The sequence below is a fragment of the Falco punctatus genome, assembly GCF_963210335.1.
Source record: "Falco punctatus genome assembly, chromosome: 2".
Lineage (NCBI taxonomy): Eukaryota > Metazoa > Chordata > Aves > Falconiformes > Falconidae > Falco > Falco punctatus.
The window spans coordinates 12,850,935-13,427,650 of NC_137581.1; the positions used below are offsets into that span (position 1 = coordinate 12,850,935).

A 576,716-nucleotide genomic window follows, 5' to 3' on the forward strand; every position below is an offset into this window, starting at 1 on the left:
TTATGCTGCAGCGGAATTTTGAGCATACAAATGTCAGGGAAAATTAACATGCGATTCTGCAAAAAGTAAACCACTATACAAAGAGTTGTCTAAGAAAGTCTAAAACTTTTCCAAAGGAACATCTATAAATACAACTGACCTTCAAGATTTCCATGAAATGAAAAGACATGAGTTGATGTACCTGATAGAGGATAAACTGTGAACGTGCTGCATCTTTTATGAATCAGATAAGGGAAAACATCTTCAGGTTTTCAGCATTCGGTTCAAAATAAATTGCTATAAGTTACTAAAAAAGGGGGAAGGGGGTACAACTGGAAGTAAAAATCAACTTAGGCTGCAAATTCTAATACCTGCAGAAGCCATAGTAGGAACACAACACATTCCTGTCACCCAGCCTCTAATAAGATCGTTGTGGTCCAAAGCAGCTCTGACCTATTTGTTGGTCTGGTTTATTTTTGTTTGTCCATAAGCCTTCTGCAATCAAAACAAATCACTATAAAAGCAGTGTTCTGCTTATGCCTCTAAGACTGACCTTTTGTACACCAAGATGATGCAGGTTTTTCTTCAGCCTTTGGTATTCTTCAGAAGCTTGAATGCCTGTTTTCCAACTGACAAAAATAAATCGTCCAAGTACTCCCAGAGTCAGAAAGCCTTAGTAGAAGGAAAACCAACACCCTACAAACGTTTACTTTCACCTGGCTTGCTCAGCACACCAGCATTCATGGTACTTAAATCCCTTCAGTGAAAATGCAAAATTGCCTTTACACACCAGGAGGAGACACTGCAGAGAAATTCCCAGGAGCAAGAAGGTCAGTTAGAACAGCGCCAGCATATTACAATGAACATTTTTAAAGGTAAATGGGCAAATCCAGACATGCTTTCTGTTTGGGTTAAAGCAAGGGAAAATGTCAATGATTCATGCCTCGGTGACATAACTTCAAGGACAATTTCTGTCTAATGCATGAGAACAGACAGAAAGCTCGAGTCATATGTTGAGACTTGCACCGTTACCCAGCTGGGGCAATGGTATACAGTGCTCTGCTACAGTTTTCCCTTTTTTTTTTTTTTTCTAGGCCTAAACGGCATGACTAACTGCTTGCAAGATGGATTTCACATTGCATGGCTTTGTGTTTCAATTTAATCAAGCTCTTTAATCTGTTGATTTCTTGAAGGTGGACTGTAGTAGCTTTAAAAGAAAGCCAAACAAAAAACTCCCTTAAGCGATGCTGCATTTTACTTGAAAGAGTTGCCATTTCTGAACATACACAGATGACGAGTCTTGAAAAAAACCCACAGCTATGTGATTCAGTACATTGCTTAAATGAGTAACTTGGTATCTCAGAAGTTTTTCTTCCCCATTAGCCCTTACACCTCCGTTACCCTCCTCCTTCCCCCAGGGACACCTCAGACATCTCTTTCCACCTCAATAATCCCTTTGCCCGATTCCCCCTACTTCTTCTGTGGGATTCAACAGAAGTCATTTTATGTATCAATACCTTTTCCATGAGGAAAACTAAAGGAATTGCACATAATATATGAGAAAATCTATCTTCTATTGCAGTATTTTCAATTGAACCCACCTTTTAGTAACTCACTTGAAGGAACAAAAATGACATGAACAGCTTTTACTTCATTTTCAAAAGTTACTCAAGATTATAGTTTGCAATCACACACTTCAGTGTTTTCAAAAAATTCAGTGTGGATTCAGAGCTTCTGAAGATACTGAAGACCACTAAGAACTCCCTAAGTGCCTATACATAGGCTGTTAACAATTTAAATCTCCTTTAAGAAAATTTGCTTCAAATGATGCAAACCTCTTTCAGGGAGTCAATCTGTTACATGGCCAGTCATACAAGTTTTGTGTGTGTCACACTGAAGCAATATTTAAGCTCAGTACCACACATGGTTTTGACTTGCTCTCGGCTTTAAAAATAAATGGCTTCAACAAAGCCATTGCAAATTTGCATTAAAATGAGGCTAAGAAAATTCAATATTAAAATAGCATATTATTAATCACTATACCTAATATAAAATATACACTGTTTTAAGAGCAGGGCTTTGAAACTCGAGGATTCCCCACTTCTAGATAATTGCCTTGGCCAGAAAGATACGGAATCTTACTCCCTGTTTCAATTGATAAAAATTATCAATGTCACTTCCAATCTCAGAATCACCTTACATGTACACAATGTATGCAACAGAAGAACAACCTTATGGTTAACAGCCTAAGACTGAAATTCAGATACTTTTAAACACGACTGCCGATGTTAATCAGCATATAAAAAGCCTGCTGAAGGCTTTAGTAAATGTCACTAAATTTCAGTTAAACCTTAAGGGGTTTTTTTTCCTTCTCTACAAGAAAATATTTCTATGATTTATAAACCTGTTGTAGAAAACCAAAAGATTTTCTTGAGAAAAATTAATCTGAAGCTCTAATTTGGCAAAATTTGTAGGCAGCCCAGGGTGTCTAATCTTCCCAGAAATCTAAATACTAAATGCAAATATGAAATTCTTCCCTTTTTTGGCCACAGACTTTTAGCAAGTGACAGTGTGGAGGATTAACATGACATTTGAATTTCTGAATAATTTTAAAAGGACAGATTAATGTTTTGACAAGATTTTATTGTGAAACATTGGATTTAGAAAAGGTACAAAATGTCAACGGTCAGATGTGTGCCAGTACAGTATTTCAATAATCTATACATGTGGACAGCTGAATAGCTTTCACTGCAGAACACTTATTTAGACATACTATCTAAAAGGGGGCTGCAATATTCACAGGCTTAAAATACATAAATAACTCGAGCCAAAACGGCCATTTACTGGTCAATGCTAATCAACATCTGGAAACAGGCTAAAACGCACAATACAGTACAACAATCTCCTTGCAGATCCACATTTAAAGAACATCAGTTTATTATGTCAATAATTTATAGCTCCAGGACATTATTTTCAGGACTGGGATTCAGTTGGCTAGTTTATAACTTTCAAAAAATTCATGTTAAAAATGAGAATATGGAAGAAAACCCACAGGTCTTTAATTAGAACTAAACACTTTGAAGCCCCTAAAATTTTTTCAGACTGTGATTTATAAAGTCAATTACATCTATAATATAGAAATTCAGGTTGCTGCTTTAAAACGGAACACCTTACTGCAGCTTGAACAGGTATCACTAAATAATCTTAATTCAAACATTTCAATTTGCTATGCATTTCTGTATTTTAAAATGAATTTCAACAAACATGGGTCACCATTCAATTTAGAAAAAAAAATTATCAAAATACTAACTCTGAATTAATGAAAGTCATAAATTGGTATACTAAAAAACCCCAACCAACCAACATCCCCAAAGGATAGCAGCACTCTCTACCCTAGTTTAGCAAGTTAAAAGAAGAGCATTTATAAACATACAAAGTTGATTTTAGGGTATAAAAATACACATATACCATACGAAACAAGACAGTTTGATTTTTTTAAATTATTCAGTTGTCTGTCACTGCTGGAACTTGTTTGAACTACTGAAAAGGTGTTCATTGCTCAGTACGTGAGTGGACAGCCAAGGAACTTTAGATTTTTGTTCTTTAATTAAAAGGTGTGTAGCTTATTCTACACAATTAAGCTTACTGAAATATAAGCAGTTACCCTGTTACCAATCAGTACCCAGAGCTGAACTAAACCTGTACTTAGGTAAGTCTACTTCACTTTATGCCGATTCGTAACTCACCTTCCTGAACAGAGACCTAGGGGTATACTAAATTATGTTTTAATAGAAATTTCTGAATATGACTAATGTCCATTAGGAGCAGAGCTAAACTTAAACTGATGTAATTTAGAATCAAAATCTACTCAAAACATTAAAACAACCCACCCTTTGACACCACATCCACTCCATTAATTTCAAGACCATTAGTTTTGGCTGCTCTTTTCTCATTGTGTATCTTTACTGGGGGATAAAGAAATTGCAATTCATTAAGAAGAATCACCATAAGTTACTACTAAATACATTAAATCAGTCAATGGGGAATAATTTTTTTTTAAAACTTTGAGTGTATATCACTAATTAAGGATGAAACATTGGGAGTACAATGTCTCCTATGGAATTAAAATTAGTGTTGTGCCAAATGGGAAAAATATATAAACAAACCACTAAACTCCAGTGTGGCAAAAAACATTTCATTTTTTGTTCAGGAAGTGTTTGGCATGAGCAGCACTAACAAAATTCTACACCTCACAGACACAAGCTACAAAGGTTACCTAAAGCCAGTACTCACTGTCCATCAATTAGCTAGCTCTTAATGCTGCTTCAAGCACTGCACTAGCCACTTCGATCTTTGTTTCAGATTCTTCTGTACACACATTTATATTTACATAAAACATTTATTAAACATGATTTTAAAACATAAAAACCTTATGTACAAAATACCAACATTCCTATAAATAAACAGTTGGAGAAAGGCACTTGCAAGAAAAATCTACAGTAAATCTTACAAAAACCACACTGCCTCTGTTACTGTACAATAGATAATCTTTCGGTAAATCCCTATCACAAGAATGTAAAACACTAATTACTTGTTATAACTAAGAATATAACCATTACAGTTGTATTTACACATACATATATGCCTTTTTTTTTTTGTTTCACTTGAGAGCACCATGATTTCCATTCTAAATTTATATTTTGATACAAAGTAAATGAACAGTTGCCAGAAAAACAGTGTTCAGTGTCACTGCAGATTCATAATCTTTTGGCTGACATCAGTGTAGGTTAAAAGACTCAGTTGCTGCTTTGTAAAAAGTACACCTAGTTTTTTTATTGCATGTTGTCCTTTTAGAGAGAGCACTGCTATGTTCTCTATGCAATTGTTAATACTATTGCTGGCAAAAGGTTTCCAATATCAAAAAAATAAAAACATTCTTCAAGCCAGTTGAAGTATTTCATCTGAACAGTAACTAAAAAAGCTGCATATTAATTATAAAAACGTGTAGGAAACATGCCAACTAATCTGGTGTGCAAAAATATTTTTTCCACTACACAGGATTAAGGGCTTCACAGAATTACTCAAATTTACATTGAGTAGCAAACCCCACGAATAACCAGTTCCTCAAGGAGATGTTAGTATACTCCCACTTTTATCAAACTTTTTACCCTTTGACAATGCTGCAACCTGTTTGAGCAGTTCTCTGTTTTTGGCCTGAAATACAGATAAAAAAAAATAATTATGAATTACGGAAACATCTTAGATAGTAGTGTCGTACACTAATTTCCCATTGCATTTATGAATGATCATTTTCAAAAGATTTGTATACGCTTTCTGATATGCATATTCCATCTTTAACAGAAAAGGTAACCACATTTCCTGTACTGCAAAATTTAGTATCTGAGGTATTGCACTGAGTACCTGTTCAGTTTGTGATTTATGAGGCAGCTTATTCAGGCTTTCCTTCTGATAAAGTATGCTTTAACAAGAGACATTTAACTGTCAACTGCGTTAACGCTGAGCCCTTAAATCAGATCAACAGCATACTGACAACTGATTTAGGCATCAGAGAACAGACACAAAAAATAACATAACCTCTGAGAAAGCATGTGAGGCAAACCTCTATCTCTTGAAGGTAGAAAGCCATTCTTACAGTGAGTTTAACTCATACGGAGATTGTCTGTTGACTGCAGAACCGCTGTACAATGCATTCAAAATTAAACATGGTAATGACCATTCAAGAACTTGGTACTATTTCATTGCCGTGAGTGAACAGCCAGAATACATAACTCCATCTGAAGTATTTCTCAAGTACTGATAAGCAAGTACTCACCTGCAACTGTTCCACAGTTTCCTTGTGAGCTTTCTCCATACTGTTCATCTTTGTCCTCAAGTTAGACTCCTGGTACTGGAAGTCTGCCTTCAGTTCTGTCAACTGAAAACACAAATTCTATGAAGATTCCTTGGACTGCTACAGTATACATCTTCTAATCAACCTGTGAAATCTTTATGGAAGCACTAGGAATCTCAGGAAACACTATATTAATTTCCCATTTAATACTGACAGCTCAGCACTTGAGAAGTAGCTTGAAATGCAAGTATGCTTACTTTATATGAAGAAAAGAATGGTACTTCCGTAACTGTATTGTTTGCTCAGGACTTGGTATAAAGAAGGTTAACCCTCAACACAAAAAATAATTCAAACACAAGACTAATGATTTATAATCTTAGCTGTTTTTTCAACTGAGAGTCACTTATCACAATCTTCAGTTAAGTTTCTTCAGTTATACGGTATGGTAACACATGGAAAATCTTTCAAAGACAACAGAAAGGAGTCTTTTGTGTACTTTCATGCTACAATTTGTCCTAAACAGAAGTATACATTCCAGAGTCTCACTGCTTCTCAATCCACAACAATACTGAATTAAACTGTGTTATTAGAAATGTGTCATTAAAATAACTTATGATTTAATTCTGAGCATATGGTGTAGTACCGCCGGCACTGGGTCTCCCCTGAGACAGGCTCAAATCCAGACAACATACACTAAGGCAGGTGTTTCTAAACTGTGATGTACGCTTCTATCCAAGCAGCTGAAAGCTTCTTCTGGAAGCATGTACAGCTGGGTGAACTACTAACAGTTTGCTGTATGTGGACCCAGAAGTTTTAGGAACCACTTATTTAAAAAGTTTAGTTCCTCAAAGCATCTCAAGATTCACCTGGCTATTTTGAACCTCTCCAGTTCAAAATTTGGAATTTTCAGGAAATGAAGACTCTTTGCTAGCAAAGAAGCCCGCTATAACAAACCAGAGCCTACATTCTGAAAACGACTACGAAGACAGCTATTGCCAACCTTAGTATGTGTCAAATCACAGGTAGTGAAACAAAACATTCAAAAGAACTGGCAATCAGATCATCCTAAATAAAGTGCAGGCATCTTGACACAAAGATATTACACACCTCACTGTACACAGTCTGCTGCTCAAGGTGTGTACTTAAGAGTTGTTGTAAATTCCAGGGTACCCAGCATAAAACCACATACCACAAACTAAATATTAAACAAACCTAGCGGTAGTATTGCACCATAGTAGAGTATGCAACTAGATGAGCAAACACACTACCTGTGAACATTCAGCAAGTTACAGTCCCTTCCTAGTGATTAAGCCTCAGGGCCCCACAGTAATGTCTTGGTGTCTCATTAATATTTTGTCCAGAAAGCAAACCAAGGCTAGTACTGCAAACAGTAAGCACTGGTAATGACATGTCTGAGGTCTCGCCTCCTTAACAAAAAATAATTAATGAGGATTGTCTGTAAAGCTGGTGTACTGAGTTGTTTTTGTTGCCATACGTTACACATTGCAGAGGTTTTCTTTCGGAGCGCTCCAAATTGTTCAGACACTGTCCCTAGACAAATCCTGGAATAAGATCTTAACAGGACTCTCCCACAGGTCTGGCTCAGGCTTTTATCCCAGTAAATGTCTTTACTACCTCACAGTCAAAAAAAAGACCCTGCAGTGCATTAACCTGTTGTAAATTTTTCAGCTATACAAACACTGTAGGATGCGTTCAGCTTTTCTCCCCTACCCCACAGCAGCTGAAGAAAGTAAGCAACGTTCTGAAAGCGAGTAATTTGTGCCTGAAGGAGTCCTTAAGTTCAAAGAACTCTGAGGTCAAACAGTTTTAGCAGTGGGGATATAAAAAAAATTATTAGACATTCTCCCTATGGCAACAGCACAAAACAAGTTACTGCAGTGGTTACACAGAAGCAGGTGACATTTCCTTATCTAACCATTCTGTTAGTTTTGGCCAGTAGATAAAACAGAAAAACAGGTAAGTGAATTTCCTACTGATTCGTGACTAGTTTTATGAGAGAGAGATCAGGGCCTTAACGTCTGTCCTTTGAAGAAAATATGTAAGAGAATCCCTGACAAACTTCAGCTCTTTCACATTAACTGCTTAAAGGCTTGAAATAGCAAGTACTTCCAACACTAGGTATATTATAACAGTGATATAAACAAAAAAATGTTCAATATCCTTTATACAACACAAGTGTAGAAATTAAGATACTAAACCATGGTTTAAAAGGGGAAGCATTTTCCTTTCAGGGTCAATGAACCTTTCTTAACCATCAATATTTTGATAGGCCGCCATACATCTATAATCAAAATTTTACTTGAAAATACAGTAAATTTATTTTTAATACAACTCCATAACCTATTCAATTCTGAACAGAATATTCAATTCTAGAGCCACCATTACAGTGTCTTAAAAGCATCTAGTTAATCAGATGGCAGACAAACAAGCTCTAATAAAGGCAGAGCACAGTATGCATTTGTGTTTATTTCTCTTTTCTTGTCGGTCATCAGGTTGTTTGAAGGGTGTATGTCTTCTATGAGTTTCATTGCAGCCATCTGAGCCTATTTCACTTAACTTTTGTTGACTGCCAGGCACCTAATCCCAGCTTTTCTTCTAGTCTCTGACCATCCACAAAGATGTGACAACTTATACTACACACGCTACCAATCTTTTAAAATCCAAACACTTAATTTTCATACATTGTGTATGTAAATTTGGACATAAATTCATTAATTATGGCTACAGTTGCTTTAATTTAAAACTAAACAAAAACTATGCTAAACTCTGAATGGTTACTGCTCTTAATCCTCCTCTTACTGTGTGTGCCCATCAGTCTATGTAGGTATCCAGGATCCTTGCCGTCACTCAGTTTAGAATATGTAACTCGTAGAAGGCACTGTCTGGCATTTTATCCATCACCTGTGGCATGCAGCCTGAGTAACAGTGAACCAGATGACTAGCTTCTAGGTGGCTCAAGTGAGGTAAGATGAATTCCTCTTTGACTTCGAGCCAAAATATATTCATGATACAAAAGTCCCAAACTTGTCCTTTAAATGGTAAGATCTGATTAGTCACTAGAAAATAAAAACTAGGTACAATTTTTTTATCTCACCATTTTGACATTGTTAGCAGTCCACTAAATAGAAAACAAAATGGTGAAGTTCTTATTAAGCAGGTGCAACTTTTACCTTTTTATCTTTTTCTAAAATAGTCTGATCTCTTTGCTGCAGAAGACGTTTAAGTGACATTACTTCTTCTTTCAGTTGACTTATAAGGACAAAGTTGTCAGTTCCTCCACTGTCTGCTGACTGATTTATAGAGCTACTAAAAATAAAAAACAATAGTTACTTATTACATCAATAGAAAAACAGTATTTTTAAAAAAATTTCAATTGGATAATAATTCCACAAACATCCTTAAGGACTAATGCAAAAAAAGTATGTACCTGACAGAAATAGATGCAACTGGCAAATTACCTTACTAATGGCAGACATTACATACACCTGCAGAAATATAATGAAGTATTAGCTTTGAGGGGGACAAATACCTTTTGACTGAAACAGCCACTTTTATTCCAACTGTTTGGCCAGAGACAAAATAAAGATTCAGTCTTGCACATTAAGGTCCAAAGACTTCTCTACTTACTAGGTCAGCTTTAAGCAGCAGCTTAAACCCTGCATCTAACTGACAAAATGCCAATGTCAGAGAATACTGTTTTGTTGATAACTCTTACCTCATACATAAGCTTTATTTAATTTTGCCCCAGACAGCTTAAAAGCAGGAAAACACTGCCAGTTTTCTGCTAATAAAGTCATTTAGTTGACTGACAGCACTCAGATGCCACCCAATAATCTCTCTGTCTGGACAATAGTTTCACCTCCCTCATTCTTCAGACAAAAAAAAAAAAAAAAAAAAAAAAAAAAAAAAAAAAAAAAAAAAGAAGCAATTGGCCACAAATCAGTGCTCTACTTGGTTGAAATGGCTCAGCTTTACAAAAATATAACTTTACCTATCTCCATTTGATGGCTTGGATTCCAGTTTGGGTTTTTTCTTTGGAGTTTCATTCTGAATAGCTGCAGAGGATTTATGGCTGAAATCAAACAAAATGTAAACCTAAAGCCTCATACTATATAACTCTCTAATATCACCATTTGGTACATGTAAAATAACTAACTCATGCTCCTATCTGGAATGCCAGAGACTAGCCAGAAATGCAAGAAAAAAAGTCCTTTAAGTGAAAACTGCAAGATGAATTAAAAGGAAATTAATAAATAATATCATATTTACCTCTGTTTCCATAGTCCCTGATCTTGTTCTGGACTCAGATTGCTGATTCTGAAATATGTGAAATGTACTTGGTAACTGACCAAACATGCCATTATTTCTAAGTTTATGTGAATGGTATCTGTCTTTGAGAAAAATGCACACCCCCTCCCTGTTTTGTTTTGGGTTTGTTTGGTTTTTTTTAATGAAGACAGTTAACAATAAAGTATTTTCAGCTGGACAGTTGTATTATCAGTCATATTCGTGACCACTCCTTACTATGTCAGGATGCTATAGAAATATTTCTCGCCTAGATGTTTACACTATTCTAAGACACGAGGGGTAGACTTCCAGACTGATGGCTAAATTCTTTTTTGCTGGTACCTCCCAATTCTTGTGAACTTTATATTGCTAATCTTGTACTCAGCAAGCTGGTGTACAGCAGCATTCCTGGGATTCCCATACTGCCATATGAACATTGCCTGAAGCGGTGCTTATGTGGTAGCGTAAGAGCAAAGTTAAGTTTTGGATCCCTGAAAATAGCTTCTTCTCAATTATTTGTTTTCAGTAATTTCAAAAGCAACTAACACCGTCGATATAGAAATGGTAGAACATGGAAGACTGCAGTGAATGAAATAATTCAAAGAATCCGTACTTCTACCTTGTTGTTTCTATTGTCTCATCTCAACAATAACTGAAAAGGACAGGGAAAGAGTCGTATTTATTGGGGACCCCTAGCAGCCTACAGAAAAATGGTGCCAAACCAGGAACATTGCGATCTGTATAGAGATGTACTTTCTTTTATAACTCTTCATTATATTAGAAGCTCCGTTCTGTCGTAGAGAGCTAACTTTTTTTTTAATCCTTACTGTATCTCTGCCATGTGCATTAAATTAGATTTAGCTTGTTGTAACTCAATTTTCAGCAGAGATTTAGAACAGAAAAAGTACAAGAACTCTCTGCATGACCAGAATAATTTTCTTCAAATTCCTCAAAACCCAAATCATATTTTTCTCTTTTTTTAAGTGAAAGTATGTGTATTTCTCTTCTCATTCCCAGCATCATTCCAGCTTCTTTTGCTTCTATCTTTAAGTCACACTTAGGCAAGTTTCAGTCAAAATGGAAAATTATATGCCCTAGAGGAGTGAAGCTTAGAATTTAAGTGTTTGTGTGTCTGGGGTCAGGGCTATTACCATTGCAGCAGTAGTATTTACTATCCATCAGAAAAATAAAATAAGTAGTTCTGAAGTTATGCTGCCATAGGCCTACCGATTAAAATAAGAATCATTATATAATTATAGTTATAAATTATAAAATACTATTATAAAAACCAAATAATTTATGGTATTTACGACTAAATAAACTGGGTAAGTCTGTTAAGGTTGGTACGCCCTGCATATACAAATGCCAGGGCCAGAGACAGCATGCTGAGAAAAGTTGCAGAAGATGGGACAAAACTGTGTGGAATATCAGTGCCAGTAATTGAACCGACAGTGTTATTTTCCTGTGGCTGTATCACAGCCACTCAGAAACTGCCTGAACTCAGAAACAAGATCTGATTATAAACCTAGCAAAGAGATGCGAAGTGGTCCTAGACTGAGGGTGATCCCACACCGTTGCTTCTGCTTCTCCGTTTAACTGCAGGTATGTGCGCAGAAACAGGTCAGGATGAAGTTAAAGCGAGCAAAGTAGCTGTCCTGTGCTCACTGCTAATACACCACCTTTTAACCCATGGTAAATGCATGTAAAGGAGTAGTTATCACACAGCAGTTACTACTTAGAAAGCCAAATTCAAGTTTATCCTTAAGTAACTTGTTTCTGTAGCCATTCCATGGGTTTCTTTTCTAGACTTGCTATCAATTTTAAAATCAACTAGTGTGAAGATCATCAAGAATTTCTGCTTTATGCTGACCTCCCTTCACCCAAACTGTAAGAATACAGGGATTTGACAGAACATGGAAGAACAACATTCTGCTGCTGCTTTTGATGCCATGTTTTAAACAGCATTTCGTATTTCCTTTGATTTGATCTCAGTACTAACAGAACACATAGGAGGAAGAGTGACCAACAAACACTTGAGTTTTTTAAATACTTACTTATGATGACTGCTGCTGTGACGATGATGATGGTGGTGATGGTGTTTTGAATGATGCTGGTCTTTCTCAGTAAGAGATGAGGATGAGGAGTTAGAATGTGAAGATCCTAGGCTCTTCCTCTGTTCTTTTGTCTTCTGTAGCACTCTCTTGTAGGACAATGTGCAGAGCCAACACAACAACTTTCCATCAACCTTTTGGGAAATAATTCATAGCAGAGTTTTTTTCCAAGTATACTTGCACTAGAAAGATGTACTTCAGTATTTGCAAGAAAATTTTGTTTCACTTCATCTGTTACCTTTGGGAAAAATCCAGACATCTCTTTGGTACAAAACAGCACTAGCATATCTCCAACATATGCACATTATCTTTTAGCAAAGTGAATCTTGTTCCATTTCTTTTTGTTGTTTAAAAGTTATGGTAGAAAGCAGTCTTAGCAAATGTTGGACTCTCTCTGTATGACAGAAGTAATAGTAACTTTTTAAAGGGACAAATCATTTTAAACTTAGACACCATGTTCTCTCTCTCTCAACCCATCGTATTCCAGACAGAATCAAGATGTCCACTGTTACTTGTACCAAGTAAATTCTTCCGTAAAAACAGTATTATTCTTGGATTCAGGCAAAAGGCTTTTGAGGTGTCCTGGTTTCAGCTGGGACAGTGTTAATTTTCTTCTTAGTAGTTAGCACAGTGCTGTGTTTTGGATTTGGTGTGAGAGCAATGTTGATAGTAAATTGATGGTTTCAGTTGTTGCCGAGTGATGTTTATATTAAACCAAGGACTTTTCGGTTCCTTGGGCCCTGCCAGTCAGAGGGCTGCAGGGGCACAGAAAACTGGGAGGTGACACAGCCAGGACAGCTGACCCAAGCCAGCCAAAGAGGAATTCCATACCATATGACATCATGCTGAGTATATAAACTGGGGGAGGAAGAAGGAAGGTGGGGACATTTGGCATTACGGCGTTTGTCTTCCCGAGTAACCGTTACGTGTGACGGAGCCCGGCTGCCCTGGGGATGGCCGAACCCCTGCCCGCCCAGGGAAGTGGGGAATGAATTCCTTGCTTTGCTTTGCTTGGGTGTGCGGCTTTTGCTTTCCCTATTAAATTGTTCTTATCTCAACCCTTGAGTTTTACATTCCTTCCCATCCCTCTGGGTGAGGGAGAGTGGGCAAGTGGCTGTGTGGTGCCTGGTTGCCGGCTGGGGTTAAACCATGACATGAGGTCATCCCCTCAGGACCTTCTGGAATGAGAAAGTGGCACCACCAAAGCTATTTAAAAAAACAGAAGGGGCTGCTCAGAGCAGTCTACCTCTCTGGTGCTGTACTTTAAGGCAAGGCAGGCAAATCAGAAGAGTGAGTGACAGATTGAAGTCATGGACATATGTAAGATCCAATGGATGGGAAAATAAAAATAAAAAATAATCAAAGCACGAGGAACTGTTCAACTCTTTAACCTCTGTTCCCCAGCTACAACTGTCATCTTAAGCTTACTTTTAAAAAGAGTGACTTAATTTAAAGTAAGGTAGCTCAGCAGCTAACATAACAATTGCAAGTTGTGAAATTTAATTCAAATACTGTAAAGAACGGCAACTTTAATATTACTGAACTTCAGATACATTTCCTGTTAATCTTTCTCTTACGAAGGAGGAACATTGCTGTTACATTAAGCCATTATAGCTGTGAAACAAAGCCTACCTTCCTCCTTCCCTCCTCTTTTCGATCAAAAGCACACTGCTGTTTACACTGTTCGCATGTCTGTGGTGGGCCGTACTTCTTCTCAGAGTTGGTGCAACGCTGACACTTTGTGCCAATAAATGCTGCAATAATGTTACAATACTGACAAGGCTTGGGCTGAAAAACAGGTAAGTTGAACTGAAGTTAATACATGTGCTGTTTCTGTAATGAACACAGGTATTTTAAAACTCACAATGATGCTGCTAAACTACTAGCACTTCAAATAACCTATTTTACAAGAACCTTTTTCCTACCATTTCTATCTTTAGTACTGAACTTTTCCTCTAAGATGATGTTTCTTAAAAGGTCAAAAACAGTCTGGACTTTCTGTGAAATCCCAGGTACAGTCATCAAAAGGGACACATACAGCGTGATTGCTTACCTCTATGCCTACATTTTTTTTTGTCTTTTTTAAATATGATGACAATTTCTCTCAGGTTTACTACATATCTAAAGAAATGACTTCGAGAGATTTAAAAGAAGAGTAATCGAGCCATTTTTTTAGACTGGAAGTTTCTGACAATGTCCCTCTCCTTTGCACTACTCAGGGATTTGATAACCCTACGGCTCCAAGATTAGCATCCTGATTCCTGCAATTCCGCAGGAAACTTAAAAACCCACACAAACAACAACTGCAGATACCATACCATCAGGTCAGGTTATCAACTTCTATATCATACACTCAACTAGAATAATACGTTGCTGGAAAATAAAATTGCTGTCAGTTTTCACAGGTTAGAAATAGCTGATTATCTTCCATGCTGTTCTGTTTTATTGATGACCTACTGATAAAAAGCATTGTTGTCTCTCTCTTGCACTTCATTTTGCTACATTTTAAGCTTTTGAAAGTGTGTACTTTGTTCAGTTTACATTTACATTCACAAAATGCCCCGCTACATATCAACAGCTGTTATGTTTCTCAAATAAACTGAATTTCATCTAACACTATTTATGTCAAGTATATAGAAGTCATGCACTTTTCTTTCACTAGATCGTCTTGATGCCTTCTATAAACTGGTATCTGCAGGGCGCTCGGATACAATGTGTGCATTCATATAATACAAATTTTTTTCTAAACAGAACTGAAGCTGCAATTCACAATGAGAAAACGCAAAGTAACAAGAATACAGCTAATACTCATAAAATCTTTTCTACTTAATAGCTTAATATGATTAACATCTGTTTAAAATTTTTAAGACTTAAAAAATACAAAGTATGCAGTATTATTAGATTCTCACATTTACCACTCATTAAAAACACAGACAGCTAACAGTCTTTGTGCCATCAAGCATGTGTTTTTGGGAATATGTGAAGAATAACTTTACACACATAAAGCCAAATAGCATTGCTTTTGCTACAAATAGCTACGTTGCAGTTATTCTTAACTGTTAAACTACATATAGCCACAACGATTTCAACTGGAAAAAAGAAACCGTAAGCCATGAAGGAAATCAAGAGCTGCCGGTAATTTTCATCACCTTCCCGAAAGGTTTTCGGTTTTCTGCCCGAAAACAAAAGATCAGTTGCAAGAGAGCTTCTTCTGATTTAAAACATGCATGAACTTGACTTCAATATTTAGAACCAAGAGCCTACTCACCGTTCCAAACTGCTTCACGTTTTGGGCGCATTTCTTGCATATCGTATTAGTTTTGCTAAAGATAAAATTGCATAATGTTGAATTCAGCAACAAACACACCCCTCGAAATTCTTTCCTATGCAATTACTGGAAAACACACATGCAAACACACGCCGTGGTAAGCGGTTAGCGGCAAGTGGACGAATCTAAGGCTGGGCTGCGTTTAGGGCCCCGCTCGCGTCGCCTCAGCGGGCGGGCGGGTTGCAGCACTGCGGGACTGCCCTCGGCAGCGTCCCCGCCGGGGTCAGCTCCGCCGTTAGGAGCGGCCGCCGCCGGGGCAGGTCCCGGCAGGGCGAGGCGGGCCCCTCCCGTACCTCTCCTGCTGGAACTCCGACCGGCAGTAAGTGCATTTCACGATGGGGTGGGCGATCCGACACTCCTGAGGAGAGAAGAGCGGCGTTACCCCCCGCTCCGCCAAAGCCTCCAAACCGGCCCCGCCGGGCGCTACCCCAGGGGCGTCCCGCCGGACTGGCGGCCGCCCCCCGGCCCCTGGGGACGGCGCCTCCCCCCCGACGGCCCCGGCAGGCTGGGGCTGCGGGAGCCCGGCCCCGGCGCGGGGGGCCCCGTCCCGACCAGCGCTGCCCCCCCGGCCCCGCCCGCGCCTCGCCTCAGCGCCGCCGCACCTTGCACAGCTGCTGGCCCTGGGAGAGCTCCTCGAAGGGGTAGCGCTGGTTGCACTTGGTGCAGGCGTAAAGAGCCGGGGCGGCCGCCGCGGCCGCCGCCGCCATCCGCGCCGCGGCCGGCGGGGCGGACACGGGCGGGCCGAGGGAGGGGAAGAGGGAGGTGCCGGGGCGAGGGCCGGAGCGGCCGCCTGGGCTGCCGGGGAGCCGCCGCCGCCGCCCCTCCCCTTCCGCCGCCGCCGCGCCTGGGGAGCGCGCCCCGCCGCCGCCCTAGGCCCCGCGCTGAGCCCGCGCCGCCGAGCCGCGTCCCCCTTGTGTCGGCATCAGCGTCACCCCGCGCCCCCCGCCCTTCCCTCCGCCCTGGGCTCGGGCTCCGGCGGCAGCCAATCACCGCCTCGCGCCAAACCTGCCTTCAAAACTCACCGCCCAATCGCCGCCCCCTCCGCTCCCGCCGCCGCCAATCGCGCCGCGGGCGCCCTGCCCTGAGCCGGGCGGCGATTGGGTGGCCCCGCGGCCGCGGCGCTAATTGGTCCGCCCTGAGCTACTTCTGCCTTTCGATTGGCTGGAGTTCGGGTGCTCTCTTTGACAAAGATCGTCCTCTTCCGCCGTCCGCTCTCCGCGCGTGCGCTGCGGGCGCCGTGCGCCGCACTCGAATCCCGCGGCCGCTCGCTCCGCCCACGCACCTCCTCCCGACCCAAGCGATTGGTCGCAGGAGGCCGCCCCGCCTCTCTCGGCTTGCCCCCTTCGATTGGCCGAGAAGCAACCTTCTTTTGTTATTGGATAGTTGCCGCGTTGCTCAAACCTGAGCCTGCGACAGGAGCTCGCGCCCCTGCGGGGTGGGGCTATCCCCCGCGCTCCTCCCCTCTCATTGGCGAGCTGGGGCGTCCCTCAAGCGGGACTTGGCGCGAAAGGCGCCGCCGCCGCACGGGTGTCGCGCCTTAAAGGGCCATGCGCTAGGACGGTGCCCTCTTCGCGGCCGAGATGGCGGCGCGCAGCAGTCAGCGCACGGTGAGGCTCGGCCGCCGCCTCTGAGGGGGCTGGCGGCGCGGGGGGATCCCGCCTGCTTCCCGCTGCCTGGTGATGGGGCCGCCCTGGGGGTGGGGGCCGTCGGGGCCTTCTCCGGCGTGTGGTGCTCCCCTGGCGGGCCTGGGACCTCGGCCCGCTGGTGAGGGGAAGAGCGGGCAGGCCGGGGGCCCGGGCGGGAGCGGGGCCCGGTGGGCTCCGGGACGGTGGCCGGGCGGTGTGGGGTGGGCGTCTGCCGTCCCCGGCGTGCTAGGGACAACGGGGCCGTGAAAGCTGTCTTGTCTTTCAAACGCAGTGCGTATATTTTTATATATTAAAGCCCCTTGTGTATGGGCACGCGTTACCTGAAAGCGACAGGTAGAAAAGCAGCTTGCTGTTTAGCCTAGCCCTCTTACCGTCCCTACGCCGGTGTCAGAAGAGCACGTTTGCAAGCGAATGGGAGTAAAATGTTGCAGTTCGGTTTATTTTCAGAAATAGTTTTGGGTCGTGACGTTGAGAAAGGTCTCTCCCAGGGACAGGTGCGGTTCGGTAGAACGGCTGGCCCTGCAGTGGGGGGTCAGCCACGCACGCTGGCACGGCAAGCTGATGCTTCCCGCTGGAGAGCTGGTAATGGATTTAGCCTCTGCTTGTTGCTGTTGATGAAAATGTTATCTTAGACCGAGGTTTACCTTGAGTGTATTACATGCATCCTTAGGCGTGTACGTGAGCGCCTGGCAGGCTTGGATGTAATGAGTTGCACACAGGGGACCAGAATTTCCTCGTTCACGTTTCTTGAGGTGCTGAGCATAACGAAGGGGGCCTGTGTCTGCTGGTGACAGGTGACATGAAGAAATGGAGGCTTGGCTGGCATAAGCACAGCCTGCTGTGTTGAGCTGGGTGAGTGGAGGCTGGCTGCCTCCACCACGTCATTGCCTGAAACAGAAGTTTCCAGTTGGGTTTCTTGTTTGACATCTTGGCTTGATGCTTGTAGCTCTCAGAAGTCAGGTGGCTTTTGGGTTGGGGTATTTATGTGAGCAGCTGTGTCTTATGCGTGCTTTGGTGTAATCGAGATGGTGTAAAGGATGCAGCATGATGATGTGTGAGATATGTCTCTTGAAGACCTGTGGTTTGGGGTCTTACTAGCTACTCACCTGGCTTGGTGTTCTCTGTTGTGTGTCACCTCCTCTGCGCTGTGGTCCTGTATCTACACCTGGACCAGCAAGAGCTGTGACAGAGGAATCTGAGGTCTCCTGTGTCCTTCCTGACTTGTATTTTTCCTAGCATGTACAGAGAAGGATGTCAGAAAACTAGTTTCAGGCCTAAGTAGATGAATGTAAGCCGTTTAATTAGTTCATTTAGTAAAACAAAACTTTTAGGAAAAAAAACTGCCCACTTTTTGTATGTGTAGAAAAAAGGAAAAAAGCAAACTTTACTGCATCTGAACTTTGAAAAACTTGCTTTTAATACATCAGGCACACTACAGCAGAAACTTAACAGAAAATACTGTATTGTGCCATTCCCCCACCCCACCCCCCTTTGATGTAATGGCTTGACTAAGGTAACTTCTTAGTGTCTGCTTTTAACTACAGATATGCAAGTTTAGGGCACTCCTGACTCCTGTATCAGGGAGGTACAGACACCATTTAAGTTAGCCTCTGGGTGATAGGCTTTTCTTCCTTCCCCACTCTCTGAATTACGCAGTACTGAGGGATGAAGGCAGGCTGCTAGTTGAGATTGTCCCTCCAAAATAGCTATTTTGAAAGTTTTAATAACTCTGTACTTGGATGGTTTATGTTTAATGAACTCAATACCTGGCTATTGGGTTTTTTTCCCTGTCCCTACATGATTTTCCCCTATTTCTGCGGGTTTTTGTTTTTTTTTTAACCAAGCGTGAGGACTCTTGTGTGTCACTTGAAGCATTACCAAGCATCGGGTTTTTTCCCTCTGCTGTTATTTTATTTCTGTTCTGAGCACCCATATAAGAACTTGCAACTGCACCCACTCTAATTTAGTCCTTTTTCCTAGTGTTGAAGTGCTAGTACCAAAGGCTCTGACTGGTGCCTTTGTGCTTTACGGCTGCAGTTATTGTCTATGAGGCTTTCTGCATTTTTCTGCCTCTTTGGTTCTACAGTTTGTTTATAAATCGTTGTTTTTACTATCCTATGGATCTGTCAAATTGTATCTATTAATGAGTAAGACTGAGAGGTTGGGGTTTTTTTCCTTGTACTTAGGAAACATTTGGTATGCCACTGAGATTAATAGTCTTCTGGACAATTTTTCTTGCTGTACTGTACTTTACTGCTTCAGAGGAGGGACAATGTTCTGGTGGATCATTTTTACCATCTATGCAAGTTGCTTAGTTTGAAAAGTGTCCATCTGCCACAAGTTGCTGATTATTTGAAAACTTCCTATGAGGTCACGTCTCGTCCCCCTGCCTAGTGTTTGGGAGCTTCAGGAAGTCACTGTGTGCTACTGGTGTGTTGAGCTGTGGCTGCTTTGTGCTTTTATTGTTAGCTTTTGCATGCTTGAGTAGACAGCTGATACACAATGGTAGCAGCAATGAATTTTGGAAGGTAATGTCCTCGTACCTGTGAAGGTTAAATGTGCTCAGCTTGCTACCATTACTTAATACTGGTTCACTTTGCTCCTTGTGGGACTGTAAGCTTCTTTGATTACTATTCTGAGGCTTTAGCATGGCTTAAGAAAGGAAAGCCTATAGGGAGTACGCAAAGAGAGAAGATTCATTTAGCAAAAGTGGCCTAGCTGAGATTCAGAACAAACATACAGAGTTCCCTGATTTTCATATGTATTTTTTTAAGTGTGTTAGGATTTTTCTGAGCATCACAGCATGATGCTCCCTGTGAGAATTTTCAAGAGCAGCAGCAGACTTAAATAATTTGGATGACTTGAGAGAAATCAAGGGGACTAGCTAATATTTGAGTCTACAGTTTATGATGGGAAATTCTTTGATGCTGTTTCATAAACTCAAATTTTATACTCTGGTTATTTGGAAGTATCTATTTATGAAAAGGAATATAAACCAGTCTTCTGCATAAACAGATGAGAAAAATAGACTTGGTAGCAAGTGATTACTTGAACTGAAGCAAAGAATGAATCCCTGTACAATAGTCAGTATTTCAGCACATTTTTTTTCAGTATTTATTTCAAGCAGATCTCTGTACTGACTATTACACTATTCAAATTAGTGCCTGTACCCTGCATCCAGGTGAAACGTAGATGACATGCAAGTAGTCGAAAGCCTGTATTGCTTTTGTATTGCATAACTGTTGAAGTGTTTGAGTACACTAGCTTTTTCTTTCACTTAGTCTATTTTTGGCTAGAAAAATGTTACTTGTGCCAGTAAAAACAAACAAAAAACCTTCCTATAGCTTGGAGGTTTTATGTAGTTATTTTTAATTCACAAAGATTTTACAGGTGAAACATTAAGACATGTAGGAAAATTGTGATGCTGGCAGTTGTGCTTGGATTTCAAACTGATTCTGCTTTTGACTGTTTCATGGGATGTCTTTGATTTGAATCGATGGCAGATAGTATATTGATATTTAAATCAGTGGTTACTGTCATTTGGGTTGCTGAGGCTTGCATTGCTGCTGTTATTCTGTTGCCTGCTGCACTAATTCTGTGTTTTCCTCGGTTCATTTTTACTTTGTTACTTGGTCTTACTCTGTGTTCATCAGTTCAGCATCCTGTAATGCTGATGGTATTTTTGCAGGAGTGAGGTTTAGGTCTTGATGTTAACACCTAATGGGCTTTCATTTGGTTTTCATGGCTGCTGAGCATAAAACTGTGTATACGCATGTATACAAAAACCTCTTCAAAATATTTTTATTGGTATATTCTTAATTAGGGATTAGTGTTTTAATTGGCTTTCTGTGGTAGCAAAAGTTCTTGTGCAAATGAAGTTATTCCAAGAAAAGCAATTATGTTGTGTAGGAAAAACTTATAAATACAAAGTGCAAAGCGTTCATAAAACTGTCCTTAGAAACAATGATTGATACGTTCAGAGTACTTGGGGTCCTAATATTCTTGTCCACAATGAATCACTTAATTTCTAAGAAGAAATAAGCTGTGGATAGACTTTAAATAACTTATGTTTTCTTAATTTTTTTTTCTTCTGTATGATTTTTCTTCCTCATAATGTGTTTTGGGCAGTTGTCTGATTTTCTATGAGTAACATACATAAATACTTTCTGTATTTTAATTTGGGTCACAATATGCTCCCAATAATTGGTATTTGCAAAAATTTAAAAAAAAAAGAAAAGAAAAAACCCCAAGAAACCACAAACACAAAACCCTGCCAAGGTGAGCAGTTGTTCAGTTGACATATTAGTAAATGCTCTGTGGAAAGCTGTGGGAGCATTGCGTCTACCTACAGCCCACTTCTGTCTTATGTTACCTTCAAATGCTGCTACTAAAATATTTAGTGGTGGGTACAGTGGAGAGAAATTACTCTTGCCTATTAAAAATAAACATTCATATTTTATTTTATTCATACACACAAATCAAAAAGGTTAGGCCAGGTTGCCAGTTTTTTAGTCATCACCATAAATGCGGTATACTAAGTGCCATGGCCCTTTTGCTTTGAAGAATCTTGTTAGAAAGCACATGGTTTGATGGTATCCCAGCTCACAGTGTGTTCACAGCTAGGTGGTCCCTTCTGGTCATTACAACATCCAAAACACAACAAACATTTGGAAAATTGATGTAGACTGCTGGGAAATCCATGGTCTCTGTGGCTGCGTTCTTGAGAACAGTCTGAAGCTGACCTAACAGCACGTTGCTGCTCAGAGGCAGGGGACCTTCATGGCTGTGATTTGCTGCTGCTTTTCTTGGGCTGATACCACTAATCAGGTGTAGTATGGAGTCATCTAGATGTGTCTGCTGGTGGGGTTCAATCTATGCAGGGAAGGATAGGAGAGATGAATTGAAATCAGTGGAAAAGAGGAGTCGGGACTGCGCAGCTGGGAGAGTGAGGTGAGAAGAGAGCATGTCCTCTGCCCCATCTACAGTTAGTGAGCTGTTAGGTTAGATGAGTGGGTGCAGAACTGTGCTCCTGGGCATGTTTTATCAGGTTTGGCCACCTTAGCCTGGTATCTCAAGTCCAGTGAGTATAATCAGTGGTTAAGGTGGCAGATTTTTTCTAACTAATTGTGCATTACCTTCTCACGATAAGCAAGAGACAGTGGAATTAAGTAGAAGACAGAAGTGGAAATCAGAAACTAGTATGGAAAAGACTTTTTTTTTTTTTCTTCTGATTCTATTTTTAGTGGAGGGAGTTAGATGGAAAAATGACACAGCCTGAGTCCAAAGGAAGGAAATAAATCTTTTGAGGTATTAGTCTCCTGCAGCAATACTTCTATGTATCATCTAATTGGATTTTACTTTTTTTTTGTGACAAAGAAACAAATGTGCTGATAAACAGCTTTATTTTGTTTTCAGGATGATCTGCACAAAACTCATAACTCCGAGTCGGCCACAGATGGACTCTCTGCAACTTCATTTATAGAATATCCAAAGTACAAGCCATTTATTAATTCAGATTTGCTGCGCTCCCCACGGAAACCAGTAATTCCATATCCTGAAAGCAACAGCAGAGGTAATAGTTCAGCAAAGTTGTTTTCTTACCTGTTTCCAAATAACGTGTTGAAATACTGTACGTACTAATCTACAAGCATCACTGGTTATATCCTTCTATCACTTCCCAGTGATCACCTGTTTTTGTAAGTCGTTTGCACTTGCCTTACTGAAGAATAGCTAATGAAAAAAGTCATCTTGCTGCTGGAGAAAGATGCTCCTCTTCAGTAGTAGAGAACTGTAAAATCGCCTGAGTACTTTGTGAAATTGTCCTGAAGTGTTTTCTTTGTCCTCTTTCTTCAGTCTTCCTGTCCCCCAATCTTTCCTTTCCTGAGTTCACAGCTGAGTTTACAATAAGGAGACTTAAGCCCCCAGGCTGGTCAGGAGCAAAGGAAGAGGTTTGGACCTGTTGAAATGGGAAGGCATTGTTGTGGACAAGGTGTGGTGAGAATATTTATCGTATCAGTGAAGACTTGGAGAATACAGAAAAGAGTTCAGTGTGGTGCTGAACTGAGAGCTCTCAACACCAAAAAGGGGGTGATTTTACTCCCATTTATTCTTCCTTGTTCCTAGGCTATTCTTTCTCCCTCCTTTGCCACTCCGGTCCTGGTGTTAATCTCCAGATAAACAGGTTCCTCTTGCCTGACCTGGCCTGAATAAAAACATTCTTGGTTAGTTTTCTGTTATTTTAGTGAATTAACTTGTCACGCAATGAGATGCACTCCAGAGCCACCTTGGGGTAAGTACAGGAGGCAGTACGGGTAGTTGGGAGGCTAGAGCAGGACCGATCCTTTGACGTGACCTGTTCGGCTCACAGTCATTGCAAAAATACACCCTTAAGGCTTAAAAGTAAGAGCATGATAAACTTGGTCTTTTTCCTTATAGGGAGAAAAGTGGGAAGGATTTAGGATAAATGCTAATATCACTCAAACTAAGCAGAAAATCAGCATGATAGCCCCAAGTCCCTGTTCCAATGATGTAATTCATGTCTGAATTACTAGTGACTTCTACATTAATGAACTAGTAGATGAAATCTCAATTCTTGAAGTGCTACTTAAAATGCAGAGTATGCTCTCATGTGCTCAATGCCATCAGTTGAGAGTGCCATTGACACAGAACTAAAGGAACCTTGTGACAGACGAGAAATTGGATGTTCGGGAAAGAGCTTTGTTATGAATTACTGTTGCAGGCATATTTTTATAGATTGTGTTGCATTAGTGATAAACTTCTAACTTCCAAGCTTTCACTTGGCAACTTCTCAAGCAGGGAATCTGCCAAATCTGAAGTAAGTATGGGTGGAGTGAGGCAATCGGATAAATTACATCCCTTTTTAAAAAATATGAAATGTTGTTATTTAAAAAAAATATGTTTAAGTAAACATGAAGACATACTGAAAATTCAGAAGGCAGATGATCCAGTATCTTACTCTTTTTGTGTAGCTTTTTAAAATGCAGAAATGTTCCGGAGTGTATATTTTAGTAGTTTAAGAATATGGAAATTAACTTCAGATGGGAAAATCGATTTGATTATCCTTACTGCTTCTCTCACCCTACAATTTAAAAAAAACTTATTGAAAAATCCTGAAATTGAGTATAGTTAATGCTGCTTATTTTGCTTTGAAATTGTGTTGTGTATGTGCATGTCTCAGTAGATACAGTTGGTTTTAATACTCTAATAAGCATGACAGAATGACACTTGGCATACTGTTGGGTCTCACCTTTATTCATTGCTTGGATTGCTTCATTTGGTTTATTTTGTTAGTCATTATTGTAAATATACAAAGATTTCAGTTTAGCTCTAAGGATAATAGTGACAAAGCTGTTTATAGTTTTAGCCATGCCCATTTCAACTGAATCCTGATAATAGTGATATAAACAGAGAAGAGGGGGTCGTTAGTGTCACTGATCTTGACAACAAGGCCAAGTTATCTGTGACTTTCCCCTTAACTGTGACTGTTGTCACCCACTTATTTACTTAACAGGTACCTTAAAGCAGGTAGTTTTTATTGATAACGATGCTCTAATGTGCTATTCTGCATTTCAAGTTTTGATGAGCTTTCACTCTGGAAAACTCATTCTGATAATTTTTTTCCTTCTGTTTTTGGTTTGGTGGTTTTTTTTGTAATTTGATGCTCAGCAAATATGCAGTCCCAACTTCTCTTGTGCTCATGCATTCTGTAATACAGGTGCATTCTTTCTCTAGAGTGGATTTAAGCATAAAGGAGTGGGCTAATGTGACCTGGCAGATTAGTCTGCTATATGAGCTGTCTGTACAGATGTTCCTGTGTTTTACTTTAACAGGACTGTATAGGGAAAGGGCTTATGGTTATGGCTCTCTTTGCAGAATTGAACAATACAGCTAAGAGATAATACATTAGATTACCAGCAGATGGTCTAATTGCAAGGGGATGTGAGTTCTATTACAATTTTTCTTTTTGTGGTACTGAATATATAAAGGTTTAGTTGAGTAGCTGCTAAAGTAGGGAATGGAACAAAAAGAGGGAAAGTTGTTCAGCGGAAAGCAGATGTATGTCTTGCGGGGCAGGAGAGGAACACAACTGCAAAATGAGAAGAATCAAAATGGAGCTGCCACTTCGAGAAATAAGCACTTCTATAGCCCTTCTGATAGCTAAACTTTATCCTGCTCTGTGACTTTTCATAGGAATGTTGTGTTTTGTAATTGTTTTGCTAGCATGTGCTAGTAGTGGAATAATAATACAGAGAACTGCCACTGTTTTGACTATCTAGTTGTGACCTTTCATTTATTTTTGATAAGTCAGAAGATGCACTGTTTGCACTTAATTTACAGAATGTTTGCATGGCTTATTCTGGGAAATGGATGCATCTTTCCCTAATGCTTCAGATGGTGTGCATCAAGGCCATCTATTTGTTTGAGACTAGTTTTAGAATCGGTTATGGTTTAAAGGAAAGCAGGCCTTAATTCGTAGGAGTCTTAGATGCTGGTAAAGGAACACTGACTTTCTTGCATAACATGCTTTTATAAAAATGTTTCAAGTTCAATGTTATCTTGAAGTGGTGGCAATGATATCTAACAAAAGGTACTTGTTCAATTACAGCAATATTTTCTGCTCTGAAGAATCTCCAGGAAAAAATTCATCGACTGGAGTTGGAACGGCTTCAGGCAGAGGAGAATGTAAAACACCTCAGCAGGGAAACAGCAGACTATAAAAAAGTACTGAGTGAACAAATGCAGCACAAAGAGCATGACAAGACTGAAGTGTCAAAGAAAAATCAAGGTTATTTACAAACTTTATATATATACTGCAAAACACTGATGTTGATGAAACTTGATATTTATCAACGCACAAAACTTTAAATTTGCTTTTTTCAGCATCTTTGCAGTGACACATGGAGTTGTAAAGAAATAACTTTAAAAGCATACTTTGTTTTGGTGATTTGCATGCATACAAATGTTCATTAGGCTTAACCTGTGAGTTTCTTTAGATGGTAGTCTTGTTTATTTTGGAACTGTCCCGAAAAAAAAAAAAATCCCATTAACAAGCAGTGCGTGATTTCACTTCTGTGCTTTCTGTTATCTTCAGAACTGGCTTCTCAGCTCGCAGCTGCTGAGTCTCGGTGCAGTCTGTTGGAGAAACAACTGGACTACATGAGAAAAATGATCCAGCATGCAGAAAATGAGAAGTCACATCTCTTGGAGAAACAGGTGTGTTCTCAAGATTATCCCAGGGGTAAATTATAAAAATAATGAAAATTGTAATGATTTCTTTGTAGTTACTGTAGTTTTAATGTCTTTAAGCGTGGGTGTTTTTCAACTGGCCTTTATGTACTTAGGTGTGGATAATTTACCTATTTAAAATTCCCGGTCTTATCACAACTGTTGTATTTTCTGTCGTTGTGCACCTGTCTCTAAGGCAGTATCAGGCTTTGATATTAGTAAGAATTGCTTGATTCTGCATGATTGGCTTAGTGTAGTAGTGCATCCTTATCCCTCAGTGTTATATGCATTTGCCACTGGACAAAACCTCCCTTTTGTGTTTAGTCTTCAGGTCTTTGGGGACTTTTTCTACTAGTACTGCTTTTGCTAAACTGGAGCTAAAGTACTGATTCTGTAGAGATAATAGTAAAATTTCTATTTCCCATCATCAGTGACTGTGGGGTTTGGCCTATATTTAAAATGACCTTGAACTTTGTTTTCTAGGAGTATGGATTACCTAGAGCTTTCTATTTCTGGTCTCTGTGGCTTTCCTATTTAAGTCTATTAAATATTTACTTAAAAAAATTAGGAAAGCTATCTCTAATAACCTGGTAATGAGAGGGTTTTACCATGTTGGGTTTGGAGGGAGGAGAGACTGTAGAATTCTCTCTCATCTGAATCTGGTTCAGTTTGCAGGGTGTGAGGTTTCCAAAACTGGTGGGTGAATCAGTGGTGCAGTTTGCTTTTTAATCATAGCACCATCTAAAATTGCACAGAGGAAGTAGTAGTTCCTTTGGACTGTTTATGGGCCTCCTTTGTGCTGCAGACACGACTTACTATAGATGGTCTTGTTTTATTGTGCTTATAATTGTTTTGCTTTTCACTTCTCCCTCCAAGGGTTCATTGGAGACAGATCGGCTTCTTGATCAGTCACATGTTCAGTCTAAATTGGAAAAGCTGGATATGCTGGAAAAAGAATACAGCAGGCTTACAACAATGCAGTCCATAGCAGAGGTCTGTCAATTTGTGTTGGATACTATATCAGATTATCTTGTTTATTGTAATTGGTATTTTATAGCCTATATGTCAGTAACAGAGCTGAGCAACTAAATGTCTTTTTAAAGCTGAAGTGTGGTAAAAATTTAAAGTTACTGCTGAAAGCCTACATGGCCAGGTAGGTGTTAGGTCACTGCAAGAGCTGGAGTTCTGTTAAGCCTTAACAGCATCTGCTAGTCTTCCTCTTTTGTGGTTAGTTGGTGCCTGGGCATGTAGGATTGCAGGCATTTCTAAGCTCTCTGCTTCTGAGTTGCCTTGCGTGCTACTAAGTGGTAGCAGTTAATATTCAGTTATGAGCCAGATTTGACTTGACTTGTATGGGTTTGTTGTGCTTGGTTTTATTTTTCTTTTAGCCGCTTGCCCTCCTCCTTAAGAAACACAACTATTACTAGTTATTTTGTGTTTAGCATTCTGGAGTCTGGCATTGCTAGGCCTCTAGCGCTGGCTGTCTGTCAGTGGTTTGAACCAGTCTGCATTTTCAGGTTTTCTTTTGAATCGGTAGCTTTTATAAGAGTTGATGTTACGGTGAAGGGATGCTTAAATACCCAACTCATTACACAGTGGCTAAGGCCTGATGGGGGTTCCTGAGACTGTAGAGCAGGCTGGGGTGATGGAAGATAAACTGTCACAGGGGCTTGTAAGAAAGATGGAATATATGTGATTTGAATGGGGGGAAAAAAATAGTCTGAAGGGTTCTTGTATTCAACAAAAAAGTTAGTTCTTTTGTATAGCACCTTTGTCCTCAATGTTTATCCAGGGATTTACCTTTCAACACCTTTGTATAACAGCTGGTTACATTAATCTTGCACTTAGTGCTTAAGTAAAGCAGAATTGAAATATTTACTACTTCGGTGTAGTGGGTTTATAAACAAACAAGAGTACAAATATAGCTGTTACTTTGAATTGCATGCTTTTCTGCCTTAAGCTTGATTAGTTGCTCTGTGAATAATCAGTCTTTAGGGGAAGAGAAGGGAAGTTGTTTTGTGTCCTGGAGCTCTGGATTGTTTATTCACTCTGCTGTGTAAAATCAGAAAGTTATTAAATAAATTTCACAGTGGGAGTTTTAAGTGTACACTATTTAAACACTGTTTTCATCTTGTTGGAGGGTTTGCAAAGAAATGTGTGCCTTTCCCCTTGTCTGTTTTCATTGAAAAAGGACTTTCAAAGGAGTTCTTACATCTTTTTACCATAAAAAGATGCAATCACTTCAGTTTTACTTAAAGATCTCTCAGGCATCATATAAATTTTCCCCTCTTCTTTATTAGGAAGGTGTATGGATGCTCAAAAATTCTACGAGTTTTACAGATGCAGCAAAAATGTTGTTTGTGGTCTAAATGAAGCAAGTCTTCTCTCAGTTTAGTGATACATCTTTATTAGCCCTTCTGTAGTACAAAATCTTTCACAATAATGTACACAAAACAACCTACTTTCTAGGGTGTCTTTTTTATAACCAAAGAGGAAGACAGCCTTGTGTATTGCTCTCCTTGTAGGCTGCAACTTATGAGATACCAATTGCAGAAGTAAAAATCAAAAAATCAATTAAGTTTTAAGGATAAGCACTTGACTGCTGTATTTATGCCTATACAGACAAAATGTCAGCAATCGTTCTAATGCTGAAGTCTTAGCTTTAAGTTGTAAGCTGAACTCATATACTTTGCTCAAGCTCATAGTATTGTATGCTTTAGGAAAAAAATAATTGTTTCATTAATAATGCTGTTGGTTTTATTTGACTTCAATTAGAAAAAAATGAAAGAGCTGGAACACAAGCTTCAGGAGGAAGAACATGCAAGGAAGCTTGTTCAGGAAAAAGCAGCTGAGGTAACCAACAGGAAGTTTCTTTTGTACTGGTATGCACTGTAATTACCTCTTCCTTTCCATCAACTTTTCAACTAAACTTGGTGAAAATGCCTTCCATATACAGAATAACCAAAACCTTGTTTTAGACTTTTTTTTTTTTCCTCCTCTCCTGTCTGAGGTGCCAAATGTGCTGAAGTTGTCTGAGCTTTTTGGAAACTTTTTTCTAACAGCAACTGTGCACTGAAGCTGGATTTCTTCAATAAAAAAAGCTGGTTGAAAAAGGAGTACAAATTCAGACTAATTCATAGTTGAGGGTGTATGAGGATTTAAGCAGATCAAGGTTAATGAGTGTGCTCCCCTGTTTGTAAAAGTAGGTAGAAATACTGTAGAAGGCGGCCAAAAAAGAGGCAACATATACTGTTGGTTATGAGCCCATAAGGACACTGATCTTCTATCCTTGAAATGTTGTGTTCATTAAATACTCGTATGCTGAAGAAGTATGTAGGTAATATGTTAGGCTCTAGCATTAATCTTGGCCATGAGTTTGGGGGGGTGGGGTAAAGGTGTCTCAATCATGAATAATTGTTCTGTGAATACTTCTAGTTGAGATTGGTTGGGAGATGATTTCTAAAGCTGTGCTGTGGCTTCCTCTTGGAAGGAACAGCGAAGCATGTAGAGCTCACTGTTGGCAGTGAGAAACCTAACCTTAACTATTCCAGTTGATGGTTTGTTGTTTGCTGCTTCTTGTTTTTGTTTGTTTAATGTCAGATTTAATAGAACAGAAAGAATAGTTGTGGTAATTACATGCAAGGGTGGTTTGATTTATTGAATATTTTGTCAAGTGTAAAGCACGGCAGATGTTTTGGCATTTGCCTGTATGGGAGTATTGCAGCAAGACTAACTCTCTAACTTACTGGGATTAGTGATGATTAATGGTACCAGAGGTAGTATTCTTATTTAATGTTTAAATTACCCTTGGACTGCAAATGGATCCTAAAGACTCACAGCCCTTGCTTTCAGAAAGCCTGTATTCCAAAAATTCTTGTTTCCAGTTCTCAGCTGACTTTGTCTCTGATTATCTATTAATGTCATTCCAGTAACTCCCCTTAATTCTCTCAATTAAAGCTTCAAACAGGCCTGGAAACCAACAGACTACTGATTCAAGCAGCATCACCGTTGCTTTCTCCAAAAGCAAGAAAACCCAGGAAAAAGACAAAGCAGCCAGAGAAGGTAACATGAGGGGAGGAAAAGGACAGTTATTGAAGGGGTTAAATAAGGCCGCGTGCATTCCCTTAGGAAACTGGTTGCCTCTTTTATTACAAAGCAGAGGGAAAATGGGTTTGCTGTAGTGTCATCTTTGATAAACGTTTCTCTCGTCTTTCTTTCCAGAAAGGCTCTCTTACAAGCCATCTCACTACACAGCCCCATTACAGACTGTGTCTGGGCGATGTACCCTTTGTAGCTGGAAAGGTGAGCTGCTCTTACTCCCAAGCTTAATGCTCAGTAGCTGCAGAGCCTTCGGTGGCTTTGGTTTGGTGCACCCTGACACCCAGTGGTCAGATCACTTAACTTTCTTTGACTTCCAGTTTGTCTTCAAAAGGCTGTTGGCTATTGATAGCTTGCCGAGCTAGCATTTCCAGAAGTGGGTCCTCTCTGTACTGCTTGTCAAGTTGTTCTTGTTGGTGCACATTCATTCAAACAAAAAAATACATTCTTGGCAGCAAATCAGAAATGTTACTGTTTTTATATGTTCTCCATTGTAACCAAGTAGGTCGACAATGCCATTTAAAAGATGTTTCTTTTACTTTCCTTTTCAGTCTACCAGTCCCAGTCATTCAGTTGGTGCCAATGTGCAACATGTCCTACACCTGATGAAACAACACACGAAAGCTTTGTGTAACAGTCGTGTGGTAAGTGATACTCCACTAGCAAAACCCATCAGTACTGGTCATCCTGCCAACAAAAGCAGAAAGTCGTCAGTGCCAAAGGACTCTTCTTCATCCCAGGAAGAGCTCTCGGAAGTGTTGCTGACTTTACAAGATGAATTTGGACAGATGAGTTTGTGAGTCTGACATATTCTCCATTGCAGATTATGAATGTAGATGCTTTGTATTTTTGCCCTTTGCTTTAAAGTTGGAAGGTTTTGCACGATAAAGGCATTAGTTTTAGGAACTCTCTAGCATATAATCTTTGTTCTACAGGCTGCAGGGGCTGTCATTTCTTCTTACATTTAAAGAGAGATTCTGATGAAGTCTGGACTCCATACCTGTGTTTATATGCAACAGTATTGAATTTAAGGGGTAGGGAAGAAGTGGGGTAACAGCACCTGAGGCAATGCACAATACTCTGTTCAAGGACAGCTTTACTAGTCATTTTGCTTGTCCTGGTTAACAGAATGTGAATTGTTATTCTACATGCAACTGCAGCAGATACAGATACACAAAACAGTAACTGAATGAGTGCTGAGATCATACCCTCAAGGGATTATTTGGTCATTTTGAATGTGTGATTTGAAGTTTTGAAGCTACTTATGTTACTGAGACTTAACATTGCAGCAGCCTGCCACCAGGATGTGCTCCTGTAATAATGCTGCTAACCAGCAACGCTGTTCTTACTGGTTCCTTACGGCATGTTGAGCGTGCCTGGCTGCTGATGCTATGGTTTCCTAGGAGTGTTGTTTCTGAACTGGGTGTACAAGCACTGGAAGCCAAGGCAGTCTGATGCAAGCTTTGTTCTGTCTGAATTCCATGCTAGTGATCACCAGCAGCTGTCCAAGCTTGTCCAGGAAGCCCCAACCGTTGCAGTGAGGGAAGATCTGGAGAGGGAACTTGAGGCACTGGTGGGAAAGATGGAAGCAAAGGCAGACCAGATCAGCAAAGTCCGGAGGCATCGGTTGCAGGTGAGCTACTTTTGGCTACGTTCATGCTTCTGTAGAGTTGCTGTCTTAAGGTTCATGTTATATCCTAACCTAGCAGCAACTGAATGAAGCGGAACAGTAGAGCAGTAGTGCCTAGCTTTAGCTTTGACATCCCAAAGTTAGTCTGCGTACTTTCGTGCTTCTATCCCAGTATTTCTGCAGAAGTGTCCTTTCAGTCTAATCCTGTCACCCTTGTGCTCACTCTTCATCCTGTCCTGGGCAGAGCTTTCACATCTGTTGTTGCATTGTATTTTATGCTCCTCTAATCTCCTGAATCTTTTTAATAGCTCTCCTTTGCTTGGATTAAATTACCTACTTATGTTTTGATTTGCATCTTATAAAACGTGGAATATCTGTTTTTGTTTAAAACAACTTTCAAAATGTTTTGAATAGGGTAGCTTGTTCGTTCGAAGTTGTAAAACCTATCGATTCCCTGTTTTCTGTAATCTTCGTTCATTTTGGTGAATTTCTTCCAAAGAGCTTAACCCCCTGTGTTTAATCTGGTTCAGTTCATATGAACCAAGATTCACCCTCACCAGACATAACTTACACACAAAATACGTGCTTGAGAGCACTGCTGCTGCATCCAAGATGGACATGTGAAATGTTTTCAGTCAGAAGCATTACTCACCTTCGATCTCTTATGATCTTCAGAGGAACTGTTGCAGAGAAACAGATGCATAGTAGTTCCTGGTGATAATGATAGTGCTTATACTGAGGTTTCTGGCTAGCTATTGGCAAAATTTCTTGGAGCTGGGATTTAGGAAAATTGCTGCATGCTATGAACTAGGAGGAGGGAGCACCACTATGTGAAGGGGGGGAAATTGCAAAGCCACCCCTTTTGCAGTTTCAGAGTGTGAATATGTCTGCACCTTAGACTGGTTCCCCATTCAGGCTTATGCCAGCTCAGTCTTCGTTGCCGAGTACTGAGCCTTACATGCTGTGATTTGTATTGCTGTGTGTGGGTACCAGCTCCTCACCTCAGCAGTTTTGGTACTCTTCTTAAAGCTACAACTCTGACAGTGACTAGCTATTAAAATCACTAGTATGTGTGCAGAAAAACTTGTCTTCTGTTTATGTCTTTTTCTAATCGCTGGATGGTAACAGTGACAAATCAATTTTTTGTTATGCATCGCTTTTTTCTATTGCTTTCATAATGGAGATGTTCCCCCATAATGAACTTGTCAGTTTTTAAAGAGTAGTAGTTCCTAACTACTACTACCTAGTAGTTCAGACTACAAGCTGAACACAGTTCTAAAGGTGCAAATATAGCAATGCTGTGTAAGGAAAATAAAACATCTGTTATTCAGGGCGACTTGGAAGCATCAGTTTGCTTAGCTGGCTGAGATAAGTGGTAGGTTATAATCAGCTGTCTGGAAGAACTGCCCAGCAGAAACTGAAGCAAAGTCGCTGCTTAATCTTTTTCTTTGGGCTTCTCTTTCAGCTAGAGAAACTTAAGAGAGAATGCAAGTCCAAAAAGACTTCTGCTAAACAAATAAAAGACAGCAGGTTCCCTGTTAGTGAGGTTAAAGTAACAACTACAGTAACAGCAAAAGGAAAGAATGCTGGTCCCATCAAAGTGAAACCTGGAGAGAAGAGTCGGAAGAATCTTCAGTTGCTGAGAGACATGCAGACCATACAGACTTCGCTACAGAAAGATGACATCAGCTGGGACTACTGACTGTTCTGCAGGAGATGTTCTTGAACCATCCCAGTCACTCTCACATTCTGGATGTAAAGCCTTTCTCGCTACGTGAAAGAGACTACTGTATGCTAAGTGCACTTTTGAAATATGGGCCCTTAATTCTCCATCCCTGGGTTTGATTGTATATATTATGGTCTATCTTAAATCACATTCCATTTTTAAGGTACTCAGCCACTGAACCTAACCATAGGTCTCTGTCAGTTCCATTTCACGTGGCTGTTCCCGCGGTCCCTCTATTTTCTTTCAGCACACCAAGCACTGCACGTTTGTGTGGGTTGGTGTGTGTGAAATGCCAGTGCGATTTCACGCTATTGTTGAGCCATGCATTGGGAGGCTTCTCAAAAATGTATCTTATTTGAAAGCAGTGCTGTGACCCAAAGTCTTAAGGGCTTTTGTCAGTTCTGTTCCGTATGCAGCTGCAATTACTCAAACTCTTGAGAGTGTCTAAGGGAGAACATGTAAAACCTTTCAGAGGTGTTCTGTGGAGCTCTCCTCAAAAAGCTTTCCTAGCTTGTGTTCTGTTACGTTGCTTTAGTCTGCATTAATGGAAATGGATGTCTGAGTACTCAAAGGAGCAAAATAACTTCTCCAAATTATTTTGCTTAATGATTGAATTCTTTTCAAGTCTGAAGAATGAATTTTTTTCTACAGAAGTTGTAATTTTTGAAAAAAATTGAGGATAGGGGATAATACCCTGTTTCCTAGTTCACAGCTTCAGGTGGTAAAGGATCTGGATTAACCACAAGTGTTTTAAACTGCAAGTGCCTCAATCATGCCATTCAGTCCTGGCATCTTGCTTTTAACTTGAAATATGTGCTTTGAGCTATCCACTTCGGTAGTGGTGCAGTTAATTTTGCACTCTGATTTGCACATCTGAGTAAATGTTATTTATTATGTTAATAATTTAAAGAATTTCCTATTAATGGGATGTATAGAAGACCCGGATGACCCGTTTATAAGTTGAAAAATAATAAAGCCAGCTTGCCTGTTGAACGAATTGTGGGAAAGCTGCACTACTTCTGAACTAACTTAAGTGTCTGCTGCTCTGCTGCAGCACTGTGCCCCATCCAGTGTGCTTTGCGTAGTGATGTGACGTCTCCCTGGTCAGGCTGGTGAACACGAGCCGCTGGCAAGCTGCGGGTAAGGGGAAGCCAGAGCTGTCCTCCCTTGCCTGTAGCTGAACAGGGGTCAGCATGGGCAGAAGGGATGTGAGTTTTAATTAGTGGTAGGTGATCCAGCCTGCTTGCCTCCTTGCATCCGTGGCACAGGCGGCTTTAACTGTGAGGGGAGAAGTCGGAAGCTGTTAGCTGGGCCTGGAGCCATCCCCTGTAACTTCATTTATGGGGGAGATGTGGTTCTAGGTAGCTGGAGTAACCACTTGGAGGGCCGTTCATCCTGGAGGTTCTGAAAAATCAGCAGCTGAAACTGTGCTCTGCAATCCTGCTCGGGAAGGACCTCTGGGGATCAGCTCGCTCAAAGGTGAGTTAAGTTCACATCACCTCAGTCTGTCCTCGCGCAGCTCCTTGCCGATGGAAGGCTTGGGAGTATTTCAGGCTGCGTGCAGCGAATGAGATGCCCATGTTGGAATGAAGCCTACTAGGGGTGAGTGTGTCAAAGAGCAGGCACTGAGTTGCTCCCAAATCATCCCAGTGAATTTGGGGTTAACATTGAGTTACGCAGAAAAATGTGAATCCTCCTTTTACACAGAAGTTACTGTGCTAACGCACTGTAAAGTGCAGAAATTGTTTAGATTTTTTGGTGTGATAGTCTTTTTGTAATATTGAACAGCTAAGCACTGTATCTGTATTAATAGTGGTCTGTAAAGGACAAGAGAAACTTGTCCACAGATGAATTTTGTTTGCCTGTCATTCTAAATTTCAGAGTTTGTACATCAGCATCTTGCAAGACCATCTGCAGAAGAATGAGAGGGATTCGGATTTGACATACTAAGTTTTCAGTGCTATTTTATTAATGTTTGCATGTCTTCCAAGTCCTCTGGAGAACCACATAGTTGAAAATAAGAGCACGGGAACTTCACCCATTTATCAATTTTTATTAGTGTTAAGGAAACCAAACAGCCTTCATCAAGAAACAAAATATACACACAATTTGCTAATACAGAATTATGCTATGAACCATCTTATATAGTGATTGTACGTAACAGCAGATCTGCCCTCTAACCTTAAAGCAAATCCAAGTCCTTCGGAAAGTATTTTGTGTGGATTCTTTGCACTATGGAACCATAACGTCTCTGGCAACCCTGAAACAAACGTGCCGCTGTACAGCCTGTTACTTGTGCTGTCAGAAGGTGGCTGTGGCTTTCTCTGTACGTACTGAGATGGTGGTTGCAGTAGAGCAGGCAGAAACGGAGACTGCAGGGGAAACTACTGTTACTGCCTTGGGAGGAATGTGGCTTCTGAAAGGCGATTTCTCAAGTGTAAACTGGTCCACTCTTGTACTCTCAGAAAATACTTTTCTGTCAGGGCAGAGAAGCTGAACGCAGCATGCTGTAGCTGTGGCTGCAGTATGGGATCCTACTGCAAAAAGAGCACCACAGGACCCAGAGCAAGCACTGCCCCTTTTCCTTGGCGTGGAGATGGGAAGCAGTGCGGAGTAAGGATCCTCGCACACATGTAACTTCCTTTGCTATAAGCCCCATCTTCTGCAACCCTGTACTTACCCATTTCGAAGAGCAACAGGGCAGTCATGGTTTCACCAGGTGTGGGGTTTTATCTCCACTTCTACAGTAAGATTTTTGTATTAAAATTTAATTTGGACTTAGTTTTAGTCAGGAGATGCTAATTCTTGAAGCATGCTATGAGGAAAGAGACCTAAACATATGGCTCAAACGGGCTAAGCTGTTTCGTCTACCAGAATAACCTTAAGTAGCAGTTGCAATGCAGGCAGAAAGGCTTCTTTGGTTGATACACAGTTGCTTCCATTAGTTAACATAAAACTGAAATACTTTATGCCACTATGATCCTGCACAGAAGCATTAAAATCACTAATTATGCTTACCCAAGCAAAATGAAATGGCTGGTCCCTGCAGGTCACAGGTGCCCCTTGGTACTCCACTACCTTTCCCCTGATGTGCGAGGCACTGGTGGACAGAAGAACTGCAGAAAGCCTGGGGAGCCGTGCTCTGCCTCCCCTACTCAGAAATAAAGGTGCTTAAGTTGCATCCTGGCACACTCAATGTAAACTGTAAGCGAGACTCTAAAGTGGCAGAGATGGAAGTAAACTTTGTCCTATAAAGTCAAGTCACGGAGGTTGCACGTCTACCGTGTGTTTTTATTGGTAGAAACTGCCCTTTCTTTAAATAAGGCATTGTTTACATGGCTTCCTATGATCTAGGCTGAAGTGAAGGGGAAAGCAAGAACGGTGACATGTTTCAGATGCTTGTTTCCAAGTATGTTGGCAAACGCTCTCATAACACTGCTGCACAGACATTGGTAGTGGAGGGTTCACGGCTTTACAGCTGTATTCTAAGCTCCAGCACAGTCAGATTCGCTACTTCCTTTCGGCAAACGGGAGATCTTGCAAACTCTGAGTAGATGTTTTTTCCTCCACAGTACTTCATTCTAGTGCACAGTCTTTCCAGCATAGAAGTGAACAAAGAAGGAGCTCTAGGTTCCTTTTGGGTGGCAAGTGCAATTAGCTTGTATTACAACCTAGCCACTGAGAAGGGTAATTGCATAGGGGGGCCTGTTTGTTTGTTTTTGCTTAAGCTTCCTCTAGTGCTACAGTACTAATAAATTACCCTGGAGAGAAATAAATAAATAGGTTGGCATCTCCCAGACACCACGCTGGAAATTCTAGAGGGTTTTGGAAAAGCTGCCCCCGTGGTCCTGGGAAGGTACTCTGCAAAAAGTCTGTATTATACAACTGTCTGTACAGGAGCAACGCACTGTGCGGGAGAGCCAGCTCTCTCCGAGGATGAGGTGGAACGGTTGGTGATTTCTCTCTGCAGTTCCTCCACTTTCTTCTGCAGCTCAGCCCGCTTGGCAAGAAGCTCCTTGTAGCGATTGTGGACAGGTTCCTGCAAGAAAATGTGTAGCTGAGTGCTGGGAGGTAAGCACAGAGATGTAAGCCCGAACCACAAAACATTGTGGCTGACCTGATGCCACAGCTGTGAGGGAAGGAGCGTGGTATGTGGGCTGTAGCGTTGTCTCCAGCCCAGGGGTAAGTAAGTAGTTACTCTGGCTTTGGGAAGCTCATTTTTATCCAGTGTGCATAGCACAACGGTGGCTAAACAAAAATCTAGATTTTGAAGATGACAATTGCAGGGCTAATCCCTGACATTTCTGGGGGTTGCTGGCCTTGTCTCAGCCCAGACATAATTTTAGCGCTTTAAGGAAAAAAAAAACCCAATACATACTTAAGTGTTTTTACATAATTCTGACTTTTGAACAGTGCTGCAAAGCATTTGTTGGGTTCCTGTATCTAATGCCCCTGAATTGCAAAGCTCTGTTAACTGCTGTTGGACACAGGAAATCCAGGAATTTTTGTCCTTTCCTATTAAAAAGTGATTTCAGCATCAAGGGCCGTGTTCAGGCTGCTTGTCTCGGGAACCTGCCCTGGGCAAGCCAGCTTCCTTGCTGTCAGGGTTGGAGAGTGTAACAGGGCTGCAGTTTGACTGCCTGCCTGTGCCTCAAGCAGCAGGTTCCTAGTGCTGGTCACCTAAATACAGCCCCCAAGCTCTTATCTAGAATCCCGCATCCAAAGAAGTCTTAGGGGTTTAGGCCCTTTCATAAAGAAGGGAGAATTCAGCTGATTTTCCCCATATTGTAAGTAAGAAATTTTCCAAATTGCTGAGCATCTTCAGCTTCTGCAGATTTCCCAAGGCAGTGACCCCCAACTGAGCACCCCGCACCAGCCAGCTGTAGGTGCTGCGCTTATGTTTGCTTGCATTTGAATTTAGGCTTTTGGGTTTAGATTTAAGCAGCGGCAGCCTACGTTTGTCCATTACTTCTTGCGCTTCAAAGGTCTTGGAACTCCAAAATGACAGGATGAATACTAGCGGAGAGGGAAATAAAAAGAAGGATGCACGGAAGAGCCGTACCTGCGGTTTCATCCTGGGGTTCCAGCGGATGTAGTAGCCGACCCACAGCTCGAGATGGCGCATGCTGGCCACGGGATACAGGACGTGGTTGGAGTAGCTCACGTACAAGGGGTTAGTAAAGTCCTCGAGTTGGCTGTTGATGTAAGACCAAAGCGATATGGTCTTTTTTGGAAGGCTCTGTAAGAGAAGGGGGTGGAGAAGGCTTTAGTTCCCATACGAATCACAGCATTTATCTCCAAAGCGTAACAGCATGTACACGGGCCTGTCATTAATGCAGAGCTGCTTTCCCTTTTTGGCACTAAAAAAAAAACCAAAACCAACAAAAAACCCAAACGTTCTTTTGATGCGGTTATTGTAATTGAAGCACGTGGATGCGGGCAGGCATACATGCACCCTGGCATGGGAACATCCCCATTACCCGCCCCGCTGCCAACACAGACCAGGAATCACCATCAGCACAGCAGGGGGACACTGGCATATGAACCCTCAATGCCTTAGTTAAACTCTGAGGTTTTTTTTTTAAAGTGCTCCTGGAGGACTTGCTGGAGTATTTAATTGCAAAGAAAAAAAGAAAACATTTGACTTGCGCCCTGATCTAGTGGAATAATTAGGCCTGTGAATAGTCCCAGTGAAACCAGTGGTGAAGTGCTTTCCAGATTAAGTACTTCACTAGGCTGAGGCCTTAAAAAAAGCACCAAAACTCACATGCGAACAGCATGCAGGTTTTCTTCTCGGGGAATTACAATTATTCAGTCACTATGGACTCTACAGAAACAGGGACCTTGAATTCACTACAGTACCATGCCACCACTTCTGTATTACAGTAGTTTATTATTATTTTTAACTGATGTGCTACAAACTATAATCACATCAGGTCCACACAGTCCCATCCACGATGTACCTCTGTGATGTCAGGCTGCAACCTTTTGGTGACAAAATCTTTAGGTAGGTGAGATAGAATGAGTGTCACTGCTTTTCCATCTGATTCCACACTGGGTCTGAATGTACCCTCCTCCTCTGGCAAGCCAACCTTGACCAGACCTGGCCTGCGGCAGGACCTAGAGGCATGTCCTTCCTAACACCAGCAGCTCTGTCCTCCCGCAGAAAAATGCAAGCACAGCAGGAACACACACTGACACCGGTTACTTGCTGTAACCTATATGTGCAGAATGACAATGCACACTTGGTAGTTAAAAGCAACTAAAGGGACCACTTCAAGGAAAAAGGAGGACAAGAAGGTACCAGTTTCCACAGAGGAGGTTACATTAAACTGAAGTTCAAAGGAAAAACTGCACTTTCCACTACCTGGGAGACACTGGGAGCTATTCAGCCACCACTGAGTAGCTGAAAGCAGTGAGACTGTCTAGAAGGAAACCGTATTGCTCTGCAGTGTAACATCTCCGACAGACAGCAGTTTGCACAAAGAGGAAAATACCCTGTGTCCCAGCTGTTAAGAACAGGGGCTTGGCATTACCCAGACCTGCACCTGCCACTGCGTTTGAGTGCTGAAACAACTTCTCTAGCAGCCAGCTAAAGCAATCACAGTACCAGGCCTTCACCTTGGAGAGAAACAGTCTTACCTCCTTCACTCTCTGCTGCTCACTGCTGCACAGGAAGGTCCCAAACAAACAGCTGTACAGGTGGTCCAGGATGGTTATCAGGAAGTACTCATTGAACTCAAATGCTGTAGGAAACTTCACACAGAACCAGAAAGTTAGGTTGGGATTTTAGAATAGGAATCACAAATTTTCTCCCACTTTGTGGTCTTGATAAGGAGTTGCCCTCTTGACTGCTAAAAACAGGATTTGTCCCTGTTCACTGCCTGGCTGGATATTCAGGATCATATCTGCTCCTTCCAGAAGTAACAGTTCTCTCTTGGAAAGCTGCTTTACATGTGCAGAGGAATTCTGAGCAAAAGCCAGAGGTCTGAAGGGTTTGAGCGTTGTGTTTACTCACATTCAGTGCTGTTTCAAGTTGAAGCTTGCTCTGCTATGCCTGCCCCTCATGACAGACCATGCAACAAGACTGTGAACAAAAGGCTGAAGCACATGTGAAACCACACATAAAAAGAAATGGAAATTTCCTGGGGCCAAATGAGAATAACCTGTGTGTAACACAGCACTCCCCAGAGGGAACAGCAGGGAGGCATCTTGCAACACAGGGCAGCAGGAGGAGCAGGTGTATGGATAGGGGCTGTGTTTGCTGTTGACATTCCATGCAGAAACAATCAGACCCAAGACAGGGAGAACCGAAGCTCCACAAAGGGTCAGTACGAATACATGCAGTGAACTGCGAAGACATGCTGGGAGAGCGGGAGGCCTTCCTCCCTCACAAACCACCCTTCTCCTCCCAGGCTGCCCCAGCTGCAACTTCCTGACCTCACCAGCCACAGGTGAGGATGCCTGCTTGCAGGAGCAATCCAAGAAGAGCATGATGAAAGTGACTTGATAATGGTAAAGACTTCCTCGTTTTCTGCTTGGATACCATAAAGTTTCATAGACAGTGTTCTGCTCGGATACCATAGAGCTTCACAGACTTTTCCATTTCACCTGTGTTAAGCCTGATTTTTTCAATGAACTGCCTGACCATGGCTGACATTTGCCATGTGACACATTTTGAGCCACACTAGACAGAAAAAACCTTCCAGGTCCCACATACCTGGTGCAAAACCTCCCAACCACAGGGATCTCTCTTGAACTATGCCTCTGCCATGCCTGCTCTGAAGTGAAGAACTCAGCTCTGTACATCACGTATGAACCAGGAGCAGTACGTTGGCCATCAGAAGAACTTAAAATGGAGCAAACGCATGTCCTCCTGCAGGTTTGGTTATGCATTCAGCTTGAGCAGAGGCAACAGGGATCTGTCTGCACCCTCCACTCTAGAGACTTACATTAGCAGCTCAAGTCCCCTATGCTTCTGAAAGCACAGTGGGCTGCTGAGGATGCCTGGGGTGCCTGTTCCGGCCCATGGTAAGTGTAAGGCAGCTGTCCCCTCTTTTCCAGGTGAGGCAAGCTTCCTCTCACAAGCTCAGATTTATTACAGCAGCACGTAGGTAAGCAGCACCCACTAAACAGCTAATTTGATGCAAGCCAAGATCGTGGCTTACTCGTGCGTTCCTGCTCTTTGCTAAGCAGACTCCTGAGAAACTTGTTGCCAGAGTCAAAACAAGAGTAGAAGCCCAGGAAAGGGCCTGTGCAGGTCAGCTTGGAATTATTCCTGCAGCCAGACACTGCGTCACGTCTTGGTACACTGGCTTCGTGGACACACGTGCCAGCCAGCAATTTACCTGTCTTGTCATTTGCCAGACACAGTCGATGAACTGGAGGAAGACAGGAGAGCGGTCCGCGTCTGCATGATTCTTATCTCCATGGCCGACTCTCTGAAACAGAGCAGGACAAAGAACATGAGTTGCACAGGGCTTCGTGGGGAAACTGCCAGTGTCTCCTCTCAGTCTTTACCAGCAGCTTTAAGAAGTTTCAAAATCAGAGTCCTGATTTTGCTTTGTCCATATCGGTGGGTAAAGGAGTAAAGGACAGCTACTCCCTTCGTCTTTGAAGCGAAATTTCTTTATGGGGATATTTTCATGTTAAATTAAAACAAGAGTTGTTTGAGTAGAGGCTCCAGATGCTATGCTGGCACTGATTTCAGTTAATAGCTAAAGTTCAGAAGGAAAAAAAATGAGAATGCTTTTTGCTTCAGTTGCAGCTGTCGTCCTGGCTACTACAGTAGTACAGTGTGCTAGATCCAAACACTACCTACAGGCACGGCATGTGGCGACAACCGTCACACAACACCTCGCAGCTTCCAAGCGCTGTACAAACACTAACCCAGGCCATCTCCTGCCACCTCAAGGGAGGCAGTGATGAAAGTATCCCCAGAAGTAGGCCTCCTAGCCTGACCGTGCTGTGTGGCCAAGACACGTGAGGCCTGATTCCTTACAACTAGTATAGCACATCAGTGGTTATATTACCCAGGAGCCCTAAGTACCATACAAAGACACAAGAAGAACATGTAACTGTTGGAAGAAGGGTTCCAGTCGGAGTCAAGAAGACGCTCAATATGAGTTATGCATCTTGCTCACCTTTATTAGTTGCTAACACTACTTACATAGAACCGATACACATGCATATTCGTAAAGCAGAAATATAATTGGTTAGTAGTCTCTAAAGGCGCGCGGTTCTCACACCCCTAATTAGCATGACTAAAATAAGCATTCTATCCATGTAGCTAATTGTGTTGCTGTGCTTCAGCCTTGCAGTTTGTTACTCCCTATTTTCCCATACCGCTCCCTATCTTTCTTGGCCCTGCACCTGCTTTCCCAGCAGCTGCAGCTTGTTACAGCCACGGCCTGTTGGCACAACATAATTACTCGGTCTCAGGATTCAAGAACAGCTCAAGGCTACCTTTCTTGTTAACTTCAGCACAGCAACTTCAGTACACTTCTGATTACAGGCCTATTCTAATACCAGGCCTGGACTGTGCAGATCTTCAGAGATTCTAAGGCCACGCTTCTGCAGCCATTCTTCTGGATGCAACAGAGATCCTTGCCTCTTCTGTAATACTGTTCCCCCCTCACCAAAGGGAATCAATATAATTATCTTCTTTGTATAGACAGGGAGGCTAGAATACCCATCATTCAAACACCAGGTAACAGTTTTGCTGCAGCAGAACCTCCACGGCTTAGTACCTCAGTTTCTCCACCTTCCTCAGAGCTTTTGACTATGCAACCCACCACTGCACGTGCTGTAAACAGACCGTGTTCTAGCTCTTGCCAAAAATAAACAACCACAAGAGAACAGCTAAGAGCAAAACACAATAGTAAAAGACTGAAAGGCTCTCTCAATTCCCACCAGTGCAAACTGTAACAAACTGCTGTGTCACAAAGTCCACAAAGCTGCCTCTCTGCCACCTCTAGGGACACAACCACAACTCTTGGTGCAGTCTCAAACTGCTCATCTTTCAGCTAAAGAAGAAAAGCCTCCCCAAAAATGAGATGTGCCTGAAGAAAATGGGAGGTCAAGGCCATTAACAAAATTCCCCAGCCTCTTCAATACAAAGGCATTTGTTAGATGATGATGTCCAAGCAGTCTGGACTGAACTGGAAAGAAAGACACAAAATACCCTAGTGGTCTCTACCAACTCCCAGCAGAAATGCCTACCCTGAATCCAAAACCACACTGTTAGTTTAAGCCTAAGCATGGGAACACGACATGTCAGTCAGGCACCTGAGAAATTTAATACCACCTGTTCCTCTTATCTAACCAATATTGTCTCCAAGCAGGTTAACAGAAGACTGGAATTATAGGCAGAAAACAATAGCAGCAGCATTCACCTTTCCTCTGCGAGTTCAGCTGGGAGACTTCTCACAGGAAAGGCTAAACTCCTTTGAAATTCCTTCAAGGTGGACAATAACTTTCTGTTCAGTGCCTTCCAAGGGCTAGTGACTCACCAGCTGAAATCTGTGGCCGAAGCTCAGCCACTCCTTCTCCACTAGCACTTCAAAGCCCCTGATAGTTCGGTAGTAGCCATCTAACATGAGCAGAGAGAGAGAGGTGAGCTGGGCTGTCCGGTCCCAGCCATCACTGCAGTGTACAACCACAGATGTCTTCCCCGACTCCACCTTGTCAGCGATCCGAAGGGCTCCAGCCAGAATGAGCTAGGAAAAAAAAAAAAAAAAGTTACAACATCTCTTTGGAATGGAAACTATAAATGAAAAATGGCTAGTGACAACACAAGCTTCAAGGAGAATGGTAGATCAGTTCCAACTACTTTATAACTAGGACAGCAAATTGGTGAACACTTTTTTTTGTTCCAGCAAGATGACAACAGATCTAAACTGTAGTGTAGGCACAACTCTAGAAGAGCCTTTGCATTAAGCTCAGTCCTTGGACAGGTCAAGATTTAAACACAGGAGCGTTCTGTGTCTGACAGGAACTCAAAATGGCCATCACCTTGCAACCGCCCCCGGAGCAGATTTGCCCCTGTCTGCATTAGCAGGTCCACAAAGTAAGCTGGGTGTTTGCAGGAGAGAAAGAGCTTCATTTGAAAACCAACATCCGCAGACGCTGAAGCACTCATTCTGACTCTGCTTGGATTCCTGAAAAGCACAAACTCCTAACATTTGCTGCTCTGGACCAGGCAGTAACACCAGGATGTCGAGGACCAAGAGTCTGGAAACTCTGGGACTCCTGTGCTCTAACCACAGCTTTCACAGTTACACATTACCCAGCAACACACTTCACCTCCAAAACACCATTTGTCAGTATTTCAACCCCCTCTCTTATCCCTCTTCCAATCTCCTCAAGATTTGCCATTCCATGAAACTGTGCTTTTAGTTGTTTATAAATCAAAACCAAATTGTAAGTCTTTAGATTCTCATGCATTGAAATCCCAGTACTGGAGTTAGCTCTGGACACATTTCCCAGTGAACAGTCTGGTACGGACTCGTGGTTACTCAGCTGCGTCCAGTGGGTGCAGACACACATACCTTGATATGCTCTAGCCAGTGAGTTGACTCTAAGTTAGACAGCCAGTGAGTCTCCTCGATATTGGGATACACAATTTCTTTCAGTTTTCTCAGCGATTCCCTCATAACGTGAATATTGTGAATGTCCAGGAACACTAATTCTGCATTCTGGTAAGCATCCTCGCTCTCGTAGCCCCCTCCTTTAGCCTGAAGAACAAAACCCACATACAAATCATTAAACAAAACCATAATTTATACTTTATCCCAATCGTCTCTCCTAAGCAAGTAACAGCTGACGAAATACCACAGTGATTGTGCTATCTAAAGCAGGCAGAAAACATTGGATTTATCTTAAAATTGGGAACAAATATGTACATGCGCACACTTTGTGTCTCTTTCCTGCAACAGTTAATGAATGCTACAATTTGTACAAAGAATATCACATTACAAGCCTTCTTTTTCTCTGTAATTATCATTTATCCCCATTCAAGCTGCTCATTAGATTCACTATTCTGTCATTTACAAATTTACCACACCATTATAGAAGAGTATATCCCACACACTAATTACCTTTCCTAGGAAGTGGGAAAGGCAGATTTAAAAAAAAAATAATAAAAAAATATCAGGTTTAGTGCAACAAAGTGGTTCTACCATTAAAACAGGGCTTACAGTGATGGCATGAGAAGTAATTTTTAAAAGGGTGGAAAGGAGGGCCCTGGGAACTACCAGCCTTCAGCCTCACCTCTGTGCCTGGGAAGATCATGGAACAGATCCTCCTAGAAGCTGTGCTAAGGCACATGGGGGACAGGGAGGTGATTTGAGACGGCCAGCATGGCTTCACCAAGGGCAAGTCCTGCCTGACCAACCTAGTGGCCTTCTGTGATGGAGTGACTACGTCAATGGACAAGGGAAGAGCTACAGATGTCATCTGTCTGGACTTCTGTAAGGCCTTTGACACAGACCCCCACAACATCCTTCTCTCTAAATTGGAAAGACATGGATTTGATGGGTGGACTGTTCAGTGGAACTGGTTGGATCCATCCAGAGGGTAGCGGTCAGCGGCTCAATATCCAGGTCATCAGTAACAAGTGGCATCCCTCAGGGGCCTGTACTGGGACCAGCACAGACAGTGGGTTCAGGTGCACCCTCAGCAGGTTTGCAGACAACACCAAGCTGAGTGGTGCAGTTGACACACCTGAGGGACAGGATGACATTCAGAGGGACCTGGACAAGCTCCAGAAGTGGGCCTACATCAACCTTATGAGGTTCAACAAGGCCAAGTGCAAGGTCCTGCACCTGGGTCAGGGCAGCCCTGGTATCAATACAGGCTGGGGGATGAAGGGATGGAGAGCAGCACTGCCAAGAAGGAACTGGGGGTACTGGTAGATGAAAAGCTGGACATGAGCCAGCAATGTGCACTCACAGCCTGGAAAGCCTTCTGTATCCTGGGCTGCATCAAAAGAAGCGTGACCAGCAGGTCGAGGGAGGGGATTCTCCCCCTCTGCTCTGCTCTGGGGAGACCCCACCTGGAGTGCTGCGTCCAGCTCTGGGGTCCTCAGCACAGGAAAGACATGGGCCTGTTGGAATGGGTCCAGAAGCCACAAAAATGATCAGATGGCTGGAGCACCTCTCCTGTGAGGAAAGGCTGAGAGAGCTGGGGATGTTCAGCCCAGAGAAGGCATCAGGGAGAACTTACTGCAGCCTTTCAATAAATAATAGGGGGCTTATAAGGAAGATGGGGAAAAATTTTCTAGTAAGGTCTCTTGCAATAGGATATGGGGTAAGAAGGTAGATTCAGACTAAGTATAAAGAAGAATTTTTTTATGATGAGGGTGGTAAAACACTGGCACAGGTTGCCCACAGTGGTGGTAGATGCCCCATGCCTGGAAACATTCAAGGTCAGGTTGGACGGGGCTCTGAGCAACCTGATCTGGTTGAAGAAGTCCCTGTTCACTGCAGCGGCGGGGTTGGACTAGATGACTTTTGAAGGTCCCTTCAAACCCAAACTATTCTATGATTCTGTAAGAGCAGGAAGAACACAGCAACATTCCAGGACATTAATGATCCCCAGCTTATATTTTGAAATGATGCCTGATTTTCCTAAGTGCTGAGTATCCCCTGCTCGCATCAGGGTTAACAGGGACAGGGTTCTGGTGCTGTTAAGAGGAAGGAGTCTTTCAACCACGTGAAGTGAAAAATGGTGATACACAAGATCCAGGGTGCTAGAGTTTGACCTCAGTACTCTGACCCCAGTACGACTTTGATTTCTTTTCCCCCATCCAATCTCATTTCCCATTGTAGATTAATTCAAACGGACCTGCAATAATCACACTGGTGTCTTACAGGTACCAGCACAGATGTAAAAGTCATTCTAGAGAATTACATTACTGCATACAATTCCCTTCACTGTAACAAACCCTTTCGTGATCCTCATGAATAATTTGAAACAGTGGTAGGAAATGTGCTCTAAATTATTACATTCCCAGCTCCAGACAAAGGAAAAAGCGCCTGACCTTATTGGCTACAGCATTCACACTAGGCCTTGCATCAAATATGAATATTTTATGGGACTGAGCATTAGAATCCATGATGGCTTGAAGGTACTTTTCATCTTCCTTGCTTCGCTTGCCACTCACTCCCACCATTGGTTGGCTACAGCGAGTGATCGTTGCTTGACTTTCTGGGTGAATCCATGACAACACCTTTGAAAACAAATGAGAAAGAAATGAAGAAAAAATGGGATTCATTAAACCAGTGAAGTGTGTTACCTGTAATGGCTTGCTCTGGGATCCTGCCCTGTATTAGCTGGTTCCACAAGGCTGGATTCTATTAAATCACTATTGAATGAAAGAAAGAACTCTTCTGTCCTTACTCATTCATCTGGTGGTATTCCCAAAGTTTGAACAAACAAGAAGTGACTGAATAGGTTTAAGTCTGACTTTTAAATAAGATGCAGACTGTTTTCTCACTGTTGTGTGGCTCACAAATTTTCCGTCTCTGCATTCATTGGGCTATGTCTTACCCTACGTTACACCACGTAAAAGTTAAGCATTTTAGGAACAGATTTAATTTTCTACAGACTGGAGAAATAAACCAGTACATTTTCAGTTACCGCTGAAATGAACATCATAACAATCTATTTTGACTTAATTTCACCTAATAAGCATTTTCATCAAGAATATCACTAAATATTCCCCTATCCTGAAAGTCAGACGAGGCCAGACAATTGTAATCCATCAAACAGGGCCGCTTTGCATTTCCTAAGAACTGAACTGAGATTCGGTCCAGGCTGTGCGAAGTTATCTTATCTTCTCATTTTGGTTTAGTCTATGCCTCTTTCACAACAGTAGTTCCAGCTTTCTGGCTGCTTTCTGACTTCTCAAACATCGCTGTCACTTTTATTATCCATTGACCATTTATTTGCTCCATGGAATCCACTCAGCCTGATCTTGGTATTATTTATGGCCCAAAGGTATGTAACAAAACCGCATCGAAGTGGCTTCTTTTGTCACACTCACTGGTATGCGTCCTCTTGATCTGAAAGATGCTACTCTCTTTAATTCCTCATCGGGAATGTTTACAGGCACAGCTAGAATGGCAGGGTATGTATCACACAGCTCATAGCGCTCATTAATCTTGGTCAGCCTCCAGCTTTCATTGGGAATTCCCTAAAGAGGAAACAACAGCAGGTTAGCAAATGAATTGCTCTGAGACCTCAGCACAGTCAAATCCCCAGACCTGAAATTCAAGGCAACTTTTGTTAACGAAGGACATTTACAGCTGGAGCCTAGGACTGCATTAACGTGGTCATTTGCATTTTGTGCCTCCTCCCAGATAGGTAGATGTTTTGCTCAGGCCACTGAAGAGCAGGAAAACTAGAAGACTGCAGGCAGGCTCACCTATGGCAACCGAACTGTGGAGGCTACAGATGTGGCAACACAGGTAACACAGGCAACACCTGAGATCACCTTTAATTACCTCCTGGTCTCATCATAGTGTTTACAGGAGAGCCAGGAGCGGGACAGGATGGGTGACTGACAGTCCTCACACCTCTCTTAGCTCAAACGTAGTGGGTGGAAACTGGGGATGGAGTGTAGTTACCAGACGGGATGGAGGGGAAGAGAGAAGGGAGAACAGGCAGTAAAACACCCCAAAAAACCCAAGCTGTTCTGGGCCTTGCACAGCTGTACGACCCCTTAAAACCACCAAAACCCTAATAATTTTATGTTTCTCACTGCGTGACTGTATGGGATCTGGACAGAGATACACAACTCTCACGCTCCTCTCAGACCAAGCTCTCTAGTTGTACCAGTCTGACTTGGGCTGGGAGAGCAGGGGATCTACACACACACACACATACTTGAGCTCAGCATGCCCTGATGGGGAAGCAACTCAACAGCTTCCCAGACGGTAACCTCCAGGGAACACCTGAAGCACAACAGGGACAGTCCTGACAACTTGCAGACTTAGTTTGGCTGATGCTGGGATGTAACAGATCAAAACGGTGTGGCTGCTACTGTGTGCCTACAAGGAGACATTTACACAGACACTTGCTGCAGCAGGGGTGAGCACTGACACAAAGCATCTCTGTGGGGAAGACAGATCTACCGCAGCGAACACGGCCAGACTGTTAAGCACAGAGTCTGTTTTAGAGGAGCACCAGCTCTTAAAACAATGCATGCTTCTGTTCTAATAAACAGTACTTCATTTTAAGGAGGGTGGTGGGACACTGATTACCACTGTTGCAGCTCCCACGGGAAATAAATGACAAATCTAACCCGAATCAGATGAGCTGTGGTAATTGTGGTTGACCCACACAGATTGCAGCTGGTTCCCCATCAGAGCAGTGAGTCACACTGTCAAAACAGGTCATGGTTAGAAATGTGAGGAGAGGACAGACCTTTGCCTAATACCGGTCACACACCCTGCTTGTGAACCACACCTGGTCCTGGGGACCTCACAGGGAAGGAAATGTTACTACATGGAATCAGCAGCGCCGCCAGGATCACAAACACCTGAAAACCCTGAAGGAAAGCTTCTTCTTGGCAGTGCCTGAAGCCAAACTGGCAGAAAGTGGCATCAAATAGTGTGTATACACAGTCCAAGCTTACTGATGGGTAAAACGTGCTCAGAGGTCTACCTGCTGTACACAGCGAGGACGGAATCTCCTCGGTCCACCAGCTCTGCTGTACACCAGGGAACAGCAAGACTTGCTCTTAGCTGTCCATCAGCTGTGATCAAACTGGTTACTACCTGGAAGTGAACTAATGGTAAATGACTAAATTGTTCTCAACCCTGTTCTATTAAGTACATGGCTGCACTGCAGTGGATCCATCAGCAACGCTTGAAGATTCCACCTCCCCCAAATCTGAATTAAAACTATGCTGTCAGCACACTCTTGGCAAGGAAAATGGGAGCTGACAAGCAGTTACATGGAAGAAAAGCTCATTTTTGCCCTGCCCTGCAACTCTACCAGTGCTCACTGAGAAGATCAAGCCATCACTGACACTGTAAAGCACCCTCTTCACAGCGGTGGGCAGAGTGGCTTCAGCACACACTGCTCGGTCCAGAACTGACAGCTCCAAAGCTTTGTCTTTCAGCACCACCCTGACAAATGTAAATGAAATCTTTCCTCTGCAACGGCCCAGACCAGAAAAAGCCATGACACAACCCCAAAGAAAGAAAAGATGATGTGTGTCAGCATTCAAATTTCATTTGAATCATAGGGAATGTCTGCTTCCCCCTGGCACAGGAGCCTTGAATCACAGCACCAAAGAGGGCTTTGGATTCAGATCATGACTTTCTCTAAGGATTCAAAGCAACAGAAACAAGCAAAGTGGGCTAGAAGGGAATCTGAATTTGCATCTTCCCAGGACATTTGCCACGGTGCCATGTAGCTTCTACATTTATTCATGCTCCTTCAGACTTGTGCTTTCTTCAGCTGGAAGCAATAGAAAAAGCTAAACGTGATATAAAGCACATTGTATTTCCTCACATAACATGCACTTCACTGCTTCCTGGTGAGTTGTGAGCACCCAAAAGCCTACTATCAAACCAACCCAAAGTGTTGTAGACGTAACTCAAGAAGCCGCTGCAGCCTTGGGATGGGTTCTGGGAGCTGCCTGCCCACACAGCTGGCAGAGAACCCAGGCGTGCCACGCTGGCAGCAGGCGTGAGCATCCCCAGGCTGCCAGGGAGCATGGCTGCCGAGCGTCCACACCAGGGACCAGCGCTTGCTGCCCGGACTGCTGCACAAGGTCTGTCTTCTCCAGGTAAACTAACGCCGCTAGTAGACCCTGGTGTCAGGAGAACTCTCACGCTTGGTGACTGCCAGAGGGCAAAGTGAGGAAGGCTGCACAGCCACATCTATGGCCATAAACTGAACGTGCCCGTGCCCGTTCTCACTGAGACCAGCTGGCACAGCGCACCTCACATTCAGACTCGTTTATCCTCAAAACAGGGCGATTTGTCCATGCTGCCGCCCGGTGATCCTTCACGGCGCCAGCCCTCTGAACCGTGCCCAGGTCTGGGAGCAGGCAAGCCAGCCTTGCAGCCTCCCTCTTCTCTGCTCCTCTTCAGGTCCCGGCACAGCCACGGCTCCGACTGCCAGGGACACTGCAAAGCCACACACGAGAGCTGCATGAAAATCTATAGAAAAGCAAGAAACGTAAAACTGCAGATAGAGGAAGAGGATTGTTGAGATGCGGATCGCTGGTAACTCAAGGTTTCAGGAGGGAAAAACATCATGAAATGGTATAAAATCCAAAAGGCAAAACTGCGAGTTTAGTCGGGGGTCACTGGATGAGGGCCAACAGCTGGGTCGTCTGTGTGCTGGGGGTGACATTACTGGTGGAAGATGGCAACAACCCAACTAAGGGAGGTGCAGAGGCTGATCCTTCGCCTCTCAGTAGTGCCTGCCTGGCCAGGAAAGTCTCTTCAGATGCCTTCCCTGAGGTGGTGAGTACTAATTCTCAGCCTAGTAGCTAGTTACATCTGAGCTATCTTTTTTGTGTGTTAGCCAGTAAACCGCTTCATACTCTCAACCTGCGTACATCTTGCTGGAGGAGGATCTTCGTGCATGGCTGAAGATGCTCAAACACACTCATTCAAAAGAGAGACAGTAACAACCTGGACTGAAGCTATGCCTCCAACGTGCGATGAAGGTGCCCCAGTGCTTGGGAATACTCCTTACAGCTGTATCATCCAACCATAAAGACCCAGCCTTTGTGTCATCTCCACACACAAAGCAGACTTGGCTTTCCTCTGGATAGTCATTCATGTCTTACTTTAATGACCTGTGCTCAGTTATCACTTGACCTACGCACGTTGCAGAAGACAGAGTTTCTTCATTTGCAAGGAAAAATGGCTGCAGACAGACCAGCATGGCACTGAAACCACCACCTTACAAAGCACATGTTTAACCCTAACCACATGAGGATCTGGCAGGAAAAAAAATAATTTCCTTGCTGGAATTATACACAGCCCCATCTCTCTATGGGATGCAGTAGACCAATTCTGAGCTTAGCCACGCAGGTACACCCTGAGCTGCAGCGGGCAAGGCAGGGAGGGTCCCGAGTTACACATCAGCAGTGCTTCTCTCGAACTCGGTCTGAGCCATGGGATACCAAGAGGCTGAGCACATTTAGCTCAGCACATCCCTGCACTGACACAGGATACAGCTGCCAGAGCCAAGCTGGTCCCTCTGCTCAGCCCAGGCTGTGCCTGCTTAGCACAGAAGGGCTGCGATCCCTTTTGCAGTAGGGACGTACCTGGCGTAAGCAGGACCTCAGTTAAACCATGGGACATTTAACAGTTCAATTCTCATTTTACTCCCCTAAGTTACACCCAACAGGCCCCTGCAGGATGCTGCTCTCACACCGTACCTTTCCCACTCTGCTTGTACACTAATGCTGGGCTTCTTTTACCCTCAAAACAAGTCAGCTCCTCTGCCAAATTATTTTCTCTACTTTTTTTTCTGAAAGCAGCAACCACAGACCTGTACTGTTACTCCCCGGTACATATGACCGGAGTATGGGATTAGACGAGCAGGACTTCTGTAGGGAAACATCACACATTTCCAGCTTCACAATCCCTTGTAATATTTTCCAAATGCTCCCCACCTTGTTAAGGAAAATGAAAGCTTTAAGTTACTCCAAAGGCATCTCAAGGCCTTTTGGTTTCAGCTGAGTCTTATTCACTTTGCAATTCTGTTTTATACTCTGCCAGCCTGCGTGTAATAAAAATCAGGGAGCAATTTCAGTTTTAAATTTCATTTGCCACATGTGATTCCATTTACCAACTAAATCCCAAACCTCTCTAAGTTCCTTTTGTTCTCTACAGGTTGTTTATTACTCCCCATAGTTTTACACAATCACAGATTTTTAATAAGTTACATATTTCCATCTTTCCCAAGAATGCTAACAGAGATGTCAGGGGGTTTACTGACTATTTTTCTTAATTGCTACTATCTCTATCATATCAACACACTTATATTAACCTGGAAGATAAAAAAAGTAAATAAATCATACCACACACAAACTTGCCATGTCTACTAGTGTAGATATAGGTCCTACTCTAAAAGTCTTTTCTGGACGCCTTGTAGTTGGCTTCTACTTTTGCTCTGCTCCCCTCCCTCTGTGCCCCTGCTCCCACCAGGAAATGACTGACATGGCCTAAGAGATACCAAGTTAACGCCTGGCCATACTGCTGGGCTGCTCATGCCCTAGGCCAGCTCTTCTCTAATAATTTTTAAACTAATTCCAAAAGGTCCTGCAGATCGTGCGCATATCCTGCTTTTCTGTTTCTGATCACAATTCATACGGTTAGAGACAGGTAATCCTATTATCTGACTTGATGATGGCAGTTTTGTTTCACTGTTAACGAATCCCTGCTGCCATTTCAGGACATAATCCTGATTTACTGTAGTATTTGTTATTGTTTTAACAGAACCTGGCTGGATTAAGAAAAAAGGCTAAGACACTCACACAGATAAATTGAACATCCGTAGTTATAAATGCTGAAATTAAATAAACAGACTGAAATACCTAAAGGTTTTGGATGGGACATAAAGCTTCATGCTGCAGGACCTAAATCAATCAACGAAAGGGATGAAATTCTCCTCCTGGCCAGATCACAACATAAACATCTATTGCAGTACAGTTTGCCTCTTCTTCAGCAGCTGGTGTTGGTCAATTTTGAAGATAAGCTACGGGGACAGATGGATTGTGTGATCTGCAATGGTAATGACTGTGGCCCATCATGGGTAACATTCAGATAGGCTGTGGCTGCAAAAAATCCTGGTCTGGATACATTTTTGCAGTTATCAACATAAGCAAATGACCAGGGGTTTCAGCATATGAACATTAGTTTGGTTTCTCGACATAAAAGCAGTTAGGCTAAGGTCTTCCTGTCCGGTCAAAAATGACACAAAATCAGGTCATAACAAGAGTACATGTTGCAGCAATGTCTCAATTGTGACATGCTTTACACACAACAGTGCTACTTTGTGTGACCAGAAATAAAACACACCATGGCCCAGTCTCATTTTCGTTACAGAAAGGCGTTGAAGAGCTGGAAATGTAAATCACATCCATGTAAACATACCTATCCTTTCAGCATGTAACCAAACTCCCGCAAAATTTAAGGTACAGTCAATCACAATAAAAAAAAACTAATACAGGCAGAAAAGCTTGTATTCTAAAACCAGGCATGCCAGGATTAAGAAACTGGAATCATCTACCTCCAGATTCTCAAGGGTCAGCCCTCCTTCTTTCCAGGTACTGTAAAAATGTCTTTTGTACTTCGCCGGTTTTAACTGAAGCTTGGCTAAGTGAATGCTGTGCTTTTCAATGGAGACCATTTTGATAGCACCGGTATTCTTTAGTCTTTACTTCAAAGTTCTCACCCTTATAAAGAAGCGTCTTGCCCATAGAACTTGGGCTGCAGATCCTTCTTTATAAACAGATCTTTCCTTAAAATAGCTATCAAGAAAGAGTTAAATTCTAAACGAAGCAGTAATTGCTGCATTATCTGGTCTTAGTAGTCAAAGTCAACCTTAGATACAGTGTGTGTCCTTGATTACAAATAATGGGCATTTGTCTCCGTTAGGATTTTAGATAGTGGTATCTCATTGCAAAACATACACTTTTTTGTAATGAAGACATAGGAGGTAAGATACATCTCACTTTCAATTAGCAGCCTAGAAGCCAGCAATCTATCTTAGACAGCTATTTTAGGAGGGAACAAATCACCCCCAACGGTGAAGCACTCTCTCCCCATCTGTTAATGACAGGCCTAGGTAACCAATTTAGAAGGCATGCCCAGCTTTTATGAGACTTGAGCTAGAAAAAAAAATCCTTTCTTCAGGTTTTGGATGCCAGGAATCAGATGAACAACCAGGCCAGGATACAGGTCTGGTTTTGTTCTGGTTTGGTTTATGGGAAAGACCCAAATAATTCTTTAAATTTTTAAAATTCCTTAATTTTACAAAGAAAACTTTGTTTTATCCTGGCAGATCTGGATGAGACAGAAGTTTACTGTATTCAGTGCAAATGTGGCACCAAATTGTGCTGTTTCCTCTACATGAGAATTTTATGACAAGAGTGATTTCATTATAAAAGCCTAAATTCTCCCATCTTTTCCGCCCGGGAAGGATCAATCAAGTTTTTAGCACGGTACTCCTAACTGACAGCCTGCCACTTCACGACCATTAATACCTTTGACAGTGTACTCTTGGCACACTACAAACTGTTCTAAGCTATGGTTAATCACAACACACTCTAGGTTGATCCCTACGCCAATTCCCCAAGAAAATGAAGGCATTCTACATTTGATTTTTTTCTTTCCAAGTTCTGTTTAAAACAGGAAAGAATGAAAAGAATTAAAACTGATACAAGCAAGATCTGAGGTGTGAAACTCAACAGTTGGGTGCCTGCACCTGCAAAATGCATCCTCCACTTCTCACTGCCGCAGTGGCTGATGAGTAAGCCAGACCAATGGGGCTTTTTACCAAAGCCTAAAGTCAGCTCTCCGCAGCCTGAGTAATTTCCACCAGTGGATGCTACTATCTTTAAAGCTGTACTGCTGTCATCAATCACTGCGGTGTGGAGAACAATGTTCTAACCCAGCCTGCATGACATGTGTCAGCAGGATCACTCTCTACTCCATGCGACCTGTAATTGTATTACTGCACAGAGCCTTACTTCTGAAGAGCAGAGATGATGAGGAAGGACATGGCACAATACACACCTGTCTTCTGTACTCCCAAGTGGGGTCATACACCTTCCACCCATTCTCTGGGAAAACTTCTTTGTACTCAAATGCAAAAAGTGGCTGAAAGAAAGAAAATTTACCATTAAGAGCCCACTCCGAGCCCATTTCCAGGATGCAACTCATGAACGGTCCTTCTTTTTTCCCATTGCACTGCTTTTCTTTTAGGGCTTTGTGAAAAAGATTAACACACTCACTGTAGCAGGTAATTAGTACAACAATGTATTTTCCTCTATACCCCTGATCTTGCTTGTCGATTATGTAGTACTTCATGGACAAAAGTAGTTTATTATTAAAGAGAGAAAGAAAAGACTAATTGGGTAAGAAGGCTGTTACATATTAAGAACTAGATCCTTTCACCCAGTATTTGAAGCAACAATTGCAGTGCCATAACATGACACAGCAGAAGAACTGCATTCCAGATTTGGGGCAATGCAGTCAACAATTAGCTGTAAACCTCTGATGGATGTCACTGTGCTTTGAGTATTTTCCCTCTGTTACAAGGATGTATCAGTAAGTCATTCTCCATGCATGAAGGAATCCAGCCCCAAGGTAGCAGACTTTTCCTGTTTTTGACACAATCTGAACTCCTACAGAAGTCATTCTAGAACAGATTTGAAAACCAGCATTTCTCCTCCTTCAACAAAATGCACTCTATGTGAACACTGTACCAAGTAGATGAGACTGAACAAACCAGCTTACTGCCACTCTGTGCCTTTTGGTAAAAACTGAAAAGAAAATACTTACCAGATTATTTGAAACTGGAAAAGCATATTTCATTAGGTTCTCAAATATGGACCGTCTAGTTCTCCCTTCAGGCTTATGAGCAAACCGCAAGTTCCGAATATCCTACAAAAAAAAAAAAAAAAGAGGGAAATCAAATTGCAGATTTCTGAACCGCTTCAATACCCAAAGAAAAATCAAAAGCCAGCATTAAAAATAGGGTCACATCATGATGCTCTTTCATATTGTACTTTGAACACTGTTGTATTGTAACTCTGGGCTTGGTTCAGTGGTCATCTGCAGCCTCCAACAAAGCCTGCCGCAACTGCAGAGGAGCAGAGGGAGTGCACAGGTGCACCTGATCACAGCATCTTGCCTTCCTGTGAAGATCTCTACCTGCCGAAAGTCTAGGGGAGAGCCCTGCTCAGGAACAAGCTAACTGATCAGCAGGGCTTTGTGAGACAGACCTCCTAGCTCTTACTGGGCTCTCACACTGAGCTGTGCCAGAAGACAGCTGGGAGGGACTGCCTCACAAAGTACCTCCACAGAGCTACTGCAAGTAGGGAGCCCAAGTCCAGCCAGTTTGGTGCAAAGCAACCAGTGCCATCTTCCTTTAAAGCTTCCATCTCTCAGAGCACTCAAGCACGTCTTGAAATGGAGAACTCCTGCACTTTGCACAGCAGCACAGTTTCCACACAGAGTGGTAACCCAGGACCTCCTTTGCTCATCTACAAATTCAAATTCAGAAACTAAATAAAGCATCTCTAAGATGCCAAGAATTTCCAGGCAAGCCTACAACTCAAACACTTGTAGTAAACAGTTTAAAAGCCACTAACAGGAAATGAGCTATCAAGTTCAAGCATACGAATATGGTACAGCAACTCAAAGAGTATGAGATAAACAGCCGAAGACTCAGCTTTCTCACAAATCTAAGGTAATTGGTCTTAGACAGAGAACATTTCGGGACACATGCTGTACCTGTACTACTCCGTTATTGCACTAAACTGCTCTAGCATATCCTGGGCCAAGCAGGCTGGCACATGGAGATATATATATACATGCTGTATAGGTCCAAGATACCCATTGTACAGTTTGCGCCTGTGCTTCCCACCCAGGGAAACAACGTAATTCACTCCAAACCTGACCACGTGTGCAAATGTGCACACAGGCAAAACGGCTGAGGACTAGGAATCCAGATCAAAACAGGCAATAAATTAGCTTGCCAGCACAAGCACCCCTACGTTAGCCAGGGAGGATCATGACTGCAACAGGACGAGGGAGCAGCCAGATGATTTGGTATAAGTTATATCAGCTGCTCTTGACTCAGCACACCCACAGCACGACAGTCTGCCTGGCTTCCTGGTGCCTCAGAATCACAGCAGCAACCACAGCCAGTCTGGGACCCCTTTTCATTCCTTCACCTACCCTTGTCCAGCAACGGGCATCCCTTCAGCCTTGAGGGGGCTCTGACAAGAGCTCGAAGCAGCCCAAGACCTACAAGGTCAGCTCTCACCAGGTGGCCACCAAGGGAAGCAGAGGGGTTGTGCCCTGGTGAACGGCGAAGGTACGGATTTAGGACTGGACACGGTGGCTTTATCTGCTTTGTGAGTCTACAGTAAGTAGGCACGAAGAGGTGAATTATTTTTATTCAAGTTTACACTTCCAGTGATTCCAAAGGCTCTTGAGAGGCACATGTGAAATACGCACTGCCTTGAAAGAAATGCTAGAACAGCCTCGAGGAGGACGGAAGGCTACCTGCCCAGCCCTCACCACAGCAGCAGGTGGACATAAGCTATCGATTCAGGGGGACACGTGCCTCTTTCTTGCTGTTGAAATGCAACTGAGTGAAAGGCATCCCGTATCCCACAATGACAGGAGTCTCCCTAGAATAGCCTGGTGGGCAACCGTGAGAATCCTTTAGTGGGATGCAGGCCTAGGTTTCGACTGTAAAGAAAAGACATTACCTAGCACAAAGCCTGCATAAAGGTTTGGATCTCATCTCGAATGAGTGGAGCTAAAGAATCCTGAAAATTGCTTTTGAAATCAGATGGGTTTTGAAGCGTGTGAACTCACACTGACTGAAATGTTTTACAGAACATCCTACAATACCACAAAGAAAACCTTTTAAAATAGATGTTCCCCTTCCCCTATTGTAAAATAGAGATAAAAGTTTACCTTGCATACAATTTCCAGCCCATATGAATTCTCACCGCGACTGGAAGCACCTCCGATTTTCTCCACTCTGTTGATTACACCTAAAGATGCATCTAGGACAAAAGGAGGGTCCTGTAGACAGTTGAAATTTGTGAGTTTAAAAAGTGGAGGGGGGGAAATCCCCAGCTCCTGCTCCCTTATGCCTATATTCCCAAACATATAGCTATGATTCACACAGAATTACTCTCAAAGAACACCTAGGTCTAAAGACTGAATAGCCAACAAAAGCAGATGATTTGAAAAACTTACCCGTTCCATGCTTTTAAAATACAGCCTATAATTGGTGACGGTAAGGGTTCCTCTGATTGCTCCAGTGAAGGGACAGATGTAAGTAACATCCTTAGCTTAACAAAAAGAAGAAGAAAAAAAGAAAAAAAAAGTTGTTAATTTAATGGTTAATTTATGGGAGCAAAATTACAACAACAACAACTGGGGGCTCTACTTTTCAGACCATGAAATGAAAACAAACTTCATCTGGGGTTCTAGTGTAGAACTAACATGCAAGTTTCAGTTCTGTGGAGAAGGTAAGAGTCTGGGTATAAATCGAACACCAGGTAAGTACCATCACCTAGAATCCTCCATCTGCACATAACTGCTACCCCTGTAAAAAAGCCAGTATTTGGCTGCAAACTGTTTACTCTTACTGAGCAATGCATTGCCAGTACCTGAGAACACCATGCATGAAAAGAGATGACCACTGCCTGGATGCGTCCGTTTGAAGCTGACAACAACCTGCATAAAAGCTAAGGATCATCCGCAAGCTGGTTTGTGCCACCAAGGACAGGAAAAAGCAGTCCTCCTACTAGGGCTTTTAGGATGCTTGGGTCCTTCTGCACACCATCAGCCCCAGGGTGCAAAGACCCTCAGTGCTAAAAGCCAGCGGAGCTACAGCAATTTCCAGCAGCCACGAAACTGTATAGCACTCAGCTGCTGGTAATTTTAAGTCTGAAGTCAGCGATCAAGTTACTCTGCAACAATTATTTTTGAGTCTGAGTGATGGTGACTCAAAACAGTCCCCCTTCCTAAAAGGCCTCAAACATTTCTCCCTTGTTCCAGCAAAAGGCAAGAGGTGCTGCTGGTTTTCCACAGCAAACACCTCCCCTAACTGCCCTTCTGTTTTACATCAATTAAAAATGCCAACATTTAAGCCGTTCCCCCCCACCCATTATGTCTTTTGTCACTGAAGCCATTGGCCAGCTGTGCCATGGTAATGGTTTATGCTATCACCAACAAGTAATGACACCCCTCAAACACTCAAAAGATGCTTTCAGCAGGAGATCCACTGATCAGAGCTGCCAGATACATGAAAGAACTCTCCGGACCATCTCAATAACCTCAAGCCTCCAAACCCTATGGGATCCATTTAGCAAGGGCTGTGTGAAGTCAGAAGGACACAGCTTGCCTCCCACCCAGGTGGCAGCCACCATGCACATGAGGTCCTGAATTTCTTCTACATTTATCCCATGAGATTTAGCCTGGAGGGAGGGAGGAAGAGAGACTGCCTTACTCTAGGGCACTGGCAATTCACATAACCAAACCATCCTCATGTCAGCTCTGCTTCTGCATAGTCTTCACTGACTCTCAAGATCTGGATATGGGGAAGGATCCTTACAATATCAGGAGTGACTAATGCAGAGCAAAATACGTGGCACAGAATTTTTAGTTAAAAATAAATAAAAGAATATATATATATGCATGCTAGCAATTTCATTATTTATTTCTTTTAACTTACATGCATTTGTTTGAAGGACAATTAAACACAAAATGTTTCTAGCCAGTTCTAATTGAACCAAGTGTTTAATTATTGGCCAATTATTAATCACTTCTTTTCAAAGACTAGTTTGACAGAGGTTTCAAAGCAGACTCATGAAGCATAATAAGGGTGAGGGCAGCCTGCCTGGTTTTTCCACTGGAGTTCCCATTATTCAAAATGCAATTTCAAAATGTTAAAAAAAACCACCAAAGCCAACAAAATCTACTAATAAGAGAAGTCTGCATTTACGTCTGAAAAAGAACAGAACTTCTGGATAAAGGGAAAAGGTGCTAGAAAAATGTTTTCCAGGTAAGAAATCCCAGGCACAATCTCAAACACTGGCCTTGCCAGCTTGTAAGCCACATCACCTCGCACATTTGCATTTTATTAGCTTGGTTTCCTAAGGAAACAATTTTACTTAATTACACCGCACATATACACATGTACCTACAACATGGCTTGTCTGACCTTAACCCTGCCATGGCTGTATGATTTCAGCAGTCTCTATCAGATAAATAGGGATCTCCAAGGCATTAAAATGCTTCACTGTGAGAACGGATGCCAGCTACAACAGAGGTTGTACTAGTGCTACCACTGAGGGAAAGTCTAATAAGCTCAGTCTTTTGTAGATATAAGAGAATCCATATGGGAGAAAGATACTGGAAACCAGGATTTGCTAATTCCCCTGCTTATGGAATTCCTGTCTTTTACAGGGCCAATCTTACCCTAGATTATTGGGTTGGCTGAAATAATTCTTCTTCCCTTCCCTGTAAAATACAAAGAGAATTGTATTTGCCTTTCTTGACACTTTTAACAGGAAATTATTATTGCTGATGAATAATAAAGATTTCCTTTCTGCTGCCTTTAACTTCTTGCTGGACCAGGCAGCTGCTGTCTGGGCTACTCCAAAAGCCACCCAGTCTTACAGACTTACATAGCTCATCACATCATTTGTCAACAGATAAAATGCTGGTAACTCTGATCTCTTAAACTGTTCCCCAGGAACCCTTCAAAACACAGCCTTGCTGTCTGAGCCAACCATGCCTGTGGCGTGAGTTACATGTCAGTCTGCACTACACGGTTGGAGCAAGAGTTCAGAGTCCTTAGGAAAGGAGTAGAGAAAAGGAATGAGCATTGAGGTGGGGTGGGGGTTTTTGTCTTTTGTTGTTGTTGTTGGGTGCAGGTTTTTGGTGACTTATTTTCAGGTTTGTTTTGTTTGTTTGTTTTTTTTTTTGTTTTTAGGACTGAAGTTGCACTCTTCCGTATCACTTTAAGAAGGCAGCAACATATTAAACTACTGAATGCAAAATCTTTCAGAGAAAATTAATCAAGAGGCTTACTCAAACTTTCAGACTGGAGTGCATCAGCAAACCTGATGCATGTCACAATATCTGGATGAAGAAAAAGAAATACTGCATAAATAAATGGATATTCTTTTTGTCAGTAAACAATAAGGAATTTCCTCTTCACATACCCATGTCTTTAATGGTTTCCCCTGGTAGCAAAGGGGGCTCTTCCATTTCAGCCAATTTATTGGTCTCTCTCAGGACCTAGGCAAAAGATAGAAGTAGAAAAAGAAATTCTTTACTTTTTCATAAACCAAGAACTTTAGACTTACCTGCAACAGGTCACAATATAAAGGACAACAAATATTCAAAGATCTTGAGGTACTGCCTAGTGTCTCAGCCTCTGAAAAGTCAACACAAAGCATGTCAGAGACCTCGGTGCCGTCCTCGAGCATACTGCTGGGCTATGCAGTTTAAAGTGGGGATGTCTGTGATGGAGAAGCTGTGCAAAGCAGGCTCTGTGCTTTGGCAGCACACTTCACAGGTCCCTTTATATGTATAGGAGGTACAGTTTCAATATTTTTTTGGTCTTTTTGGCTGCCAAATGACCCCTCCTCCACTTTCCCTTGGGTTAAAGTTATACCAGAGGGCATTACTTTTCACAGTTAGAGCTGTATTTACACAAGGGTTTTCACAAGAACAGCTGTTATCACAAGCAGATGGGACATTTAAGGAAAGCATGGATGTAACTATGAAAGCATAACCTGAGGTCTAACCCTATGATAAGAACTATGGGAGAAGAGCATATATAAGTGACCAAAATTAAAGCTAAGTCTGTGTGGCCAGACGCAGACAGGTTTAATCGTATTGCCCATGCCTCAAACTGGCCAGACGACCACAACCACAGCAGCACACCATTTGCTCAATCTAGTAACGCAGAGAGCAGGCAGGTTAGTTTAGACTCTGCCTCGTGCTGTAGCAACCACAAGACTTTGGGTTTAAAGTTGGCATGCATCCCACCTGGTGGAGACAGGCAGAGAGAGCTCATGACTGCTCACAACTGAATGTGCAGACTCGCCCAAAATGCATTCTTTAGCTTAATGTGAGGAAAGAGAAAAAATTGTTTTAATTTGGCATCAGGAAATCCCTGCAAAGAAAATTCAAAGACATGCCTAAAGTGGCACTCTAGAACCTGACACATCTGTGGTCAACTTTCAAGTAGGATCAAGCCAAAGGGAGAGCCTCAGGGAAGAAAGTTTCTCTAAACTATGCAAAAAAAAAAAAAAAAAAGAAAAAGAAAGAAAACAAAACCCAAAGAAACCCCACACCACAATAAAAGCACGTTCCAGCATCTTCACACAACAGGCTGACGTATAGATGAAAAGATTAACAAGATCAAAGCCTTCCTGAGAACAAGATGTACATGTTAAAAAATGCATTCAAAAGACTTCTTAAAGAAAATAATAAAAGCAAATACAATCCTGGCTTCCTAACAGGAACCCCACAACTGCACTCACTTAGGCCAGCTCTTACTGGGGAGGCTGCCAGAGCAACCAGGCTGGCATCTACAGAATGGGTGAAGGGAGGCTGCCACTGACAGAACTCACACTGGTAGCAACCTGCAGGAAAGCTTCTCCTCCCCCATGTCCGCAATACCATTAGAAGAAAGGTTTTGCTGCTATAACTAGAAGAAATCTGTGCTGAGGACTTCATGTCAGCACAGCTGTGTTGGCCAAAGATCACACACCTCATCAAAGCCCTGGCTGATGGCCTCCCTGACAAAAGCCTGTGATGTAGACGCGCTCTTAACTCCTGTGTGTCCATTTTTACGCTTGAGTAACAGCCTTGAAATTGGCAGGATAACATCTGGATCATGCCAAATGAGAGGGAGGCTTGTGGCTCATTGGTCTGTAAGCAGTGGTCATCTTTGTGGCCTTTTATCTTGGAAGGACATTAGTAAAAACACACTCTGCATTCAGGACACTCTCACAACGTTGTTGAGAAGGTCCGTTCCCAAATGGGCAGCAGCTGCTGCCAGGATCACTCCGATCAACAGCTGGGCTCACTGCTCTCCTGAAGATGTCAGTGGCAGCACAGCCAGCGGTAAACATTTGGGGAACTGGGTTATATCTTAAGCCAAAAGCAGGATGAGGTAAGATACATAGAAAGCATTCAGTATGACAAAGCACTGCTGAGGTCACTAGGTGGGCAGTGCTCGGGTGGGTTTTAAACACTGTACTTCAGGTAGGGGTGAGAAGAAGGGAAAAGGCAAGCGGTATGCAAGATTAAGACCTCCATGTCAACACCATTTTGTAAAGACGAGGCTGAAAGCTTTTTTTAAAAGCTGGCTCTTCTAAGTCTAATAAAATCCATCTGCTCACTCGTGCTTTCTGAAATGTGGAGTCCCCAGGGATCAGAGGAAAGGGTCAGCAATTCAAACCTGCGCTCACTCCAACCCAGGCCAGTGGACAGATGGCCTCCTGGAAGCACAACACTTCAAGGCTGACAGCTTCTTCCCCCTTGCCGTCCCCACCACCATCGTTTTGGGGGTTTTTTTTGGTATAGCGTCAAGGACTACACTCACTTTCACCATCCCTCAACTGACCTCAGCCACACGACCTACCTCAGGTAACACAGCACCAACTGCCTCCAGGGTGATTTCAAAGTTGGCACAAGTGTATCACCCCTGGATAACAGTCATCCTTCCAAGAGGCTCAGACAGAAGTGGTCAGAAAGCGCAAGACAAACACTTCTCTGGTGTGCCGGTCTTTGCAGCATCTGCCCAGCTCTAGACCTTGAATAAGTCCTCCTAGCTGGAACATGAACACTTGAAACCTGTCCTGGCAGAAACTGAGAAGTGAACAGTAGGCATTTTCCCAAAAGCCACCTCCATCAATGGCTCCTTAAAATTGATTCGGGGAAATGCAATCTGCGTGCAGCTGACAGCGCAGGCAGCAGGCACAGAAGACATCTGGGGCAGTGCTGAAGGACAGCGGGTGGCAGGAGGGAGGAAAAGTGGGTGGATAAAGAAAGAGGAGTTTTGGAAACAGATGAAGAAGGAAGAATGGGATGCGACAATTGCACATGGAACTCTGGGAAGACGCTAACAACACAGGTAGACCCTCTGCCCCTTCTATGACTAAGGAGATGACATGAAAAGCCCTTCCATCCCACTGCCATCCTCCCCAGCCCAATCCAAAAATGGTTCATTAAACTGTGAGAAAAATCTTTTTTTGTGCATTAACCTATTTTCAAGACTCTAAAAATAAAACTCCTAGGCCCAGATTTAGCCCTCTGCAAATCCTGCAAAATGAAATTAAGAGCTCCAGTGAGGCAAGGAGGCAGGCAGGGGAGCCAGGGACACGACTGCGGCAGCCTGGCTGCAGAAGTGACGGCTGGCTACCGATGCGTTAACACTACTGAGGCAAGTACCATATGGATACATCATTGTAACTGAAATGTTCCACCTCTGCGTGCCTCAGGTTTTTAAATTGTTCGGTGTGAACATAAACAAAGAGAGCTTAGAGATCTGCAACCAAGGTCACAGCCAGAGCTGGGCAGAGTCTGCATTACCGAGGAACAGGACCATCTTGAGGTAGAGCCACACACTGTCTGTGTCTGTCACAACCATCACTAAGATGGTTTCTGCAATAAACAAATATAACCACCAAAAATCAGTAGACTGCCTCACCTCTAAGCTAAACAAGGCCTCCATAACCTTTCCCCCACAAAAATGCTATGCTTGGTTAACTGAATCTCTTGGGGAACAAAGAGTTTAGTCAACAGAATAACCTTTATTTCTGTCTTTTTTTACTGAGTAACATCATCTACCCATTCCTCCCATCAGCAGCTCTCCCTCTAGATAAAACAGCTCTCCGGGATGCTGAGCACAGGAGTACCTTAGCACCTAAGCACAAGTCCTGCCTCAGCTCAGAGCGGGTGTGAGGACTTCATGCCACCACCTACCTTTGTTCTCTGCTCAAGCAGCAGCTTGGCAGAACAAACCCACGCTTGCTACATTTAACAACTGCTTCTCTTACTCCAAGATCCCACCTTTTGTTAGCTCCAGCCCACTTACCCATGGCTGAAGGTGCAGAGCTCTCTCATGTCCTCCCACCTATAGCACCCAAGGCAGAGAAACCCCGATGTGGTACTGTTGACACAAACTCCCGATCTCAGCAACAAAACAATCATCTCCTTCGCTTGCACGTACGGGGTCAGGGAAAGAGGTTTAAATCCTGCTGAAAAGGTAAGACTGCTCCCTGCCTCGTCCCTTACCTCTTCATACTGCGATGCAGTGTCCTGCAGTTCTGCCAAGCCTCTCCGAGCATGTGTTCACACTGCCTCCTAACACAGCAGCCAGCACGCTGCTCCAAAAATCCCTCTCCCGACTGACGTCCCCGCACGACTCATGCACACAGCTCATCCCAAGTGGCTACAGCCAACTGGGGGTGGTACAGAGTTACGCTGCACCCTAACGCTGAGCACAGGGTCCCAGAGGAACACTGCTCCCAAAGGACCAGAGATAGCACGCAAAACTCTATATTCAGGGTTTGCTTTTGCCCGTGAATGAAACAACTGGTAGGCTTTCCTCTGGTATTGCCTGTGAGGTGTGTGCCTGCCAGCGGAGCTGCACAGCCAGGATGACAGCACACATCCTGCGCTGGCTGAGGCCGAGCCAGGACCGCCGCCTCCTCCCCGACCCGCCACTGCTGTCAGTGCTCCCATAGCTAGCTCAGCCAAGGTACTTGCGTTCACTTAAGGGCTTTCTTAATGGATGCTTTTCCATAACCTGGATCATTTTCCCAGGACTGGCTTAGGGTGTGACTCCACCAGTGAAGGTGTGTAAACCCAGGGCGAGGGAGGGAGAGCAGCCGGGACCGACTAAGGACAGTAACTCTGCCCCTGGACACCAACATCTGCAGCACAAGCCACCAGAAAACAAACCTGAGGTCCCTCCTAGCCATTTTTTGGCCACTCTCCTACCTTCTCCTGAATATGTGAGCCCTGAAACCCACAGACAACAGCCAGGTTTTCCGGCTTCACACAGCTTAAGGGGAGACTACAGGTTTGTGTTACTGAATCGCTGTGCAACAGCTTTCCCAAGTCTGTATAGCTTCTTCTGTCCTGAATCACAATCAAAATGAACAAAAAGAATCTTTTTTGGCTTAGATAAAATTAAAATGTACCTTTTTGTGACATTCTCCCCTCTGAGTTAATTTCTCCTTGGTAACCTCCTACACACTCCAAATCATTTTGCACATTTTGAACAGGTTTGTTACGCAGAAAGCCACAGCACTGGTGCGACATGTCCGACCTGACACCATGACCACCCCACCCCTGCATCATTCCTTTCCCCAAAACCATGCCTGCCCCATCCATTGAAAAGACAAGCTCTCCAGGCTCAGAGCTGCTTTTGTTCCAGCTGTGCACTGTCCTGTTCTGTGTTTCCCATAGCAGTAAGCTGGTCTTTTAACCGGTCCCTTGACATAAACATATATAACCTGGCTGTACAGACAAACATTATGCACACATAAAATCCCTTTGCATCTGCAGCCCCTGAACTCTCAGGTTTGGCACGTCTACCTCGTGAGCATGCCCTGGTCAGCAGCAACAGGCAGGATATACGCTGGGAGGAGAAGAATGTCCATATTATACATATGTGTGTGCAAGAATATAGGCATAGAATTAGCAGATTTTAAAAATACGTAACTTTCAAATTATGTGTGACACGTGGATTTGAAACTCAACAGCCAAGTGAAAGGATTTATCTCCTACAGGAAAATATTTGTCTAATACTTCACATTTTAATGGATTACCTGGGAATATTCTGCTTGTAGTTAATATATCTAAACTTTCCTCCCCCCTTCTTTTTTCTAAATATCTTTCTCTCAAGGACTGGCACGATTAAATGCCCTCTTGAATCACCAGCGCTCTTGCGGCTCTGCAGGCAGGGTAGTCGGTAAAATGCAAGAATATCTGTTTCATCTAAAACTAGAGATCTACAGCTGAGCTAGTCACCTTAGGTGCTCTGTACAGCCAGTGGAAAGTAGGAAACCCAAGATATTCACCTTCAGGACCAGTGTCTTTCTTCCTACCAAAGGCTGAGAACTAGGGTCGGTAACTCCAAAGCAGACCTGGTAGGGCAAATCCCATCGCTGGTGCTTCACTGCAGCCAGTGCAGCAATGCCCAGTCTCCTGGCCATCCCAATAAAACTCTGCAGTCACAACCTGTACTTGCAGAGAAATTCAAACTTACTTTGTGTAGAGAGGCAGCATGGATTAAGCCAGGCCAGGTGGAAAAACTGCATGAACTTCATTAAAACAGGTATGACTCCAAAGTCTGTAGGGTAGGTCTTATTAGCTGAATTACCAGAGACAGCTGGCTCCTTTCTGCTGTCTCAGAGGACCACGTGAGGGAATATCCATATAGGATAATATATGAATCCACACATATAACATAGAATCCACATAGGATTATTTTTACATACTTTTAATTAATTTTCTTTGCAAAGCATACACACTTATGTAACCAACCTTTTTCTCCTTTCAAATGCCTTTTGGTGTCTCAGACCATGCCCACCTGTTCCTTCCCCTGAATTTCCCTCCCACTCCAACTCTTTCGTATTTCATGGCTGTTGCCATAAAAGTCAATCAACAAAGGACAGTGCCACTATGGCAGGTGTATCAAGATTTATCATTACCCTGATGATGGTATAAAAACCTCTGAAACAAAACAGATACAGAAGCCCTTTCCATTCACCTCAGAAAAAAACCCCCACAGAGGTCTAATTCTGTTCAGTTGAGGTTAACAGAAGCTGCAGAACTGACGTGAATATGTGCAGAATCGAGCCCCTTATGCTTACTTAGGATAATTTTTCATAGGTGCATTGGTTTCTTCTCTAAATGAAACATTTCTTACAACAGGGAAAAGAACACATTTTTTCTAGCATTTTGCTGCTAAGACGCTTCTGTCTTCTCAATACTCAATTAGACAGACCACCAAACAGCAGCCATGCTTACTTAACAAATCCTCCTGTAGACTGCAAACACTAGACTACTTCATAGAGATTTTCAGCTGCCATTTATGTCTATTTCAAGTGTGCTTTGAGAAGATTTATGTGCTATGTAGTCTACTGGAAATGCAATAAAAGATAAATCAAGCAAGTAAATGGTCCTTATTGATTATTTTTGAATCATTAAGAATACCACAGCAGAATGACTACAGGAAAGAACAGCAGTGTCTCTGCATGACTGAGGCACGGGCACTTTTCTGAGGATTATGATCAGACGAGTAGAAAAACTGCGTTAGAGGCATTCACAGCAGCAAGATATTAATTGCAGGAAAATGCTTTGTGCCTCATTCTTTTGAGATATTAGAAGTTCAAAAGGGAAGAGACAAAACATCATGGACACACGGATCATTTCAGAATAGTACACAGATCCAAATATACTGTCCAAAGACCACATCAAGCCCATTCAGCTCCTAAGAGAGCATTCAGCCAAAGAAGGCTTCCTAGCTTGGTTAAAAAACAACACAAGAGGCATTTAAGTTATCAATATAATGTTCTGTTGACACCACCTATTACACTAAGACAATAATCACATACGATGTACACTGCAACTGCCTTTTAATTATGCTTTCCTGACACAACTAAAAAACCCAAACTGTGATCTCTACCTACCATACACAGTTCAAGAAAGTATAAAAAGGCTTGAGAAATCACTTTTGTTTACTTACCACTGTCTTGAAAATCTTTAAAAAGAAGCTGAAGATTAGTGTGTTTAAGAAAAAAAGAATAGTCACCAGGGTAACATAAAGGGACTCCTCTGCAGGAGGAAACAGCCACCATGCAGTGTTTCCCTAGGGTTTTCTTCTTTGTTTTTTCCACTATGTACTTCTCCACTCAGACCCGAGTGTCCAGTGATGAAGAACAGCCTCTCTGGGCTGGTGAATCTCCTGGGCCCCCACTGCACAAGTACAACACAAGGCTCAGAAGCTCAAAGGAACACATTGTTGAGGGCCAGTCGTTCAACCACGGCTGGCTTGTCTCTTCAAGTTTGTATGGCTTGGTGCCTCAAGACAATTCTCTCATTAGGCTCCAACAGAAAGTCATCACTGACTCAACATAGCAATGCTCCCTGGCACAGAAGGTTGCAGATATTATCTATTCAGATAAGTCCAACATTATTTAATACAGAATCTTCTTCATTGCCAAGGGTTCCACATACATCTCAAATGAAAACAGCTCTGTTCTCTTCTGGCTGCTCAAAAACTTTGGACGGCACATTAGCCCAACTCTATCCTTCCTTTATTTTACTTTGTCTTGTTTAGCAATCAACTTACACGGGAAAACAGACTAAAATTTTCAAGGAAAGCATTAAACTAGTGCATTGGCATTCGTACCATCAGTCTTAACTAACAGAAAAACACCAAAGGGAGAGTTATAAATTCTAACAACTAAATCAAGTCACAGAAAACTATCTCTGTTATAAACTCCAAAGTTAAATCCTTTGGAAGCGATATATAAGGATTCAAGATACAAGTAGTTACATATTTACGGTAAGTAAACAATCATACAGAGGGGAACAAAGATGTTTCATTTCATGCAAAAACATCTACAGAAAATCAAATATTGGCAGGTACTGCATACAGTCACAAATCCACGTGTCCTTCTAAATACCATGCTTGTTCGTTCCTGCCCAATCTGTGCTTCAATCTACAAAACTATACCTATAGGGGAGGAAAAAAAAAGGGGGGCTGGGGAGCCACCTCTTACCCATTTTTACTCAGCAAAAAGAGAATTTTTGCACTTAGTAGCTAGGAGAAATACAGCAGTCAATTAGGAAGAGCTGAAAATATTTTTGAGGAACATATGAAGACCATTTACTTATTCTCCTTAGTTTTCCATTCCTAATAGACGGCAATCGTAAATGCTTCCAGAGGTTTCTTTCACTGTACTTGACTTCATATTCAGACATTCAGGTATCTATACATAAGAAAAATTCGCAACACTTGCTGTCTTTGCTCTCTTCCAACCAGATGAGCACTTAGGGAGTATTATTTCCCTGTAAAGGAGACAGCAAACTGACTGCATCTGGCTTTTCCCTCCATCTAATTTGCATGAAATCAATATTTTGCAATGCAGAGGCTGGCTACTCTGAGTTTTTGTTTCCTTGAAAGAAGGAGGTGCAGAAAAGGACTTACTGGGGAGAGGTGCAGGGAGGAGACCAAGATTTTCCATCTTTTAGGACAGTTTAAAAAGAAAAAGATTGTAATTCTCATGAAATATACAGCATTTACAGTCATGGAAACTGGAGTCCTAGAAAAACATGGCAACAGCAGGGGCTAAACTCCAGTCACTCACAGGGATGTCCTGGAATGACCACATTATGGACAAGAGCACCATTCATTCTCCAGAACTAGTCCTTTGTGCCTTTGTTCATCGACAGCTTAATGCTCCAAAGAAGAAAGCAAGCCCGCCTCCCAGACACACACACGCAACTCGTATAGCCAAAATCAGAATTTCGAGATAGTTAAAATATTGGTTCCCATACGATTTTCCCACTTCTCCTCTGCTGCTCTTTAAGTCCCTCTACTTTATACCTTTGATAACGTAAAGCATCACCTGTTCTTGGATTTGGCCCCAATTTCATTCCTGTGTTCAAAGGAACCTGTGGAAACACTACATGCAGATCAGGTAAGGTCGACTTCTGCCTGCATAACTTGTACTCCTGTATGCTCACAAAATAGTGAGGTGCACCTTCATGCGAAAATATAACTGAGCCCAAAGCGATGATGCAGAGAAACACATATGCTCAAATCTTCACACAATGACAGTAAAATGATGAACTGTTTATTTAATTTCACTGCTGTATCACCAGTTCACCTCTAGCCAAGTCTTTTGTGACCACAGGTCAGTTATCTTCACCATCTGGTGGCTTGTGCAATATGGTCTGTAATTTAATAGCAGTCACAGTCCGGTGCACTGGGAAGGAAAGCTCACACAAGACATCTTCGCATTTGCTATAAACTAGTCTTACAGGCAGTCCCATGCAGAGTCAAGGGCCAGTCTGAAACAGGAATACTTATCCCCATACATCATTAACAAGGGATGGAGCCGACTGGCAGGGCAGAGAGTCTTCAACTACCCTGGAGGTGCTTAGGCAGAGTGTTTTTTCACAATTTAGTGCTTCCAAGCTAGTATTATTCACTAACTGAAAAGCAAACCTAAAAAACATTGCTTAAATGAGTGCTCAAATTTTAAAAAGTTATGCCGCTCTCTAAACCCAGCTCTTGTTGAACATGTGTTACACATAACCAAAGCCTGACACACTTCCTGCGTTGGCAGGGAGATAGCAATGGAAAAGCTCACTGAAGCTAGTTTTAGTGATTTACAGCAAAGGATGGCGGGGGGGGGGGGGGGGGGGGGGGAGGAGAATCACATCTTTCTTCAATATGTTTTTCTACTAACAATATACATGTTCTACATAAAACTAGTCTAAGCCACTTTGCACTAAAGCTAGAATGAAGTAACGCAAAGGTGGCAAAGTTGGTGACTGGCATCTCAGTTAATATTGCCCAGCATCACCTGAGGTACAGGATTTACCTCAATTTTACAGGTCTACAGCTGCAGAAATTACCCTGAACTCTCTTCACAGTCAGAGGAGAAAGAAGTTTTCAAAAGAGACAAAACTGCACCGTTACTGAAACACAGCTAAAAAGCTGGGATCCACTCTGAGAAATTAGTTGCTCCCCCTCAAATAACGTTCACAACATCCTGCAGCAAGGACTTCTCTGTCTCTGCTACATGATGTTCTCACCTAGCATGGGCACTTCCCTAAAGTCAAGACAAATCAGATCATAAATGACCAATTTCTTTCCATCAACTGCAAAGGAACTGCAGCTGGCTAGCCTGAATGCAGACTTGCTCAAACGTATTTCACCCAGGAAACATAAGGAGACAGCAATAGCATCCATTTACTGTCTTGAAAGGAGAAGACTCCTTTGTATACCTTTTGTCATGCATCAGTTATATATCTTACAAAATAAACCACATGCTTACCTACACTCTCCAACCACACACGCAATGGATAAGAAATTAAGGTTATGCAAGCAACTCTTTTTCCTCCCTTTTCTAACTTTCAAGTCCTGGGCATGCTGCAATAACATTCTTGCATCTCACCTATAAACCCATTGAAAATCCACTGATTCCTCGTATACGAAAGGAGAAAATTATTACGGAGGGAGCAAACAGTCATGGAGGATAAGGCACATGCATGTACAGTATTCTGCTGGACCTCAGAGGAATATCAGGATTTGTGGCTTTTATTGTTGCCCTCAAAGGGGATAATGGTTTAGTGGTCACCAACGGCAATGTCAAGAACAAAGACCTCAACCACTTTTTCTGAAGGCTGTACAACTAAGCAGGTGACATATGGGTCTGTGGTACTGCTTTCCTCTGTCCACAGAACAGACTAGAAGCAAGAAGGAGCATAAGAAAGCCAACACAGGAGTTTCCATCCTCTGGTTCAGGCTTTTGCTGTTTACAATCCAAAACCAAACACAATGGTCCTTAACAAATTTTCAGGCAATGGTACTGTTCTTAAGGGAAGTGGCGGCAGGTTCTGCTGGCTTCCCAACTGCAGATGGAAAGGATTCGACCCTTTTATGAGAGCTACTCCAAAGCTTTGAACACAGTGAACTTCAGGCATTAGCCTATAAATCGACAGCTAACTCAAAGTGAAAGTCCCTGCTGATAAAAGCTAGAGCATTAGCAAGAAGACTTAAGTACTATAAAACGCACAGACATATCTGCCCATAAGCATAGGAGAAAAGACCACCTATAGGACTTAGGAACAAGAATCCCACTGTAGTTTTAATAACCACCAAGTTCCCAGATCTGTAAGAGGTATTTATGTACTTTAATCCCTTTGGCAATGTTGGATCTAAGGTGTTTTTAAAACCTCATCCCAAATGACACAGAATCTATGAATTTCCAGCTCATTTTCACTTCCAACTACTTCAATTCTGTTCTTGCCTGATCTATAACTTATGTTAAAACATATGGCAGTGTATTTGCTAAAAATTCCCTCAAAAAGTGCATTCCCTAAATCAGTTCTAAACAGCTTCAGATTTGAGATCAGGAAGGGGGTGGAGGGGAGAACCTATTACTGCTTTGCTGTTTTTCTGTTGGGGTTTGGGGTTTTTTTCTTCCTTTTTTTCCTGTATGAAGCTAACTGAAACAGCCAAAAGTTATTTAGAGTTAGTTTATGAAGTGAAAATTCTATAAATTGTAGTGGAAAGGCAATTTAATCTTAGTGCCAGATATTGAAATGCTCAATATACATTTAAAAAACCCAACTTCATAAAGGTATATTATTAAATACTTTGCAGAAAGATTTAGGAAAAATACTGCACATGCATTCAGTAGGAATCCCCAGTGGTTGTCCCATTTACCTCATTACACACATGTGCGCACACACACAGAGTGTTAATTGCACTCCAAAAGAAAACTGCAGGCATAGACTGCAAGAAATTATATGGGTCCTTCCCCTGGTTCCCTCCTCCCAATGGACGCCTACCACTCTTCTAAAAATTCCCCACAGAAAAAAAGAGAGTGCTAATTTATCTCTAAGTGTTTTTCCATCGTCACAGAAATTTAATTCCTAGATTTGAATCAATGCACATGCAGAGGCAGAGACCCAGCAGAGGTAGGAAAGATGATGAATCCATGCAGCAGTTCATTCTAGCAGGGAAAATTTAAATACACATCAAGAGCATAATCCCATTATTGGCAGATCCACTTCAAAATCTTCAAAAGCTTATTTTCAGCCTCTTAAAGCTAACTGATGGAACACCTTCCTGCGAGAACACCATGTAGCCCAAGCACTTGTCTCCCATTCCACAGTTACCACAAAATGCATTAGTTTCCACTTCAGGTCTTATTCTCTTACATTTTTCCAGGAACAATGTGGGACTTCTTTCTTTCCTCAGAAGTAATAAGCTTAGCTCAAATCACAGTGCTTGTTAAGACTTGGGAGTTCGTGCTGTCTTGTACCAATCAAAGCTGCACAAGACACTCAGGCGTGTAAGGAAAGGGCTAGAACAGAGAACACGCTCATGCCACTGTGTCAGTTAATAGTATGACCTCATCTGCAATATCAAAGGCAAGGACACATCTCAGAAAGATTAAAGGAAATAGTAACAACAATCAGGACCTTGAAAAATCTCTCACAGAACTGACTAAAAAAACCTTGCAGAACTGTCACATGACAGAGATGTTAATTTGGAGAACACCGGACAAAGAATGATATGCCCAGAGAGAGGATGTCTGTTCTCCTCAACTCAAGACCTGAAAGAAATCGGTGTTAGCTGATCACCACTCATAATGAATCTTCCATTTAGGAGCTAGCACCAGGCTCCAAGAGCAAGCCTGGGGATCAAACAGTAACGCACTAGCACCGACAGCAATCGATTTGAGGACAAGTTGTGGGACTGCAGTTGCACTGGCAGTACTAACACAAAAAGCTGTACACGGGTCACGGACAGATCTTCATCCCACCTCCAGGGCTTGTTCTCTGGCTTCAAATACTCTCAGGAATGAAGAGAGAAATGGTCAACACATTAATTCCTCTAGGAAAGAGTACTAGTGCAAACTGTTCCTTTCTCCCTACACCCTATTGCAAGTAGGACCAGAGGAAGGCATTTTCTCGAGGTCTGCTCACACTGACAAGCGGTCACCCAAGTGTAAAGGCAAGAACCAGCTTTATGCCTACACACAACCGTGTCGCAGCCACTCACACCACCTCTACAAGAGCAAGGTGAAACACAGCAGGCTTATGCCAAATTCAGGTCCCCCAACGCTGACGCAGGTTAAAAGCATGAAGTATTTTGCCATCAGAGGCATGTGCTCACTGTTAGCCTTGCAGTGCCTTTATTCTAAATAAGGAATTCCTTGCTTTACCATCCCTCCTTAAACACTATTCTAAAATGAAAGGAGAGCAGCATTTGTTCCAACCATGGCAGAATTTTAGTTTGCTTAGAAAAAAAAAAAAAAGAGAAGGAGGGCAGGCTGTGAAGAAATCACTCTGCAAATTACAGGAACTGCAGCACAGCAAGGAAGTATGGGCTTCTAATGGCCTCCAGTAGACAATAAATACGCATTTTCTCCCTGAAAAATCTATCATCTAAGTGAACATTCCTCTGCAGACATTGTTTTTGACTACTAGTGGGTACAGAGACCCTGTTGGCTGGGGAACCAGACAAGCCCAGGACAGCTGGAATCCCTGCCCAGACAGCTTACAATTCACACAGATAAGGTGACAAAAGGGGGAAAGAGTCACAAGATGCCATCAGGATTAAAAGGAAAGCATGTTGAATCAAATTAACCACCAGGGAGGAAAGACAACCTTGATTCTAGAAAAGAAATGTTGCTTCATTCTCTACTTCTAAATGTAATTGCCAAATGTCAGAAAAATTGTGAAAAAGTATTTGACTTGTGCATCAAAACTAGAAAAAGAAACCCACTTATGCAAACTTCAGTTAAAAAAAAAAGTTTGTGTAATTATTTTTTTCATAATACTATACAGTTACAGCTGTAGCAGTATTTGCAGTCTTAAGTATATCCACTGTATTTTCTCTATGCTGTAGTAACTGAAGACCCCAACTTCACAGGGGAAGAACTTCAGACATACTACAAACTTCTTTACCCAGGCATGTTCTGAAGAATTACTTCTTGTATCCACAGGTAAAAGGTGTAAACTACCATCAGATTACATATAAACTACTTTGAAAATGGATTAATTTTCAAACCTTAGCTTAATATTGGCTAATAAGCTGCCTTTAGAAAGAAACATTCATGTTCTTGCCACTTATGAACAAGTAGTTCTTTCTTTTATTAATTACAGACCACTGAGACAACACTCACCAGACAAAGAATTATCATCGTTGTCAAAGGAATTAGTTTTGCATTTAAATGTTTTTATACAATTTTACTGTGTTTACATTTTACAAAGATGCTCAACCACAGCTGAGAAATGCCAAAAGTCATTACTAGAATGTATCAATCCCAACAGTTTTACACTCAGGGATGTTTTTTAAAGCAAAGGTGTATCAGCAAACCCCTTGGTTTCGTAAAAGGAACGTACAGATAGCTTTCAAAACTCCTGTGCCGCTGAACTAGAACTTTGAGTTCATAATTAATGAATCTAGTAACAGACTTAAAAGAGCCTTTTTTGGACTTTTTTATGTCAGAGCAATTTATTGTGACAGAATATTATTTTTATCAGCCTGGAGATAGCAATCTTTCTCTGAAAGAAGATACTTCCAAGGACTCTGTTTACAAACAAGCAGGAGTTCTCAAGATAGAACATCTATTATATACACACAACAGGAAAAAAGGTATAAAACTGGCAGGTTGAAGATTTCACTTGCTTAAAACACTTAAAAGAAAATGGGAGTTCCTTTGAAAATTCATCTCCAAGTGTGGGTTGCAGAATCAGCTTTTTGAAGATTAAACAACTTTATAAAGAAGAAAATAATACGGTAGATATTAAACTTCAATTTCACCTGTTTGACTTTAGGTCCTTTCATGCTTTGGCTACATAAAATTTGGCATTAAACTGAAAGCTGACATCAGTTTACCACATCCAAACTCACAGGAGAAAGAAATGTCCTCTGGAGGAGGCCACAATATATCTATTTTTTTCTTTTTTAAGAGAAAACATACATACCCTTAAATCTGGAGAGAAGTTGTCTGCTGAGGTGGAGACAGAGTCGGATGATACAGCAGAAGCAGATTTGGTGTGAGCAGAATGGTCCGAGTGAGAAGTGGAAGCGCTGTGAAGAGAAACACCACAGTGTATCAACATCACACTCGGCAATGCTCAAAAGCCGACAAGTACGGCCACTTGCTTACAGCCAGCGTCAGGCATTTTTCACCATTTCCAACCTTTCCACTATCAGTTGTTCAGCCCTCAGCAGTGGTTTAAGAGAACTTGTTTTACTCGCCGGCCACAGATTACTGAAGTGTACACGTTACCAAATCTCAGCTCAGACTGTGCCAACATTACCACGATCACAAGCTCGATCAGAAACTAAGGGCTTCCATTTCAGGCTTTCAGATGGGAGATATTAGTGCGCTGCAAGGGGATGAAAACAGACAGGCTCCTGAACGCATGCCAGCACAACTCCAACCACAGCTTTACAGTGGTGGAAGAAATTCAGAATAAAAACTCTTTCCATCACACACAACTTTCTTCCTTCAGGCATAAGTACAACCCTCAGGAGAATTAAAAAGACTCTCCCAGCATACCTCTCTGGTGATACAAAGTGCGATTTGTTAAATCACAAAGCAAAACAGCTATTTTCTTTTTCTATACAGTTTTCCTAGTATAGCTGTAAGCAATTAAAATAAGCTTACTTTACAGCAATTTTATGTCGCAACCTCTCCTAGAACCATAACTGCTTAAAATTAGCGTTTGATAATAATGCTCTTAAAACCCCCAAAACTGTAAAGAAAGATCTTCCGTGGTACAACGTTACTCCTTAAAGCCACCGTACAGCAGCAAATGCTGCCTGCGCCAATTAATTCCCACATTCCTACCAACCCTAGAAAGGCTTTACCTGGGTGTAAAGACACTTTTAAGGATCAGCTATCAGGCTGAATACCAAAGCAGAATACCAGCAGGTATTACCATTACTACTTCTATTAATTAGACATGTGACAACCTAGAAACAGCTATATCTGAGCTTCTAAAGGGCCTGGAGATCTGTTAATTGTCTGAAAATCGTTTTGCTGCTGGTAAACAGCCACAGAAAGGCCAAAATGTTCCATTTTTATTTCTACAGAGTTTGGCAAAGTAGTGCATAGGCAGTATTAAAAGCATGAAGGACTACGGCAAAATTGGACTCTTGCTGGGATTTAGTCCTTCCTCTCCAAGGATTAAAGAGTGTTGGCAACTCTTTCATCCTACGAAGTAGAACTTCGAAATGGAACATTTGGGAACAGTAAAAAAAATATTTAAAAAAAATGATACTGTTGTGCCAACTGAATAGCACAATCCCACTGAATGCATTTGCTGTACAAGGTTCAACAGCTAATCACTCAGCTTTCCAGCTTGCTCAACTCTTGTGGTGTTGCCAGGTAAACTCACGTAATTTTGGATGGCCAGTGGCACTTGTGCACACAACGCTGCTCACATTGCAGCTGCCCCGGAGTCTCCGTCACAGGCAGAAAATAATCTTACGCTAAAATAACAAGAACTGAATCTGCAAAGTCTCCTGTTCTTATGGATCAAAGGGCCCCACACATACACTGAAGCTGAGTACAGTTTCACATTACAACAAAATTGATATGAAGTGTACGCTGCTGGTGAACGGGCTGCTCACGTTCCCCTCTCTTCCTCCTCCTCCTCCTCCTCTCAACCTGGGCTGCACACCGCTGCCATCTCCATTGCTCTGGATGAGCATCAAGGGATGCACGGTTCAATTTGCTCATCTGCCGGGGCAATAAACTATTAATAAACATGAAGAGAGTCTTCTGTTGGATAACAGGGCTGATTGGATTAATTATATGGCCATATAAATCATCAGACGCAGCACACGAAGAGGGAGGGCATCTGCATCTGGAGACGATGAGGAAGGCTGAGAGCACTTCTGCGCACAGCAGCCTGCAGGCATGCTAAATTAGGCTTAGCACTAAACCACATTTTTACATTACTTTACTTAAATGAGCTCAGACCACTGGATGTGTTCCCTTGAAACTCCTTTCAGCCTGGTTTCTGCACGGTCAGCCTCCATCGTCCAAGCATTCACCCTTGTGTTTGCACCTGTTTGATTAATTTGATTTTTAAAAGCATTTAATAAAAAATAAAATCACATTTGATTTAACTGTTCCACAAAGCAACACCCGTTAACTGTACAGCAGCCCCATAAGGAGAAGGTACTTAAAAGTTACCAACAAAGAGCAAGCAGACACTGTAGATGCCTTTATCACTGGGTGACAACTGACTCCTGTCCCTGGGTGCCCACAGTGACTTCTCCCACCCCAGCTCCAGCCGGGGGAGCCAGAGGCTCAGCAGAAGCCTCCAGAAGCCATGCCTTCCAGCTCCCTCCCCTTTTTCAGGGCCCAGAATTTAGTGTATTTAAAAAGCATTTTAAAGGTCAGCAACTCTGCTGAGTTTACAATCATTTAGCACAGGTATAAACAATTAAGCAAGAGGCACACGGCAGCTAATCTGGCACCCGTGCACCATGTGGGACAGTTTACTCACACAGCAACAAACGCCAGAACACTGAGAACAGCAGCCTATTAGTAGGTACGTTTGCATCAATAATTTCACATCCTTTAGTCACAGAAAAGGGAGCTGGAAAGACTGGAAAGATTTAATGAAGCATGCCAGTGTCTCCTAGCCCCCCAGCTAGCACAAGCTACACCCAAACAACTCTGGAGACCTGGCTGTCTAACCTGCTCTTAGCAGCTCCCAGGGAGGGAGAGCACTAGAACAAAAGGACCAAAATTTCACCAGCTTTTCTGCTTACACCACTTGTCTGCCCTCATACATTCCCACTGTCTACCTAACACACGAGCAGCAATTATCTAACCATTGTAGACCAAAGATTTCTATGAAATTGTTAATTAATTGCACTTCGGCAGGCTAAGGGGCAAACTGCTGGGGAGGGGGGGGGCGGGAAGAGGAGAAACATAATCCACAGCACGTCTGAGCTGTGAAAGTGTTTTGTGTTTGTTGATCACGCTTAGCTTCAAGTGGGTTTTAATGAAGGGAAGCATTTGCATTTTTAGAAGTGGATTTTAAAAAGCTCCCTGCACCAGCATCCCTCTGCTCCTGCAGAAACCGCTGGTGAAGCCTCCTCCCAGCAACAGCAGCACAAGCTTTTGGGAAGCACCGCCTGCACATACAGCAAACAATACTGCCTGGATTATGCAGCTCTGCACAGTATGCATAGGTTGCATATGTTTGGCTCGCTGCCTCTCTTCTCCTCATCCATCATTTATAGGGAGCTGAGATAGAACGAAAGAGCAGGCAACCAAAAGGCCGCTGCCTTGCGGCTCCCTCCTCTTATCGTTGTCAGGCAGTTGCACAGCTCCAGCGCTGCTGCTTAGCAAACTAATTAACCTGATGTCCCTGCATGCACATGAGAAGTTTATTAGCTTCAGTGGTTTTGACAATCTTGAGCTCTCCTCTGCTGCCAACGCAAAAGGAAAGATGCTCAAACCATGCAGTTTCATATGCCTCTGGGCTGGGGACAGCAGGAAAGCATCCTGGGGCCAACACACAAACTCGGAGTGAGGAGACCAGAGCTCACTCCATGCTTTGGCACCAGCCCTTCTGCATCATCTTGGGCAAACCATTAATTCCTGCTTCTGTCACGGCTTCTGCGCTTTATCCCAGCTTTCACCAATGTAAAGTTAAAGCTGTCTCATACAATACTTGGGGCAGCATGACAAGGTACCTGTGGTATTGGTCTACAACGCTGAGGACACCTCCTCACAGGCACATCGCCCCAACAGCTGCCTTTCACCACCTGAGGGATGGCAAGGGCATGACAGTCAGACATTGACCACTGGGTACAGGGACACCTGACAAACATCTGAAAGCACAGGCAGGTTTAACCAGATTTTAACAAGGGTTGAAAATCACTAGAGCAGTGCCAGCCACTGCTAGCTGAAGGTCTGGTTCAATACAACTTGAATGTGCAAAATAATGATATTATCTCTGAATGTAATTAAGGTTCTAGGAAACAACATATACACAGGTTCACAAAATACTTTGAGTTCTTCCTATGGGAAAGAAAGCAAGTGCAGATGTTCCTGTGAGGAACCAGTGAAGACCAAGAACCTCCTGGAGCACTTCTCTTCCCATGCTTCAGGCCCAGGCTCCGCATCATCCTTGCTGATGAATGTCTGTGTTAAGTATGAAAAGAGACCCCTACAATTAAAAAGCACCTTCAGGAAAAGCACCTAATTCTTGTGACTGCCATCTCCATTTACTTCTTTCCTCCCTCCCTCCCTCCCCATGCAGAAGCAGGAAACAGATTTAGGATGCAATTAACGCCAATCTATGTCTTTTATCTTAGCAATTATTTTTATTATTTAAATGTATTTCTTATGGCCAGATTTTGAGTGATAAATGAGTCCAAATGAGAGCTGTCTCTTGCAAGGTATCTGCACACAGTATTAACCCCTTGGCTATATGGAATTACATACATGCAGCAAGAAAATTACAATGGAAACAAAGCACAATGACTCAACTCCTGATGGTGTTCATTGTTATTATTAGGACTATCCCACAACATGCCAGATGGTTTTCAAACGTAATTCAGACTCAGACAGATGCCCTCTGGTGATTCTTGTTCAGGCAATTGAAAGGTATTACTGCATTTATAGCAGAATTGAAGGTATGCTAGTGTGCTTAGCTTAAACTGTCAACAAAGATGTAAAGAAGCTGTGAACAGAAGTGTCCGAGACATGCAAACTTATCCTGTTAAATTACGAAGGTGCAAGGGAAATATTCTGGAGGAAAGCAGTGATAAAGTCTTAAGCCAGTCATCCAAAGCAATCTCTACTCTCGGCCCCCTGCAATGTAAAAAAATGTGATGGGTAAGACAGTCAAGGAAAAGAAATAAAAACTTGTAGTTGCCATTCTGTTTTGCCAAGGGTTACAGAAAGAGTTTGACTACGAAGTTATTGCTTTCCTAGTGTAAAGAAGCAACAGTTTTCCCTGGAAGAAGAAAGCACAAATACAGCTCCTGTAGAGAGTGATTTCACCACGTCAGGGTTCCAGCCCAACACAGTGAACTCGGGTCAGGCAGAAGGTAAGTACAAAGTTGCCAGGGAAGTGCCAGAATCAAACCATGAAGCCCCACAGCTTTAACCTGATGCAGAAAAATGCACTATTTGTGCAGGACTGAATTATCCTCCCTGCATCCTTACCCCTATTGCAGGGAATTTAATATAAAATTCTTTGCACTCCAGACCTGAGGTATTTTCTTCCCTGTCTCCACTCTCCAAAAGAAAGAAAAACTCCTAGGAGATCTCTACAAAGACCTTTCTGTGAACATCAGGCTTAAGTATGCCCACACTATACAATCTCTACATAACCTCTTCTCTTAGGCTGTGTGGCCCAAGAAGAAAGTCACAACCACCAACTTCATGTATCACATAAAACTGCACAACAACATCTGGCAAAACTTGAGACAGAAAGCCATGACATTAATATGAGAGGTGATCTGGCTAAACCACCCCAGCTTGTAATTGCTGAGAATGGTTATTTCTGAGCAAGATCTTAGAGGTGAGCTTCTTTTGGTTGTGCAAGAACGTAAAAAATATACACATACGACCCTTTCCAAAGAGAAGAAACAATCCTATGCAGAAAGGAACCAGGTACCAGGAACCCTGGAAGCGTTCAAGGAAAGATTGGATGGGGCTTTGAGCAACCATGGTCTAGTGGCAGGTGTCCCTGTCCATGGCAGGGGGGGATGGAACAAGATTATCTTTAAGGTCTCTTCCAACCCAAACCATTCTATGTGTTGCAAATCCCTGAGAAAGCACCGTTAATTTTTGAAGACAGCTGTTCAGACTTTGGGAAGTAAGGAAGAGACCTTTGCCTTGCTTGCAGAATAAGATATTGGTTCAGAAAAAAACAGCGCAAACAAAACAAACCAACAAACACCAAAAAAATGCCAGAGGCAACAACAAAAATCAAGTTGATTCCTAAAGTTCCCCTCCTAAACCCTAAGTGGGAACCTGCATATGAGTTTAACACCAGAACTCTGCGAAACACCAATGGGACAGGAGGGAAACACACCTCTGGAAAATATGCCAATTACAGCATACGCATAGGGCTTGAGGACACCTATTTTTTGTACCAATGTCTTAAAATACTAACCTGGCTCACTCCTATAAATAACACAACCAAAATGCAGTAAGTAATGATAAAGTCACATGTCCAGCACATTCTTTGTGAATATTCCTTCCCTGCCAGTAAAAGTAGCTGCTTCACTGCTTGCAAAGGTGTGCCAGTTACTCAGACGCTAACTGGTATGAGTGGCTCACACCCCTTCTTCTGTTTCAAACTGAATGTTTTGTTTCAATAGTCACTGAACTGACACAGAAAACAGGTGATAAAATGCACCACTCAGTGATACAGTTTCAGACACAGAGGTCATCAATGAGAAAAACACTGCAAAGGGCAAATTTCCATTTCCTCACTTCCTGTTTTTTTTAAAGTTTCTCATTATGTATGTTCCTAGAAATTAATCAAGGTGAAAACTGCACATTAATGATGACTAGTGGCAAATACAAGCTTGGAAGCTTCAGATGCTAAGAGAGCAGGATCCAAGTGGTTCAAATTTACAGCAGGGCCACAAATAGAAGCACCTGCAGCACTGGGGCACTGCTCTTGGAAGTATAATATCACAGAGGTTTTGAGCACTCCCCACTCAAACTCAAGCTGAGAACTCTCCCCCCTCAATACTTTCAATGCTCCTGTTCTGTTCAGAGAAGGAAAAAGAAATACTGAAAAACCTTCTGGGTCACATCAGAGCAGAGGGAGACAAACCAGTGCTTGTTCCACATGAATATGAGTTTGTCCTAGCTAATACTGGCTAACTGGACTAGGAAATCCAGCTGCTGCCCACATCAGGCTCTCCCATTTACAGCAGCTCTCTGTGGATCTGTGATAAAGCTAAGTAGTCCTCTTAGTCCTTATCTGCATACACCTGAAGAGTACTCAGAAGTTCCTCATACACCCCTCTCTGGGCAAGCAGTGGAAAGCACGGCTGGCATCTGACCAAACCTGGGCCTTGCAGAAGGAGCTGGACGCCGTGTGCTGGCTTCCACTCCGCCACGGGGCTGCAACCAGCTCTGCTGCTGTAAATTAAGTTTTAGCATCCTAACACCATCTCACCCAGGGCAGGAAACCTACAGTGCTTGGCATGCACATGCCCATAACAGGCAACCTCTCTTCCAAAGAGCTTACATGGACAGACAAAGGAGTAGTATCTCCAGCAAGCAGTGACTCGATCTTAATTCTTCACAGTGAAATAGAAAATCAGAACAGCATTATACTATTTAGACAAGTACAAAGTAAACTACCTATAGCATACCTGAGATGCATCCTTACCCCTTCTGAACACCCTCTTTTTTAGGCACACACAGGACCAACAATTACTAGATTCCAGAAGTACATGGAACTCACAGTTTTTCTAAACATCTGAAGATCCCACTTTAGCATCCGCTTGACCTGTTACAATATGGGGGGGGGGGAAGCCATAAACAAGCATGCTTTTGAAGTAAAGAAAAGCACCAACTGCCAGGCTTCCTCCGGCATTCAGAGGAGGCAGGCAGTTACATAATATAATAATGTACCCTCTCCATTCAAAACGGCCAGCAATGTCAGAGCTTAACGACAGCTTAAAGAGAAGTCATTTCAGCAAACAAATCCTTGTGCATGTGTGTGACAGACCTAAAACAGCCCCCCATGCCACTTGCCTGAACGAAAAAGATTCACTTCTGTTGCCAAGCAAAGTCGGGTCTCAGTCTGACTTCAATATTCCAAGGGAGGAAAATGTCATTTTTTAAAAGTTGATCCTTCTAAGTAGCATCCTGAGCTGAATATATAGTACATGTTTTCCCATGAGCCATAAAGAGAATGTCCTCTATTTTGACCGTGAACAAGCTTTTCTAGGAATGCAAATTTTGCTCTCAATAGTTACACAATGCACTACAGTGTCACAAGCACCGTTCATGCTCCATTAGTCATTCTTTTATTGTTTTTTTTAAACAGAAATTCACAAAAGGCCTACAGTGTGTGTAGAGCACTTGCTAAACAATAGGCTTATTGTTTAAAATATTTGCAAGATTCCGAGAATAGAAGGCCAACACCCAAAGACAAACCAATATGCAGCACGTAATTAATAACAGTGAACAGCCCACAGTACCATGCTTTCATGAGTCAAACAATCCAGAAGGTAAAAAACAGGAAGAACAGAAGCCATCAGAGCCTGAACCAATATCCTCTGATCAGCACATGGAAGGTAACAACAAAGTGATCTGTATTCATGAGAGAAGCAAAAGGGGGGTTTGGTTTCTAACAAGCTCCAGGCTATATGGGATGGTGCTCAGTTACAAGGAGGGAAACAAGAAAAAAAACTTTTTTTTTTTTTCAAGAAGTTGTTAGACATCTGCGGGGAACTGACATTTTACCTCTGTTTCACCAGCTAAATTTCAGCCCATACCTAGAGTCCAAAATCAGTTACTATCTCCCGAAAGCAGGCTGATAATCTAGTACTTTGGTCTGATTCCAGTTCCTAATGGAAATGTTTGGCTTATGAAATCCATCCCTAGCACAAGCACCTTTTCTTGCAGCATCAGGAGTTTGGGCAGTGAGCGAGTTGTAAGGCAAACAACCCACCTCCTCCAGGTGAGACACGACAGAAAGGCAGCCCAGTCATTCTGGCTCTGCTCTAGGGCTTGGGGAAAAGGTTTGACAGTTTTCCCACAGATGCTGTGCACGTTTGGGCCTGTTCTCCAAACCTTCGGGGTTTCCAATCACCAGGACAGACCCTTAGCACTGAAAATAAATTAAGACTCTAAGGTGAAGCGTGGTTCAAAACACAACCCTGCTTACCGTCCACATAAATAAGGTTGCCTGTTAAAACAGTGCTCCCACCCGCTCATCTCTCTGCCTTCCTACACATTAGGTTATTGCTATGCCTTTCAGGATCTTTGGCATGGTTCAGAAAGAGCTAGAGTCTTTGTTTTCAAATATAAAATGCTGAAGAAGGCAGGACTGAACTAGAAGTAAAGAAGATCTGACCACCCCACGCAGAGAAAACAGTATATCTAGGTCAAGAAAACATGGCTGAGGGAGAGAAGTTCCAGCACCTGAGGCTTCAGATGGTTGAAGAAGTGCTGCACAGTGACAGAGACAGCCATTAGGAAGATCACTGATTGACGGGATGTCTGGCCATGACGAATCAGCACTGTGTCCTGACCTGCAGCTTCCTCCCCAAAACAGCCCAGGCAGCAGCCTGGGCAGACCACAGCCAAGGGGCTCTCCATGTAGCATGACTGCCTTCAGCAAAAAGGCAACTCAAGGATCCAAATGGAAGTGTTTCCTGGTGCTACATGATCTCCCGTGTCTCTTAGCTCTGCCTGTGGAAGAAGCCGATTCCAGGGCTCAGGACGTTTTGTGGCAGAGAAGTAAGAGACCTGGGTGGTACTGCTATCTCCTACATCAGAGCAAGCTCGGATTTACCACTGCACCCCACAGGAGAAAGAGGGCTGGCAACATCTAACAGTTTCCACAGGTACTTTGAATGCAGCCAAAAGTAATGATGGAAATCTTACATACAATTCAAAACCACTCTTGCAGTTTACCAGTATTTACGTTTACCATATAAACTTCCATCCCCTACCTTTGAAATACACTAAGCCAGAGAAAACAATACGAGTAAAATATTGTCAGGATTTTGATGCAAATTCAGACAGTCCCATGGTAAGTTGCAATAACAGTTCTAGAGTCCGAGAGCAAGGAGAAGCAGAAAAAATGGAAATCAACGCAGGATATGAAAACTTATGTTTGCTTGTTAATTTTATTTATATTTCTCTTTAGAAAAAAACTATTAACTTTATCAAGGAAAGAAACAGAAACAATACCTACATTACTAAGTATTCACCTTAGAACAGAAAGGGGAACTGGAAAAAAAACCCGATGTAACTTCTCTTTTGCTATACATATTCTGGCAGTGCCTTAATTTCTAGTTGTATATGAAGAACAAATTATGTAGTTTAACCAAACATATGCATACTTCCCACAGTTCATGTGTCGTCTCAATCTTTCCTTTGATTCCTATTTCCCTATTTAAAACACATAACACATATAGTTAATTGTTCTGATTTTCTTTCAAAAACACACACCACAACCCCCTCACCCCAATAAACCAAACACCCACAGGAATTTAAAATACCCACGATTTACTCATCAATGACATTATTTGTTCCATCCTGGAACAAGAAGGGGGGAAAATATGTAAATACAACCAATCTGGAGAGTCTTACATCACCTAGCAAAACTGACGTGGTATAACACCTTAATAAGCTTTCACAGACACTGAGCACCTGCATGATCTGCCGGACTTGACTCAAAAAGGGACCGGGAACACCTCTATTCTGTTGGCAGCCAGCCCCTGCATGAAACTGGCCCCCAGCAAAATCTCAAGGCTAAAGTAAATGAAGTGTTCAATAACTCGGGGGCTTTATTTCCAGAAATTCAAGCTAAGACAACACAGGATGTTTTCCGAAACACTGAGCACCTCTATCTTGTCACAACTTCCAGAGTGCCCAGCATCTTTGAAGACTGTGGTCCATCAAAGTCCCCAGGTTCAACACTCATACCTGGACCAGGCTTCCCCACAAACTCAGTCCTGTCTGTTGGCCAAATACAAAGCCCAGTTTCCAAAGTGCTCGGCAGCCATTGATTTCTATATGGCCCAGGTTTGTCCAAGGGCTCTGCACATTCATTCACCCCACTGGCCAGCTGTAGGATACATGTTGAAAACAAACATCTTTCAAATTCTTCCATCTTACAATGATATGAGGCACATTAAGCTCACAAGCTCCTCTGAAGATTTTCTGTACATCAGTTCTCAGGCATCCAAACTGAGGGCTAACCTCCTACAATCACCCACAGCGACTTCCTCCTGCCACTTCTGCTTCCTCACTCAGACATCAGTGTATACAAAAAAACAAAGTAACTCAAAGAGGAGGATGATCAATAGGTCTGAATGGTTTGGCTCCAAGTGTCTATGCTCCCACTTAGTCAACGGAAACCCAGACAATGGAGTGTGGATGAAAATTCAGCTCTCCCGGAGTGGACACTTCAACTGTATCACTTGCGGAATGTATTGACTCTGCTGAGGAAGTGTTACTTACCTACTTCATATCGAGATACGGCAATCTGAACTAGATCATGACCTGGGTTCCAGATTAGTGTCTTGGGACAGAGAAGTTTGTATTTTTGTTTTCAACTGAACGCAGCCTTTTGTGGACACCAAAGAAAGCACAGGGAAAGAAGGAAATGCAAAAATGAGAGAATATAAGGTATTTCTAACTTGAGAGAAGCCTCGTCCAAGAGAATCTGCACATATTCATGACATCTTTCTCATCTAGGTATTCCCTTATGTTGAAAAAGGAACAAGCTTTTTCTGTAATGGAAAAAAACTGACACTGTGTCCCTTCCCATCTCCGTCTTTGTTGAAATACAAAACTTCTTGTAAGTTATTACTTCCACACCTCTGTCAAACATGGCTAAAGTTGTCCAAATGTTACAAAAACTATTAGCGGACAAACTAGACAGATATACACATCTTCATGAAGAAATTGAGTTTAGGAATCCAGACTACAAATCTCTGCTCTCTCCGCAGTTGCGAACAGATTTAGTTAGTATGTAAAAAAGAGGAATGCCACAAGAAATAACTATTTCCTTTTTTGTAGCGGAGAACAATCCAAGCTCAATGCACTTTTTGACCCTACCACAACAATGGGGAGGGAGTTCTGTGTAGGTGGTCACATCTGAGTTACTCACTGTAGGCTCTCCTTACAGTCATTAGGGAGGGCTGAGATTACTCACTCCTCCCCACTGTCTACAAAAAGAAACGCAGAGACTAGCAGGGACCTGTATGAGTCCAGTGAGATAAGACAGATCTCATCCAGGGTGCCTGCATTTTTCTTCATGCAAGGCAAAAGCATGTGGAATCTAGAATCAGAATATGTTTTAGCAAAAAAAAGGGATTAAAGATGTCCCTCCATGGTGCTGAAGGCAGCACTGATCAGCAGAAGCTGTACCCCAGCAGATGCAGATGGTAGCAAGGGGCAGGCCAAGACTGCTCTGCTGGCAAAAGCCCTGAGCACATCCACAAAGTCCCATCACACTCTTCTCACCCTGGCATTTAGTGACCATTCTGGTAGCGTGCTTCTTCACCTTTAAGGAAAAAGACTTGGGAAGCACTCTCTCATGAGGTGTGGAGGCTCATTTTCAGCGCTGAAGTGGAATGTCCATTCTTAGACTGAGGACACAACCTGAATTTTCAAGAACAGCCTACTCCAAGTCAATTTGGGTAAAATGCAAGATGAAAATTCCACATTTTTCATTTCTTTATCAGAGGTGTTCTACTTACAAATGAGATGCTGATCAGTTTTGATTTGTTAAAGTATCCCATCTGCTGCTTAAACCAATCTCTACTCTGATGACTGATTTTGACAGTCATCCTTCAGCAGCTCATCTCCGGTACTACAGGTTTCAGTGACCTGCCCCTACCTTCACCATCTGCTTTCCACAACAGCCACACAGCCCCTATAATCTTCCACATGTAACCAATTTATTCACTGGCTCCAGCTCCTTCATGGGCAGATTTAGCTGAAACAGTTGATGAGGCTAGTCCTACTACCTATTTGTGCAATTTTTCTCATCAAGACGACCACCATCTTATAGTAAAGATACCCAATGAAATCAACAATAGAATTCATTAACACAGCAATAAAAATAGGAAAACTGCTTTACTTTCACTAAAGGCAGGAGGTATGAATGAGGCTGTGGTTCAGGAGCTCAGTAATTCAGACATTAGCGCTTTTTGTGCCACAGGAAATAAAAACAAACCACCACTTTGCTCACAAATCACTATGCGATGATCAGTTGTATATTCACTCCACCAGTTAACTTTTGTTCAGAGAAATATAGATGGATTAAACTTTAGCCCTGTCATTGCTCTTCATAGGCCATAAGCTTTGTAGTGAATTTTCAAGGCCTCAGGACTGAGGTTTGTTACTCTTGCTTTGCCTGAACTTTTCTTGGCCTGCTTGTAGCTTTGTTTTACTTGATTTAGTTGTGACTGCAATTTCTGTAATTGGCCAGGTGTCTGTATCTACTTTGTTTTATTTTTATTTGTGTGTGGTACAACCACAGTTTAGCGCTGGGAGCAGTAACAAGGAGTTATTCTATAAAGAATGAGATATTCACCATTAACATAATGACTTTGTATAGAGAAATACAACAGCCTGGTACAATAGCAGAGGCCTGCAGAAGTGGAGACACAGGATGTGGCATAGAAGAGTACAGGCACAGGATGAGAAGAGATGAGGCACAGGCTTCACACTGGAGACCACAGCTATAAACAACTCACCAATGGCCAGTTAAAGAAAAGCAGACCTGGAGCTGGACAAAACTGGTTTTAGGGGTAACAAAGAAAAGGAAATAGTGCCTAATACTCATAAAAGCAACCATACATAGCAAAAAACAGATGTAATGTGGAACTGCAGATCAATGAAGAAAGAGATAGCTGTAAAGTTGTTTTACATAACATACTGAAACAATCTTTTGGCAAAACCCAAACAGAAGGAAGTTTACGGAATGTGGAAAAAGGGACAGGCCATTTGGAAAGAATATAGGAACACTGTTAGAACATGCAAGGAGATGATGAGGAAGGCTAAGGTCCATTTGGAATTAAATCTGGCAAGGGAGGTCAGGGACAACAAGGGCTTCTTCAAATACATCAGCAGTACAAGGATGATTAGGCAAAACATGGGCCCACTGCTGAATGAGGTGGGTGCCCTGGTGACAAAGGACACTGAGAAGGCAGAGTTACTGAATGCCTTGTTTGCTTCAGGCTTCACTGCCCAGGCCGACCCTCAGGTTTCCCAGACCCTGGAGGCAAAAGGGAAAGTCTGCAGAAAGGAAGACTTTCCCTTGGTCAAGGAGGATCCCGTTAGAGATCACTTAAGCAAACCTGACACCCACAAATCCAAGGGCCCTGATAGGATGTGCCCCTGAGGGAGCTGGCAGATGTTATTGCCAAGTCACCCTCCATCATCTTTGGAAGGTCATGGAGGACAGGAGAGGTGCCTGAGGACTGGAGGAAAGCCAATGTCACTTCAGTCTTCAAAAAGGGTGAGGAGGAGCCAGGAAACTACAGGCCGGTCAGCCTCACCCCCATCCCTGGAAAGGTGATGGAACAGCTCATCCTGGAGGTCATCTCAAAGCATGTGGAGGAAAAGAAGGTCATCTGGAGCAGTCAACATTCACCAAGAGGAAATCATGCCTGACCAACCTGACAGCCTTCTATGATGGAATGACTGGCTGGGCAGATGATTGGAGAGCAGTGGATGTTGTCTACCTTGACCTCAGCAAGGCTTCTGACAAAGTCTCCCATAACACCCCCACAGGCAGGCTCAGGCAGTGTGGGTTAAATGAGTGAACAGTGAGGTGGACTGAGAAGTGGCCGAATGGCAGAGCTCACAGGGCTGCGATCAGCAGTGCAGAGTCAAACTGAAGGCCTGTAGCTCACAGTGCTCCCCAGGGGTCACTGCTGGATCCAGTCCTGTTCCACTGATTCATCAATGACCTGGATGAAGGGACAGAGTGTACCCTCAGCAAGGCTGCTGATGTTACAAAACTGGGAGGAGTGGCTGGTTCACCAGAAGGCCACACTGCCATTCAGCAAAACCTGGGCAGATAGGAACTTCATGAAATTCAAAGGCAAGTGTAAGGTCCTGCACGTGGGAAGGAATGACCCCGTGTACCAGTACAGGCTAGGGGTTGACAGGCTGACCTGCTGGAAGGCAGCTCTGTGGAAAAGTACCTAGGAATTCTGGTGGGCAGCAAGTTGCCCATGAGGCAGCAGTGTGCCCTTGTGGCCAAGATGGCCAGTGGGATCCTGGGGTGCCTCAGGAGGAGCATGGCCAGCAGGTGAAGGGAGGTGACCATGACCCTTCCCTTCTACTCTGCCCTGGTGAGGCTGCACCTGGAGTGCTGTGTCCAGTTCTGGGCTCCCAGTTCCAGAGAGACAGGGAGCTACTGGGGAGGGACCAGTGGAGGCTACAGAGATGATGAGGGGACTGGAACATCTCCCTTTTGAGGAAAGGCTGAGAGAGCTGGGCCTGTTCAGCCTGGAGAAGTCTGAGAGGAGATCTTATCAACATCTACAAATATCTTAAGGGTGAGTATCAAGAGGACGGGGCCAGGCTCTTTTCAGTGGTGCCCAGTGACAGGCCAAGGGGCAATGGGCACAAACTGCAACGCAACAAGTTCCATCTGAGTATGAGGAAGAACTTCATTACCTTGAGGGTGACGGAGCCCTGGAACAGGCTGCCCAGAGAGGCTGGGGAGTCTCCTTCTCTGAAGACATGCAAAACCTGCCTGGACATGACTCTGTGCAACCCGCTCTGGGTGACCCTGCTTTAGCAGAGAGTTGGTCTAGATGATCTCCAGAGGTCCCTTCTGACCCTGACCATTCTGTGACTCTGTGATCCCAGGTGGATCCTACAGTAAGGAAAGAAGAAATCATCAACATGAACCTCATAATTCCCCCAGCAAAGGACTACTGATGCTGACAACTCACTGTAACACCCACCACTGCCAGAACAAAACCAGTAACCTTGGGACCCACAGGAGTAGGGGAGGGGTGAGCATAACACCAGGAAGTGGGGTAGAAACTAAGAACTGTACATACGGCAGTTTTAACTGCATTAGTATTATTCCTTTTCTGTAATCACTGCATCTGGACTAATAATGATTAACCTCTCAAAATGTCAGCTACACTAACAATAAATTCTTTTCTATATAAAGATATGCTGCCTTTTTGCCTGTGAACAAGATTTTAAGTTTAACACTTTGTACCGCCATGTAGTCTGATTGTATCACAGTAAATAAATCCAGATAAAAATGCTGTTTTATTCTAAACAGGTGTTGCCCATCCTCCCAGAGGAAAAAAAAACAAACCAAAAAAAACCCATAAACGTGTGTTTTCTAACTAGTTCAGCAGAAATATGATCACATACCCACACCTGACCCAGATCAAATTCGAATCATTGCATGACCTAACATCAATGGTTCTGGAGCCATGGCCAGAAGACTACAAAAAGGCTAGATCTGTAAAGTGGGAGCATTTGTACAGAGCTAACAAAATGACTAGAACATCACCTTGAAGGCATTATGGACTCAAAACCTGCTAACACTTCCTCTTCATTAAGTATATCGGGGTTTAGAAAGCAATGGAAAAGAATTCGTGGAGCAGGCAGGCAAGAGAGAAGCAAGGAAAAGAGGTACCTTGAAATTACTGGAAAATTACTGACTGAGAACGTTGTCTGGCAAAAGAAACCACAGATGGTAGGAAACGGAAAAATAAGTACTCAAAAAGTTCCACTGATATTTTGTTGTTGTTTTTCACTGATTTTTTTCTTCAATTAGTTCCCAGTTACTGGGGCTATAAAAGAGCCAGATGTTTTTTAGTTAAAAATGAAGACAGGCACAATTACTGTGACAACGTCTCTTCTGTATTCTCACTTCCCTGGGTTATCCCAAACACCTCTACAAACTACGCACTTCATTATCTTGCTGTCACCCTCTTCTTCATGGTGGAATGGGCTTCCCATGGACAAATAACAAGGCCACTTTTTTCATGTCCCATTTTACAACTACAGCTTGTATGTAACACCTTACAATGACCTCTGGAAGGTTCTGATGCATTTCTAACGTATGCTTGCTGGGTTTTTTCCTCAGCTAAGCTTTCTGGTATCATAAGCCCTTTGGCATATGGATCAGGTCTCTTTTTATAATGGCCGATACCCTCAGCACTGAAAAACCAGTAACAGTAAAGCAGGTAATCAGGAAAAGATTCATGAAAAAGCAGCTGTGGACTATCGATTCTGCTGAGCCATTCAAGAGGTGTTACGACTTTTCCAAATGCACGTTTTGTCTTTGTACATGAGCTATAAAAGAATTAGTAAAGGAAGGGAGATGATAAAACATCAAAAATAGATAACAAAATACGTGTGAGATGGGTGTTAACCTATAACTGAAGTCATAGCAGGAGTACCAACACGTAACAGATAGAAACTGTGTAATTAGACATCGTCAGGTCACCCTCAGTCCTAAAATACAAGTTCCGCAATTGGGTTTCTGCGGTAAATAGCCTGTAGTTAAAGAACTATGTGTACAACCCAAAACTGTCTAGCAAATAGACTGTTAGTCAGCATAACATTACTATCTCCCTTCAGCAAAGGCAGTGCTTGATGGGACCCAAGAGAGTCATGTTCTGAGCCTAGCTTTACTCCTCACCAGCTGTCAGATCTTGCCTCATCTTTCCACAGCAGTTTTTCATCTCATCCTTAGACTTTCTTGCTCTTCGCCCAATCTCTCAGCAAGGAGTCTCAGCACTCAACTGCACATCCAAGAGCTTAGTAAAATTACCCGCCAGGCATTAGTAGTCCTGGCTTAGGCACATCTAAATAGTTGGTCCCTGGCTCTTCAACCCAGAAATCATCACCTTCACCCAGAAATCATCACCTTCTGTACCTGGATAGTAGCTAGAGCTGTGGCACCTCAAATTCCTGTGAGGCCTTTAAACAGCAATATAACTTTAATCACAATACAGGAAACAGGAAAATGTCAATTGTATTTTATATTCTCAAATGGAAAATATAAATAAAAAACAAACACATACACTTTTATGAACGGTCAGAACCAGGACAAAGAGGTGTGTGCGCCTGACTGAGGAAAACTTCTAAGACTGAAGGTCTCACACTCCAAGAGAAATAGGAATGGTTTCTGCTGAACGCAGAAGCAGAAACGTGCATGCCAAAGATGGCTGCTAAAAACAATTCCCAAGTCCTTCAAAGGTAATGGTTTCTCTTCACAAGTGTGCTGCATAAATTAAAAGCTCTGAAGTCTTCTTGACTGAATGTTATTTCATTATTTTCTGCCCCAAATCCTCAGACTCTAACAAAAGATTCTCCTCACTTTACAAACTTATGTGCAGGCAAAAATGCTCTTTATCTTCACAATATACAGTACATGAAAAAGCTATCTCAGAATGGACTTCAGTTGCAAATAAGTGTTATAAATTAATCACATGTTAAAATTAATGATAATGAGCCTGTCTGGAGTTGCTAATTGCTTCTAGGCATAGTGTTAAGTTTCTCAAATGCAAAAACCAGTTCATTATCAACACTCAGCCAGCAACATACTTGCCTTTAATGGTAACAACTCGAGAAACCCTGCTTCACACATATAAGAAATCAAATGCAAGAAGTGCTCTCAAAGCTGATGAGGAAAATGACAGCTACTCACATTTCACTGAACACCAGAACTGGCAAAAATCTTCCCTTTCAAATTCTAACTTCAATGACTCATCACAAAACAACTCAATCAGCAAAGCTCACACATCTGGTAGCAATGTGGTGCTAGTAAGCCCTCCTCAGCCAACAACTTACAGACACAACTCCTTCCAGCATCACTCTCACCCATGGGGAAAGAATTCCTTCAATGGAGCCTTAAATCAGACCAGGTACTGACAGCAGCTTATTTGAGACGAAGGGAGGAGTTCATACCTCACGGAGCTATTGCTTCAACAGACCTTACTGCACTGATTTACACAGAGTTTGTATTTTCAGAGTTATCCCTGCAAACATAAAGACAAGGAGCATGATTATTCTCATATGCTTCAGTAAAAATGCAATGCACAGAAACCACTGCGTCTGCAGAGCTCTGTGGATGATAACCACCAGTAGAGAGGTGGCAACAAGCAACGAGAAAGTGGTAACATCAAACACTGCTACAGTCATGCTGGCAGGAAACATCTGCCCACTGCCTTATCTCTTTCTTTCATTTTATACCGAGGTTGAAATATCACTGACATCTCCTACAGCAGTTTCTTCGCAGTAAAATCACCTCCACACTTCTGCACAGGAAATACAAATTTACCTTCAACAGATCTAACAGAAAGCCACTTAGATATCTTACTAGACTGTTGTTCAGACTGGACCGCAATATGCTTTTTCAGGTAACATTTCAGAGGAATACAAAGAGATATACATTCATTCAGAAACTACAGCACACAATCAAGCTGACTGCATGACCAAAATGCCTAATCACTTTTAACAAAAAGTTAAAAAGATCTCAAGTTTGACATCACCTTTTTCCTAAAGTGATGTGTTCTGCTAAAATCATACATGGCTATGTCTGGCTTTCCTTTCATGAAATGAAAGATTACAGTAGAATTTTGTTGGCTGCTACTTAGAATTCCAAAGGTCTGAGGGTCCATATGCAACTTCAAATTTAAAAAACAAAAAAACCCCACCAACACCCAACCCACAACTCCACCTACAAATCCATTTTAAAGGTGGTCTTTGAAGAAGTCTCACTAAATAGCACAGCTGAAATGTGTCTGTCACTCACTCAGCCAGGATCCCCAGGCCATTTTATAGATGCAAAACCAGTCCATAACCCTGAGTAAAGCTTGCTTTTCTGGACATAACCATACTGTAGCTCATCAAACATTAGAATCAGTGTTTTACCTCACCCCCTTTTTCTGTCTCACGCGTTGTTCCTGACCTGACACAGCAGACACACAATCGCTCCTTGCAAACTGCTAGTTAAATACCACTGCAGCTCTTTATGAGTAGTTGGCTCTTGGTCATCTGTCTTCCAAGAGAACAGGATGCAAGGGGAAGGTCCATATTAAAAACTGAGCTCTGGAAAACACAGAGAGCTGCAGAGCCCAGTGCTGCGCCACCCAAACCTAGCACTGGGTGAGACGGCTTAGACTTGAAAAGCAAAAAAGCTGTTTCAGCACAACTACGAGGGCAGCTGAGTTAATGAGCTGTGATCTGCTCATTTGAAACTAACTCAGTATTTCCAATAAAGCTGGGGATTTTTTACCATGTGCAAACCACTGTACTGTGAGTCTCACAAATAACTTTTCAAACAATTTTCTAGTAGGGACAGAAAGCAGGTAACATTTGTTCAGTCGTTCCCATATCTTAACTCGTGAACCACAGGTATTGCACATGACTAAGGTCTATTAAAACATCACAGCAATGATCATTGCCATATCTCATGTGCATTATTAAGAAAAATAAACATATATGTTCTTTAAAGCACTTACTCATGTGAGCAACCTTACATGTAAGTAAACTCTATCAAGCATGTCTTTTTGAGGAGTTAGATCTTAAAGTATCTCTAGAAACGCACCACATACTTTTTCAAGCTGCAGTTGAGACAATTCAAATAACGCGTTGCTGTGTATATTTAATACTAGCACCTTTCCAGGTCTTCTAAATCTCGCATAAAACAATTCAGTCAACTACAACTCAGTCAGGCTTACATTGCTAGGTAACTGTGAATCTAGGATGACTGACCTTCTACTCATTTTTCCTGTTGTTCCTTTTAAATAAAACAGATTATAAAAACTGATGACAGCACCCTCACGATTCATTGTGCTCCTCACATCAGCCCCTAACCTTTTCTTTTTAAACAAAATCACTTGGTGAAAATGTGTCACATCTCTATAGTCACAGGTTAACAATTCAGTTCTTCAAGCTATTAGACAACAATCACAGCTATGAAAAGATGTATGTTTCAATGTATACAAATAGTCTCATTAGTTTCAGAGGTATTATTCTGATACATAAAATCAGACTGCAGTGCAACTTTAATAAAAAAGATATCTTAAAATAAATTGCATCTACAATTGGATCTACAGTCCAATTCATAGGAAAATTATTTATTTGTGCATAAGTATCACTAGATTTGCAGGGAAAGCTGGTAATAAACATTCTGAAGGCCATCAAGCATCTCTCATTACAAAAGCCTTATTTTATTTTCTTACAATTTTGCCCTAATCTTAACCATTTTAACTAAAAAGTTTCACAGCATACACCATCTCAGGATGAGGTGTTTTTTTTATTACTAACTGCAAATTAAAAACATCTATTTCCAACACCTGGCTAAATAAAAATATATTTTGTTTGGAATACGTAAAAAAAAATTGGCTAGCTTTCTTCTATGAGTTCTAGATGCTGGAGCAGAGACTTGAAATTCTGAAAGCTTTTGGATAAGCTTTTTTATAACCCAAGAAATCTGTTCAGGTCTGGGCTTCTTCATGGCTTGGAGGACACAGCCTTGTGCATGCTGAACAAAAAGATTTACTATCTCAACTTCCCATTTATCACCTCAACTTCCCAATGGTTCCATCTGTGCAGGGCATGCTGCTGAACAGGACTTTCCTTGTAGCCATTGGCTCCTCTGAGGAAAGCTCTCTTTTGTGTCCATAGGCCTGTGCCTCTTACAGTAACTGACCTCCAGATGCATCCAAGTTGCCTGAGTTGATGCAGAAGGAAAAAAACAGTACTTTGGGTCAGTTAGGTAAGGGGGAAAGAGGCCTGTAGGCATCTGGCAGGGCTCAGGTAAACTGCACAAGGAAACCCGAGTGCAAACTGGATACTGCCTGTCTGGGAAGCAGCTCTGTGGCAAAGGCCTTGCGGGTGCCTACTGGGGTAAAACCAAGCACGGGAGCACAGCAGCTCCCACTGGCAACAAAGAGGCCACCAGCACCCTGGCCTGTAAGAACCGAGGCAAAGCCAGGAGATCCAGGGAAGAATCCCCCTCTACTCATCACTCATTAGGGCGCTTCTGGAATATTGCATCCAGGTTTTAGCCCCGCAGTGCTGGACAGACACTGGTGAGCTGGAGGGAGTTCAGGCAAGTGCCACCGGGATGGTGCGGCTGAAGCACCTGCCTGTGAGGGGAGGCTGGGGAAGCCTGGAGCAGAGACTGCTTCAGGGGACCAAAACAGCCCCAGTGCCCACATGGAAAGTATCCAGGAAACGGCAACGGGCTGCCCAGAGAGGCTGAGCAGTCTCCATCCCTGTAGCCTTTCAAGACCAGACTGGGTAATAAAAGTCACAAGCAGTCTGACCTGCACCTCCCAGCCGCAGGACCCCCAAGGCCTTTCCCACAGAGCTGCTCCCCGGGCAGGCAATGCCCAGTTTGCACTCGGGTTTCTTTATTCTTGACTCCTTCGTGACTCCTCATCTTTATTTCACCTTCCATCATCAAATTATTCTGTCCTCTGCTCTCTGTTGGTTTCCTTGTGCAGTTTACCTGCGCCTGCCAGATGCCTCCAGGCCTCTTTCCCCTCGACCTAACCAGACTGAGGGATGGTGAGATCCCTTCAGCCTGTCACCCCGTGATCCGGGCATGGCAAAGGCAGCCAGAGTGGCACAGAACAACTTTCAGCCATCAGGTCACCCCGCTCCCAGGCCCTACCACAAAACCCAGGGCCTCCTGTGCCACCAACCCTGTCCATCAGCCAATGTCCTCCCTTGCTACCCTATCACGCTCCCCTGCATCCAATGCACAGCCCAAGCAAGACACGCTTTCCAGCCACAAACTTCAAACTTTGCCGGTAGCCTGTGAAGGGTGGCAGGCACAGGAATGCCTCCTTTCAGCTTCTGTGGCTTAAAGCCCTCGCACGTTACCCGCACGGCATTAAAAGTCATTCAGATTGCAAAACCAAGCTCTCAGAAAAAGCCATGAGGACAAAACCACAAACGCTCAACACACCCCAGGGAATTTGGAACTGGCAAAGCGCAGGGCCAGGCCTAGCTGGGAACAGCAGCGCTCAGGAAGGTGCCTAGCAAACGTGGTGCCCTACCCTGCCCTTCCAGCAAAAGCTCACCTGTGCTGTGGGCTGCCTAAGTCCATTCACTGCACGTACCAGAGGCAGGTCGCACAGCTTTGGTGATTCAGAGAGCTTTCATCAGAAGGCTGCTGGGGGTGGCACCTCCTGCTCTGACTAAACGCCTGCGAAAGAAGCCGGCCGGGCCGCAGCGGAGCGGTGCCCACGCCCGCCAGCGTGCGCCGTCGCCACGAAGCCGCTCCAAGCGCGGGGACAGCGCCCGTGGGGCAACGCCAACGCCTCCTGCCCACGGAAGGAGAAAATGGCACCAGCTCCATCCCCTCGGCTGCCTTTTTCCTGCCGAACCCTCTCGGCCCTCTGCCTCTCCCCCCGCGCCCGGCGACGGCTCCGGACTGACGAGGGGCCCGTCAAGCGGCCGAGCTCCGCAGCGGGGCGGCAGCGGCAGCCCGGCCCCGGCACCCCGCGGGCGGCGGCGGGGGGCGATGGCGCGGCGGCCGTTACCTGGAGAGGGAGTCGCCGCTGGGCGGCCGCGCCGCCGCCCGCCCGGCGCCGAGGCTCTCGCAGCTGGAGCTCTCCTCCATGCCGGGCGGCGGGGCGGCCCCGGGGCGGGCAGCTGTCAGCCGAGCGGCGGGCGCCCGGCGGGGCGGGAAGCGGCCATGTTGGCCCGGCGTGCCGCGCGGGGAGGGCGGGCTGAGGCGGGGCGGCGGCAGGGGGCCGAGCCCGCCGGCCGCGGGGAAGGGAGCGGCGGCGGCGGGGCCTCCCCGGGCTGCCTTGCCCTCGGCCCGCAAGCCTGGCAGGCGGGGAGAGGGGCAGGGGCACCGTGCGGCCCAGCCCCTTCCCCAGGCCGCGGGGCTCGGGGCCGAGCCGCCGGAGGGAGGGGGCGGGGGCTGCGTTCTGCCTCCCCTCGGCGCGCCCCGCTCCCTTCCCTCAGCGTGAGCCCGGCCGGGTCCGGCGCCGCGCGTCCCTCCGGCAAAGGGGGCGAGACGAGACGGACGGGGGCCGCCAGCCAGCGAGTGGCGGTATTTGCCCATGCGGGTGGGGAATCGGCCAGGATCTCCCTTTCTGGCCTCAAAAACCACAGGAAAGCGGCAGGTTCCCTCTCCGGGGCACCGCGATCGTTCCTTGGAGCAAGGAAACGGTCTCTCTCAAGGATCCCCCTTGATCTTATTTGAGTTGGGCTGGGCAGCTAGAGGCCCTGCTGAGACCCTCTTTTATGCTGGGCTGTGCACCCGTAATAAAAACCAGATGTGCTCCTGAAATCTTTAATTGACCGTGTCTGCTCAAGAATCCCCTTTCAGCCGATCCCTCAGCTGGATGGGGCAGGAGCTGTGGAGCGTGGCAGGTCAAGATGGCGTGAGGCTGCAGGGTGCCCGCACCGTCCTCTGCCCGCAGCGACTGACCGCAGCCGGTGCGCGCGCGTGATGCTTCGTGCCCTGGAAGCTCTGCAGCCACCGCTCGGTATCGGATGCTCTGCAGGAAGGGCCATGATACGTTTGGTTCCTTGGAGCAATTCAGTGAGCAAGAGCAAAGCGCTTGGCATTGCTTACAAAGACTGGGGAATTGCATCTTAAGCCTCCCATACCCAGTGCGAAGGTGTCTTCCAAACGCGCAGCTGTTTTGGCAGAAACCCCATGAGACACATAAACTAAACCGCTGGGGACTTATTAGTAGGCATGTGGGTTTCCAGTAAGGCTTGCTTGTTGGTTAAAGAGAACTCCCGATGTCAGGAGCATCAGTCCAAATGGACCTCCCTGTTTGAAACACTACCTCAAAGCAGCATAAACCCTGTGCCTTCTAAACATCTGAATGCCCTGTGGCTGTAAAATGGTTACTGAAACATCATCCCTCTTTGTGCTCCAAGGAGTAAATTAGTTGATGTGTTTCTTTCTGTTGTTTCGCATTTTGTTCCTGTCATCAGAGTGTAACTCCAGAGCAGTTTAAATCGTGCAGAAGCCTGTAAACATGAGCAGGGTGCTGAAGTGGGTTTGCAGCTGCCCCGCGTGAGACTGCATGATGTGGCTGTGAAATTCCCTCTGTCATTCTTTCCTTTAGTCTATTGACTGCTGTTGAGCAAGGTTGACGTGGGATGGTTTGGAAGCTGGTTTAAATGTCAGAACAAAACTTTGTCAAAGCAGGGTACTTTTTTCTGTACTTTTTGCTTAATCTTCTGGGAAAAAAAAGTTTATAAATCAGCAAAGGAGTTTGTCTAGTTGGGAGAGGGAGGAGTGCAGCCTAGAAAATGAAGTTTGTGAGGGCTTTTCTAAAATGAAAACTTCATTTTCCGGTTAGGAGTGATATTTTTGGCTTTAAAAATAAGCTAATCGCTGGTGTTTTGTTGCAGTATTAAAATCCAAACAAAATGCTTCCACATTATTACAATGAAGAGATCGACAGACCTGTGCTGGTTTTGTTCCAGCTGTAAAAATTTTTTAAATGTTGATTATTTTTTTCCCCTCTAATTAGGGGTAATAAACCTTTCAGAAGTACTATTTATTAATAGAAAATTAGATACTAATGAGACACTCTTCCCCCTCTTTTCAGCTTTCCATCCCCTCTTCAGAGACAAGCGGACAGGGGGTGCTGTAGCAGCAGCAGTTTTGCATCTTTGGTAAGCTGTCCCGCAGTTCCTGATAGCCTTTTCCCAGTGGTGCGCTCTTTTCCCAGCCTTTCTGAGGATGGAGTTCCTGACAGTAGTAACCCTTGGGAGAGGTCAGCACTGTAGAACTAGCACAGAGCAGTGCATGTCTCCCTTTCAGATCTCACCAAATAGCCTTGTGGTGAGTTGGTATTACCTCTGTTCCTCTCTGCTAAGCTGTTTGATAGAGGTGCAGGTTTTTAAAAAAAAAGTCAAGTAGGAATAGAAACAATATATAAACCTCCTTTGCTATGTGAAAGTATTAGAGTGCCTTCCTTTCTTCCTAATTTGCTATTGATGTGGCATCTCTAAGTAGTGTATTGATGAAGTGCTCTATTTGCTTTTCACTGCTCTGTTTTGTTCTTGGCCTTATCCCCAGGGCCTGTGAAACCCTTTAGAAATTCCCACTGGTGCTTTGTAAATGAGAACAAAGCTAATCACCTCCTGGATCTCTCCTGCTGCTGGAAGAAACTAGCAGCCTGCTCAGTGAGTCTTTCTGCTCAACAATACCACATTTTCAGTCAGTCAGAATTTTCTCTCTGTGAAGTGAGTTACCTCAGGGCTTTTACAAGTGATGGAGAATTAAATAAAGGCCCTGACATAACCAAAACCAATTAAGGACAATTCACAAGGCTGTTTTATAACTGATGCAAATTAAGCATAGTTCAGTCTGTTAACATACTTTTGCTTGCCACATCCCTTACCATTATCTTACAAGTATCATAATTTGGTTTTTTTATGAGGGAACGTGCAGTTTTGTGATCTGAACACAGGAAACAGTAAAAGAAAATTAACATCATGGCTAACTAGTAAAGTTATCTGTGTTCATCCTTAAGCCCATGTGGCTGACACAACTGGGGTCAATAATATCCCAAAAGAGAGAATGATAACTAACTTTCTTGAGTCAAAGGTGTGACAGATTGTTTCCAAGTAAGGGACAAGCAGACATCCTCCAATACTTTCTGAAATCATACACGGTTGTAACTTTTGTTTATAGCACATAAGTGTAAAATACATAGCCTGGCTTTCTTAGGTGTTCAGAGGCTGTCAAAGACGTGAGTACAGCACAAAGAACATCATTTTATGTACCATAATTAAGTGTGGGGAAGTAAAACTCTTGCCTCAGTCCTTCAGCGTGAAAGGGAGAGAGTATTTGTGTCCATTGTATTTAAACTACAAGTCTGTTGAGTAAGGGGCTTTCTAGATCTGTGTGTATGTGTAGTCCATACATCTGGTATATGATAGATGAGTGTGCCAGTTGTTACAAATCCAGATGTTCTCATCCCTGGAACTCCCTGGCTTTACTGCTGCACAGCCAAACACGGGCCTGTCATGTCTCACACTGTGAGCACAGTGCTTCCCAAATCCAGGGGCAGTCACACATCCCAGACATCCTGGCACAACCTGCTCGTAGGGGTCTTGTGGGGATCTTTGTTGTGGTCCTTTGACTAAACGTACCTGGAGCATTGTGTGCCAGTGCAGAGGATGAATCATGCTTCTGCAGTGGTCAAAGGGTGGCCCATGACGCAGGACCATGTGCTGAAATGATTCTCTCTAAGAAAGCGTGCTTCCCTGCCGCAGTCTTTGTCATAACCTGCCCTTACACAACACAGCTCATCAGACGTTCACCTCCCTCCCTCCCCCTCTTCCCCATCACACAACCCAACACAGTTATTTGAAAGGCCTATAAATAACAAGGGAGTGAGAGCCCTAATCCCTTCTGAAAATGGTCACCTTGCCCCCTTCACTCCAGCCCCAACACTAAAATCCTGTCCATTCTAAAACCAGCTGTCCTTGCTGGAGCTCTATGGATTTCCCATACTTTCCCCACTGTACTGTGGGGGACAGTATATATTCCTGTGCCCTGTTAGCCAGTGCGTTAAGTAATTCATGGAAACAGCAGCTTCACAAACTGTGCCTTCTCCTCTAGTAGTCCACATCAGTGAGTCCAACAAATTTGCAGCATGACTCAGTCCCATAATTGTTCTGAAAACCACACAACCAGAGACACCCTCGTCTCTCCCTTTGATTCACTAAAATGGTTCTCAGATTTATTACGTTTTCTTGTCTGCTTGATGTACAGCCTAAGGGCAGTGGGCAGCCAATAAAAGATTCTCAGCGCCTTGAGAAGAGTGGATTGTCACTGGTGAGATCCCACTGTGATGTATGATCATCAAATCACACTGGAGGTGGCATGTGTTCCTTTTGTCAAGCTCCATCAGCTGATAAAGTATGAGGTCAGAAACAGCGAGAGCTTTGGCACATGCAGAGAGGTTGATGAAGAACAACGTGCTGCGGCTGTGATTTGGAGCTAGAGCTCCTTGTGGTTGCAAGAACATCTGTTACAAGATGGTCATGGGGCACATGCACAGATTCGGTCCTGCTGATGCATGATGACTGTGCTGTTGAAGCTGGAAACTAGTCAAAGCCTAGAGAGGGACATACAGCTACGCTTAAATTGTCACTGGGTCTCCAAGATTACTGTACTTGAGGTTAACCTGATCAGAGGGGTCACCTTAGCTCACCCCTGATGTGGTTCTTTATTGGCTGTAATGGCACCCTGACACTGCTCTTGCCTTGCACCGCCCACGTGTCTGATAGAAGCAGAAGGCAGTGATCAATGGGCCTCTGACGCTTTTTTTTTTTTTTTTTTTTTTGTCACTTGATTGATTGGGTTTTTTCTTGTGCAGTCGTGCACATTTTGGTGCAAAGTGTCGAAGATGTGGAGCTCTGGACTCGGCCTGGACCTAATCCTGCATGCTATAGCTTTCTAGCTGTTTACAGAGCGCTTCTGATGGGCAGTTTATTCTGCTAGCTGCTCTACCTGTGTAGCACTTTCCTGTCCTCACTCCCACCACCAGCTCATGGCTGCTCACAGAGCAGTGAGACATTAGCACACAGGCTGCGTCGGGATCCATCCCGATGTGTGCTCAGTGTGTACAGACCACTGCCTGGAGTCAGGCATTTCACCCGGTTTTTAATTGCCTTATGCTTTTAATTTTTAATGGCCTCTGCAGATACTGATTTATTGCAGTGTACTGTAGCATGCATTTGCTTATAGCTAAGCAGCGATACCAGTGCAGTCCAAGGCTGACAAATACTTTAGTGCTGCAGCAGACAGACTGGGAGGTCTGAAGGTGCAGGCACCGTGTTCCGGACAGTGCGCGGCTGCCTCACCGGCTGCGTGCTGCATTCCTCAGGCGGGGCAGGACTTCCATTATGTGCCGCAAAACACATTGTAGTTTTAGAAGATCAATTTTTAGTGTCACTTCAAATAAAGTAGTATGGTATCTTTCTTCCTGAAGGGCTAAATACATCAGAGCAGCTGTCTGACTGTCTACAGGTTTGGACTGCAACACTTCAGCAGCTCCTTGCCATCTGTGTAATGGTCTCCAATCTGGCAAACGTGAAGTAAGATTACTTACAGGAGTTAAATTTGAAGGTTCTGGCACTTGTTAAACCACCACTGCTGGAAATAAATGTGTTTCCAGAACTTGTCGGGTGATCAGGCAGGAAGGAAGGACATTGGGGCAAGAATTGGTTTTGATATTTTTGGCCATTAGGAGAACAATTTTCTGAAGTCTCAGCACTTGCACTAAACACTCTCATTAAGATGGGGAGAGGTGATCATATGCAGGGTGAGAGTCTCTGTGCCTCTTGGATCTCAAATCTTTAATTTACAGTCCTGATTTATACATCAATTTTCAAGCAAACAGTCATTTTAAGTACAGGTAATTTTATACCTACATTGTCTGAAAGAGTAGTGTCTTTATACTGTGTATGTGCACACAGACTTCTCAAAGTGAGATCTTAATCTACAGCTGTGTATTTAATAGCTACAATTAGGGAAGTGGTTAAAAATACTTGATTTTATCTCATTTCTGCTTCTTTTTCTATTAAGGAAGATGTGCATTTGTGGTAGTGTTTTAATAAAACAATAAAATGATGATGGTAAGATCTGGAGATGGTATTAAAAATGAGAAGGACACGTCTAGAATTTAAATATAGTAGGAATTTGTTCCTTTTGTTTTCCCTTTTATTTACTCCATGACTCAAATTTCCATGTGGAAGGCTGATACAGTTGTCTCTTTTAGAGGCAACAGAGTGTTCAGCTCTAGTGATGAAAGGGCTGGGGAGTTGTAGGCTTAACAGTGAGTGCAATAAAAATGAAGTATTTGAGAGGTGTTTGATTATCTGCTCTATGTAAGTAATGTATAGAGTGAGCTGTGGAAAACATTCAGGAAGCTACCGAAGACACATTAAGCCCCTGGATTCAATGAGGGAGGAAGCTTACTGCCATTTTCAGGGGTACTGTAATTTGGAGATAGAGGATCACAGGGTTGTCAGTAATGCCCAACAAGAGGCACAAGGAGCAAATTTAAGTGCGGGAGCCTTGATTAATCACACTATTTAATTGTTAGCTTACCATCTGGGGTGGGGAGATCGCTGCAGTCTGCTGCTTTCATAACATTCACATTGCCTTTTCAGGTTTACCACGGGGCAAATGATCTTCAAGATGGAGCTTGCTTGCCCCCGTGATGGCTCTCAAAAGGTGGTGTGATGGCACTGCACCAGCTTGGTCTGCCTGCACAGCGACAGCAAGCTGTGCCTTCTCAAATAGCCCAGTGCTCTCCTGCCACTCCTCCAGATGGGCAAGGCATACAATCCTGCCATGAAAATACTCACCTAGTCAGTCTCCCTTTGTAGCAGACATGCTGATTGGAAATAGTCTCCAAAATAAAAACGACATCTTAGTGCCGTACTGGGGCCAGAGGAGAACCAGGCTCAACACAGCACGGATGGGGCCAGAGTGCTGCAGAAGGAACTGGTTCTAGTGTGAGCAGAAGCCAGTTTGCTTCTCCTGGCTTCGTGGCCAGCATCTCTTCCTGCCCACTTTTTTACTTAGCAATGTGTGCCTACCTGGGGAGCTGTTTCTCATTGCCTCCAAGGCCATTACACACCCAGTATGGGGATGCTGGTCAGTGCTTCTGGGAGCACCAGACAGCTGGAAAGGGCAGTGTGTGCTTCTCCCGAGAAGGTGGTAGCAAGTGGCTGGTCAGAGAAGTGCATAACTGCAGGAGCGTGTGTGGTGAAAATTTATTAAATTGATTACTGCTTATGAAAAAGACTTTATCTTTAATTAGGGATTGTTTAACTTGGACAAGATGCCCAGGGAGCTCAAGGACAACTTTAATGAGCAGGTGATGTTTGTCCTGAGTCCCCTAAACAAGCAAGATATGAGCAGGACCATCCAGTCAATAAATACTGTGTGCAGCTGTGTCATGGCAGTAACGCCACCATGCTTGGGTGTCTGGCCAATGTCCCTGGCAAGTGTGAACCTTATGAATCATGAGACAGTGCACACCTGCACTTAGCCTAAACTTTAAAGTTTGCACGCACTAGGTGTGTAAACTGGTTTTGTTTTTCACTGAGTATAAAGGCAGGCAAGCTCCGGGACTGGGCCAGAAGCCTCACCTACGGGTGAACACACCACATAGGAATTTTCCCAGTTGCTGAGAGACTCCTGGTGCTGGCTGCAACGGGGCTTCCCAGCCAGAGTGTGGGCCTGGATGATGTTGAGGTGGTAATGGGTGGTGTATCCTTCTCATAGTCTCTGTAACGCTTTGCAGTAATGATTTGATGCTTCGCTGCTATTGCTCTTCTATCATAATGTGCATAATAACTAGTACTGTTTCTTTTCATCATACTGCATGCTATTTTCCTTTATTACTTTGTAATATAATAAACTGCATTTATTCTTATATTTGATTTGGAATTAATTTTTGCTTAGTATCCAGTCAATCAGCAAAACAGCGAGCAGTGTCCTGCAAGCGCTCTTAGACTCTAAAATTTTGACATGAGCTAAAAGGACTGATCACTGTTACCATTCTCATAGTCAAGAACACCGCTTCCCTCCTCTTGAAGCTAGTTTTAGGTCATGGAAGTACCAGCCAGCTTGTGCCTATCCTGCCACTTGTTTTGTAGTCAAATCTACATTGTATTCACCAAACTAATGCATGAAAGAAATATTTAGGCTGCAATGCCATGTGTACCAGAAGTGAAGAAATGCCTGGTTTAAATTTCCCGGTATATCCTGAACAGATCCCACTGAAACATCCCATCTCTGTGCTGAATGCAGTGAAGGTTCAGGACAAAAAGTATAATGGGACTGTGTAATTAAAAATCTGTTTAATGCACGTAAGTGTGGCTGAATTCAGGTTTCACAAGGAACTCCAAATATGTAGTTTCTGGCCATATTCCAGCATTTGGATGTCAACAGCTTCTACCCTGCATAGTGAGACTGTGATGTGGTGCTGATATATAAACTCCTGCAATTTGTGAAGGCCAAAACTAAGCATTAATTATCTTATGTGAGTGTAATAAATTACCTTACTGTCATCTACAGTGAGTGGCCTCTGAGCCTTCAGTACTGTAAATCAGAGACTTTGGTGGTCCTGATACCCTCACTCCTCTGTGCATGTCTGTGTGGTTTAGGTCTGGGATGTTTGAAAAGGATTGCTGTCTCATGTGTTTGGCTCCAAAGATAAGGAGGAGGAGCACAATCCAGTATCCTCTTTCCTGCCCTTGAAAGGCAAGGACCTCATGTCCCTGCAATTTGTTTGGGAGATCGAGAGGGACATATGCTACTGTTCGGGAGTTTATAAAGGAAGATGATAGTCTTCATTTCTCGGCTGGGGAATTCCTTCCCCTTACAAGGAAAGGGAAGGATGAGAAGGAAGTTTTAGTGCTGGATCTGTTGGGACGGATGTGGAACAAGAAGGAAGAAGCCTAAGGCAACCTTTCTTTTTTTTTTTTTTTTTTTTTTTTTTGTCCCCTGCCCAGGGATGGCACCCCTCTATCCATCATGGGAGCCCTAGAGTGGTATGACAGAACTGTGACATGAAGCACAGTCCTCCACTATCTCCCAGCTGCAGCTGCTCTGGCAGCTCAATGGTGTCTCCAGGCAACATCTGCTGCTGCTCTGCCAAGAGGTTCAGCCCATCCTCAGCATGCTGATAGATGAGCTTGGGTGGTTCATGAGCGGAGACAGGTTGGAGGCTGATGCTTTGGCTGGGACGTGTTTTCTTTGGCCAACTGTGCTACAAAAGCAACTGCAGAGAGCAGAGGTGCTTGTGGGGTTGGCAGTGCCTGAAGCCAGCAGGAATTCAGAATGAGCCCTGGCTTGAACCATCAGAGTGTGCCTCACAGCTCCCTCGGGTGCTTCAGTCGTGCTGGAGTTTTGCCAACGTGCTTTCCAGCCTAAGGAAACTGAGAAGTGGAATAACAGAGGTTTAACGTTAAACGTCTCAACCAAAGCAGAATGGAGTTTCCCAAGGCAAAGATACTTCTGTACCCCAAGGGCTTTCCCTGTGCAGAGCATGAATACCTGGAGTACCGTGTTCAGTTCTGGAGTTCCCAGCATAAGAAGGACATGGACTTGTTGGAGAGAGCCCAGAGAAGGCCACAAAGATGATCAGAGGCTGGAGCACCTCTCCTGTGAGGACAGGCTGAGAGAGTTGGGGTTGTTCAGTCTGTGGAAGAGAAGGGTCTGGGGAGACTTTATAGCAGCCTTTCAGTGCTTAAAAGGGGGCTTGTAAGACAGATGGGGAGAGGCTTTTTAGCAGGACCTGTTGCAATAGGGCAAGAGGTAATGGTTTAAAACTGAAAGAGGGTAGATTTAGATCAGATATTAGGAAGAAATTCTTTACTGTGAGGGTGGTGAGGCACTGGAACAGGTTGCCAAGAGAAGCTCGATGGGACATCCATCCCTGGAACTATTCAAGGCCAGGCTGGATGGGGCTCTGAGCAACTCAGCGTAGTTGAAGATGTCCCTGCCCATGGCAAGGGGGTTGGATTAGACGATCTTCAAGGTCCCTTCCAACCCAAAGCATTCTATGATTCTGATTCCAAAAACTGGAGGTGTGATGCCTTCCCAGGGAAGGGCCAGAAGAATCTTTTGTAAAAGGAAGGGTTAAGTAACATTAACGTAGGATGGACCAGCATCCCTAGTAAAAGATATTCACTTTTAGAAAGGAAAATAAGGAAAGGAGAGAAATGTCCTTGTTCTGCTCAACTGTTTCTTGAAGGACAAGATTTAAAGCCTTTGGCTGTATGAATATGTTGCTCGGTAGTCTGAATACGTGTTAGCTCAGTGCCCATTGTAAAAATGCTGGGGTAATATTCTATAGAGCACATTCCCACTCTGATTAAGCCTAACACAAAACCGAACACATTTCAAATTTATAATATGGCAACAGTGAAGATGAACAATGTTACTTTCTTCACTGTGGGGCCTGTGAAGTCACAAGTAATGCAGCTGTGTTAGGTGGTGGGCAGCTTAGGGTATCAAGGCTGTGTTTGCTCAGAATGACTATTTGCTGTTACAAAGAATTTTCCTTTATCCTCTAAGGCTGCTACCAATTGCTACTAGTCCAAATTAACTGTTTCAATGATAACATCTTTCAGAGAGACAGGGTGAAGTAGGAGAGGGAAAAGATACAATGAGCAAAGTTTTCACCTTTGCTCTCCCCCTTCTACGATGCGTAAAAGAAGAGCAGTGAAGAATCCATAAAAGCCCTAAATGCAGCTGGAAGAGATACTCCCTCATGCAGAAAACAGCCATCGATCTGCCTTCTAAATATGCTTTCAGAAGCACTGGAGCTGGTACTTTGAGACGATGCTGGAGATAGAAAGGCCCAGAGCAAGAGCGCAGCCACAGTGCAGAGCAGAGCGGCTGCCCCAGCCAGAACTCTGGTTTCTGGAGGGTAGTTGTGGTGGGGTGTGTGCCACAATTTAGCTGATGTCCCCAAAGTCATTTAAGCCAGCAGAAGCCAGCAGAATCGCTTGGGATCAGGAACATGCCAAGGTATCTTAAGACCACTGTAGCCCTCTGCCTGGAGCTTCAAGTTCCTCAGTTCAGTAAATACCTGATGTAATGGCAAAACCTCTCTGAGAAGAAAGTGGTCTTTTTTCCTTTAAAGACTCTCCATTCCTCCCCTTGCAAGCTAAGGCACTCAATTTACTGGAATCCTTAACTAAGCCTTTCCCCTGGAAAGCACCAGCTGACCTGAGAATCTTACCGAGGGTGTTTCTGTCTCAGATTTGCTTTTCCCTAAAGGATTATAGAGAAAGTTCCCGGTTTGGGAACTTAAGAGCTCTGGTTCTAGGTACAAGGCAGATTTAACAGCAGCAGCTGAACTGGTCACCACCCCTGGCTGCCCAAGAGAACTGCTCCTAGGGGAGGTCGTGAGAAGCATCGTTCTGCTACTGGCCAAGTAACCCACAGACCAGCGTAGCAGGATAAATCGAAACCACCAGCCAGGATGCTTGCCTTCTGTTTCCTGGAGAGGAGTTTTGAGCTGGCTTTTTTGTCCATGCTGGGGTTTGTTCACTGGTATTTTAAATTGTGAACTTTATATCACCATTTTATACTGCAGAATAGCATGTTCTTCACCCATCTGATAAGAATCGTCCAGCATCTTTATGTATAAATCTGTTAGGTCATGCCTGCTATTTTCCAGCTATTGTTTTAGGAGTCCCCTTCCGGTATTTAGAAAGGGGAAATATCTTCTTTAATGCTGCCTTCCAGCTTTGAAGCTGTGCTGAACAACAAAGACAGACAAACATTTAATTATCCCCTAATCCTTTAAATATCCTTACAAGCACATGGCGTTCACACACTTAAGCCCATCTCCTGTAGCAGCTGTACGTTTTCTTTTAACTCTGCCTTTAAAGCCTGCAGCTTCAACTGGGGCGGAACAGGAGCCCACGATACTTCATCCCGTGGTGGCTGTTTCTGGGTGGTATGGAGAGGGATGGTTTTCCATAATAAAGCGATCATCTGGATTGAATTGCAGATATCTAATCCTCACACAAGCTAGTCCTGTTTGGTTTTGTGAAGTGAACAAAGACATCAACTTAGACATGCTCTGGGCTGGATTCGGGTATCTCTGGGACCTTCTGATCATTCCAGCGATTAGCCGCCCTCCTTGGTAACTTTAACACAAAAGGGCAAGCATAGAATCAAAATCTTTTTCATCAGAAAAGGGGGCTCAAATGGAAGATTTCCTTAACCTCAGCCCCCAGGAAAAAGACTGAAGGGGCAGGCAAGACAGGTGGGACAAACCCAACTCTCTCAAGCCTCCTGCTGTGTTTTTATGGCATGGAAGTGGAGTGGGATTGGGGTAGCTGCATTACGAGATGGGGGGCAGGCAGGGTGTTGATGTTCATATGAATTGATGAGTATTCATTGATTTAAGCCCCTCATAACTCTTTACTGACTTTTTTCCTTTTCTTCCTCAACATGAAAACCTCCCAATTATTCTCCATAGTTTTTCTGTCTTTCTGTGAGGACACAGAAAGACATTTAGTCCATTCCACTGGCTGAAGGCAGATCAAATGTACCAGTACAATTTCTGACAGCTGCCTAACCAGGTCCTGAGGACCTTCAGACCCCATACCCTCCTCAGCCAGTCCACCCTCACGTTATCCTTCCTGTTAAAAACTTCCACCTGGCATCTATCCTGGACCTGTTATTTCTTGTCCTGTACAAATCAAATGTGGAAATACATAACCTATTCCCTTGGCAGCAATGATTTATCCATTCAAAGACTCTTTATCCCATCCCCACTCAAACCTCCCCTTCTTTAGGCTAAACAACCTTAGTTCTTTTCTATATATTTTCTAGACTTCTGATCATTTGCGTTGCCTATTTCTGCCTGGAGTGCATCGTATTACCATTTGCCCCTATTCTGCAAGCAATGATGGGACTAAAATCAGAGGGCCAGGCATCACCGTTTTGATCAGCATGGGCATGGGAGCCAGACTTTGGGCTCCTTTTTGAAAATCTTGCTTTTTGTCAAAGGTCATAAGAGCCTGTTGTAAGCATTCTCTGATGAAAACTTAGATAGTTCCATCCAAAGTAGCATTTCCAGAGCTAATCTGCCATCCAAATGCACAGCTACACTCTGGGGTGGTGCTGGTGGCCATTGGGAGATTTTTTACATGCTCTCGTTTGCTTAAAGCTAAACCTGATCTAATAGCAGGAGGCTTTGGAGGCACAGCAAAGTGTATAAAAAAGACAGTAACTATTTATTAATTTATTTATTTAAAAAAGAAAAACGAAAGAAAAACAAAATAGGCCACTACTGAGGCTTAAAACCAAAGATGTAGCAAAAGAATATTTCTGGGATTTTGTGCTGTTTTGGGCACTTGAGTGGCTTGCAAAAAGACTATATTAAATGCTGAGAAAGTAATTAAATGTTCTTCAAGATTTTTTACGATTTTTTAATGATTTACTTCTTTAAAAGGCACTATCTTGTCAGTGCTTTGAAAGCTTCTCTTTGTAACCCCCTAAAACACTCCAGACATTTTCTGTGAGAAGCTTTCAAACTCCCCAGTATAAACAGATGGTCTGTTGGTATTTGTATGTAAGAAGCTAACAGATTATATTGTAAAGCACACTATAATAAGTCTTTGGGGTGGAAGGGAAAGTTCATGAATAAGATTAGCATGTGATGGCTTTACTATAGTAAGATTCACACAATTAATCAAGATCATTGTGGCACATTATAATATAAACATGCAACGTAAATATGGGGAAACTCCTTTGATTAGTGGATTTGTTTCTTAAATGAAGGGAAAGGTTGGCTTTGAGGGAGTGTTACGCATGAAATCCTGATTTTAGCCGTACTAATGCAGTTAACGTGCTGCTCATATGTGAATGGGGATACCATGTAGCCCTGCAGCTTTGATCAACCTTTTGGGAACACACACGGAGTTCCTGCCTCTACTGTAGACACCCTGTGAGCCTGGTTATCCAACAGTCCAAAGGTAACCTTCACGCTAAGGAAACCACAGGAGAGAGTACAACACGTTCCTTCACACCAGTTTTAATTTGGTATAGAGTTTAGTTACTCATAGAGTTACTATGAATAACATTATGCCAGCTAGAGGTCTTGCTGAAGGTCAAGTAACACGGAAAAAACCCACGATCCTTAGGAGATGAAGGAACTCAAAAAAAAAAGGAATAAGCCATCATTGGTAAAGCTGTTGTGCAGACTCACAAAGGGTTATTTTGGCCAATGCATATTTTTGTAGACACTCCTCAGTATTTACCTTAAAGACACTGGTATATTTGATGACTCAATACGGTACATGCATTCTGACACATTTCTCTTTTTAAAAACTACACTTTTGGAAGATTTATCAAATTATTTCTAAAATAAATTCGAAGAGATGCGGCCAACTTGCTGAGTCACCAGATACACCTTTCCTAGAGAAAGATGTCTTTTACTGATGGAAATGACATTCAGATATGAATTATACTCATATATTGACCTGACTGGCATGTACGCCTAGTCATTCATGAGATCAGTTTATGGAACTAACCCTATGGGCTACTTCAACAAGAAGGAGCTTTCCAAATCCGATCCTCAAATAATAACACAATAATTTCTAATAAATTATTATTTCTCAGTCAGCTGGTACCCTGGAGCTAGTGTTCTTCAGGCACTAATGTAATTTTTTTTTAATTTTGAGCCCTCTAGAGTTGAACTTCCCTGTTGTAGTTAGAGACCAGGTCAGCACAAAAGGCAATTTTAATACATTCCCTGGTCTTATTTTCACCATGTCACTCCAACATAATGGTGTCACGGGCAAACTCTGCCTTTACACGATGTTCATTGACCTTCACAATGACCAGGAACATTTCCTTTCATGTCAAATAAATATTAAGGGACAGATTTTGCCACTAAATCTGTTAATTTGAACATAAGCTGCATGGATGCACCTATACTCAACATTTCACCCAAACGCTTAACAGCACCACAAGATTTTCCTGCTGTTCCTGAGCACGAAGGATGCAACAGAGCAACAGTGTCCTGTAGAACAAGGCAGACCAGTCAGCCGGAGTGAAAACATGGCAGAGGCAGCCCTCCAGAAAACGTGGATAGAGGATGTTTGCTGCCCCAAGCCGTGCACAGGAATGCACGATATGTCTGGGGGAGTGAGCTGCGACCCAGGCACACGCCAGTGCAGCCAGTGGCACCGTGCTGCGCCGGGAGGTGCAGACTGGCTCTGCCATTGCACGTCCTGAGGACGTCCGAGCAGCTCATCTAATCCTGATACCCAGGCAGCAGCTACACAACCATCAACACATGGTCACCAGCAGCTGCAGTCGCTTGCTGGGTGCTTGCTCTTCAGCACGGAAGAGACTGAATCATTACAAACAAAAAATCATTTAAGTCTTTTATAAGAATTCTTTATAATGAAAATGCAAGATTGGCAAATGATAGTTTGGGGTTGGGTTTCTTTTTTTTTTTTTCCCCTTAAACCTAGATTTTAAAATCCCAAACAGGCTGCTTTTATCAGCTTGCCTGACCTGTTTTGCAGCATATGGATTGGGATTTCATCCTGTGAGTCCTCCAGTAAGGCAGTAACTTGTGGCTGAGCTAGTTTGTAACAATTTTGTGAACCAGAAGTAAAACATGAAATCGATTTTATATTTTATTTAAATAGATACTCAGGATACGATTTGGAACCCTATTAAAGGGGCTTTGTCCAAGTGGTCTGCATGAGCCAGAATGCCTAATTTAAAAATTAGGGTGATGTAAGCTTTTACCATGATCTAAGCTTTTACTGAGGCAGGATTCTGTCTGTGTTGTCCCTGGCTCCTGCGGCTGCCGAGCCCCAGCGCTGTCGCGGGACGGAGCAGCGCTCTCGGCTGTGCTGCCTGTCGGAGCTCTTAGTGCTTCCCACCGAATGGTTTGGATGCAGTGGGAAAGGTCAGCCCTCGCCCGGGTCTGCTGCAGTTCCCACCGTGCTGCATCTGGCTGGGCAGGGAAAATATTTGTGTGGCTCACCCCCTCCACGTGGTCTCACTGGCTACATCTCCCAGGGCACAGGAGACACGTCTGGGGACATATTCTGGCACGGAGGCCACGTGGTGCAGGGTGACTTGTGTCCATGTTTTTATACCCTCTTACCCCTTTTAGCCTGCATCCAAAGTGGGAATGGCTCTTGGTGGTGGCACCTGTTTGGGGCAGCAGTCATTGCACCCAAGAGCTACCAGAGACCTTCACAGCCTGGTGGCACAGCCAGCCATGCTCCAGGGCCTGGGAAGGGTCCCTGGATGCTTTTCAGCTCACTGACAGAGACACAGCTTCTCAGCGGGGTAGCAGCCCTGGCGGAGGTGTCACCATCCCACCTGCCCTGTCTTCTGCTTTTACAGCCAGGACAAAGGGACACCTTTAGGCCATGAGTTTCTTGACTTATTTCAGATGTACTCTGCTGAGTGGGACCGTGCCCTATTTTCCACCCTCAAGTGTGAGGGGAGCGCTGTCTGCCACCTGTGATGGAGATGCTGAAGCGAGGAGAAAGCCACATACTTTCGAGGCACCTCCTCAATTCAGCATCTCCAGTTGGGATGGGGAGCATGGGCACAGCTGGGGTGGTGGGGCACAGGGCACGTGCCAGCATCCCTCCCCTGTGCAGCCCCTGGATGCCAGGGAGGGACACAGGAGCCATTTGTGGGTGGGAGTCAGATATAACGGAGGGATTGAGCAGCACTAGCAAAAAAATGGGAGGGCAGCAGGCAGCAGAGCTGGGGTCGTGGGGGGCAGCCAAGGAAGGTGTCTCCCTCCTTACCCCGTGGGGGACAGTGAGCAGAGGGGCATTGAAGGGGTGGATGAGCTTCATGGTGGTCCCTGAGCATCACCAACAGCAGTGAAGCAGTTAAGGTGCAGGGAGCCCTTTTGCGTTTGCTGCATCTCAGAATAGCGCAGCGTAGCCTTCACGCACGGGCAGTGCTGTGCTATTTGTCCCTCCAAGTGTCCCCTCTGCCACACCTTGCCACTAAGTTCATGGGGCGGGATGAGCCACTCACTTGGAGATGGAGCCGGCTAAGGAGGAAAGCCTCTTGAGGAACAGGGCATCTCTTCCTTAGGGCTGGCCTGCTAAAACCAGCCTGGCGGGGATGAATACTTGTATGAAACAATCTGCAACCCAGCGTGATCTGGTACATGCTGGAATTTCTTTAGGCTAAAATGAGGCATAATGTGAGACAGGCAGGGAGGGAAGGAGAAGCCTGTGGTCTGATTTCAGGCATCTCACTCGGAGTGTCTGCTACTGGTGAGAGAGAGGCAGGTATCTCCAGGGCATGGTCCAGGGCAGGGCATGGGCTTGGGAACCTGGTCAGCCCTCTCAAGGTACCTAGTTCTTGGGGCACCCAGCTCTCTGCTTTAACTTTAGCAGGGTCCCAGAGCAAATTACTGTGCTGCAAGACTACAGCAATCCATTAACCAGGAGCTAAAATACCATGTGTTACTTGTTAACCCTTGCTAGTAGCGAAACCATGTCTCCAGTCAGTAGGAGAACATCGCAGCTCTCTTGCAGAGGCAGACTGAGCTCCCAGAAGTTGCCAGATGCATTTTTTCTCACCTCTCCTAAAATATCACTGTAATTTGAATTTACTCAGACGAACGAGCAGTTGACTAAACACACATTCACTATAAAATTCATATTAAGAAAAGAGACACTTGGGATAATTTTGATTGGTTTACTTGGCAGAGTTTTGATAGCTACTGAAAAACATACTATTCATGTTTAGGTGAAAAATAAATGGAGTCAAATAAGTGTCACTGCATAGTACTAAGAGGTATATACAGCCACATGTAAAAATGCATAAACACAAACATTTCTGTACAGCAAGTTTTCCTTTCAGTCTGTATAGAGAAACACTGGTTTATAATATGGGGAAAATATAAAGCAGACATACATGCAACAAGGACATGACAGTTACATAGGTCCCACCTGCCTCCCAAAAGTTGCAATAATAATAACAATAATAATAATAATTATAATTATAATAAAAGCCTTTTTCAGGGAAATAATTTGAAACCTGGAATGTTTTCATGTTGAGGTTTCCAGAGAGCTTCAGATGTGAAACATATCTGAAGGTGATTTAAAGGCTTGAATCAAAGCCCTGTGAAGGCAATGGAAAGACTCCATTGGTTTCAGTGAGCTTGGGGTCATACCCAGCTATTTAACCACGACCCCGTTCTGCCCTCCCCCAAAATCCAAAGTTGAAGTCTGCAGATAAAAATAAACAATCATATCATACAAAAATTTGTGTATAGAATGCAAAAGGTAACCGTTGACTTTTTGTATAAAATACAACTTTTCGATAGTATATTTATTTCACATATGTATAAATATAACCCAAATAATATGATTTTTATTATTCCTACCAAAATATTATTACTTTTTGTTTTGTTTTGTTTTTTTACAAAAGTTTACAAAACAAATAATTCTTTATATTTACAACCCAATACTGCGAAGAGTGCCCGGTCAATGATGAAAAATAGACTATAAGGGTAGTGCACTTAGCCATTGCGAAGAAAGAAAGAAAAGACACTAGCTCTGTTCAAATACACGTGTTCCAAAGAAATGATATTGGATTCAAGTTTTGGTTGCAAGAGTCTTTCACAAGCTCACATTTCAAATGCATCAGGCATATATTTACAGGACTGCAAATGGCCTCTACCTTTGTTGATTTTACTTAAGACAGGGTGAAATTTTGATCCCAGGGATGGCACTCACAGCCCAGTGTCTTCTCCACGCCAGGCTGAGGCCAACGGGACAAAGCTCAGCATTGAATCCACCGCCGCATGATATCCTGAAGTCTTGGGACCAGCTCCTCAGCTAAGCAATATTTTTTTTGCATCATTTGTGGATCTGGAAAACAACCTGGTTTTAATAAAGGAACCAGTGGTGGCTTTTTCAATGGCATGTGAGGGTAGTTGAAGTTAGCAGACTTCAGTGCCCATTGCTTGTGATGATACTAACTCAGCCTTGGCCTTAGTGGCATCACAGTCATCTGTTTCCACCAGAGAGCATCGGCAGTCATGGCTGACCTGCTCACGGATGGCGCGTGTTCCTGTGTGTGTGACAGATGAGCTGATCTTCCCTTCACTTTAAACTCACGTAGCTACTATTTCAGTCTACTTTTGCACAATTTATACGGGACTCCTTTGTCAGACTGCATCTGTATCTGTGCAGACTTAGGTGGGGAGCCAGTGATCTGGGCTGAAAAACTCTTGAAAGATGGAAAAAATTGTACTGGCAATTCAAAGGGACCACATGCACCCCAGCCAAAACTGGGGAGAAGAGGGAGCTTTCTGGGCAGCTGAGCCACCACGTTACACAGTGCAGGGATGTGTCATGATGACTAGCTGGGGCAGCAGAAAGGACTCTTCAGCAGGCTTTCTCATCCCTCTTATGAAAAATGTATCTGGGAACGAACAGCATCACGGACCAGCCTATCTCAACTGGCATATCTAGCTAAATGCCCACGTTACACCTTTCCTGGAGGTGCTGATGCTCGTTTGTGTGATGGTGCTTCTCGAAACATCATGAAAAATTGTGCCCACATGAAATGACAGGGTGAAATGACTGGAAAAGCCTTATTAAAACCTCTCTTGAGAAATAGGTCAGGTAAGTGCAGAGGCTATTGTCAAGTAGCCTATTCATCCCACTGCCACTAACAAGGATGAATAAAGCACTTGCACGGGGCAGAGCAATGCCTTTTGGCGCTGAGGCATGTGAATGTAGGCATTGTATTCCTTCGCCACATCTAGTTTTAGCTAATTCAGAGGAGGCTGAGAAACACGTCAGACCACATCATTTTAAAGAACAGCATTTTCATTTGAATTGCAAGATCTGTTCCCATGTATGAATCCTCCTGTCTAACTCACTGTGGAGCTGCTTGATAGTGACATAGCTCCTCCTTCTGATGTGCTTACTGACCAAGTCTATAGGAGAAAATTTAACAGTGGAGACTACTCCCTGGCACCCAGGTTAAGCGGTGTGGAACAACCTGTATCCTTACTGCTCTGCTCTGTTATCCTCCAAAGCAAGGTGGCTGCAGGCTGTCTATAGGAATGGTCCTTGCCCCAGGTTAACTGCCTAGTGATACACAGAAGTTGCTCTGGGCAGTGGTTGCTGGGCCATCCCTAAACCCAGAACAGATGGTTGAGTCTAGCACCCAGAAATATTCCCCAAACCTGTTTCGTTTTACAAGCACAGATGTGGCTGAGTGGAGCCTCCTGCTGTGAGTAACCTGGGTGGTTATGACTTACGTGCATGCTAGCTTCAGGGGCAGCGTCTCTCATACTCTGCCTGATGGAGGCTGTGGGGACCTTGGCCATCACTAGACCTCTTTCAACTCTCCCCATGTGGCCAAGGGAAAGCAGAATGGAGCCAAAATGCTGTGCAATCAAAATGGTAGCCTCTTCCCCAGACAGAGATGCTGGCATTTCTGCTGGGGTAAACCCAGACAGAAGAGGACCAGGCTGTTTGATAGAAGAGGACCCGGCTGAACTACCTGACACTCGCCATGGGTTAAGATGAAAATGAAGACAGTGGTTTAGCTGATCCACTTCATGCATTTGCCCTCCTCTAAGCTGGACTGTGAGTCAGTGAGTAGTCAGTGAGGGTCAGATCGTGAGCACCCTTCTCACTGAAGTTGTCCATTAAGTCACTGGAGTCCCTGGGACAGGGCAAGGTGGCAAAGTGAGGATCCTGAGCTTTGGTGTAGTTCTTCTCATGTTTCCCTCAATGCCCAAAATCGATTGTGCTGCTGGCAGGACAGTAGCGTCCTCTGATATTCGCTGCAAGCACTGATGAAAGGGAGAAAGAGAATGCTAGAGTGCACTGAATAGTGCACTGGATGATGTGTTTCCTTCTTCTCTTGGACAAGACCACTTACTCTTTTGTGTGCTACAAAACACAGAGGATTTAAAGCAAAAATCATTGGGAAGGCAAATGTGAGTTTGCACTGTATAGAAGTAAACAGTTTTCGTAATGCAATGAGATTTACACAGGGCCTGATGCTGTCAGTGCTGAGCAGTCCCAAGGAAGTTAAGGGCTGCGAACACAATGACTGAAGAGCTCTGGACCACTCGGGCTCTTAGTTGCACTCAGAGAAATGATGTTCCACCACCCATACCACTGTCTGGTGCTTGCATATATGAGAAGCTAAACACAATTTTCGATGCAGCCCCCATGAGAAGAACTGACAGGTTTGCAATGCTGGGCACCGGTGTGGGGAACAGACCCTTCATGCATTCTCACTCCTTTGTGGCAGGCATGAATATCACCTGCATTATTGTTTCATCAGGGGAGACTTCAGTTTTTTTCCTAGAGCAACTCTTCAAACAGGGCAGTCGCCCTGCGTGGTATTTTAAAGGACAGCCCAGTTATGGAGTGTAAATTAATAAAGCAGGTTGTTGGCATCTAAAGAGAAAACTAATGTCCTTACTGCCTCTTCATCTGCTTCACCCTTGGTACTGTCACTTACGAGTGGTTCCCCAAAATTTCATCAAGGTTGATGTCTTTCATCCAGTCATCATTACCAGGTTCTGTTTTCAGTAAAGAATCTATAAAGTCTGAGTCACTGTTGAGCGCAGGTCCTATACTGTCACCTTGCTGGTTCAGAAAGTCAAATGCTAGGTCATTACCATGGTCACTCCCTTGGTAAGCCCGAGAGTTTTGGTTGGTAGATGTAAAACTGGTTGATGGCAGAGATGACGGAGGTGTCATACTTGCTCCTGGCTGATTCAAGGTAGGCACAGTCTGTCCTCTCAGCTGGTTAGGTCTTATGCTGAGACCTCGTAGTGAGCCAGCAGATTGTCCATTTAGAGTCTGGTGCATTTGGTTTAGAGGAGGCCTCATCTGGACTCCAGATGTTAACTGATTAGGAGGTGCCAATGCACGCTGAGGAAAATGCTGGTTGCCTACATTGCGTTGCAAAGACTGGTTAGGATACGGAGTGCCGGTGGGGAAACGGACCCCTGTGGGTTTCAGTACATCCTGCTGCTTCACTGCAGCTTCCTGTGGGGCCCAGTTCTGGGCAGTGGAAGTAGCCGTGATCATCACGTTGGTCGGCCTTTGCGTGGGGATACCTGTGGCTCCATGGTTCAAGCTTGGCCTTACTGGCTGCGAGTTGACCACCGACCCTGTTCCAAAAGCTGCTATGTTGTTTCCCTGCGTCATGGTTTGCTGTCGAGACATCATGGGGTTATTCTGACTGGGCAGGACTTGATTTTGGTTTCTGTGTGGCTGCATTTGGTTCATTGCTGAAGTCACGTTGTATGCGCTTGGTTGGTTGCAAGGAAGGTTCCCGTAGCAGCTCATACTCCGAGCAGCAGGAACAGAAGGCATTCGGGTCCCGGCAGGGGTAGACATGAGGCTGGAGCTCTGGGGCATGATGCTATGAGTTGAAATTGGGTTAGATAGGGACATGTTGTTGGAGCTCATACTCACAGCAGGTGAACCACCTGGAAAGGAGAAAGCAAAAGTATTAAAACAATCGTAAGTGCATCAATGCATGGTGCCATTCAAACACCAACGGGTTAAAAATCCAGTTTTCTAGCAGCAGAATTTCTTGAAGAAGATACTTTGCTCATAAGAGATGAACTTACTTAAGGCCTTAAAAATGCCTATGGTCCGAAGCTTGGTTTGGCCTATATGAAGCTATTGGTGGTATTTCCATCCCTTCAGAGGATATCAGATAAGCCAAAACCAGTGCTCATTGTAAGAGAAATACTGGAACCAGGAAAGACAGACAGAACCACTGGGCAGGAGAGAAAATGTTTCTGCCTTTGTTTACAAAAGCACTAGACACCTCAGACAGGACAAAGCGTCAGTGAGCAGAGGCAGAGGAGATGAAGAACTTTTCTTCCTCACAAGGCACGGCTCATCCTGGCTCCCTCTAGATACAACGTGGAGTGGTTGGCACCATCACCAGGCCCCTTGGCACCATCACCAGGCCCCTTTTCCACCTTTCTTAGACACCTACAGCAGTGGTATCACTTCTGGAAATGCCTGCCCCACATGATAGCAGGAGCCAAGATGTCTCACACATCTGCAGCAGTAGGAGCCTCTCTGCCAGCCAGGAGCTGGGAGAGCAGCTCAGCCCAGTCTGTGACCTACTTGTCTTCCCACACGGTGGCTGAGCAGGCACGAGAACACACCTTAGCGCTGTGCCTGGCGAGTGCCACCCATGTGCCCCTTCTAAGCTCTATTCCCAGCTGGGCTATAGCCATTTGCCCCTGCAGAACCTGAGTTGCCCGTGAGGGAGCCACACATGATACCTGATGTGCAGGCATTTGCTGCACACGAGCATCACCTGTTGTGCATCAAAAATCTAGAAGTTATGATTTGGCGTGGATCTACCGTCATGGCTAATTCTGCCCAGCGGAGGATTTTCCTGTACCTGACATCCGCCAATGAATCACAAGAAGAGAGGTTTATCTTCTCTTCAGCCTCCAAACTTCTGTGGCTGATTTGCGGCTACGTAGTCCCTATTTTGAGGCCACAGTAAGTCATTGATGCAATGTAGGCTGATTGCTGGTGCAGTGCATGGCTCTGAATTAATCCCTGAGAGATCAGTTGAAAAAACCAAATGTTTTCTAAGCACAGCTAGTGTAAATGGCACCGTAGAGAATCCCCACCTCTGCACACAATCGGCTGCTCCACAGCTTAATTCACTACTGTTGCTTCCAGTACAGGCCCTACAAGAACTGCAGCTGGGACAAACCAGGTTTAAGGCAAAGGAAATTTGTTTCTTCACACGACATGTGGGTCAGCCAAGGAAATCTTTGCCACATGGCAGAGTACAACATAAATTATCGTACCACTTTGGATGGCTGCCAAAGTGTGAGAAAAGCTGTTGAATGGGCTTGCTACCAAGGTACCACCACATTTCAGGAATTCCCTGAGCCTCTCCCAGAGGAGGAACGGAGGAACATATAGCCCTGGAGCTTTGCTATTTCATAGGTAGCAACTACAGCAATTGTTGGACATGGGACGCTGCTTTTGTTTGATCCTTCGTACACACAACAAAACCAGACTGAACTTGACTAACTTTGACTTTGTCATCAAATCTTATTATATATTAGTTTGTGTGATTAATTTTGTTAGTTGGTCCATCATCAGTTCCTTCTTACTGCACAGGTGCTTCAGGACTGTGATCACGCCTGCAGCATTCTCCAAATACATCAGTCTCAGTGTGTGGCATGTTTTCCAGTCCTTTGGTCCTTCTGAGCTCTTTTCACAACTTGACAGTTTTCAGCATTTGATTTCAAGGCTGTACATCGCAGCGGGTCACAGTAATAGCTCTAGTACATCTCCAACATGGATGTAAAGTAAGGTCTTTTTTTCCCTGTTCAGCATCATCTCAGATTGTGTTTGCCCTTTTGAATACAATCACACAGCCTGTTTACAGTGATATCCAGAGACCTATCAACCATTTCCTTATGTGCTATGTTAATTTTGTATCACTCTAGTTTTTTAACCCAAATATCCAGCACGAAGTCAGATGCTTTAAAGGACATTACCTGAACAACTATTACCTCTATCAATCAATCAAAGTTGTGGTTTCATTGAAAAAAATACCACGCTAGTTTGAAAAGATTCTTTTACATCAGCCCACGTTGCTTGATATTAATTATATTCCTTTCCAAAATTCTTTATTATTTGGGGTGTATCAGCTCTGCAGTATTTTTGCTGAGTTCAGCATTAGGTCACTAGGGCTGCAATTACCTACTTACTCTTTTAGGTTTTGTCATGGCATTAGCAGTCTTCCTTGGAGTTTCAAGACTAAATAAAAAGTGACATTAAGAATTTGGAGAACCTCTCAGCCAGCTCTTTTAAAACTCTTGAAGACAAATCATGTGCATACATATTTTAAAAGTCTATGTTTAGGAACAGCTGCTTAATATACTGTTCCTGCTGAAATTGCAACATAATGATGTTCTGTTCCCCCAGACTGGAACCAAAGAAAAAACTGTCATATATTTCTGCCTTTTCTGCATTATTTTTATACACATGCTATTTCCATTTAGTAATGGATGCAAAGGATTCCTTTTTTCCTTATGTACTTAAAAATAATCTCTTCCCAAATCATTATTAACACTGAGCATGACTCCACAACCACAGCTCCTTGTTCCAAATCAATATAAACATAGATAACTAAATTAAAAGGCTCACCTTATCTCGGAAGGCAGGTTTTTCCGCAAAGTGGCTCTAAGCAGGAGACCCTTGACTACAGAGGATCTAATTGTCCTAACAATTACATTGTCCTAACGTAATTTCAGTCCCTGAGCTAGGCAGTCCCTGGGACAGGAGATGCGATGAGAAGTCCACCTGTTTTTACCGCCACAGGGACAATCAGATTCTCGCAATCAGAGCTCAGCAGGCAGCCTCACGATTAGCCCCATCTTTGGCTTTGCTAGCGGGTTCTATGTTGCTCACTGCTTTTTGGAAATGCTGTAACATCTTTTTGCAGCAGGGATAGAGATGAGGGCCCTGATTCTTTGCTCCCTTATAGCAGTACAAAAGAGGAGGAACGGCACAGAAATTGATGGCATTTCAAAAGACCTGGAACAGCCATCTGGGGAGAGCTGGTTCTCTCCCTTTAGCTGAACTATAAGTTTGTGAAGCCACTTCACTTGCCACTGGGATAAAGCCCCTCCTGGGGTGATCCTGCCAGCACTGCTTCTGCAAATGCCATGCTCTTTAAAGAGCACGAGTGGTTGGGACATGGGTTATACTTGTTGTGCAAAAGATGAAGTTTCCTCTTTCTTTGTATTGCTATTTTTATCCTTTTATTTTTAAAGCAAATATTTTCCATTCTGATTTCTTCCAGATGGGAAGAAATGTCTTCCCTGGCAGTGCTGTGTACAGCAGCTGGGCACCCCAGGCTACGACAGTTTGGAGAAACGCCTACACTGCCCAGTTCACCTGCTCTTGTCTTCGTGTTTCTTGCCATGACATGGCACCATGGGGAAAAGTGTAGAGGAATAAAATGCTTAACCAAGTATCTCCAAGCCCCTATGTTATTTTATTTAACTTTTTGTCTCTTCTTGCCTAACCTGAGCAAAGCTATTCCCAGAAAAAGGGAACAGATTCCCTGCTGTTACTCCCTTATACAAGAGTTTCCCAATCACTCCATCTGGTAGCCTTTCTGCGTGCTCCCAGCACAGCCCTTTCTCCCAGGCTTGCCTGAAAAGCTGCTGTACTCCCTGGGCTCACTCAGTGGGGACTTGAGATTTGAATGGACAAGCGCTGCCAATCCCACATGTTTCAAACTAGGCGACGGGCCTCCAAATATCATGAGACTGGCAAAGAGTCCATCAGATTAAGAACAAGAAGAGCCACATAACAATGGAGATCTACTTATTTTGGAGCCTTTCACAGATGTGGCTGCAGTCATTTCCATTTTCCCTCTCGGGCTAGAAATGGATTGTTTTTAAGTAAAAGCCAAGAATCTCAGTTAATCATTTGATTCCAGGAATGAGCCTCTAAACACCACACCAAATCACAGGATTCCCCAGCAAACTGCCAGGGTTGCCAAAGCATTTGTTTTATGAGCGCAGGAGGTACCAAGCCAGCAAGCAGGGCTTTCTGCCCTGTGGCATTGCCCTCACCCTGGGTTATTATGCTGGCATCAGCAATGCTTGTGCAAGTGGACTGAAAATGATAAACAGTCAGCCCCGTTAGAAAGCAGCAGCTTCCGGACTGCAGCAAACTTATTGCTGCTAGAACTTGTAAACAAAGCAAAGGAGTGCAGGAACATTGCCTGAGCAGGCCAGCCTGGCCCTTCCACATGTAGCTGGGCTGTTGATGCCATGGCCAGCAGGCTGGGCAAAGGGGTAGCATGTGAGCAAGCTGTACTTGGGAACTCATTAAAATCATAACAGAAGCTGAAAAAGTTTTGCAACAAAGGACAGGTAGGTAGGAAGGAAGGACTCAGATCCCTGCCTGAATCTGCAAAGACAACAGCTATGGAAAACCAAACCAAACCATCTCTTTTTCCTCATTGTGTTGTGTACAAAGATATACTAGAAGACAAAGGATTCTTTTTATACTTAAATGCACAGGCGCTTTACAGTATAAAGAACATTCTTTGATCTCATCTGCTGCATTTCCCCCCACCTCCTCTCTCTCCTCAGCATCTTTTCCTTACTCTGACTTTGCTCTCAGGGCAGCCTTCAGCTAACCAGCAAGGTGAACAGTGTGAAAAGCCAAACAGGCAGTCCCATGCTCCCAAAAATACTCTCCAAGGAGGTGAGGGCACAAGACATGAAACAAAGGACCAGTCCAGAAGAGTTGGGCATTTTCTGCCCTGGGCAGTTCTGGCAGAAAGCAGGGGCTTTTACCCTACTGTTTGACTGATCTGTTGAAATGCTGCTTATGAAGCAGCGCTGAGGCCATGGCTGTGGCATATTAAACAGATCAAAAGTTCAGATGGTAGCTCTGGTTGCCCATGATGGTGTCATGTGAGGTACTTAAAAAACAGTATGAGGGTCCTCACGCTGTCATTCCAAGGGAGGGATGGTTCTCATCTCAGTCTCTGAAGCAAGATGTACCATGTACATGAGAGAAGCATCTGGATGCAGTGAGGTTGCATAGTCAAGAGGACACCTCTATATCAAGGATTTGGGTGCACATCTGCCCCAGGAAGTACTAATGGGAGGGGTACCAGTCGCTCCTTCCCCATGCCTGAGGGATGCAGCGTCAGTCTGGGTGAACCTCCAGCTGGTTCTCCAGATCATACATCAGCACTTCTCAGTGGTGCGTGACAGTAAGGTAAATAGCACAGGACAGCAGCACCCACCACCCACTGCCTCTGTGGTGATATAAGTGGATACCCAAAAAATTAGGCCCTGGTCATCAGTGCATGGATGGCTTTTCTGGATGGTCTTCCAGCTGGAAGGAAGGAAACAGTTTCATTTAGCCCATGGGTACTTACCAGAATATTGGTTTGCCTGTTGCATGTTGACCATGTTCCTTCTTTGGTCTTTGTAATCTGGTGGTGGTCGTGTCAAGTGTCTGTTCAGCTGATCCTGTGGAGTTATTTTCTCCTAGAGGATTGGAATAGAAATATATTCATTTGCTTTTCTTCATGCTTTCCTGGCTCTGTGTATTGTCCACCTCTTTCTTTCTCTGTATGTACAAAACTGAAGTGTTCCTTCCTTTCACCCTGCCTGGTTCATAGAAGAGCATCTGTAAACCTGTGCCATCACCCGCTGTATGGAAACCTTTATGCTGATTGTATTGTGTTTGAGTCTAGCCTAACTTTCCTTAAACCCACTGAGAATTTCTTAGCCTCTGAGAACATCGGCCACTGCAGAACAAAGTGTCTTGTGATGTCCACACCATCTTGTTCACCATGCTTATCATCAGACAGAGGGTCCTGATGGTTCCTCATGGCTCCCTCCCTGTCTGTGCAGCTGGGTTTGCTTTCAAAGAAGGCACAGAGACAGAGCAAACACCCAGGTCTAACACAAACACACAGCCAGCCAGGATCAGCTGGGGAGCAACAAGGTCCAGACCTGCAAGGCTGACACCTGCCCCTTGGCTGCATCGATGGTCATCAGCCCATTTCGCTCATGCAGCCCTCTCGGTGTGCACAGATGGCAGAGGATTTCAGCTCATCACCTCCATCCGTAGGCATATCCACCCCTCACTCTCTCCTTCCTCCTACACCAGAGTAGCTTCCACAAAAATCAGAAAAACTCTTGCTTTGTCCACCCCCATGTGCCTCTTCACCAAGGATACCAGCAGGACTCATGGCCAAGGTTTAGCAAGAACAGTGCTGGGCTGGCTGGTTTTCATGCCCTGTGAATCACCCCTTCTCTGCTGTAAGCCTGGGTTTTGTGCTGGGTTGGCTGCTAGAATGGCAAACTGGCTCATCAGTGTGAAAGAATCACTCTTGGCTGGCGATGGAAGTCCATCAGAGTAATTTGGGGATCTTCTGCCTGGAAAGAGCATGCAAATGGACCTTCTCATGAAAAATCTGTTTTTTCTTCTGCCAGGAGCACCTTAAAACACTGGGATAAGAGCCTTTCTTGCGGTATTTAGGCATTTCCATAATGCACTCTGCGAGTGAGGGGTCTGATTAAGATTTATAAGGCTCATTTTAACATACCACTTGACCTGAACCCTTGTGATGAAGAAAGACAAGTTATCTCCCAGGAAATCCCTGCAATACATGTAAAAACTGTAGGCAGGTTTTGTGTGTATTTCTGTGCACATGACACAAAAGCAAAGGTGAGCTGATAAAAAAAAAAAAAACACATTCCATAGAGTGATTTTGATTTCTACTTTATTTATTTTTAAGGAGCTATTTGAGCAATTAACTTTGCATTCTGTTAAAAATTCTGACAGAAAACTGCAGCTTGTAGAGCTGACTTGAAGCTTCAGTTTTCTTCTGCATAAATTAAAAAGTCAACAAATATTTCCCTTATAGGACAAATGAAAACCTTAATTTCAAACTCAAGCTTTCTACTTGTGTTTTTGGAATGGAAATAAGTTTGTAAACAAAAAGATATTCTCTATAAAAAAGTGAATCATTTCTGTTTTGAAAACATCCCCACAAAACCATGAATGTTTTTCCACTTCTGTGTTGTTTTTTAATTACTGAATGTCATTCACTATATGTCTCCGCATTTCTGAGTCTACATCTTTATAGAGAAAAGAAAATTTTGGATTTGAAATGTCAGGCCAGCATGAATGGGTCTGCCCTGTAGGCTGAGAGATGCAGGTTGAGGTAAATATGCCACAGGCTTGGGGTCTGCTGTCCTTGCAGCCTGGGGGAAGCAAAGCAGGTGGCGGTGTCACTTCCATCCTTCCCCAGCATCCTCCTCGCAGCCCTTCCCTAGCTGCCGCAGAGCACCTGCATTGCCTTCTGCCAGCCTCAAGGACATGCCAAGCTCAGCTCCTCTTCTAGGACTTCTCTCTTCTCTGTGCTCTGGCAAGCAAAACTACCAAGGAACAGTAAATATGAGGATGCAGAGAGCATGTGTTACTGCTCTGGGCAGCTGGGAGTCCCCCCGGCATTGCACTGGCCATGGGTGATGGGACATGAAGCACCTTCAGCTGACTCAGTTCATGCAGTATCAATGGCAATGCCAGTTTAGGGGAACTAACGGTTTCTAGCACTTATCACTGCCAACAACAAATATCCCCCACACCTCATAAAACGACCAGAAACTCCCAGCTGGTCTCTCAGATACCATGGGAGAGAGAAGAACTGGCTTCAAATAGCTGAAAATGTGAGCAGAAAAAAAGAGAAAGGAGGGCTTGTATGATCCCAGCCAAGCACACAAACTTGTGTTGAACACTAAAATCAACGTACCCGATCCTTGTTTACACACAGGCAATTTTTACCATGCTGCCTAGGTTGCAGAGCCTGGAAGTCAACTTTCTTCTGTGGTGAAGTAGCATAGCAGTGCACCTTGGCTTATTTTGCAAAGAAAACCACTGGCAATATTCATTTGCCTCAAATTAAGCATGCACTTAGATTATTCTCATAACAAAACCACAGTAGCTTAGATACTTGAGTTATTTCACATAAACTGAAGAAGGTTTTGAAAGGGCTTAGCAAAGTGCTGAAAAATACGAAGCACACTCTAGAAGCTCTAGGCATTGCCAAAATGACCTCCAAGTTTTGAGGGCTTGCTTTCTCCTGTCTTAGCTTTCTTTTCTATTGTTTCTATGATAATCTTTTCCATGTAAAATAAGGAATTGGAAAACTTACGGCTTCTGCCAACATCTGCTGCTGTAGAAGGAGTTGTTTTTGCTCCATCATTTGCCGTTGCAGAGCCTGTTTCTTTTCCATCAGTTGCTGATTCAACATTGATTGCTGGGATGAGTTCATGTAACCACTTCCAGTGTTTGGATTTGAGCAAGAACTGGAGCTTGGAGTGGGGCCAGCTCCCTGGCCTACCACAGAGTGTTGATCCTGAAACAGAAGAAATGGCTTGTGAAGGATGAAAAAAATAACAAGCATCAAGAAAAGGAAATAATCCTTTTTATGCAATTAGCTCAAGTACAGGACACAGCCCACAGGCTCTCAGGACAAGTGACCGATACAAAGGGTTTGACAAAGTACGAAGGGGATTGAGTAACTTCATCACTCATAGAAGACTCTGAAAATGTGCCAGGTGGTTCCAGTGGAAAACCTCGATGTTGTACCAGGAGCTTGGGAAATGTTAACAGAAGTAATGGAGCTGTCCTGGGGATCTTTCAGGAAACTTGCATTGGGCCATATGGCAGTTTGTTTGACCACAAGGGAACAAACTCGGCATCTGCTGGTTCCTACCATCTGGTGAGCAGCAGTGAGAAGTTACAGACTCATTGCTAGAAGTGGCATCTATTCTCAGAAAATACAGAGGTGGTAAGTCGTTACTTTGCAATGGGGTGAATGCTGCTGACTCCATTCGTCCCGTCACCTCCCTGACAAGAGCAACCTCTGTGAGATTGCTAATTGACTCCCATTAGTGGCAGGATTAAACAGGCTTAGAGTTTATCAAATGGTAAACCAAAGATGTAACTGGACAGCACTTTGAAGAGCGCTTTAGGGTCTCCCTGGTCTCTGTGACGGATCTAGATCCGCTTCCTCTTCCCTGTGTGCAGCTTCATGAGGAAGCTGATGGCAACAAGCCTTCTCAGAAGGCCAGGGGAAGGCACGTGGGGACTCAAACCATGCACATACAGCATGAGAACGAACATGGGATGACAATACGCTGCTTGTCTTCCTTTAGCCATGGTTTCCCTTGGCAGCAATATGTTTCCTGTCTACTTGCTCCACCAGTGTTTGACCAAATGTAGGAAACAGCTTTCTCAGTCCACACGCAAAAATACTCAGCCTACGGTGGATCACTTGACAGTCAGGTATTCCTCAGCCGCCCAGCTACAAAGAAAATAGGATACATTGGAGAGGTCACAACAGTTGTGAGAAACATCAGTTCTCTGACTTGACTTTGTTGCAATTCACCATAGGAACTAAACCACTTAATTCTGTGTAACCTAATACGCAGCAGCATTTTTACCCCACAACACAAGAATCCACAGCTGGACTCTGACACTCCCTGTTACGCAGCAGTTCTCTCAATACTGAGGTGCAATGCCAGGTTCTGACCTACTATGTAGGTAAAGCTCTGCTCCATGGCCATTGCCTCCCGTGGCATCCAGGGAAATTCAGACAGACCAACAGCACAACAAGGACTGGCCTGGCGTAGCCTACCATACCCTGAAGACCACGGAGCACTGATGCTTATCGCCTTGCATTCACCAGGAAAGCTCATTTCTGTGCCTTAGCTTTTGCACACACACTAGACTAATCCAACTTATCTTTCTACCATCTGGCATGGAAGAAACATAGTGATTGTTATGGGTATTTCTATTTTAAAATAATTCCATGGCTTTTAGATGGGACCACACGAGTGCATAGCTAGCTAGCTACAGTATTTGATGACTGTTACTGAAATAAAACCCGTGACTTTCTTCTGGAGCCACCTGCAGCCCCCAAGGCAGTGTTACAAACCCACCCTTCAAAATTTATTGAGCTCTTACACAATTATATCCCGCACACTTTCTTTCAGTTCCAGAAGGAATCCAGGATTGCTCGGCACTGCCACATTTTTCAGCCCTTATGTTAGCTGCAAGATAGAAAATACCTCCTCTCAACAGACCTTCTTGCCAAGTTGTTGCGCAAACTTTTTTGTCTTTCTTAAAATATTTTGAAAAGAAAAATATGTTCCAATAAATTGGCTTTGACTTCTATATTCAAATGACAACTCTAGCTTGAACCCAGCCACATGTTACATCCATTAATAGAATTCATCTGTTATGTTTTTGCACAGATAATGCAGGCTCCCCCAAATGTGCTTTCATAGTTCTGCGTAAATAAAAACACAACAAAGCCCAACTTTTTCTCTCCCTTATCCCCTGCCAGCCCGTATAAGCTGTGGGGAGGGATTTTGTTGTAAGATAAACTGTGTAGGGTCCATTCACGGTACCTATCAAAGAAAGCTCTTCTGTAAAAGCAATTGACACAAAACACCAGCTGCTTGGCAAACAGGCCCTGAGAAAAGAGTATAAATCACCAACTTGGAGCCAGTTTGGGGTTTTTTTTGCATTTGGTCCTTTCTCTGCTGTTCACGAAATGTCCATGTAAGCCTATGAATCTACGATGTGCTACTTCTTCTGCCTGCTGATCTTCCATCATCAGTGATGCGATGGCAGAAGGAAGAACAGTTGCCTAATAAATCAGAGGATTAGCTGAGCAGCAGTTTGACCCTTCACGAACCACTGCTATCGAACCTTGCTCTCGCCCCACGCTTGCACCACTGCAGAGCAGAAGACAGAAGGGCTACACCACTGCCAAGGGATGTGGGGCTTTGCCCCTGCGCTTGGACAATATGTGCTTTCCCGCATCCCTGCCCAGGAATGGCAGGTTTGGGTTGGAGCTACCCTGCTTCCATTGAACTGTTTCATCCTGATGTAAGCCTGGCTTTACCGCAGCAGCTTTACTATGACTCCGAACATCTAAAACTGCTGGTGGCCTTCTGAACTTCATTCCTCACTTCCCATGCCTGCAGTTTATGCATTTTAACTTTAGCAACCCCTGACCGAAGAAAGCCCAGAGTGGGAAAGGCATGTCCCCTTGCGAGGGGCAGCGAGGGGTGGAGGCAGGCTACAGGGGCAGCCCAGCAACCCTCCAGCTGGTGCTTGCCTGCACCGTGACACCATGCTGTTTCCTTGCACGGGGAAAGTAACCTGCTCTTGACTTTGCCTCCAAGAAGGTGACGTGACCGCGAGCATGTCCCTGCAGCCGGCTGGGTGTCAGGGTTGGGCTGGAAGCATCACACCTTGACAGGTATAGGTGTTCTTCTGGGGTTGCCCCCAACTCCCGCTCCACTTGCTGACACCACTTGTGCATGCCACACGCCCCCAGCTCTGCAGATGAGCTGCAGCCCTTGCAGGGCCGTGCCCAGTGCCAGCTGGGGCCGGGGCAGCAGCCAAGGGCTGAGCGAGAGTTTACCAAGCACCACAAGCCCCCACCTGCTCTGCTGGTGCTGAAACCCCAGCACAGTGATGCTCTAGGTGCAAAGAAGGTGCATTGCACCCTATTCTCTGATGTTACAATGAGATATAAAACCTACAAAGAGCAGAAAGAGAGGCAGAGACAGTGAAAGCTCCTCAGAGCTGGCAGCACAACTGGGGTTTTGTTCATAAGCATCACAAATTAGCAGTAAAGCAAAACATTTAAGACTGAGTTTGCCTTTCACTATTGCTGCTGCAGCTGACTTGTGTTCATACAAATGAAGGGAGGTTTTGACTTCTAACACAGATACAGACTTTCTGAAATAGACTTTTCTTTTTTCCTCTCTTTCCCTTTTCCTTTTCCTTTCCTCTTTCCTTCCTTTTCCCCTTCCCCTTTCCTTCAGACCCTTCCAGTGAGTTTGGGTCTGGCTGGATATCACCTCTGCTGCCCCTTTTGGGGCCATTCCCCATGCTTTCACTGAGGAGTACTGCAGGTTGCCTCACCTTGGTCTTCTGCTCACGTTGCAGGACAAGCTTGTCAAGCGTCTGTCCTGCCTGTGCCCTGCCAGTTCTGGCAGCTCACACCAGCGAGCCCCTGCCCAGCATCTCCTGGGCTTGTGCAGCTCACTGCTGCAGGCTCTCTCCCATGCCAGGACCGGTTGCATTGCTGCTTAAATCTCTGACACCAAATGCTGCTCTCCAGGCTAAGCCCACGGCAAGGAGCTGCGGGCAATGCTGGGCATCCGCCCCTCCCTCCCTGACCCCACAGCAGGCAGGCTCCTTCCACGCCACTCTGAAGAGGCTCCTTCATGGACCTCAAAGAGGTGGATGAAAAGCTCCACAGAAATGCAAAACATTGCTGCATTTACCAGGGAGAGAAGGGGATTTTCCTTATCACTGCTTTTGTATTGAGCAGTAACAGCAGTGTGTGGCTGGAGAGGGATTTCTGTAAGGCAGAGAGCTGGCAGGGGCCTGTGCATCTGGGACGAAGTACCCCTTTCTCCCTTTCTCCTCTTCTCTTCTCTCCCTTTCTCTCCAAAGCTTGTCAGGAGCCCTTGAAAGCCTTTTGCAAGTTGCATTTCTGCATTCCTAGTTCAGAAGTGGTTCAGGGACAGTTGGGTGGAAAAGGATGGGCAAACCTTTTGCCTCTTTCTCCTGGAAATGCCTTGAATTGATGAATTATTTTGGTGGGACAGAAGGGAAACAATAGTTAATTTTTTATTAAACCACAATGCCCTCAGAGGTTGTTTGCTTCCCAGCTGGGAGAGCTGGCATCTGTGTCACAGCATGGGCTTCTGCTTCTTGCAGATTTACCCTCAAAAGCAGGGGGTGAATTTTTTCTGCCTTTCTGTTCCTCTGTGGGGCAGCTCATTCTGTGCCCAGTGCAAGGTTGGGAGTCACAGCACTGACTTTTTCTCTCCTTAGAAACAAAGAGTTAAAGGAAAAGAAAGAAAAGGCTTCAGATCCATTCATGGAAGCCCGCTCAGTGGCAGATGCCTGCTTTTCCAAAAGCTGCTTGCAGGGGAAGAGCTCTGCAAAGTTCTGTTCATTTGGTGACCAAACTTACGCATGATGTTCCCACTCATGAACAGTTTGATTCAGTTGTGTTAATTGGCATCACAGGCTACTTAAAGTGAGGATGGTGGAGATTGAGGCACCTCTGTGGATTTCTTCAGGGACCAGTGGCTGTCCTGACACTATGAACTTCTCAAGGGCATTATGCTTCGGCTGCAAACTGCCCTGGATACCAGGCACTTGGAGGAGGAGGAGGAGGAGAAAGAGAACTCCAGAAATGGCTCAGTGAAGTCCTGCAACACTGTTCAGGGTGGTGCAAGGCTGGTGGCAAAGCCCAGACCCGCTGTGACCCCCTGGTCTGAACCTCCACCCCCTCAGCTGTCATGCTCCTTTCCACAGCCAGAAACTGAGGTTCCCCAGCAGCCCTCAGGGCCAAGCACCAGGCGAGTACCAGGCTTAGCAAGAAGAACCGATCTCACTCGTGCAACTTTAGGAAGCCAATCACAGTATGCTTCATCGAGCTGGTCTTAGCACCTGCTAGCCTCCTTTTGAGCCACCTCTTTTCTGCTACATCTAATGCAAAAAGAATCCCCCCTTCCTGCTAAACACTGGGGTTTCCATGGATATCTGAACTTCATGCACCGCCTGCTTGTGTCCTTGCCTCAGATGAGAACAAAACTGCAGCAGGACCATGGCAGAGTGCCTGTTGAGTATGAACTCTTTTAGCTATAGTGAAAGAGCTGAAGAGTTTTCTTATTTTTAGAAATAACTCCCACTCTTGACTGGAGCGTAGAGGGATGCTTTCTGCGCCAGTGTACACTGTGAGAGGTCCAAGTAGTTCCTGAGGTTACGCTGACCTGCAACAGCTGAAGATCTGATCTACGTATCAGGGCTGGAAATAACACAGGCCGGGCAGAAACACAGACAGCCCGATTCTTCCTTGCCTTATTGCTTGTTCAGCACAACGGTGGGAGAAAACAGCATTTTCATTGAGCATTTTAAACTCATCCAACCTTTTTTCATATCTGGAACATACAGCATAAAAGTGAGTCTCCTCTAAGTTTAGGTCTCTGACCAAAAACTTAGATCAGATTCTCTCTAAATTGCTTGCTGGGGCTCTTCCTTCACTGTGCTGAGGGACGGGGCTCTAGATGCCCCAGATTAGATCATAGGAACATTCCCTTATATTCCTCATTTTAGATGCTTCTAGTCACACTTGAGAAAGATGCCTGGAAGAATAAGCATGAGCACCCCTTGATCTGCCAAGTGGATCACTTTCTAAGGGTACAGAGACCTAAAAGCCTCTCAAGTTAATCATGCAGAAGACACTTACAGGTTGAATTTCTCCTAACAACTTGCCAGAGAATAGTTTTATGCATTCCAGCAAGATTGCTTTCATGTGTATAAACAGCATTTGAAAAACCTGAATATTGCAAGATCCCAGGACCTGGTTTTGCTGTGTCTGATACCCAGAGATACAGCTGGCTGAAGACTGCAAAATATTTCCCTTCAGTGATTTTGTAGAGTGCTTATAAGAAGTTGGTTCATCCACATCGGACCATCTTCTGTGTTTGTCTCCTGTGGACATCTGAGCTCTCAGGACAAAAATTTCAGGGCCAGCCATGTTTCCAAGGCACATACACAAGGAATCACAGACACTAGCATTTGCAATTTCACAAGTCCAGGCTGTCTGCCAGAAATACTTGTGCCTTCATCCAGCCAGCGAAAAGAAGCAAATGCTGTGTCACTCCTCCAACAAACCGAGTGATGGAGCTTGAAGAGGAAACGTGGATTAATCGCTTCAGATACTACAAAACTGGAAACGACCATGACAGTAGGAAGCACACACCTGATTTCTGCAGCCTCATGGGTGTGAGTCACCCATTGGAGTGATAGATTTGGGTATCAAGTGATGCAGCAGATACTCAGCATGCAGAGGAATAAGTATTTCAGCACACCCAACTGCTGCAGCTTTCACTAGGAGAGCAAGGGAGGCCAAGCTTTTTAAAAGGCCGTTTTTTGGACACGCTGAAATAGGTGGACCCCAGAACTATTTTCAGAAATAGACAACTCTCCTGCTACTCAGTGTTGCAAAAGTTCATACAGAAGAATAGCGAAAAAGGACACTGCACAATCTCCTAGGTGAAAATGGGTGATCAGATACTTCAGAGGAGCCAATCCCCACGTTGGTGAGAAACCACATAGACCGTTTGTTATTTGTGCAGTTCTCAATAGAAACCTTTCATAGCACTTTGCCTTTTCAGCACCAACAAGGAAGCTCCTCGCTCCTGAGATTCTTGTGAACTGATTTTCAGCTGTTAAAAGATTTATTTCCAGCCTTGCTGGAAAGCTGCATAGCCCTAGAGCCACTAGTAGGCACTCATAACATGCCTACCCCAGGTCCTTAAACTTGGGCAAAGTGGGAGCTGCATCTTGCAGGGTCCAAGGCTCAGCTTCAACACTTGCACAATCACATAGCAACAGACCCAGGAACAGTTCCTCATTACCAGCCTTGTCCGACAATCAAGTCTTTAACGAGAACAAAGGGTGACAGTGATTAATCATTAAGACATTTCTTGTTCCTTGCTGCACGTGTTGGAGGCAGCCTCCTGCCGAGGCAGTCTGGCAGATTTCCTGTCTGCGCTATACCAGGGCCCGGGTCCGGACACGCAGAGATGTCTTTTCCTAAAGCCAAGCGTACAGATGAACGTCTTGTCTCTGTTTCTGAGCACGGCAAATTCGGAACGCATGTGCATTCTGCAAAAATAATAAACCCTCAGCTGTACATCTGATTGCTGGATATTCAGGCGAAAAGACCTAAAGGGGATTTGTTCGCGTCAGAAATTTTCCCAGAGATTTCAAGGATGGATTATTAGCATTTTACCACGTGCACTGTGATGAACTTTTAATGTGATCTTCTGGCATAACGTATATATGAAGGTATCCATTTTAGAAAGATTTTGTTTATTTGTAATGAAAATAACATGCACGTGTTGAAAGTTCAACAGAGGAGGTTATTGTGAAATGTCTGCATCAGAACAGGAATGTTGGCTCCATCAAAGTTAATGGCAAAACTCCAGCTGACTTCAACAGGACTAGAATTTCCTCCCAGGTCTCCATCCAGCCACAGGGGCACAGGGGCACTCTTGGCTTGGAGTGACCTCAGCTTACACCTCCTGCACACGATACTTACCTGGTTAAGACAGACACCAGCAAAAAGCCTCCACTAATATACCTGGGCAAAAACTATCCTGAGGTCTCTATGGAGCTCTGGCTTTAAATGCCTCATGCGCTCAAACTGATGAAGACTCCTATCGGGTTTTTGACAAGATCAGACACATAACGAGTTGTTCTACTTCAGCATTACCATTTGCAATGGCTGTAATATGCAATATCCACATTGCAACAAGCCAAGCCCTTTAGTTTATCATCACAAAATTGCAGGAAACCAAATTAGAGAGGTTTAAGAAACGGCCACTCCTCAGCTAGAACAAGAGCTGGTGTGAATGGACCTGTTTTGCCTGGTACTTCAGGACAAGGTATGTGCATGCTTGCAGGCTCTGTGCCTCCGCTAAGGAGTGGTAATTTGCAGCTTAGACAGTGAAAACTTCCTAAACTGATTGAATAAGACATTTGCGATTATCTGTCTGTATCTTTAGTGTGGGCACATATTATCTGTGTGTATATATAACTTATTCATCTCAGTGTTCTTGTCTCATGGTTGTATGGTTATTATCTTTCCCCAAAATTATCTAACCTGAGGGTGATACAGAGCATGGAAAATTTCAGCCCACTTAGAAAAACTATAAGCAATCGAAATCAGGGTGTTGTAAAAGGAAACACTGGGTGAATTCAGTAATAGGTGGCACTCTCACATGTGCATGCTTATATTCAAATGTCCAGTTCACAAAGCAGTGCTAAAAATGACACTGAAGTCCTACATATAACAGGCTTACATATAACATGTCTTTTTTGGCATGTCATCCTCATACCTTATTCTCACGTCTCCTCCCCTGAGGCAGCTCTGACGGTCCCACTAACCCAAGGGCATATATACCTGGGCACCATACAGGGGAGTGTGGTCCAGAGGTCCCAGAGCTTGTGGAGACCTGCACTGCTATGATCACATGGAACACTGCCAAGTGAACTAGCTAAGTGTGGAATATATATTCGCAAAGGCCACTATTTGGTCACAAAGATAAACCATGCTGAGGGACATTTAGCTCAGGAGGATGCTGCATGAATGCAGCCGTCTTCCAGACCCGAACCCACCTGGTATTGTCACTGTAAGATCAGGTCAACACTGCTGCCGCACTTGCAAAACTATTACGTTCTAACAGATCTGATGGAAGTAGAATAAAAGAGTCTGTGCATTTTATTCTTGATCATAAATACTAATGTGAAATTCTATAGGAAATTACTGTAATTTTTTTATCCTCTTGATTTCCAGGCTATTTTCTAGTTTCCTCAGATTATCCTACTGGCATTTATCTAGGTTTTCTTTGCACCTTCCATATCCCTCCTCATATAGGCTTCACCATCTCTGCTATTTGTCTGTAGTTTAAACACACACCGAAAAAAAAAAAAAAGGATGATGACACAATGTGAAAATTTTCCTTAAGCAATAAACCAAAGCAAAGACCATAAAAAGCCATTTTTTTCTGCAGGAGGGTGTGAGGGAGCAGGCAACCTGAACAAAATATTTAATGAAGAAAGAAAAAATAATTAAACATAAAGAAAACAACAACAACAGAAAAACCACATCACTGGGACCAAACACTTGAATACAAATAGGCACAACATGGGTGACATGACTGTCAGAGACACATATTAAGATCAAAGCCCTCCTGCTGAGAATACACAGCAAGAACATGAGCATCCTTAAACCAGAGTCTTCTGGGATCCGCTTTCTAAACCAACAGCTCTAAACTCTGCAAGACAATGCCTAATACTGAAAAGCAACATGTGAAGAATGTCTCTGACATGCATCACCATGCACTCACTAAAGCCTCAGGTGGGACATGTGATGGGACTGGATCTCTGTGTTCCAAGTTACCTGACCTGGGACAATGACTGATGTTAACTAAGATCAGCATTTGGGGCTGGGGGCCAAGCGTCACTGGGCACAGAAAGGGTTGAGGGGGGACAACAAATCATTTCGCCACCGTGACAGCCCATGGCACTGGTGCAAGTGCACAATGCAGGGTTCAACACAACAGATATGACTGCCCATCTACTCGGTTTCAAGTGAGTCCCTAACACACGACACCAACTGCAGTCTTCTCTCTTCTTGCCGAAGGGCCTTCTCCTTCCTTTATAACGATCCCTGTCTTAGTTATAAACCAAGTTAATCTATATGGGTGTTAATTTGTAGCAATTGACATCAGCCTTAGGCTTCTGCCATCCCCTCTCGCTCTTTTGATGAGTATGATAAAATGGTGCCAGTGGCTGCAGCAGCCTGAGGGTTTGACAAATCTAACTATTCTTCATCTGTCTGTGCCAACAGCAGTTTCCCTAAAATGTGAAAATACCAGGTTTCCGAAAGAGCACTCCTGGGGTTTGCCTCATTTTTCACTATGAACTCAAGACGTAGAAAGCAATGTGATCCTACCAGGTATCACAGCAGCTCTGAACACATCTGCTGTGGGTCAGGTGAAGAGTAAAGCCAGGACCCTGAGGTTTAGGAAAGCCAACTTCCAGCTCTTCAGGGAGCTAGTCAATAGGATCCCCTTGGAAACTGCCTCCGGGACAAGGGAGCAGAACAGAGCTGGCAGATCTTTAAGGACACTTTCCATAAAGCACAAGAGCTCTCGATCCCCTGGCACAAGAAATCAGGAAAGGAAGGCAAAAGACTGGGATGGCTGAGTGGAGACCTGCTGGTCAAACCAAAGGGCAAGAAGGAAACGCACAGGCGGTGGAAGAGGGACAGGCAGCTGGGAAGGGCACAGGGATGCTGCCCGGTTCTGCAGGGAGGGGGTCAGGAAGGCCAAGGCGTGGCTGGAGCTGAACTTGGCAAGGGACCAAAGAGTAAGAACGGCTTCTACCGGTATGTCAGCCAGAAAAGGAAGGTCAGAGGAAGCACCCCCCCGTGATGAACATGAGTGGCAGACTGGTTACAAGGGATGAGGAGAAGGCTGAGGCACTCAAAAACTTCTTTGCCTCAGCCTTCGCTGGCAGCCTCTCTCGCCACACCTCTCGAGTGGAGGGACTGCAAGACAGGGAGGGACTGGGGCACCAAAGTCCCTCCCACTGTAAGAGAAGATAAGGTTTGTGACCACCCGAGGAACCTGAACATACATACTATGGGACCTGACGAGAGGCATCCCAGAGTCCTGAGGGAACTGGCTGATGCCATTGCCAAGCCCCCACCATGATGTTTGAAAAGCCACGGCAGTCAGGTGGAGTCCCTGGAGACTGGACAAAGGGAACATTGCACCCATTTTTTAAAAGGGTGGAAAGGAGGGCCCTGGGAACTACCAACCTTCAGCCTCACCTCTGTGCCTGGGAAGATCATGGAACAGATCCTCCTAGAAGCTGTGCTAAGGCACATGGGGGACAGGGAGGTGATTTGAGACGGCCAGCATGGCTTCACCAAGGGCAAGTCCTGCCTGACCAACCTAGTGGCCTTCTGTGATGGAGTGACTACGTCAATGGACAAGGGAAGAGCTACAGATGTCATCTGTCTGGACTTCTGTAAGGCCTTTGACACAGACCCCCCCAACATCCTTCTCTCTAAATTGGAGAGACATGGATTTGATGGGTGGACTGTTCAGTGGAACTGGTTGGGTGGTCACATCCAGAGGGTAGCGGTCAGCAGCTCAGTATCCAGGTGGAGATCAGTGACAAGTGGTGTCCCTCAGGGGCCCATACTGGGACCAGCACTGTTTAATGTCTTCATCAATGACACTGACAGTGGGTTCAGGTGCACCCTCAGCAGGTTTGCAAACACCAAGCTGAGTGGTGCAGTTGACACACTTGAGGAATGGGATGGCATCCAGAGGGACCCGGACAAGCTCCAGAAGTGGGCCTACATGAACCTCATGATGTTCAACAAGGCCAAGTGCAAGGTCCTGCACCTGGGTCAGGGCAGCCCTGGTATCAATACAGGCTGGGGGATGAAGGGATGGAGAGCAGCAGTGCCAAGAAGGAATTGGGGGTGTTGGGGTGCCAGTAGATGAAAAGCTAGACATGAGCCAGAAATGTGTGCTTGTGGCCCAGAAAGCCATCTGTATCTTGATTTGGTTAAATCAAAAGCAGTGTGGCCAGCAGGTCAAAGGAGGTGATTCTCCCCCTCTGCTCTGGTGAGACCCCACCTGCAGCGCTGCTTTCAGCTCTGGGGTCTGCAGTACAGGAGAAAAATGGACCTGTTGGAGCAGGTCCAGAGGAGAGCCACAAAGATGGTCAGAGGCTGGAGCAGCTCTCCTGTAAGGGAAGGCTGAGAGAGTTGGTCTTCAGCCTGGAGAAGAGAAGGCTCCAGGGAGACCTTATTGTGGCCTTTCAATACATAAAAGGGTGTTTATAAGAAAGACCGTGACAAATATTTCAGTAGGGCAAGCTGCGATATGGCAAGGGGTAAGAGAGTAGATTGAGACTAGATAAAGGGAAGAATTTTTTGATGATGAAGGTGGTGAAACGCTGGCACAGGTTGCCTAGAGAGGTGGTAGGTGCCCCATCCCTGGAAACGTTCAAGGTCAGGCTGGACGGCGCTCTGAGCAACCTGTTCTGGTTGAAGATGTCCCTGCTCATTGCAGGGGAGTTGGGCTACATGACCTTCAAAGGTCCCTTCTGACCCAAACTATTCTATGATTTTATAATTCTTCTCTGGGGGGTGACAGGGTTAAATAGAGTTTACCCACTTCTGCTTTCAGCCCTTCAGAGTTAGCTCTTTGCCTTGCCAGGTTCCCCATCATGGGAGTTTATCTGCTGTCTTACTTCCCCTCTGGTAGCATTACTGGACGTGGCAATGCCACATGGTAGTTACTTTTTTTATCTGGCTTCAGAAAAACAGAGGTTAATCAAAGGTAACAGAGGGCCGCTACCAGTGTAAAATGGCACAGGCCCTGCAAGGAGAGCCTAGCATCTCACCAAGCTCAAAGAAAGGTGCAACAGTATTTGCATGTATTGGGTTGTTTGTTCTTTATCTCCAACCTTTAGAAAGCTGAGATGGAGCCAGCTACAGAGGTCAGAATAGCTTGATCCACTGGGGACTAGTCCTGCCTTGGACAGCATGCCTGAGAGGAATTATCTCAGGAAAGGCTTCCTTAAATCAGATGAAGTCAAAAAGAATTATACTTCTGGCATTTATTTAAGCTATTTATTGCCCAAATCTTGCAGCGTGGGAAAGAATAACAGACTATTGAGGGCCTGCCGTATGCCAGCTATCAGACAACGTGTGACTCTCGAGAATGGGAAGGGTGGTGCCAACAAAAACCTTGAACTTCTTCCGCTCATTTTGCATTATTCTTGTGCAAGAGCAGTGAAAACCTGTTTTGCATCCCTGCTTTTAAGCAGACCTACTGACGTATGACAAAGAACAGGTGGACAGAGTATCACTGTCATGTTTTCTTTCTCTGGGCAGGGGAAAGCACAAATGCAATTGCCTATGTCTACAAATCATCCTCAAATTATGCTGTGGCATTTCCACATTTGGGAAATAGCAAAGGTCAGTACCTCGCAGTGCAAGGAAGAGGGGTCTCTGGTCAGCCTGTTAACTCATGCTGTCTCCCCTGCCAGACAAGCCCTGGGCTTTGCTGGGGGGGACCCAGTGTTGTCTTCTGGCAAGGCCTTTGAGGAGGCATTGGGGAGATTCAAGTTCTGCCCCCATCTTCACATGGAGGTGGGACTTGGTCCGTGGCTTGAAGAGTGAGCAGGACTCTCTTTTCTCTCATCCTTTTGTCTAACATGAGTTCTTCATTAAGTTACCATGAGTGCTAGTGAGCACATCTTAGCAGCAACAGGTTCTCTTTTCTGCTGCTAAACGTTGTGGCTAAATGTTTTGTTTCAGTTTTCTGTGCTCCTGCTATCCTGTCCGCAGAGGTCCTTGGGTCCTTGTTTCATGTGTCAGCGCAAATGCAGAGGAAGGAAACTTCACTGTGAACTTTGCTTTCTTGAATGTTTATCCTGGCTTTGGCTGTCACTCAGCCTCTAATGCCCATGGGGAGGAATTATTTCAGCACCCTCCCCACTGCCGCTGTGTTCCCTACTCCAGCCCTTTCCTCCTCAGTCTCACAACACATACTGAAAATACGTAAATAATATTATCTTTAGAAGCAATTAATATCGAAATCCTTTGTCAACATTACATTGCTCAGCTTTCCTCCAACAATTTGGAGAGCTTGAATACAATCCATAAACAAGACAGCAAGCAGCCTCGAGAATGAAGGTATTCAGCAGCCTGATGGACACAGCTACACAATTTAATAAACACATAAACTAAGAAAGGATTCAACTTATTGCGGTCAGGCTTTTCAAGGGACAGAGTATATCCTTCTTACTGTCTGGTGGCACAGCTGGGGTGATAAAAGTACAGGAAGCAACCTTTCATAGACATCTGCAATGCCTGTTGAGATGTGTTGGACCAGACAGCACAGACAAAACACTGAAGTACAAATAACCAGCTGAGGACTTAACTGTGCTTGCAGGGAGAGAAAGCAAAAGGAGAAACCAGCTGAACTAAATGAACTACATGGAGTTGTACTACATTCTATAAATACTTGTTGGACAGCACAGAGGTAAAAAAAGGAGTTGGCTTGGTTTGATCTGGCTTGGCCTGTAGAGGTCATCCCTTCACAGCCCTGACAGTTGGACAACAGTACAGGACGAGAGAGAAGTGTTCACTTATTGCAAGCTTGCCTTATTTTGGATTTTAGATATTCTAAACCTGTGTATTTGCTCTACTGAAAAAAATATCTTGATCTGTGACATCCTTCTCCCTGTCCTAAAAGGCAGAAGCTGGATTCACTCTTGGGCAATAGACAGCATATACCTCCTTTAATTTCAACATAAGGTTTAAATGGAATTTACTTGACTCATTGGTTTGTACTATCTTGCACAGACATAAATGTTACCCAAAGGCTGCTTTGCAGGCGGCTCATGCAAGTGACCTTCCTTCTGAGCCACATAAAATTTTCTGGTAAGTTTTTTAGATGTTACAGACAGAAGAAGCCTAGCAGGCTGGAGACTGTGTATTTAAACAACAGGAGAAGACTCTAATACAGAAGAATTCACCTGCATTTGTTAATTAGGGGAAGAGCAAAAATCTTGTGATGTTTTGAGCTGTGGGTTCAGAATGTTTAGAATAAAGGTTTGATACTGGATAGCAAGGAGTTGTGATGTGACATTTATGGTGTTTGATACCAAAATGCTTGATAAATTGTACTAAACTTACTAGGAGTCTTGATAAAACAACTCTGAAATACTATGTCCCTTTTGTTTTCACAGATATGGAATTGATATGATGGGAAATAATGTGAGTTTTAACCAATGGCATATTGTACCTCAAATGTGTGTTGAAATATGTATGATTATTAAATTATATTGCTTGGGATGTAGGGCTAGAAGGGCAGGTTTATGAAGTGGTTGCTTGCCGTGGTAAAGAGCTCTTGCCAAGTTCATCTTGTTCTCCAGACCAAAGAGGTGTCAAATTCAAGGAACAACCCCTTACTAGTGAGATCTTGCCCTGTAAAAATGGTTCCTGGATTTTAGTAAGGACGTTAGCTGTGCCTCTTGATTTCTGCCCTGCTTCTCTGTAATAATTTGTGTGACTAATCAGCGTTGAATCTAACAAAAATAAAGTGTTAATTAAGCTTTATCTAATCTCAATCTAATATGACAGCAGCAACCCACATCTGCTGCTTTGCTGTGCACTCCTATTTGGACCACCTACTATACATGGATAATTAGGTGTCGCAACTACTACAGCATCTAAATTCAAGAGAGTGCCAAGTAATTCAGACAGGCACCGTAACAGCCAGACCCACCAGTCCCTGCCTTTCCTAGACATGCAATGGACAGGAGCTACTGAATTGTTCCACCTAGGAGCCAGAAACAGATGAACGTCATGTCATTAGAAAGTTAGGTATCTAATCCAGTCACTCAGGCTCTCCCTGTCATTCGTGAAGTGAAGGCAAGTCATTGCCTCCAGAGGGTTACTGGCCGAGTCTGGCCTCAGAAACAGATGGGGTGAGTCTGGAGGTCTCCGTTCTGCTGAGTGGAGGAGCATGGCAGGGTAACTTGGACACGAGGCTATATATTGAAATGAGACAATTCTTACCTGATGGTAAGAAATCTGAATAAGAAATTGCAGGGCCGTTAAGGCTGTAGTAACAGATTTAGGAGCCAAATGCAAATGCATCGGAAAGATTCCACTAGGCTTTGGACCAGGCTCTGTCATAAAGACAAGTTATTATCTGCTGTGATAACTCGAGGGGAAGCAGGCCAAAGGACGCACAAAAATACTGCAAACCTCATCACGTAAAGGTGGAAGCAAATGACATGTAGAGAAGAGGCACTTTGTGGCAGTGCAGTTGCATGTGTTATCCCTTCTTGCAAAGCTTCTTTGTCATGCTATTCCTCCATTCTAGCCTTGGTAGAAAATGATAATATAACATAATGCCACTGACTAGAAAAAAGCTGGGTTTGCCTTAAAAAAAAAAAAAGTAAAATGTCACTTTGTTACCTTGCTTCCCTGTGTATCAAAGCTGGCAATCAATACCATGACCCAACAAGATGTTTAAGTTCTTAATTTCCTCAGGCTGGTATCAGTGGCATATCACTGCAATCCAAACAGCTCTTTGTAATTACATTTAAAATACTGTTTTTCACAGTTCTGGGTATTTTCAGTGTGTTCACATAAAGACATTTCACATATTTGAAGCAAAGTCCTTTTTCCCAGCTACGAGGATGAACTGAAATTTATTGTGTTTCGGTTGGTCTGGCTGAAAACCAGTTAGACTTTGGAAGTGAGGAAGACTTGTGAATCTGGGCCAAAGTACCAACTTTTTCTGCCTTTGGTTCCTACAAGGCCTATAGAGCCGACACCATTACAGACAGGAGGGCTGAATGGTATTGCTATTTTGAGTCATCAACATACTATTTTCCATTCCTTCTGCTTTTGAAAACATTAACTTGTTAACAGAACAAAAATGGGTCATTACTAGCTTCATTTAGCCTGCAGAAACTCTGGTGCTGGTAACAAACTCTGGGAATGTTGGAACCCAACCTCCTGCAGAGCTCAAGCTGTGGAAGCATGGCTGGAGGGGAAGGAAGCGTTTCTTTGTGCACAATATAGATTTCCAGGTTTCACTGGCTGTTGGTGAACAGAGTACATTTCATCTGGAAGGACAGAGACACAGTCATGAAGCAGTCAAGTGGCATTTTGGATGAGAAGTATACTTTAGAAAACCCCTATTACACCAAAAGGCATGGAGGGGAATGCTTGCAATAAAATATTGTTCAGGTGTGGCCCTTAGCAGTAATTTTACATGCCTTTAGACATTAAACTGCATGTGTTCCTTGTTCATTACTCCTGTCTTTAATGAATTTTTGTTTTGTGGCCTGTCTACTTGTGGCTGGTGCTGTTAATAAGTGAGGGGCATGGAAAGGGATGTGCGGAGAACTCCAAATCCAAACACTCTCACAGAGATGTGTTTGCTTCTGGCCTGCATCTCTCGAGCTTTTCTGGAGGAATTACTTCAACTAATGCCCATCTTGTACCGTCACTTTGCAAGGATAAAGGGCGATCTAATATATTTTCCTCCCTTGCTCACATCAGACTTATCTAGTCTTTGTCCACACACACTGTATGACCTGATTTTCCTCTCTGAGATAAGTCTTCCTAAGCTGCTAAAAGCTGGTCTGAAAAGCCAGCTCAGAGGTCAAGTGAGCAGGTTTTCATGATTTCACTGGATATCTTTAAGGAGAAGATGAAAGCTCTGAGTTACACTGCTAGTCTGCCAGTATTAGACATAAGCTGGGTCCAATGAGATCTTGCAGTGCTCAGTCCACTGGTAGAAAGCACATCCACCTTGAGATACCAGAAGTCCCCTAGCCAGGGCAGCTATGAGTTTAGATAAACAAAAACAAATGAAAGGGAAAGAAACATAAAAATATTCCTAAGGGCCAGGCTGACACCTTACAATCTGGTATAAGTAAAGGCCTCCAGTCACCACAAAGACTTTGCCATTTCTTTGCTTCATGAGCTCTGGCAGAGAGAAATTGTCTGCTGAAATTAGGGACAAAACTTCCACCAACCTATGCGAGGCCATGGGCTCCCCAAGAGTTTGCATGGATTTGCAGGGATCAGAAGGATCCCTGGCCTCTGCAAGAGGCAGACATTTAAAGGCATGGCATACTGAAAATATGTGGTATAAATGGCACAATGGTTATATAGATAAGCAGACAGCAGCTGATATATTCCTTCCTAACAAAGAAGGACACCCCTCTTTACAGCTGAGAGACCTATCAGCATCTTTGATATCATTGTTCTTGGGGGAACTGCTGAATAAAGGGTCTCTGTCTTTTTGAGCATAATTGCAACTGATTTTTTTTTCCTGATGAAGAATGTAGTCATTGAGCCATAATGACATTATTTGGTGAGTTAAATTCATCCTCTAATCCCTCCAAAATGGTATAAATTATTGAATAAGTCACTCAACCCTATAAAAGCACTTTAAAAACATTTTGTTCAGCACGATAATGATCAGACAGAATGTAGCAAGAGTTACAGTAAATTAGACTCATGCTCCAAGCTGGCTGCCACTCAATATACTCATAGCTAAATTCTCACCTACTGAGTAAGACACTCTGCCATGGATAAATTAAGACATAGTCAGTTCTAAAGTGTATTGGCAAGGACCTATAACTCCTTCCCAGTTTTAACAGAGCACATCCATGTGATTTCTCGAGTCAGAGAGCTGCACAATGTTGTGCCTTGGAGAGATGGTGCGGTACCCCTGAGCAAGCTCAGAAACAAGGCAAGTTAGTTTGGGTAGAGCTAATATTTCCAGCACGTTTCCAGCATGTAGATTAGCTTCCTAGTTTCTCTGCTGCCAGCCTCAAGCAGTGCCACAAGTTACCCCTAAGGTGCCTACAACTCACCCAGAGGTGAATCTCTGAGTGAAAGCCCTGGTGTGAGCACCTTGTCTCATCCTACCACTTCCCATCTCTTACAAGGCAATCGTGATGCCCCAGTAAGGCGAGTCCTTGCAGCGTTGTGATACTGGGATAGGGAAGTGGGATCCTCACTTGAACTGAGGTCCCTCACGAAAATTACTATCACTTATCATTGGTGATAATAACAACTATAGATAACATACCCGAAATACTCAGCTGAGAACACAGTTCGACAGCACTAGTAATCATATAGAACTTGTTAGTTTTTATTAGTAGTATCAGTGTGACAAAATGATTATGCATGATGTTCATTAACAAGCACATGCTAAATGCTTGAGTGTTAACCAGTGACCATGACAGATAATGCATACTGATAATTACAACAACACTGCTGTAATTTCTGCATTTTCTGAATTGCTGATAGGTAGCTGAGAACTTACAAAGCCGAAATGCCTTCACTAAGCATTCCCATGTGATTCCTTTTACTCCTGCCTAGTAGAGCTGCTACAGCCCTTAGACTTGAGGCACAGTCATGGACTAGCAGATACTTTTGAATCAGGTTCATTCTGAGGAATTTGACCCGTCTCACAAAACACTGCCCAGGTTTGTTCCTGTGCTGGAACCGAGAGCCAGTGTGCTTGGGAGCCAAGCCAAAGCACTAATTCTGCCCAGTTTTCAATGTATTCTGGGAAATTTCTGCCCACAAGCTAAACTTCAGCTTGTTTCTCTTCATCGTAACTGATGCCTCAGCAGAAACGCTGGCCTGACCTTCTCTGCTGCCCTTCATACAGTGCAAAAATCAGTGATACATCCACAATGCAGCAAGATCCAGTGAAAGTTTTCCATATAAGTTATACTTGGTTGTAACAGCTTTCTCCTCTCCTGGATTCTATTCTATTCTAAGAATAGAATTCTAAGAATTCTGAGACCATAAGAACCAGTAAACAGCTCCAGCTACCCGAGTATCCTGTTTCCAACAGCAACTGGTACGAAATACCTGGAGTACAGGGAACAGCGTTTCTCCCCCTCACATACCTTTTCGCTGTCATTATTCTTGTATGCCTCTGTCAGGCCCTCCCAGATTTTGCTTGTTCAGGCTGAAGAGTACTGGACTATTTAATGTTTCCAGTTGGAGGCCATTCATACCTCCTGATCATCTTTGCTGCCTTTCTCTGATCCTCTTCTAGGGAGAATGGAACTGCAATGCAGCAGTCGAAACGTGGATGAATTATGGGTTGAAACACTGGGATAATTACATTTTGTAGTCTGCTTTCTATTGCCTTTCTAATACTTTTACCTGCTATTTGCTTTTCTGATAACTGTTGATCCTGATATTTTCAGAGAACTACTCATAATAACTCAATTTATCTCCCCTGAGCAATGGCAGCTAAGTCAGAGCTCATTTTTTTTTGTACATATACACAGGATTGTTTCTTTTAACCATGTCTTTACTCTGAATTTATAGGCATTCACCATTTCATATAGTCATTGAGTTTTCAGAAACCTTTTCTCCACTTTTTGCAGCTGGCTTTTGGTTTTACACTGAATAATTTGTGTTATGAGCAAACTTTATCACTCCGTTACCCCTTTTTCTAGATCTATGTGTCTGTTGCACATCAAAGGTACTGGCCTTAATCCCAATGATAAAATTCCCTTATTAAGAACCTGACCATTTATGCCCACAGTTTTTTTCCTAACTTGATCTGACTGTTTCTCTTAGCCCACCAACAGTCTGAATTTTGTTAGGTAAGAGTCTCCACATCTCCTTATTTACATAACAGAACTATAAGAAAGGAAAGTTCTTTTTAAGCCCAGATGGGGAGCAGAAAACAGGTATCTGCTAAAACGGAACCAAAATCCATCCACACTGGCACTCCCAAGTTACATACTTTCTGTAACCAACCAGCAGACCACTTCTAAAACCCAGGACAAAACCCAAGAACCCCAATATCCTACATTCTGGCATTCAGAGATGCCAAAACAATCCTACATGTGAGCTAAAGCATCTTGAAGTCTGTTCTAATCTATGCCAGCTAGAACAGTCCTGCAGGGACTGCCATCTCTGGCCAAGACTCTCCTTGTCATGTCCCTGGCCATGCAATAGTCCCTGTGCTTACAAAGCAGTGCAAGGTATAAATCCAGTTATGCTGGCTTTCTGGATACTTGGGGATGCCTGTATCTGAAAAATCTCAGTTGCCATTCCAGGACAACTGTCCATAGGTTTCATAGCATTGGAGTGACACATTTAATAATCTCTGTCCTGATCTTCTACATTGGAAGCCAACATGTGAGGTGCTGACACAATGGACAGTCTTCACACCTTGGGGACAAATAAAGCTACCACATCTGTATTATTACCTTAAGATCTGGATTATTACCTTAAGGTTCCTTACTATCACAGGCATGCTTTGAGAAGTGAAAAAAAGATAAGGATCATCAAGAGATTCCTGTCACCATGACCTCTCCTGCAATCTTCTGAGGACCGAACCAAGCATACAGCTGTATCTCTGCAGGGAAGATATGTACTGGAGACTGAATCAGGCCCACTTCCATAAACTCTGAAAATGTAAAGACTGATACGGGCTTTTCTTCCCTCTAGATATATCAGGCTGGAGCACCATTACATTAAGAGCAAGAGGTGAAATAAAAGCACAGATCTGTAGAAGATATGGAAAGATTTGGAAGACAAGCTTCTGCCTCCTGGAGAGATAATCCTTCAAAGAGAGCATCCAGTGACAGTAATAGCAGGGGAAACTTCCTGATTTGTTTTCTAAGACCTCCCCAACGTTTTCCTTAGAAGACAGAGTTCCATATTTCAATGTCATCACAAAACCAAACAGCATTGTTTTACCTGAGGCCAAGGTCAACCTGACAAACACTTGTGCCAGAGATGCCCAGCACAGAAGTCTGCGTAACCACTGGGCCTTTCTACTTGTTGCCAGACAAGTCATTCAGAAAGATTTGCTAGATGGCTCTGCCAAACTCTGTAACCAGCAACATGAGGCATCAGAACTATACTTCTCCTCTTCAGTGTCTTTTCCTGGAGTTATGCTGTCCCTGGCTGATGTTTTAACCTAGCAAGGAACAAACTTTCTTTTCGTTCCTTCTCTGATCTTTTGAGATTCCCATCAGTAATGCTGGGAGAGCAAAGCATGAATCATATGAAGCAGGGATGGAAAACTGGCTGAACATCCTCTGGAGAAGACAGAAGTCAGCTGACCCATTGTCCTCATCACTGCTTTCCATCTCCCACCCCATTTCCTCTCCCTGATTCTGTCTTGCTCTACTCTGTTGAACATTCTTCCCATGTAGATGGGAGATGATTTGTCTGGCAGGACATTCCCTGAAAACCGGCCTTTGCTAAAGTCCGCTGGGCAGCAGCAGCACTCCCTCCCTTTTGTAAATGACTCAGATGAGTAGGCCCAATGACTCAGTGGTTTGGAGAGCTTAAATATCAAGGGACTATTGAGAATAGCCTTCCCTAGCTTGAGTAAGAATTACAAATCTCAGTACTTTAGGACTCAAAGATTCCCTCAGCACACTCCCAGCTCTTTAAGTTGTTTGTACCCTCCCTCCGCTGTATTGCAAGGCACAATCAGGTGGTACTCTGATGAGAAATTGGAAATAAAACATCCTTCCTTCCTGTGGCTCCTTAGGCATTACACCGGGATCCTCAGGGAACAGAGTCTGCGTGAAGACATCAGCATTATCCCCCAGTTTCTGACCTCACAAGACCCAGAAATGTTTTCACATTTTTCTCAAACTGCACCTTCTCTGTCTCTTTCCTCCAAGAAAAGGGAATAAAAACATGTAAGATTGTTGCCATGTATCTTCTACAATGCAAAGGAGACAATTGCCAGAAAGCCTCTGAACTAAGTGGCAATGGAAGTTTGAAAGCTGCAGATGAGAGCAGCAGGTCCTCTCTCCTGTCCACCACAATGAATGCACCTGGCAGCCTTAGGTTGCACCAGCAAAGAGTAGGCAGCAGAAAACCAGACATTTCCAGGAGCTGGAGCAGTCTGAAAACCACATAATGGGAGATGAGAGTCTGAGCAAAATGAGAGAGAGGTTGCTTCATGTATGAGAGCAAAAAAAAAAAAAAAAAATTGTAAAGAATTATTATTGATTTGCCTGAATGTTCCTTTCCATATATACAAAGGAAGCACCCAGAATCACAGTGACCAAAATAAAGATGCTATCCAGATAAATATGTGTTTACATGTTTACTTTGATGTAGGTGAACAATAAGGAGTAGAGGGGATGAAAATACTCTCAAATAATCATACTCTTAAAGGATTACATTAAGCTTTGATACACTGTTCATACATCCAGGCAGGAAGAAAATATTATTTAAAATGAATGTGATTTTGACATATGTAAGTAATTTTATTTGTCCACATTTTTGTTCTACTTTCTTGAGGAAGGAAAATATGATGTACTGTGAGGGCCTAAAAACTTAATCTTGACATTTATCTCATTTGTTGAAAACAGATCCCTCTGAATTGATTTAATAAAAGCTTCAAGTGCCAAGTTTCCTGCTTGGAGCAATTGTTTTAAACAGTAAATGAAGGTATTTCAGTACCCTTGCCCCTTTTTTTGTTCCAACTCCACAAAATCACCATTTTTTTTTTTACTTCCAAATGTTGACTCTTTTCATTATTTCTTAAAAATTTTCAAGTTCAACAATGACACTGTGGCTACTTTTTGGTTTGTCCTAAATCCTGTCAGTACCTTCTCCTGTCAAATCGATATGCAACCAAGTGAAGATGGGAAAGAATAAATACCAAACTTTGCTGGAGGTACTTAGTTTTTTGGCAGTGTGTCTGTTCAAACACATCAAAAGTAAACATTGGCTTGTACATATTTGCAAAAACCGATCAAGTTTTACGACGATAAGAAGGCAGCTGCTTAATGACTCTCCTGATGTTCCAGATAGGATTTCAGAGTGCTAGGACTGACTCGTGTCATTTGGTACATTTTGTAGAAGGACAGCGCACCAAATTTTTCACTAGGAGGGAGGAGAATCATTGCAGCACTGGGAACAGCAGTGTTGCTCATAGCTTTGAGTACATGTAGAATTCCTCAAATAGTACGATTTATAACCTCCCTTCTTCCTCTGGCTACTATTATTAATGGAGTTGTTATTAGTATTGTACTAGTTTAATTTAATTACATTGGGTGTATTATTGCATTCTGACAAAGAAGTCCTCTGTTGTTATTGTCTTCTATGGTGTTAAACTCTTGGGACACAAAGAACACTCTTCAGATATAAAAACTAAATTCAGGAAGCTTGGAGAGCTTTGAACTTCAATAGTAGTTAAATCTCAAAAGACACCAGTTTGTCCTGCCCCCCTTCCTAGCAATCCGATTATTTTAACCGGAACAAGTAGCAACTGGGACTGCTTTCTGGAGCCCACATAAAACCCAGTGGTGGCAGGAATGGCATAAATGGTCTTATTCTCCCATCTTCAAGTTTTCGGGAGAAATCACCCAAATTATGTCTCCTTGTTTCTGAAAGGAGCTGGCAATGATGCTGCCAATAGCATGAATTCCCGCTGAAGAGCAGGTCCGTCTGCTCACTCTGCCCAGAGGAGTAGGTGAGCCCTTGCCCCGGAGCGAGGTGCTTCACAGAGTGACCCACCAGGGAAACCAACCAATGTAAGAACCCCAGCAGACTGAAAATCCTTCAGTGGCCAGTTTCAGGTTTGATGTGAGGAGGAAAAGACTCGAACTTTCAAGCAAATGGAACACAGGTCCCCCAAAGGTCACTTTCTTAAATCCCTGGCCAGCTGATTGGCTGGTTGACCACCTACACATGCATCTAACCAGCTACCTATGTGACTGTCTTATTATTTTTCATCACCGTTTTATCTTAACTCCTCCAAAACTTTGTCATCTGATCTTTGACGAGCTTTGAAGATTAAACCTTAGGAGTCTCTAACCATTCCCATCCACTCTGACAGGAGCAGAATCACACTGAATCTATCCATTTTTAAATGCCTCCCTGTAAGGCTCTGACCTGGATCTTAGGTAGAGTGGAGCCCCACAGCGATATGCATTTGTATATGTTCAAACTCTGACTCCAAAGAAGGATGCTTGAGCATATTTTAATTCCTATCAAGATGTGCTGTGAGGTACCATTTCTCCTTTTCCATGACAAACAGACACAGGTGCCTTTTTTACTGTCAGCTCATCCAGCTCCAGTTTATAGACTGCTTCCCTCATGAATGCTGCTCAATGAATCTTATTCAGATGGGCTCCCATGTGTGTTGTGCTTGTTTTCTTTTTCTTTTTTAATCAGCTGGCATAGCCCCAGATATTTCCTGATAAATCATATCTAATGTCTGCCTTGTGGTCTTCTGATGTGAACAACAACAACAAAATAAAAAATCAAAGTGGTAAAAAGCAATATTAAAAACACATTTAGTGCAATCACACACTGGGGGGAAATGAAGAAAGCACTAAACTCTACCTACTTCTCTACAACCACCTTGAAAGTTTGAAAGTTACAGTGAAAACACAGTGGGTTGCAGAGTGAAGCAGTAATGAGAATCAGAGGATTAAATCAAAAAACAATTAACAGTTTTATTTTTGACATGCTTTTTTCTGCTTTTGGTTTGATTTTATCTTTAGCATTCAAGAATTTGCATAAGTGCTTAACTAAGGTGTTAGTAGCATTACTCAGTGAAGTTCAACATTTTGCTGGATTAGAGACACACATTTATCAGTCCCTGATGATGACAATTATTGTTACTGTGGCTCCCGCTACGAAAAGCTTTCCCTTCCCAGGCATCTGTAGGCTCATTTTTCTTCCCACTTACATTTCTAGATTTTTAACCTTGTATTCTCCTGCTGATTGCCCTAAATCTTTCTATTTGACCTCTTTCTCTCTTCCTCTCCACACGCTCCTTCCCGCTCCTTCCCAGCCTCACGCGACGGCGAACAGCGGTGGTGGCCGCGGTTCAGCAGCTGCTCGGCCAGCAAGGACTGGCCAGCCATCCCACCGGGAGCACAGCGGCAGCGGCAGCGCTCCAAGCTGGGAGAATGAGGGAGGTGGGATTCCCCCCCAGCCAGCGGCTAGACGTAGAGCGTTAATTTAATCTTCCGTATCATTTGCTCACAGCTGCCTTTCGACTCCGTTTCTCCTTCTGACAATGTCCAAACGTTCCAGCAGATGGCATCTCCTCCTAACGTCTAAGCTCACCATGTGCCCAAGGACAAGAGCCGGCAACTGTTTTCTTCCAAACCAACCAGTTTTACATTCTATCTGTGCAAACAGGAATGAATCTGCCCCATTACATCTTCATTTTGCAGCTTGAGCTAACGTGTTTCTCTCGATGTTCAGAGAGTGAAGGGTTTTAACCACCGGAGAAGGATCAATATTTATTTGCAGGTCAGCTCAAAAAAAGCCACTGAACAATGCAGATCGTTTGCATCTGTTATGACAGGACTCTGACATGACTATAACCTATTACTTAGTGAAGCCAAATGTAAGCAACAATAACAAGGGCCATGAAGGTGATGTACAAGACCTTCCCTTCTTAAGCAACAGCTGTAGAGCTGGAGCAGTTGCAACTCAACCCTCAGCCAGACACTGCATGAACACATGCAGTAGGAGAACATTCCCCCACACCCCCCTGCGTACTCTTCATTTCACCTCTAAGGACAACGTGAGCGTGACTGAGTGACACCCAAGAACTTTGTCCCAGTGGTTCGGGTTTAGACAGGCAGGATTCGGATCAAGCTTTGACTAGCACAGCCACAGCAGCACTGTCAGCTCTGCACATCTGCAGATCCGCCTCCAGATGCTCCCCAGAGCCCAGTTCCTTTGCAGGTCGTGAAAGAAACAGGGGAGGGAGAAGGGGCAGGAAGCTGAGGAGGAGAGGTTTGGAGAAGGATGGTGGGAGAAGCATTTAGGAAAAATGTGAAGGACATATTGATGGGATGCACTGAAGTAAAAATTTAGGACGCTACCTCTTCTTGGGAGACCATGCCGGCTCTATTCTATCTCCAGTTGGCATTGTTTCACTTACCAGTGAAAACCAGTTTACTGGAGGAATACAGATCTTTTTTTTTTTTCAAACTTTGCTGCTAGGCTATCAAATGAAGAAATAGAAACGGTGCTACCGGGCTGGTGTGATCACATATAATTAACTGTCACAACTCGACCATGAAATGATAATGGAGAATTCTTCATTAATAGTCCAAAGTTTAAAAACATGCCTCCAGATAAAATAAAGCAATGCAATTATCTGAATTATCAGGAATTTGCATTGATGCCATACAAACAGAAAATTAGAGTAAGTATGCAGGGTAAATGAGACACTTCCTGAGGTCTAACTTTTGAGAAGATGGTCTCCCTTAAATGCAGTCTGCTGAGAGTACCAGTGAGTCACATTCATAATTGGATTTAAGAAGTACATTAAAAAAAAATCACAGAAAGGATAGTAAACAAAAGGAGCTGCATCAAAGATACATATTTTTTCTGCATTAAGGCTAAAAAAGCTTGCTCATATGAAATGTCATTAGCACTGGCACACTTCTCATATTTGTTGTATTTACTATCATTATTATATTGCACCACTTGTGTGCACAGTGCTGCAAAGACAATGATCTTAGAGTGCTTTCAGCTACAAGTTGACCTAAAGCTTTTATGATCTGATGCCTTCCTCTTGGAAAAGCAGATAAAGCCAAGTCAGAAACTGAAGATGAAAAAAATAAATCATTTAATTCAAAATCCTGTGTAAATAAAAACTGGATCTCTGTAACATGCTCGCTGGTACTCTGTTCAGTCATGATTTTAGATAACGAGTGAGATTTAATAAAAGCTTTCAGCCAGAGTCTGTTCCTGTTGCAATCACTGGTCGTTTTTTTAGTTGAAGAGGGGCAGATAAACTAGTTGTGTGTTTTTGAAATTACCACCCTGTCATTTAACTGGAGTGGTCATTTCCTTTTACATTTTGGACATGAATTCCATTCCTAAAGAGAGAGTAGCTCAACAGCAAGAGCTGCTAATGCAACATGTGCCAATTTCAGAGCATCTACAGTAGTTCATTTAAAGTGGCCGTCTAAAATCCCCTGAATTTCTGGGGAAACTGTCTTGGTGGGGACTTTTAAAACATAACCTAAACTATTATTTCAGTTATAGCATGGCTTTTTCTCTTCCTTAAATGCCTTGTTTGACTTCTAATTGCTCTCAAATTTCTGATTTCAAGCACAAAGTAAATGAGCTGGAGGACACACATTTGGTGGTCAGGTTTTCTCCCCAGAGGCAGTTTGGAAAAAGTCAGAGGAGAAGATTAGTGCACCACAGGACCCTTTTTGATCCCTCAGCAGCACAGCAGGAGGTGGTGACCTGGCACCTGGGTCCCCGAGTGGAAGGCAGGCTGCATCAGGGACTTCTTCAAGTCAGGGAGCTTTAACACAGAAGACTACTGGGAAACAATCACAGATTTTAACAGACCTTGGTCTGGGCTTTTACAGGACACCCAGAAGACTCCTGCCCTGGACTGGCACCAGGCTGAGCAGCTCAGGCAGGACGTGGAAGCAGGAGCATCCAAATCCAGGGATGCCAAACCCAAGCCAGGGCCTCAAGTGAGACAGCAGCTGCTGAGCAAGGGATGACAGGCATGGCCAAAATGAAGTCCTAGATGCTATTTATGCAAATATGTGGGGCCACAGGATGCTCTTGGTTCCTTACTGAGGGAACAACTGAAAGCAGGGTGATGCAGTGTGGGTGCATGTGGCTGCTGCAACTGGCACATGCTCAGCATCTTCCCCTCCCCAAGACAGGCTTGGCAAGGTCTGGAGGGCTTGAGGAGGGAGAATCCCCTCAGAATCACAGTCTCCTTTTTACCCCAAGTACCAGCTAAAATACAAAGACACAGGTTTGCCTTCACTGACAGATGCGGTGGAGACCATGGGGGATTTCAGTCTTGGACAACTAAGATCCCCTTCTGCCTATTCACTAAGACTACAGGCTGCTCTGAGAAATGCCTTTGTCCTGGGCTTGTAAGGGGCAGCCTTAATTATTCCCGTTCCTCTTAAATCGTCTCATTGTGCTATGGGCTCAGTCGCGATGATTTTTCATTTGAGAGGATTGCATCACATCAGACACGGGGCCATAAATTCCCCAGAACAAGCAGACTAGTGACAGCACTGGCCTGTTTTACAGCAGGAAAGTGTAAAGTTTATTGTCATTTTTAGAAGTGAAATGATTTTAAAATGACATAATCTTAAAGAAAAAAAACCAAACCACAACACACACTAAAAGCAACACTGCAGAAAGTTAATGTCTTCCCCAAACAAAGTGACCAGGTTATGGGAAGGGGTGGGAGTGGGTGTGTTGGTGGAAGTGGCCAAAGATGAATGAAAACAGGAAAGGAGAGTAGCTCTGATGTGGCTGCCATGGCCCGAGCACCTTAACCCTTTGCTGTCCCTGTTGTGCGGCTTTGAGCTGCCTTGCCTCAAAAGATGTTCCAACCCATGAGCTGCTCCATCTGTGGAAGGGATAGATGGGTCATTCCCCAAGGAGTTGCATCCTGGGGCACATCCCTTCCAGGCTGTCTTTTTCCTGTGGACAGCCAGCCATGGGCACAGAAAAGAGCTGAGCGGCCCTGGGATCACGCTTTAATTTGACGAAACATTTGGAAAGGACATACTGAGATTTGGAGGGAGGGACAGCAAAGTGCAGCCCAAAGATCTGGCTTGGCATTGTGCCAGAGCAGTGTTCAGACTTAGAGGGGGAGGATTTTTCCCATGTGCTCTGTACGGGTATTGTGCTGCTCCTCTGACACCCCACACTGAAAACGTCAAAAGCTCCAACCTGGGGTTTTTTGATTCTGTTGTTGCTCAGCCATGTTGAGTGGGAGCATCTCTGGTGTCACCTGGGATTTCCTGAGCTACCAAAGTGGGCTAAGTAGTGCCTCAAGGAAAGGCAGGGAACACAGAGAGAAAGGGACTGAGCCCTGCTCTGCATGCCCCAGTGTCACCTTTAGCGGGTAACTTCTGTCCTTGGCTGGAAAAGAATGAAAAGACTCCCTTCTGCTCCTGTAGAAGCTGTGTCTAACATTCAAAGCTCCTTTGTGATCACATCAGAGCAAGGCAGGACCAAACACTTCCAAGGAGTCCATTAGTGGCCAGCAAATGCAGACCAGCAGCCCTGGACAACAGCATGTGGTCAGTATAAATTAGCAAAGCAAGGTTGGGAGGTCTGCAGGGAGCCCTGCAGCCCAAAGCCTCCCCAAACAGTACTGGAAGCTAATGATGATTATCACAAAGAAGCCTGTCCTGTGTGCCCACAGAGATGGAGCTCCAGCACCGCAGTATTTCCAAACCCTGTCCTCAGGGACAGCCCATGCTATTTGACCATGTAACTCTGCCGCACTCCTGCAAATCAGACTCCTCACTTGGTGCCATTACATCAGTTAGCAACATCTCCCAGAAGCCAGCTTTTCTTATATACCCAGCCTCCAGCCCACAAGTATTGGGTTGCATTTTCAATTCAAAAGGGCTTACAAACTCAGGTCCCTTCTCCACAGCGTGCCAGCCCCAGTGTCTCCAGAGGCTACGATGTCTCGTGAACCTAACAAAAGGCAATGTATGCCTTCCCCAAAAAGCCTGACTTCCACACTCAGAGCAAGTGTTTCAGTAAGTTACAAGGGACATTTCTGTTCAGACAAATGCACTTCTGCAGCCAGCTGCAAATCCATCTAACAGTAATGTTTCTATTTCAGTAGGCAAGTCTATTATGTCAGAAACTGTCTAGCCACAATCGTTCAGAACACAAAAGCAATAGCATAATCCCCTTACTCTGTGTGAGATAAGCAAGGCTCCAATAAATGGAGCACTTCTTCTCTTGAGGATTTAATCCCCATTTGAGTTTTTTTTTATTGTTATTATTATCCTTTCTAATCACCCAGGAGTAAGCAAGGATTTCAAATGAAAACTGCCCCTGAAGATTTCCATTTTTATATGTATGTACATATATATAACAAATATGCATGCTTGTATACACACACACATAATGTTGCATATATATATCACTGCATTCACTCATAAGATTCACAAGAACTTCTTTTATTCTGATTCCACAAGCAGGATCCCTTCCCAACAGAAATATGAAGTGCCGCAGCTCCGTGCCAGTGGTTTCAAGTTGCAGGCTTTAAGCTTTCTCTGACCTTTGTACAGAATTTTAATTCTTTCTTTTCTTCCTTGCATTTCTAGCTCGAGGGTGATGAAGGAGACCTACTGACTCAGAGGGGTCCCAGCACCCCGAAAAGGAACTGGAAAGAATAAAAGTGGTGAGCTTCACAGGAATCATCACCCAGCCAACAAGGTAAGTAATAAAACAAACTTTATGGAAAATAATTCCCCAGATTTCTCTTCTGTTTTGACAGTAAAAGGGAGACAAGCTCTTTTTCATAAGTCACAAGGCATTTGCAGCATGGGAAAGACACCACCTCCCCAGTTCTGAACCAGGTCGTGGGCTTGAACAGCATCTGTCCCTGTTTTGGGACTCTGTGTCTGACACTCAGTAGTGAGTTTCTAGACTTGATCGTCCTGGCCACAGGCCGGGAGAAGGGAAAAAGCAGCTTCAAACCATTTCCTTTGGCCTGGAAAGAACTGTTTTCAGGATAAGTAGCAGATGGCTACTTCAAATGAGGAGCAAGATAGAAGAGTAAAAAGTCTGGAGCTGAGAGAGTGCACCAAGTTTACAAGAAACCTCTTGGTCATGAATGGTTAAGTGTAAAGATACTCCTCCCTGTACTAATGCCTCACAACTAATGCAGCATTTAAAGGATACTTAAGAGATGATATATATGAAACAGATCTTGCTGGGAATGCTTTGTCTCAGGCTCAGCCTTCAAAGCCCAACATAGTTTTGCTTATGCATACACGGCTGGCAGGAAGATCCTGCTCCCTCATCACAGCAAAAGTATGAAAGAACAAAAATTTGTACCAAAAAAATGCAGAACACTGAGAGCTGTAGAGTGCCTGGGACAACTTCTGGTACTAAAAGCAGGAGTGCAAAATGAGGGTAAGCGAAACCAAGTCATTCAAGCTTCTTCCTGTAGCTTGGGCCACACACAGATGCAAAGAGGGCATGGCAATAGAGGGAAGTACCCTACAAGAGCATATGGTCAGGCCACAGGCAGACGGTAGCAAGGGATCAGCTTGGTGCTCTTTAAGAAATCATTGTCCCTTCAACTTGATGCCACCTCATCGGTTTTAATGAAGTGATTTTATTTTGCATTGCAGATTCCAGTGGAGATCCTGGACTCGTGCAGTTACTAAATACCAGCAGAGAGGTCAGACAGATGTAAAAGTGCTACTTCAAAACTGAAAAGATATCAGCCTTGAAATTTGGCTGAAGAGCAAATAATTTAAAGCTGGTAAAGAGCACACATTGAAACTTCTGGCTCATCATGTAACCTTGTATAGGTAAAAAGTGATAGCAACTCTTTTGGGATAGGTAACAAAAATGCTTTTGTGGCACTTTCCACTAAAGCAATGTATGCGTGAGTAGTTCTGGTTATTATATACATTCAAAATACCACAACAACATATCACAGTTTACAAATGAGTCAAAGAACATGTACAATTTTTAGTGCGCAGATTGCCATTCCCTTTCTCATTGAGTGCACTGAGGACAACATGTCTGTGATCTGGCTTGCCTATATCTGCTTTTACAACAGAAGTGTGAAATAATCAGCAGTAATCACTTCTAGTTATGTTGTGAACCAAAAAAATCTGATGAAAAAATCTGATGGAAGTTGGATTATTCTTAGGAGTAAAATGATGCAAGTGTATAAATATTAGCATGAAGGTATTATATCACAAGCTTCCAGCCTATGTGAACTGATCCATGATTCAGTGACGTCAATAGGAGAGATGAGTGTCTTGCCAGATTTTGAGCTGCTACAAAAATAAAAATGCTACTGGTGTAGGAGTGAGGATGCACATTGTGAAAGGGTCAAGCATATTGTTTTCAAATCATCAGTGTTTTGTGGAGACACTGATACTTCAAAATGCTTTTTTGTTGAGGGTTTTGTTTTAGCAGGTTTTGGGGGTAGATCTCTATAATCTAAATTAAATACTTAACATGGAAATGCAGAAAAAGTACAGAGGGAAATTTTTAATTTTAGTTCTGATAGAAGGGTATTTTTACTTTACTTCTGCTATACATTCAAGTTGCCTCCACATTTGATAAACTTTAGGAGAGCTCAGACTGCATGGGTGTTTCATTTGGTTTGATGATAGAATTAAGTCCTTCATTGAAACATGATTTTTAAAAGGTATAGTTAGCATTCCATTTAAATTCAGAAAGCAAGAGATGTTTTTTTTCCTATATCAGAAATCTTTAATACAACTAAATAAATTAAATAAATACAATTAGAAAAACTATTTTATAGAACCAAAGTCATTGAAGTCACCGCAAGAGTTCACATGGACTCCAGTGGGTCCATAGGATAATACTGCAAATTTCAGTGCATTTAATTGAATTAATTTAAACCTTTCTGTTAAACTAAATGAAATAATTCACAAGGCAAATCCTACAAAGGGACCTGCCTAAAGAGTAGGAGTTTTGCCTGAGGTTCACTTCTAACTGATTCTTCAAGGAGCTACTGGAAGCCTCTTCCCTCAAACTGTTAATTCAATGGGCGCACAGCATGAGCCCTCCCATCCCTCCTCGCTCCACTGCCAGAGGTCTGGCATTAGCTGAGGAGGAACCACGAGACAATAACAGTGAGAGGAAATGATAAATGCTTTTTGTCTCCATCCCCCTTTTTGCCTCAAGGGCAAAACTTTTTATTGGAGCCTGGTGGTTTCACCTCTGCTATGTGCTGGCAGCATGGAAAAGCTAATGGAAAGCCGAAATGATAGAGGTAGGAAAATGAGTATAGGCGTAAGGTTCATGCAAAATTGGCACCTACTAGCCCATCACATTTCCCTGGTTAAATGGAATCTGGTTTTGTTAGCAACAAACACAAGAGACAGATTCAACAGTGTGAATACATTGCCATAATCCCAATTTAGCCAGCCTGTTTCATTAAATCTTTTCTCACACTAGAAACAGACTGGAGAATTTGGCCCTTAGGCTGTTAATGAAGGGTCACAGCACGCATAGGAGACTGAACAGGACTTTCTTGGCATGAATCTCCTCAGCTGACAGACCAGCCAACCAGTTACTTTATCATTCACAAAATCATTTGCATGGCCCAAGTCCATCTACAGAAATTTTCTTGGGGAGGAAGAAGAGGCCATCCTTTTCTTTCCACCCACTAGTGATGCCTGATGTGGTGAATGGATACCTGGTCTTGGTACAGTAAAACTCCCTGGTTTCAATATGACCTCCTGCTTTGCCCCACTGCCTTCCCTTTCAGCGTTGTTTAAGACCACATCTCTGTCCTCAAAAAGGGCATGGACTGGCTTAGGTTTTATTAAGGTTAGGACTTGTCCCACAGCTGTTGTTTTTTCAAGCAGTCTGTTGATCTATTTTGGAGATTTATACAACATGCTTTTGCATAGTATCTGCTGTGAACGTGGACATTCAGGAGGGCTGGGATCACATTTTCTTTCCATTGCAAAATCCCTCATTTGTGCCTTCTAGCTGCCAGGACTGTGAACACTACCTGAGGCCTGAAAGTCAGGCTATGTTCTTTTAGCCTGTGCATCATCACAGCAATAAAAACATAATTAACTCTTCTGCTGGTGACCTGAGAGCCAGAGTGTGATCCAGTCAGTCCTCCCTTAGCTGTCAGTGCTATGTGTTGCTAATAGGAAGGGAAAACAAGAGTAAAAACTTGTTTCTGCTAGTGAAATAAGCAGATATGACTCATAACGCACATCGGGGACCAATCAGTTGAGCAAGAAGATATTTTTTTCATTCCCTTCCTTTCTGTCTATAAACCAGTGATGCTTTGGCCTCAAAATGAGTATTGCAATAGCACTACATATAGTCAAAAGCTTATTTTAGATGTTTTTCTCCAAAAACCTTAGAAGTTGGAAGGCAAATGGAAATTTAGACAAGACAGATTCATTTTATTCTCCTGCTCCTTTATTTTACCTACATTGTTCTTCCTATGCTTCCGACAAATCTGACTAGAAAGGATATGGTTGTTCCTTCTTCCAGGGGTGACTGTATCAGGTTTTGATAGAGACCTGCTGCCAAGGGCTGGAACTGAATTATGTTTTAATTTCAAGATTCCCATCAGCTGGGATCACTGAACTTTTCTAGCTGAAAGAATCAGCCAATAGTCCAAACACCTCTCTGAAGGGACTTCAGTGATGTCTACATAGAGTGCTTAGGCAGCAGCAAGTAGTCTGTAGCTAACGCCTCTGTAGCAGTTCTCAGTTGCATGAACCAGTCATTCATCCACCCTTTCAAATTGTAGCTACTCCACATCAAACCTGGGATGACAGTCACCAGCAGCTCTGGATCAGCTTTTCAAAATCCCCCATTTTTGACTTTTGGCACCAATGTCTTTGGAAGAGGTGGATATGGCAGGTGCATGCTGACTGCTAAAAGCTAGTTACATGCATCTGAGAGACAGCCGTCAAGTGAAGAGCTCTAGAAAACCTGACCTCCAGCTTGCCTAAGCATCTCTATCAGAAAAATGATTGAGTTCTCATTTTTGCAACCTTTCAACATGTAACAGCTCTCACGTCTTGCTCCTTCTATCATTAGACAGCTCTATAGAGCTGAGTCACACAGGACTCATCTGGTGCATTGGTCATGCGCCTGTCACATGGAGGAAGATGGCTCATAGCATCCACCCAGGTCACAGACATGGCTGACAGCACCAGCCTTGGCCACGGAGGCAGCTCATAGCACCAGCCTAGGCCACAGAGATGGCTCATAGCACCAACCTAGGCCATGGTGTGGCCTCTGACTAGGCTGCTGGAACAGGCAAGCACATAGCGTGTTGCATCCCCAGCAGCAGAGCTTCCCCATGTGCTTGGTTTCTGCCCCAGAGCCTCTGGCATATACAGCTCTTGAGGGATCACAAATACATCCAAGAAGCTTTGCCAGGCATGGTCTCCCCTGAGACATGGCAGAGGCTACCACACTCCCTGAAATGGAGGCATACCTCCAGGAAGGCATGAGACAGTAGCTCATAAGACTTTTGAGGTCTGAGTTTGGCGTGTCTATGACACTGGCAAGATGCTGGAAGTGTCGTGATCCAGCCACCTACATTGCTCCAGTGAGTTCTGTAGTCCTGAGCTGGACTGGGTCCTAGGCAGGCATTTGGTACCTCCTTAGAAGCTACTAAACACTTCTGGAGATCTGGCTGCAGCTATGCACGCTGAGGGCTTTGGAAGACTAGACACCCTTTGGCTGACTTGGATGTATGCTAAGACACTTTCAAATCCCTGTGGTGTGTAAAAGAGACTTCACACAGGGGGTGGTACAACCAGGTAATGCTCCAAAGCTCCTTCAGGATGGCAGAAGGAGACCCAGGCTTGTCCACACCAGGAGGTTTCCATCACAGCAGACACTCTGGCATAGCCTCCACTGGAGATGCACTGTATGCTGACAGGAGTCCTTCTGCTGGTGGCTTTACTGTTGCTGAATGACATAAACTAAGATGATAATAACGCTTGTCTGTCAGCATGGTGGATGTATCCACCCCAGTGCTTCAGCCAGCACTGTGACCAGCAAGAAGAAGAAGAGATGGTGGTAAATGCCCGCTCCTGCAGCTGGCATTGCTGTGCTGGCCCCCGTGGAACTGTGGGTCAGGCCACTCTGCACCTGAATATCATGAGGCTGGGCTTTATCTACCCTGTAGCACATTTATATCACTCTGGGAGCATCACGAGCTTTAAGACAAGGAGAGGCTGTGATTTCTGCAACTAATTTAATGTCCTTGTACATGGCCACTGTGGCAGCATCGGTGAGGATCCAGCTTGTGCATATTCCTGAGTCATGGCTTTATGTCATGACACTAACAAGTTTGCATCACCTATGTAAAGGTCTTGGGTTACGGCCAGTAATGAGATGAACAAAGGACAAATTCTCATCTTCCCTCTCTGCTTATGATAAGTGAAATATGCCTTTTCTTCAGTAAAAAGTGGAATTTTCCACTAGGAGGAGAGTTTTTGTGCATGTGACTATTTCACACAGCTTTACTAGTTGTCAATTGTACGAGCGAATCAAACTTACCTTCATAATAAAGATTATTTTTTAATTACCCGAAAATTATAGATTTGCATCATGAATGACAATTCATATTGCAAACGAGACAGAACCTTCAAAACATCACTTTAGATCTCATCCTGCTCCAGCATTTTTATTTCTTGTGCCTTCCATGAACCTAAGCTCTTCAATTTTCCCCAATACACATGGTCACTGGGCTGCAAATGGGACCTGGTGCAGCTCCAGCTGGCCGCCTGCCATCTGCATTGATGGGAGCAGAAACAGCCCTGTTCGTAACCATGTTTGAATGCAAGAGATACAGTAGAGTATAATTAGAAAAGATTAACACATCACTCGATCCTAAAGGGTCATATAATCATTTAGGATGTGGGAACAGTGTCAGTTCCTGATTTAGAGGCCTCAGTTACAGATATGACGTGTTAGCTATAAAGCAGCAGAAAAAAATTCACAGTGCAATCTATCTTGCTTTCTGAACCAAAACTGCCATGAGGTACACAATGAAATGTCCACCAGAACAGGTAAAATTAATGTTCACTGTATCACAGGGTCCAGTTGCAGTCTCGTTTCAGTTATTTGTAACAATACAGCCCAAAGGCCACTCCAACTGCTGCTCAGCAGCACTGAACTAGGGTGAAAAAGGATTTTTCCCATACCCTGCAAGCGAGGTAAGAGTTTTTTCTTTCCTGTCCAAAGACAATGTGGTCAGAGGAATGTTTAGAAGAGCTATACTTTTCTAGCAGATGTACACTTTCTCCCTCAGATCTCTTAAATCCAGTTTTCAGCATAAGATCAGATGCCTGGGAGTCCACAGATTACTTCTGAGGGTCAAAAGGTAACTAAGAAAAGCAAGGTTTTTATTTGCTGCACTGGGTCTGCAGATTTCCTTGAAATAATGTGGGCTCACCAGGTGGAAGAGGTTGAAGAGCAACATGCTGAGCAGCCTGTCAGAAAGCTAGAAGATGGAGGAAAGTCACAGAGAAGAATTTCAGATTTTAAAGTTTTGTTGTGTCCCGTGTCCCTCCCCCCTGCCCCCCCCCCCCCCGCCCCGAGAAATATCTGCATTTCCAGTCTAAATGTTAGCAAATGCATCTCTTCGAGATGTTCTTTTGCCATGAAATAGGCAAACAGAAATTTCCCTCATTCCTTACATCCAGTCCATAGAAACTGCTGGTGAATCATAAGCAAAGTGGGTGGTAAAGGAAAGAAGACAGAAAGAGAAAAGAAGGAAATGTAAGAGTCTGCACTGGATCTGTTATCCGTGAGTAATAAGGGCAGTTATGGAGAAAAAAAAGTTTATCCCTTGCAATTACTAAGTGTACCTTTCATCTTGATCACAAAATTTTAGTAATGAGATTATGCCATTTGGCTGTGAAAAACATCATTTTAGCTCTACAGTATCCTCTCCCTGAGGATTTGTGCAAACATTACCTCAAACATCAAACATGCATATTTTAATGAACTGTATTAGTCTGCCTTCTATTAAACTACAGTTCAAAACACCAGTGTTAATGAGTTCTCCCCATTTCCAATAAAATAAAAATAGCTAGGAAAAAAATTACTTTTTGCTGACAGGGGGTTTGAAATGATTTGTGTTTAACAAGTTAAACAAAGCTAGTCTTATTTTTATATTCATTTTTACTGTGCAGCTTGGGGGATGAAGCTCAGTGCTGCCATCAGTGAAGCCTTCCTGATTTTCCCCTGTAGGGACCAGCCCGTTCGCTGTGCTGTGCTGTCTGGTGCGTGCAGGTTGAACTCTGCCCTGTCATAGCGCCCTGCAAAGTGTAAGTGGGTTTCAGGGCAATTACTTTGGATTTGCACCCAGATGTAAATGAGAGCAACACCCAAGCATTGGAAGGAGCAAGCAGTGGGGTTCGGGGCATATTTGCTGGGTGAAACGGCAGGGACACCAGACAGATAAGCCAGCCTCACCATGTGCAACGCTTGCTGCATCGGCCAGCAAACACCGAGCTGCTCCTCCGTCCTTACTAACAGGCTGCCACAAATGCCCAGTCGTTCCTGTTATCTGCTCTGACCGCTCACAGCAGCTTCCTCTGTTCCTTCCAAACTAGGATGCAGTCCCACGGGGAGCTGAGGCATCTCATTTTTGGCAAAGAACCTCATTCCCATGAAAGCAAGCACAGCTTTTACACCACCGTTTAATAACATGGCAACATTCTCATGCATTAGACTCATTTCCTCGCTGCCATGGCTTGAGAAATAAATACTGCTGTAAAGCGAGCTTCCGGAAAGCGAAGCAGTTTGTCAAGCTTGCCTTCTCCTCTGAGATGGTATTTTAAAAATACTCAAACATACTTTTGCCCACCCTGTTCAGTGTCATTGCAGACTTTGTACCCCTCCATAGTACACACTACACAACATCAACCAGCTTATCTAGTGAGGAAAGATTTCTGAAAAGCAACTTTGGTTTATGTAAGCACGGCTGGGGCTGCACACGGTCGCTTAGCCTTGGCTGCAACAGAAGTGGGTGTGAAAATGTGAACGGACTCATACAACAGCGTCGCTGTAGGAGAGAAGGCAGGGGGTGGGAGTGCAGAGGTTTGTCCCAGTCAAAGCTCATAGCCAGAAGCGGAAAGAGCTCACACTGATAAAGACAAACCAAATTGCAAGAGTCTAAACTGGGCTTAAAAGGCTGCACCCGCTGACTGCACTCTAAGGTGCAGGTTGAAAGCAGCCTGGGAAATACCAGGCTGAGGTGGTTACGTAGTCAATGCCAGCTGCCCAGGTCTACATTTCTTCTCTACCTGTGCCAGAACGGGCTGGTTTGAGACCAAACTCTCAATGCCCATTGCCGGTTGCTTAAAGGCCAGGACTGTAGTCACAGCCTGGCCCCAGAGCTGAGCTCATGCCTGCCTGTACACTACCCTGATGGGGGCATCCACCTCATCCGCCTTCAGGTCTCCGAGCAGGGTGAGCCACGGCATCACCACCCCCCTGCCTCCGCCGCCACGCATCACAGCATCTCCCTTGGGCATCTCCTGGGGGACAGAGTCATTCATCCCCTGGAGATCCCCGTCTCTCCATTGACTGCTGAGGTAATGGGGATTATAAGCATAAGCAAGAAGCATCGTTTTTAGATAATTATAGTCCAGTGAGGCAGCTGGGAACCTGAGTGATTAGTAGGTACAATTCGTCCTCCAGGCCTTTTATATCATATTCCCTGAAATGCACGAAATGCCAAAAGAGACCTTCATTTGTGGAGATGAAAATGCACCACATTAAGGTTCCTACAGCACCAGACCTTTCTGTCACCATTACAGTGTATTAACAATTTTTAGTGATTTTTATGTGTATGGCATATAAAATTAACAAACATAATTTATTACCCTCTCACACTGTAGCTGAATGTTTTACACAGAGGACCTATTCATCACTCTCTAACTAGTGCAAACAAACAGGGTTCCACAGTGTTGATTGATGGATATATCGGGTTTCTTTACTGCTGCTGCTGCTCATACTGCTCTTGAATTAATAACTTGGAGTTTACTTTGCACATTGTTGTCTCTTTTTTTAAAGAGCATTTGGAACACCTAAAGCCTGATTCTTATTAACACTAAGTCCCTGTTATACTGAAGTGGCCTGAATATGTAATTAAATTTTTCTTCAGTTAAAGGCTCCTTTCTATGGTCATAATGACATAAAGGGGATCTCAGCCTGAATAAGAATCAGAGACAAATTTTTGTGTAGAAACTTGCAATAGCAGCGAGGAGTAAACAAGTTTAATTGTCAGTATTTCCACAGATCACCCTAGTAATCAGCAGAAGTCTTTTGAACATAATGTAAAAAGCAGGCATTAGTGTCATGGAGGTTTTACATACTCTGCTTGAAAGAGATCCTGCAATAATTAGTTTAGAAATCTAATTTCCTTCACTTTTTGCAAGAAACTTGGAAGTGAGCAAGACTAGTACCTTGACACTATTGCTTTTGGCTTCTCCATAAAATGCCATTCCAGTTTGGATCACTTATAAATGGCTGAAAATCACCATTTCCCTTCCATTGCTTATGTTCCTCAGGACATTTCTGCCACCCTGTGAAAGCAGTCATTAAACTTGCCTTGAAGGCAGCAACAGGAGGAGCACATACATCAGTAGAAACTGCTGGGGGATGCTCTGCTTTCCTAGAGCTCCCATCTTTAAAAAAAACCATTCCGAGAGGCATGGCTCACAATCACATCGCTGTGCCTGCTCTCACAGCTGAAAAGCAACCAGTAGATCCACTTTCACAAGCCCTGGGGCTGCTGGGCCAAAATGGGTCAGGTCAGCTGGAGACCAGTCAACTGGCAAAATTACTACTGCAATGAGGGGCCAGTATGACAGGTGATCCTAAACTTCACTGGGGAAGACACAACTAAGATTAATTCCCCCAAACCAGGCACAATTTCTGGCATATTTTCTATTACTAAACTTTTCTGCTATGATCAAGCAGTGTTATTTCTGTGGCACCATACAGAACTGTGTGTTACAGTGGTCACCTTCAGAGTGATCAAGAGATGTTCAGAGATGGACCGTAGGAACAGAGCCACTGTATGCTGGGACTGCATCTAATGTATCTTCCAAATTCTGCCATTCAGGCATTTTGAGTGCAACTTTGCACTCTTTCTACATACTGTCTGGCTGCCCTTCACAAATACTTCTTCTGAATTTCTTCTACCCAACTCCAGTTTTGAATTCATGCTTACTTTTGCTATTCACAATGTGGTGCAGCAAAGAGACCTACAGAAAGTGCTTCCTGGTGTCAGGTATAAGATGCCTTCCTCTTGCTTGTTTTTCTGCCTGATGATTTCAATAGGTGTCTACAACTTTCCTGCTAGAAGAAACAGTGATTAATTCTTCCCTGTTTGTCTTCTTCATTTCACTCATGATCTCTCTCTGTATCTCCTCTCTCATACCTTCTCATCTGAGAAGTCACAGATTAATTACAAGGAAGCTGTTTCTTCCTTTCTATATATTGCCCAAAGTGGAAGCACAGATTGCAGGTGGCGTCTGGGATGCAAACACCTAGTGGTACAGTGGCATTATCCCGATGTAACCCTCTGAATTTGTAAGCTAGTTTAAGTTATACAGATTTAAATATTAGTGAAATTAAATTCTCACTGCTTTGGTTGCTGAAACCTCTCCATCTTTAAAAGGAAGTTTCCTGAAAATACTCATTGACATTCATAGGAATCTTTGCCTATCTGAATTTTTGATGGAGGAGTGCTTGGACAAAAAAAAAAAATAATTTGAAAAATTTATAAAAACTGCAAAGTTTGTGCTACCTCTGAATCCAACCCTATTTTGGAGACTAAAATTAAAGCCATACATATTCATCTAAATAGACGGACTGTTTTCACAAATACTGATCTACTTAATCTCTTCTTGACTCAGTCACTTTATACGAAGACACCTTTTTAGATGCACCACATGTATTTCTTATGCTTTAACTTCACAAGCTGTGTTAGAAAACAGTGTTGATCTCACCATCTCGATTTTTAACCTTTACAGAACAAGTTAATAGTTATACACTTCACAGAAGATGTGTGGATAAATTCATGTGTAGAAGACTGTTAGCATATATTACATATTTTCATTACTTCTGCTATCATTACTATCTCGCTGTTCCTAGTAATATTTGTGCATGAACCTAATTTGGTTTAGTTTTCGCTTGTAGCATTTGTGTGGCTAGAATAACACAAAATCTGGGCATTCTACATCTGTTTTGTTCACTAACATTTACAGAATCATTCCAGCTCCTGCATTGTTTTGTTGCCACAAAAAGACCAGAGATGTAAGAAAAATTTGGGAAAAGCATGATAAAGATTATCCCCAATATTTACCCTGGAGCATGCAAGAGACCAAGAGGTACCTTGAAGACATCGTTCAAGAGGACACAGGGCAGCAGCCATTCACTTGCTTCTTGCCCTTAGAGTAACATGCTATATTCTCCAGATCGATAGGCTCAGATGCAAATATCAAGACAAAGTTATCTAATTAGCAGCCTCAAAGTTGCCTCTGGGTTTTGTATGTTATTTTTGTCAGGCTTGGTTTTGCATAGCAGTCTCCTCTTTGAAAGACTATAATGAAGGTGATTAAAATGATTCATTAACATTGTGCCCATTTGAGAAAACAGTCCAAACATTTCTATATTCCCTGGTATCAAGCGCAGTGATCTTCACACAAATGTCCAAAGGTCTTTTAGCCTTTTTAATTTTTTCCACAGCTTGACTTTAATTAATGATTCATGTGCAAATTTATATACAATTACTGTACCAACAGACTAGCTTTCAATTTGCTTTGTATTCTTTGGGAGGAAGAACGGGAAAATTTCCTCAGAGCTCATAACAATGGTAGACCATATATTTAAATGAATGCTACAATTAAATGTCTGCAAATCTATCTGGTGTCCCCAGCCATGCCATCTACTCCACTTCGCTTAGTAGTGGCCTACGCAGCTCCCCACTAGGTTCCTTCAGAGAAATGGCCACATCAGGCGACAGCCAGAGGACGATTTTGTATTTTGCTAGGAAAGCAGAGGAGTAGAAAGGGATCCCATTTTTAAACCGAGTGCCTTGCTATCACATACCATCTAACAATTATTCTAAATTTTATCTTACAAGCAGTTAGGTTTTTGGCCACCAGCATTCTTCTTGGGAAAGCCAAACAATTTCCCCAATTTCTGGGAATGTTCTGCTAATTTCAAGCCTAAATTTATATATGGCTGATTTCAAAGGTTGTTACTAGGTGCACTGGTTGGAAAACATGTCAGAAGAAAACCAGGGGTGGATATGTTAAAGCTATATGGGTTTTGGACTGACATTCTCTAGATCTGCATAAATAATTTGGCTATCAACATGTAAGTCTCACTCTGCAGCTTTAAGAAGCTCAGGCTTAATAGGGGAATGAATGATTGTATCTCCACAAACCAAATTTTGTTAGTGTTTTCAGGTGGTGAGTCTAACACTCCAGAAAGCATTTCAGGAGGATTAAAAATCTGAAGATACTGCTTTAATGCAGTATATATATGGCTATGGAAAACCCTTCTGAAGAACTGCTCCCATGCTTCCCAGGGCCCTGGAGCTTGGCCCACGGAGATATGCTACCTCTGAAAAAGGCTGCCCTTGACAGCACTTTGAATATGAAATAAGATTTTGACAACACAGCTGTACTTAGCCCAAGAAGTAGATTTTATGTTTACCAATGAGGCCTGTAATTTGTGGACCAAGAGCTATTTACTTCTTTTAAAAATAAAACTCATCAGTGAAAACCCTACATGAAGAAGAGAAGATGGCAAAATCAAGGACTGCAGCCCGTTTGGGTCTCCTGCATTGATGTGGTGGGTACTGCTGCTTTCTTGCTGTGTTCAGCAGCCCACGTGGCTGTGAGATGTTTCTCCATGGTGTTCCAGCTCCCCAGGGCCGGGTGCTGAGAGGAACCAGGGCTGAGAAGGGACAGTCACTAGGATGGAAGTATGAAAGGAGGGCTGCAGGATAAAAAGTAATGATAGGGCTGAGAGGAAGACAGCAAAGGAGGACTTTGCACTCTCCTGATGCCATAAAGCTGGCATTGCACAAAAGGGCAAAACAGAAGAGGAATTTGCGTTTCAGGTATTTTGGGCTTTTTGCAGGAAACCCTAGCCGAAGCCAAAAAAAAAAAGCTATCGGTGGAAATATGTCAGTGAAACAAGTGAGCTGGTCACACAAACAACTTGTTCAACAGAAAGCAAATAAAGTGGAGAAAGTCAAGTAAAGTACAACAGCTGTGACTAGAAGTGAGCCACCCAGATCATTTTGAATTTGCTCTGGTTCAGTCAACGCAGCAGATGAACAGTTAATGCAGCCATTACAGAACAAATGGCAACAATCAAAAACCAACAGGAAAGGGCCATCGCTTGCCATAATGTCAGCGAAACTACTGTACTGAACATCCTCCCTGCTGGGAAGTGGCAGCACCAGATGAAAGCAAGAGGAAAAAAAGAAATATTTTGGAAAAAAACTCTCCATGCCCTGAACCTGTTTCTTCCTGCTGGAAGTTTTTGAAGTCCAGTTATTACTGTTTAGCCAGTTTTGTTCACAGAAGAGGATGGTGGAGCTGAAGAAAGGCTCTATTCTCAGCCTGTGAAATGCTCGTAAGACCCACTTTAGAGTTTGTGGATCCCACGTGTTAACAAGGCCCATGGCCTCTGCTGCAGGGAGAAAATGCTGGAGAGAGACAGGCAGGTTCATACTTGGCATGCTGCAGAAAGGGTTAAATGTGGTCAGTTCATCACTCTTCTGTGTGATGGCTTGGAAGTTTTCACAACGCCAGATGTGCGAAGAAAAAAAAAGAAGAAAGCAAGCACAGCAACACTAGTAGACATCCTGGTGCCCTGGAAGCAGTTAAATTAACACCCAGCAGGGACAAATTTGCAGCTTTGGGAACAAGCTTAAAGTTAGTCTGTTTTCATTCCTGGAGTGAATTTGCAAGTGTATGACAGTGAAGTATAGCCTGGGAAGGAGCAGGCAGCTTTGGATTAAGGATGGATAGCCAGAATTTACTCCCACCCTCCCTCCTCCCACTCTGTTTTGCACTTAGGCTGTGAAGCTCCCAATACTTCTGCTAATCCCTATGTCTTCCCATGTCTTTTACTGGTTCCAGTAGGAAAAAAAAAAAGCCATTCTTTTCTTTTTTTTCCATTCTAGCTGAAACCAGACAAGACTGGAGTCACCCCAGCAAAGCCTGCTTTAGCTGGGATTGCAGTTTATAGTCATTCGGAGAAATCTAGTTCTGCAATGGATAAAGTTGGATGCTTTTCTAACCAGAACCAAAGCACTAAATCCTTTAGTCATTCATCACTCACTTGGAGCTAGGCTGTGGCCCGGCTTGCAACCACTGCAAATTATAGAAAGGACTGGAAAAAGAAAAGACTCTGAGAGTACATCTAACTCATCTTCACAGAATTACGGAAAGCCCTCAAAGTCTCTCTCCCTCTTACAGGTTACAGTACAATCTGGCTCCACAGAAATACCATCTTTCTTCATTCTCACACCTTGGTCATTGCAAGTATTTTGGTATCAGTCAATCGTGGGGAACTTTTCAACCAAGGTGGACTATAGAGTTTCTTATGAAGGCCTGAGAGGATCATTCAGTCTCCATCATTCTTCCTCACGTACACCTTCTGCAAGGCAAGAAGACATTTCAAACCCTGGAACAGGCTTCCTAGAGAGCTGGTTGATGCCCCAAGGCTGTCAGAGACATCTGCACTATACCCTTAAAAACATGCTTTAACTTTTGGTCAGCCCTAAAGCTGTCTGGCAGTTGGACTAGATGATCATTGTAAGGTCCTTTCCAACTGAAATTTCTATTCTATTCTATTCTATTCTATTCTATTCTATTCTATTCTATTCTATTCTAATTCTATTCTATTCTATTTCTATTCTATTCTATTCTATTCTATTCTATTCTATTCTATTCTATTCTATTCTAATTCTATTCTATTCTATTCTATTCTATTCTATACATTTGGTTATTTAATGGCTACACTTGCAGCTGGGGATGGTGGAAGAGCTGTAGGGTTCCCTGAAGGAAGAAAGCCAGAGAATGGAGAATGGGATGCATTCATTTTTCTCCAGTGGGACAAATAATGCTAATTATTCTTTCTCCTTGACTGATGGAGACTGGCAGGATGAATAGCAAGGACTGAAATATGTAGTGTGTCCTTTCAGCTGGCAATTTGAAGGACTTAGAGTGAGGCAGGTCTGGAAAGTTGCACTTTCTGCCATGTCCTGAAGACTTCCTGCAGATGCTTTGGGAACTTCTGGACAAGCCCCTTATGCCCCTTCACGTATTCCTGGCGTAGGATACAGAAACAGGTTCTAAGTGTTACCAGTCTTCCATTCTCCCCTTTGCAAAGACCAGAGGTGCTTTGTGCCTTGTGCATTAGTAGTTCCTGTTCTGCCTCATTCCCTCCCACACGATTTCCCACCTTTGGACTCCCTCTGCCTTACCCAGACTTATTCTCAGCTTCCTCCTCCTGAGCTCCCAATCCTTCTCACTCATTCCCCCTCACCCAAGCACAATTTGCACTGTGTATCACTGGCTTTCAGGCTTCTTCCTACCCTGAGACCCTCGTCCTTCCTGCACATTTGTCCCTGCTCTGGATCCAGTTCCACCCAGCTGTTTCTCTTGCCCTAAACTTTGTGCTCCCTGACTCTCTCCTGCCCTCAATTCCTGTTCTTCCACAGGCAGACTCCCTCTTGCAGTTAGTTGCCCACCTTCCACTCACTCTCTGACCACCCCTGTAGCTGAGGTTCCCCAGCACCAGCCACCTGAGTTTAACATCTCCACTTCTTGCCTCCAGCTATGTTCTCCTGCCACTTCCCTCGTATTGGTGTTGGCTTTGTTTGACCCCACAAGCTGGAGAAAGTCACTATAAGAAGAGAAAACCAACACAGAGAGATAAAGGATAGTTTTCTGCCGGTTTTGTGAGAGCTCAGACAAATGCCAGAGCTGGTGCCAGAGGAAGGAGTGGACACCGGGCTGGGGTAGGGGAGGACTCCTTGCCCCTTTCTGAAGCTCCTAGCTTTTAGATCAGCTCTGTGGTCCTGTGAAACCTCACCTAAGACCAATGCAAAGCGCCTTGTCCTTCCATTCCTTTGACATACTGGCACACAATTCAATGCACTGTAGTTTCAGTCTGCACCTGTCTTGCAGGCACAGCAGTACGGCTGGGCTCATGGATGCTGACAGCCTTCTGCAGCAAGGTTGTGCCTCACGTATGTGTCTGGCTTAGGTACTCTGAACTGCGCCTTCCTCACTGGTCCCATAGGAAGCTTATGGGATTAACACTAAATACAGATAACTGGTATGATAGAGAGGGATAAATATCCCTCCTTTTATGGGATTTCTGTGTTTTCTATTGATTTACAATATGATGTGGACCTCACATAAATAAATCCTAACCTCTTCCTATGAACCTGGAGAATCATTCAACTCATGTTTCCACAGCTAAGTCAAGACTAAGTATTACTATCAAAAGACTCTATGAAAGGTGTTTGGCTTTTCAGACAGACCAACTACTTCGCACACTCAGCCCACCTCCAAATTCCAGCTGAGCCTTGTCAGAGAGGATGGAGAAGTGAGGACCATTCTTAAAGAGATCATACAAAACTCAACATGGTTGACCTGCTCAACCCAGTATGAGGCTGCCCTCAAGACCCCACGCCTTCCCTACGCACAAGGTGGCAAACAGAATCTCAGGCATAGCCACGGCATGTCCACACATGCATGGGTGTATCAAAGGCCCCCTTGGAGGGTTGTTAAGACACTGGGTGCACCTTGATGGGTTGTTTATCATCAATCTATAGGTACAAAGAGAAAAAAGAGGCATCAAATACTGCTGTAACTGCTTCAGAGGTCTCCTCTGGGGGACTGTGCAGGCTGTGAAGGCTCAGAGCTGTGGATGCTGCAGCTGTAGAGAAGTATCTCAGACCAAGGGACAAGGGGCAGTCAGGTCAAGATGAGCAGATGCGGGTTGATAGGTTCAGGCACTATCCTGGCACACAAGGCAAGTGTCTCTGAGACTGACACTGGGTCTGGTTCAACTTCAGACTCTGCCAGAGGATTCCTCTGCAACAGCTGATGTGTCCTTATCCAACAGCTCCGGTGGATTGACTGTAATGGTTTTGAATGAGATCTTCCTTCTCTTTTTCCTAAAATATTTAATATATAAAATACAGAGTAATATTTCCTTCTTCTCAAGGTTTGGCTGGCTTGCTTATTTAGATTATAAATTCTTCAGGGCAAAAGCTGTCTCTTATGCTGTGTGTATACTTTACCAGAAACAGGCATGCAGCAAATGAAGCAGGCAGATGGTTCTGGAATAGTTCTGTTGGAGCATCTGGCTGATTTTCTGGATCAGCATCACATACAAATGGTAAATTCACCCATGAAAACTCATATTAAAGGAACATTACTAGGTCTGTTGCTGTCTTAATGACAGTCATCTGTGGCCTGGGGCAGGTCTCCACCATAAAAACACCAGCAGTAAAAGTGGCTGAGTGGAGGAATAACTATTTGCCATTAAAATACTCCTTCATTTTGAACCCCTGGAGAGACAAATTACTGGGATTTGCTTTTGAGGACTTTGGGGAATTAAAATAATAGGAAGACTCCAGGGAGAGAAATGGGAGCTGGGCCTTGTTAAAGTTTTTTTGTTCCTTGACTTCTTGAGGTATTCATAAATTGCCTACAAACAAGCAAAAACTTACAGGAAAGGGTTTTTCACCATACCAGCTCCAAATGGCTGTAGAATTATATTGTTTTTCCAGGCTGCCTTTCCAAAATCCCTGCAGGAAGTTGACTCAGGGCTTGACTCTGGCCTCAGATGCACACAGAGCAATAGCAGAAATTCTTATTTCAACCAGGTAAGAAGCCCTTATGGATATCCCAGCTTTATTGATGAGATCACAGGTCAAGACAGACAGACTAACTTGCTTCGTAGCAGAGAACCAGACCTGAAACATCCCTGGACCCTTTCTTTCTGGTCAGCATTGCATCTTCACAGTTCCTTATCCCAGTCTCATCCTGTTATGTCTCCTTTCCAGTTAACCTGATAAGCAAATTCATGTCCTGTCTTTGTTAATGGTTCTCTACTTTACCCTACCACCCCAGACCTGTAAACTGCAACCTCAGCCACCAGCACTATGGATCTTCTCAGCTGCCCTTTCCTCCTTGCAGCCACCATCATGCCCTCTTACATACACACCAGGTACCCTGGCTGTACATCTGCTTCCCTACCCTAGCACATCTCTTCCGGGAGACAGTGGAGTAAAATCAGAGGAGTGAAGCAGCAAGCACCCTTACTGTGCCTCCTGTCTCCAACAGCATTTTTTTCCCCCATGGCCAAGACAAGTGACTGGCTCTTGAGGTGCCTCTTGGGTCAATGCAGTCCTCAAATCAACACCACTAGACATACAGGTGGGTTATTCTTCGATTCTTACAGAAGCCAGATCAACACTGTCCCTTTGAAACAGGTGCTATTTTTAATCTGAGTTTATCCTGTTCTTCACAAAATGACATTTTGCCCTACCAATCCACCTCCCAGGCACTTTCACAATGCTAATAAATAATAAATACAACTTCAAGCGTGCTGACATTATCAAAGAATTCATGCAGGTAAGTGCATCGGTGTTTTTTATTGGTATCTTTGTGGAAGTACCTTCAAAAAGCAGACCAAATTAAAAAACAGGGGCTACCTCAGCTACCTTCCAAATCCTCAAACCCAGAAGCATTTGCCCAAAGTGGTTAATACTCTGCTGTTCTACCATTGTAAATACTTTATGCAAAGATTTCAAGAAGCCATATGGAACTGGCAATGTCTCTGGGCCTTTGAATTACAATGTCCTCAGGGACTGACTGTCCACAGTGTGATTGTCTATATACTTCATTCAGTAAACTGAGCATGAGCACTACCAAGACAACTGTCCACCACAACAATATAGGAACTTATGACACTTTCTCTCTGGTTTTGTGCTCATAAATCAGCTATGACCCTGTAATCGATGGTGGTTATTGGGACATACTCAAGTTTTTATCCAGAATATTTAATTCAGAAGCCCTTGCATGACGGAATGCAACCAAAATGGAGCTATCAAGAAAAGCTGTCATCCAAGTATTATTTTTATAGCAAGCATTGAAAGAAAGGTCACATTGTTATTTTCTTACACTATGGAACAGTTTCTATTATTGCAGATTCCAAAAGCCTGGAATCGTTGTTATTTATGATCTGAGTCAAATTTAAGTCCCGGTTTGTACCAATTACCACAAGCCACTCTAGGTTTTCTCTCTTCATTTCACAAATATTTGCAAAATAATTCCTTCACACTTGAAAACAGAGAGGTTGCCTCACCAAAATATGCTCTTCTTTTCTTCTTTAGTGGTAAACACAAAACTCTGGGAAAATATTGTTTTGATATGAATCAACCAAAGAAGCCACATTTTCTCCGAGAAATTTTGGAGGCTAAATTAGACGTGTAAGTTATCACTCAGCAGTGAACGATAACAAGAGTTTTTATATCTGCACTCTCAAAAAAGCCATTAGATCTTTTGCTCCTGGTGCTTCTTCCTCACATAGCACTCTAACAATCTGACAGTTTAACATACACTTCTTATTAAATCCGTATGGTGCCCATGCTTTACAAAAAAAAAGGTAGAAGGCCATATGCTGCTGCTTACTATGCTGCTGTAAGTCCATTTACGCTTTCCTGAAAATAAATTCAATCACCCTGGGTTTATACTGGAGAAAATGAGAGGACAATCCGTCTCAGCATCTCTGCGGAGCTGCCAGGTTAGTTGAAATACTATCTCTATCCATTGGAGATATTTAAGAGCAATGCATATATAGCAGTTAAGCACTGATTTTCTAGGCATTTGAAGAGCTGGTGTAATGGAGGGGGCCTGCAATGGGGGGGTCACCTCAGCAAGCTCCTCACTGTTGTCACATCCCTTGCTGCAATGCTGCGCTGTGGCTCTTCTCCAGCCACAGCAGCCATGCTGTGTCCTTGGGACGTGGAGCATCTGAAAGGCCACTGGCTACATGCTGGGAAACTCTAACCCGTCCTGTGGGAGAGCATGAGGCAAGAGGCACATATGGGACATTCCAGCAGGTACTGGAGAAGGGACTGCTCCATATTCAGAAGGAAGGGAGACTGGTTGGATTTAAAAGGGAGTCTGTTAAGACCCGGTGAAGAAAATGATCTAAAGCATGCCCCAATTAGGACAAGTAAGGGCAAAAAAAGCCCCAGCTGCAACTCATCACACCACATTCCTGGGTTCTTGGAACAACAGGAAAAAAAAGATAAAAGAAAAAAAGTAGAAGATAATTCCATCCTCAAAGCAATTATAAAGGAACAAGGACTAACAAGGCCCTGAGCTCTGCACAAGGGAACACTGTTGTGGGTTGTAACTACATAGGCAACACTGACGCTTCTAGAGCCATAAAAATAAGGAACACTGGGTGGTTGTGTAAAGTGGGGGCTGAACCTCTCATGATCCCTTGTTAACCTCGCCCCCAATGTCAAGACTAAATAGAGCACATGCCAACATGTAGCAGACAGAGTGGCCTTGCTCCATTAGGGTTCCCATTCTCATGAGCTCAGCCTTCATTTCTCCTCTCCCTTGAGTGAATGAAGTTGAATAAAAAAAAATTGGAGAAAAAGTCAGCTTGAAATCTTTGAGTTTAATTTGGCTTTAGGTCAAAATCAGAAGGAGATGAATTATATCTTATTTAGTAGATGCAGGCTTTTTCTTTTTTTTAATTGTTTTTTTACTTCTTCACTAGTAGACATAGAAGACAGAGAAGACTAATGGAACTTACTGAACAAGTCTTAAGGCTATTCAAAAAACTTTGAAAATATGTGTGGAATTTCTTAGACTAGTTAAAAACTTCATGTCTTTTGTTCAGAAACCTTAAATCTCGCTTCAGAAACATCTTTCACTGACTGGACTACATTTCTTCACAAGTGGAAAGTTAGGCTTCAAACTCCTGCCCAAGCCCAGCTACAGATTTTCCCCACGTCAGCCCAGGTTCTGTATAAGTATTGCAAACCTAATTAAACTTGTGGAGAATTTGAAGCTTCTAATTATTCCTTAAACAAAGAAAGTATTGAATTTCTAAGAGTTTTTGTCATGCCTGTGCATCTGTTGCATCCTGATAGACAATGGAAAGGTGAATCTTTCCCACAACAATGGAGAATAAAACAGAGAAGCAAGCAAACCCTTCATTCAGATCAACCTTTCAGGAAACCAAGATGATTTCCATCATTTTTATGACTTTTCCCTAGAGGCAAAAGACATCTAATTAGCAAATCCCGCTACAAGTTTGCTCCAATTTGACACAAAGTGAATGTGACAAGCAAAGAAATTATAAGCCTTACATTTCCAGTTAGCCAGCTTGGGTTGATAAAGCCAAGTTCAAATGGTTTTTTTGGATCTTAAAGCTTGGGGAGTAAAAATCCGGAGGATGAGCTGGTTCAGCTAAAAATGTGAATTTACTGTGTTCCAGTCAGTGTTATCTGATGGTAATGTCACAGCAGCCCTTTATGAATATGCACTCATATTTCCAGCTACAAAGCATTCCAGCCAGTTCCAAGATGGTCCTTACAGTCCACAATTGTAATGATCTGAGGAGGAGTTGAATGATACCAAGCAGAATCAAACCTTGATTCCTCATGAAGAAATAGGGCATAAGTAAAATAAATATTAATCATGAAGTTAATTAGAAAATGCTGGTAATTAATCATGCATTACTGTTAATGATGTGTAGGAATCCTCAGAGGTAGGAGATAATCCTCCAGGAAAAAAGACCATGCAGCCTAAATGAGGTGACGTCTCCAGTGGGGGACAAATCAGTGGGAGTTGACCCATGAGGTTGCTTTGACCTTTGTTATCTTTATTGGGAGATAATACTAGTGGTGTCTTCTCCCACTCTGATTTAATATTCAGACTGGGCAAGCAGGCCCTGACCAAAGGGTTGGTGGGCCCTTGCAGCTGTGCAGGCAGATGCTAAAGGAGTCCACAGAACTCACAAATCCTACCAGGTGAACGTTATGTTCAAACCATTCCAAAACTGCAATTTATGGAGCAATTGTATTTCTAAGTTTTGTTCCAACAGCTACAGGATACTCTACTGAGAGAGGCTTACTTGAATTTCTGAACTTTGGAACAACTGGTAAGGATCTCCCAAAAAAATCAGTTATCTCTCTAGAGCATAGAAAAAACAGCATTTTTGCTGCAAAAGCCCCACAATCTGTGTCTACAAAGCTTCTAAGCTTCTCAGCTCTGTTGTGGGTCAGGTAGCCATGTCCTGCAGACATAACCATGGACAGTGGTCAGATGACAAGAAACTTTGGAAAGTACTTGCAGAAGTCTATGATGATAGGCAAAACTCCTTCCTTGGTCCTTCCTTAGAACAAATCTAAAGTTTGGCTCTCAGCAAAGTTCATTTAGGGCAAGTTTCTTAAGCCAAAAGATCTTGTGGCTTCACAGGTGAGAGATCCCACTACACTCATGATAAATCTTGCAAGTACTACTACAGCCAAGTTGCCAAGTACCATCTTGTTGGCTTGCCTCCCTGAGCAGCCCAACAGGACACAGAGCAAGGAGCTAACATTGTCTCAAGCAAAGTTGCTCTCAGTCTTCTTATTCCTTTCCAGAATGTGACCTTGCATATTTTTTTCAGAAAAATAGTAGTGTTTGCAAAAGTTCTGCCTGTCTCCCCTGTGCTGACAGATTGCTGGAAGCCTCATCATGGCTAAATGAAGGAACTGCTAAAATTCATCTGCCTGCCAGTCTATTAAGAGAATGGGGAAATGCGCCTAAGAGAGCACACAGTGGCCCAAGAAGGAGAGGAAAAGCCAGCAGAGACCTCCCGTAAAACAGTAAAGCTGTGCTTGCCTCCTGCCAATGCTCTTTCTACATCATCTTCCAACAAAGCAACATCTCCCCACCCAAAGCTGCCCATATGTTTCACCTGATACCTCTTGCTAAGGGATTTTCTGTTGGAAAAAGTCATGGTTAGTTGGCCAGGGAATTTAAAAGAGTTAAAAGGAGAAAGGTGTCCACGCATACAATTTTATTTACTGATTTTTTTCAAAACATCAGACTGTTCACCCAAATAGCTCTGCAAAGAAACTCCAGATCTGAATGACTCATGCACAATGCTGCTTCTCTTGGACTTATTGGAAGACTTAGGCTTTCACTTTTCAGTATTTTCTTGTAACTATTTTTCACATCCACAAACGAGCTCCATGTCTATATTGTCATTCCATACCTTCAAATGTGTTGAGCCCAACTCCCAGCAAAACTACTCAGAGTGGCTTAAATGTCCCAAGGTTAAATATGTTTTACTTGTTTCGCACCTGGTTTTCAGTTTCAGGGCTACAGTGAGGTTGCACATTCAAACTCGACTGGCAGGACTGAAACTTGAGATCCTGGTACATGGTGACTTTGCATAGCATAACTGAGCTATAACCACTGATTTTGTCGAAGTACTGTCTCATGATAACACAGTGAGAGCTGGCCATGTGGTATATAATTGTAGATGTATCTGTGGCAACCTTCACCTTCATATCTAAACATGTATTTTATCCACAGAATATTCCCAGAAGTGTACTGAGTGTTTATAAAGCTCACAGATAAGTCTTAGTTTTTCTTTGCCAAACAGATAACAAATGTGCAAACAGTATTTTTGTCATGTCAGTCAAAAAGATATCTAAAACTAGAATTTCCTAACCCTACCTCCCGAAGGAAAATGATGCATAAAAATTAACATCGTAAAATATATTATCTAAGATAACACAGGAATTCTTTAGAATTTTGCTATTCAAAAAAGCCTAAATTTTTGTAAGCTAGAACTCTTTAGATAGGGCTCCAAAATAAGCTTGCATTTGCCCTACCATCTCACCTTTCTGACAAGTATCTACTTAATACATAGCAGTGACATAGTCACTCCATTGCATTAAGAAAAAAGTGTTATGAACATGTCTTTCTCAAATTTCTTATCAATGTGCATCCATGATAGACCTGAAGAGGTGCTAAATGTGCCATCACCTGCTCTGCAGAAGTATGTGCTGATATGGTTATTATCTGCCACCAGTACACATCCCCTGGAGGAATAAGGCCAGGCTGGAAAAGCCTTTTTTACTACTCAAGCCAGAATTCTGTAACAAATAAGGAGGAATTTGCCTTACCTGTCTATGCTGCTGAGAGACTGGATACTGCAAACCTGAGATTTGCTGGCTTTGTTGCATTTTCTGAAGCATCATTTTTTGCTGCATTGCGAGGGGTACGTTAGGTGGCCTTTGAAGAGACTGGTTCGGGAGAGGCTGAGCAGGTTGCGGCTGTGGCTGTTGTTGCTGCTGTTGTTGTGGCTGTTGCACAGGGCCTGAACCCTGTGCCGGCTGCGTGTAGTGCAGAAGGGCAGGCTTGTTTTGGGAACCCAAAACTGAAGGCATCTGCTGGTTTGTTTGCTCTGAGTTAAAGTGAAACAAAGGCTTTGTGTTGCCATGGTGCTGCTCTAGTGGTGGCTGAGCACTGTTGATAAAGTTTCTGTTGAGGTCCTGAGGCTTCTGTTGCATGATTAGGTCCATAGGATTGCTCTGGGGAGTGGTTGGTTTATAAACATAGTTGTTCATCCCTTTCGACTGGTTCCCATTCACTGGTACCCCAAGCATTGCTGAGCTTTGTGGGCTGAACTGTTGCTGGCGAAAAGAAGGACTGGGGATTTTCTCTTGCCCAAAGGGTCCAGGGGAAGGTCCTGATGGAGACAGAGTGGACCAGTTGGCTGTCTGGTTCTGCTGCTGCTGTTGCTGCTGAATCAAGGCATGCTGCTGCCGGTTGGCTGCGATCTGTTTGAGCTGCTGTGCATGAGACACCTCCTGCCAGTTAGCCAACGGCCGACTGGATGCAGAAGAAACCTGTGATACCTGTGTTTGACTCTGAGGCACCGAAGGGATGGGTGAAGAGGTGGACATGGCAGTGGTGGCCATAGTGAAAGCTGGACCTGTAGAAGAAGGTCTCATCTGTGGGGAGCCCACAGGAGCCTGATTCATGCTTGGCGCATATTCACTTTTTATCACCATCTTGTCCATCTGCAGAGATCTCACAGGGCCCCTCTGGCTCTGCTGCCCAAGGTCAATGTTGAATGGCTCATCTTGTTTTATCGTGGCATTTATCATATTCTCTAGCTCAAGATCACTCATTGGTGGTACTGATATGTTAGTCAGCTCATTAAAAAGTTCCTGAAGCTCCAGATCCATCATTTGTTCCCACGAGTCTTCCCCATATCTGTTAGGGAACATGTTCTCATGGGATGTCTGGCCATCTAAGTGTTTGCTGCAGGACATCGTTTCTCCTGGCTCTTTCTTTACCTCTTTCAAAGTCATATTAAACATGCCATTCCCACTAGCATGTGTATTGTTTGCTAGGTTGCTGGCCTTTCTTTGTGATCCTTGTCCCACAGACATAGTTCCTGACATTGCCTGGCTTTGGCAATTGTTAACATGTTGTCCGCCTTGTCCCATTGAGATATTATCACCCACTCTTATCCTCTTAATGTCAAGGAAAGAGCTCTCTGAAACACCATTGGGCCTCTTGTTGTTGACAGGTGAAAGATTTACCACCAACTTTCTCTTCAAGGAGCCTTGGAGCTGAAAAAAGCAGAGACCCCAAAAAAATCATTAGATGACAGAAGAAAAAATCTGTAGTCTATCTGCTAGAAGGATCTTGAAAGGCAACTGGCAGGTAAGCTTTGCTTAGTACAGAAAGCTTGTCTGGGCTTTCTCGGTCAACGGAACTACACAGAAATGTAGGAAAACATGCTGTGAGACATCTCCCTGCCACCCCACCCCGTCCTTGTAGCCACCAGCATTTTTTGAGCACTGCTGCCTCCTGTGGAGCCCCTTTGCCCCAAGGGTGTGAGTGGAGGGAGGTGGCCAGAGCTGCAGCTGACAAAGCCTAGGGCATATCTGCACCAGATTTGCTCCCATCTAACTGCACCAGACAGATCTAAAGTATTTTTAGAAAACAGAGACTAATGCAGTCATGAAATCTACCCTTGTGCCTATCCAGTGCTGCAGGATTTCACTCTTGTGATTTTGGTATATGATCCATTTTTGACTGCTGTAGAGTCCAAAGCTCCTAGGACACGTTTTAATGGCACACACAAGATCCAGGCATCCCAGTCTCACACAAGTTTATACTGGCCAGAGATCTGTATAATTAAAGATATTAGCTGTTAACTTCTTCAAAACTGAAACTGAAGCCACTGGAGCAATGTCAGGTTATGTCAGCCAAGGGTCTGGCCCATTGATGTACCACTGGATTATTTTTCAGAGATGCATATTAATACATTAAGCCCTAATTGTTTATGTCCTGAAACATCTGCTATAAAACATACAGTCCATGCAACACTGCTCTGAGAACTGTAACTGCTTCCTTTTCCTTGAATATTTACCGTGGTATTTTCATCTGCTCCCAAAGCCCTATGGGCCTACCAAAGGAAAAAAGGGTCACAGCTCTGTTCACCTGATCTACATGCATCTGCCAGGGCTATACACACGGACTCCCATCCCACGCACACAAGACATGCATGTAGTTCTACAAGCTGAAAAGTTTGGACTTGGTACGTAAGTCCTCAAGTGCAGAAACCCTCAAGTAGAGTTGCTCTGAACGTGGTTCATAAAAGAATAGATCATTTTTAAACAAGCGTAGCTGTCATATCTTTAGCTCTGTACATTAAAGGTGTGCACACTGAGCAGCAGACACGCACACACTCAGCCCTTGCTCAGTCGTCACACACTGTCGGTGTTCCAGCTGTGAGTCGTGTCAAGAAACTCTGCAGGGAAACACGGCTCATCTTCTGCCTTTCTGCACCTGGGCAGAAGTGCATCAGCCTTGGAGGCCAAACACCTGTGTGTGCCAGTGAGAAAACAGCACCCATACAAACCGTGATACCTTGGGAGGCTGCAATGGGCAGAGGTAACACTGAGAACTCTAATTTTGCAGTTAAGTGAGGAAGGATGATTTATGAGATCTTCCAGTCACATTGTTTGTATCATGCTGTTTCATGTACACAAGTCCATAGGCATGTAATACTCTCTTGTGGCCCCTCTTCCCCTCAAATTCAGGCTCAGCGATAGGTAAGAGCTCCTCCCAGATAACTCCAGGTGTGGACACTTTTATTCTGGTGTGAATATCAGTGAGTTGCTTAGGAAGAGCTCAACCGATAAAGACATACATCCTCCATACCCACCTATCCTTCGAGTGCATCAGCAGGTCACTGAGTTTAGCCCTTAAAAGTAAAGCTTATAATTTCTCTCTCTGACACCAAAAATCTCACCTAGTATCTCAAGTTAAGTTGCCAGCATAGCTTTTGAATCACAGATTCACATTTTCATTTCGTAAGGACAGACATGTTGGTGCCTAGTTATACAAGTCCATAGACCTTGTGCCTTCAAAAGTAACTAATTGTTATTAGGTATTCCTGTGGGCAGAGAGTTCTAGGTGGTCACCTGCAAAGAGCACAGACTGTCTTTGGTCAACATGTTCCTTCTGACACATGAGTCACGGTACTTTCCTTTAAAAAAAAAATATAAATGTTAAGCTGCATTTCCTTTTACTATCATCTTTGCTGTCAGTGTGTTTATTAAAATCATTCTCTGCCCCCAAATTCATCTTCCTGGGAAATGGGGAAACCCCCAGGTCATCAGAATACATGACTTGGCAGCATGTTTTGCTTTCAGATGTGCTGCTGACAGAAAGGCTGAACAGATAATGAATAATATATCCTCTGCACACATATATGCTTTATGCGGTTAATATGCATTTCTGAGTTAATTTTGCTTTTGCTTGACATTTTAAAGCAGAGGGAACTGTTTAAAATGCCTTCACATTTTCAAAGCACCTGCACCAGGTTTTCTGCTACGAGTAAAAATGCAGGTGTTACACTGCGCTGTGCATGGCAGCTGCTTTTCTTCTGTGTTTGAACTAGCTGCAGGGTGGTAGGGACAGCTGCAGCTGCAGCTGGTAGGGATGAGCTGTGAAGTGGTTTTTCCTGGTGACACGCACAAGTCAGCAGCAGAGCCAGGGAGAGCAACACGATCTCCAGACACATCCCTTAACCAAGCGCTCCCTCCCTCAACATGGGCTGCAGGTCTCCTGGTTTCATGGTATCTCTGCTGCTGAAGAGCCCACCAAAAAGGGCACTATACATTTCTAAAGAAGAAGTAACAAGTGCTGGCTTATCACATGTCCCCAAAACCTTGCAGACACTGCCCTCTGAATGCTGGCAACACCTTGGTCAATAGATGTCCCCACCTTAAAGCAGAAATGAAAGTGAGCGAGGCTGTGAAGGTACAAGGGATTCTCAGGTGACTTCACTGAGGCGGCTGGAAAGGTCCTGATTTCACACACCCCCTGAGTTCAGGACGTGGAGGGCAAGGGCATGGGAAGGATGTGAGCAGCCCCCAGGGATGAAGCCTGCTCTCCCTCCTTGCACTGAGCTGTTACCAGTTCTGTGTCAGGGTGGTCTGAGGGGAACAGGTCTGTGTTTGTTCGGCGAGACAAGCAGTGTCTATCACAAGCCTCTCTGTCTTCCTATTTCATGTGAACACTGCCTTCCACAGGACACAGCCACCCCAGCGTTACACCTGATTTGGTTTTAGAAGGGAGCAGATCAGGGTTTGATCACTCAGATCTTTGCAGTTTTCTCATTTTTCAACTACTGATTGAAAGTCAGTACCTGAGCCCTTTTTCCCCAAGCAAAGCACAGACTCCTCAGAGGGTAAAAAAAAAAAAAGAGCGTGCCAGATTTCAAGCTCCATCTCTTCCAATTTGCAAGCCAGGATTGATTTGGGTCAGTAAATGTTAAGCAAAAGTTCCTATAACACACAGGCACATTCCTCTGATCAAATGGGCTCGCAATTATGCATCTCAAACTGCTTGATCTGCGTAATACTGAAAAGCTCTGTGATGGGAAATGAGTGACATGACAGTAAGCGGAGAGGAGGAAGCCCTCCGTGCAAGCTCCATCCCTCAGGTGGGTGGGCAGCACCGTATGAAGCATCAAAGAGGCCATGCATTTCCTGGCAGTCTGTGTTATTGTCAGACCTTTTGCTAAACAGTCTCTGGTGAGTCAGCATGCTTTCACACTCATACAGCGAGGCAGTGCTGGACGCGTTGATTTTCTGAAGTTAAAACTGCACGGGGTAGGCCTCTGGAGGTCACGCTTGCAAGGTAGCGCAGTGCTGTTACTGGCCAAACTGCAGCGACGTTAAAAGTGGAGGGCAAAACTCTAGAGATGACTTGGTCTAAACGACCCAGCTCGACACCACGTCCTATGCAGAGGGACAATTATTTTCTATTTAGAACTTATTCTCTGTCTTAAAAGGGATTTAAGAGAGGCAGCTTCTTCTCTAATGCTCCCTGACACCAGGCCAAACCATCAGGAGTTCCACCAAGCTAATAATTAGGGCTCATCATAACCTGCTATCAAATAATTCCTCTTTTTGAAAAGAAAAAAAAAAAAAAAAGAGGCTTTTGCTTCACCTTTCTTCTGGTTGAAATTTTTTACTAAATGTGAATCTAGAGGATTTTGCTGAAAACTGATTATTATATTCAGTTTTTTTCAGAAAATGGAAACAAAAACTTCTTTGGTGCAAAAGCACAATTTGTCAGTAAGAAATTCTAGAGATTGTTTTCTCCAAAATATCCATATTTAACAGTATTTTTGTCACATTTTTGATCTATTTCTGACATTACCCTTGTGCATTCACCTTATATTCCTTTCCAAAAGGACTGTCGAATATGGACAAGAAAAGAATTTGTCTGTGGCAGCAGGAAATCATAAGGACTATCTGGTTTCACTTTCACTGAAAGTCTTATTTTCTGTGCACTTCATTCATGCAGCTTCTTCAGTTGGACGTCCTTTAGAATTTGCTTTTTACTTCATGTAACAATGTGTAGGAGCACAGTGCTTGACAGAAGCCCTAGGTAGACCAGCCAGCAGCCTTGAGTTCCACAGCTCTCGGGACAAGTAAAACACAGCCTGTCCCTCTGACTTGCCCAAGGATCTCCATAGTGCCTGCAGATCTCAAAAAAATTTCATTTCTCAGCACAGCCCATCCTTGCGCTCGTACAGAGATGTTAGTAACACATTTGACTGTTATCTCAAAATATTTATAGCTAGACACTTAAGACTGGACCAAAACACCAAAATGTTCCAAGCAAGCTACAGAGAAAATATCAGTGTGGCAGTTTTAAGCCTCCACACATCCTTATTAGCTAAAGACATAAAAAGAAGATCTACCACCTTTACTCTCCCACCTCTCACATTTTCCTACTAAGGTTTGAAGCTTTCTTAGCCTGTGTGGAGGAACAATGGGGACGAAACTCGTCAGGTATTGCTAACTTAAACCCCAAGTGATTATCACACATTGTGAAGCAGGCAGCATGGCAGCATTAGCGATTCATGAGGAGTAATACTCCTGACGTTAAAAAAGCAGCTTTGGATTTTATGCTTTTAATATAGAAGCAGCAGACAAATCCACTTTAAAAGGTCCCTTTTGGACTTCCTAGACTTTCTCACAATAAGTGCTGACTGTATCTATGGCTGCACTGTAAACAAAATCTTTCACGTATCTGGGGAGGCGAAGGGGTAAAGGAATTACATGAAAAATACAGAAAATATTCAAACAATGGAAGCGGCCAAAAACCAACAGAGAGCTCATTCCGAAGGAGGAAAACATGCTGAATGCTACTTCTTATTTATGCTGTGAAAGCACCTTTGCATCCCAGGGCTGGATCCAGTAAGCCACCCCTGGGAGTTAGGGACTGATCCTGCATGACAGCAGCTCTCATTTTTGAAATAGTGGTTTGCAGTGTTTGCTGCCAGCCTTCTGCAATGCCACCTCCTGCAGTGTCCAGAGCTCAGCCAAGCTGAGGAGCACCCTTCCAGGCAGGGGTTTGGGTTTGCCAGTGCAGAGCCTCCCTGTTGCAGGCATCTTCCCAGCATACAGGAAGACCAGGCATTCCTCTCCTTGTTTTCTCACCTCTTTGGCCAGGCATGATGGTCATGGTGACTCACACCATGGCCAGCTGCAGAGCCACTGAGGTGTCCCAGGCTGTCACAAGGATGAGGAAGGGCCACTGCCCTGAGCTTCCACCTCCAGGGCCATCACAGGTCCTTAACACCATGATCACACATGCACCCTCATGGTCCATTTCTGGTTACAGTCGTACTTTTTAGCAGCAGGCAAAAGGGCTCCCATTACTGCTGGTTTTACACATCTCCTGAAATCCAGCGGCTCTGGCTGTTCCCACTCTTTCCCACACCTAGGGCATCAGTGCTCAATAGCATGGTCCTCTTCTGAGCACCCCTCCCCAGCCCCTCCACTCTGCACTTCCTCTGCACAGCAAGAGGATATTTATTTTTAATCTTTTGTCTTAATTTGCAACTTCTACCTGACATGGCTGAGAATGCAAGCGTGACAGTTGCCTTCAGAGAGATTTTAGCACTCCAAGTTCAGAAAGTCCAATCTGCTGGATGATGCTGATCTGGGAAACAACATTAATTTTTCATACAGGACTGAGTGACAGAGCGGAGGCCCCGGGTGCACCGCACAGCAGGGAGCAGCGCTGGGAGCTGCTGTGTCCTCACAGCACCGGGGCTGGGTCAAGCGGGTACCTCGGCTGCAAAGAGCTGTGCAATAGTAGCAGATGCCATTTCCCTGTTTACACAGGCTCAGCTCCTGGTGCCTCCTGCTGCCTGCTCTGTGTCAGCAGGAAGGGGACCAACTGCTCTCTGAGCAGCGAGGAGGAGGAGGAGGTGTAGGTGCCTTCAGCCCCACACGGTCAGTGAGCACAGCAGCCCAAGCCAGCGCACCTCCACTCTGTCTCACTCCTCTCTCATTCAGCTGATCACCTCCCAAGACCTCTCCGATCACAAGGAGCAAGGTTTGCTGTCGTAAGAGTTTTGCTCTACACATCCCAAACCTTCCCGTGGCCCATCCCTGTCTTTCTGATCAGCAATTTGGAAAGATGCTTGGTGTCTATACAAGGCCTCTTGTACTGGTGTCCTAGCTCTAGCTGATCCTTAAGCATAAGCACCACTGTCAATAATAATGCTGACTGAGATTTAACATGTTTTTCTCCCTGTTTACTGTAATAAATGTCACTAAAAGAGAATTTATAGTAACAAATAAGGATGTTCCTTGGCTGACAAGTATCCACTTAATTCTCATTAGCTGGTAACAAGGCTGGAATAGTAATCAGTACGTTAGAAATCCCACAATTTACCTTCACTTATGGAAAAATTACATATCTTGCCAACTGAACATACCAACCTAAAAATGCATCCATATTATTCACAGTGTACTGCCTAGAAATATAACATCAGGGCTTTGGTCCAAGTTGCTGAAGCACAATAATTATATTTTTAATGCAGATTTTACATCTGATGGATTATAAAATATCATGTCTAGCCACAGTCTTTTAGAAGAACAGGAACACAGAGAAACAATAGCAATTTAACTAGGTCAAGATTGCTAATCAGAATGTAACAGTCATTACTGTATGCAAAACAAATAGGCATGAAAGATCTGTATTTCTCATCCTGCAAGCTGTGTATTTGTCTTCTGCAGAAGTATTTTCTGTTCTTTTTTTCTTTTTTTTTAAGATCCTTTTCAACCATGAATAAATTAACAATCACTTTATGTGAAATCTACAGAAATTTATGTCAACATTTATTACCATGAAATGTGGAACAAAGCATAATGCAACCTGAGCTTTGGGAAATGCGAGTGCTTAACTGATCCTATCCTGATGAGAAGGAAATATCAAATGCATTATAAATGTTGACAGGATGATCAGGCATGTAAAAGAGGTCATCCAACACCGCCCTCCACATTGTTTACCAGTTTCGTAAGTCAGCTTAAGGTATTAAAAACACATACTATCTTGCATTGGAAGCTCCTAATCCTTAAAAATGTGGCTGTCGTTATTTGATTTGCCTTTTAGAGATCAATAGCGTAGCAGATTTCACCTAAGGAAAGGCTGCTGAGAGCAGTCTGGTCCTGGGTTTCTGTCCAGCATCGCTTCCAAACTAGCTGTGAAAAGGCTTTATAGCTTCATTAGAGCACATACCCATGCCCACACAGGGGCTTTTATTACCTGTCTAAGCACCTGTCTCCTCTGCAACACTCTGTATCAAAAGTTCAATCAATGGAGGAAGACAGCAGCCATCCATCCAGCCTTGGAAAATAAGGACATTTTTAGACTGTTTCTCTCTTCCTGCAAATTAATGCATCACACAGGACACTCATGCCAACTGTTTGGCCTTGAGGTCTTCTGCAGGGTAAGTTACAGTTCACAAGAGATACAGTCATCACTTGTCAATTTGAAAAAAAAAAAGATCCCTTCAGCATATTACTCAGTCTGCTTCCAGCATCAGACTCCATCAACGAGGAGGACAAGGAGGGCCTACTTCAATGAGAACTGTCTTCCATCACTGCATCAACAAAGACTCTCCATGAGCAAAATGGCTTCTTGTTAGGAGGAAGGAATACTGATCCTCTGCCAAAAACTTCCATGGAAAAGTGATATTTAGAATCAAATCCAGGCCTGTGGTAAAAGAATGTCTCTAACAGGGTTGCTGCACTTGTTTGATGGCTGGGTTTGACCTGTATTAGCATCTTCTCCCCGCCTCTCCCCATCACGCATGCTCACCCCATTAAGAAGGGGTGAAAAGGAGGGTAAGAAGGGGCAAACCTTCAGCTTAAACATGCAGCGTCAGGACAGGCCAAGTGCACCCCACCAAGAGTTCGTTCTATAGGAGCAGAACAGGCAAAAGTTTAGTGGGTTTTGGAGTCGAGTAACAACAATGATTTAAGAGCTTTGAAGATACTCCTATGAAGAGAATGGACAATAGAAGGGAGAAATAAAGAGAAAATTATGAAAATTTATACAATGAGACTAACAGAAAAACCGCAGATCAGGAGAGTACTTAGCAAACTTGAATGGCAGTAAATTCATCTCAGTGAAATGATACTTCTCTTTCCAATGTGGATAGTGTTTGAGGAACTACAGGACACATCCAGAGCTCAGCAAGATCTACAGAGGGACTAAGCATTTATTTGGAAATGGGAAGATGCTGACTTATGAAAGGTGACGATAAAACGTTATAGAAGGGAATGTGAAATATTAAACATCAAGCTTCAAGCCAGTCTATGGTTCATGGGGACTGGCTATAGTTGTCAGCGGGCAGGGGAGAAAGCAGTAAGGGTGAGGAACGGTGGGTTTTGCAGGCTTATCGGGACGATCCTGTATCTTCCCCTGATATATTTGTCATTGCTATCGCTGAGATGCTGCCAGGGTTTAGAAAGGACACGTCTGGCCATGTTTCACAACTCCTGCACTTCCAACACTGTAGAAGTCTGGAAGAAAACTGTAAAAATTGGAGTCTTTTGACCAGTACCTAAACATTTGCTACTAACTGTACTCCTGAGTTTCAGTTTTTGCCTGAAAACACGGGCAGAATGACAGAACAAGAACAAATAGTAAAAATTGGTCTGATACAATTGGAAGATCATCAGCAGGTACAGGAACGCTAAATGCCTTGTTGTCTTAGACTAGCACACGTTGCTGTTCAGTGATTTTTCCCTATTTGGTCTTTCTTTGAGTACCATCTTGATATTTTATGAAAAGGTTGAAAGAATCCAAGTCCAAGAAAATGGACCAAGAATAGAAAGGTTTGTAAACAAGTAACCACCCAGGAAAGAGGGCTCCAGGAGCTGGAAAAGGTCGGTGTAGATAGAGGGGATCAGGAGCAGTTCAGGGTAAGAACAAGACCTCTACAAGATAAAAAAAAACCCAACCATTCAGGTACTGAAGAGCTTACAAGATCATGCTTAAAAGGAATGTCAGAAATTACAAGCAGAGTGGAGAGGATGAGTGAAAGATGTTTGCACAAGTAGACAAGGCAAATGCATGGGGACATCTCTGAAGAAAGTGAGAGTAAGTTTTCTGGTTTTCTTTTCTCTCTGGTTAGCAAAGAGAATATTTGATAGTACATATGATCTAGTAGCAAAAGCTTGGCTTTTGCAAAAAGATTTGCTTTGGTAAAAGGAGTTGACATTGCCATAGGGTTTGTGTGTCTCAAGAGCTGTTGATTCTGTACCAGATGCCATCATCACATGGCTTAAAATGTGACAGTAGTCATTGAATAGGTAGGAAGAGTACGTGAAGACCAAATCTGGTGCAGAAAAGGGATAAAAGAGGGAAATAAAACATGAGAGCTATGCCTTGGCCTGTTTGTGGGAGACGGGCTCAATGGCAGTGCCCTCAGCAACCCTCAGATGGACTGAGGAAAGGCTCAAAGAGACAGCACCACAGCAGGACTTGCAAAAAAATGAGGTGACACAGTCTGCACACGGTAGCCCTTCAGCTCCTTTGTCCTGCCCCTCTGAGGCAAAGCCCTGCTGCTGAGCACGCACCGTGCTTTGTGGCCCACTGCAGACACTCATGTCTCTGCAGCCATCCAGTCTCCTAGGAGCCTTTGTAGTGAATGACTTTATCCCGACTACAGCTTTCTTCAAGGGATTGTTATTCCCACCAGCTACGCATTACATCTCCTGTGGTGGCAAACCACAGAGGGTCACCACAAAACTTTCAGGTGTTTTTTTGGCCACTATGATAGTTTTCAGTGAATGGGACAGAAGTGGATTTATTACAACTGATGTTTCCTATATGCCATATTTCCGATATGCACCAATCACTTGAGTGAATTCATGCAAATAGAAACAGCACTGGAAAATGAGCAGTTCTAGGCCTTTCAAGGATAACAGCCACTCTCAAAGTTCTATTTTCCTCCACAGCAGCCTTAAGCTTGTTTCTAGAGCCAATTGTGATCACTGACTTTGAAAATTCAAAATGAGAAAACTTCCCTGTCTGGCAATGACTGAGTGGAATAGCATCATCCTGACACAACACACTGTGACGAGGGACACACTCCTGCAAAGCTGGACACAGGTACCACAGCCATCACAAGAAACAGTGTTTATTTGGCTACACAGTAAAAATGGCTCAGCCAAGGACTCTAAGGATCCCTCAACTACAACCAAGCTTTGCTGCATCACTTTTGTAGCCTACATGTCGATGATGCATGAGGTATGGCCAGAAGCAAAACTGTTCAGCTTCTCTGCTGACTTGGATAACGAGTCCAGGCACTTAGAATTAAGTCCCCACCAAGAGTCATGCAGTGGAAGCCCTCTGCAGCTATATAGCTCCATAGCTGGGTCTCTTAAATTCAATCTCTGCAGACCCTTAAGACAGTAGAAAGAGTTTATTTGCTACTTGTCCATTTACCATGTTATTCACAGGAAGAAAACAAAAGTATTGTGGCAAGGGTCTTGGTGGAGAGTTCCTTAGAAGAACTTTAGGATCATAAAATGACTTAGCTATGAAGGAACCTCTGGACATTATGTGGTCCAGGCCCTGCTGAAAGCAGAGCTACCTTCAAAGTTACATCATGTTGCTCAGGACATTGTCCAGGCAAGTGCTGAACACATCCAAGGATGAAGACTCCACAATCTCTCGAGGACTCATTCCAGCTCCCCCTTTTTTCCTTTGTGTCTAGTTAGCAACTTGTGTTCCTCTCATCCTTTTGTTGTTCACTTCTAAGACAGATCTGGTACGTAACTGGAAAACTTTGAATGTAGAGTGAATGAAGAAAACCTATGAAGTTGATTCGTCTTTAAGTCAACGATATATATGATAAGGGAGGAGCAGGAGATGGAAGCCATAAATGACAATGCACTTGAGAAATGACAGTCTCAGTTTCTATGCAGATTCCTTCAGGGAAAGCATCATATCAGTAGCTTTTAAATGACTTGAACAATCAAAAAGTTGACCGAGCAAACTGATCCTGCATCAAATGAATCCAAGTTGCTAAATGATGCTTTTCCTTAAGCCCAATCTAAAATCCATTGAGATATCCCAGTCTGTAAATGGTCTTTGCTGGACTCTGTTTCTCTCTCCTTGATTATAAGGTTCCATGACAAGGACTTTATCTCTATATATTTTTCTGAAAAATACCCTTCATGCATTTAGACACTGTCAAACACATTAATAACGAGCCCTGTTTTGGAGCTACATTCCAAAAGACACTGATGCACATTCAGCGCCTCTGAAAAGCAGACATCTATTTAGGTGTCAAAATATGGATCCCAATATACTTTAGAAAATACTAGACTGGATAAAATATAATTTTCCATTTCGATAACTAGTGTGAAACTTTTCACCTTTGCAGCACCAGTTAATGGTGACAACAAATCATTACAGTCAAAGACCTACAGAGCAGACTGCTATACATGGAACTCTGGAAGTAGCAGACTGGTTCATAGTGGACAAAAGACCACATAATTCTTGGTGCTAATCAGTTCCTTTTACCCTTTGTATGCTCCCCTTTCTTTTATGAGCCTTAGCTGAGAAGCTCTGAGTCAAATGGACTCAGAGGGCACTCACCAACTTTCCACTCTCAGAAAGACCGACCACAAACTCAGGGTTATCAAAGCACTTCAGTGAAACTTTGCTTGCATATAACCTAGACTAGACTTGCTTTGGTAGGTAGACATTCATTCTCATTTATGTTCTGGGAATACACATTTTATAGCCTATTAAAATATCTGCAAAAATTCAAAGAGATCCCTGTCTAGAAAAGAAGTCTCACTTTGTCTGCACACAGAATTCTGTAGATGGTGGCCTCTACTCAGGAGAAGCCTTTGGAAAAGCAGGCCATGAAGTCTTGCTTGGGACATGGACCAAATCTGAGCAGTCTCCAGGGCAGTTATTGCTCTGGCAGGCACAGATGAGTTAAGTCTTTAGGTCATCGACCAGGCACTTTTCACATGCTCTTTAAAAAACAGAGGTGGGAAGCATTTTACCATGTTCCCCAAGTGGAATTTAAATTCCAGGCACCCCTTATAAGTTGATATTTGTCTGCATACATGTCCTTGTCTGTGAATCTGTGCTGAAGATCGATGCAACAGTGAGCCAAAATCTCTGTTGCTGTAAACAGATGCAGCTACACTGACCTGTATCAGTGTTTTATGAAGAACCAGCCCTGGAGCCTGAAGTCTGGATTATGAACCAGCATTTACTGGAAGTGCGGATTGCAGCAGGAACTTTTGTTGGATGTCTACTGCAACAGACTCCTTGCTTCTTTTTAAAGTGCCTCTAGTGTTGCAGGCTTTTACTAAGGGAACACAATGAAGCTGGCAGGAAAGCAACAGCTCTTCACCATCTCAGAAGAGCAAAAAAAACCCAGCAGTCCTTAAGGATACAGCACTGCTAGGTAACTGGGACAATGAATTAACAAGGGCTGACTTTTCCCTCCCTCTGTTTTCAAGGATAGTAACAAAATCTGGCAGGCTGAAAAGCCCCTGCTCAGAGGAGAGAGACAAAGAGGCAGGGCTGAAATTCATCGTGTCAGTTGAAAAAGGCAGAGTTTTGCATTTACACAATATGCCCATTCTTGTTCTCCTTGACTCATGGAAAAATATTGAACATCGGACAAGAATGTAGGAATGTGTCTGGTGTCTGATCTCCACAAAAATCTAAATGCCGTTTGCATTCACGTAAGAAATACAGAGTGGCTGTCCAGGCTCCCTTGATGTGTTAAGAAAATAACAGTAGTGATAGCAATATCGTTGTAATAACAGCCATAATATAATTTTTAAAACTGGCTGTGTAACTAGTACAAATAAAGCATGAATCCAGGCGCTTCTAGCCCTTAATCCCAAACACGGCTCAGCAGAGCTTTCTAGACCATTTGCCTGTCACAAGCATCGCAAAGGCTTCCTTCCACCAACTGCATCTGAAGCCACTGTTTGTTTTCCCGGATAGCAGAGGTTAAAGCTTTTTATTGCTTTTTTGACTTTAGATGCCATAATAGTTGCAAGTGCCTATATTACCATCTATGGCAGACAGTCAGCATGTCTGCCAACTGTCAGGCAGCCTATTCATCTCCAGTTGCCTTTTGCCTACTTTCTGCTGCTGAAGAATTTCCCTCCACTTGATTTCATGTGCTGCAGTCCTGTTCCTGCTGACGTTTCCACTGCTTGTTTTTAAACATAGCCTGGCTTCAAGCCGGGGGGGCATGGGGGCCCACAGCCCCAAAGAAGCTGTGGCTCCTATCTTGTGTGCAGCTTGCCAGCCAGCCAGCTATTGCTCTGGGTCTAGGCATCATCATATAGCTGGCAGTATGTGACTGGGGCTTGCTGGATAAACCCAGTCATTGACTGGAGGAAGAGGAAAGCAATGGGGTCACCATGGCCCGCCCTGATGTGCTACACTAGGATGTCCCAAAACAACCTCCTCCTGCTTGTCCCATGGCAGAGCTGTGGAACCTGGCTACTCATCCTCTTCCTAAAAGTCCTCTTCTTTCCCCAATTCTTCTCACCCATCCAAGGCATGTGGTCTGTGTGGTGAGGATATCGGTACACGTCATGTTTGGTCACTCCTGACCCAGGTGTTCCTGGAAATCCCCTCAAGTACCTGCCAGCATCCTTAGGGACCAGCATATCTCTAAAACATCCAATCTTGTGGTATTTCACCATTTTACCAAGGCCTGCTTAGCAAGTAAGCCTGTGTGGGAAGGTAGGATGGGCAGGTCCCCAGGCCATAAAGTCCAGACCCTACAATCACAGCCCTATGCTGTATCACCTTTTGCCCAAACAAATCATGCTCTTCTTTAAGAGGCTCCCTGAAATGAAGAGAGGCAATGCTGGTATCTGCTGGTTGCCTCTTTTTGCTCCCCAGTACCGTAATGATCTGAAAACCTGCAGACCTGCCTGTTCCTGACCCACGGCGTGAGCTAGTGACTCATGGGAGGGTGAACAGTTCTGCCAGACCTTGTGACAGGGGTAAAATAGATCGCTCAGTTGCATGAGGCTTGTCAGATTGGTGTGTTTATTTTAATTTTTCCTAGATGTGACCCAGACCGTCATCTCCTTACCCAGGCTGTGAGAAGCCCCTTGAAATTTCACTTAAAATCCTAACCGAAAAAGATCAGTCTCATAGTGCACAATTACCAAGCTCCAAGTCATGGGTTGCTCTTCTTGCCACCACTGCTTTATGAAACTGCCTACAGAGAAGAAATGGCACCTTAAAAAACACTCCCTCACACCCCCGCCCCAGCCAGGAAGCCCACAGCCAGAAGCATTTGCCTACCTCCCTGCTCCCCGAGGAGCCCAGGTCTAGAGCTCCTGAAGTCAACAGAAAGACTGTTGTAGACATCAGTGTGTCTTGGATCAGGCCCCAGCTACCCAAAAGAGATGGGCTTTGCAGCCCATCCAGATGGTTAACAGCTTTAACATACAACCGCTGCCTTATTAAATCTACAGTAAATTAAATGAACACTTAAGACACTCAACTGAAAGTGCTATTGACTGTGGTAATTAAATCGAAATACCCAATTAACCACACCAGAATAGGAAATTAATATATCAAGGGGCACCGCTCTGTAGTGTCTGAGCCAATCAGATGCTGTCTATACCTTAATTTGGGTTGAAATAATTTCTAAAGGGAGTTTATGATTATTTAGAGATGTGTTTATATAGCACATGCATATATATGTCTCTGTGTGTGTGTGTGTGTGTGTATATATCTACAGACACATATTATACTATTAGATTTAAGTCTTCTGTCTGGGCTCTTAGTCTTATGTTGGCAGAGCCATACTTTTAATTCCAGGTCAGCCACCATCTTCCAAGATAAACTCGCACATTATTAAAACATCTAAATCAGAAGGATTATAAACGTCCTGCAGCGGACATTTTTTTTTTTCTTTATTAAGAACATTTACATGAAGGTGTCTGCAGTTTCAAAGCCATTTCAGACTGAGGCCAAAGTGAATGTTTGGCAAATTAAAAAAAAAAAAAAAAAAGAAAAGAAAAAAAAAAAAAAAAGAAAGAGCCTTTTTCTCTCTGTTTAGCCTGTGCTGTCAGGTCTTTGCCTGCTGCTCTAACCACAGCCACCCCAAAGCAAAAGTTTACCTTTAATTAAGACAACTAAGCTTTAGGATTCTTAGTCTCTGAAACTCCCTCCCTTTCCTCCCCCTCCTTTTTCCGACCAGGAGTGTAAAGTTCACCTCACCTACAAAGGTACCCTTTGCCCAAATGTTGATAGACTGCAATGATAAACCTCCACATCTTCACTCCAGCCAAGTGTCCTGGTGGAAGGGCTCAGCCACCCCCGGTGACAGGACTCCCACCCCAGAAACGCGGTGGTTTTGGGGCTGCCTCGGCTGGGAGCAGACCTTCACCCTGCTCCTCCGGGGACGCGTGGAGATGCGCACAAGGCCCTGGCCCTGATCTGGCCTTTGTTTGGAGGGGAATTTGCTCTCCACAAATGATGGGACTGCAGCCTTGTAATAGCAGCACTCAGAACGCCAAAGGCCAAATCGGGTTACAGTCACTCAGCCCTACTGAGTTATTTGGGTAGTGGCAAGAGGAGCTATTTTTAATGACTTCACATCCCAGCATCATAGACAATAACCAGATAGTGTCTACAAGCCTGCAGACCTTAATTTTCAGGTCGGGATCCAGCAGATCCTGAGGAAACAGAGAATGTGACAGGGTGGAAGACGTCTTCCAAATTTGGGGTTCTGGGCATGGAACACATTTCTTTCCATTTCCTCAGCCATCCCACCCACCCTGGCATTGCCCCCAGCATTGTCCCTGACTTGCCCTGGGGTGGTGACCAGGTCCAGTTCCTGCCTGGTGCTCCTAATGGCTTCAGGGTCCTGGCACCCAGCGGGCAAAGCTGAGGCAGGCGGCTCTCCTTAATGAAGCTGGACCCTGCGTCCCCATGGAGCCTCCTTCAAAGGGTCTGAAGTGCTGTCATCCACCCAGGCTGTGAAGCTGGGGAAGTTCAGAGGTGACCCTACCATGGTTCTGTAGCATTCTGGAGGGGCCACACAGGTACCATTTCTGTAGGTCTTCTCTTTGCTCTGGTCACGCCTCCATTTTGGCCACTTCCATATGTTTTCTGGACCAAACTGATCTCTTATTGTTCCTCTCCTCGTAAGTGGAATTGCAGCCCCTGTGGCCCTCTGCCACTGTTTATGCTGGCAGAGACCAGTAGATATTGGCAGGCAAACTTGGATGGGATTCACAGTGTGAGAGGGCAGGGAGGGAAGAAAGGGCACACTGTGGCCTTCAGTGGCTCCACTTGCCTGGCAGAGAGCATGCCCATGAATGGAGGGAAAGGAGGTCACAGGTGGGGTGAGAGCTCTCCTCGCTGGTCAGGAGACAGGGCTGAGGAAGGTTTTGAAATACTTAGATGTGAAAGGTACCTTAGGTCTTGTTAGGTGTCTGCAAGACCTGTCAGCTCTCTGTAGAAGGTGCTCAGCTGGCCCTAGAAGCTGAATAGAGTGTGGCGCTCACCCTGCCTTGTGAAGGTCAGGTCGTGTACCGAATGTATGCTGGAGCAGAGATGCCTCAGGCTTCAAAATGTGTGGACAAGGCTGAGCAGCAGGATGAAGCTGTGCTGCTTTGGCCACCGCTCCTTACTCTATTGCAGAAGGACGCAGGAGAAACGAGGCCACCATTGACCACGGTGGCCCACCTTTATGCCTGTGAGATCCCCAACTAAACCAACACTGACTGAAGCCAACAGAAAACTCCTATCGGGCCCTGAGGCCGGTCCTTGCTGCATCAGAGCCTAAAAGAAGAACCTGGCCCGGACTGCCTGGCTACTATTCAAAACGGCTCTTAGTTATAAAGAACAAATTGTAAGTTCTCATGTAATGTCCCTGGCAGAATCTAAACTTGTAAAAGAAAAGCCTGTAAACATCATTCCCACTCAGGAGCCGTGCAGTGTTATTTTCTGACCCCGATGCACTTTGACATATCGCAGAACCACGCAGGTTGAATCTCACCCTGCCAGTCCTGAATGACAGATTTCAAAAGGTTTCTCTCCTTTTCTTTCCCTCACTGCCTAATACATAAAGCCATCTCTTTATGCCCACGTAGATCTAAAATGATGACATACAGCTTAGAAATGACTTCAAGTACAACAGGGAGATGATGAGCAAAAGCAGTTTGTGGGCTTCAATTCTGCATTTACCTGTTGGGAAACCAGCGGTGTGGAGCGGGTCGCTGAGCCCCCTACCCCTCCATTGAGCCCGGGGGCTGCACACAAGGGATTCGTTTACATGCCAGAGGAACAAAGTCACGTCATGTCACAGAAATTCTGCAAAGGGTTTTGCTGAATTTTACTTTTGCATTTTCCAGCTTTTAGCTGAAAGGAAGCACAGCTTCTCTGAACCTGAATTCTCCTCTGCTGGCGGATTATTTATTAAACAGCGATGGAGGCTGAAGCTGTTTTCACTTAAGAACAGTTCGTTCAAAGACTAACAGAGTAGCAGAGTTGCCATAGTTACCTGAGCAAGCCCTCAGCACAGCACAGTTCCTTCTTACAACCCAAGAGTTTAGGTCAACTTGCAAGTTTGTCAGACAAAGCTTAATGATTTGGTATTTCATGCAAGTGAATTGTATTTATCAAGGGAGAAGGTGGCGTGCAAACCACGGACAGTACTGCCCCCCCATCACCTTTTTTAATGTTTTTTTTTCTGGTCCAAGAAGCCCATGGGGTTCACACCAGCTGGAAATTCTGCAGGGTATCTGGACAGCTGGGGAGGAGTTTGGAGTAAAAACACATTTAGATCTTGGCACTGGTTTCGGCTGTCCAATCCAGCCCATCATTAACAGCTTCTGTACAGCACTGCTCTTCCTCTAGGGGCTGTAAAAATGAACAAAACCTTTGTTCAACCTAAACTTCCTTTCCTTGTCTGCCGTTCCTGCAGACTTTCCATTCTAGTGGTCCTATTGTTTCACTTGGAAATGTCAGAGAGCTGCACAGCATGCCCATTTTATAAGGAATATATTCCATTTTAGGAGGCCAAAATCGTACACCGTGTTGTTCCACAATTAATTTACTTGAAACTTGCTTGGGCTCACGATGGCTTGTCTGAAATGGCCTTCTTTCTTTCCTTCTTTTTTTTTTCTTTTCTTTCTTCTTTTTTTAGGCCCTCGCATCTGTATTTAGATTGGTAGCTACCACAGGCACTAGTTTTGCACCTGAACAAATAGGATTGTTGAAGACAAGATTAGCTTCTTTGTGCTGGCTGATTTGGACACTGGGCATCTCAATGAATGGGCATTTTGCTTTTGAACATCCCTTACTGGAAGCAGCAAAAAAAGAGTAAACACCCTGATTGTATCATCTGTTAAGTGGGTCGTTCCTACAAAAGGGACTGGAAAATCTGCTTTCCTCCTCACAGTTTCCTTCAGTTCTCCTTGCTATAGCACTGGAGAGAGCAAAAGGGAGAAGAATGTGCATGGAGACTTACTTGTCCTTAGAGCCTGGTGAAGCTGGGCAATCCACAAACTGGCAGTCCTACACCACCACAGTGCCTAGGTTTCCATATTGCTCTGTCCTTCCCCCTCTTGGTCTCTTCCCCCCACAGCTTTTTATCATGGTTTCATATGTAAGTACATCCCCACCCATCAGCATAACTGCAATTTAATTAGGAAGCAGGTGATGTGAACACAGCAAAAAGTGGCCACATACACTGGCCACTTCTGCAATTAATTGCGTACGTTTTGTGAGATCACACTCATGGGTCTTGCTAAGGGGCTACGATGTGGGATGGATAACGGTTCTTACTTGGGACCAGAGACTCAGATGGGTTTAGACCCCTAAAGCCTACTCAAAATCTATGAGGACTAAGTGTCAAAGCTGAGCAGCTGTCTAAACTCCCCTGGAAGATCTGAGGCTCGGTTATAAGGTGCCCCTCAAGCAGTCCTGCTTGCCTCCACTTCCCTTTCTGCCCAATATGGTTGACACGCAGTTTAGAAGGCAGGAGGTCACGTAGACATGGTGCAATTCAAGCAGAAGGTAGCAAAGAAGAACAGGGGACAGAGAACAAAAGAGTAAAATATGAAGCAAGGAGATAAGGATGAGAAAGAAACAGGAGGGGCAGAAAAGCAGAGGGAAAAGAGAAGATGATGGGAAGGCTGGACAAGGAAGGAAAAGGAGCAATCTAAAGGACATGGTAAAAGGAGGCAATGACCCATCGGAGGGAACGAGGAAGGGAAGTGACAGTGTATCATTTAGTCTGAGGAATACTGCAGAACAGAAAACATTGAAGAAAGAGATCTGCAGCAAAGGCCCAGAGACTAAAAAAGGAAGAAAGGGTGAATGAAGCAAAGGAATAAAGGATGGCAGGTCCAGAGAGGTTGTTTCTCTGTATTGCGGAGGCAGGTCTTCACTGCCCTCAAGTTTTAAGGGCCAGGTCAACTTATATGTGAAGTAGTTCGACATTAGTGAACCCTTGCAGGACACACCCATGTTATGATCTACTTTTCAGTTAGACGGTTGCATTAAAATAGCATGTTCCTGGCTGGATAACTGGCATAGGGGACACTGGGTTTCCACAGACAATAAGCATGGAAGAACACCATGCCACTGGAGTTTTGATTGCTTAGGGTCTTTGTATTTCCCTTCTCTCCCTGCCAACACTGAGCCAATTCCAGTCAGATTTGACAGACTTGACAGCAGTCTCAGAGGAACAAAGCTCTTACACATTGCATGAAAACCAGTGGCTGGGAAGAGGAGAACATCCCACCTGGGATGTGGACAAGGGAGGTGCTGATTGAACCCAGCCGAGCTTGTTAAGCAGAGGCTGGCACAGGTACAAATTGACCCAGCTGGCATCTGACCTCTTTTGCCTGGTGAGGATGTTATAGGACACAGGAGAATGAGCTGGGTGTGTGGCTGTTGGTAAGAAAAGGGAATGTAAAGGGACAATGACCCAAATCTGCAAGAAACTCAGCTTCTTTTTCTGTTTCTTTACCATCACAATTTTCAGAGGTAAATTATCCTGGATGATTTAGGCCATAAAAGCTTTTGACTCATCTTCACTATTTAGCTGTGAAAGATGAGACAGTTCGGTTCAAATCACTCATCTGAAGACATGTTAAATAATTAACAGTATATGGTCTGCAGTGCTATTTACCGTCCCATGGGGCTGCTAGTCCTCTGACCTTGTAACAGCCTTATTTCATAAACAACACTCAGCAGGACTGCACGCTGACAAAACTTAAAATAAGGAACTGTAATTCAATATCTGCCTAATCAATATGTGTGGCGGAGCAGGTAGTTTGTGCAGGTACTTTTGGGTCTCAGGTAAATAGACTTAAACAATAGGCAAAACTGTAGAGGAAAGAAAGGGAATGCAGTACCAGTGCCAAAGCTTGAATACGTTCATACGATGTAGTAAACTAAGGTCACTGCCTTTGTTAAGAAAATCTTGGCAAATTGCATCTGCTGTAGAGGTCAGGCAATTATGTTCACAAGGAAACACAAACTTGCACATTATTTAACATTTCCAGCCTCTGTAGCACAGTCCTGCGTCAGTTTAAATATACACCATCCCAATGAGTAACAGATACTGCTGAACATGCTGCTTTCTTACAAGCTCAGTTCTAACAGTGGCAGAAACATTTACAGCAAAGTAGTGTTTTCACTGAGAAGAGTGACCTCTTCGAAATGGAAAAATGTTGAGAATGACTCAAAATTAAACTGAGTGCTTTATTTTGCCTCTTTCCAAGTTTTCTATTTTATGCTAGTTGTTATTTGACTTTGTTTCAGGTTTACTGGGGTTTTTGTTGTGTTCATCATTTCATTTCAGGTTTCCCAGTGCTCTCAACATAGGTCAGCCTCTACTCTTGGACTGGCCAAGTGTTCTTTATCACAATATTTGTCAAATAGTGAAAAGATAAACTAGCAGATAATCACTAAATGTTATGGGTTGACATTAGCAGGAAAATAAAATGCCAGGTCATTCAGAATCTTGCAAAGCTAAACTCTTTTACAGGAAAAAAAAATCTGTATTTTTTCTACTTTTATCTAGATTCAGCTGAACTGCTATGGTGTGCAGCTTTTGGCTGAAAATTATCTTGGCATCAGAAAACTAGAAGGTGGCAAATATGGCACCGATTTTTAAAAAGGTTCTAAGGAAAATGCTTATACCAGGCAAAATGTATATATAAAAAAATTCACAAGAATGGCTGTAGGTGACACCTGGATAAATAGGATATACTGGAGAAGTCCAGCTCAGCTTTTGCAGAGGAAAATGGTACTTCACAACTCCAGTGAGGTTTTTTGAAGGAGATAACAAGCATGTGAATAAGAGGAATGCAGTTGACATGGCTTAACAGGAAAGCTTGTGCCCAAAGGCACTCAGCAAGATCACTTGTTAGAGGTGCTTAAAGAAACTAAGCTGTTGAGGGGTAAAAGGGAAGCTCTTCACATTGGCTAAAAGGCAGAATGGAAGGGTAAGAGCAAATTATCGGTTTTCATAGTGAAGGGATATTACTAGCAACTAGGTAATAGAAGAGCAGATGAAATTCAATATAGATAAATATAAAATCCAGCACATGGGAAAGAGTTCCTGCTCTGTCTACAGTGATGGGCCCTAAACTCAGTCTTAATACTTGGGAATGAGATTCCCAGGTCAGAATAGACAGTGCTATAAACACCATCTCAGTGCTCAGACAGCAAGCCGAATGCCAGCAAAGGAAGAGAGAGCAAAGCAAAGACACACCATGCTGGCACTGCTTAAAACTGCTCCCTGTCTCAAAAAGAACACAGCAGAAAGAAAAACATACAGAGAAGGGCAAAAAGGACAGTCAAAGGGAAAAAAACAGCTTCCATAGAGGAATCGGTTAAATAAACTAAGATTTTTCAGCCCAGAAAAGGAAAAAATGAGGGGGTAGTATGATGCAAATATGGAGTAGGTGAGCAGAGCTCCACGAGTCTTCCAATGCAAGAGCTGGGGACATCATGTGAAATGAGCACATGTCAAGCTGAAAGTGGACAAGGAGGTCCTTATGTGAGGCACAGCTATGGAGCTATTTTTAGCAAGATTTCATACATGCTGTAAGTTTAAATGAGTTCAGAAAGCAACTGGCTAAATTCATTGAAGAAAAACCCATCCAAGCTATGAAATGCAAATACATCACTTACTGATGTATGTACCAAGGATGGCTGGAGGCTGGGAGAGCATCCTGGGGAGGAGTAATATATGCTTATCTGGTTATTATGCTCTTCTACTAATGAATACTAAGAGTGACCACGTACAGAACCAGACAAACCTGGTCTTACCCAGTCCAGACTTCTTATCTGTGCTTGCTCTGAGATTTAAATCACAATATTTTTATGTGTGTATATGAAATGAAATGAAAAATCACAGGGTTTTTTGCTAGCTCTGTTCATCTCAAACTGCTCTCAGTTTGAGGGTCAGCATTTAGAAAGTACACTGGAAAGGAATAAACAAAATTTTTTAAGGCTTCATGTGCTCCAGCCTGCAAATGCCACTTGTTATATGTATGTTCATATAACAGCCAGGAAAATGGTGCTTTCGTGTGGTAGAGATCATGGGTGCTGGTGTAATAGAACAAACACTACTGAACGCTTGTGAAAGGATCTGCTTCTGCAGACACAGGTGATTCTGTCCATACTGTTTAAAAGGAAGCTTCCAAACTCCTCTCTGATCACTAAGGCCAAATTCACTCACCGCAGCGTTGAAACAAACCACTAGAAAACATAAGCATTGTTCTGTCAAAAGCATCTCCCTACACAGCTCCGAGGCTGAATCCACAGTGCTGCAGTCTTCGCCTTTTAGAGATCAACTCAGCCATGACTTTCAGAACAAGCTGGAATGTTATTTCCCTTGGGTGAAATCTGTTGAAACTGAAGGCTATGTCGTTATTGGAAATCCCAGTGGGGCTGAGATTTTACTCCCAGTCCTTAAGTTTTGAGAATACCAAATGATTTACTTGTAGTTGTGTAATCCTGAACTGGAAGGAGGGAATGGATGATCTAAGAAGAGGTTTGTCATCTCCAGCCACTAAATACTGACAGGTTAAAACTTTAATTTAAAGATAAAGCATAGGGGGAAACATATTCTAGTTCTGCACTAAAAATGAGCAAACAGATTGACCCAGGAGGGGACAAGTGGTCCAGCCTGACCCAGTCCTTGGACGTGACATCGTTTTTCTAGTCATAGTCTCTCCACTTGCCTCATGTTTTCATCCTTTGCGCTCCCCGTTTCTCCTGATAAAGCTAACAATACCACAGTTGTTTTGCTCCCTGCCGCTGCTGAGGGCTCTATTTTTAATCACAATTAATGTGGGGGCCAAAACAAAGCAAAACTTATCTCTCGCCTGCATTGTTCGTAAAGGGGCTGTTTAGTCTGAGGTCATGGGGCATGCCTCTCGCCAGGCAGCTTCGCAGGCTCCTCCGAAGTCAAGCAGCGTTCAGGGCCTGCGTGACTTCTGCCAACGAAAACTGCCTTGCAGGTTTGCTTCATACAGTATGGGGTTTCTATCATTTGAGGCCTTCTAAATATTCCCTGCAGCCTCACGCTCTCCGTGCAGGTTTGTGGCGTGGCATAGATGGATGCTGGGAAGATAGCACTGTTTCTTGGGCTGTCTGTCACTGCAGTCACTGCCTTGGACCTTTTTGGCCAGAGTCCATTTGGGAGTAAAGATGCCTTACATAGACCTCGGCAGCTTCTCTCCTGATTATGGGTTATTTTGGCCAGAATCAGGCCATCTTGACCACCGTCGACTTAATGTATCTGACCAAAAGGGATGCATGTGGGTTATTTAAAGCAACAACTAAGTCATGACGGTGCCTAAAAACAACAGCTGATGCTCCTGCAAGCCCATTTGCTTGGGTACCAAAGGCTTATGAATATGCCCCAAAGCATCCCAAAGTATACATAGAAGCAGAAATCTCAGTACCATATGAGCTCAGGAGGGACTTCAACTTTCTGTAATTCAGCACAGATCTCCTTTCAGTTAATGTGTTTGAGCCTTCCTCACCTACCTGAACAGTTTTGAATATAATACAAGCAATGGTGTACCTATGGCAAATGGCCTTCATAGTCCTTCGGAGTTCACCATGCAGGCAAGCAGCTTTGGTACTGCACCACCTGAGTGGGCAGCTGCAGTATGCCCTGTGGTGACCTCAGAGGAATAGTATTATTTTCTTTGGATCTTTTTTTAGGATTAATTCCTAAACTGCTTGCTTATCTAATTTACAGGAACTGGTTACATTCCAATTTTGCACACAAAGAAATAATAAAACCATCTCAATTTCAAAAGACCTTCCTTATCGAATGCATTTTTCATAGACAAGATATTTGTTGAGCATTAGTGTATCAAGGCAGTTTTCTGTGCCTGTGCCAACAACCACTTTTCCCTGAAGAACTGAATGTATTTGAAATATTTTGAACCCCCACTTTCTGCTTCACTTGTTAAATAATTTCACACTTTTTCCAAAAGCGGATCTTCTTTCATCAGATAGCAATCCATATTATTGCAACCTCCTGGAACAGAGGAATGCTACTGACAGTATGAATATTTAGGTACAGAAGTAATTTTATTTTTTGCTTATTTCTCTGCAGAAAAATGCTAAATTTGCACATTTCTAACTAGCATATGTGTAGATGTACTTTTTGCTTAAGCTGTCCAAACCAGGTTATGTTCTATGAGAGTGCTTAACTAGTAGTCCTCAGGGTTATTTCTTCCTACTCGCTTTTAACATACAAACAGCCGACAATTCAACTGAAGGTCAGCTTCAGCAAACTTCCATGCGTTCAACTATCCATGCATTCAGGCAACCCTACGGCCATCACTAGCAGATTCTAAAGGCACAAGGCAAAAATCCACAAGGGAAATTTTATTAAAGGATGCCTATATTATTAACTGCTTGCAGCTGCCCTGTTAAGAAACAACATTATCAGACTCTGAAATATTGAAGCTGGTTCCTAAAACGGTTAGGGACTAAGCTGTCTACTTAGTTTGTGTATATATTTTATTTGAGCAAATGAAGTGAATAAGCATGTGTGCAAATGATCAGACATGCTGATTTGTGTGTGATTACTCAAGTCAAATGTTTAATTTGCATAACCGAATGCAAATTAGGTACAAAACTGCAGGGTAATGTGAAGCATGCCGTTTAGTGCCTGACAGTTTTAAAAATCAGACTCAAAACCTCCATGCTTAGTGCAACTAAATCAGAGCAGTGGAATTCAGCACAGAAGATATCTGTCATTTGATTCTGCTTATAATTATTTGCCAATAATGGAGAATGACATGTAAACAAGCAGCAGAACTACAAGTCTGCTTCATTTTCTCTCTCTCCAAGAGAAACTGCTGTTCTGAGCTTCTAGCATACTCTTTCTCGCCTTGTATTTTAAATACAAATCTCTGACAAAGAAAAACCTACAACTGCTCAAGGATATGCAAGGGCTCCCTTAGAATAGCTGTTTTGTAGTCTCTTTGGAAGTGGAAGTTTTCCATTGTACATGGTCCTCAAATTATTTTTAGCTTTGTTTGTTTACAGTCTGGAATGACATATTCAATGTGATTTGATGTTTCCTAGTATTCTTGATCCACTCTTTTCTAAGGGAACCGGTGGAAAGTCTATGACGTAGTAAAGTGAATGCAGGACCTCGTATGAAGTAAATATTTGTAGAGAACAATCTGACACAGATTGGGAACTGAACTGGATGATCTAATGGGCATTACATTGCTGAAATCTAATGATTCATAGTAGCAAAATGTCAAAATGGTGATTCTAATGCTGTTTAAGAGCACAGTGAGTAGGGTTTCTTGGTGTATTTGACATTCTGGCTGCCTGTAACATACAAGAAAACACAAACTCTGCTCAGGATGTCTTTATATAATTTCTATAGGTTAGTTCTAAACCCAAACATTTCATAAACCAGGCTTGGGAGCAGAAAAATAGCCAGGAGATTAAAATATGGCTGAAGAAATCCCAGATAGAGTCCAGCTGAGGTTGCTGATTGTGGAACTACTGCCTGTTTAAACTGGGAACTACAAACTAAAGGCACCCAAAGCTCCTACAGCCTAGGAGGGAAGAGAGACAGAGTTAAAAAACACAAGAGCCCTAACAGCCCCAAATGACATGATTTTGCAAGCCCAATTAATGATTTATGAGTGACTGAGGTTGGCAACACTGAGGAACTGACTCATGAATGTTCTGCTTTCTCCATCAAGGAAAAAAGAAGCAAAGAGAGATGTCAGAGCTGCCCTTTGGTTGTCTTCCCCAGGGTGGGCAAAACCCTCTGCAACCCCGCAGTGTGATGCATAGGGGACCAGGACTGGAGAAGGCCCTCGGAGGGCACTGGTCCCGCAGTATGCTCTTGGCTTTAAACAACTGCCAATTCACCGTCTACATGGAAAATAAAGGTCTGTGCATGTACCTTGTCCGGATGATGGCTCTGGCTGTGCAACCACCAGAGCAGCAAACATGAAGGAACTTCGGACAAAGCCATTCTCACAGCTCCTGCTGGACTATCTCACGTCCCGTGTACAAATCTGAGATAAAACCCAAACCCTGAAGACAGAAATAAGCTCTCTTTATTCAAACATACTAAAAATTGTTTTTACTACCACCCTGCATACTGTAAAAGCCTAGAAGAGAGGCAAGTATTGATCCTGTGTGATGGAGTGGTAGAAGAACGATTTTCTAGTGAGCTGTACGAGCCTTGCACATACTTGCACCGTGCGTATGCATTTCTGGGAACACACTGTATGTTAGTCTGCAAATCCCACTGCTTCACTCTAGGTGAAACAGAGCCAACATCAAGGACAAGGATTGTTTTTCAAAGGCAGTAGAGTAAGCAGCCTGTTCCTGAAGAACCAAGATATTAACTACTGTGACAGAGATGCAAGTATATCAGAGAGCAGCTGAAATTAATGGAATCGCACTTTATTACAATTCAGCCAAGAATTTGACCCTCTGTTGATACAAGCTCACTGGTAAATTCATAAAGATCAATATATATGTACATATACATCACACTTGACCTGTAGACTGATTTGTTTGAATTCAGCTTCCAGCCATTGAAGCCCATTCTAGTTCTGTCCATGCGGCTGCAGGCCTTTCTACCCATCTGTGGTACCTCATGCAGCAGCACAAGGCTAACAAAGTCCGTCTTCACCCTTGTCTTTCATAAAAGAAACAGACTAAGATACCAACATTCAATCCAGGAGCAGTTCCTTCAGTTTTGTTTGATACAGTACGGATATGCTGGTTCTCCTTGAGTAGAATATACGAGTTCAGACTCAGAATTCAGCTCCTGCAGCTTGACATGTTGGCTTGTGTCAGCTCAGTTGTGGCAACTCCGCATGTGTGTGTTTGCGTGTATGCACACGTGTTCATAGTCCCTAGCAAATGGGATATAATTCAAGTAATCTTAAACCAAATTATACTTCAATGACAGCGGGTTATGCTAAGTCCTATTTCCATGTCTCTGTCAGGAACTGAGAGTGTGCACGTGGACAGTTACCCCTGGTAATCAGAAGAGCACAATTACTGGAGCTGTGGTAACCTAATCTAGAGTCTGAGCTCTGTGTACGTACAGGCTGCAGAAGAGGTGTTGGTTGATATAGGTCAGATTTCCCTGCCTTTTCTTGATGACTACTATATTCCTTTTTTCAGTGATACTACACAGGTCTTCAGCAGTTGCCAAATTTCAAGAACTGATTGTAAGCTCATTTACAGAAAAAAAACCAAAAATCTTTTGGCTGGGAACTGCTAACCGAAATAGCTTGATGATTTCAGCGTACTTTGTTAGGATTTATAATCTCCAGGGAAAAACACAATCAGCATTTGCAATGCAATGTAAGTATACAAAAAACAAGTAGAAATAGGAATATTCCCCCAGCCAAGAATTCTCGCAGACTGGATCTGCTGATGTGCTGGCAGCTGCAGGGGCTTACAGGCGCAGGGCTTGCATAAGAACATGTAGAATATTTAAGCTGTTAGGGTAGGAACTGACAGACAGCCTAGGAGGCTTAGTAGGAGCAGGATGCCCATGTTGGCATTTTCAAGTCTTAGGTTGTGGCTCTGTAGTGAAACTATTCTGATTTAAACAACAGCCACCACTGAAAGTGGTCCTGCTCCTCTCCTCCCACTCTTCCTTGTGCACTGGCATTTTTCTGGCCTCAGATGAGCTGGATTGGAGATCTGAGCCAGCTGACGGCTCTCTGCTCATTCCTGTAGGGTTAGTTTTCTGCTGATTTAGCTTTCTGAACAGGTTTGCTGGTGGGGGCAGAAAATTGTCAGTGCCAGCAGAAGGGGAGCGGCAGGGGGCACAGGCAGGGGAAGGGAAAGAAGCAGAGCCCTCCTTGGCTGCAGCAGCTAAGCATTAAGTCCATTTAGTGGCATCGAAGTATGACATCGTTAGCATTTCTGTCCCAAAAGGAAGAACAATCAATTCAGCTTTAACTCTTAGGGTTTCAAACCTGATTTGCCTAGCAAATAGCTTGTTTGATGATAAGCTACTTCACTTTGCTTGCTGCAAGCAGCGCTGGCAAATGCGGCTGAAATGGGACAGCATTTTGAACATTTCTTTTCCCCGAATCCTCACAAAAGCAAACTGTCCCTGGTCCCATTTGTGTAAGCCCTCTGGGAACAGGGTGTTTTAGGGGAGAGACTAGCAGCCAGTCTATGGATGCAAATGTGGATGCATTTGGGTGCCTTGGCTCTGGGCAGGTGGGCCCAAGGCTTTGTTCACCCTCTGAGAGAAGCTGAGCCCAGACCACCACAGAGAAGGACGAGGAGGGGAATGAGGACATGAGGAAGGGGAGGGATGGGGCCACAGGACTGCAGTGGGAACTCAGGCATCCTGACTACCAGCAACGCAACCTGGCTGAGGTGTCCTACAGCTTTAGCACAGACTGTGCATTCCCTTGAACGCAAAGGAGCTGCACTGTGGACCTGTCATCTCATGGCAACAGTGACCACAGAAGGCTGTTTATATGCAGTCTGACCCGCCCCCCCAGTCCAAACCCTGCTTTACACAGGTCCAAACAGCACAGAAAGTGGGCCAAAACTAACCAAAACCAACTAGGCGGTAACCATCATTCACCCCTTCCTCAGGGTAAACCAATGTTAATGCTTTCTAATTGAATTTCCAGATGTCTGATACAAAATAAATACCAAGAAACAGCTTCAGAAACACAGGCTGCAAGTGACGCAAAGCATGTGGAGTTCAGGTTTACGCTGCGCTCTTCCCTGTGCTGCCATGCTGTCCTGGGCTCACCCCAAAGTGCACGCGGTCACTTTCGGGGTGCCAAGGCTAATTCATTAGTGCTGCACGATGTATGTGGAGTGGTTTCAACAGGGTGAACTAAGAGAACGTAAATCATCCCTGACGCAGCAGCTAATTAGGCCAGAGAGAGCCAACCAGCCTCAGCGATGAACCACAAGAACAACTTAGTCTTATTTTGACACTCCAGGCTTGTGAGGTCTCCTCAGCTTCTGAAAGCCTCCTTAGCTCAACAGATTCTACACGGAGCAAATGGCACATCAGTGCCCCCATATTCAACAAATAAACCAGAGAACTGAAAGGCCCCAAATCTCCTGTCTATGCTTTTATTCTCCGCCCATTGTCCCTCTCTCAGACTTTAATACTATTTTTTTGTTATCATCTGGTAATTTGCTGACCTCTCACTTCTTCCCAACAGCTGCAACTTACAGACTTTGTCTAACATTATTCCAATGAAAGCTTAATGAGATCTTTGCTTTAAATAACCTAATGAAATAAGGGTACCAATTAATCCCTTTGGGCCAAAGTTAGTTCCTCTTTATTTTTGTTCTCTAAAAGAGGCTATAAAAGTTCCTCCTGCAGAGGGTGGTCCTGTGGAACTTCATGGAGATTAACCCGTCAGGTTCGACTGAAACTGTGTAATGAGGAGTTGGAAATTTTCAGTCAAAAAAGATTTTCTATTGCAGAAATGCTGATTTGTCAAAACCAATATATTTTGTGGAAAGTATTTCCAAAGGAAAAAACATTACAGAATTTCAGTGCTACAAGAAACTAAAAAAGTCTTCCGAAGTAAAACAAAGCCAAATGTTAAAATATCAGAATTCACGATGACATGGAAATTCTGAGTTTCAGCTGGTTTAGCAGAAACTTTCAGCTATGCGAATAGCTTGACCTCCCCAAGTACTTCTGAGCTGGTCCTCAACAGCATCCATTTTATGCAGCTGAACAGAATTCCTAAAGCCAGAAGGGGACCTTAAAGTAAAATCTGTCTACATCTATGTGCAAAGCGAGACACAGCATGCCACTCACTAATTTCAACATTCCTCAATGAGATGTTGCAATATTAGCTCTGCTTGCTCTTGAGGACACTGACATGGGCTATGGCTCTACTGCAGACTGCAAGTCAAACACTGGGATATTCGGTGAGGTTAATATCTCGCCAGACAGCTGGGAATGGCTGGGCTGCCGTAGCACAGACCTCTGAGCAGGCTCTTTTATTCTACTGCGCTAAATCAATCTGGGATCTCCTTGTCGCTGCTGTTGGATGTTTCGCTCTCTGAATTAGCTCATTTAACGTTCATGTATCTCAACACTGTGCTGCAATCTGCAGTGTAGACAGAGCATTATTTCTAATCTATATTTATCCAGCTTCAGTTTTCAGCCACTGGATCCTGTTATGTCTCTGTCTATCCATCCTAAAAACCTTCTATTCTTAGAAAGAAGCTACAGAGTTGAACAGATCATATCCATCATCTCTTTATGATCCTCCCACTGTTTTCCTCACTTCTAAACCACAGTCTCCTTCTCTGCATTCGGGTGTCCCTTTCTCAGCCTCTGTTTTACGGTGGGGAAGCAAGCTCGTGGCTGCAAGTGTGGCACTGGTTGGAGATGCAGCTCTCACTGGAAGAGGGTGATCAGAGGGCAGAAAGCACTGGCAAGTGCATCTGTTGTGTTGCTGGGTAGAGCACCACTGCAGACATGCTTGCATTACGTCAGTGTTTCAGATGGTTGGTGGTGCCTGAAAGATTATTCTAGTTTTGGCTTGATTTCTCACCTGATAGGTATTTAGCTTCTGCCATGCCCTGCTTTGTTCTAACAGTTATACACCAATAAAACTACCTTCTCTTCTCCCCTCAAACTGTACTCCAAACTTTTAAGTAAAGCAAGCTACATAAAACAGGCTCCATCATTTGCCTGGCTGTCAAATCACAACTGGTTTTGGAGAGAGCTCAGATACAGATCTCATCATGTGAGATCAGGTTCATCCACAGGGATGAGGAGAATCCTTTGTCTGCAAAAAGCAGTTTCCAAAGTTGAGTGCAAGTTCCCTGCACAGTCCTGACGTTTGTGCTCTGCCCACACAACCAAACTGAACAATGAACTGTGGGAAACATTCCTCTGCCGCTCTCGTCAAGCTGCCAGAGTGGGATGCAAAGCTAGGATTTATAGAGTTAAGAATTACACAAGGTTATACGACTATATAAAATGCAATTAAGATGCAAAGAATATTTTATAGCCTGACTGCATCAGTGTCATAGAATTTCATAGCTGACTCTGTGTTTTTCCATTTCCTAGAGCACTCTTTAAAAGTTGAAGGAAATGTATTAAAAGCCAACGAGATTAAATTATACATAGTTCCTATTACTGTGCTCTTATAAAAGGACCTCACATGGACATCTCAACCTGAAACACAGGAGTGATGAGGTTATTTTTGCCATAAGCCAAACATATGTCCTTTAGGTTATGTAAGAAATATTTGTGGTCCCTGCTGGTGTTGTCAGAATGTACATCATATATTAGATTCCCAAATACACAGAAATACCATGCTATTAAAGCTAAACAAAAGGGATTTAACGGGTTGGACTAATGAATTTCAGGAACTGATTATCCATGGCAGTATGATACTGGCTGACGTGTTAAAAACAGTGAAATAATGTAGGACCTTGCCTAAATAAGATTTATACACAGTGCCAGCTAGCTGGTAAAAAATAGCAATAACCTTTTAAAACATTAATTTAGGCTTTTATTAGAATACAAAGAACCTCCAGTTTTTGAAAGCAGGCATTGTCTCCCCTTTTAATTTCAACAGCACCATGGCTTGAATACAACACAGCAGGGTGTGTGTTTTCTAAAGTTGGGTTATTATCAGAGTGCTCAATGCAGTTTGCCAATAAGCCTTTATTTGGCAAAGCTTAAAACTGCTGACAAATGAGATTCTTCCTACAGCAGTAAAACAAGGCACAGTTAAATATGCCTAATTACAAAAACACACCAAGAACCACTGTGAAGTATGTACACCACTGAAAAATCAAATGATCGCCGCATCACAACCGAGGGGCTGGTATCCCAATGCCATCTAACCACATGGATTAAAAATATATAAAGCCCAAAAACCCGGGGACGAGCTCCTGCCTGGCTTACGCCTGATGCAATTCCATTGCAGCCAACAGACCCTGTCCTGCCCTCACTCAAACTGCGGTGACCTGCTGCTGTCAGCCACGTTGCTGCTGCTCCTGCAGTCATGCTGGCTCTAGGAGCCACCTAACTACAGTGAAATGAGTGCCCCATAAGACTGGAAGCAAGTCTAAGCATGCAGAGGGAGAAATCTGAAAAGAAATTTCCCATCTTGAACCATAAGTTCAATGAACTGATTGTTTGCCGACAAAAGTATGGCAGTGCTTGTTTTTCTGGACCTCTGCTACTTTCTCTCCAGAGGTGTGAACTGATACGGGGATGAAAGTGTAATTAATACCTTGAAACTAAATGAAAAAAATAAATCTGTTTAAAGTGAGGTAGCTCTTCATATCTTTCTGCAAGTTAAGACTGGGTCACCAACAGACTTGTTTCTTTTCTCTAATAGTGTAGGATAATGTGCACTTCGAGTTCAGATGTGAATCTCACTCCAAGACAATTATACATAGCACTGATGAACTCTATTCTAACTCCAAGGGAATTACTAGTGTTTTGTGGGACATTAATTTGCCCGCTTGAGCTAAAGGTTGTTTCTAATGTACCTTTTTGTTAATGTACCTTTCATCCAGCAGCATTTCAATAGCTATTTGTGAGAAGCATTGTCTGATGAGAGAATATAAGCAATGAAGAACCACAGTGAATGACTGAGAAACAAAAAGTTATTAACAATCGCATTTCGTTGAGGAAAAGGGTTCATCTATTTGACATGGTATCAAACTTTTGAGCAGAAAACTGTCTTGACCTCAGTTTCAGAACATTTGATAGTATTCCTAGGTAAATCTCAAGACAAAGAGGAGTAAATCAGTACGTCTATATGCAACATTGCTGTTTCATGCCTATGCTGTACTTTTTGTGTATTGTAAAGATTTCATATTTACCAGAAATATTTATAAAAACACATTAGGAACCACAAAGAGAAATAGCCCATTACAGCAAAGGCAAGTACCCAGTAAAAAAACCCAAAGCCTCAAATAAAATGTCCTATAATATAATGAAGGTCTTATTTGTTATTGTGTCCCGTTGCTTCCTTGAGCTACACTGAGTGTCCCCCAATGGGGATTTCCAGCAGCTGCCACAGTGGGTCTCAGTCACTTAGACTGAGACTATATTTAAGATAGAATTTAAGGGTTTCTTGTTTATTCTCACTACTTTCAGGGTCAAACTGTCCTAGTTGCCAGAATAAGTCTTCTGAGCATTACACCCCTAAACTCAAATTTTAGTTTGAAAATTAAACTTGGTACTTTCCCAGTTATTCTGTGCTAGCTGAGGTCTGATACATTTGTGCCTAAATAACATTAACAATCTTGTCAGAAATGCCTGAAATATCTAAGGAGCCCCAACTTCCCTTTTCAAGCCTTTGAATCATAAGGGAGCACCAATTTAATAGAGGATCAATTCACTTAGGCTCCCGAGTGCACCAAGTCACTTTTGAAAATAAGCCCCAGCCTCTAAGGTCACGTAAGCGCTTTTGAAAACTTTACACACCAGCTCAAATTCAGCTTAATTGTATTGATAATAGAGTTCAGGCTGAAACAAGATTCCTGGGAATGATGCATAACCAAAAAAATATCCCGGCTACATTGTGAGAACCCAGGTTAGGCTTGCAGAACTGGCAGGGTGAAGAGAGGAGCTTTTTGTTGATCATATGTGATCTGTAGATAATTCGAGACAGCACAACAGGGCTCTAGATGCGTATCTTCCTGAAAAAAAAGGCAGTTGTTAAAAGGACAGGGGGAAACTTTAGGAGAAAATACACAATACGTTAGTCTGGAAATTAACAGCTGCCCTTAGCGGGATCAGTATCAGACGTATGGAAAGTGCACTCTTCGGGTCACTCAAAGCTGTGCTCATACCTAAAACTAAACTCCTGTTTATGATGTGCTCGTAAACGGCTGCAGTGTGAGCACATGTAGTAGTGTGCTGCGGTCGCCAGTGCCAGAGGAGTGGGGAAACTGCAGCAAATTCAGAAAACAGAAGCAAAAGAGATGAGGCAGATAAAAGGAGCAATGCATGAGAAAGGATTAATTATGTACAGCCTGCCTGAGCACTGAATTAAAGTGCCCAGCTAATAGAAATGCCTCCAGAGCAAAGTTACTACCTACAGGGGCGTCTTAAACCAGGGAACATCACGGATGGATTTGACATCCTGGACATATGTAAGGCATACATCACTTGGCAAGTCAGCGTGTGTCAGCAGAGCCACAGTAACTATTTACCTGTGCACTTTAGCCCAAAAGCTCATTTGCCCTAAACTGCCCTGAAATAGGTTAGAGCTAAGCTGCATTTCTTGCATACTAGGAGGAGGCATACAGATACCACCAGAGCTGAGCTCAGCTGGGGTAACTTGTTTATGAGGCCAAGCGCTAAGGTAAAAAGAAAAAAAAACATGTTCTGGATATCAGCAAAAAGATTCCTGACCCTGAGATCTACTGGCTTTGATTGTTGTGTCTCTGGGAAGAAGTGGAAGGCTTATTGCTTGGGTTGTTTAAAAGTAGACTGACAAAACATAAAACAGTGTACTACAAGGAATAACTCTGAACCAGCAAGCAGATTAGTTAGATGTCCCAATGGTCTGGACAGCTTTCTTCATCTCTTATTTAACTTTCAGATGACTTTCTGTAGAGTATTGGGTGAAAGAGTCTAAACAGAACAAAAGCCTCTCAATTTCTCTTCTGTTCCAGGATTTGGTTTACTGGACCATTTTTTTTAACCTCCCTCACGTTAGAATAAATGTTTTCTCACTTGCTGTCTGAAATTGGGAGTGACAAAATACCCCAAGAAAAGATGTTCTCATAGAATTTCCAGCTGGGACAAGACATAAAGGTTGCCAAAAATCTCATGAGAAAGTTTATTATCAAGAGATTTCCGACCCCATCTTTCAAAGCTCTGCTCAGCATTACAATATTGCCAAAACTGACGCCAAGCTCTGTTTTCTCCTGAAAGCTGTCCGTCACTCCCAGCCACAATTTTAGGCACCACTACAACATCTGCAAGAAGTGAGGCTGCTGGGCAGAGTCAGCGTGGAAGGGGAAGCTCTCCCCTGGAAAGCAGCAGGGGGCTCGGTGCAGAGAGCAGGCAGGTCAGAAGACCCCTCAGCTCTGCTCTGCCTTCCCAGCATAGAAGCCCACGGTTTAGCCCATGTGACTATGCAAGATGGTCCAAGGCAAAACACCCCGTAACACATACAGGTGTAGACTGAGGGTCCTTGGCACCCACAGAGCCCTTCTGTCCTACCACATCGCTTGCTAATCCTTGCAAATAGCTTGATCACTTGCATTTCTACTCAAGCAAGCACCTCAGTGATGCTACCCCTCTCTGTCTTCACAGACTTTAATGAGTGCAGTGCTTCCCTGCCAGATACAGTCTTAAATATTGCCTTCATAGCAAGTGCCTTGAGTTCTTCAAACAACAGACATCCTGCATAATATCACAGAAAGACTGCAATTAGTACTGAAGTGTCTCAGGAGCCTGGGGTTGTCTCTCTGCTCACATAAATATGTATATATATAAAATATATCTCTTATTCCAAAAGGAAACTATTATTTCCCAAATGTTCTCGTGTTCCATAGAAAAATAAAGATTTTTTTTTCAGCATAAAATGGAAAGGCTTTTGGCATTCGCAGTTTTTTTCTCACACCTCTTTCATAGAGATAAAATGGGGGGGGGGGGGGAAGTGGGGGAAAAAATGGAAAAAAAAAGAGGATGAAGAAATCTTATTTGTCAGCTTCAGATTTTTCACTTTTTATCTTTTGATCCAAACAGAAAATATAAACATCAAATTTCTGATAAGATTTTCGCTTCTGCAAAAGACATTTTTCCTAAAAGATTGACGTATATGTTAAAAAAAAATCAGCTACGTACAACACACAGCCAAACCCTTGGCCCTGGGGCTGCACAGGTTTTAGTTTACAAGCATGCAAAGTTTAAATACAAGACTGTAAATGTTCTTTGATACTGGACTCATTGGAAAAATCCCAAAAGCCTTGAAGTAAAGACGAAAGATGTATATTTAGAATTAGCAAGGAAAACAGCAATTAAATAAAGTAAACAATAATTAAAGTATTGCAATGTAAAGACTAGGATATTGAAAACTTGTAACGACTAAAGATCATATGAAAAGAGTGCTTTTTTGGCTCAAACCACAATGCCCAAGATACCGTTAAAGTTAGAACAATGTGGAAGACGACTGTTTTATACCCATGTTACTCTAACTTCACGATGGGGTAGTGATTTAGTTATAACTGGTTGCAGTGGAAATGTGCTGGCTTAAAGCTGGGGTAATAGTAAATTAGGTTTTGTTTCCTGATAAGAAAGCATCTGAATTTTTAACAGTGTGATGGGCCTGATCCCTGGCTCTATGGGTTTATTCCGACTCACACCACCAGCAAATCCTGTCCAATATATTTTGTATCGCTTGAATTTAATTAGAGGCTGAAAAGTCCATGATCCACCTGATTGAGACAAACAAAAGTTATCTATAGAAAAATCTGAGAAAAATCAACACACACACACACACACACCCCAATTCTATTTGAACTTACAAGTCTGACAATGAAAAAAAATAGACACTCTCAGCGCCGGGCCATGCAGCCTTTGATTGCCAGCGAAGGGAATGTGCAGGTGTTACATCACCCACGGCAGGGCTGCCCCACGGCTCCCTTCGGGCAAACCCCTTCTCTTTGATCCCTCCCCTGATCTCAATGGGAGTTCCCCCTTCCTTCCCTGGGACCAAGCAGACCACGGGAACTGGAAATGTTCTTTCTGAAGATGAAATCTGCCTTGCAGATCCCTGATCTCAGCCCCACCTCTCCACGGGAATGAACTGGAGAGCAGAGAACAAGGGTTTGCCCCATCTTTCCAGAGGTGAAACACAGCTTCTGTCCAAACATTGGAGAGTGATGTGCCATGGATGGCCAGCAGGAAGGAGATGTCTAGATTACCTGTATGGTACAGACCAGGACAGATGGTGACATAAATTGCCATGGTCCCACCGTGGGCTTTGTTGTAGGTCCTACACACCTTTTATCACTGCTCTTCCCTGAGCTGATACCCGCATTTCAAAGGTTTGGACATAAACTTGGATTGGATGGATTCTCCTAGTGTGTACATATACATTGCCATGCTCACCGAACAGCAGCCTTTCCTAGGAACATATCTTGCAGCGTTACATGGCAACTTTATTGCAGTCTTTGAAAGAGGCCAGATCCACCTCGCCCGTAGGCTTGTGCAGATCACTACAGAGATTAGACTCACACTTCTGTAGGCAAGACATACTACACTGGAAGTTAAATTAAGTCTGCCTTTACAGTATATCTGTTTGAAGAAATGTAGAGGAGTGAGTACATTTGCTACTGCAGTAAGTTGCCAGAGGTGCCATGCGGGCACAGCATGCCTAAATAGGAGTCAATAATAATAAGAAAAAAAAGACGTTTCAAGCTTTTACGGAGACCAGCAAGTCAACATCACAGGCTCAATTAATCCCTAAGATCAAGGTGCTCAAGGGACATGGATTAGAAACCCAAAAAGGCCACTGAGCAGCAGTCAGTATGGATGTGTCCATGGTAAAGGTAAGGCTTGTCTATGCCAGACACAGGACTTCGCATAAGACCGATCAAGTCTACGGGATGGGGTCTCTAGAACCTCTGAAGACCAACACTTTGTCCCGTTGCTCTTTCACACAATATGAGTGCAGCACCAGCTGCACAGACATATCTCCAAAAAAGTAAAAAATCTGAAATAACTAATTCCTGAAGGAGGAAGGCAGTCACCTATAGCCATTGCTTAAGGTGCTCAGGGTATCACAAAGACAGTATAGCATGAAAACCTGAGACAGGAAAACAGAGGAGAGAGGTGAGGAAAAACCCCAAACCCTAGCTATTTTTACATACTTTGGAGGTTTTAATATTATGCCCATTTTTGTGCTGATAATTTGGAGACAAATGCTGGTATATAATTTCAGCCCACAGGAGGGAAAATAAGTCAGAAATATCAGCATCAGTTCTCATCTATAGTCTTAAGTAAGTTTGATGTCTGTCACTTAGAACAAGAATACCAAATGCTGACCTGAATCCCCTCTCAGACCAGTTTTTTACTTCTTATCTTTTAATTCTCATTCCTCTGCGTTGTAAAGAACAGAATCAGTCTTGTATCTCTGAGCATCTTTTATAGCAATTAATTGAGTAGCTTAATTCTGCTGTGACGCTACAACAGGAATAAATGTGGGCATACGTGAAAGCATTCAACACACAGCACCTTTTGGCAGGCTCACTCATAACTGTCTACCCTGAAGGTTATTCAGTTTGTTTATTTGCACCTTTTCCTGTAACACCTTCAATAATCACTGTCATGGAGAGGATGTTTCGGTAAATGAATGTTCCTCTGAATTAGTAGGTTAATTTCTAAGCAGTAGGAAATACTCAGACGCCCGTTCAATCGTCACCACAGCACTAGCGAATGACAGCAACAAAAAAAGCCTGGTAATCTATGCTGCCGAAGACCCAGATTTCAGAAGCAAGATGAAAATCTACTGGGCCAGATCCTCCTCTCATTTAACATTCACCCAGCAACCCACATCCTGTCATTGAGAACCTGGTGAAAGCGAAAGTTTGCTGAGCAGAAGAGCCCTGTGCAATCATTAACAGCTCCAAGCAGGGACCTTACACAGCTCCTGCCTGAGATGGAGGAGGGAGGAATAAAGTGCTCTTAGGGGCACGAGACAAGTTACAAGTTGCTACCTCGACAGCGAAGCTGCCCTCAGGTAGGATAGCTTCAGCGTGGGAGAAGACAGGAAATGCTTTTTTTGATACTCTGAACAACAGAAGTGCTTTTTTGGTACTTGGAACCCATCCCCAGCAGGGAATAACATGAAAATAGCAACGAAACCACAGGCAAAGGGATCGATCTGCAAATGGTATAAATCGATAAGGCTGCAAGAACCCAACTGACTGACCCTTTGGAGATACCTGGGCCTTTTATTTCATTTTACTGAGAAATTTGTAACTAATTATCACGTAGTTTAGTGAGGAAATTTTTCTACCTTCCTCTTCCTCCTGCAGCAAATCAGACCTGGACTATGCACCAAGGGCTTGTATACACAGGAAGCTAAGCCAAATTACAGATGTGAATTTAAAGTAGATTAGTTAAAGCACATTAAACCCTTATATAGACGGTTTCATTCAGAAATAAAGTAACTGTAACTTGCTTTAGGAATGAATCAAGCAAACTAAAGGCTCTTTTATGTCTGAATAAAAGCATCTACCCAGGGGTTTAATCGGTTTTACCTCAAACACTTTAAATTCACATTTTAGTTATTTCACTCTATCTTCCATGCAGATAAGCCCAAGCAGTACCACTTTAACTGAGGTTTTGTTTCAGGTGCCAGCTTAACCTTTCCAACCACGCTTAAACCGAAATATGGGTGTCTATACAGGACTTTGCACTAGCTTTCCTAAATTGGTTTACAAAATAAACCTAATTCAAGCTTCTGTGTTGCGATAAGGCCTAAATAGGTGAAAGAATGGGATTTATAGATAAATGAGGAGGAATGCCATAAAAGCTCCATTGATTTCTGGCTGTGCTTCTGTCCTAAATCCCATTCTCTCTTAGTCCGCTGCCTCTGTTGAAGACTGCTGGATCTTTCTTTTTTCTTTAAAACTTCAGCTGAGTTTCAACTTGCTTCACCAGACTGACAATGAAGACTTAATCCCTCTTGGAATTTGCAAGAAGTAAAAGGCTGTGAGCTAGCCTGGCTTGACAGGACTGTGATTGGGAAATTGCAAGCACTGTTTGCTGGTACAGGTTGTTCCCATCCATCAGAGCCATCCCCACCTTCAGCTGAGACTCTGCAGAGCCAAGGCTGTTGAAAAACAGGGTGGCAGTGCGTGGGGCAACGAATTTACCCCCCTTCTGCATATGAACTTGATCTCATTTCAGCTTCTGGTTAGACACACACTTCTCTATGGCCACAGTTTCACTCCACGGTTTGCATGCTTTGTGTTGTTCAGGAAAATACCCCAGACTGACACCACAGGCGTTTGGTTTGTTTTTAATCAGCAGAATAAAAACACCAGGAAAAAACAATCTGATCCCATTCAGACACCTTGGTCATACTTGGTGGAGATGGAGTCCTCACTGTGAATGACACCACAGCTGGTAAAGCACTTAGAAGATACTAACAGCTAACGACAGTGACAAACATCTTTTAGGAGGACATAATTTGCAATCAACTAAGGCAAATATTTATACATGCCATTATCACTTCCTGGCAGGATTATTGTAATCCATTATTTGCAGGCCTCCATGCTACCGTACTTCCTTCAGGGATTTGAATTTTTGTGGAACTGTGGCTCAAAAATGCTCATCCCAGCCAAGATTCATTACTCACATTACAGGGAAAGCTCCACTGACTTCCTCTGTGGCACAGAACTGACTTGAAAGACTTTTTGCTTATATGCAGAATAAAATGGTGATTAATCCATCATACCTCTAGTGCAAAACTGGTTTGGGTCTGAATTCCAAAGATACGCCATACATTGCTGTCATTTTACAGAGCATCTGAGAGTTTACTCACAACCGAAATGTATTAAGGACCAAAATCAATGGTGGTAACACAAAAATGACTTCACTAGTTATGACTGTAAAAACTGCCCAGACAAGTAATCACATTCTGAAAACCGGTGAGTAATTTCACATTTGTGCCACTTAAGAGACCAGCCTCCGTTCTCTTTGGCTTTAGTGCAGATAAATGCTAACCCCATGAGTTTCCACGGATGTCAGGGGTTGCTGCTCAGCACTCTGCGAGATCACGCTGCTCCCCAAGGTGCAGTTGTGTGCAATTTCAGAGCCAAGAGGCTTTGAGTCACAGCCACTCAGCGCACTGTAGTAGGAGTTTCAAGATGCCACCAGCTTTTCTTTTTCCTCAGCCACAAACTACCGTCTCCACCACAAAGCTGTCGGACAGGACCACAGGAGGGGTGTTCAGGCTGAAGGGACAGGTGAAAACTGGTCCCACCCAGCTGCTGAATGGTACAGCGTAGAGGCTGAGCCAGAGGCTCCATCCTGCCACTGCCGGACTGGGGCTGGTAATCCTGGGGCAGGAATCAGCAGGGATCTGCAAGTGGGAGGTGCTATAATTTTTGAAGTGAACTTCATCAGGGTTTTGTCTGTCAGCACCTTGATTTTTGCAAACTTCAGCCTACAGGAATAGCTGATGTTGGGCAAGACAGCCCTGAACTTTCAGCCTGCTCAGCACAGGCCCATTAAGCCCCACTGTACCACCACACCACCTCCCAGAAGAGGCTTTGACAAGGCACACTGAGAGCTAAACACGGAGGGGTTGATTTCCAGGTAACCTCCAGAGACTAATATGAAGCTGTCATCAGCTCAGTGCTATGCAGATGACCCTGAACACCTTAAAGAGAAGACTCCATTTCTGCAAGAGTGGCAGGGGGACAACAGCATAAAGTGATCACCTTTGAACTGTAAAACATACATAACAAACAACAATTTTGGAACATCCTCACTGGCATTAGCTAAACTGGGATGGAAACATCACTCATTATAACAAATTTTGACTGACAGCCCCAAACCCCTCATCACTCCTGAAGAACACATAATTTTGAGGCTGAGTAATCATTAGAGAATAACAATGTGATAAGCAAAGCTCTTCAGTGCAGTTGCTTCTGCCAGCTCTGGACCACAGAGCAGCTTTGTATGGAGTGAGCGTCTTAGGGTGAAACCGAGTCCTTCTGACAACTTTATTCCCTGCAAGACACAGCTCCTTACACAAGCACATCTAAGCGGGAGACAGCATGTATTCTAGGTCTAGTCCATAGGGTGGTACAAACCCTCCCAACAATTATCGAGTATCACAGACCTCACTACCGTCTGCTCCATGAGCAGGATGCCATTCTTCAGCCTAATCTTGGAAGGATGTTTAATGTACGTGTTGCCACGCACGTTTAACAAACATGCAATTAGACTCCCTTCTAAGCTCTCAACCGCTGACACTTCTCCTGGAAGAGGCTGTCAGAACAAACGGCATGTGACCAAGGGACAGTCCCCTTTGCACAACACACCACTCAAAAGTAGTCAGACGTGACAGCAATGAGCACACAACTGGTAAGAAGTGCGCAGAAGCAAAGATGGAAGCTAACCAATTTGTGAGCAGTAGTGATGTTTCGAGGTTTTTCAAAGCCTAGCTCAGGTCCATGTCTCTGTTCAAATGAAAAAAGGGAGACAGACCAAGACACCCAAGGGCTAACATTCTTGGAAAGAAAGAAGGAGCTGTAATCAAGCTGACTCTAGCAGCATGGAGAGCGACATAACTGCCTCTTCTCTACAAAGACAGAAAAGGTCAGATTTCTAGCTACTGATCAGTAGCTAGAAAGCAGCCTCAGGATTTGGTCTTGGCATCATTGCTGAAAAAGGTTAAGAAGTCAAAGTTTATTATTGTGACATTCTCAAATAATTAACTTATGAATGAGATACGATTTTTAATCAAGTGTAAACATAAAAGGCATCTTGTTATACAGTCAGCAATCCAGATGCCCTAGAGAACTGTGGGAAATACTTTCCTCTGCCTTGGTGTAACAACCTGAGACCCTGAAGAAAGGGAAAGGGGCAAGGTCTCTCCTGATACCTGAAGAAATAACAAAGTGGTGAAGCTGTAAAAAATAAATCTCTCTCCAGAAGGTGGAGACAGTTTGCAGATGCCCTTTTCCCTGAAGAAGCCAATGAGGCAGGCATTAGGAAGAAATGAATATGACTTCGAACCTCTCACCCCAAGGGAGTGCAACTTTGGTTCATATTTAGATGAGCTAAGTAGCCTGTGATGGAGAAAGGACGCCAGACATGGCGGTAGGTCGTAGCTCAGACAGCAGGAAAGAAACCAGTGGTGTATGAGGGATTTGGTATATGAGCGATAGGCTGAATTACTTGTATGTTGTTGCTTTGAGTCCTTTTTGCAACCCTAAAAGCTTCCTCTGCATTTCTAGGAGCAATTGCAAGTGGGACTATGACCATACTGGTATCGAGTAATTCACCAAAGCCAGTATTTCTTCCTTGTTTCAACACCACAATTTCAGATTTGGGGCTATTTTAGCCACTTTTGCATGCAGTCCTATGTGTATTGCATGCATCTAAGGCAAAATTCAGCTGCAGGGCTTGGGGTAAATAAGATTTGAATGTGCCTTCATAAGCCTGTTTCACCCACGACTATCTGGCATAACGATGACAAAGAGGTCTTTAATCATTACTTCTGGTTGCTGTCATTGCTGTAGTCAGTGACTCAAATTTTCTCCTAGGTGAAACCTGACAGCAAAGCAAGTTGGAGAATGATTTTTGTGTGGAAAACGGTAGGGGGGCATGGAGTAAGGCTGTGTATCACATAACATTAAATCATCTCCTGGTGGCAGACAGTGACTCTGTCTCATGTAATAACAGTTTGTTTGGTCTTAAATCTCGATGAAGCAGTCAGCTGTGCTGATAGAAAAACAAAAAACTAAGAGGGCAGGTGGGGCAAAGCAAAAGTTCCTCTGACTGCCTGAAAATGAAGCCCATGTTTCATGAAGGCAACACAAACAGTTAACACACAAGCATCGCGTCCTTCTCCCTGTTGCTCTTGACCTGGTAGCCAAAAAACACAGCGCACATGTGGCGAACTTGATCTCTAGATAACTGCACTCAGTAGAATTGTAACAGTGCATTAGCATGAAAAATAACATACTGCACAGCTGCGTGAAAGTGGATCTGGTGCTTGTCACATATATTTTCATAGAAGATGCCTAGAAGGTGATCTCAGAACAAACATGTCAGAAGGCAAAAGACAGAAAGGAGAAAAAACACCCCCAAATCTCTGTATGTTCTTAAAGGGGTTTTGACATACAAAGTGTAGGTCTACGAGAGTTGAAATAAAGTTGTTTCAGGCGAGAAATCTCTGCAATCCTTTTTATACAGTGAACATCGGGCACCGAGGTTCTCAGGGGCTCTGGTGAATCTTGCTGGGGTGGTGCAAGAGAAGAGTCTCGCTGGCACCCCATCCCTTCCCTCTACCAGCTGATGGATGGGAATGTGGGTCAGCGCCTCAGCCACCCACCCCACGGTCTGGTATTGTGGGCTGAGCTCACCCTCGTCGGGGCACTGGGGACAGGACATGGGAGATGACACTCCCTTCTGCAGACTCGGCTCCCAAGCAGGACAACCTCTCCAGGGCGGTGGGGTGGATGGCTGAGGTGGCAATCACTTACCATCCCAGCAAAATTCACCGGAGACTATTAACACCCTTAAAGGAAAAAAAAACACTGGACTGCCTTGTTTTAGACCAGATTTAGGCAGCAACTTTAAATGTGCAACACTTTCTGTGAGTCAGAGCCATCTATATGTGAGCTTGTATTTCAAATCCCTGCAAAGCAATTCCTCCCTTGTAAAAGAAAGAGGAATGGTAGCTACATGTAAATAATAAATATTGCTATGGCTGCTTATCTTTGGAAGGTTTCAACCCTAACCTCCTCCAAGGTCTTCCCAGCAAATATTTCAGACCTGTATCTTCCCTGCAAAACCTTACATTCCTGGACTGTTTATTGTCCACATGCTGATAACCTTGACAGTCCATTTTTACAAGGTCTCAGCTAAAACTTGGAGGGAGGCTGGCGATCTGTGTGAGCTTTCCAAAACTGGTGTCTCTGCACTCATCCATTTTCCAGCATAACAAATCACTGAGTCTTTAAAAATCCCTTGTCATTAGTATTTTGGCATGTTTCACTTCAAGAAGACAAGCCAAGAAAACTCAGTGATGATGTTATTAAGCTAGACAGGGAGCACCTGAAGATTTCAGCTCCTCTGCAGCATTAGGAGAGGTTTTATTTTATTGAATGCCATGAGTGTATTAGGATGAATACCTCTGTTTGCATCCTAGAAAGCTTTCCTAACTACCAGACCATTGGTTAAAACAAAGGCTTCATCTGGCAACTTTAACTCAAGCCCCAGTAAATATTTTTCATGGATAGAAAACTAAGTGTAAATGACAGATTTAGCTCAGGGGAGTTATGGTCAGGCCTGAACTGCACTGACAGAGCTCTGCTGGGAAGCCTGAATGCTGCCTGCATATAGCCAATATAATCAGCCCTGTGACCTTCTCGATTCCTAACATTTGACGAAGGGAAGAAAGTATTGCATGAAAAGCAAGTATCTAAAAACAAAGCCAGTACGCTTTTCCTAGGGTGCACGTGACTGGGTACCTCTGTTTGGTGGGATCACAGCCACCCCAGATGGTTTTTCCCAGGGATGTACACTCAGACATGGGGGTGATAGGTTTTGGATAGGTTTGGAAAAAAAATCATTTAAAAAAAAAAAAAAAAAAAGCAATAACCCCCAAGTCTGAGGTCATTCAGCCCATTTTTTACTGTTCACAGAATCACAGAATGGTCAGTGTTGGAAGGGACCTCTGGAGATCGTCTAGTCGAACCCCTTGTTGCCTATAAGGGCCTGATCATCTCCCCTTGCTCAGGAAGATGGAGAGGAAAGCAACTTCTCCCAGGGGCCAGAGCTCCCTTACAGAGGACAGGAGGGGGAAATGCCTCCTGGCCCCCAAACTTCTTTTTTCCAACAGGGAGAGGCACCAGCCACCTATATTTCCATGAGAAGATCAAAAAGACCTCCGGAATGGTGTCAGTGAGGGGGGATGAGGAATCATCAAGAGGTGACATGGGGGAAGGAAGCAGGCAGCATCCCCTGCCTGTATCTGCAGTTGTCCCTCTTTGGGGAGGTCCAGCCCGCCCCCCGTCAGACTGTCAACGCGATTAGGGCTGTCACGATGGCTGCACGAGAGCCAGCAGCACTGAACAGCGTGCAAGCCCCACCAAACCTATGCCCCTCTGGGGCACGAAGCCTCCAAAAACTGGACTGAGCTCGTATGTCAGAGTGGAAAAGCCCCATCCTGCATGGTGTGGAGAAGAGCTGGGAGCCTTGGAAAGGATTTTGCTTTTTGGAAACTGGACTTTCATAAGGTGCTTGGAAGGAAAGCCTACACTTTTCAAAACACTCCAGGATAGGGACTAGAGCTGGGCTGTGGGGCTGGCCAGGATTCATGGCCTCGGATAGCCCAGGAGAGCTGGCTCCATCTGGGATGCTGGTGAAATGGGGGAATGAAAGGGGAGAAGGCAGGGAGTCCACCACACTCCATCAGAACTGGGATGAAATCAAAGCTTCCCCATGAGGCTGCTCAGATTTGCCGAGTCAGTGAATTCCAGCAGAAAAGGACCATTTCCTGCATTTATTGCTGACCCAGCCCAGTGCCGAGCTCCCTCACCCAAGATGAAAGTCCCACTTGGCCACCGGAGCAGTGAGTATAGTGTAGAAAGCCAGCCAGGACAGAGTGTGGGAAGAAGAGGGCACGTGCACTGTGGAAGGAGTTGGCACAGGGGTGAAGCCAACGAGATGAATGGTGCTGCTGGAAAATCAGCCTACTGAAGGCATTGCTCCTGGCTCACATGCTCATCCCTTCCTTACGCAAAGAACACAGCTGATGCCAACTGACCACCACAAGTTGCCCAAGTGAGCAAAATTTGTCATAAAATGAACAGCAAAGTCTTATTCCATGCATGGCTGTCAGCATGGCTGTGCAGGGAAACCCCAAGCTCTGCTTAATGACCGCAGCATGGGAGCCTCTGTGAGAGCTGGAGGACCAATTCCGCTGGCCCTTGAGGAAATCCACAACTGTACAACATGAGAGCACAGATCTGTGGGGCAGATCCTCCTGGCAACTACTGCAATCTTAAACAAGATATCAGCCTCCAACTAAGGCAAAGTAGCAGCTATTTTATGTTAAAGCCTTTACATCATTGCCTTGTGTGTCCCCCTCCATTTAAATGTCTTGATTTCTTTGTAGAAAGCATCAGAGAATCCTTGCTAGATGTGTATGTGATGGCCAGCATGCTGGGTCTGAGCTTCTTTGGAAGACAACGGTGATTTCAAAACCAGGCTTCATATTGAGCAACAGCATTGATGAAGGACAAGGTGTGGGAGAAGGAGTTGGGTCTGTATTTGCTGAATGTGCCAACTAAAGCTATGTTTGCTGAGGAGCTCCAGGGCTGAAAGCCTGAACTCAGCTCTGCTAAAGTTCATTCCTGCTCCGGCTTAACAGAGGAAGGGGTCGGGAGCCCAGCAAGAGCAGGTCTAGCTGTCTGAACAAAGTGGGACATGTCCCCGTGTTGTACGTCCACTTTTGGAAAGGTGCTGCCCCACAGAACACCTGGAACCCGGCTCTGCAGACCTTACTCAGGCAAGGAATTCCACGCAGCTCAGCCGCACACTGACTCGTGGGCAAAATTTTGCAGGAGTAGCTCCTGCAGTACGAAGTGGCAACTATAGTTATCATGCAGCTACCATTTAGTTGAGTAACAAATCATTCTATTTCAGAATGAATGCAGAAACTATTTGTTTCTGGAGAATACAGACTACTATCCTGGCGTAAGACACCACACAGACCTCAACAGGAGAAGGATCATGCCATTCCGACCATTTAGCCCCATCACAAACTACGAGTAGGCAGTCCAGCTCCAAGGAGAAGCTGGGTTTTTGCAGTTCTTACGCCCACCAGCAACCACTGTCCCATCTCTGCATCGCAGGGACTGCCTGCCTAGCTCCAGGCAGCACAGGCAGCATCAGCCCTTGTTGCCGTGGATGAAACATTATTGTGCCCACTGCAGGCCTCACCAAAGTCATCTCACAAAATCTCATTAAGCTCAGCTCAGTTTATTTTACAAATGAGGAACTGACTGTGGAGACCTTCGGATTTCTCAGCATAAATCAGCCCCTGACTTGAACAAGCTGGAGGTCTGGCTCCCAGATTTTTATGAGGCTAAACACAAAAGGCAGCAGAGCCAGGGTTGAAATTGGGTGAAGGATGCCATGGTACCATTGCCTCACAAATGCAGGGACTGGCAAGCTGCCGCCAACTACCAGGCTGCCTCACCAGCATGACTGCAGAGATGAACGCGGCTGCTGGGACCAGTGGCAGGTCTGCTAAGCCCATGGAGATCGGCACGGACGTTGCCCTTCAGCAGCTTGACCACCCCGCAGGTTATCAGATAGCTCCCCTGTCCCTCAAATGGTCCCTGCTCACGTGGTGCCCAGATAGCACTTTTCTGCCACAGACAGAAATAGTTTTTATTTTAAAAAAATGGGATTGCAACGATTTCTGAGACAAAATAGAGAATAAGCACAAGACAGCACCCAACTCCAAAGTAGATTAAGTCATTCCAGCTGCTTCTTACTCATGGTACTTTAAATTGGGGCTGCATTTTAAACTTCCTCTGTAATTAGTAATAAATTTGAAAGTGACCCAGAAAAAAGGAGAAGTTAATCTTTTCTTTTAAAGTGTGGGAGGAGGCTATCAAGTTCTGGGATTTTCACGTTTTCTTTTTCTTCTTGTCACCTTATTTCACTCAAAAGTGATAGCTTTAAAACACAGCGATGAAAAAGTTATGTTGTTCTGGTGTCTTCTAAAATAAATTTCACATGAAATACAGTATGTGTTAAAGGCATTTGGATTCCCAGGGAATGTGGGTATACATTTCACTTGTCCTGTTACAACTTCCTATGAATTTACTCAGCTGGCTTCAATAAAAAAAAAAAAAAAGAAAGGAAAAATCTGTGGGAATCTTTCTGTGTGTATATTACAAAGCTACTAGGCCTTTACACTGATAATTTAACACCAGCTAAGCACATGTGCACAGATGGGAAAATCTGAGTAATTTGGTTTCATGTGCTTTCTAGCTTCTTGCTGTAGAGATGGACACTGAGCCCTGCCTGAATGCTGAACTCCTGAGTACCTCTGCAGGGCTGAAGCCTCTTCCCAGGGACTTAGCACGGCTCTTGCAGAAGATAAAGACAGGCTACAGGAGCAAGTAGCACGTTACCCTCTCATGGCAGGATCTTTCTAGGTAAGGAACCCATACCGTAGGTGGAAAGCTGCTGCTAAGGTTTATTTCCTTTAAAGGGACCACCCAAATGCCTGGTGGAGGTGCACAACTGAGCCCCGTTTCCCCGGCAGTGCCCACCAGCAGCATTTTGCTCTTGCTTTCAGATGAGCTTTCCAGCAAGGCCATCGGTGCTCACTGTGACGGGGAGCATCCCTGCTTGCCGTGCTCCAGGAGGATGCTAGCACGTGCGCAAGGGGAGCGAGGCCCTTTTGCAAGACCCAGCCAAGTGGCCTGAATTTAATATTACAAAAGCTGCTGAGTGCTGTAGAAGCTGAAGACCCATTTGCAAAAGGACCTTCCAGCTTTGACTCATAAACTGATAACTCATGTGGGGCTAATTTAACACAGCCAGCTGTCTGCACAGTCCATATATTAGTGTCAAGTGAACTCCAGGCTAGCTGAACACCCCGGGCTGAGCAGAGGCTAGTTGTATGGCATACACACCAGTGCTGCTCCAGAGCCGGGTGCTGGTGCACGGTCTGGGTTGGGTTTAGCCTGAGAAGCTGAAGGAGTGACAGTGCCCAGATTTGCTGCTTAGTGCTGCTCTGCAACCATTCCTACTAAGTTAGATAGGAATCATGAACGATATCCCTCAGGCGCATAGGGCCAGGCTTTGGAAAGATGTAGGAACCTGCAATGCAAATAGGCAGCTGCACCTGAAGAGGTGCTTTTACTCTTCTAGTCTGGTGTCCATGTCCCATTGGCTTCAACAGACTTGGTCTTTACAAAAGCTCCACACCAGCTGGCACCTAGATCCTCCTGGTGTCAACAGGATTTGGCTAAAGACCTCTTAATCCCAGTCCCTCTCTACCCCTTTAGGAAACTAAACCTCATCGCAGATCTAGGCTGGAGGAGGGTGACTCTTGTTGAAGGAGAGTCCAACCGGCTGTGGAGCTGATGTGGCTAGGACACACCAAATTCTCTGGCTGGTGGCGGGCGGGAGTGCTGTGGTTAGCATCGCGTCGGATGGCAGCCGGTCCTCTGCTCCTAACACGGAGGCGCAGCTGGGTTAATTGGAGCTTTCAGCACCCAGCAATGCTGGAACGTGCTCCGCGGTAGCTGCAGTGGGACAGCACAACCGCTCTGCCCCACTCCACACTCTGCGTGGGAGAGAGGGGTTATTAATAGCAATGTCAGGAAAAGTGGTCAGCCTGTTACAGGACCGGGTGATGAGCATTTCTGCGGCAGCTGCCACCTTGCCAGCACACCAAAGACCACAGACCTCCAGAGATAAAACTGGGAGGCAGTTATGCTGTAAGCCAACAGACTGTCCTCTTGCGGTGGCAGCAGCCTCATATGGAACCCTGCAGCACACACCAACCTGGCAGTACGCTGGCGACGTTCTGCAATGACCTCTAGTAATGTGTTTGCAAAGGGTGAAAGCACATCTGTAAAATGTACTGCCTCTGGTTCTGTGCTGTGGTGCAAAGCAAGCTATTGAGCAGCTGGAGCTCTTGAAGGATCATGTAACCAGGTTCTAAGCTCTCCTTTAATAATTCTTCAGGCCTTAAAAAACTATTTAGGGATCTCCCATTTACCAAATGTATGATTTCACAACATAGTGTGGCACCCATTTGGTTGCATTACCGCTCTCAGCCAACCCTTTTGACACCTGCAGCTGGTTTTCAGTCCTAAACCCTCACAGAGGGACTCATCTAAGCTTGGGCAGTGGGGAAGGTCATTCCACTTCCCCTGGTACGGCTGCAACATTCATAAAATCTCTACTTCTTTTGGCACTTGCCCTCCTTTTTAGGAGTGTAGGAACCTAAGATCCTCTAAGCTGTGCTTTTGGAAATGGCACCATTGCTTCTGGGAAAGAAACCAACACACTAACTTGTGAGCCTCAGTTACATTTTTCTCACATCTTAGTGACTTACATACAAGACTTATGCTGGCTTTTAAAAATAAGTTACACGTACATTAGGAAGAAGACCTCTCATGCCCCAGAGCAAATGACTTCTAAATCTTCAGACCTGCTACTTTCAACAAGGAAGCTTCTTCTCCTTTGGGAACTACTCAACAGAACAGTAGTAGCCTTTGTCTCAAAAAATAATATAAAGAAATCACAAAGAATATTTACAGTCCATAAAGCACCTTTCTGAAAAAAAAAATCAACATTGTATGCATTTTTCAGCCCTGTTTAACATCTTATGGAAATAATAGGAATTGGTCTTTCATATGTCTCTGTCTTTCTGAAGCCTTTACAGAGTTTTAGCTGTTCTTTGCTGAATTGAAAACATAGGCTTTGACCAGAGGCTGGGTGGTGTCATTTGTCTGGCAGCAGATGTCACAGCAGGGGCCAGATTTTCACTACATTACCACAACACAGTTCAAACTGCATCTAATTAGTGGGTACCAAATACTGCTGCCCGCTTTCTCTTAAAATCCCAGGAAACAGTCACGGGTAAATGTTTTACCAAAGCAGCACATGATGAAGTTGAGTTTTCATCAGCTACCTCAGCTGGCCCCTCTCAGCCCGCTGCACCAACATCTGGGCCAGCTGCAGAACCTTCCCTGGTGCTGGGGCAAGAGCTGCAGCGGCTGGGCTGGACACGATGGGCACGAGCCAACCGAGTCACTTCAACAATTTTGTCTTTCCTGGCTGTCTGAGATGCAGCTCTTCCTCCCCCGTGGTGTCAGAAAATGAAGAAGCTATGGTGGCACCCTCCATGTGTTTGATGTTCCCTTCTTTCCACAAACACCATGTGCTGCCCTGCAACCCCTGCGTATCTCCAGCCTGCCATGGGAACCTGGTCATGTCAAATTGTGATTATTTTGGGGGCTTGTGAAATGACAGCGATGATTATGGTGACCTGAAGCTTTGCAGAACAGTGTGCAATGTTAAGCCACGTTACGCTAACCATGTTAATGAGTTAAGCCGCTCCCTCAACTGCAAGAAGTGGTGTTGTGTGAAACCCCCAGCAAACAACTGAAACAGGGTCACAGATTACTTTTGAAAGGTACCATCTCTGCAACCTGGGAAGCCATCCCCCTCTCCCCACATGTGAAGGGAGCTGTGGGAGGCAGAGGACAAGTGAACAGACATGCAGATATAAAGAAAGGGCAACACAGTGGATGAAAAGATGGAGAGGATGGAAACTGGTGTTCTCTAGCTTGGGAAGAGAGGACAGGGGGGTATGTCTGCTAACGTTGCCAGCAAACAGAGTTGGGGAAGGAGGGCAGGTATCATTTCTAGTATGTTGGGGTTTGATAACATAGTGCTAGAGGTAAAAGGCTGTTAACCTTTAAGGTATGTTTTTATACAGGTAAAAAATTAAAAGCAGCAGGAAGAGTTCTCTCTGGGGCTTAACAACTGCTGCAGCCTCATCCAAGGTGTCTCACTACTGGCTAAAACTTCTGGAACTGTTTCTACAGGCTTCTGTGAGCACCTCCTTCTGAAGCAGCTTCCCTTGCACACTCCTCTTTGGGAGACGCAGCCTTCCTCGTCTGCCCTCCAGCCACGTCTCCACATCTCCTTCCTATCACTGCCAGTTCTCACAAAAGTCCTGTTCCCAACAGACAAGCTCTTCCCTCAGAGATTTCTTCCCAGTGCCAGACTTCCACTTTGGGTCAGTAAGATCTTGGTCCGTGCTAAGCAGGAGTAGGAGTCCTCGAAATAATCATCACCAGCCGCAGAGCTGACACAACCTGAAAGCTGATTTCAAGGGATCCTACTGAAGCACAGCCGTCAGAGGATGTGTCCTCAATTTCCTGAGCACACAGCTGATGGTTTCCTGAAAAGGAGACCATTCGATCCCAGAATTACCAACACAGCGGGGCTAGGGGTGCGTCCAGGAGCCATAAGCAAAAGAATGGCGGATACTGACAGAGGATGCTGAAGGGTTTTTGGTTAAACCTGAAATTTCATGGTAACCACGTGAGAGGACCGAATCCTCCTCTGAACACCTCCTAATCAGAATCGAAAGATATTTCAAACAGCTCCATGAAGGGAAAAATAGTAACTTCATATATTCTTAATCAGAACCTGCATTCATGTTAGTGCTAGGCAGAAAAAGGAGTGAGGTTTCCAAATGACAACAACACAGCAGTAATTTAAGGTAACTGTATGTACAGCCCTATAGTAATGTACACAGTGCCACAGAGAACACAGCTACCTACTCACAGTATAATATCAGCACATATTTCATAAAAATCAGTGATTTGAAAATCTGCCTCCCAGGGCTGATGCAAGCTTAAATTTAACCCTTGAAAAGCCTCAGAGGAAAGAGGCTTTGTAGTGTTTTCATCCCTTTGGACATCAAAGTGAGAAAAAAGCCCCAAAACTACCAGCTGTGCAAATCAACCAAATAGCAGTCAAGCCATCACTTAACATTTTCATTTGGAGGTGAAACCCTATGCATTTTTATCTGTCATGCATGTGCAAGACAAATAACACTATGCATACTGTTCCTTCGAAGAGTTAATAAATCCTCAAAATACCTTATAATGCTCATGATCAGTCCTGTGGAAATGATACTACAAATTGTCACAACAAAGAAATGTATCAGCCATCTTCATGAGAAATAAAACTAAGTAATAGTGCACAACATGAGTATGGTTATTTAGTTAATCTGTCTGCAATTGACCAATTTTCTGCCCTGAACAAGAAACATGTAACTATTTTTAGGTCAAATATCATTAACAATTGGGGCTACCTTATATTATGGGTGGGAAGACAACAGATCAGCTTTTAAACAGAGAAAATAAGAAACTCATGTTTCAGTCACATTGTGACTCAAAGGCAAGAGAAGCCAAGAAATTCAAAGATATTGGCTAACTCCCACAGAACTGCTTGAAAAGCCAACTTTTAACCCCATGTGAATTTCTTCAGTGAGTTATAAACCCCTAAACTTGGCTTTTAAATGTTACTTGCTGACACAACCTTAATCACAATGCTGCAGAAGTTGTATGTACATAGTAACAATAATGTTAAGCTAAATGTTTCCAGCGTTCAGAACTTTTCAGGAGTCCTGCAGATATCTGCATCTGAAATAAAATATTTAAGGAAGAGCAATTTAACTTAGATATGGTGACTAAAGGTAGTATATGTGGCAATGGTTCTGTCTGAATATTGAATAAAAAAATTCAAAGATCAAAATACATAGAGTAAGAAATCAGTTCTGATTAGATGAGAATAAATATCTGTCCATTCGCAATGCTCTGTCAGTTAAATGTTAGTGCTCAGAGCAATGACCATGTACCACGGCTCTTGGGGTCTTTGTCTCAGTCTCACACAGGTCTGTTCCCAGTGCTGGAAATTATTACAAAATGCTCTGAAAACCCTGCTTGAAGGGTCCTAGGTGAAAAGGATTTCTGGGATAGACTGACATTTTAAAAAAGCTTAAGAGATTTCCCCCAAACAAGGAGATTGTCGGGGCAGGATTTTCTCCTTATCTGAACAGGACTGAAAAACCCGCGCTCTGTTACACTGACACCCTGCCACTGACAGAGCTGGGATCTGCGTGGTCATACAGCCAGGGGGGACTTTGCACCCCAGCGCTGATGATTTTCTGAGCACTCTCCGACCCCTGGGACTTGACTGGGGTCCTGCTTCCCAAACACTTCTGAAAATGAGGCTTCTTTTTAATTGAACTATAGCATTTCTCATGCCAAAAACATCTGGGAACGGCGAGAGCTGACAAAAAAGCACTAACTTTTTTTTTTTTATTCTTCACTCCCTTGCATATTATTTGAAAAAGGTTTAAAGCTAAAATAAACTTCTCTGAAGCAACGTGCAGTTCACAGACAATGGCAGCAGCTGCAGACAGCAGAGGTTCATTCCTGTTTATTATATTCATTAGAACTGAAGGGAGAACTGTGGCAGCACCAACTTAATGGTCATCTGAACATAATTATTAAGAAAGCATTGTTCTTTGGAAAGATGCAAAGTGTCAGACGGAACTTCACACCCTTGTCATAAAACCCTCACTTATTTCCTACCATTAATTGGATAAAATGGGCATTGTAGGATCAGAGGTGGAGGGAAATGGGTTAATGAGCGTGCGTAGGAGGGAAATGACACTGGAAACTCGGTTGTCTACAGAGAGTGGGCAGAGGAAACAAAATCAGATGTGAGCAAATTTCTGGAAGGGAATCGGGTTGACAAAACTCATGAGACAGCACTTTGTGTTCTGATCATCGTTGAACAGTACGAAAAGCAAAACTCTGGCCAGTTTGCACATGTGTTTCAAACAACAAGTCGAGAGAGAAACAAAACCCAGCCATGAATCAAGGGACTGTATCGACAGCCACAAAGCAAACTCCTTTTGGAACCCAGCCACATCCTTGCATCCTACAGTGTGCGCCGTGCAGGCGTTTGCATGGCGAATTTGCTGCCATGAAACTCCCTCCACCTGGCTAAAAGCTGGGGCCGTTCCTCTCTGTAAGCCCCCTCAGGGCTCACTGTCTGTCTTTTCTTTAGTTGTCTTTCTCCTTTCCAAATTGACACTGCCTTGCAACGATTGTCTGATATTGAAGGTGGACTTTTCGCTGCTTCCCGTAAGCAGGCTCGATGCCAAGAGCAGCACGTGGGTTGCACTCCATCCCCTCCATGTGCAGGCTGTGGGCAGAGTCGCTCTTCAGGCTGTTTGGGGGTTGGTGTGTCAATTCCCATGGCTGTGCCTGAAATGTGGGTGTCCTTCCATGGGCCAGCATGGATGGTAAATCATTCCTGAGTCTATAGGCCATGTCGCAGCTCACCCACCGGAGCCAGCACTCTCCAAGGGGTATGGTGGACATGTCTATGGGGCACCAGTGTGGGAATGCATGTCCAGACCAAGTGGAACACGATTAGACTGTACAGACCATCACATCCCACCCCACCATGGTTCAGGATCTGTACGTGAACCATGAAGTCCATTCCATGCCCTCGCCTGCCCAAGCGCAGATCTGTAGCGCGTTACATGACAGAGCACTGTATGGGCCTACAAGCTCAACCAGGAATTCTGCTCCCTTCTCAGCCAGGACCCCCACTGATTTCAGTGAATGTTTTATGCTTCAGAGAAGGAACTGTTGAGTTGTTCCTGGGCTGTAAAACTTATTTTCCTTAGCTGCTAAAAAAAAAAAAAAAGGCCTTCAGACTTGATCTGGCCAACACCAACCTCCATTCCATAGCTATTCCCAGTGTTCATTGGTATATAACTGCAAAGGCGAATTATTGGACCCTTTGGAAAAATACATTCTACCTTTCAGCAGAGAGAACAGTGATTCTTTAACAAAATGTACTCTCTTTTTCTGAGACTGACCTTCCTTTGTACAAAGCTGTGAGTTTTATACTGTAACTACCAGGGATTTTTGGTACAAGGATAATTGGTCTTACCTTTTACTCTGGTATTAGCTGGTAAAATTTTTTGTTGTTCTTGTTGAAATTTACTCCTGCTAGTCCTCATGCACAACCAGTTTGTGCATCTAAGTCAAAGACATCTAAACCCCACTTATTCAGCCTGGTCTCCCACTGGAATGATGTTTATACGACTGCACCGCCCACCTGCCCATCTAATTGCCTCCTCAAAGAGTTTCAGAGCAGTTGGATAATTTCATCTTAATGGGGGGCTGGAGTCTCAGAGGTCACAGCTGAAGCTCTAGGAGGGTTTCCAAGCCTCTGAATGACCATTGCGGCTCCACCTGACATAGCGCTGAGATAAAACCTTGGCATGCCACGTTCCCCCTTTTGCTGCTGATCCTCTGGCTCCACTGCAATAGGCTGTTCCCAAACAGGTCCCCCATCAGATGTCTAGAGAGCCAGGACTGCAGGTTGGCTCCTTAGGTGCTTTAGAGAATTTAAACAAATATAACTTTTGAGTCTGCGTTTGATTTGGTTTCATCTCGTCCGGCAGTTCAAAGTGCACGGACAAAACTCTGTTTGGCCAGGAGGGAGGAGGATAAATTCTTCCACTCAACTGGAGTTACAGGGAACCAAGCTATAGTTGCTACTTCTGGACTTCTCGCTAGATCTTAGGAAGTCATTACACGTTACACAAGTAATTGACTGTGCTACAAATGCTGGGTGATCCCAAATTCCTTGCTGCCTTTTGCTTACTGGGTTGGGTGTTGACAGTACTTGGAGCAAGAGACCCACACATAGAGTGTAAAACTAAACCAAAAGCTCTGGTTAAGGTTCAGATTTGAAGAAATTTTAGACTGAGGTCCAAAATTTTGTGCTTTGAGCTGCTGTGTAGCCTGTGTGTTTCACAGCACAGGGGAATAAGAGGCCTTTTGCCATAATTCTTTCATACATGAAGAAGGAAATTCATCCCTCAGTCCTTTTGAAAGCACGCTCTGTGCTCAACGCGCCAATTCGTGCTTCTGAAGGCAGCAATAGTGCTGGAAAATTACCACTTAAGCCTCAGAGAAGGGCATCACCCATTAAACACTTTCAAGGTGACCAAAGCTTGGAGTAGATATGTCCCCATCCTCCCAGCCAAATGCCATTCTCAGATTACATGTTATGGTCTCCATTGAAATTAATACAAGTTCTTCAGTGGCATCCAAAAATCTCTCAATGACATTGTGAAAAGCAGAAATTTATCCTGTTTATTTTACACCATTTAAACCAACTTGCTTACAAGCTACCTAGATTGTGTGCAGAGTTGAATGGGAACTTACTGCCGAAAGAAGAAGTGGGTTCAAAAAGCAAACTGTCAAGCCCACAGAGGACTGGTTTAGTGGTGTCCACGTCTGGTCTCGGTATGCCGGTGACTACTGCAAACTGGCAATGTTTGCCAGGTGGAATGATCATCTGATTTCCTGTGCTTTGGTCTAAATACCCACTCCTGTTCACTGCTAGACACAGGAACCAGGTTAGATGGACCTTTTTCTTGCTCCATCCATCCATACATCCCTGTATCCAGTAAAGCGAACCGTGCTGGATGTTGCCTTATTAGTCAGATGAGTTCATTATTTCTTACCAGAAAAAAATTCAAAGAAAAATCTGAATCTCCCATTTTCAGCACAGGGAGTGAGGAGAATGTTCTTCAAACCATCATCTGAACTCCCTCCAGTAGAAATAGTAACATAGTAAAAAAAATTAAATTATTTTATCTAATAATAATAAATCATTATTAGATAAATTAGATGTTATTATTAGAGGCATATGGGTACTTCAAAAACTGAATTAAAATTTTAATGATGTATTAATAAACTGAGTACAGTTGACACAAAATTCTTCAGTAACTCACACATTCCTTCTGATGACTTAAGTGAAAAAGGACTAAATTTTAAAAAATAATTTCAAGAAAAATGTTATTTCATTCTCTTTTCTGAAGGGAATGTGTAATTGAGGATTTTTGTACTTATCTTTCAGTTTACTCAGATAGTATTGCTATTTTAATCCAAATTAAATACAGTGTGTTTTTCTTTATGAATAAACCTGTTTGCATTACATTTAAAATCTTAATATCTTTTACATGAGGCTTAAGAAATCTATTCCTACAATTTAAATTAAACACAAATAGCATTCAGTCAGTGCATGCTGTTACTGAAGTTTTAAGAAAGTAAAACAACAGGCTTCGGGGAAGTCACTCACTGAGCACCTGGAACAAGAATTTGCTGAAGTGATAAACCAGCTCTTGACAGCTGCAACTTGCTCTGCAGGTGCAGAAAGCACTTCTTCCTCTCAGTTCCTGCAGCATAGTTCAGCTCAGTTATTACTTCACTCAATGCTAAGACACCACTTGAGAACCAAAAAAAAAAAAAAGCAAACCAAGTGTCCCTCTCTAGTCTAGGAATAAAAACTACATACGAGATGCTTTCATCCCCTAGTTCAAAACTGAAGGGCAAGCTGGCCCAAAATAATCTGTCCAATCCCATTCCTAAAGGTGGTTTTCCTATTGTTTAAAACATCAACTAGTTTTTAAAAAAATTGACTGGTTTTGACATACTTATTCTTGAATTATCTATCATATTCAGTTAATAACAGGCAACTTTGTAGCTTGGTGTCCTAAATTTATTTTCGTATTTGACTCTGTGCACATGCAATTTGCTACAAACTATCAGCAAAATTTCAATAATAAAAACGGCTTTATTTCATAATGTTATCTATTATAGATAACATTAAAATCTGAATATCTATATGGTAAAGTATGCTATGACTTCAATGTGTCCATAGCAATCCATTTTTAGCTGCAAATCAACATATTTTAGTTGTTACAAAACAATAACTTCAAATTTTCCTTTGGAAAATATCTAAGTTATACAAAGCAAACCAAGACTTAAAAGGATTATTTAAATTAAAGCTATTTACTTGCTGATTGAAATCACAATTGTGACCAGTACTTTAACACATTCTGTCTTACATGTATATAATAATAATGGCATACCTTTAGCTCATAAAAGAGGTCCAATTTCCAGAGCAGCCAACAAATACATAAGATGAAATTTATTTAAAAAACTGATAAACTGAGTTCAAAATCGTTGTGTCTTACTCTCTACCACCAGCTATGAAAGAAACCTTTGAAGGAATTAATTTATATTAATACTGGAAAATATATGAAAAAAAATACAGTTGATTCTACATTAAAATTTTAAAAATGAAAACTCAGAAGAGGGGGAAACAATGTTTTCAATGTATTTGGGGAAGGCAGAGATGCTGGGGTAAGGAAAAAAAGCTCTACATGGACTTCGCTTCTGTTGAACAGTACTGAGAGTCAACTCACACAGGAAGAAGAAAAGGTGGGGATTTTAAAAAATATTTTCCCACCAAAAACCTTTATAATCTAGAAACGCATGCATGAGAATTTGAAGCTGCTGCATATTTTCATAACTGTTTCATAAATCACTTGCCTCTGATCTCACAAATACTACTTGCTTACTTACAACCTGCAGTGCTATTTTTTTCACTGCAGCTGCAAAATCTCTAACTCCAGAGTCATCAAGGCACTGCACTTTGAGGGGCGAGGGGGAGGAGGGAGGGGGGAACCCGTCTGCTTTGAAGCCCTGTGTTCCAGAGGATGTCATCCCAGTTCCTCGCTGACCTATCTCTTAAGGCTGTTAAAGGGTACTAAAAAAACGGTCAAATCTTCCAGTGTTGTTCAGCAGCACTTACTCCAAATCCCATGAAAGTAACCGGTCTGGTGTGATAAAACCAGGTAGAAACAAAAATGCTCTTAGTTAAATTGGGCTGAGGTTGGTGACTCTTCACATTGGCCCCTTTCCAGGCCACAAACATACCACCCTTTCCTGCAAGTGCTGGTGATTACAAAGATGACTCTTGAATCACCTAGTTTGATCTTCTGGTTTATCATCGCCCAGATCTTCCTACACTGACCCCAAAGATTTCAGTTCACTGGTGTCCTCAGGAAAAACTGGCATGTGCCCCAGGTGGAGGACAGAAGAAAGTCAGCTGCTGGTGGTGGTGACTCCTGAAATGACACCTTCCCTCATGACTGCATGATTCAAAAAGCCACTTGCATCTTCTCAGGCTTGAGCGCTGAGTCTGAATATCATAGGATTGTTTTCATCCATCTCCCCATCCCTGCTATAATATCACATATACATTATGGTCAGCAGTTTGCAAGGTGGTCCCCGTAGCATTCAGGAGGTACACCCATCTAGCAGACAAATATAGCTCAGGGTCAGAAATAAAACGTGAGATCAAGACCAAGCAGCATCTAGCAGCAATATGGGGAAATCCATCACAAGGGAAGAAACCCACTGCATGGGTTACAAGTGGGAAAATATTTCCCTTCCAAAGAGGTACCCACAGCTGCCTGGCAGGAATGCAGGAGAGGAAATGCATGGGCAACTGCAAGCATTTACCAGGCAAAGGATAAAGCCCCCAAAGTCAGAAAACTATGTAGAAAGCCAAAGGTAGCTGCAGCACAACCAGTTTGGGATTGTTTTTACTGGCCTCCTGGGATATATTTGCACAAAGATCAAGTTCAGGTCGTATCTTGCCTCCTTTTTCCGCTCAAAACTTACAGCTACAATGATGGGCAGAAGTCAAATGCTTCACAGCATACTTTGTAAATGCAAGATTAAACTTTGCTTTACAGAGTCAGGATTTAGAAGGTTTCCTTGGCTCCTCACACCTCCCTATGGCACCTGCAGATTGGATTACAGTAGACTGTGCTAACAAGGTGCTGACTTAAAGGTAAGGTGAAGACACAGCATTGCCTGTGTTACAACAGCGAGAGCAGCACAACAAGATGGTCAGTTCATTTTGGGAATTCAAAGCCTCGGTTTCTTATGGAAGCATCCTAGGGATTGGAGCAAAATGCTATAGGCTTTTGGATTAAATCCCAACTTTCGGCAACACCAGCATCCAGCCTCACTCAGGAGTGCTCGGCAGAGGAGCACACAGGTCCTTGGAAAGCAACGGGATTGCCACAGCTCTCCTCTAGTAGCATTTCAGCCACCATTAAAAACTAAATGTAATTATATGCTCTCCATAGCATAGCACCATGTCGTTCCTCCTCCCGTTAAATCACACTTTAGGCAATAAACATTTGATGCTTGCCAGCCGCTGGGTTAAAGCCAGCCAGCAGACTTCCATCTAGATCAGCAGGCAGCAAGGCAGCTCGGGGATGCGGCAAGCCACACCTCAGCACAGTGGGGCTTTGGGTCGTAAAGTGAAGTTAAATTAGCTAATTAAGGAGGCGCTCTGCTTCACTTCATGGACATTTAGTAGGCACCTCAGCTTTCTCCAAAGCTGGAAATAAGTTCATAAAAGGGACAGTGCTGGTATCCCTGTATTAAATAGCATATTGGCCATAAAACAAAGAAATCAATGCATCCCCCACCTTTTTATAGGGAAGCAGAAGTCTCTTAAAAGTGTAGTTAGAGTTGTTGTGGGGAGGGAAGGAGGGCGGTTTTATCACTGATGTCATTGCCAGCATAAGCCTTTTATGGTCATGACTTAATAGTTGTCTCTCTGCTTCAAAATCTACAAAGAGCAGAGAAAAAAGGCTCACTTCCTCCTTGGGAAATGGTGTACGTTCAGGGAGGAAGCTGTCTTCCTGTTTTCTCCATAATTGCAGCTTTGCATGGTTTTAGCAAGTTCCACAACTTTAAGCCTCTTCCATATGGAACGTGTTCCTCTAAACATCTGGCTCCTTTTTTATTGCAGTGATAAAACAGATTTATTTTCTACAAACCATATAAAATATTACTTTCTCAGTGTATGATCTGCTGTGGCTTTAAAAGTAAAAAAATATACAAAGAGATCAATAGACTCACACATTTTTCTTTTACTGGAGACAAAATCCTTTTCTAAAGACAACTTGGGGATTAATTCTGAAACTGGAAAGGAAGAGAGTCTGGACACCTACGTTTATTAGCTCCATGTTTCTTGATGCAAACCAATGATACAAACTCAGATCTGAAAAAAACTATACATCTAGCCATAGTACATTTCTTAGGTCTAGGTCAGATTCGAACGTGTACCTCTCACACTGGCTCTTAGCCTGTACACATCATCTTGTAACTATCACTGGAAGAGAATTAAATGCTTTGATTAGTTTAGAAGTCGTCTTTCTGATTTGACTGGATGATATTAGCAAAGGATGGCTTGTGCCAAGAAATTCAGAGGTCTATACAGTAACAAAGAGAAAAGCATTCGTTGATTATCTAATGGCAGTCTGACTGCAATGTCAAATTTCAGTGGGCAGGGCACTCAAGCAATAAACCAGGGAAAAAGCCATTATAAATCAACAGATCGTCCTGGCTTCCCATTCCATTAGCTGTTATTTTTAGATGTACCACATGCATGGCTAAGCAACAATGCTGCAGAGTGGTCCTCCAGAAGTTTTAATCTTTTTCCCTCTTCGGTATTTCACCTGCTGCTGCCTGAAATGACACAAGCATTCACTGCATGCAACAAGCCTAAAAATGAGCTGTAAACAATATTGTGAAAGATCTGGCCAGCACTCGCTACAGGGATGTAGTCCAACAGTGGCTTCTTTAGAGAAGTGGAAAAAAATAAATGAGTCATTTTCTAGATGCTTTGACAAATCCTGAATTGAGCAAAGTCTGGCTTCGTGCATCAAAAAATAGTGATGCTTTATACTTCAGCTTGCAGCTTGGCACCATTTCCAGACTTTCACTGCCTGTGAAGCCCATCTGCCCCTGTGGGAAGGGACCAACAAGGGGAAAACTGACTAGGTTTGGGTCATTTATTTAGAGGAAGAGTGGGGATCTGAAACAGTGATGAAAAGGAGGGCCAAGAAGTGGGCAAAGACATCAGAAGGCATGCAAGCTGTGTGAGCGGTGCTGTCTGGAGGTCCTTGTGGTGCACCTCTGTGTCTGACCACCACATCCTACATCAGGACAATAAACCCGAACGGCTATCCTCGCCATACCAACACGCCATCCTGCTCCTGCAGCCGGGACCACCAGGGCTGGCGTGTCCCTTACCTGCAGGGCAATGCCTGGATGGGAGAGACTGAGCAACCTGGTACCACCTTGTCAGTCCCTTTCCAGGTCCTTCTGCACTGGCATCCACCATCTCCTAGCAGAAAGTTTGGTGCAATGTTTTAAGGACAGAGAACGCAGCTCTTCACTGAAATGCAGACTGCGTCCTTGAACATGCAAAGGTTAAATCTGCACCGTGTGGGTCAAAGACAAGCCTGGGCCACCCAGGCTAGAGACTGGAAGCTGAAGTGAAATCAACTGCTCTGTGCCATTGCTCAACCTGAGAGAGGGAGTCGCTGTAAATCTAAAACAGCTCTGGAAGGGCTAAACCTAAACCACGTGTCAGTGGCCAAGTCCTATCACTGCAGCTGAACCAAGGGTCTGCCTTCAGGTCAGATGAGAGTCTGTGCATTTTTAGGGCCTGATGGTATCACAGTCACAAGTCAACAGTGCTCCTCAAGCCTGACTGAGAGGAGGAGACAGGCCAGAGACTTGGCTTTGCTCCTCCACCATCACATGCCAAGGAGGATCCCTGATGGCAGACATGGAGCTGTGGCTGCTTATGTCCTGTCTGGAGGGGTCACAGTCTCCCTCCTGTATATAATAATTTCTAACCAATAATTAACTCCCAGTCTGACTCAAAGTAAAGAAGTTTTCTTGCGAATACTTGCTATTTTTTTGGTGCCTAATAGTGCCTGTGTAATGAGCAGGATAATGTAAAAGTAATTCACTTGAAGTAAATAACATCCTTTCTCCTTAAAATGGCATTTGCTAGCTTCTCCACATAACTAGCTTTCTTGCAAAATGAACATATATATTGCATTAAAGAATTACGGAAAACCATTAGATACCCTCTTATACTAAACAGACCCATTTTTAAAGCTACCTCACATTTACTCAGTTTTGGAGTGCAGTCCAGTAAGTTGCTGGTGGAAAATTACCAGACATGGAGAGACCTCATTACAAAGTTTATGCCTGTATTTGTCATAAACACTTTTGATATCAATGCTCCTTTTTCTGATGTCCACCATACATTCTCATAAAGGTAAAAGCAGGATACCCAGAAAAAACACCCTTATACCTTTAATGGGTTTGAATGACCAATGTGTAGAGCCCTGTTTCCATGTGAAACAAGTGAATGAGTAAAACCACTCAGAAAATTACTCTCTGAAATGTAATATCCTATCATTTCTTTGAACCTGGTCCCAAACCTCCAATGGACTGAAACACAGCAAGTGCCATAGAACAGACTGCCTTCAGAGGTTGAGGAGTCCTGCTGGAGGTTTGCAGGAAAAGGCTATACAAGTACCCGACTCAGAAGCTGATGATCCTGCCTTGAGATAAGATGGGAGAAGTTGGAGTTGGGCCTCCTCTTCAGGTCCCTTCCAACCCCAACTTCTGTTATTCTAGGTGAGCAGTTCTATTTAGGTAGACAAAACCCACATGCCACAGCTAAAGCTAAGCATATGCTTTTTGTTTTGCCAGAGTGATGCACAAGTGCAAAGCAGATACAGCATCTCTCATGGCTTTAGGATATACACTTTGTTTTTCTAACATTCAAACTCTCGCACAGCAGTAAGAAGGCACAAGCTCAAACAAGCACGGCTGTTGGGAGAGCAGCTTCCGTGTGCCTGCTCTCCCTTGCTGGAAAGGCAATGAGCAGAGAGAGATTTCCATCTGTTGCACAGGGCACACAGCTTGCTTGCTATCTGAGTTGGAAACCTGCACTGTGAACAGAGAGGAATCACCCAGGTTAACGTGTGTTTCAGTGCCGACTGCACAATTTTAACCATCAGCTGCACTGGAGAGGTAGCACCCACGTTCCTGACCCACTCTCAGAGGCAGATGTGCATGCTCCATTTAATTAGCAAGATGTACAGATTTAACTGCTGAACCTCCCCTTATCAAGCTGGGGAATTTCCTGGTCATGCTAATCGTTTCCTACCTGACACAAAGCTTAGATCCCAAGAGAAAGCCCAAGTTCTCATTATCCTCTCCTTTGTTCTCAAAGCCCAGCATTGAGTCCCAGGGTGGTTTATGCATTTCAGAAGCAAAATTACCTGTGTCATCCTGAGAAGAAACCTAAGAAGAAATGACTCAGCTTGCTGTTCCAGTGCACCAAGTCCTTGCTAGCTACAACTGCAAAAGACCTTACCTAGCAGAACCTCCTACACATTAGTGGCATTACCATAAACCAGCCAACGAAAAAAAAGCTAACCAAAAAAACCCCAAACAAATGGAGAGCTCTATTTTTGAGTGTAGTTGTGTTACTTTAGGTGAGGCAGATCCTAACAACTAGGGAAAAAGTAGGCAGTATTTCCAGTTCAATCCCAGTTTGCGCAGGATAAGTCCTTTAGGTTCTCCATGCCTTATTTTATGTTTGGGCAAACTTGCTTGGGGGGGTGTCATGCTGAGTAACTCATTAACATTAGGAAAGAGCTTTGTATTCCTTGAATAAAACGACTGGGGAAGTGGAAGCATGCCATTATCATGTCTAGGTAATGAAGTAAACAGTCCTCAGCTGGTGTCAATGGTAGGGATTAGCTGGTGTATGTAGAGCATCTGTTACATAAACTGGATTTCAGAAGCCTGTAGAGTCAGATGCTATAAATCACTTCACTGTATTTGAGATGTCTATTTTAATTTGTGTTCAGTGAAATGCAGTTAAGAGACTCAGGGTAAAAGGCTGGATCCTGAGTCTTTGCTACAAATGCAACGGGGAAGCCAAGCGTCTGTGAAATGAAGCCCTCCACTTTGCTAGTGCTTCAAGTTTCCATGGTACCGGCAACAGTGAACTGGATTTTAAAGCCAAGTGAAGTGGCTGCCCAAGACCCTGATTTCTGAACATGTAGGAGGGTTTGGATGGACCACATGAGTGGAAACCCACCTGGTGAGACAACGTATAGCTGACCAAGTAACTGACAGGTTACTGTATGGAAGAGGTCCCTGAGACCTGTCACAGCCTCTCCCTGCCCTAGGACCAGCATTGCCCAAGCTCTTTCTGCAAAGCAGATCGTGGAGGAAGAGAAAGGCCAATGTCCCTTCAGCAGAGGTGGACAATATGGGTCTCACTGTGACACAGGGAGGAGCAGGGGTCAGCTTTGAGGACACATGCTCCAAAAAACCCTTGAGAGGGCTACAAAAAGGGCGGCAACCGTGAGGCTCACGTTAAGCTTTGGCATCTTGGCATCCTGCCTGTGCTGCTTCCCAGCTCCCTTTCCTATAACTAAACAGCCCTGCAGGTTGTGCTGACATCTGTCGTGGGACCCAACCTCCACCCTTGCCCCAGGACTACCCTCCTTCAGTCAATGGAGAAAGAAGCATCTCCTGAGGGCAATTCAACCCACCCAAAGGCCAGGACAGGCACTTTCTGAATGCACTTGTCTCTTTCCTCCGACTGCAGAGATAGTCTAGATAAGCAGCTGAGACAAATGGCCCAAGTTTCTAATCACTAAAATGAAGTAAATCCCTCTTGCCAGGGGTGCTGAGAGGAAATCTGGTTTCACTGAAGCTCATGGGGTTGCAATGGACAGGGAATGCTTTCATCCCTGCCTGGTGCTCCACACTTCATTACTGTTCAAGTACGGAGAGCTTGACTTCTTAAATCAAGCACATTCTGTGGTGTTGCAGGCAATAATTGACTGTACTTTTAATAATTTCTTTACCTAGCAGACCAAAGGTTTTTATTCAAAGTGCTAAATTCCTCCTCAAATTAGCTGCTTCGGAGAGAGAGAAATAAATGGGGGGTGGGGTGGGTTTAGACAGTCTAGGATTTTATGAATGTAGGCAAATTAAGTACCTTAAAAATAAAGCCTGCAGAGTGTAAGGGGAGCTTGGAGGGCAGTCTAGGCGCAACATGCTGAAAAATTGTGTTGGATCTTTTTTTCCCCTCAATCATTTTGCTAGTTAATCTTCCTGGGAACAGACTGAATTTTACTCGTCCCATGAGAGAGTGGAGTTGTCAGGAATCCAAATGATACCAAAGGATAAGGTTTAAGGAAATCTACCATTAGACATCAAATGGGAGGAAGTAGCCCAGTCCTTTGGTGATGGACTGCGCTTTTCTTCTCTTGCAGATTTTGTCTGAATTTCTCCACATTAAATGGGGAAATGTTATGAATTGTCTGTGGCAGAAATCAATGACAAGCTCAGAGGATGATCCCACATCACTAAGGCCTAGGGGAAAGCCTGTGGCCATCACGGGTGTATGGCATCGAACAAAATGGCAGTGTTCTATTAGAAAAATAATACATGGAAAGGGTCAAACACCTTCTATTTTCCATACTAGCTTCCCTGATGTTCTCATGGCTCCCAGCTGGCTCTCAGTATTTCTCCGTGCTGTGCCATGCAGACTCACCAGCACAGATCTCCACCAGCCCGGGCACCACTGTCCTGCACTCTTCTCCAAGGGGAGGAAGTGCCGTGGCTTTTTCCATCTCCCTACAAGCCACGCTTTGCTTTCTTTTCCTCTGGTTGCCAGGTATATTAACACGCTGTTAAGACAAGGGCTTAGAAAGCGCAAGATGAGTTCATTTCCTTGCTCTGCACTACCTCTTTGTGCAACTTCATGGACAACCCATATACCTGTGTCTCTACTAAGAAATTAAGTACCCCTGGCGTTGTTCTCTGGAGTTCACCACCACCACCACCACACCACAGGCCACATCCGAATCATTACATTCTTCTAACTTCCCAAGTAGGTTCTGAATACACAGTCAAATTGTCTGTTGGGAACGGTGAGCTGTGCCAGCGAAACATTTCAGTTGGTTTGAGACAGAAATCAACCATGGACCATTCAAACAAAACAGGTAATTGCATCTGTACGGGCAATCATGTCCCACTAACTTGGGATATGACGGTGTCACCACTTTTTGTGGTGCCGGCCCTCTGGCTTTCTGCACTCCATCTATCAATGAAGGATCACAGCAGTTCTTTCCCTATGAGATGGAGTTAAGATGTCCTACTATGTCACCTCCCTGCAACAGAAATAATCACAGATAGGAAAGATCAGTATGGGTATAATCTCATATAAGTACAGAGCTTTGTTCCATAAATGGTCCCAATGGAAGTCAAGTGACATGCTACACACCATGAACAGACAGCTCGGAGTTCAGGCAGGCTCTGACATGCACAACACGCTGAGATGGGTGAACACAACCCTGTCACATAAAGGAAAAGGCACTGTTTGGTCAGCTAAATTGCTTCCAGGACTCTACTGATTGCGCCGCCTAGGTCTCCACTGAATAAAGAAAGAGTTTAGATACTACAGTGATGTGTTTACAGTCTGGAACTGGATCCTACCACAAGGGTCAGCTAAGCCATGGTGACTCACCCTGCACATACTGGAAGACTGCAGCAAGGTAATTTGTCCTAGTTTAGCCTGCAATTAACTGGGGTTGAAATAACTCCTTTACCTTGGCTCCAGGCTAAGAACTTATATGCACACAGAGACCTCCACACCTCAGCTAAGGTGTTGTGGCTTCAATCATGGTAATTTGGGCCTAAATGTGACCATACCATCTTTCAAACTAGATTCAAGTAGAAACTGCCATGCATAATGGGTAAAGTTTTTGCCTAAGTGCTGTGGAAAATAAATGAGACTTGCATTCATGTTTCTTACTCACCAAGATTTATCCAGCTTATTACCATTTCATTGCCTTCCACAGAATTATTATTAATTCACCATAGCATATGTTGGAGAAAAATCAGCAGCACTGTCTTCCCCTGATAGTTCTCAGCTACTAAATCATTGGTTTTAAACTCAGAAAGGCAGGAGGCAGAGAAAATAACCCCTCTGTGAAGAATAACCTACTTGAGAATACCTGTATTTCATAATCCTGTTGTATTTGTAAGTGAACCTCCAGTAAATCAAGATAAATCATCCGTTTAAGTCACGAATGCAGCCCAATCTGAGAGACAGAAGTCTGTACAAAGCCTGTGACAACTCCAGCAGCTCAGTCAGTCTTATCACTACTCTTGCTGCATGTATACATGCTGCTTTTCCATAGGTCTTTGCTAAAGTTGCAGAATATTTTTGGACATGTGTATATGGTTGCGTGAAGCGAGGCCACTCCAAACTGAGTGGATGGGAGCCAGCTCTAGTCCAGAATTACGTTTCAGCTAACGCGTCCTGCTGATCTGCTGACAGCAAGGAGAAAATAAACAGGAGGTGAAAAAGAGAAGGCCCACAGAGCAAAGAGGCACTGGAGAAGGAATCCAGCCTCTGAGACTGGTTAAACATGCAAGGAGCCCCGAGTCTGTCCTCAAGCCACGCAAACCACCTGGGCAGAGCTCGTCAGCTCCTACACACCTGTGCTTGTCTAGTGTTCACCGAGAGGCTGGGAACAAGATGGGAGTGAAATACCCGGATCGCAAGCGTGTGTGCAGGAAATGCAGCGTGCTGCTTTTCCATAGCACATCTGTGGAGATGCAGCTATCAGAGGCATGGAGCTCACCACCAGCTCTTCAGTCTGGCCCCATCTGAAGGCAACCAGGACATGCAGTGTCTCCTCAAATGTTTGACTGCTTTTCAATAAGCCCTATGCCCATCATCACTCCCGACAGGTCACTTTGGCAGCTCCCAGCCAAGAGGGCTGATCTGCAGACAGATGTTGCACTGCCTCAACTAGGAGGGAACACAGATAACCATTCCAAATGTGCATTACTGGAAGGGTTATACCATGACAAGTTGCTTAAGCCAGGACATACGTGCAAGCTGACACATAAGGTGAACAAGTAGTTAAACACTGGAGAAACCCCACTCTGAGCCAAAGCAGTTTAATGGACCCTGGGAAATGTCTCACCATCCCTGAAACCAGGATAAGCTCTGCACACAAAATTAAGCCAAGCTTCCCTTGGGCGACAGAGGGGAGAAACTCCCAGCACACTGACAAGCATGAGGTCCACCATGCAAGCAACAGCCGCCTCCTCCTGCTCATGCACACATTGATACTCAGATCCTTGGGCAGGGAGATGGACACGCTGCCCACACCAACCTCAGCCGGTACCTTGAGGAGTACAGCATGGGGGCATGGTGGGGTTGTGACCTTGTTAACCTCACAGAGGAAAGTAAAAATAAGTCAGTGTAGCTGCCAAAACTGTACACAGGCACCCTTGGCTCATGAAACCATACCACAGTGTGACCATCTTCCTCTTAGCACCCTCGACATCACTGCAGACCATGGTGACCAAAGCCACCCTCTGCGCTCCAACAGTCTATTCAGAAAGAGGCCCAGGGATTCGTTTCACACCATCATGGCACGGCAGACAACAAACAGCTACTAACACTGAGTGCACTGTGGTGGTGTTTGACGCTGTCTTTCCCAACCTCCTTATCTTCTTTTCCTCTACTTAAAAGGCAACCAGCTCAGCCTCATGGTGATGACAACATCACACTGATGCATGGAATTATCATTACAGTCTTCTGTCATGGTCACTGCTTGTCCCGTCACACAAAGTGGAGTCTGCATGAACATCAACAAGTGCTTGGAACAGGTTTCTGTGCACAGCTTGGCTTTCACACAGCTGTGGAGAATGAATTTCTGTGGTCCCTTGCAGGGAAGCAGTGCTCTTCCAAAACAAACAAAAATGTCAAACCAAATGAAACCAAAAAGATGGGTTTTTTTCTCCTAAGTAAACCCCAAACTGGAAACTTGCATTGTCATAAAAGAAGTGCTGACTGGTTCCCAAGCAGGTAACAAAAATGTTTACCCTCCAGTAAACTGAATCATTTTGATCGTAATACAGCACAGCATGAATTTGTTCTCAGGGTCAGGTCCTTCCCTCCAGCGTATTTCTGCTCAGGGTAGGCATAGCATTGCCTTAAACTCCCCCAGACTTTCCTGAAAGGCCCCTAAAGTTTCAGAGCTATTTGAATGCGAGGCAAAGGCAAATAGATCCCCACGCTGGGGTCTGGCGGGCAAGCTGCCTGTTAACGCACAGCCCTGTTGTTACAGCACTGTCATCCCCCCGCAGCTCCCCACACCGGGCACGCACCAGCTCTCTTGGCCGCACAGGATGACAGGATTCAGCTTCCCAGCTTGCAGAAGGCATCCCTTAGAGCATGCTGTCTGGGACCTATGGCCTCTCAGTCCCGTGTCCCAGCCTTCCCACGTACTGCCCAATGCTGCTCTGCATCAGCCTGGGTGCTGCTGCAGCTGGTCGCTGCGAGCGGTCGGAGGCAGCATGCATTGTTTTAAGGGCTGTCAGCTCTGCAACCAGTTCCAGTGACTCTTCTTGATTTACATTTTCTACATCCTTTCTGAGAAACCTCAATTGTCTATTTAATCCCTTAGCACTGGAGCAAAAGCATTCAGCTGTGCAACCCAGTACAGCAGACGCAAATTTGATACCCATTAAAGCTGAGGAGTTATCAGGCATAAAAACCCATATGGGGACAGTATAATCCCTGGTGTAATTCCATTCATTTTCGTGTACTAGTGATGAATCTGACACAGCAATCGGGATTTTCATCTCACGCCAGCTTCCCACATCCCCCTAGTGTGTTCCATAGGAGCAATTCCAGCTTGCATTTATATAGGTGTGCGCAGGATTAGGTTCATTCTGCTAACGCTCTCTGATGTTCCCCGGCATGCTCTGGTCATGAGCAGGGACCACAACTTTGCTGTCTCTGTGCAAAGTTTTCCATACCAAATAATTCTTTTTACAACCACACCATTTTTAACTCTGCTTACTCCCAGAAAGTGATGGGAGCTGGGTTTAGGGGCAGGTGCACAGGCCAACAGCATGAAACGCTATGCTGTGGCAAGATTCAATTAGGGCACGACTCAGCCTTGGTGCATGAGTCAAGCACTGCTTTCTGCAAAGACTGGAGATGTGCTTCAAAGGACTGTCACACAGAAGGTCCAAGGTTGACAACACAGGCCTGAGAGTCTGCAGTATGCTTACCACTGGGTGCGGCTCAGCATGTGTGTGTCTTGTGAAGTTTTATTGTCCGGATAACAAATTACACATCAGGATGTATGAAAGTCACAAGCATTATACCCTCACTTTATAGGCCTGGCACTAATGTATGCATTTGGGTTTAAAGCACTTTCTTGCAAGTTAAAACCCAGCCCTGCTAAGAATTGGTGTAATTCAATACTTCCTTTGAAAAACCTCCCATAGGAAGATTAGAACAATCTTAGTGATTACAGTCTATCTGGGGTCCACAGATGCCACTAATCTATGGAAATTGTGAACTCAAAGGATTTATGTCTAAATGTGATTTAAAATCCACTACCAAATCTCCATCGTGGTGGGCTTTTTTTTAATGATTACTTTCTTTCTCCTCCCTCTCTCTCTTCTTCCCACTCGCCCACCCCCACCCCCACCCCGACTGAGTATCTGTAAGTGGCTGCAATGTCTGTCTTGAAGACAAACACACATAAGTCAAACAAGAACCTGCCCCCTTTGCTGCAGCCGCTGCCCGCGGTGTGTGCGCACCGTCCTCCACAGTAGTTGTAGCAATTGCCCCAGACAGAGGCTCCGCGCCGGAGCCTGTCTGCAGCCCTCTCCCTGATGAAAGGCAGCTGCGGACGGGTTTCAGTTTATTCTGTTTAAAGATCTATCACGGACTCCCACGTGAATGGGAATGTAAAGAGAAGTCACAAATCAAACCTGAACTGTGCAGTCCACTTAGGCGAACGCTATTTGCACCATATGTTTTGCAGGTTCATTTCACTGGAATAGTAAATGGTTCTGAAATTAGGGCCAGATTTTAGAAGGCAGCACCGAAGACGTGTCTGCTGAGCACGCAAACACGTGAACTCGGCCGAAGGGACAGGTCACTCCCAACCTGCAAAGAGGCAGGACACAGGGAGGGGCATATTCCGTGGACTCTGTGGATGGGGTGCTTGTGTACAGCTCTTCGAGGTGACTCCTCGATGTCATCTCTGACCTTGACACCAGCTCTTCCCTGTGCGGACACAGGTTTTACCTCCCAGCGTTGGGCACTCCACACACAGATCCTCACGTACTTAGGTGGACATAACATCCACAAATCTTTAGTATAAGCCTTTCAATCGCAGGGCTTTTAAACAACAACAATAACCTTGTCTTCCCAGCCTGTTCAAATAAACTGTTGCAGATTAAGGACCCGAGTTTTTGTCAAGTTTAATACGTAGAGCACAAGAGCTCTGCAGTATTGCATTCCCGCGTCAGCTGGCTCCCAGCAGCTCTCCAAGGCAGAGCGATGCACTGATGGGATTGCTTGCCCTATCAGCTCCCCTCTCACCAGCTCAGGAGATGCAGATCCAGCAGGTCCTTAATCCAAACCAGGGTTTTGGTTTTACAGCTCTGGAATAAGGAGGTTTGCTTACCCCCAAACCTGGCTTCAATTTTATCTCATTTCCATAAATAGCACTAGGAACCTTTGGCAATGTTTTGCCACATTTTCCAGTGGAGGACAGGCAAAGACTCAAGACCAGTGCTATATAAAGGTATCTGAACAGCGTTTCTCCTGCCTCTTTGCACCTAAGAGTCTCTCACGTCTCCTGCCCAGATGTTTTATCCTCTTCTGCTTTTCAGTCCATATTTTTGAACTGTCGTTCCCTTGTGTTTCACCTCATTTCCTCCCAGTTTCCACCTCCATTTTGTCACTTAATCATGTGGGCCTCTGTAGCCTCTCATTTGCTTGTGGTAAATCTGGCATCTTTATTAAATCCAGACTGTTTCACTCAGGGGGCACATTTACAGGTAAATCTCCTTATACGCAGCCACCTCTGACTCAATAGTACATTTAATCCTGCAGCTGTCAAACGAAAGGTGATAAATCATCTACCTCTGATCAAATAAATCCTGCCTCTTTTCGTTCAACCATGGTACTTCTCCTGCATTATTGAGGATGAGGTGTTGGCTTGGGCTATGATAGCTATGGATGGAACTTTTCAACACTTAAAAATCGGCTCCCTCGTCAGCAACATCTAAACTCCCGCTTTTTAATTTATGCTGAATTGGGGTTTGAAGAAAGTGATTTTTTTTTCCTTGTTTTGGTTCTTTGTTTGGTTTTCTTTGGAGGGTTTGGGTTTTTTTTTTTTTGTTCGGTCGGTTGGTTTTTGTTTCCAGATGCTGGAAGAAAGAAAACAAATCCCAAAAGCAAGCCCGGATCAAAACCCTGCTGAAGAGCTAGGAAAGGGTTAAAGGCAACCCGTCTCCTTCCCAGGGAGTGAATCAGTAGGCTGCTCTGCCCGGGCAGCCCCTGCCTCTACACAAAGCCCCATTGAGCCAGGGCAGGACAGGGCAGGAGGGGTTTGCGGAGCAGTTGTAACTCCACAAGCCCACTCCTTTCAGTGCAAAGACCCAGCAAGGCCCGTTGGCAGCTCCCGCCGAGTTCGCAGGCTCTGCCAGCCAACTGCTCCCTGTTTGTTCCTTTTTCTTAAAACAACAAGGCACGCAGGGAAAATAAATACAAAAAGCCCCTGGTATGTGCGTAGCATTAAGCTGCAAGAGCCGCTGCTCCAGTCCAAGGATTTTAAAAACCTATGGTTTCTTCTACTGCGCTAATTTGGCCATGTTGCACCTGCAAAGTATTTTTTGTTCCAGCATCCTTCTTAAACACAGATGTACATGCTGAGCCAGAAGCCTTCTGAAGTGCTCTGTGTTGACTTAACTCTTTCCCTCTGGACTCCAGCAACTTCAATAAGATCACTTATGCCAAGGCTGAATGCTTTGAAAACCCCCGCTCTCAGGTGTACAGCCCACATGCTCCAATTGGTGTGCCTAAATTTCAGCTACCTCTATCTACCCATTGACTTCCAAATATAATCTGATCCATACAGCCCGTAAGTCCCTTGACTTCAGTAAGGCTCTTCAGTACCTATAAAAAATCAGGCCACTTGTTTTGAAGTGCTCAGACATGGATTTAGGCCCCAGATGCTCAAAACTTACAGCTTAAATTTAGACATCTGCATCTGTACCACTGGCAAAGTGTTTTTATTTTTGGAAGCACTGAGCCCCAGCAGCTCCCATTAATTTCAGCAAGAGCTGCTGGGAGTAGAGAGTCTTGGAAACCTCTTCTGGGGAAGCTGTGCTAACATTAGACTCTTGTTTTCAGAAGCGTTGGCTTGAGAAGAAATGACACACAATCAGGAGGAAGGAAAATGTTTGTTTAGCCTTCCTCTTTAATAAAGTCATTCCATGAGCAATGGATCTGGTAAACTCAAGTTTCTTGAGGGTTGGCGCCCAGTGTCCTCAAAATCCCACCACCAGGTGTTTGCTCAACTCCCTCTCATGTTCCCAGCCTGTTTGGTGGGACAAACTGCTGTGGCCAGAGGCTGCTGTCTGGCTGGGCAGTTGGCTGCTGCCGCTGAAAACTGAGTGACAGCTGCCTTTCCTCCAGCGCCAGCTTCATTTCTTCCTCTTTCTTCTAACCAGACTAATTTTCATGGAAACTTCGGGAACTTATGTGTTGCAGACCTTTAACCTTCTATCAAATTCAGTTGAAAAATTGCCCAGAAGTCATTATGGACAAGAAACACAACTGGATGAAATTTGTTTCCTTAGGAACCTAGGCTAAAAGGAAAAATTAATCAGATACTTGCGGATATCTGAAAAATCCAGGCTAGAGAACTGAGTTAAAACCAATAAAAAAAATCTACAAAAGACAAAGCCAAAAAAACTTACAGGGCCGTGAGACCTAAAGGCAGTTAGCAGTTTAAACGCAGGCCGAAACCTGAACAATGCATACAATAGATAATAGGTGGAATTTTCTTCCATTTTAACCTATCCCCATGAGAGACAGCCAAGAGTGGTGGTGTGGGGGGTTCCTCTATATGGAAAGCATGTGGCTCACATGCAGTGTACGACTCAAATGTCACATTCAGGTAAATCCCCAAATAACACACAGAAGTGTCTATAGCTACAAAAGCAAAAATGTACACCATGAAGGATCCCTGCCCTGTGTGCCACAGCAGTTGTGAAGCATGCTGTGCCTGGGGAAGAAACAGCCTAACAGGAGTTTTTGTAGATGACATTTGCCATGCTTTTAAAACAGTTACAAATACAACCCCAAAAGCCATAAATGCCATCTGTGTTCACAGCTGAAGGAAACACCAGTAATTCGGTCTCTTCTTCCATGAGACAGGAGAAAATGTCAGGGGAGAACACTGGTTTTCTAGAAAGCAAGAAAATGAGGAAGAGAAATCCATAGCAAAAGCATTCAAGTAATTTTTTTATAAAGGATGCTTGGGAAATGAAGCCTATCAGGGCAGTGAACTGTACTGAAAAATGTAGGAAATGCCCCGTCTCGGGATGGGAGGAAGAGCTGCCAGGGTGAATCGGTGGCCTCGCATTGCTCTTTCAACCGTGACCACTCTGGCTGTGGTCTCCAGGACCTGTTTTTTGAACAGGCACCCCACACTGCAAGATAGGAGAAGATTTATTCCCCTTCCCCTTTTAGCTTTCACATAAGAAGAAACTGTTGATAGAAAGTTTCGCTACTCCATCTTCCGAACAAGATATAAACAGAAGCTGTATATGCCAGACACAAGGGCTCAGCTGCCCTTGCTGGCAGGAAATACCATTAACAGCTTTGGCTGCAGATAGCGAGGCAGTAGGCAGTTAGCCTATCTTGGGAGACGGCGGTGCCGAGACGTTCAGCGGAGGAACCACAAGACAAGTCCTGCGGTGGCCTGGGACAACACGCAGGAATTTCACGAACTCCATACGTGATCCTTCTGAACATTTTTCTCCGAGAATTGTGAGGAAAATCCCCAAAGACCACATTTTTATGAAGCTGCCGTCTTGCAGTATTTCATTTTGAAAGCTGGCAAATGCAACGCTTCCAAGACACGCTGCGTGGCTGCCAAGGATGGGTGACCTGGGCACTGGGTGTCCTGGTGCCCCGGCTGATAGGTGCGATGGCTGCTGTTACGGGTAGCAGAGAGGCCGCCAGGGCTTGCCTCGCCTCCGCCCGTCTGCTTACTGGGCTGCATTAGAGAGAGAAGCTGGGAAAGCCTGTGGACAGCCTCCCAGCTTTAAAGCTCTCTGAAACCTTTCATTCTGCCCGACGAAATGGTAGGAGGCAGCAAAAGGCAACCTTGGGGCACTAGCTCCCTATGGCCAAGTGGCTGCCTAGTCAAGCAGGAGGTTCCTCCATCTGCAGGAAGCCAGCAAACCCTCCACCACTGCACCACTGATGCTTTTCCTTCCTTTCTCCCGTGTTTCTGACCAAGGAATCCAGTGCTAAAACTGGCTATAAACCTGCAGCAGATGTCTACCTTCCAGTTTTACTAGCTGGACATGTTTGAACCCCTTTTCTAGGCTTTAGGTTAGCAAATGTCACTTGAAACCTGGCGTGAACACACTTTTCCCCCCCATCTTCTCTCAGGGCAGTGGTGTTGGTAGGGAAGTGACTCTGAGGGAGTCCTGTCCCCCTGAGTTTTCCCACCTGCTTGTGCCTGTTCAGTTTGATGGCATCATAGAACAAGCTCTGGTCAGTCTCAAGTGACTCACTAGATTGCTGGGGGCTGTTCAAAGAAGGTAACTGAAGGAAGAGGCAACAGGAAAATTTTCTCACTATGGCAGCGGACTAAGCCAGATTCTGAAACAGGTGCTGAAGGATCACGAAGTGAAAAAAGGCCTACATGGCAATAATATACAGCAGTGAATTTAAGAGTGTGAACCCAAGATTTTGCCTCATTCAGGTTTTGTAGGCTGTCCCCAGAAATGCTTACTTAGGGTTAACAAAGAGCACTGTAATACAGACCGATCCTTTCTCTCTCCAGGGGCCTGCACCCTGCCGTCCTTATTTATTCCTTATTCATAGGCTGAAAAAACCCATTGATTTCAGAAGGAGATATTTCAGATCAAGGACTGAAGCATTTGTGCCTAGATTTTCAGTCCACGTATTTTACACACTTCTGAACGCTAACAACAATGCTGTGACTCTGTAGGGATACATGCATTTAAACCAGCATCAAAACTCCTTTATGGCCAAGATTTAAAATGCTGAATGTATTAGAGAAGAGAAACATTTGCACTGTGTTTCTTATTGTTGGTTGCCTTTCTCTAAGTGCTTTCAACACCACCAAATTAGTCCAGAAGTGGTTAAAAGCAGCTAAAGGGAGCTTTGGAGGACTCGGTGTCAGCTGGCATTCTAATGAGAATTAGACAATCGGAAATAGACAGCTCCAAGGCCAAACAATTAGCCAGACAATTAAAAGGCTCTACTGTACAGGGTTTTATGTGGGATAGGATAATGCAGCCGCAATATTTGTGCTAATAAGGTAGACGGATAAGAATGAAGTTAATTTCCCTTCTCAGCAGCTAAATGAACAGATCGCTCCATTTTAGTCAAGCCCAAAAGGACGTAATTTTTCTCTGATCAGAAAAAAAGGAACAAGAAAGAAACAGAAATGGTGGTCTCTGGCTATGGAAATAAAACTAGATATTCATCTGGTGTGGAGCTCACAGAGGTCCAGTGCCAAGGCCACCCTGCTCTGCTCTGTCTTCTGCCTTCTGCAAATGCCACTTTCACCTGTGTCATGGTTAAATCCCTCCCCATTCTCATTCTGGATTTTTTCCACATGTACAGGATAAGACCATTATGCCTATCTATTTTAATATTTTTGATACTATGTTGCTCACTACAGGTCAGAGGTATGAAAATTTCATGTGAAACACGGAAACAAGGGAAGAGTATGAACACAAATTGCCACTACCGCAAAATACGCAGGTAACTTTCCTGCATTTGGAGAAATTGCAGGGCATGGCATACCATGGGGTGTGGAGGATAGAATAGAATCATAGAATCATTTAGGTTGGAAAAGACCTTTGAGATCATCAAGTCCAACCGTTAACCCAGGACTGCCAAATCCATCACTAAAAGCTGTCCCTAAGCACCACATCTGTATGTTTTTCAAATACCTCCAGGGATGGTGATCCCATCACCTCCCTGGGCAGCCCATTCCAATGTTTCACCACCCTTTCGGTGAAGAAATTTTTACTACTATCCAATCTAAATCTCCCCTGGTGTAACTTAAGGCCATTTCCTCTTGTCCTGTTGCTTGTTATCTGGGAGAAGAGACTGACCCCCCCTGCCTACAGCCTCCTGTCAGGCAGCTGTAGAAAGCAGTAAGATCCTCCCTGAGCCCCCTCCTCTCCAGGCTAAACACCCCCAGTTCCCGCAGCCGCTCCCCATCAGACTTATGCTCCAGCCCCTTCCCCAGCCCCGTTGCCCGTCTCTGGACACGCTCCAGCACCTCAGTGTCCCTCTTGCAGTGAGGGGCCCAGAACTGAACCCAGGATTCAAGATGCAGCTTCACCAGTGCCAAGCACAGGGGGACGATCCCTGCCCTTGTCCTGCTGCCTCCTAGCCACGCTATTTCAAATAAAAGCCAGGACGCCACTTGCATCAGTCTATGAGGATGAGCCTCACCCTGAGAAAACCCCCTTCCTGGCCATGGTGTCCCCTGTGAATGCAGTACACTGAACTATGGAAGAGACACAGGCTGGAGGCCAGAGAGACCCCAGAAACATGCCCAGAAGGCTTACTTTCCCCTATGTTCTGAAGCCCTATGCCTCTTTAACCCTACAGCATAGCAATAACATGCCAAGAGACAGCCAAAGATCCGAGTCCCATTACCCACCCAGTTTTGCATAGGGCTGGCTCAGTTGCTGCAGTGGCATCTTACACTGGTGCTTGCAGTCTCCGTCAAGGCAAAGCCCTCTGAGCTTTAACATCCACCTGGGCTATGGAGAACTGCACCCAAACCCCAAGGCACAAAGCAGATGCTACCAGCTTAGTGCAATGTACACGGTCCATTCACCTGGACCTGGTCATCAGCTGCTGACTCTGGACAGCCCTGCTTGAGCAGAGGGGCTTGACCAGGTGACCTCAGGAGGTCCCTTCCAACCTCAACTGTTCTGTCACTGTATGGCTTTGTGATGTGCCATGCATCAATGAAGTAAAACACCATGGAGGCTTTGAACATTTTCTCCCACACTGGAAGCGTCACCTCTGGGAGGGAAGGCTGGGAGTTAGTGGGGATGTGTTTAAGAGCCACATTCAAAAAAAAAAATATACAGGCACACAGAGCCATTTGAGGTTTCTGGTTCCCTGCACTATCTTCCTCTCTCCTTCAGACAGCGCAGGCTGCTGCCAGAGCCTGCCGTCACGCTTTACATTAGGTTACTGGCTTCCGTGGTGTACCAGCAGCCATGTGCTGCTATTTAGCAGAAAGCACCACCAAAACAGGGAAAACGAGCTATTTTGGTTTGGTGTCTTCTCGCAGTTACAAAAGACCAGAAGCAAGCTGTCACACAGAGGATAACTGAATCCCCAGGAAAATGAGCCACTTGGAAAATGAGTTGTCGGTTCATTTTACGGGAGGAACACTGTTGTTTTTCTGCTGTGATGGTAGAGGTTTTGTATCTTCGAGGTTTACCACACACGTACAGGATAGGTCAGACATGGCCAGCTTTCCACACTGCCCCTCTCTCTCCTCTCTCTTCCCCCAAAAAGCCATCTGAATGGACACGTGACAATATCACACACTCAGAAGCAAATGTATTTACAATGCATTGGCATGGCTCAGTTCAGTCTATAATTACCACATTATGGCTTCAGCCAAGCCATTTCTCCAATAATGCCCAGATGTACCAATTATTTCTCCTTTATAACGAAATCAGATGAGAAACAGGTGACAAAGCCTGTTTGTAGCAGAGGGAGGGAAAGAAAATTTTGGCTAATCAGAAAATGGCCCTGAGAAGAACCCTGTATCAGAACAGCATGGTAAAGGTGCCTCATAGTCGCCGATGTCTGGCAGGTCTGCTGTTGAAGATCACAGAGATAACTATCATTTTAATTTATTTAATACAGGCATCTGTATTATTAACCATACTCTCTTCCTTGCCACTGGAAACTGGAAGCATGTGTTTGAGGCTGTGGTCCCATCTTGCCAGCCCTGGCACCATGAACTCTGGCCAAGTTCTGCTCTACCAAGTGCCTCACTTTCCAGGCCGACCCTGAGCAGGAGGCCCCTTTAGAGGATCAGGTGTACAATGCAGTCCTTACCCCTTCCCTACTCTGGTTTTAATAAGGGCTTTTTGTATGATTGCTCCCTGGTTCCTGCTCTTTTTCTGAGCAGGCACACATAGAGTTGAGGATCTCCATGGCGCAGAAGTCATGGTCCAGTGGGAGCCACAGGGGCTCGGTTGCCTCTTACTTGGGCACTGTGGTGACACAGAGACCAGGGCAAGGATGTAAGATGCAAATAGCGTCTGTCTGGATGACTGGAAATCGCATTTTGACCAAAAAGCCTTTCCCAATGACCACTGTATCCAAACCTGCTAGGCAAGCAGGTTTGTCCAAAAATTCCTGACCATATCAGAATCCCTGGAGAACAAACACCATCCGCCTCCATTCGAAATCATTCCTCATTCACAAGCAGCAGTAGGGGAAATGTTACCAGGCTGACATACAGAATGCTCACAGCAATACTAGTACTGCTGCCTACAAACCACAGCACTGGAGAAACAGTACTTGCACATGGATTCATCAAGGGGCTTCAAGGATGTGTTTGCTCTATCTGGCATACAGAACTGAAAGCTGCTTAATTTTAATTTTGTGCTTCATGTACATAACATCCTCACTAACGACAATGAGGTAGAGTGATGTAGCGCTGGTGGGAAGGTTAACAGATTTACACTAGTCTGCAAAAGAATAAATTCATAAAACACACGTACATTAGCCATTGCCTCCCAGAAAATACATTTAAGTGTGAGGGCTTTTTCTTCTATGACATCATTACTAGTACGAATGATGGTGCAGCACTTCTACTAGTGTGTGGGGAAGTGACATTCACTTATGACTAACACAATTGTTAATCATTTACACAATTAACATGATAGTGCTTCCCCCCACACTGATTCAGTCACATTTGTCAACTCACTTTTGTTTATTTTAAGCAGCTCTAGCAACACGAAGCATGAAGCCTTGCTGTGGGTTAGCAGTGCACTTACCCGAAGGACTGAATCACAAGCCCTCCTTGAGCGTCGCTGAAGGATTTCACTGCAGATGCCTGTGCAGAGCTCAGGCAATCAACAGTGGCTTCTAGATGGGTTTTGACATACTGCCTGTAACCAGATGAGACCTGAGCTCTCCTGAAGTTAATGCAAAGTCCTGCACAGCCACAATTTCACGCAGTAAGATCCAAGAATGTCTCTTACTCGAGGATATTTCTTATAAGGAGGGCCAAGCTGCCCAGCTTTTGTTTTCTGTTGAATTTAGCTATCATTTCCTAGGTTTCCCTATTGTGTGGCTTTGGCTTCTAAGCCCATCTGCTACACTTCAGGGTATGTTTTCATTGTGGTGCGTGGGCTCTTGGCTCATTAACATGGTGTTAATGGAGTATGGCAGCTAGAGCCTTCCTCCACTCACTGATAAGACACTCCTTCCGGAAGGAGGTTTGCCCACAGCAGATTCAGAAGCCGAAGCATTTATCTGCCGTGAAGTGTTAATAACTGTCGGGTTATAATTACCAAATCTCAATATTTACAGAAAACCAGCTCTCTATTGTGCAGCTAATAGCACAATTTGAATGTACAAAATGCCAATTTACTATGAATGAGGAGCTGCTTGCTAAAATTCAAAAGCAATTAAACTGTAAGCAGTAGATGACATTTAATGATTATACTGTTTACCAGGGAGCTGCCACTTACTGGGCGCAATTCTGGCAGTGAAGATGTTTTATGCGACAAAAGGACCTGGGGAGCCTCCTCACCAGCTACACCATTGAGAGGATTATTGTGTGATGTGCCTTGGTTGGGAGACTGGAAAAACTGAAATAATTTTCAAACCTCTAGATACAAGAAGGAAATTATTTACAATGAGGGTGGTGAAACACTGGCACATGTTGCCCAGAGAGTGGTAGATGCCCCCCCTCCCTAGAAACGTTCAAGGTCAGGCTGGACGGGTCTTTGAGCAACCTGATCTAGTTGGAGATGTCCCTGCTCGTTGTGGGGGTTGGAATAATGTCCCTTCTGGACCAAACCATTCTATGATCTCAGTTGCCTCAAGCAGCTGGCTGGCAACAGATCCCACCACACCTTCTTTAGTTGCTCTGCTGTGGGATCAGGTTGTGCACTGAACAGATGAGGTGGCTCCTCTGTTTTCTTCTACTCAAAAGAGGGAAGGTACATCTAGTTCCCCTGTCTTCATTCCTTAGCTCAACTGGTCTAGCGTGTAAGTCTTAAATGTGTTATGTGTCTGCATCAATGAGGGATCTGACCCTCCAGATGTTCTATGTTTCCTCATATCTCTAATTACACTGCACACCCGAATAAACAGAAATCGGCAATTTTTTTAATTATGAATCCTTAAGAGAGCTTCTTGTTGCTGTTTTGTTTTGATGGCCCAAAGCCCCTTTTGTTCTTCCTCAAAGAAGTGAAAAGCTTCTTTCAACTTGGGTCGAGCAGAAAAATCTTCGTTCAACTTAAACATTTTTGTTTCCCTGGAAGGAGTTTTCTTTCTTACTGCTTGTTACTATTACAAAGCCGAGACAAATTTCAAAACAAAACGTTGTTACCTAGTGAAAAAACAAACTGCTTCACTTATTTTGAAAATGTCAAAATACTCCTGCTCTGCCATCACCAAAACCACTTGCTAAATTTCACAAGTATTGGTTAAAAGTTTTGGTTGATCCAAAGCTGTACTTTTTTTGCAGCAAGGAAAGTCTGTACCCTAGAATTTCACCCCATCCTCCAGAAGCAGCCTTTATCTGCATTATCCCACAGCACGCTGGAAATCATAACTGCAGGGCTTCCCCCAACACATTTATATAATGAGAGGGTCACCTGTAGAAACTTTACAGTGGATTAAATGCAGCAGAGAAAGCCTGCCTGGTTATCACAGCAGATCGATGGATACTGTGCTTAATCCAAGGACCAAGACCTGCACAGGAGACATTTGGTGCAGGATAAGACCCACGCGGTAGCCAAGCCATGACGACTGCACCCCTTCAGAGGAGCAAAGCTGGCAGAGGCTGCCTTGGTGTCCTCGTCCCTCCTCCAAAAGCCTGGCCAAGGAGGGATGGAGGACAGTTGGTATCTGTGCAAGGGGCACACCCTTGTTATCGTTACTTGGCTTCAGCTAGGTCCTGCTTTTGCCCTGGGAAGTGCAAATCCAGGACTGTGACCCTGAGCTTTAGGCAGTTTTTGCAACCCCTCTTTTCCTTTCTCCCTGCTCCCACGCAGCCTGCAGCCCAGTCCTGTGTGCCAGGAGTACAGCCCAGCATCTGGCCCTTCCTGACAAGTAGTGGCGTAAGGATAAGCTGTTCAAAAACAGTTCTTGTGCCTACTCTTAGTTTTTGGATAGGAAAAAAAATCCACTTTTGCTAATACTCATTACAGCTAGGGATAAAGTTCTCTATCTCTCGGCACATTTGGTAGCTATTTACTTAACTAAATGGTGAAAAAGAGAAGCCTCAATTCTCCAGAGTTGCCTCCCTCAGCTTGTTTATCACTGTGTTGCAATGGCTCTGTGGTTGTGAAATCTCGAGCTGAAAACTCAAAAGGAAATTTCTAGTGACAAGCTTTCCTTGAGGCTGTAAACAAATAGAATTCATTAGGAGGAAGGAAGAGAAGCAGAAAACATCACAATTAACACATGCGCACGCGCATGCATGCACACACAAACACACACATACACACACATACACGCTGCTTTTTCAGAACTGTGCTAAGAAAAAAAATAAATCCTTATGCCAGGCTTTTTTTTTTTCCAAGGATAACCAGCTTGATCTAATGCTTCCTGCAGTCGGTAGGAAGCTGAGCTTTCTCGAATTGCAACAGAAGTCGAATTGTACTTTTAGGCAGCCTATTTCCTCTGCCGTGCCCTGAAAATGCTTTACCCTTTCTACACCTGCTTGTGCAAACTCCAAAACACGGCTCTCCAGGAGTTCTCAGGTGTTTGCTGATAGACAACGTATTTGCTTAAAAGAAAAAGAATGAATAATGAATTAAAAAGAAGCTTCTGAGCCAACTGTACTAATGGCTTTTTACCTGTAGCACCAAGAGCTTGTATATTCTGGCTTCATGTTAAAAAGCGTGCTGATTAAACCATAATATTATGTTTTGATCTAGCCTACAGCTGAATGAATTACTGGCAGGAAACACAGCTCATGAATTCAATCAAAAATCCTTTCATTTGTCACAGCCGCTTCCTGTCCGTCTTTTAAACATCTGCTTCTCTTGTTCGCGACAGAAAAAGACTTTGTTAAAATAATAAGCATTCACCGATCCTTCCCTTGAATAAAGTGCACGGTTTCTCAATGAAACACACTTTCCTCCCCCCTTCAAGTTTATTTTATGTATCTTTAATAGCTTCCTCGTACCCCTCTCTTTTTTTCTGCTTTGAGATTCTGGAAAATCTCAAGCTGATAAAAGAAGGCACTTCCAAAGCTTGAGCTCAAGCTGCCCCCAGCCTTTCTGCCAACGGACCCAGCGTTTGGGATGCTTTGCTGCAATCCCTGCCAAGAACCTCTCCAGCCCCTTAAATGGAAGCTACTTCCTCCCTGAGGAGGCCAAGCAGCCATCCAGCAGCCATCCAGCGGCCTGGGGCAGAGGTTTTTCTCCAACGTCCCTCGCTATCCCATGCATGTGAGGCTGCAGCTGGGATGAGCACGTGCTGCGGGAGGTGTCACCAGCCCTTTCTCATCAGCCCAGAGCACCGCAGCTCCTCCTGGCCAGACTCTCAGGCTAGGAGAGAAACCCCGAGCAGCTCCTTTCCTCACTTTCCATTTCCAGGCATTCCAATGACCGCTTGGTGGTATCTCTGATCTAGGCTATTTCGTCAGCTATTTGTGCAAGTGATGGATATCAGCTGTGCAGCCCCCTCCTGCTGTCCTTCAACGTCTCACAAATCCACAATCAGCAGGCTGGTGTTTATGTGCATGTTTGGCACTATCAGAAACGCTGCAATTCTTTACAAGCTTCTACAGGGAAGAACACCCAGTCTTCCAGCGAAATGGTAAATCCCTGCTTTGAAGTAAACCTCTTTCTTTGCTAATTACTTCTTAATGATTAATTACCTGCTTTCTGTAGTTCTGAAAGCACTCTGGGTGTTCACTTCTAACTTGACGACCCATTACCCAGCATCAAAATGCAGCTAACTCCGGGGTGAAGCCTTGGAGCTGTCTAACAAACCCTAACAGTGCCCAGAAAACCCGCCAGTGCAGGCCTTGTTAGCCTGGATAAAGGTTTAGGGCTGGAGAAGCAGCAGTTGCATTAGAAAGAACCAGTAGTACCCCATGGGTCTGCCTGCAAGGTGGCTCACACTGTGTGCCAACCCTGTGCCTCTTCCTAAAGCTGTCCCAGGGAGGATGCCCCTGCGTGACCGAAGTGATCAGGGACCGACAGCTATGTCGTGAGGAGTGGAGCTGAACTACTCTTCCCCCTTCTGAGGAGCTGGAAAAAATAAGCCAGCCCAATTAGCACATTTTGACAGGTTTTTTGCATCATGTGAACTTTCAAAATGTGAGACATCGCTTGCAAGTGACTGAAAGCTAAGACTGCATGTGAAATAGGCTGATGACAAGACAGGAGCAGAAAATGATTAGGGATACTTGGCATGATGCTTTTCCAATGCTCAAATGACTATTTGTTTTAATTTCCAATTTTCCACTGTATGCTTTTTTCTTAGGTTTTCTTTTAATGTAATTATCTTTGAAGTATATATTACTTTTCTTGTAGGAAAGCCTCACTTTTACTTCGACTCTTTACTACAATACAGCTTCACCTCATGATCCCAGCGTTATATTTGAATAAAAGCGATGTAAATTAGGGTTATCTCAAATTAAGAATTCCTGCAGTGGGTCAGCCCAAAGGTCAGCCTGTCCCAATGTCCTATCTCCATCTTGGGCTGACAGCAGGTACATGGGGAAGAGGATGGGAATGGGGTAAATACATACGAATAAATCCTTTGTGTTTTACAGCGACTGCCAGCTGTTTGTAGCATAGGGATCTCCTGAGACAGAACTGGGGTGTTTGCATTTCGTGGCTGTCAGTGGATTTTTCTTCCTGAGATATGCTTAATTGCTTTTTACCTTGCAAAGTTTTAGCAGGTACAGCATCATGCAGCAATGAGTTCCACGGTTTAACTGCAACCACCCCCTTCACCTGTCTGGAGCTCAGCACCGCCTCATCATATTAGATGGCCCACAGGTCTTGTATTGAAAGAAACAGCCCAAATTGTTTTCCTGCTGACTTGCTGGATGGAGGGCATTCATGGCTGTCAGCACCTCTCTCATATCCTCACTCCCTTTTCTGAAAGGGAGTCCCAAATATCTAGAAATTGTCCTATACCTTGGGATGTCCATGTAACTTTGGTATCTTTCTCTTTCTAATATACCCTCTCTGAGAAGGAAAGGCAGAACTGGTGAATTCGTATGGTGCTGCTTTTCCTCTTTTTTCCTAACACCTCCTGATGTTTGATTGGTTTTGCACTGCTACCAAGGAACAAGCTGCTGTTTTCACAGAGCTATTCCAACTCCAGGATCTCATTCCTGAGCAGACACAGCTAACTCACAGTCTATCAACTGGCATCTACAGTTAGTAGTTTTTCCCATGCACCACACTCCACGTTTATCTAAATTAATCTCCTCTGCTCATTTATTGCCTCACTCCTAACTATACTGAGTGCTTTCTGCAAGTCTTTCCTGACAACTTTCATTTTTATTACCCTTAATAGCTTACTATCAATAGCAAACATTGCCACCTTACTATCCACCCTCTTTTCCATATGGTGGGAGATAAGACTTTGCTCCAGTCCTGCCCTAAGCCATTCTCCCCTTGTCCCAGTTACAGTGACACATCCACGCTTCTACTGGTAGAACCTGTTTTGCTTGTGGAAAGAGGTTTTCCAATACCAGGACAGTTTTGCCAGATGTCTCCACACTAGGAGTACTTTGCCAGATTAATCTAGTGGTATTTTTGTACCAATAAAAAAAAAAAAAACAAACCTCTCTTATGGTTTACAAGCATCCCTTGGACACACTATGAAACCTGGTGGTGGAGTGCATCTTTCCAAAAAGGAGCAGGGCAGTTTAAGTAAGGAGACATCAAGGTACTACATAACATTGGATATTTAACCTTGGTCTAAATCTGGAGGGTAGTTTCTACTAGTCGATGAGAAAAGAACTCCTCCAGGGGTACAAATTAAGAAAGAAAAAATGGAGCTGATAGTGAACATAGGAACACAAATTATTTTCTGTAAGTAAATAAGCAGACAGTTGCTGTCAGAGCTTCTGCTGCACATCCCCACGTGGCCATATTAAGATTTCTGTGGTGGCCCATGCAACTGTGGCAGTGAATTTCAATAGGTATTTGGAGGGCACCTGAAAACCAGTTACTTAAGATCTGCAGTATCTTTCTGTTCCTGTTGACCCAAGCTGGGGTACTTCTTGAGCATCCTATCTTCCTGCCCTCTGCATTATCTGGCCTCCAAGGGGTGCAGAGCAGCTGACTAAGTGCAAATGAATGCATATGAAAAATCCCAGCAGCTGATATCAACCTGACCTTAAGCTAGAAACAATAAGAAACAGGATGGGGCAAGATGGGAGCTGAAGTCACTGCCCATTCACCTGCCAAAGTGCAACAAGATGTCTGGCACAGGGGCTGGATGCTGCTGGTGAGAAGGTCACAGCTCACCAGTGTCAGGGCAGGAGGCTGAGCCGTGCAGTGATTGCATGGGGCGAAGCATGAGCCGGCTGCATATACCTCAAACCCAGGCACCTGCAACCTGGCTAGTTTGCAGCCTCCCACCTTCTTTTCCAAAGCAGGACATTAAATGCAGTTAGCAGGCAGCAGGTTTCAAGCAAACCAAAGTAAGCAGGTTTCCATCCAGTGCAAATTAAACAGAGGAACTCATTGCCATCAGCCATTGCAGAGGCCAGAAGTTAAAACAGCAATTAGACACACCCGTGGAGGGAAAGTCTGCTAACACAAAGATACCACCTCTGGCTGAGGACCTTCCAGCCCTATGAATGCATCAGGAAAAGGACCATGCCGTGTTCACCTGTTTCCATACATTTTTCCTCCAGCATCCACTCTTGGCCAGAACTAGGACAGGATCCTGGACTTCACAAACCCCTTTCAGACACAATATAGTAGTTCTTCAGCAATGTGTGGCTCATTTTAGAATTGTGTGTGCCCTACTCCAAGAAACCCCTCTTGCTTCTGATTTTGAAGGCTTGACTAACAGACCCAAGAAAACTAAGCTCCACAAACTCTGATTTGCCTAATACACAAGGTCCTAGATATATCAGTCCTGCCAGCATTTCTTCCTTTATATTGTTCCTGTGCTGTGTATCCCCTGATTGAGAAAGGCAATGCGATGCACCAGACTGAGTGCTGTGCGGTGCCAGGGCAAACATGGGAGATTTAGAGCATGCAAGAGTATGGCCTTTCACACCAGATGTGATTATGCCAGCCTGAGGTTGAGGTGACTACTCAGACTAAAGAATTACCCTCCTCTGGCCTCTCTACTGAGCATCTATTTTGCCTTCCCAATTGTTAAATGCCAGAAACCAATTTTGTTTTAAATGATCTTTAATATCATCCATTTTAAAAAAGGCTACGAAGCTCCTACGCTTCAGAATTGCAACCTGACACCCAATTTCCATCTGTCTCCTATTAACAAAAGCAATCTAGATAATCTACAGTCGCATGTAGAAAGAGATATGAAAAACTGACTAAGACAATACAGTGTGGACCACCAAGCAGTCAACAGCCTCTTAATATTTGCCTGAGCCAGTGGCTAGTTTAAGGAATGACTGAATGAAAAGGAGATAACATGAACGGAGAGGGCCAATTACATATACTGACAAAGTGAAACTCCATTTAGCAAGGTGTAGAGGGTGACCTGCTTGAGTTCGAGGCCACTCCAAAACTCCCTATCATTATATAAGACATCAATTACATGGACAATCTCGGCTGCAGCTGCTCATCCTAAAGTGCCTGAATGAAAAGACGGGACGCATTCCAGGAACAGTTGGATGAGACGGGGTAAGTGTACATAATGAAGTGCAGACTGGCCTACAATCTGCACTGCTGCCTTGCGAGTGTGCACCCTGGCAAGGGACTTTAGGCGAGCTTTATCAGTGGGGTGAACACGAGCAGCTCCAGGGATTTCCTACAGACCTGAGCTTGTGTGCTCCAGGGAGAGCAGATGCAGGTAGACTGGAGCGCAATGGCTGGATTCCCCAGCAGTAATCCCGCAGGGTGGAGGGCCTGGGCTTGGACAACAGCCAGGGATGTGGTAGAAAAGCACCTGAGTCCAGGGGCTCAGTGACTTTCAACTCAGCCCATACTGCTCAAACACCCAGGCAGCCCGGTGCTGCCCTGTTGACTTTAGGCCAGCAGAGAAATCTTTTTGCACCCCAAGGAGGGCTCCCACCACTACGTGTCCCCACAGCCCAAGACAGCCCCGTGCCTACAGCCTGCTGAGCTTTGCAGTGCCCTTCCCTGGAGGCACCATGCTACACTGACTGCTGAGGAGGAAGAAGAGAAACCTGTGCAGTGGCAGAAGAAAAGGCTGGATTTCTGATTTGCAGCTCCTAGAAGAAATGGGACAGCCGCAGAGGGGGAAACCATGAACAAAACCTGCTGCTGAAGCGCGGCACCTTGCAATATTTCCCATCAGGATCTGTAGAGCTCGCTTTGCTGTTGCTAGGGCCCAGGGTGCCTGTTGCTGCTGTTGCTTCTATAAATAAAGTTTTCATTCCAGGACAAACTAAGCAAGCAGCGGTCACTTTTTAGGGAAATATCCCCTTCATCCCCTGAACCCACAGAGAAACAAAGGATCTCCAGATCCCCCTGCAGCTCGGCTGGCCCAAAAGCAGTGAGCGAGCTTGCACAGTGGCAGGCAGCCGAGAAGGAGCTCCATGGCAGCAGGCAGGGACTGACCCTGGCTGCAACCTGAGGCTGCCTGTCTGTGGAGCAAATGGGAGCTTTCTGCAGACACACAGCCAGTTCCTCACGCCAGGAGGATCATATGCGATTTTTGTGTTCAGAGAATTCCATTGCGTATAATTATTCCTTTGATCGTGTTAAAAGAGCAGCCACTGTGAGCTTGAATCGTGGCTTTGCTGTGAATTACCAATTTGGACAGGGAAAGGAGGCTGTGAGAACAGCCTGTCCAAGGAATAGGCCTCTCTGACAAGTTCCTCTTTTTTTTTTTTTTCTTTCTTTTTTTTTTTTTAGTTTGTACATATTTCAAACAAACTGTGCTGCTGTCAGGACAAGCAAATCATTCCAGGAACTGCTTTCATTATCGTTAGCAAAGTGGAAGTCCTGCGCAGTGTTTGCTTTGGGCCCAGGCAGCTGCCCAAAGACTGCACTTCAAAGGTCTCTCCTCGGCTCTCACATTGCAGCACCACCCCGGTTCCTAGCCACAGTCTTCTCCATCTCAGGACCTGCTTCTCCTTTCATTTCTCCACTCCATTTAGGCTCACCAAACATCAGCAGGCTCAGTCATGTGCAAGTATCTTGCAGCAGAAATCGAAGTGTCTAAGGCAGCTGATTTTTATTACCTCACTGAGTTGCTAATCCAAGAGGACAGTTTGTAGCTAGCAAGTGGCAAGAACTGGGCTCTACAGGAAAAAAAAAAGATGGATTTTCCCGGAGGACGAGGAAAGCTGCCTTTTGGGGCATTCACCAATGTCAAAACGACTCAGAGTCAACCAAAGGTCAAAAGCTACCAAGACCTTGTGCACAACCTACCCAGGACTCCCTAAGTCCCATCACCAACTCACACCATGGTCTATCCCAGGTAAACGATGAGATAGAAAAAGATGAGCCTGGCTTTGGTGTGCAGTGCTTCATCCCACACCAAACCAGACTATCCAACTATGGGAAAGAGAAGAAATCGGTGGCTCTGGCTCTCAGGGCTTGCCCAGTAACTTCACAGCTGGTGCCTGTACCTCCAAGGCTTGCCTCTGACATACTGGCACTTGCTGCACATCGCCACTGGAGAAGAGTAAACCAAAGACACATGAGCATTTCAGCTTGAGTATGTCCAAATGCTGAGCTAAGCGGGTTTGACAAAGTGGCACTGACTCCATCAAGCTCTTCGGTGGGGTTCAGAGGCTGCCTTCACTTTTTGCTGCCTACTGATCCCACCGCCATGGGGCATGAATCTGCGCTGTGCCCGTGTTTGAGCAGCTTTGCATCCCAAATGCCAGAGGGTCCCCCTGGGCTGATGGGTGCATGAGTTCTAAAGACATTTTGGCCTCTGCTACAGTCAGATCACTACGGACACTGCTCTGCTACTGTGCCAGCTCCTGGCTTATATTGACTCCAATAATTAATTGCTTTTTCTATTTTTAAATATGAAAGGGTCTCTGTTTGGCTGTCAAGTGCAGTTATCGCAGGCATGAAAGAGCCAGTTTTCAGCTGAAATTTATCCAGGGGTTGTTTGGGATTTGTGCATTAGATCTAGGGAGTGCATTTCTCTCCCAAGCACAGTTCTTCCAGGGTTTCATGCAGATCTGCCAAGTCTCACACAACTCCAGCCTCCCTTTCCCTGCAGTTTTGGGGCTGGGATGGAGCGCCACAGCCCTGGGTGCTGCCTTGGCTGAGCTAGCCACGCTCTGCCCCACCACGCTTACCAGCCTTGAAAGGTGGATCTTTCTGGCTCATAAATCACATTCACTGAAAGGGGCAAAGTAGGTGCATTTCCTCTTTTTGTGCCAGAGTCCACTTAAGGGCTGTGAAGGCATCACCCTCCTGATCTGGGAAACGTCCCGGCAGTGGGTAAGCTGCATGGGTCTCAGCTGGTGTCACAGCAACACCCGCTTGTCTTTACTGAAACAGGATCACAGCTGCCTCTAGGGATGGAGGTTTAAAATGTATTTTTTTCTAATAGGATGGAAATAAACATAAGCTAGCAACATTAAAGTAACAGTCACCGCAAGTACAGGCTGCCAGTGTGACCTGGGGTGGCTGGAGGCTGTGATGGGGATGGCCAGGGCAGCGCGGGAGCAAGGTACAGCCTTCACAGCATCTCCCTCCCTGTTGCTGTTTATTGAAAGTGCTGCTTGGGCAAGTAGTTAAGGGTATTTCTGTCACGTAAGTTAAAACACTAGTGAGCTTTACCTATTTTTTTAATTTACCTTGACTTGCAAAGTGAGTTGACCATGGATTAGCAGGATATTTTCCCAGGCTACTGTCTGGATGAGGACTGATCCCGCTGCACTGCTGCACTGCAGCATGCTGGCTAAGGCCACAGAGTACCACCTCCTCCCTCTGAGGCACTGGGTTGGCGTGAGCCATGGTGCTTGCTGGGTTAGAAACCATCAGCTGATGTCTTGAGGATCTGAATCTGTTTGGGTCACAGAAAAGCCAGTCAGGACTTTTCATCAGGCTGCTATGGCATGCCCCACTGCAGTGACAAAACCAGCTGCTTCTGCTGGCAAAGTTTTGTAGTGCTGGCCAGGTCTCACTGTGGACATCCACCTGACACCACCTTTCAGCTGGTGGTATTCCCAGCCAGTTAGCTAAAACGCCTTTCTGGAAGCAGCTCAAGTGGCTGTACCTACACCAAGGAAAAGGCTGAGGTTAAATCAGGTTTCCTAGCTCGTTAGCCAAACTTGACAGAAGACTGACTCACTTTTGGTAAACAGCTGTGCTTGTTCCAAGGTATTACCACCCTGGGTGTTTAACGCTGTTGGAGTCACAGTCCTTGTAGCAGAACTGGCCGGAGAAAACAAGCAAACGTGCCTTGGGCTTCCCAGTTCACTACCTGGCATCTTAGCGTGAAGCAGCCTCCATGCCTTTGTCTCAGCCCTGAGATACGTGTGGCTCGGGTACACGTTGCTTTCTGGCAGGCTGGGGCAGAATAATCTAGCCAAAAAGGGAGGATGGATGGCACTGCAGCACAAATCCCTGGCACTAAACTTTCAGAGTGAGGGTGGTACTTGAGGGGCAACTCAAAGCCACCCAGATCCAACGTTCCTCCTTCCACTCAGCCTAGCATTAGGGGGCAAGACAGGCAATAGTGTCACAGTCGAGCTGTCAGGAAGTCACAGGGACATCCGTGGTCTGCACAGGTACCCCCCATTTGTGTGTGTGATGGTGTGATTCCCCGGAGCACACCTGAGGGCTCACACCAAGAAGAGCAGGCTCCAAGGCTCTTGCAAAGCTTTTGCAGTATAATGGAGGAGAATTCCTTTTTCCTTTCTGGGAAATCTGGCAGCAGGGATAGGAAGCCAGACATGCCACGAGGGTAACAATCAAATAGTTTCCTTAATCAGGGCTCGCTTTGTAAGAGCTTCAGCAGGCTCCTGAATTTTACTGTTTTGGACGGTTCGTATTGGTTTTGCTCTGAAATCTGGAAAAAATACGCAGCAAGTGAGATGGGTATGCAGATTTAAGTGACATGCAGTACAAAGGATGTCTCCAGCGTGACAGTGTGTGGCACTTCATGCTTCCCCCATCTGCACAAACTAGGAGGGATTCCCACACCAGGCAGTGGAGACTCGCAGCCTCTCATTTTCTCTCTGCCTCACCCTGACTATTGAGATGAAGCAGGCACTGAGATAGCAGTCCTTACATTTCTTCACTGAGCTGAATACCTCCTTTCCAAGACACTTAGGCACCAACTCCTGCAGAAGCCAAAGCCAACAGTGTAATAACACCTGTGCAGCACTGCTGAGCAAAAGGTCAAAATCAGGCTCACTGTATCACTCATGCTCCCTGTCTGAGCACTGAAGGTAGTCTTAAAGATTATGTTAGGGCTTTTGGAGATTTATGATATAATTCCAGGCTGTCTATGGGCTTTCCCCCCACCTTGTACAGCTGCCTACAAATTATAATAAATTGGAAACACTGAACGCCTGAATATCCAATATCCAGGGTCCCTGACACAGCGGTGGCTGATGTTTGGAGTTTCACTTCTCAAAGTGAGTAATGTCAATGTGTATGACTGCGGTCAATTTATCACTGTGACAAAGACCCAGCTATAGTGACCAGGGACAAGAATATATCAAACTCCAAAGGTTTAATCCTGGATGCATTATTCCACTCTGATTTCACAAAGTTACACTATCGTCAAAAGGGAGAGCTGACTCTAGGGGCTGGAGACTGTGATTTCTTTATTGATCTGTTCCTCCTTAAGGGTTCCCTCACTGGGTTTTTTACTGCAAACATCACAAGAGTTTTGTGGGTTTTATGAGCTATGCATTTTATGAAGCAAGTTACACACATGCTCTGCTCTCAACTGCACCACGGTAATTCCGGAGTGATTCCATTTCTTATTTGGTAACAGGGCAGAGAAATCACTGCAACCTCCTGAATTTCATTCTACCTTTAGGGCTGCAGGATGGTAGTTTTCACAAGTAAATAAAAGGATTGCAGGAAAATACAAATGCCTACTCTGGTGGAAGAATTTAACCAACTAAACAAGTTCCCAGCAATTGATCACACTTGTAAGCTACCAAAGAGCAACAACAGTTCTGCTCCGACACAAACAAGAGCAATATTTTCAAACATGATATTTGCATCTGAAGTAAAAAGAAAAAAAAAAAAAAAAAAAAAAGAAACCAACAACCTCAGCAGCAGCACAAAACATCCTTTGTTGCCGGACGTGAGAAAAACACTACAGTTCTAAAAAAAGCCATAGGAAGGAAGTGGAAGAACCTCAGAGGCGAGTGGGAGTGCGAAAGGAATGTGGCTGCATTTTTCCCCCTCCCTGCATGTCAGCTCACTGTTCGCAGGCAAAGGGAGAGCTGTTGGGGGAGTTTTACTATTTGGGAACTTTGCTGTTCAGCAGTGCAGTGCATATTAAAGCAACTGACTCTTCCATGTTCTCTTTCTGGACTTTCTAGTTAAAAAACAGCCCAACTCCCCAAAGGACTAGCAGGTTTAGCATCCAAGTTCTGTTCTTGGTTCTACTTCTGTAAGCTCAAAAAGATCTCATTTCTGATAATTACTTAAATTCTTGCATTGAGTTCTACCACCCTGATGCCTTCACTCTTTGCAGGCTCCTTGGTGCACCCACAACTAATAAAACACAGGAAGGAGCAAGCACTGAGGACTTTGGCACTGTAATATTTGGAAAAGCTCTGAATTATACTCCTTGTAGCTCCCAAGCCACTGAGATTGCCAAAAAAACAAGCAGAAGAAAACAGAAGAGTCATCTGAAAACAATGTCATGAAAAGGAAATCAATTTTGTATGCATTTCTGAGATTAATGACCAGCATAAAAGAGAAAGAACGCAGGACCGCAATCTTAGGAGCTCTTCATGTCATGATATGGCAGAGACTTATGGGCAGAATAACATGTACTCTCTACTACCAATTACCTGCATCTTTAAAACACCTAACTGGACCACTGGGCCGAAGAATAGCCTGATGGCCCTAAATAATTAATTACTTGCTAAGCCACAGTCACTGCTGGCAGTATGTCTCCAAGAGGCATGCATTTGCTGAGCAGCGCTGTATGGGCCACATTTGCTTAACCTGAGAAAATGCCTTATCATTTCAGCATGAGTTTGAATCCTCTGGAGACCCAGCAGTAAGAAAGAAAACTAGAGACTGAACTGAAAGAGAAAAAAAGAGACTTGAGATAGTGAAAATCTCAATATACAAGGGATTTTTTTGTTTATTTATTAGTGATGTTTGTCATCCCACTGCCTGGCTAAGTCTTGCAGTATCTGTGAAATAGCCTAAATTTTGTTTTATGGGGGAGTGATATAAACTCTGAAAGGTTTCACCTTTCACGTTCCCCCCCCCCCCCCTTGCAATGGTGCAGTATGTTCACTCTCTTCCAACAAGAAAGATTATTTATATTTAGCATTTCTCTTCACTTGCTCTCCATTATTAATGAGGTTTGCACGAGAACATACTTTCTGTTTTGTTCTAGAGCTTGTTTGCTCCTCTGCAGCCCGCAGCCACGCTGTGCATCTCCATATGCTGCTGCAGAGAGCAAAGGCAGTCAAGGAGCACAGAGAGGACAAGGAGCAGTGGCAACAATGCTCCTGACAAGCCAGGCTAGCCAAGGGTCTGTCTCCCCCTTCCCAGGAAGGTGAGAGGGGAAGCAACTTTGCTTCTTCATAAAAAAAGTGATAGAGCCCCCCACATACCCCGTGGCTACTCTGGCTGCCATGGTTCATGTTCCTAGTTGCTAGAGATTTGCTGTTATCTCAGTGTTAATGTGGAGGAGCTTATCTCCATGTCCAGTGCTTCCTGTGGGAAAGCGCAGACCCGACTGCTGCCTTGCGTTTAGCTGAATTCCTTTATGCTGGTGCAAAATAGGTAGGAAACCATGTCCTGCTAAAAGACTTCTCAGCCACCTCTGCGCAGCAATGGGGAACAGGCACCTCATGTTTTTCTTGCCATGGGCTCCGTCCCAAGTAGCAAGACCAAGCAGGGGTCCCAAAGATGGTTTCCTCCAAGCTGAAGTTTTTCAAGTTACCTGAATAAGCAACCATGACAGCCTCTGCAAATTGGACACAGACCATCTTTTACAGCTCCCTGACGAGGGAGAGTAAGGCGATACTTCTCATTTTACACAGGGGACCAGCAGCCAAAGAGACCTGAAAGATGTGCCTAAAGTACACGTGGGAAGTCTGTGGCAGAGCAAAAGGAGCCGTGACTTCCAAACCGGCAGGATAAGCCCTTTCCAACACAGGCCCTTCTTCCCGTCCGTCATAACAAAGGCCTGACTCAGGCCCTTGGCTCTGGGTACTCTGCACTGACCCACTCTTCACCCAGACCTTTCTCCAGGGGTGGTCAGAGCTCTTGAGTTTTTGTGTGGACTTCTCAGCACTGGTAGCTGACAGCAGCTCAGGGCATACCAGATGCCAGGGTGATGAGTGCCTTCCAGACATACCGATAGACAGTTCCTGTGGTTCCGCTTTTTTGTTTACGCATGCAAAACCAGCCTGACTTTTCTTCAGCTCCTTCTGCACAGAGACACATCTGGAGCCCTGATGGCCAAGGAGAGCCACAGGAGGAACTGGGACCAGGGAGAGCCTGGTGGAACGTGTGGTTACAGCACTGAGCTGTGATTGAGCAGCTCGGTGCCCAGTTCTGTCTTCATCTTCCTGGGTGATCCAGAGCAAACCTCAGTGGACTTGATCCACAGCCCCTCTGCTTTCCCTGGTTGCCTTCAAAGTCTACCAGGTCAGGATTCAGGTTTCTCTAAGGCTACGGGCCAGCCATCATGACCACTGCTGCATTTTATCACCAAGCTCAAGAAGAGATCTACACTGTCTACAGATAGACCACTGGTCACTGCATCAGCAATGGAGAGGGACAGGCTTGACAACTAGCGAGCATTTCTAGTGGGCAATGTGAACGCTGTGTTCAGTGCCCCGCTTGCTTGCTGTATGGGGCAGCTCTGCCTCGCGTCTTAGTTCTGCAGCTCTTCAAGGTAGGACCGGTCTCCTACAGCCTGCGGTACAGCAGGGACTCCCTCCAGGGTGGGGGCCCACCATTCGTGCCGTAATACCGAGAGTCTCGTAAGAGGACGCCGGCTCCGTGGTGGGAGGCGACACCCACACACGCAGGGAACGATGCTGGGAAAATTCCTCGGCGCTCCTCCCACGGCCCGTGTGCCCCAGCTCTGCCAGCAGATATCTGCGGGGGGCCCTGGGCCTCCTGTGCGCTGCCTTCCCCGTAGACCCTCTGATCCCACTGCTCCCTCCATCGTGCGGCAAGACCAGTACAACGTGCTGATGAGGGTGCAGCTATGGTGGTATAAGGCTGCTCTGCTTTGCCTGCTCTTGTAGGCTCGACAGCAACCAGACAGGACAAGACTGTTCCCAGAAATCATTCTGCTTTCACGTTAATGAGATCCTTTTTTATGAAACAGTGTGAAAAGTTAGATCAGATGTGTTTTTCTCTGTGGGAGATGCATCGCTATTTGTCATTCAGAGGATGACAGTGGGAAGAGCTGCACACACAGTTCCCCTTCACTTTCCGTCTCCACGCTGGGGTGAATGGGGTGTTTTGCCTGTGCCTTCCACCATCACCAGAGTTTATTTTTAACTCACTGACTGTCACTGTGCCTGTTTGGTGACTTCCAGTGCTAACAGCTTGAAATCGGCTGTTGCAAAGCTGATACTCAAGTTAGTACCAACCAATTCAGCTTTTGGTTCCTGCTCACCGGTGGTGAGTGAGGTGAAAGTGCTGTAACCCATTACCCAGACCATTTTTTTGTTTTGTTTGTTTTCTTTACAGCAATCTCTTGAGTGGTTGCAGAAACGCAAACAGAAAGCGCTCCTGACAGATTGAAAACAATTAAGAACATCTCAGAGTCACTGGAGCAGAGATTTTGTTATGATAATAAAGAATGTTCTTCACTGGTGTATTATTTTAAAAGGAGAAAATTAAAAAGAAATATATCATGAAGGAGCTGACAGTGCTCAAAACCCACATCCTGTTGTTATCCATGGGCCTGGTACTATACACCGCTGGCAGCTGTGAGATGAACTTTCCCATTAGGCCCCTTCCAAGCCCTTAACCCTGACCCAAAGGGACCTTCTTTCCCTCTTTTAAAGGGAGAGAGAGAAATCAATCTCCCTGCTGATTCAGCTGCGGGCCTCTTATGTCCAAAGAATATTAGCACTGCAAAAAGAAGGGGGAAAAAAAGTGCAGATTGAGGTTTTTTTAATGATGTGGATCGGTGATATTTATGGACTAAGGTTCCTATCCCTGGGACCCATTTGATGCAATCAAATTACTTTCATAAAGCATCAAAGACTCAGATTCAAAACCGAAAACCCTTGTTTGGTCTTAATTCCTTCCAGCATGCTTAGAACTAATAATTTCCAAGACCAGATTAAAGTCACGGATGCTACTACTCCTAGCTCTTGTAAACTTCCTCCTGCAGGACTGCCTTGCTTGAGAACCATAGACACTTTTCTCAGGATTTTTAACAGCTACACACATGTCTTTTTAATTTCCTAAGACAAGGCTAGTTCCTTTCAAGATGTTCCACTGGCTCACTGCTATTACTGTCAAAACTTGCTTGCTCTCCCACTTTCGCCTGTTCTTTCTCTGCTTACAGGCTTCTAGGAATATATTAGGCTGTATTTTTTAAAACTGAAGCATTGCCTTCTTAGCTGCCTTGTTTTCAAAAAAAGAGAGAGAGAAGAGAGAAAAATGGAGACAGATTCAGAAAGAAAAAAGAAAAGAGGCATCAGAAAAGAAAAGAAAGTGAAAGACAGGAAGAGGGAAAGGAAAAGAGGAAAGAAAAGGAAAAGGAAAAGGAAAAGGAAAAGGAAAAGGAAAAGGAAAAGGAAAAGGAAAAGGAAAGGAAAAGGAAAGGAAAAGGAAAGGAAAGGAAAGGAAAGGAAAGGAAAGGAAAGGAAAGGAAAGGAAAGGAAAGGAAAGCGGAAAGGAAAAAAGAAAGTTAAATGAAGAGAAGAAAAAAGAAAAGAGAAGAAAAGAGGAGAGAAGAAAAAAGAAAAGAAAAGAAAAAAGAAAGGAAAAGAAAGGAAAAGAAAAGAAAAGAAAAGAAAAGAAAAGAAAAGAAAAGAAAAGAAAAGAAAAGAAAAGAAAAGAAAAGAAAAGAAAAGAAAAGAAAAGAAAAAGAAAAGAAAAAGAAAAGAAAAGAATAGAAAAAAGAAAGGAAAAGAAAAGAAAAGAAAAGAAAAGAAAAGAAAAGAAAAGAAAAAGAAAAGAAAGAAAAAAAAAAAAGAAAAAGAAAGTGCCACCACACTTAACCCTAAAGCTCAAATCTTTTCAATCTTTGTAAAAAGCTAACAGTGCCTCATTTAGAGGCAGAAGTAAAAAGTTCACAAGAAATGCCCCCATCTGGAAACATTTACTGGCTTAAGGTATCTCTGTCTTTTGCCATGTTTCTGTGAAGTCACATTTACCAGCTAAGCCAGCCTTTCTGCTCAGATAGTCAGGATACAGAGGCAAAATAAACTTTAGCCCAGAGCCTTGAGGATACTCATAGTGCCTTGTAATATGCCACTGTCACAGAAGTCCCATTCGTGCAGCATGGCCTGCAAGACACACTCTGAAAGGGAAGAACACAGCCGTTTCAGGAGGTCTCGTAGCAGCCAAAGGTTTGTGTCTGGCCCTGTATGCCCAGAGAACAGACACTGAGCACAGATTTCAGTGGTCTTTGAGGGGGTACCTCAACCTTTGCCTGGATGAGCTGGGGCATTAGGGCAGGTCCAGGCAGGGAAGCTGGAGGTGGACAAATCGGGGCAGCTCTCTGGAGAGCTCCAGCCAAGGTGAGCAGCCTCAACAGCTCAGTGAAGATCAGCAGCTTAGCACACCCCAGGCTTGCCACACAGGCAGTTCAAAGAACATTCCACACTCGTTGGAGTCTCCACTCACAGCTCTTGCCCCCTGCATGGTCCAGGGGTAACTCACTTAACTTCAGTGGGCTTCACATAGATTCCCACTGGCCTAACTGTGTCCAAGCCATCATTTTGTTTTGCAGATTCACGGCAACTCTCATATCCTCTGTGTGCAGATGGTTTCCATGGACGGGGTCAGTTTCTTCAATGCAAGAGCTCTGAGAAGGTAGAAGAGGTGAAAGCCTGATGAGAGATATCTCTGGAGCTTAAGGTCCTGAAGGCTTCAGCATCTCTAATGCTTTTGCTGTGGTCCTGGACACAGAAAATCAGGGGGAGGGAAGAAGAGAGGGAAAAAGGGAGAATGCTACTACTTTGTACGGCGAGAAGCCTTCTCTTCAGCAGAAAATAGCAAAGCTGCCTCCTCTTCAGCCTTTCATAAATAATTCTGGTGGGGGCAGGGGAGGTGCCTGGTGTTACCAGATCAGAAGCAGGCTACTGAATTCAGCAGTCCAGTTAAATCCAAAATTAATCCAGGTAATTCTTTGTTTCCGTGACAGTAGAAGTATGGATAAATGCACTTTAAACCCACTCCATTTTTATGCTATTTCTAGCTTTGGTATCTAACATGAAGTATCCAGGTTGGAAAACTCTGACCTAAAGGTTTTCTCCACTTCATCTGTGAATGAACTCAGCAAAGGTTTTCCTGGCCTGAGTAGGAAGTGGTGAAATTTAACTCATTCATATGCCAAAACCACTTTAAGATCCTTGGTGATGAAGCATTATGGAAGAGCTGAGCGCTCAGAAATTGTGACTCAGCCTTTCCTCTCACCTGTCCCACCCCAAAAATTACCATCAGGAATTGGCTCAGAGTGCTAATTAGTATTATGGCTTTTTTAAACAAGTAGCAATGGAGGATGGAAGTATTTTATTGGACTCCAAGGTCTGGAGTGACTGTGTTCACCTTTCCAAGCTCTTCTCTGCTTCTGAAAGGGGACAACTCTGATTTTTATTTCCTCTTGGTGCAGATCTAGGTGTCAGACATAAGATGTGACCTAGGAGGAACCGCAGTAGCTCCAGTGCCTGGGGAAGGGCTATGCAGTCTGTGTGTCTCCTAAAATACTTCCTCTCATGGCAACACGACTTCACAGCTTCCCTTCTTGCCTGTGATACCTGAGCATGCCATGGACCAGAGGTGAGATGAGCTTGACACGAGGATCTCTGAAAAGGAGGGAGGTCGTGTGGCTCCAGCTGCAGTGTGGAATGGCCCATGGTGGAGGACTACACCTCTGGAGTAATCACAGGACTCAGGAACCTGAAGATCGAAATAACACTGTCCAATAAGGCAAGGCTGCTGCTGCAGTCAGGCGACCTGGCAAGCTGCCAAGGATAAGGTGTTATCATCATTCTAATTAGCTGCTGAGTTAGGATCCCTGATTTCATCATTTTGTGGAGTGCATAAAGAGGACCCTAGGGGGAAAGAGCCTTAGCACAATGCGCACTTTCTCGAGACAAAAACTGGGCTGCCAGGATCACATCATCTTTTGGCTCCTGGACTTACACAGTGGAGGGTAGCAATGTGCTGAGAAAGGAAGGCCCTCTCTACTTCTGAGTAGCCCCTAAGTTTAGGAATGTAACAGAAGCTTTGAGGGGAGTGAAAATTAAAAGAAGAGCTAGCTATTTGTTTAAAAAAAAAAAAGATTAGGAAAAAAAGAATATAATCACGTGTAATCAGCTAATTGTGAATGCTTTTCTGTTGCTATCAGAGACAGAAGTTACAAAGAGAACACTACTGCACATCATGAGCCTTATAAAAGTTATTATAGGAAATAGGAAAAGTAGGTTTCTGTAGGCTTCACATTTGGAGGGAGGAAACTTAGAACAGAGAGTGAGGAGCTGGCAACAGAAAGGACAGTCTGGAAGTTACAGCCATGCGACACTGTGACCTTTCAGGCCTTGACTTCAAATGATCCTTGGCAAAACAAGACTGTCCAGAGGGCCAGGCATGGTGGCAACAGGGTCATTTCACGTGAAATGTGAGAAAACTCCGTGTCAGACAAATAAGAAGCAGTTAACTCTGCAGCTGGCCTCATCAGCACAGCTTCCCACCCCAGGGTGAGCTCTGGCATCTGCCACCACCTTCTCAGACCTGCACTTCTGTTCCTGGGCACCGACAGTTCTGACACAGACTTGGAGACCTTTGCTCCCCTCTTTGGCACCTTCTTGACTTGTCCTGACTATAACCCATGGGTGGAAAAGAAAAGGTTAACTTAATTAATCTTTTCTAGTGCCCGTCTCTCAAAGAAAATTAGTTTTCCTGAAATATGCAGATACAGCGTCTTATCCGTCATTCTGTAGCCAGTGGAGCCTTTTAAGCCTAAGTGTCTTCCCTCCAGCAATCCCACTGAATGCAGTGGTTCCACAAAGACACAGGCACATAAAGCACCTACACCAAAGTCCTCTGCTGCTCTATCTCACAGTCGCCGGGGTCCCCTGAAGAAACAGTCTCACAAGAAGCTGTTGCTACGATGTATAATCAAGCTATTGTAACCACGAGCAGCTGTTCAACACTAAAGGTACGAGAAGCTCTAATAAAGTGCTTACGACTGCCTCGGGGATAACAACCCTTCCTGTTATTATCAGTGGGGAAACTGAGGCACAGAGAGGCAGGGATTTGCTCGTGGCCACACAGAAAGTGAGTGGCCGGCCTCCAAACTCCTCCAGCGACACTCTCAGCTGCAATCACTCCTCCAGGCCATGCTGCCTGCCACCAGAAAAAACCAAGAAGCAGGTTTGCTTCTGCATGTCTTGTAAGCTTCAGCAGCTTACAAGACTATAAATACAGTTCAAGGTTGTGGTGATACAATAATAATCCGCAGGAGTGAAACCTGAGCCATTTATGTGTGTGTGTATAATCAGGGCTGGGAGATGTGTTTATAACGCTGCTCAGAGATTTCCTCTCCATTATACTTGGAGCTAATGTGCACTGTGCTGAAGACAAAGTATTCTCTTCATGTGGTTGTGCTTTCTTAGTCCTTTCTCATCTTCCAGATGCAGGGTTTTTTCTTTCCCTCCCTGCCACTCATTCTCCTCCTTGCCATCCAAATAAAATCTTTCTTCCCTTCCACTCCTGCCTTCCCGCTCGCCTGGGACAGAAGCAGCCAGCCAGCGGGTTTGCCCAGCTGGGAATAGCACAGCCAGAGTCCTCCTCTCTCGCAGAACGAGTAGTGTGATACAGAGGAGTCGGAGGCAAGCGTAAGAGAAGGGAAAAACCTAAGGGTAGTAAAAGCATAGACTGGCTTTCAGAATGCTGCCTGGGAAGTCTCTAAATTGTACAGCCGACATACAGGTATACAGCAAACTGTAATCAAGCATATGGAATAAAGATGGCTATCCCCGCCTTCCCTCCAACACAGTTTGGGAGTCAGCTGAGAAGACAGGTCACTACCTCCTTTCTTCATGCACATCCCTCCAGAGATGTTTTTCTTGCAGGTTTCTTTTCCTCTCTCCCTGAATGCCTTGCTTTGCTCAGACCACAAGACACAGCAGGAGTCAGGGACAGGCTGCTAGGTCAGCACACCTGCCCCTTTTTTGGTTGATTGTAATCTCACCTTGTGTTTTCAATTCTCATCAATTCTCTTTTCTGTAAATAAGTCAAGGCTTCATTTCTATCCATTCACAGTTTTTGCTTCATGAGCTTGTCCTATGAATTCACCCCATGTGTTATAATGCTGGATCACGTTTAATTTATGCCATTCAGTCTCTCCTTGAGATCAGCCTCCCTGGGCAGCAGCCCCAGCCTTTTTCTACCACTGTCCCAGGACAAGAGCTTGGAAACTGGACCCTTCCCTCTGGAGCGCTCTTGGCTTTTCCAGTCTCGTTGGCTCAGCTCCTTTCCCTCCCAGCCCACCAGCAGTTCTGGGATCAGCAGCTACACTCACAGCACCACAGGCAATGACCCAAACTGCTTTGTGCCCTTAGGACAGTCAAAGTATGCACTAGTCTGGGGTGCTTTCATGTACCAAATCCCCATGTGGCCTGACTTCTCAGAGTGCTGGGCAACTTAGGTCAAATTCAGCAGATAACAAAGATGATCAGCATCCCTAGGCATTACAGCCAGGCGTGTGGGAAACGGTAGCACCCCAACCGAGGGGACAGGTTAAACTGTGGACCCTCGTTCAATTCCCAGAGGAATCAGCTGAAATCTTTAGGTGAAGGTGGTAACTAGCCACAGTCATGTCAAATAAGTAACTCCCACAAGGACAGTTTGCACCAACTGGTTCAAATGCATCACATTCCTCCTATTCTAATCCCTGATTAAACAGGAGGAAACTGCTCAAATTCTGTTATTGCATGGGCTGGACTTAAACCCCTATCAGTTCATATCTTGTTGCAACCATAGATCTTCTTCAGTGACAGCAACTTTTTATCAAGAAATAACCATATAGTCCTAATATCTGGCAGCTGGCCTAAGGTCCATAGTTTATAAAACTTGTTTTCAAGTAAGCCATATAATTCATTACATATATTACTGCAAACCCCCAGGGTTTAAAATGCAAGAGTTGGACCACAAAATCATGAGATTGCCTTAGAAAAAACAATTCTGGAGATTTAAGAAAGAAAATAATGAAAAGAATCCAACGTTTATTCACTACCAGGTTTCTGAAGCTGTAATACACATTGACTAAATGTTCACAACATTTTTTCCTTGCAGCCACGGCGGAGCCAAATATTCTTGAAAAAAATTGAGATTTCTACTTCCTCGTTTTCTTTCAAGGGCTGCTGTTTTACCAGAGAAATTAGAACTTGCCATCGTAAGTGTATCAGTTCACTGCACAAACCAAATGAAGTTGGTCATTATGAAGTAAATCTTTTTGCTAATAATGACACCGACTATGATGGAGTCCTGCCAGAAGTCTGATGCCATTCTGGTTAAGATTAGAACATTATATTGTCCCAGGCATACTAGCAGACATTTGAATAAGCTGTCATAGTTGGCAGTAAAGACAGATCTGCCCAATCCAATACATTCTTCTGCTGACGAAATGGACCAAAATGATACAATGGGATCTTCATGGGCATTAGAAGGAATTGGAAAGGGTGAGGCGATTTGGCAGGTGTAGAAATGAGATGGGGAAAAACAAGATAAATATTTTCCCTGTGAATAATTGTCCACAAAATCTGCAAGTGAGACAATAAAACCCGGCTTACTGGAATAACTCTGGTCTGTGAAAGGTCTTTGGTGAAGATGATGCAGAGCGGTGAGAGGAAAGGAGCATCCCATACAAACATGGCTGTGAGGCAGCACTGTGTGAAGGCAGGATGCCTTTGGGAACACCAGTGTCCGGTGGGGACTCTGCTGCCCAAATCCTGTTCAGTTCTGGAAGTGGAATAGCACAGCCAACAGCTTCCAGTGGGAAAAGCTTGCCCCTGGGAAAAGCAAGCAGCTTCTGGTGTTTGTTAAAAATATTTTGGGCTGTACTTGGGCCACCTACTCTAAGTATCTAATGTAGTACCCTACCACTTTGGTACCTAAGGCCAAAAAAAGGACTCACTTTGTTTGCTATGCATATTGCCTGGCTCTTGACACGATCAATACATAATCCATTCACATGGTACCTTCTGTCATCATGACTCAGCTAAGAAAACTACCTGCAGACCGGTAAGGATTTGGTCAGGTGGTGTTTGGATGGTCCAAGGATTTGAGTGGAGAAAGCTTAAAGCTGCCCAGAAGTGATTGGGACACTTAAATAAGGCACGAAACACAACTAGTCTCCTGCTGTCCTACTCTCTCTCTGCAGACTGCACAAGAAGCTCGAGTAAGCCAACCCTACTACCTAGCAGGTGGTTTGGATTGTAGCTAAGATAATGCATGTTGCAGACGGCCTGAAGACAACCATTTTATGATCTGCTTGCTATTGATTCTGATTATGTTCATGTCAAAATTGATCTCCAAGCCCACACAGATCTCTGGTACACCTGGCATCCAAAGATGGATAAAGAGGGAAAAGGTTTATACTTGCTGAGAGAAATACTGACGAGCATACTTGCAGTTTTGTCTATAAAGCCTTCTGGGCAGTATTTTGCCCTCAGTGGCTGGCTGGGGCTCAAAACATTTCCAGAAAAGTGCATCAAAATAATATTTTTCTAGGTCATGAGATGATGGCTGTGTAGGTCCCCTGAGGGTGCTGTAGCCCTGTAACCAATGAAGGCTTTGTAAGCCTTTCTGGAAAGGTTGAAGCCCAAGCAGAAGGCAAGTCTGGCCATGGTCTATCTGGAGTAGATACACTCGGTCCTGAGCAAGCAGGAAGGTCTGGTCTCAAAGAGGGGAGTGCTATCCTGCAAGGGCAGCTCTGCGGAGTACTGTGCACCTTCCCCTCCGCTGTGTGAGAGCGGAGTCACACACACAAAAGGAAGGATTTTGCCCCTACAGGAAGCCTTGAAACCTGTATTGGAAGTCTTTCCTGAAGACACATTTATGAACAAGCGTATTTGCAGAAGCCTATAATGGGAATGTCAATACCTAGTCAACTACAAAGGATCTGTGAAACCCTTGACTTCATAAAGTATGGAAATATTTACTTTATCCATTGGATGGTGCCAGAGGTTTTGATATTTGGCTGTACTTAAACTGCTTTACTTTTGTAAATAATTGATAGGACAAGAGGAAAAAGGTGCTTACGAACGGCTCTGGTAGACACCAATGGTCCCTCCTGCATACTCAAATAACATGAAAGTTGTGACACAAACTGACAAAAGAAATTTATAGATACTGCTGCAACATTAAGCCAACCCAAATGTGGTACTTTGTGACATGCAACTGAATCATAGAGTCGTTTAGGTTGGAAACGACATTTAAGTTCATAGGGTCCAACCGTTAACCTAGCTCTACCAAGTCCACCGCTAAACTATGTCCCTAAAAGCCATGTCTACACATCTTTTAAATACCTCCATGGATGGAGACTCAACCACTTCCCTGGGCAGCCTGTTCCAATGACTGACAACTCTTTCGGTTTCAGGAAGTTTCCCTAATACCCAATCTAAACCTCCCCCGGCACACCTTGAGGCCATTTCCTCTTGAGGGAGGTCATCTCCATATTTTGATTCCCAATACAACAAAATAAGCCAAGCTCCCTGCCCAGAGACACCCAACGCTTGCTGATGAGCAAGCCATGGAGTGTCCTCATATACACGGATGGAGCAGGTTCCCCCATCCTCTCCTACTTTTCAGGGTTCAGGAGTGGGATGGGTAAGTGTTGCCTGGGCTCTCATTACACCATGGAAACTGTGAGGCTCTCCTGGGCTTAAGGCCGGGATTTTCACAGGGAGCAGAGGGAGCAGGGTGCATAACTTTACCCCGTGAAGCTGCTCTGAACATCACCCCAACTGATGGCTAAAATTTTGTCCCCAGTTACACCCTCTTGGACACTGGTAAGGGCTTCTGGAAGTGCTGGGTTTGAGTCAGACGTCAATTATCAAGGGTTATCCCTTTCCCTCCTCACAGGGAGGCTCTTAAAAAGAAATTGTAAAGGTAGAGGGTGGTAACACAACCACTTCTTTCCTTATCCTTCTTTAGCTCTGCCCCTCTTCCAGAGCTTTGTTTTGGCAGATGTACCTGATTCACAGAATTGCTTGCATTTCCTCTGACCTTAAACAACAACAACAACAACAACAACAACAACCACCACAAAAAAAAAACCAAACCAAAAAAAAACCAAAACAAACAAACAAAAAAAGAGCAAAAAAGCTCAGCCCTTGAAAGAGTGTGCAGAGGGAGAGAAAAGCCTCTCTTCACTAAAGTACCCAGACCTCATGCTCATCCACAACCTGTATGGACATATTCTCTCTCCAGGCCAATCCAAACACACAAGAAACTCCACACTTGTCAACAGTGTGACTGGAAGAATTGGGCTATGTGGCATTTAACAGACACTCTCTCAGACATGCAGGTTATTGTGATGATCGTGCCAATCTACAACCCTCCTCGACTCGGGGGATTTTGCTACATGTATCCAAACACATCAGCATTTCTGTTACCTAAACCTTTACTCACCAGAGCTTATGCATCTGCTGCAAACCTTCAATGTGAAATTAGCTGTGCAGTTTATTCCTCTGCATATGCTTTTAATAATTGAAAAGCAGCTATGATCTCCTCAGCTGAGCGGCATTTTGCAGCACATTTGTCCATATTGAGAACTACGTCTGCTTAATATTTGCAAACCAAGATAAACAAACAAAAGAAAGGAAAAAACAATTTACAGCTTTCCAATGCACACACGTCCAGCGACATTCTTCTCTACCAGCAAATACATCACAAGCACACTAGGCCAAGAGCGGCAGATGTGAGGAGTGGCAGGTCTTTGAAACAGTTTATTTTACAACCAATTAGACCAATTGTCCACAACCTAAAAATTCTCTGTTGGCAGTCACACCAGGAAAGCAAAGACCTCTGCTAAAATGGCCTACTAAGATGTGGAGGTAAAGATAATAGCTAAGTCTGTTTCTTTTACATAGAAAAGGATAACATCTGGTTAATTTATGCATAAAACTCTGCTACCTCTTTTTTTCCCTAAATGTACTTACCCATATTTCTATACCATATAGGAAACTGATTATGGTATTTGTGCATGCAGTGAAAGGTTTGAGGAGAAATCTACCACCTATGCGGTCTGCTTGGCCCCTGGAGTTTTTCATATTCTTCCTGTATGGCTCAGGGATGTGGGAACGGAGCTGCTTTCTCTCAAAGGCATTTCTAGCAAGTGCTCACTGGAGCCCCACTTTCTGCAGAGATTTCAGCGAGGCCCCAGGACTCGCAGCTCTTAGAAACCCTGCAAGCATCCCCAACCCTCATGAACCCTTGCCTTTCTTTATGTACTTTTTAAATCATTTTTTTATGTTATATTATCATATCAGCTTTCTTATATGATAATATAACATAAAAAATGATAATTTTTTTTTAACAGAGAAATTTTTCCTCTCTGTTGAACATGGACTGGCTGCAAAGGACAGCAGAGGTCCTTTATCCTAAAGGGAGCCCACCATGGCCAGCAAAGTGGGAAGCTGTCTTGGCTCCTCTGATTGTTGAACTGTGTTTAAACATCTGCCCATGACAGTTTGACAGAGAGTTTGAAGGTAAAGGGAGAAAAAATTACTTGATATTTAGTGCATTTGAAAAATTCTTCCCCAAATCTGCAAAGAGACTTCCTCAAAAATTCAAGTAGTGGCCAAGGGAGCCACTACAAAAATCAATTAGTTGCAGAAGAACCAGAGGATGTGGGGACTGACCAGAGAACCCACGAAGCAGAGACAAGTAGCTCATGTCTGGTGTGAGTGAGAAGGGGAAGTCAATCAAGAGACAAAAATACAATGGTGTGGCCAAAGCAATGAGTGAGGAAAATTATGTTTTTGATTTCATTCTGAATAAATTCATTTGCCTTTCTGTTCACACCGCCTTTACATTTGGAGGCTTTCTAGAGATGGGTTTCCAGAGTGCACTCTCTGCACTCTCAAATTACAGTAATTATGAATTACTCCTTTCAGCTTGAACTGAGGTTTTACACAAGATTTTTAACTCATGCCTTTGCGAAGTTCTCAAATGTCCAGTCTCTAGGCCTGAATACAAAAGCTGGGTTACAGAAGTTGTCCCAGTTTGGATGGCTTACACCAAGAAACGCTCAAGGACTCAGGCTGCATAAAGAAGGTCAGAATTGTGAAGAAGCATTAAAAAATGAAACTATTCCCCAAGTGCTCATAGTGTGACTTGAACTGGTTTTACCAGAAGTTCTGACTTGCTCCCAAGACCAGAAACATTCCCAGGAATGCACATCTAGTCCACATTAGTCACTATTGAGCTAAACAGCAAAACACACTGTGTATTTAATGAGTTATCCTCAATTTAAGGCCTATAAAGAACCTACTTTTCCAATAGACCTTTTTTAATTTAGCCCCATTTGCTGAAGATTGCTCATTTAATGCAACACATCATTATGTTTTTATTGTTAGCTTTTTATGAACTGTACCAGATTAGCTGCAGAGAATTTACACTAGATGCCCTAATTAGACCTTTATAGGTAGCCATAGTTTTCTTTTCATGTACCCATAAAGACTGATAAATTAATCTGCAGGAACGTGAACTCCATCATCTTTTCTCCCTCTTCACCACTCACTTCTTGTTCTGATAAAGCCCTAATGAACCCACTTGCACAATTCCCTTCTGTTTTGTTTTCCTTTAAAGGCCAATTTCAACTAGACAATTCAACCAACTGCAATATTTTTCCATATATGATGCCAGAGAATAAGCAGCAAGCATGATCCTTTCTTATATGATTTAATCATTTCCATTCTGAGCAGAAAATGATCTATCAACAATGGCAAACAAAGAGGTGTGATCCATAAGGTTTAACTTTAGATCATTTATTTAGCAAGAGGGAAAAGGCAGACAAAACAATGAACAGTAAACTCCTCAGCTGCTAATTGTCAGTTAATTAGCAAAAAATGTCAGAGTAGGAATAGAATCTCTCCAAACACCAGTAGCAACAGAAAGAGTTTTCTCATTTACAGTTTTGAATATGCCACTCACACAGAAGACAGCACTTTTAAAGGATCCAGTCTCTGATTCAGCAAACCCCATGTTTAAGCAGCAAAATCTTAGAAACGTCCTTAAATAGATGCTTAAAACTCTGCTAACCAGGGGTGGGGAATGGATGGGGAATTTTTTCTTTAGATGGGATGCCAGTCTATCTACCTGACTGTTGCAGGATCTCCATTCAACAGTTTTTGTACTTCTCAAGACAGAAATCAGTGAAGACAAATAACATGGTCTATTCATTAGTGCTGGCACCCACTTGCAAACTGAAGACCATAACTGTTGCTGCACTAAGTCCTTATCAATGGCTTGTCTTCTAAAATATTGGCTCAGATTCAGCAATTGTAGAAGGGATTGTTGGTTGCAGTCATACCTGCAAAATGGCTAACTGCACTTCTAAACACACGTACAATTTCCTTCTTGGGGATAGAAATTAAAGAAGCTATATCAGCAATATCAGCCATCAGCTACAGATGTGGAAGCAGCTTGCTTGCTAATGAACTATTTAACATATATCAGGTAAAGATGTGACTTTAAGTTATTAAATGAATGAAAAACGGTATTAGTGGTCGCTACTGACAGAATGTGGTGCTTAAGAGGTCTCGGGCATGTTTCAAACAGGACACTACAACAAAGTGTCAGCTGTACTCCAGGGGTGGAGAGTATTCACCACAGATAGTATCCACAGTGAGTAGTAAAGGAGCTGAGTCACTGCTGGTGCCCTGTGGGATTACAGTGTACAGAGGAAATCAGGGTGAGGCTCTCATGTACCGTGGAATCAGAAAGTCCCATCACAAAGCTCTCCTTAACACAGCTCATTGTAGTTTTCTTCGGTTTCCTCTTTTACTAGGGTGGGATTTTTTTTTTCTTGGTTTTCTAAGGAAAAGAAGCACATGTGGTCCTATTCTATGTGTACTTAATATGTGAATACTTGCAACTGGCTAGCCTTAACCTCTAATTCTCATATTTGCTGGCTAATTTAACCAAACGTTGAGATATAAATGAATCTGAAAACATTTTATGTAATTATATGGCTATTGACAATAGGCAGACAGAGAAAGCAGAAGTGTATTCATGATCCCACTGAAACAAAGGCACGGGATGACCGATTCCTTGGTAGACATCGGTGAATCCACTCAAGGACATCCACAGAAGAACTAGATGTGCTTCAAGGGGATATCTCCGCAACACCAACTATGTCAGTGTGTATCTGGCACTGCAAGATGACATCAGGACCTAAGTCCACCCCGTGGTCAGGTGCCTAAATGGAAGACATCCGACTGGCGTCTAGACCCATAAGCGTCCTGCACCGACCAAAGGCAGGGGTGCCCTTCCTGCCTCTGCCTCTCTTGCAGCCTCTCTTCTGACCTCTGTGTGGAAGAGGAAGGGGTGCCTCACACCATGTCGGGACCCTCATCCATCACACAGTGTCTTCAGGTGCTCTTTTCCAGCAGATCTCTGCAGATCTGCTTTTGCCCTGTGCTGAGCAACCAGCACCTTAAACTGTTAGCAAAATGGCAAAATTTAAATGTCCTAAATCTTGCAATCACGGATTAGAGCAACCCTGATCCTGATTTGTGCCTCCTGCTTATTAACTTCTCATAATTTTTATCCAAAACAACAAAGATAAAAAGGAATAACAAAAGAAGTACATAAAGAAGTGGGTGAGAGTGGAAAACATCTTTCAAACTCACCCTAGATATAATTGTTCCAAAAGTGTAATGAATTTTTATACCAAGCATCGTCTTGCCAGCCTCATTTAATTATGGGGCCATATACATAATCCCATCAAATTAAATAATCAGGGACACAGTTTGGCTCCTGGAGTCAGCCAGTGTCTTTTGATTACATTGGGGGAAAGAATATTGGGCCTTTGGAACAGCTATAGCCCATGTGTGATTTTTCACATTATTATTGGCAAGCACCCAGGACATGTTTTTGCAAAAGCATGGCTCACCAAATAAATCTGAAAGTCCTGTGAGCTCTCAGCAAGAAAAATGCTCCTTATCCCCATCTTATAAGTAGTTCTGAAGGGAGTTTGCCCAAGTGAGGATACGTTCCCAGTAAATAAAAGACAAGACGTTTTAGTAGCGCTTGCATACATGGCAGCAATGCCAGACCTACCATGTGTTCTGGACAGACACTGGCATCACAATGAATGGCACCATCACTGTGTGTGTTACAGGGCTCCCAGAAGGAGCAGGTTCATTAGCTGTGTCCTCTACTGCTATCATCTGCCTTTGTTTAAACTCAGAAACTAAAATGCTGGGCCAACAAAGAATAGTTACTGTTGCCCTCAAAAGCCTAGTATTGCTTTCTGACACCTGATGCACCACAACATGCTCAATCCTGTCCAGGTCCAGGTCCCACCTGAACTGTATGCTCACAGAGTCGCCTTTGGGCTGGCCATAGACTTTTAGAGGCAGGGGTCCAACAAGAAACAGTTGGCTCACAGCCTCAGCTACAGCTGAGCCACGTGCCCGTGAGTCACTGCACCCTACAGCAGCAATTCACACCGTACCTGTTTCCCCAGGCAGCACTACTGCCTAACCACGACAATGAATTCTGCTGCCCAAAAAAGAGCATTTACACAGTCTTTAGGAAATGCCCTAATTCTGAAAGGTGCAAAGGCGGCTTCTTAGGAACTACAAAAGCCCCAGGAGCTCAGCATCATCCCTAAAGGGACCGAACATTCATGGGATTGGACATTTTGGTCAAGCCTATGTTGTGGTCAGCTCAGGTATTCTCTGTGCATACCAAAAGTCATTACAATTCATCTTTAAGGATGGCATGGGATCTGCTCAATGCCTTTGCTGCTCAGCAGGAACAAAATAAAACCGCGATCCACATATTTTTAAAGCAGGATCTGTCCTATACTTTTTGCAAATCTAAAACATTTCTTTGCTTTAAAGCACTAAAGCTTTTTGTGTCAGAAATCATTCAACAGACTTGGAAACATCAGCAGTATCCCCAATGCAATAACACCACTCCCCAAGCATTCAAAAATCATGAGTCAGATGCCCCCCTCCAGAAGAAAAAAATCACACAATTGGCTTCAAAACATGCACATAAAAATGTAATCAATTCCAAATATGGTTTTGGATTTCTTGGGATATAATCGGGGTCATGTTTCAACCATTTCTCTGACACCAAAAGCACTAGAAAATTTCTTTGTTTTTCAAATCAGAGCTGAGAGATTCTCACATAATCCATTGTTTCTAGGAGCTGGGGTTTTAAGCAAAATAGCAAACACTGGCTCATGATAAAATCACAGAGCTGGCAACACCACTAGTGTGATACTTTTCTCCTACCATTAAAAGCCTGGAAAGGCTGTTTAAAAGGAAGGAAAAAACAGAGATGTTCAAAAGTCTCTAACAAGACTCTCCTTTAGCATAAAAAGCACCTTTTCTTCGACTTCTGTTCTATGCATTCAATTTGATAAAGATCAAATTATTTTCATTAAACCATGACTGCTGACCAGCACAAGTCATTTACAGCAAGAGCTGCCCTTCTAGAGGTGTCACTGGGATATGAGGGCATTCAAGTCCAAGTACAGGACACTGAGATAAATCCTGAGTACAAGACATGCCATGCGGCCAAAGAAAAAAGTGGATACGTATCCTTGCACCAGGCAAATCAGTCCCTCCTCTCCCTGTGGCCAACATTTCAGACCTGGAGCTCCAGGCCATGCCTCCATGCAGTCTCTAGTGTAGTGCAAAAAGCTCTGTGCCGTGCCCCATGACCACCTCCTGTCCCTTCAGCTGGCACAGAGCTTGTCTGGCCACGCATGGTGGCATGCTGAGCCACGGGGCAAGCTCAGGCAGGTGAGATCTCAGAAGTTCTTTTGGCTGGGTCCAAGCCTTATATGTGAACTTGCTGTCAGTACAGAGTAAACCTCAAGGGCTGCCCCAGGGCCTCTTTGACTTATATTACAGAAATACCCCAAAAGCTTTTACCTCTATCTTAAATGGTCCTATTTGTCTTTCTCCTCCTCTAGCAAACACTAACGGGCAGGGCATAGTTCACCTATTTATAGAGCTCTAGGCATGAGCTATTCACCTTAAACTGGTTGGGTTTGGGTTTTTTTTAATTCAATGCAGAGGAGTAAGTATTTCTCAGATACAATTTTTCTGACCTATTTTGGATGTTCATAGATCAAATCTTACCCAAAGTGTTATTTCCACAGACCACAAAGGGATCCAGGGAGATCAGCTCTGCTGTAGATGCCTAAGATGTCTTTAGAGGAGGTCACTGGAGGACTCAATAGATGCATGTACAATAAGATCTCCTTATTTAAGCCAAACCTCCTGCAAGCTTTTATGATACGACTGGCACATGCCTTATTAAGGAACAAGCAGAGATGACCATTTCCCACATCACCATTCAAACCCCACAGTCACTCCCTAACCACATGGAAAACCAATCCGGTAACCACCAACAAAGCATGTTTTGCATCCAGCTCAGATATAAACTGTCTCTGTGCTCAAGAAAACAGCACTATGCCTAAAATGTCATTTATAGCGTCATATGTGTCTTCTTGGACTCTTTGGACAACATGAAAACCACTGTCCCCAGCCAGTTTTTAACAAGAGTTGACTAAAGCCAGTGAGAATTTGGCTATAGCTGTGTGATTATAAACCCACAGTTTTTTCCTAATGAAAAGACAAAAACATTTTTTAGCATAGATTCTGCTCCTTGCTGTCCTGGGTGTTTTGTTAAGGTTTGTAGGAGTTCTCTACAGAAATAAGCAACCTGTGTCACATCTGGGAGGACTGAGTGGCCACAGGAGAACATTGCTCACTAAGCTTCCCAAAAGCGACTCCTGTCCAATACAGTCACACATAACAGCACTGAGCTCAGTTGAAAGGTTGTCAATGCTCACTAGGAAGAAAGTTTTTAAAGATGCAATTGGAACTTAGTGGACACCTTTCACATGAGAATATAAACGTGTCTTCCTCAGCACCCAAGTCCCCTTCAGGTCTAGGGACAAACATAATGGTGAACTCATATGTGAAGAGTAAGTGACTATTCTGATGGGGCCAAAACTGGAATCCGTGTCACCAGGAAGATCAAAATATGGATACTCCTGTTTTCCAGAGACAGGGAGCTGACACAATATCCATGGAGAATGCTAAGTCAGGCTTTGAATGAAAGGCAGTTGTCTGAATCCCCTAACGCTGGGTTTGACCACAGTGATGACTGCCCGGCTCAGCAGCTTCATAAAGCATTCAGGGAATTTGGTGATGGACTGACTAAACGGCTTGATGGTTGTTTTTGGTTTTTTTAAGTCAATTTAAAACGGGAAGGAAGTGAAAGACCAAAAAAAAGCAAGCATAGTACTGCATTTTGATCCTGGAGTGATTGTAGTAACTGTAATCTTTTCTATCTAGCCGCTCTTCACAGTTAAATAATGAAAACGATGTCAAGACATAATAATTTGCTAAACATCCAGAGGGAAAAGAAAACCCAAATAATAGGCAGCAGAGATCTGAAATTAGTGTTTCCTTTTTTGTTAGAACACACAGTATTACCAACGGATAAAATCTTCAAGGAGAAGTAACTCAGCATGCCAGAATAGGGCCACTGTGATGTGGTTTGAAAACAGGCTGAAGGTTCATAACCAAAGGCTAATGCTCATGTAAACATAATGAGTTCTGCCCTGTGAGGCAATGCATGAATCAGTGTATAAAGGTGGTGGTGGTGGTGGGGTTGGTACTTATTAATGAATTGAAAGAAGAAATAAACAGTTCAGGAATTAAATTGCCAACTGTTACAGAACTGAAGAAACTGCAAGAAACAATGAAAACAGGAATATTGCATAGAAAGAAACCTGTAGTTAGAAAGTTTAAGAACCTGAAATTTAATTTGGGCACAAAAATAGCAACTTGTTGCCTGTGGAAAATAATTACTTGGCTTACACACACTCAGCAAGGTGGAGTCCAAGCGCAGATTCTGAGAAGATGAGAGTACAAAGGAAGAGCAGATGAGTGCCATAACCATGCACACCCAAAGCCTCAGAGGTAGCCAAGTTCTCAGCTCACACTCTTTTTTACATGAGGTAGGTACCTCTGTCCTCCTGAGAAATTAGTCCTATGGCACAGCGTCACTGACCGGAGGGCATTAGTCCACAGGTGCGCTAGCCCAACACAACTGGCTTCTAAGTCTTGGCACTGCTGTGCCCAGAAGAGACAGGCAGAAGGGGACTGAGCGCAGACACACAAAATGGTTCCAAGTGGTTCAGTCCCCCCAGTGCTGGTTGCCTGAGAGGGCATCCTTGGCTGACAGCGAGCCAACAGGGCTGCCCTGCCCAATGCCGGTATGCAGTGGGTTTGCTAGGGCTCAGCACCTGTGGCTCCAGCCCTGAGGGCTTCAGGTGGCCCATAAGGTGATGCTACTCTGGAGAGCAGACAGGGTGAGAGAGATGGGGACTGTTCATCCCCTGGCAAGCTCAGGATGAAGAGAGAGGATTGCATCCAGGAGGTAAAATGGCATGATTTAGGAGGAAAACTGAAGAGCTGTGTGGAGAATCCGGCAAGAAATAAGTGGGAGAAGCATACAAGGATGATAACGACCTGCAAATGCTTGAAGGGTGTAAAAAACAATCAGAAAAGCAAAGAATTTATGGCCCACTTTCCACAAAGTGTTCAGCCTCCTTTAGCTATTTACATCTGCCTGTCTAGTACTCGCAAAGAAATGAGAGCTGAGCTTTTCTGAAAATCAGTTACATAAATGTAATGAGAAATTGAAACAGGAATTAAATCAATGCTGAGTCTTGAAAAGGAGACACCCTGATGCTGTGATGCTGTAGGACAGCACCCCAAAGAAAGGGCCAAGTGATGAAATGTCCTAAACTGGACTGAAGAAAACATTAGTACTGGTCCTGCAGGGAATCTGTGCTTCTGCAGGGGAAGAGGTAAGCTGTTTGCACCGGCAGGTGTTTTCCTCGTCAGCCTCAAAATTTTAATTAGGCAGCACAGGTTCACTTTTGGGCATGATACAGGAAAAGCGCATTTTGAGCCCAAACCCACTGCCTCCCTGAGCTCTCACCCATTTGCAAACAATTGCGAAGGTGGAAGAATTCAGCGAACAGATGTAGCCTGCCCCCCCAGTCCCATCTGTTCACATCAGAAAACCACCACGCAATCTGGCAGGGAGAGCTCTCTTTGCTCAAGATAGATGCTGGCCTGGGCTGAGAGGGGAGAGGGAAGGGGGTGCTGTGGAGGGGTGGTGGTCGCGGGCCAGATCAGAGAGGCACTGCTAGTGCTGCGTGGGAAGCTTGCACAGCATCTGCCAGTACCACGTCTGGCTCAAGTCGGAGTGAAATCCTCCAGCAAAGTCTGTCAAAACACAAAGAACCTGCATGAAGCTTGTTGCATCCCCCTGTGCGCACATCTTCCCACAAACACCGCCGCAGCAAGGAAGCGTCTCTCGCTCCCCAGCCAGCCAAAGGAGGCTTGTGAATTTGGGGATGGAGACATGAGAGGATGTGCCAAATACACAGTGTGGAAGGGAAGGCTGAAGTAAACAGGCCTTCAAAGGTGCAGGCGTGAAAGGCAGGGGAACACGGAATGCAAAGTGGTTATTTGCTGCTCTGTGCTGCAAATCATTAACAGGGGCGCTTGGCACCCTTGGCTGAGATAATGTCCCAGTGACCTGGGGGCCTAAGTGACGCGTGCTACATCCTGTGTACCTAGCAGTCCCTGCTTCTCTAGAAGCCAGACTCAGGGCATGGCCTGCTCACCCTTCCCTTCTTCATCACCAGCTTCCTCCTGCAGCCTTTTTGCTTGGCTGGAGCTGCTCCAGGCCACTCAGGAGCGCATGAAGCAGCGGGGAGGTGATGGAGCTGCAGTGTGACAGGCAGCGGGCAGAGAGCAGAGACAGCTGCCAGTTCACCCTCCTCCCAAGACTCCTCCTTTTCTGTCTGTGGAAGCAGGGTGACAGCACTTTGCTCCTGTTCAGGGGGTGTTGCAAAGATTAGATCCATGAAGCACTGAGCTAGTGCACCTTTAGACAAGTATTTAGGCTGTAAAGTAGCCGTAGCATTGCCCTAACTAAGCCATCTTCTGGTTGTCCCTATGACAAAAGTAGCGTAAAAACAGCACGCAGCCAAGGTGCAACGTTAATGGTGAGAAATGTACACAGCCTGCTTCTAATAGGGAGATAGAACATCAATGAAAAATAGCAAAGCTGTTCCTCCCCCACTGCTGGCGTAATTTCAGCACTTCACATGTGAGATCAGAGAATATTAATGGAAAAAGGCAAAGCCATAATGCTCTTCTCCTACTGATAGCTAAGGTACGAACTATTTTTATTATTTTTTTTTGTTAATAGATTTTCTTGCCTTGGTGTTTAGGGGTGCTTAATATCCTCTGGGAAAGATAAACATCAGCAATTATTTTAGGCCTGTATGACCTTGCTGAGGAGTAACATGACTCCATGCAGGGCTGAGAGCAGACTTGGCAGAGCCTAGTTGTAAGGAAGTCTTCTATTGTGCAGACTTGCTTTGCCTGTGAAGCAATATGTTTTTTTGTCTTGCAGAGCGGAGCTCAAAGAAAAGGCTCAGCCTGCACCAAACTCTTGCAGAAAATGACTGACTCATTTTCAGAAAATCAAACAGGATCACAGGAGGAAGTAATAACTGGCCTTCAGAGCTGAATACTTTTAAACCCTGCTCTTGATTCACCCTCACAATGGCAAAGGAAGAAGATAGCAAATGATGGTAGAAAACAAGGCACATTCTGTCCAGTTTCAATCAGTCTTTGATTTATGACAGATTTCACTAAATCTTTAAAAAATGCCCACCCTAAGATCTCCGGTGAGGTTTTCTTTTAAACTAACAAAGCAGCGTTTCAAATTCCTGACCACGTCTTGGTTGGCCAACAGCAGAGCCTCTTTCCTGAACAAAATGATTTGTTGTAGCAAAGTGGAGTAAGCCACAACAGCTGTAAATCTGCATTTGCTTCCCTGCACAGCCCTGCTGCTGCACCTGCAGATGAACTTTCAGTTCTGAAGCTGAAACAAACAGCCCGCGCAATAAATGAATTTATTAGCTGTCATACGTCCAAACTACTGCAGGGCACTTGAGTCACGGATGGAATTATGACCAAGGGACAGTTTATAACCAAAGCAGCAAAACGCAATTATTTTTTAATGCTGCTTCCACCTAGTCTATTGCTCCTTCTAAGTCCTCTGCAATTTTGCCAGGGAAGCCCAGGGCGCTGTAGTGGTCTGATCGCTTCTCCTTCCCCTCTCCCCTCTTACTCAGATACATAGCTGTACATGCCATGTACACCTGTGCCATGCAGCTGCAGTCCTAGGCAGCATCCCTTGACCCTTCCCACCCAGCCAGCTGCTGCACCCAGCCCTTAACAAAAAGTCACCTGTCCGGGGTAAATTAGTGTGGCTGTGAGCTATCCTAACTGTGCTTAGCTTTCAACACAGCTCAAATCCTTTTTGGATCAATAAAACTTAAGACTGCGCTTTTGAGCTGAGGGCCTGTTTTAAGACAGCATAAAGAAATGCAGGCCTGGTGCAGATCTCCCTGAATTCAACGGAGTCTCTGTGATACCTTGAGTGAAGAGTGTGGCAGGATCTGAAGACCTTTGGTTTACATGTGGGTCAACCTCTAAGAAGAAGTGCTACCAAACAGCACAAAGTAGAAGTTTCCAGGTACCCAAGAGCTTCCAGGATATCCAGTTCACAAGCCCATCTCCTCCCCATTACAGGGATTTAGGTGATCTCAAGGAGGCAGAAAATCTGCCTTGCTCAGCCGCAGGAGAGGGCCAGGAGAAGGAAGCCATGTTCATGTGTAGCATGAGTTCCTCTGCCTCTGCAGACGTTCTACCTGGCTGGGACAGGGGTAAAGAAACCCCATAGAAATCCGGAGCCCTTGCAGAAGTTTGTAGTAGCTGTTCGGAGCAGCAAGGTTCTGTTAGAGGGAGGCTGGGGCATATGGACATCTCCTCATTCCTCATCTGCGCAGCCTGTCCGCACTATTGCCAGCACCCTTGAATAGCCCCTGTAATTAGTCCCTGCCTTACCATGACCAGCCAAACCCAGGACACTTGGCTAGCCTAAAATGCTGCTAGCTGGTAAAAGGTAAAGAGCTCCGTGAGAAGATGTCATCAAGACAAATGGAGAAGCCTTCGGTGTGTACAGGGGAAGCACTGCCTAATAAAAAAAAGGCGTCAGGATGAGGATACAGTTAGGTTTGAAGTAAGTTTACAGCTTCAGCCCAACTTCCCCTCCACCCACTGGCCTGAGGCTCAGACAAGCCCAATGCCGAGCGGATCCCCTGCGGCCAGAGGAAAGAGTGCGCAGAGGTTTCCTTCCCTCTTCTGTCCACCTCACTCCAGTTCTGCCAGCTTTCCTCCCCTGATGCTTGCAGAACATAAGCACCATCGACACCCGTATCTGGGGGCCTGGAAGTGGTATAAGCTAACATAGCTAGACCTGCTGTTGGACATTTCCTTAGCTGGGCCTGGCTCAATAGGTATTAAGACCATTTTTCTCTTGGGGAAGGAAAATAAAACAGGCGCTCTGGAAGCTGACTTCCCAAATTTCTCTGACACCACAGCACGCATGACACCAGAAATTTGCTGCTGCAGTTTATACCAGCCAGCTCCTCTCTGGCTAGTGGAGAAAAAGCTGAGAAATGTTAAGGTCCTTAGAGAAGGACACATCAGTAATTCCTTGGATGGAGCAGCATACAAAAGAACATGCATTTTCAAGATGTGCATTTTAAGCGTGACTCCCTGAAAGATAAACAGCTTTGTGGATGCTTTGTGCACTCCGTAGAAGCTTTTCCTTTGGAAGACAGTGGCAGAACTGGGTCCAAGTGTCAGTAAGAAGCCCAGCCTTCATGTTCATCAACTATTAAAAACAATCCCTTCATTTCATAAGACCTCACCGCTTTTAGATTTATTTACATCTGTTCTTCCCTCATTTTTGTTGCTGAAAAGACTTGGAACAAATCATCTCCTGGAGTAAACCCATGCATCTCGGCCGATGTCAGTAGCGCTGCACCAGTTTGCACCAGTGGCAAATCTGGCTCCAGCCACGCAAGAATCAGGAAGCTGAGGTTACAGGAAGGGTTATTTGCACTACAGGAATGAATGACAGCACAGTTTCAGTTTCCTGTGTGAGTACATTTCTTGTGTCCCTCACTTTTGGTCTTTCTCACATACTGCATCCCAAGCACAGCATGCTGCGAGGAAAGATTAAAGATGTTACAGATCTCATTAATCTGGAGTGTCCCTGAACATGGAGCTACTACAGCTCTGTGGTGAGGACATGAATTTCTGTACGGAACTGGCAATGTCACAAAACAACTAACAGCAATGAAGAAGAAAAAAAACCACCACTCAGGATAAAAGTAACTCTTCTGGGCAGATGATTAGCTTTAAAGGAGCCACTCTCTGCTGGTGTAAGCTGTCACAGCTCCATCAAGCCCAATTATTAACACTAGCTGATTTGTCCTGCTGTATTTGAAACACAAGCTTAGTCCACTTCTTGTGGCAGCAGTGTAACTGCTTGAGTAAGTAAACTTCTTGAGACATCACAGCCAGCAAGTAACTGGAAAATCAGATTCCAAGATAAATCCTGTTAAATGCAATAAGATATAGCAAGGAGGTGATGGGTTCTCTGACAAACCATAGCTGGATCCTGTGGTGATACTTAATCTTCAGACCTTACCTATATCACAGTGAAATCAATAAGCGTTTCTGTCACCTCCCATGTTGGCAAGATCTGTACCCAGCTTCTCAGCTAGAGCTCCCAGTTCAACCACAGAATACTGCAAACCAGCCTAATATCAAAGACTGTGACGGTACCCAGGTAGTCTTTAACCTTTGGAAGTAAACAGGTGATGCTGTTGGCTGCAGTTCAGAGGAGTCTCACATTGACAGAGGTTTTGCAGGATGCACCTTATGAGTATGATGATCACAGGAGGACTGCAAGTACCAGAAGTTTGTCACTAACTGCTGCAACGCCAAGATTTCCCTGTGTGTTCCCTCACCAAATCCAATAGAAATTTTGCTTTCTCCTGTTCTTATATAAATCAGAGCTTTGCTAGATGACAATTTACGATGAACATTTACATACACACCACAGTATATATTAAAATAGCATTCCTAGATGCATCTACTATTACACTGAACAGTCAGGTAGTAAATCCTGATTTAAAAATATAAAATCAGAAAATTAACTCTGTAACAGTTCTTTCCTATAGAAACTGGATTTTTATTTTAAATATTCAGAAGCCCTGAAAGGAAGAGGAGTCCAAAACAAAACCTGGCCATTTCCCACCTACTCAAATACATTCTGGGAAGAGGCATGAGCCTTCATCTCAATTAAATACAACATGAGGGCATGGCATGGCAGCCAGGGTTGCAGGGAAAAGTTGCACTTCCACAAATAAATTATGCAGCTGTGTTTCAATACTTCAGAATAACCCTGACAACCTATACCTAATTTCTGTACACTCGGAGTGTGGTGAGAAGGCAGCAGATAACAAGGGATTTGGGAAGGGTCTGGTCTCCTGGATGAGCCCTGTGGCCTCAGTTATTCCTTCTTTCATGTGGGAGTAACGGGACTGGCTGCTTTAGCAAATTGCTTTGAGATCTGCCCATGGAAAGTGATTTGTAGAAAGCCTGCATCACTATTAATTCCACCTCCAGGAAATAATGGCACTACTCAAGAGTATGGGAAGCTCAGTATGCAGATAGTTTTTTGCTGGACATGGGCCTTGATTCATTTCCCCCCCTGTTTACTCTATGTATTTACTTTTCGCACTTCATTTAGGATAGATAATGAAAACAGTATAGTCTGCTTCCACTTTTGTTTCTGGAACAGATCAAAGACTTTAATGGACTCGGACTCAGCAGAACTCTAAATGCTCCTTTCTGTACAGATACAGCCAATTAAATGGCCCTGTTGGCTTCCAGAAGGATTACTTGAGATCTCATTATTTGCACTGCTCTGAATTCAGTCCATAGAAGAGAGCAGACACAATCTGCCAAAAAAAAAAAGAGAAAAAAAAAAAAGAAGTGGAAAATAGCAAAGGATTTCTTTTTGCATCTCCTGTATTCAATGCAATCAGCCTTAGCAAAGTGCACTGCACTCCTCCTTGTTAAAGCAGTCTGTCCTTTTTTTTAATCCCTGTCTTGGAATTGTTACAGAGGGATAAAATTCTGCATGGCTCCCTCACTCACACAGTTGTAGTAAGTCAGAGCAGGTTGGCTCCCTGCCCAAAAAAACACAAACTCCCCTGAAGTCTCCAGCTTTTCCATGGCAACACCACAGTCATCAACACAGCAAACAATTCCTTCAACCCCTTCTACCTCTCCCCTTTTAGCCCAAGGAAGGATAGCATTGCACCCAGCCCATGGACCTGTGCTAATTACTGGGCATGAAAGGAGATAGTGACGGAGCTCGTGGTAACAGCCTCTAGGTGAGATCAAAGGCAAGGCAAGGCACTGAAACACTCAACGCTTCTCAGTGTACTTTTGCTTAAACAGAAGATTGTTGCTGCATGTACAAGACGTGAAATGCCGAAAAGTGTAAGCGCATTGAGACTGAACAGGGGTGTGCAAACTGCACTGACAAAGCAGGAGTCCAATGCTGAGTAGCGTCCCTTAGCCCAAGAGAACCACATGTCACCCCGAGGTGTCTAATGGCCTGGTCCTTGCCATGGTTATTGATGTGCTCTTCTGCTGAGCCGGTGCCTGGCTTTCAGGGGGTAATAGCAGACTGATGTTTCTGCAGATAGGATTGTTTGTTCCCCAGCTCTGTGCTGTGAATAGCACCGCTCATGATCTGGGGGGGTGAGGTGGGGTGTGTGCAGTTACAGTGCTGGGTCCTGATCTACTGCTGCTTTGCACTGGTGTCCTTCACATCTGTCCAAAATAAAGGCCAACACCAGGACTGAACACCAACACATTCATCTGGTAGCATTTTACTCTTACCTTAGTATAGGTATATAAGACCTCACAAGCTGCAGAGAAATAAAAAAATGAGGCCCAGAAGGCCCCCAGATAATCTTATTTAAACTAAGAGCTAGTGGTTTTCAAGCTGTGGTCTGCAGACCCATGAGAGTCTAACAATGACCTCTGAAGGGTCTGTGAAAGCTAAGCAAGAAAAGCAAATCAATTGCCACAAGGCTTAAATTAGTTGTAAATGAACCTTCATACCCATTGGAGAACGTTTAGAGGATCTGCGATTTGTAAAGGATTGACAGGTATGTCCACAGGCTTTATATACCCCTGTAGACATGGCAGGAACCTGCTCTTTGCAGGGAAAACTACCCTGTTTTCGGATAATTTGAGAGCATATGTGACAGCATGGATAAGAGTCTGGCAGTTTTCTGCCATTCAGCCTCACCAGTATAAATTCAAGACTGGATATAGTCTTCCTAACATAAGCAATATTACAATTTCTTTGGACTATGATTTTTTCGCCTGTTTAGTTTTAAGGCCCTCATTAAAGTAAAAAAGCTTTGTAGGATGGAAATGCCATAGGCTGACTAGCTCCTTGTGGACAAAGTAGAATTCTGAAGGTAAATTGGCCCCCAAACAGCCATTTCCAATTCAAATCCTGATGCAAAAGAATGTCCTTCAGGGTTTATAAAATTATTTAGCTATTTTTATAACATTTGAAAAAATGATTTCTCTGGAAAAAGTTCAAAACGGAAATAATACACTAAGTATTCAGACCTGAATGGAGACTTAGGTAGCACTGTGCTTTCAGCGTGCCTGGCCTCTGAGTAAGCCTGCCTGAAGGTATGAACCTCTGCTGCTGGAGCAAGGACCTGAGAGTGTCAGTCTCCTTGGCAAAATCCCACCACCACTGGTCTTTCTTCACCACACACTCCCTGGTATAGAGGGGTCTGCAGTTTGCCTGGGTCCTGCCTTGCCAGCCTGTGGGAGAATTTATCTATCCTTTGGGGTGAATGGTGCAAACAAGAACTGTGGGAAGGATCTTGGTGCATTAAAAGCACTTCAGTTACAAGGGTTTCAGTCCAGCTTAATGCAGAACTGCTCTAAACTGTGCCCTCCGCCAGATTAACTTGTTGAAACCTACATTACAGACATTTTAGTGTGGATAGTAAATAGCTTAAGCAAGAGGGTGAGCTTTCTACGCAATAGACATACATACAGCTCAGGTAGGATTTGCAGCAGCTAACACAAAGCTCGATACCCTAACTAACATTGAGTTTAACTCTCATTGATATCAACACTACTTCGCATGGTGCCCACAATGTGATGAGGTCTTACTGATTATATGTTTGGTGCCAGTTTAAGATTGCTTCACCCTGTCCGCTGGGTTACATCTGCATATATTTGATGCCATTTTAAGATTGCTTCACCCCGGCTGCTGGGTTACATCTGCACAGTACAGGTGCCAAAATATAACCCGCTGGTCAGTGTGTGTTATGCATTCGTTTCTGTGGCTCATCCACAGAGGAAATGAGTCTCTCAGCTACTACCCTAAAAAAGCTGGTTCTTCAGCCCACACTATGATAGCTCGTAAATTTAATTCTAGAGGTCCCTGACCTCTAGAATTTGGTGGTGGTGAAAACAGTGGTTAGCATGCAAGTCTCTGTGTGTTAACATGAACAAGAACATAAAAAAAGAGGTTACCCTATGATTATGTTCTGATGACCTGAACAAAGCTAGTCAATCCAAGCTGAGTTCTGTTATGAAAATTATTTTTAATTTGATTCTTCCTTATCTTAAGAACATAACATTTCACTTTAGGCTTGGGCCCAGCCCTTTTTTCTTCAGTGGCAACATGATCACTGTCCTCTCTGTCAACAGGGTCACTAGCACAACTCCAGTGGCTTGTATCAAGACATGACTTGGGACTCCAGGGACTGTGTGATGCACTGCCACAACGGTCTCAAAACCTACAGACTGAGAAAAGCAATCTGAAGCTTTGTGATAGACTTCCTCAGCTGCTGGCGAGTTCCCTCCAATAGGCTGGAGATGTGACATTCCCCCTATCACTACCTCAAGTGCCACTGGTGATGGCTGTGGATTTACATCAAGATGTGAGCCCCAGGGGGATGCCTCAGCCAGAGGATATCAGATTGGATTTGAGCAAGACCACAAGAGCAGCAATCAAATGGCTTATTAACCAGAGATGAAATTTCAGCCTTGTTGCTACTGGTACAGATACTCTTCTTTCTCTTACTGGTGTTAATCAGAAGGAAATAATGAGACTGAGTAAAAAACTGAAGGGTCCTGCCCTAGCCAAGGGTCTACATGTTCACTTTCTGCTTTGTACCCAGCCACTTGAGTGCCTTTCTGCATGCAAAGCCATCCTGTGTCAGTAGATCGGACCTTTTCACTCTGCAACACCAGGCACTCATTCTTTTACAGACTGATGGGGCAAGAGCTCTTACCCATCTTCCTAGTGTTCCTGTGCAAGCCAAGGAATCACTCACCCCACACTGGGAAAGCAAATGTGAAGTCTTTCGTACCATTGTCCTACTTTACAGCGCAGCCCTGCCCGCTTCACATCAAAGGTCTCTTGCCATTAGCCACAGCAGCCCCAGGTACCACTTGCTCTGGTTTGCATGTCTGCACCCTCCACCCACCCCCATCAGCGTGCTATTTACTGCTGGCCCACGGCCTTTATGCACACCACTGGGCAGCATCACCAGTGCAAGCCCCAACTGTTTACTTAAGAACCAAACGTTCCTGCTCAGTTCTGTGTTCTCTTTTTCAGGACAGTTTTCATGAACCAGCAGACCTTCTTCTGCCTGCTGTGAGTGGGGAAGGCACTGACTCCGTCTCCTTCTAAGCAGCCCACCCTGGCTACTGCAGAAAGACATGGCATCACCACATCCCTGATGTGGCTAAAAGGCAGAAAGCTTTACATGTTGGTTCATGTAGGGCCAGTCTTTATTTCTGATGCTGTGCCCCAGGAGCGCAGTCCCCTGTTTGAAAGAGCCTGAGGGTCTTCATGGGCCCTCACAAGCACCTCTAGGTGCTGACCTGCCCTGCTTGGTTTGGGGATCCCTTGTGTAAAGTGTGCACTTTCTTAGCATTTACTCACTTGAGTTTCTGCTGGAGCATAACCAGACAGTCCTTTGCCGCGGTAACTGCTATGTAAGAGGAATTGCTGGAAGTGTTTCTGTGATGCAAGAGCAAACAAATAAACAAAAGGGGGGGCCAGCAAGGAGGAGGGTTGATTAACTGGAGCATCTTAACCATGGGCTACTGAGGAGTGCCACAAGTAAAACTAACTGGAAATCAACACTGACAGTAGCTGTAGCTCATTTCCATCAGGCACACCAAATGAAATCCAAGGGTGCAGAAACTACAGAACCCATTCAGAAAAATGATGTTATTTATAATGTTCCTAAGCGAAACATCATAGGCATTACTGACATCTATGGCCTGGCATTTGAATTTTTCTGGAAAAACCCTAGAAGACATAGGAAACCTTTGAACAACCCAGTTCTGGGCTATACCGTCTCGCTGTCTCCCACACCAAGCAGGCTGTGCAAGCAGGTCCTCACCCACAAAGTCAGTGGGGTAGGGGAAGGATAAGAAGCTCTGCTGTTTGCAATGCTCAGGGCCCTGCTTGTACAGCTCTTTTAACCTTTGCTCAACAGTATGTCTCATTTCTGCCTCTCTGTCTCATGCTTTTACCAGGGGCCCAATCTCCTTCCTGTTATTCCTTGATAACAAGGTAATAAAAGCAGTAAAGATACTGATAAGTTAGATTAGATAAGAGAGGGTTATGAGAGACTCTGACCGGCACAGTTGATCATGGAGGCCTTAAATATGTCTTGCTATAGGCTCCTTTTTTTTGCTTCCAAGTCCATTGCTTCTCTAATTTTGTACCTTTACAGGCTATTTCAGAAGCTACGTCCTGACAGCAAGGACCAAGCATCCATGAGAAACAGTGAGCCTGAGAGATGGAGTTTGAGCATTAACACTGCATTTCCTGGCTGGGACCTGCCTATGTGTGGTATGCCCAGAGTCCTTTACAGGTAAATCCCTTTTTAATAACGTATTGCTTTCATATATTTTTTAATATATTTTCAGTAATATATTTAAAGAATGAAAAGCAAAAACAGAGGGAAAGCAAAAATGTGACAGATCAGAAGAAGGCAATGATAATTCAGCCCTCTCTGAAGGAGCAATACTTAAATCATTGGCAAGAAGAGACTGGACAGTCTCTTACTAGCACAATTTGGGATTTTTCCTAGACCACACATACTAGCAAGTAAGGAAACAGGCCTTTTACATTTGTTCTCTATTATTTCTAACTTCTAAAGAAACAACGAGGCCTGTCTTTATACAAGGCATTTAAAAATAGTGTTTTCACTGTACAGCAAACCAAAATGTCATGTTAGCACTGCAAGCATCATTTCAGAAAGTAAATAGGCAACTACTTCTTAAGTAAATACAAAGAATACTTTGACCTCTGTCACTGATGGATGACTCATTGACTGATGCACTGGTGTCACATGTTGAGGGTATTTTGTGAGCAACGGCTCTGGTCTATATTCTTGACTCAAGCAAAATCTCCTAGGGATAAATTTTCCAAAGCACTCCAGAGATTTTAGGCTGAGATCCAAAAATACAATTAGATGTCCAGTTCCCATTGGTTTCAGTTCAATACAGAGAAGATTAGATACCTAGATGCGATAAGCAAAAAAAGATTTGGACTCGTAGCTGTTCCCAGATTGATCACAGGGATGCAGGAGAGGAATCCAAGAGACCAAGGGTCCAACTCACCATCAAACACAGTCATAGAAATACTTCTGACTTCCCTTTCTAAGATTTAATTGCTCTTCACTTAATTCCAATTGCTTTAAATAATCTGCACATGAGCACACAACACAACTACATTACAGAACGTTACAGCGGCAGGTAGGCAGCAGCACTGCCAAAATGTATTTAGAGCCCAGAGCCACTCATACTCTGGAGCAGGAGTCAAATGTAGAAGATGACCGGGAGAGCCTCCACATTTTCTGCCTTGCCCACATCACCCTGTCCTATTTAACCATCATTAAAAATACAAGACAGTGGGTGTACTGCTATTCCTAAAACTTTGGTACACTCCTAAGGCCAATAAGGATGCCTTCTCCAATATGGGGTCCCACTTTAGGGCAGCAGCACTCAAACTGAAAAGCATTTAATCATCTGTTTAACTTCACACATATTCTTTAAGTATTTTTCTGAACTGGAGCCTGACCATTCACAACTTCATGCCCAGTTTGTGAGTACCCATGGCCTGTGGTGAGAAGCTGGAGAACCTACAAGTGCTTTGTCAACTCAGAGAAGTTTTTGCTCTACGTTTCTTGTGACAATGACACAGGAACTTTGAGCTTGTCCTTTATAAAGCTAATGAGAGGAGGACAGAATACAGTTGTGGTCATTAGATTTCCAGCTGAAGCAAAGAGAGAAAGACAGCTAGAGAGGCAGTACAAGGGAAGACGAGGAGAACATGTGGAAACCAGGTGTTCGGCATCTCTGTTAGCCTGGCCCTCTGGCCCTTCCAAGCTAGAAAAACATTACAAAGCAGCATCAGGAGCACGAAAGGAGGGAAAGGAGGGCAATAGCCCAGGTGAAAGAGGGGTGAATATGGAGGAGGAGGAAAGGCTAATAGCTTTGGGAGGTGGAGGAGGGGGGCAGCAGAGAAGGACTTTACCAAGGGAAGGGGATGAGTGTGACTTTGTGACCAAAAGAGGCAACATAAGGCTGTGGTGAAGAGTCCTTCTGACCTGTGTCAAAGAGCCTGTGCTTTGATGGCAGACTGGGATGCCCAAGCGCAGACAGTATGTCCTGGGAGAGGGCTCTGAGAACCACAAAATGGAACGTTTCAGTAAATAGTGCATTCAGCACACTGGTCATCCAAATGCAGTTACCCTTCACAGGCTTGACAGAATGAACACACACTCAGTACACTAGGAAGGGAGTTATCGACCTCACTAGCCATCCTGGCCCTATCGGGGCCCCTGAGATGTATTGTGTGTGGTATGGATGTCAAAGGCCTTACATATGGTTAGTATATATAGACAGTTTCAGAAGCCTGTACTGTTTACTCAAGGGACTGGATTAACTTCTGCAGAGCTATTCTGGTCCACCTGTAAATACATCGACTAAAGGGCCTTATGAAAAATAGTTACTGTGTATTGGCAAGTGGCACTTTTTAAAAACTGACTATCTTGTGTTATGAATGCTAGGGCTTTGTTTTGTTTTTTAAGTAGCAAAAATGACAGGATCATGTTATACAACTACCGGATAGCAATTTATTTATTTTTTTTTCCAGTTCAAACCCGTTTTGTTCCCTCCGTTCCCTAGGGCTAAAAAAGTGTATGTTAAACTTGCAGTATAAACTGCTTCTGGGAATTACCCCGGTCCTGATGCCTTTGCTTAGATCGATAGCGAGGTCTGTATGGCAGCTGACCAAGGTGACAAGAAGGTAGAGGACTGTGGTGCTCCCTACTCACACAGGAGCCTCACAGACTTCAGCCCAGGCGAGCCTACAGCTTCCTTAGCTGCCGAGTGTAACACTGGTGGCATCCTAAGAGCTCAGCACGGTGGATGGTCATGCATACTCTGAGCATGGCTTTCACACTGCACCTGGGACTGTGCTCTCAGGTACACCATTGGCACAGACAGCAGATTGTGCATTCAGGTTGTCTCAGGGCACCCCTCGAAAGACAGTCGAGACTTACTCAGAGGGGTGGCTCAAAGTAACTTAGCCTGGAATCAGCCTTTATCTCTGTTCTGTGAACTCATGACTTTGATGGAAAGCAAGTGGATTTTGTGGTAAAAGGAAAAAAAAGCAGGGAGGCAGGGGGATGGGGCCAGAATGTGTTTGCAGCTGCTGGCCATCAAATTTCAATTCAATCAACATGACTGAGTTCCAGCTCCTGAGAAAGAGAGCTTTTGACGACATATTGACATAGCCTGAACTACAGTGGTCCAAGTGGCAGTGCTATAATTATAAGGATTATATTTAATACTGCACTTGGAAATGAAGGTCTGAAACACTGTGACTCTCTCTCTCCCTAAAAGCTGGCCAAAATATGTCCTAGGAACCATTATGGTAATATACAAAGTTAGTAGGAAAAAAGAAACATCGGAACTCAAATCATTATGAAAGGGGATCATGTGGCTGGCAGCTCAGGTCTGCTGGGAGTTGAGAAGTAAGGAGGAAAAATGAGTGTGAAAGGAAGGGCAATTAGATTTGCAGGGAAAATGGAAAGTAGTTTTTAAAAGTACAGAATTAACTGGTTTAAGAAAATAAGTCAATTGATTATTAATACGCTACTTAACTTTTGAATTCAGTCTCTTTTTGTAGCATGTCATGGACTTCAGCCAGGCTGAGGCCAGTTTGTTGAACAAAGACCAAACCCTGCAAATACTTCTAGACTTGCTTAATTCTACACATCTTGATTTCAGTGCGATTACCCATGTGTGCACAATTAAGCATATGCATAACTGTTTCCGGGAACTGGGCCATAGAGGTAAGCAGCCCCATGTTGAAGACCAAGCCTATCTAGCCTGGAAGGATGTTGAACCAAAAGCTTTTAGAGAAGCAGAGAGAATGCATTTCTTTGGAAGACAAATATTGACTACAAACTAGCATAACGACAGAAATAAAGAGCTTCATCCCACATTAAGCTGATGTTCCACAGTGCCACGTCCATAGTGTTTCCCACAGGCAGTTTCAGGAGGGGCCAATCAGATCAGAATTGAGACTCAAACCCTCAGCTGTTGAGATACCACAGCAGTGCGGAAAAGGGAACAAAGGAAAAAAAGGGGGGAGGGGGAGAGGGGAAGGGGAAGGGAGGGGAGGAGAGGGGAAAGGCGAAGAGGAGAGGAGAAAGGGGAAGGGGAAAGGAATGAGGAAAGGAATAAGGAAAGGAAAGGGAAAGAGGGAAGGGGAAGGGGAAGGGGAAGGGGAAGGGGAAAGAATTGGAGTGTCTGGAGATGGTTTCTAAAGCAACAGAACCCTAAATAAATAGTCTGATTTTCCAAAGTGAAAAACATAAACTGAACAGCCCATTAAGCATTTTCGCCAACTGTCACTAGGGTGGCATTTCTGAAATCTGGTGGAATGACTCATCCCAAAACAACAACTGTTGCCAACAAGGTCTTTCCTCCAGGTCTTGTTATTTGAATGAGAGTGCTGTAAAACCAAAATACACAGAAAAATTAGGGGCAACTCCTTGTCTTGGGGTTCAACTCTGAAGCTTCCCATGAAGCCATCCACCCTCTAAGGTGCCTCCCCAACCCATCAAACTGGAATCTAGGTGATCCTCTGGGCCAAGGAACAGATTGGCCCTGCTGGAGTGAGCCCTTTTTTCATCAAAACAAATTCTCCTTCTGCACGTAGTTACCACCTCTCACACCATGCATATGTGCAGGATGCATCCTCCTGAGCCATTCTGCCCTCCACATTAGGATTTCACATGGCAGCAAACATTACCAGGGGAAGCATGACCTTGCTGACAGGTAGCACAGTTCTCAAATGGTTTGAGACAGACACCCTTAAATTCAGTGGGAGCAGACCTGGCCCAAAGAATACACTTGGGCAGTAATTATAAACAGTCCCATCAGCACCAATAAGCATCCTTCTTTGGCTAGTACAAAACACAACAATTTCAAAAACACTTTCTGAAGCAGTGTTGTTTTGCTGAATAATTTATGTTCCTGAGTCCTCTGAAAATGAGCAGCATAAACTTCAGCGCTGCAATAGCTATTCAGTGGAGACAGTGCACATTGTGTTCAGTAAGCTCATTGCTTAAACACTGTTGCCATGACTATAGGAAAGTGATTATACTATTGTTTACAAGAGACTCTCAATCAGTCATTACCACAGTAGCCAGAGTTTTGCCTCAAGTCAAAATTTTTGGGAAGAAAAAAAAATCTCACAGGTATAATTGACTTTGTGATCAAGATAATTCAATTGAAAGACTTTGAAAACTGAATACATCGTACGGTGAGGAATGAAAATAAGTGAGAATCACAAGTGTCTCAGGACTGTTGACTCTCTGGTTTTCTGACTGTTTCACAGGTAAATTTCATGGAGAAGAAAAGCCCTGCTAAGTAACCGTTGTAACTCGTTTTCAAGGAAGAAATAATTTATAGGGCAAGCACCAATGTAAGAGTTTAACTGTGATGAGTAACTCTGTAAAAACAAACCACTTTGTACACAATGTAAGGAAAAAAGACTTAAAAAATCAGACTTCGAAGAAACATCGGGGATTACAAAATATTCAGTGTCCTGGAATGAAATCAATACCTAGAGCACTTAGCTCTGAATCCTCTAGTGCTTATGTCCAGTACATGACCTTTTTAATCTCAATAGCATGCTGATGATCAATAGTTTCCAAAACTAAGTAACTCTGAAGCTGTCGGAAAGTCATCCTCACATTTCCTATGGACAGTAACAGGCCACAGAACACAAAGCAAAGAGATGATTAATAGAGTGCTGGACTAGGAGTCAGGAAATCTGGGCTCTGTTCCCAGCTCTGCCACTGACCTGCTGTTTGACCTTGGGCAAGACACTTGACCTTTCTGTGCTTCTGTTCCTCCTTTCATTCTTTGTCTATCTTGTCTCTTGAGGCCCTAAGGTATGCAGGGAAGGGCACGGTTCTCACTGGGTGTTTGTATAACACCTACTCTAGGGAGGTGCCTGCAGATCTCTGTAATAAAAGCCAGGGTACCACTGGGATGACTCTTGCACAATAGCATGTTTTGTTTCACAACAGACTAGCCACGATGAACCTTCTTGGGGTTTCATCTGCTACTCCAGGATCTTACAGGGTCTTTCAGCCAGCTTCAGGCTCAGGCAGCAGTAAGTGGGTTTGCAAGGTCTGCTTCCTCACTGTGTCAGAAGCACTTTCATGCCAGTTTCTAATTGGTACTAATTTCTCTGCACCTGGATTCAGCTGGGTTTGCATGTGCATCAGAATTATAACTTACACAGATAAAACCAGATACAGGAGCCATTTCTGCACAAAACAAATTTCTTCAGGGAAATGCCAACACCTATATGTGAACCCACAGGCGTGAGATACTTTCAAAATAAAACCAAATTAATTTATAACTTTTCAGTAAGTGCATTGGAATTTTGTGTAAGTTATTAAACTAAATTAAAAATATTTCTGAGTCTTTCTGCCACCTCGAGCCATAAACATGAACCTTCTTCCATTACTCCCAGATGGGAGGCAACACATGCAGGACAAGGTGGATTCCACCTGCTAGTGCTGGGGTGCAGCTGCAGCCTTGACAGAGAGCAGATGAGTTGCGTATGTGCTTTCAGTTCCAGTCCCACTTTACTCCTAGTTTACTGGACCACCAAGTACATGAGGTGCTTGGATACAGCTGACTTAATTGGGAGGCTAATTTGAGTACAAAATGATGCAGAACCAAGAGCAAGTAAAGCAAGAAAATACGAAGTATACATTTAAGATTATAAATGAAAAGATGGGAAATGCTTTTCTCTCCTAAAAAGAAGGGGCGCTGGCACATCTTGCACTTTGTGAATCTCGGCAATGTGATGCCGTAAAAACCCAGCTCTGGGAGTCATGTGATTATGTAAAAGACTCATTTGGGTTTGTATTTTCAGTACTCATACCTGTGGGTCAATGGCTGAAAAGGTGATTTGAGTGCACCTCAAAAGCTCAAAACACCGAAGTCAACCAAGAAGAATCCATCAACTCATATACATTGCCTGCAGCTTTGCCAAAGCAAACATTCAGATCTCCTGTCTTAGGTTCTATGAATAATGAATTTGGCTTGTAAGCCATAAAAATCACCATCAGATCTCAATGCACTTTATAAAAATGATAAATAGAATTTTTCATAGAGGAAACTGAGGTTTATGGAAGCAAACTAACAGGAGTAATCTGTTGAATAGATCCTAGAGTCAAAAGTAGAAACACTGAGCTTTTAGTTTATAGACCGGTCACCTAAGAACTGTTTCTTGAGAGTTGCAAGTATTTGTGTTAGGTACTGGTGTTAGCACTTCAGTACAATTACAGATTGATCACCTGCATCTAATAATACTTCAGAGGAACTTGATAAGGCATGACAAATTCACAAGTTGGCTCTCAAGTGGCTATAGGAAGTTTTTAATGAGAAATCTGGGGCATAAATAGTTTATACTTTTACCTAAAAAACAAACAAACAAACAAACAAACAAACCCAAACAACTCAAGGAGAAAGGATCTGTCTCTTAAATACTATTAAGTTGAGAAAGTGATCCAAATCTCACTTGGCACCAAGTCCTTCCTTTCTGCAGCCAAGACCACTGCCTTTTTCACTGCTCAGAGCTGTTCCAGACTGTAGCAGCATGACATGAGCAAGATCCTTTTCAGGTTTAGAGCTACTGATTCATATTTCTGGAAAACACGGCCCTATCATGAATCCGATCAGCTTCATCCTACTGTTGCTGGGACTACCATCACTGGGAAGCCATACAGGAGAACACTGATGTTCGGACAACAGAGAGAGGCCAAAAAGCAAAGATCTTTCTCCTCCTCTTCAGAGCATCCAGGTGGCTAAAGCTCTTCTACACACCGTGTAGCTGATTGCATGCCCTCTGAAGTGTTGCACAGTGGTTTCTTTAATCACCTTCCTGAACTCCACAGAAATGATGGCACCAGGTCATTATCATGTAGAGTTGAGCCTTTAGCAGAGACCAGAGTCGCCTGTGCTAGGCAGTGAGATGGTGGCACCTGAAGAGTTCAAGCACAGAAGGGAAACAGTGGCACAACAGGGGACGTGCAGAAGGCCACACAGACACTTGCTGGCAAAGCTGACACCTCTATGTCAGTGCTTTGTTAGCTGGAGCAGCTTGCTAGCTTCCAGCTCCTCCTGCATCACACAGGAGGTGCAATATAAATCGGGCAGTGGAGATACTACCCTTCCCAAAGTTCTCATAGGGACCAGGATGGAGCTCTTCTTTTCCAGTAACAATACATGGGTGAAGTTTCAGTTTCATAATGCAACAGAATTGATAAGAAAGGCAGACTGCAATTGGCCTCTGAAGATGGTATATCTTGGTAGAAGGACTGTTGACAGAAGTTAGGCTGAAAGGCATGTTATGGCCCTTCTTAACCTGCTGACTAACCTAGTTGCTGGTGTTTTTTCGGTCACTGCAAAGTAACCAAACCCCATATAACACCTTCTGCAGGCAGTGTTCTTTGTGAGGGGAGAAGTAACAATAGCGAGATGTCAGTTTGGCAAAGCAGCTTCTCTGACTCAGACGCACCTTTCTAAGGTTCAGATTTCCCCACAGAGCGGCTAACATTTTTGTTGGACTCGCACTTCCTGGTGCAGAAGAAACAGAAGCTGTGTATCGCTCTCCTTTGTGGTAGTGCTACACACAAGGGACTCAAATTTGAGTACCACAGGGGATACAAGAGCTCTATCAGAGGACATGCCGTAACAGACCAAGAAGCTCAGAGAGTGTGTCAAGCCCAGGCAGACAAACTGTTCCTCTGCTCGCTACCTACTGAAACTTTGGTGGTGGAAACAGTCTGTAAAACAGTTTCAGAATGGAGAAGACTTTCATTAAATGTATTCAAAGCTTAAAAAGCTTCAAAGAAGGCAGGTGATTTGACTGGAGAGCTAGGACTGAAAAGGCTCCTACACTAACATACACTTAACAAATTCACTTGCTGAACTCTTCATTAAATACAGCTTTTATTCAGCTTCCAGGGGGTCTTCTTGATTTTGGTTCAAGAAATGTTCCCACAGCCGAGGGGAACAAAGGTTTTAAATGGTGCCTATGTCCATCCTAACCAAATGGCTCCCAGCAGGCCAGAGGGCCCGTAACATCAGATCAAAGTTTTCTACCCACAAAGGCAATATGTGACTTACTCATTTTACCTGACTTGGCTACGTAAATTCTCTTTATCCGAACACAGCTTCAATCCCATGGAAGCACAAGAAGCAGACGACAGACTCTTACCTCACAAACCAAACATTTCATTGCTTTGGCACCAAAGATTTTTACTTAAAAGATCCCACCCAGCTTATTGAATGGTTTGTGCTTTAATCCACCTGTGCTCACGGCACCATAACGTCACTTCACCCCATAGCTGGTCACCTTATACTGCTTGTTTCAGCATGCTTCTAAAAGTTACATTCATCCAGAACCAGAAAATGCAGCTTTTTCTGCAGGGGACCCTGGCAGCCAACTAGCAAACAAAGCAACAAGCTTGGGAGACAAGAGAAGTGTAAACTTGGGCCAAAGATACCAGAGCACAGTCCTTCCTTTTAAAATACTTGAGGATCTAAGGATCTAGCACAGGGAAAGCCAAACCTCAGCAAGCACAGTGTGGATCATAAAAAAAAAGTTATTAGGAAACAAAGAGCTTCCATGATCATTAAAGGATCTCCACATAAAACAACTACCTAAATTGAGGTTTTACAGGCCAGACTTAGCTCTCAGCACCAGTTAGGCAACCCTGTCCTTCCACTGAGGTCTTCTGGGAACTGGGACAAACCCATTGACTCTTCCACATTTGTACTGCCATTGATGAGAATTTAGGGGAGTAGGAGGAATTAACCCATTCCCCTCTTCCCTGGCTACATTGTCATTATGGGGCTGTTCTCCCTTTTCTTTTTCACCTGCTTGCAGAATACATCTGGGGAGCAGGCCGCTTTCACAGTCACTCTTCTGAGTACAGAAAATATTAATATATTTAATTAATACTTCAAATTAATCCTTATAATAATAAATTCTGCACAACTTCGAGTTGGGTAAAAGTAGAACAAGTCACCTGTGACTGATGAAAAACATCACTTAACACACTCAGAGCCACCAGTGTGATGACCGCAATGAAAAAAACTGACCAGAGTAATAAAATAATACCCATGAAACAGAGTTCCCGGCTTGCACAGAGCAAAATGAACAGTGCTCAGCTTACGGCAGAAGAGCGAAGGAATGAATTGGCCGCCAGAGTTTTGAAACTGCAGTAGAAGAACTTTGGTATTACCAGTTCAATGCTTAAGCTGCTAAGGAATGCCCTCCAGAGCTAACTGTTTATGTATAACATAAATAATATAAACAGCTAAGTGCTGGAGGGCATATACATACATATAGATATGTATAAAAGAAAGACAGAATATTTTATGTGTTCCACTCTGCACCATGAAAAGTAACACCACCATATAAATAAACAAATGTCAGTTCTTGGGAAATGCAGGGAGGCAGAAAGTACAAAAGCTTTCCTAGCCATGTCCCGAAGAATAAATTTCTCCTTTACATGCACCCACATCCATTGGTCCAGATAAAAAATCTGCTCTCTGCTCTCCAATTAGAAAATGCTGCTGTCATAGATGCTTTCTCAAAAAACAAAGTAACATGACAAATTAAGCCCAAACCAAACCCCCCTAAAAACTCTCTTCTGATGGTTTTAAACTGTCTACTGGGAAAAGATACTTATCAAATAACAGTATCAACAATGTCAGATAATCACTTCAAGCTCTTTGATACGTTGAAGTGAATGTCGTTTCAAATGTTATCGAGTGTCAAATATTTACTCTTGAGTCCAACTACGTAAATGACCCATCCAAGGCCACTAAACATGGCAGGCGCACTTGTAACAAGAGCAGTGGGACCTGCAAAGCAAAGGAAACAACCCAGATATTTTCTTGAGAGGAAGCGCGGGGACAGTCTTGGTTTTGCAGACAAAGAATGTCCTGATAGCCAGAACTCCCCAGAGTTATGACTGCCTTTGCCCTTATCTGTGTGGTGGTTTTTTTTCAGCTGGTGGGCCTACAGCAAGGCAGGTGGAGCTTTACAGACTCCCCATGGAGTCAGAGATGTGTCCAATCTCACAGGCTTAGTGTGAGACTCCCACAAACACTCCTGTGTTGTGCTTCCTTGTGCCAGAGCTGTACATGCCACAGCTGAAGCTCAGAGCTGCGCCTTGTTCCAGGACCCTGCACACCTCAGATCTGCTGTCTGCTGTAAGGAAAACTTCGGTAATTAGAGGAACAGCGCGTATAAGGCTTCCACTGGATTTCCTCTTGGGAAACACCCCACAGAGGATGAATTCTACTTAGAGATGGTTCTCTTCCCTGTCCATTTAAAATGCACAGGTCAACAGGCTTAGTCTGCCTTGTCCTTCCTCTTCAAGTACCCTTGGAATAACTGGTAGAACAAATTCCTCCTCCAGCTATGGCTGTAGCAAAAGCAAGACTCCATTATTTCCTGGCCCATCCCTGCCCTCTGAATTTTCAAGAACACGAGCACAATGCTGTACTACCTGGTATATGACCCTCAGCCACTTCAATTCAAACCACTCAGACACTGTTTCCTTTTCAATATGTGCAACAATGTTCTAAGGAGCTCCTGGTAAGGGGAACATGAGCCTCCATGACAGAGATGTGACTTTGAACCGATGCCTTTCACTGTTCCTTAATTAGGCAGTCCTACCAGAGCAGCAAATGAGGAAATGTCTGTGTCAAGCACAGAGTGGGAGGATCAGCGATGTGCAGTGATACCATTACAACAATACTGCTTCATGAGCCAGCATTTCTTCAGTGTCAAAACATGGTTCAGGGCCCCAAACGTCATGCTCAATGAAGTCACGTACCTTGTCAGCAGGATTACTGAATGCCAGTGTGCAAAAACGAGGGGGACTTTGTCAGACCTCTACCTTCTCAAAGACACATATGTGTGGGGTTATCTAGGAGGTAATGCAACACGCAACATGGAGCAAGGGCTGTGCACGGCAGTCTCCAGCAAAGAGCAGGTTAATCATCATTAGTGGTATTTCAGAAACAAGGACAACCACTCTGCATTTAAAAGATGAAAATCTTTCAATATTTTCTTTGGAGTTGTTTCATTTAGCACTTTCAAACAGCTGCCTCCAGCTATTTCATAACAGTAACAACTAGTAAAAAAAACCCCAAAAACAAAACAAAGCAAAAAAACCACACAGGCCTGTTCCCTGATTTCAGAAAGTGGATTTTTCTGGGACGTACATTATTAGACGAAGGCCTTTCTTTTCTTACCCATAAGACAAGGGCAACACATTTCATTAATACACACTGGAAAAATAAGATAATGGCTTTCTTGATTGTGACAAGGAATGTGGGGAGATTTAATCTGAACACTGAGTCAGGTTGAAGCGCCTAAACTCCCCTTGGACACAATGTTATCGCATTAATGCTTACATCATCACCCTCATGAATGATGCTGAGTAACACAGCCTCAAACGTCGATCCATGCATCACGGCGAACTCCCGGGTAAGAAGGGAGAAACAACCACAAAGGTCCCGTTTTAGCATATGTCAGGCACTAAGAAAGATAGGTTTGATGTCTGGAGCAAAGGGAGCAATCTATTTTCAGCCATTCGAATAGCAGCCACGGGCCTATCAGGACGCAGTCACTCCTCTTAATATTTCACATGTGTGCCGAGAATTAAGAGTTGGAGGGCAGCACAGCGCAGCATGTGCCTTCAAAAGCCTGGTACATGGACTGCTCGTAATAAAGTAACAGAAGACAAGGCTTCGCCTCCTTGACATGTTCAGCGCAATTTCCAGTTGAAAAAGGCCAACAAATCATTTACAAAGTGGCAATGCCTGTAAAACTCTTGTAACTCAGCTCCGCGAAACACACTGGGTGGTGATAACAAACCGTTCCTGGCGAAGCTGGTGCTCGGGGCAGCAGGCACGAGACGCCGGTGCTCGGCCGCGCGCTCCCGCACAGCACCGCTTCTGCGAGCACCGGCTGGTCGCTGGGGTACGCGGCCGAGCTGCACACTCGGGCTGGCGTTTGTCGGCACGGCCTGTGCCTGCCTCGTGTGTAAATACTGGCCGAGTTCGAGGCACGAGTGGAAAACCACTGCCTGAAGCCCTGACAAACGGCATAAGATGGGGCAGGGGGGTGGGGAGGGAGTGATCTTAAACATGAGCGATAGTTTAGCGCTACTTCTCAGCCCTGCCTGCCCAGGGATGCGCTGACAGCGTTTGCCCCCCGTGCCCTCCTCAGGGATGCCTGCCGCCACCGCCTTGGCGGGGTGACAGCGGAGGCACACGGCACATTGTGAAGACCACAACTTGCTCCTCAAAAAACAACAACCCACCCCAAGCAGTCCCAAACCCCTTCGAGGGAGGACTCAGCTGCCCCGCTACCGGGCCCGGCAGGCCTTGCCCACTGCTCCTCGCACCCGCGATGCCATCGCGTGGGGCACAAGGCATGGCGAGCGGGGCCTGGAGGCCACGGACACCCCCGCCATGACCCCCGTCGGGGGGGAACGGGCCCCGGTCTCGGCGCCGACCCCACCCTCGCGCCTCGCCACTCGAGGGGGGTGGGTGCCCTGAGGGGAGAGAGGGGTGGGGGGTGTTCGCCTCACTGCCGCGCGTGGCCGTCCCTCCCCGCCGACAGGGGGCGCTGTGACTTACCGCCAGGAGGGCCGAGGCGCGCTGCTCCCCCGCCGGCTGCTCCCCGTTGATGCCGCCGTTGCTGAGGAGGTGCTGGTGGTAGTCCGGGGGCGCGGCGGCAGCGGCGGCGGCGGCGGGCGCGGCCGAGCTGGCGGCGGCGGCCGCCTTTGGGTGCTTGCCGGCCTTGCGGGCGCCCTGCCCCTGCTGCACGAGGTGGAGGAGCTGCAAGGTGCTCTCCCGCTCGCGGTCGGAGCTCTCGGCGCGGCCCCGCTCGTAGCGCCCCTCGCAGCTGAGGTGGTGCTGGCGGCAGACGGCGATGCGGGCCCGCAGCCGCTCGACGATGGCGCTGTGCACCCGGGGCGCCGCCGGGCCCCCCCCCAGCAGCCCGGCCCCCAGCCCCGCGGCTTGGGGGGGAGCCGTGTCGCCCATCGCTGGCTGCCGGTCCTGGCCCTCCGGATGGGTCGGTCCTCACTGCCGCATGGAGGGGGGGGGGAGGCGGGGGCAGTGGCGGGAGCCCGAGCCCGGGGGCTGGCGGCGGGGCGGAGGGCGGTCAGCCCCGCGCCCCCAGCCCACCCCCACCCGGCCCCCGGGCGGTGACGGCTCCGCGGGGGGCGGGGGGGGTTGACAGATCGGGGGTGGGACGGGGGGCGTCCGGCCGCCGCTAGGGTTGTGCCAGCATGGGCCGGGCGGGAGGGGAGGGGGTCGGGGCAGGGCAGCCCCCGCCGAGGGGCTCCGTGGGGCGGAAAGGGCGCCCGGGGAGGGGGGGCGGGGGGTCCGCCGGGGAAGGAGGGCGGAAAAAAAAAAAAGGAAAAACAACTAAAGCGAGCCGCTGCCTCCAAAATGAATCCCTGGACGAAGGAGATCTCCCTCGGGAATGAGTGAGACTTGGCAGGTTTATTGATTTTATTTTATTTCGGGGGAGCCGGGGGGTTATTCCTTGAAGTGGAAATTTAAGGCATTGCCCGTGCTCGGCGGCACGGAGAAAGCCCCCGGCGGGCCGAAAATCTCGTAGATTTTGGGGAGGGGGTGTTGTTGGTTGGTGGGTTGGTTGTTGGTTTTGGGTTTTTTTCCCCTAAAGTCTTTAGTAAATGTGCAAATAAAGAGCCGGGGAAGGAGGAGGAGGAGGCGGCTCGGGTTAGTTTAGTCTTTGTGCTTTCTCGTTTCTCTCGCCCGCTCTTTGCTGGCCACTCTTCGGTTTATTACTGTGTCCAACTGTCTGCAGCTAAATTGTAGTTCCTCTAAAAATAAGAGACGGATCCCCCGGTCCGGAACAATGTCAGTCAGTGGACTTGGAGACCACGCTTCGCCTTCAGTTAATCCAGTCACTGGATAAAATCCGTACTGCTTTCACTGCTTATTTCCCCCCTTAGTAATAAAGCAGCAAGCTACGAACCCAGGCAACGAACTCCTCTCGCATACTTTCCCTTATACTCCCAGATATCGAATAGTTTCAAGTACAGTTTCAAGAAAAGCACGGGGTGGGGGGGGGTGGGGGGGGGGAAGGTGGGGGGAAGAGAAAAAAAAAATAAGGCAGCCCCTCTTCAGACAGTAATTACAAACGGAGAGTTGCACTTACAAACTTCCAGCATTTTGCACCCAGAACAGTCCAGCCACTTTTCCTTTGTGTGTTTGTATATTCCATCCCCGACTCGCCGGGGTGGGTGGTTGCCGGTGGTATCGGCGCTGCCTCTGCCGGACGCCGCCGCCGGCCGCCCGAGCCGCCCGCTGCCCTGCGCGCCGTGCGGCGGGGTCCGCGGTGCGGGGCGCTGCGGGGGCGGGAGGCGGGTGTCACCGATAGCGCGGCCGGGGACGCGGCGCCGGGGAGGCCGGGGCGAGGCGCGGAGCCTCCCAGCGGCCGCGGAGGGGAGTCGGGCCGCCGCCGCCGCTCCCCGGGAGGTATTTGCATGGGAGGAAGCCAAGGAAATCCCCTTTCCCTTCTCGCTCGGTACCTGGGTGCCGGGGCGCGGGCGCGGGCGGGCGCTGCGCCGCCGGAGCAGCCGCCGAGGAGCGCAGCCTCCTGCTCTCCCTCCTCCCCCGGCGGCGAGACCTTCAGGCGAGTACGAGGGAGTTCTCAGATAAATCACGGCGCTGCACTCCTCTAACCAGCTGGATTTCTCTGGAACAGACGGTAGAAAAACAAGCCGTGCCTTCTAGGGCGCTCTCACGCACGGGGCGAGCGCACGACACGAGGTCAGCCTTGGGCTGTGGGAGCTCCGCGCTCCGACATGAGCGTCTTGGGTGTTCGGGGCAAGTCACGTTGCGCCCTCGCTTCGGTTCCTCCCCGGGGAAGCCACAGCCTTCGTGCTCCTCGTGCCCGACTCCTCTTACTCAGAGCAGGGGTGGCCGACAGCGAGATCTGGCCCCTGGTGCTGGCCTTGCTGCAACTGGCAGCCGTCAGGTTCTGCGTGTTGCTGTAGGTGAGCTGTGAAGGAGGATGCAGAAATAGCTGGGAGCTGGTCAGCTTTATTAAAGCAATACGCTGTTGTGCTACCGTGGCTGTAGTATCCGAATTCCCAAATACCCCTTTGAGGATAAAATGGGCCCCCTAGCATGCAGAGACACATCCCTGACGGAAAACCTTTAAGGTCTTTTGGGACTGTACAGCCCCTAATACAAGGGTGCATCATCTCATTTAGTTCTGCAGTGGGTCCAGTCAGAAACATACACAAATTTCATCACAGCATATGGGGAGCATTAAGCTGAGGATGAGGACCAGCTAAGAGTAACCCTCTCAGGTGGTTTTATACCCTTCCAAGGTCATGCACGTAAATACTTTGAATGCCAATGATGAAATGACACATTCCTGGAAATTCCCCCAAAACACATAAAAGGTATGCGGCATTGGATATATAGGGAATATGAAAGCCCCTGCTTCCATGACCCCCATCTCCCTCAAGGTGCAACAAACATCTGTGTGGGTTTCCAGGATGTGGCTGTGTGAGCACCACCCAGAGTCTCCAGCACATTCAGGCCCACGTTTGCCCCAGCAAACACTTTGATTCTTTGCTGAGGGACAAGGTCTGAGGAGACTGGGTTTGTGGATGTGCTACCTTCAGAGGAAGGCACTACTGCTAACAGGAAAAAGGGTTTTTTTTTTTGTTTAACCCTGAACAACTGAGGAAGAGTGGGTTATTATTTGATACATAACAGTAGCATGCATCTATTGAGAACAATGGGCTGGCACAGTTAGAAAATAAAATGAAAGTTTAATGTTTGTAAAATAATAGACAACGTTACCTTTGCTTCAGGCCTTGCTAGGGCTTTTATTTGTTCTTCCTAGCTGAAGTGTCACTGCTGTGTTTAAGAGGGCCAGTCACAGAACGCACATGTAACAGTAACACATGGATCTCATGGAGAATAAGCAAAGGGTGTTTTAGACGAAGGCTTGGCTGGAGTTTTCCAAGTTGCTGTGGGAATACAAGATCGGTGGTACTGCTCCAGAAGATAGCTGAAGGAGTTCTCTCGCTCACACACAAGATTTTGTAGAACTCAGAGAATGATCTTTCAAAATTTTTGAATTTTAACTTCATACGTTTAAGATTTGCTTATTGCCAAGCAGCATCTCATTTGTTTTGCCGTTTAATATATCCCTTTCAGAGCGAGAGACAGCCGGTTGCAGGGCTGCGCTGTAAGTCCCGGTTGCTCAATACACAGCAAATGCTGCCCCCGATGTTTCAGAGAAGGAAATACCCTGAATCTATCCCTCTGCTTTTCAAGCTTTGTCCAGAAGGCCCTGGCGAATGTTAGCTGCCCCTGGATACCACTATCATTTTTGGATTGGCTAGCCGTCAGTTTGCCCAAAAGCAAACTGTTCTTAACGTTACTGTAACATCCCTTGCAATTCATGTCATAGGCATTCCAATAAACACACACAATGAGACATTAACATAACAGGTCTTGAATAATTAATTACTTTTTCCTTCTGTCAACATTAATTTGTGACCTTTTTATGTGATACTGTAATCTGTCATGCTTGAGCATTTTTTCTGTGTGAACTCACTACTGCTGTTGAAGCTCTGTGTTCCCTAAGTCAGCAGCCCCTTCCAGATCAGCAAAGCACTTACTTGTGTTGGGTTCACAGCCAGGAATTCTCACCATGGAAGTCCCATTGTGCTAGTAACTTTCCAAAAATGGAACAAAAAGACTGTGCTGAACCTATGTCACTTAAAAACTAGAGTACATGCTTAAATCTAGGCACATACCTCATCCATCTGTGTTTAGCAATCACTTATCAAATTACTTCAAAGTTACATTAACTCCACCCAAACGGCATGCACTTAATATCAACCCTGCGAAGCAATTAGCAAGCTGCAGCTCTGAACTTTCAGCCATTTCCATTATCTGCTTTTCAGCGAGGGTTCTTGGCCATTTAGAACAACTACAGTTACACACACACTTATTTCCTGGGGTATTCCCAGCTAGGCAGGCTCACGTACCATGCTGCTCACCTGGTAGATTGTTTTAACTTTGGAGCAGAGCCTGACTGCACCCGAGTCAGTTTTCTTGTCCTTAAATTTTGGGCACAAGGTGCATGCAGTTACTTTCTGTTTAAACTGTAAAATAAGCCATCTTGAACACACCCCATGTTTTTAATTAAGATTACAATCCCCAGAGCAATCTAAAGAAACTGTGTCTACAACTTATTTAATAAACAACAGGGAAAGCAAAACAAAACAACCCCATGCCATCACACCTATAAAAATACCAAAATTCACATAAACTATGCAGGGAAGTGGAGCCACTGAGGGGGTTATTATCAGGTTCTTTCAATACCATTTCACCCATTTCTCCTATTATTCCTTGCCTGGCAGATCATACTTTCTTACACTCTTTTGTCTAACCTCTAAATTCAGATTAGAAATTAGTATTTCTTATTTCTCAAAGCAGAATTAGAAAGTCAAATTTATAAAGTCTATTTTGTGTGTGCCGGAAATTTCTTCTGGAGTGGTATTGTATTTACATGTGTTTTTCTAACACACCCACTCTATTTATCCAGACAGACTTGAAGAAGGATAAAACTACAAGTCTTTATTTATCCAAATAAAAGTAAACTAGAGGAGTTAAGCATGGGAATTGCCTGTAATTGCCTGCTGAACTGCTAGAAATAGCTGCTTTTAGGAAACAGGAGAAGCCTTCACTGGTGAAAAAATGACAGTAACAGCTATCTACTGTTAGCAAAGCTGACCATCCCATTTGATCCACAAATTACTTGCTTTCCAAAAACTGAAGGACATGGGGAGGAAAATCACTTTTTTTTCATGCTTCACCATGAGAACTGGACAGAGAATATAAACCAAAAAGGGCCTTCTCTCCCAGTACATCACATTAGTAAGCCTGATCCTATGCATAAATACCTTGTGTGAACTTTATCATTATTACAGTCTCCAGTTACAGAATTTAAACTAGAGCAGATTATCGAAACATTACAGGAACTACAGCAATTTCCAAGTATGATCATTAATCACCCACGCCAAGTCTAATCACATACTGAGCTCTCTTCATTGTTCCATTAAGACAGGTACTTTATCTTAATTACAGCTACTACTTCAAAAAATTAACAGTAAAGACAATTAAAAATGTTCTATCAGAACAAACATTATATTCTCTCACTCCCTAACTCCACTCAAATTCTCTAATGTGGAAAAGGAAGTAGGAAAGACTGGTCAGATTTCTGCCTTCTCCCATCATGAGATATTTGCACATTTTTCTGCTAGAAATATTCTTACTGAGTATTTCTAGACATAGAAAGTCTCAGGGGCAAGAGTCCCCTTTGTACTTCATGCTGCAACAGTACCAGAATTTACAGCCTGTCCTGGAAAATTTGATCTAAATTTTTACATATACAGCTCTTCTTAACAATCTTTTCATTTCCTGTGGTGAAGACAAATGTAAACATAATGTAATGACACTTCACATTCTCCGTCTTGTAGAAACTCTTCAGGTAAAACAACAGCCACAAAAATATTATCACTTCCCCCAATCTCAGTGAGGGGAATATCAACGTCTAAGAGAGACTATACACACACAAACATTATGTCAGCCCCTGACAAGCCAAATGAAGTATCAGTTTCCTACTAAAATAGGTATCAGTGATGTAAATTCTAGGCATTTTCTTAGTCCAACTGGTGACATCACAGACAAGATTAGTAAACCTATGGCAGCACTTTCTTCCAAGAAAATCTAACAGGACATTGCTAGAGACCGAAAAACATAGATCTGGAAAAAAAGTCTGCAGGAACAAGGAAGAAGGTAGTTCACACTTTTTAGGTGAACAAAGAGGAGGTGATAAACATGATCTAGGATGCAGTAGATACCAAAAAATGAATAAAACTATCATTTGATATTGCCAATTTTCATTTTCAATCACAGTGTATGTATTCTTGAAATATTATCAGCAATTGGCAAGCCAGAATTTCCCAAACTTGTATTTTAACTTGGTAGCAAACACTTTAAATGTGGCAAAATGTGAAATGACCATTCATTTTGATAGCAAAATTCTTAAATAAAAATACAGTCTTGAGAGTTTTCAGAAAATTCAGAAGGTAGCGGAAATTAAGATCTGTCAGGAAGGCTCTGAGAGGGCACGCTCCGTTACAAAACTTGTTTATTTTGCAATGGTTCTCCTTTGTGAGAATAAAGTTACACAAAACTTAAATGTTATTATTCTAGAGAAGCCAACAACAGAGATTTGGTTAACAGAAAGAAGTGGGGCATCACTTTTCCGAAAAGGGATATATTTGAGACGGATTCCTGAATACTTTTAATTTGATGGGTGTGTTCCCACCAATACTCCCAGAACAGGGATGCAGAAGGAAAAAGAACAGAGATTTCCCTCAGCTTTGGTAACCAGGGAGATAGGTGTAAGATATATGAAATCCCAGAATATGTACATATCTAACTCACAGTTAAGGTATGGAAATAATATCTTCAACATAAGCTTACTTGAGAGTAAGTCTCATTCTGTTTACTAGCATTTTTCATCTTGCTTTGTAAATCTTGTATGTGGTACAAGGGAGAACTGACGATACTAGCTCGCTCTAATAGCATACATACCATTGCTGAACTTCAACCCCTTAAAATATAAAAGCAGTTAATTTCTTACAATGAATGCTGGAAAAAAGCTACTGAATGACAAATCTAAAGTACAGTTTCTATGGAAAGAAGCCAGCAGATGTTCACTACTAAGTGATACACCTTGCATCAGTTTCCCAGTCAATCAGCGTATCTGTTACCAGTAGAGTGGCATAATAAACGTGGGGACTTCTTATGGACAAATCCATGAGAAGATAGGTTTCAGTAGTTTCACTTCTGAGAGAGCAACTTCTTAAAAGAATCTAGAGTGTTAACAGTATCTTCCCTTTTACTAAGCTGTTCAGCCACAAAAGACTAATAAAAGAGTATGTGCATACAGCAGGATGTAGGAACAGTCCCTAACTGAATTCAAAACTGTGGACCCTGCATCTTAGGCTACATCAAATTAATTTTATATGCAGCAAAAAGTACAGGGACAGAATCATAGAATGGTTTGGGTTGGAAGGCACCTTTAAGATCATCATGGCCAGGGACCTCTTCCACTGGATCAGGTTGCTCAAAGTGCCATGCGGCCTGACCTTGAACACTTCCAGAGATGGGGCGTCCATAACTTCTCTGGGCAACCCATGCCAGTGTCTCAACACCCTCATAATAAAAAACTTCTTCCTTATGTCCATCTATACCTACCCTCTTTCAGTTTAAAACCGTTGCCCCTTGTTTTGTCACTACAGGCCTCAGTAAAAATGTCTCTCTCCATGTTTCTTACAAGCCCCCTTTAGGTACCGCTGTAACGGCTGCCTGGAGCCTTCTCTTCTCCAGGCTGAACAACCTCAACTCTCTCAGCCTGTCCTCATAGGAGAGGTGCTCCAGCCTCTGATCATCTTCATGGCCCTCCTCTGGACTCACTTCAATGGGTCCATGTCCTTCTTGTGCTGGGGGCCACAGAGCTGAACACAGCACTCCAGGCAGGGTCTCACGAGAGCAGAGTAGAGAGGCAGAATCCCCTCCCTCAGACCTGCTGGCCACACTTCTTTTGATGCAGCCCAAGACACGGTTGGCTTTCTGGGTTGTGAGTGCACATTACTGGCTCACGTCCAATTTTTCAGAACGGACAATACAGCACAACCCTTCCTAACTTCTCAAAAATCTGTTCCTCTGGCCCCAAAGAACTCTGATTTGGGCTTCATGCAATTCAGGTAAGCCATGCATCATGCTTCTGAGTAACTCCTACCTTCTGTTAAGTTACACTGGAAGAATTCTTGCTTATCTTGCATGGCCACATTAATCCATTCTCAGTATTTCAGTTGCTGCAAGTTGTTGCCATGACATTTGCACAAAGTAAGTTGATGTTTAAAATCTCAGTAAATTGCCCCAGCTGCTTATCAGACAGCCCTGTGGGCCCAAGTGTTCATTTAGATGGCTAAGCCAGACTCAAGTCTGTATGATGTCTATAATGTGACTCATCACCTACCCTCTAAAGACAGGAATGACTACTGTGCTGCAAATGTAGTCAGGACTGCAGAGTATTTCCTCTGTTGCCTTGCAACAGTCTACACTGATTCCTCAGAGGAAACAGAACTTTGCATTTGGGTCCTGTTTATTGTAACTATAGTTCTAAATGGTAGGACTTGCATGTAATGAGCAACAAGGAAAGTTAAGATGCAAGTTCGTGTATAACATAGCCTTACCTTTCCAAATATACCTATTTCAAAAGGTCTCAGCACTTCCTACCTTTCCTATGTTGCAGCTCAATATAAATAGGTGGAAGTTTTATTTCACAAGTAAAGAGATACTGGGATGTTATTTTTAAGAACAGAAGTATACTTAATGTGACCTATGAAGACTGGAAGGACTGATTTGGCAAAATTTTGGGTTATTATTGACACAGATGAGAAAAAAAGGACACAGCACATTCTCAAACAGTAGTTTAAAGGCATATGGATTTAAGTATAACATAGCCTAAAAAGAATCTTGAAGATCAAGCAGAGATAAAAGTGCATGCAGATAAAGCAGGCCATTCAGATTTTTACAAGATGTCTTTCAAAGAGCTATATGACCACTTAATACATTTTCTCTTCTTGGAAACTGTCTGCATCATTCATGTAGTCTTCAAGATCATTGTATCTCTGCAAGTAAAATAAAACCTGTATTATTTTATCAATATTTAATAACCAAATTACATAAGGACTGATTTTTCTTTTTCTTCAATACATTAACAAGCATGTCAATAACAATTCAGAAGCAATGATATCGGAAAGCTTGCTAGATGCAATTGTACTACAAGTAATCTTAAAATAGTTCATAAAGTGTTTCTGAGTAATTCAAAGTACTTCAGCATAAACAGAAGAGTAAAATATTCTTGCTGTGCCTCACACACGTCTTTCCCAATCTTTTTAAGTTACAGCTTGAGTATGTTGTGCTGCTGCTTTCAAATGAAACAGGAGCCTGCCCACCACAGCCCAGAGATCATGCAGCTGTCAAAATGCTTCATGTCAAAAGCTGACACAAACTCTGTGTGACCGCAGCACTATACCACTGTTGGAGAGGCTGGGTCAGCAGAAGCGGATGAATGGTTTAGCAGAGTTGTATTATTGAAACCCAGTAATTCAGAACTGATCAATTAAATCAGACATTTTATCCCAGCTTACTTTTATCTACTTGGAAAAGGATACATCAAATAACTCAGTCATACCTTCTGTATCCACCCACTGTCTTCCAGCTGGCTGAAAAGCCGTTTTACTGTGTTTCTGACCGGTTCATCCTCAACACCATCCAACTTGGTAATGGAGCTGCAATCCACATACAACTTGTATTTGAAGTGCTTCAAATTATGATAGACTCTTGTACGATTTGCACACACTATGCCAACCTTCAAAACCTAGGCCAAAGTGAACAAATCATTCTCTCTGATAGAACTGTGATTATCTTGACAATATAAAAAATGGCTGTCAGTCTAGTAAGATTTTGTCAGTCTAGTAACTTTTTCTGAATAATTTTTTGAAATAAATAGAATGACACTACATGAATAAAATCAGTGCAAAACCATGCAGTTTTCACAGCCACAGCAGACCAATTTCTGAGCAAGCAGGCAGCCAGCAAGTCTATGCAATGGCAGCTTATCTGTACTATTTTCTTACAAACACAATCATGTTTATAATTGGGAGTATCTTTTCTATCTCCTGGTGGGACTTTGTTACAAAATCACTGACATTTTAGACAACCATCACATTGTGAAAGCAGAGGAAAAGAAATTATTTGATTACTTTTGCATAATATATAGTGATTCCTAGAGACATGAAATACCAGTTCTAGCATTTTGTAGACTGAATACTATTCAGTATTTCTTAAAAAAATAGATATGAATACAAATAGACATATGCCTAGAAACATATTTAATAAATATATACAGAGATTAGATTTCATAAAAATATAATCTGAAAACCAAGGGTTTCTTCAATGCAAGTGTTAATCTGCAACTATCTGGGAGGTATAGCTAGCAGAAATCAAAGTTTCCTTATCTCCCATTTATTACCAGTTTTACTTCTACAATTTCCATGAAGAAAAGGACTGTCTTACTTCACAGTTTACAGCAGTATTTATAGATAAAAAATGGTAAATGTGCTTGTAAATACATAATCAGAGCATGGATTAGAGCAGATTCATTATCATCTATCAGCACTAAGATTAAATACAGGCAAACTTTTGCACGTTGTCTTGAACTCAGATTTTATACAAAGATGTTAGGCAGTGAAGGTGTTTACCTGAAAATACCGAGTAATATATTGGTTACAAGAATCTTTGGCAATCCTAAATCTTCACTGAGTATGGAAAACTGCAGGTGTGGGGAGGGAGAGAGAAGTTCATTTGCATTTAAGGACATCCTGTGTTTCACAAGAGTAACTTTTGTTCCATTTCTACAAGAGAAGTAGTTCAAGTGCATACAATGGCAAATCAGAAGAGGAATCTATCCCCTATAAATGACCCACAGGTGCACCAACTACTACTCCAACCCATGGAGACAAAGTCTACCAGGTAAAAAAATCTACATCTGGCTGGTTTTTGGAGGTCAGGTTTTCTACACTCAAAAGCAACACCATTAATACATGTGTAAAGAAATTCAGCTCCTGATACATGTAGGAGAAACTGATTCATTTTTATTAACACACCCCCCCCACCCCCATCAACTTACCCTTCAAGGGCAGTATTGTTTTGGGCTGATGCCTTGTTACACCTTTGCAAGTAACAAGCTGGTAAATCGCTAAAGGTCAAAGCTCTTTGCATCAGCAATGCAAGCTGCAATTGTATTGCAACTTCAGATTACACACACATACAGATCAAAAAACCAACCATGTTATATATTGCAAAATGATCTCTTCTAAGCCACAACAGTGATACCCTTTATTGCTGCCATTGGGAATAATCTGAACATCCTTTTAAATTATGAGAAGGTTAAGTTTTAATCAGTGCTTACAACCTGCATTTTCAGGAAGCTTTCCCAAATGCATGACTAAATTTGCATCTGTGAGCAGTTCCCCAACACACCTGACCTACTTGTACAACCTAGCACTAGCTGCATCTGCTGACAGTGACAGTAACAGAAAAGCGTATTTCTAAAGATTATATAAACTAAATTTGTATTTATATGTACTATTTAGATATTTTCTGAAATATAAGAATATACTTTATTTCTTAAATACATTAACCAGCAGCTCAACTGATATAAGCAGGCGTAATATCACTGAAGTCAGAAGAGACACACTTGCTTAGAAGAACTTTTGATCGGACCTACAGCAGATGGTTATTAACTGACATTTTAACCATCTTGAGATAAAAAAATCCTAGTACTATACTGCAAATCTCTAAAAATCATGTCTATGCATTTACATGCAGCTACATTTTCTATGCTCCCCAAAACTGAAAAGCTAAGGCATTGCTTATATATAGTTTTGTGCTATAGGTACCATGAAGTACAAGACCTACCAACGAATGTGTAACCTTGATTCATTCAAATTTCCAGAAGTACCATTTCAGATACTGAAACAATCAAGAACTGAGCTGCAGTGTTTCACAGAGCATTTAATAACTTTTCATGTATCCCACGCAATGAGGTGCAGCATCTGGAACATTATCTGATGTAAAATAGGAGATACCATCTTGCATCAAACTGATGGCCCAGTTTCTCCCTTGCAACAACAGCTAGCAGGGGACATTTAGGAAATTAGTATAAGATGCAGGATGAACACTAGAATAATCCTAACATTACCATACAGTTCCTAGAAGTCAACAGTTAAGACAGTCTGTATCATCCCAACTATCATGTTCCGTAGCGTGGAAGAAGCTTCCCCAAGAACCTGTCTATCCCTTTTGGGACCCACTAAAACTTTTTGCTTTTGAACTATCTTGTGGCAATGATTTTCATAGTTCATTTATGTGCAAGGTGTAAAGTATTCCTACATCAGCTATTTGCCTCTGGCATTTCTCCAAATACTGTATAATGTAATTATGTATTGTGTTTTTAAAGCAAGAAAGATAGTCTAAAAATACAATGCTATTTCAGAATGCAGCTTTGGAAAGAATCTCAGTACTGTACTCAGTTCTAATTTTTTCCTCTTGCAGTTCTCAGTGACTCTGTCCTAATGCTTAACTTATCTACCCAAGCTGGCCGTATCAGCCAAAGTTGTGTTAAATCACTTTGTATGGAATGCAGGAACATTGCCTGACAATAGCACAACATGCAGTGACTGAACCCCAGCCCTCTAAGCATGATTATAAACAGAAGTAGAACACCAAGAGTGAGAGCAGAAAACAGTTTATAATCCGGGTCACACAGAAGTAAAGTGTGGGGGACACCTACACCTCTAAACTGTTTGATTCTCCCTGACTTGCAGAGGAATGAGAATTGGCAGCTACACAGAACAATCCCTGCAAGCCTAAGCAAAACTGGAACAGCTGTTTCTCTTCTCTTTCTACTGGCAAAGCAGAATACTTCAGAGATGAGAGAAAAGGAAAGTTTTATGCAAAAGAAGAGAGTTGCAGGTCTGTTTTTGTTCTCTCCACATCCACTTTTCTTGGGTATTTTCAAATAAAACTTTAGAAAATAGTCCAGCTACATGTTTCCATTCAATCTGATCTGCCAGTGCTGAATTGCCTTCTCTTTCAGTCAATTAAGTTCCTGAAGTGCCAGTTTTATGTAGCTCTGTGTGCCTTTTTTCTTTTTTCTTCCTTTCTTTTTTTTTTTTTTTCTCAAGTAGCAGGACAAGTTGATCAACGTACTGCCAGCAGAACTTCAAAGACTACTTAAGAACAGTACCTTTAGCAGTCTAAATTACAGGTCACCGTAAGAACACAAATATTGCATTACAAAGGCATTATCAAAAATTACTAGAAAGTGCTCAATAACTGTCTTTCCTGGGTCTGTTCTACAGCCCCTGAGCTATATTGAGCACGCACATGGCAGGCATTTCACCAGATGCTGGGGTATACAGGGTAAAAAAAGCTCTCATTTTGTACTGTTAAGTTGGAGGACAAAAATGAACTAGCAAGTTAGTTCAATATTCAGTGGGATATTTCAAGTTTTTTCCAAAGTGAAAACCAGCCAATGCTTTATGTAGGACAATGTTTGGGTAGCAGTGAGGGAATTGCTACTGCTTTTTCCACAGTTAAGTTGGAAGTTAAGATTAAATTCTTGTGCTAGTTTACTAATTATTTGTGGTAGGCAAGGCATACACTTCCCATGAAAAACTGAAAATTTTTAAATTCTTGATATACGTTTACAGACCTGTACACAAAGGAGAATAATGACTGTACTACAGACTGCAGTATCAGTGCTAGTATGATTGCCAAGGACTTAACTGTTTTCTGGCAATAAATAAGGGGAAAGGCCTTACTGCAAAAGCCTAGCTCTCTTGACTATCATGTACACACAGACTTATCAAAACAGAGTATTAACAACTGCTGCTCTGAAATTCTCTAATCTATTTAAGAAAAACTGTGGCACAGATTTCCCTAGGTTCTGCATTACACACAGAGCCCAATAGGATGACATAATGATAATCATATTGACACCGCTCAGATCTCTAAGTTAGAATATTTGCAAAGATCCAAACAATACAGGCTTGAGCTTCAGTAAGGTATACTTCCAGTTTGATGAAGGCTTCACTTTATATAAGAAATCCTGTTATACTGCATTTCAAAATATATTGTAATTACAACTTGTTCTGACACTTTTTTCTTTTCAGGAAATACTTGAGGAACGTCAGCTGCATTAAAAAACTCCTCACAGTCACAAAGGAACGTAATATACCTTCTACATCTCCTGAAGGGGAAGGAAGGCAGAACTTGGATATCAGCTTGGTACACAGCCGTAGGAGTATTTTATTCTTGACAAATTGTGTGCTTTGAGTTTATCATAACAGGTCACAAATTACATTACTTAGGAAGGTCATATGCATACTTAATCATAACAATTACTGGTAGCAGTAAATTTGAAGAAGAGATCCCTAAATACTAGGAACACTAAGGTTTTTAAGAGTCAAGGTCTTAAAAAGTCTCAGCTGTGAAATATAACAAAACTGACTGCTAAAGTCATCTAAAATTACTGTCTAGTGCAACATCATGTAACAACATGAAAGATGCGTTTCATTCAAAAAATACAATTTAATCCAAAATGTCCTAGTAGAGACAACTGAGCGAGAAAAAGATGCAAGACTACCTAAATGGAAATGTCTTCCAGTTTGGACAAATAGTTCTGATAATGCAGTAATGAGAAACATGCTGTGATAAAAATGTATTGAAGTAGTTAGGAACAAGTTTTCTCAACAGAAGATCAGCAATTTCTGGTGTCAATGCCACTGAGATTTCAAGATAATTTGTCCTGAGTAAACAGCTACATGAGAAATAGCAGATATGTAAAAATCTGAAGAATGAAGCAGTAAATTCTGACTGGACTGCAACTGGACCATTAGAATGACGGTGGCACTATTTCACCCACCATTCTGACCTAGAGCAAACAAGAACTGTTGGGAGTGTATTTGGATGCTCCAAATGCTAGAGGCATAGTAGCCACAGAATTAGCAAACCTAGTGACCCATGTAGAATAAGCCTTACTTGCAACAAAACAGAAAACACAATCATTCAATGGAGATGATTGTCCATTATACAGGAAGTTACTTTTATCATGTTTCTGCAAGCTAATCAATGCAAAATTCCTGCTGGGGAAGTCTTAAGGGCATTACAGGCACACACAAAGAAAGGTAAAAGGCTTTCAAGTGATCTAATTTCTGTGAAAAGGCATTCTGATATTTAGAATATACATAAACCCAAGGCAAATGCTATTCTTGATTTAAAGCCTCAGACTCCTGGCATACAGAGATAGGATCTATTAAAAATAAAAAAGACCCCACAGAGTCATAGTATTGCTCAGGTACTTGATGAAAACCAGGAATGCCAGGCATGTTCAGAGCATCACTTAGTCACTCATTTCTTTACCACTGGTTTTCCTTTCTTTAAGATATGCATCCACTTTAGGATTTTCAATCTTCTATTAAATGTTCTCTGACCCAACAAAAAGCTACTTTAGAAATAACTGATTGAGTGCTCATATTAGAACTTTGGTTAGTATGTTCATCTTCATGTGTGTGGTCAGCCTCTTCGACACACAGTTTCAGACTACCTCTCCATACATCACAAAAGACAAGCATGCTGGGTAGGATGTGTGGGATACTGTGTACCTAGAGTTTTCTTCTTGCCCTGGATGAGACTCAGACTGTAGAGATTTGAAGCAGAGGAAAAATTGAGGCAAATGTCAATTCTGACTTGAGGGGAAAAGTTCTCAATAAATCTTATTGGCCCTTTATCTTTTTTATCATGAAGTCCAGCTCATGGCTGGGTATAATTATTAGCACTTACTGCAGTTCAAGTACACGTGCTGCATCAGGTACTAGTATTAAAGTGGCAAAAGTGGGGAAGAAACAACATACCAATTATTGTGATGCAGACAAAACCAAAGGTCATAGAAAACCACCAGATTTATTTTCTTCATAAAAGTTTGGTTTACTTGAGGATACTTTTCATTGCCTCTTTCCCAACATATAAGGGGGGGGGGGGAGGGGGGAGGCAGAGGAGAACGCTTCTATTCATCCTTTAAACTTTCATAAGAACTTCCTTTGTAATTCCTTGCTAAATGCAAGACTATACTCCTCCAAACTGCAAAATGGTCCTTCTGTATTACAAATTAATAGAGTTTAGACATGGAAGTATAGCAGCTTCGCACTTGCCTCTAGTGTTATAGACATTAGATGTGTTGATAGGATTTCTATTCTTTCTATGATTTTCTGTAACACTAGACAAAGCTTAAAAAAAATTATATAGAGTAATTCTTTGAAGTTACCTGCTTGTCATCTGACATGAAGTCATCCGGTTCCAAAGTTCTGCTATTATAAAGGTTCCCAGAGAGCTGCACGTTAAACTTACAATAACGATTCAATTCACAGGCCTGACAAGACATACTTTTTGCATCTTTCATGGTTATGTGAACATCTGGATAACAATCCACACGCTCCTGAAAAACACATTTCAAATAACATTAAAGAATCACCCTAAACTGAAAGATGCCTCAAATAGGCTGCTGAATACTCCCAAGAGAAATCAAAGAGATTCAAATATGAAGTCTTTCACCATTCAGTCACAAACATACAGTTTCTCAAGCATTTCCCAGCAGTTAACTCAGTTCTAGTTCATTAATTCTTTTATTCAGCTTCAGACCTAAAGAACAGCTCCTGCACCCTGGCACTTATTTTTTTCTCATTTTTCTTTTTGAAGGGGGTGAGGGTGCAACTCTGTCTCTTGGTCTGTTTTAAATAAATACACTGTACCTCTTTACTGGCCATACTCCATTATTACAGTGATTATTAGATCACCAGACCTATCACACTAATACCATTCTAGCAATTTGCATACAATGTCTAGGTTACTGTATATTGACTTAATTTTTTTTTAAGTAGAATCTTCATTATGAATATACTGGTTTATCTTTCTGTGGGAGGAGGAAGAAATTTTGTTATAACACTTAGCAAGTCACACAAATTACTCAAAACCTAACCTGCTGAACTTAACAGGAGAAGCATTCAGGTAACAGAGAACAGATTCTGTTCTGTTATCTGAATGTTTACCTGGTTATCAACATAAAAAATACTTCCATTTATAAGTATCAAAACAAGTTATGTAAGGTAAAGAACAAGGAGTTTCTATTAACAAAGTATATACAATTATAGCAATTATTGTACCTTTACAGAGAATTACAATATATATTAAAAAAAAAAATCAGTAATGATATGATTTCAAGCCCACTTCACTATTTAAAGTATAAGGTACACACCTTGAATCGGTCTTTCCAGCGACTTCTAGAGATTAAATTATCAAGACGAGGCTGAATGAAGCGGTCATCCAAATAATGGAGTGAGAGCAACATATCTTGCGCATACTTCTTTTGTCTTGTTCCATCTGTTAAGTGACAGCAATTACTAATTTGCTGATCACCCTACATTGTGCAAGTTTCTTCAAATAAAATTTTCAAGGACATTATGCTTCTGCATACTAAGAACTATGAATTATTTTAATAAATTATTACTCAAACCACTCACTACTGTTATTCATAAAAGTGACTCATGCATCTTTGATAAACAAAGTATGTATCACAAGAGGTACATGAAAAAACTCTACAATCAAGGCTAAAGTGAAAAGCTGTCATCCTAAATGAAGACTCATTCACTTGATCCCATTTAAAAGAATTGGGGGGGGCGGGAAGTATCTTGCTTTTGGTCCAGTTTATGTAAGCTGTTCATAATGTATAAGGGAGGAAGTTGTAAACCATGAAAACCAACTACTATGAACTGCTTCACAGCACAAATTTTGACAACTCTCTTTGTCACTTATAATAAAAGAACACACAGAAACTGACCTTTACGCTTCAGCAGCACAGTCAGATGCCTTGAGTTAGGTGGCATAAGTACTTCCAAATACTTACCCAAGCAAAAGAAATAAGCAAGTATTAGGACAAGTAAAACTACCACTATACCACAGCTATCTCCCAAATACATGCTGGACTCCTGAAATTAAATAGGGTTTTCATAGATGCAGGCCCATTCATACTGTCTCGAGCTTCAGCATGTACAGACATACAAATTAATTCAGCTACCTTCCATAGCCTTTTAGCAATGCTGTTACCAAAGAAACAGAACAAAGAAAGACCACTGGCTATCTAGCTTTCTATATAAGAAAGTTAATTGTCACTATTGTTATAACCACCATAATTACAAATAATGTTTTTCTGCATACACATTGTACACACACATTTTCAGTAAGTCAGCTGTACAAAAAGCTTGAAGAGGCTACAACAGACCATAAAAAAAATGCCTTGCAACAAAAAGCAAGTCTGAACTCTAACACTAAGGCAGCTGCTCTTGATTCAAACTAATTAAGATATTCCCTTCCCTTAACTAACAAAAATCCATTCTGTGTTATAAAAATATATCTTTGTAATGCAAGGCTACGGTCATACCATACGATGTTCTTCAGAAAGACAGAACACAACCTCCAGCTCACACACATGGCTGATCTACTTCCAGCACCTTGGCAATAAGTTGTTAATTTTGTAGAGCAGATACAATTTGAAATAGAAGGAAACCTGGCAAAGTTTTCTTATGACTTGTCATAAGCTTGTTTTCACTTGGTAAAAAAAAACATCAAACCAAAACAAAACTAACCCCTGGCAGTGTAGTAGAATAGCAGTTGTATATGAAAGACATTTTTTAGCTTTAAGAATACACAGCCTTTATTCTGAAGTCTGTGGTGTACTCCATTCCCTCTTAGCTCCTGATGAAACCAAAACTTCCACTTTGCTGACTGTTCCCACAACCTGACACTGACAGTCCTCTCATTAATCCCATCTTTACAGTGCTTCTGAAACTACATGTGAGGCTGCCATTCAACCCAACTAGGCCAAATGCCAAAAAGCACTTCCTCAGCAAGAACAAGACAAGTACTGACTGCAGCTAATTATTTATCTGAAAGAACAAATGTTACAAGCAAAAAAAAAAAAAAAAAAAAGACAAAAAAAAGTCAGATCCGGAGTAATCTCCATAACTAAAGTTATTTATTATCTACCAAATTCCTCAGAAAAAGCTATGAAGCATGCGGCGTTTTGACAAATCAGCTGACCTTGCAACGTTCTTCATTGAGGTATCTAATTTGAAATTAATTTTGTATGGCTGTTCCTACCAATCAGTAACTACATCCCAGAATGCCTTCTTGGCTTAAAAGAACTAGGTATACACATTTTTCCAGGATTACTCTACTCTGTCAGATAGATTCCTTCCTGCCTACCCCGCCAAGTTACAGAGCAGCAAAACCAAGAACAGATCTTAGGACTCACAGTCCTGTAACTCCAATCAGGAGACACATCTTTCCCTAGAATACATGTCTCTGTACAACTTTGAATGCACTATTGTATAATCTAATGCAATTTACTTACCATATAATGAGCTCAGAAAAGTGCCATCAATCGCATTTATGAGGAAAGCGTTTACTATTCTTTTGAAGTGTACGTAATGCTCACAGCGAGATACTGGAAAGAAAGCAATATAACCAGAATTTTTTAAAAAAAAAAGGTAAGCAATGTTAAAAGTACTACAAGAAGAAACTGTAAATTTAGAATTAAGTCATTTAAATAGGGATCTAAAAATAATTTCCATGTACAACATTCACCTCATGACATTGCCTTTTGATAGTGCCTCTCATCCCAATGATCTTAATTAATTTTAGCATCCTAAAGTCACACATCCTTTCAGCAAGAACACTTCACAGTAAGAGCCACAAACACTAAAAGAAGAGAATAATTTCTTGTATGAATAGCAAGACATAATGCAAACCAGAGAAGGCCAAGCCCGTGGTGGGGAGGTGGTTTATTTTTTGTTTTTTCCAACTTTCTTTCAAACACACACAATTCTGCTTAGGTCTTAACTGGGGAAGAAACACCACAAACGCTTGTGACTGTCTACGCTAGCACAGACTCTCCAGTCAGTACATACCTGCTTCTGAACAACAAAATATGTAAGAAGTTAACTAGCAAAAATTTCTGTTTCAAATCCCTCTGCTCCACCCAGATAACAGTTTTCTTAAAGAACAACTTGAAAACTTTTCTGCCTCTGTGCAGTTCAGCTGAAATTGAACAATGAATTCAAAAACCCCTATAGTCCTGTGCTCCCAAATCTCACTGCCATGGAATAAAAATACATTTAAATAAAAAAAAAAACCCAAGCCCCCAAAATCCCAAAGTCATGGCAAGAATTCCACAGCACTCTCCAGAACAGAATTTGGCCAGAATCAACACAGTTGTTCTTAACATACAGCACAAGATGAAGGATGATTTAGGCCTCCACAGGAATGACTGCATCATAGGTAGCCTACCTCATCCTAAATCAGACCGATGTAGAAAGTCTGTGCAACAGGGTTTTCTTTCCTACCCCCCAAAATTACACCCTCCTTTTGATAAGATACAGAAAGACTGTAAAAGTTTACTGTGGAAATCAAAGTACTTATACGATAAATTGAAACCTTTCAGGAACCTGCTTTTATGCTATCATACCCCATTATATAATATTTGTATTTACAGTCCATTAATATTTATTACAGCACTACAAGCAAGTTTTACATCTAGAATTGTCATTAATTTTTATCTTACAGTGTGGGACGTAGTATGCCAGCAACTCACTACTTGATTTATTAATTTCTTTCTGTTGTGGCTGGTTTTCATTCTTTACGTGCTCTGTGCTGTCATCATCAGCATCTTCATCTTCCTCTACTATGAAGTCTTTCATGCTGTCACTATCAGTTTCACTACCTTCTGTTGGTGTGAGGGGCAAGGGACAGAATAGTTCCTCTTCTGCTTCACCATTAGAATCCTAATTAAAATTTTAAAAAGCATTTCAAACACAAGAATTTTAATTGTTTGCACTGATGAAATACTACATAAACTGGGAATGATTTTTGACCTTCTAATAACATCACTAGTTCAATTAACAAGGAATATGATGTTTTTAAAAAAATACATCATTCTGTATTAGATGATAATTACTTTCAGCTTTAATTCAGCCTTCTCCATGTACCTCTCTTTACTATATTTGTAGGAATTAAGCTAACAGGACCTCTAAGTTACTTCAGCGTGTATTTTGCTTCTGGATAAAAATTATTTGCTAGTCCTTTCATGCGTCTCTTTATGGAAACAAAGGAATGATAAAGTTTTTCCTCTCTGACTACATAGATCAGATAGATACCTGCATTCTAAGCTGCTTAGTCATCAGAATGCCTGAAACAGCAAATGAAAGGAAATTCCTACATCCTCAGTGATTAAAATTAAACTCAGGATAAAGGTTTTCAGCAGTTAATACTGTTATCTAGTTAATGGGACAATTGTTAAAATGTGACAGAACTACTGATTTGTCATTAATAAAACCCAAAACAAAAATAAATAAAACTGCACTGATTCCTATTAGTCTTCCCCTTTCCCTACATCCAGTATTTTCTCCAATTGAATTTCAAGGATAAAATCCAGACCTCACAACTTCCACTGCTGCAGGATGTCCGAGTTGCTCTTTGTCTTGCAAGTTCTTCCAATTTTGCTAATACTTTCTGTTTCTTATTAGTAGAAACATTTTCTGTAGGGCAGGTTTTACCAGGCTGCTGTTCTTGGGAACTCTCATCTTCATCAATTATACAGTGGCGTTTAGCAAAAACTTTTCTAACAAGTATATCACTCTCCTCACTTTCATCACTGTCATACAGGACAGTGGTGCTCAACCTTTTACGCTTCCCAGGCACGATGCGTTCATCCTCACCATCTTCTGTTACTTCCCCATTGTGGCTTTTCTCTTCCTGATCTGAGGGGCTGTTCTTGAAATCAGTTTCATCTTTTTCATCTATTTCATCTTCTGATGCGGTAGGCTCTTCCTCCTCAGAGGTAACTGAGGATTCGTCATTGCTGTCAGATAGTATGAATTCCCTTTTAGTGCGTCTCCAATCAACTCGGGACTTGGATGATGACAATTTTGTTCCCGCTGTCTTATTTCTTGTTTCATATCTTCTAACAACTGCTTTTATCTCCATTGGAAGGCTGTGACAACACACCAAAATATAAACCAGTAAAACAAAGCACTTACTACATTATGCCAGTAAAAAAAAAAAAAACAAAACCAAAAGCACACGGGAATGCATATTTTGCTGCATACATTTATGACTTAACAATATCATAATTATGAGACACATACAGAAATCAGCATCAAACAAAACTAAACATGCACAGTAACTTCTGAAGAGGGTATGCCTTACTCAAAAAAATGCGGAAGAGCAGAACTGTCCACACCCAGCACGAATGAACTGGAAAAAATAAGGTCTGAGGTGCAGCTACAGATCCTATCATCCCCTGCAACACTGGGAGCATACAGCCGAGGCAGACAGCTCCCCTGCCCCTCACAGCCGAGGCAGACAGCTCCCGGGCTCTTCAAGAGCGGCCTACACCGCTCGTCCAGGATAACCATCACCGGGCCTCCCCGGGGAGCGGCCGGGCGTCCACAACCGCTGCCCTCAGCTGGGGAGGGACGATCCCCCCCCGGCTGGGGGGGCCTACCCCCACCGGCCCGCCCCGCAGCAACACCTGACGCGGCAGAGGTGGGTGCCCTGAGGCGAGCCGAGCCGTGCCATGCTGTCCCGGTCCGCGCCCGGCTCTACGCGGCGGGGCAGGGCCGGGCCGGGCCGGGCCGGGCCAGGAGGGCTCACCTCCAACGCCGCCGCCGCCGCCGCGACCACGCTGCGGCCACCCCTCACGCCCCTTCCCTCCCGCCAGCAGCTCGCGCAGCAGCCGTTACTTTCACCGCTAACGTTTCCCGCGGTCCAGCGCCGGAGCCGCTGAGGAGAGACCACCGCCCTCTGGCGCTACGCGCACCGCGATTGGCCGCTTCCCCCGTCACTCAACTGCCGCAATATTTACGGAAGTGCTGGCAGGCCGTGGTAGGGGGAGGTGTGTCACGTGGTGTGCCCCGCGCTGCGGGTTGGCGCGCAGTGCTGTAGAACCGGGGGTGGCAGGTTCGAGTCCTCCCCCGGCGTGGGGCGGCACACCGCGCTCCCCCTCGTCTGCCGCCTTCGGCCGGCCGGTCTCGCGCAGTGGGAGCTGGGGTGCTGTGGTTTAGGAGTGATGTCGGTTTTGCTCGCCCTAGTGATAGAAAGCTTAGAAATAACTAGATTAATAGGATATGGAAAACTTAGAACAATTAAAACTCTCATTGCATGAACAAAGAGGAGCTTCACAGGGTGACCTCGTAAATTAGGCCCATTCCTGGGCCCTTTGTACCGGTAAGGTGGACCTGGGATGCTCCTTGTGCTGATAAGAAGACACTGGTGTGAGAACAGCTGTGCCTTGAGATAGGAAACTGGATCTGCCCTGTTTTTTGGTTTCGAAGAAACTTGAGACACGACTGAGTCTGCACGAAGAGTGAAGGTGAAAAGTTCAGAGTGAGGGAGACTACCAAGCCTTCATCCTCAACGACCCCCACCAGGAGACAGGGTGCAAGCGCAAATGAGAGGTAACTTATGTTAATGGCTTCTTGGTAGACTAATTATCCTCACCCAACCTATTCTTGGGCATCTATTGAATATGTATGAATGTATACTTTAAATCACACGTGCACAAAGAAGTCAGGGCAGCAGGTGCTTTTGGAATTATCCACCCTGATGCCTGCCGGTGAATTAAACATACTTGCTTTATAACCTATCCTGAGTTATAAAGTTTAATTCCACACGTCACTAGATGCGTTCCTGAGGAATATCTGTGTGGGTTTATGAGGTATGGCACCTCCCCAGGGGGGTCTGTCAGTGACCACCGCAGAGGCCCGGTCTGGCCTGGGGCTTACCCCACCGAAGTGGGTTCTTCAGAGCTGTCAGCGCTGCCCTGCCGCCATGGGAGCAAACCCAAAACTTGCGTTCAACCTCCAGGTGATGTGGGGGGTGAAAGCGGGCTGTCAGCTGTAGCTGCGGGGGCGTCCTGGGGGTGCCAGGCTGAGGCCCAGCTGGAGCAGAAATCCCAGCAGTGTTCACGCTTGGGAGCACCTCTGCCAGCCCACCTGTGCTCCCTGGGCCTCTTAGAAGAAAACAACACTTTCTGTGACGTCTGTAAATCACATTTTGGATATGGTGCCTGCAGCTTCTTGTTGGCCCTCCCAGCCAGAAGCAGGAGCGTGCTGAGGGCCCTGGTTCTCTGTGGTTCCTGCTATATCCATGTGGAAAATCAGAGGCAGGGTGACACAGAGAGGTCCTGCTGGTGCTGGCGCTCAAGGAGAGACCTGCCAGCTCAGCACAGGGCTCTTATTTTTTTTGGTAACAGCAACTTTGCAGCCCGCACTGAATCGCTGAGCACATGTGCTATTCTCAGCTGGGGCTGGCCTTTGTGTGGGGAACCCCAAAAATGGAGGTTAGGGGGTGGGGAGGTGGCCAGAATGTTGTCTTAGTCGCAGGGGAAGGTGGGAGTATTTCACCAGAGGAGTTTGGGACAGGAAAGGTACAATAAATTCATAAGGAAGTAAGCTGCACCATTTTCGCCACTCAAGGAACAAGACATTTTGTAGGTGACCATATGCAGGGAACTATTAACATCTACAATAATGAGCTGCTGTTGTTTTTCTGCTGAAAACGTTTATTGAATAGGATGCTGGATTCTGTTCAGAGTTATTACTCTAGCAAATGCATTCTAATAACAAGATTTGTGTCTTAGATTTGCTCTGCTTTGATTGGTCTGTGGTAGAAAACTACTGCTACCTTGGAACTCATTCTTCTGGCATTGTACTGTTTTAACAAGATCTTTAGATGTCTTCATGTATTTCTTTGAAAATAAGTGGTAACAAAACCACAGGGTGACGAAATACCTGGAAATGAAAGAAAATTCTTTCTCATCTTATTTGCATAGCACGGGGTGGACAGGTGTTTATATAGGTGGTGGGTTGAATTCCCCCCCCCCCCCCCCCCCCCCCCCCATGTTATACTGCAGAGATTAGAACGCTTACAATTCAAGGATTATATTGCATTAAGGGATTTATAGTCGTGGGCTGACATTTCTTTTAATTGCTTTAAAGTGAAGACGTGAATTTTCAAATAAATAAATGGATTAGAGTTTACCCAGGATTTAACGTTCCAAACCGTGGTGGAAGTTCACATTTCAGGTCGCTGCTCTGTCCCTGGTCTTCATCGCGTTTCTTGCTTCTAACGCCGCCACCTAGTGGTAAAAGGGCGCCAAGAACACCTCGTAGTTGTACTACTGTAGTACAGGACATGGGAATAAGGTCATTACAATTAATATACTGTATGTAACTGATGAAAATGTGTAATAAATGCATTTTTTTAACTTAAATTACACGAAGAATTTCAGTTATGAATACTGGTTTCCGAGAGACAACCAAGAAGTTTTTCTTATGCACAATGCTGAAACACCTTGATTTTTCAGGTGAGTCCCAGTGCTAGGGGACTCTGCAGTGTGGAGTCATGTTGTGTCCTCAGATTATAGAAGCAGACTTCCAGTCAAGAGACACAAGTTTTCCAAACAGGCCAATTTTCCTTAAAGCTCCTTTCTACATTTCTTCAAGTGTTCCCTACACATCAAGCGAACTCATCTGCCACATGAATAATAAATGCAATTGATTTTCATGTGTACCATAACCTTTTTACTGGATTGTGGTATGAGTATGCCATGTGATGGCTACAGCATCTCTCCAGTGCTGAATTTTCTATTTTACTGGGATACCCTCCCAGTCCCTTATGATTTTAAATAAGAGACAATGAATTGGCATCTTGAATATATATTAAGTGGCAGCCCCCACTAGCCACTTCTGTTGCTAGCTATTTTCACTGCTGAGTATTTACTGTGCTGCTTTCCAACTGATCTGTTAGTTGTCTGGCTATTGCTGTGTTCACGTTGCAGTTTGTCTGAAGCTTGAGGTCTTCTGGGGTTCAGTGATATACAGGATTATATGGTCATCTCTTCCATAAAACAGACCCTTCCTGCTTGGGGTATGCTGCTCTCCCTAAGGCAAGCTAATGGGAAGCTTGGAGCCCACATTTCCCAGGGACTGTTTCCTGCAGCAGTGCAGCATTTGCAAACCCTCTATGACTCCCAGGCATACTGAGTATTAGGCTGGCTCATGCCCAAATAATAACGCTGGAATTATTTACCCCAACTGAAAAAAAGGAGGGAGAGAGAAAGGAAAAAAAAAAAAAAAAAAAAAAAGCTCTTTTTCATTTTTTAAAGTGGAACACAACCAAACTTAGGAGGTAAGGCCCGTCTGGAACTGGCACAGCCACCAAGGTGGCTGTTGTTCTATGACAGATAGTAGTAGCTAAACAGCTTGTTAAAGCAGGAATGGCAAGTCACCTCTGAGTTTGGCAACAAGAAGTTTAGCCAAGGGAACCCATGACAATGAGCTCTAATGCTTTTGAAATAAATTTTCAGCTGCCATGAAGAGTTTCAGCATTGCAGTTCCTTAGAAGGGATTGTTCTTTTTACTGTTCACCAGCTTACATCAGTAGGGGCTCCCTGTCCCTTCACCAAACACACTGCTCAGTCTACTTATGTCATGTGTTAAATAGAGATGTAAATTAACCAGACAATAACTGTTTTACCACCAGGAAGAGCTGCTAGGACTCATAGGGAGACCCCAAGTAAGACTGTGCTTGGAGTGTAGAAATTGAATACAGGGTCATCTTCCTGTCTTTCATTCTCTTGTTCTTCTCTCATTCTTCATCTCTTTGTTAAACTCAGCCTCCTACAGGGTACATGAATGAAGAGAATATTACAAGAGACTTGTTATCTTGCAATTCTCTGCCTCCTATTCCTTGCCAGTGGAAGACCATTACCATAATTTTAGGGAGAATTCCTGCAAACGATCAGCCTGCCCGGAAGCCCTGGTAGCTGCTGGCAGACTTTGATGTGATTCTTGTCATTTTTTTATATCACTCTGTAGCCACTAGCAACAGAGAAATTGACCTTAGTATTAGAATTTCTTAGGAGGAAATATTTTAAGATTCTATTTCAATTTATATTTTAAAGAACATACATCTCCATTTAGAAGAAAAGTTTTTCCAAAAATTTAACAGGTTTTCTGGAACATAAAGTTTTCAAACTAATTCCAAATGCCTTTTATTATTTTTTTTAATACTTTTGTTGATAGCACAACTTTTCTCAGAGACTGCAATTCATTTCTGCACAGATGCCTTTTTAAGGAATTAAATGGGGTTCATGAGATCCTTAATCCTGATTCTGGCTCTTTGTGCAGGGTTGAATTTCATAGAAAGAGTGAATTTCAGACAAAAGAGACCAATGGAGTTAACATTTAATCTCTTTTTGAAATACTGAGAGCTTTTGGGTCTCATGAGATTCTGAAATCATGTTCCATATACAAAAGTTTTCTTTGTGTGTCTTGTAAGCTGGATCATGATTACTAGATGACTTGCATGTTTATTTTGTCTGCAGTGCCTTTGGGAGTTCTTGTTGTTCCTGCTATTTAGAAGTCCTAATAATTGATAAAATGTGTAGTTTACTTTGCCTTTTGTGTGTATAAGTTTTTGGTTTTTTTTCTCTTCAGTGCCTGAAGTATATAGTCTAATAGTAGGGGAGTGCAAGGTTGAATGTAGTTAAGGTTCATTATCGCTATGTGAAGATCACCTGTATTTTGCGTCAGTTCTACTCCAGTAAAACTCAATTTATTCTACTTGCACTGCTATTAGATTTCAGAAATAATGTGGTCTTTCACAATCACATGGAAAATGAATTACATCCTTCTGTGTTAATTAGGAGACTAAAGAGTAAATAGGGTTTGATGTTCATCTGATGTTTATCTGCTCACAGAAGATCAAGGCATTCCTAACCAGTGCTGGAGATGTTCTATTTGAATGATGTTGAGGTTTAGATAGTGTTGGCCATAACTTAACCATATTGATGTGCTGAGCTTTGAGCAACAGCAATTCAAGGCATAACTTACTATCATCCACAAGAACAGTGTAATGAATGTCAGGGGTTTTTGTGCAATGAGAGAAGTGGTATTTTAACCTACTTTCAGAGTTTTTCACTTTCATTTTGATATTTCTTCAAGAATTTACTTTAGCTTTTGGGTGGTTTCTTTTCTCTTTTTCACAAAGCACAGATAATCACTTGGTGTCGGTCCTTTAGCTGGAGTACAAACTTTTGCCAGGAAGAATGTGATGAGTCATGATGTGTGACCAGGAAAGCTGCACTACTGAAATTGCCAAAAGTAGATGGAGTTCCGCCCGTAAAACTGAATTTAGCTTCTCTTATATATTTGACCTTAGACAACAGAAACAAGGAATGCTTAGAATAAACTGTAGTGGCAAAAACATTTAGCTGCTTGTATAAACTGCATCTGCACTAACTTTTTACCATGATTATAGACCAGAATCTCTCCAGGCTGTAAACTTAGCTTTCATTTTTGGCCTGGCTTGATTATCAGCTAAGAAAAGCCTTCTTTTGCGTGTTTCCTTGCATTATATATAAGAAAAAAATATAAAGTATTTGAACTATAATGAAGAGAGCACCTGACTGATTAACCTAAGCTACATGTATTCCAAAGAGAATACCAAAGTATATGCAAATAAACCGACATCCCTACAAATAATTTCTTATTGTGCCATTTATTTCTTATTTAATCAAGGGAATGAAGGTGAAGTAATCCTGTTTGTAAAGAGGTGGCAGTTTACATATTGTATCTGTAAAGGTTAGAGATCTATTAAGTTAATTTGCATAATAGCAAGGTCAGAATAAAGGATTGTTTCATTCCAGGGCCAATGGTTCTTCTCCAAGATGTACTATTTGAAAGGTAGTATAGCACCCTTCATCTGAAGGTATTGTTTGTATTCAGCTCCTTGGCACAAAGAAGAGATACAGATACCAGGGCAGCTGCAGACAGATGATGAGTTTTGGGTCTTAACCTGCTGCCAGTGGAGCCAACAACAAGAAGTTCAACTGACTTCAGCCCCATAGACTCATACCCTGAAAGATCAACACAGGAAAAAAGAGATGCATAAAAAGATGCCTAAGAGAAAAAGAGAAAGCAGGTCTGCCCAGCTGTTCTTTGATATAAATACACAATATATTTTAAAATTATGAAAACTAGATGAACAAAGTAGATCATATGGAGAGCTCTCTCATTGTTAAAGTAATTAAAATGGAAGATGGATTTTCAGTTTAGGTGTTAAACTCTGAAATCCTTAAGTTTTTCTCATTACCATGGAATTTGCACATCTGCTATTGTTCAATATTTTCCCAGCCTTCCCTTATATTCTTTTGTATTTACTGACCCTTGTTCAAGAACTGGCCTGTTGTGCAGCAATGCTGAATTTAGGAGCATATTGTTAATCTATAAAATCTGGGAATCTTTCAGCATAATTGGGGATATATGGACAAATAGTATTAATGGTATGTATTATGTATCAAAAGTACCTAAAAGCAAACTGTAGACAAGACAGACACAAATTCTGGTATCTGGTAATCTTTGATTACATTCTTTTGCACAAGTTCCTTGTAAGTACAATAACTTCTTGTTCTCTTAACAAAATATGTTAACTGAATGTCCTTAGTATAGGTACAGTCTTTGCAGAGACCAGATGGAGCAGTGGAGTTTTTCCTCTCCCTAACTCTGTATTTAAAGTTTCCATCCCTCCAGAAATAGCCTTTGAGTTCACATGAGCCCAGCTACCTGGTACTGAGGCTGGGATGTGGGCTTTGGTAAATTGAAGGGAAAACCTAGATGAAAGTGTGTTACAAAAGCTTCCTGTCTTGAAATTCTGCCTTGAAATTATCAAAACCACAGGATGGTAGATAGAGGCCAGTACAGGATCTCAGCTGCTGAGGTACTCCACTTCCTTTGAGATTATATAGATCAGAAATAGCCTAACTTCTACCACCTTTCCCCGCACTCCCAAATACTTAGGGCAGAATACCAGCATTTTCAGCAAAGTGAAATAAGCCTGAAAAAAATTTGTCACTTACTATGTAAGCAATCACAGGCTGAGTTGCCCCTAAACTCTGAATGATGAAATAATCTGGACATGTGAAAAGCCTCAAAGACCTGTGTCCTTAGAGGTCTGGGCTAGATTTTTATCTTAGATTTCTTAGGCTAATGTAGTTTCTAAGTTCCTTTCCCATGACTTTTCTAGTTCTGATGGTATCTCAGCATATGTGGCATACTTTCCCGTTCAGATCTACGGGTACATAGTTCATTAACTGGTCTCTTATATTTTAGCTACACAACATACTTAAGAATTGTCACGACTACTTTTGAAGCAAATGGGGATATTGTGGGAGGGAATGAAAGTGCTTCGTGGGGAGTATTGGGAAAGTTGCTTTTATTAGATGTGGATGTTTGCCAGTAGCTTGTGCTGGCTGTAATTTTCATTTGTTGAAAGGCTTTTTCATCCCCTCTCGGCCCACCCCCCCCCCCCCCCCCCCCCCTTTTTTTTGTGTGTGTAATTTGGCTTACTAAAAAAAAACAAAACAAAGTAAACCCCAACCTTATTAAAAATCTAATTAGTACTTTTCATAAATACCCATAAAATATTTAAACAACTTTATTCTGTCTGAAGAGAAATCTCTTTTTCTGTCCCATGATTTGAAACAATAGCTATATAACAAACAGCGAGAAAACTGGTCACAATGAAAACTTTCCTTAAGATTTATATGATTGCTCATACTAAACCCTTATGAATTTCTTCCATTTGAATATAATGATGTCGTGCAATTACACGGATTTTTGTTTTCACACAAGGTGCCTCCTTCAGTACTAGGGCATAACATACTTTGAGATTATGCTTTTCTTACAGTATTCATTTTTGGGTCCATTAAACTTAAGCACATCACATTCAAAGTTGGTAAAATGGTGTTTAAACTCCAAGCATCCCATTCACAAAGTGCTTAACGTTGTTTGTAAACAGACAAGGTAGGGCAGTACATTAGAATGTAATTGCATGGTCGCTGGGTCTCTGTTTTGCCCATGTGCTAGTATAACACAAACCACAGTGAGTTGAGGCACAGGAGGGGTATTTCAGTTTCAACTTGCTCTTGGGGTTATGAGTATTCACTACTTTTACTAGAGAAGCACCTACCAGTTCACACATAGTCCTGCAGTGTTAGTTGATTATTGGTATAAGATGGTTTCTGTTCCTTAGAACATACTGTTTTAAGATGAAGTAAGAGACAGAGGGTGGATAAAGGAAACAAAAAGGAGCAGAGGGACACAGCCGGTTATTCATGATTACAATGATAAGCAGAGGTCACAGAACCACAGTTTTGTAAACACCGTGAATCAAATCTCAGAGAACTTTGGAATTTGATTGTTGTTTTTGCTGAAAACAACATTTTTGTAGCCTTAAGTTATTAAATCACTCACTTCTCCCTCTGACAGTGCCAGAGAAGTAGGAAACACGGGCAGTTATCTCAGCATTTTAGCTGGGGAGCTCAAGAAAGTAAAAGGAGTTGAGAGAAGCTCCTAAAAATTTAATACATACAGGAGACAACAGCTGTGCTTATAAAGATTTCATGCAATATAAGCTTGCTTCACATATGCATTCAGGCAAACTCAGGGTAACCACTTACTCCACTTGAACATGATTAAATTATTCGTGCTGATAATATTTCCTGTAGCTGGAGAAATTTACACTCTAAACTGGCTATAGTTTCTGCCCTCCTTTAGACCACTAGAGTATTCTGCTTAGTTAAAATTGACAGCATCGTTTTAGTCAAGGCTATATTTAAACAAAGAACAAAATTCTGCATAGCACCCTCCTCTAAATCTGTAGTTGATCCTGTACCTGAATATTGTGTTCACTTTCATTTTGATGGTGTTTTTTGACGGGACTGGCATCTGCTTTTGTTCTGCTTCTTACAGTTGAGTAGGCAATGAAGGGAACTTTCTGAAATGTAGGTTCGGTTCATGAGTTCTGCCTATAACCACTCATCTGCCCCAACCCTGATACTGGATAACCCCAGGGCTAGTGATTTCTAATCCCCTTACTCTTCTTTGCTTCCCATCTGCCACCAAATACTTTGTGGCATTTTGGGTCTCACAGCTCCAAGTTTGGTAGCAAGGGTAATGGATGTATCTGGTACCTGGGTAATAGCAACAAGCTTGGTTATCGGTCTGTTCAGGTATGCTGATGACTATTTTCTATCTGTGCTTCATAATAGAATAGCTCACATTGCAAATACTTCCACTTCAAAGAAAATACATGAATTGGTTATGTAGGAAGAATTGTAATTTACTTTTTTCTTTCCATGGAGGCAAAAGGGATTAAACCTTTTGCAAACATTGTTCCGTATGAACATCTCACATGATTTTTTTTCTTAACATGCTATTAATTCCAGACATGTGAATCCTAGAAATCCATTCTGAAACAACCGAACAATGTTTCAAAACACTCTACATTCACTGTTCTTAACTTCTGAAAAATGAGAGGTTCAGGTCATCAGGCATTAAAGACACACATTTAGGGAATTGATTTCCCACTGAAATCCTTGTGTATCTGAGTCCTATGTAGGTACTTTGCTGTCTTTAATTTCAGTAAAAATGATATGCTTTAATGGTGCTGAGATTCTGAGCTTTTCTTCTTGTTGGTCTTTCTACATATTTCTACATATTTTGGGGTGAAAAGAAGCCTCTCTTCCAGTGTGAGAACAAACAATGCAGAAATCATGGCATGGTAATCCACCCCAGATTAAGCAAGTAGGAATTTAGGGGCGTCTTTGCATGGTGAGGAGACCAGGGGAGCAGTAACATCATGGTGACCAGTGGTGGTGGTGGTGGGAGCGGGAATGGTGGGTATTTCATAGTGATACACCATAGTAAGATCGTTGTGGGGTGCAGGTTTTCTAGCATGCTCTGGGTATTGCAGAGCAGAGGTTGCATGCTCTGGGCCCTAAATCAGGGTGCAAAAGGAAGCTGTGGAGAGGGGAACAGAGGAAAAGTGCTGGAGAATAAGGAAGAAAACAAAGTTGGCTCCCTTGTGTGTTTACCTATGATTAAGGGTACATGATTGAGGGTTGGGGGGAGGTGATGTTTGACTCAAAAGCAAAGCTGCAGAATAAATGGTCCCATTGCCAGTGAACACCTGGCCCATTGAAGGGGACCAGAGCTCCCATGAACTTCAAAGTTTGGGACTGTATCCTCCTCTCCTGTGACAGTGGTTCACAGGCACCTGGCAGGTCTTCAGTTAGGCTGCTTTTGCTGTTTCAACAGACAGAGAACTGACCCAGAATAAGCCCTTTTGTTAACTGCTAATATAAAGGTTTTTATCTTTCACAATGTATGCAATTGTGTTGCTTTCTTGTTAGAATGTGATTCTAGAGAAAGAATTTGAAGGGAGTTGTTAGCATGGGAAGTTACATTTTATAACAACAGTCTTTTAAAATAGTCATTTAAAGCAGATTTTTTAAAGTGATTTTTGAGGAAAGGAGAAAAAACTGTTACTATGGGATAATATAATTGTAACCTTTCCTCATTAGTCGACAGGTGCTGATTTATCTTTATCTGGTGAGTTTACAGTAGATTATGTAACAGTGATTATATTTTGGGAGAGAGATGGCTTTCTGGATTTATTCAATATGGTCTCAGGGAACTGCTTGCTGTCTGCTGGGTTTGCTCTTTTATTCCAATTTGATGAAAAAGCAGTAGTTACCAAAGAAGCCTGGTGGTTTGGGAACTGTTTAATAAACAGGTTTGTCAAAAAAGAGGTATTTTTTGTACAAAACATTTCATAGAAATGGATTAGTTTCAATTACCTCCTAAACTTAAAAATTGCTCAGAGCATTTTTCAAAATTACCAAGATATTAATTTAATATTTCCAGAATTGGGAAAGCCCTGTCTAATGTTTCAAAATAATTTTGTTTGAAACTATAGTTTATTGACAACATATAATAAAATGTATTAGAAATTGCACATTCAAAATTACCCAAATAGAATGGCTTGTACCTTGCATCAGCCCGTCCCATTTTGCTTAACCTTTTTGTACAGATTTAAACATTTAAACAAGGGGGGATTTTAATATTTTTTTTAGGTTTTGCCTATACCTCACAGTTTGGAATAAGATTTATTTAAAAAACCTTTCAAAGCTTCTCTCTTTAAGTGGGCCAGTTCCCACTGGTCCTATTAAAATGTAACCACACTGAAAAGAAACCAACAAAAAAGTCCGATTGCTTGTCTATAAATCTACAGCCTTGGGAGATGGGTGAGAGAAGCGGGGGGAGATGGAGAAGGGGAAGGATAGAGAAAATGACCACATGTGTACTCGTGATCTGATACAATGTAAGATAAATTAATTTAAACTTCATGGCAGCTTTGCTTTGTAGCAGATCAAAGAAACAGGGAAGGGGCCTGAAAACCGGAACTGTAGCTCACAGAAAACTGCTGTATTTGCAGAATAATCTGCCCCAGGATCCAAAGCCAGTTCTGCTTATGCTTCGTCCTGAAGGAACCTGCTTGCTCCAAGTGGAGCTGTGTGCTGGGAGCTCCCCGCTCAGGGTCTGACCCCAGTCTGAAGCCTGAAGTGGATAGAAAGCCTCCCACCGGGCATAGCTCACACTATGAGCCAGAATTGCGATACATTAGTGTTTCCTTTAGGCTTCTTTTGGGCTTTTTTTGATACTCCCAAGTACTGTAACTTCTAGTTATTATTTGGCTATGCTGTGCAATATATCCTGTTTCAAGATGACCTTTTTTTTTTAGGTGCTCAGGAGGTGTTTTTCTGACGTGAATCAGGCTTCTGCTCTGAGCTGTACTTACATTACAAAATGCCTTTCTTTCTACTGTTTACAGAGAACTTTGTCCATGCATTTTTACATTAAACGTTTAATACGCTGTCATGGGCAACTCCGTCCCCCAGTTAAGCAAAGCAAAGCACTTGAGCACTATACATACCCTGCTGACTTCTCAAGCCCAAGTGAAACGTGTTTAAAAGGTTTCCTGAGCTTGGACCACTGCGGGAAAACTGCTGAGAGAGGAAGAGAGGAGAAACTGCAAGCGCAGGAGTAAAGGTGGACTTGTCATTTTGTAGCATGGGATTTGCCCGGTAGATGGCATCTGAAACCCACACACTGTAAACGGCTCCCCACCGAATTTTAATGTCTTTCAATTTGCCTTGCTGAAATGATTTTTAGTTAATACATACCCTATGTTTTCATTAATACTGGCCAAATGAGGTTACTTTGACCTTGATTAATGAAATGTATAATCATTTTGGAAATATTTGGAGTCGGAGACCTGCCAAATACTTTTTTTTCCTTTCTCTTTTTTTTTTTTTTTTTTTTTTTTTTTTTCTCCCTCCCGGATCGTGCAGTAATCAATACAACAGAATCTAAATTGCAAATCACGCAAAGTGTATTGCATTGCACACCTCCCTCTTCGCCTCCCTTCCTGCCTCTCCCCGCATAATTTAATCCACCCTGGAAATGATTTGCAGTTGTCAGTACAGGGATGAGGAAACAAGAAGCCAAACTTGCCCTTTCTTGCAACTTTTCAAGGAGAATAAGCAATGCAAATATACAGAAAATTACCGCTCCCACCACACGCGGCATTAGTCAAAAGCCGACCAAGAGCAGCGCTTCTGCTTTGGCACAGCCCCAGCCCGCCCTGGAGACTTTTAACCACCAAAAATATTTGGGAACGTGGAGGCGGAGCAGGTGCCGCGCCGCGCTCTGCCGGCAGGGGGCGCTGCTGCCCCGCGGCCTCGGCCAGCCCCGCTGCCCCCGGCCGGCAGCCGGTCCCGACCCCCGGCGGCCCCGCAGCCTGGGACGGTGCCCTTGGGGGGGCTTGGACACGGCCCCGGCAAGGCTCCCCTCCGGTACTGCCCGGGGAAAACACCTAACAGAACAGCAGACTGGTCTGTAAACCAGAAGACTTTTCTTTTTTCTTTTTCTTTTTCCTTTTCTTTTTTCTTTTTCTTTTTCTTTTTCCTTTTCTTTTTTCTTTTTCTTTTTTCTTTTTTCTTTTTCTTTTTCTTTTTCCTTTTCTTTTTTCTTTTTCTTTTTCTTTTTTTCTTTTTCTTTTTCTTTTTCCTTTTCTTTTTTCTTTTTCTTTTTCTTTTTTCTTTTTCTTTTTCTTTTTCTTTCTTTTTTTTTTAAATACATATATTATTAAACAAAATGGGATTTCTATGTTGTGTGAGGAGGCAGCAACGACTGGCTCCTTTCCTTATAAAGTTCTCAATATTCTGTAATTTACTGTTGGAATGGGTTTAATACAGAATTTCAGTTATTCTGTAGGAAATGGGCACATCTTGGAAGCAGGTTAGTGGTATTCCTGTTTTGCGTGTGAAGTCTGTTGCGTTCTTCTATAAAAATCAAATATTCTCTTGGCTTAACGTTGAAATATGTACTTTAAAGGTGCATGCAAAACCAAGATTTGTTTTTACTGCTCCAGGAGATGTATTCTGCAGTGCTTCTGTGGCTGTGTCATCTCTATGTTTCTGTTTGTTTCGTGCATTTAGTGATAATTAACTGATTTGTGAAGCACTTGAGCACATTTTTAACTCCAAGCATACAAGCAGCCCTGCTGAAGTCAACAATGCATTCAAGCACGTTAGGTTAATCATGTACTTAAATGCTTGACTGTGGCTTCAGTGACTGTATTACAATGCTTGCAGAGGAACTGTGAAAATTATTAGGTTTAAATACGAGTGAGGAGAGTCCAGGCTGAGATCAAGTCCTGTGCTTCTGGAAGAAGCCAACACTGTGAGGGTCCTGCTGGGCACAGGGTCCTGGATTAGGGTATCCGAACACAAGGTCAGTGCTGATCTCAGTAGTCTATTTGGAGATTAATGGCACTGTCCTGCTGAAGGGGCTGTCACAGCATGTTGTAAATCCACCGTCTTATCGTATGTAGACCCTAAAGGAGCTGCAAAATGCTTTAAGGGACGCTGCATGTACACTAGTGGCCAACTTTCAGCATGGGATTCCCTGCTTACACACATCCCTCCCACAGCTTCAAATACCATCTGACTTTGTGTAAGCTGATCTGAGATATAAGTCAGATGACATTGATTTAAAAGGATAATCGCTACAGAAGTATTGACCTCTGCATATGAAAGAACTAAAAGGAACAGCAGGTAACTTGCTGTTGTGAAGCCAGCTCCTGAGACATTCACAGGCTTTATATTACCTAAACCTAACCCCTGCTGTGCACTGAGCCCACTCCAGATAAATGACCACCACCTACATGAATCATCGGTTCTACAAAGCAGTAGCCTGAATTATGGTGTTATGCTCAAATCTTGATGAAATGTCAGTATTAACCAAACTTGAGGGAAGGTGGAGAGGAAAGAAATTAAGGCAACACAATATGCAGGGAATAACAACAGGTTTTACGTATGGTTTTAGCAGCATAGTAGTGAATACACTGTGGAGGCAGATGACTGGGGAAAAGCAAGAAGAATCTGCTTGGCCCTGATTTAGAGGTGGACAGAACATGAGGGTCCTCAACTAGATAGTTGGAGCAGTCACAGTAGGCTGAAGTCCCTCCTCGGTCAGCCGAAGGTATTATTTGCACCTTAGCAGTTTCGGTAGTGACAGAAAATATTTTCATTGTGTACATAAGATAATGTCCATCCCAGCCTGACTCAACCCAGTCAAATGGCCGGTCTGTGAAATGGAGGCTGAATCAAATAGACTTAACTCATTGCTGGGCTCAGGATTGGGGCCCGTTCTGTTTAGTATCTTTATCAATGATCTGGATGAGGGGATAGAGTGCACCCTCAGAAAGGTTGCAGATTGATACCAAGTTGTGGGGAAGTGTTGATATACTTGAGGGTAGGAAGGATCTGCAGAGAGGTCTGGGCAGACTGGGCCGATGGGCCAGGGTCAGTTGTATGAGGTTCAAAAAGGAGAAGTGACAGGTCACAACAACCCCATGCAATGCTACAGGCTTCGAGAAGAGTGGCTGGAAAGCTGCCTGGCAGAAAAGGACCTGGGGGTGCTGGCTGACAGCCAGCTGAACATGAGCTAGCCGTGTACCCAGGTGGCCAAGAAGGTCAGTAGCATCCTGGCTTGTATCAGAAACAGAGTGGCCAGCAGGACAAGGGCAGGGATGGTCACCCTGTACTGGGCACTGGTGAGGCCGCACCTTGAATCCTGGGTTCAGTTTTGAGCCCCTCACAAGAAGGTACAAGAGGTACGGAGGCACCCATTTGCAGGCCCTATGAGCTCTCTAGAGGGGCCTGCCCCCCTTAGAGGGGCTCATGGGGAATGAAGCTCAAGGGCTGCAGTGACTATGAAATGCTGGGGTTCAAGATTCTTAGGGCAATAAGGAGGGTGCACAGCAAACTCGCTACTGTGGGTTTCAGGAGAGCAGACTTTGGGCTCTTCAGGCATCTGCTTGGTAAAATACCATGGGATAAAGCCCTGGAGGGAAGAAGGGCTCAAGAAAGCTGGTTAATATTCAAGGATCACCTCCTCCAAGCTCAGGAGTGATGTGTCCCAACAAAGAGGAAGTCTGGCAAAAAATGCCGGGAGGCTGCACGGATGAAGAAAGAGCTCCTGGAAAAACTCAAACACACAAAGGAAGCCTACAGAGGGTGGAAGCAAGGACAGGTAACCTGGGAGGATTACAGGGAAATTGTCTGAGCAGCCAGGGATCAGGTTAGGAAAGAAAAAGCCCTGATAAAATTAAGTCTGGCCAGGGACATCAAGGGCAACAAGAAAAGCTTCTATAGATACATTGGTAATAAAAGGAAGACTAGGGAAAATGTGGGCCCTTTCCAGAAGGAAACAGGAGACCTGGTTACTTGGGATGTGAAGGCTGATGTACTCAATGACTTTTTTGCCTTGGTAGATAAGGGAAAGAGTGACTGATGCCCTCTACCTGGACTTGTGCAAGGAATTTGACACTGTTCTACACGACACCTCCTCTCTAAACTGGAGAAGTGGATTTGACAGATGGACCACTCAGTGGATAATAATTGGCTGGATGGTCTTACTCAAAGACTTGCGGTCAATCGCTCAATGTCCAAGTGGAGACCAGTGATGAGTGGCATTCCTCAGGGGTCAGTACTGGGACTGGTGCTGTATAACATCTTTGCTGGAGGACTGAGTGCACCCTCAGCAAGTTTGCTGACCATACTTAAGCTGTGTGGTGCAGTCGACATACTGGAGGGAAGGGATGCCATCCAGAAGGACCTTGGCAAGCTTGAGAGGTGGGCCCATGTGAACTTTATGAGGTTCAACAAGGCCAAGTGCAAGGTCCTGCGCCTAGGTTGGGCCAATCGCAAGCACAAAGACAGCCTGGGCAGAGAATGGATTGGAAGCGGCCCTGAGGAGACAGGCTTGGGGGTGTTGGTGGACAAGAAGCACGACATGACCTGGCAATGTGTGCTTGCAGCCCAGAAAGCCAACCGAATCCAGGGCTGCATTAAGAGAAGCACGGCCAACAGGCTGAACGAGGTGATCCGCCCTCTGTACTCTGTGCTGATGAGAATGTACCTGGAGTGCTGTGTTCAGCTCCAGGGCATCCCAACATAAGATGGACATGGACCTGTTGGAGTGAGTCTAGAGAAGGGCCACAAAGATGATCAGAGGCTGGAGCACCTCTCCTATGAAGCCAGGCTGAGAGAGTTGGGGTTGTTCAGCCGGGAGAAGAGAAGGCTCCAGGGAGACCTTATAGCAGCTGCCAGTGCCTAAAGGGGGCCTACAGGAAAGGCGGGGAGGGACTTCTTACAAGGGCATGTAGCGATAGGATGGGGGAGGTGGGCAGGGTGGGGTGCAGCATGGCTTTAAACTGAAAGAGGGTAGATTTAGATTCACTATTAGGAAGAAATTCTTCACTGTGAGGGTGGTGAGGCACTGGCACAGGTTGCCCAGAGCAGCTGTGGCTGCCCCATCCCTGGCAGTGCTCAAGGCCAGGCTGGATGGGGCTGGGAGCAACCTGGTCTGGTGGGAGGTGTCCCTGCCCATGGCAGGGGGTTGGAAGTTGGAACTAGATGGTCTTTAAGGTGTCTTCCAACCCAAACCATTCTATGATTCTATGATTATAAGAAAGACATTGAGGTGCTGGAGTGTGTCCAAAGAAGGGCAACAAAGTGGGTGAACGGTCTGGAGCACAAGTCTTGTGAGGAACAGCTGAGGGAACTGGGGTGGTTTAGCCTGGAGAAAAGGAGGTTGTAGTCCTTGTCGCTCTACAAATACCTGAAGACATTTATAGTAAGGTGGGTGTCAGTCTCTTCTCCCAAGTAACAAGTGACAGGACAAGACAAAATGGCCTCAAGTTGTGCCAGGAGAGGTTTAGTTTGAATATTAGGAAAAATTTCTTCACCAAAAGGGTGGTGAACAGGCTGCCCAGGGAAGCGGTTGAATCACCATCCCTGGAGGTATTTAGGAGATGTGTAGATGTGGTGCTTGGGGTCATGGATTAGTGGTGGACTTGCCAGTGCTAGGTTAACGGTTGAATTTGATGATCTTAATGATTCTATGATTCTATGGTTATACTGGATGCTTTTAAATTTAGTCAGAGACAGGCATCTGGTAAACATCACTAAACTTGTTTTGTTATTGGAAAACTATTTCTTGCATATTGTTTTCTACTACATTAAAGTTAGCTCATAAGGTAAATTAGAAACACACTTGAAGTATTTTGCTTTGTAGATAAACACACAAAACAACAAAAATGCTAAATAGCTTTAACAAATATATTTTTAGTGAAGTTATTGAGTACAGTCTTCTGATGCAAATGGATAGCTTGAAACCCACAAACCTCACCTTCTGCTTCTACTTCTATTTTTGACTGAATATTTTGCTTAGAAAGTGCAATCAGATTATTTTCTCTTTCACAGAGCTGAAAAGCCAAGCAAAACTCCTAAGGGAGTTCATTTCAGTGATGTGTAAAGTGACCAGAACCTTTTTTTTTTTTTCTCCTTAATTTTAAGGTAGTACAATATGTAAATTGGCCAGAATACTCTGGAGAATTTCTTTTGGGAGTTCTTCTGAAACCTATGATGTCTCACACTTTTGATTCCCTTTTGTCTGCAACTGCAGCACAGTTTTACAGCCTCTGTCCTGCTCCCTGACTGCTATATTTTTTAACCTAATTCCAGGCACCTACCCTGCAGAGATTCTTTTTTTTTTTTCTGAGCTGATTGTCCAGGGTCCCTTTCCAGTCAAGGGAAACAAGAAAAAGGCATTTCAAGGTAGGGATAAGTCACCTTACTGTAATGCAAAAAGTTAAATTAGGTAGAATGCTTTTGATTTAACAGGAAATGTGAAGTGTTGCAGGTTCAAGGCACGGAGAATCAGGGAAATTAGGATTTCAGCATTCTAGTTTCCTTTCTTTCTGCAAAGGCCATGCATTTGACTACTGCTTCCTTACAGCTGTTGTGAAAACATAATTCATTGATAACTCTGAGGTGTTTGGACAGTGAGGTCACACTAGCTAGGTAAGCACAGGGATGTTTAGGCAGCTAAAACATTCAGAATGAATCACAAGTCTGTGCATCAAAAATAAGGTTCATTAATCTTGGAACTGAAATTTAACTCATGTGCTCAGTGAATAGACAGTCTGATTTTAACAATGTCATTGCCTCTCTGTTCTTTCCTTGAGGACAGGCAGAAATTCAAGACAGCCCATCTTCCCAAACTGTGGGTAATCAGGGGGAGAAAATGCTGCTCTGAGATCCCCAGATTCTCCATCATGCACACCGTGCTGCCAGGGTGTTAGCAAGTCAGCATTCCTGTACTGTGTTAGAAGAAAAATGTTTCCCTCACATCATTGAGGCATAAGATGAAACACAGTCTTTTGTGGAAGATACATGACTAAATGCCATGAGATCTGTGATCTCTTTCCACCTCTCCCTCAAGTCTCTGCAGCTTATGTTTTCAGATATGAGTGACTAGACTTAAGTACCTAAACCTTTAGGCAGAGAACACAGACAAATGACTGTTTTTTTTAGGACTGCTCAGTCACTGAAGCCAAGTTTGAAAATTAAACATGTAACTTGTTAATGTTTGGAATTTGTCATGAAAGCTGAAGGAAGGCACTGTACAAGTGCCAAGAATAACTATTCCGTAAGTATAACTATTACAGTGCCAGAAAAAGAATATTCTGAAAGGTCTGCAGCCTATTTATTATTTTTTTGGAAGTATAGAAAGGCATCAGTAATCACAAAATGCCTCTAAAATCTCCTTGAAGTGCTATAAAGACACAAAAATACAGCTCAGCTAAACCTGGAGTGGTTCAGCCAATAAGATATGCAAAGCCTGACTTCCAGCAGATTCAGGTTTATTACAGCCTCAGCTAACTCATCCACTGAGAATCTCACTTTCCTGGCCCACCTGGTAAAGCTGCTGTATGTGGACCACAAAGTGTCCCAGATCACATCTCAGTTGTTCTTAATGTGCATTTTGGCCATCACAGGGGACCGTGCTAATTGGTTAAGTATGTTCTAGTGTCTGGCCACCAGCTGCCAGACACAACATTGCACAGTGCTGCCTTAATGCTGCTTGTTACAATCAGTTAATTTGTCTGGATTACGAACTCTTCTGCCATCAGGAAGCGAAAAGCACTTTAAAGCTATTTCAATCTGTCTGCTCTGCCTTCCCCTGTCAAAAAGTCTAATTTGCAATTAGGAATTTCAGCAGCACTTTCTTGTGCTCAGAAAGCAGCGGAGCAAAGCTTCCAGAGAGATTTATTTCCCATAGAAATAGAGGTATCAGCGATTCCCAAGAAGCCGGTCTTTCTCAGAAGTTAGTAAATTGTTAGTATTGTTGTCATTGATGGAGCTATAAATGTGCACAGAGCTGAGTTGCCTCATCCAGAAGAGAGGAGCGTGGTCACAGGTGCCTCACATGGCCGGTCCTTCCCTGGGGCTGAGCCCAGCGATGAGGTAGGAGGTGGCAGCACTGCCGGAGGGGGGTCGGGAGAGCTCTCTGCTGGGAAGCCCCAGGCTCAGGGTAGTCCTGTCCTTTATGATGCCCTAATGACGTGCTGGCTAGTGTAACAAAGGGATGAAATGTGTCAAATCCTCCTTGCTTCCTTTGGGACTTGCTGCCAGAGATCTCCCTCTGCTCTTGTAGCTGTGCCTTTGCTTTTTAAGTCATGGTCCTTGGAGCTGAGCTTCCTAATTTATAAGACCCTAATTCAGGAAGATGCTGAATTACCTCCTAGAAAAATTTTGATTTTCTATGGTTCACATCTATTTCTCCTGAAACCAGCAATGCCTTTGAAATGATGGCCTTTGTTTATTAGTTCTGTTGTCACTGTTATTGGTACATGCAAATTCCTTCCAAATGAGCGATGCGTACTTCTAACAGTGTTGTTCTGTAATTAAATCCTGGGGCCACGCTTTCTAAGGGATTTCAATCCAACGAGTAATTACTCATTGAAATAGTCTTTAAATAAAGAAGACAGGCATACTGCATAAACACAGAAGGTAGGAATCGTATTCTCACAGGTAAAAGTCGTTGTAACTGTCCCTTTCTGAATTAGTTGCCTTGAGCCCTTTGATAGTCAATGGTGGGAAATGAACTATTTCAGGGTGCAATGCCTCAGCCTTAAGCAGACATCTGAAACAGATCGGATAATTAGTCAATGGTGGGAAATGAACTATTTCAGGGTGCAATGCCTCAGCCTTAAGCAGACATCTGAAACAGATCAGATAATTCATGCCCTTAAAGTACCTATTTCACTCCAGTGACTATAATGGGAGTGCAGGATAACTAGATCAAATGTAGACGTCTACACTGTAAATATCTAAAATGAAGTGAAAAGAATCTTACAGTGAATACATTTTGGGGTGAAAAGCCAGCATCTTTCTCCCCAGGTTACAGGGCAGCTACAACGGAGTCCACTGCTAAGCCCCGAATTCTGTTAACTGCCCCCTTTTCTCTGGTGTTAAGCCATCCTTCCAGTGCCCTTCTGGGTCCTGGGGCTGAGAGCAGAGGGGCTGCATGGGGTGTCAGCGGCCACCAGCGTCCTCAGTTCTTCCCCGGGAGGAGTTTGATGGCTGGAGGTCCCTTCTCCTTTGTTTTGGGGTCAGTTTCAGTTTATGTTTGTCTGTTTTCTTAATACAGCCGGCATTAGATGGGCTTTCTTTTATTTAGTTGTTGTTCAGTTTTGTGGTGTCTTTGTTATAGGTAAACTGGTTTAGACAGTTGCATGCCTGCAGTCACCACTGACTGACCACTGGGATTTGTGTTTACAGTCTGGGACCTCCAGTACCATCCTGTATTTGCATTCTTGAAAACTGTATTTTATTCTAGGATCACAGGTAGTTTAATCTACATAGAAAATCTACTTGGTATCACTATAAACTAGAGCTAACCCAAAGCAAACCTGACTGCTGGACATTTCCTACCCCAGTTAAATAAAACAAGCTAATCATCAACCTAGGCCAGGACAAGCCCAAACAAATCTTGACACCCTTTTCTATCAGGTCAATAAAAAAAGTGTGGCCTTTTACTAGGAATGGCAAAAAAATCATATTTACTGGGCTACACCAAACACCATCCGCAAGCTGGCTGTGTTTGCACAGTGCTGTGCCTCATCTGTTCTGCTCCAGAAGTTGTGTAGCTGTGTTGACACTGCTGTGCTAATACAGCTATACGACTGCTCAGCAGCGTTTAGCTTGTGTCTGTCCAACTCAGCACATGGACAGAGAGAGCTTCCATCTGTTTCCATCCATCTTCAGATGCAGGTCCGCAGCCTGTCTGTCTCGTGTAAAAATGCAAGCAAGTAAGCAGAAAAAGATTCTTGAAGTGTTTCTTATAGCGATGGCTTAGTGTTTAGGAAAGCCACTGAAGTAATTCTAAATGCCTGGATATTTGGAAACAGCTGAACAACAAATGCCCTGAGCACTGGCCACCTTGAAAGTGATTTCAGTCAGGCATTGGGTAACTGAGGAACACAGATCACTAGGCCCTTTATAAAAATCTCAACTCAAATATTTGTGCTTCCACTTATTCATTAGCAAAAATCAAGGAACTATTAAAAAAAATCAGGTACACAGCAAGTTCTTTAGCAATTATAATTCCCAATGTACTGGCATGATATTTCTTAAATGCGATTTTAGGATGGTTGTACTGACAAATTAGGAATCTTTCTAATTGTTTAAATGACTCCTCGCCACAAATCAGAACAGAATACATATTCTAGTAAGTTGATTATTACCATCTATTTGAGTATTTCACAGTCCACTTAGTCCTCTGATAGAGTTCCCTGAAAGATCTCCCCCTCACATTTCTTCCTGTCTAGCAGATTGTTCTAAGAAATGTTTTAACACCACAGCAGGTGATAAAATATTTCTGGTAATCCTTTAAGATGAATTATAAGCTCCTGGGCAGATGTGTTGACTTTCATTTAAAGGACAAAATATGGCCAAATTCAACAACCATGGAAAAGTAGCAGTCACCGGACAGTATATGGATAGACACACTAAAGGGACTGGTAGTTTCACTCTGATTTGCATTTGTGGGATTCAGCTGACTACATACATATCATATAGGTGACTACATTTCAGCTGGTCACCTAGGCTCTTTTCCAGATCAATGTAAAGAAATGGTAGCTTCTAGTATGAGTCATCACACAGTGAAGAGGGCTTCTAAAACAAACCAGGCAAGTCATGCTCCACATGTTCCTTTTTCTTTTTCTTCTCTTCACTATCATGGGAGGCTCCAATGACTAGCTTAGATGTAGATGACATCTGAAGTTAGATTACATAAATCCTATATGCAACATAAGGGCACTGCCTCATAGCTAGAGTTTGCAATGTTGCACATGGAGTCTCATAAAGTGCTGAACACATACGACACTGAAGCTGAGGTGTACATCTTCACTTTAAAAGACTAAATCAGATAAAACCACCACAGACACATGGTGCAAACACAGAACTGACGCAAGCTCATCCTGCCAATTCAAATGTAATGCTTTTTCCTTTGAAAGGGATGACTTTGTGCCAGTGGACTCTATTCCAGAGCACAAATGGAGTCATGTTATTCTCTTCTTACAGTGGACTCGGTAATGACTGTCGTTTCCAAGTGGCAAGGAGCCAATGTAAATACCATATAATTTTTTTCTAACGACAGAAGTACAGTCACGTGGTCTTGTCTGACCCAGATCAAATATTTACTGTTTGGTAATGCATGTATCAGTTTCAACGAAGGTGGAACCAAGGGTGTGCTGTAAGGGCTTTTATTCCTGAGCAATGACATACTGCCATCTGGCTCATCTTCTGACTGATCTGTGCTGGCAGACCCCATTCTGAAAAGTGAACAAACCTTATCAGGCACAGACATATTTCTGTTCACTGATCACAGTTACCTGCTTTACTCTCATTTGTGCTGTCTGACATGTCTTTCACCCCAAGGAGAGCTTCTTTCAGATGTTACCTGGGGAATGAAGCTAACATGCTGGCATCTTCTAGCACTGATGCTTGTTTCCATAACAAGCTTCAGACTCTGAGATGGTTGCTAGTTTGAAAGCCTTATTGTCCTGATAAATGTTTCTAGCTCATGTTAAATGGGCTATGAGTTTGATCCAGATGGCTTGCTGGATACATCTTTGAGGTCGAATGCTGCTGACACTTGAGCCAGTAATGTGCATGAGCTACAGCATCTGGAATCAAAACCATAATTCGCTTGTCAATAAGACCAGGCTTGTGCTAGTTGGTGGTGGTTTTGCAGCATGAATTTCTGACTTGATATATACACTAACCAAAAGAGAACTACTTTTGTGTGGTAACTTGAGATAGTGATACAAACCATTTGAAAATATTCTCCCTTCCTTCCTTCCTTCTTTTCCCTTGTACTCATGAAGGTCAACAGCTACATCAACAGCAAAGCTGAACGAGCTTCCTATAAGTGGATGATGACATTTCTCATTAATGCTGGGACAGATTTCCCAGAGTTATACACATTTTTAAATCAGCTGCGAGATTTTTATTCGGACTGAATAATAAGGCAGCACACTTAAAAATAAAATAAAGCAGAATATAAAACTGGGCTAGGAAACCCAATGTTGTTTGCTGTCAGACATAATTCATTTTGCCAGAAGGGGAGATGTCAAACAGAGCTTTGGTGAGGACAGCAGAAATGTTTTCAGTCAACAGTCAGAGTAGAAATCCTTAGCAAGTTCACTTTGATTGAGATTGCACCTTTCTTCCAGTAGTCTAACAAAAGAATGCATAGAGAGTAAGTGATGTGAGACAAAACAATATTTAAATCAAATAGTAAAGAACATTTGCAAAGTACAATTCTAATTCATAATTTTGTGATTGCACAACAGGAAGCAATTTAGATAGTGCATCCTTCCTGTCTGGGAGAAGCAGCTTTCCGTGTGACTAGTGAGGCTATTTAGAACAGTTAGCATTTTAAATATGAAAAACTTACTAAACTGATTTAGTCGGGGTGGTCAGACTTCCTGGGAAGAGTAGACAGTTGCTAAGACCGGCCTTCTTTAGGAAGTGCTGCAAAATCTGGCCCTTTTTAAAAAAGACCTTCTACCACAGCTAAAATACCACTTATAACTCTGCATGTCCACCTATGTACCAGCTTTTCCAAGGGCCATCAGCTTTCCAAATACTAATCATAAACCTTGAAAAAAATCAGCAAAATAACCAGTCAAGCAAGATACTTGTGTCCCAGGCAAGAATAAATAGAAGTTCCACAGATATCATGGCACTTTTGCTGTTACTAATGATATATGGAAGATGTTTCAAATATTGCAATGTACAGTGATAAGATACTCAAAATTTTTTCAGTGAATGTTTTTAGCTGTATCTTTCCACTGTGTGTTAGAAATTCAAAATCTGCTCAGGGAGGAGAACTGACAAGGCAGCCAAACAATTCATTCATATGTATTTTTTTCTTAGTTAAGAAAACATAACTAAGCTGGTCCTCCATTATTTTTGGAACTTCTAGCATTACAGATGGGGTCTATGAAATGTGCTTGGATTTGGTTACCTGTCATTTGGTGATACTTTCTAGAAAAACTGCCAGCAACAAGCAGTATTCTGTATTTCTTCCCTGAAATTAGTCAAGGCACTTAAGCTGACTCATGCGATACAGATAACTGATATCAATGAAAGTTATGTATAAATAAGAGTTTTAAGTGCAAGTATTAGATACGGTGAAAGGTCAGTTTTGGTGCCTTATCATCTGAATATTTTGCACATGGATATAGGGTTAATTCTGTAATATGCTTTCGAGTACTTGTTTTCACAGAATCACAGAAGGGTTGAGGTTGGAAGGAGCCTCTGGAAGTCACCTGGTCCAACCCCTCTGCTACAGCAGGGCCATCTAGAGCCGGCTGCCCAGGACCATGTCCAGATGGCTTTTTAATATCTCCAGGGATGAAGACTTCACCACTTTCCTGGGCAACCTGTGCCAGTGCTCAGTCACCCTCACACTGAAAAAGTGTTCCTTGATGTTCAGCGGGAACGTTCTGTGTTTCAGTTTGTGCTCATGGCCTCTGGTCCTGGCACTGGGCTCCACTGAAAAGAGCCTGGATCTATACTCTTTGCAACCCCCCTTCAGGTGTTTATAGCCACTGGTAAGGTACCACTGAGCCTTGTCTTCTCCAGGCTGAACAGTCCCAGCTCTCTGAGCCTTTCCTTGTCAGAGAGATATTCCAGTTACTTCATCTTCTTCATGGGTCTTGGTTATGTTGTCATACTAAAGACAGTATGTCCCTGTCTTTATTGTGCTGGGGAGCCAAGAACTGGACACAGCTGTCCAGATGAGACCTCACCAGGGCTGAGTAGAGGGAAAAGATCACCTCCCTCGACCTTCTGGCAATGCTTTATCTAATGCAGCCCAGGATACCAGTGGCCTTCTTTGCAGCAAGGGCCCACTGCTGGCTTATCTTCAAACCGGTGTCCACCAGGACCCCCAGAAACTTTTCTTCAAAGCTGCTTTCCAGCTGGGTGGCCCCCAGAATACACTAGTGCCTGGGATTGTTCTTCCCCATGCGCAGGACTTTGCACTTCCCTTTGTTGAACTATCAATACCTTTTTCAAACTACTTAAGCAATAAAGCTCCCATCATCTCCCTTGTGGAAACTACTGCATGATCTAATAGATCTCACTGTTTAAAAGTCTTTTCTCACTATTTTGGCAAGACATTAATTCCACAACTAATACTATTGGCAGCAGCTTCAGGATGAAATGGAAAGACAGGATAAAGTGGGAACAGTGAGAACAGAAAATTGTTTCTTAATTTTGCTCTAGGCAGTGTTTCTGCCTGCTTCTCCTGTAAGCAGAAAGGGGATTAACCTGTGCCCATTTCTTTTTCAGATACAACAAAGGTAAATTGTGAAATAAGCCTGTAATGATTCTTCGTTTGCTTACCTCCAGACATACTCTTTCCAGCTAAATATTCAACTTTCAACGTAAGGATCAGAATTAAGTTGGTTTGCACTTCAAATAATAGCCTTTATCAGAGTAACCAGAAAAAGAATATTCTCTACTAGCAAAGGCAGTATGGCAGAGTCCTGTGTTATAACCATGACTGGTTATAGTCAAATCTTGCAATCCTGAACCAGGAAGGGTACTCATTAAATAGCATGCATACACAGCAAGTTGTGCTTCATATACCTTTGTCCACTGGCAAAGATATTTTATTCTAACTCCTGCATGTGAATAGGCCCACTGAAATTAATAGTATTAGTTGCATGCTTAGGATAAATCTTGTTCACAGGTGCTTCTTTAGGTGTAGCTACTGCCTTGCATGATCAAGCTCTCCCATTAAATCTTGCTTTTTTTGAAGGGACTATATCGCTGTTGACTTCAGTTGAAATGGAGGTAAAAGAATGATATTGTACTTGTATACAGTGATGAAGTAAGTGAGTCTTCAGTGAATAAAACCCCCTAAACATTTCAACTACTCAAATTGTGGTGGGGGCTTGATGAGAAAAAGGGGTGTCGCTTCTGTTTCAAAGACCTCAGAGAAAGCTCACAAACAAGGAGTTACAACATATAGTATCCATTATGCATTTCTCCTCCAGTAGAAACACAGGAGATAGCCTCTTCAGTGATGGCACAGCATTAGTCCTTTAAACATCACTCTCGGATCAGTCGTAACTCAATTGTCTTGCTACAGCACTTCCGTCTTTCTTTCAGGCACCAAATGCAACTCTTTCTTTGGGTCTTGCTCTTCATACTCTGCAAAAATGTTATCTGTTCTATGCCCTTTATTAAACTTCACATTTCTGACAGGTGTGAGCGTCTCCACATGAAAAAGTCTGACTGTGTTCTCCTACACCTGGTCCTTCAGTTGCACATTGAAGTGGGGAACAGATGCCAGGTTCTTCTCTCAGGAATCCAAAACCTGTATTCTGTTTTACACTTCCTCAGTGTACACTGCTGCACTTCTTTCCTCTCAGATAGCCAAATTGCAACTTTCCAATTTTCTTAGCCTTTTTCCCAAGATAGGGAGCCTCACTTGTGCGACAAAGCACTTTGTCTGCGTCAGTCCCCAAACACAATGGATTAAGAGTTTGATAAAAAATACCAGTTACCATTTGTACCTCTGAATTTAAAAATACTGTCATTATCAGCAGTGTCACCATCAGCCTTCCTAGAGGTCAGGTATCAAGATTAAGTCTTTTCTTAGTGTTTTGAGGGCACCCATCAATAATGAACAACTTTCTCCTGAGATCCTCCATCCCTAGGTAGTCATTCATCCACTGTGAGCCTTCCTTTGATCCTTTAAATGGGTCCTTGATTCACCCATTTAAAGCTATTTGTTTCCTTTGGTTTAGTGCTTCCATTGCTCTAAAGTGAGGATTGTTTTCTAGACTATAGATAAAAGTTTTTATTTGTCCTGTCCTATTGCAGAGGTAACACCTCCTTGGCTGACTTCTGAGAGCCTCTGGAAGAGCTTAAGGACATCTCCTGAGGAGAGGACCTGGCTGGGCAGCAAGGTGGAGATCTGGTTCTCAGCCTGGCCTCATCATTAGACCCTGGTTCAGGTGGAGTTCTCTAGAAGGAGGGAGACCTTCCAGACTTTCAAAATAACTCGACATGCTCAGCCAGGCAGAGGCAGAGATTGTTGTGGAGAGCAAGGAGCAGGCACGGAAAGGATGGAAGAAAATGATTTTTCTTAGGAGCTGAAAAGAGACCACAGCATTTTTTGCAACCCAGCAAGCTTGCTAGATTGAGCAGCCTGGAGAAAAGCAGTCACCCTGCAAAGAGGGGACAAGGGGAAGGCTGCCTCAGATCCCTTTTTTATTTTTATTCTGTTGCCCAGTGGATCTGGGTTTCCTCCTCCATTTTAGTCATTTCAGTACTCTGGGCAATGCTCTAAAAGAGTTTGGTTGGAATGTTTAGAAGCCCTTGTGGGCTTCCTCTCTTTAAGGAAACGGCACAGAAAGCTACATGTTAAAGCGTCATCACAGTGTGGCTTGTTGGTTCAAGCTAAAGTAGGTATGTGTACAGCATCAGCACCTCAGCTGATGTAAACAGGCTTGGCCCTGTTTAGTCATTAGGTTGATACCAGTTTGTGTCAAAAACTATAGGATAACTCAATTCTGTAGCATGGGAAAGAGATCTAATGTTCTTCCTGCTCCTAGTGCACTGTCAGCAACAAAAGACGTATTACTTCATTAATTCTGCTGTGTGTAAGTATACTGAGTGTTCTCACATTCAACTTCACTAACTGTAGGAGTTTGTGCCTGGAGGAGGGATGGCTAGTGGAAGGAACCATTTAGATGGTAAAAAGTAAGTATTCTCTGAATACTGGAACTGTATTCCTTATCTGATAGGAAATTCAAAAGCTATGAAATATCCTCTTATTTCCAACTTGGAAAGAAAATTGGTGAAAACAGATTTTATGTGAATGAAGCTATCATATTGGCTTATTTGTTTCAGTTTTAATGTCAAGAATATATTTTATATGACATAAAAATATTTACAAGCAATAATTTCAAATAATATATTGAACTATTTTAAAAAAAAATCCAGGTTGTTTTCTTTCTTTTTTTTTTTTTAAAAAAAAACACCTCAAGAATTAGACTTTATCAGGGTATTGTCCCAAGATGTGTTGGCTTAACCCCCCCTGCATTTCCCAAGGAGAGACATGCTCCATTGTTTTTTTGATTAGGTGCAATTACTTATATTTTTATTTCATATGATCTGCATTTCATTAATTTTGAACTTCCATGTTTGTTATTCAGAAGAAATCTTCAGTGTTAGCTTCATATTTTAGTGGGGATTTTTACTAGATGTCATAGATGGGAAGTAAATGTAAAAGGTACTTCAGAAGCAAAATAAACATTCATTTGATTCTTACTCACTCTTGGGAGGAACACATTTATATTTCATGGTTTCTAAATTCAAAGTACTGTAATACCTAGATCTGGATGGCTGCTTTCAGGGAGAAATGATAAACAGTTAGATAGCAGAACTTGAGAACAGTCCATTCAGCAACAAATCAAAAGATTTATATTAAAGAGTAAAGCCATATTAATCTTGCCTAGGTTGCATCAATGTATGAAACTTACTTGAAATAAAAGGTAGAAGCAGTAACCTATGAAAAAGGGTGATTACACTTCAGCCCATAGAAGAAACGATAACATGGTGGTAGAAAAGGAACTGTTTGTAACTTGGAACTATTTTTACATAATAATTCCAATAGATACAGAAAACTCAGTATCTACAATAACTGACTAAAAGGTTGATCTTATCTGATATTACACATGTATACTGCTTCATGGAATAGACAGAATACAAGGGAGAAGATGCATTGCAGTGTATAAAAAGTCTTTGTCAGATATGGAGTGCTTTTGATCTTCATATTTTATCTTCTGTGAATTTTTGTATAGTGTGGCTTTCATATATTATATATGGCATAGAGTAGTGTTTCTTACTGATAGTGAAGGAAAATTGAATATCTAATGCAGTGTGATAAATGAGTCAGAGATATTTTAATATATACAGCTATTTGTGGACTTTGCTTTTTAAGGTATGCTTGAGTACAGAAGAGCAAATAAAAAATTGTAGCTGATAGATAGAGTTTCTTTATTTTAACTCGACGTTTCATAGTGGCAAATACAGATAGCAGGTTTATGATTGTTTTTGTTAGAGGCTCCCAAGTTCAGTTAGCATAAAATATTTTCATGGACTCTATCAACCAGGACTTGTGAGATTTGGGTTACAATTCCACTTCTGCTTCATGGGGCAAGACACGATCTCTTTGTTTTCCATCTACAAAATTGATGAAACAACTGATAGCAGTAGCTGATCAGCCATAAGTGAATCTGCCATGCATTCAAATATGGATTAGATGACCTCTTGAGGTCTTTTGCAGTCTTACTTTCTGATTCTTTTTCCCCTGCCTCTTCTGTTTAAAACACAAATCAGTCATAGCAGTCAGTGTCCCTTACCTCGTATATGTGCGATTCCAACACAGTGACATCCAGTGCCAGCAAGGGGCTCCCAGCACTATTGCAGTACAAATAATAATAAAAAAAATACAGCCTTGATGTGAGCTGGTTATTACTACTTAAAAGCATTACAGCAGATTTGTACAAACTATTTTTTATCTCCCAGGAAGAAGTTTTCACTGAGACAAAGGAAGAGGATTATCACCTCATGAATAAACAACTGTAGAGAGGTTGCAAATAAAAAAGCAGAGACTGCAAAAGGCTTTCCAGGAATCAGATAATTTCTTTTGTTAAGTTGCTCTAAAGGACTTTGTGTTTCTTACCGTTGTGCCTCAAAAAATATATTTCTCCAGCTATGGAGAAATTTGTTTTTCAACATGGTAAAGTATGGTGGTGTTTTTAGAGCTGCTATGAATCTTGGGTAGGAAACATGGGAACTGTTCTGATATATGGCAGATGTAGTGCAACTACCGTGATGAAAACCACCCAAGGAGCTCATATTTTTCTCTCTCCTCTGCTGTGTTCAGAAAACCCTTTAGTCTGTATCATCAGTCTGGAGTTACAGAGCTCCAAAGCTGGATGTCAGAAGACTCAGAAAACTTCACTTGTTCCATCTCACCCCTCATGTAACTCCATGGATTTGGGTGAGATTGTACCAGGAATAAGCTGAGCCCAGTGATCCTCACTGAGCCTGCTTGACTCCATGAAATCCAGCATGGATTTGTAATGTTAAACTGACAGTAGAGGCCAAAGAGTTGTGCAAGTGGTGTTGTGGAGTTAGGAAATGGGGAAGGGGGAGGAGGAAGAGAAAGAAAGGGGGGAAGAGAAAGCTGATTTCAGATGATTATTATCTCTGCCTTTCTCTTTGCCTTTTATCTTTCCCCTGCTTTCATTTGCTTGGGTTTTTTTGGTTTTGGTTTGTTTGGTTTTTTTCGTGGTTTTTTTTTTCTTCTTTTTTTAGTTTTTTTTGGTCATTCTTTTTTTCATCTTCACTTTATTTTCATGGTTCGGTTATTTCAGCCAGCCTTTTCTCTGTGGTGCTGGTTCAGTTTTTTAGCACCATCACATCAACAGCTTTTAGCAGCTACACATATTAACCAAGTTACAGTGACCCCCTGGGGGTAGGCAATTCAGCCTTTTAGTAGCACTTGGGTAATTTCCTTTACTCTTATCCCATGCTGTTCTACATATGCTTAGTAGCAAAAAGTAGTTTTGAAAAGATTAGAAAATGGACTTCTGTAAGTCTAGTGCAGAGCAGGTAGAGATCTTGGGCTACTTAAATCTATTTTAAAACAATAAACTCTCTCCATGAAATGAGAAAAACTGGACTGGATGCAGAGTTTACTGATGTTTGCTAGTGTTGTGCTGTTGCGGTTGTTATTTCACTGTTAAGCAGATTACTGCAGTCAGTGCCCAGGGATAACAGTTGCGGACTGTGACTTGTGCTTGCTACACACACTGGCCATAAAGCAGAGCTCCTGTTCAGGGGAAGGCTTTCCTGGATGAAGATTATCTTTTTGAGGTGAGCGGGAGGGGAAAAAAAATAGTAAGTTTGCAGTTCTCTGAGTTTCTTCTATCAGCAGGCCTCTGTGGCATTTTCAGGAACAGCTAGGAAAAGTCAAATTAGAGAGCAATTTGAGCTTTCCAGTTTGCACAGACACTGGATTTACACTCTTGTCTGACTTAAAGTTATGATTTTGAAAGTATTTTAGAGGAAATAACTTTTCTAAAGATCATTCTTTACTCCTTGAAATAACAATTTGTAAGAGAAATCAGTTACAAGGTCAAATGAGAAATTGTTACTTCTTCACTGAGGACTTTCAAGAACACAGGAGAAACGTGAAGGCTTTTTTATGTTGTTTTTTGGTTTTTTTTAAACTTTACAAAGATGGTGACTGTAGTGAAAGCTGTGCTCCTAGGAGTATGAGGTAAACAGAGTGATCTATGGAAGACACTTTCTGCTGTGAAGTCCAGAGGTTAAAAATATTTGAGGAAATAATACTGTGCAAGGAGATTTGATATACTGTTCCCATTGCAGAGAAGTCTCTGTGTAGTGTTCGAGAACTTACCTTGTTTCTTCAAGGAGGAAGAAGTTTCTCATTATGCTCCTAACAAAATAAATGAAATAGCTTGGTAATGTTGGAGACTGTAACTAGTAAATTAATATGTCATCTTTGCCAATTCAGATATCACCTGAATGTTTCTTATATGAAGGATGAGGGATACTAAAAATAAAATTAAAAAATCTTGCTAGCATTACTGTATTGATCGAGGATACAAACTATTCTCGTTTAGCTGATGGTTGGATTCATCACGTGTTCAGTCTTCATTCTTTCTGGCTATATATATATATATATATATGCATAAATGAATTTTTGTTAAAATTAAAACCAAGTTATAGATCTGTCAAACTGCTTCTATGAAACTCATTCTCTGTCAAGAGCTTTGCTAAGCAACATGGAGCCCAAAGTAACCAATTTACAAAAGACATAATTTAAAGGCAAAGTTGTCATGACAACTTTAACTCCATCTCTGCCTTTTCTTCCATGCACGTGTTATGAAGGAAGGGGTGGAGGAGTTAAGGGAACTTAAGCTGACCACCCTAATTTCTGATTTTCAGAGTTTAATTGAAACACTGGTTTTATTTATTTTTAATTACTACTTCTTATACAGTATTGTGCTTAGTCCTGTATTTAGACTTGTAGGATATTTTGGGATCTTATGGATGAATGACAAGCCCAATACACAAGAAGAAAAAAAGGAAAAAAACCCACTTTAGGACTTCTTTTGAAAATTGTGTACAGCTCCAGTTAAAGCATTGTGTTAAACCCCTCTTTCAGCAATACTTCCTGTGAAGAGAGAATCTTTGATACGATTATTCTAAATACGGTGTCCTTGGTTTTGATTTCATGGCGGTATCCTGGGGTTAGCGCCACTGAGCTAAATGGCACTATTTCTGATTCAAAGTAGCATAAGTAAAAACAAATTCAGGTAACAAATATAACAGACTTTCTTTCCCTTTTTCCTTGTGTGAATAAAATAAAATAAACACAAGAATCTTTGAGTCCAATCAGTCAGTAAAGGACTAATGTCTATCCCAAACCCAACCAGGAACCATCTTCACTTAGTTCTGTGTTTGGAACAGCTAATGCCAGAAGCAGCAGAGATGTTGGATGACCGACTTGTTTTGTTGGAGCAGAAACTGCTCCAGAATAATTTAAAATAATATCTTAAGTGAAAAAGTAATGGACAGATGGCTGTGTTTCTTTGCTGGTTCTAGCAACAGCTAAACGTGCTCACTCCCACTCACTGCTGCATGCTATTCATGGGGACCTGCCAGCTCACCCGCTCTCCATGCATACAGCTGACTTGTGAGGGCCCTTTCCAGTCTATCCCTGACCGTGCACTTCCCGAAGAGTCTACCTGGCAGGTCACAGCACTGCTGCTAGGACACAGGAAATTTGGCATAATATCCAAATGCATGATGTTGTGAGTTGGAATTAAATTGATGAACTGTTTCATTCCGGTACACTGTTCAGGGCTCTCCTGTGTAGCAGAGAAATTGCTGTAGTCTGTACTGATTCAGCTGGATCTGAGCTTTAAACTTTGGGCCAGATGTTGGTACCAGCTGATGTAAGCAACCTGGAGCAAAAGCTGCTAGAATGCAAGAGTCTGAGCATGAATTGCAAACCGAAGACATACCAATGAATGGCTTCAGCAATAACTTTTGGCTACAGATACCTAGGGTCCATCTGTGCTAGGAAAATGGTCAGCTGCTGACAACTGTCGTTAACAAGAGTGCAACAATGGCAGGAAATTCTCCAGGGCAGGATTAAGTGCAGGAATTAGGAAGAAGCTTTCCCTGTTGTTGCCCTGAATGTACCTTTTCTGCAGATAAGGGGCTTCACTCTGCTGTGGTGCCTTGCCAAGGGTACCTTTACCATATTGTGAAAAAGAATTATGCTAAAGGGTAACGCAGATGGAAGCTTGCACAAAATTATTTAACAACCTAGGACAAAATATCACCAAGCAGAAACTTGTCTGCATTTTGAAGTAACTCCTTGGGAAGAGCTAGTCAAAGCTAAACTCCTGAACAAATTTGCTGCCTATGTCTGCAGGGATGAATGGTTGAGGCAATCTGCAGAGTAAACAGTTGTTTCAGGAGGAGTGGAAGAAGCACAAATTGGAGAATGCGAGCCGAGGCAGCAGCGGTCAGATGGGTGCGTGGGGAAGTTTACAAACACTTCAGACAAACTTTTGAATCTGCTTCTGGTCTGTGGATATTCCCATCCCTGTGGCAGATCTCTGCCGTACATCCTGTGCAAGTCTCACTGATGTTGAGGAAGGTCAGTTTGGAATAACCTGTGAGATCTCAAAATGTAACTGATCCACAGTGCGGGTAACACACCTTATTACCTGGAAAGGTCCATGCAGTGTTGCTGGCTGTGTGTTTTTGTTGGGAGATGTGTAAATGAACTTTAAATGGTCACAAAGCTGTTCATAGTCTAATAACCGAAGGAGACGACAAAGACCTATTGTGATGAATTTTACTGTCTTAGGCACAGAAGGTCTCCTGACACCTTGAGAAAAATATTTGAATTGTATTTAAAATAATTAGACACCTTGCCCAAATACAGGGAGGAGTGGGAGCAAAGCCAAGAAATCTTCGCTGGCTCATTTCCAAGCATATGGAACAATTAATAATGGACTGCAACTGCAAAATTAGAGCTGGAATTGGGAGTTTTGGGTAGTGTGCATTGGTTCAAGATGAACAGCGCTTGAACACCACAGTGATGGGTACATACAAGGACCTAATAATGCATGCATTCCGGAGATATAAAAGGGTAGAAGTCTGCTGTTGCATAGGGGAAGAAAGTGAAATTCAGCTATTACTTTTATTGGTTGTGAACACTTCACTAGAGAGGCTTCATTATCTAGCAAGAGCTGGCACAGAAGCCTCTTATATTCTTACTGGCTGTGAACATTTTCCATAAACTGGGACTTGTACTGTCAAAGCAACAGAACTGTTTTGGACTCTTGAATCACTAACTGTGGCCTCCAGGTCATAAATTTTATGATTTCATAGCTCACTTGGAAAACCCCATTCCTCTGTCTCCCCAGCAAAGTTTGCTAGGAGTTCAAGTGGACCATTTCCCTTCTTCGGAAAAAGGGATGTTGAATTATTAGCTTTTCTTGGCATGCGTGGGTAGTGTTGTTCGTATTGGGATCCTGGGCAGAGCTCCATGCACAAGTGAAAGGCTTCTGTTGCCTTGATCTTTATGGGACTGTCCTTTGAAGGCTAGCATTTTTAATGTACGCACAGTCATTTTTTGATGTCAGATAGCCCACTAGTCCAGCATCTCTTCTGGGCTTGTTCTGCATTTTTTTACCTGTGACTGACGTTGCTAACTTCAGGGGAAACAGTTTCAGCAGTATGACTGTGTGCTTGAATAAAAATCTGGGAGAGGGGAGCCTTCCTTTGTTCTCCTTTAAAAATACCAACTGTAAAGGTTAAAGCTCTTGCTTTAACCAAAGAATCAAATATAAGTTCATATATGACAGACATTAAATCTAAAGATCACAGAATTGTGTGGGTGTGTGGGAGCTGGGAAAAATGCCTTGTTTGAGTTTAAGATGTGTTATGCACAATTTCTCCCGCTTTTTGTGATGTCTTGTGTGCTTTATGGCCAAAGCAAGCACGGCAATTGCAGCTGATCTGGTCCTGCTCTGAAGGGCTCATAAACTTGCACAGGAGAACTGTGAAGTTGAGTCGGAGAGACAAGAACTGACTGTTCTGTATAATCTAACTATTTTAGTTTTCCATGTGTTCAGGCATGCATTTACCCAGTAGAAGCTTGGTTATGCAGCTTTTTAAAAGCAGCTTGATGTTTTTATTTGCTAGACCTGCTGTTTCCCTGGTTTACCACAGTGGCTCAGGTACAGGCTACAGCACCTGCTCTAGGATGCACATATAGAAATGCATTTATCTGTTTTATTTTTACAGAAGAAACAAAGTCTGGGAATAAATTTTCCTGATTCTAGCTAGATATAAAGGGTGTCTCAAGGTCTGTCCCAGAGTTTCATCCTTGTTATGATGGAGGAATGAACATTCCTCCAAAGTTCTTACCTCTGCCTGACATTAGACACGACTGGAATGGAGAAGTAGAAGTGGAGAAGAAAGGGAATAAGCAAGGGCCTTTTTCAAGCATGCAGTGAAATGCTTCCCCTCTAAGCAAGACAAAATAGGAACCTGTGAATTCCTCTCGAGGCTCCTTCCTAATGTGGCATAGCTAAATGTTACCCTCCAGTGAGAGCCGTGTCTGACTGTCACTGTCAAGCCCTAAGGAAACAAATTCAGAAAACCCAAGAAGTTTTTGCCTTTGTGCTTCCAGATTGTAATGTTAATTGCCTGATTTAATGCAACACAAGTTAAGAATTTCATCTGGAGACAGTTTGGCTGTTCTCGGTCTGTGTCTTAGATTTCTATTCCTTTTCTGAAATAAACTATCATCTATAACTGAATATTTCGGATTTGTCAGTTTGTTGCAGATCAAACAAAGTAAGTTTTAAATGCAGGATTTTTAATATGTGTCTTCTTATGCCTTACTAATGCAATCAACCAGCTTAGGAAAAATATGTCAGGGATAACAACTTACAGAAAGAGTTCTGTCTTCCTCCTCTTCAGAAAATATAGGTTATGCTTATGAAGATTAACTGCTTGCTTTGGAAACTGGAGTTATCTATTTTTATGCAGGTGAAGTAAAATATGAACAGCAACTGTTTATGTCTCTTATGTCCTCCAGGGCCTAATTCTGTCAGGTTCAGACCAATATTGCCCCATGAAGCCTGAGCCTGGCGCAAGCAGAGCCCAGAACATCAGGGAGTGAAGCCAGACAAGAGCAAGGGTCTGGAGTGGGGCTTTGGCTGGTCTGTAGGTTCATGGCACATTGTGTGGTGGACACACAGCTTTTATGAACCTGTTCTTGCCCTCCACACAGTCTGGAGGGTCGTAAGGACAACTGACAAATCCCACAAGCAGCACAAAGTCATTCACGCTTTTGAGGTGATACCCAGTGGGGAGGAGAGGGAGCACATCTTCAACTCTACCCTGGGTCTCTTTTCTCCAGCTGCCTTTTGGTAATGTTAGCCAGAAAAAAACTCATGATAAATAATAAATAACCAATTAATTTCCTTTTTATTCTATTGGACATTTTTAACCTTTGCACAGAAGGTACTGGGGCTTGGGTATGTACCTTCGTATTGAGTGTGCTGAGGACTTTCAGGGTGGAGCCCACACTAAGCTGTTTCCTCTCTCTGGTTGTGTTGCTGCATGACATGGTTCTGCACCAGCACAGAATTTGAAGATGTGGTTGATGGACTGACAGGTAGGAGAAAGAGATGCAAATGCTGCTTCAGTTCATCTGGTTACTTCTACAATTACTCCTTGCTGGAGTGGTGTTTTCAATGCGTGCTAACCCAGACCTATGCTTTAAGTGCAGAAGAAATGAGGACCTGATTTACTGCTTTGGACAGATAGTAGCTTAAAACACACACCTCCTAAAACTATTTATTAATTGGATTTTACATGCTGAATACCTAAGCCTTCTTTGCAGCTGGAGGTGTGAGGATTTGCAATTTGCAAAACTTGTAGGTGGTGATTAGTTTGTTAAATCCTGTTCAAAACTGGCCTGGCTTATTTCTTAGCTGTGAGAGAGATCTTTAGGCAAATGTCCTAATACATTTGCCATGTGAACAGTTTGCAGGTCAGTGACTGTACATTCAAAAGTGTTTTACTCAGCGATAAAATCTTCATCCCAGTTTCATTACCGTAAACACGTGGTGACAAAAGTACTTCAGAGCTTTGCACCACATGTTGGCTTTATATTAATTCTTAATTACAGTTCTCCTGGGGTTACCCACAATGACTCAAGGTCTTGCACTAATTGAACAGGAGGAAAAAATAAAATTAATGGACTGCAAAGGTCAGTATGTGGCTTCTGACTCATATAATAACTTATTGTAAATACATGAGAGTGGCTGTACAAGGCTACTACCTGTGTAGTCAGATGTCAGCCTATAAAGATCTGAGACGTGGGGTCTACTGCCTGTTTTCATTCAAAAAAAACCCCACAAGCCTTATTAGTGTGTTGGGCATTCATGATATCTTTAATTTCTTCTGCTTTGCTCCTATGATGTATTGTACCCTTTGAGATTTTTGGTTTTAAGAAAACATATATTGTGTTTGACCAAAGGTCCTTCTAACGCAGTGCTGAGTTCCCAGTAGCAAATGCCTAAATGAGAAGAAACTGAGCTATAACGGTGTATTTTTTCTCAGTAATCTGTCCTGACTTCCAATTCAAATTTGCTAGAGGCTCTTGCAAGTGTTATGTGGCTAGCAATGCTTCACGGATATTATTGGTCTAGTCTGGATTGCAAGGGTCTGACCTCTGTGGCATACACGAGTCCTTCCAGCCCTTGGGTCCCATCATCACAGGCTTGCTGTGGGATGGATGAGGCTTGCTGTAAGTACACTGCAGAGTGGTTCTGCATATTATCAGGGACCACTGTGATTTCCACATGTTGATCAAGCAGCAAAATCCACACAGGCAAGAGAGAGAGAGAGATCATAAAATGTCCCAGCTGTGGGAAACGCATCTCTTGTTCTTTTGGACTTTTTTCAGACCGCAGTTGAGTTACAAGACAGAAATATCTAGAAAACTAGATTCAGACATTAAAAAAATGGTGTTTCTCTCAAATTGTTCTATCATTTTCCAACGTTTCAAGAGCTGCTCTTGAAAACACAGAGGAAAAAGAAATTAATTTCCAAGCTTAATAGGGAGAATGGCTGGGATGTCAGACCAGCAGAAGCACAACTGGGACCTGGTACATTTCCTAGGTCTCTACTGAAATAATTTACTAATGCCAGCTGTGATGGTGACTATTTGTCCACTGGAATGAAACCAGTCATTAGATACTAATGCCTTCTAATCACTGATGACCTGTTCAAGATTTGAATCAATGATTTACAGGTTAATGGTCTCGAATCCTATTACCAATGTGCAGGAGACTAATTGAGAATTGTGGAGCAAGTGGGACTGAACTACTTAGTAATACTCGTTAAAACAGTAAGAAGTATTTTTCTTACATATCAATTGCCTTTGAAATGTTCAAAAGTGATTGTACAAACTTAGGATCCTAATTCTACCCTTGGTCTCCTGCATACCAGGAGAATTATTTTTTTCCAGTCACCAAAAAGTATCATCTGGGGGTTGATCAATAAATGAACAGAATCATGATCAACTAAGCCACACGTGTTCTAAATCCCTAACCATAAGCTTTGAAAGTTGCTTTTGAACACCCACAGTGCAAGTGCAACCAATAATTCCAGTGTGACTTGTGTTCCTTAGAAATTCCATCTGTTGGTAGAAAATCTGGGCTCATGTCTCTGATTTAACCCCTGTTCAGCAGCGTGAGCTATAGCTTGGATGAAAATTGTGCCTTTGAGGTGATGGATAAAGCAATATATCACAAACTCATTCCACTGTACCTCTATGGCTTTGCTTGCTCTTACACTGAATGGTTTCCATATCCTAGGTCTCCAGTTCCCATACCTGAAAACCATGAAAGAAGGCATTTGGGTGAGAATGGGATCTTGCCTTACATGTTAAGGTGAGACCCCTACTGCCGTTAGTACATTCTTAAGTGTAGAAATTTGTAAGTCATATATGTCAGTATACAGAGTGTGAACGAGACTGTGCCTGTGTAAAGGCACCAGAATTAATGCCAAAGTAGTATTTAAAGTAATGGTGTATACACTGTAAGTCAAAAGGCTGAGAAAAGCAAGACAAAATAGAAGAAGGATGTAAATAAAAGCAAGAGCAGTGATGATTGCTCCAAGATCACAGACCTCATCACAGACAGGGAACCACACTGATGCAAAACAACTCATGATGGATGTGAGCCTTTTTTGGCAAGAGAGACTGTGAAGGCTCTGAAGCTCCTGTGTCTCTTCACTACTCAGCATCAACCCAGAAGACTGGATGAGGGCTTGTTGGCTGGTGTCCCTCACCCTCTGTGGCACCATAAGTCATCCTGGACAGGGTACTTGGACAAACACCTCTAGGTGCTTATAACCATAAAGGAATAAGAGAAATTTGAGAGAATGGGTGTGAGGGAGGGAAATCTGTTTCTTTGAAAACAGAAGTCTACTTCCCTATCTGTATGGCTTTGCCTTGAGTTTTGCAGCTTTGTCTGCTGCATAGGAATCCTACTGAGGCACCTGAGCCCGTTACGGTCCTTGCTATAGCTGCCTTTATAAACCCCACGTTGTTACTCCAGTCCGGGAGGTACTGAAGTTTTTAAAAGGAATTTGCAGCAAAGCAGGAAACTCTGGCACAGCCCTAGCCAACGGGTTGTTCTCCTCTAAAAATGCTGTGAAACAGTTTGGGGTTAGAAGTAAGTGGGATAACGAATGGTGAGATTATTGATTTACTATTAGGAAATTTTCATGTGGTAAAGTTAACTAATTTCAAACCCCAGGTAATGCTGTATTGCTGCCAGTCGTGGAATGGCCTTGTCAACGTGTTCTACTCACTTAATTCTTGCATCATAACACTACTTTGACCAGATTTTTGACACTTTTTATAGACAAGAAATAAATTAGAGCTTTAGAGATAAAGCATATCTAAGGCTTCTTTTATTTTGTACAAATGCAGATCTAACATTATGAAAGGGACTGCTAAATTATGGTACTGAGGTTTTATGAAATGTAATTATAGGTCCAAAGATATTTTGTGTGGAAGGAAAAAGCTTACTGTACACTATTAAAGTGTTTTATGTCCAGAGATGACTGACAGAATGCATTATGGGTCTAGAATAAGCATAATTGTCCAGGAAGAAATAATTGAAAATAATCCTTTAGATGTCAAAATAAAGCTATACATCATGTGAGACTGCCAGCAGTTATTACATATCTTTGGTTGTATAGACAAGCTTCCTTGGGAGCTCATAATTTATGCTTCTAGTAAACAAAAATACCATTAGTTATTTAGGACTTCTGTTTCAGCACATCCACGTGGGCACCGCTGGACCACTTGAGTTTCAAGTGGCCACACATTTTGCCATTACCCTGCTGGAGTAACTGGACTCTGTGAATCACGGTGAGCCGGGACACCCCCGAGTCCCCTGCTCTGCTGGCCACGGGTTCCTCCCAGTGTCTTGGCAGCACTGTGGGCTGGGAGGGAGCATGGGAAATGCTAATGAACTACGGCAGCATGAGTGTGTGTGCGTTGGCTGCAGCCCTCGCAAAGCTGGGGTTCCCTTCCACTCCTCCCTTCCCTGCAAGGGCCACGTGCATCTGCTCTGAGGGGTGGGAAAAATACTCTTCAGACATGAAAAGTAACAGTCATGGCTTTGGGCCCACTCACATCTGGGGATGGAGGGGCAGGGCTGCATCTTCAGTGGGCATTTTTAATTAATGTTGTCTCTTAACTGAAGAGAAATGCATAAATGTGTGACTATCTTGATCTTTGAAAGCTGAGAGTCTTTGAATGAGAATAGTCGTGTGTTTTGCATATGGGTTATGTTAATTGCTTCGGTAAGGTTGATAGTAAATTAGCAAGGTTTGGGTTTTTTTGTGAATAACAGTAGCAATGTACCACACAGGAACACCGTGAGAGTTAATTAACATTGGGTAACCAATTTGATATTCCTTGGATAAAAGCTCTGTACAAGCTGATTATGCTTGCTGTTCAGGAGAGGCTGTGGTGCCTTTGCTCACACGCAGCAGTGACTTAACTTCTCAAGAAAGCCCAGAAGAACTCATAGAACTTCTTTCAGCACCAGTGACATACACTAATCATGAGCTAGCCCTCCCTTCTCCTATGTTACTGGTGATTAACACACATTTAGTACCATGGCAGTGAAGAAAAATCGTATTTTATTTGTAAGTGTGTGGCCATGTAGTTAAAATACAAAATAATATCAAGTTAATTGAAACTACAATCCATATCTATATATGAATGCTGCTGTAAAAAGTATGTTCCACTCTAAACTGAAGACCACATATAAACTATGTAAAATGGATATTGCTGAGCTGTATGGCAGATAGAGAGTTTTGCAGCCAGAATAATAGTTATTCTGTCAGTGAGGATCATGGCTAGACAGGCTGGAGGAGAAGGAGAGGAGAAGGGGAAGGAGAAGGAGAAGGGAAAGGAGAAGGGGAAGGGGAAGGGGAAGGAGAAGGAGAGGGAGAAGGAGAAGGAGAAGGAGAAAGAAAGAGAAGGAGACAGAGATGGAGAAGGAGGAGAAGGAAAAGGACAAGGACGAGGAAGAAAAGGTCAGCAGTGGAAGAAGGCACATCTTGCTGGAAATGCTTTTTAAGAATTGTTTCAACAACTGCTGGTGATTTTGATAGCTTGTTCTGCTAAGTGAGGTAGTGTTGCAGCACAAGCAAGCTATCAGGCTGCAACAAGGCTTTACCATCGGTCAGATTTTACTGTCTGTGTTGTTTCTCCTTCCTCCAGAGGCTAGACCACGCTGCTCCTCCTCCGTCCAGCCACCCACTATCTTTGAGACAAGGCCACAGCTGCATATTATCAATGCTAATCAACCCACTGCCTTCATTCCTCTACAATGTAGAATTACACACCTTTCCATATATGTGTGTTTACTTACATAAATACATGCCAGAGATGCAGTCTGTAAGACCTGTGCTTTATAACATAGTTATATGTGCTTTATAACATAGTTATACCAGCAAGAGAAAAAGGAGGCATGTCTGCGCTTACTTAAATGTTCAGGAAGTGATGATAGTATTTTTGAGAATATCTGGATGAAGGGAATAATAATGAAAGTGTAAGGGTCACTCATGAAGACCTTTATAAGAAATCATTAGATCATGTGGGGAAATATGTGAAGCGTGTTTAACAGCATGAGAAGCACTCAAAGAGCACGGCTGGTAACAGTGAGAGTCAGAGAACAGAAGTCCCCTGGAAAAAGCAGCCTAGCTGGACACACGCTGTCCAATAATGGGTTTGGAAATCTGCTGGGGACAATTTTTCATGTATTTGTTTTGCTTGAAGTGGACAGAATTATTAATATAGCAGGAATAAAAATCAGAAAGGAGCTGGGAGAAAGCTATCCCCAAAAGTTATGATTCATAATCTTAAAGGAAATATGAGAAAGAAGCAGCCTAACAATTAAATTTTTGGATGTGAAGAAAAGAAAATGTGTAACAAGAAACTTGTGACTGCATTAGTGCTTCCTAAAGATCCAGGAGTTTCAAACAATGCAAATATTTGCAACAAATATGTTTGATGATAGATATTGGAAGGCTTATGGTCAAAATAAGAGAACAGCATGAAATACAGTACATATCAAGGAATATAAACAAAAAAAACCCTTAGAACAACAATATGACAGGGACCTCAAGTGTTTTGGAAGATGGGCTTAAAACTCAAATGAATCTTGTTAAAATCATATCTAGATGGTTTAAAATCACAAAAGTGGAATGTAATAAAGACCAATCTTAAGACTATGTTTTAGGAAAGAAAAATGCGGTACAGAGTGGAGGAAGTAGTTACTCTGCAGTGCTGTGCAAAAAGATCTGGTGGTGGTATTGGATCATAGACCGAAGATGGGTCAACAACGTAATGATGGCATGAAAAGTACTGAAGTCTCTCCTGAATTCATTGACAGCCATGTCCTAGGTGAGATGTGATGTTAAGTGATTTCTCTTACTTCACTTTTACAAAATCTATGTCAGAGTCCTGTTTTGGATATGACATTTTAAGAAAAATGCAGACTAATTTGAAAGGAGCTCAACAGAGAGAAATGTGACTTATAAGAAAAAGCTGGAGGAATTGTCTTGTCTAGAAAAGAGACGGAAAAGTGAGGAACAGGACTGGAGTCTTCAACCATATTAAAGGCTTAAGGAGGCTTGTGATCAATGGTTCTCCATGTCCATGGAGGATAGGATAAGAAGCAATCAGCTTGATTAGTAGCAAGGGAGATTTAGGTTAGATATTAGAAGAAACTGTCTAACTATAAAGATAGTTAAGCACTGGAACAGATTGCCTCGGGAGTCTGTGTGGTCCCAGGCACTGTCAGTTTTTAAGAAAGATCTAGTCTGTCAGAGATGGTCTAAGGCTGGGTGAGCTTGGCTGAAAGCTGGAGGAGCGAATGGCCCTTTAAAATTGTTCCCTTTCTCATAGTAAAGCCATATATATTATGTAGATAATGTAATATACGATGAGTAAACTTTTTCATGAAAGTTGACGGTTTTGCACCTTATTAGCCATCATGTTCAGAAAAGCCTTTTAAAATCTTACAGCTGGAGCCTTGGCAGGGTAGCAAAAGACACATGCAGCAGTCCTGGGAGTTTCAGGGGTTTGGGAGGTACCTCAAAGTCTGAAACTGGACAGCTCACTGCATAGCTCTGTTTTACCAAGTTGAGTCTCTTCACATTACCTTTCCAGAAATTAAAATGTAGTGAAGCACTGATGCTTCACCCATGTGACTTTCTACCTACTAATGGGCGCTTTACTGTGGTACTGTACTTCCTGCTAGAAGTGACTACGGAGTGTCATGTGCTGTTGCTGGGTAATATCTCTTATTTTCCTTAAAGTAATCACATATTGCCTGTGGGAAGCATGGCAATAGAGCCAAAATGAATAAAAAAAGTCCTGGAGTCTTAACTGAGGGCTGGGGGCTTGGTTCTGTAAAGTATGGTTTGGAAGCCAACTGTAAAGTGAAGATTTTTTCAGATGCACTGAAAGGAAAAGAGTACATAATTTAGATAACGTATTTCTAGATGAAATAGCATAATCAATCTGAAAGGATGACAAATTCTGGTATCTCTCCAACTCTGTAAATTCTTAATCAAAAATTATTCAGCCATACTTGCATTAAAAGCAGCTATATTTAGATTAAGAGCAGTTTCCTTTATGGTAGTTTTTGGAATGGTTGGTCACAAAATCATAAAGTAGTGGAACAACTCAGGCTGGGAGGCCCCTACTCTAGTCCATGCCCCTGCTCACAGCAGGTCCAGGACCTTGTCCACTCAAGATGTGAATATCTCCAAACACAGAGATTCCATAACCTCTCTGGGCAGCCTCTCTGATAATTGACCACCTTCATGATAAAAATATTTTCCTGATGTCTAATTGGGATTTCCTATGTTGCAGCCCATGACTGTTGCCGATAGCTCTTTCGCTGTCAGCCTCAGCCTCTAAGAAGTGTCTGTCTGTCTTCTCCACACCCTCCAATTATGTATTTCTTTTTAAAGCAACAAGAACATCCTCTCTGAGCCTTTTGTTCTCCAACCTGAATGAATGAACCCATTTCTCTCGCAGAGCAAGAGCTCCAGCCCTTTACTGGACTTGCTCCAGTTTATTATTTCTTGTACAAATCTGGTCATAGTACTCCGGGTATGATCTCATGAATTCTGAGTAGAGGGGAAGGATCCTCCCTTTCAATCTGCCCAGGAGGCTGTTGGCCTTTTTTGCTGCAGTGGCACATTGCTGACTCATGTTGTTGCCCACAAGAACCCCCCAAGCACTTTTCTGCAAAGCTGCTTTCCAACCAGTCCTCACTACACCTGCACTGTTGTGTAGGATTGTTGTGTCCCAGGTGCAATTTTAAAGGCAGATAGCAGATTCGAAATGCCATGTCAAGGAGCTCTGGGGCTGTGTTTACACTAGAAGAATAAAATTAAGCTTGCCACAAGCCTAAACATTGAAACCTGGTTGTGCACACTGTTAAATTATTAGCTGAACTACTGGCATGGCTCTGACCTTGTCCATTAGTATAATAACTACCTGGACATGGTCTGGTGTTGTCACAGATCAGCATCCATTCCCAGTGCCCAGCTTGTATCAGAGATCAGTACCTCACCTGGTGGTTGCTGGATTCATACTGTTTAATAGTTTAAAATACACCTTGAGAATCCATTCTAATTTTGAGAGAAGGCTCCTTCACCTGCCGGTGGATGAACTGTGTGCCTAATGAGCTTAGTTTTGGGTTCCCTGTTGAATAGTTACATGGCTTCTGCTTTGACAGCTCTAGCTCAGTGTTAACGGTCACTTTGTAGTTGAACATTCCTAGATGTATGATGTTGGGGGCACATCTGAAGGTACAAATGAATGTCTTCATGGCATTCTGAGGTTTAATTGTGGGAAAAGGTGTGTGGATATTGTTCAAGTGAGTAATTATGTGTCACTGGGGATTGTGGGGTGTCATGCTTAGTAAATACTGAGTAAAAATGGAAACAAAGCTCAAAGAAACAGTTCAGTTCAGGAATGCTTAACTTTGTTTAGAAGCATTTAGGATCATTCCAGCCATAGTCTTTGCCTAGCCTGGATAAACTAGTTGAAAATAGGCAAGGAGAAGAAGTTGTTGCCTTTGCTGTCTTTGTGGGGCCTAGGAGCTGAAAAAGGAAGAAACAAAAGCATGCTCTGTCCTTGCTCCATGGCACACAGAGAAGTTGTAAACTTTCTGTATGGGGCTGGTGGGTCTTTGGACAGCTGGGCTATTGCATTTTAGACATTTTGGTCCCTGTGGGCAAGAGCTAGATACAGTGATCCTGGCTGTGCTCAGTGTGGTATGTGTAACATGGAGTGTGTCTGGGGTTGTTGGTTACTTCTATTTCATCCCTGTCAACCCCAGTGACTGGAAAGGAAATACAGACATTCTTGTTTGGAGTCTATTCTGCTGCTTAGGTATCCACATGAAAGAGTCAGTGTACTTGATACCAAGTTTTTAATTTTGCCTTATAAGCGTAACTGCAAGGAAAGTTTGCAAGTACAGTTATTTATTTTTAGAATTATTAGGGACAGACATTATGCAATATGGATGCTCAGTAATTTCTGAGAGAGGAAGAGGAGTAATTAATCCTCTGGCTCCTTTGCTGGCTTTCATCCAGCTGTCAATAGAGTGGGCCTTGCAAGATACAAGCGATAGAAACCTGCTGTGGCCACCCTCACAGTGCTTCCCTCTGGAGTAAACAGCTGTTTCCACACAGTCCCCTCACAGTGCCCCAGTGACGTCTAGAAAGCTTTTTTTTTATGACCAGTTCTGACCATTGGGAATGGCAGGACGGACCTGCAGCTGGAAGAGTATGGTGAAAGACCACTGTCCATCCAGCTACTCTTCAGTGGGTATCCTCAAGCAGCCTGGTTAGCCTCACTCTTGGAGCATGCTTTCCACTCTGCCCTTATTGTTTCAGTGGATAATAGCATGTATCAAACAGTGCTGCTTTTGGAGGGTTATCTGATACGGCAATGGAATCCATCAAGTCCCGAACCTGGGCCAGAACAACCTTACAAAACAATGCAGACTGGGTGTGGACTGGATGGCGTGGACAGCTCTGTTTCTGCAATGATTAGGGTGTCCTGATGGACAAGTTGAACAAGAGTCTGCAACATGCCCTTGCAGTGGAGAAGGGTGCAAACCCACATCCTGGGCTGCATTAGGAAGAACATAGGCAGCAGGTTGAGGGCCATCATTCTCTCCCTCTGGTGGGAGTTATGGATGGCACCTGGATCACTGTGTCTAGTTTTGGGCTCCCCAGTAACCTGGAATATTCCCATTCAACCCCTGCAGCTCCATGGCTCAGGTGACTCCTATTTTGCCTTCTACACATGTTCAAAAAGGCTTGTGTATTTTAAGAGTACAAGTTCCTCTGATTTTTAAGGGGAGTGTTGTGCTGCACATTCCTGTGAGCCTGTCTGGCAATCACACTCGCGCTAACGAATGTTCAAGGCAGTCCTTGGGCAGAGACAAAGGTCTGTGTACGCAGGCTCTGCGGTCAGAGGAGATAAAGGCAGACAGACTATGTCTCATCTCCACAATTATTATCTCCATTAATAATTCTGTTCAGCTCTTGATCCACCCTGGGATTATTGGAAGAGCTTCCCTGGTGTGCCTTGAGCCTTAAATTCACCAGCACTTTCTGCACCACCAGGACCAGACTTCAAGCGTAAGTTATGAGAGAATAAAGAATATAACAAACTCCAACACAAGCCATAGGTTTTGGGCTATTTAAATTACAGCTGGGAGAGGGGAAAGCGTGTGAAATCTTTGGGGGGTGCTTGCTCAAAGAACTGGAAAGATTCAGCACGGTTTCTCTCTCTCAGTTTTATGACTTCCTCACTCAGATGCAACAATAAAAATGTTCCACTGGATTAGCTGCATGGCTGAACTGTGATTTCTCTGCAACACTTTTTCACACTCTGAAAGCCTAATGACAAGCAATCAAGAAAATGTTAATTGGGACGATTGCCCCCAGGGGACACCAGGGTCCTGGGAAGTTGAAGGTTTTCATTAATTCTATAGGGCTGTCTGCAAAAAATACTATTTCTTATCCCCAGGAAATGTCTTATAAATGGGGCAAAATATGAATTTTCAAGTAAAGGTAAAGTGTCCAGACCTTTCTACTTCACCTCCTAGAAGGGCTTTTTTTAACATATTTTTGTCTTCAGGGCTTCCTTGCTTCTTGATGATTCTTCACAGACTTGTACTGAATGTGGATTGGCATTAGGAGGATAATTATGCTGCTCCTCAGTGCCTACTCATCAGTCCAAGCACACTGAAAAGGAGCCGGTGACCAGGTCCCTGCTTTGCAGACCTGCAGCCACAGCACAGTCTGTAACCCCAGGGGCCAGACGTAGCTCCTCCTTTTACTGCTTGTCACCCCAGCCACCCTGACAGGCTAGAACAGGCACACTGTGGCTTGTTTCCTTATGTACCTGGTTATACAATAAACGTGTTGGCTAGATTTCCTTGTTTGTTTGTTTTTTGGGTTTTTTTTTTTTTTTTTTTTTTTGAGACCTCGTTGCAAATAATTGAGCCTGTCATTTAAACTGTCATCAGAAAGCTCGTTTTAACAGCTCGTTTAATCGACAGACTGCTTCACACATCTTGGAGTAAGTGCCTTGGCTTGTCTGCCTGCCAGACTCCCTGGCTTTGTCTAGATGAGCATCTACACCTATGCAAAGTGGATAGCTGTCTGCTCTGGGGACATTTTGTGGCAATGTCTACAAGGGCTGCAAAGGTCTGGAGAAACAGGGCCATGGCATTTATCAGAGTCAGCAGTAGTTGCTTCTTTCCATCTGTCCTGCATGTTTGTAAGATTAATATGAATTTCCTTAGAGATGGGGCAGCAATTTGCTATCAGTAAAAGCTAACGTACCAGGGGAATTTATAGGAAAAATGCATTTAGTTAAGAGTTCATGGCTGTTGAATCCACCCACCCATCACTCAATGTAAGTGAATTCTGGCAACAGAGGTTTTATTATTGGTATGGCTTTGACAGATGATGATATTTGTCTAAGTAAATGCTTTCTTTCTGAGTGCCTCATTACCATTAGGAGAGGATTCAGCTGCAGAAAGGGAAGGGATTTCTTACCCTCCCAGTGGCAGCAGGTGCCGTGGAGCTGGTGAGCCACCTCCGTGGTGGGGAGCTGCTGAAAAGAGGAGCGGAGCAGCCCTCCCTCACCAAGCCTTGGTGGTCCGCTTTCAGGGGCATCTCTCTGGCTTGCAACAAGCTATGCTCCCTACTAACTGCACACTGAGGACCACTAATAATCTTTTGCTACATTAAACATTATTATTTCCTGTATCTGGCTGGTGGATTTTATAACTCTTCCCTGAAGTTCAGATACTGCAGTATCTTCCCTGCAACTCAAAGTGTGAGCCTGCTTGACTATTGTAGCAGCTTGTGCTCTTCCAGCAGATGCACCTTGTGAAAATGAGGCTGATTTGGCTAGAGCTTTTGGCTAACAGGATGAGCATCCCTCAGGCTGTGCTATGTGTTGCTGGGTGTTGCTCCATGTTCCGCCTCTCCTCTGGTGTGTGGTGGACTCTTCTCTGAAAATCAATACAAAGCTGAAGGGTGAACCCCTGCGAATCCTGCAGGTTTGATTTGCCGCTTATCGCTATGTTATGTTCTTCAGCTGTAGCTTGCCTGCAGGTTTTTAACAGTAAATGCTGCAGTAGACTCACCCAACTGAAGATTAGCAAACTGACACTTCACTGCGGTCATCCAAGAGTGGCAGAGAAGACATGAGAACTCATGTGTAGACTTTAAAAGCTCTTATCTGATCCCTGGGCCACTGTGTCTTTGAGCTGCACAGAAATCAGTCCTTTTATCTTTTAACACAATTCTTCACGAGGACTGCATTTCTAATTCCTTATTGTCCCCCTATAACTAGCCTTGGTGTCCTGATGAGACGCTTTTGCTAGGTCCCCAGCAGCTTCCACCACTTACCACTTCTGCACCATCCTGTGTTCCCCTTGCTGCCTTCTACTCCCCTCCTGGCCTGAAAATGAAAAGCATAAAATGAATGAGTGAATATGAACCTATGTGTTATTCACTCTTTAAATAAGTTACAGTAAAAGAAAAATGAGGAAATTATTTATATCTCAGAATTTTCACATACACCTTTCTGTAACCTGCTTGGTAAAGGCAAACCAATCAAATATAAGAAAAACACAACCCTGATAGAGAATATGGATGTTTTGGATCTTGTCTGAAATGCCAGAAAAGTTAAATTTCTGCTCTATGTTAGAAAGCATTGACCAAGAGCTGTGATTTAATTTTGCATTTATATGTGATTATCATGTGGTCACAGCCAGTAAGATGATCAATTCCTTCACTTGTTATCTGTGCTCATGGTCAGGCGGGGTGGCTTTTTCTATCACCAAAGTGCAGATCTGCATCAAGATCCAGATCAGCAACTTGCCTGTCCAGTGTTCCCATCTTGTGTTGCTGAGAGCACACCTCAGGAAAGTCAGACAATGGGGAAATGTGCCTCTGGTCTCCTTGTATAGACACAGGCGTATTTTCTGAGTTATCCCACACCTGAATGCCTTCATGGATAACTATGCTGCACAGTACAGATTCAGGAGACATAGTCTGGCTGAAAGCTTTGCACTGGAGTCTCCTTCTTCTCTGCACTGCTGAGGAAATGTTTTCGCAAGTGTTTTGCACTTGTGTTTTGCCTTTGAGGATCTAAAAAGATTTTTTGAGGTTGAGTTTAGAAAAAGCAGGGTTAAAAACAACAGCAATGATGTACTTTGTTAAAGAATTTACTTCTCCTCCCTGTTGGTTTTGTCCCCCCTCAGCCTGCCTCCATCCTCCCACTCTACCTTTTCACAGGTCTGTTATAGTGTCCATCAGCCACTGACACTGCTGGTTTGCACTGCCTGAGGAGCTGACCTCAGGGCATAGTTCAGGGTAGCTCACCAGCTGGACTCCTCATGTACTAGCTTGATTAGGGATGTGCAAGTCACTGTAAGACTCGGTAACCTCTTACTGTGCTGAAGTAGTCTTTAACCTGGGAGGCACATGAGGCTCACTCACTGATCTCAGAAGTTAAGGATGCTCGGCTGAGCTGCAGTGTGTCTGTGCACTGCAGGAACCTTATTCCCTCTACTCACATTTCAAAACAAGTCATTAACATCTTCTGTGACTCAGAAATACTTTGTAGGTGAGGCTTCAGCCAAGCAATTGTGCAAGCTCAGCACCCTACTGCTTGCACCTGAGCTGTGCGTGAGTGCGAGGATATCAAGTTGATGCAGGCTGTGTGTACAGCAGAGCCATAGTCAGGAAGGATCTTCAAAGTTTTGTCTCTTCCTAAACTACAGTTTTTATTGCTCTGTTTAAACTTCAGTGCTGTTTTTTGTACAATACTCTGACACATATATTAGTGCAGATGTGCTGTATCGGAGCTGCAAAACAGCCTGCAATTCCCCAGGTTCCTTGGTAGCTTTTTATGCCGGTGCATCCATAAAGGAATGCTAGTCCTTCCAAGTTTGCCCCATGAGAACAGAGTAACACCTTTCCTCTGGAAATACTGTAATAAAACAAAGGGAATACAACGCTCCCACTATGAAGATCCCATGGATGGCCTTTATCATTTATCAAAAGGAAAAGGTGTAATATCTGCTAGAACTGTACACGGGGGAGGCTGCTTGGTGAAGCACATTAATAAAAAGTCAGAAACCTGAAAGACACATCTTTTTACAGATTCACAATTGTGCATTAATTTATTTTTGTAGCTTTTTCTCAATAGGCCAGTGGCTTTTGTCGTGAAGCAATTTCATTAAAGCGTTGATCATAGTGGTAATATAAATCCAAGCTTTCTGCAAAGGCTTCATTGCCCTAAAGAGTGTGTAATTGGCCAAATGTCTTAGAAGGTTTTGCTTGGTTTCTCCAGAGCACAAGTAAAAATTAATTACCCCAGCAGTAGCTGCAGTGCTATCATATAAGGGTGTCAAAACTAGTCTTTCCAAATGGCATATTCTAACAGAGCAATAGATATGAGGCTTGCCATAAATGTGATTTGTGAACATCATTAATGAAGTACTAGACCTAATTGACTTCTCCTGGCTTTATGACAGCATAAAAAAAGTTCTTCACTACCAATGATATTTCTCTTAAACTTCTTCAGCTGAATCCCTAATGCTGCAGAGCTCTCTTAAAAGCAAGCTTTCACCAATATTTGTTTGGGAAAGAGGAAACTGACTGTTAGATAACACTTTCAGTTCTTTAGAAATAATAAGGCCTTTAGAACAGTTCTTCCATTGCAGAATGAAATGAAGATGCTTTGCAGTTATCCCTGAAACCCCAAGCACATTAGAGAAGATCAGCTGAGGGTACTTTCCAGCCTGATCATTTGAGAACTAACCATGGATGAACAGATTCAGGCTCAAGTCCCTGTTGTGATTCGGTTCAGGGATTTGCACTTGTCTTTTACATTTCAGGGAGAAGCACTAACTTTTCTGATGTGATTATGCATTTTTGATCTGAAACCACAGCTATTATATTTTTGTCAGTAATGATCATTCTAGCAAGATACTCTGTTTTCCAACCATCTTTTGCTCAGACTTACTGTGGTCTGTGACAACAAATGTCACCATTCATACTGGTACTTGCAGTAACATATTAGAGTAGTTTATATCGCTGCTGTAAGCACAAAACAGCTTAGATCCAGTTTTGGCTAGTATTTTTCCAGGATATTTTGCTGTTCTATTTTATATGAGGCTTGTGGTCATAATCCTATAGCAGGTATTATGAAAGAAAAACAAATTAATTGCAGTCTACTGAAAATGATTATTTTAGCATTTACCTTTACTCCTGTAAAAAAAAACAACCCACCAGTTTATATGTTAAATTGTATGTTTTGGCTATAATTTTGCTCCACACTAGGCAGGTTAACTTTTCATGCTGTTATTACAAATGAACAATAACCTGAATGGTAAAACCCTGATGGAATGAAACGATAGACCTCTTCTGTATTTGCTTGGAACATTTGAAGATTAACATTTTGCAAATTAAACCTTCACTTATAAAGGAGGTTGCTGAAATGTCAGATGTGGTAAACAACCCCAGCTACCTCTGACTTGATAAACATCGAAGGAGGACCTTTGAGTTGATTGTAAGTCATAAATCCAGTTGACTTAAACAGTTCATCCAATCCTCTGTTGATTAGTTATGCCCTATTTTTGTTGGCAGTCTTCGGCAGAGGTGGAACACTTTCTGTGGCATATGAAGGCATGGACTGCAAGTGAGATCCTTTATTGTATACATCAATATTGGTTATATACAATTTCTTCTCTACCCAAGTTTTGCCTTGGAATATGCCTACGTGCAGCAAAGCACCTTTGCAGCCACTTCACACTCCACCAAGATATTTACTTCCTCCATGCTCGGCTGAGGAGGTCTCTTCTTCCCCAATACTTAAGATGTGAGAGGCTTTGGGCAACCCCTCATTGCAGACAGGTGTGGCATAATCACTCTGCAACCTGGCACCCAGACAATGAACAAAGCCTTTTCTCAGAAAGAGCTCTTACAGTTCCCCATTTTTTGTTTGTTACATAGCTTGATGGACAGCCCTTTGTGTCATGGCTCACATCAGGTTCATCAAACACAGCAGACATTATAACCATGGCCAAACCCCCTAGCAATATAACAAAACCACACATCAATAGTTTTTGCATCACATTCTAACTTATTCAATGTAGTTAAAGTTTGTACAGCAGCAACGTCAGGTGCAAGGAAAGAAGCAGCAGGAAAATCCACATTTTTCTGACTTGTTCTCTGGCTCATCGTTGGTAGCAGGTCTGTGATCAGCTGGTCAAATGAGCTAAGCGGGGATCCACCAAGGCCCTCAATCTGTATCTTTCATGTTCATTAAATTATCCATTGTCTCCATTATCCAAACTGTATGCTGCATAGAGGTAAGCGCCATACAACACAGCACTTTAGAGTCATATAGGGTCATTACAGATCCTTCTGCAATGGCAGCGTACAAGGTCATGATAAATGCCGATCTGAGTCCAAAAATCTTTAACTGAGGTCTGAGCTCCTTTACAGCTTTGTACAGGAGTTGTTCCCACACAGCTGGTCACCCTGCCTGGTATTGGAGATATAATTCCACATCTTCCTTTCACATAGCCTCCTTTCTGTGCTGATCTAAGGCACCGTAGTATACTCTCTTTCTCTTGCTTTCAGAACTGCTTCAGCTCAAGTCTCCCTTCATATCTTTGACAATAAAATGCACAGTACAATTTAAATCTACAGATCTAGTCACAGTTGCAAAACAGAACAGAAAAGATTCAGGTTTTTCTCTTGTTCCTTGCTGCAAATACATGAATAGAATGCATACAGCCTCTACTGGACATGATATCCTATTGTTGCAAGAGGATAAACATCATTACCAAGGGAACGTTTGTTTCAAAAGACTATCATCTCAGGCGACTCACTGGAATGTGGTGACTCGGTTTTGCCCAAAATGCAGAATCTGTGGATGTGGATGATTTTGGCTGTTTTGGTCCAAAACATCCATATGATTTTTCTGTTCCTGATTTTTCTATTCTTGCATTAATAATTATCCTATGGTTCCTAGCTGTTCACCTACTGTCCTGCGGTGGTGATGAGAGCACTCATGTATCCGTCTTCACGTATCTGTCTTCCCTGATCCAGCTGGGCTATGCCACCGTGTTGATTTTTTTTCTTTTTTTCCTCAAGTCCCTGTTTGGGTGCCATTTGTGGCATATGAAGGCATGGACCCCAGGCGAGGTCCTTTACTGTATACATAAATGATGGTTATATACAACCACTTATCCATGCAAGTTCTGCCCTGAAACATGCCTATGTGCAACAAAGCACCTTTGCAGCCACTTCACACTCCACCAAGATATTCACTCCCTCCATGCTCATCTAAGGAGGTCTCTTTTTCCACAATACTTAAGATGTGGGAGGCTTTGGGCACACTCCTCGTTGCAGACAGGTGTGGCATAATCACTCGGCAACCTGGCACCCAGACAATGAAGAAAGCCTTTTCCCAAAAAGGGCCCTTACAACTTTCTGTGGGTCTGCCAGTTCAGCTGGCCTGGGCTTTGCTTTGGGCTGCTTCTGATTCCTCCAGGGTGCCCCTCACCACTACATCTGTGTGCTCCCAGAAATGTGTGAATGGGTTTTGACTTCCCTGTCCCTCTTCCTCCCTTCCAGCCTTCCTACTTCAGACCCCCAGTAGTGTCAGGGCTCAGAAGATCTGTTGTGCTTTATTTTGTGGAGATTGAGAAATACACAGTCAGCTGAAGAAGTGACTGGAGATTCAAAGGTGAGGAATTTCCCAAACATTCAGCATCTGCAATTTACTGATTTGACTGAAACTCACAGTCATTGTATCAATATTATCCAAAACTCTTTTCTCTTACTTCACTTCATTCTATCAAATAGTGCATTTAGAGATATGTATGAGGAAGCCAACAAAGGACAATTGATACAAATTAGAAAACAAAATAGACTGACTTCTGCGACATGGTCTGTATGATGAGCACCCTCCTGGTAAAGAGGAGGTGGCTGCAGGCTACCAGAAGCAATGGCTTCTGCCTATGGGGACTGGTGTCACTGGTCACCACAGAGAGATCTGCAGCAGAGTGAGGAATGTGCATCAATGGAGTAACTCCCAAACTACTTGTAAGCAGTAAGCATCCTGAAAGAGTATTCTCCAAGTCCCCCAGATTTTTGAAGTTCAGCTATTTAGCCTGGAAGAACTAATCCCTGAATCTCATTTTGGGGACCTCTTTCCTTATAAGCTTTGATTTCGGCTGTTCAGCCTCTCTGGCTATGTTTATATCAGCAATAGTATGGACGAATAGGGGTGGAACTGTAAAGCTGTTGCAGAGGTCCTGATCTCCACACTGTATGCATTTTGGAGGTTTTACACCGGATCACTCTGGGAGCCCAATGCTTACCTGCGGTTAGTGGGCAGGAGGTGCAGCTCCTTGCTTGGCTTCATTAGAGTCGTGGTTTAACCCCAGCCGGCAACCAGGCACCTCGCAGCCACTTGCTCACTCCTCCTCACCCAGAGGGGTGGGGAGGAGGATCAGAAAGGAATGTAAAACTCAGGGGCTGAGATAAGAACAATTCAATAGGGAAAGCAAAAGCCGCGCACCCAAGCAAAGCAAAGCAAGGAATTCGTTCCCCACTTCCCTGGGCAGGCAGGGGTTCGGCCATCCCCAGGGCAGCCGGGCTCCGTCACACGTAACGGTTACTCGGGAAGACAAACGCCGTAATGCCAAATGTCCCCCCCTTCCTTCTTCCTCCCCCAGTTTATATACTCAGCATGACGTCATATGGTATGGAATTCCTCTTTGGCTGGCTTGGGTCAGCTGTCCTGGCTGTGTCACCTCCCAGTTTCCCTTGCCCCTCCAGCCCTCTGGCTGGCAGGGCCCAAGGAACCGAAAAGTCCTTGAATTAGTATAAACATCACCCAGCAACAACTAAACCCATCAGTGTCATATCAACATTGTTCTCACATCAGAGCCAAATCACAGCACTGCACTAACTACTAAGAAGAAAATTAACTCTATCCCAGCTGAAACCGTGACAATTAGCAAGAAGTCCAGCTACTTTCTGAGGCTGCTCTGCCATGCAAGCTGAAGCCTGGAGGTGAAGGTGATTGCTTCAAACATGAACTTCTGATTTGGACTAAAACGCTAAATAGATTCAATTTGAAATTGTTAAACTAGAATACTCTTAAACTTTTTTGAGGACAGTTTTTGTTCTTGTAATCCTGCACTCAGGAGATGAATTCAGTTGCAGCTGTAAACTTACATTTAAAATTTTGAAATCCTTGTGGTTTTGTTGGCATGATGCAGCAGTTTGTCTTTTGGTTACCTTTCTTCCATACAGTATGATCTGTGATGTGAACTTTCTTGTGTCTTTCTAATAATCTGCAGTTTGAGTATTCCAAATGCATTATTTGTGCAGCACACTTGACACTGAACTGTGCCGTGCTGCTTCCATGGAAACCTCTGACAACATATTACTGTCAGGCTTGACAGATACACAAATACCTCATTTTCCCTTATGTCAGTCATTAGAAAAGCCGTACTATGTCAGACCAAAGGCCTATCTGTCCAGTATCTCCAGTATCTCTAACCATGGCAAATGACAAATGACTGGGGAAAAGTGTTAGAACAGGCCAAAAATAGATCAATACTGGCATAAAGTCAAACTTTCATTGTTTTGGAACAATGAAAAGGGGAGCAAAACCTTTAATTCAAAGGCCTTTAAGAGATATTTTTTTCCTTTTTTATTGGCTTTGTCACTTTTTGGACCTGTGTAATAAACCAGAATGGTATCATAGCATAATTTAGTTTAGAGACTAGAGACTTCAGGACAAGACTTTAGGACTACAGGCATTAGACAGAGACTTTGGAAGGTCTCTAGCCTGACCTGCTCAAAGCTGGGTCAGCTATCAGATCAGACCAGGTTGCTCAGGTCTTTATCCAGTTGAGTCTTCATAGCCTCTGGGGATAGAGACTAGATAACCCTTCTGGGTGACAACTTTTTTTACCCACCTAGGTGATTTACAAGCAAGAAGTCAAGTAAACTTGCTGGGTAAAAAGTCTAGTAAAGTCCCTGTTTGGTCAAGGCTAATGAGTAAGAGCAGAGTCAGTACCTTGTGGAAATTATCAGTACCTCCCTTGGACAAGACAGTTTTTGGTTTCAATTTATAAGTCCATTGAAGATACTTGATGCAGAAAAATACAGTATTAATAAAGCACGCAGTTTTATACGTAATAACCCATATTTGATTGAAAAGAACAAGGAAAATGTCTGGAGATTATCTGAAAAGCCAGTTGCCTGTTTCTTCATGAAATATGGATGGAGGACGGCAGATTGTGGGAGGTTGTGGAGTTTGGAAGAGACATTAGAAAATCAGCTTATTTGCCCATGGTGTGCGAGCTGGCACAAACAGTGATGTGCATTTGGAAAATCTCCTTGAACAAAGCCACTTTATGTTTTGGAAACCTGGAGGACAAGCCATCTAGTCAAATGTAAATGCATACATATGAACTTGTCTCCTCTTTCCTTATGGTCAGCAGAGAGAAATAGTTGCTTTAAAGCCTCAATTCATCTCAGTCTGAAGTAGCTCTTTAAGCTCAGATGAGTCATATGCTGAAAATGCCTATTGCTTTTCCTTAACTGCAACGGGATAATGGGGTGGCTACATCAGGTGACACTTTTAAACTGTGCATGTCTAATGGAGTCATCTCCTATTGCCTAGCATGAAAACCGCACTATATCTGATGGATTGGAGAAGCCTGCGACTTCTGTCTTTACAATATATTTTCAGTGTCTTTCCTCTCTTTTATCTCTAGCAACAAATGAGAGAATTTTTTTGTCCTGTCTGTGCTATATTTTATCCTTTAAAAGTCACCTATCTGAAATCTATTCCACTTTACATAGCAGATTCAAGGAATTATAGATGGCAGCTTTTTAGGTGGCTTTTGGAAAACTACAAACTGTTGAAGATGAGAAAGCCCCAATTACATTTTTTTCAGAAATCAGGAGCTGGAAAGAATATTTCTGTAGTTTTTGGTGTGGAAATATACAGGAGGACACTGAAGTGTTGTAGGAAATGAAAAAGTCATGCAGTCAGCAAGTTTTTTCTGGGCTGTGCCAGGAATTTTGTGGGACCCTATCTTTTGCCTTCATAAACTCCTAAAAAGAGAAGTTAGGAGCTTGTTTCCTGAGTGCAAAACATGCACAGTGTAAGGTGGGCTCACATGGTTTTGTGATGCTTAATGCAGAGGGTACCACATGACAGCTAACCCTTCTTCTGGGCCCAGTATGAGTTGGTTCTGTGTCACTCCAGAATGTCTGCAGCCCAGCCCAGATCCTTCAGATGGGTGGAAGGAGGAAAGAAAAGATGATGAGAGATTTTTTTTCCTACCCACCAAGGAGCAGCATGACAGTGAAAGCCCTTATTTTTGCACACTGGGCAGCCTTGCTGGATATTCTGTTTCTAGAGCTTCACCTTCAGCTGAATGCTGTCTCCTTTTCTGGCCTCTTCAGGCCCTTTAGGACTTCCAAAGTTCACTTGTGCTGTGTGGATAGGAGTCCATCCAGTATATTCTTATTCTCTGCTTATCAAGCTGGTGTGCATTTCAATATTAGAAAAATATTTTTCCCCCCCTTTCTGATACTGGACATGAATTATTGAATTTATTTTGTAGCTGCATAGTCTAGAAGGATTTTCTGAGGAGAGTAATGCACACATTTGGTTTTACTTTCTTGACTTCAGCAAAGATCAAAGATAACATTGACATACTTCATCCTTACTAGTTGTGTTATTCGTGCCAAAAAGCTTCTGTATGGAACCTTTAATTAAGGTTATTTTTACACCACTTCTTGGGTTGCTTTCATTAAGTAATTTCTCAGTGTTGAAAACTGAGTTGATTTTTTTCTTCCTGCTTTCACAGAAAAGGGGCTCTGAAACTCTTTTTTAATGAATTAGGCGTCAGGAGGTATTAACTATACCAGTATTTAATAGTATTGTCAGAATATGCAGCACCATTGGAGTACAATCATCACAATAAGAGACTTTCATTTCAAACATGATTACATGCGGCTGGATCACTCCTGGATCATAAAAGTATTTACTAGATAGCTTTGCTTTGCAATAAACAGAATAGTTGATGAGTACAGTTGAACACGGCTTTGTTATGATCTTTGAAGAATGTTAAATGTTAGCAGTAGAAATATTTTATTATTCATGTTTTCTAGTTTTATGCTACTTGCTTTTTATCTGTTACAGAGAAGAAATATTAGCAAAGGCTGTGTGTGGAAATTTTGCTAATACAGTTTAGCTATCTTCTTAAGTGACTCTGGATCATATCCGTCAAGATAACTGCTTCTTCTCCCGTTTAGCTGGTCTGTGACAAAGAAATGATAGTTCTTGGCTTTGTGTTTTCTTTAATGCTTTTACCTGATTCATCTCTGTCAGAAAAAACTCTGCACAATTAATACGGTTTTACTGGTTGCTATCCTCTTTGTTCACACTGTGGACATTTTCTGGCACTCCTTACCTCTTGAAAAGTGTTGCAACCACTGTAATACAATCCCCCTTTTCCAGGGTTGGTCTTTGACTGTTTTATAGCAGGGCAAACTCTGAGTTGAGCTCTATGACTAACTCAGGTGTCTTCTGAGTTGTATTTTGAATTAATTGTAATGTCTGTAGTCTCAGGGTGCTCTCGTCCCTTCATGCATCCCGGTATGTATTGGCATTTTTAAAATTGTTATTTCATCACATGCTAGTTCTTACTGGTGTCTATAAATGCTTTTAATCTAAATTTGTGTTCACAGCCTTTTCTCAGGGACTGTTTTCCACCTGAGATCCTTCTCTATTTACACCTTTATTTTATACCTTCTGTTCTAAAAATGATTTTTTTGTATATGCAATTTATATGGAGTGCACTTCTTTAACACAATTTCAGTTATCCATATCTGCTGTTACTGGAAAGCTCTTGACAGCATCAAGTGCTTCACAAACACCTATTGTCAGAAATAAAACTACTCTCTTCTTGTCTCATCTTGTCTTGATATAGTTTGTGTGCAGATGCAGAAGTGGTCTTTAAACCTTCTCCAGGTTTTTTCAAACTCTGATGGAGACTTAATAGCGCCTTTCTTCCAGTGATGTTTCCCATCCTCCTTCCAGAACTACATGTTGTTTAATTTTTCCAAGTCAGAAAGACTGACAGAGGTAGCTTCATTCAGTAGATATGGGGCTGCCATTTCTAGTAAAGGATATTTAGCTTCCCTTTAGGCAGGGGAGCTGTCTGCTGTGCCAGGGACCTAGTACAGGAAGGCAGAAACAGAGGCAGAGCTCTTGTGAAACCCAAGCAGTTGCTCTCTCTTAAGCCAACACTCTGTGGTTTCCATTGCTCGGCGGCAGCCAGCTGCCTACTGGCACGTGCCTACCTTTTGCCCTGACCTTTGCTGTGGCCTAATGGATAATCTCTTCAGAGGGAGGGTTTGCCTTTCTGATTTTGGATTACTTTTGTCAAAAAATTTGTTTTTCTCTGCCTAGAAGCCTGAGCTAACCACTCAGCAGGTCACAGAGGTATGACAGCATCTTCACAGAGTACCTTTATGCTATCTACCTCTTCTTAATGAGACCATCATCCCATCAGAGAGTCCTTCAGAGATCACTAAGGAATTACAGAAGAAGGGAGACTTGAGAGGAGGGAAGGAAGGCAGAAAGGAGAGTCAGAAAAGGCCTCCAGACAAGCTGTTGGAGAATGTACTGATTTAGCTGGAGGGAAGAGGTTAGGTTAGCAGTGATTTAGGACTGTGGTGAGTTGACCTTGGCTAGACACCAGGTGCCCACCAAGCCCTTCTATCACTCCCCTCCTCAGCAGGACAGAGGGGGAGAAAATAAGATGGAAAAACCCTCATGGGTCAGTGTGGAGGAATGAAGGCCTTGGGTTGATTAGCATTGATAACATGCAGCTGTGGCCTTGCCTCAGAGGCAGTGGGTTGATTGACATGGATGATGTGCAGCTGTAGCTTGTTCAGCTAAGTGGTTAAATAGCCCTGAGGAGTGTGGGGGAGGGGGGTTGGATGGAGGAGGAGTGGTGTCTGTCCTCTGGAGGAAGGAGATACAGCACAGACAGTAGAACCTGACCAACAGTAAAGCCTTGTTGCAGCCTGATAACTTGCTTGTGCTGCAACAGGTCAGGATAAAGGCAGTTTAATAAAGCAAAAGAAAGGCTGCATGCCAAGGCAAAAGAAAACAAAAGATTTATTCTCTATTTCCCATGAGCAGGTGATGTCCTGCCACTTCCTGGGAATTAGGGCTTCAGTACATGTAGTGGTTGTTCCAAAAGACAAATGTTGCAATAATGAATGCCTGCCCTCCTTCTCCTTTCTCTTAATTTTGATTGCTGAGCAGATATCATATGGTACGGAATATCCCTTTGGTCACTTTGGGTCAGCTGGCCTGGCTATGTCCCCTCCCGAGGTCTTGCCCACCCCCAGCCTACTGGTGAGGGGGGAAGGCTGGAGAGACAGCCTTGGTGCTGTGAGCAGTGCTGGGCAGTGGCCAGAGCACTGGCGTGTTATCACCCCTTTCTAGCTACTGGTACAAGCACAGCACTTGTGTGTGTGGAGAAAATTAACTGCATCTCAGCCAGACCAAATACAATAATACATGTCCACCCTGGAAAGGAGGTGTTCCCTAGGCCAAGAGTAGGTAACACCTCTTATTCCAGAGAATGGAAATCTCTAGCAAGGATGTGACCTTATGCAGCTCAGTTCAGGCAGCCTAGCTAGTCTGCCACCAATCCATCATCCCCCTAAAAGCATGGGTTCCAGCATAAGTGGGGCAGCTCTGCCTGGTGGGAACCGGTGGCATCCTGGAGAAGATACTTCATGCTGAGCAATATCATATTGCTAGGGGAAGAAAATCCTTCTCACTCTCCTTTCTGACTGTCAGGCTTTCAGTTCAGAGTTGCAATGTGTACAAATGCTCAATGTGTACATGCAGCCAAATGTCCTCAGAATTTGTTAAGCTAATAGATACTTTCTCTATAGGGTTCTAACAACTTCAAGTGATATTTAAAATATTTAAACAAAATAGCTCATCTGTTCTAGGGTAAATACATTCATATGATAATTCTTAAGGTTGCTGCTCTTCCCTTATATTTCATTATTTGGAAAAGGAGCGTCTGTCTAATGCCTCATTTAAGATCCAGTGGAATCTTCCTTGCTTCAGTAATTTTCCTATTAAATTACAACTATTAACACTCGTTCCTCACCCTAAAGGAAACCAATAAAATCACCCAAACTAATGAAGTTGTTTTCAGCAGCAAGCATCTCATTACGGGGGTACTTCTAATTACTGTTAAAATGAACTGGAACACAGTGCTTCCAGAATGGGATGTCCCAGAACTATCAACCCAAACCATAAACATCTGTGCAACTCATAATCTCTTCATTTAACCTTCGTAATAGCAACACAACCTCAACTAATTTTTAAATGCTGGTAAGCATTAAAATAAATAGGTATGAAAGTGTCACTGACACATTATAAATAGAATTATAATATATGAGCACTGCCTCCCAATGAGGAATTTGTTTTTTGTCTTTAAAAAAATAACCCTACCACCTGGAGTTTCTCTTATATTGTCTAGCTTGAACTCATGTTTTTTCCCTTCTGCACTAATTGTTATATTTAGATATCATTGCCCAGAAGACTATGTTGAGAGTGATTAGGGTATAACTTATGCATCAGAATGCATGAGCTAACTAGAAAAGCAAAGCTTCAGATCAGATTTAATTAAGATAGCTTATGCGCTCAGTTCAGTTTTCTGCCTAAAGCAAGAAAAAAAATGAAGACTAACGGCTTCTTCCAGAAGCACGATACTCCTGGGATAAGACTTTAGAACTGCATAAACAGAGTAGCTTTTACTCCTGTGAGTAGTCCTCCTGAAATCAGCATGACTAGTTATGTGAGTAAGTAGTACTCTGCATAAATTAATAACGCACAATCCGGCCGTATAGAAATCCTTGTTCTGGCACAGATTATTAATTACCTGCAAGTCATCCAAATAATGAAAAAAGAAAAATAAGTGATATTCATATGAAGGATGGCTTGCAGGATTTTCCTTTTTAGTGTTCGTATATGTAAAATTAAAGCTTTAATACCAAAGTAAATCAAACTCAATCTTCAGTTGGAGCTTGCTAAAGGGCAGTGTCTGCAACTTATCTTGCATTCACCTCCTTACGAGAAGAAAGGCAAGTTGTCAATACCATCAGCTTACTCTATAAACAGCAGGTTGAAACATCACGCATAAATGTAATCACCAGCAATTTACTGCTCATATTACAGGGCAGCTTGAAGGTTGGGAGCAACTGAAATCCACTTCCATAAACAGCAGACAAGTAAATAATGGAAGTAACTGCACTGGACTATCTATAATAACTTTCATTCGTAGATCATCCTTAGGCTTTAATATTATGTATACAGGGAAGCATAAGCCAAAATCTATTCCATCCCTTTCTCCTGTTCTTGGGTGCTAAATGCTGGGCTCTGCAATGCTAGCTGAAATAGAATGGAGGAGAGTATTTTTATAAAGATTGTAAATACAGAGGCCTGGTGTCCTTTGGATTTGTATCTTATGTATCTTATGTATCTTATGACTGATGAAGGGAAGGGACATGTGAGAAGTGAGAAAAGAACTTCATCTGAACCTTTTTTCTCTGGGCTCTGTTCAAGGTATACACCCTCAAGCTTATAAGACCCTGGGCTTCCCTTTGGCTGGGGCACAAATAAGGTTCTTTTTCTGCTTCTGGCTAGCCATTTATTGTCATGAAATTTGTAGAAACCTAATTATCTTTCAGACTGATGTCAAACAGCATTAAAATCAACCTGTAGATTCCAAAGATGTTGAGAAAGACAGGCAGGCAAACACACACACACAAAACCTAGCTTCCTTTCCACAGGAAAAATGGACTAGAATACAGAGGAGTGGGGTGGTTTTTTTTCCAGTAAATTAGGTGGATAACACAGGGTGGGAATATTTTGAGTTTAGGATTGATACAGATGTGGAAAAAATTGTATCTTTTTGCATAATCATGTCTTCAATGGGAAAATGGAAGCCACAGAAGCCACAGTCAGAGGTGATGGCTCACTGCTAAGTGCAATTCAGGTAGATCGGGACAGTTCCATTTTCATTGGATTGCTTATGACCTATAGAGACAGAAAAACACCAGACAAAGGTTGATATACAAAGGAGAAATCCATACCCTACCACTCTCTGAGCCTTACTATAAAGCTTGACAGTAGAATATCCATGTCCTGATAAACTGGTACCTAAGGAGTAAAAAAGTGCCTTGGTTCCTAAAGTCTTGTCCTCAAACTGCAGAAAAATAAGAAAAAAAAATTGTTCTCTAAGTTGTTTAGGAATCTCTTTGCATGGTCTGAAGGAAGATACAGAAATTGTTGTGAAAGAGGCAGACAAGTGACTGGCATTGTTTGTTGCATTGAGAGAACAGGGAGACAGGGTAAGTGACAAGAATAACAGTACCAACTGGCAGAAATGTACCTTTGTCATGAGTGATTCAAAACCTATTCAAGGATATTATCCTGCTGCACATCACCACAGAGTCTGAGCTGAACTAGAGATGCTGGGGTATTTCACAGAGACTTTGTTGTCTTCTTTTTGGGGTAGTATTACTGACAAGGTTTTTGTTTTGGTTTTGTTTTAAATTATGACCATCATTAAAAATTAGTTTGTAGTTGGTCTGCTTTGCAGTTCACGCAGGCTTAAAAACCTCGGAGTGCAGGGAAGCAGCATGATTACACAGCTCCCCAGGGCTGGAGAGGACCACTGGACTCTTACCTGCAAGGCTGCAAGGAAGAAAGTGGCTTTGTAGTCACATTCTGGGTTTGTGCCTTTTTCTCTTTTGGTTTGAGACGTACAGGTGACAGCATTGTATCAGATCACTCTAGCTGCTCATCCTGTGTTTGACAGTGGTCAATAACAATGATAGAAGAAGATTAGAAGCCTACAGTTGTACAATCTGGTTGAACAATGTGGTTCAGAAGCCTCAGTGATGTAAGTATCATTAATAGTCTCCAGCTTTTTTTTCTTTCATTATCTTGTTTACTTTTTTTTGGAAACTTTGTCAGCAGGAATCAGGATGTCTAATGTGTTATTCCCTACAACAAAAAATACTCTGTTCTCAGCTGATTTGCATGTGGGGGTTTTTTTTGTTTTTTTTTTTTTTTTAGCTCTGCGATCTGTATTTCCTGGAGCTGGACATAAATCTATAAATCTGGCAGGTCTGCATTTGCCCTTATTGATCTGATATTGATATAAGGAACCCTGAAATGATGCGAGTCTGAAGTCACTGATGTCCTTGTCATGGCATCATCTACCAAGAAAGGTGTTGCCTGCAGAGTTGGGATATGTAACTTGTCATCAGGTTCAAATACAATCATCCAATTTGGACATGATGGACCAAGTGGTCATCATACTCAGAAACACGATTAGGGGAAAGGACAAAGTTTCTTAGATTTTAGACCTAAAGAAATCAAGGTCTGTGGAGACACTGACAGATAACCTCTGAAAAAATGACACAAGTCCTTTCTCAGTCCAAAATGTAAGCTTATAAAGCTAGACAGGGCCAGAAGCATGAAACAAGTGACCTGTGACAAGCATGTGTGACTGAAAGCTTTCTCTGTTGTTTTCAATCTCTTAGGTCTGCTAAGAGCTACAACTTCTTCCTACAAATCTTAACTCACTCATATAGATAATTACACATGCAATGCTGTCCATCATCTGAATAAGTCATTTGTAGCTACTGATGGGATCTAGCCACAGGACATTACAACACAAGCCTCTTGCTTTGTTCCTCTAAGCTATGAATGAACCCTTTCCAACAAAGTTTTAAAGAAGAATCTATTTTTTTTTTTCAGTCTTGCTGAAGTTAGCTACAGTCCACAGTAGGTTTTTGTATTAAAGTAGTGGCTTTCTGACATGTTACCTGGGGAACTGGCTGCCTCCGTTGAAAATTAGAAAAACAGTCGATTATTGTTGATATATTGTGGGTAGTTGAACTCCCTGAAAATCTGAAGAATAATATATTTTTTATATTTTGATCACCTAGAGATACTGTTTTGAGTAGTGAAATTCAAAAAAGTTTGAAATGCTCTTCCTTGGAAATGATCTCTTAATTATTTTGTAATTTTAAGGGTTTTTTTTTCCTTTTGTGACCCTGAAAATTTCTAGTTCTTTTAACATTTTTGTCAAAGCTTATGTTTTGTTTTCTGTATCTTTTTGTTGGTACTGGAAGTACTAAAGGCCTCTTGGTAAAATTACTTTGATGTATTGCTATGGATATTTGTCAATAGCATTAATCTTCCTACTAAATCATTGCCTTTATGCACAATGGACTATTCCTATAGAAAGGTGACTTTTTTTCCCTAAATAGACCCTTTCCTCATAGACAAAAACACGGGGAAACCCAAAATATCTTCCCTGTGGAATCATGGCTTGCTGACACCCACCCCCCACCCCCTGATTTAAAACAGAACTCATACAAATGAAAGTGTGACAGAAAGCTGTTAATTTTGTTGACAGCATTGCTTTACTGCAAAGTTTAATCTTCATATATGACTGATTTTTTTCACCCTCTTATTCATACTTGAATGATGTCCTGATGAGCTACTTGGGAATAACAGCATGCTGAAATTTCAGAACACCTCAACAATCTTTAACAGATGGTGCAATATGTCAAAGGAACCTAATTTCCCCTAAAATTCCTTTAAAACAAAGTAATAGTGATACAGCATGGTATTTATAGGGAAATATGAAAGCATAGCACAGATAACTAGGTGAAAGTCATAAAAGGGCAAGAGTATTGGGCAGTTTGCTACCATGGCATACACATGATGGTCATTTAGAATCTTTATGAAGTGTGTTGTTTTCTTACCAGTTTGTTGTATTGGTTCCTCATTGTGAAGAGATTTATCTGAGATTAAAAATTATAACCAGAAATGTTATGAACTAAGAAGCACGTCTAATTTGGATGTTGTTAGAACATTAAATGGAATTAGTGACAGCCCCATTTAATTTCATTTTGGTAAGGTTATTATCACCTACATATTCCTTCCATGAAATGGGACCATAACTACTTTAGTGGCTATAATGAGAAATGAGAACACACATGATATTTCATTATTTCTGTTTTTAGGTTAGCTATCGCTATTAGATAATGTTCATTATTAGGAAGGAGAAGTGGTCTATTAGAGGGACTTTTTTTCCTCTGGTGATACAGGAAACCTCAGATGACCTTTTGTGCCTTCATGCAAAAGCACAAGGAGTATGCATAGGGACCTTCATGTTGCGGCAAATACTTTTCAGGAGTATCCTGCTGGCAGCTAATGCCAGGGGAGATGGGGGAACAAGCCATCCATTTTGCAAAACTTACATGCAGTATATGACTCAGATTCATGATGGATGTGCTCCCCCACCTCTCAGTTTTTGAACGATTTCTAACCAGAGCCACAGAGAGCAGCAGCATTTATCAGATGGCTTCCCTTCTTCAGGACTTCATTCACAAATTTGCTTCTGTGCAACGATGCCCAAGACAGCACTAATGAGTTTGCTGAAGTGTTGGAAGCAGGATTGCAGTGTTTTTGTGGCGCTCTGCCCAGGTTAATCAGCCCTGCTTCTCAGCAGTGCTAATTAGGTGAAGCAGAGATCTCCATGGCAGTGAGTGTATTCTTTCTGATGTTGCAGTTATTTTGGGCAGCTCCACGTGGTGTTGCATTGTGCTGGTAGACCTACCCTCAGCATCAAGGACATTAAGAGAGAATCCTGTCCAATAGCTCTGTAGGCTTCCAGCTCTCCTTCCAGTAAACGCAGTACAATTTTTTGTCATAAATTATCTAAGTGATACTCCTTAGAGACATACCTACTGCCTGACTGAAACGCTGCCCTCTGATACAGAATATCTGAGTAGAAGTACTCTCATCAACTCAAATAGGATGAAAACCTGACTGTAAGTGAACAGCGTGAAGTAGAAGAACTCGTCTGAAAGGCTGTAAATTAAACAGCTACCTAAAAAGTGAGCATTGGACACTAGCCTGTTGGGTGTTACTAGCTTTTGTCACCAGCCCCCTGAGGCAAGGTAGCATCACTAGGCAAGGGTAAGGAGCTTTTCTTACCGTCGCTGTGTAATCAGTGCCCCACTGTGCCTCGCACCTGTGGAAACCTGCACCCAGAGTGTGTGGAAATGCTATGCCCAGTGCGGGGAGTTGCTGAACTCCGCCTGTCACTTTGCACCCCTGGGACAGCCCTGCTGGACTCGCCAGCATGGATAGGGGAAGCTAGGGGAGCAGAGGGGAGCCCTTGGGGAGGCCAACAAACTGGTCTGCACATAAAGACATTAGGAGCAAAGAAATTAAATCCTCTCGGTGTGCACTGAGGGGGTGTCTCTGACTCTCAGGGGTTGATCCTGAAGCAGTGTAAGTTTATTCCCTTTTCCAGGGCCCTGGTGCTCACTGACTTTGGTTCATCCCAGGGAGGGGACAAGGATGGACCTCCCAACCAGCTGCTGGATCTTCCCAGGCTGCGTTTCCTTGCTCTGCAATTCATGCTTGAAAGCTGCTGCCTAGGCATAATTTGCAGCTACTGTTTTGCTATGAACAGTGTGAAAATGAAATAAGGACTGGAGTGAGAACCTGTTTCTTTTTACAAAAGAAACTGATTATGTCCAACATTACTGCCCAGTCTCTGCTTATCCCAGTGACAGAGCCTTCCACTGCAGCTATAGATTATAAAATTAACATGATTTACAAGATGCAGATCTGTGAGGGGCTCAGGAGGAGGCACGTTCTCAGACAAGAGAGTATCAGGGCACTACTTTGGCTTAACAGAAGTTAAATTTTGTAATGCCCTACTTGTGAAAGCTCACAACAATCCAAATGTTGTCCTTGAAAAATCAGAGCCAAATAGCACTTCACTCAAAATGAGCTACTTCCAAGCAGAATTCTCTCTCTTCTACTTTTCTTGTCTTTTCTTTTTTAAGAACTTTATGCGGGCTTGCTTGAATCGTACTAATTGGATTATTTATGCTGCGTTTGATCAAGTAATTGAAATAAATTGGAGGTCTAATGATGATTCACTGTTTTGGTGGACCCCCATGAAATAAACAGCCATAACAGGGAATTAGCCTGTTTCACGAAAATAATTTCTGAACTTACGGTCTTTGATCAGCTCTTCTATGGCAAATTGACACTGCACCAATGATCATAAAATCCATGTGTGGTGACAGAAATTGGGAAGCTGTTTTAGTGGAACAAGAGTGTGCCCTGTGGGTGCCATGCACATTTTTTTTCTCTCCCATGACCCTTTTTAAACCTATTGACAGGGCTAAAAAAAAATCATATCCGCTCCCAAATTTTCCTTCAAAATGGAACTGTAATGTAGTCCCTTCCCATAGCCGTGGCTCATCTCTGGGCCTCCAGCTTTCCACACAAGCAAGTTCACTCTTTTTCTTGCTTGGTGCCCCGGAGACACCTGGTATGGCTCTGAGGATCACTGGGTGAATCTCCGCTCACAAACCTGAATGCCATAGTACCTCAAGCACCTCTATTTTGGGAGCTGAAGGTTGCATCTTCCTTGCCTGCAGGGGTAGCCACAGAACAGCAAAAGAAAAGGCCACCTCTCCCTGCTTCCAAAGCTGTCACTCATTAGCACTTGTCGCTGCTCACCGGTGCTGCAGTGTGTGACTAATAGCGGTGGGCTGCTGCTCAATGCTGCATATCAGGGCAGGGCTGAACTCTCCCCTGCCAAGCCTATGAGCAGCAGCACAGGGTTAAAAGTGGTCTAAACATTTAATACGATATTATTAGTCTATCCTGCAAACCACAGTGAATGTAACTATGCAGGGAAATGCACCAAATACACGCCGCAACTGTCAGCTTTAAGGATAGCCAGATTCACAGAGGTAGGGAAAAGGTATCAAAACAAACCCTTGACTCTCAGATGATGTGGTGTATACTGTTGCGAGTAGAAGTACTGATAATCAGGCAACTATTCTACTATATCAATATACTTGACAAGCTAAAAAATAGCTACAAAATTTCATGAATATTTCTGTGAAAATCGCGTTTAGATTAATGTCAGTGCTTCTCCTTTTCCAAATTAGCAGCTATTCTTCTGTTAATGTAAATTTAACTTGTTGTTGTTCTTTACTTTTGTACCAGCTCTATTCCAGTAGAAACCAAAGCACAAACTTCAGAAGGACACTTCTCAAAGCATCCAGATGGCAACAATAATTATTTATTATCTTTAGCTACCATGATTATGTTGCCCAATCTGTGATATTGTAAATCAGTTTTCAGATGGTCATAGGAGTTGTAGCAAGTTGAGTGAAAAAAAATTGCTCATTATACGTTTGTTCAGAAGGATTGAACAATCAGAGAACTGCAGCTCTTTCAGCATAAGTAAATCACTATGGAAGTTTAGATCTAAAAGGGACTCTGAGTGCAGAGGGGCCAGGGTGGTAGGATGCGCACAATGAAGAATACATCATTCTTGTAGCACTTTAGGGTTTCTCTGAAATCCACACTCCCAAAGTGGGTTTAGTTAAGGAGGGCTGTGCTATTTTCTTTTTACTGGAGCCAAATTATGGTGTAAAATGAGAGAAATATCTTCTTTGGGCTGATACAAAAGCATGACATTCAGTTGCAACAGCACTGAGATTCTGAAGTGAAGGTCTAGCCCCAGCGCAGTTTTTGAGATTTGCATGTTTTTGTTACATGCTTGCGTAGACTTTACCCTCCAGAATACTTTTTTTCCCCCTCAACCTAATTCTATCCAATCTGTCACATTTTCTTAGTAACGTTCTGAGGCCACTTCCTTTATTTTTTTCTGGAAAAAATAGTTCTAACTGTTCTATATTTGCAGGATAATGGTGACATTGGAATGAAGGGAATGACAAGTAAGGCTTTCATAAATTGTCTTCTTAGATTTATGATATGTCATTTGATTTACAGCACTCCTTTTTTTTTGTGGATGCTGTTATCTGTTGACATTTCTACAATAACCCTCTTACTTTTTTTAGCTTCTCAGAGGCTAAAGTGACACAACTTTACAATCATATTTTTAGATTTGGTTAACTTGATAGTTACAGTTGCTAACTCATTGAGCTTCTTTTTCAAGATACTGTTTCTTCTTGAGCACCTGATGCCTTTGTTTTCCACCTTACAACTGCTGTTGAAAAAAATGCAGTGTAAATTTTAAAGGTTCTAAAGCTTACTGTCTTCTGTAACAAAACTAAAACTGTCTTCTGGTATGCTCAGAATTGCTCCTAAGTACGATGTATTTTAAATTCCTCAGGGTCTCTACATTTTTTCAGAAGATGGTCAGTGGTCAAAGGTGCCAAGTTTCTACTTTCTCAAGGCATGAAGATTGAATTTTATTGTTTCTGTAATGAACCCACTATAGTATCTTGATTGGAGGGAGTTCAAGGAATTTTCCCTTATATCCCTTCAGGCTGTGCACTTAAGGCAATTAGGAGTCTATTTATGGTCCAGAGCATCATTTCCCTTGCTGCAGTATATAAATGCTGCCCAAGTGAGTGCCTCTTCCTGCCTGCGTGCATTATTACTAGGGACTGGTCTTGCCACCATCAAGGGCAGTATATTAATAGATCACATTCTGCCTCCAGCTGAAGAAAAATGATGATTCAGGTAACTGTTAAAAACTTGCAGAAGGCCCTTCAGGTTCCACAAAGTTTCTCTTTTCCTTCTGCCCATCATTGGCTAATACTTGTCACTGGAAAATGTCTCTTTCTAACTGACACCTGATGTTACCTACCCCAGCTAGTGCTGCTCAATAAGAAAGAAGATCCTTTCCCTTGTGGTACCCATGAAACTTATCTATAAAGTTTTAGAGAAAGGCACAAGACTGTTTTCAATGACTGCTAGGAGGAGGAATGTAATGCTTTGTTGTTTGCCAGTTAATGGGCAATTGCTTTCAACAGTAGAGAAATATAGAAGTACAAGCATGGCAGAAATGTATTACAACAGTAGTAACAATGGGGCTTTTAGGTTTAGAAACAGATACACAGGACTAACGGAAAACCATGATGATTGCTATTTCTATGTTGGATTAACTCCAAGGTCAGGTCTCTGTTTCAGTTCACAAGCTGCCAGACTGCTCACATGCACTCAATGTGTGGCATCAGTCTTTTGGCAAAATCCTCAGGTCAGCTATTGCCTTTACTGTCTGGACCAACAATCATGGTAGACTTGCTTGGTCTTTTGTGGATGAACCACCTCCATGGCTATCTTTAACCCCTATGTTCGCAGCCATCTTCCCAAGGTCCTTAGGTTGGTCCAACACCAGCAGTGGGATTTAATAGCCAACAGCTCTGAAAATATCCTCAAGCACATCCAGTATTGTTTTTCGCTGTCATAGCCAAGGTTCTTGATTATCTGCTGGACTTACTGTTGTTTCTCTCTCTTTGACCACACTGCAGTATAATGTGTGGGTAATTTGCAAGGCAGTGAGCTACAAGGTGAACATCTAATGTGACTTGATCTGTATTTTCCTTTATTTTCTTTTAGTTTAAGGTTCTTTAGCTCTTTTCCCATGTAATCTATGACTAAAGATGTGTTTTGCTTTTTTTTCCCCCTTCCCTTACTATGTTTCCTAGTAATTTAAGAAACCTAAGAAATTTTCTCCAAACTTTTAAGTTGTCATGACAGACTTTTACCACCTAATTCATTAGATAGCCATAGTCAGGCTTCCTATGGCATAGCATAGACTCTTCTTTGAGGGGGGCTGAGGAAGTCTGTAAAGTTGATTAAAAGAAACGCTGACGACATGGCTCATGTTCTCTCTGCTTTTGCAAGGACACAGATGATTTTTGCTATGATTTGGGAGTGTGTCTGCCTTGGGCAGATTTCATATGCAGATCAAAACAAGAACTGAACAAGATGCTTTAGACAGCACTGCTGAGAAGAATGAACCAATGCTGCCCAAGATAAGAAAAGAAAAAGGAGAAAAAGGTATTTCCTATCATCTTGTGACTGTTAACCAGAAGAGCTTACATTTAAGGCCTGGCTTGTCAAGAAACGTAGCAACATCTGTTTTTGCAAAGCATGCTGCAAATCTTTGAATACAGACAAAGCAAAAAGCTCATACCTGTATGACAACCAGACTCCATGTACAAAATAACAAGTCTTTTTCAGACTATATGAAGTGTATTACCAATTACTTTACTGCCAAGAACTATGAAGAAATATGCAGCACATGGTTTGCTCTGAAAATGATAATTTGTCTAACTTAATTCCTCAAATCTTTTGCTGAAACCTCTGAAAGCTCTGATTTACAAAGGTAGTGATGAGCTGGCAGGGAATACCAGCCTGACTGAACAGAAAGCTTTTGCCGGAACTCAGGGAAAACAGGAAAGTTTACCGCCTTTGGAAGAAGGGGCAGACAACTCAGGAGGCCTAAAGGATGCTGTGAAGTTATGCAGGGAGAAAATTAGAAGGCAAAAGCCCAGTTACAACTCAGGCTGGCTACTGTCATAAAAGATAACAAAAAATATTTTTACAAATATATTAGAAACAAACGGAGGGCCAAGGATAATCTCCACCCTTTATTGGATGTGGCAGGGAACATTGCCACAAAGGATGAGGAGAAGGCGGAGGTAACTAACGCCTTCTTTGCCTCAGTCTTTAATGGTAAGACCAGTTACCTCAGAGTGCTCAGCCCCCTGAGCTGGAAGGCAGGGATGAGGAGCAGAATGATGTCCCCACAGTCCAGGAGGAAACCGTCAGTGACCTGCTGCTCCACATAAACATGCACAAGTCTATGGGGCCGGATGGGATCCACCTGAGGGTACTGGGGGAGCTGGCGGAGGAGCTCACCAAGCCACTCACCGTCATCTATCAACAGTCCTGGCTAACTGGGGAGGTACCAGAAGACTGGAGGTCAGCCAATGTGACGCCCATCTACAGGAAGGAGGAACTGGGAAACTACAGGCCTGTCAGCCTGACCTCAGTGCTGGGGAAGGTTATGGAGCAGATCACCCTGAACGCCATCAAACAGCACGTGCAGGACAACCAGGGGATCAGGCCCAGACAGTGTGGGTTTAGGAAAGGCAGGTCCTGCCTTTCAAACCTGATCTCCTTCTATGACAACTGTGGATGTTGTCTACCTGCAGCTTCGTAAAGCCTTTGACACCATCTCCCACGTCATTCTCCTGGAGAAACTGGCTGCTCATGGCTTGGATGGGTGTGCTTTATGCTGGGCTAAAAGCTGGCTGGATGGCTGAGCCCGGAGTGGTGGTGAAGGGAGATACATCCAGATGGTGGCTGGTCACAAGTGGTGTTCCCCAGGGCTCAGGATCGGGGCCAGTCCTGTTTAATATCTTCATCAATGATCTGGATGAGGGAATCGAGTGCACCTTCAGTAAAATTGTAGATGACACCAAGTTGCAGGGGGTGGGGGGGAGTGTTGATTTGCTTGAGGGTAGCAAGGCTCTGCAGGGGGATCTGGGCAGGCTGGACTGATGGGCTGAGGTCATTTGTATGAGGTTCAACAAGGAGAAATGCCAGCTCCTACATGTGGGTCACAGCAACCCAATGCAATGCTACAGGCTGGAGGAAGAGTGGCCAGAAAACTCCCTGGTGGAAAAGGACCTGGGAGTGCTGGTTGGTGGCTGGCTGAACATGACCCAGCAGCATGCCCAGGTGGCCAAGAATGCTTGTATGCAAAATAGTGTGGCCAACAGGACCAGCGAAGGGATTGTCCCCCTGTACCGAGCACTGGTGAGGCCACACCTTGAATACTGGGGTCAGTTTTGGGCCCCTCACTGCAAGAAAGACATTGAGGTGCTGGAGCGTGTTCAGTGAAAGGCAGCGAAGCTGGTGAAGGGTCTGGAGCACAAGTCTGATGAGGAGCAGCTGAGGGAATGGGGTTTGTTGAGTCTGGAGAGGAGGAGGCTGAGTGGGGATCTTATTGCTTTCTACAATTACCTGAAAGGAGGCTGTAGGCAGGTGAGGGTAGGTCTCTCCTCCCAGATAACAAGCAAAAGGACAAGAGGAAATAGCCTTAAATTGCAGCAGGGGAGATTTAGATGTGGTATTAGAAAAAATTTCTTCATTGAAAGGGTGGTCAAACATTGGAATAGGCTGTCCAAGGAGGTGATGGAATCACCATCCCTGGAGGTATTTAAAAAACATGTACCTGTGGTGCTTAGGGACATTGTTTAGTGGTGGTCTTGGCAGTCCTGGGTTAATGGTTAGACTTGATGATCTCAAAGGTCTTTTCCAATCTAAATGATTCTATGATTCTCTTGAGACTTTGCTGCTGTTAACCTCCCCAGCTGTCTGCTCTGTCTCTACTGCAAGGCTGGGTAAAATCAGTGAAGGCGATTTTAGAAAGCCAGTGTTGGCTGTGTTCCTTGCCTAACTCTTTTTGGAACAATTGGCCTGTCCATGTGCTGAGTGGGGAGGGCAGGTGGAAATGTCTAAGTGTTGTCAGTGATTGTAAGATACACGATCACTGAAGTAATCAACGATAATTTCTGTCTGTGTACTCTTTCAAAGATGTTATGCCTATTAAATTTACTCCCAATCTCTTCTAACTATCTTTAAATTTTACTTTGGTATTTCTAGGTATTTCTATTAATTAAATTCTGTGGGGGAAATAAAACCTGGAAGGAGGACACACGAAATCAGCTTTGTTCCTGGATGATTGGGGGTAGCTTGTGCTTCTGCCAGGGTACAAAGGATACACTAAATTCAAAGGTTTGCCAGCTAGGTCTCTGAGAAAGTTTCTTAAGGGAGAGGGAAAAAGTCTCCTGAAAAAACACCTTTAGACAATTCTCTTTTCCCTGCCTTCATCTAGAGAAAAGTAGCTGAGGTGCAGTAACAGCACAGTCTGACACAGCTGAGAGTAAGCCTGTGCACAGTAATCAGAGGCAAGACATACAGGGGCAGGGATTGTCTTTTAATTTGTCCATTGCCTGAGGATGAAAGGAAGCTGCTGTCAGTCACAAACTGCAAAAGAAGATATTCTAGTGTGCTCGGGACTGCAAAAGGGCTCGGTTATCTCTATAGTGATCTATGAGTAATTTCTGACATAAAACCTCCAAGTCACTTGCAAAGCCCATTTGAGAGAGAACAGTAACAAACATTTCTTCTAGGAGTTCTGGGGAAAAAAAAAAAAATCCCTCCTGCCCTTTATTTTGCCTGGTATTATCTGCTGTACAAATGTCATTAAGTGACATTTCTCTCCTAGAGGCCATCCAGTATATATGAGGATTATTATTCCCTCCTCCTCCTCTCCTCTACTGAAAAACAGATAGTGGCTCACAGCTAATGAGGAGGACTCTAATCTGACAGCACTATGAAAGCTGCTGCCAGGAAAGATCTTGATAATGGCATAAGAAATCCTCTCTATCTCAAACTACTATTAAGGTACATGCCTGCAGCTGGGAAGCCAGGACATTCTCCTCTAATTGAAGCTTGTTGAATCTGTGTCCTCTTGTACATCTGCAACCTGTTTAAGAGGAAAACCCAAAAGAGTCATAGGGAAAATAAAAGTAAATAAAGGCATTCAAAATATAAAGACCTACTGAGAATAAATTCCTAAATGGGGGTTTGTTGCCATTGTTCCGTCTTAAACAATTAAGGTGGATTTTGCTTTTGGTTACTGTGTTATCCCAGAGTTACACTGTGTGCTTACATATGTGTATATAAGTGGAGACTTCACTGTGGGAGGTACTGTATGTTATGTGGGACTTTCTGAACTGGAGAACTTGCTGCCTAAATTTACAAGGCAGACAACCTCCTCATGATTTTGCATAGTACTAACTGCTCATTACCTGCTCTAGACCATGCACCATAGACAGAAACTGTCTCCTCAGCCTCAGTCCTGTGCCTTCAACCCCAGGTGACCACTGGGGACAAGGGAGTGAAGTTTCTTTGTGGCAACCCCAAAGTATTTCAGAACGGAAATTTGTTCTACATAATTATTTGGTCAGGATCTTTACGTTGGTATGGTCAGCCTATGGTTTCAAATTGTTAGTTCTCTGCACACAGCTGGTGTTAGGGAGGGAAGGTTCTGTCTCTTGAAGGGTATAAGATGAGCAACATCCAGTTGGACACAGCTTCTCATTGGGCTCATACAATGATTTAGCTTTTGGCATCTTTTACTGTGCTTGAAGAAAGGATTAATGTAGACCTAGGTTGGAGGCTATGAGAAAGGCAACGGTGGGAAGTGCAGCAAACAAAATGTGAACAGATATTTTAAAAATGAAGATTTGTTTACAGAAATCCCCAGCAGAGAGGAATTTTAGCATGAAAGGGGGATTTTAGCATGAACTTTGTTACTTGTTAAATCTTCATTGAACTTTCCCAAAGGTTTGTTCCTTAGATGTGTATTTCAGTAAAAAAAAACCCAAACCAACCACTTTTTAAATGTAGGTTTCCTTTCTTTGAGCAGAGAACAGGACATCCAGGTGCTCAAACCAGTCACCATACCCAGCCTGTCCCTTGCAATTTGTAGGATTAAGCCTCATGCATTCTTGCAAATAGATTATTTGTGAAAGTGGCACATCTAGGTGCATGCTGTGCCTTCTGTATCATTTTCCCCCTGACATATTGTCTGCACACAGGAAGTTGTATCTATGTCCTTTTTCCAGATATCCTTACTTATTTTTTCATCTACACATTCAATTTTAGTTTGCCATTGAGTTTCAGCCTGCTTAATGTTATACTTCGGCCTTTATTGACAGAGGACATGAAGTGCCAAGGTCCCCATTTTATTGCAAAAGATGGTGTGCAGACCTTCTTCACATGGTTCCAAATCATCTGAAGCCTCTGTTTGGATGGTTTCAAAGGCAGCCTGAGGTTATCAAGCTTCTGCTGCAGAGCTTGATAACGTATCCTCTTCTAACTGGTTAATCTTTTTACAAGGCCTCTCTCTGAGGTTCTTTAACTTCATAAGTGTTCCTTCTTGCCTACTTCAAAGCTAGGAAATATTTTTTTTATGTGAAAATTGTATACAACTTTGTCTTAATTTGTCTTGGCAGGTGCAAGCTGTTGTGTGACCTACAATGCAATGAAAAAAACCCTAAAGCCCCTAATTTATAAATGCATAAAATATTTTTTATCATTTTTACTCTTCAGACTGAGACATCCTTAAATGCCTGATGCTTTAAAATCTTGAGTCTTGCTTTTTTCTGGAGAAGAGAGTGAATCAAAATTCTGTAGACCTTCAACTCAGGAATCTGATCTTAATATCAAAGTGTTTGCAACTGCTGGAACAGCTGTAAAAAGTATCGCAGACAGTTTGGGCTACCTTTTGCTTCCCCAGCTTTGGACATGGCAACTTTTTATGTAGGACAACTTTCTCAGGTGCAGTAAATAACCTCCATGTGTGTCCTGGGGTTGGTCTCCATAGTGGAATCTTCTCTGATTCCTTGATGTGCATGAAGAATTGTGCTAACCCTGAGGCAAACTGCTGGCCAGGACAGATTGCACTTGAACCTTCCTTTTCCTCAGCTTAGCGATGTGGTCCATGTGCAGAAAAGCCATGCTTTGTCAGTGCCTGTTGTGTCCCAAGTGCCTGTCACAGCAAGAAGGTCACATAACTTGGCAAGTGGCAGTTAAAAGCATTGTCTGCATGGTATTAGATTGCTTCTGCAGCTTTTGTACACACAAAAGGATGTTTTTATTGGGTTAATTTCTGAACAGATGTTTTATTTCCTTAGATTTTAAAGTGTGATTTCTGTTTGCATATAGGTCTCCTATGGAGAAATCCCAATAGGTACCAATCTGCATCTTTAGGCCCTTTAAGTATCTTTACAGTGTTTTCCTCCATTTATCCACAGGGAGATAGCTCCTCAGCAAATTCTATATAGAAATACCTCTGCTGTACAGAAAAGACATGCTTTCTTTGTAAAACTTGTAGAGTGCTTTTGCTAATATCCCCAAATAATTTCACAGCAAGGATCAAATTCTCTGTTATACTCTGTACATTTACCCAGCAATTGAAAAGAAACTTCTGCTTTTTTTTTTATTTTGCAGAAAAGTCTAATTGGAATGGATGAAATTACGTTATTAAATACCAGAATGAAGATCACCAGGGAAATAATATAACTGCTGATACTCTAATGTTATCTCAATGCTTCTAAATAATCAGTAATCAGAAGCTTGAATTAGACCGAGATAGATTGAGCTAAGTGCTTGACTATTCAAAGTGAGTGCAAGAGATTTGGTGGAAAGTTCAGTGCAGTCAGGGAAAAAAGTATACTTCATTAAATATGCAGCACTAAAGAAATCATGCTTCCATTTTATTTTAAGTAAACACATTATCTTTTGATATATCTTGGTCTTTCTTCATGTGAATCATGAATCATGCACCACTTCAAGCCCTGATTAATATTCTTAATTGCTCTCCCTTTTCATTCTCGCAGCTGGCAGATGGAACGCTGCAGATCAGACGGTGCTGCATCAGTAGTGTTTATACTGCGTGTGAACAAATGGTGTTACAGCCTGCATGCTTATCCCCTTTGATCCATACACAATTGGAACAAGGTGCAATAATCAAGACTTGCTTTTTTTTCCCCTCCCCCTTTTTCTTTCCTGTCTCTGTAGTATTAACCCTGATGGGAGCAGATGATAGGACATGGACCGTGAGGTAATTTCTGCAATGCCAAACCCTCTGCAGCAACAAGGAGGTCTGGAAATCTTACAGGATGTGCCAGGGAGATGCCTACTTTCCATCAAGTTGGGCTGAAAATTTCTTAGTAGGAGTGTTGATTGTTTCTATGCTTTTCTGTGCCAGTGCTAATTAGGATGGACATACTATGAATCCAGAAGAAATAATGTCATATGAGTAAGAAGCTGATATCTAATTATCTGAAAAGTGAATGTAGGATCAATAATTCCTTCTGTTTGCGATGGGCAAACAATGAGCTGTCTAAATGAAAGGATCCTAATTACTCTAGAAGTTTTAAGCTGTTCAGATCTTTCCGTTTCTTGTGTTTTAGTGGTTATCCAGTCAAACTACTTTCTAGGTGAAAGAATGACTTTTCTCACTAGCAGCGATGCAAACTCTATTTTAATATGAAAAGCAAAACCCTTCCTGCCCTATCATGACTGCTAGTAAAACCAGTTAATAAATGAAATGCAAAGAGTGACCAGTTCATTTTATAATGTCCACATTAGTTTGTTGATGCTAAAATTAGATGAAATTTTATGTGGTCAACATTGCTATCATAATCTGAGTGTTTGCAATGAAAATATTTTAGCCTAAGAGAAGGCATTATGCTATGCATAATTCAGTTGGCTTTTATGTGTTTTTCAGTTAGATTTGTAAGAAAACATGTGTTTTCCCTAGTACTGTGTAAGATTTCTAAGTGCACTATCCCATGAAGGCACCAGAGTCTGACTAACATAATAGAAGAATCTGAATATTCCTCTTGTTGGAAGAAGGTAGGTAATGAATCAAACGACCTCAAGTGATTGCTTGGATGTGAATACAGAAATAAGAATATGTATAGTGTCACAGGTTATGACACCAGCACATAATGCTGCAGCAGAGTCCCTGAGCTCAGACATTGTAACTGCTCATCAGCTATTTCTCTGAAATGTTTTGGGACTTTGGCATTAAAAAGGACTCTGTGATTACAAGAATGATGTCAACTTGCAGGAATTCAAAGAAATGTTTATTGAAGAACATCCAGTGAAACTACTGGATGTGGTGCTACAAGACGTCCATTTAATTGCCAGGGATATTCTGAATGTGTTTCCAATTTAGGATCCATCGGTTCCACCCTGGCTGCAGCCTTGGGTGTCAATGCAATGCAATGCAAACTCAGCTCAGCAATTCCTATAACTTCCAGCAATCAGATGGTAGTCTAAGCAGGTTCCTACACTGGCATACTTATATACAAGACTTTCCTTTTCTTATGATACCAACTTATTTTGATTGAAACTATATCTCAGTTTATGTTACCATTCTAACTCTTAATGGCTGAAGGGACTCCTGTACACTTTAAGTATCTGGTTACGATTCCCTGGGTGTGCCAACGGTCCTCTCCATTGGCGTAGTTGTTACCGAACTTAAATTTTTGTTGCAGTATTTGTCACAATGCTAAATTCTTGTAGTTGTTGCATAGGTGTTGTAAATGTTTATGCATTCTGTGCCGGAAACCAAAGCATCATGGGGTTGCATGCTGTGCCACCACCTTTTATATTCTGAACAAAACTACCCCATCTTCCCCCCGCCCCCCCTCCACATTCTATAATAATTATGATTAAATTACTTCAGTTGGAATAAAATTTGAGGAAGTGTTTCCTGTATCTAATTGGGTAAAAATGTGTATTTTTAATTTGATTTACCACCCTGGTGTACACAGGGCTTAGTTTTACCTCTGGCAATATGTGACAGTTATAACAGAGTTCTCATTCCAGGCAGGTTCCAGACTAAAAACAGAGGTGTATTAGAGAAACTGTCTGATACAAATTGGTCATTCTTGCAGGACACCAAATCAACAAGCTTAACATCTGCAAATCAGGATTTTTTTTCCCCCTTCCAGGCATCCCATCATTGTTATTCTTCAGCACCTGAACTCGCAGTGAACTGCCTGTTCTAATAGGTTTCATCTTCATTATGGGATAATACACTGTGTAAGTGTAAATCGGTAATTAGATGTTAGTGCTCTTGGAGTGTGATTTATTAGGAGGAAGCTAAATTCTAGTAAAACAAATACACTTCTATTTGAATGTTGACAGAGGATGAGTAGAGCATCTGATCACTCCTTGTGTCTTTAAGAAGTGGCTTCCTAATGAAATCAGATACTTTAAATATCTATATCTCTAGCTCAAGGCTTATTTGACATTTCATTATCATATGAATTACATTTTTAGCTTGGCAAGTTTAGACATAAAACTTGGGTACTAAGTACTGTGTGAAAAATTGACTAGGAGAATTATAAAAATTCTAATATCTCAGCATTTTCTTTGCTTTTATTGATTACTGCAATCTAGCTGATGTGTCAGCAGCCAAAAAGCTTTCTAAGTAAGTTGATATATTAAAAATGATATAACCTTTTATATAGATTTATATTAGATGCAATCAGGTGACACACCACTGTGATCTACTTTGTGACTTTCTAAATTGGTTATGTCAAAATCAAAGGAAATGGGACTGAATAATATTTCAGTTCTAGTCGTGCTTATTTATTCAGGTATTTACTGTGATATGGTCCCTAACACTCATGCTGAATGAAAGCCTATAGACTTACAACTGCCGTAAAAATGAAATTTTCTTTCAGAAAATTGTTTGCATTTAAGTATTGTGCATGCTTAGGTGATACAAAACTCTCGAATCACCCTAGCTATCATATTTGGCTTCATACAGTTTTTATTGAATTATATCCTGAATAATACAGAGAAAAATTACTGTTAACAAATCCGACAGTTTGTGTAGGATCTTTTTTCAAGCTTGATTATTTTAAATTGAATTTATCTGAAACTTGGTGTATCATGTAATAATCTGGACGGGGTCTTTGGTTAAAACAAAGTGATCTCATGTTGCCTATGTTATATATACTAAAAAAGACAGTGATTTTCAGTTGTTAAAAATGCATAAGGTTGATAAAACTGATAACAAAGCAAAAACCAACTAAGGATTTCAAAGTGATGTTTAACAAAGAGGTAGCTCTGTTTTAGAATAAATCCCAGCCCTGTCTGAATTAATACTGCATCTGCTGCTAAATGTTTGAATTTTTTTCTGGAAGGACACCGGTAAGGCAGGGGGATGAATGGCCATGTAGGTGCAAATGTCTTCCTTGTGATGAACAGGGAAGTCACTAAAAGGGGGTGGTCCAGGGTGAGACAGGTCTCAGGGAGAGAGGGACTCAAATTTGTGTTCTGACGCAAACTTCCCCTGAAGTAAGAAGGGAAAGATCCCATATGCAAAAAAAAAAAAAAAAAAAAAAAAAGGAGGGGGGGTGTGTTGTTTGTATTTTCATTTTCAGTAGGTCATAAAATCCTGAAAGCTGTTGTAGACCTAAGGACTAAGGAGAGGCTTGTGCTCTACATTTCCTGCTTTCCTAAATGGGGTTTATAGAAATTTTCTGTTTTACAGCATATTGTGAAGTTGCAGAAGACGCACTAAAGATTATGTGTTTCCCTTCAGCAGTCTGAAAACACAGATCATTGCACAGGGCAGCCCAACAGCATCTCTCAGAACTGTCCTGGAAACCTCTGAAGGGATGAGAAGGTTCAGAAAGGGGCAACGTGATTGCATTGACACATAAGGAGACACAGAAAAAAATTCCCACAAAAATGGTATATTTCCAGGCTGTGTCTCTTTCAAAATAGCACTATGAGCAAGAAAAGATGGAGGGAAAAGGGATGACAAAATAGTGAAATGACAGTCAGAAGAAAGAAGTCTTACCTAGGACTCAGTGGGGGGCCCTGCATATTTGGAAACATGGGACCCATTGAGTCCTTCTGCTTCTATCTTCTTCCATCTTCTGCTTCGGTGACACTGCATTTTTTGCGGGAAAATGAAACATAACGTTTAAGAAAGCCTGATGTGGGAGGAGTATGTGCCTGGAGTTGTTTCTTCACACTGTTGAGGTGGATGCCACACATCTGCTTTGTTACTTCAGAGGGTGCCATTCTTACTTTGACTAAAGCTCTCTACCTGTCTGGTCTTTTCTATTGGAAAACAGCAAAGCTGGTCTTAAGACTTCTACATGAGGTTACTTCCTGCCTCCCACCTTTACCTCGGAAAAAGCCTATTATTTTCTATGCTAGCCTCTATTCCTCTTAACTTGGGAGGCCAGAAAGTGCTCAGAACACATTTGACTTCCTCTTTCAGCTCAGATCTCTTTCCTTTTTTGTCTTGTAATTTTAGCATGTGTCAAATACATAACTGGATGCATATCTTTTCCCCCTTGCTGTTGTTAACTGACTATTTCTTTGTTGGCAAGGACTTTCTTTAAGGAAAAAAATATCTCTAATGCAGTTGATACAATTTTAATTTTTTTTCTGCATGAATATATTTATAATATCCTTTTCCAGCAAAACTGCCACAAGGAAAGTGAAGAAATTTAATGTCGCTGCCCAGCTGAACTCTCTTCCTGACATCTAGTCTGTCTATCATGCTTGTGTCTGTTACAGAAGGAACATACATCAGGTTAACCAGGTCCATGAAGCAATGTGGGCTTTAATCTGCAGTTTGTAGAAGTCCCCTGCCCTGTCAAAATACCTTTTTTCTGTTAACTCTAACAGCCTATAGCCTCTCACTCTGCTCCCTTGCTTTTCTTCTATATTTCCATTTCCAGATTGAATGTCTGACCTTCAGTTGCACAATCCTGACCACAGTATCCTAGTCTTTTTTAGCTTCGGTTTCTCCTGCTCAATCCCTTTCATGCTGCTGACTTATTACACCTCCAGAACTGAGGAATATTTATCAGGACTGTGCTACATTTCTTCCAAATCCGCCTTTCTTTGAGAGCAGAACACTGTTTAACACTGCTGGCCCTTGCCCCATTTTCAATATCTAGTGGGAGGATTTTTATATTTGAAAAGTAATGCTTGTGTATGCTGCTAGAATTAAAGACCCTTTTCTATTCGATGTAGAGTTCAAGCAGTCTCTGCTCAGGTATTCCTGCCCTGCCTTACCAATTCTTCTCAAGAAACTGCGAGTTGTTCATGCCCGTTTGTTTCCTGATCTTTAGTAAGACAGGAAGCCATTCTAGAAACAGCAGAAAGTGACCACTGTCTTATTTATAACAGGCTATAAAAGGATAAAAAATATACTGTGTTGAAGGTATATAAAACCCTCAGTGGCCAATAAACCCAGTTCATGGAGATGAAGGCTCTGATAGCCTCTGCAAAGGGCACCTTTGGGTCAGCGCCTGCTACGGAAGAGCTGAGTGCTCTCCGTACAGACGGGGGTACTGTCCAGGAGGAGTACAGGGCTTTTACTTTTAAGTTGCCTAGAATGAATAGAAAAGGGCAGGTAGGGGTTTCTGAGAAAGTTGTGTATAAGGGATGGTTCTCTGGGATTGTCCTTAGGAACACGGCCAAACCTGTAGACAGCAGTGGGGTTGACACATTCTAGATGAATGAGGTATGAAAAGGGTATATGTGGAAGACCACTGTGATCTTAAAAACTATCCTGGGAAATATCTTAGTAGTAATTTTCTCCTCTAAGGTGCGGGCCGAGAAGAAGCTTTAGTCGCTAGTCTGAAAAAGAGCTGCAAGCAGAGCTTTGCAGAGAAGCAGACTTTCACAAAGGGGACTGACAGTGGGAGACGAGAAACCAACACACACAACACAAACAGAGAACATGAGGACTGTGAATACTGCCTGGAGGGGAAGGTCTAAGTCCAGGTGAAATTGCTTTCCTTATTATTTCCTAAATATTTCCTAGACTGCTTTATTTGGTGCTCTAGATTTGTACACCATTTTGGAGCACATACCACTTTTTTCCAGTTTTCTCTCAGGTAAATGAAGGTGTTTTGATCCTGCCCAATACTGGAGCTGCCCCTGGTACAGATGAGTGCTGCTCTATTAGTGTTACGCTCCAGGGGAGTTTGTCACAACAGGACATCACAGGGATACCAGACTGCCCTGATGAAACTGCCTCCTAGTTCTCCCCATGCAATTTGTTCCGTTCCTCTTCTGCTGTCCTGCACCATGGGTTTTGCAAGGACAGCACTACATAGGGCTTTTCATTCACCCTAAAAGGCTTTTGCATTTGTGCTACTTGCTTGGCAGAGATGGGAGAGAGATGGAAGGTACGAGCATATTCCTGTCTTGTCATAGAGGGCAAGGGCAATGGGGCCAGTGGGCTTTTATGGATGTGATTATGGCTGAAAAGAGTCTTGTGTATATACCCTGGGGTCCTAGTGACTTAACGTTTATATCAGTGAAGCTTTACTGATTGCGAGAGTTATTTCCTGATTCACGTCGTCTTAAAGGAGACCAGCACCTGAGGTATGCAGCTCAGATGTGAGATGTCAGCTGCATCTTCATGGCATCCCAGGTGGCTGAGAGGACAGGTTTTATGTTGGTGGACTTCCACCAATGGAATAAGAACAGACCTTCAAGGAGATCAGAGCTGTGCTTAATGCCTGTCGTGGCTTAACTCCAGCTGGAACCAGGCACCACGCAGCCACTTGCCCACTCTCCCTCACCCAGAGGGGTGGGGAGGAGGATCGGAAAGGAATGCAAAACTCAAGGGTTGAGATAAGAACAATCCAATGGGTAAAAGAAAAGCCACGCACCCAAGCAAAGCAAAGCAAGGAATTCATTCCCCACTTCCCTGGGCAGGCAGGGGTTCGGCCATCCCCAGGGCAGCCGGGCTCCGTCACACGTAACGGTTACTCGGGAAGACAAATGCCGTAATGCCAAATGTCCCCCCCTTCCTTCTTCTTCCCCCAGTTTATATACTCAGCATGACGTCATATGGTATGGAATTCCTCTTTGGCTGGCTTGGGTCACCTGTCCTGGCTGTGTCCCCTCCCATTTTCCTGTGCCCCCCCAGCCCTCTGGCTGGCAGGGCCCAAGGAACCGAAAAGTCCTTGAATTAGTATAAACATCACCCAGCAACAACTGAAACCATCAGTGTCATATCAACATTGTTCTTACACCAAATCCAAAACACAGCACTGCACCAGCTACTAAGAAGAAAATTAACTCTATCCCAGCTGAAACCAGGTCAGTACCTTGCATAGCATAGTTCCTTCCTGCAACATCAGTGATTTCCAAAGCACAACTACAAATAAAATTCATATCACTTGATTATGCAAGGAGTTTTGGCTCATACACACATTAAAGTCCTGCAAATGACATCATCACTCATTGAAATGATCTGTTAATGATCTGCTTTCAGTAAAAAGGGATTTTACCCCACCCCAGAATGGTAATGGAGATTGTGAAGGTTGTTCTTTCATGCTGCAAAATATGACTAATCTTTACATGTCCTCCCCTCCCCTCCCCTCCCCTCTCCTCCTGTCCCCTCTCCATAACTAGAGGGCATAGCTGATGTGTTTGTGAGGAGGCTCTGGGTATAGTTTTGGAAAATCTTATGCTGGTTGAGTGGAAATACGGCCATGACAACTTGTTGTTTTCCTAACTGTGAGGGTGTTCGGTCCTTGTAACTGAGGGAGGGAGTGATTGCAAGGCTACTCTCATTTACTATTTGTTGGTAGACATCTTAATTTCTTAAAGTCACAATTAAGCAGTTATGCTCCCTTACACAATATAGAAATACATATAATTTCCTAAGACTGTCAATGATAGGATAGCACAGAATTAAGTTTTTTTCACAGTTAAGCAGAACTTTACAGTTACAATCCATCAAATTCTTACAAATCTCTATAAGTGCACTTCATGGTGCAAACCTCCAGTGCTGGCTTTTTTTTTTTTTTTTTTTTTTTTATCCATGAGCTACTTCTGCACAAATATTCAGATTAGTTTCCATGGTTATGCCTATACCTGTAAACTAAACAGTGTCAGGCCATGGGCACCTGCAGGGTTGTGTGCTCAGCTTCACTGTTATGTTGCTAGTCCAGTCCTAGCAGAGCTTTGGCTTGCTGCAACTAGAGCTTTCCAAGAAAATGCTTAGACAAGGCTGGGGAGACAGCACAAGCCAGGGACAGTGCCCAGTAAACAGAATGAATCCAGCCACTCTGCTTTTGAAGATAAGAGAGTTTAGCCAAAAGGGTGAAAGCTGTGCTATGCCAGCTGGCCTCCAGGCTGGAGAATGGTCCCTGGCCCATTTCATTTACTACACTAGACATAGCGCTGGTTGTTGTGTTCACAAAATTCTCCTTTAGCAATTTGGGACCCTGGTGATAGTTTTGTCTTCTGCTAGTCCCCTTCTGGCTGTTGGTACACAAAGTTGCAGTCCTGTGAAGGACAGACACTGTGCTGCATATTCTCTTCTTCGTGTAGCATGATGCTGTTATAGTGCGAGAAGATACCCTGAGCTGCCACCTGTGCAAATGAAAACTTGTTCCAATTAACAAATATAGAATGAACACGGCACCAGATAATTACAGGAAGATATCTTTGGAAGGATAAAAAAGTATTTTTATTTGGAAAATCAATGCCTTCTCACCCTACCTCTTTATTGAGTGTTCATACCTGTCACTGCAGCCTTCCCGTTGAGACCACATGCCTTCCTCCCCAAGACATTAGCTGTCTCTTTTCATTTGTGTTGTCATGTCAGAAAAAATTAAAACAAACACTGTGGGATCACAAATATAGCTGTAATTCTTTATCATGCAATTTAAAGCAGAAGCTAATAACAAGGAAAATGACTAATACTTGAATAGGTTGCTGCATATATAAACAGTGCAATAATTGTCTCTCAGTCTGAACAAAAAGGTAATAAAAATGTTTTACAGTGCTCCTTAATTGTACCAAAAATTTAAAATCAAGACTTTATTGCAGAAAAAGGAAACATTAATCTGTCTGAGGGCCATTTTGTGGAGTATGCTTCCTTGGGAGGTGTGGTGATAATTACTTATCTGTAATAGGTTTCTGGGTTGTGGAACCAAAATGTGGTGGTGAAGGTGGTATAGGGGTTATTTATGAGGCCCTAAACCACCATGCTCTATTACATCCCACATCTAATGTGACTTACAGGTCTACATTTTCAATGTGTGTGTTTGGGCCCCTTTTAGCATCCAGCTGTTGCAGGTAGTCAAAGGAAACGTGCTAGCTGAGTCATTCCATAATGTTATATGAATTTTGCTGCTTTCCTTTGTGAAGCGTTGTGCTGGCAGCTCAGAGTGCAGAAGGGCTAATAAAACATGGTGGTGGGCATCACTTACGGGAATCAGGCAGGCAGCAGAGAAAGAGAGCTGCAAAAGCAGGTACTACAGAGCACCAGATCAGGGGGTCTTGTTATCAGAGTGGCAGCAGAAGTAGACAGGCAGGAGCTTGGCTAAAACAAGGTCTAATAAGGGGAGCCAAGGGAAAGTTGGTTTAAGCAGAGTAGTGGAGGAAACCGACCTCTCTTCCTATTTGCAGTTAATGGCAAAATTCTCGTTGACCTTCAATATCAGGAAGGGATAGATTACGTGTTAGGGTTTTGTTCTTGCTAAAATGTCAGGTTAATGCTTACTGTTAGCTAATTACTGAACAAGGTGGTTTAGGATTTTTTTAAACTTCATTTGATAAAAGCCACCTATTGGCATCACTTTTTAGCAGATTAGCAAAACATGTTCCCTGCTAACTATTGCCTAACTTAGACCTAACAAGTACTTTTTTCCCCAGGGCTCCCATATTACCTTAAAAGAACTTTTTTTTGCTTAGTGGATATCAGAATTCTATTTAAATATAGGTCTTCAACCTTCTTTCTATGGTTTGTGTTTTGCTTGTAATTATTCTGCGTTCTTCAGTGACACCTTTATTGTAGATGTACTCCCATAAACTCTTAAGTCCAGCTGAAAGCCCCTAGAATAGAATGAATGTTGCTAAGATCCTCTCTTCAGTTATTGACACTTAACTCTGTCTCTGTCGACTAAAGTTCAGTCTCTCAGTGCCAAGTAAAACTGTACAGATTATTCCTCTAATCTGAAAAAGCCTGGTATACTGAAAATAAAACAGTTCTCTAGCAACTGCATTCTAGAGAGACATGGAATATTACTCTCACATTTTAAGGTTTTGCTCTGCTTTTTTACTTTCAGTATCGTATATTAACAGTGGGGACATGAGCAGAGTTTGGGGGTAAGCTACAATAAAATTAAGGAGCTTGGAAAATCTGATGGGCTGCTGCCCCTGCTGAGCAATCTTTTGGTTAGGTTTTGGGATTTGACCTTCTTGCATTGTCCCCACACATTCCTAATGCATCCTTTTATATCGCTCATTATATGCTATATACGTATTGTATATTATATCAAATAATGAAAGTATAATAATCATTAATGATTGTAATTAGTAATCTCTGTCTTCACATTGCATACTTCAACTTGTTCCCTGACCTCTGCCAGGGAGAAACCAATTACTTTAGTATGATGACAAGAACAATTTAGCCTCAGGAGAAATGCACGTTACATTAGTACAGATGAACAGATGAGAAATTAATGAATGCATAGATTTAAGAATAAAATAATAAAAGCAAGACATTTTGGTAGCATCTTCAATGCATGAAACACTAGGGATATCAAGAAACATTTGTGAAAAGGATTGTGTCACTGAGCAGGTAGTGTAATTATATATGTAATAACTAGAAAGTAGATGGAAAAATTATTTTATTTAGGATACCATGTAACTTTGGGGCAAAGCTGGCTGTAGAAGCATTGCAGTACATGCATCCACAGCTCAACTCTGAATCATCCCAGAAATGTGCTGTGATGAAAAGGTAAACTCCTATATTTGAATTACTTGGGATCAAAGCAGGGTCTTGGTCCTTTTTTTCCTGTAGCTATTAAATATTTTCATCTATCATTGTTAGAAGAAGTACTTAATGATGCTTTAAACATAATTTCTCACTGAGTCTACAGCAGCAAACACCCCTAATCAGAAACCCCAGATGGGAGGCTAGCACCTTTCAGACCGATCTGTATGGGATTTTGATGTAAGAACATACATTAATTTCAGCAATGTGATCACTAGAGATTTTTGGCTTACTAAGATGCTGGTGGTAACTGCAGTACTTAAAGTATGAGACTAAAACATAGCAGCTACTTTGTTCTATAGAATGATGACTGTCCTTTGGCAAGTCATACAACTGTGATCTGTATGCTAGTATATGCTGACTGAATTTGTAGAAACCCACATTTCCCTGTGACTGACCATCTGGCACAAGTAGCTTAATGTCTTCTACACTTCACTATTAGAAATAACCATGTCCTAATAATGAAAAGCTCTTATCTTAGGCTCCAGATAAATATGTACTGTCCTTTCATTAAGAACCAGGGTAGCAAACGATGGTGTGCTGTGCTACCCTTCTAATACTGTTCCTTGCTTCCTTCACGACTTTGGAGAGCTTCTGTGACATGAAGGAGGAAATCCAAGGCTGAATATGGGGGGCTGATGTGGGCAGAAAGAGCTAGCAGTGATGGGGAGCACCCTACAGAGGTGACATGGTTCTCAGGATTGGGAGAAGGAGCAGAAGGAAGCAGGACCCACTGGACTCAACGTATAGCGGTTTGTACCGAGTACTCTAGCAGGTATCTGAAACTCACTATGGGAAAGACTAGCAGTGGTTTAACTCCTGTGACCTTCATGATCTGGGATGATATCAAATGCATGCTAAGTGGGTGTGTTCTAATATCCAGAAGATGCTTCTTGGGGGACACTGTCTGATCAGGATCATTTACAATTACCCAGCTGTCAACATTTTGCAATTAGGAGGCCTTGGCATGAAAGATGAGGAGAGGTGTGAGACCTCTTGCAGAGAACAGAGATGAATCCCTGGGCCACATGCTGTCAAACTAGAGGAGAAATGACATTTAATTCCACATACCTATATGAATATGTAAGTTAGATTCCTCCAGTAGACATTGTGACTTTCTTTCTTTTCACATTTGGTTTAGCTATGTCTCCCAGATGCTTGGTGAAGGTTACCAGGTTGGTCTTTACTCAGTCACACCTGACCAAACACCTCCATGTTTTTCCTGCTGAATTTAATAAGGCCAAATATGAGGCACAGAGGATATAACAGATTATTAGTCAGCTATACATTCAAGTATATTCAGAAACTCCTTATACACATGAGATGCCACTTTGCCCCCTAACTGCTGTAACATGATTACTGAGTTATGACTCTTTAATAACATAGTGACAGCAAGAGCAATGGTACCTGTAGGATATAAACTTTATCACTGAAATTCCACAGAGTTTGGATGTCTACCGGCTCTCCAGACAGATGGTCTCCACATGGATTTTTAATATTTTCTGCTTCTTGTATACTTTAATTTTAAATGTAAAAATCATTGGAGTTATAAAAGTTACAATCCTTTCAATTTCTGCGCAAACCAGTGTAATAGTTTGGTTTTTTTCCCATTTGGCTGACATTGCTAATCATAGAAGCTGAAGGTGCTCTGTTTTGCTTAGGTAAGGGTTTATTTGAGACCTTGTAGAGTCCATGCCACTTCCCTAACTCTTGCTGAAAGCAAGCAGTGTGTTTGTGCCTGTACCTACTGCAGAGGAACTGAGCTGGATTTACATATGGCCAACGGCAGATGCCTGGTAGCGTTCACCAGCTGTGGGGTGCCCGTCATGCCAGCAAGTTTTGACTGGTGCTTGTCACCTCCTGCTTCTGTCCTGCTGCAAAGTGAGCTTGAACTGATTCAGTTGTTAACTTGCTTGCATTCATATTGCATTCCTCTCTTTCTCTCCTTTGATTAAGCTAAAAACTCTTTCAGGAAAGGATTTGAATTCCTTATGTTGTTTTATGTCTGGTATAGCCTGACACTGGTCAAAACTGAGCTCTTCTGTCCTTTTACAACTACTGCTACTGGTATTACTACAAAAAAATTAATGGCATCATTAGAAAATAAATGTCCTGCGTGTTTTAGTGCAGCTGACACCCAGCTGATACATAGCTACATTAAGCCATAGTAATATCATACTTACATGTCCTTGTTAGTGCTGGTTGAATGATAATATGGACCTTGATTCTCAACTGCTTTTATGAATTTCCCTGGTGAGGTGAGTTTTGCTCTTGTTCAGAAACCAGAATAGGTTATCAGAGTTATCTGTGAATGTATGAACTTGAGCTACCTTCTCTGCCTTACTGGGTGTTAAATTCTGAAGTGCAACAGCTACATCAAGTAATAGCACTGTTGACTAAATAGACATTGTTGGAAACAGGCAGCTAATCATCAGAGCAGAAGCATTTTGTGAATACACTTATTCAATTGCTCTTTTTATTGCATTATGACTACAGGTTTTAGAAAGAAGTTGTATACTCTTTCAGATTGACTTCAGGCTTTGGATGCCCATCTTTTCTTCACTTACCTCACAGCTGAAATTGCACCTCATTATATCCACATCACTACTTCTGTCCCAAAGGACATAATAGTCATCTCATGTATCTTCCTTTACATGTTATCCAGTCACAGATGTTTTCTATCCTACTGATTGACAGGCCCATAAACAAAGCTAATTGCTATGTGTAACCTGTTCCCAACCTTCTGTAATATAAACTGGTAATAAGCAGACAGCTAAGCTGAAAAGGATGTCCTTAAATAAGTGGCCTGACTCCCAAAGCCTGGAGTGTACTGGCCACTTCTTGAACTGTGTGATTCAGTTTTTCATCGATAGCCTGCAGAGATATTTCATTTTTTGCTGTCAGGTCCTGGTAGCTATGGTTTTCTACTCTAAATGTCCCATACACAGGCCAAGTAGGCCTATCTCATGTCTGTGAATTTCTTCCTGCTCTACAGGATTAAAGTAAACAAAACATGAAGAGAGTGGTCATGATGGGATACACCTGGAAAGGAAGGGGAAAAATATTGTATTAGATTGATGAATAATTCATGCTGAAATATATTGAGACTATTGTCTACATGTGCGTTAGTGAAACTCATGGTTGCTGAAGCACTCTTTACTAGAGCTCATTGCTTTCCCTTTGTGGAATTTATTGTGGCATACCATTTCACAGAGTCTGCCAGACAGAAAAAAAAAAAGAAAAAAAGGTTAAAAGTTCTGACAGAGAAGGATTTGGCATGATCAATATTTAGCTCATTTCTTAGTCTTACTATTTTTAAAGTAAAGGGCTTTTTTGGTAACTTTGGAAAATAGAGTGAATTGCAAAGGGGAGCATGAGTCTGCATATTTCTGGGCTTTGCTGAAAAACCTGTGGTCCCTAATCTCTGTGAGGATAATGCAACTGTAAAGACTTTGCCTAAACATAATACCAACATTGTCAGTGCTGAGTTAAGATCACTATCTAGCAAGATAGATGATTTTTTTCCCAATGACTGATGTCATTAGGTTTAATGTCTTTCTGCTAATGCTGCTTTAACTTACATTTGTCCATCAAATAAAACAGATTTTGATCTGCCAATGTTGGCTTTACTTTGATCTCTCTAATTACAGCAAGACGTGTGTCTGGGCTGCGGGGTGTTAAAAATCAACCCTACAAATGCAGGTTCAGATGTTTCCCTTCCCCACTTTCTGCAGAAAAGCAGAGTAAGGATGTGTTAGCCCGCAGTTCCTGAGGAGGATCCTGGCTCAGAGTTTTTCATAGCTCAGCACAGAGGCATAGAGCCCTTTATCCACTTAATAACCCTACCACAGTCACAGTGTGCAGCCCTCATATGGCAGACTTTGGTGGGGGCTTGGTTCATTATGAACACCTCCAGTGCTAAACCTGCTTCAGCAGCAGATCCTGCTCAGGGCAATGCCTCAATGGTGCATTTGGTAAAATGTGAAATTTCTAAGTGCAAGATAAAAGAAAATGTTCCTGAAGTGGAAAGCAGTGAAGTCTATTACAACTTTTCCACCTATGAGTGTGGTAAAAAATACTTGTGTATGTAAACATACAGATATAGTCAGATATCCCTGTGGTCTGAGGGCTGATGGGGAAAGGACTTCTGTGACATCATCTGTTGAGACACTGAAGGCTAAGGCCAAATGAACAACCCTCTTTTGCTTAGGTGATGACCATGCAGTGAGAATGTTGCATTTGTTTTGGTAAAAAAATCATTCAGTTGTGAAGAATGAGGCTGTAAAATTTTGCCTCTTAACACTGATGAGAAAATATGGTTAAAAAGTACTTTATGGGGCCTGAGAGAGGGAAGGGAGATGGAACGAAGAGAGTTTCTGTTGCCTAATTAGTGAGTTTCCAAATTTAATTTTGTGTTCTGCATCCTTTTCATGAATTTTTGTTACATACTTAGACCCAGACATGTGAAGTTGCTGCTGTAAAATCCACTTTTGGGGAAATTCTGATATTCTATGATTTCTGGGTGGATGTTCAAGCTATAACATTTTTGCTAACCTTCAAAGGAATTTATCAGTATTTGAACTGGGCTTTATTTGCTGTCAGCACAGCTTACCTGATAGGTTGTACGTGTACCTGTAGATAAACTGAGCCACATAATAAAAAGTATGTACATGTCTATATACTAGCACAGCTAGGCAGGATATGGATGAGAACAAGATGTTCCTGCCCAATATATTTACTATTTAATTTCATAAAAGGTGATATGAAGAGGAGGTGAAGGGCTGTCTCAATGCCGAAGAATGACAGAAGGTAGGTAGACATGATGTGAAGAAGTATTTGGGGTTTGTAATTCAATCAGATAAAAATAAGAAGTCAAATATTTGGGAACTGGGCTACCCAGAATGACAACAAGCCTTGGCACAAGGGAGGAGGAACAGGTTAATGGAGCGTGTGGTGCTATATGCACTACCACCATTTCAACATTGCTATTCTGTGGTACTTTATCTTAGAGATTAGAAAATCAATATTTACTTTAATATACGGTGTATTGCTAGCAAATAGAAGTAGAGCAGCATTTTTTCCCTTCTCAGTGGGAAGTGACTGGTAATTAGTCATTTGGATGGAATCAGGGGTGGGAAATCTATGACCACAGCTTCTTCAGGCTGAGACCTGTGGGTTTCCATATCCAAGTGACAGATAATAACCAAGATTCATTTCTTTGTAGCTCGTGAATCCAATTAGTGAGGAGACTGGGGCATCATCAGCATTCTTCAGAGTCCAGTCTGAGGAAAACTCTGCCCTGTAGGGAAGTACCTTTTTTAAATGAAGCACTAATAAAATATTCCATGGTAAACACATTTTCTTGCTCAGAGAATATCAGGATAGATTAATTGGTGCTTGTATGGACTTTTAGGACTATATACTTTTAGTACTGAGTTCACAATTGTTATCATAATTTAATCATAAAAATTTAAATTAGACTTCCAACAGTGAACATCTCAGTCCAAGATAGCTGGAAAATAGCTCCTCTGCAGTACTCTTAATTTGCTTAAATAAATTTGTCAGCATTATATATGTGCTATGCAATTACTTTATGTAATATATTATTACTACTTCCTTAATATATTAAAGTGATATTAAGTATATTTTTGCACATTCATAGCTGTGCATAACAATCATAACAACCACTAAGAAATGGCGTGACGGGACATTGCCTGTCAATGTACATTTCCCATTTGGAGCCAAGAGACATGGTAGCATAATGGAGTTTTTCAGAGTTTAATGACTTCCTGTGAAGTTCAAGGTAAAACACAGAAGGACTGGCACTCGGGAAGCTGGATCTTGCATGTAAGTGGTTTGGGCAAGGGAGACTTTTCTGTGTACCTACAAAGGCAGGTTTTCTCTAATTCCTTCAAGCTCTTACGGAGAGAGCAAATTTGCAAAGGACCTTGCACAGAACTAAGTTGAATCTGACAAGGGGAAGAGTGACAACCTGTAGAGCTAAATGCCATAGGCCACATAACTCTAAGTTATCTTTGTGGATAGGCTACTCTGCAGAAGCCTTTTATAATCCAAAGCAAATTAAAACCACATCTGGAGAGGATGTATTCATATAAATGCAGTCAGAACTAAGGTTTTGTCTGAGCTTGGGATAAGCCTTAGCAGAGATGCTTTGTATGGGTAAGTCTTGCAATAGTTTATCATGTAAAAGCAAAAGCAAAGCATCATGGAATGAGGAGCATGTAAAATAGGACTCTGCAGACAGAGTAGCTGAAGCTGTGAATTCTTCAGGCACGGCCAAAGTGGACATGAGAATTGCCCTTGTGAGTCTGCCTCCAACAGCAGTGTCAGGAGATGCTATCATGTCTGCAGGTTTCTGCGCCAAGCTTTCCTTATACAGAGCTCACACACTCTTCCCCCACATAACTCTTGTTCATGTGCTCAGTGATCTTTTTCCTTATTATAGGCTCTACCATGTTGCGTGGTATGGAGGTAAGTCGCTGGTCCATAGTTCCCATTCCCTCCGGAGCTGCTCTCCAGCCGGGAGGCACAGTGGCAGCTGGTGCACTGCCAGTCCTCTGGCACGTGGCTGTTTGCAATGGCACATTACACACTTTGGCCAGCACTTCTGCAATTTTGCGTTTGAGCTCCTTCAAGACTCGTGGGTTAACACCATCTGGTCCCAATGATTTACTGAAATCTAATCTCTCTGCTTGGTCTAAGACTTCTGTATATTTACCTCAAATTCATCGCACCCTTCTGACCAATCTGCTGCAAGGGTGTCAGGTCTCGAAAGCTCCCCATCACCTTCAACAGTAAAAAACAATGCAAGGAAATTACAGAGCTTCCCTGTTGTTCCCTTATTGTCCCCCTGTGCTCCTTTTACACCTTTACCATCAATCAGCTGTAGCAATTCCCAGGTCTGATTCTGACTTCTAATGTACTTTAAAGAGTACAGTAATTTAAGGAAAGCAAAACACTATTTAAGTTCTGTTTTTAATTACCAGTATTTCCTCTTTACATTTAATCTGTTGTATTTTATAGGCTGTTCTGTTCTCCTTATTTGAACCAATGTCCTGTTTCTAAAATACAAACAAATTTGCTAGTCTCCTTACGTGTCCTATTGAGCTGTGCAAGTTATTTTCTTGAACGACTTTTTCTTTTTGAACTATGACACATTTAATATTCATTTCTAATGCACTACTTTTTAATATTCTTCAGGCTTCTCTTAGCTGTTCTGCTATTTTGGATTCCTCTCTGCTCCTCTCATGCCCTCCACCCCTTGTCTGGCTTGACTTAGTTTTATATGGTTTCATCTCTTCAAGCTGAATATCCATGTGCAACATAGTGTTTTTCTGCTTTCTTTAGCTACCATGTTAAACCTGCTACTGTGTGACTTCTCCATGGGTAACCCTTCATCTAGGTCCTGTGTACAGCTCAAGATCAAATCCAGAAGTTGTTCATCTTTTCTTGTGTTTTTTTAAGACCAAATCTTCTGCAAAGAGTCTTTTGTTGCATCCAAGAGTTATGTCTGCATCACAGTGAGGTACAGCTGCAGTTCGTAGCTGAAATGTGCTATTACTGCCTCCCCTCAAAACTTCTCTAACTCACGTTACCCTTCCTGATCACTGCTGTCATCCTGTTTGGGGTGTTGGTTGTGCAGTCTGAGAGGCACATGCTGCTATCAGGGATCTGCATCTGAGAGAAGTCCATAGGACTTCCTTTGTATTATTTTTCCTGTTAGAATTAATATTATCCATCCCACACAGGCCACTCCCATGCCTTTACTGCTTGCCGTATTCTTCCCATAAGGTTGGCTACTTGACAACATGGTATGCCTCTGGTTTTCCTCGTCCACCACGTGTCTGAAATGCCTATTATACTAGGCCTGTCATTTGATATGAGCATTTTAGTTCTTCCATCTTGATGGTTTTAGGCTTTCAGCTCTGGTATAGAAACATTTGCAAGTTCTTCCCTCATCCTGGCACCTGAAACTGGCATGTACCAACAAAATGGCATTGTAAGTGTTCTGATTCACCTTCCTTATTTATTGCATTTGTGCTGCAATTATTCTACCATTTTTGTCAGACTTACACTGAGCATTCAGCTTTTCCTCTGCTCCCACTGTAAGCATGCCTCCCTGATATATTGAATTTTAGTGCCACAAACCTGGCTGTATTATGATTAAGATACATCTAATTCTTCTTGTACTGGTTTCCCTCAGTTCCTAAAATGCCCAGGTCCCTCACTGCTGTACTATCATCTCATTCCTTCCCTCAAAGAGATGGTGGATGTTCACTTGCGGTTTTGGTCTCATGCCTGGAGCTGGCAGTATTTCAGAGAATGCTTTCATAAGGTCTTGGACTTCTGTGTCTTACCTGGCACCCCAAATTAAGCCTCCAGAACAACTCCCTTGGCCCCTCCTGCATTAATGTTAACAACATGGACCATGACAGTTAATTTTGTGCACCCTAAGTACATGTGGGAATCTCATGGGATCTGCTGAAGTTGCACTCCTATGGGAGCATGTCAGCACAAGGAGTGACACAGCTGAGGTGGGAATGGTCTGACCACTCCATAGGCTTCATCCAGGAACCTTTGTTCTGTATGTTCCTCCACTTCAACATCCTCCTTACCTCAAGATAACAGACTTGCCAGGGCAAGTGACTGCTCAAAGTGCCTGAACAAAACTCGATCAGATAATCCCTGTTCATCTGTGCTAGAAACAGGGAATGGCATTTTTTTGGAAGCTTGTATTACTTTAGCTTCTCCTTTGAAGGAGCGATTAATATTGCTTTTCCTCTTATTTTAGTGAAACTAGTTAGCAATGTGTTAGAAGTACCCAAGAAGATGAAGGAAATTGACTAAAACCCCACAAAATAAGCAGCAAGGTGATAAGCTGCTTCTTGTGCTCTCTGCAGTACAAGTCCTAAACGTGAACAAACTGCTGTTCACTGCATTTCCTTCGTCGCTCAGTCACTACCTGTTAACCTCACCTGGCTCTGTGCAAGGGCTGCCTCCTCATCAGACTCAAAAAGGATGCCATATCACAGTCTCATTTGCACTCTGCTAACCTTCCTTTGAATAGCAGACACACAGCAGATCCTCAAAGCAGCCTCAGCTGTGTCAGGCTGCACTCACAAACGTGTCCAGAGTCCTGGGCCACCAATTGAAAAACAGCTCATACAACTCAAAGCTCTCTGAACTGTTCTTGCTTCCAGTCCTCAGCTGCTCTTCCTCCTCTTGCCTCTCTCAAGAAAAACTGCACTCCAGAGCCTGCCTCCTACACACTCTCTGTTTTCTGTGATTACCCTTCTGTTCAGCTACTACAAGTGTGACACTAGGTTGGGGTCAGGGCTGTGGTGCTCGTATGGATCTCAGCACTTACATTCAAATTTTTCATATACCCTAGAAAACAAAAGCTTTCTGGTCATGAGTGGTATTAAACCTTCATTTGTTTACCTTATGTTCGTGGACGATCAACATCTTTAAGCTCAGGCTGTTGTGAATATCTTTCATTCAGAATTATTGCTTAACATCTTTACATGAGGTTCTTGTCTTTGAAACGTGTGCCTCTCCTGATAGTGCCCTTTGACTGGACTACCAAGACTGTATAGGGCTCCAAATGCCACCTGCACTACATATCTATAGGTAGACTTGGTGTCATGAAACAAGACAAGAAAGGCAGAATCAGTTTCCATTAAATATTACAATTAAATATGAAACTAGGCAGTTCAGTAGATAATCTGTATTAATTAATATATTAAATAAGTCATCAAGGAGATAAATACGAAGAGCAGAGGACTGCAATGACACTTTTCCATCTCCTATTCTGCCTGCCCTTTAAACATGCATCACTGTTTCTTTTCACAGCCTTCATTAAATTAGTTCTTCATTAACGGAGAAGTTTCCTTCCTTATTGTCTGTTTCAGCCCTGTGGCTACATTACACATAGTGCTTCCAATGCTGATACAATCATCTAACAATAGAAATGCTGACCACTGTACTCTCAGGTGCTGGAAAAGTCCCACAGGTCAAATTCACCTTTAGTGTAACCCTAACGTTTCCCAGGGACAAGTTTGACACCTTGCATGGCAGTTCATTTAGTTACCAGCCCTGCACATTGCTGCTCAAAGGAAAATGTGATCGTTGAGCTCATGGGTTAGACAAGTGTTACAGTACGTTGCCTCTTCTTTCTTGATCTACATGTTCACTACCTCCCAACCAGTATAGCTGCTCTGACGTTAAAAAAAGCATGCAACCTACCACTCTTTTTAAAAGCTTCATTTTCTTGCTTAGTGTCTCTCCCGTGCTGAGATAGTAAGCATGCATAATAATATGAGGATGAACCTTGCAAAGTTCCTATCTGAGAAGGTTTACACAATCAAAATGAAACATTGTTTTCTTCTTTTTTCAAACTCTGACAATGTAAAAATCAGTCAAGTTGCAGATATGTGCTGAATCATAACCTTTTTTCTTATATTGGTTTTTGTAACTATATTTGATCTAAACTATATAGTCTGTCATTACTGCCTACATTTACATAACACCAAATTTTACTGTATTTTAATACTTTGTTAAAAAACTATGGATTAATAATCCAAATTTGGATGTTAGGCATGCCTTCTTCTTGATAATGGGTAAAAGGATAGATATTCTAAACCAATTTTGATGGCTTTTTATTAAAAGATTTGAGAGAAAGTGTAGCTGCTGTCACAGATGGGTGACAGTAAGAAAACTGCAAGACAAAATATTATGGGTCTGATTAACACCCTTTTCAACTAAAAGCAAATAGGGGAAGGGATTAATATCTCATGATTTAGGTACCTAAAGGTTAGATTTATACAAGATTCTTCATTTGTCTGGGTAGAGAAATCGGTGTCTGCATGACTCATCTGAAGATAGGCATCTAAAAAATACCAGTATTACCCCATGGAGGTGTTTTTTTTCATCTACCGACTATGCAGTACCTGGGGCAGCTATCTCCATTTTAGATAACTAACATGAAGACTTCTGGAGTGAGATGAAGTGACTCAAAGGTCCCTGAGGGCACTGACAGGTCCCACAGCCTCTCCTCCCTAGCCAGGGGTTAGTGGCTGTGCTCAAGACAAGCCCTGGCATGGTGCAGCAAAGCCTGGGGTCCAGCTGCTGTCCCTGCCCATGAGGGGTCACAGTGATGCCTGGCCTGGCTATGTCCCATCCCCACCCTGGCCTTCCGCAGCATCACCTCAGACCTGCCCATAGCTGCAGGTTTGTCTGGCCACCCCCAGGCTGTAGCTGGCATCGTTCCCCATCCCTGTCCCCTCTCTACTGTTCTGGCTGTGGGCTGTGGGATGCTGAGGGATTGGGAAGGCTCATCACCCTTGGCCCCTGGCTTGACTGCCCTCACCCCACAGCTGTTTCTGTATACCTATCTTAGGTTTCCAAGATACATTCATAAGTGTGTGTGATGCAGAATCACTGTTCAGTAAAGTAGGGAAAAGCACCACAACTGTAATGTTAAGATATTTCAAAAAATCCTAATCTTTACTACAAAGGCCTAAGATTTTAAGAAAAATAGAGATTTTGGATGCCTGGTCTGGTATGACTTAGATATGCCTGATTAGAAATGGCTAAGTCTTGTTCTTGGATAATCTGGCTCTTGAACATGTCTCAAAAGTTGGACATCCAAAATCAAATCACTGTAACTACTCAGTCATTTCTGAAAAAAAATTGGCCTAGAGAAAAAAAGTTGCTAGCAATTGCAAGTGGTTAATACCTCTGAAAGAAGTGAACTGCTGAGGCTGATGCTTAAATATGAATTTCTGCTGCTAAATTTAGACAGCCATTTTTGAAAATGGTGGCTGATATCCATATCACCTAAGTAAGTGTCCTGATTTCCAGAGATGCTGTGACTTTTGGCTCTCATTAAAATAAATACCTTGAATAATAACTGTTATTTTGTTATTTGTTACTGTTTTGAAAAATGCTTTTGAATGCAGAAATTTATATTTGCGTCTTTAAACCTAAGGCAGATAATCATGCGCTTATGTGTGCTATTTATTCACAGGCATGTGAATATGTGCATTTTTGACTTGAAGGACTTAGGCTGTGACTTATTAAATACATCTGACTTAGAGAAAATAAATTAATTCAGCAGAAAGATGCAAGAGAGAGAAAATATGTGGGATGGAACTTTAATTTTCTCTCTTGTTTACCCCCAAAAATACTAAACAAAATTTTCAAATTCCTTAGAAACTTTCTTTCTGCAATTGATTTGGATGGAAACAGGAGCTTTCCTGACTTTTTCTTTAGACAAAAAGGAGGGTCAAAGCTGGACATTTCTGCCTTTCTCAAAAAGCTTTTACCCATTAGTTATATATTATATACAGTTGGAAGTCCTTACAGTATTAATTGTATGTATATACAATGGTGTCCTGGCTTTGACTGGGATAGATTTAATTTTCTTCACAGTTGCTGGTATGGGGCTGTGATTAGGATTTGTGCTGAACACAGTGCTGATAACACAGGGATGCTTTAGCTGTTGCTGAGTGGGGCTGACACAGAGCCAGGGCCTTTGCTGCCCCTCACCCCACCCCACCAGGCTGGGGGGACACAGGGAGCTGGGAGGGGACACAGCCGGGACAGCTGACCCCCACTGACCAAAGGGATTTCCCACACCGTATGGCGTCATGGCCAGCGTATAAAGTGGGGGGAAGAAGAAGGAAAGGGGCGGCTGTAAGGGCCCTTTTTGGGAAAAGGCTTTGTTCACTGTCTGGGTGCCAGGCTGCAGTGATTATGCCTTAAAATGTAGTGAGGAAGCAACTGGCACTGAATCTGGCTCTGGGAGCTCACCTGCAAATCAGTTCTGTGCACACCTGCCTGCAGTGAGGGGCTGCCCAAAGCCTCCCACAGCTTAAATCCTGGTCTGGGGAGAAGAGACCTCCTCAGGTGAGCATGGAGAGAGCAAACAGCTCAGAGGAGTGTGAAGTGGCTGCAAAGGTGCTTTGCTGCATGTAAGCGTGTTCCAGGGCAGCACTTGGGTGGATAAGCGATTGTATATAATCAGCACTTATGTATGCAATAAAGGATCTCACTTGGGGTCTGTGCCTTCATATGCCACAGGGGACTTTTGGAGTGATGGTGTTCATCTTCCCAAGTCCCTGTTACGTGTGATGGAGCCCTGCTGTCCCAGGGATGGCTGAGCACCTGCTAGGTGTGGTGAATGTATTGGTGAGCACCTGGGGAGTGGTGAATGTATTCCTTGTTTTGCTTTGCTTGCATGTGTGGATTTTGCTTTGCCTGTTAAACTGTTTCTATCTCAACCTACAGATTTTCTCACTTTTACTCTTCTGATCCTTTCCCCCATCCCGCTTTGAGGGGAGTGGCCAAATGGCTGTGGTGGGCTTAGTTGCCAGCGGGGGTTAAACTATGACAGTACTTTTTGTTGCTCAGAGTGGGCCTCAAAGGGTTTGGGATAGAGACAGATTTGATTGGAAAGTGTTGGATCTCATTTGTAACTGTTACTGCTGTTTAGCTATTAATTGGCAGGCTTCTGTGCTTGCCGTGGGACTTGCTTTCCTTACTGCATACTGGATTCTAGTACTCATTCAGCAACTGCTTTTTGCTTTTGCTGTTTGTTGTACTGCTTGTCATCTTACTCTGCTGTGCCCGGGAACGTTTTGGTAACAGCAGCGGCAGTGTGCCTGGGCTGGCAGGTGGCCAGGGCACGGCTGCTTTTTCTGTGCTGCTGTACTGGACAGGCTGGAACTCCAGTGTCAACTCGAATCCAAGGGACTGTGACCTGTGGTTGAGTCCATGTGGGAGCAGGACACCCCAAAGCGCCTATGGCCGTGGATAAGACCACACCAAAGCAGGTACCTCTCAAAGTGTGTGTGGCCATGGTTATGTTTGTGCCACTGCGGGTAATACCTCTGAAGGGATTGTGGCCCAAGGAGAAGTCCACGCTGGAGAAGGTACACATCAAAGCATCTGTGGCTGTGGATAAGTCCATGCTGAGTAGGTACTCCTTGACGCACCAGTGGCTGTGCATGAGGTCATGCTGGAGTACCTTAAAGTGTGTGGCCATGGATAGACCCATGACCGAGCAGGTACACCCATGGAGGGACTGCAGCCAGGGATAAGGCCTGCTGGAACAGGTTCACTTTTGAAGAGACTGTGGCTGTGGGTAAGGCCACACTGGAGCAGGTATATGTCCGAATGCATTGTGGCCCCATGGATAAGGCCATGTTGGAACAGGTGCACCTCAAAGCAATTGTGGCTGTGGATAAGTTTATGCCACAGTAGGTGTCTGCTTGGAGAGACTGTGGCTCATAGATAAGGTTCCACTCAGAGCAGGAATGCCCTGGAGACCAAACCCTGGAAATGGCTTCCGTTAGAGGTGGTCGATGCCCTGAGACTGTCAGTGTTTAAGAGACATTTGGACAATGCCCTTAATTGCATACTTTAGCTTTTGGACAGCCCTGAAATGGTCAGGCAGTTGGACTAGGTGATCCTTGCAGGTCCCTTCCAACTGAAGTATTATATTCTGTTAGATTCTGTTCTGTTATAACAGCAGACTAAAAGAACTTGCCCATCTTTATAATTTAACTTCCCTTTTTAATTTATTATTTAAATGAAAAAAAACCCCAACTTAAATTCGCCATGATTTTTTAAGACCAAGTGAAGGTCTGAAGTTGAAATGCTGAGTGACCCTTATTGTTACAATGAAGATATGAACAGTGACACTTCAATATTTGTAATATTCAATTTCTTGCTAGATAAACACTAAAAGAAACCAGAAGACAAAAACATCTGTTACAGCCTAGGGACATACAGTGAAGCTGCTCAGTGTTACTGCTGGCACATCAACTAATCATACAGACATTGTTAAAACAAAGATTGTTTTTTAATCCTATAGAAGAATAGTATAATAAAAGCTTAAATAGCCTGCAAGCATGTATTGGCACACAATGCCAATAAATAAGAGCTGTACAATAGACTGTGAGCTGCAGATGGATGAACAGAAATGGAAGTCATTGTAGTTTTCTATCAGCCACTTGCTATTTTTGAAGCAGGAAACAATAAAAATGACCTAGTATTTTATTTTCTGTGGCAAAAGAAGTCATCTTTGGATTTTTTTAAAAAACCATGTTGTAGGAAAATGAATATTTTATGTTCATACTATTTGCAGCTCATGGATCTCATGTAGATTAGAAATCACACTGCATCAACTTTGATTCAAAAGGCCCTTGAAAATGAGCTAGGGGCATAATCTAGCAATGATAGAGGATTAGCTATTTTGAACAATAATGAATACCCTGACTTTTTTTCATTAAATTTGATTTTGTTCACCAGTCCATGACAGAGCCTACAGTTGGTATGTACATACAACAATGTGTAGACAGAAAGAAATTATTTTCATTAAATACTTGGGACTAATCAAACAGATTGTCCACAGTGACGCTGACTAACTATGTTTGCATACATTCATTCCAAGATTTCATGTTAAGGCATCGTGATTGCAGTAATTTCCACAACTGTCACTTGGAAAGCTAATGATATTTCCAGTAGTTTATGTGAGAGGTAGGTACTCTCTAAATGAAATGTACTTGTTGGCACGAAACTGAGTTATTCACCAGTACCCTTAGGACTCTTTTCTCAATGATACCATGTATTGGCAGCTTCAACTGATAAAAGTTTAAATACCAGAAGACTTCAGTTTGAGATAGTCATGAAAATTAGTTTAGTGGGAATTGAGGAAAAATACTGCCTCATTTTTTACAAACTGAGAAAACAACAGTGTCTCCTACCCCTTCCCATAATCTGCTTTGTTGTTTTTTTTATTTTTGTTTTTTTTTTTTTTTTTTTTGGGGGGGGGTGGGTGGGTGTGTGGTGTCTTAGAAAGAGTGCAGAAAAAGATTGTGTGTAAAATATTTTGCCAAATCTAAGGGATACCAGCACCTATTAACAAGCCTTCCAGGCCAAGTACTTTCCAGTGATTATGATTTTTAATTTGGCAAGGATTAGGAAGTAGTCAGTCTTGTGGATATAGGCCTTTGCCTGGACACTGAAGACCTTGATCATCTCACAGGAGCACCCCAGATCCTGCACAGATAAGACTCGTATCCTCTGGCAATGCAGGAGACATGCAGCCCTTGGACAATTCTGGCTGCGCAACAATGAGTGAACAGGAAGACTGTCCCTCTTGCAAAACCTAGAGAAGAGGACATTTTTAAGTTCATGTGCTGTGTAGCACTTTATATTCTGCCTCTGTCTGATAGCTTTCTTTGCAGGTCCCTATCTCTTAAATCAGTGATAAGAACGTGTAAGCCTGTAATGATTTCCACTGTGTGAATTACATGGGCAGAGGGATCCAAGTCTTGTAGGACCATATGCACACCTCTTAATATAGCACAAAACACAATGGAATCTTGTGGTACTGATGACCATGCATTGCACTTTTTGTTTTGGTATTAGTAGTAGAAGAAAAAGACAAGATTGCAAGTTAATAGAGCTTTAGAATAATTTTGCAGAGCAAAATATACTTTTTTTTTCCTTTGAAATTCAAGGGTATTTAGACCATTGTATTATTTAAAAAAATAAATCAGATCATTAGAGGTCACTGCCAGTTGTTTTATTCAGACATATGTGCTTAATGTTTGAATCATAATGACACTAGAGGAAGTTGACTGCACTTTGCTATTTTTCACTGTCAAAACCTGAAAGGAAACACACCAACAGAGCAGAGGAGGTTTACTTTCTACATCTGCTCTAGGGACTTTATATTTTGTCATTATGACTGATAGAATTGTCTTGGAAATTTCTAAGAAGAAAAAAATTGTGAGTCAATGTCATCTTTCTGTTTTGCTGACTTGTACTGTATTGAAATTGGTCATTCTGGATGGTATTTATGTAGGGATTCAGACCTGTTAAGGGTTTTTGCTGATTCTGTGAGTCTAATAGAAAAGGAGTTTTAAATGGAAGTACAAGGCAATACGTTCAATTGGTTTCACTCTGTTCTGATAGCATGAGAATGGGGCATCCATTAGCCTTTCTCTTTCATGCAATTGGAGCTTAGACATATGGATAGTAGGTCTGGTTGGTTGTGAATCCGTTCACTCTGCACTGAATTTGATCTGAATTACAGCTCTTGGAGATTGATCAGACCTACAAATACAAGGAGATTCAATGAGTGCGAATTTGCTGGTGCCTGCCTGCTGACTGGGTGTATGAAATATGAAGGCAAAACACACCTTCCTCCTTTGTGCCCAATAGTCAAATCTGTTCCCAGTTATTGCATTCTTCCAAGTGTCAGGATCATTCCTTTCTCATTTTTTCTATGAGTGCATACCACCTGCAAAGGGGTATAGACTTATGGTCAAAAGATGACTTAGAAAGTGGATGCTACATGAAAGTTCCTAAAGCCTTCTTTGTCTCATTCAGAGATGCGATAGATTTGCGTGAAACTCAGTCTTTGCTCTGAACAATGGAGTATGAGAAATGGTTTTCTCAGACATATTTCCAGAGCAGTAGAAACAATTTTTCTTCATCTCCAGACTTCACTTTTCTAACAGAAATGAAAAAAAAAACCAAACAACCACCCAGTCAGTAGGTAAGATGTGTAACCAGTATCACTTAGCCTAGCTCCACTGACTGCTACAATATTTCAATGATTTAAACTGATCACCTATGCTATTTTTTAGAAGTCATCTAGTGTGTATGATAAAAAAAGCGTGTCCCATGGAATTCATCATACCAGCTATTGTGAAGTGCATTTATGTTTTCCTAAACACATCAAAACACAGCATGAGAAGAATCCTGTTTTCTGTTTTCAGCAAGTATGCTATATGAAATGCAAACACATTTAATAAGATGTCCTCCTTCCTCCTGAGAGCTGGAGTAACATGCATGTGATTTAACTGTAGTCTGTTTGACAAGCTGATTTACAAATAGTTCAAGCCTATGTGATGCTCAGTGAATTCAGCTCTGATAGGTTTTAGATTAATGCCATTACAGTATGTTATGCCACTGGACATCCTGGAAGTGATACGCACTCTTAGAGACAAACTATATATGGTCATTCTGGGTTTTTTTTTTGTTGTTTGTTGGTTTGGGTTTTGTGTTTTTTTGTTTTTTTTTTTTTTTTTTTTTTTTTAACGAGGTTGATGCTTTTGCATCCTTGGATAAACATTTGGCTACATTGAGTCCATGTGTACAGGACTCAATGAGAAGTATAACAAGCTCCAGAAGTATCTTAAGGACTTTTTTCTATTCGATAAAAAATGTGAAATTAAAAACTAATGATTCAGGTCATTGTACTTAAGTGAGCAGCAGCGTATTTAGGAGTGTAAGGAACACATAAGCAAAGCTGATTTTAAAAGATCCTGAGACTTGGCATGTTAAAAACAAATCCTTGGGGAAACAGTTATTGGGAATACTTTACAGAAAAATGCTGATGGTGTCATTTTGCCATCTAGATTTCCCCTTTGTACACAGATGATGCAACTGATACTGATATAACTGAATGATTGCGTTTGGTTCTTGGAGTGGTATTCATCTGACTAATAGGAGATGGCTACATCTGGACCCATCTTCTGAACCCAATCCAATTGACCATGAAGTATACTGGCAAATACATAAATTAAAACAGTTGGTCAAATATATTTTACCATAAGTGACTGAGTTTAGATGTGAATTAATTCCTGATCTATTCTTGATATGTTCTGAAGTACACATTCTGTCTGAAAAACTCACCCCAGATACTATTAAAATGTTCTGGAGGATTGGCCTTGATAAGTCTGATCTATTTTTGACACTGTCTTTGCTCTAAGCGGGGGATTAGACCAAATGACCTTGTAAGATCCTTTCCAAGCTAAATTGTTAATAGAATTTATAAGAACTGGGAAATTCAAACCAAAGGTTTAAAATGCAGTTCAAACCGTTCCTCTTAGCTGATCTCTTTAAAATGTCATCTTTCAAACTAAAGCATTTTAAAATTTGTGGGCTAAGAAGTTAAGAGCAGCTGGTAGGCTTGACTGTCCAGGTTTGCTTTGTAAGGTATTTCTCTGATTGAGGATGGTGAATACTGTTACAATGAAAACACTGCTGACAGTCGAGTACTATTTTCACCCCACCATGGTAATTATAATGGGCCTTAGTCTGAACCCTTCCCTGGGGTGAAATTCGTCTGGAAAGAAGCAAGTGCTGCTGACCTCTGTCCTTTAAGAGATCATATTGTCAAAATAATCTCATTCTCCTGGAAACAGCCTGAACTGAGCCTATGAAAAGCTTAAAAGTACAAGATTAATTCAGCCTTTTTTGTTCACACTGGAGTGGCACACAAGCTAGGAGACTGAAAGCTGTGTTTCTTTGCCTCTGTTAGCATGACTGGGTAGGATGAGGGATCTGGAAGCATAAACAGAAGGATTACTGCTAGCAAGGCGTGCAGTTCATGCCGATCCTGCCCTCGTGCATTTGCCTGGTTTCCCAAAACTTACCGGTGGAGGACAGCGAGGTGTTACTTGTGACTTGGTCACCCCTCTGGTCTTCTGGAGGCTAAAATGAAGACAATACAAATCTTAACCTACCTTCACGCTCTCAAAAGTTCTCAGCTGTAAAGCAACAGGTGAAATCAGATAAGGAAGAAACAGGGCACCATTTCTGCCTGAATTTATGATTGGAGGCTTTTTCTAAGATATGGCTGCTGGAACCAAGAGTCTGTGTAAAACATGTCTCCCCAAACATAAACAAAACCAAACCCCTGACTATTAACCAAGAAACAAACTGCAGTTTCTGCAAATCCTCCCTTAGTGCCTTCGTTGACATGATTAGTATTTGTCTCTTGAGACACCAGAAGAAAACCACTCCAAATACCAACATGAATCACCAGATTCAGAACCCTAAATCCTCTTGGTGATGTTCCATATCATATCCTATGGATGATACTGAAGGTTTTCTGAATAACTTCTGTGAATTCTTTAATCCAAGTGCTACTAAAACTGCAGTACTGTGAAAACAACTTTAGGTGGGAAATTTCACCAGTAGAAAGAATTTTGCTGAATTTAGGTAAAAAAAAGATCTTGATGGCTGAATCTGTGTTATTCACCCTAAGCTCCATTCGCTGGGTCTATCTGAGATTCAATTTTGGGATGGCATGAACAGCTTGAATAAGTGGCATACATATAACCACTTAGTGTCACTTGAGATGCACAAGGGTCTCCTACCAAGGCACAGATCTACTGGTTATTTGAGAGATTCCTGTCACTTCATGGGTGTCCCAGATACCTTTGGAGAGTTCAGGTGGCACTGGACTCAGATTTGTGGACAGTTAAAACAAAGCCTATACCTCATGCCTGACATAAAAAGAGCCAGGAATTTATAGGTCAAGTATTGGTGTCCATCAATCCCTTGTCGAAATTTGGAATAAAAGTATCCTACACTGTTTTCTAGAAGACTGGCTTGAGTAAGCCCCCGATGTGAAAACTAAGCCCTACTGAGTCAGGATTTGGTTTAATTGATAGTGTCTTGGCTATATCCTTTTAAAAATCTAAATGCTATTGATTTAAATGGATTTAATTTATCACTGGCGCAACATAATTCTTTTCAAATGATCCCCTGCTGCTCCCTCAGGAGACTGACAAGCTAGCTGACAGAAAATCATTCAGTTGAGAAAGAGAATATTTAGGATTGCCTAAAGACTTAGGTCAGGTATTTATTTTAATACATGTTTTTAATGCTAAGAGTGATTGATAGAGGGGAAGCAATGTTAAGGCTGCTGAATCCAGGGTCAATATGAGAAAAAGTGTTTGCTTGGTGACTTATCTCTGAAGGTCTTGTGTGCTGAGGGGAGGAGATAGAAAAGTTGAATTGCTGGTAATCGAACTTAGATAATTTCTTTTCAGTTCTTTAATGCAGTGGCATTTGATTCCCCCTCCTCTCCTATTTGCTGGAATTATTGTAGCTCAGCCAGTATCAAAGAGCTGAAAAATCAATGCAAGACGCAATGTCTGTGAAAGGTCAGAAGTGAAAAACAGTTCAGCCTAATAATATTTTAGAGTCCTATGGAAAGGATATTTCATAAAATATTAAAAAATCAATTGAACTTCCATAAAACTTTAGTTTAGTATCAATACTGAACAGGAGATAACTTCGCAAGGGAGGAGACGTGAGTATGGCATTCAGACTTTTACTGCAGCTTCCCTCATCTTGAACAGTTTTTGTTGCCCTAAATTGACTGGAGGAGAACACTGTCTTGGAAAGCTAGAGAGATCCCAACTCCCCTCTTGACAGAAATGTTTCTTTCTAATTTATTAGTTGTATGCACGCTGTGGTAATTTAAAGTGCTGTGGTCTGCATGAGAAGGTTTCCTGCTGCCTCACCTTTCAGTTCTAATGAATACATCAGTCCAAGAATAGAAAATTGCATGCTTCTTACCCATTGCTTACATTTGGCTTCATAAAATCATCTTGTATTGCTCAAAACTAATTCATATGGTTACTTCTGAAATGCAGTTCTGATTGTTAACAAACTAATGACTAAAGGATCAGAAAACTTTGCATAATTTCCGAATTAAAAACCCTAATGGCCATAGCTCATACTGTTTTGTAGCCTTTATATCATGGCAGTGATTTTTACAAACCACCCATATCTCTACAGTTTGGATTTTATTCCTTTAGTTATTTATCTGTTAATAGAATGGTCAAAGCAGCTGGTGTTCATTCCGTTGGTTTCATTTTTTAGTGCTTCATTCATGTTTTCTTGAGCTTCAGCAAAAATAAATATTTTTCTTGTGCTATCTAAGCAGTGTCAGATTCATTGTCTGAAGAGTCCTTCTGTCATATTTTTGTCCTTTGGGAGTGGATTATTTTTAGAAAACTCCCAGTTTCATCAGGAATTTTACACATGGAAGCTTATACAAACAATACTTTCTGGGAATACAAATGGGCACACAACTTCTTTAATAGAGCATCTGTTTATAATGGACACTCAGGCATAATGGGATTGCTGCAAATCGTAACAAGATCACCTAAAATCTTTCAGTAAAATCCACCTGCTAGGCTTTTATCCAGGCTTTAAGTTTCTTGCATGTTGCTTGGCATGCTTTAAGCATGTAAGAAGTCATGGCTTTGGTCTGCAAATATGATCTGCAAAACTCTTGTTTAAGCCTCTAGATAAATCCCTGGAAATTTGTAAATGTTCATTTTTCTTAAGTTAAACTCCTCAAACAGAACAGAACACATGCTGTCAGGACTGAACGTCACAGTCCCCGTCTTTCATCTTCATTCAAGAACCACAGACTACACAGAATTTTGGCTAAGTAGTGGAAATGGGCCTAGTCCAAGAGGCAAACTCTGTGCATACCCAACAACTAACAGGAGTAACTTCAGCAAAAAACTCAGTAGTGTTGGCTGTTCTCACTGGAAAATGCAAACAATGGTGGCCTTGATGCTGGAAATTATTTGTCTCAGCTGGGATATTCCAGCTGAATTTCCTTCTCTGCTTTTCCTGGGTTCAAACGCACGTGACCTTACTAAGCTGTGGGAGAAACAGCTGGAAATGTGTAACTACACAGTACCTCTTCAGGGGAGTAATATACTGAAGAGACTTCTTTTGATCAGTGCCTGTTCAGATGAGATTACAGTGCCTCTCTGGGTTACTTTCCTGAAGGAGTTTGGAAGAGCATCCCTGAAAAGTCGGATACTGTAATCAAAAGCAGAAATTATGGAACCAGTAGAAAATTTGCCTTGGGGGGGGGGATGATCACTGCATCTAGTCTGTAGGTGGAGAAAACACAGCTGCTTTCCAAGAAGTCGTCAGTGAGAAGGCTGCTGTTGTATGCGTCCTACCTCCATAGCGCTGGGCCATGTAAGAGCAGCCTGCAATGTTCCGCCACACTGTGAAATTGAATTTCACATTTTTATTTACCTCCAGATAGCAACCATTTCAAATAGTGAAAATGCCTGAAATCTGCCTGGTGTTAGGTGGACTTGTGTAATGTTTAAGATTAAGTTTGCGATCATTTCCCTGGAGTGGAAAGCAAATGGAAGTCCTCTCACAAGCAGGTACCATAAACAAGGACATCATAAAGATGGTTGACTCTTCTTACAGATAAATCCCAGACGTGTATGTCTTGACCTCCTTTGCATAATCAGCTAAGATATTAACTTAGATGATAGCACCATCTATTGAGGACTTGCAATAATATTTAGAGTAGATTTTAAAACACCATTTACTAACTCATTTTTGTAGGCACTACAAATCTAAATATGTATTATGATCATAATTTAAGCATTGCATCCAACATCTGCTTATAATTTATTAAAAATGATTCATTAAGACTGTCTGCCTATCTGCCTGTTAGTAGTAAGTTTCCCATACTGGCCAGCAGAAACTCTTCTTTAAGGAGCTCTCTTTTTGTTTTTCTTTAATAAGAAAGTAGTTTTCCACTTCCCACACTTTGGTCGGGAAAATAGAACAGTCTGTGAAGTTATTCTGCCCTTCTTTTATAATACACCATGATTTTTAGCAGCAGTCTACTTTTATAAATGCTAAATCTTTAGCTGCAGCAGTGTCGCGGTAGCCAACACTGTGTTGCCAACAATGTGTTCTCTTTGTTTTTGAAAGTTTCTTAATGTTTGTGTTAAAATTATCACAGATCTATAGTTAGGACTTTCAAAAGCATGGAGCACTCTTAGTGATGCTGGTGTTAAATGTTCATATTTAAAAATTCTTTTTAAGAAAGCACCAGAATAACCTGTATGTGAGAAAAATTGATTTTGTTGAGATAAACTGTAGGGTTAAGATGATGTGCGTAAAATTTTGTCACTTAGGCTTTTTCTGGTGATTTCTGAGAAGTTATTTTAGCTTCTTATCTATAAAATAGAGCTAGGAAGCTGGAAAGGGTTCTCACAGTGCTTGCATTTCTATACTGTCTAGACAGTTCAGGGTGGGGATATAGTATTTCACTGGTCTTCAAAATTATCTGCCCATTAATTTATTGGACCTCTTGGCACAAAATTAGCAGATGAGACAGATTTTTTATGTGTTTCCTTCTTCCAAATACGATCTTTTTCTTAAATTTCAGTAGGTTTGTTTTTATAAAGCATATTTACCTGTGCTGATTGTCTTTAATGAACAGCAGAGCATGTCTAAAATGCTTTTTTTTTTTTTTTTTTAGCATTAATTTTTAAGAAACTCCAGTCTTCTCTGCCACACACAGCATCCTTTCCTGCAGACTCCTATTTATCTCATGAGTCAGCTCAGTTTTGGGCTGACATCTGAAGCAAGAGACCATTCCAAGAGCTGCTTTCTAAGCAGCGCATTAAGCTGGATGGAGGCTTGAACCTATTTCCCTGCTGAGCATGGAGCTCACTCTTTCTGGATATTACTAATTTCACAGGCCAAGAAAACTACCCTGAGACTCATTAAGATATTTATGAGGAGCAACACTGTTAAACTGAATGTGACTGCAATCAGCAGCAACTTCCAAAAGTTTATCCCATCCATAACAGGGTCTCCTGACCTTTTCTTAATACATGTGTGAAATGCACTGCGATACAGCTAATCACTGTAGGGGTTTTATTTTTATAGAAGGACATTAATCCATATTTGAAGACAGTCTGATTTGTATAAGTCTTCCAAATGCTGCTTCTGTAGCGTTGCTTTTGTCAGAGCAACAGAAGCAGAAAGTACAATTTCTTTATAACGGTCCCCTTGTTTCTGCAAGGCAGGCATGTCTGAAATGTATTGTGGGATAGAAGAAACACCTGTTGTCAGACATTCTTGTAAAATATTTGCAGTATGCCATGGCTGTTCTGTCTATCTTTCTGGACGTTAATGTTCACCAAGCACAAAAAAGGGAAGCACAGTGCACGAAAACAGTAGGTACTATTTGTTTCAGGTGTCTCAAACCAAATCTAAAACTGCTCAAAAAATGCTTACTAGGAAGTTGCCAGTAGAAAGGTTAGTTGTTCAGTGTTTAGTGCTATTTCTTGCCTATTTCCTGTTCCTTTTGCCCAGTTTCTCCTCTCTCCTACTGAATCATCTCATCAATTTAATGAACTTGAGAGAGTGAGAGCTGCTCCACATTGCACCTGAGTACAACTGTCAGGCAGTTCAGAGAAGTTTTCTTAGTGATACTTGCAATGTAATATACAGTATATGTGAGCCTGGGTATTTGTGTGTATTCGGGTGTGAAAAGCGAGACCCTTTGCTGTTGAGCCAACAAAGCTGAAATTCCCAGCCACAGACCAAAGGAAACAATGTTTTCACATTGCAGCAGTACATATTTGAGGCCTTTTAAAGACATTCATTAAGCTTTATCTCCTCGCAGGATCCCACACCCTAACAACACATAAAGACAGTCCCACATATTTGGATCAGTACTATAGTTTCACTAGGTTCAATATCTCTACATGGCAAAGCACTTAAAATACAGAGCTGTTTGATAAGCATGGAGGCAAACGAGGCTTTTGGTTTCTTCCAAGGCATACTACTTATTGCTTTGATTTCAGTATCTGTCCCTATTCAGCACAGCACATAAGGGCATCCTTGGAACTTCATATAATATTTAAGTGCAGGTCTGAGCAGAACAAACTGAAGGCTGTAATTCACAATGGGGTTGAATCCAGGCCTGATTGAATCTAGGTGTAAATGAGAAATGAGTGGTATACTACATAATAAGGTAGCTTTATGTGTTACTCTAAACATGTTTTGTTCTCTCCCCTTAGACCATGAATTCCGTGCATGTCTTTTGTGCTGTTTTAAATAACTGAAAAAAAATTTACTTGTTTTTTTAGCTGGGCTGTGATCCTAAAAAGGAACATTATTATTAAATTTATTATTATTAAATATTAAATTAAAATTATTAAATACTTGATCTAGCAGAACTCTGAGATTGCCCATCTCATGTTGTCAATTAATAACATCCTTGAGGAAGAGTAATTGTCTCTGAACAACGTGTATGGACATTTGTATGTGGTGTGTGGAAGGAGAGTCTCATGATTAGGAGATTTTTTTGGGAGCACAGCACATCTGTGTCCTGTCCTTCACTTCATTAAAGGCTTTCTCAATGACTTTGGGCAAACTGCCTCCCAGTACCTCAGTTTATCTGTAAAGCCTAAGGCATATGAGGATAATGAAGATGCAATGGTCATTGAAGGTTTCTTGTAATATGAGAATCATGAGTTCAAGTAAAAGGCAGCAGATTTAAAATTAAATAAATGGAGCACTCAGTTAAGCTGTAGAAACCATTGACACAAATGTTATGAAGGCCAAACCTCGCATGAGTTCCACAAGTGACTGAACAGATTTATGGTTCATTAAAGTCTGTTAAGCTCAGATTTGTTGGTATGGCTTAAGGTTTAGTATATTCTCTCGTAACAGATTAACAGAAGGTGGGTAACAAGAGTAGGAAAGTGATGACTCGATGTTTCCTTCCTCCTTAATTTCTTTTGCTTCTTCTGACTGGTGTCAAATGCACTCTGGTCTGACCTACAGTGCCTGTCCTTGTGTCCTATGTTATTTATTTAAGAATAAAATTTCAGACACAGGAATCCAGTTTTCTTCCTCTCACTTTTTTCCTATCCCCCCTGTTCTGCCTCCAGTCCGTTAGAACTTAGATGTGCCTGACTTGGCATACTGTGAGCAGCACTATCAAATTAAATGGGCTCCTTATTGAGGGTAGTTATCAGACACACATGCTGTGGTCTGCCTGAGGCACTAGCTGGGAAGCTAGATACAGTTCTTCAAAAAACAGACTGTCTTCTGCTATTTTTATTCTTGCAGGCCCCCAGAATAGTGGAGCCTTGAGTTTGGCTGGGACCTCTTGATGCTACTTTGGTATCAATAATTAATGTTAATGATAACCAACGGTAATGGGATAATTAACTCTATTCGAGAAAATGTACTGTTACAGGGTAATAGCAACATTTTATCTCTCAGTTTTGAAAAGAAATCTTGATATCTATATTAGCTTTTCTGATGCTTATTTTTTAGGGGAAGTTTTATTCTCTTTCACTACAAAAGTGAACTACATCGGTGGAGAGAATTGAAAGTGACCTGCTAGGCACAGCCCCCTGCTATTTCAAATACACTTTTCATTATGTCTTTTACAAACTGATTAAGGTAGGCTGCTTTCACCCGCTATTTCTCCTTGAGGGTTCTTCTAGAGTCTCGTTTTTCTCCTGGTTTTGGTTTTCCATATTAATATAATTTTGTTTGGTGCTAACATTGCACCTTCACTTAAATAGTTCTTTTCTAGTATTTAGGGTCCTGATATACTTATGAAGAGACATTTCCCTGCTCAGGCCTTATTCTATTAGGTTAAACATGTCAAGCATGTCTAGTATTCACTGAAGAGATGGTCTCTGTGTTCCCTGGTAACCCCTGCCTAGGCCTGGCCCTATTTGAATTTACCTTTATTGAACATTTTGCTTACTCGTCCAGATGAGATTTCTTCATTAACTCATCACTCACCCACCCCTAGGGATATATCACTGGTATGGAGAGAAAATTCTATCCTTCTGGTACATTTAGGGGCTGTGTAAAAGACTACTGGCTGTTAGAAATACTTCATCTGACTTATACAGGTAACATATTTGTATTTTTCAGGGTCATTGGATTGTTGGTGTGTGGACATCCTGTGATGAACAGTTATACCAAGGTTTTGCTCTGCCATTTACAACTGATGAGCACCCATCACACAGCTAAAGTTCAAGTGAATAGTCCCTAAGGAAATGACCTTGCTCTTGGTATCATTAGATTTTTTATTACCATTATTCCAGTTTGCAAGATCACACAGTGCTGCTTCATGAGTGGCATAATTCTGTATTGACGGTGACTCCCAGCTTTACTGTCATCAAGTTTCATCAGCACATCTCTATCAAATTCATTAATGAAAATATTACTTGATACTTTATATGTGGGTTTTGTGGCTATTCTTTATTATAAATAAGTAAAACAATTCAATAATATTTTCCAAGACTAATCCTTGAGGAGCTCTACCAGCAACTCACTTCAGCCTAACATGATTATTTCCTTTTCTAGCTGTTTTCTCATGTTACTTGCAGTGTTTTGTGCTAACTCCTAGTTGAATTTATCCTTTTCCATGTATAATCATAGGAAATGCTTTACTCAGCTTCAGCTAGATAGGATTTATATGACTTATTTGTCTTGATAGTCGGTTATTTTATCAAAGAAATCTAAGAGAACAGCCTTGAATAGTGTACTTCCGATAAAACTCTGTTGTGTTGAATCCTGTTCTACTACTAAATAATTTTGTTGTAGAAAACTGTCTGAAAGCCTCGCTTGTTATTGAACCTAACTAACAGATCTTTGGGTACCTCTCTCACTCACTCCTCTCATCCACTGCCACCTTAAGTATGGATACAGCATTTATGGGTCTAATATTAGTCACATGAGAACTGTTCTTAAACATAACCTTGAACAACCAATGATTAGTCTATCATACAAGAACAAAAAAAAAATATTGCTGAAGAGCATGCTAAATGGTTGATCTTCATATTATATTGCATGATAAAATTGGCTTAACAACACACGTACAAACACTGGGAAATGATATTCTTACATATATTATCAGGTTAGGGCATCAGTGCTTAAGCCTTGATAGAATCTGTAGTGAGTAGACTGCGATACTTATGAAAACATCATAAAATTCCTTAGCATCTGATTAACTGAAGTGGGCTTTTTAATGTTTTGAAGAGATCAGCAGAACCTGACAATTCCTAGGGCTTTAAAGGAATGTTTTAAAAAAAGTATGTGACTTCCCCCTGGCTAAACAAAATGAAGGCACTCTAAGGACACTGGAATTGGGGTGGATCCAGTGCATAGAAATCTTATTCCTAAAATCTGCAAGCCTGGCCAGGATAAAACAGTAAGACACCATGGAAATTTTAACTTTTAAAAATCAAGCTGCAGATTTCTTCCTTGCTTATGGGTGCTATTAACCAAGACACCAGCAATGTGGTGAAAGTAAATGAAAATATGATAGTTGTACAGCTTGCCAGGAACACAAACATGCCGGTAAATAAATATTGTTGAAGAAAAGTCTACAAAGACTTCCATCAAAACAAGCTAAGTTGTCAGATGTCTTCCTTATTTTCAGGATTCGTCTAGTATAAAAGATGAGCAAAGGACTGAATCCATGAAAGACTACTGTACTTGACGACATTGTTTCAGAGCTGCTCAAGAATTCAGGATGAAAAGGAAAACTATATCCAACAGCTTTTTAACAATTTACCCTACTAGTAAAAATCCTCTTGAGAAGACAACTATGAGTGTTAAAGTATTTTATGTTTTATAATACAAACAATCAAACAGATCAGCTTTTATTCAACCTCTAATCAAGATATCCCCACTTAGTCCTTGGCATGAGTCACTAGCACGGCTCTTCCTTTCAATCGCTTAAGCCAGGCTTCGCTAGTCTATTTGTATAAAGTGGAATTTAACTTTGGTTAATGCCATCAAATCCTTGCACTGACCACATCTATGAAAACTGGGTACCTAAAGAAATTAACCTCATATATTGTGGCCTGTCAGAAAGCTGTCAAACATCATAAATCAGTATTCTACCCATTACTACTACGAAAAGTATGTCCAGCTCTATATCTGTACTAACTACCAGTTTAGTATCACAGGAACATTCAAAGGTGGAGTTCCACTTATGAATATATTTCAGTCTTTATTCCTGTGGTGTTCAGTCTTCTACCACTCATAAATTCATGTATGTGAATGACATTAAACTTGCAGTTCAGACCCATCCTCTTCAAAATTCCAGGCAAAGGACAGGGGCCTGAAACAAATAGGTTCAAGCTGCTATAGATGTATTTAACTTGTGTAATCAAGAACGGATGTTAAAGTGAAACTGCACACAGTAAGTGTCTTTCTCATTAGATTAGTGAGTAGCTGTAAACGGCATCTGGAGAACACCAACTAAGTGACAGAAGTCTATATAAATACAATTTGAGAATGAGCCAGCGTTGCCAAGGAGAGTGGTGAGTCCACCCTCAGGCTGTCAACACAAGCACTGATTCCCTGGCAGCAGAGTACTGCTTGTCTGGTGTACCAGCTCTAACGCAAGGCCAATGGTGCTTTGAAGGAGATAAATGGGGCACTAAACTCTTCTTAAGTTCCCAACTTCAAGTACTGTTGCATACTCGACATGCAACTACAAGCTATGAAGTACTTGCAGTACATACTTGAAAATTACTGATAACAGGGTTTGCCAAAGACAGAAAGTTGCATCTCTTCGTGGTCTAATGTTGAAGAAATCCTACCAGTACATGTCCAAATCTTTTAGAAAAATACAAAAATTATATTAAGTGAGGCAACCTGTATATTACTGACAAAAAACTTACTGTTGACTTACAAAAGATGGTTTGGATTCCGTTTAGCTAGAAGCTGGTTACCTTGCCGCAGCATTGAGCAATTCATAGCAGAAATGGATTGTTTTTTTATATAAATGGAGAATTTAGTTATTGATTTTCTGTAAAACACAGACGTGTCATGAATGTGCTGAACTCAGACTATCATTCATCCTGTTAAAGGCTGTATGATATGCCCATACACTGGAAATAAAAAAGGGACTCTTCAGGCTTGCCTGGGCTGTGCTGAATGGTTTGAACATTTTGGTATGAATTTATAAATATTTTTTTCATTATTTGAAATGCTATACAAGAGACAGGGATAGAGATAGAGCAAAAGTGAGAACAAGAGCAAGAGCAGGAGTGAAAGAGAAAGACTATGTTTATTAGTGTCTGGTCCTACTCCTAACACATCATAAAATTTGTATAGATGTAGGAAGTGATCTCAAGAGGTCTCCTAATTTGTCCCTGCTCAGAGAGGATTTGACACCCCTTCCCCAAGGCTGAAAAGTGACTCTGTAGTGTGTTCATTAAAGCTTTAGGTGACAGGGAGAAAGCAGAAAGCTTTTGCTACTATCTAACCTGAAACACCATGTGAAAATTCAGAGTTTATTTCTTGTCAAGCCTACAATAGACACAGAGACAAAATTGTCACTGCCTTCCTCTCAACAGCTTTTTACACTGTAAGAAGTCTGTTACCATGTTTCAGCCGGGCTTTCTGTTTGCCGGCAAAACCAAAGATGAATCTTCAAGCTTATCCTTATAGTTCACATTTCCTAAACTTTTTGGCTTTATTTTTCTCCCAGTAGGTATGTTTACCAAATCGGACTGTCTTCAGGTTGCCTGCATTTTTCCTAGTGTGAGGCCCACAAGAGGGCACAATCTAACAGCACTTAGTGGAATAACCGCATTTCTTCAAGGCACTTTCTGAATACTGCTGAGATTAAGAGACTTTTTTGCAGTGGTAAGTCATTGTCAGCTGATTGAGTTGATGGTCCACTATGACCCATCTGACAGATTTCTTAAAAAGTTTTGCTGCAGAAGCCAGTTGTCTCCAAATTATGAATTGGAAGATGACCTCCCCAAAGTGCTTCTTGCTTCCGCTTCTGTGGGGTAATTCCTGCCTGCTTAGTCATCTCCATTTCCTCCCATTATTCTCACTGAAAACTGAAGTAAAGCACACATTTTGTGCTGGACAATTCCCAGGCTATCTTTAACCTTTATCTGTAACATGGCATGCCTGTTTTGTCATTTCTTTCGTATAGAGAAAAAAAGGTGGGGTTTTTGTTTCATATTCTCTGAATGATTAATTTAAAGATTTGGACTAAGTTAGATGAAGAGAAACATCAACACTAGATTACTTATTTTACAGATATTGATTTAAGAAAAAACAGCTATGTCTGTTGAAAAGATTTGCTCAATATATCGGTGTTTCAAAGGAACAATGTGGCATTTTCTAGAGTACTGAAAGGTAATCCGTTAACTAAGAATCCATTAACTAACATTAACTGTAACTTTTGTTTAGTACTTTGTGATATGTGATTTACTGATCATTTTATTGTATACAGTTTAAATGTAGTAGAGAACTCTTACCACACTCACAAATCCATGTTCAATAAGAAATTATGATTTTTTTTATTAGCCATTTTGCAGCTCAGACTACTGCTGTATGAAGGTAAACTTTTCTACTTCAAACTTTAAAGTAGTTACATATAAATATTAAACTTCCTAATAATTTCAGATATGAATTACTTAAGTGCAGGCAACAGGTAGAAAAGATTCTTGCTATATTACTTACAGCTGCTGTGACTAGCGTCAGTCTTCAAGATAAATGGAATAATTATGTCTTAAAATAGCAATTGTCTGTAAATTACACTGGTTGCCGACAAATTTCCTGTTGTGGAAGGGCCTCATACTTGACGTTGTCCAAAATGGTGGAAGTAAAACTCTGTCCATCTTGTAGCTGTTCATAAGAATGGACAAAAAAATAGGAGGATTGTATTAGTCCAGATATACAGATCTACTCCTTCAATGAAAAGATTGTGTTGAGCTCATGTCTGCTCAGTAAGATAGGACTGTAAATCACTATCAAATCTAGTTACCTCAGAAATAAGGCCTAAGTCATTAACAAATACAGCGAAAGAATGGTGCCTTATTTACACATCAATCCCTTTTGGGGCTCTGGTACACCACTAATAGAATGAGATTTGGGCTGAAGGGAGCAATTTGTGACTGTTAGTCTTACTGTCTTTAGAGACACCAGGCCACAGCACTCATACCACGTTTTCATCATCCTGATCACAGTGAGGGAGAGGAAGGGACCCATCACAATCTTCATCACACTGGAAATGGGAGCATCGGTTCCTTCAGTTGTGTCTTCCCTCCCACTCTCAAAACAGCTTTTCTCCGTCTTGCTCACTCTCTTTCTGTCTTTATATATTTTAAAACGGGTTTTGGCACAAACAGGAATGTGACAGATTCTGTAGTACTACTGTAAACAGACAAGGAGCTACTGTCTGAAACAGCCCAAGCTCACAGAAGTTTGCTGGCTTTCAGTAGGGCTGATAACACATTTGCTGTACTTGTTTTTTTCTCTGGCAGTTATGTGTAAAGATCATTACTAACAGCAGAATTTCTGGCTTTTTGGTTATCCATTTTCCATTATGTTTTTTTTCTTGTTTTGTCTACAGAGAAAAAGGTCTGGGTTCTACTAATAACAATTTTGACATCTCAGCTGACACTTTCTGCTTACCCTCAAGCAACTTCTGTTTTTATATAATCTAAAATTTCGGACAAAGGATGCTGAGACAGGCTTACATACACAAAACTTTACTAGGGTGTCCATGGCTGATGGCAGGCATCAGTTCTAACAGTGAAAGTGACAGTGCAGCAGGTGATGACAATAAAGATGACAGTGAATTTTCACTGTGCTTTTTCTCTAGCTCTATATAGTTTACAGGGAACTACGCACACTTCCATTTGGAGTAATCCTTTAATATAAATTAAAACGTATAAAGGATGGGGTTAAGAAAAGGGGGAGAGAGAGAGAGAAGAGGTCAGTTTCATGCATTGCCTCCCATGACGAAATGGATGTAACAAGAATATTGGGTTTTGCAGATACAGGACTACAAGAACAGCAACCTGAGAACAAGGCAAAAACCCTGCCCTGGGAAAAGCCCTGCCACAGCAGCTCAGGTGAAAGGCACAGAACTGCAAGTGAAAGGCAGGAGATAGAACTGCAAATGCTACTGATGATAATAATAAAAAAATGACTAATAAAACAAATATTTTCTTTATTGCACGTAAAACACGGTGCAACAAAAAGTTTTCCAGGCATGCTTTTTCTGCAGCTCCGTGGAAGGGGAAGAGGGATGTTGAGTGCCTTTACCTTGGTATTTGAGTAGTAGATTCATAAAAGAGTAGAAACTGTTTGTAAACCTTGTTAAAGAAGGTTTAAAGTGATTTCTTTAAATTCCCACTCTTCACAGAAAATGTGACTTCTTCAGGGCACATTCTACCTTGCTTGTTATTCCAAGTCTTTCTAACTTCTAAATACTATTTAATTCCCTACATGTCTAGTTAGCTGCTCCCTCAAATCTAACCTCAATCTACTGCATAGAAATTAATCTGATTATGCCTGGTCCTACAGCGGGTTTAATTATTGACTGCATCATCCTTGAAATGGGCTTTTACATCTTTGAAGACTGCTGTCAGATGCCTTATTTCTGGACTACATTTCAGGTCCTTCAACCTTTCATTACTGCTACTGGATTTTAATCCACATCGTTTTTAATGATCTCTTTTCATTCTTTTCAGTTTTTCCTTCCATTTGTTCGAGAGTAAGTCCCCCAATGAAATACAGCAGTTCATCTTGTGCCTCACTCAGAACCAGTAATTGTCTCCTGTGTTTCACTTTAGAAATTTCTGCTAATAATACTGAGAATTAGGTTTATCCTCTTTTGCAGCAGCATTGTAATGTTGACTCACTTTATCTGAGTCCATGATGCTGATACTTTCCTGCAGTTTTTATGCATAGACAGATATTATTTATTATTTATTTGCACATTTACATATTTCTCTGAATAATTTTGCATTTGTGCTTATGTATTTCAGTCTTGATGCTTTCTGGGCAGCTTTTATTTATGAAGACACTTTTCAAGACTAATCTTGTCTTTCCTATTGCTCAACAGCTCTCTATAACTCTATATTACTAGCAAACATATTCATCCAAGTTGCTAGCGAATATACCAATAATACCAATCGGACTCATTTGCCTGAGGACTCACCAAGAGTCCTCACTGTCCAATTCAGTAGTGAACTAGTGTCTCATTGAACATCGTTGCACAATTAAATGTGTACTATCTTACTCAGAGCTTGTTTCCTTAGTTTGCTTTATGGTACAATGTCCAAAGTTTACTTAAGTCCAGGTGTTTCACAGCTCCCATTCCCCCCATTCCACTGGGCCACCAAATTAAGTTAATTTGGTTGTATCAGACTTTTTCTTCACAATTACATATTATCTGTTTTGTATGTGCTAATTGTTTATGTATTGATGGTTTCATGATCTTAATGCAACATTTTTCTGAGAGTCAGTATTAACTGGTCCATAATTCTCTAGATCTTTTCCCTCCTTCCTTTTTTATAGAAATACCTACTGTGATAGCTAATTTGCAGTCCTCTGGGACCACCCACACTTTTCTTGCGTTTTTAGAGATACTTATTAATGACTCAGAGATTACATTGGCTATATTCTTAAGTAGTCTAGGGTGAATTTCATTAATTTCTGATGACTCAGATACACCTACTTTATCTTAGTTTTCATTAACCTGTTCTTCCTTCTGCTTGCTCTACTGCCACCTCATTTAAACTTAGTTAAATGTCTGTTCTTGCTTAATAATTTTTGGTGAACACTGAAGACAAGAAGCTCTGTTGCTTTTTGTCATGTCCTTGTTTCTATTAGTGTTATGATTTCTGTTAAATTTTCAAGTCATTAGAAGTGTTCTGATACAGCTGATGCAGCTATAACATTTTGTTACTATATTTCTCTCATCCTTCTGGTATAACGATGTTATTCTGCCTTTTCACAGTCTCTTTTCAAAAATAAATGAAAATGATTATACTTTAAAGCTGGTCCAACATTTAGAACTGCTTCCTTGATAGAAGGCAATACTTCAGCTGCAGTTTTGTTTCTTGAATAGATGTATTTTTAAGTATTTTTAAGTGTTATGGTTGCAGCACTAAGTAGGCTGAAGTGTTGCTACTGGACTTTTTAGTGTTGATACTATATGAGACATGAACATATGAACAGCTGATGCTTAATGTTCTAGTCTATGTTGTGATATGAACACACCTCACTTGCAGTTTCATATGAATGTGACGGGAATTTTTTTCCAATGGAAAGTTTCATTTCCTTGGAAAATGTCTGAATACTGAAAAAAAACCCCAGCTACACCAAATAATAATTTTAAGGTAAAAATAATTTGAAGGTATTTTAATAAATAATAAATTAAGAAAAAATTAGGGTAAAAAATAATTTAAAGGTAAAATACTACTGTGTTGTCTTGAGCTCCCAATCCCTATGGTAAATTGGTGTCACTGACTTTGACTTCATCTCTTGTGATGGACCACAGGCTCCCTATTTAAGTAGTTCCATTTCACTATCATGTGAACAATAGAATAAGTTTACAATTATAAAAAAAAAAAAGAAGAAATCAATAAATGATAGAAAGTTGACTATTGGGGAAAAAAGAGAGATATTTAATCAAACCCACACGTTTCTAATCAACAACAGGGTTAGCTGGAGTCTGTCAACGACTTCTAAACCTGGCGCGTGCTGCTCATCCTCTGGCCCTCCCTCTAATGAGATACATATCTGTGTTGCTGGATTGCTGAGGCTGCCTCTTCTTCTCTAGAAACAAGATAGCCCTTCAGTCTGGAGTGGGAGGTGTAGACCTAGCCTAAGATGTATTTGCAGTGCTGTAAATTATGAGGGCCTGCGACATCCCACTGATTGTGTATTTCATAATCTTTATTCTGACGTAAAGCAATGGGCTGCCCATGGCTGAAAGCTGAACTGGCCTTTGTGGATTTCTGGAAGGCTGTGATGGACAATACTTTTCAGAAGAAGAATAGCCAACTTTGGTGTTATTTTCCAGCTGGATTAATTTTATTGAGGGCACAAAACAAGGCCCCTCTGTCACTGGGTAAGCAATACCTTCATATGACAGCTGAGGAGGGGAAGTCAGAGGTGGCTGATCTTTCCCAGGCCCCATATTTTGTGGCACTGTCTATCAATAAAAGAGTTCAACACTTTTATTAGACTTTCTGATGAATTGGCTTAGGATGTGAAATCACTGAAGGCCATACTTTGATCAAGCTGACAAGTAAAACAATTGGAATTGTTGGCAATGGGAGGGAGGAGGGCAGGGACAGTTCCATGGAAGAAAATAAATAGAGAAAATATCCCTTCTGCAATCTGAACAATGCCATGGTAAAACAGAGACAGTAATTAAAATTAATCAATTTACTTTTGGCAATCACGAATGTTTCCCAGATATAGCTAATTATTATGGATGGTTTTGGTTTACGATAAAAGCTTGTTTTCTGTACAATCTGTCCCCTAATCCTTCCTCTTCCATGTAATGATGTTAAAAAACTATAACCTGATATGACTGCTATTTTCATAACAGACTATTATGGTAACTTATATGGGTTAATGGGAGTTTTGCCTGAATAAGAATTGCAGCTATTGACTCCTGAGATTTCATTAAATGGAGTCAGAAAACAGGGAACTAATTACAAAAGGGGAAAGATTTCTATACTTTTGAACATGTATGTTGTTGATATTTTGTCTATTTTAATTCAAAAATCAATAGCATAGCAACAAAATGGTCAAAGAAAGCAAAATACAATCAGAGTACCTGTGCAAAAAGCTATTTAGGAAACGGTCTGCCTTTGTTCAGTATGATACAAAGTATTTGGAAGCTAGTACAAAACGTGTTTAGAAATATAGGGCCAAGTTGCTTCCCCTACAGAAAAATAAATGGATATGAGTTTTATTTCTTTGGGAAAAAAACCCAGAAATCTCTGGTTTGTTTAGAGGAATAGGGGAACACAGAGGTGCAGCCTAGTGATTCTAGTTGCCTCAGTTGTTGACTAAGTGGAGACTCCTTATAGAAGTTGGTTTCTTACAGACTGAGTGATGAACATTTCTGAAAAGCAGATACCTTGAAGGAATGTCTCATTCGACACTAAAAATTTACTTTTTGGTTACTGAGCCCCCTTCTTCACTGCAGATAGCTGCCTATTTTGGATCAGATCTCCATTTTTTGTTTCTAGAGAGGGAAAATAGTATTGTTAGGTATTTCTGATGATTAATACAATGGCAATGGGCCCATACATGTTACAAATAAGTGGAAAAGTTATATAAAGGGTTTCAGACTGGGATCTGTGAGAATTGGACTGTCCTTCTTTTGTATGCACAGATACTAACCTAAACAATTTCAGCTCGAGTTACTGGTGAGGGCGTGTCACTTTAAAAGAACAAAACCAAAGGAAAAGAAAAAAAAATATCTTTTTCTTCCCCATCCTTATAAAGTAGTGTAAGGAGTTAAGTAATGTCTGGGCATATCTGGCATTGATTTCATGTTCACTGTCACGTTCTGTCAGTTTAAAGTGACATTTCTGCACTATCCGTGGGGAGCAATGATAAATACAATAGGTGGCCCCAGTGCCTTGACACTGCCAAACAGTCAAACCATGGGACCTCATCAATTACACGGCTGCTCTTCCTTGGCAGACCTGCGTGTTAATTCATGGGTATGAAACTGTTAGCACAGCTTCTGTTGCGGCACTGACATCAGATCTTTTACACAGAGAGAGCTTCCCCCAAAGAAAAGCCAAAGAGAAAACATCATACTTGTGGTTTTTTGCATAGCACCTCTTGGCGTGCCCAGTGCACTGGTGAGCTCACAGGATAAAACCTGAGGATGGGACAGAGATTATAAAAAGGCAGAGGACTAAGGGCTGCCATTGAACATATCTTTGTGCAGGGAAAGGGCAAATGAGGAATAATGTTGAGCTGTGGATGTCTGACCACCTTGACATACCCCTTGCTCTTGTGATAGACCCTGGCAGCAGCACGAATTCCATAGCAGTTGTAATGCTGCAGAACTAAGTGAGAAAAAGAGGAAAGGAGGAACCTATGGAAGTGGAAGACTGAGAGGGCAATGAAGAAGGCTTTGGCTAGAGGACATTTAGGCTGGAAAGTGTTGAAAGGATTGGAGGCACTTTATGTTGTGTGCCATTGGGATGCAGAGATCCTATGTTCTCGATGTGGAATCAAGGGGAAAGGGGGTCACGCCAGCAGTCGGAATGGAAAAAGAGTTCATTGAAACTGGACAATGGAGAAAGACTGGGAAAAAAAGGAAAATTAAAAGTGAAGGGGAAGGATAGGAGGAAAATTAACAAAATAAGTGATGGAGAGTTTTGAAACTTGCCTATAGCAGAAGACTGAAAACTAAGAAAGACTTTTCCAAAGTCCCTTTGGAGAGAGGCTATAACAGTATAAACTGTTAGGCTCTGGGAGATATCATAGGCAAATTCATTTGGATGAACTCTTTGGTAGAGATTTCTATATTCCTAAAAAATCGTCTAATTCTTTGAACGTTAGGAGAGCATCCCCAAATCTTCACCCCGAGCTGTGAAATATCCAAGTCAGTCCAAAGAGGCATACTATGGAATCACTTCTGAGGGGCTCAAGAAAAGGCAACAATTAAAAAAAAAGACTCATGAAGTGGATTTTCCCTCTTAATTTTGCTAAAAACCTTTATTAATAATATATGGACTATGCACTTAATTATAATATAATTATTTTTTTGAAATAATTTAAAAATTCCTCAAACTGCTTCGGAAAGATGGACAAAAAGACCCATGTATCCAGCCCAACAGCTGTTCTTGAAGCTGTTATATGGGGGAGCTCTGAGTTTGCCATAGTCATCTTGTGTGAACACAGATACAGACTGGGATGAACAGCTGGCTCTGTCAGACTTGCTGGTAGTTCAGAGAACTGTTAGTTTCTTGACCATACAATTCTGATGGATGTGCACGGGCCCCATTAGCAGGAATTTTGATCGCACTCCTCTGTTTGCTTCCACAGTGATTTGTGCATGCATATGACTGCCCAAGCACCACATAGGTGGGACACAGAGAGGGGGGGTGTGTCTTTTCGAAGCTGTAGACTTCAGTGAGAAAGATCAGACAGTTCATCCGTTTATCTTTCCTTGAGTCATTTTCTGATACTTGGAGTCACTGCAATCCATTTGTACTGGTTTGCGGAGCATGAAGTGAACCCACCCTGAGCAGCAGAGTGTGGGGGAAGGTCACTGTGTGGGCTGTACAACCTTGCAGTTATGTGCTGCAGCCAAGACATCCACCTTGCAATCAGCTGTAAAAACAGCACATGCATGAGAGACACAAAGCAGTATTTTTGAACCTATTTCTTCTGTTGCTTTTTACTCCTCTTCCGATGGTCCACCAGGCTAGAGCTTTCTAGGTAGGAACCATCTCAGGTTTTTAAAGTTCTTGTTCATACCTCTGCACAATGCTTTTGCTCCCAAAGCTCCTTGCATTTAAAAAAAAAAAAAAAAAGGGTTATTGAAGTGAAAGGCTTTATATGTAAAGAAGAAGCTAGTACGAATTTAAAATGACATATTGAGTGTTCTCAGCGTCTTGGCTTTTTGTCCTGGCCCTCTTCCAGAGCTTCTGGAGGTAGTTTCACTGTTACCTTGAGCTGATTCAAGTCTGGCTGGTGCCCAGAAACATAGTCTTGTCCTCCACATATGACAGTTTAATCCCCCCCACCTTCTTCTTTGTACTAGCTTCAGCTCTGGTTTGACAGGGTGATGAGTCTCTATAGGGGTCTGACCCAAGTGAAAATTAGGGTTTGGGTTGGTTGTTTTTTTCTGGTAGGGTTACTGCTCACCCAGATCAGCTCCTGAGCTGTGTGTTGCAGGATCACCAGAGTTGGCTTTCAGGAAAAAGAGGCAGCATGGTGTGCACATTGACCAGCGTGAAAATGTAGACAGGTGCGAAACAACACCTGTGGACAGTGGCCTTGTCTTTGAGGGATGCCAGGTATTGTGAAACAAACACTTCTGGAACAGCTGCTTGCAGGAATGCTCTAATCCAGTTTCATCACATCTAACTTTAGGCCTTACAGAGACACTTAAGGTAGAAGTGCTCTCTACAGCTAATAGAAAAATAGGTTTCTCCAGAGAGCATTTTGTACTAGGAGCAGGCTGACAGAGGAATGTTTTCTCTCTCTCCATGTTAACTGTCTGGGAAGCCTACCATTACCAGCCTTCTAACTTAGATCCCTGATGTAAGGACATATAGGAATCTCTAATAATAAATGAAAGTTTTACTCTCCTTGAGGACTGTTGTAATTATTTTGAAAGTTATTTGCTTGAGCAGACACAGAAGAAACTGGATGTAGTTCATGATCTTGACTCCGTGGTAGTCAGAGAACAAATAACCGCTTCAAGTTCACAAAGATATTTTAGGACAGTTTATTCTGCTATAGATATTTTGGACAATTTCCCTGTGTTGACAAACCCTAAATTATACCTTTCTCGTTGTCAGAGGTAAAACAAAATAGTTGGAAATTTATGTATTTCCATATATATGAATATATGGTTATATATTCAGAATGGAGAATAGAAGTGGCTGTAAGGCTCCCATTTATCAGTGAGAAACATATACATATATATGCTTCTTGGAACAAATTCTTTAGAGAATTTGAACCTGAACCCTTCTTCATATGCTGTGGCAAATTCCTACTCTACAAAGCTATATGCAATGCTGTCCTTGCTGACACACCTGCCACTGATTTTTATTGTAAAAAACCCACCACTAGGCTCTAGCAGGGCTACCAAGATAAACTCAGCCTTGTGGCTGGAAGTCAAGCTGGGCTCTCCCTGGATCTTGTTTTGCTGTCAGCAATAAAGATTCCAGAGGCCACACTCTGGGTTCAGCTGTACTCAACTTGCTTTCTTCATGGGAGTTAGAAGGTATAACTGGAGGCAGAATCTAACTTTGTAATTGCAGCATAAATTCTGTTTATGTTGCACAAAATGGAGCAGGATTCACAGTCGTCTTTCTTAACTGCATTGGAGCAGCAGGGTAACAGGAACAAAAAGCAATAAAAAAAAAATTTAGTTACTGGAGTAAGCAGATGACTCCAACTATATTCAGTAAGTAGAATTGTTCAGTAAGAAATTGCCATATATGCCTGCCTGCTTTTTGAGGCAGAAACATTTAATTTTTTTCCACTTAGAAAGAGTTTCTCCAATGCCATTTAAACTGTGTGGAGGGTTCCATGCTGTTGTGTTGCGAGAAAGAGTACAGTGTTTGCCATCATCCGTCCTTAATGGGAAAAGCAGTGAAACAAGTTAATTGCTTCTTCAGAGGGCAGAAAGATTTGGAAGTTTTTTTAATGCAGGTAACACTCACCTATACTGCAGCTAGTCTTTGGCTTTTCAGGTAAGAAAATGAAGTATGATTACTAGTTAATACTCTGGTAAGTCAAACACAGCAGAGAGCACATGTGTTTGAGCAGCTACACCTGGCAGTGTTTTATCCCCCTGCTTTTGTAACGAATGTGCTATTGCCTGAGCTGACATGAATTCTCCCGGCACATCAGCTGCCTCCAAGAGCACACAGCATTGCAAGGGTCATTTAAAAACTCTGCAAGTTAAACCACTAGAAGCATACAAGCTCCTGGCTGTTCATGCATTTGTATTGTCTGGTTGATAACAGGCTGGCAAACAGTGCCAGCGTGTGCCAGCTTGCTCTCATTTCCATTCTGGTTCTGCACCAGCATGTCTCTGGGCTTCAGTGGAGTTGCTCATTTGCACTTGCCAGAGATTGGAATTAGGCCCGTTATGCCAGACAACCTTAAAAGAGTGATTACTTAAGCCTAAATGCCTAGCAATGAGAAATGGACCCTCTCTGCATTAGTTCATTTGTTCAAATCAAAGTTGGTAATGGCAGAAAGTCACTTCTGTTTGACAGCTGTTCATTAGTTGCCTTTAAACTAGGTGACAGTTTTCTGCCCTGTTTGAGCTGAACCTTCTTGAGGAATGGTGTTGTGCTGGGAGCTGTATATTGCGAAGGCAAAAAAGTTATTGGGCCAATGTTGAGGGAAAAGTTGACCTAATTATTCCTGCTGCACCATAGGTGGGATTTCCCAGGTGCCAGCCCTCGCAGCCTGGCTTACCAGCAGCTGGAAAAGATAACCCCAGGCCATCCAGCAGCCTGTCAGGGTGGTAGGGGGCTTTTCTCCAAAATAAGAGTAGCTGGACTTCTGCATCGGCAGGTGCTGTTAACAGGGACAGACATGAGGAAAGTGGCATGGACCAGATGACATCCAGGGGTCTCTTCTAACCTCAGCCGTTCTGTGATCAAAAAGGATAACGAACAAAATGTCTAGGGCATATTCTAATTCCCCAAAGGCAACAATGATCTCCCTTAGGGCTACCTCATTTGGAGAGGATGCAGTACCAGGATCTCAGCAGAAAGCAGGGCACCTTCTAATCATTATGTAAAAGGCAAAATCTGAAGTCTTTAGTTAAGCGCTTGGATAAACTTGCTGATGCTAAATGTACAGAGCTTTCAACTCCAGAATGTATAATGTGCAGACTGAAATCAGATGATGTTCAGCTTTCCCAGGAATAGCAAGGGTTATAAATGGGGTATTGATGGACTCTCCAGCTAAATGGTCAATAAATAGGAATTTAAATACATATGCCTTTAAAGAATAGGTTTTCTACTGTTTTGTTTTTGCATTATCTGATGGCCTTCAACAGTACTACAACTGATCTTGTGGTGAAAAGCAATCTCTGCAAATATAATAAATAAAAATCAGGAAACAAATGCTAGGCAAAAAGGTTTGCAACATATAAGTAATGCAGAGATGTCAACAAAATTCATGTTTTTTTTATTTTTGAATGCATACATACATGCATTTATGCATGAATGTGCATGAATAAAGGTAATAGTTTGAATATATCTGAATCCATGCATTTTTATAGGTCTGTTAAAGGAATGTAAGCTAGATAACATACAACTCCACCTGATACAGAGAGCTTACACAGGCTTTTGAATGCTAAGATTCCAAGCAAAAGCTATTCAGCAGGATTTTGCTGGATTTGGGGTAGCACATTAGTCTTCAGTTCTGTGCTCAGTTAATGGAAATCAGCAGTTCTGTTGGCTTCAATATTTTATGCCACTTCAGGGTGTTACTTTAAGCATTTGTACAACTGTTTACAGGTTGGTAATACATTTTTTTTCCTCTTCTGAATGTTAAACATTAGGGTTTTACCATCATCTTGTCCACTCTTCCATTGAAAACCAGCAGCTTTTCTTTAACTTTTTGACAAATCTGATGAAAGAATAGATGTTTAATGTAAAATACTGTGTTCCTGAATCCTTTACTAAGCATACTCAGAAATCATTTCAGTTATGAGACCTGAAATATTTCTCATCTCTCTCGAAAATAAGAAACATTCCAATCAGCGTGTATTCGTTTTCCCTCAGAGCCTGATTGAGAGACCTTTTCTTGAAGAATGCATTAGCAGATTTTTTGATCTGCTCAGAAAACTGACTGAATAAGAGAAAATACAGTAATGAAATAATTCATGCCCAATCATTAGAAAATCTATTTAAAATGATTATTTTTTGAACTAGAAACAGATTTTCATTAAGCTTAAAAAAAGTAGTTAATATTTCAAGTTTTGTAAACTAGAAAAATTATTTTCTTCCCAAAACTGGCTGTCTGAAGGTGCTATTAGCATGTGAGGACAGGGTATTATAATAGGTATTTATTTATTTATTTGAATGATGTTGTGTTAATTATTTTTGAAAGAAGCTTAGAAACCTACCGGTGGCTGACTCTTTTCTTGTTTCATTCTTCAGAGTGTTTATTTTTCCTCTTAATAGGAAATATAGCTGTCTCTTAAACTGGTAAATATTTGGGAAGAGCGTTCTTCTCCTTCAGAGTCACATATCAAAATTCCTTTTGCTCAAGGTATGTGTTGGAAATAGAAAATAGTAAGCCTGAGACAAGCTTATCTCCGCTTTATTTTGTTCATTTTGGAGAAAAAAATATGCTCTCCTAAGGTTGAAGTCATCATTAAAAGAGAAAAAAAAACCAGGTAAAAATAGTTTGAAATTAATTAAATTTTATTGTAGTAAAACTGAGATCCTTTTTATACCTGAAAAATTAGCATCTTGTCAAAGTTCATACAGAAGATAAAGTCTAATAAAATATACTGCTGTCTTTCTCCTGGAATATGATAGTCATTAAGTATTCAACACACTTAGATACGATGGGTGTACTCTGTGCTGAGTAAAAAGCTGGCTGGCTGGCTGATCCCGAAGAGTGGTAGTAAATGGAATTACATCTGGCTGGCGACCAGTCACAAGCGGTGTTCCCTGGGCTCAGGACTGGGGCCAGTCCTCTTTAATATCTTTATCAATGATCTGGACAAGAGAATCAAGTGCACGCTCTGTAAGTTTTCAGGCAACACCTAGTTAAGGGGGAGTGTTGATCTGTTTGAGAGTAGGAAGGCTCTGCAGAGGGACCTGGACAGGCTGGATCGATGGGCTGAGGCCACTGTATGAGGTTCAACAAGGAGAAGTGCTGGGTCCTGCACTTGGGTCACAACAACCCCACACAGCGCTACAGGCCTGGGGAAGAGTGGCTGGAAAGCTGCCTGGCATAGAAAGAGCTGGGGGTGGTGGTCGACAGCCAGCTGAACATGAGCCAGCCATGTGCCCAGGTGGCCAAGAAGGCCAGTAGCATCCTGGCTTGTATCCAAAATAGTGTGGCCAGCAAGACTTGGGGTACTTGGCACTGGTGAGGCTGCATCTTGCATACTGTGCTTAGCTTTGGGCCCCTCACTTTCAAGAGGGATATAGAGAGGTGCTGGAGCGTGTCCAGAGAAGGGCAACAAAGCAGATGAAGAGTCTAGAGAACAAGTCTTATGAGGAGCAGCTGAGGGAACGTGTGTGGTTGTAGCCCGGGGAAAAGGAGGCTCAGGGGGGGACCTTATCACTCTCTACAGCTACCTGAAAGGAGGCTGTAGGCAGGTGAGGGTCAGTTTCTTCTCGCAGATAATGAGCGACAGGACAAGAGGAAATGGCCTTAAGTTGCGGTAGGGGAGATTTAGATTGGATAGTAGGAAAATTTTTTTCACTGAAAGGGCTGTCAAGCATTGGAACAGGTTGCCCAGGGAAGTGATGGAATCACCATCCCTGCAGGTATTTAAAAAACGTGTAGATGTGTCACTTAGGGACATGGTTTAGTGATGGACTTGGCAGTCCTGGGTTAACAGTTGGACTTGATGATCTCAAAGGTCTTTTCCAACCTAAATGATTCTATGATTCTATATCAAGAAAATATTAAAATAATTTCCAAAGTCAGTATTTCTTCTATGCAAGAAAGAGAGAAAAAAGAAAATTGTCTTCAGCTTCAGGCACAGTTGCAAAGTCTTCAGAAGAAAGGTTGAGACGTGCAGCTGGATATCGTAACAGGAATAATCAGCCTTGACTACAGGCAAAAAACCAGACAGCTAATGAAGTTTTAATATTACAAATTGGGATCTGTTTCATATAATGTTAGCTGTCTAAAAATAATAGGGACTTGACTTATTTTCCTGTGAGCAATTACTTGGAGTTATTTGAGATGTGGAGCTCTTCTGGCTGATCACCAGTTGCCTCTCCAGAATGGAAATGTTCTCCCATAGTTCTGGGCAGATTTAAGAGCCTGGTGTGGAAGTTCTGAACATCTAGGAGCATCACATGTTCTCACCAAACCATCTCTCCTCTTACTTCTGCTGAAGACAAAGTAACAGGCTAGTTGGACCATTGGTCTGTAGATCAGTGCTTATACCTGTATGTTCCTTAGAAGCCTGTGTGTGGTCAGCTGCATTAAGCACAAGCTGTTCAGGCTTAACTAGTTTTCTAGGCTTCTTAATTGGGAAAGGGTGGAGAAGCATCTCCTGTTTGGGTGTGACCCACAATTTTAGATTTTCTTGTTAAGATGGCATGGTTTCTGCTCTGGAAGGGCTTATTTTGTCCCAATGATTTTGAAGAAATACACGTGACTACTTAACTTTTCAAGGGCTAAAGTTAGGTGTAGGAATGCTTGATTATGATTCTTTCTCTTTATCTGTAGTAGCATTCAGGAAGCTGGGTAGAGAGCAGAAGTGGTTTCACAGAAGTGTGATGTCTCGGCAAAACCTGAAGCCAGTCAAGAACATGGAAGCATCTTGTTATTCTTAGAAAACTCAGAGGTGTTAATTGAATGAGGACCTGAGCTCTATTCGTGATCCACAAAGTGTATTACAAATGGATGTCAAACGCAAGCAGAGCAAATATTCATTAATGCAGTTGAAATTTCATAGGAAATGTTTTTTGATGGAAAAATTGGTTTTAAGCTATATCCATTTTTGTGGAGAGGAGGTAATAGCTATGGAATTTCTTCAACTTCAATGGAATAAGTTTTTAAGTTGTTATTTTCAAAAAGAAAGTAAACATTTTCTGGTGAGATTCTGAGTAGGAATTAGTAAAGGAAAAAAGAAAAAGAAATGCATCAATTAGCATAGAGCAAAATATTATGTTGGAGGAATTTCGGATCGGGCCCAGATTTTTCTGTCATGTAAAGTAAAACTGAAAAATCCATTTAATCAAAGCCCCCATAAATTTTACAGAAAATTACATAACCAAAGTTATTCATGAATCTGCAAGGGAAGTTTTGCATAAGCAAATGACAGATGCAGCTTTTTGATTTTTTTTTAAGTCTTATGATTTATTTTTGAAATTGTTCTTGGCACTGTAAAATATTTCTGAAGATCATGAAAGGGTTTAAAATAAAAGAATCAGGCAGATTAGCTGATATTTTCCCAGTTTAAATTAGGCATTAATCTTGTGATTGGAACCCTATCATCTTATGTACAAACAACAGGTGGTGAGAGATAGCAAGTTCTGCAATTAGAAATAACTTCTCTTCCCTACCCTACAATTTCATAGATACTCTCAAGCAGTCTTAAGTCTGTAAGCTAAAGTAGCATAAGAATTATGCACCAGAACAGATAAATGGTCCATCTAGTCTGGCATCCTGTCTCTGACAGTGGCTCATGCCAGATGTTTCACAGGAAGGTGAAATACCCACATAATGCACCTGATTGTGTAATATTACACCATGAGATGAAATCTCTGTCTGTCCCCAGCTGGTGATCATCTTATGTCTGAAATAAAGGCTGTTTGCCCCTATAATTTTTAGCCTAGTTAGTGTAATTATATAGCATATTCTTATTCATATAAATGCCTAATCGTTTTTTAATCTTACTAAACTGATTTTACCTCTTAGATCCTAGTATCTTTTTTCAAGTTCTGCCTTTCAAGTGCACAGATTTGCTGAATGTGCTCCAAGGGCTGTGGCAGTGTGTTGCGGCTGGCTCGGGTGTCCCAATTCCCAGACAGCTGCCATGCCGTGCCACAGGCAACTACCATACTCAGCCCCAGAGCCATCACTGCTGGTGATGATGACACTGAAACCCCTGGAGAGGGTACAGCATCATTCCCAGATGCAGTCATCTGCAGCATTATCTTTTCCACTGCATCCATGTCCCACATTCTGCCCTCTCCCAGATGCCCAAGACCTCATGTGCATTAAGGCACTGTAGGAACTGCATTTGCCTCTGACCACTGGACCGAAGGTGAAGAAGTATTTGATGAGTCTTCTCTCTCCTAGCTGCTGGCAGTCAAGCAGAATCTAGCTGCTAGGGTAAATAGAGCAAAGTAAAGAATTTTCAAAAAACTGTCAGTCATTCAGAGAAATTGTAATTTGATTTCATAGTTCCGTGTTTTCTTGTGAGGTTGGCTTGTCACAGAAGTTCTCTAGGCTTCTAAAGATGAAGATACTTCTTAAAGATGGACTGAGCAAGAAAGTTAGTTAAATCCAGGTTTTGTGCTTCATCGCTGTTTTGTTAATAAGCCCAAAGTCCCCAAAAGGTCATGTCCCTCCTCAACAGGTGCTGAATAGGCACTGGTATGAAATCCTTGATGCTTCTAAACTTAAAGGCAAAATTCCAACTGAGTTGACTGAGCTTCATGCTCTCTCTGAACACCCTACAACGCCAGCAGGGGAGTCAGTTCAGTACGAAGATAATATCGGATAAATACCACAGAATCAAAGGATAACTTCTGTTGGAAGGGACCTCAGGAGGTCTCTAGTTCAACCTCCTGCCCACAGCAGGGTCAACTATGAGGTCAAGCAAGGTCAGTCTGGGTTTTCTACAGTCAGACCTTTAAAACCTCTAAGGCTAGAGACTGCATAACACCTTGGCAACCTCTTCCACTTCTTGACTGTCCTCATAGGCAAAAATTTTTCCTTACATCAAGTCTGAACTTCTCTTGTTTCAAGTTATGTCCTCAAAACCCTTTTCCACAATACTGTAACTAGCACATAGAACAGAAAATACTATGTATTCCCCGTGCCACCCAAGAGTCAGATGCTAGACATCTAGGCCAAGTCCATAATAGTGGAGAAAGGTGGAAGCCCTAAGATGGCAATTTAGACTTGCTAAGCTGTGTCCACACTAGGAGGAACAAGGCACCCTCTGGAGATTTCTACCCTTCTCAATTGTTAACAGAGTTAGCCTAGATTTCATTAGCCTGGATATAGATTTCTAAAGATGAGGGGTTTTGGCTAGGTTGAGATGAATCCCATCCTTACAGAGGGTAATGGCTCAGAGCACTCAGAAATCCCTTTAGCTGAGTTGGTGCGTATGACTAACCATTCAGATATTCACGAAAGGATGAAAGGTCTGACTGTCATGGAAGATTTACAGAACCAGAGGCTGTATTGATTCCCACTGCTGAGCTGCTCTAAAAAAAGCTGATTTTTAATCCCAGTATGAAGGTACGTTTATTGGTTTTTAAATAGAATGTTCTAGTGCTAATGAACTCATCAATATAAAAATATATTGACTCTTGTTGCAATCAGTTGGTTTTATTAAACAGGCATTTGTCTTTCCTTAAATCCATTATCTTTTCTGTATATATCAGTGTGAATGAATACAGAAAATAGCAACCTGTACAACTTCGTTGAAAGTAATGTATTTTCACTGAAGCACCTATACATAATTTAATTACATGCAAGTTAGCAGAGTAAACAAACAGCAGTGAAACATTGCTTCGGTTGTTTTTTTTCATTTTTTTTAACTTTCTTTAATGAAGTCTGGTAAGTCATTGGCTGCTCTGAATCTAGAATACTTACTGCTTTGCAAGCATTGCAAGCAGTCATGAAATTCAAACGTTTTTCATTTTGGTAGAGTTTTATTACTTCATTTCTCTGACATTAGTTACAGACAAAAGCAAAAAGCTCACTTGTAGTAAGTTTGAAACTTGCACAGCATCAAAGTCAATTTGACTTAAACATATGCAGGGATTGTAGATGAATAATTCAGAAGTGCCCCTAATTTGTCATTAACAGATGAAAAATGTCTGTCAAATCAAGCTTCTCCTACATCCTGTTATAAAGTATTACATTGTAGGTCATGATGTATCATGTCATGATGGTGAAAACTCTGATTACAACGAATGCTCATGATTGTCTATGGTGAACAAGGATATGAAATGCCAGTTTCAGAGATGTCTTTTCCTAGACCCAACTCTCCCCATGGAAAAGTGTGCTGAAAACAGGGACTTCTTGTCAGTAGAAAATAAAGACCTTTCTTGCTGAAACACCAGAACCAACCTTTTGCTTTTAAAACTGCTCTAGTTCAAAAACATACCAGCCTCTTGTCTGAAATTTAGTTTTTAGCTTGGTGCTTTCAGTTTCCCATAAGAAAGGCAATATTGTATAAATAAACATTTTTTAATGTACAGTTTTTCATTAAAATATTATTCAGTAGAAAAATATAAACTACAGCACCTATAAATGGAATAATCTCTTTTTACTGAAAATATGACTTTCATTATAATAGTGGCCCATAATCTTCCTTTCTTATATGTTCCCCTCAAGTAGAGACATACCATCCATCTGAAATTTATTATTTTATATCTCTTACATATTCTGATATGATGTCAAAAATGTTTTTTATTCTTCTTGCCTACAGTTAACCAGTTAGCTAGTTCTCATGTAGCTTTTTGTTACAAAATCAATCATTCTCTCCTCTGATTTTCACTATCTTAGCACTTGCCAAAAAATTAAAATAAAACATTTATATTAATCAAGTCTGTGGGGTGCACACATGTGCACGAATATGTGTGTGTGTGTGTGAATGAAAGCCAACTGGCATGCTTTGAAGGTCAGATATCAAATAAATGTAAGCACATTTTGAAAATATCTATTTATATATGCACTTCCCATTAATTAGAAAGTAGCTTCTGGAATTTTATGTGCAGATTTCTGGTGTATGATGAAATATGAAGCCAGATTTTGAACTAGTTTGTATGCACTGTAGTCACAGACAGGGATGGGTACAGCTGTGATATTCAAGGAAAATGAGGGAAACCACTGGTGGTTCAGCACCTTCTGCTACAGAGTATTTGCTGCACTGAGCACTGCTAAAAAAGCCATTACAGTGCTCATATCCTCCCATGATAAATCTTCTTCTGAATCAAAATAGCTGTGGAAAGTGTCTTTAAATGAGTGCTTGATTGATTGCTAAATTAGTCTGTAACAGAAAAGGCAATCCTTGCTCCACCCATCAGTAAAGACAGAAAGCCTTTTCTCTCAAGCCAGAAAAAGAAATGTTTCCCTCTGGTTTTGGTTGAAAGAAAGGTTCTGCACTTCCATTTGCTTTACTTTCTATTAATTTTTCTTTAAACCACTTTTCACAAAAGTAAATGATTGCTCAGAGTGGGCCTTTCAGCAAGTCAGATGGCACAGCTCCACTGATATCAATAGGCTAAACTGAAACTCAGCAGCTCAAAATATAGCCAAAAAGGCAAAAAATCAATAGTGAATCAGACCCTTTATTATTTTTTAATCTGTGCTATCAGTCATGTGTTACCAGACAATGCCCAGTTATTTCTTTTCTAAGATCAAACTTCAATATGGACACTCAGTTCAGCATCAAAAGTTGATATGGGAGGCCTTGAGGTCCTTCACCTCAACCTTTCTGAAGCACAAGTTTAATTGAAAGGTAGCAGTGTTGACCTTCTTTCATGTGCTTCATTTTACATTGCAATGCCTTGTTCTCTTTTATTGAGATGTCAAATCGAGTATATCTGGAGATTTCCCCATGTGGTACTTTCAAAGCCCATGATTTAAACTTCCTCATTTTTCACCTGAGATGAAATGGTTTCAATCCTCCTGTCTACTGTAACTAAAATTTCCTAAAACTTGTCAAACTTCATGTGATGATCCAAGCTTCTGGAAACCAGAGATTTAAGTTCAAAAAGATAAACTCTGTGGTGCCACTGAAATTGGAGGATATCTTCTTTGAGGGGATGGGGCCATTCTGGGCTTGAAGAAAACCATTTAAGACAAACTATTACTAAACAAACCAGAGGGGAGAATCTACCTTGTACTGTTCTCTCTTCAATCATCCTTCTTTTCTGAGGTGTCTTTTGTCTCAATTGGACACGGACCAGCTACAAAGGAAAGTAGCTCTTCTCTCAGAATTTAAGGATTCCAGTAGAAGCGATGGTGCATATAAAGTGCATGAAGTTACAGAGGAAATATGTCTTGTGGAAATTGTATTAAAAATGGGGATAAAATAATCTTAATGAAAAAGATGAGTCACTGCACTGCCCACTTCTGGTAGCTGCATCATAACTGATGGTAATAATAAATTTATTAGGAATGTAAACTTAGTTTATTTACATAACTCGGGTAATTGGAAATAAAGAGAGGGTCATAATGAAAATAAAGACTGACATCTCCTCCAGATTGGATCACAGACCTGCAGAAGTGCTGAAGGTGGAAAGCACAGGCTGAGGTGTCTGACCTCCTTGTAATATCCTCTGGAAAATGCTGCCTTGAAAATGTTCAAATGTAGATACATTAATTTCTAATGAAGGATGATACTAGAGAAAGTGAGGACTTTGGGGATATTCTTTTCTTTTGAATACCAGATAAGGCAGTTTCACTAGTAATATCAATAGAGATCAAAGAAGCAGGTGGGAAAGGTGTGGATGGGTGTGGTTTTATTTAATTCATACTAAAGGAAATTATAGTGAAGTGATCGGAATAGCAAAGCCTAATAGATGCTTATTTCATCAATTCTGTAAAGTATTGATTTTGAACATCATAGAGCCTGTGCCTGAGAATATACAATGAAGCCATGGTCTTGCTAAAATGTAAATTAATAGCAAGAGTATAAACTTTACATTAGCAACAAATGCTCAGGCTTGGTTACTAAAGGAAGGCAAAAAGAGGAAATGATCCTCTCCATTTTCCAAATGAGACATAGAACAGGATAGTGAATACCCTGGTTGCCTGTAACAAGATGGAAATACAGCAGACAGATATATCACATAGGTTGCATCATCCAGATTTTTGTGGTGGCATTACATATCTGCTGAAAAGACAGGTACCTAAAGAAGAAGATGGAGAAGGCTGGAGGGTTAGCTGCTCCTAATGGGTACTGAAGGTCAGTGAGAAGGAGTTCAAAGTGATAGAACTAGAGATGCAAACTGCAAATATGGACATGAAACAAGTGAAAAAATATATGGTTTAAAAGCCACAATTTCTGTGGCAGAGATGAAGAGTACTTGTGTGGGCTGACAGCTCATGGAGTTAAGAGTACAGCAACATTTTTTAGGTTATGTAAAATCTGGAAATTTGGCAACAACAGTGTAAAAATAAAGATGACAATATGTAACATGGTGAATTTTGAAGTGTGCCATGTGCTGTGGAAACAGATTGTGAGCTGAAAAGATGCTTGCAAGTCATTGAAAAATGTCTCATCATTGACTGAAAGATCACAAAAGTGAATTGAGAAGGCATCTTTTTCAAATCTGTAAAGGAGAAAAATTATTTGGGAGGGAATTATTTCTCATGGTACTGTATCATGGACAAATGAGGAGGTCATATGGGAAGATGGGGATATAAAGATCTCAGAGGATCTCTTACAAAGACACCAAAGGTTAAACTCAGTTTAGAAGCAGAGTGTCCTTCAGATTGTACGAGGGAGTGGAGTGGGGTGACATTTCTGCATAAGGGGTTACTGTGGACCAATCAAGGATCATCCCCATGCTGAAATCCCTCTTACTGAGGTGGTATGGAAGGACACAGTAAAGATCTGTTTGAAACTGGTGACTTGGTGAATTGGTAGAAAAATAGCATGGAATAAGTTAAGCACATTTCAGTAAGAAACTGGTGGGAACTTACGGTGTTGGCTCAAGCTCCCAGATGCCTTTGACATCCTGTTCTAAGTCTTGGCAGACAAGTTCTGTGTCTGGACAATAAATCCCATGTGTCTTGGGATGACACTACACCTCAGCAGCATGGCACTTGTATCCAGCAAGTCCATGGGTTTTATTTCATGCAGTGAGAAACACCAGATGGTTACAGCACACGACCACTAAAAAGGCCAACCGTGAGAGGTCAGGTCCTTTTACATCTCCACCTCATTTAACTTGTTTGGAGGGCATTGAGTTGTTCTTATCTTTCTAACCTTTACAAATAAGTAAAATGCTTGCATCTCTGGCACTCTGTCCTTTTTTGCTGTAGTTTTTGCGAACACAACAATTCTCTCACTAGCTTTCTGTTTAATTTATCAACAGCCTCTCAGAAAATGATAAAAATATTCCCCTGTATAAGCCAATATATCACAGCAACTTTATTAGCTAGTTTTTGCTGGAGTTCTTTTCACATGGTTAATTTTATGGTCCCTGAAACTAATATTTTGTGAATGTAATTTTTTGTCCTTTACTTTTTGAAATATGAACAATTTGCTTTTCTGAAGTTGTTTGGTTATATTTTATGCCATGTGTTTTAGCTATACCAATGTCTGTGAAGCATGTGGGCAGAAACTTTAGGCAGAGTTGAAATCCCAATTAAAAACTCTGACTTGTTTTTTCTAGAAGCCACGGGTTCACTTCCTCCTTCAACTACTTACTTGTTTTAATGTTGGTGGAATTGTAAATGGTTAGTACATCAGTGAAATGTACTAGGAAACAAGGATTCCAGTAATGTCACCCAGTCTACTGCAATTAAATCTGATACTCTTGTACTCTGATTCTTTAGTCAAAATCAGATCTACTTATAGCTAAAAGGCAAGTACTTCTACTTAGCTGGAAGAGAGTGCTTAGTAGAGGCTGAGCTTCTATTTTTGCTGTCGGCTGCAACTTCACACTAATAAGTTGTACATGGAGGAAATGTCATATTGAATGAAAGCAGAGTATTCCTCTGTGATTGCTGCAGAATGGTGAGCCCAGCTGGATGAGACACTCACCCTGAGAAAAGGGGTCCAATTACAAAAACTGTGTATGCGTCTGAACACAAACCTGGGCACCTTCTCATTCTGATTTATCCCACTATAAAGAAAGAAGCTCCTTGGCTTTACTTCCCCCCCTGTTCACTTGAGTAGGATTTATTACACCAGCTCATGTTAAAAACAGGGACTGTATGAGGAATCTGGGAGGACTTTGTTCTCCAGTGACAAGAGAGACGTTGGTTTCATTCTGTCACTGCCGCTGACTTTCTCCAAGACATTAAGCAATCTAAGATTACAGAAATACTTTCTGTCTTGGCTTTGAAATTTTTCTTATTTGATTCTCCTTTGATAGTGATTCATATTCATTCTTTAAAGAGTTCTTGAGTTATGCTGATGGACTGTTGGTCTAGCTTTATAACTGCTGTGCTAATTGCATGAGAGTTTTTAGATCAAAGGTTTTGGTTAAATGTAACTTTGTCAAAATTCCTTAAGGGTAGATGCAGCAAAGGGAATATTGGTGACCTGCCTTAACATCTGATCTGGAAGAAATGGGATGACTCTGCTAACTTAATGTTTGCAAACATTCTGGAGGCAATTAGGTTCTCAGCAGTATGGAAATCAAATTTTTGCATACCTTTCCTAATTGCAAATGTAGGAATCTAACTTCATGATTCTGTTTGTGAAAATCTCTGTTGAGGCTTTGGTATGAAGCTAGCATGCTAGCACACTAGCGTGGAGCTTGGACGCTAGCATTTACAAGACTCATCAGCCCTGGACTACAGTATCTTCTTGCCTGAAATACAGTGCACAAACAACAGCATAAACACCTCCCTCTTCGCAACAAACCAACACTAATGGGCAAGTGAACTGTTGTGTTCATTGCGCCTCTCATAATTTGCACCCACTGCAGGATGTTTTTCTCTAAACCTTTCTAAACTCGTCATAGATTGCTACATGCTGTGTTCCCTCCCTGCTCAGCTGATGGCCTAAGGAACTCTAGACTTGTCTCAATATCACACATTTCCAAAGTCATGAAGTTCACCTTTGCCTTGCAGAGGAAAGGAAGGGGAAAGCAGTTATGTCGCTGCTGTTTCTGTTTAAAAGAGCCTCTGGAGATAGATTTAAGCTGGTGGCTGTAAACTACCTTTGCTTTCATCCACTTACTGTTCACTATTAATTTTTATCTATTTACCATCGACTCTCACAGTTGGTATCTGTTTTTTAAGGTTAGACTTTTAATTCTTTTCTCTGTTCTTTTGCCTTGCAGATGATTCCCTATTAATAAATTCCTAGATAATGTGAGTTCACAGAGACACATTTACTATTACCACTTGCAATATCACATTGAAAAGACATTTCTGTATGCTTTTGTAGCTCTTTGAAGTCCCATGTGCCATTCTGCTGGACAAGTTTTTGTGATGGAAAGGATCAGGTTTCAGTAAAAAAATGTTTCTCTAGCCCTATTTTAAATATGAGGGGTTATCCTAATGCAATTAACAGTATGCAGGAAAGGTTAAGGAGCCAGGGAAGGAATACATGCATTAAAAGAGTATTCTCTAGCCTGAAAATACCTGAATATGGTTTAGAATCATAGATTTTTCTTTGTACCGAGATCCAGGAGTCCCAGCATATACCACAGGGAATTGAGGAACATATTATAGACAGACTACATGTGTTACTGACTGGTACTTTCGATCAGCCATTTCTCGTGATAGACTGGTGACTTTAGTTGCTCATTCTACCCGGTCAGAGTGAAATACTGTGTGAGTTCTGGTGGGATTTGAAAGCTGCACAAAGAAGTTCAGAATCCAGCTGCTTTTTGACTTTTCAGTGCATTTCTTAAAAACTTGCCTGTTTAAACTCCCATCAGATCCATTCTCACATCTGACATGCATTGTTAGTCTGCTTTGTTTCTAATGTCTGCTCCATTTTGTCTATCTCTGTCCGTGCAGTTCATGCATATTGTTTGTTTTCAGAAAATTATAATGTTCAGAAACAGGCAAAGATGAGGACTCTGAATCCGTTTCAGTAAAGTAACTCTTCACCAAGGCAATCTTATTTTTTCCTCTTCAGTTCCTGCCCTGTTTCACTGGTAAATTAACCAGATTTTCTTAGAGTAATTTGGCTATCTTAGTAACAGCTGGCTCCAGAAAGGATCTATTTAAAAAATTGTAAAGCCACTTGCAAAACTTCCAGTTTCAAGTCATCTTGTATTTAATTTTTATTATTTAGCATGTACTCATCTTAGAAGTGGCCCCTCTGTTTCTACTCCACAAGCGTGAAGGAGGAGCCTGGCACTGGTCTTTCCTTGCATCGTTCTTGCCTTTGGTAAAACCAGTCTGCCTTTTTTTTGATAAATTAGAGGCCTTCTATTTCCAGTGCTGTGAAACTTGTAGCTTTTATGGTCTTATATGTACAAGAAAAATTAAAGCAATCTTTATGCAGGTAGAATAATTGCACATCTAGTAGCCTGGTAAACAAGGCAGCAGACTGGAGAAGTGATTACCTTTCTCTGTCAGATTCTTTCCCTATTGCTGAAAGTACAGACTCCAGAAAGTTTCTGAAAGAATTAAAATCTGAGTATTGCTTTTCGTATTAGTTTTCTTTTCCTTAGTGTATTTTTGTCACGTATGTGTCTTTGAAATCTTGTATACAGCAGCAATGAAAGAGGTTAGGAGAGAGACATTGTATTATGAAAAAGAATGACATATCCTAACCTAGATGTACTGGAAATGGCACCTGTACTGCTGAATCGTGGTTGATTGCTACTACGGATTATTGCTATTTGTAGCCTTGGTGGAGAGGATGACGGGATGACCATCCCCTGGCACAGTGGGATCCACCGTACTGTGGGTAACTCAATCCCACCTGGCTCAAACTGTGGAGCAAAGGGTGGCTGCTTGGTTCCAGAAAACTCAGTAGTCACAAAAGTTTCACCTGAGGTGTGATTTTCCAGGAAATTAAAGGGAGAATCCTTTTTTTGAGAGCTGTCTGGCTTGAACAGAGTGACTTATTGTGGCATATTTCTGCTCTGGTGCTTAACCCATGGAGCATGGCCAGAACAGGGATGCTGGCTCTGGCCGTGAGTGCATGAACTCTCTGCCTGCATATTTAAACTGCAGAACTGCACAGTGAAAAACACTGCAACTTGCTGCACTCATGCTATGGAGAAAGCGGGAAATGAGGCAGTATGCTGTCAATCCATCTAAGCAGAGCTTCAGCTTCAGGGTCATGGTCTCATCTTTTGCTTTTGTCTCCTTGGAGTCTCACACTTGCCTGTTTATAGCCAATATATTGCTTTGTTAAGCGTTTGCTTTTCTTCAGCACTATCTGCATTTCAGTGACATGTGAAATGATCCTGACAATATGGGTTTAATATATACAGGCACTTGTAATCAGAGCTACACTGTAAGTTTGGTGGACTCATTTGCAGTCATACTATGCCGAATATGGAGGAAGTGGTTTCCACTAAATGTGTCCCAGAAGGATATCTTTTCCTGGGTTTTACTCTTTCAGATACTTGATTTGAATATTCCGGGTTATAGTTTATTATATTAACTAATACGTTAATCTAGCTGGCTGTGTAAAACAACCGTCATCCTTGGATCCAAGTGGAAAATTTTATTCTTTCAGTATTGCCACTTCTCATTGCTGCAGCTGAAGGACAAGCAAGAAATTTACACCAGCCTTGTGAGTTAGCCTACTCATTATTTATCACTAAACTTTTTGCCACTTTTACTTAATGGATTGCTCAAAAAATTTTTCAAGATGACGAGTGATCCTTGCATGGCAACTGCCTCCAGTCTGAATAGAAAAGACCGTCCATGTAACCTACTTTATATCACCCGTGTTATGCAATGCAATGTATTTGTGACAGAATAATTGTAACCTAATTGTCTGTGTTATGCAATGGTGTTGTCTGTAGTATGTGATACAAAAGAGATCCAAGGATGGCATTTTTGCAACCATACTATATTACGAAAAAGATAAAAAAGAAAGAAAAAAAGAAAGAAAAGAAGAAAGAAAATGCATTTGGGTATGTATGTTTGGCATCTTTCAACTTGATTTGTATACACCACACAGGCCTGGATTTAAGGATTGACATGCATCTTCTGACAGCTCTGAGGATATAATATGCCACATGAAAGCACAACACAGATGATACAAGGAATGAAAGAAGCAAGATCTACTAGGGTAAAATAAACAGCTGGTGGGTTAGAAATATATAGAAAAAACTATCAATAGTGACACACACCTTTTTATAAGCTCTTATTCAATAAATCTGAGAAAATCAACAGAAATAACAAAGTCATGCAAATCCTGATCAACAGTGATAACCTTTGGGGAACAAAGACAAGCACCGTATCTTACAGAAATTAATTTTTGGAGTAGCAGGCCAAATTCTCCTTGAGTCAATAGAACTGAAATTAGGCTTGCCCTCCGCAAGGCAGCACGGACTGGTAGGTGCAGTCACTGGCAGAATGAAAGGATTTCCCTTCTTCTCCGCTTCTCATGACAGCACTGAGATTGTTCAGCTCTGCCACCGGTCCAGAGCAAGAACATGACTTCCAGGCCTGGTGTCTCCCTGTCTCGGAACATTTGGGAGCAGAGACTGTGCCATGGCTGTGCTCCAGCCAGCACAGCATTTTTTGGTGTAAAAGGTGAGATTGCTGCTTATAGCTGTAACCAAAGTGTTTCCCCTTTCTTTTGCAGTGTGTGTGTAGGTGACAAAACAAGTCTGAGAAGATCTCAGGTCTGTCAGTAGGTCAGGCCTGTTTTCCAAGCTATTTGCAACTTTGACAGGACAGAGGAACCTCTTCTCTCCCAGTCTCCCTCCACAGCTGTTTCTCCTTGAGCTAGCTGCTGTCTCTCACAGAGGGTGACCCAAGTGTGTTGTGAGGACCTTCCATTCAGATCCAGGGACACAGCAGGTTTACGCACATGTCAGAGCAAGGGGCTGGAAAGCCACAGAGAGCACAGATCCATTTACAGCCTGTAGAGCAAGCTATTCTTCATTCACTGATAGTCCATGTAGCCAAGAATGAACATTAGAGGGTAAGACATGTCTCTTTGCAGATGTTATGGTGGCCCTGGGGACCAGTCATGACGAAGTCATGGTCTTCCACAGGCAAAGCAACAAGCATTATCTCACAGCGGTAGCTAGGATGCAAAACGATGTTCCAGTCCTCCTGGCCGTCAATATAGGGGTATCAGTAGGCTTCCCTTCTGAAAGTGGTTTCTCATTTTCTATTTAGAAACAACTCTGTTATAACTCTTCCTGGGCCTGGCATGAGGTAATTTTTCCTTCCCTCACATTAATGTCTGTCACCTTCCCTTTTCTCTTGCTAATGATTCTCAGTCTGCTGTAGCAGCTCTGGATACACTCACTACCTGCTCGTGCCCTGGTAGGCAGTGCTGGAATGCAGCACACCAATAATATGATTCGTTAGGAAAACTTCATGTAGAAATAGCTTAAATATGAGATTTAAAAACTAAACATGTGAGCTAGCCTTGTCACAAATAAAATATTGTTCTTATGTCTTTAGGCTACACCGCAGTTTGGATTAAGCATCTCTGCAAAAGTATAACTGGGAATAAAATTTGATTTGACTTTCTGAATTTTAGCTGTGGGCAATGGACAAAAAGGGCAAGGAAGAGAAGTTGCAGTTTTCTTCCTCCCCAGAAGAAACTCTGCTTTACTAATGACCTATGTTTAATATGAACATACAGGGTTGCTTTAGAATAACTGTTCATGCCCAAACCAAACCACTCATTCAGAAGGAGACACTTTATTTTATTTATTTATTTTTTTAATATACACGTATACTTCAAAAGCTGCAGCTGTAGGAGAGACTCAGCAGTAAGGGGGGATCCTAGCTGAAGGGGCACAGATGATCCAGCCCGAAGCTAAGGGACATGGAGAGAGAGGTCAGTTGTATGTTGCTGTGCTGAGTCAGAAGAAAATGCTTATTGTACAAAGCAGGGGAAGTGAGCTTTAATGCACCCCAGTCCTCTCAGTGGATTGATCTGAGACTAGTGTGACCCTGAGTAAATTTGCGCCTTTGAGACATAATCTGACCTTTATGGACTAACCAGACAAAAATGATGGATGATAAGTTAGTCCTCTTACTGCCTTAAATTTAAAGCTAATCCTTTCTTGCTTTTAAATATTGGAAAATCAAACTCACCCACTGCTTCATTTCCTTAATTTTAAAATTAATTTGCCTATGATGCATTATGAAAAAGCCAGTTTAGTCACATTCTGATTTTAAGCCTGCTTTTGCATAAATATTTTTTTTCCTTTTGTGGCCTGCTTGGCTTATTTGAATTAACTTGGAAATCCGTGCAGTGTTTCAACCTCTAAATGATACATTATCTCTCTCTCTCAACCCTGTCAGACTCTGCAGGCAAGGACTGGTTGCCACAGCAGTCTGTATTAAAGTCATGGTTCTGGATGATGAACCCTCTAAACTGTGAGCTTTTTTTTTTTTTTTTTTTTTTTTAATGCCACAGCAGATTCTCAAATTGTGTTCTGCCTGTGATTCAGGTTCCAAATGTATCTTTTTGAATAATATCTTCAGGGTATACAGCTGTTGAAACTTCAAGAAGTGTGACAGTGCATTCAGCTTCTATCAATCACTGATAGATCTGACCTTTTTTCAGTTGACTGAAGTAAGAATCCTTTTGTAAGCACTTTTCCACTTCTCAGGGGGTAAGGCTTCTTCCCCTTGCAGGGCTTTTTGGCTTTTGGTGGGAACCAGAGACCCTTCAAACCTTTCTTCAGCTAAGGTAATTAATCACAAACACTGAGGAAGGCAAAGGTGCTCTTTTTTCTTCTCCCCCCCCCCCCTTCTCCTTGAAAGGTAGGTCTTTCATTGTTATATGGTTTATGCTTTGCTTTCTACTTTGGTTTTCCTTTTCCCATCCCAAATGTCAGACAGTGGGGAAGGTATTTACTTCTTGTTTTCTGTCTTCTTCTGAAAGGAATCTGCCTATTTCATAGAACTGGGTAGCATCCACTGATTTATTTTTTGAAAAAAATATTAAAATTGTGTATATTAATATAACACAAGAGTCATGGGAAGTATTTTATCTGTGTTTCAATAGTGAAAAGATGGGTTGAGTAACAAAATCAAGGTCAAAATTCAGATGGCAAGAGGAATGTGTATGAAAACTGTTTAAGAGACACACTACCTGAAAATCATATTGTTAACTAAACTAATAGAAGTATATAAATATCCAGTCTCCCTGGAAATCCACATCCACATTACAGCTCCCAAAGCAGTTTGCAGCAGGCATCTTCCATGGTGCTATAGGCTGGTCTTCAAATCCCTCACAATGCTTCAAAAAATCCAGTGATGTAATATTACAAATGAAACATTTACACATGGTGTAAGAAAAAAGAATGGAACCTGAATGTTTCTTGCCTGTCTGAAAGTCTTATGTCCATACAAATATCTTCTTAGTCTCAAAAATTCTGTTGTCAATGTCCATTACACGCTGATATGAGGTAGGTGGAAATGTAGTAAGTATAAGCCCTTTAGTTTTGTGCTGTCTCATTTCTTCTCTGGAACTTGCAAGTATGAAAGATTTATAAAAGAAACATAAAAGGAAGGGATCTGTCGCGCTTCTGCCCCATACTCCTCTTCCTTCTTTTAAAGGGGTCTGTGTTGGATGTTACGCCTTCTGATTTACATCAGCCTTCCCCTAAATGTAGACTTATCCAAAGTGATTTCTGACCTTATACTGGAAAGCCTAAATCTCGGTGGGACAGAAAAGTATGTTTGGCCCAAAGTTTCTTGAGTAAACAAATGTATAAAACGTAGACCTAGCTAAACTGTGACATTTTGCAAATTTATGTCCTGTTTTGTCAAGCTGTTCTTCTTGATCACCTCCTTCTCCCCAAGAGATATTCTGAAATCTGAAATCATTAAAATATTTTAAACATAATAATTATATTTAAAATAGCTTTTTTTTTTTGTTGTTTTTAAATATTTTTCTATTTGTCTTCTAAAAAAATGACAACTGAAATGCAAAACAAAATATTTCCTCTTGAATTGAACAAAATACTTGATCTGACCCAAAGCAACTTATTTTAACATTTTTCTAAGGGTGCCAGTGAACTGACATGTTTGTTATTCGTGCAGCTTTCCTCCGTGTTTTTCCTTAGTGTCTTTGGACACTCAGTATTGGCATCATTGGTGGTTTGTAGGCTTTTGTGTGTGTTTTTGATAGTTTTGTGGTTTTGGGTTTCGTTTTCTTTTTCCCACAAAGAGGAATTATGGAGATGGGAGTAGAGCTGGGAAGCTCAGGCTGTTCTATCAATTTCTCATTTCTTTTCCTGTTATTGCTTTCTGTTGTGTAATTCATTTGCAAATAATGAAAAGGTTTTTCCCACTTCCTGCAAAGGCATTATATCTAATTGAAAGCAACCAGCAGGTGGTTCTTGTAAAATCTCATTCACCTATGATTGTTTTTGACAACTCTTTGAAGGAATGCTACATTACCTTACAATTGGAAATACACCCCATGTCTAGGTTAATTGTCATGGAATATAATATAGGGATCACTAACTTTTTAAAGATTTATTTTTTAAAACAGAGGACATTTTAGCAATCAAAGGTAGTTTTATAGTCTTCCTTACAGAGTGTGTTGCAACCCTGGTATCCTCCCCTTGTCCCTCGGCGCTGGGGCAGTGCCATAGGCTGCAGCAGAAGGATGAAAACCAAGCAGAGATTAGAGTCTAGCCATTGTAAAGTTATTTTGGCTCTTGGTTCTCCGAGGCCTACATCATATAGATAGTTCAAACATGTTTTCCAATTGTGACACAACCACTGAGCACATTTCTAAAATCTTGTCTATATCAGAACAGGAAGATGAAGATCATCCTGGTGTGTGTGATCACATGCCAAAGGGAAATTTTGTTACTCTGTGGAGAGGAGCCAAGAAAGAGAAAGAAAACAAGGTATCCACTTGAGCAGTGATGTGGAGAGAGGAAATGTTCCCATATTCACTCTCTCTTCAATGTCTGCTCCTAGTTTTTTTCTTGCTCCTTTTAAAGCTGTGGAAATTCTAACCTGCTGGCACAATTCCTAACTAGGGACCGATTGATGAGGGATCAAAAAAATCTGAGCAGATGTGGTATGAGCACTTCCAGAAGATTGACCATGTCAGGACCATGGCATTTGATTACATTAGTATTATAACAGAAATTCTGGAGGAAATATTCAGAGTCTTTTGTTTCAATTTAGATGTAGGGGGCTGTTTTTCATCTAAATGTATTGAGAAGATATTTTTATGATTCCCCCAGAGTGATTACTGTGGATGTATGGCCCAGAAGAGTATTTATTTTCTGGTTTTTTTTCATATGTATTTATATTCTGACTTGTAATTGTTGCATATCTCCTAAAGCTTTGGAAAGATACTATATCCATTTACAAAAGCAAATGCATATTCATAGCATAATAGAAAAATGTATAAAAAGGTTGACATAACTTAAAACTTTCAGTGTAGTATTTATGTTCTGCTTTTTCCTCATACATACAACATGAAACGTGCAAGTAAGCAAGGGAAGACTTCACATAGAACAAAGAACTGGGATCAGCATGCTGTACTTCTCATTAGCTAATGCCTAAATTGGCAGAAAAAGGTAAGTTCAAATAGTGAAGCCATTCTGGCTCATGAGGAAAATCTTGGTTGCAGAAAGTCATACAAACTCAGCATACAAAACACAAATGATTCCTTGTTGTTGACGAGTTTCCCATTTACTCATGGCATTTTTGTTTTCCAAAAGATGGAACTGTATCACCTGAGGGGTTAGCACATCTTCACATTGTTGAGTTTTGCTTCTGCTCTTCACTAACTTTGGTAAAACAGATTCTCAATTAAAGATAACCAGTAGGTGTACAATGTGATTTTCATAGTACGTTATCTGTTAAGATTGACAAGGATTTCTCTTCTTGGCATCCCTCTGGGTCCATAAAGTACTGTTTGAACCTGAAATAATTTTCATAGGGTTTACCTTCTGAAAAATAATCACACTCCAATATGCTCTCTTCTGTGGTTAAAGAAATGGTTAATCTACTCTGCTCCAGTGTCTCCTTCTATTTTAGACTAAGGTGAAAGATATCTCAGAAAAATCATTCTAATTCTGCCTCCTGGGCTTTTGTAATCTGTTTCCTAATATGGGGAAATAGAGGATCTTTGGACAATGAGGACAGTAGCACAGTTAACCTATCTAGTTGCAAAGTATATGTCTTTATAGCTGCATCACCAGATTTGGTAAGTTATTTGCAAAATAGTCATATACAGGATAATTTGAAGGAGTAAGGATTTATCATCAGTGTTTTATCTGCTATTTCAAGTGATTTGGCAGAATACAGTGCTTTTGTTTACCACATAACAATGATAACTACTTTTCTGCAGTGAAGACAAGCAAATGCAGCTTTTATTTTTTCTAAAAAACATACTTAAATACATATCTAAAAATTAATAGGATACATAATTAATGGTTTTGTCTGTATTGCTACACCTATGGAAAGGTGCTTAGCACATCCCCATCAGTCTCTGAGGCAGCTGGAGTAAAGAAGACTAAGTACTGATGAAATGGAAGTATAAAATATGTTATGGATGCTAAGCTGAGCCAGGGAGAAACTAAATGGTATTTTAAATGAGGTACATCACCAATGAAAAAGAAGACTTGTGTCAGCAGCCCAGATGTTACCTAGGTGAGGCAGAATAGTTAAGATACTGTTACATAAGATACAATGAGATACAGAGAAATGTAGATAACAGCTTTAGGGTGATAATGGGATTCAGAAACAAATTGTCTTTGATATTTTATTTTTTTTCTTTTTTGGCTATATCAAGTGTCCTGCAATCCTATCTTTCTTACACTCTTACTATTTTAACGCTTCTGCACCAAAGCTATCGCTTTGGTAAGAGAGGGGTAAGTGGAAGCATTACAGCAAATTAGAGGCAACTCCAGAGGGGTTCAAACCAATGAAGATAGAGGCCACAGAAAGATGGAAGTGAAATCCCAAGAGACAAAAAGCTCTTGAAGCTCAATTTTGTTGCCTGTCTTTGTGGAACATGTTCAGCCCATGAACAAGGTCCCCCAGCATCTTGGGTTGATCATGTTTTCAGTAGTCCATCCCTTAAAATTATATTACACCTCTGATGAATCTGCCTAACTGGTAATTGTGTCTGAAGAAACAGCAGGTATACCATAGCATTTTAGCCTCAGATTTTAGCAAAGGAATGTTTAAGTGATTCACTGAGATCGTCTAGTCACAGACATCGTTGCCATCTAAGGAGGCAGTAAAAGAAAATCTACATCTACTACCATTATTGCATGAACATCTTCACTGTGGTCCAGAGCTGGAGGTGTGGATACTGTACCTGTATATGTACCCTTTGACTACAGAAGCTCTGGCAGCTGGCCACTACAGATCTGATGCTGCTGAGAACCGTATCAGTTCCCACCTCCCCAAAATGCCATGCTATAACATCAGAGCCACTTGACAGAGTGCAGGACAGAAGGATACCTGTGGCCTAAATGTAGTAGCTATTGCTGTTGATGCTGGACTATCATATGTATCATAGAATCGTAGAATCATTTAGGTTGGAAAAGACCCTTAAAATAATTGAGTCCAACTGTTAACCTAGCACTGCTAAGTCCACCACTAAACCGTGTCCCCAAGCACCACATCTATAGATCAAAATAAAAGAGTGTAACTTTTACTGGCCTAATCACATGGATGAGGATAATTCTACCTGGGACAATATGGCAGGTGAAATGAAATCAGTTTGCACAGGGAGTGTGCTAATGTTTGTCTTGCATTAGGAATTAACTCTGACCCAGAGCAATAGTTCACAAAATGCTTGTGAAAAATATAACCATTACACACATTAAACCTGGAGAAATATATATTGATTTTCATTCATACGAAATTAGAAATCTTCCTCAGTATGCTAAAACCATTATGCAGTTAGAACTGTCAAAGCATGCATCATCTGGGAAGCATAATCCTTATAAAATGTTTGCTACACATAGATTAATAATGCTTCTTGGACCACCTAACTTGGTGACTAGTAGAAATGACTGAATAATTCCTGGAGGCTTTCATAAGGATGCTATTGATTTGAAGAGATGTTCACAATGCACATATCTTAATAGAAATAACTGAATCATTTGGTACATGTAACTAAACTTGACATGCGATCTGAAATAATCAGTGTTGTGTTAAAGAATTTGGCAGCAACTAATTGACTTCATGTTTTGTCTCTCAAAAAGCCGTACAAACAGTAGCAAAACTGTGTTTCAACCAGTGTTTGGGTTGACTTTAAAGAAGTAGCAGTAGTGTATGTTTTGGTTTCAAAAGATATTGGGGGGATTGGGGGGACAGGGGTATGAAGGAATTGTATGAATTAAAACCAAGTATTATTTTGCTTTTCTAAGACAGCCGCAGTGAACTCACTGAAGACAATCCTGTATTCCAAAGAACTGCATCTTGCAAAATACCAATTAGAACCTTGTTGATGGCTTCTTGCCTACAAGAAAAATGAGGGCTCCCTGGACATCCCACTCCAGTCAGTGGAAGCTGCAGTTTGCTGGGATCTCTTATATGTGCAAAGAGTCATAAAGTTGTCACTGAGGGTTGGGTAATTCCAGTCACATTCCTTCTGAGGTGGATCAACTTCAAGGATCTCACAGAATCCTAAAAACTTATAAAACTGAGCAATAATGGCAGAAACTGAATGACAAGTACTATAATATTACTTCTAAGTACCACCTGGTCAGTAAGTTCTAGAAATGTTAAAGAAATTTAGGTGAAATGACTTTCACCCATTCTGAAAACAGAGACATTAACAAACAATTGGTGTGAATACACGGAGAGTGCTAATAGAAAGCAGGGCTAAAACAGAACTCAGATTCCCTCCCTTACCTCAAAGAATGACCAACTGTAGGTAAACTGGATAGATGCTTGTGTAACTTGTTTTTTAAATCCTTCTACAAAAGAGATTTCAGAACCACCTTCCATCTTCCCACCCTGAGCATATCTGTTCCACTAGCCAAATTTTCCCTTTTTACCTAAATTCACTTCAATCATGTTATTTTTTGGGGTGAATTTTAGCCTATTAAGCCATAAACTATTGACCGTCATTTTCTTTCATCTTTGCTGCTATGCAGCTTATGAATGCTGTGTCATTTGTCCCTCTAGTTTTGTACTGTTCAGCTGAAACAACCCCTAATGTTTTAATTCTTCCCTACAGATCATATTTTCCAGACCTCAGGGTGTTCTCCTTGTTTTCCTTGCTCACATCTTTCTCAGAGAGCAGTGTTACAAGGTAGATGTAATACTGTAGTTGGAAGATGAATGATAAATAGATTGGAAAGATTACATCATGTGCCTTTCAGAAGATATTTCTCATATTCCTCTATAATGCTTTCCTGGTAGCACTGTTTATGCTTCTTCATCAAGGGATTTCCAGATTCTTTCCTGTCACACTGCTTTGTAAGTTAAGTATCATCCCATGTTTCTGGAAGTGACTATTTTGAGTTAAGTGTAGAACTTTGTATTTATTCACATTGAATTGCCCTCCATTTGACTTAGATCATACCTCCAAAGTCTCAAGATCACCATGGATCCTAATCCTGTCTGAGCATTCCTCCCCAAATTGGTATCGTTATCCAAGTCACAATGAAACTATTTGAATGAAATTCAATGAAATTTCATTAATTCAATGAATATGACAACAAAATTTCATTAATTCAATTCAATTCAATGAATTCAATAAAAAAATTATGGGTTGCAGTCCCCTAATTACCCCATTGTATCTTTCCATTTTGAATGCAAATGATTGAAAGCTACTCACTCTCCGATTATCATATCCAAGCAGCTTGTAATTTCCCTAGCATTTTCATTTGTCCATATTTCCTCAGGTAACCTCGGAACTTCAGTCTAAAGGAGTGGCAAAAGCTTTGCCAAAGTTAGAACAGAATATCAACTCTGTTTCTATTCACTGGGTCTGCTGTTCTCTGACAGAATGAAATAAAAATGATTTTGACTGATTTGTGTGGAGCTGCTGCTCAATACTTTATTATCTTCTTGATGCTTACAGATTGTTTATTTTTTCAGTGTTTTTATAGGAATTCAAGTTAAGCTGTTGAGCTGTGACTATCATATCCTCTTCTATTCTCCCTTTTTAAATAGCCATTTTTTCCCTTTTTATTTTGCCACTTCATTTGCTCTCCATGAGCTTTGCAGAATAATTGCTAGTGGCTCTCAGATTGCTTTACTGAGTTTTTAAGTACCCTCTTATTCATTTCAACAGGCTTTCCAACTTCAGTGAATTACACGTTAAGGTATTTTATAAAGATATTGTCCTTTATGAAATTTGGGGCTCAGCCTATTCTCATTCTTAAACATATACATACATCTATCTATCTACATCTACATCTATCTATATCCATACCTATTTAGACATATATGCATATAAAAGATGTGTTCCAAAGAAAAGCATTGTGTAAGAGCTGAAGCACCTTTGCCTTTTCCCAGCAGCAGGCACACTTCCCTAATGACTGCAGGTATAACTTCAACACAACTGTTTAGAGCTGTGCCTTTCAGGATATAGTTGTACTGCTCCGTGTGGGTGTCTGGAATGTCATGGGGATGGTGGATAAATCTCAGCTCACTTTCCACTTCCCACCTATCCTAATCCAGTTAAAGTATGTAGGAACAAGTGATGGAAATGCAGTGACATACGCTTCTAAATATCTAGTGGCAGACAAAATCATTAGCTTAGTAGCTTCCAAATCCAAGGAGCTAAAACCATGTTACTTAGCTGGACAAGAAGATCAGCTAAGTAAGAGGTGGCAGCAATTTAAGGGTAAGAGAAGAAAGAATGGTAAAGTCTTCCACGTGAAGAGCCCGTCCAAGGGGAATTTTTCTTAAGGAAAACAATGAATTAGGGGCTTTTTCATCAGCCAGCTTACTGCAGAATTACCCAGAGAGATGGAAGCAATGCCGTATTCAGCTATGTTATGGCTCAGGAAGTTACCCAGGACGATCTTCAGTGTAGACAGAAAGGAACCTCAAATAAGATGATGAAGATGAAGATGAAAGGTTTTGGCAGATGTAATGACTCTCTAAATATGAGTTTCCCCTCACTGTCATAAAGGAGATTTTTTTGGTCCTGGTGGCCCAAAAGTACCTGTTACCTGGCCTAGCCAGCAAATTAGTGTCCTGTTTAAAATGGTATTTAATATTGACTCAAAGGGAAGGCCCAAAACCTCTGTGCTGGTTAAAGAAAATCAGAGAATTTGTACCATAAAAGAAAGTAAGTATAGGAAAGGATCCTCTGTCAGCCTCTCCTGTTTGCTGGAGTTACTTGCACTTTGTGGGAGCCTTCATTAGCTGACTGAAGTACATGCAGATTTTTTATGTGCAGTGTCCATGAAGTTATAAGGGGTCTTGTCCTTGGAGCTGACAAAATTAAGACAGTTAGAAAAAGCCTTGCTAGCTTTGCATGCATAAAATTTATTTACTCATTATCAAAAACAGTAAACCTTGTGAGGAAGAGAGCCAGGCATTTTCTCCCAGCTATCATATAAACTTTCTTCCCCAAATCAATAGCACATTATGCAGCAATGCATCAGACAGTGGGCAGTTATATTGAGAAGTTATTAAATTAGACTCTCATCCATCCACATCTATTTGTATTTCATTCTCTAGCCTATTCCTTATACAGAGGTGATGGATAATGAAGCTAGGGAAGTTTTTGTTGGGATTTCCAAAGGCAACTATAAGCATTACTTGTGAGCATAGGCTGTCCTTCAGTGTGAGACAAATAATCAAGCTTTTTAGAACCCTCTGGAAATTGCAGTGACAGAATTTGGTTTTGTTCCTGTGAAATATCTAATGGAGGCTTCCTGCATTCTTCATGTTAAAAGACAGCACTGGACAGAATCGCTTAAAAAGCCATCTCACTCCAGAAGTGAATCTCTAATTATCAGAAGTCAGCTCAATTAGCAATCTAGTTTTTCTGAACTGTCCCAATATTCTGATTCTGCAAATCTAGAATGAACATGTGAAACAGAATTTCTTTTTTCCTTGCACTTATATTTTAAGTTCAGTCCTAGGGTTTTTTTGTAAGTTCATTTGTTTATTTATTTATTTATTTATTAAATTTACTTAAGTATATTTAAAAGCTATATTTTCCTCCTTGGAGAAATATTAAAGAATACATTTCATCACAGATGTCAAAGAGAAAAATGTATGATTTTTTGTAGAGAACTTGCTGCATTTTGGATAGCAGAATTCAGGTAAATAGCAAATTTCTTATGACATAATGCATATGAAATTAAAAAAAAAAAAAAGGAAAGTAAATATAAAAAAAAAAAATCCAAGAGGAAGAAATGAAAGAAGTGCATATCTACAGGATGCTGAGTATACTCCATATTTCAATATGCAATTATAGTACTTACACTTCTTTTAGGTTCCTAATATCTTTCTAGATCAGAGATATCCATTGAGCAGTGAAAGTAGGAAATATATACCTGCACAGCATAAAAAGTTTAAAGGCATAGAAAATATCAAACCTTTGTTCTCAGAGTATTTGTGAATATTAGACATTAACAGAACACTGACTGTAAACCATTTTGAACAGCAGTGATTGTAAAACAAAAGAACACGCAAAACCATTTAAAGAAACAATAGATATGAAGGAAAAATACAGATTGCTCTCAGGGTCAAATCCCTGACTGAAGTGCAATAGATCTACTGAGTTAAGAGAGTGGCCATGATTTACAATGGCCAATGATTTGCCCTGTATGTCATGCACTCTGACCTTCACTAATGCCTGGGATCATTGGTGCTCTTTTTTCTCTGAGACACTGATTTCAGTGGGGAATTCTGCCCATGAAAGCAGGGCAGAATAGGGCCCTTTCATTTTGAGTTGCTGTTTCCCAGCTGTGTAAGTGCAGTGTATTAATCAGAACAATCAATAGTCCCCTGACCCTCAACACATCCCACTCAAATGGAAAGACATCCCCTCTATTTTTGATTAATCAGTGCAAGGTATCCATTTCTGAAATAAGTCCATCTGAGAAATAGTAATATTAACAGATGTAGGGACTGATTTGCACTCCACTTGGGAAAGGTTTTAGATGAGGAAGTTCTTTTTAAGTGCTTGGAAGTCTTGAAGCCCAGGACAGTATTTCTGTTGTGCCCAATGATATGTGCGTCTGTCTCTTCAAGGATCTGCTCTCAATCCATTCATCACCCAGTCTGTACTGATACTGGTGCATGTGTTGACTCAGATGCAGGACCTTGCGTGTGGGTTGGTGCAATCCCCAGTATCAGTACTGGTTGGGTGATGAATGGATGTCGAACAGCCCTGGAAAGAAGGGCTTGAGGATACTGATGGATGAAAAATTGGACATGAGCTGACAATGTGTGCTTGCAGCCTAGAAAGCCAACCATATGCTGGGTTGTATCAAAAGCAGTGTGGCCAGCAGGTTGAGGGGGCTGATTCTCCCCCTCTATGCTATGTGGCTTTCATGGGACCCCACCTAGAGTACTGTGTCCAGCTCTGGAGTCCCCATTACAAGAAAGACATGGACCTGTTGGAATGGGTCCAGAGGAGAGCCACAAAAATTATCAGAGGGCTGGAGCACCTCTCCTATGAGGAAAGGCTGAGACAGTTAGAGCTGTTCAGTATGGAGAAGAGAAGGCTCTGGGGACACCATATTGCAGCTTTTCAATACTTAAAGGGGGCTTATAAGAAAGATGAGGTCAAACATTTTACCAGACCCTATAGTGACAGGACAAGGGGCAATGGTTTTAATTTAAAAGACGGTAGATTTAGGTTGTTTATAAGGAAGAAATTTTCTATGATGAAGGTACTGAGACACTGGCACAGTTCGGCCAGAGAAGTTGTGGATGGCCCATCCTGAGAGTGTTCAAGGCCAGGCTGGATGGGGCTTTGAGCAACCTGGTCTAGGGGGAGGGAGGCTGGAACTAGATGATCTTTAAAGGCTCCTTCTAACCCAAACCATTCCATGATTCTATGATCTCTCTTGCTTTATTTGTAGAAATGTCTATTGAAATATTTTGGTTGGAAGCAGTGGTTTTCCTTAACTGTGATGGCAAAAAAAATAATTTCAGTGTGACAGTGGGGGGAAAGAGAGATGATCTCTGAAAGGTAAGGCTGGGTGGGCATGTTTTCTTCAAAGTTTTGAATGATCAATGTATACAGTGTGGAAGCTTGCACAGCAGTAAGCACTTGCCAGTTATTCCCTTGTTACCTACTCAATGAATCAACTTAATGAGAGAAAGTAAAGTTCAGAATTTAAACAAATGTTTTCATACACCACTGCTGAAACATGCCATATTGCCCATTTAAACTGTGGTGCACTTATTTTCTCCCACTTACTCACAGAGAGAGAATTAAATTTTCTCGTTTTTTAACATTGCTATTTACTTTTTTGTCTGTTGGTCACTTCAATGTCAGTGAATATTTTAGGCTTCTCCCTTATCTTAATGGATCTGCCTTCCAGGGAGAATGTGAGTAATAAAAATAGAACAGTTTTAGTGCTTTGTATTGCTGGAGTTTTATACTTTAATACCAAATTATTCTTTTTTTTTTTTTGTAATTTTTGTTTAAAGCACTTCTGTACGTCAGGAAATCAATAGCATGCTGATACAGATGTCATCAACAATGCTAGGCTGATTAATTCTGGTACCTAATGAAATTAAATTTGGATAAAATGGCTATACCAATCCAATTTTTAATATATTTTTCCCCTTTTTGTTTGCTGTTTCTTTCTTATCATGTCTAAAGTTTTTGCATGAGAGTAAAACCAATAGCCCAGTCAGTTAAATAGTCCCAAAGTGTCATGTGATAAAGTAAATGAGACTTTCTCTTTTTTTTTTCTTTTTTTTTTTCCCATCTAATGATTGCTAGAGTAAAAAGCAGGAAGCAGAATCACAGCATGCTGTTGTAAAATGAGTTTTCCTGTGAATTTCTCTGATTGAAGTGAGGAATGTACACTTCAATCCTTGTGCATAGCAGTTTCTGTATTCATTTTAACTAGCTCTGCAAGAAAATGCCAGTATATTGAGATGCCCCAATTAAATTTTGTTGATGCAGTGAACTTCTTTATGGCTGAGCAATGCCACTGCTAGCAATTAGACTAACAGCATAGCATACATCACTCAGAAATAATCAGTTGACTGTTGCACAGTAATATGAAGGAGTTTCAAATGTTAAGCTTATTCTAAACAACCCTTTTTCAATTATTCCAGAAGTTTTCAAGGAGCATGTCCATCCTCATTTATTTTAATCAAGCAAGTTAAGGACCTCTATTAGAATATTGTATTATATGCAAAACCATGTAGAAATCATGTAAGCAGATGTTATAAAAAGAAAGAATATGCTTATCTAGAGAATACAAGAAAGACATAAAAAAGACACCATTATTTCCCTTCTCCTTACCCCTGAAAAAAAGGAAATGACATTTTGAAAAATATAATGCTTGCCAAGTAAATTCAGTGATCATCCTAATTCCATCTAGAAACCATGCTGTCTTAGATAAAACTGAATGGCTTTAGGGTGATGTGCTCAAGGTGATAAGAAGATCAAGAGAGGATAGGAAAATGAGAGGAAAAAGGAAATATTTCTTATATTTTGATAAAGTTAACTCAAAAGAATAAGCCCGATTTGTGCTTGACAGACTATTCGGTGCCTGAGACACAAGGTTTGCCCAGTCTCTGATCTCAATAAGTAATGACTGGTAGCCCCCGCTATTCTGCACAGTGTTTTTATATGGTACTGCAATCCCCACTGATATTTTTTTTTTTAACTTGAGGGGATTTGGAAAAACTTCTGGTGGTTTAATACCTAGTCTCTATGTGCAATTAGATACGAAGGCTGCAACCTTTTCCTCGCTCCTGTCCCAGAGTTGCCCCAGTTTGTAGGGAGCAATAGATTGTGATAGGTATTGGGAAAAGCTTTCTAGGGATTCTACAGCCACTTGGCATAAAAATGTGGTCCTCAATATCCTTAGGCTAGTTATCAGTTCTGGTGTTCAAACTAATCATTAATTAGTAAATGATGCACCTGTAGATGGTGCTCAAGATGGTGCATTTTGTGGGACCAACAAACTTTACTGTTCTGCTGTGGAAATGGTCTCTCTGAACCTGAGAGTGGTCCATGTCAGAGGTGTGATGTTGGGAGAGACCAGCTATGGACAGCCACAGTTAGGCAAGGGACAGAGTTTCAGCACACAGTGGCTGGTGATCCTCAATTTCAGTGGCTGAAGAACATCAAAAGCTCAATTAACACTCCTTTTAGATATTTGTTGAGAAAGGACAAGAATGATGCTGTTTAATTTTAGTCACAATGGAGACATTTCAGAAAAAAATGGCACTGTTTTATCTGTTTCAGGTGATGTGGTAGTGACTTAAAAGGGGCTTATTTCTCTTTTCTGACTATAAAGGAGATCTAGATGACTAGGTGTGCTGGTTTTGGCTGGGGTAGAGTTAATTTTCTTCCTAGTACTTAGTATGGGGTTACAGTTTGGATTTGTGCTGTTAACAGTGTTGATAATACAGGGGTGTTTTCGTAACCGCTGCGCAGCGCTTACACATAGCCAAGGCCTTTGCTGCTCCTCACACTGTCCCACCAGAGAGTGGGCTGGGGGTGCACAAGAAGTTGGGATGGGACGGAGCTGGGACAGCTGACCCTGACTGACCAAAGCGATATTCCATACCATATGTCGTTATGCTCAGTATATGAAGCTGAGGGAAGGAGGAAGGAAGGGTGATGGGTGGGTGAGCAGTATGGAGTGATAAGTTTTTCTTCCCAAGTAATCATGCCTGATGAAGCCCTGCTTTCCTAGGGATGGCTGAACACCTTTCTACTGATGGGAGGTGGTTAACAAATCCCTTGTTTTGCTTTGCTTGTGTGTGCAGCTTTTGCTTTACCTATGAAACTGTCTTTTTCTCAACCCATGAATTTTCTCACTTTTACCCTTCTGATCCTCTCCCCCATCCCACTGTTGGGGGAGTAAATGATGCCAAAACGTCACAGAGTAACTGCTCAGAGACAAATTTTGTTTAAGCAGCAAAGGTATTTATTTTGTGCAATGTTGGGGAGCTAGCCGATTCGCACTGGACAAACTAGCTCCAAAGTTTTCAGTGAAAAGTCAGGTTTTCGTGCAAGGTTACACAACATCTTTACATACATACTCATTTGATTTTGATACCTAATCATTCCATTCACAATAGGTGGGATCTAGGTGGGGTAGACCTTTCAATTTTCTTTATTCAATGATTTCCTGACTTGATGGTCTCCTTATCTCCTTCAGGTGCCCACCTTATCTTTTCTAATTATTTGGAGTACGTTCCTTTCTAAACAGAGCTTCACCCAGAGCATTGTACCAAACTCATCCTGACTAATCTTTTTTTTTAAGACCTTGTTCTGTTTCATAAGCAAGCAGCTGCTTAGGGCTCAGTTACCAGCTGAGGTTAAACCATGACACTAGGTTAGAAGTGCGTTACTGACTTCTGCATTTCACAGAATCACAAAATGGTTTGACTTGGAAGGGACCTTCAAAGACCATCTAGTCCAACCCCCTGGTTAGATGAATTGTGCCCTAAATTTTCCAGAAAGTCTAACTCTTTTGAATGCACAGATATCCCAAGAAATCTAATAATCAGCTCATCAATGTCTTTTTCTTAAGAATCATCAGGCTGTGTTTGAATTACCTCTGAAATAGCAGTAGAGGTTGAATTGCAATTTTCAGCTGACTCATCACGTTCAGAGATGTGATTCTGCTGATGAAACCTTTGTATTTAACTGAATGTATCATTAGAAGTAGAAACTATCACAGCCTCAAACTTCCTCATTCAAAGCAGACCTAAAGCTGAAAGATACATGCTGAACTGTGCTTGAACAGCATCAGTGCACTAGTAGATTTTCTGAGTTTTGGAGGGCTTTTTACACTTTTCCTTGTTCTTAAGTCTTCGGTCAGTTTTTCCTCAGCTAAGTTTACTAAATGTCTGACAAACTCAGTGTACCTCTGACTTTCTGGGCTGTGTTTTGCATGATGCTCCTGATTCGTGTCAAGAGGAGAACATTAATGCCTTGTCCTAGTAGCAAGGCAGGGAAAAGTGGTCATTTAAAGGCACACCTATACTGTATGCTGCATGTATGGACAGCTTTGGTTCAGTCTGGATTCAGACACAGGAGGTAGTTTCACCTCAGGGCTCTGGTGCTTTGTGGGGACCAGTTTATTCCGTTTTTTTCCTGCTGATGCATCATCAATCTGTTTCTTTAGGACAGCAGATGTTAATGAGGCAGTAGCCTCTCACTGGCTGAAAGGTATGCGTATCCCCTCTTGCTTCATGGGTGTCTGTGCGTTTGGATACCTCTGGACAAGGTGGCCAACACATCACACAAGGCCAAGCATCTCTCTCATGTTACATTTCCAGGAAGCAGAGAGGCTTCCGTGCTTTCCTCTCGCTTCATCACCCTGTATGTTGCAGCCAACCTCTCATGCTCACTTTGACTTTTGTCCTGTGATCCAACCTCTATTCTACCAGGAGGAGAATACCCAGATAACCCTCTCCCCAAAGCTGATTTCAGAAAATATTGAGTCACCTCAAATCTGCAGCTGAAAGCAAGCTGCACCTTCCATGATGGATTTTTAATTGACATAAAGTTTTCCAGAACATTCTCTCCTTTACTAAAGGCATAAGTTTTCTTATTAGTATATAGGTCACTGGCAAAATTGAAGCATGAAGTCAGGCAAAATATTGTGCATTCTTTTCCATCTTCCACTGGTAAATTTGAAGATCCTTGAAACAGTTTCTGCCACTGTATTGGGTTTGCATGGCAAAGCTTTGGGAGCCGGGGAGCTACAGGGGTGGCCCTTCTCCCAGCCTTCTGCGGGCAGCTCCCCCCGGCCGGCAGAGCCGCTGCCCCCCGGCTCCAGGCCGGGCCCGCCGCTGGCCGAGGCCGAGCCCCGCAGCCGCGGGGGCAGCGCCGCGGGGAGAAGGGGCTGAGAAGGGGAAAAACCCCCGCGGGGGGGAACAGCGGCGGCAGCCAGGGGGGCCGGGAGGGGCGAGCGGCAGCCCCGCAGCCCCCCGGGGCAGGGCCGGGCAGGGCCGGGCCGGGCCGGAGGAGGCCGGGGGGGCTCCGGGCGCCGCAGCAGAGGCTCCCCGGCAGCCCGCGGGGAAGGGCAGGGCAGGGCAGGGCAGGGCAGCCCCCGGCGGGGCAGGCTGTGCCCCTCAGCCCACGGAGCCCGCGGGGGAGCAGCTCCCCCCCGCAGCCCGGGGCAGGGGGTGCCCGCAGGGGGCTGTGACCCGCGGGGGCCGCGCCGGAGCCGGCTCCGGGCAGGGCCCGTGGCCCCGCGGGGAGGAGCCCGGGCCGGGGCCGGGCTGCGGGCAGGGCCGGTGCCCCGGGGGGGCTGGAGCCGGCCGGGCCTGAGGGGCTGCGCCCCGCGGGGGGCCCCGCGCTGGGGCCGGGCAGGGGGTGAGGACCCTCCCCCGGCGGGGCAGCAGCGGCCGGGACAGCCCGGGGGGCGCCCACCGCAGCCCCCATTTTCTGTCCCTCTGCACCTCTTGGCGGGAGGAGGTAGAGAAACTGGGAATTAAGCTAAACCCAGGAGGAGGGGATGGGTGGCGGGGAGGGGTTTTAAGATTTGGGTTTATTTCTCATTATCTCAGTCTGATGTGATTGGTAATAAATTAAGCAAATTTCCTGTTTTGCTGGTGGCAGCAACTGGTGAGCAATCTCTGGGTGCCTGGCCTCCAGCTGGGGCCAACACACCCCAGACACACAAGCCGTTAGCAATCTTCTGGATTTCAAAATCAGTAAGATAGTAAGAATGGAAGATAAGAAACTGCAAAATGATGGGGTGAGGATAAAAATAGACTCAGAAGCTATTTTTGATGGCATAGGAAAAAACTCAACCCTAATTTACTAGTGACTCTCAATCAAACCCTGTTTGTCCACCCATGCCTGTAATGGTACTGTGCAGAGAGAAGGCTCCCATAGTCTTATAATTATTCATTACTGCTTGTTACAGTAATAACATACAGTGAATTACTCTGTCCATCGAAAGAAGGCTAATGTATATACTTTTAAGTATAGATACTGAGACAATGCTGTTATTACCCTTTTTGCTCTTCCAGTCCTGCACAATGCCATTTTTTTTCCTTCTTGCCTAGTTTTAGGGCAAATTAGAAAATTAATAGTGTCAAGTGTCATTTAACCCCCTTTCAATGTAAGGGTCTGAAAATCACAAGTACCTAGAAAAAAAAATAATACTTGCTTATTTTAGTATAACACGTGTCAGAAGAAATTAGAGCTGGAAACATAGCCCATTGGGAAGTCTTACCCTTCACATTTGCCATCCCTTCACTCTGAAATAAAAATCAAGTTGGTGCTATTCAGGCTGCAAAGTTTGAATGTTCCCTGATCACTTCAGCATACAATGATGCTCTTGTCATCATTCCAATGGCTTAGTGCCATTAGTCAAAATCAGTCCAAAGAGTTTTTTATTCAGACAGATAAGCAAAATCACATGGGCTGAATGATGTACTTATATCTTCAGTGAGCCAAATGCAATTTTTCAGGAGGTCACTTTGCATGAAGAACTATTTTTTACAACTCTCCAGGTACAGGAGTTGTAATCCCTGCTGGATCTGGCCTCTTTTTTTTTTTTTTTTTTTTCCCTCTTTACCTCCTACCAATGTTTTATTCAAGCACTGTAGTGGGAATCTGGAACCCTGAATTCTCCTCCCAAGAATGTGAAGCATGTTCGTGAACTGCTCCATGCTTCAGCTTTGCCTTTATGCAAACTGGGAATACATGGTATTAATTTTCCCTGTAGAGAGCTTTATGGCAAGTGCTGGAGGCCACGATGCCTGTGAAGGACCTTGAAGGCTAAAGAAGACAGAAAGTAAGATAAGGTTCCAGGATGAACGCCTGGAAGAAAAACGGGATATGAAGCAAGGCCGGAGCGGGTGCACGATGCCATGTCTCGGTGGCTGGCTGAGAACATGAAACTCACAGAGATAAGAAAGAAGAGAGAAAAAAAATGCAAGAAGTTCAGTGTGTTTGCAGCTTAGTAATTAACCAGTTATATGTAGCCAAGAGGTGTGTGAACAGTATTGATTAACCAAGGATATTTTAGTATGTTGTGCATGAACAGCGAACGAGGATATATAAATGTGGGTTTTAGACTAATAAAGGGTCTTCTGGTCGGATTCAGGAGTCTGCGTCTTAATCTCCTCATTTCCCCATGTGGATATTATGAATTGGCACATTAAGCTTTGAAAATTACTTTGAAATTACAGAATAAAAGGCATACTAATGTTGCTTTGGTATTACAAACATTGTTATAACAAACCACATTTTAAGACTATTTGGCCTATGTACACAAATTCATTCTCTACATAAAAAAAGCAACTCAGTTTTCCTTCCCTTTACCAAATTACTCTCTCCACCCCTGCACGCATACCCTACATTGGCTGGTAGAAACATACTGAAATGGGCCAAATTTTACCCTATTGTACAAAAATGAAGTTGCCTCAGGGATCAATTTTCTCCAAAGTGTTTCCTGATGTGAGTTGATAAACTACTCAAGAGTATGATTAATTGCCAGTCCTCAGAGATTCTCTGAGGAGGAAATCTTGTGCTTTGTCTAAGATCGGCAGTCCTTGGTTTAGCCTTACAAAAATGCATGCTGAATAGTAAGATGTCCTTTATTCTCATGTGAATCCTCTAAAGGTCAGTTTAAGCAGGCTGACACAGCTATAACTCGGAAAATTTCTCAAACTGATGGCTCATTTTCTTTGGAGAAGGGTGTTTAGTCAATAGATAAGACAGTACTAAGAGCTCTACAACAGCATGTAATTGATGGTCACAAAGCACTGTCAGAATTGAAGCTTTCACAGGCCATCCCATCTGCCCTGGAGAACTGCGACTTTGTGGTGATTTCTCATTTCTTTCATCCTCTTAGGTTGTAATTCCACCTTCGTTTTAACTCTCAGTCCAGTTTTTTACTTATGTTTATACAGTCGCAAGCAATTAATGTAGTATTCCTCAAGCGGATTCACAGTAACTGCTCAGATGCCTGCTCTCAGCTGGCTTTAGCTGAATGAGGGGATTTAAACCACTTATGCAGCGGTCAGCACACATTAGAATCTAAATTCTAATAGCCTTTTTACTGTCTGGGTGAGCTGAAATGCAGAACAGTGGTCACTTCCTACAACATAAGCAGTAATTTCTTAGTACTTGTTAACATAATTGCTATGATCGTCTTTACTTTCATCATAGTGCCTGGAAGGGGATGAATGAAACTTAGATACAGTTGTATTTAATATTCTTCTGAACATAACAACCTTGTTCAGGATCTGGTATTTTTGATTTGTTGGTTCTTCCTTTCTTTTTTTGTGGGGGTTTTTGGTTTTTCTTCTTTAAGGAAGGCAAACCGGTTTCCCAGATATATTGGAACTAGCAAAATAACACGTTTTTGCTCATGTTTAGAGACAGGTTTAAGCTATGTCAAAAAGCAGAGTTTCACCTGTAGCTCTTACACCAGGAAATTCTTCCAGTGTTATGATTGGCAAACTTCCAGGTTATACCAGACCTAGACAAATCATAGCTTTGCTTCCATAAGTTACTTTATAACAACATAGAAATGCGTTCACTACCTTAACAGGGAAGGGAAGGGGAATCAGAAAATTTACATTTTTATAATTCCTTATCTAGCAGCTCTCTCAGAGAGAAACTTCAGCTTACTTTCTTCCAGCCTGATGCTGTGTTGAAGGTTTGTGTTTCTTCTACGTGACGTATTTTGACATTCTCCTTTATAAAAAGCTCTTCGACAGAGCTGTACATCATGGAAGTGGAGCAGTGCATTGCTGTTAGATGAAGACTTACTCTTCCAGAACATTCTCAGATTTTACTTACTGAAAACAACTTGTTTGAACCTATCTAAAAAAGAAGTTCCCCGTGTTTCTTTCTATAGGAATAATTACTGAAGAGAAAATTTCAGATTCTTCTCTCTCTTGTGGACTTTTTTACTATTTCAGTTCCCCCTGCTTTTATGTGTATAGCCTAAGTCCTAAAATGTCCAAAGCTTGCAAATGAAGGGTAAACACACTTGACTACCTATTCAAAGAACAAGCAATTACTTTAACAGCAGCAAAAAAATTGAAAAAAAATACAATATTTTTTTTAAGAGTAACAGGAGACATTTTTGAGGTTTTTTTGAGAGACAATTTTAATTTTACCTTTTTTAAACCCACAGATAGGATTGCAAACATACAATTCATAAATAGCATGACTCACATTTTAATGATTCTGATAAAAAATGTTTTGGAATGATTTGACAACAGAAAATAAAATGAAAGTATACCTAAGTGAGAAATATCTTATCAAAATTTTCTGCGTTAAACTCCCTCAGGTCTGCACATTTAAATGTGCTTCTCATGGCTTAATATTTTGAGATGTTTTGGTTAATTTACAGTTCTTATGTTGATGATTTCTATTTATTCTTTTGGAGATGGTGGACAATGAGATAAACTTGATTTACCATCCCTGTCACTAGGACCACCTTCTCCAGGGCTCTCAGACCCCTGCAGCCCGTGGAAATCACTAGCAGTAAATCCTTGCCTGAACTGGACCTTACGGCTTTCTGGTCTAACTTCTACAGGACAAAAATTTTGGATATAGTTTGTTCTAACTTCTGATGATTCTCAGCATGGCAAGATCGATCTTTTCATGTAGAATAACTCAGTTACTGTCCCCGTGTCTCTTTTATTTAATAAATATCAGCTCAGTAGCTTCCCACAGGGCTCAGCTGAACAAGAGAACAAGTGACCAGAGGTCCATCTGCCTCCAACAGTGACCAGAGGAGATGGCTGTTCAGCAGCAACGTGCAAGCCCGAGCATTTTCACTGGTCTCTTCGTGCTTCCCAGCATCTGCAAGTATTGCAGCTGGAATAGCAGCAGTATGTACCTCTCTGCCCAGCACTTTTAGCTTCTGTTCATGAATTTGTCTGATCTCTTTGTAAGCCTGCTGATGCTGTCTCCTCAGTCTCCTATGGCAGTAAATTTTACAAATTCACTACCTGCTGTGTGTAGATATACTTTTTTTTGACTGTTTTAACTACTGCTTTTAAAACTAGTTTCAGCAAATGCCTCTTGCATTGCCAGATTTTATAAACAACTGTTCTGCATTCAACTTACCCGCTGTCTTCGAGTGTTTGTAAAACTCAGTCACAGCCCTCTTCCCCAAGTGACAAGCCCTAGCACTAGGAAGTCGAGGCAAATGCTCTCTTTGGCATTTTTGAGATTGCATCTGTGCCCTGTCTCAGGTCTGCAGTGCAGGAAAGACATTGGTGAGCTGGAGGGAGTTCAGGGGAAGTTCCCAAGATAGTGGGACTGGAGGACTTGCCAGTAAGGAGAGGCTGGGGGAGCTGGGCTTGGTCAGCCTGGAGTAGATTTGGCTTTGAGGGGACCTAGCAGCTTTATGCAAATTTTTAATGAGATGTGTTGAGTGTTGAGAGGCAACAAACACAAATGCAACACAAGAAACATGACTAGATATAAAGAAAACATACTTAATAGTGAGGGAGGTCAGAAACTGGAACGAAGTCCAGAGAGGCTGTGGAGCCTCCATCCTCAGAGGTGGTCAAGACTCAGCTGGACACAGACCTGCAAAACTCAGTGTAACTTTAAAACTGGCTCTGCTTTGAGCAGGATTGGGCCAGGTGATCTCTGGAGATCTCTTCCAGATTCTCCAATCTGTCGTCCTTTTTTCTTGAACATTTGAGTGCCACAAGGGTTTTTTGAAACATTGCGGCTGATAGTTTGGAGGAGTGATTCAGGCAGGCCTGCTGAACGGAGAGATCCCTAGTCCAGTCCCATCAGATTCAGCCTAATGTGTTCTTGTGTCATCTTTTAGTCATTGCCATCTTTGACACTTTTGAGAGCTACATGGCAGCACACAAAATAGCCTGAAGGACCAAAGTCCAGTCTGGATCTGCCTGCAGAGATGGTCAGTTTTCTTCCATCTTTAGAAGAAAACAGAAGAGCATAAGTCTGTCCTAGCAGAAAGCTGGAGTAATTTTATCGTTGGATCAGGTTTTATTCCATCCTGATGTTTTGCCTTGATCAGGATTAGCAAGGACTACATCAGGAAGGTGTTCAAGACAAAGCCTTTCTGATCATTTTGCTGCTGGTAAGTAAGGACTGCTGCTTTCGTGAAACCTACTTAGGTCCTTTAGTATCTTTTTCTTACAGGAAGACCTAAAAACTCACCAGTTCAAAAACATTGCCCTAGTTCCTCCCCAGTAAGGGTGATTTTCTCTCTTTTTCCTTTCCTTTTACTGCTTTACTGGTGACTTCCCTCCACACAGTCACTGTGCTTGGTTTCCAGCAGCCTCGGCAGTGACCATGTTGCAGTTTAACTTGTCTCCCTGTAGCCCCAGCTGCTATGCTAATACTTCCTGATTTGTATTCAGATTGGGTCTGGCATGTCCCCAAAGACCTGTTGTTCCAATGAATGTACAAAAGGGATGTCATCCTTTCCCCTGTGCTCTGCCACTAAGCTTCAGTTTCCCATTTGTCTGCAAGCCTCTCAGTGTCCCTAAATGTCTGAGGTTTCAGAGCAGAAATTCCCACATTGCTATTTAGACTGAGGCATCACCAGGAGGCCACAGTGGAGATCAGAAATCCACTGTGCTGGGGCTGTGCGGGCATCTGTTGGCTGCACAGAGATCCCCAGAACAGCATCACTCATGCTTGTGCTGAATGAACACTGTTGCACCTGGGCTGGAAGTTATGGTGGGAATCAATGAGCTGGGGGGGCAGGTTTCAGCTGAGTACAGCAATGGTCTTGGCATATCAACTAGTATTTCTACATAGTGCACACGCTGTAGCGTGTGGATGCACCCAAACAACCTATTGTGAGCTTGAGGGTCTCCACAGTGTGCTCCACTGGCTGATGTGGATGTGCTTACTTACCCTGCCTGACAGGCAGGGGCTGCAGGAGAACTTGTTTCTGTATTATTTCCACAGTTATTTTTACAAGTGGGAAACAAAAGATGTATTTGGTAGGGCTTCTGTTTGTTCCTTTGTTTAGAGCTGTGGGAAACAAAACGTCCAGGGAGACTGAAGGCCAGACCCTGCATCCATTTACACCACTGGCAGATCACCGTCTTGACTTCAGATGTGAGGGACTTGAAAGAATTTTGGACATGACTGAGCCCCATTGTCAGGGGACACTCAGCAGTGTTTTATTCATACAGTAACCTTTCCTTCTGATCATCAAGGAATTTAGGAGAAAACTGCCACCAAGCCTTAAGGTATTTGTCTTGTTATATAAATATACAGCACGAAAGTGCCCAGTTTTAAAAGATACCTTTATAAGCAATGGCTTATGCTGAAAACAAACACAGAGAAAATCACAGTTGTGTAATCTTTGCTATAGAAAGGGCTAAGCAAGTAACCATTTCACAGTAAACCCTTTTTCCAAGGTTGCTGGTATGCAGCCATGTAGAAGATGCTCAAATACCTCTCACAGTCCGATTAGCCTAAGGCTTGTGACGAGAAGAATTTTTGTGCTTTCAAGGTGAAGAGATCAAACAACACAATAAAACCTAAAGCCCTTCCCCCATAATTCTGCATTTTGCTGGCTCTCCAGTGAGAGCTTCTGGCAGAATACTTTTTCCTCAAGGAAGAAGAATAAATCACTGAAGTAGGTTAAGGATAGAAAGAACAGCACAGTGTGCAGGATGATTTTGAATCCAGAGAAAGTGAGAAAATCTTCAGGCACAGCTCTTGGTTGCTTGCCTGAACTGGTTTCACTGAGAATTGGCTGCTGAACACATTTGTGTTTACTGTACCTAATTGATAATCAACCAACATAACACCTATTCCAGGCTAATATCTGAAGTGTCACATTAGTTTGTTGTGTTTCTTTGACCTTAATTATAATTAAATGTAATTGTTTTGGGTGATGCTTAAATATGGCTGGTATGTTCCAATAAATCACTTTTAGATATTTCATTAGTGGTGAGTGCTCAAAATCAAATTGAGCTCAGGATGAAAATGTAGCTTGACTTTTCCAGCTTGTGCTTACTTAGCCAGAAGGCATTACAGGGTAGGAGAATAATTTAATGGATATTTTATTTTTGAGCAGCTGACTCCCAAGCTATAGAAACCATGACAAAGATGTGTGGGAATAATATTGTGAATGGAAATTTACCCCAGTGAGGGTAACTATGAATGTGCGACCTTTTGACTATAGCTAAGCATTCTTCAAACTGGGACTCTAGTGAGCCATTCAGATGGTAATTTCCTCAAGTGCTGGGTCCTTCCAGGAATCAGTCTTGAGCAAAATATTTGATGTGGAAGTAAAAGGGAGAAGTGCAAATACCCTGACTTCTTGGCTAGTTGATGACAGTAAGGATAAACAGCGGCTCCTCCCAAAGGTTTGGTCCAAAGCCTTCTGAAGTTACTGGACATGTGCAGGTGACACAGAACTATTGTTTCTTCTTCACAGAACTATTGTTTCTTCTTGGTGCTTCTTAGCGCACTATGCTGGGGCACTCATTAAAAGCTTTAACATTCGAAGTCTTTGTGAATTCAGTGTCACCTGGTAGAGCATGCTCTGATTTCGTTCGTATCAGTGCAAAGCAGAGTGCTGAATCAGGTCTAGCGCTCTCATTGGAACGGATAGACATACAAGGACAGGGCTGTGAGGGGACCTGGTTTTAGTCCTGCTCCCTCCTCATGCTTTCACCACAAACGTTTGTGCTTCTAAACTACTTACTCCTTCAAAAGTTCAAGTAAGAAGGTCATGGGAGGAAAAAGTCCTCTGATTTGCTTGCAAGTTCACTCAGCCTCGACTACAATATCTTCCTTTGAAGCCTATGATTAAACCTCCTTACTGGTTTTCCTGTGCTAGCTGTTATTCCCATTTCCAGCCCAACTTTCCTGCTTCTGAATGCCTCTGTTTTCACCCATCCTTCTTGATCATCCCAACACACTCCGCTCCAACTGCCTGCTCCTGAGTCGCACATCCCATAGTCATTATGCACGCTAACTACATTATTTTCCAAATACAGTCAACAGCTCCCTTTATTCCTTTGGGCTCCAGTTACAAAAAGGCTTGCTACTGAAAAAGACACAAATAAAATAACCATATTTTTGTAAGTGATTACAAAGTATAGGAATCGGGACCGATACAGTTCCAAAACTAGCTAGAAACAGAGAATTCAGTCTTTGCTGAAAATCAGACTCTGCTTTTAAGTCTGTCAGCGAGATCTGAAGAACAGATTAGGGCTGTGAATTAAAGGTTATTTGTGAACTTTTGCTTATTTAAACCTGGGGCCAGATATACTTTGTCTTCTTGACACAGTGATTTCAGCTGATTTCAAGGGGATTTTTCAGTGGGCAGGATCTGTCCTTTGTAAGACTGATGTCTGAAAGGTACAAAGTGATAAGAGCTATTAACCTTCTGAATGGTCACTTTCTTTAAGACTCAAAGCTCTTTGGAGAAATGGATAATTTTCTACAAATTTCTGCAACGTGTAGCATAATGGGCTTAGACTTTTTGATTAATAGATGTTACTGAAAAAAATCATCTTAAATCATCATAAATTTCATAACAGATACTTGTAAGCATCTGTAGACAGCAGTAGATTACTATTTAAGGACTAAGTTCCTACTCAGTATAAAGTAAGGTGGCAGAATCAGGTTAGGTTCCAGTCATTGGCTAAAGTGATTGTGTTGTGTTATGTGAACTGAGTTTAATTAATGTCCAGAAGAGAGATACTTCCTCTCCTCGTAAAACTGGATTGGGAAACTTTAGGCTAATAAGGAAAAAGCTAAAAATATTATGTCAGGAATAAGTTCCGTCAACCCAGTAACCAAGGTGATATTAATAACATAAGCTAAAGGAACTGTACATGAGGTGGTTTTGTAAAACCCACTATACTACTTTCTTTATTCAAAAAAGGTTTAATTGGTTACAGTGTAGCTGAATTGAGCCAATAAAAGATATAATTGATTATAACCCTTATATAGCACTAATAGCAGCCATTTTTTATTGTATTGGCAGCCAAAATTGCATTTCCTCTCTGTCTCAGGTCACTTACTATCCAAATGAGCATTTGTTAATGGAACCAGATCATTAGTAGCTGCTTTACTGATTTCCATGTCACTGCTTGAGTGCACACTTAAATGTACACGAAATGTTCAGGCTTGGCTTCCTCTACCACCTGAATATGAAGTTCTCCGCACTTTGACAAACTGCTCATTTTGCTGCTTGCAGAAGAACTGAAAATAAAATGCTGACCACTGACAGAATTATTTGGATCATTGTTATAGAAAGCAAACTCAGGAAACAGAGGGTAGCTCAAGAAAATACACCTGGGATATTCTTATTTTTGGGAAGGGAACATGTTCAATGCAGAACAATAGATAGATAGATAGATAGATAGATATTTTTCCTACATAGACCGGTGCTGTGAGGAGAAAATGGCTGCTTTCTGGGCAGATTTCACATTTCATCTGTGCCCAAACATACATGCAACACAGCTGTCTAAAACTGAAATTCTGTTTTGTGTGTGCAGTGAAATAGATGAGTAGCAGCTCAAGACGTACTTACAGATCCACTGTGTCAGGCATGCTGCTCACTACAGACAGCCTTACTTCTACCCTCAGCCTGGTGCATCCCATGGGCTTGGCATCAGTTGCCAATGGGGAGCACAGGACAGATGGGTGAGTAGATGTAGATGAAATTTAGTGTACCTGAATGTGGAAGAGATGTGGATGTGGTCTCCATCCTCACATAAGCACACTTTAAACAGATTTCCACTTAGCAGATGAATGACTAAGGTACAGAGGAATTACCAGGCTTGTCAGAAGTCACAAAGACAGTAGAAATACCTGGCATTTCAATGTGTGTCTCTTAGATGGGGTAGTCTAGCACCAGAATCCCAAGATCTGTTTTCCTTTTTGTGCCTTCAGCCACACAACAAGGTAATAGTTGGCACTGTGATTGTTTCGTATCAATTCTTTACACAGTAATAGATTACTCAGTGTTTCCTCCAGCCATCGTACCTACACTCATGGTGCAGTAAGAAAGCTATACAAGAAATGCAAAATTTTAGGAGTAAACTCATTAATTTTGAAAACCACAGAAAATGCAGAGTTTTTTATGAAGCAGTGAAGATGGAGGATTAGATCATGATATAGCAAAGTCCAGGATCCGTGTCTTTCTGTAATTAAAGCTTCCTTCTTCAGCTTGAGCAAGTAATTCAGTGTATTTTTCACCTCTCCTACACTGATCCATCTGTTAGTTAACTATCTTGGCCAAGATAGTGATACCTTACACTCCTTTCCTTCCAATGATTTTTTGCAATGGAAATAAACAACCCAACTTCTTTTCTCCAAATGCTGAAATATTTAACATCTTAATAGCTCTGTATAATTAGTTAGGCAGTAGGAGAGATGGTGCATGCTTCCCACTGACATCAAATCTATTAAAGCCTGTCCAGCTTAAAAATAAAAACCTCTTTTTTTTTATGAGATTCCACAAAATCTCAGTAGCATTTTGTTCCCTCTAGATTGTCTGCTAGTCCCTTAGCTTAAAATCTCCCACGGCTCCAGTACTGCCAAGACTGGAGTTTCTTTTAATGGAGCAAACAAGCTGGGAGTCTTTTAGTCCAGAATAAATCTACAGAGCTTAGACTGGAAGGCAAAAAGCATAAGAAAATTCTTAAGCAACTCACAAGGGATTCTTCCTGACTTCCTCTCCTGTAATAATATATAAGATAATATGTAACATTTTTAGTATCCGCCACAACACAGTTGTATTACATTACAAGGGAAATAGATAATGGATAATGGAGAGCGGTTTACTCTTCCTTTTCTACTATCATATATTGATAACAACTCTCTACTGAAGGGTTAAAATGTGTTTAAAATAGGGCAGGATTTCTGCTTCTTTATAGCTTGACTGTGTGAAATTCCAGACAGGTCTAGCTTCCGGGCCCTTTGAATTTTTCATGCAATTTTCATTTCTATTCATGATTTTCTAGTAGGAAAGGGGTTTGAAATGTGGCTTTCTCCATGAAACTATTTTACCTGTTCACCTTTCTTTATTGATTAATATCTCTTAAAAATGTGGAGGCATTACACAAAAATTGTCAGACTGGAATATCCTGAGTATACTCAGGATGTGTTAATGTGCAACATGCATTTAAATTATTTTTTGATGGATAGCAGGTACTTTTAAAAAAGTCATTATTAAGCCAAGGAGTACGGAAAATGTCACTGGAGATTTTCTTTTGTAAGTACATTTATTGTTCTGCAAGTATATGAGGGGTATACATAAAAGGGTATGACAATAGAGGCTGCTTCTTTCTGTGAATTAGCTTACGTCCTCCTCAAATTGTACCATTTGCACCCTTCCTCAGCTGCAGACAGCCCTGAATTGTGCATAGATTTATGTGGAGCAATGTGTAGTCTGTTGGAAGCAATACTCACAGTGATGTTTAGGTGAGGACCTGTGGGTGAAAGAGCATAATGCAGGTACTGTTAAGTGATTTAACTTTCTGCTTCATTGCTCACGTTGGTTGTGTGCATCTGAACTCTAGGTGTTCTAGCCCAGGGGTCCTCAAACTACGGCCTGCGGGCCAGATACGGCCCCCCAGGGTCCTCAATCCGCCCCCTGGTATTTACAGCCCCCCCCCTTCCCCCCGCCCCGGGGTTGGTGGGGGAAACCAAGCAGCTGCAGATGGCTGCTGCCACTTCATCCGCGCGCCGACCCCCTGCTTAAAAAGTTTGAGGACCCCTGTAATCTAGAACAAAGTTTCTTTTTTTTTTTTTTTTTTTTTTTTTTTTAAGTCTATCGCTTTATATGTTTTGGTCTGTTTAATACCATGTTCAGAACCATATTGCTGATCATTGGGGTTTTTAATGTACCCCAAAGAAAGGATCCCTACTTGCTTGAATAATAATCTTGTCTGCAACTCCCTATTCTGTTTCATGGAAATGGAATATGATTTAATTCCTCTGAGGTACACAGGATGCAAAGTGTGTTGTGTAAACTATATGGAGCCATCCGAGATTCAAGACACCACTTACATTTATATAATGCATTCATATAAAGAGTTATTATTCTCCTTCTGCTTCAGTTCTTGTGTTTGCTTTTTTTAATTCAAGATAATAAAGCACAATAATTTAGGGTATTTCACATACAAAGATTTCTTCTAGTTTCATGCTTTCAGTTAAAAAAAATAATTTCCTATTTGTAGACATGGTGAGAATATGTAGAGTTTGTATGCTAAAGACAGCAGAAGTGTAAAAGGCTATTTTATCAAGTGCTGTGGAAATTAAACCATGTGTTTAAAAATTAGAGATTAGGTTGTTGTCTGTTGAAGGAAGGTCTCATATGGTCTCACGTTCTGATGCTTCAGAAAGCATGTGCCTTTTTGTGGAAATGCCTGGTGCCAGACAGTTCAGAGGCAAAATATAGGACCAGTGGGGTTTGGGTCTCATATTTTCCTTCTGTCCTTGCTTCTCTCCTCTCTGCCTTCTTTCCCTCCTGCCAGCCTGCTTACCTCTCTTCCTTTAATTTCTCCCTCTTTCTCTCTCTCATTCTCTTTCTTTTCTCTCTTTTCTTCCTTCTTCCAGCTGATAGCAAGAGTCTATGCATACGCGTGATTTTATTTTAATTGTGTATATATTTAAACATGGCTATACATATACATGTAATTATATTTGCATATATGCATCTTTGAGTAAGAATGGGTGTGTATGTGTGAATTGACATCTTTCTATATAAAAAAAGATTCAACTAATTAGAGCGAACCAACTCTTTAAGTAAAGACTTGAAGTAAGTTAATTGTTAAAATCAGAAGTTCGAGATGACACTTGGATAACAAGAAGAGTTTAGCAACACCCTGAACGGTGCCAGGGCTAACCAGTGGTATCAGTGCACCCAGGCTCAGCCCAGAGGCTTTGACAGGCTCAGTGGTGGCTCCTCCACCTGCTTTCAGAACTTCTGCCCAATTTCCTTCGGCTATGTGTGAACAGGAGTATTTATGGATAGATCCGGCATTGCATGAGGAATGGAAGGAATAACACCTTTTCTTCTGCTGCTGGAAGAAGTCTGCTTTCATCCTTTGGTCACTGGTAATGGTTAATTTCTGCTTCATGCTGGGGTCCAGCAATGGTATTTAACTCTTTCATTGCTTTCTGAAATAAAACAAAAAGAAAACGAAACAACCCACTACTTTCTATTAGGCATCCAGGAAGAAGAAAAAAATTATTCATAATTGTCCTGATGGGCCAGTTATGCTCCCCAGAAACATTATAAATGTGTGTAATAATAGCAATAGTGGTTTTTTAACCTGGCATGTTAAAATGACAGCTATTTATAAATTTGTCAATAACAGAGACCCTAAGAATACGTAAGTGGTTTTCAGATAGTAAATGAAATGTATTTCACAGTAGCCACCTCTGTTTTCCACATCAATATTTTATGATTCTAAAATCCATCCATATCATGATTAAATAAGTGAACCAAATGTCAGCATTTGGCTAAAAATATATGTCGATGGTATATTTTCTCTACAGAAGTCCTGAAAAAAAAATATTGATTTTTAAACTAACTGCCCCCAAAGTGCCAGATATCATTAAAAGAGATGGGTAGCTTTGTGCTGGATTTAGGTTAAGGTGGAATATTAGAGTGACATGTTAAGGAAGGAAACAAAATCTTCTGAAATGCTCTTTACTGTATACAATATACACTTTTCCCTTATTTGTGACATCTGCAGTAAACTCTCTGGCAGACCTGGAGTTGGCCTCTGGGATTAAGGCTTCCAACATCCAAAATGACTGCTCTAGCCATTGGGCTTTGGGGGCAGCCTCTCTCCCCATCTATCAGTTGCTGTATTTCTGTCTCTCTCACACAATAAATATTTAATTATACATACAGTCTGGAACAGCTCTAGCAAAAGCAAAGAGTATACTCCTGGAGCTAAGAAGCCTCTCCTAATGAAATTTAACCAGAGCTTGATGTATTCCTGTGCTAAATATTGCTTTTGAAGGATCAGCACTTTCTTTGCATCTTCTGCTGTGAACTGACCAACTATAGGTATTGCATAAACCCCTTTTCTTCTGCCCTGTGAGATGTACATGGATTTTCAAGGGAATACCATCAAAAAGTGACGACAATTATGCCCCAATGAAAACAAAGTAAGTAGGTATTCTATCATATCAGGCTGAGTGGCAATTGTGTAACTTCACCAAGGAGGCTTAAAGAGTCAGATCTAGTACTTCTTCCTGAGACTGCTTTCCTGAATCTGTTGATGTTTCTTCCTTCCACTGATGTCATTTAATATCCCACAGATTGCCCAGGGCTGAGCTGTGCTGGGTCACAGGAGCTGCTCAGCACACCGCAGCCCCTGTTCTTTTGCAGTGTTCTGGAGGCTGGTGTTTTGCAGGCTCCTTCCTGGAGATGTTGGGGCGGTGCGTTGACTGTGAATGGTTCACCTGAGCTGTTACTACATGTCACTTAACTCTCAAATTCCATTTTTAAAAGATTGCTGGATTAAAACCCCAAAGAAATCAGCACCACTTTCCCCTATTAGCTAAAACAGAACATGAAAATTAAAAAAAAATCTATGATGAAATGCTTTTAGAAGCACTCTCCAGATCAGGACTCTACCCCAAGGAACACAACGGTGAGCAGGAACATGTCCTCCAGCCTTGGGGATCGTGGGTGAGAGAGTTCAGAACAAATAAGAAACTATCCGGAGTACAATATAATTTTCTTACATTAACATAGAGCTGAGTTTGCAAAACTGCGATAGATAAGGCTTTGAAATGCAATAGTTTACATGCAATTGCTGCATTGATTTGACAGGGTATGAATCAGCAAAGAATTTAGGTCTCAGCACTGAGACATCAAAGCAAGTATGTGTTTAGAAATGGTACGCAGGAGGCTAGCTATTTGTTTAGGTAATGCCAAAAAAAAAAAAAAAAAAAAAAAAAGCCAGAAAAAAGAAAGAAAAAGCAACAGTGTTTTCTTACTATAAAAAGTAATTATCTTTCAGGGATCAAACTCCTTAGGAGTATTGTTTGGGTCTTTGGGGGTTTTTTGATCGTTTTTTTTCTTTTTTTTTTTTAAAGGACCCGGCTGTTTGCACCTACTAACCCATTTCTTTGCTGAATTGTAAGAGCTTTTGATATAGAACTATTACAGGAAAATGCAAGGCCCACTCAGCATAATAATGATTTCAAAGATTTTGAAATATATTTAATTTTTTTTTCTTGAAAAGCTTATTGTGATATGTCAGTATGTAGCTGTCATTAGTGTCCCAGCTATTGTTCCTGTCAGACCTTGTGTTTGGCAGCTTCAAAATACATAATGCTTGACTGAAATAAATGCTCTGCCTGGGGTGGCCTTTATTGCTGTCAGTACATACCAAAATTTATTTTTCATGGGATGTTCTAAGAAGCAATAGTGAAATTCATGGTTGAAGTAAATTATGTTTTGTTCATAGTAATAGCTGACATTTCCTATTTTTTCCCTTTTTACAGTAAAGGAATTGACATATCTAAATAGAAAAAAAATTAATAATAAAAAATCTAAATAATGCCCAATTTCTTGTCTTCCTTGACATGGCTGCTTTCTTGTCTTACCAAAATGGTTGTTTAGTTATGTTACCCACACAGAGCAGCATACAAATGAACTGTTGTTTGTTATATGACAGAAAGAAATAAAATGGGAGAGTGAATCATTGCCTCTGAAGTGAAGTCTGATGCTGCTGAATTATCAACTAAGAGTTCCTGTCTGAATGGATTAAAACCCCAGAGGAGGGCATATGAAGTTATATTCTGCTTCTTTGGCAGTTGGGATATTAATAATAATGTTCTTCATTCATCAAGTGATGCCAAACTGGATCAGCTGATATTGCTAGCAAACCTCCCTTAGAATGTGGAAACTAAAGAAAGCATACCAATTTAATTTGGAAAGGAGTAAAAAACACTTTCCTACTGCTGTTGACTATTCTGAACCAGCACAAGAAAAAAAATACTACTCAAAATACATATACATTGCAGAGAGATGAAACTTGATTTCATCTAGTATCTCCAACTACATACACCAAACTCTGAGGCCAGACACGTTAGAGCACAAACTGAGCATTACAAAGAGGAGAGAGGCTATGCCTCATGACTTCACATACCTGAAGGAGTACCGGATCAAGCACTGGCAGGGAAATTTTAGCCTGCTGTGATAATACATATGGTTCACCTGAAAGATGTGAAGGACAACAGTATATGAGCAAAAGTCTGACTCAGAGCTGCTATCTGGCCAAGCATGCTGAAATGAAGAAAGCAAATATTTTCAGTAATATCAAGAAAACCCATTCACTCTAACTAAAACTATCTCTTGCTCAAAAATTAATGCCAAAATCTTTCTTTGCTCCAGTGTGTTCCCTGCCTTTACTAAGCACGGTGTTAACCTGACCCCTTGTTAAGCTAGCAGCACTCGCTGTACTTGCTGTGGAGTTAGACCCATTGGCAGCACCTGGGAGTCAGCTTTACCATCGGTGTTAGGAGGGGGTTGCACAGCTCGTGTGATGGGAGCCGCTGAGAGAACAGGGGTTGTGCTCTGGACTTCGGATCATGTGGCAAGGGCTAGCAAGTCTTCTGGAAAACCTTGGCTTTCACAGTGTCTTTTTTATGACAAGAGATATCCAAGACGCCAGGTGAAAAACTATTCCCATGGGTGAAGTTGACTAACAGTCATTTTCATGTGTTCAGAAATGAAATAATCTTCCCAGCAGCCTTTCCCCCTCCTGTCTTTAATGCAATCATTCACAAGAGTTGTTTTTGACCGGGGCTGGGAACAGCGGTGGTGCTGGTTGTGAGCACAGCCCTGGCAGTAGTGTCCTGCACCGTGCAGGGCCACAGGCCCCCCTGAGTACTTAATTTTGTATATCCTGTGGGAAACCCTGCATCACTAAATGTGGCTTTCAAGGGGAGGTGGCAGCATGAGATCTCCTGAGGCCAGACCTTCTGTTCACTTGCAGAAAACGGGTACCTGTACCTCTTGACCCAGGTACCCTAATCACTGAGTGGAGGGAGTACATTTGCAGGAAAGTCTGTCGAGTAGTTCCCTCTTCGTATCTACTCAGCTTTTCACTGCTTTACTACCCAAGGCTGGGATTCATTTCCCCCAACTTTAGCCACCCAAAAGTGAAGAACATTCTCAGGCAATGGCTGGGCTCCTGCTAGAGCCAGTGGTGATGCCAGGGGAGGCAGAAAACGAGAGGAAGGGGTAGCTTTATGTTAGATTTGGGTGGCATTTTATTAAGTAGTATGAATCGCCACCAGACATGGAAATCACTGATGTGTGAACTGCCTAACTGAGATACCTAACTTTTAAATGGCAAAACTTACACATGACAAATCCCTCGCTGCATGCACGTGCCTGCTCAAAGTGCACGGATATGGGAAGAGTTGCTTCCCTGTGGCCTCTTGCTCACACATTTGAAACTCTTGGCACTTTTGTGCAGACCGCAAAGCAACAAATGACTTTTACAGAATGCTTTGGAAATTGCCTGAGCAGTGACCGATAGATCAGCGTGTTGCTTTGCTAATACTTCCCCACTTGGTTTTAAATCAGCAGAAATATAAATGGCTTCATTCTGTATTTTTTATTTTCCCTTATTGCGAAGTCTTAGAAGCCTTCATGGTCTTTTGATGGGCTTGGGAAATAGTTATTAGTTGTCTCCTTCCCCTCATACTAGGCAGCAGGCTGTTTAATGTTAAATCTTCCTGTGAGCTACAGAGGGCTGCAAATTAGCACTCTGCAGAAAGCAATGAGGGAAGTGATGGGCATTGGTATATGTCCCATATAAGTACCAGTTCAGCATATATGTTTTCACAGTAATCTTATTAAAATACTGTAAATCAATAAACAAAAACTGTAAACCCATAAATGCTCAAACGCTGTGTGATTAAATTGAGTGAATCTAAATCCCAGATGCTATTTTGGTCCTGTGCCGTGCTGAGATTTTGTTATTGTTACTGACAGCACAACATCTGCAAGGATAATTTTTATGTTCATTATATTTATTGTGTGGCTGAGAGAATTAGAAGCCCCTGAAGTACATCTTAAAAGGTTTTATTGCACTATAAAAGACTCTGTCACTTTAAACTCCATTAGCCAAGCTCTTCAGGTTCGTAATGAGATTCTTTGGAAGAGGCCAAGACAACAGAGCAACAGGGTCTTATCCCAGCTCCTTGCACGCAGTGCAACATGTCATGCACTGACCCAAGAGAAAACAATTGATGCAAAAGGCTTATTGAATTCATGGCCTTGGAACAGTGGCATGGATTTGGCAAGGCTTCTGTCGCTTTCTTTAGAGCTGTGCCATACGTCTGCCTCCAGTTCTAGGCTGACAGGCAAGATACGTGATTGTGCAGGAAAACCTGGGGATATCTGACTAATTTCACTCTGATTTTTTTTCAGAACTGTTGCTGTATTTCACATCTGAAAGTGTATTTTATAGATCTTTATGCAATGGAGACCTCAGCAGTACCTGAAGGACTTCCCAGTAGCCTAGGCAGTTTTGGTGCAGGTGGTACAGCCACCAGAAAACCCCTCAAGCTTTGCAATTCTTTTTTTCCCTACCTTTTATTTCCTACTGTGGTGTTTTTTTTTTTTTTTCGAAAGGGAAGGGAAAGAGTATATTGAGCCAACAAACAAAAAGATAAATAAAAACATCTGTCCGTAACACAGTTTTCTGGAGTTTTCTGGATCATGGGTGTGAAATGATCCATTCATTAATTTTAAGAGGCACCTTGGCACGGCTGAGCCTGTTCCTTGTTTCGCTTGTTATGGAGAGGTAAGCAGCTCTGCAGGGCTATGTGGCTTTTCATAAAGAAACTCTTGAAGATGGCGAGATGCACCACCTCAAGCATCTCTTACTATTGATTATAGTGACCATGGAGACCCCTAGGATGACCCTAGATAATGACTTTGCACTTTGAGATCACTAAGATGGGATAAAATGAACTCTGTCTTTACTTTATTGATCACTATCTTTTGCACACGGTCTTACACTGTGGTCTGCAAAGGCAGCACTGTAGGACCATTTTTTTAGAGACACGACAAGTGACAGAGAGTTGGTCATTTCAGGAGGCTGATGCTTATTTACAAGAACACTACAATCTGGCTTCTAGATTTAATTTTGCCGTTGCAAGTACCTGTGTAGTACTGAGGTAGAAAGATTCTGTATTTGTCTTTCACCCTGCCAAAAAAATGAACCAAAAAATGCCCAAAACAACCCAAACCCCAAACTTTGTCCTTCCATCTGGATCAGAGAGAAAATCTAGTCCCAAACTCCACTGACTTCTACTAAGGCAAAATATTTTCTATAGCTGGTGAAACTAATGTATAATTCAAAGTCACAGAATCACTAGCGAGTTATTATATTTCACTGTACTAATAAAAAGTCAGAACAACATAAAGCATTACAGAGATTATGTCTTTCTTATATACAGTGAGTACTTGTTTCTTTATTAAAAAAATCAAGGCTTTTTCTGAAATCTTTGTTAAAAAGAAATGGATATCATCAAAACAAACCAAGAATATGACTAACTGGCTGAAGTTTTGTGTTTGGTCTGAAAGAGTTACATAAATTAATGTACATACACAGATCCCAAAGCCACCTATGTATGGCCCCCAGAACAGCATGTGACGTAGAATCAGCACACCTCTGTATGAATTTTGGCTGTAAACCTTTATAGACTTGATGTAGATGTCAAAGTCCATATGCTCCAGGTCTCCAAATGGATGACAAACCCATCTTTCAGATAGCACTCACTAGTCTTACTGGCAAAAGTTGCTTTTTCCATGGCAACAAATTTCTGCTTTGTTAAATTTTTGCATGACTTTTCCCATGCACAACAACTCCAGCAACAGACAGTACAGATTTAGATCCTGCTACCCTAATACACAGGAGCAAGCTGGCAGCAGTGTAAATCTCTAAAACAGATTATTAGTTTCTTTATATAGTTAAGAATGGCAGGATTGGGACCAAATCAACGTCCGGAATGAGACAAAACATTGCTCATCTGTAGAAATCCTCATCGTCTGTGTTTGGATAACCACATGACATCCACAGCGCTACTATTTCACTGAGGTGATAATTTTGTATCCAATTTTTTGGATCAGCCTACAGTTTTGATTTGATGGGGTTTCTCATGCCATTTGTCTATCAGTTCTTAGATGATTAAATTGCTCTCTTTTGCCAGACAGTTAATGAAGCCAGATCATCCCCAGGAAATCTTTCAGACACTCTCTGAAGATATCTCAGACTGCTCCATTACAGACAACAGCTCGGGACCAGAGAACCTCAGAACGATTTGTGCCCATCCATATAAAGCCGTCACTCTCTGGTGGTGTTTTGAGCCTGTATGTTTCTGCCATAAGCACACCTGGAAAAGGGAGGCAAGAGGTATGTTTTGGGATGGCAGAAGGAGCTTGCAAAACTGTATAGTTTTACTTCTTGGAGGTGTTTCTGGAACAGGCATTAAAGACCCCATCACAGTCCTCAAAAGCCCAAGTGTTTGCCAGAGGATAGAGAAGATAGGATGGAGAAATAGAATACAGGATAGAGAAAGAGAAGGACTTCTCTGACAAGCAGCTTCAGTCTTTTCCATGAATGGAAATTTTGCCATTGATTTTACTGGAAATAGCAAAGGTGCCAGCACAGTAATGGGAAGTGCACGGGATGGGGATTTGGGTAAGAACGTGCTGGACTGGTGTAATTTGAATGTCTGTCTTGCTGAATCACTTGTAGACTTCACAGAAGAAACTCAGTTTAAACCCACAGTTTCTCATGCTTTTATCCTGGCAACAGGTCATACTTGCAACAGGGAGAGAAGGTTTTCTTTGATACTAGTTATTTTAAGTTTCCACAGCAGTCAGTAGAAAAGGGCTGGAGTCTCCTTTGCACCTCTCCAGCTTTACTGTGGTGTAACTCCACCGACTCTCAGAGAGCCGCAGGGGTTGTCAAGCTGAAGTGTAATGGCAGTGAACTGAGAGAAGCAAAATATGATTGCCACCCCGATGCGAACAGAAAAATTGTTGACCGTAAATTGTTGTTAAGTTGTGGTTCTATTCTTATTTAATCTAGCTGTGTGATTATAAAGTTTCTTTTTGCTGTAGACTGATGATGGAAGACCATAAATAGTCCAAACCTAGAGTGTGCTTGTTTCATTTTGTCAGAGACAGAGCTGGCCAATATTTCACTTTGCCTGTGGGACTACTGAAAGGTCAATAAACCCTTCTATAAAAGTGCTTCAGGACTTTGCATGAGAACAATGTTTAGCATCCAGTTTTTGCAGCCTCATCCATGGAGACTGGTCTGCCATCTCTCCTCCTGATCTCTCCTTTGCTGCTTTCACAGCCCATGATTTTGCGATTGCCTCTCCTTCTCTTTCATGCAGAAGGCAAAACATGGGCAGCTCTTTATAACAAGTGCATCATTTCCTTAATCGGTCCCCACCATTTCTGAGTGTGTTTATTTTGAGTAACTGAAGAAAATGTATTTTGGAAAAGCTTTTATTGCAGGTCAAAGAATATTTGGAAATTCAACCTTCAGTATTTCTATTTGCTTCCTTATTTTTTTTAACCAGGTTCTTATTACTTCATACTTCATTTGTTTTTTTACAACTTCAACATAGGATTTTTTTCAACAGCCTTCCTTTTAGTTTATAAAAAGCCACACTTTATAGCTCTAAACAATAGTAATGCATAATGCCCTTTCATCTGTTTTGATACCAGCAAGATTAAATTCAGTGGCGCTCATTCTGTTTGTTCTTTAATTATAGGCTTCTTTCTGGTTTCTAAACATTTTTAAAACATTTTATCAAAACCAAAGTAATAATTATTTGTACTATTTCTGCTTGTTGACTTGTTTGATTTCAATGTATTAATAAATGCTCAGAGTGTATCTATGTTCTAGGAAAGTGTAAGAAATGTTTACAGAAATCATCTGAATGTGGTGTGTCTCTTGGTTTCATAAAAGGAGGCTTTTGTTTGTGCAAAATGTTGTAAAAATAGAAACTTCACTGTAATCGGCAATCCTGATTCTAAAATTCTGCTTTACTGCATTTTCTTGGTAAAGATTTTCTCTTTCAAGTGATGGTGTTGCAAATGGCAGAAAGGAGTAAATCATGGGGGTATAGTTAATCTGTTTTCTGTTCTTTGGGTAATAGTTACACTTTGTGTACATCGAGAACAAAATTATATTATGAAGACATGCATGCAAGGAATATTTTCAAGCTGTGTTCCATACTAAAGGCCGAGTTTGTGAATTAGTTCAGAACTTCCATGTTTGGGAAAATATAGGATTCTAAGTTAACGTCAGAGCCAACCAACAACTGACCAGTTAGGCAACCCTATTGATGCCTGTGTATCTACTTTAATTAAATCGAAAGGGTCTCTTGAATAGGGAGTTATTTCATCCATCGCATATTTGAAAAGCACTCCCACATGGATCTCTGTGTGCTCACTCAAAAGTACATTGGGATGCTGCAGTGGGTCTTAGTAAAGCTAATTGGTAAGCCGGAGAAAAAGCAACAAGGATTTGTTTCCATACCACAACCCGCTGCTACCCCAAGCTGCAATGAGACAGTGAGAATTGGGAAATTTAATAAGGCAGCACCTAGACAAGGGGATTATGCTTTGCAGATTTGGACCACATGCTGAGTTACATTCCACTGTTGAATTCCAGGAATTATGTGTTAACAGGAGATCTGTAATAGGTGGAAGCCATTCCTGCATTTGTATGACTGAGGGAGAGTTTGAAAAGAAACTTCAAGAGCCAACAAGTGAAGGATTTCCAGTAGTGGGTTAATTAATGCATTTCATAATCTGTTTGTAGTCATGTTTCAAAAATATCACAGTTCTGTGTTTGTCTTTATCTTTGCTAGAATGAGTAAGAATTGGCATTTGCCTTTTTAACTTTGTGTGAACTCTATGCCGAGCCGACTGTACAAAGTTTCCCTGAATGTGCTGCACTGCAAGACCTTGGGACATTTGCCAGCTCCCAGGTGTAGCTGCATGAATTCACCTCCCGCCATACCCAGTCTCTGTGCCAAGGTGAGACTTGAGCAAAAGCCTTGTCTCCCCTCAGTGCTTTTTCCCTTGGGAAGGAAAATAGGGTGTGTGGGTGGAAAGGAGTCAGAGCACGTTTCTGCCACATCCTGATCCGGATAGCTGGAAGGGAGGACTTGGGTATGCTAACCCCAGGTGTCTGCTTATCGTCTGGGCTCCTGGGGTAGACCAGCACACAAGTAAGAGTGGAAAGTATGTGTAACTAGTATGAACTGGAAATTTAAACCCCACTGCCAGGGCCAGTTTCAGGGGCTCCCACCCACTTTTGTTGAAATTCTTCTCTGACAAACAATCACTAGTGCCTTTGGTGTAGAGGTGCAGAAATTTTGTAAAAATGTACTTAATTCTGAAAAACCGTTGTTTCCTTGTAAATGCTTTCACACGAGATACTGAGACAAGCCCACCACCCTGCACCCCCACCCCTCACCCTGACATTTGTTTAAGCAGAGAGGAGAGGGGAAGCGGTTCCTTTCCTCTGCTGCGCAATGCAGCATTGCCTGAACCCCTGAGCTCTCACAGCACAGCTCTGTGGCGTTTGGAAGTACTGATTTGGATCCAGAAGCTTTGTGGCTGCATGTGCTTAATGCTGTGCGAAGATGAACAGCACTGCTTCTCAACTTAAAGCTATGTCATCTAGTGCTTACGCGTGTGTAGTCTCTGCATCCCACTGTCTGGGCTTCAGTCAGGCTGCCTTGGCACTGCTGCAATCAAGTCTTTAACGCTGCCTTGCATGCTTTTGGGACTTTTATTTGTTCACCTTTTAGGCCAAAAGTGGTTTAATACTATATTTTCCTGTTCTTATTAAAATGACAAAATAGGGCATGTAGCCAGGACACATGCTGCAGACAGTGTCTGCACAGTGCCTGTCTTTTGGGTGCCCAGTTACTTACAGACTTCTAAGAAGCCACTGCAAGCAGTGCTGGAAAGAGTCACCCTGAGGCTAGGCATCATGTGTGAAACAAAGGCAACCCTCTGGCAACCAGAATTTAGGACAACAGTCTTGCTTTTGGCTACGTATAGGTCCACTTGTGTTTGAGTGCTACCACCATTTCACCTTCTCCCTCTTCCATCTCACCCATCACAAAACTTCCCAATTGGTATGAAAAACACCTCAAGCAAGATTCATTTGACCTTATGAAATCATATACAAAGCAAGTATTTACAGCTGACCAGCTCACCTAGAGTGAGGTAGGCATGTTTAGGGTGCAATTAATCCCATCCTAAGTGAGATTTTGAAAATAAAACCCAAAAATGTCTGGGACAAAAAGTTCAAAAGCAGACATCACCTTTGTAGGCATCTACCATTTAATGAGGTTAATTCTACTTGACACACCTGTGTATAAATGCTCATGAACCTACTTTTTGTTGAGCTTGAAATCACAACATGAGGAACTGGTGGCACTGCAGAAATACTGTTGCTAATGGAGAGAGGGAATGGAAATGTTTGCAGATACTCTGGTATCTTTTGCAGTGATTGTTGACTGGGAAAGGATCAGCTATCAAATGTGTTTAATATAGTGAAAGATCTCACACTGCTTTATTAATTTCCTCTGATTCAAACAAAACTAGGCTTTCACCATGCCAGCCATACAGGATGCTTAATTTCCCAAGATTTTACTAATAACGCAATTCTCTTTAATTCCCTCATATCTGTTATAAGCAATTCCAATTTGATTAATCATGAGTAATACCTTCTAATAAGCCTATATTATTGCTGGTATAATTTTTTTGGCCAGCTGCCAAAGCTCACCTGTCTTATCTGCTGCTTTAAACTTTATCTGGGACTCTGCAGACAATGAATTATATTTCTGAGTGTTCGGATGTGGACTTAACTTTAGAAGCACAGTAATACAGGATAATTCAGGTTGGAAGGAACATCAGGGTCCACTATGAAGTCTGACAAGCTTGCTCTAGAGTTTATACAGTCCAGTTTTGAAAACCTCTGAGGATGCAGACTGCACATCCTCTCGGAAACCTGTGCCACCACCTGACCATCCTCACGGTGAAAACGTTTCTCCATATGTCAAGTCCCAACTTCAGTCTCTATTTATGCCCATTGGCTCTCATCTTGCTGCCCAGCACTGCTGTGAAGAGCCCAGCTCTGTCAACTCAATGACCTTGCCGTAGGCACTGGAGGCTGCTGCCAGGTCCCTCAATGCATTGCTGCTCCAGGATGAACAAGCTCAACTCCCTCAGTGTCTTCTCACAGGGCAAGTGCTCCAGCCACCACTGTCACAGTGGCTGTCCCTTAACTCCTTCCAGTTTATTGAAGGGGGCCCAAAACTGGTCAGAGTGTCTAGGTGTGATGAGTAAAGGGTGTTAATGTTTTATCTGGATGTCCTGGTTCTGCCCCTGTTCCTACAGCCTAGGGTACTGGTGGCCTTTCTGCTGCCAGTGTTCTGTGGTCCCATGCTCAGCTTTACCCCAGCAGGACCTCCAGTGCCTTTCCTGCAGAGCTGCTCCAGAGGCAGGTAGTGTCTGGCCTGTTCTTTTGCAGGGCTTGTCCTTCTTCAGCGAGGAACTTTACATTTGTGCATTTTAGATATCCTAAGGTTCCTGCTGGCCCACTCCTCCAGCTGCCTAGGTCCATCTGGATGTCAGGCCTGCCCTTCAGCATATCGATTGGTCCTTCAGTTTGGTGTCATCTGCAAATTTGAACAGGAGTGCACTCTGTCACCTGCTCCATGGGGTCACTGATGATTAAGCAGGCTGCAGGACTGCCCCTTACAGTATTCTACTTGTTACCAGCCTTGAGGTGGAGAGCAGCCCATTAGTCACCATCCTTCGACCACAATCGAGAGCCAGAGTTCTATGCCTTCATTTGATCCACCCCTCCAAACCATGACATTCCAACTTGGATACAAGAATATTACAGGAAATATGTTGAAAGCCTTGCTGAAATTGAGATTTAATGATATCCACTACTCTTCCCTCATCTAGACATCTAAGTATTTTTTTCTTAGAAAGTAATTAGATTGATCAGCATTGGTTTACCCTTTGTAAATCCACGCTGAGTGTTCCCAGCCACACTGTTCTTCATGTGTGCGGAAATGTGCTCCAAGAGGACTTACTCTATGATTTTCCTAGGGACTGAAGTGAGATTGTTGATTATTTAATTCCCTGGATCTTCTTCTTGGCTTTTTTTTTTGAAAGTGGGTGCGACATTTACCTTTCTTCATTTGTCTCCTCAACTCCACAAACTTTCAAAGATGATAATCTGGGCAGATTACCAAGCATGTGTTGTCTTCTGAAAGTGATGACTGAAACAAGACTAATCATGAGGCTTCTAAATTTGGTAGTGACCTGAACAATCCAGTCCACTCACATGCACCTGCTTGCTCTCCGCATAGCCTTCATCCCACATGCCTTGGTATCTGACAGTTCATAGCCAGCTGAAATCAATGCATTACTGTTTCACTTTTATTAGCTGAATATATTTATTAATATGTATTATTAATAACAATATTTTTATATTAATATATAATTATTTAGGCAGTACAAGGTCATCTTGCATATTTCTTAGTAGCCTTTGGGCGTAGTGATTGATATTTTGGGACATTATAGACTTAAGGATTAACTTTGTCTCTTTTTCTTAGTTATAATATAATAGCAGGAGAGGGGAAAACCCAAACAAACAAACAAAAGGATTGCGAAAACGAAAGACTTAGTTACTACACAAATTAACATAGAAGTTTTATTTATTTGCAGAACAGCTACTACTCATGCTAAAAATCTTGAGTATAAACCTATCATTAGAGGTAAACTAATGGCACATTAATTAATGGTAATATAATTACACCACTCAAAACCCCATCCTCTCAGATTCAGTATCAGAAGTATCAATCAAGTGTTTAAAACAGGTGTCAGTGAGGTCTGTCAGCTCACGTCCTTCTTTCAGCAATCACCTTTGTTGGATATATTTGGTAACGCTATTGCCATCAGGTAGTGATGTGCTAAGTTCAGATGATGGAAAATCCATTGTCTGAGTCATTAAACTGTTTCACTGGGTACTTATTGTCATTTGAAGACTGACACTTTATTTCTTACCTCCAATTTTCTAGGTTCAGCTTTCAGATAATAGATTTCTATAAAGCATTATCTACCAGCACAATTCCTGTGCTCTTTGAAGTCTTTCCTGTGTACTATGTATAGGCTGTGATCAAGTGATGGTGTATTTTGTTTTAGGAAGTTAAATAAATGAAGTGTCTTTATTTTCTTAAATGTGGCTTTTGAAACCTCAGTTCCATCTTCTGCCTTTTTTTTTTTTTCTAAAATCCTTCAGATTTTTCTGCCTCTTTTTATAAAGTATAAGGCCTAGCAAAGGTTTCCAGAAAAGGCTTCATTAATTCTGTGTCACAGTAATAATGTCTCTTTACTTCTCTTCACTGTGCCCCCGCTGCTTTTATGCCAAAGATTGCACCTGCTTTCATAGTTGCAGTATCAAGCAGAAAGACATAGATGGCTATTCTTGCCCTGCAGCATAAACTTTGTGTAAAGAGCCAGGGGATGAGACCTTCACATAATTTAGGCAAAATAACAGTGACAGCAGTTAAATATGTATTACGGAAACATGGCAAGGCCCTATTTTGTCTGGATCTCATGCAGAGTGGGAGGAAGGGTGCTTGCATCCTGCTGAAGGTTTCAAGAGCACCGTGGAGTTGTGACTAGCAGTGCAGTCATTTGGGAAAATGTTTCTGAAGCATTTTCTCAGCTTTATGACTGCTGTTCAGCAGATCATGCCAGTGGATAGAACCTACCTTTATTTTTAGACAGCAGCCCAACCCACTTGGTTCCCAGGACTGATTAACCTTCCTCCTGCTGCCTTGCTTGAATTTGTCTAGTACTCTAGCTTTAGTCATTCACCACTATGGTCCCTGCTTCCGTGAGTACTTTTGATTTTCACAGAATTAGAGGGTGACTCTGGTGGGAAGGCACCTCCAGAGATCGTATGGTCCAAGCCTCTGTGCAAACCAGGACCACCTACAGCAGGTTGCTCAGGGCCGTGTCCAGTCAGGTTTTGAATATCTCCAAGGATGGAGACTCCACAGCCTCTCTGGGGAACTTGTTCCAGTGCCTGACCACCCTCACCGTGAAATTTTCTTGCATTTCAGTTTAGGTACCTATTCATTATTCCTGTCACTGAGCATGACTGAGTAGTCTGATTCTGCCTTCTTTACTCTCCACCACCCCCAAGTATTTATACACATTGATTAAATCCCCCTAAGCCTTCTGTTTTGGATTTGCATGGCAAGGTTTTGGTAGCAGGGGGCTACAGGGATGGCTTCTGTGAGAAGCTGAGCTGTCTGACAAAGCCGATGCCAGCTGGCTCCAGAATGGACCTGCCGTTGGCCAAGGCCAAGCCCATCGGTGATGGTGGCCGTGCCTTGGAGAGAGTGTTTTTAGAAGGAGAAAAAAAAATATATGTGTCAGCAGGGAGCGAGGGGGACCGGGAGGGGCGAGCAGCAGCCCCGCAGCCCCCCGGGGCAGGGCCGGGCCGGGCCGGAGGAGGCCGGGGGGGCTCCGGGCGCCGCAGCAGAGGCTCCCCGGCAGCCCGCGGGGAAGGGCAGGGCAGGGCAGGGCAGGGCAGCCCCCGGCGGGGCAGGCTGTGCCCCTCAGCCCACGGAGCCCGCGGGGGAGCAGCTCCCCCCCGCAGCCCGGGGCAGGGGGTGCCCGCAGGGGGCTGTGACCCGCGGGGGCCGCGCCGGAGCCGGCTCCGGGCAGGGCCCGTGGCCCCGCGGGGAGGAGCCCGGGCCGGGGCCGGGCTGCGGGCAGGGCCGGTGCCCCCGGGGGGGCTGGAGCCGGCCGGGCCTGAGGGGCTGCGCCCCGCGGGGGGCCCCGCCGGGACAGGCCGTGAGGAGCCGCAGCCCCGGGAAGGCCCCGCGCTGCAGAAGCCCGTGCAGGGCTGTCTCCCGTGGGAGGGCCCCGCACCGGGGCAGGGGCAGAGTGCGGGGGGGAAGGAGCAGCAGAGACAGCGGGTGATGCGCTCACCGCAGCCACACGGTGGGAGGAGGCTGAGAATTTGGGAATTAAGTTTAAGCCTGGGAAGAAGGGAGGGTGGGAAGCAGGTGTTTTTCTGATTTGAATGGTAAGAAATTAAACTATTTTTTCCCAAGTTGAGTTGTTTTGCCCATGACTGTAATTGCTGAGTGATCTCCCTGTCCTTATCTTAACCCAAGAGCTTTTTGTTATATTATCTCCCCCCTGCCCAGCTGAGGAGGGCAGTGATAGAGCGGCTTTGGTGGGCACCTCGTGTCCAGCCATGGTCAACCCGCCACACTTTGTCTTCTCCATGCTGAACAGTCCCATATCTCTCAGCCTCTCCTTGTTTGACAGATGTTCCCGTCCCTTAATTATCTTGGTGGCCCTTTGCTGGACTCACTCCAGCATGTTGCGGGGGGAGCCCAGCACTGGACACAGCACTCTGGATGTGCTGAGCAGAGGAAGAAGATCACCTCCTTCAACCTGCTGGCAATACTGTCTATAATGCAGCCCACAATGCTGCTAGCAAACAGCAAAATTCACTTCTCATGTGAACTGCATGTACATCTCAGGGCCAAGAGAACAGTTTTCTTCCTTTCTGCCAGCCTCCACATCAGTAGGTTATCAGATTTCCTTATCTTGCTTTGTTTGTGGTACCAACACCTATCTTTGCTTCAGGATAGTTTCATCAGGTGAGGCAGAGAGTTCCTCATCCCACATACTTTGAAGCACTCACTGGAGATAGGTGTTCAAACTCTCCCAGATCAGCCTGGAACCTGATTGTCCTGCATCTTTTTATGTATTCTATTAGGGTTTTTTTGCAAAACCAGAGTTGCTGATGCTTTTTTGCAAATAGGTGGTCCTATATCACTAAGAGTTCATTTTTAAAAGGGGTAGGACACCTGGATCCTGAAAAGATGTTTAACACCTTACTTGTTTCTTCAGAGTCAACGAAGGGAGATAGATACTTAACTTAGATGGACTGGATTTTCTTCTGGAGATCTTCAGAGGTACTGACTTCCTCTCATTGTCTCCATGTGTCACTTAGGGTGTCCACATGTGGATCACAGGTTTAGATGTTTGAAATGGAGTCAAAGCCAAAGTTAGATTTCCAGATGCCCTGGAAGTTTGCAGCAGCCAGCTTAAAGCATGGTTCCAGGACAGCCCTTTTATTATTTAGATGGCTGCTTTGGCCCAGGCTTTTGAGCTGTTAGAGTAACATGAGTCTGCTCACATTGAGCCCCTCAAGGGGAATCAGTGGTTAGAAATGGTGAAATTGCTTATGTAATTCAGATAGCCTTTGAATATGACCAATGGCACTTGGTCCTTCTGGTATCACGGCTTTGCTAAAGTCCACCCACTCCATTTTTTAAGGAAATACACTCCTCAATGCTTTGAAAGGAAATACTGGTATTGTCTTCTGGAAAGATTAGAGAAGGAAAAGCAAAAAAAAAAATCCACTTTGTTTTGGTTTGGTATTGCAAAACTGAAGTTCAGCTACCTAGCCAGTTCTCCTCAGAGATGCAGGGCATGATCTCTCCTCAGCCCCCCTTGATCTCCATTGCCTTTGAGTCCCTTGTTTTCCATTTATGTTGATCATTAGATACAGCGGTTGAGACCTGCCTCTCAGGAAAAAGAAAGCAGTTTGCTGGCTGCTTCCTACAGTCCAGGCAGATTGTGAAATGCAGTTTTATATTAATCCCAACAGAGACTTCCTAGTAGATGCCGTCACTTTGGGTTTAAAAACTTCACTCTTGGTGCAATTGGTACCAAGTGGGAAAATTCTTGTGGGTTAAATAAACGTTATCAAATATTTGAAAATCAGCCCCTATGAACCTAGTTCTCTCTCTGCATGCATGTGAATAAATATGAAAAGAAAGATGCTTTTATAAGAGAGAAGGTAGAAACCAGCAGTTTCCCTCCTATACTTTGGCAAGTTAATACTGTGCAGTAACTTATTTTTCCTGTCAATTTGGCAGGATATATTTTTTCACCAATTTTATTCCCATGCTGAATTGTTTCCCTAGTGTTCATAATTGACAACTCTGTGTTGACTTATCCCCATACATTGTATATAGTATTTGGCTTGTCTTTAATAGTACTACCTTTCATTCTTAATGACATTCATTTTCCAGAATAGACTGAATGATCAAGTTCCACAAAAGGCAAAAAGGAATAGCAGATGTGAAACACAAGATCAGTCATTTTTCCAGGAATATTTCCCAATCAACAAAGGTTAGCAGAGGTAATGGGGTGATCATTCTGTCAGGGCCCTCAGAATAAACCGATCTAGATCTACCAGGCCTAAATATCTTCTGAGTGGCTTTACTCTGGAATCCCTTATGCACGAGGGAGTGTGACAGTCCTGCAGCCAGCTGACAGGAGAGTGAAGAGCCTGGACATCAGCTCAATTTAGGCTGGATGAAACCAAGCCCTTAATATTACAATGGTGGGTTGTAATGTGTAAAATTAAACAGAGGTTGACCTTGTTCGAGGACATTTTAGCTTTGATTCCTTATAAATTTTAAATCTTTAGCTATTGAAGTTGAAACCTTGGTCAGACTTCATCTCTGTTCAGGTGCAAATTCAGAGCAAACAATGCAACTGTCTGTAAAGCTTGGCTGTTTCAAAGCAAGGAAAGGTTAATTCCCAAATATTTTCCCCATGATAAATTGCAGTCCTACAGGTTTGCAGTAGAAATACACAAAAGTCAGTTCATCCCTTCGCCCAAAGTCACAGGGACCTCTTCTCCTATAGGCTTTTCCAGAAACCTAGGAATCTCCAAGGTGACCACTTCAAAACAGCTGCTCTCACACTAGGGGGGAGTTTGTTTTAGATGTATTGAGGTTAATTGGATGTGGCATCTATTAAAATAAAAGATAAGTGTTATCTTTTGATAAGGTGGATACAGTAGATGGTAAAAATTGTTTAGGCTCCTATATAGATGTGAATTTAGTTTGGGATTGGGTTTTTTTTCAGGTGTTTTTTTGTTAGTGGGTTTGGTTTTGGTTTTGTGAGAAGAAATACGGTTGTCCATATTTGAGATTAATTACCCATCATTGCAATCTAACAGCTTTCCTCTACATGCTGCTTGTTTTGAGCTGATGTGCCATGGCTTCTCATTTTCAGTCTCTTAGTTTTCTCAGTGTTTGACTCTCACTTGAAATTATGTTTGATTATGTCCATGCTCCAGTATAAATCAAAATGCCACTGTTACCACCTGCCTGAACCTGACTCAGAATTGAGACTTGTTTTACATTCAGATAAAATACCTCATACCTAAATAATAAATTGTAAAGTCTTTCACTCCACAAATGTCAATAGAATTTGATTCAGGATTAAGACAATTTTTGACTGCGGTTGCAAATATTTAATGCATGAAACAGGAATATATTTTTCCTTAGCTGTGAAAGTTGGAGTTAAAGTGGCAAATCTTTTTGATCATTCTTTGTTACATTCATTGGAATGACATTGTAATAGAAGGGTCTTGTGGACAAGGTAACATTTTTATGAATTCACTTGAGTAATGAAGTGGTCCAGTTACATATCTAGAAGGAATAAATTGAAATTCTTGAACAGAAGAAAATTTAGCTTGTGATTAGGTCTTTGGTATTGGCCTCAAGAAGTCAAGATTCAGTCCCTGATATGTTGAAAATGTGTCCTGGTATTTTAGTCTCTATTGCCTCAGATATTTTTAAGGTTTATGTAGCATTCATTAGTGCGTAAGCCTCTGAAGATTCGCTTACGGTTTTAAAGTATACAGGAAGAAATCCTCTTTGCTATTCTCTGTGTGACTGTAGGTCACACAACATAGATCTGCTCCTTAGAAAAACTCCTAACGGCATTAGTCATGAAGCAGAAGGGTGATGAGTTCCATGGGTACAGGAACATCACTAGAATAGTGACCTCAGCCCTGAGAAGCAAGTGTCATGACTGTGGTTTGAGGGCATCAGTAGACCTCACCTGGGGTCTTCCTCCACTCCCTGTCCATAGGCCCAGCAACACCATCTTTAGTCCAGGTGGTGGTCATCAGTCCCTGTCCCATCGACACCATAGCACCATAGGAGTGCTGGTCTCCAGGTCTGACTCTGGCCCCATGTGCTGGCTGGACCCTGCCTTGTCTCCAGCTCTGCCTCCAGTCCCATTTCCTTTTTCTCCTGCCTTGATTCCCTGGACGGTCCCTGGCCCTGGTTCATTTCTTGCTGTGACTGGGACTGTTACCAGCCCCTAGCTCTGCCTGCCGTGTTTGGACCCTGTGAGATGTCACCCCATGGTCTGTTCTGGGATCTTCCTTGGCTGCTGGCTCCGGGAACAGCCACGCATTGCTGCACCCTGACAGCAGGATATTCCTTGGTGATCAAGATATTTCCTACTGTTCACTGAAGCAGGTTTTGTACCATGCTGACTGACCATTTTCCAAGTTACTTAGTCAAGTCCTCAAAGGCTGTGTCTGCCTAAACAGTTGCTTTCAGTTATGTGAAGCCTGTCAAATATGACACGGAAATGCTTAGGAAGGGAATTGTTGGGGGAAGTCTCCATATGAAGTCGTCTTTATTTCTCCCTGCTCTGAGAATGGCTGAGATGGGGTACTTGGTGTTACACACTGATGCAGGTGTTCCCCAAATACCAGCATTATCACTGTGTCATTCTTTAAAAAGTATAGAGCCCCGATAAGGATAACAGTCCAATAAATGGGCTGCCAAAGAGAAAACCATAAAGTTCCTGAGGCTAAAGTTTTTATAAAAACAGAACAGCCTTAAAGCATTTGCAGATTATGCTTATGCCAATATGAATTTTCAAACTCAGATTCTTTAGCAACTGTTTTTTACCTTCATACTGCCATCCACTACAGTACAGCATCTAGTTACCTTCTGTGCAAAGCCAGTGGCAGAAGAACTGTACTGAGTGCTACAAAATAGGTAGATAAACACAAACCATGTGTTTACAAATGCTTATAAATGTTATAAATTATAAAATGACCACTCAAGGTCCTTTTAAGCTCTATTTCTCTGATTGTGCCCATATGTCTCCTATTACACCTTTTCTCAATAAAAAATTATTTGAGATCAAGTTCTGGTTTAGTTTAGTAAATTTCCTTTTTGCTTGTGGAAGGGGAAGACAGCGTTGACATTTTTCTGCTAAAAATTATGTTTGTGGAAATGCCTTTCCTGAAGGGTCATATTCTGTAACAATTGTTAAACCAGGACACACCAGATATGTTTCTTTTCACTGAAAGCTTGCCATGTGGCTGGGCTGGCTGGCACTTATCTAATTCATGATGGGCACTCTGCTCTGTATCGCTTCCTGGGGAGTGCAAATACTGTACTGACTCCTAAGATATGAATTTAATCTTTAATGTAATTTCACTTGATTTTTAACTGTTTCAAAGATAAGGACCAACGTCTTTGACATTGGAAGCAAATGGGGAGTAGCCTGGTCCTGGAGCGGAATCTGCTTTGTTACTGGTGGACTGCTCACAGGGAGGATGGGCAGCAGCATCCACAAATGGAGCCCTGTTCATTTGGTGCCTAATATAGTGAATTACAGTCTGACTCCCACAAACACATAAAGGCAGGAGGGAATAGAGTACAACAAGGTAGATGTTAAGAAGTGCATTTTTTACTGGTCTACTAGGGGAGACCAGATTCAGAGTTCCAATACCATATTAAAAAGTGGAAATCTTGATGGCCAATTTAATGGCTCATATTTCTGTTAAGGCATATTAAAAAGCCTTTTATCTTTCTAAAAAGTTGCTCTTCCATTGTGTCAACTTCTGCCTTCCTTTCAGCTCACCTCTCCTAAGTTTTCTAGCATATTGGTGATGGCAAGTGGTGGCATCAGCTGAGAAATCTATCCTATGTGAGAATCATCCTGCCTCCAAACACATCCCAGCTTCACTAGCTTGCTTGCAAAATTTTTATTACATTTTGCTTTAAAGATTGGTGTTTAATTTTTTAAATCTACTTTTTCAGCTCTGGTTAATATTGTACAGCAATTTATGGGGATAAATTATTTAAAATATTTCATAGTGTTACACAAAATGTTCTACGACTATTAAAAGTCTCTTAAATCTTTAGACAGATGGATTAAAACCCCCACTGTCCCAGTATCACTGAGTGGCTATTGCCTGTTCCAGATAAACATTTTGATGAATACTGCCTAAGCCATTGCCTCTATCTTGCTGTAGAGAAAAAAAAATCTGCCATGGAGGAAAAATATAGCTACAGGCAAGAACAGAAGACATTCTTGTAATGCCTAAACCTTGGAAGAAGAAAGAACATTTGCTCAACAAAATAAAAGTCCTCTGTAGGAAAGGATGGAACTGATTTACTGCAAATAGGAAGCATAAAGGATCACTAGGATCAATGTACCCTCCTCAGCTTTCTGTTATTTTTAATGGTTTACCTAATACTGTTGAGAGTTGAATTTTCAGGTGTGGATATGATACTAATGCAGGAAATACAGCAAATAATGAAGAACAATGAAGCTTGACACAGAGGGCTTAAATCATTTAAATGCCTTTTTCTAAGAGACAATGTAGAATAGCAAAGAATCCAATGAGATAACAAATAGAATGTCACTGCAGTGTGTTACTAGGAGTTCATAATAAATTTGGGGAGTTATTATGGAGATATTCCCCATGGCCTTCAACCCACTGTGCTTCTGTATTGGATAAGGCAAACAGAATTGCCAGGAATACAATATAAATCAGAGAAGATAGTATTATTGTATATAAAGTAGTTAGACAGCACCTAGAGCACTATAAACAACACTGAACATCACACCTAAGAAAAGACATAAGTGCCCATGAGGGTGCAATAGGGAGCAAACAGATTTGGTCTCAAAGGCATTTGCCTGAGGAGCCAGGGTGTGTTTTTAGTGGCTGAGATAAGATTTTGTGCTGATATAGCAGAGCTTCTCCAGACAGTGAAAGGGATTAATGGAAGAGACTCAGAGAAATTTGCCAAGTACACATCAACAGAGATTGCCCAAAGCATTATGGGGATTTGGGCAAGCATCCAATGTGTTACTTTTGTCCGTCTTTAGAGCTCCTAGCTGCTTCAGGAGCTCCTTGTAGCAGATGGCTGTTCAGTGCCACTGAAGTGTGAAATAGTTAGGAAATTCACTCCAGTGATCAGTATTTGCTGGAGGAGGGTGGTAGATTGAAGCACACTGTGCAGTTCCCTGAGCTTGTGGTAGTCCACCAACCCTTCCTGAGCAGGAACTTCTCAATGACATCTGACCCATTGCATAGCAACAGCATCCAGGCTGGCCATTTTAATTCAGTTTATCTACAGAGTGCCTTTGAAGCCTGTCAAGAGCAGATCAGTCCATCCTCCGGAGGGAAAAAAATGGAAGGTTATGGAGATGGCCAGTGTTTCTCTGCACCCAGTTTTCCTCCTACTCCAGGACGTAACACTGGCATCAGGCAGACAGGATGGCCCATGATCTTTCCTGGAGCATTAGTTTCACCTATCACAACGGTAGACATCATGAAGTTCAGCCAGGATGCTTAATGAGGGAAACATAAATGTGAGGTCAAGCCTTGGAGGCATCAGAGTGCTCTCAGGACCATGCAAGACCACAAAGTCTAAATAACACCTATATATTTTCAGTAGAATTGTATAGGGAGGAATTGCAGTTCATCAGGAGGCATTCTAGGTAGGAATAATAAAACTATGAAATGTAAATACAGGAGTTCATCCCAACCTTCTTGGTGTTAACCTCTTTGTGTTTCAGTCGTGCAGCAGAGATGTATGGAGCTGCAAGGACAGCAATGCTGCTGAGGAACCTTGTCATGATCAATGGCATGGGTTTTGAAGAGTGGCTTAATGTCTTAATGTCCCAAACGTGGATGAGACCTTGAGATCCAAGCCATTTCTGAACACCACCACCCACAGAATATGTAGCCCCGCAATGCAATGTAAATGGTGGATATTTACATTCTTCAAATTACTTCAATTTATATCATTTTCTATAGTTCTTTGTATAGGAAGAGATGATCTGACCTTCCTTAATTCAAACTTAAGCTGTAAATCCAATCACTGCTGTGGCTTTATGCCAGACGTTGTCATCTGTTGTGTCTAACTCAAGTAAGCATATGAATTTACTATCTACGCTCTTCTGCATTCCCTGTACTCACCTTGTACACCTCAAATACACGGAGAGCTGCAGCATGGCTGCCAAGGGTCATCTGAAGTCTTTGGCCTTCCAGCAATGGGGACACCTTGTTTGGCTGGTAGAAAGAGCCTGTCATGTCAGGCATTTGCACATCATGTCTGCCTGTGACTGCAAAAAAACCTGACCTGATAATCCTTTCAGTTCTGAATACCATCTTTTCTCCCCCTGGGATTACTGTCTGTGGAACCTATACCAGGGCCTGCAAAATGATGGTGCTGAAAGCTCTCATTTGGCACAGGAGTGTGAAAAAAAATGAAAATGAAGTATGAAGAATTGTTTTGACTCTGTTAAGTGGAGGTTGCAGTCATGGTGGTTCTCAATAAACCAATAACGAAGGAGCTTTTGCTATCCGACAGCAATATAAAACATTGGGTTTTGAAAGTATCAAAATAAGTCAGTAAAAATGCTGTTTTCTGAATCTTTGCAAGTTTTCGTCTGCACACTGACGTAGGTAAGAATGATGGCTTCAGCTGTACAGATGACACATAGCATCTCTTTGGTGAGAGATGACTTAGTGTATGCACTTTCATTTAGGGTGTGAAAGTTCTTGATCCTTGGTATATCTATTGCTTAAAGGATTTTCATCTCATAGCTATGGAAGAAATTACTATGCAGCAGAGAAACATTCAGACTTGCTTTAAATTAGAGATGTAGGAGCTGGCAGCAGTCCAAAGCACAGGTTAAATCATGCTGTGAGTCATTCTGTTGAAAGGGGCTGCTGCTGGTGCCTGAGATAGCTCATTTAAAGCTAGTATGCGATAGTTTCACAGTGCTCTGCTGGAGAAGACATACCTTTAGGGCTGAGCTCTGACTGACCTGCACAATGGGAGAGAGGAAGAATTCAGAGTTCCCTCTCAGCTCTTGGGTAAGAGCAAACCTGGATTAAAACCTTATATTCTGAGATGGTTCCTCAGAAGAACCGTGGGATCTCCAAGGAGAAGGCAAATAGAACGGGGCAGGAAACAGGAGAACTGGAGCTGTGGGCGTTAGTTCTTCCCTTGCTAGTGGATTGGCTTGGTGGCACAGATAGCGTGTCATGCCCCTCCACTGAAGGGTCACAGATGTCTCTACTCTTCTCATTATGTTTCTAACTGCCAGGCACATTTGGTGCTTTCACCGTAGATCTCTTCCTGCAGCATGCTAGATGTAACTAATGTAAAAAAAAATACTGTTTCAGAAGGTAAAAAAGGTCACAACATCCGGATACATGTCCCCAAGTATTTTTGTTCAGGAACAAAAGCTTTGGATTAGGTCTGTGCCTGAATGGCTGGAGATGCCAATATTGTGCCTGATTTTAGTAAAAAAAATCAGCCCTGAAAATAATCATTATTTTAGAAATCCAACAGACAAATGCATGTAGAGTGGAGAGCCTGATCAATGGAAACCTTGGACTTCTATATTTCTGTATGATAGAAATTCACTAAAAGTAATTCAAGATCTGTGTCTTTCTTAAATATAAAACAAGACAACACCATAAAACATTCAAGCAAATGTTTAATATACATCAGAAAAATGAGTTACGTAAATCTGTGCACAATAGGATTGCTTGACAGGTAATTTGTAACCTAATTCATAAAAGTCTAATAACAATAAAAGATAAATATAGAGCTACATTTTAAAACTGTCAGGCAAAGATTAGATAACTTATAAGGTAATTGGCGTTTATGTTCTGGTAAAGGCTGCTAAACAATTATTTCTTCTAAAAATATTATCATGCTTTGAACAAAGTGCCATCACTGATCTGTGCAGTGACAGAAGTTTTCAGGTTTATTAGAACCACATTTTCATCTAACATTAGAGTTTTTATTTGATCTTTAGTGGTCAGAAAAATCTGGACTTGAGACGTCTGGTACTTCAGTGTAATCAGATATAAATTCTTATGGGATAAACAGATGCATTATTAGTTTGCTGTGCTACTTTTACCCTTAAAGGGAAATAACATACATAAAGAAAAATAGGTAGATAGACATAGGCAGTAACATTCTTTACGTTATTACTAAGCATGGAGGAAAATATCAGATAAACCATGGTAACTTGATTGTCAGGATACATTGAACAGTTTATGATAATAATGAACACAGCGAGATCTCAAAAAGAGACAAAGTTCTTTGCCTGCATCAACTCTTCTCTTAGGTTTGTTGTAAAGATCCCTGGGTGTCTGGGAGCTTTTTCAGATTCTTGATCTTATCTGAATACATTCCTGCTGCTGTACTGAGGGTAGATGGAAGGAACAGAGTCTGTGCTGGAATGGAAGAACAATGAACTCCTGCTGATTGTGTTAGATTTAAGGACAGAAATCAGCTGCGGGGCCTGGCTGACACTGCCCAATATAAAAGTCCGCATGAATATAGAAGGTATCAGCAGCTCTCACTGTTCCAGTAGCTTCAAATTCTGCTCGTATGGCCTGAGACAGTACACACATGGAATATAATTTAAAAAATGTATCTGTATGCAATTGCAATAAACCAGCTCATTCATTAACCTACAAAGGACGTTTTTCTACAAAAGACCTACGACTGGACCGTTGGGCTGTGAAAAGCACAGAGAAGTTGTCACGTGTTTGAAAGCTCAAAGGTCACTACCACATGATGCAGAACCAAGGGGAGAACAACTGCCAGAAGCAGAGCACAGGTGGGAGATGACAATGATTATCACCTTCTCCTGCCCCTGCCTTGAAGGATGGATGCGGCTGTGTGCTAGAGGAACTTGGCCAGGTTGATCCTAGCTGACTACCTCCTTCCTCCAGGTGAGGGTGTGGGATTGTTTTGCAGCGCTTGTACCAGCCTTATGGTCCAGAGGAAAGGTAAGATGCTTTTTAATAAGCAGAGGGCTATACGCAGTCTGGGATGTATAAGATGGCTTTGAAGATTAGAATGAAGGTTTGCATTTCTAAGAACGTGAATTGTTCAGATATTTTAAACCTACCCTCTAAACTTCAGATGGAGACCTACTAAATATGACAAATACTTGTGGGGTTATTGCTGAAATGACTTCAGTATCTTAAGTAAAATGTTTTGCGAGCCTATTAAATTGGATGGGAACAGCTGTTTAATATATTCATGAAGGCTGTATTGATTGTGGGATGTTTGTCTTAGAATGAAATGGTCATATCTTCAAAATCCAAGATGTTTTGAGTACTTCTAATATTTCATTAATCTTTACTCTGACCGCTTTGGAAATTTGAGTTTATGGATTGTTCTTTTAAGTTAAAAATTGTTCACAATTTCACTTCTTGAACTAATATTCTTTTAACAGTATTTGTAAGGTATTTTTTCCAAAATGCAATATGCAAGACACTTGGGAAATGAAGTTGATATCATAATGGATAAGGCTTCTGAAATGAACAAAATAACATACACTAAAGTGTACCCCAGTGACATCAGAGTGGGGCTTGGATTGTAGCACTTTTATACAAACTAATTAACATCTCACTGAACTCAGCTGGTCTGTCTGTAGGATTAAGGTACTTCTAAGAGTCAGTAAAGTGAATCATAACAATAAAAGTTAGCTAGATATGTCCCTGTGTGACTTATCACTGCATAAAGCTGGCACTTTCTTCAAATGACGTTTCCCAGATGCTGACCTTATTTCCTGTATGTTGTCATATGATTCTACATGGAATATAGCAAGAAGCATGTATTCTGTGCTATGGACTGTATGGAATGTTAATTAATTGTGATAAATTGATTTTTACTTTAGTGCGGACTGAAACTATTCCACTTAGTGTGAAATTGTGTAGTTTTACTACTGACATTAAACAAAGAAATGAAGAAGAGGGCTGCTTTTAATGTGCCAACTTTAAAGAAGCTGTACCTATATAGCAATTAGACTTCAATGACTGTACAGCTCCACTCCTTTCCCTCTTGCCCTTCCCCTGAGGACGCTTAATACTCTGTAGGAAGAGAATCTTGGCTGGTGTGTTACTCTTATTAAGGTGGGTTGACAGAACTTTAAGGCTACATTTACAGCATCTTAAAATCCCACAGTACTGTCAGATCAATGTAAAGCAGGGCACTGGGAATGACAATGGTGCAACTGCACTTTTGTGAATAGTTTGTGGACCATTGCCCTTGTTTTTACAGAAAGGAAATGGGATACAGAAAAGTGATTTTTGCTCTAGCTCAGGGCAGGTGCTGAAGAAAATACAGAATGGCTACTTAGGAGTCTAGTATGCTGTTTCTTAAGTCATGCTGTGATTTCAGCAAAAGCTGATCTCTCTCTCTGTTCAAGTGTGCTGTAACCTACACCTATGTATAAGGAATTAAGAATATTACAATACCAGTATGGGGTATTTGAGAAACTAAGCATTTTTCAAGGAAAAAACAAAAAGGGTTTTGCAGCTGTTCTAGCAGTAGTGTTTATAATCTTGAGCATCCCTTTCTTTCACTGTTTCCCTAAATGAAAATGTGTTATTCTGATTATCTGTTATTATTGCAAGTGCTTTGGAGAAGGGTTATCTGATTCATCAACAAAGCCTCAGGCATGGGAAAAACTGGAGCTGATGAAGGATGACTAGAGGAAAGGTATATGCAATCATATCTAGATCTGTTTTGTAAACTGTTCTGATCAGGACAAGCAGAAGAAGTGGTCTGTGTCAGAAGTGTCAGAAGGAAGAGGTGTTTTCAGGCTTGCTTTCAGCATCAACTTCTATCAGAAATATTGCTGAAGGAAGCCACGGCACAGGCCCAGAACAACGCTATGATAATTCAGAACAACTTAGCTAAAACTCATAGAGCTTTCAGAGGCTTATTGTGCTGGGAATTTCAAATCTGAAAAGATGAGGGGATTAAAACTCTGTGCTTATTTACTTTTGATTTGTGTAATATTTGCTACTGCAGTCAGAAAAGCAAATTGATAAAAATAGTACACAGTAGGAGATAAGCATACACTTGAGGGAACATATGAGCTGGGTATAGGTTAAAAAAACAACATAATTCATTTTCTACATGTTTTGTTTATCTGGGAATATGTTTATATTAATATTAAATGTTAGACGTAATCACCTAGTGGTTTGTACATGGATGTGTACTGATAAGCAATGAGTGCTTATAAAGTGAAGGGTGGAATTCTGACATGACTCTGGGATCTGTGAATTTAATTTCTTGGAGAATGGCTTAAATATTATATATACATCTATCCCTCTATATGTTTTATAAATATATACACATGTGCACAATTATTTTTGTTCTTATCTCAGAGCAACAAACAATGACTAAGGAGAAATCCCACAACAAATCCTTTGTTACTGGGAATTTCTGTTGCTGGAGTGAAGTTCTCTTTTCAGCAAAGCACATGAAAAATGATTTATTCCCATGGCAATCTTTATCTTGATTGAAACCAAGAGCATGCACCACTATATTTTAGAATAGATTCTCAGCCAGTTTGAATTGTCACAGCACCACTTAAGCCAACAGGTTTATGACAGTATAGATCTTCAGAGAATTTTTCCACATCTGCAGGATCAAAAACCTCAGGTTACTAATTACAATTTGAAAACATGCAAGACAAAATTGGAGGAAGAATGGTCTGAAACAGTTTGGCTCAGTGGCAAGATGAAGTATAAGAAAGTGATCATGCTGGAAGGGGTCTGCAGGTAATTTTGAAATATAATAAGCCAGAAAAAAAGGCCAGAGTGATTCAGAGTTTCATGTTCAGAGGTGACATGTTTCAGAGCGGTGTAGTTATATTTCTTTTTTCTATCACTGTGGTATAACCTTAGCTGGCACATTGTGTTCAGTCCGGAACACATAACTGCCAGATAGATTCTGATGAATTGGGGCTTGTTCTTAGATGAAAAACAAAAATGATTAGAGAACTGAAAGGATTTTTAACAAAATGTTAATGGAGCCAGGTATTTCAGCTAGCAATTGGAAACTGCCCGCCTGCAAGTTGTGCGAGTATAAATCTGAAGGACTGACAGCAAATGATGGTGTTAAGAGGGAACTAAAATGAAGAGTAGATAGGCAGGTCAAGAGCTAAAAGAAAGCCTAATGAGTCAGATAAACCTGAATAGCCCAAAGCACTAAGGTCTAATTCTGTGCAATTATTCAGACCTCCAAGTCACACTGAATTCAGTTTGATATTTGTTATCTAAATACCTTCATGGTTTCTCAGCAAAGCATGCTAAGCCAAACGATAGCTGATGTGTTCATGTTTTGTCACTTGTATTTACCCAGAGCTGTAGCACAGGTTGACATGTTGGAGCCTGTGAAGACCGACAGCATGCTGTCAATCTAGGAACAGTTTTTGGCAGTGTGAAAAGTCAAAAACAACAGCACAGGTGGTAGGATTAGTGTTCGGTAGTTTATTTGTTGCCACTGATGACACTGCCTTCTGCTGACAAGATGTTATGCTGTTCTTGGTTTGAAATGGAGGCCTTTTCTCAATTGTGAGTTGAATATGATCTTCTAATAGCTGAACGTGATTGGCATGGATTGCCTCTGGGGATGGACTCCTCATGCCGAGTCCGAATCTGTGTTTGATTACTTACCCATGACAATAAATCTGGATCCAATGCTCCTGAGAAGGAACTTGTGTCAAAAAAATGGTTGTACATTAAGTCCAGTATGTAATGGACAACCTTAAAGAAGTAGTTCTGGAGCTGAGGGTGTCAACAATTACACGTATGTCCAGAATGGATGCAATATCAAAGAGCTGAGTTAATAGAAGGTAGATGTTAGTTTAGTATCCACACCTAGTTTGCTTAAGGTTTCCTGAAAGGTTGATGTTAAATCTTGTGTTCCAATGACACAAGCGGGATGTGGTTTGCTCTTTTAGATGCTGCTCCTTGCAATAGTGTTAGGTTGTGGAGCACTGAGGCATTACAAAAAATAAATATCTGTTGGTGGTAGAAGGTCGCTAAGCAGAATGATTTGTGACACTGACTTAGTTGACTGAAAATCTTATTTAGAGCAGTTTTCAGCTACGCTGGCTGATAAAGGGGTATGTTGGCACGGAAACAGCAAAACTTGGATACTGACTGAGGCTGTTGATACCCACAAAGAGGATCAGACATGATCCTTTATCTGCAGAAAAGATGATGGGCAAGTCTTCCTAGGTTTTGATTTCTACACCTTAATGATTTCTTGTCATTCGTTTATAGTCTGATAACAGCTAGTCAGGGACCATCCTGCTTTCCGACAGAAGCGCTGAAGAAATTCAGAGGCAAATGGTATGACACTAGCATCTAGTTACCATCTCCTCTTTTCCTTTCTGTTGGCTTGCTTGCTAGTTGTCTTTTGACTGGTGTTGGCTGTTAGTGCTTCTCTTTAGCAAGTATTTTAGAAATACATCATGGAATTCTTTGTCTCCATTTTCACTAGAGGTTTTGGTCCTGCCTGCTGCATCTCCCACCTACTGTCCAATATTTTGTTTCTTTGCTGCCAGATAAGAGGTTCTAGTGGTGGGGATTTGAGGACACTGTGGTGCCTGTGCCTGGATGTCTTGTCCTTGCTTATTGTTCCACATGCTTTTCTTATGCTGTATTTCTCCTTCCCACTGTTCAATGTGATATTGTACTGGAAATGAGGAAAGGGTGGATACATGTATCAAGGTGTTTGTTAGCATAATTTAAACCATAGGCTGGTATCTAGGAAGTAGCCATATTGAAAAAGTTTCCTTCCGGTAATTTCTGGTGTGGTGGTGTATGATGAACCAAACAGAAACCATGAGATGGACACTTAAAGTAACTTCGGGTAACATTTCTTATACAGTCCCTTCCTCTTCCATTATATTTTGTCCTTAGATTTTACTAGCTACTTAAAAGGTTTATAGCATCCACAATGCAAAGGCTTAATCATGTAGCTTTTGCATACGTAGGCTTTTCATGAGGCCTTAAAATAACTTTATACAAGAAAGCTAAAACATACTCTGGAGTGAGCTCTATGTTAAAAGGGAAAATAAACATTTGGTATTTCATTACAGAATTATACGATACAGGGGTGAGTAGAGTGAGACTACAGTGAAATACAGAATGCACTTTCCAGAAGGAATATAGGTTTAAAATAAAAAGAAAGGATGGATACATTATGTTGTCCTGTGGGTAATATAGTTTGGTTGCTGAGGCTGATGGGTAACTTGGCACAGTATAACACGTATGTTGTTTTAAGCCAATAGTTCAGTCAAATACATACTTATAGATGGCTATCTTCCTTGCAGTGCTGTTTGTGCTACCAGTGTTCCAGGAAAAAGACTGCAACCAGCCCTGCCATAGAGCCTTAAAAAATTGAGGTCAACTGTATTTTAAAGTTATTTGGCTTTTTATTAATGAATAAAGCAGTAATGGATCTCCCTTTCTTTCTCTCACCAAACCCGAATTAGTCTACTGCAGTCCTTTACCTTCTCCATTGCATTAGCTGTACGAGCTTAGAGCAAACAAATGCTTCCTGGACTCAGGGCCACATAAATCTTGTTTATTTTGTGAAGCTCCTGGAGGAGCACAGAGCTCAGGGCACTAAGCACACTGTAGGGGACCTTGAGGGTATTTTTTCTTGTTTCCAAATGTTGTCAGAGTTGCCACAGGAGCATCCCACAAATGTGAGTGGAAAGAATGGTGGCTTTGTGTTGCAAAAGGAGAGGCAGATGGCCACAAGATAACCCTGTGAAGACAAGTACTTCACAATTGGCAGGTATTTAAAAACTTTCTGCCCATATGGTGGGGTCTTGGGTTCTTATGCAGGGGAGCCATTTGCCGCCACCCAGGGAGAGCCAGTGCAGAGCTGAGTCCAGCAGAGCTCACTGTGGATGCAGGCTCAGGTGCTTATTCTGCGGACTCTCTACACAGGGCTGAAAACGATGTTGCAAGTGAAAAAGCCCTGCTCATGCACAGGTAAAATATAAAGACAGTGCTGAGAAATCACTGTTTGGTCAGGTGATTTACTGTGTCATTTGCACAGGAACAGGCAACAAACCATCATGCACTGAAGCTTCAGAAAAACAGATCACAGTAAACTGTTCTTTATAAGGATGGGACTAGTATTCCCTCTGGTTTTGATTTATACTCCAGTAACTGAAACTTTATTCAAGGAAATACTGATGAAAAAGGAGGTGGAAGAATTAATTCTTGTAGAGTACCAGCCAAAACACTCATGTTACTGCCCTCTCCAGGGAATGGAGTGGCTTTGTGCAGGGATGATGGAAAAGGCTCATGCTCCAGAAACCCCTTTTCAGAGCTTTTTCAGTCTCAGCCACCTGTACTGGTGCTGCAAAGAAAAACTTTGACCAGAACACTATTCCCTACCCTGCTATTCCTTTCTGGCTGACAGCTGCAGAAACCTGGGCAGCCCCTGTCTTCCCAGAGGCTCATGAATTTTGTGCATAATCCCTGACGGGGTGAGTCTCTGCGTGCTTCTACCTCTGAAGCGGTGTGCCTGCAGGCAGTTCCTCAGCGCAGTAAATGCTGTTGAGCATTGGCTACTGGGACAATCCAGCCAGCTGGCCTCAGCATTTTGGTCTGGGCATAAACTCTGTCAGTATACAGTGTTTCTGTGGTCCTTCTCAACTTTGTTTCTGTTCCTGCTGTTTTATTGAGAAACTGGCTTTGGAACTATAGGGAACATACTCTGTACATACAGAGAAAAAGATTTACTGTTTTTCTAATAAATATCATAACTGATTAATCAAAATTCAGCAAGCATATTCTTAGTCTTATCACAGTGATATGGATACTTCTGGTCCATGATAATACAGATTAAGCCTCACACACTCAGAATCTTTGTTTGAAAAAGTCTTTTACTAACATCTATCCCTTTTCTCTGGTATCAGGCTGTCACAGCACTATCAAAACTACCCGGCTGCAACAAGGCTTTTACCATCCCATACCAGGCTAACTTCAGTAAGTAGTTCCTGAGCCTTGCCCCGGCACAGCCACCAGTCCCCCACAAGGTTTGAGAAGTCCATCTACTGTGTGGGCTGTTTCTTCATCATCTTCAGGCCGGTCCACCCTGCTTCTTGCCTCTGCTGCATCCAGAGTCTTCCTTCTCCAGCTCCACTTCCAGCCAGCCTCTCCTCATCGGGCCCCCTCCTCTGAGGGCCTCTCCTACATCCAGGCCACTCACTCTCCTCCCTCTACTTCTTCTGGATCTCTTCACCTGGTGCTCCTCTTCCATCCCCCTTAGAGCTATTTAACTACTTAGCAGGAACCAGCCACAGCTGCACATTATCCACATCACCCAACCCACCGCCTCTGAAGCCAGCCCACAGCTGTATATTATCAATGTTAATTAACCTGCTTCATTCCTTTATAATTCTTCTATATCAGACTTACTCCTCCAGGGTCCTTGGCTCCCAAGATTCATAGTTTGTGCCTTTCTCAGGCAGGATGGGAAGGGTATGTGTGTTAAGTACAGGTCATCAGAGTTCTGGTGAATATCTCATGAGGCACTTGATGTTCATGGCAGTGGTCCCTTCTTCCTCCTGAGAACTGGGATCCACTCAGTCTTGGTTTTGTGAATTTTCAGTATGTCACAGGTACATGATCTCCCATACCTTTAATGGTTCATAGACTGTGTTGTAACAGTTATTAATACAAAAGATAGAAATACCTCCTGCCAAAGAGAGTAATTGCCTCTCTTCACAGGAGTCTACACACAAGTAATTTTTGGTGATGTGCTCAGCTGGACAACTTGTGTATAATTTTAACCTGTATAGGCTGTGCTCTCAGACCAGACCTCCCAGAGGTGTTGTGTTGTATCTGGTAGAAATCTGTCAAATAAATTGCAAACAGATACTGTTGAAATCTCATTCAGGAAATTTAGGTTTGTAGTAGGAAGCATAAAACACATAAAACCGGGGCTTAGCTAGATCCATCTCACATGAATATGTTATCGGACTGAGGGACTTTGGAAGTGAAGGCAGCTTTGTTGAGTGGACTTGGCTTCAGATCTGTCAGCTAATGCTCAGCCAACAAGTCCATGTCTTTGCATTGGCTTGGAAGGCAGAGGATAAATTACACTGGACTTTGGTACCTAGTGGCCTTGGACTATAGTCACACTTTTGCATAAAAATATGTGTCACTTGTACTATGCTGTGATCCAAGCATATCCTGAACAATCTGAAGTGACTGTGAAACAGAGATTTTACTTGATGTGCTGGTTTTGGCTGGGATAGAGTTAATTTTCTTCCTAGTAGCTAGCATGGTGCTACGTTTTGGATTTTGTGCTGGAAACAGTGTTAATAATTCAGGGATGTTATTGTTGAACAGTAGGCTGGGGATACACAAGAACTAGAGAGGAGACACAGCTGGGACAGCTGACTCCAACTGACCAAAAGGATAGTCCTTGCTATATGACAACATACTTGGCAATAAAACTACGGGAAGGTTGGCGGGGGGATCTCTGCTCGGGGACTGGCTGGGCATTGGCCAGTTGGTGGTGAGCAATTGTTTCACTTGGTTTTTGTATCACTTGGTTGTCTTGGCTTTTATTTCTCTTGTTTTATTTTCCTTTCCCCCCTCTATTTCCCTTTTTGTTCCCTATTGTTATTACTACTATTTTATTTTATTTAAATTATTAAACTGCCATTATCTCAACCCGCAAATTTTCTCACTTTCACCCTTCCAATTCTCTTCACCCCATCCCACTGCAGGAGGAGTGACTGAGCTGCTGTGTTGTTCTTAGATGCCAGCTAGGGTTAAACCACAACACTTGAGCTTCTATTCCGTAAGTACTCTGACTTGAGAGCGGAGGATTTATTACAGTTTGGGGTAATGACCCGTCTGTTATGGATCACAGTCGATCATTATAATTTTGAAGTGAAAAATGAGGCA

The 576,716-nt window shown here is 42.6% G+C and overlaps 5 protein-coding genes and 1 long non-coding RNA gene across 27 annotated transcripts; 2 read left to right on the forward strand and 4 right to left on the reverse strand.

Annotated features, from left to right (window-relative positions):
* Positions 1 to 2,601: 2,601 nt before the first annotated feature.
* Positions 2,602 to 16,491, reverse strand: FAM76B (family with sequence similarity 76 member B). 8 transcript variants are annotated; one of them, XM_080377000.1, is made up of 10 exons: positions 16,180 to 16,491; positions 15,871 to 15,935; positions 15,518 to 15,572; positions 13,882 to 14,037; positions 12,193 to 12,383; positions 10,121 to 10,168; positions 9,843 to 9,923; positions 9,022 to 9,154; positions 5,813 to 5,914; positions 2,602 to 5,193 (listed from the first exon to the last, which is right to left on the reverse strand). In XM_080377000.1, the coding sequence occupies exons 1-10, from the start codon at positions 16,282 to 16,284 to the stop codon at positions 5,104 to 5,106; spliced, it is 1,026 nt and encodes a 341-aa protein (XP_080233126.1). In that variant the 5' UTR covers positions 16,285 to 16,491; the 3' UTR covers positions 2,602 to 5,103. The 8 variants fall into 8 exon arrangements, with proteins under 8 accessions (XP_080233126.1, XP_080233125.1, XP_080233128.1 ...); XM_080376999.1 differs by having other exon boundaries at positions 9,022 to 9,157; positions 16,180 to 16,490; XM_080377002.1 differs by lacking the exon at positions 10,121 to 10,168.
* A 540-nt stretch (positions 16,492 to 17,031) lies between these two features.
* On the forward strand, positions 17,032 to 34,916 carry CEP57 (centrosomal protein 57). Its single transcript, XM_080376994.1, has 11 exons — positions 17,032 to 17,184; positions 22,639 to 22,795; positions 25,850 to 26,029; positions 26,336 to 26,457; positions 27,346 to 27,462; positions 29,245 to 29,322; positions 30,427 to 30,531; positions 30,691 to 30,771; positions 31,119 to 31,363; positions 32,056 to 32,200; positions 33,663 to 34,916. The coding sequence occupies exons 1-11, from the start codon at positions 17,158 to 17,160 to the stop codon at positions 33,897 to 33,899; spliced, it is 1,494 nt and encodes a 497-aa protein (XP_080233120.1). The 5' UTR covers positions 17,032 to 17,157; the 3' UTR covers positions 33,900 to 34,916.
* Positions 34,917 to 35,956: 1,040 nt separating this feature from the next.
* MTMR2 (myotubularin related protein 2) lies at positions 35,957 to 106,455 on the reverse strand. Of its 7 annotated transcripts, XM_080376980.1 has the most exons (17): positions 101,697 to 101,836; positions 97,105 to 97,175; positions 93,835 to 94,036; positions 78,431 to 78,536; positions 62,884 to 62,959; positions 59,906 to 60,000; positions 59,618 to 59,728; positions 57,467 to 57,568; positions 56,699 to 56,782; positions 48,970 to 49,119; positions 47,965 to 48,153; positions 45,473 to 45,658; positions 44,435 to 44,641; positions 42,272 to 42,364; positions 40,566 to 40,679; positions 38,986 to 39,162; positions 35,957 to 37,962 (listed from the first exon to the last, which is right to left on the reverse strand). In XM_080376980.1, exons 3-17 carry the CDS (start codon positions 93,900 to 93,902, stop codon positions 37,801 to 37,803), a joined length of 1,920 nt encoding a protein of 639 aa, XP_080233106.1. In that variant the 5' UTR covers positions 93,903 to 94,036; positions 97,105 to 97,175; positions 101,697 to 101,836; the 3' UTR covers positions 35,957 to 37,800. The 7 variants fall into 7 exon arrangements, with proteins under 7 accessions (XP_080233106.1, XP_080233109.1, XP_080233107.1 ...); XM_080376983.1 differs by lacking the exon at positions 93,835 to 94,036; XM_080376981.1 differs by lacking the exon at positions 97,105 to 97,175 and having other exon boundaries at positions 101,697 to 101,835.
* Positions 106,456 to 119,372: 12,917 nt separating this feature from the next.
* Positions 119,373 to 335,695, reverse strand: MAML2 (mastermind like transcriptional coactivator 2). 3 transcript variants are annotated; one of them, XM_080376975.1, is made up of 6 exons: positions 334,005 to 335,695; positions 188,232 to 189,689; positions 132,434 to 132,637; positions 129,644 to 129,755; positions 123,348 to 124,166; positions 119,373 to 120,564 (listed from the first exon to the last, which is right to left on the reverse strand). In XM_080376975.1, the coding sequence occupies exons 1-6, from the start codon at positions 334,410 to 334,412 to the stop codon at positions 120,476 to 120,478; spliced, it is 3,090 nt and encodes a 1,029-aa protein (XP_080233101.1). In that variant the 5' UTR covers positions 334,413 to 335,695; the 3' UTR covers positions 119,373 to 120,475. The 3 variants fall into 3 exon arrangements, with proteins under 3 accessions (XP_080233101.1, XP_080233099.1, XP_080233100.1); XM_080376973.1 differs by having other exon boundaries at positions 123,188 to 124,166; XM_080376974.1 differs by having other exon boundaries at positions 119,373 to 124,166.
* A 7,232-nt stretch (positions 335,696 to 342,927) lies between these two features.
* CCDC82 (coiled-coil domain containing 82) lies at positions 342,928 to 357,059 on the reverse strand (the record flags this gene model as incomplete). 7 transcript variants are annotated; one of them, XM_080376991.1, is made up of 8 exons in its annotated part: positions 342,928 to 343,141; positions 343,708 to 343,893; positions 350,404 to 350,574; positions 351,391 to 351,515; positions 353,545 to 353,637; positions 354,754 to 354,973; positions 355,626 to 356,181; positions 356,939 to 357,059. In XM_080376991.1, 7 exons carry the CDS (start codon positions 356,172 to 356,174, stop codon positions 343,076 to 343,078), a joined length of 1,410 nt encoding a protein of 469 aa, XP_080233117.1. In that variant the 3' UTR covers positions 342,928 to 343,075. The 7 variants fall into 7 exon arrangements, with proteins under 7 accessions (XP_080233117.1, XP_080233116.1, XP_080233118.1 ...); XM_080376990.1 differs by having other exon boundaries at positions 356,933 to 357,058; XM_080376992.1 differs by lacking the exon at positions 356,939 to 357,059 and adding an exon at positions 356,844 to 356,916.
* Positions 357,060 to 357,533: 474 nt separating this feature from the next.
* On the forward strand, positions 357,534 to 390,615 carry LOC308059523. Its single transcript, XR_013926280.1, has 2 exons — positions 357,534 to 357,646; positions 372,936 to 390,615. It is a non-coding gene; the product is annotated as an uncharacterized lncRNA (long non-coding RNA).
* The last annotated feature ends 186,101 nt before the right edge of the window (positions 390,616 to 576,716 follow it).

Coding starts and splice junctions, on each gene's coding strand:
- FAM76B (XM_080376999.1), bottom strand. CDS start 16,284: ATGGCGGCGGCGGCCGCGGCGGCCGCCCCGGCTCTTTACGCCTGCACC. Junction 10,169..12,192: donor CACAGCAGCAGTCATCATAA/GTAAGTATTTAA, acceptor CACATATTTCAG/AATCAGCAATCTGAGTCCAG. Junction 9,158..9,842: donor AAGCCATCAAATGGAGATAG/GTAAAGTTATAT, acceptor TTTTATTTTTAG/TAGCTCTATAAATCAGTCAG.
- CEP57 (XM_080376994.1), top strand. CDS start 17,158: ATGGCGGCGCGCAGCAGTCAGCGCACG. Junction 17,185..22,638: donor CGCGCAGCAGTCAGCGCACG/GTGAGGCTCGGC, acceptor TTTTGTTTTCAG/GATGATCTGCACAAAACTCA. Junction 30,532..30,690: donor AGACAAAGCAGCCAGAGAAG/GTAACATGAGGG, acceptor CTTTCTTTCCAG/AAAGGCTCTCTTACAAGCCA.
- MTMR2 (XM_080376979.1), bottom strand. CDS start 102,226: ATGGGCAAATACCGCCACTCGCTGGCTGGCGGCCCCCGTCCGTCTCGT. Junction 49,120..56,698: donor CTTGGGAGTACAGAAGACAG/GTGTGTATTGTG, acceptor TTTCCTCTTTAG/GGAATTCCCAATGAAAGCTG. Junction 40,680..42,271: donor TCTGGCAAATGACAAGACAG/GTAAATTGCTGG, acceptor TTCTGTGTGAAG/TTTCCTACAGCATTTGAGTT.
- MAML2 (XM_080376973.1), bottom strand. CDS start 334,412: ATGGGCGACACGGCTCCCCCCCAAGCCGCGGGGCTGGGGGCCGGGCTG. Junction 189,690..334,004: donor GCGCCTCGGCCCTCCTGGCG/GTAAGTCACAGC, acceptor TGCTTTTTTCAG/CTCCAAGGCTCCTTGAAGAG. Junction 129,756..132,433: donor AGCAGATGTTGGCAGAAGCC/GTAAGTTTTCCA, acceptor CCAATCCTCTAG/GAGAAAATAACTCCACAGGA.